Source organism: Aptenodytes patagonicus, chromosome 19, assembly GCF_965638725.1.
Source record: "Aptenodytes patagonicus chromosome 19, bAptPat1.pri.cur, whole genome shotgun sequence".
In the NCBI taxonomy this organism is placed as follows: Eukaryota; Metazoa; Chordata; class Aves; order Sphenisciformes; family Spheniscidae; genus Aptenodytes; species Aptenodytes patagonicus.
This window is the reverse complement of record NC_134967.1, coordinates 4,184,212-4,642,137: the sequence shown is the minus strand read 5'-3', so window position 1 is coordinate 4,642,137 and position 457,926 is coordinate 4,184,212. Positions and strand designations below refer to the sequence as shown.

The 457,926-nt window shown below is 44.9% G+C and overlaps 6 protein-coding genes across 21 annotated transcripts; 4 read left to right on the top strand and 2 right to left on the bottom strand.

Annotated features, from left to right (window-relative positions):
• The first annotated feature begins 3,901 nt into the window (after positions 1-3,901).
• KIF1B (kinesin family member 1B) lies at positions 3,902-104,105 on the top strand. 11 transcript variants are annotated; one of them, XM_076356123.1, is made up of 50 exons: positions 3,902-4,251; positions 8,465-8,628; positions 9,763-9,949; positions 27,427-27,503; positions 29,765-29,944; positions 32,078-32,143; positions 33,562-33,740; positions 34,487-34,598; positions 35,645-35,722; positions 35,974-36,039; positions 36,806-36,823; positions 38,354-38,429; positions 38,736-38,814; positions 39,375-39,517; positions 40,679-40,720; positions 43,136-43,347; positions 44,424-44,503; positions 45,885-45,960; positions 49,107-49,186; positions 50,599-50,705; positions 51,190-51,273; positions 52,882-53,062; positions 53,478-53,550; positions 66,278-66,371; positions 67,138-67,286; positions 67,892-68,070; positions 69,102-69,239; positions 70,006-70,254; positions 75,698-75,816; positions 77,627-77,712; positions 77,851-77,980; positions 78,320-78,479; positions 79,782-79,872; positions 80,461-80,579; positions 81,597-81,652; positions 84,371-84,479; positions 85,132-85,198; positions 86,640-86,724; positions 87,584-87,689; positions 92,096-92,210; positions 92,776-92,909; positions 93,442-93,503; positions 94,217-94,362; positions 94,733-94,972; positions 95,390-95,461; positions 96,096-96,217; positions 96,994-97,143; positions 97,650-97,842; positions 98,468-98,586; positions 99,362-104,105. In XM_076356123.1, the coding sequence occupies exons 3-50, from the start codon at positions 9,844-9,846 to the stop codon at positions 99,402-99,404; spliced, it is 5,448 nt and encodes a 1,815-aa protein (XP_076212238.1). In that variant the 5' UTR covers positions 3,902-4,251; positions 8,465-8,628; positions 9,763-9,843; the 3' UTR covers positions 99,405-104,105. The 11 variants fall into 11 exon arrangements, with proteins under 11 accessions (XP_076212238.1, XP_076212240.1, XP_076212237.1 ...); XM_076356125.1 differs by lacking the exon at positions 8,465-8,628 and having other exon boundaries at positions 43,214-43,347; XM_076356122.1 differs by lacking the exon at positions 8,465-8,628.
• Positions 104,106-105,782: 1,677 nt separating this feature from the next.
• Positions 105,783-118,955, top strand: PGD (phosphogluconate dehydrogenase). The gene is made up of 13 exons (XM_076356134.1): positions 105,783-105,819; positions 106,927-107,002; positions 107,438-107,617; positions 107,754-107,819; positions 108,936-109,054; positions 110,471-110,540; positions 110,908-111,042; positions 111,773-111,962; positions 115,206-115,336; positions 115,848-115,981; positions 116,321-116,420; positions 117,960-118,082; positions 118,648-118,955. The coding sequence occupies exons 1-13, from the start codon at positions 105,812-105,814 to the stop codon at positions 118,765-118,767; spliced, it is 1,452 nt and encodes a 483-aa protein (XP_076212249.1). The 5' UTR covers positions 105,783-105,811; the 3' UTR covers positions 118,768-118,955.
• A 1,740-nt stretch (positions 118,956-120,695) lies between these two features.
• CENPS (centromere protein S) lies at positions 120,696-123,866 on the top strand. The gene is made up of 5 exons (XM_076356135.1): positions 120,696-120,767; positions 121,081-121,204; positions 121,572-121,605; positions 122,242-122,308; positions 123,239-123,866. Exons 1-5 carry the CDS (start codon positions 120,726-120,728, stop codon positions 123,392-123,394), a joined length of 423 nt encoding a protein of 140 aa, XP_076212250.1. The 5' UTR covers positions 120,696-120,725; the 3' UTR covers positions 123,395-123,866.
• Positions 123,867-126,228: 2,362 nt separating this feature from the next.
• Positions 126,229-132,185, bottom strand: DFFA (DNA fragmentation factor subunit alpha). The gene is made up of 6 exons (XM_076355968.1): positions 132,079-132,185; positions 131,398-131,559; positions 131,151-131,281; positions 130,136-130,325; positions 129,585-129,739; positions 126,229-128,849 (listed from the first exon to the last, which is right to left on the bottom strand). Exons 1-6 carry the CDS (start codon positions 132,173-132,175, stop codon positions 128,646-128,648), a joined length of 939 nt encoding a protein of 312 aa, XP_076212083.1. The 5' UTR covers positions 132,176-132,185; the 3' UTR covers positions 126,229-128,645.
• A 1,198-nt stretch (positions 132,186-133,383) lies between these two features.
• On the top strand, positions 133,384-214,732 carry PEX14 (peroxisomal biogenesis factor 14). The gene is made up of 9 exons (XM_076356105.1): positions 133,384-133,453; positions 140,880-140,927; positions 170,803-170,887; positions 194,481-194,603; positions 202,151-202,236; positions 204,732-204,834; positions 206,105-206,202; positions 210,557-210,648; positions 212,886-214,732. Exons 1-9 carry the CDS (start codon positions 133,418-133,420, stop codon positions 213,349-213,351), a joined length of 1,137 nt encoding a protein of 378 aa, XP_076212220.1. The 5' UTR covers positions 133,384-133,417; the 3' UTR covers positions 213,352-214,732.
• Positions 214,733-225,481: 10,749 nt separating this feature from the next.
• On the bottom strand, positions 225,482-437,455 carry CASZ1 (castor zinc finger 1). Of its 6 annotated transcripts, none has more exons than XM_076356421.1 (20): positions 437,363-437,455; positions 401,326-401,469; positions 339,705-339,790; positions 279,312-279,881; positions 270,713-271,553; positions 267,851-267,919; positions 262,852-262,942; positions 260,617-260,781; positions 257,888-258,060; positions 256,249-257,117; positions 254,116-254,260; positions 252,805-252,868; positions 250,098-250,258; positions 246,532-246,654; positions 244,780-245,115; positions 242,804-243,002; positions 242,086-242,257; positions 238,997-239,145; positions 236,814-237,048; positions 225,482-231,732 (listed from the first exon to the last, which is right to left on the bottom strand). In XM_076356421.1, exons 3-20 carry the CDS (start codon positions 339,706-339,708, stop codon positions 230,489-230,491), a joined length of 5,610 nt encoding a protein of 1,869 aa, XP_076212536.1. In that variant the 5' UTR covers positions 339,709-339,790; positions 401,326-401,469; positions 437,363-437,455; the 3' UTR covers positions 225,482-230,488. The 6 variants fall into 6 exon arrangements, with proteins under 6 accessions (XP_076212536.1, XP_076212537.1, XP_076212534.1 ...); XM_076356422.1 differs by having other exon boundaries at positions 339,731-339,790; XM_076356419.1 differs by lacking the exons at positions 339,705-339,790; positions 401,326-401,469; positions 437,363-437,455 and adding an exon at positions 323,640-323,769.
• Positions 437,456-457,926: the final 20,471 nt, after the last annotated feature.

Below are 457,926 nucleotides of genomic sequence, written 5' to 3'. Positions count from 1 at the left end.
CTTTCTTCTCATTTTCTTCAGCTATTACAGATCAGACACACCACCACCTTTTGTGAATAAGGATGCTGTGGAAACAATGAGCAGTCTTATAAAATGAGAAAAGCACAAGCAGAAATAATCCACCCTTAAATGAAAAAAAGCAGGTTGCTTAAGTGTATCAAGTACCGGGTTTGAGGTCTGCTGTTCTCTAATGGTTCTTGATATTTCACATTTCAAGTGTTGTAACTAGTATCAAAGAGGGTTGTGAATTTAAGTGTTTTACCAGAAAATCTGTATGGAACTAGCTCTTTTTAATACAAGTATAAAATGATTTTTTTTTTTTTATTTATTCCATTGTACCAACCGAAAGGCTTGTTTGAACAAATTCAGGATGTTTCTCTTAACCCTGTCTGACAGGAGGAAATAGAAGTATTTACATTCGGTATAGGATGTATTAATCAAGACAATGCCCTTCAGAATCTGAATTTATATTTATTCTGCCATCATATCAGACTTTGACGTGAGGAATATAAATAGCCAAGTGCATTACTGAACTGTTTTGTCTAATTATGGGATCTATTTATCACTTGAAAATGTATCGATGCAGATATTACAGAAGACACGAAGGCTGACATGAAGTGGCTAAAACAATTTTATCTGGAGAACTAGTATCAAGTATTTCAAAGGTGTGAATTCGGACAAACACTCTCCCGAGTTCAGCGTTCATGGGCAGAATAATGAAATACATTTTAATACGAGCAACTGAACGTACCATTATATTGCTGTCTTCTGGGTACAAAAGTGAATCAAAACCCTGTCTTTCAGTGGATAGTGGACGTTTGAGTAACTGAAAAGGAAAGCCGAAGTTAGTATAGGATTAAGAATAAATCTCCTGCAAAAGCGTATCAGTTGTGTGACAATTCTTAGTTTAATTCACTTAATACTTCCTGCAGCTTTCTGTGATTTCCCCTCCCCCTACTAACATGTCATTTACCTTTTTCAATCCATCTGTAACCTTATCACAATACAGAGACTTCATATTAGAGATCACAGAAACTATCAATTGATCAAATTACCTTTGACATTTGCATGTATCTGCAGAATCTGAATAGCTTTGAGCTGTGAATTGCTCATCCCAGGAATGGCTAATTTACATGAACCTTGCAAAATGGGCTTTTCTAGGAAAATTTGAAGTTACAAGATTGTATCGCTGGTCTCTACTTGCCCTCTAGCTACGTGACTAGAGAAATTACTAGGGCAAGTTCTGATGTTATAGCAATACAATTCAGTACAATTGATTCTATTATATCACAACTTACGTAATAGCACAATTTACATCTCTGACAACTCTTCCCTGCTGGCAGCAAGGACGGCCTAATGCTGTTAATAGCAGGATGACAGCGCTGCTTTAGCCGGCAACAGATTGACTCCGACAATCCCCGGGAGCATCGCACTACGACGTAGCTGTCTTCCTTTTCGTTATCACTTAGCTTAAACCTACCCTCTTCCCTGTATTTAAACAGGCTTCCCAATTTTAGGTAGCATACCTCAGTGATTTGAGTAACCAACTAGATTTGTACTAATAAATGCAAGAAACTTTTCACAGCACTAATTTGCTCACATTTTTCTGGTATAATAATGCTCAAGAACACTTTTCTTGTGCTGGGGCCCTTCATTATGTATTTTCTTGAAGAGGAATGTCTAAATTCTAGTTTTAAACGCACACACGCTTGCAGGGAATCGGATCCTTTTCTGCTGTGTTGCAGGGTTATATGGCATTGGTCAGAAACATATAAAAGGAGTAAGGATGGTCCCTTATGGACACTAATTTTTTTAACAGGATTCATAGGTAGAACATGGCAGTAGAATTCCACTTAGGTACATTTTTTAATAAGTTAATTCTAAATTACCCAAGGAGACCTGACTTTCAAAAATGATATTGAGAAGGCTAGTCTTATTAAATTGAGATGAAATGCCTAAGTTCTATAATTAAAAAGGATCACGACCAGCTAGATGAGGACCGCCTTAACACTTGACCACCTTTCAGCTCCATACTTGGATATTTAAAGAGGAATTTTCCTCGTCTCCCTTTGCAGTGAGTGATTCCCCAGATGCTCTATGGCATGTGTCATGTGCCCTTTACTGTTTTCTTTCTCAACATGTAACTAGACTTTCTCTGAACATTTCTAGCAGATTTTTCAAGACTCTGTAAGCAAGCAACCGAATTAACAGACTAGAACTATTCTAGGCGAGTACTCTCCAAACTTAGACATTAAGACAGTGATGCAGGAACTACTGTTCCTAGGAGACACTACGCAAACTTTGCTGAAGTAAAACTAATCATATTGCCTATTACCACGGAGGACTGCAGCACATACCCAGCATCCTGACAGCTTGCAGAGGCTTTCAAACAGGTTTTGGTTTTTTGAGTTTTTTTGGTTGGTGGGTTTTTTTTTCCTAGAGAAATTATAGCTGACCTAATTCTGCATGGCCCTAGATAGAAGTTAGCACAGTTACACCACGCTAAAAACACCGCTAAATCCTATGTCCCATCAATAGGAAGTCTTCCGAAGTTCAAATCATGGTATTTTCTAGGACATACAAAAGCCACCTATTTTTTTGTTGGTTCTGTGGCAGTGTTTCCCTACAAACCACCGTTCAGCTATGTATTGTTAGGCTTTTGCATTCATAGGCGTAACCGCAGATGATACGCGTCCGTGATGAGATCACCAAGAGGGAAAAGACACTTTTCACCAAATGGAAAGTAACAAATACCTCATTCTCCCAAAAACCTGAAACTGATGGGGAACACAAGAGATGCCGTGAAGATTAACGTAGTTAACAGCCAGGGGCCTGTGAACAAAAATAAACCTTGTTCTGAAAGTACAGATCTCAGGTCCCAAATGTGCTCAATGGTTTAAATCCAATTCGTGTATGTTGGTATGTGTATGGAAAATATGTAATTAAGGTATTTAATGTAATATTATTTTATTTGAAATGCTTATAAGCTTAAACACAAGCCTATTTCTAACAGTAGCAATGATGAAAGTACTAATGGAGAGGAGGAACTTCACAGCGTAAGTTATTGCCACAAAAATAGATTTTTACTATGAGAATATGCGTGAAATTACTGAAGGTACAAGAGCTAATACACCACCATTGACTGAAACCACTTCATCACTTACATAAAAATACATTATGAGATCTACAAAAAATAACTCGGGCTGCTCAAAAAACGTTTAGAAGGGGGGGAAGGGAGCATTAATCCCTCCCCTCTGACCTATCACCGTTAGGCCTTGTTTAGGACTCAAAACCCCACTGAAGCCCTTTGAAGCTGGCGGGGAGTTGGCGAATTCGCTGCTTCAGCCACCGTTTTTCGGCAGGCAGGCACGCCTACCCGCTCACGGGCCCCTCGAGTCGGGGGCGCCAACCAGCCGCGTACATTGAAAGGCTTTTTTTAGTCACAAGTGCCCAATTTCTGCTCACGTCTTGTGGTAACGACACGCGTCGCTCCCGGGCGCGCAGGGAAGGCCGCTGCAGCCCCGGGGGGCGCGCACGCACACACGACGGCAGAGCAGTGAGGAGGCCCACGGTGTCCTCGTGCCGCTCCTTATAGGTTAAAAGAGGGACGACGCGGGTTCCGTCCCGAGTTCTGATTGGCTGGGGATGGAGAAGAACCGATTCCCCGTGTCCCCGAGTCTCGGCGGAGGGATTGACTCAGAGGGAGGAGTGGGTATCGTCATTGCGGACGGGCATTCTCGAGCTGTGATTGGTGCATGACTGTGTCAGCCTGTGATTGGCACGGCGGGAGGCGGGCACGCGCCGATTCAACGCCCGGCGATTGGTGAGATGCAGGGAGGAGGGAGCACCGGCGCGCGACTATTGGCGGGACGGACGTTCCTCCCCCTGAGGAGGCGGGTTCGGGCGCGGAGCCCCGCGATCCTGTCAGTGTGGGAGCGGCGCAGTGGGGAGCGCGTCGCTGCGCTCGTTCTTCCCGGCGCGGCCTTTTTCTTTCCTCCCTCCCCCTTTCTCCTTCCCTCCCTCGCCCTTCCCGCTTCCTTCCTGCTCCCTTCCTGGCGGCGGGCGGGGGGGGGGTGTGTGTGTCTCCCAGCCTCGGTGGAGGCGGTGAAGCGTGATGGCGATGGCCGGGCTCTTCTCTTTCCTCCGCCCCGCGCTGCGCTGCTTCGCTGGTCCCGCCGCCTTCCCCAGCTGCTGACAGCGCCGGCGGCCCCGCACTGCCCGCGTTCTGCGGATACCCCCGCCCGTCCCCAGGTGAGGGGCGGCTTACTCCGAGGGAGCTCGGCCCGCCGGCGGCGGTTGGTAGGGGAGCGGGGAGAGGCGAGCAGGGGAACGGCTTGGTGCCGGGGCGGGGGATGGGGTGGATGCCGTAATGCGGTGGGGGAGGCGGGGGTTGCTGGTTTACGCAGCTGTTCGGCAGGGGGAGCGTGGGGGGGCGCCGCGGGTGGGATCGGGCCTGGGAAGTGGAGTGGGGGAATGGGGAGTGTTGGCAGGACAGGGTGCCCCGGAGCTGTCAGGGCAGCGGCACAAGGGCGTGGGGCCCGGCTCGGCCTTTCCTCGCCTGCATCTGCCTGATGCATATACTTGTCCTCTGGGACGCTTCCTTCCCCTTTCCCCCAGGCGCTCCGAGCCATGGCGGTGCGGCCGCTTCCCGTCCTTTTCCTCGTCTGAATCCCGTCCGCTCTGTGGGTCGCGAATATCGCCGCGTTTCGTCGTCCTTTTTCTCCTTTCTAGCTCAGATGAGGTGGAGGCGATAATTGCTTGTTCAGGAGAGAGGCGTAGTCCCTCGACCAGCTGGAAGATGCAAGAATGCAAAAGGATTGTGGTTTTCAGGGTGTTTTTTGCGGACCTGTAGGTAGTGGATCTGTCCCTGGATTCAGTACAGCACAATTACTGAGGCAGCCATATTGGGATGATGATCTGACAATCCTCTGTGAGCTAAGTCAGGAGGCAGGCGTCAGGAGACAGGATGACAGGCCTGGTAGTTTTGGGGTCATTGGCAGAATATGGGTATTAAACTGAGGTTGGAGAACTGGAATTCACCAGAAGCAGATGGTGAATTTGTATCTGTGCTCTGAAATGTAAAATATGTTCATACCAGATTTTAAAGTGTATTTCTTTTCACTTCCAGCTCCTTCTTTGCTCAGTTCTTTTTGTTGCATAATCCAGTACATTGTTGTGTTGATAAATAGCCATATGTTTATATGATCAGATTTTCAGCGCATTGCGAAGTTCTGCACCACTGTTTTATCTGGCATCTTCACTTAGTACAAAGGTAGCAGTTTGTAGTGTGTGAGTTCAGCTGGTATATCAGACTGTCATCACTACCTGATCCTTAGTGGAGGACCTAAAATTGGATTCGCTGTGGTCCTCTTGTTCATAAACCCCTGCTGCTCTGAACAGCTGTTTTGCTAACTTTCCATATACTAATCTCTATCCTTGTTAATTTTCTTTCTTTAGAGCTGTTGTATGATTAAGTTACAAGCAATTTTTTTGTTTAGAAGTTAGTGCATTCTCTGGTAGGCATAACTATGCAAATATGACACAATGGCTGGCTATGTTAAATAAAAGTGATGCTTCATTTCTGATGTGTGGTGGGTTTTTTTTTTTTGAATGTAGAGATACAGATTCTGGACATTTGTTTTTGTAACCACTTTGAACTTGTTGCAGACTTATCTGAATATATAATGTTAAAGTGTGTCATTAAACAAATCGTCTAAATATCTTGTCTGTTTTCTGTTATTCAAGCTGACAAACCCAGTGATGTTGGTCAATCACCCTTCATGGCTAAATTCCTACTCTGCTTGTAACTTTATTTCTAAAAATAGCAGTACATTCTGTATTTTGACATTGCATAAAAACTGGTTTGTCAGAACTTTCAAATACATCCAAGGATCCAAGTCTTAATGAACAGCTTGTTTCTTTAAACATTTGTGTGAAAGTCCAAATATAGTACAAGTGCTTTGAGGCCATGAAGGGTGATTGACCAACATCACTGGGTTTGTCAGCTTGAATAACAGAAAACAGACAAGATATTTAGACGATTTGTTTAATGACACACCTTAATATTAAAACCTCACTGTGTGACTTACAGGGTGAACGGTCGATATCTTTTAATAATAGTTTAAAATAAGTGTAAAATTAATAAGTAGGATTTGCTTTTGTGCTGATGGAGATCACTAAACAACTCAAATATTATTTACCACCTGTTTTAGAGCCAGTGGTATATCACGTCAAAGATTCAGGCACGCGGTTCCCTTTTTTACTTGGTTCCTGATCGGATTCATACGGACTGAACGTTAAAAGATAGACAGCCAGTAGACTCTTTCCAAGACATTAGGAGAATGATTCATTCTAGCAAGGACGGCAACCTTCTAAGCCTATAATGAACATCTAAAAGACAGCTTCTTTTTTTTTTTTAAAGGTTGTTCTAAATCTGTACCACAGGCTGTATTGCACATTTTGTTTTGCTCTGTTGCAACTTATGTCTCCTGTTACTACTCTGTAGACAGCATTTTGCAGTAGTAAGTGATACTACTGGGAAATGTGAACCCTGAAAAACCAGTTGCAATTTATTATCTGTGATGCTATGCAACTTGGTCTCATTTTGCCTTATTTTATCATTCTGTATGATGAGGGCAATACTGCCTTTATAAAATGTTACAACTAGTTAAAGTTTCTAATAAGTGAAAAAAAACCCTCAGAACCCCAGCAACTTAAATTTATGGGAAGCTTGGAAAAATATATTGGTTCTGGTTAATTTTCTTATTAAGGAAAATTAAATCTTGCATAGTGAGATGGTGTTCAAAACATCTGAAATCCATGTGCAACTACAAGTAGGCATTTTGCTTACTTCAGCTATGAAAAGTAGTAGAGTTGAGAATGAATGAGGTTTAAAATTACACCATGTTTAATTTTCTATGAGCACAAAAGTTAGGGTTGGGAAAAGTTGTTAATTGCAAAAGTCTAGCTGTTAAATTTTATGCTGTTGTAGGTGATTTTGTGACCTGTTCTGTAAGAATTTCTTCACAGCTGTGTTTCAAACAAGGCTATCATTTAGCTAGTGCATATGGAGTCTCTGGCGGTGTGCTTTTCGTGCTTTCTTATTGTGAATATGGTGTTCAGAGGTACTCAAGAATTTTTTTTTTTTTTTGAAGTAGATGATTCTTTCACTCCATCTTCTGTTTGCCAATTTCCTAGATATGCTAGTTATCTGTAGAAATTAATGTAGTACTCTGAGAGGTATTTCTGTGAAAACATCAGAAAAAAATCTTTGTATCTGGGACTTTTCAGTAAAAAGGGAAAATAAGCTCCCTGTGTTTCATAAATAATATTATAAGAACACATTGGTTGCATTTTTGTTTTCTTTAAAAAAAAAAAAAAATCCCCTTCATTAATGGCCTTACCTTTATTCGTTGGTCCTTGTGGGAAGCTGACAAAATTATGGTTTTCACATTAGTATGGATAGATGGGGAAAAGAAAGATGAGAGCCACTAAGCTGATGTCAGGTAGAGTTTCTATGATGTGCTACGCCCTATGAAAATTCCACCTACTCGTCTTTCTGCAATCTGACAAAGTAAACCGTGTTACTATGAACTTGATAATAACAGAGATTTTGCACTTGATGGATTTCTTAAATTGTATTTCAGAAACAGAATGCTTAGTGGCCATATACAGTAACATTCCTGTTTTCTAGCAGCAATATTCAGCGTCAGTTGAATAATACTGCTGGGATGTATCAGGATTAGTCTCGTCACTTAGCTTTCATGTGAGGGCATGGGTACTTATGCAAGGGTCATATTAAGAAGGGAGAGCAAAAATTCCACACAGTAGATGTTCAAGAAGGCTATAATGAAGTTACATGTTTGATACACTTTGTTATACAAAAAAGTAGGCACTTCTGAGCAAGAGTGAATAAAGCAGTCCTCTAAGACAACCCAGAATCTGCATTAAACTTTGAAGATCATGCGAGTTCATTCCCATTACTTCTTTGCTCTCTTCTGTGTTTAAGTTTTTAGTGAAACTTCTTAAAATTCTGTGCTAACCTAAAGTTGACTGTGTGGCTGTCTCATGAATCATTATTCTACCAGTTTACTGTACCTCTGACATTGAAATTCAGTTGTCTTGTTCCTAAAGACATTCCTATTCTTCTAGTCTGGTGAGATACCTCAGGTATTTGCTAAAATAAGGAATGCTTTAAATTACTTCTGCTTGGTGGAGTAAACTTAATTTCTGCCTTCACCATGTGATGGCATTAATGAAGTAATGCAGTTTTATTAAAAACTTCTTGTACTGTATGAAGATGCATCATAACTTGAATTAAGCATGTATAACTATTTTTACCAGCTATAGAACTTACTTTAGAGCTGAAATGCTTCTGCTTTAGATCTGCTAGTAAGTTTCGTACTTTTGTGGCATTGTGATTACAACCCTGAAATGAGCATTTCATTGGATATGTGGTGTATAGATAACCAGAGAAGAAGATGTCAAGATTTCTGGGCCATGCATGGTGACTTGCGCACGGTAGAGTTCTGCCCATGTTAACTCAGATTCAAGATAGAAATGACTGCATTGAGTCAGACCAAAGATTCACCTAGCCCTGAATCCTGTCTTCAGCAGTGGCCGTAGCAGGTATTTAGAATATAAGGATAAATCAACCCTGTAATCATTTTTTCTCAGTATAGTCTTCCAGGTTCTGAGAGTCTGTGCCATGGTGGCTTTCCTAGCCAAGGGTGTAGCTTTTTACTAGACCTTGATGGCTTTTTCTTTGAATCTATTGTATTGCTTTTTGAGTCTGTTTAAGTTCAGCACTGACAGTATCCTGTGGCAGTAAGTTAAACTGCTTAATTGTAGACTGACTGAAAAACTTTCTTCTAATGGAAAAGGTTGGTCAGGGACAATACAATTGAACCAATCTCTTATTAACCCTACATTTCAATACTGTCTCAGATGTTCCTTGAAGTTTGGATTGTGGGTACTGGGGACAGTGTCCTGCCAACTAAAGTGCTCCATCATTTGGATGCGGTAGGATTTGAACAAGTATTTTGATAATGAAGATGAATTTACTGGTGAATATTTGCTGAAGATAGTAATATTTACCCTGAAGGCAATAATTTTTGATTCCTCTTCTTCCTTGTGGAGTAGTGTATCCTTTAATCACTAGATATACAAGTAGTTAAAGAGTTTTTATTTCATTTGAGAAGAGGACTTTCCCAGGACTGCAAAGGGTTCTTTAAGGTTGTTGGGTACACCCTTTTCTCTGGAATGGTGTGTATTGAAAGTCAGTGTGATACGGCCCATCACACGTGTTAGTTTTGATATTATTGCTAATGCATTGTGGCAGCAAGGGTTGACAGCTAGAGAACCTAGATACGTAGTATATGGTAGCTAGCTCATGCTGAAATCTAAGTAGCTGTATCTTCACTGCTAAAATTATCATTGTTAGGTTAAGCCTAACACATGTTGCAACCAGATCTTCATTTTGGTATTGGCATCCCTACTTTCTGGGAAGAAAACCAAGTAATGAAAACAAATATGTTTGTACACTTCGAAAGAACTGCTTCAGAATGAGTGAGTGTAGAGAGAGGCAGTGTACAGGTGCTGTTAAGTGTATTTCCAGTTCTGTCTTTGAAGTGACAGCTTTTAGGGGCGGGAGGGTGATTGTATAGCAGAAATTGAATTATCAAACAACCTTGAACCTCCCTAATTTTATCAACATCTTGAGTGCAATAGCTGTAAATAACTAAATTATGTTATTCTCTTTAGAAAACACCAACAAGAAGGATAACTTGAAACACTCCTGACCCCTTCACTTTCAATTTCTTGACTGCACTACAAGCAACCAGAATGTCGGGGGCTTCAGTGAAAGTGGCTGTTCGGGTCCGGCCCTTCAATTCCCGAGAAACCAGCAAAGAATCCAAATGTATCATCCAGATGCAAGGCAATTCAACCAGTAAGTTTATTTTAATCCCGTAAGGGAGTCTCTCCTCTCCTCTCCTCTCCTCTCCTTTCCTGCTTAATCCTCTTCTTTTTGTCAGACTAAACTGTGTACTGTGTACATTATATCATCCAGAAGTACTCTTTTATGGAATCTTCTCTTCTGAGGCTGTCATTACAAACTAGATTGTCTCTGAATTTGACTAGAAAGTCTAAATCACGAGTATCTTGATTTTGATGCAGTTGTTTATGGTGTTTGCTTGTGGTGAGTTGAGAATTCTATAGAAAGATTAGAATACCAAAGTGAAAACCTTTTTGTTAACTTCAGTGTGTGGGAGTATCATGTGGACTGACAGATATAGGGATACATTGCAGACCACCACATGATAATTGTTGTGGTATAACTCCTGCTTGGGTCTGGTGCTTTAGTTCTTGGTGTGCTTATTCTGCAGTCTGTGCCTTTGTTTAGGAGCATGATTTGAGTGAGAAAGCTGAGGGGAAAAGGATGTCAAGTTTTACGCTTTCCAGATTAGATGTCTAAACAATGGGAAAATAACAGGCTACATAAAATCATCTTATTTTCTAACCAATTAGAAGTGTTAGGGTTCTTAAATAATTGTTGTGGGTCTAATTTGGAGGAGAAGACTCTTCTATAGGAAACTGAATATGGGCACACCATTTATTGATTTTTTTTTTTTTTTTTACATGCTTCTTAAGGTCAAGGCAGTATTGATACCATTTGCTGCAGTGTCGTTGGTCGTGTAGACAAATAGCTATACCTATAAACTGCTCTTCTTACAGTAGTGTTTCATTGTTAGGTAATCAAGTAGAGTCATCTTGTCTGTAGTCGTTGGAAGTAACACTCCAAGAGCACTGAGTTACTTTGCTGTCTGATTACTTGAGTATTTACTCATGCTTGTTAATACAAAGGAGGTTTCATACAGGCTCCTCCCTTTTTTTAGCCGAGGTTGTACTTCAGTCTGCTTCTGCAATGGAATTTAGGTCCTGGTTGTGGTCACTTAAATTATATACAATGTTTATGGTTTCATTGGAAGAGAGCTATCATACAGAAGAGAGCTTGCTTTTCAGTGCAGTAAATCCTTATCTTTAGACCTTATGTGGAATATTGCCTGAAGAAACTTTTTTTTTTTTGGTTGGATTTCAAAATCACCACTTAAAATGAGGGAGGGGAAAATGTTCAGAAGTCATCTCATGTAGAAGCAGGTCCTTGTATCCCAACGTTGCCTGCCAACTTTCAGACCAAACCAGTGTAGAATGGAACTACGGGCTCCATTAGATGGCATTTGTTACGGGATTGCCACCAAGCTCTTGAACTGTAGCAGCACCACTGGGTGCCACTGTAATAGGCTTACTTGCTGCTGTCATGACACGACAGCAATAATTTTAGATGCTTAAGGTTTTTGAACTCCAGGAGACTGTGGAAACAGCTTGTTCGTGGTGCAACGACAAAGGTGACCAGTGAATCTCTGGCAATCTGTCTATCTAAGTTTGAAACGTGGTCTTAACAAAAAACACTGGTTCTGTTTCTGAATGCTAGAACTGCGCTACAAAGACCCTTACATTTTCAAGAAACTGCATCAGCTTTCAAAAGGAGAAAAATACTTCTTGATTTATCTAGTTGGGAATTTCTTTACAGCTTTTGCTATATTTTGTGCTCTGGAAATGTTCTGATCTGTAGCCTTCTATTTAGAGTCCTATGGCTCTGATACAAGATGGGTGATATGACAGATGGTCAGGTTTAAGTCATCAGGGGCTATTACAGACTGTGGGAAAGGAATCATCGGTTGTAATAGTTATACGTTCTTACAATGTGTGGGCTATTTTTTCCCTGTATTTCCCTCTTAGAGGAGAAATATGGAAGAAAGCCATAGAAAGAGGAGTAACTTTACTCATTGAACAGAAGAGGATCATATAATAAAAAATATGAATAAGGCATTGTTTGGTGGGGGAAAAAACCTGAGCAGAAATCTTTTCTCCAAAGAATCTTCCTAACGAAGTTGTCTGGTGCACATAACTTCAAGCTGAAATTCTTCTGGTATGCTTTTAGGCTACATGTTAGATTTGGGGGTATAAGTACTGTTTCTATTTCTGCCAAGGATTCTTTCTTTTTCATGACCCTCAGTCTTTGTAGCCTCACAGTTACATTATTGAACTCCTTATTATTAAGGTCTGAACTTGTTGGCTCAAAGTTAACTACAGAAAGTGACATTAATGTATCTGACTCTCATATCTGATGCAGCAATTTCAAAATAAAGGGAATTCGGTAGTAATTCTAGCCTATGGAGTTCCTACTTCATACCTTCAAATGTGCTGGTGAAATGATCAAGGCTTAGATATCTTGCCTCCGAGAAGGTTATTTTTTCATTTGTGCACTAATCAAGTTGACAAGGGGCAAATCTGAGAGGCCGGTGATATGTTGGGTAGTGACTATTTTAAGCCTCCAAGTTCCCTTATCTTGGAATTAAAGCCTAATGGACTACTGTGATGAACAGGATTCATGAGACAGTGTGAAGTTTGATAGCTAAGAAGGGATTTTGACTGTTACTTGAACTTTAATTCTTTATGTATTGATTGGCGAAGCTCTTCTACGAATCCTTTGTGGGTTCTGAGTTTGGACTTTGTCCAAGTCTGAGTTTTGTAAATGTATTGGCTGATACAGGCAGAGACTACATTATAGTGTTACTGAGGCAAAGTGCTTAGGATTATTTTAAGGAAAACAGTATAGAGATACAGATAATAAAGTGTATCACAGGTGTACTCCATTTATGTTTTTTTAATGAATGTATGAAAAAAGGAGTGTTTTTTGACATCCATAGTGAAGTATATTCTTGAAGTCAGAATGCCACCAGGGTGGCAACAGCCTGACATGCTGCTTTTGTTTGTGAGTTTTTGTGTGAATTTGGCTGTTTACAGCTTTTGGGATTGCCTGTCATTCACAGTGGGCTTGCCAGCAAAACAAAACATCCTCCTGGGTTAGAAAGCTTATTCTCAATTTTGTTACACAGTTTAACTTTGCCTGAGAAGCAAAACAAGTGTAATTTTGTTACGGACTTGAGGTCTCCTATGGAATTAACTTGTTATCCTATCTGGCTTTTATGTCACTTCCTCATAGACGATCAAGGTCTTTAATCAAGATCCATAGTAGATCTCCATCTTTATCATTTCTCAGTGTTTAAAAAATGGCAATGTAACTGAATACAGTTCTATATATGTCTTAATCTCAGAAAAAGAGAGGTCTTACAAAGGTCTTTAAGTGCTCTTAACATTGTGTGTTGCTGTGAATAATTGGGACTTCTATTTTTCTGTCGGAAGGATGCAAAATATGGGAATTTTGAAATCGGTACTTGAAACATACTGTTTGTCTCTTCCCCCCCCTCCCCTTTTTTGTTTTTTTTTGTCTACTATACTAAGATGACAAGACTAGATTTCCCCCCCCCCCCCCCTCTTTGTGGTTGCAAAGGTATTGATCTGCAGTAATGCAGTGTCTTGCACTTAAAGATTTGTCAGTCTTTCTGTTTTTAAAATATATGTTGCAAAAATGAAATTCTGCAGTCCAGCTGAAGTCACATGTGCTGACTGCATTAAGGGGCTGGTATTTTGGCAGAAGGCCTGTGCTGCTCAGATCATATCTAATTGCAGATGGTATCCATTTGAATGATACTGCCAAAAGTTCTTCAGTGGAAATGGGAGAAGTGGGGGTAGGAGAATAGGAGATAATAGAGGAATTCTTAAAGACGGCAGAAGTTAGAAGCTGCGAAATCCTACTACTTAAGTTGATTTGGGAATGCAAAACGCTTTCCAAAGAAGAATTAATGTCACCATCAAATTACTAATTAAAAAACCCTACCAAAACAGTAACTGAGTGGGATTCATTTAAGAAAAGACCATCCTTGGTTTTTTTATTATTGTCACTTAGATACGATCTTAAGGAAAATAAGATTTGTTTTTAAAAACAGCTGCTATGCAAGTGGATTCAATTGACCTAAATGCTTTGTTTTCATTTGGGGTTATATTCTCAAGAGCATATCTATATTGTCCGTTGTACAGAGGTCACTAGTAGATACGAATATATGCCTTTAAGTCTCATGCGCACATACCCGCTCAGGACTAGGCACAGTATAGCTGTGTTTGTAGCATTGCCCATGGTGTAGTCAGCCATGCCAGGGTCCCTGGTGAGAGAAGGGAAGAGTTAGTGGGCTCTGATGACTTTTCATATCGACAGTTAATTCCTTAGGGTGATCCCTCTGTTAGCAGTCCTTACTATCGGTTAGCTTGACAGTGCCTAATATATTGTTTGTTTCGTATTCTGCTTATTACAGAATATTTTCAAGTGAAACTTGGCATCAGTGGACTTTTAAGCTGCTTTTTATGGTGGTGGTTTATTGATTAAAATCCCATCTAATATTGAAACAGACTGAAACTTCTGAAATAACACTTTTGTCTTTTCCTCTGAGATTACTTTATTTAATTTTGTCAGTCTTTAAATAAATTTGAAAATTTATTTTCTTTAACTTACTGGGTAGGTGGTTTATTGTGTTCTAGGTCAAACTCACAAGCAGCTTTTTGAAATGAATTATTCAAGAATAGATCATGGTTGTCAGCATATCTTGATTGAATATGTTTTGTCTTTTAACTCCTGCTTTTTCACTGTTTTGTTCAGAATTATTTACACCAAGGCATCTTACCTACAATGTATTGATTACTTATTGTCTGTCCACTCCATAAATTACTGTTTTTATGGTGAGGGGGGAAAAAGATTCTGCCGTGTAGTACATGGGATGAAAGGTGAGCTATAGATCTAAGAGTATTTTGTGTGTCAGTAGTTCTTGTACTCATTCTTGTATCAGGTTTTGAAATGTGACAAATATAAACAATGTTTGCTGCTGCTGCCTCGGATTATTGAAATGAAAAGCTAAGCTATTCTGTGCCTCAAGACTTCCCTAGTGTTGTGGTTTTTTCTGGTTTTTTTGTTTGTTTGTTTGTTTGGGTTTTTTTTTGTGGAAGTGATTTGATAATTCTCTGTCTGTAAATAAATAATGCACAAATAAAAACAAATGAAAAATGAAGCAGAGGTTCAAGCTAGTAGCTACAAGATAGCATTTGGATATTCATCGCTAGCAAAGAGTCCAGCTTGCTTATTCTTTTAAAAAGCTAAGTAAATATGTAGAAAACTAAACTAATGCAGCAGGGAAATAAGGAAGTATCCTACTTGGATTATGTCCTCTGCAACTGATGTTACATTAATTGTGCACTAGATGAATGAAAATAGGTTTTAGCATCTTGTGGGTGCCAGTGGCAGAGTAAAACAAAGTTCTCAAACTATAGTTCATCTGAGATTATTGTATATTCTGATTTGCCATAAACCATATTCAGATAGGAATGTGCCTGCACAGTCTAGGTTATCTTGGAAGATATGAGCGCAACTGGATCCTCGGCTTAGGACTGGAAATTACCTGTTTGGATTTTAACTCAGTAATAGTCTCTGTGGCTCGGTAATGTTGGAAGGTTCTGTTGTGGACTGCTTAAGGTATTGGATGTCTAATGAAAATAGGCACAGTGGAGCAGTCCCATCTGCCGGTAACAATAGTCACAGCTGCTGCTGTAGACATATGGCAGCTAGGTTCTCAAGCAGGCATCCTTGGCATCAGAAAAACTTTGTAAGGCATTCTGGAGTTAATTTGTAGAGGTCGAGGAAAAAAATATTTTTCTTCTAATGTGTTCCTCCTTCCCCCCCCCCCCCCCCCCCCAGGTTTCTAAACCACTGGCCAAAACCTAAACATTTAAATTAAAACAAACAAACAAACAAAAAACCCCATCTAATTTAAGTTCCCTTTCTGTTTGGGGGTTTTCTTTTTTTTTTTTTTTTTTTCTTTTAAGATATGTCCTGCTTTATGTAATTGTTCTGAAGAAAAATAAAAATGGGTGGGAAAGCAGGACTTAACTTAAAAGGCTTTTGATTTATGGCGTGTTTTTCCAAATTAGTGATATTTGAAATGTAATACTAAAATTGTTGATATTCAAAAAATAATACAAAAGTCAAAACTATTGAAAGGTTCATAGAGCAAGGTAACCTCATCAGTAATTCAGCCAGTACTTTATTGGTATACATTGGCAGGGGATATTGTTAAATTTTGCATTTTTCATTGTTATGTAGCTCTAAAAAGTAGTAACCTCTTCCAATGAAGCTTAATCCTAAAGGGCGGGGGGGGGGCGGAGTATGGTTTGCTGATCTTTTTCGTTCTGATCTAATTTTTAACTGTTTTCTGAATGAAAAGACACACTGAATGGAAAAGAAACCCTATTGTGTGTGTATGCCTTCAGGAGAATAATAAGGTGGTGTGTCTCCCCCCCCCCCCCCCCCCCCCGCAGTAGTATTCTGTAAGCATAGATTGGATAGTTTCACTAAGGAACTTGTATCATGGAAATAATCTTTGGTCTAAATTACTGATGAGAAAAGTCCTTGCAAGAAACTGGCTTTTATTTGGACTAGCACTGAGTACATGTAGATAGTAAAGTAATGGGAATTTATGTAGCATATTGTACATAGGTAGAAAAGGCAAGCAAAAGAGTTCATTGTAGTTGTCTTACCTAATAACTTTACTTTTTTTTCTTTTCTTGATGAGATATTTTCAATGAAAGTATAGAATAGGTGGGAGGATTCATTTTCATAGATAGATTTCAGTCTTCACTCTCAATCTGTCTTCTGAAAATGAAAAATTTTAGATATCTCAAAAAAAAAATCACACCCCATTTCTGATGATTTGTGCCTGCCAAAAAGCATTGGTTCTTAAAGCACGTCTTGTGTAGTGTTTTTTGTTTTTTCCACATATAGCTTGTTTTTCTTTTTCTTTTTTTTTTTTTAAGTGTTTCCAATTTTTTTATGCTTTCATCTTGGGCAAATAAACAGCAGTGGAGGAAAGTCACTTAACCCCTACCCTGATTTTCTGGTCTGTAAATCCTCGTAACTGGTTAAAACTAAATGAATGCTTGTCCAATATGTTAATACTACATTGCATTCATGGTAGGTGTGTTATCAAAACAGGCTATTTTATTGGAAGATGAATTGTGTGTCACGTGGAGGATGGAGGATGCATGAATTGTCCTGCAGTTGAGGTTGAATTGAGAACTGGTTTGAAAGACAAATTAAAGAAGTCACGGTAGTAGGGATTACCCAAGTTCTCCTAATGACTGTCCTGCTACCAATTACTACATTTGTTGCAAGTCCTGTAACAGTCAAGAGAAGGCTTGAATGCAAGTTTGTTTCAAAGAGAAAATGGCGGCAACTGCTATTCTCTTTAAATAGTTGTTCCGGGAGTGGTGTTTGGGGGGTGGTTTTTGCTTCTTTAGTTTTTTTCTAATAGTACTGGGTCATCCTAGGAGTGGGAGTCATAGAATGGTAACAGAGGTAATGCTGAACGCAGACAACAAGCAAAGACTGTACATATGAACATTAGAGCTCTGTGTTTTGCAGGGTTAGGGATTTCTGTTGCTTGTCCGTAAGTCTGTCTTAATCACATTCAGAAATGACCTGCAATATTGACAGTTCATATGTTTTGTTACAAGTCTTGAATATTTTTTTGGAGAAGAAAAAAAATACTGGAGTTTTTTTAGGTGCTGGGTTTTCCTTCTAAAGGTTTTCTCATGATTGCATAAAAATAACTTGAGAAGTGTTAATTCTGCACAGTTTAAAAAAAAAAAGAAAAAAAATATTTTGGAAGATGACTTCAGGGAGGTGGGAGAAGATTAACATTTAATGATTTTTTTAAATGTTAGAGGTACAAATAACGGGCCTGGAGCAAGACCGTAGGATGGCAGGATGTTCCAGCTAATGTTAAATGCAGTTGGACTACATTTAAAAAACTGTTAGGGAGTTAGTACAGAACTATAGTAGAGAGAGATAATGTTACTAATGAACCCAGAAGAGTTTTCTGTCGGCGGTGAGTAAACCGTGTGAAATGCTGCCCCTTCAGAATTAGTGCCCACTGACACAGAACTAGGGCTTTAGAGATGATTATTTTTATCAAATGCTTGAATAATGTGCCACTTTTCAGTATGCAAATAGAAGTAAAGAAAATGCAAATTGGGAACTACTTAAAGGATTCATGTAGTGAAAATATCCAATTCTTAAAGATATTGAGGCTGGCAGAACTGACTCCCCAGGATTCCAGTGCTGGGGATGTCCTCTTAATGTAGTGCTGGCATGTGTCTGAAGGTCAAAATGGCCCTTGGAGAAGGCCATTGGCTCTTGGAGATGTAGTCAAGTAAAAGCAGGGGGTGAAGGGAGATATTGTTTTATCTGCCTTGAATCAGAAAACATGTGAGGAAAGAATTCAGCTCAACTCCAAGTGCTTAGCCAACTGCATACATAGACCTGACATGCATCTTCTGCGATAGGACATTTTCAGGTAATCAGTTGACAATGGAAGCTTTGGAATGGTTTTGGTTCAGCTTTTCAGATAGGTAGAACAGTATGGTTCGACTAGCTCCCGCTTGGTGCAAAGCCTGCTGGCATGCTGTTCTCCCAGAACACCAGCTGTAGAGATGGTATTTATAGCACTTGGATCTGTAAGAGCAGCTGAGGATGAGAGTGGCTTTCTAGCAGCTTCTGTGAGCAAGCATTTGCTTTTCTCTGGTGCTATTGAGCCTAACTCCCTCCCCCATCCAACCTTTCTCCCAGTACAGGGTTGAAATTCCACAGTGGGGAGAGAATCCGGTTGAATTCCAAATGAGCTGTTCTTAGCTTCTACTTGGTTTCCTTCCCTTTTAATGATTTGAAAAATGCAAACAATGCTTTGAAAAGCAAGCGCTGCTTTACAAGCTGGAAGTGTCCATTTCCCTTCATTTATCTCTTGTAATAACAACCCTGAAAGTCTGTCTTATAAAAACGGTATAGCCATATATCTGATTGCAACGTATGCCTAGGAAAGAAGCCTGTATTAAACGTGTCTTTGGGGTGTTATTCACGTTCCAACAAATAAAGAATGTCTGCTCCACCCTGCTCTCAGTAACGAACATGTTCTCATTGTTGTCATTCCAGTCTACAGATGGCGCAGATATATTTTCCAGACTCATGCATTTTAAGAGACTGTATATTTAATGTTAATTTGGTCTTGTGGAGTCAATTCTGAAAGCCACAGATCTTTGATATTGGTTAAATTGATTATTCAGACATCATAAAATAAAACTATTGCTTATATTGATTCAAATAGAGTTTAAAGAAGGCACAGAAATGAATTATTTGGTATTTGTTTCCCCAAATGTTACCCCTTCCAAAGTTCTGTCTAGAATAGCATGTTTTTTGAAAATTTCTGCCTATTCCTTTACCAATGATTAATGAGAACAAAAGTGAAGGCAGGACAGTGCCTTTTTTGCTAGCTGTTATCTCTTAATACGTGTTAGCATTTGGTAGGAATGTGTGCTCTGTGTAGGTTACTGCTGCCAGTAGGAGAATTATTGAGGCTGGTGTGAAGCCTCTTCTGTGAGATGAAACCTCACTTTATTTCATATGTAGAAATTAAAGAGGCTTTGTGCATTCAGCAACGACAGATGTGGTAGCAGTATGGGAAAGGAAGATGTAAACGACAGAAATCAGGCTGTATTGCACAGATGATGGAAGTTCAGTTTCTCCAATTCCATACCTGACTTTCACCATTATTGGGTTTTATTTCTGATTGGCAACTGATAGTTTGTTGGGTTTTTTTCTGTTAATATTAATCTATCAGTCTGTCTCCCTCCCCCTCCCCTCCCAAGCACAGACTGTATATCAGCTAATCCCAGGATTTAGCCCAAGTTAATTCTGTCTGCTGGTGTTTATCTGAAGGGCAAACTGCAGTTAGCCAGTTCTTCACTGAGTACCCTACAGTGACTAATATGTGGCATGTCTGATGGCAGGATGCCCGGTAATATGAGTCTGATCACTAACAGAGGTGGAGCTGTTGAATCTAGTGACTTGACTTTGAATGCAATGAGGGATAATAGAATAATTTCAATTCTTACCTCTCATGTGCTTTGCACTCTGTCTCTCTATTCCAAGAGCTTATTAGAAAGAATTGCTTGGACCCTCAGATACTGAACTGCAGATAATTTCTAACCTGCAAAATTTGTGACATTTTGAGGAGCAGTGCTGACTGGGATGAAAACAGATTAGGCTTGGACTGCAAATTCAGTGTCATTATAATCTGACATGAGATTTAAGTGGTTAAGAAGTAGTTTTGGTCATTCTTTGTTCCTGCAAAAATATTTATGTGGCTGAGTAGATGGGAATGGAATGAGGGGGCTGATCTTGGCTAAGCTTGTGTGGCTTTTTTTTTTCTTTCCTCCTTTCTTTCTTCTCTGTAGGTTTCCCACTGTCTGTTTACTTGGTTAGTTTTAGTGGAGAATGGAAGTGTAAGTCCAGAAATAAAGGCTTGAAGTGGGAATGTGTTTGTGTATATGTTTAGGAAAGGGTGAGAAGTCAGAGAATGCTGCTTCCAGTTGAAAGTATCCCAGAAGACTATAACTTTGCATCAGCGCTCTGTTGTGCTCCAGAGTCTGGTTATAATTGTAAAATAAAGTGCATATATGAGGTGTCCTTTTTGAATTTCAGCTTCAACAAAGCAGGATTGGATTGTAAGGCAAAAAAAAAAATTAGATGTCCAAAATGACAATAAGAATGCAAAATAATACATATTACAAAATATATGGGTACTGTTTCAATAGTGAAGTGGTCTTTCAAAGTTTGCTAACAGTTTTTGCTAAAATTAAAAACTAGCAATGAATTTGATCTCATAGATTTGAAAGGTCGAAAGTGTATGTTATTTTTGTGCTAGCTGATAAAGCAGATGGTGGATGGTTTGAAAAATGTTAATTAAGGAACAAGTAGGAAGGACTGTGGAAGTACCTTATGCCAAGAAATGAAGTTGCCTGTTTAAGTAAGGGCATGTTAAAATCCAAAGGTTTTGTGGAGATTGGTTTGTTACTGTTGATACAGCACATGTAAAATTATAATTCCTTCATTGATTGTGCTCCCACTTTCTCCTTGTCTTTTATTAGACTGTACTGCTCCTACTATACACTTCTCCTGTACAAGGACTAAATAGTTAAACTATGTGGGTCTTATGTAATGATACAAAATTCTAGGTTATTTGGTGTGAAGAAATTTGTTATAAAACTGTTGGTTTCCTTACCTTTTGGTCGGTGATATATAAAACTCACGTTTGTAGTTACAGGTATCAAAAAATCCCACCCAAGTTAAACAGCTAAGAAGCTAAAAAGAATTGTTTAAATGATTTGAGCTTCAGAGAATATGTGGATTACTCCTGCTTAAAGGCACCTCAGATGGTGTGAAGCAGCTCTGTATGGCTTCCTATATAACTGTAAGGAGAAATAAGCTTTTAAAATGCAAGCTGTGTCTCTAGGTTGGGATGGCAGTGGGTATTTAATAAACTGCTTCAAATTACATGGTAATGGTGCATAGCTGTTCACACAGTCCACTTTTATTTGAATTTTATATCAATTTATGACATGTAATTACTGCTACTTATTCTATTTGCTTACCAAGGTAGAAAACAGATGTAAAAATTATGTCTTATGAAGCATATTATTCAAAATTTCTGGAAATTCATAATTCAAATAAAGAAAAGGAATAATATGGGCATTTATCTCCCTCAACCAAATCAACAATCTGTAGAGTATATTTTTAAAACATGACTATTCCCATGCCTTTTTCTCAGCCTTCCATTCCAAAGGTAAATGATGGACATTAACCCAAACTGTGGTTGCGGCTTTGATCCTGGAAGAGTTTTTAGACACTGCAATAGGAAAATAGCATCTTCAACTTGTTTCATCCTTTCGACGTGTCGTGGTTTAACCCCAGTCGGCAACCGAGCACCACACAGCCACTTGCTTACACCCCCCCTACTTCCCCGGTGGGATGGGGGAGAGAATCGGAAGAGCAAAAGTAAGAAAAACTCGTGGGTTGAGATAAGAACAGTTTAATAATTGAAATAAAATAATAAATTGTAATGAAAAGGAAAACAACGAGAGAGAGAGAGAGAGAGAGAGAGGGAAAAAAACCAGGAAAAACTAGTGATGCAACTGCTCACTACCCGCTGACTGATGCCCAGCCAGACCCCGAGCAGCAATCGCTGCCCCCCAGCCAACTCCCCCCAGCTTATATACTGAGCATGATGTCATATGGTACGGAATAGCCCTTTGGCCAGTTTGGGGCAGCTGTCCTGGCTGTGCCCCCTCCCAGCTTCTTGTGCACCTGGCAGAGCATGGGAAGCTGAAAAGTCCTTGACTTACTTTATATTAAGTATAAAACATCAATGTGTTACCACATTATTCTCATGCTAAATCCAAAACACAGCACTGTACCAGCTACTAGGAAGAAAATTAACTCTCTCCCAGCCGAAACCAGGACACCACATTTCTGAGTTACGTGTGTAACCTGTTGCAGTAGCAATGGTATAGGAGATGGTGATTTTGTAAAATATCCCTTCCAGTCTCTGTTTGATGCAGAAACCTTAACTTGTGGAAAGCTGAAAGATTCCACATGACCTAAGAAGTTGGCTCTTGGTGAAGCAAGGGGCCTGAAAAAGGGACTGAGTTTCTCAGAAACTGGCTGCTTAGGCTAACTCAACAGTCAAAGTTGCTACGGTGCCATGCTGATGGTAACTAATTATAGCTGCAGCACAAAGCGTTAGTGTCAGTTTGCAAACAGAAGAGTTAATTGCCACATTGGACCTTTGAAATAGCAGATAAACAAATTTATTCTGTAAGATAAAAAGGCCATTAATGTGTTCCTGCTGTGATCGTCTGCCTTATTGCCTTTCTCATTTCCTGAGGCTCTGTAATTAAACCATTAGCTTGCGTACCATGCCATGAGTCTGCTGTGGTGAGAGGAGATAGATGACAACCTATTTCATGATTCACTAATACAATTCATCTTGGCCTTGTATGGTTTAAAAAACAAACAAAATAACTGAAAAGCTTTTAGTGTTCTTGTGGGTATTGGAGACACTGGAAACAGTCCTCTTACTTTTTAATTCTATTTGTTTCCTTGTTCAGCTGAAAAGAGCTTGCTGAATAACATGGTACATAAAATCAATGTTGCCCACTCAGTCTAATTTTTGCATGATCATTCCTTTTTTTTTTTTTCCAATTTGGTGTATGGACTTTTAGGATAAAGCTTACCTGTACTATAAGAAGTCTCTTAATTTCTTCAGAAATATCCATTAGCTTCCTTTAAAAGTAGCTAGGTATCATGGATTTGCTTGTACCTCCAAAGAAGATGCTTGGTGCAATAGATGCCTTCAAGTTAAGTCAGTTACTTCAGTTTGAATTCCTGGTTTCTTAGCTGCCTCACCATCTTCTTTCAGGTGTCTTATGTCACATTATTGTGTATCTGATCAGTTGGTTTAAACTCAGACCACATGAGACATGACTCATGCTAGTAGCTACCCACTTGGTGCTCAGTGTTCCAAATGAAGAAGGTTTCAGTCTGATTGAAATCCGTTGAGGTCATAATCTTGTATTTTCTCAATCAGTCAGCTCTGCTGGATTCATTTGTAGACAGACTGAGAATTCTCTTAAACCAGTGATTCTGAAAATGGAGGATGTAGACTCTGTGTAAGAAACAGGAATGAGGATAAATAGACTTCAGGCTTGGACTAGAAGCTGAGTGAAAAGCCTGTGTCTGGATCACAGTAGTGAGGGACAGCATGCGGAGTTCCTGGCAGCCAGGAGGTTTTCTCTGACCTGTTCCTGCTGCAGTGGAAGGTTTTGGCCAGGCAGCCGCATTCCCAATCTCTGACGGAGCTGCCTTCTTGCATGTTAATCTCCCTTTCCTGATATGCTTCTCAAGATATGCTTTGCAAAAACATGCATCCTAGAAAGTAGTTTTCAGAATAGGAGCTGGGGAAAGCCTGTCTAAGAAAAAAATTAAAAATGGCTTTAAAAAAAAATGGGGCAGAGCGGAACCACTGCATAAGTCACGGAGCCTGAACTTCACTCTTCACAAATGTGATGGATCAAATTTAAGCTTGAAGCAAGTAGGATGAAGCTGTAATGGCAAGCTTGTAGTGCCTTTCCAGACACTAAGCCTGTTGCATAGCTAGAGATCTTGTCTTTCATGGGTTGTCAATGTGCCTTTATGCACAGCGAGCTGAGTGGGAAAAACTAGCTATCCTTCTGATTAAATGTTTGGCAGCTTTGCTTTCTTTTTGGAAGTGGTGGACTTTTCCTAGAGATATTTAGGTTTTTTTAAAACAATTAATGGGAAGTGTGTATTTTGACATCAAACCTGGTTTTGAATAATACTGAAATCTGTGCTGCTTGTTCTGTTTCTGACACAGAAACAGAAATTGCCTTCTGAATCTTAGAAGGCAATTTAACTCTTGTTTCCTTGGAGAGACCAGGTGCAGCTTTGCCTTGGCCAAGAGAAATGTCCTTTTTGCCTAACAACAACAATACAAAAATGGAAAAGAAAAAAACGATGAATACTTTCTATTTCACTGTTGATTCTAAGAGGAGACAAATCAATCATGCCATGAGGTAAATAAGCGAGATCAAAGCTGTCTTTTGTGATTGCATTTGCACCTTAAAGTAAAACTGCACCAATGTGACACTCGGTAACCAATGCATGTTTTTAGATTGTGGTTAAAAACATGTTTCTTGGTCAGCAAAGATGTAGGTAGGCTTCTGCTTGTCTTGATTCCCTTCACAGTTTTCCAGGCTAGGAGTTTCCCATTTCCAGAACTATGTTGCAAATGCAATGTACCAATAAAGGTAGCCGCTCCTCTCTTTCCCTAGCCAAGACTCCTCTCACAAGACTAGTATCAAGAGTTTGAGTTGAAATGATTTGCTGTTGAGATTAAGCAACAGAATGTATATTGTCAGGAGAGGTGCTGGCAATACTTTTTTTTTTTTAATTTATCTGCTTAGAATTGTTACACAGTACATAGTAATAGGTTCTAGTACATAGGAATGGGCTGTATTTATCGCTGCTTTTTTCTGCTTTTAATGGTTAGATTACTTTCCCTTGACTTTATAGCCCAAAACAATTGAAGAAAATAATGTTGTTAACCCCCAAAGGTTGTTACATTGAACTAATGTGGAGATTGGTTTTCATTTGTACTGCTTTTTTGGATAGCAGCTTCTGGGTACAAGGCATTATTTCTTCTTTACCTTTCAGAGCTTTGATGTTAAATAATTGAATGAGAAATGAGAAGCTGCTGAATTGTAGCAGTCTGGAATACACTGAAAGGGATTTAAGTTTGGGGCAGGGGAGTTGTCTTCTGGGATTTGTTATTTGTTCACTTTAACTTTAGAACTGGTGTAATAGTGCGTGCTGTAGATGTATTGCTCTTTGGTCAAAACTAGTAAAGGGAAACTAAAGCCATATATGATCGCTTAGGTTACCAGCTTGTTATGTGTTGATGCCCATGTTGCTATCCAAAGCCACAAGCATTTTTGCCATTTGATACTGACTAGTGCAAGGCATATTATTCATTGGCTTTGCGTGTCTTGTCAGCTTTTATAAGGCAAGAATGTCAGCACAAGGTGCATCCAAGTGAAATGGAGTTGGCCAGAAGAAATAGAGTAGCAACTGTTGCTATTTGCAATCCAGACGTTGATCTTTTCTCCACACTGTAATTTTGGACAACAGCCCTGCTCAGGGACACAGCATCTGGTAGAGGAGTGATCTAATTTTAATGGGGATTCTGTAACCACGTTTTCAGAGATTTTGGTGCAACATGATGTTAAGTTCATGTTTGAAATGGTAAAGATGCGGGTGTTACAATTTTTATTTATCACAGAAGGAAAGGGAGAAGCCCCCATCTCCCAAAGCATAGCCTAACTGGCATGAATATGTGAGAAATAAGCATCCTTTGTTTAGGATGACTGGTATCAGGATGTAAATCATCCCCAGGAAGACTGTCACCACCTTTGTATAGCTTCTTTCTTTGTAGATTTTGTTTGCACGTGTCATAGTTAGTGTATCACTCCCAAAGGCAGATTGCTGCTTTAGGTGCAGATGGGTATGTGTAAATCTAAGGAGGTTTACCTAATTTTGATACCCTCAAGAGTATGCCTTTTTACAGTCCTTACTTACACAGATGGTGTTGAAAACAGCTGCTGGAAAGAATAGATTTAAGTATTTCCAGCACTGTAGTACTGAAAAGAAGAAAGCAGTAGAGATTCACTTCTGCAGCAAGAGCTGTGCTTATAAATTACCCTCCTTGGAATACAGAAACTACAGACATTCCATATGCCATTAAAATGACTGCTGAATCCATTGTGTCTTACCCGTGGCCCCCCCCGCCCCCAGGCAAAGGTTATAGGAAGCTGTTTTGTTGCTGGGAAAGAAAAAAACCTCACAAAACCAACAACCTAAAAGTTATCTGGAAGAGCTTTCATTAATTGTGGGGAATGTGCATGTGTGGGTCAAATATTGAAAGAATTAGAGGATCTGAGAAAAGGAAAGCATAAAATTTACAGATGTACTGATATGAAGAAAAACCAAGTTTTTTTGCAAAGCATGTTTACGCTGGTATTTGTAAAGTGTTCAATGACTTAACTCACCTGAAGATTATTAGATTCTTATATATGAATACCTTGGAAAGAAAATTAAGTCAAGGATTGCAAGAGCTGAAAAGGCAATTGGAGGTCAGCTTTTTGCGTGGGGCTTGTAAAGGCTATAACATAGGAACTACACACAAGCATTTTTTCATTCTGGCTTTTTGTGTGTGTGTGTGTGAACTTCATCATAGGGCCGTCATATATTACATGGATGTTCCAAAGAGAAAAACTGTACAAGTTGGTTGGGGGTCACTGTGGGATTCAGTGGCTGTATACAGTAAGAACATTTATCAGTAATTTGGTTGGTTCAGTTAATGTTAGTCCTATTAAAAATCTGTCTGTAGGCTTTGTGCATGTAAAAGAACATTGAAATAAACTATGCAGATAATCCCTGAAATGTCTGTAGATCCAACTTTTTTCATATCTTCTTCCATGCCCTGAAAATACTGAGCTTCTTAAAGAAAATCCTTCTGCAGTGATCTCTTGTACTGTGTAACGTGTGTTTCAAAATAGACTTGAGTCGTGCTGCTATGAAATCAGCAGGGATTCTTGAACTCCTAGTGTTTTGGATCTTCCTTCTTGCTAATATCCCTCAAATCCTAAAAGCCTGTCCCATTCTAAAAGCCAAGGGACCAGGATGACTTACTTCTGGCTTTCTGTCCAATAGAAGAATTTTGTTTAGCAGCAGCATTCCTTCCAGGAATTTTTTTCCTTGACTTATTTCAAATAAGGCCTACAGAAATATCGTTTTAGGAAGCTGTGAGCCTATTACTTCAATCTTATTACTCCCGTGCAGTGTGGCAACTCTGTGAATACTCAGATTCACAGATTAAGTTGAGGGTCAGCAAGCTCATTAATTATGCTCCTAAGTGTCAAGTTAGCTAAGAGTTTGAATTTTATTTCTTGTAGGTATTATCAACCCAAAGAATCCTAAGGAAGCACCAAAGTCCTTCAGCTTTGACTACTCTTATTGGTCCCACACATCGGTAAGTTGTTTTACAAGAAGACCATTTTTTTTTTTGTTGTTGTTGACTGGCTTGATTTAACTGAATTCTCCTGATCATGCCATCCCTGTCAGATGTTTCTGCACTTGTCTCGCTGGCCCTCATTCAGGTTAAAAGCTTGTCATTGTATGTTGTCTTTTCCTGTTTAGGGGAGAGCAGAAAGCTAAGCTCCTGGAGTTTGATAACAAGTTGTGGATATTTGAAAGATTACTTAAAATATTCTTCAACAATGTTCTGTTCTAAGTATTTTAAGGATGCGTGTGAAACACAGTTAATTCAGTTTTGCTCTTAGACAAGTGAAAGTTGCTCAGGTTCTTACAGTTCAAGGAGAGATGTGGTCTGGGTTCCCTTAGCATACCTGGAAAAGATAAGAGTAGTGATCCATGTTTCCGATAGCTGCAAAAGCAGTAAACTCTCATCTAGCTCCTCTGCCCCACCCTCCTGCAAATTGGTGCTAAGGTCTTGCTGACTTCCAGTAATTGTTCTGCAGCAGAACCGTGTTATTCTGCCCTCTACCCCTCCACTGCCTTATTATCTCAAAAGATACAGAAAGAAGCAATAATGCATTTCACTAAGATCAATTTTAGTAACTTGGATGTTGGAAATAAGACTTAATATTTCTGAGCAAAGCTGTGGCCAACAAGATTGTTTTCATGATGAAAAACTTGAATTTGTGCAGCTCTTTTACTGAATCTTCCAGAGCAGCCATGCAAGTGGATTACAGGATCAGTCAGAGGAACATTATGAACATAATTCCTGAAAACTAGCAGATAAGCAGCATCAAGGAAAGGAACTGGTCTGATAAAACCTTGAGCCCAGCGTTAGAATGTTAGCACAGCTGAATTTGTCCTGATTCCAGAAGCAAGTAATGTTAAAATCCAACATTTCAGGAAGAGAGAAATGCTAGATTAAGAATACCAGTCACATACAAAGTAGTGACATACTACTACAAAATCAAGTTTCAGTGCTATGTTGTCTGTGCCGTCTCTTCCGGTTTGTGCAACATAAAACATCTGCGTAGATAATCATTAGTATGATGATTTTTTTCAAGTATATTTACCAAGGACTTTCCTAAATAATTGAGAGAGGACATCAGAAAAAAGAGCATATACACTGAATCCAGCTTTCTCTCAGTATTTTTGTATCCTGTACCATGCCTGGAGCTGCATCTTGGATTGCCTCTCGTGACTGGATGTTGGAGTTTGATCAGTACAGTGCCTGAGTGCCTGAAACGCAGCACTTAAAATTTCTACAATTCATGAAGTTTTGTTTTGAACAGGTTCTGTATTTGCCTTGAGATCTGGCAAGTGTATTCTTTTTGACATTTTTATCATTGCATGTGCAGCGGTGCCTCTTTTCAAAATGTAACAAACTTTTCAGTTGAGTGTTTGAAGGTGATAACTTGCTTTGTCCTTATACAGATTTCCATCATTGGGTGCATCTGCAGTAGATTTTTTTGTTTGTTTTATCACTGGGCTAAATTGCTTTACAGTAGCTTTTTTTTTTAACTGTTATATTTCAGTTTTATGGCTAACCTTGAGTTTAGCCATAGAAAAATGTTCTGATACATTGTCCTTGACCAGTTCAGCTACTTGCTAATTTGAAATATGTATTGACATACTTAGAGATTTTGTAGTCACCAGTGAGGTTGTAAATAGAAACCTGGATTGGATTAGACAGTGGAATCGGACAGCTGTAAGAAAAACTTGGTCATTCTAATGGTTTGTTTACATTTTTTTAATCTTAAACCCCACCCCCCCAACAAAATAAACTTAAGCAACTTTTACTTCTCTTTTCCCCCTGCTACCCTTCAGAGTCCTTGTCAAGACCAGCCACCCTGGGATTTTTGTAGCTTCCAGCCCTTTATTCATTTGTATTGACTCTCTGAACTCTACTTCTCCCCCCGCCTCCCTCCTCCCAAACGCTCTGGATCTGGTTCGTCAGTGATCTTGCACGAAACTTTTCCAGTAGTGTCAACAATGTTCACAAAACAGAATTGGTTGGTTTCTTTGTGCAGATTGTTTCCTCAGCAGCGACGGAGTGGTCCTGCAAGGGTTGTCATTGTTGTTCTTCTCCAGCTGGTACTGCCTTGGGAAAAAGCTGTGTGTAAAAACGTGCCACATTTGCCTCTTCCTAAGGGATTGACCCACAAGATAGAAGTAGAAAAAAAACCAGTTGCTTTTTGAAATGTTACTTGAATGATAGGATAAGACTGTATTTATGCTGTTTTCATGTCTTTTCAGCCTGAAGATCCCTGCTTTGCATCTCAGAGCCGTGTGTACAATGATATTGGGAAGGAGATGTTGCTGCATGCCTTTGAGGGCTACAATGTATGCATTTTTGCCTATGGACAAACTGGAGCTGGGAAATCCTACACAATGATGGGCAAGCAGGAGGAGAGCCAAGCAGGCATAATCCCCCAGGTAGAACAGAACCCAGAAAGGGGATTTGTTTTTTTTATAGTGTGTTCAGATACACGCTTGCTGATACACTCTTTCTATATTGCAATAACAGTTAACAGAGAACCACAGCTTACTTCTGAAGTGAAAGAAAGCTACTGGGGAAAAAGAGCATTATAAGTAATTTTTCCTCTGTTACTTTTTTTTTAATTGTGCTATACACTGTATATTTTTCCTACATCCAATTTCTCCACTTCCCCAGCAAACTAGTAAATGAAGATGTCTTATTCACTGGGTTTCTTGTCTCCTCCTCTGACTTTAGCTAGGACAGCACTTAAGCACTTTGTATTCAGCAAGAATTCAAACGATAATAGTACTGATGAACATGCCAGAAACTTTTTGTGGAAACAAGTTTCCCAAAGCTAAAAACTGAATAATATATCTTGGTAAGAAATTAAGTGTATCAAAACATTGGGGAAAAATATTTAGGGCAACTGAGCACATCCCAGTGTTATTTCCCCCCCTGAAATCTGTTTTTGACATTTGCCATGAAATTTGAAGAAGCTGAGATACTCCCACAGGAAATTTTGGCTGGCAACAATTTATGCCGTCATCATGAATTTAGCATTCTATAGCTGTTGGTTGTGTGACACTTGTTCGAAGTGCAGGCTTTCCTTAGTGTGTAGGTGCTGACAGTGGACCAAGTTTGTTGGAAGATAGTGTGTTCCTCCATTCCTAAAATAGGAATCTGAGGTTGGGTTTCAGTTTTAATAAATAAATATGCTGAACAGCTTGAGTCCTCATTGTGCTACAGGTTTGTGGTAGACGTTGGCCCTGTGCCACAGGTGTGAAATAGATGACACAGAGCGTTGCTCTCTGTTAATAGTGTGGGCGTATGTCCTGAAATAGGTAGCAAGTGTTCTGGTGATTAGCTTAAAATAATGTTGAAAGAGCTAATGTGATGAAGGACAGAGTTGCTATAGCTAAGCATTTTTGTTTTATTACAGTAATATAAAGTAACAGTGTAACAGGTGAAATGAGCTGAAAATCTGTGACAACAGCTTCATGCTAAAATTTTTTGTTGTAATCTTGATATTCCTGTTTGTTTTTCTGAAACCTCAAATACGTACAAATTAAACATTGTCCTAAACCCCCCCCCAACTTAATAATGCTCCTGTAGATTTAATAATGCTCCTGTTATCTACTTCAATTTTAAAACAAAATAATTTCCCTCCAATTTCACTGGGAGGCCTTCTCATAAAGGTACAAAATGAATTATCTGTTCAGGGAGACCTTGTTGAATCTGTTCTCTTTCTTGTCCCATATACAGAAGGTACAGCACAATCATGTTCCAAGTAATATAGGTTGCTGACATTAAATTCTTACGTGTTGGCAAAATTCCCTGTCTGGCAGTCCCTAGTGTGAAACTTTGATACTTTGACCGTGTGTTGACTGAATACTTCAGAGTGTATACTTTCAAAATTGCCTGTATTCTTCAGAATCTGGTTGTTTTCCATACAGTGGCTTGTAGATATCTGTTCCAGAAACCTCTTTCTGCTCCTATTCCTCTCTATACCCATGCTTTTTAATCTCCAAATACATATCCATGGCTTGCCCGCCATTCATTTCTTCTTCCTTTATTATCTTAATTTTAGGTCTCTCATTTCAGTTACTTGTAGACAAGCACTCGTGAAGCAGTAGACCGCTGATACTTTAACTATCCTTCATATGAAGATACTGTTAACAAATTTTGAAATAATTTCTGCCTATTGATTTAAATCTGAATCCTGGAACTTCAGCAGACCGAATAAACAGACTATTGTTTTTATGAGACTAGGAGAGGATTAAGGATTTTAATCATTCCTTTCTAAAATTATTACTTCCAATTTCAGTTATTATAGGCTTTTTCTAATTTTATAGTACAGAATAATAATACTGGTTAAACCTAGAACAATTGTTGAGATACTATATAAAATAAGATTGAATGAAAGTGATGTAGAATTGAGATGAAGTATCTTCCCAGTGAGGCTGTATGTGATTGATGTAATAGGTTCTTTTTTTTCCCGTACCCTCACTCTAAAGCCAATTTAATGACGTGTTATAGTAGTTATTTGTTAGTAATGACTAATTTCTGACTCGGGTTTAATCTTTTTCCAGCTGTGTGAAGAACTGTTTGAGAAAATCAATGACAACAGCAATGAAGAAATGTCATATTCTGTAGAGGTGAGTATGGTGAGACATCAAAGAATATCTGTGTGCTGGACATCAAACTGAGCTTAGGTGCTGCATTATTGATGCTGCATTAAGATGCTGATAAAATAAAAGCAGGTGCTTTGCAGAAACAGTATTTTCTTTCTCTTACTGGTTTTTTTCCCCCAATCAGTTTTAATGGCTTGACATGCAAATACATTGCAGGCTTTGAAAGAAAGGAAGACCAAAAAGCCAGTAGAAGTCAAATGTGATTATTACTAATAAATGTGAACTCCAATCATTACTGCATCTAAATTAGAGAACTGGAAAATGACTAGTTCTGTGGCTTTTGATCTGTCCATTTTAATGCTTCATATAATTGTATTTTATTAACACTTGATGTGACTTAATGCTTGAATGCCATAGGAGCATCACATTTAGGATTTTTGAATGAGAAGATTCCCACGTTTTCATGATGTTTTTTCTGTTTGGTACTTGTTTGTGGTTCTGATTATGTCTCCAAGCATAGGTTTGTGCATGTAAGAGAGCGAGAGAAATAGTCTCTCTTATAATGGAAATCCAAAAGAATGAGACAGCTAGACAGAAACCGTGATGGAAGTGTATAAATAGTGTGTTGTGACGTGGTTTGGATATAGAATTCATTTTTCTGAATTGCACTTATTTAGAGGTTGAAGATGTCTTTTTGTATTTCTAAAACTGCTGGTTACATCTATAATCTTTCCACAGAATGAAAGTGAATAACTTACTATCTCTTTTAATGTTTAATATCTTGACTGCTGGAGCTGCTAAGTACCTGTTGGACTGGGATAAGCCTAGTGCCATGAGACACATAAAAATTAAAGAATGCATTTAAAAATATTCTTAGCTTCGTAATTTATTTCAAAGGGTGCAGATTTAAGATTACCGTGGTTTGAATAATTGTACTGATGACTCGGGAATACAGCAGGACGTGGGTACAGCTTAGAATCAAAAGTTGCTTCTGCATACAAAGAAATTAATTTTTTCCCTTCTTAAGTTTGCTTTGGAGGTTCATAAGAGAGATTCCTTGTAGGCAGACTCCTTTTACCATCTGTCTTGTTTGCCTCTTCAGAAAGATAGTTTTGCTGCTGTGTCATATTAAAGCTGTTAAAATGATTGTGAACTCAAGTGTATAATTTTTAATTAAACACCAATGTTTTTTGAAATGGTTGAGGGATCTATATGCGGATGCAAGGCCTGCAGCTTATGTTGGAGATCTGATGCGTGAGACTAGTGACTCTTCTTCCCTCTGCCATTGTCTCAAGCTGTTATATGAACTGAGACACCCACCTATAGCTTTCCTGCAGTGGACTGAGGGAGTTTCTACTGGTGGCACTCTGAAATGCTGCAGAGCTGCTTGCAGAGGAAACCTTAAGAAACACTAAATTGTCCATGCAAATTCCTGTTTTCAGGTGAGTTACATGGAGATTTACTGTGAGAGAGTCAGAGACTTGTTGAACCCGAAGAACAAAGGGAATTTGCGAGTGCGAGAACATCCTCTGCTTGGACCATATGTGGAAGATCTGTCCAAGTTAGCAGTCACGTCTTATACAGACATTGCAGACCTCATGGATGCTGGGAACAAAGCCAGGTTAGTGATGGTAGTGTGTTACATATTTTTGTTTGTGTTGTGGGGATATATGGCATACAGCAGCAAATTTAAAATATCTTCTTTGATGCGTTGGCACTTATTAAAAAACTCGTGTCACGTGAGGAGTATTGGTGAAATATGCACTGACCAATGCTATTAAAAGGCTGAAAAGGATTTGTGTGGTGAAATAGTGCTGCAAATCGCTGTATTGTAGTTGAAGCTTGTAATGGCTTGAGATGAAGTATGTAAATAATTATACTGGCTTTTAGTTCTGCCTTCATTGTGTACTGTATCACTATATTGGTATAAATAAACATGTAAACACAGTCTCCTCTTTCATTCATTCAAGTGGTCAGGACTAAAGTTGGCATTCTGGCTTTAGGTTCTGGTTCATTAGTAGTTGTTTTCATGTCAGCTGTAGGCTCCATTTAACAACATGTGGGAAAGACTGACATAAATGCCGCTCGCGTTTTCTTGTGTATTTGAGTGTAAGGTAGATTATTGAGTACACAGATTGAGGAAGCTCAGTTTAAACTGTGATGAAGATGGGAGTAATTCAGGAGTGAAAAATCAAAGGGTTTGTTGATGGTATTCCGTGTGGCTTGGTCTTGTTTACAGGGCAGAATGTGAACTGTGCAGCCTCTTGGTCTCATTCCTCTACAGCTGCATTCAGCCCTGCAGGTAGTTGTACCTGCAGCATAGAGGCTACTGTTTTCTAAACATGTCTATATCTGTTCATACTTTAGGACTGTGGCAGCTACCAACATGAACGAAACCAGCAGCCGCTCTCATGCTGTGTTTACAATTGTCTTTACTCAGAAGAAACATGACACAGAAACTGATCTTTCCACAGAGAAGGTGTGTTACAGATAAGAAGTTTTCTGACTGTTTTTCACAAATCTTCCCTGCAGTGACTTATTCTTATTGGCAGTATGATGAGAAAATGAGAACTAATTGTTTTTTCTGGTGTTTTGTTTAAGGGTGAACTTGCTGTGTGCCTTGACAGAGCGCTTTTATTTCTTACGGGATTTTGTTTGATTGTAATTCTAAAAACAACTAAATGGGGAACATGTGCAGGAGGAGAATATATATATGTGGGAAAAATATGGTCTTAAGGACTAGGTTCTATGGGGAGGGATATATGAAATAAAAGAAGTTAATCTTCCCCAGTCTTGTTCCCAGGACTTTCTGTGGTTTTGCTTGTCAGTGCGAAATATTTGCCTCGTTAGTTCTTTTCTTTGGGCACAGGAATTGGGATGAGTGAGACTTAGGCACTTTCTGGAATTTGCATGTTAAAAGGAGGTACACTGTTTAGCATGGAACAGTTTTCTGGCTTTTATTACTCTGAAATAGAGGCTCTGCATGCAAAAGTAGCTGAAATACAGGTAATATTTACATTTATGAACTGACTACTGTGGACAGATCTGAAAAAAATTTATGTATTAAAGATGCCCCTCACCCCTCCAAATGATAAGACCCTGTAAAATTATCATTAACTGACATGCAGTCTGTAGCTTTAGTTAGGCCAATGCTTTATTGTTGGAGTCACTAGAGTCAGGATGAAACAACAAGTTTCTCTTCCTTTGAGATTCTTGTGTTGTCTGTAGCAGTAACTTAATTTCTTTTGACTTCTGTGCTGCTCTATTCATGTGAGACCTCATTCTCTTTTTTTTTTAGGTAATTTAGAGTATAGTGGTACTTAGAGCATAATCCTAGACACTTCTTATCCATAAGATAACAGCATCAAGCTAATTGCTTGTGAAAACTTTGACTGTAGTTTTAAGCACACTACAATGATTTTTTTAGACATTAGAGTTCTCATGCCATAGAATTCTTTGAAGTTTTGTTCTTACTCTAGTTCACTAAGAACTAATTCTCGTTGTTAATGTGCTTTCTCTTTTCAGGTCAGCAAGATTAGCCTTGTGGATCTAGCTGGGAGTGAGCGAGCTGATTCAACTGGTGCCAAAGGAACCCGATTAAAGGTATTGGGCCATTGATGTATGGGGAAAGAAAGAGAAGTGGGTGCACAAGCACCATGTGGAGTCTTTGCTTGACAAATAATGAGGAAAAGAAAGGATTGCTATTATAACTACGGAAAAAATAGTTGCAAAACTGAAGACTTCCCCTCGCCCCCTGCCCCGATCATGGATGTGACATTTGGCTCGTTTAGTCTACAGAGGTTCATGGTTGAACAATTTTAATTACTATATAATACTGGATTCTGTTTTCTCAGGAAGGAGCAAATATAAACAAGTCTCTCACAACTCTGGGCAAAGTTATTTCAGCATTGGCCGAAGTGGTAAGTACAGCATTTACTTACCTGCAACAACCTTTCCGTAGCTAGTAAAACTGAGACAGTAAAAACCATGGAGTACAGCAGAATCATTCACTGTTCTTGGCCTAGCATTCTCAGCCAAATGAGCTGTGTGTATTTTGATAGATGAATAGTGTTGATAGTATTCTGTGAATGTCATGCAGGCTGGTAGAAACTTTTATTTGTTGATAGACTGAAGCATTGGTTTATTTAGCCGTGAAGAAGCCTTGCAAAAGAAGCCTGCGTTTGTCTAGAAGACATGTTCACATAGCAAGCTTTTAGTTCTGCAGAGCAGTAATTTTATTTTTATTTGAAAGAATAATTTTAGAAAACTAACTGCAGCTTTGTTGTTAAAAAATTTTAGAAATACCAGCATAATAGTTTGATTATCACTGGCTTTTTTTGCAATGGCAAGACTTAATAATGTGTTAAGTGAGTATATGTTGATCCAAACGTAATGTTGTAGGTTTAGAAAAGTACTTTGTCTTTTACTTTTAGACTCAACTAATATTTAAAAAAAATCCCCAAGTAAATTATTGCTGTTCCTTTTAAAAGTGAGTTCTCAACAGCTTGCGCAGGTTGAATATACTTAAGTGCTTTTCAGATTTTTGTTTAATGAAAACTATTCTCATTCACTGGGCTTCTCAAGAAAAGAATATACTATCCAAGATAACATGGAAATTACATATAAAGCTCTGTTAAGAAGCTCATCTTATATCTTCTTCCTCTTTCTTTAATGCTTTCAACTTAGGATAACTGCACCAACAAGGTACGATGGTCTGAGTAGTAGTGGATGTTGTCTTTTTTGCCTGAGTGTAAGACTTTATTCTCTTCACTTTGGAATCAAAGAGCAGGGATCTTTTATGCCAGGTCTTTGAGAAATTCCTGTGACTATAAATTATAGTCATGAAGCCTGAGAATTATCAGTACTAAAATTTCAAAATGTTCTAAGGTTGGGGATAAGTTAATGAAAAGTTCACATTTAAGTATATTTAGGAATATTCTTTTATTACATCCCTGCTCCTGATTTAGTGACTTGCCTTGGGAATATTTACTTTTAGTAGGGGTAACTTTGCTTTCATGCTTCTACTCTCCATGCTTTTTTCTTTACCCCATATGATGGATTGTAGGTGATAGTCAATTCTAGTCTTCAGCTTTAGCATCTGATGCTTACCTGCCCTTAGTAATTTTACTTGTCCTTTGTAAGGTTACTCACCTTTGGCAAGGGACAATAGAACTATTGCAAGACTAACACATTTTAAGCACCTCTTGAGCGTTAAGAGGAGTTTCACGCAAATTATAATCAGGCCTTTTATTGCAAAGCCATATCCTGTGTTAAATGTTGTGTGGAATTAAACTTTTGGCATCTCTTGAAGCAAGATGTTTGCCTACTAATGATTTGTGTAAGTAAACGGATGACCCAGGATTCACATTCTGCTATAGAGCTTTTGAAGTTAAACATTGTTTCTCTTAGACCAAATAAAGAAGCTAGGGAAAGCCTTTACAATGAAATTTGGAGGGAAGTATGCCAAAGGTAGTGAGAAGGCCCTCTTCTCTTGTGCAGAAGTTCTACATTTATCACTACTGATTTTGGGACAGAGTATTTAGATACTTGGGCACCTGTCTTGTGGCCTTATGCTTTGGTTTGAGTAGCGTATTAAGTTTTGTTGTCTTTTTTTTTTTTTTAAAAACAAACCCAAAATAAAAACATACAACCCCCCCCTAAAACTACCTCCTTTCTACTCATACTTCTAATTTCAGTGCCCAAGTACTTTCATCTTTTCTGTCCTCAAGTTTCCTAATAACTGCTTACAGAAACACAGGAAGATTGGCTAGTTGTCCTTTCACATGTGCACCTGTATCTCTGTAGCTGTGGAATCTCCTGTAAATGGACTTTTGACTGCTCTAAAAAGCTGTAACTTTTCTAGCAAAGGAAAATTGAATCTTCCCCTGAACGACTAAGGTTTACTGCTTAAATTCTCTTGGAATGGTGTTAGAACACAGAATTTAAATGTCAGAAAGATATTCTTCATACACAGAAAAATCTTTCTGAAGGTAGTGCTTCAAGGGAATTCTCTGGACTATTTATCTTCTGTTTAGATGTCTGAATACGTTGCATGTTATTTAATATCAAACTCGGTAATCACTTGTACAACTGAGGATGAGCCACCCTTCTGTTTAGATAGCATATGTGTATGCTGTCATGGTTCTTTTAATACCTATACTATAATTTTTATGTCTTTAAGCATGAATTTTCCATTCGATGTCTATTTTTCAGTAGTGTGTTCTTTTTTTGTAGAGTAAAAAAAAGAAGAAGACAGACTTTATACCGTACAGGGATTCTGTACTTACATGGCTTCTTCGAGAAAATCTAGGTATGGCTGGTTTGCCTGTGCCAATATGGAAAGAGGTTCTCACTAAATTTTCTGACTGCTTTTAACTCGCTTAACTTAAATTTGTCTCAAGTATAAGGTTAAATATTTTTAGTAGTCAAATCTGAGTCATATAGTTCCACCCTTTGTTAAAGTTACAGCTCTCTTTCCTATGATTTTTGTATGTTCCTTAGTAATGTAGAATATAATTGAATTCTATAATTTATTGAAAATACTGATATTTAGTAGGTAATTAGTGCCTAGACTGTGCACTGTAGTTTCATCTAAAATCTTGCCTGTTCATTACAGGCGGTAACTCCAGAACTGCGATGGTTGCTGCTTTGAGTCCGGCAGACATAAACTACGATGAAACTTTGAGCACTTTAAGGTACTTTCTTCTTATCTGAGATGGATATGGGTAGCTGTTAGCTGTAATGACCACATTCTATCCTTCAAACCTTCAGGTGGTTATACTTTGAGAAAATCTGTACGGGGGAAGACTCTATACTGGCAAGAACTCAGCTACCCTGAACAAGGAAAACCAATTGATTGTATGTGAATAGGGAGCTAGGGATTTATTGCCTACTCTTAACTTGAAAAATCAAACTCATCTTCTCGTGTTTGTATGTTCTTTTCCAGTGTGGTCCCTAAAATTGAGTATATTAGTCAAGCTGAGGCTTCAAAGCACTGAATAAAGAAAAAAGAGAAAAACATGTTGTCTGTTGTACATATGGTGCACCTTGTTAATCCATCTTGAATAGGACTTGTCTTTTTTGCAGCAATACCCTGTATTAAGTAAGAATTCAAAAGCACTGATTGAATATAATCTAGGATTCTCTTCTGACATACAGCTGCAAGCTAAATGTCTCCTATATTGCTGCATTCCTGTGTTACAGATAAGCACTTATATGTTCATTATAAGGTTTTATTTTTTTGGTCTGGTTCCAGATATGCTGATCGTGCAAAACAGATTAAATGCAATGCTGTTATCAATGAAGATCCCAATGCCAAGCTGGTGCGTGAGCTGAAGGAGGAGGTGACGAGGCTTAAGGATCTCCTGCGTGCCCAAGGGCTGGGAGATATTATTGACAGTAAGTGGATTAAACAGACCTTACCATCTTGAGGTTGGTCTCTCTTATGGAGGAGGGAGAGCCGGGCCTGCGAGAGAAAGGGGTTTAAAACATGGAAGTTAAATGTAGGTGCTGATATTACATTTTGAACATGGTTTTAGAAATGGTAGCCTCTTCTGTCTTCAAACAACCCATCCTAGGATTTTTTGTAGAGTTGACAGGCCACCTTCAAACTCTCAAGGAAAAACATTGGAGATTGAGTTTCCTATTACTGTAGAAATGATTTTTTGTAATAGAACTTACACATTCAAGAGTTGCTCTGGTGAGTTATGGAGGGCTTTTTGTCTGGCTGCCAATAAAAGGAGGATAGTTGAGATATAGAAACTTAATTTCATACTGAGAAAGAAAGCATCTTTTCTTCCTCCTTAAAGGGTTAAGGTTTTTACTTGATACCTGGCTTCAATGCCATCCTTGCTCAGGAAAGAAAATGGTGGCTAATTCCTGTTAGACAGTGTCCTGAGTGACAAACCATTTGTCATCTCAAAATAACTCACTAGGAAACAGCAGCTTGTGAATAAATAATGAATTTTTTTGGGGCGAGATCTTAAGTTAGGTTGGCAGAGCAGTATTGTACTGATTTTGCTTTGCCAGCAACCTCTTAAGGCACCACAATAAACTTGTGCCTGAATTATTTCCTTGTCTTCATTCCAAGCAAGGCAAATAAAGTAAAATTTTAGCTGCTACATTCTTTTATAATATGAACAGTGATTTAATTTCTAGTGAAGGAGATGCCCATAAAAACACAGAGTGTATTCCAGTGGATTAAAAGATTCTTTGACTTACAAAAAAAAAAAGTGAATGTTGCACCAGTTTCTGATTTGTCAGAGCTGTCTGCCTGTGAAACAGAAGTCCTCACTTAGTCACAGAATGCTTAAAGATGTGTAACATGTATTTACTGTTTTGTTTGCTTGTTTTCAAGATAAAGGGTCCAGAAGACAATGAAATGCAGGTGTTTTCATGCTTGGTACAGTCTGGTTCTAAATCAAAACTGAAAAAACTATGTGTTACTGAAAATTGTGTTTTGTTTCTTTAAAGATCATATAGTATTCTCTTCCCTTCCTGTGTCACTGGTGAACCTTCAATTTTGATCCTTCTTGTATTTTCCCTCCTGCTTCCTTTCAGTTGATCCAATGGGAGATGAATACTCTGGAAGTGGAGGCAAATGTGTGTATTGTGTGGTTCTCTTTTTAACCTGCTTTCTCTGGGTCAGCTTTTAACTGAGCTTTGCATGCCAGCATTTCTCACAGGGAAATCCCAGACAGAACACTCACTGTGGAATGCAATGCAGTTTCATGAAAACTAGCTTAATCAGCATTTCTTAGATTAAGTTGACAGTCAAAAAAAGTGCAAAGTTTAAAATGCAACATATGTTCATCGCTTTCTTTCTGGCAGAATATAGAAGTGAGAGTGGTAATTCTTTTAGTCCGTTTTCATGACAGCCAACAGTTTAGATTCAAACTAGAAAATCTTTTTCTCAAATCTTTCTCAAGTTACTCAGTTGAAACAGCTTCTGCTCACCTAGCTTCCTGTCCTTTTAACATCTCTTTTCCACCTAGAAGTATTTGTTTTAAATGTGTCAATTGATTAACTCAAGGTGAAATGTTACCAGTTCCTCCTGGAGATTGAGATTTATTTATTTTGTATAGTCTCTTTAAAAAAAAAAAAAAAAAAAAAAAAAAGTTGGACATCTTATACTGATGAAGGTCTCTTATTTGAGCTCAAATGCTTGGTTGCAGATGATGAACTTAATAGGGTTAAAAACAGTCAGCAAATAGCATTTTATTTCTATTCTACTGTTTGCTTCTATGAAAGGGAAATATACATAGTCCATTGCAAGAGAAATGTATTCTATGTAAATTTTGGGTTGGTAGACTTTTTAAACTCTTTCAGTCAGTTGTCTTCACCCTCACTCAAATAATATCAACTGGAAGAGATCTGTCTGAAATTTCCTAAAATTAAAGCTACTGGTGGTGTAAAGACTCATCCTGGCCTTGTCTTATGTTCTGATGCTGCTTCCAGCGTGTGCATATGTCATCTGTGTGAAAGCTGCAGCCTCCAGGAGAAGCGTGCATGATGTTGAGGGGTTTGGTTCTCTGTGGTCACAGCAACTGTGAAAGCTATTGCAAGTGCCACTTTGTCTTCAGGAGTGCATGTGTCTATTGGCCTTTCGAGACTTCATCCTCCCTGCTCTGTCATGCCTGCTTTCCTCATCCTGATGGCATTCCCTTTCCTTAACCTGCTTCTCTTCTGTTAAACTTCCACCCCTGCTTCCTGTATTTGCAGATGGTGGTTTTCAAACTGACTTGATCAGTTTCATGAGGCTGAAACAGCAGGTTGAATGTGGAGTGGACTAGGGCATAAGGCTGACAATAGCAGAATTGTTCAGGATAGGAGTAGAGGCGATGTAGGAGGACATGGAAATTTGTGCAATGTCTGGGTGAGCATCTCATTTTTGTAAGTGCGAAGCCCTTGTTTATAACTTGCAAGGTCTGATTTGACCTGTTTCTTTCCTAAGGATACTTATTTTAAAGGATTTGTTTCTGAAATAGAATTTAAACCTATCAAAATTATTAAAACTGAGCTATTTAGTTGTCTGATATTTCCATGTTAGAAGACTTGGTTTTTGGTGTGTGATTATTCTGAGGATATGGTTTACAGACATATCTGAGAAGCTAAGTTAGATTAAAATAAATTGCCTTTGGATATTTGTTCTTAAATCATTCATGCACTTTTCTGTGTTTTCTGTCTTTCAAGGAGGCATCTTTCAGGCCCTCAGGTTTTCAGGCTACAAAAGCTGCCTTATGAAATTTTGTGGTTTTTTAAGGCCTTCCTCATCTAAACTAAGACCAAAAAGCTTTAAAGCACCTTCTGAACTATGAGAGCCTTATCAGATATTTCACTGATCAGGTATTTTAGATTTCCATTTTTCAGATAAGGAGGGCCAAGAAGTAACATAACAATGTTATTGTGAACTTGTGTTCTCTTCTCCCTGTCACGGACTGACAGGTGATTTACATACTCTCCTGTGAGAATTGAAGGAGGAGTAGTTCTTTGTCCTTGTGGTCTGGGTGGTTCAGCAGCAGAACCGCTGCTGTGATAAAGATTTTCTTAACCATCATTTTTAGATTAAAGGAGCCTGGAAGAGTATGTTTTGCTGAGTTTAAGAGGTTGGTGTCTATTCAGACTTCAGCTCAAAATGTCACTAATCTCATGAGGAACTGAATCCGCTCCTGGTCTGAGCTCCATGGTGCTCAGTTTAGTATTCGGTTAGGAATAGGATGGTTTATTTTTTGGCAAGTGTATAATTTATTTTTTCAAGCTTTTTTGATCAAAATGGTTTATGATGCAGTCCTTACTAATAATCCTCAGGGTCTGAACTGAGTTATGTTATGGATACTAATATTAAAGATTTATTTCAGAACTGCCATCTAAAAATTACAAAACTTGTCTTGTTGCTGCTTAAATGCTTTCCTCTTACACTGGTATTTCCTTCCTTTCCTTTTTCTTCTTCCTTCCCTCTTCCTATTTTCCTTTTTCCCGTCTTTCTGCCTTCCCTCTGTCTGTGTGTCTCTCTCCCAGATTTGAAAGATTTTCAGAACAATAAACATAGGTACTTGCTAGCCTCCGAGAATCAACGTCCTGGCAATTTTTCCACAGCCTCCATGGGGTCCCTCACTGCATCTCCATCCTCCTGCTCTCTCAGTAGTCAGGTGGGCTTAACATCTGTGTCCAGTATACAGGAAAGAATCATGTCAACACCTGGAGGAGAAGAGGCAATTGAACGTTTGAAGGTAGGTATCACTGTAGAGTAAGGAGGTTATTTTGGTCTTTTCCAAGGCTAAATAGCAGTGAACCCAGGAGAACTTTCCTTCATGAATACATGCAGTATGCTACTGTTTCTGTAGGAAGTTGTCTGAAACCCACTTGCACCTTAAAAAGGGCACTTAACTGCAGTGGGCTAGAAACTGGGTTCATGCACAGCCTTTCCTGTTAGGATTATTTAGGTTTAATTGTAGCCTGGAGCTACAACTAAATTATAAATGAAAATCTTGATTCTTGTTTACAGGTCCTCTGATGCAGTTGTAATTGTGGAAAATTTGATCATGAGTATAGACTTCAGGAGGCCTGGTCAGCACTAGTGTGGACAAAGTCTGACTAGCAAATGCACTCAGCTTTCAGAAAACCAAATTACCCCAAAGTTGAAAAAAGGAGGAAGAATAATCCTGCCACTGTTGTATTCGCCCAGCCCCCACAGATTAAAATGTGAAGCACACAGAATAGCATGCTTTATCCAGACAATAGCGGCCTTGTCCCAATTCTGCATAGAATTGAACCGCATCAAAAGTGCATTACAGTGAAGTATTTCTTAATTTTTATGAAAGCCCCCCCCCAATCTCCATGGGTGGATGAGTGGGGAGAGCTGGCTGTGTTGAATCTGTGCTTCATTCTCATGTCTTGTCCCTGAGACAGTGCCACAGGGATTGGAATGGGCTGGAACACACACTGCATATCCCTTTCCTATTGGAAACCCGCTGTTGCCACGGAAATAACAGTGTGGTCTCTGCAGTTCCTTGGCATCCAGTTACTGAATGATGTCTGTAAATCAGACAAAAAAAAAAAAATTAGGTGGTTCAAATTAAAGTCTGACTGTGGTTAGATATGAAGTTGTCTTTTCTTCTCAGCTTGCCTTCAAGGCTATTTACCCTTTTAAAAACTAAGGAAGACAAGAGTTTTGAAGAGCTGAGAGTACTTTTTATATCCAAAATTAATTTGAGGTCTAAAGCTGAACACAAACTTTAATTGCTTTGTGTATTATGTAAAGAACTTTGAGAAGAATTGTAAAACAGCTTCTGGGATTTTCACACAGGAATCTGAGAAGATCATTGCAGAGCTGAATGAAACATGGGAAGAGAAGCTGAGGAAAACTGAGGCCATTAGGATGGAAAGGTCAGGAATCAGAAGTGTTGTAGATGTGAATGATCTCTAGAAAACAGAGAAGTGTGGAAAATGGAGAATGTTACTCTGTTCAAAAGCAATGAAACAGCAGAATAGTGCTTAGTGGTATTATTGCTCGGGGGCAATGCTGAAAGACGTATTCTTTCCTATATTTCCTACAGTTAAAGTGTTTACCCTTGTAATTCAGGTAAGGTTCTAAGCTGCTACATTGGCTTCTGTGGTGGAGCAGCATGGAGTCCCGATCTCTTTCTTCCCTCTTCCATCATTCTCTTATATTCCAAAAATTCTGGCCCTAAAGTTAAGCAGAAAAGATTAAGTTTTTAGTACTGGAGTATCTAAAATTATGAAACAGGTGCAGCTTTCCAGCTTTGGTTTGAATTGTGTCTTAGAGCAAAAAGACAGATACTGAATAATTGCCAGAAAGTGGGTGCAACCAAACAGAGCATTACTTATTAGAATATTAAAAGCTTACAAAATGTATAAGGGGAACATCTTTGCCTGGAAACAGTGTGACTGAGCAGTCCATAAAATCATGAGAGGTATATGAAGCAAGTGGGTAGAGATTGATTATTCACTGACAGAGCCAAGGGACTTTAAGGCTAACAGGTGATTTGAAACAAATAGGAAGTTCTCACAATACATAGGTAAGCTGTGGAAGTCTTTACTGCATGATGTTGATGATGCTAGGAGTTGAATTTAAAAAAAAAATGATAAAACCTCAAAAAACAACAACAAAACCACTTTGGATAGCTGTTTAAAAGAAATGCCACCATTAATTCTGCAAGTTCCTTAGGAAGAAATTGGGAGACTGTGAGAATACTTTGGGGAAAATATCACAGTGTTTGCCATGTTCTTATTCTTCTGTGTTGGTGTCACTGTTGTGCTTTGTCAAAGCCAAGAATACTGTGTTACATGAACAGTTTGACCCAATACAATCCTTTTTATGTCTTAAGAAGGAGAGAGTACTTTCTATATTAGATCAGGAAGAGCAAGTTAAGTCTTTGTAAATTAATGAATAGTGGTAGCTCCTTTTACCTAAATTAAATATTTAAATTTAGAACAGAATTTAACCTTCCTTAAAGAAGCAATGAATGTAATGTCCTAAAATGTACTTATCTTGTGATACATTACTGCACTAAAATGCTGTTAAATCTCTGTAAAATTTTTGCTGTTGCTGTTCTGCAGGCCTATAAACCCTAGGACTAAAGCTTAGAAACTTGCTCTATTGTGTTATGAGGTGGTGACAGTCCTGGCTGTATGGTCAGTGGATAGGCTGGTTGAAAGTCTAATGTATTTCATTAATGGCTTTCATTAGACCTTATTTTGTCTAAGAAGCCTAAAATATGGTAAATATCTTGCTTCTCTCTCTCAGGGAGGCATTGTTGGCGGAAATGGGAGTTGCCATTCGGGAAGATGGAGGAACACTGGGAGTCTTCTCACCTAAAAAGGTAGAGAAAATTGATAACTATTGCATCATGTCTCCAAAAGGTTGATCAGCCTGGGAGGGGAGAGGGTGATGAGGGAGCTACCATTCACAGAAGGGCTTGTATTCATGTAAGATACAGAAGGACATAAGTGAGGTTTGGACCCTTAGTAGTAAGTTCCTTTTACAGTAGCCTTTTGGAAATAGCTTTAGTGTTAGAATCTATCAAAACATTCTACATCTAAGGATTATTTTGCCCATAATAATGAAGTTGGATGCCGTTCCTCGTGCAAGTGATGCAACGTAGTACTTAGTGCTTTTAGGGAGCTGCGGAAAGAATTGCCTGTGGTAACTTCCATTGGTCATTAAAGTAGGGAAGCATGTGCTAGCCTAATATAATGATGAAATAGGAGCAGCATGAAAAGTTCATGGGGAGACTTCTGATATCAAAAAATGGTTCAACTTTTTTGCACCTTCCTTTAGAAAAATCTGTGCTGCAAGGAGAAGTGTTTGCAGCTTCTTGCATATTTGTTGATTCGGTAGCAACTCAGAAATGCTGCCTCTTAGATTGTTGTTGCCATTTTCTGCAGTAGCTGTGTGTGACTTTCATGTACTCTTACCTATTCTTCTTTGAGATACCCAGAAAAGTTTGAAGTCTTGTTTAGGTGCTCTTCCTTGAATTTGTTTGTTAATCCTTTTTCCCCTTGGAAAAAGGGATTGTAATCTAATGAACCACTGAACGTAGGGGATGCAGGGGAATAATTCTTTCAGTACGTGTCAGTAGTTCTATTTTCTGAAATTTGAAAGAAGCAGAACTGTGCAGGAAAAGGGCATAAATCAATGGTATAAATATAAAATGATCACGTTAGTAAAGAAGCTATCTATGTAGTTAAAGCAGAATTATTGAAGAGGTACGAGGAAAAGAACATACTTTCTTGTATCTCAAAAATCTTTGAACAAGGAGCACAGGCTAATATTTTAGCTTGTAACTTGCATGTGCAAGTGTGTAACAAACTTGGTCTAAGGTTAAATGGGGACCTATCTAGAGGCATTGTACAGAAATATAGGACAGCAGAATTGGTTAAAATGTTTAATCCTTTCCTTAAAGTAGTGTTAGACTGTTATGTTTGGAGTAGGTAGAACTCTGGTTTGCTTTTGGTGTCTACTCCAGAAGTGCCTAAGGTTTGTAAAGACGCTAATTCGCTGAGTGTTCTTTACAGTTCTCTATGTTATGGATCCTCATCTCCTTTTAGATTTTCCCTCAGAGGCCCTCAGCTCTTTTTGATGACTCTTTTGGTGCATTTTCAGCTGATCAGGTTTGTGTATAAATGCCATCTGGATTAAGTAGTTGCTTTGGTAATAGATAGTATTTATTTTTACCCATATAGGATTTATTAGGAGAAGTAAAACTCCTGATCTAGTCCTGTCTGCTGCTGTTCCTTGCTATCCTTGCACTTCAGTTTCATTAGTTCTCCTTCTAGTAACTGTGGCTGCTGTTGTGAAAATTTAGGAGATGTAGATAGCAAATTTGAAGTTTTTTATAAAGACTTTATACTTCTGAGGTACCGGTATATATCTAATCATATACTACTAGGACAACACTGTGTTTTTACCAGCTGAGCTGTGAATTGAACTCTAAGGTAAATTTTGCCCACTTCATGAATTAAAAGGTGTGTCACATTGTGCAATCATTGCTGTGTCTACCAGTTTTGCCTTTGATGGCAGGAAACTTCTTGAAATGGATTGTGGAAACTTGATTGATCGTGCTGTCATCAAAGATGAGAGCAGGGAAAATCCTTCAGCTCATGCTTGAGGAACGCTGTACAGGAGAAAGTTGAAGACATAACTGACAGTGGATGAATAACAGATCTCAGAATGAGGTTTTGCTAGCATCATCTTTCAAGTTGTTGAGCTTTATCTCTTACAAAGCTCTCTGCCTGTGAAAGACCCATTCAGACTTTGATTTAACGTAGTAAATGAACTCAGATGCTAAAACGTGTATGTGTAGGGTACAGCATTATTTTCAAAGTGTCCAAGTGGTACAAGTCATAGTGGTGTTACAGCAGTTGACTATGTCTGGGATTTGGTTTCTCTCCAGTTTTCTTGTGATTTAAGAGCTTTATACAGCTCCAAATGTTGATCTGAATGCAGTGAATAGTGATGACGGCATGGGACAGCTTCAGGTTTTAGGTGCTCTTTATATTTTTAGGGGTGAAAAAGGTGTCTTGTTTTTTTCCCCCCCTTTCTGTCTTTATAGTTAAGTCTTCCATTGGGCAATTGGCAATCAGATTTCTTCATTCAAAGACAAATTTCATTGTGAACATCCGGTAATTTCTGAGCTTCTGTAAACTGAGTGCTGTTAACACCTCTCTTAAGTAAACTTTTTTGCAGCTAGAATAAGTTGATGGAAGCAATGTTCCTAAGGAATCTTAGCCAAATTTATTTCCTTTTGCTAAATTTATTCTATTTGAGGGTAACAAAGGGACAAGGGGCTTATTAACAGTTTTATTTCTCTTTTATCATCTTTCTTCTTTAATTCTGTTTAACCATTTTTGCCTTTTCTTTTGTGCTTGTGCTTACTGCTATCTCACTGGCTAGATTTTCACACCAAGGCCTTGTGACTTGTTTGCTGATTCCAATGGGGTTTTTTCACCAAAGAAGGTTGGTTTAGTAACCGTAGTGGATTTAAATTTAGAAGAACTTTAGATGAAGAGGTTTTTAGCTGTTTGTATCAGAGAATGTCGATAGTTTTAGATTTTCTTTTGACATTAACAGACTTTGCCAAATGATCACCTGACCTGTATTGCCCAAGAGAAGCCAAAGTTGATTCCACATCAGTTTCAAAATTTTACTGAAGCAACCTTTTCTGCTGTTGGACTTCCCTTATCAAAGTTTACAGGGACTTTACAAGGAATCTTTTTTTTTCCCCCCCCCAGCTGAAGCCTTTATTCCCTCTTTTGATAGATAACTAAGCAATCTGAGCTGTATTTCTGCTGTTACTTTGTGATGCTCTTCAGTACTGCAAGAGGTTACATTTGAAAAAATACATTATGGAATAACCTCGATATACATAGCAAAACTGCTGGATTAATATGCATCCTCCACAGCTGTGGGAAGAAGCCTGAAAGTAGGTCCTCAGTTCTTAATTAACTTTTCTTTTTTTTCTTTCAGACTCCTCATCTTGTAAACCTTAATGAAGATCCACTCATGTCTGAATGTCTGCTTTACTACATCAAAGATGGTATTACTAGGTGAGGATTGGTGCTGATATGCTCTGCAGTCTGCTTCTTTGCTTGTTTAAATCCCCATGCTGGAGACACCGTAAATAATAATTGTGCCTTGAGCTATTCAACTTGCAGGTACAAATGAAGCATGAGATTGCTGTAGGTGGAAAAAAGTGCAGAAATGCATTTTCCTTTAAGTTGATTTTGTGCTTTAAAAGTAACATGTGCAGTCACTCAGCTTTATAAGAAGTTTGTTACTACGCCTGGGCAGTAAAAGAAAGCATGATATCCCTTTTAAGATACAGGAAAACAAAAGTAATAAAACTTACTGAAAATGCCTTTGAGATGTTGATGGGTGGAGAATTGAAAACCATAGTACTTAATAAAAGCAACCGGAATATGGATGAGTGTTCACTTTATTATTTAAATAAACTGTTATCCGTGCTTCTGCACAATTAACGTATTCTGCATTCACATATATGAGATAAAATTTAAATTGCCAGATTTGGAATTTAAAACAGATTTTATTCCAAAACTTGCTGTCAAGACATCTGGAAGAAGAGAGGTGGGTTTTGTTACCTTTGGAGCACTAAGCCACGTTTGGTTGCTTAGTTTGTATATTCCTGGGGAACAAATGGAGAAGAGTACACAAACAGGTGCTGTTGTATGGTACTACTCTATTATGCCTTGGACCTACTGAAAAGAATATCAAACTTGTAGAGAATTCAGCACAGAATGATGAGAATAGCTTAGGGCTTAAGAAATCATTATAAGTTTTGAGCCTAGCTAGCTGACATCAGAAATGTGTGGAGTAATACGTAGAACAAGAAGTTCATAAACATTAAGATTGAAAATTAAGTTGTCCGTATCTAGAATTGCTCAAATATTTGAGTTTGGAATAGACATAAATCTTCATGCTCCAGTGATACAGCCAGCCTCTCACTGTCTGGAAGCTGGGTGAAACTGCTTATGGAATCACATTATTCAGCAAGAGTCTCCTAAGCCATTTTTGCTTCTTTGTTAAAGTGCAGATGGTGATTATTGGAAGGGATGATCACTGTATGCCAGCTGAAATGCACCACTGGAAGTTCCTGTCACTTTTTTTTTTCCTTCTGCATTCCTTTGCTAAAGGGAGAAGGGGGTGCACAAGAGGGAAGGAAACACATTAAATCCAGAGGTGTTTAACGCTTCAATTCTCTCTTTAAATTACATGTTCTAAGAGAGAGAAAACTTCTCTTTTGTTTTGTCAAGCTGTTATCCTCCAATTCATGGTAAATCTCATCTGCAATGCTGAGTTAAGCACTAGTTCAAACCTTTAAACTTGAAGGATAGTCTTAATAGTTCAGACTTTTTTCCTGGATATTTCTGGGATGTATTGTCCTACGCAGAGTTGTAGAAAACGTCTGATTTGCTCTTGAAATATCTTCTGTTGGACCCAGGGTTGGCCAAGCTGATGCTGAGCGAAGACAAGACATTGTATTGAGTGGGGCTCATATCAAAGAAGAACACTGTATCTTTCGAAGTGAGAGGAACAACAATGGTGAAGGTAAAAAACTACTTCTCCTAGCAAAGTGTTGCTGAATCTTGCACTCCTCAGTTGATAGTTGGCTAAGGAATACTGGTATTTGAAAGTTTCTCTTACCTCAAGAAAACCATCAGCTTTGACTCGCTGTTTTCTTGAGTCTTAGGGGAAGAAAATAAAATTTGTTTAAGTGATAATAGCTTCAAATTGCAGGCTGCAGTCAGTATAAGAGTTAAGTTCTGATCTTGGTTAACTATAGACATGAAAATTCAAACAAAAAAATAATAATTTCTGACTGCAATATGGAGATGTCAGTAGTATTGGTTTTCTGATGGGGCTTTATTTCTTTTTTAACCAGCATGGTATCAAGGAATGACTCACTTGTATCTTTTTTTATGATGTTAGTAGGAAGATAGGCAGAAAATGAGAGGCCTCTAGGGTTTGCACACTTCTGTTTCTATACAATGCTCTCTAAAGTCTCATTCGTCTATTTTGTTTTCGTTCATAGTTATTGTTACTTTGGAGCCTTGTGAACGATCAGAAACCTATGTTAATGGCAAGAGGGTTGTACAGCCTGTGCAGTTGCGCTCAGGTAAGAACTGTTAGAACGCATTTTTTTGTAGACTCTCCATCTAAGAATTGTCCGTATGTGACATCTGCATCATACATAGAGAATGCTGGGCACTGTTAAAGGACAGCAGCATTACCTTTTTGGAGTGTAGCTTTTAAACAGAAGTTGGTACCATTCTTCTCTTGGCAGCAGTTCGTTTTCTTTCATTCCTTGCTGCACTAGCTGTAAGTGTACTTAAATATTCACTGCCACGCAGTATCCTTCTTGTCCTTCTGCTTACCCTGATATTATTCAAATACATTCTTGCCCAAGCCTATTGCCCTTGGCAGTCTCAGTGAGACAGAGCAGACAGACTGCCAGTTGCTGATGGAAAATTCCCAGTTTCCTGGCAAAGCTAAGATACGACCCTCTGCAGGAGTACAAGAGCTTCTCTTTGCTCTCATTAGATTTCCCACTCCGTCCCCTACATTCCTTTAGAAAGGCATGTCGGGAAGAATTAGAGAGGAGGGAGTGACTTCCCTAAATTATAGGTTTTAACCTATCTCTTTCAAGCTGTGATACTTTTTGTGTCCCTCCCCTGTTTTTCCACTATTAAAAAAACCAAACAAACAACAAACAAAAAAACCCCCACCTCAGAATTATTTGCACCAAGTTATAAGTGAGTATTTTCATGGAACCAAGTGTACTGCCTTCAGCATAAGACTGGACAATGAAGGAAGAACAGTTTTTGCTGTTCTGTGCCTGCGTATGGCTCATATCGAATACCATGACGGTATCATTTAGTAATTAATTTCTTAAAAAAAAAAAAAAAATAGATATTTTTCCTTCTGCATCTAGATAATTGAGTTACTAGAAGAATATAGATGTGGTCTCTGACATCTTTAAGAGCCTGTATTTTAGTAATATATTGATAAGGACAATTTTGGTTACTTTGGAGGTCTATTTACTAGAATGCCTTTTTAAAATTTTAACTACATTAATATGTTCTCTGGAAGAGCAGAAGCATTTTACTGTCTTCCATCAAGCACATGTCTCAGGCTTTGTGGATGTCTCATATCTCTAGGATTTAGCCGAAAAACTTAACAATATTAGATTTCTTCAGCTCTTTTGACATTAGTGTAAAAGAAGCTGTAAAATCCTTCCATAAATCCCAATGATTAGGACTGCAATAAAATGTAAACCACATTTTAAAAAACATGTAAACCACATTTTAAAGAAAAGTAAGCACCATGCATTCCAGTGTTTGAAGTTAGGCTTTTCCAAGCTGAAAATTCTGCTGAAGTGGCTTTTGCCCATGTTTTGGCACTGTTGCTGGAGCCGAGGAATGGGATTTAGTGATGTGTTATATTTACTGCAACTGTTGGTCAGTCTCCAAATTTGTCCTTTAATTTTTGATAAACTCTGCTGGGATATTAGGCTGGACCCCTGAGGGTGATGTCGTCCTCTATGAGCTCTGTACAAACCAGGCATTCTTTTTTTTTTCTTGTCACCTAGATGACTGTATACAGAAATCCTTATAGGGCGGTCTTTTCTTATTTGGGTGTCAGCATAAGATGAATCGTTCAGTGATGTTTTTCAACAGTTTTGGAATCCTTACCTGAAAGAGTTAACTTCTGTCCCTATTTTTAGGAAATCGTATCATCATGGGTAAAAATCATGTCTTCAGATTCAACCATCCAGAGCAAGCACGAGCAGAAAGAGAGAAAACACCGTCAGCTGAGACTCCCTCTGAGCCAGTTGACTGGACATTTGCTCAGAGGGAGCTTCTGGAGAAGCAGGGCATTGACATGAAGCAGGAGATGGAGAAAAGGTAAAAAAATAACTCAAAATTTCTACCTGAAACAAGGAGGAGTCAGCAGTAGGTTATTTGGGTGGTGTCCATGCAAAACCTAAACCTAGGTTCTGCCACATAGCATCTCTGCTACCTATTGTGAAAGTTCAGAAGGCTTCTTCATTATTTTACTTAAGTGTATCAGTGCTCTAGCGCCATTAAAAATCACAGGTAAGCACCTGCCACTAACCCTATAGACCTTTTGGTGAAGGACTGCACTGCAATGTATAGGAAGTTTCACTTCTATAGTACTGTAATAGACAAATAACAGTTCCTTTTAAGTGGAATGACTTTTACTCTTGTCATTGTAATTCAGTGGGCTGTGCGTGTAGAGTAATACCAACATGAAAATAATGACCTCTTTGGCTACTTCTGTTCTTTTGTTCATCTTCAGGTTACAAGAAATGGAGATTTTGTATAAGAAGGAAAAGGAGGAAGCTGATCTCTTGTTGGAGCAGCAAAGGCTGGTATGTGTCCTTACTTCAGATTAACTATACCTTTGGCAAATAGTAATTCCTGTCCTTGCTTATCTGAAGGTTTAGGAAACCTGCTTGGGTTGTCTGCACAATGCAGTTCTCCCTTTGCTTTCAAATACTTTGTGACTACAGTAAGTTATTATCAGTGTGAGTGAGCTCCTTCATGTCAATTCAGAGATTGTAATTGACAATGAAGTGGCTTTAATCAGTTCTTGTTGGGACAGGTTGGATTTCTTGCAACTTAACCTGAAAGAAGGGCGTTTCTATGCTCTGTTTTTTGAATTTCCGTTTCAGTAGTCTAAACAGCTCCTTCTTGGGATGTTTGCCTTTATTATTGTCTTGGATCACCAGAACATACTAATTCTGTGCTGCCAAAGAGATTCCTAGAACATTGATACACTAGGTTTATTTTTTTGAATGATGTCTGAAAATGTTGCTGCATTGTGCATGTTTTAACCCTTCTCCCTCCCCCTGCATGGAGTTCCTTGTAAGGGTCTTAATGGTACACATGCCGATGGTGGGGTTATGACTAGGGAGCAGTGTGCAAAGGGAATGTTAACTCATTCAGAACAATTGGAATTCCACCATTCCACCTATTTCTTATATAGAAAGTCTGATAAATTAAGTCTGATATAGGAAGACTTCAGTCTTCTCACAAGTATCTTCTGAAGTGCATTACAAATAGAAATGCACGCAGTCTTCAAGCGCCCTGTGAATTTTAAGAGCAAGCCCAAGCCCAGAAATGAAATCCAGATTTCCTTAAGAAACCTGAGTCTCCTGATTCTGCTTTAACTATATTGGGTTGTCTTTTAGCCAGAATGCAAATGTAGTTGTGCCTGAATTCTAATAAAAATTCCAAAATCACGATTCATTTGTTTGTAGTACTAGTTTGAGACCACTGAAAACTGTGGGTTAAATGCATGCTGGATTAACTGTAAAGCTCTTCCCCTTCTCCCGCAAGCAGAATGGAGCAGAGTACTGTGGCTTCCATAGGTAGAAGCTACCTCATTTTTTAAATTTATATTATACACTTAAAGACTTCTGCATCACTAATTATTTCATCACAAGGAACTAATTTCTTGGATGGAGAGAAGTGGTTGCAGACTTCGAACCAAAGTAAGACTTAGTTGAGAACGGAAGTTAAGATGTGACTAATATAATGTTTCATCTCTGCAATTTTATAGTTAAAATTTGTGTAGCTGAAAGTAGTATGACAAAAATCAGTTCAATGTGAAAAGAAAAATAGTTTGAGTATCGAGTAAGTTTTGGCTATGTGTCAAAGGAGGCACAAGTAATGGAATTCCCTCCCTTAAATTTTAGCTGACAGGCATAAGCTAAGCTACCGTACGAATTAAAGATGTGAGAATTGGCTGTCTGGGGAGCTGCTTCAAATAAGGCTGCATTTATAAAAGTGTTGCGAAGGAAATTTGTTTCCCTGTATACTTAAGATTAAGGGAAGGTTCTTTAGATAGTGGGTTGTTTAATACTGTAATAAAGTTGCTTATTTCTTTAAACTTGTTTTGGTTTTGCTGATTTCAATTAGTGGACAAAAGTGGAAGACTATCCTATGTGCATTACCAACATAATTCCTGAAAGACACCGTTCCTAGTTGTAAGGGATCATATCAAATGAGATCATTGGTCTGTTAAGCAGTATCCTGCTTATCGCAATGCTTAATAAGAGTATTTCAGATGACAGCAAAACTTTTTGACACATCTCGTCATTTCTGTGTCACTGTATGCAGAGTCTGGAATGGACAGGATTAATGCATTCATACAACAGTAGTTGAATAATGATTGGGAAATCTGGGAATGCATTTCAGCTTGTGTACCTTAAAAGTATTTACATTGCTGCGATATCTAGCTGCAATATCAGGTTCTCTAACTTACTGCTATGTAAGATTGAAATATATTATTGAAATATAAATATTCTTGTTCTAAATTGGAGTATAATCTTGGATATTAGAAGATGGCTAATCCTGTTTGCCAGATTGTTTTGGTTTTGTGCTGAGATTCCAACCAATTTGGGTATTTATTTGTTAGATGTGCTATACAAAAAAGATAAATAATAGCTCTTGTCCCCCAAAATTTACAACTAATAAATATTTGCCTTGCTAGCATTACTAGGGAATAGAAATAATTGTTCTCCATTTTACAAATTAAATGTGAAAATGTGTTTAACAGGGCTAAAATTACCTTCCTGGTTTTCTCGGTCATAATGCCTTTGCAGTGACCACTTGATATTAGAATGTGGGTATATACCTATATTAATTGGTCTGGTTAACCTCTGAGTGCACACAGGGCAATGACCACATACTGTCTCTTAATCAGCTTTTTATACGCAAGACATGCTTTACCCATAAGTAGTAATACGGTAATTTTGTAACCTATAAGAATAATCCTGTGGAACTTGTGACTTTATGTTTGAGTAGTTTGTGTTTTGCCTTTCTGGACGTAACCTTGAATGTGTAGATTGTACAGTGTCTTCCTCCAGGGCATCTTTTGTTTCCACTGCAATATGCAGTTTGTTAGATGCTGTTTCCTTAGGCCACAAATTTTGTCGGCTGTAAACTCAGAGTTTATGTTCTGTTTCTAAACCAGTGTTTTGCTTATATTTTGCCCTAAGCTAGTGCTGTTAAATACTTAAAAACACATAAAGTCACAAAAAGCTCAAATAATGTGAATCTTAGGCTATGGAGCTTGTTGACCATAGGGCAGAACAGAATTTCTTTTACTCCCTTTCATCATTCCCAAAACAAATTATATTGTATCCCCCATTCTTCGTGGTCTTCTACCCGAAGTCTTAAGTCCAGGAACCTCTGGTTCTGAGTCAGTGACCTGGGTTTCCTTGGGTTTTAGAATAACTGGCTATTATTGTTCCTGATTTCTCATGTATTATAATTCCCTATGTGAAAAATAGGGATGTTAAGATACAGGTTCGTTAAAGACTGACTGCTGTGTTTTATTGAAGATGTTTGGATCACAATAGTACATAGGACTTTTTGTTTGTTAAAGAGATGTCTTAAATTAATAATCCTTTAAAGAAAAGTAGTCTGACTTTAATTCCTGGTTGCAGTAAGCAATAATGGATATCCTTAACTTCTGGTGGCAGTATACCTGAACAGACATTCCTAGCATATGGAAACCTGAAGCATTGCTCATTAAAAATCATTTAGCAAAAGGTGGAAAACTTGTAATGAAGAAGCAAAACATACATAACTCTTAGCAAGTGTGTGGAAGCTCTAGGGTTTGAGAAGAGGACAAATCAAGGATATCAAATAGAGAATTCGTATTAAAACAATTTAAAAAAAAGTCATTACTGCTACATTCTTCTGAAACTCATTCTTCGGACAGACAAGACTGTTAATGTTTGTTTTTCTTTAAACTAAGCAACAAGGTGACAAATGGAAAAAAAAAAAACAAACCACAACCCACCTCTGAAACTCTGATTCTGGATATCCTTTTAGCTTGTAGCAAGTCTTGGAGTATGAACCACTGTCTTCACCTGTCATAGTGGCACTTACAGTCCTTTTAACATTGAACCTTTCGGCTGCTTCTGTTTCATTTTTTCTTATCATCTAACACTTCTCTGGCTGCTGTTGTAGTGAAGTGGATTCTAAACTTGAGCATCCCTGCAACCACGTGCAAACCACGTTACTAACCAGTGTTAACCCGACTTACTCTGGCTGCTCATGACATCTTCTATGATGGCTGTTGTGTTCACCTACCTGGGGAGGATTTGCTGAAAGAAGCAACAGCAGTCACCAAGGCAAATGTGTGTGGCGGGAATTTGCATGTCTTTGTAGCATGTGTGAAGTGCAGTTTACACTTGGTTTTTAATTTTTTTAATCAAGAACTTGGTTTTAGTTGATCTATTTAAAGATTTTGGAAGGGATTGGGAGGGAAGAGTTTAGATTATCTGCTATTTTGAGGTGACAAGACTTTAAAATATAATGTTAATCTTAATTTAGTGACGATCTCCAATTTTGGCAGTCCATGACTCTTGAAGATGCATTTTAATGTCCTAACACTCAGTCTTCAGGGACTTCCTTATCACTTGTTCTATTTTGATTTTTGATTTAGTTTTCTTTGCCTGCTACTTCTTGTTTAGCTTTTCCATTTTCTTACAATTTTAATTTTGGTTATTTTGGGGCCACTTCTTGATTTTTGTTTTTCCAAAGGATGCAGACTCTGATAGTGGGGATGATTCGGACAAGAGATCGTGTGAGGAGAGTTGGAGACTGATCACTTCCCTGAGAGAGAAGCTGCCCCCCAGCAAGCTCCAAACCATTGTAAAAAAGTGTGGCCTCCCCAGCAGTGGGAAGAAACGAGAGCCTATTAAAATGTACCAGATACCCCAACGTCGACGCCTTAGCAAAGACTCCAAATGGGTTACCATCTCAGACTTAAAGATTCAGGCTGTGAAAGAGATATGCTATGAGGTAGCACTCAATGACTTCAGGCACACTAGGCAGGAGATTGAGGCTCTGGCCATTGTTAAAATGAAAGAGCTTTGTGCCATGTATGGGAAAAAAGATCCAAATGAGCGTGAATCATGGCGAGCTGTTGCTCGTGATGTCTGGGATACGGTAGGAGTTGGAGATGAGAAAATCGAAGATGTTATGGCCAATGGTAAAGGAGTAACTGATGTGGATGACCTTAAGGTGCATATAGACAAATTGGAAGATATTTTGCAAGAAGTGAAGAAGCAGAACAACATGAAGGATGAAGAGATAAAAGTTCTTAGAAATAAGATGCTAAAAATGGAGAAGGTTTTACCTCTGATAGGGTCTCCAGAGAAAGCCCAGTCAACCGTAGCTAATGCTAAGTCTCCAAACTCTGCTAGTGCAGTGGATGTGGATAAGAAGCCCATGGATGACTTAAAAAGAAGCGAGAATGACGATCTTGCTAAAGAGGAGCGTGTTTCTCAGTTAATGGCAGGTGATCCAGCTTTCAGACGTGGGCGATTACGTTGGATGAGGCAAGAACAGATTCGATTTAAAAATCTGCAGCAGCAGGAAATAGCAAAACAGCTTCGTCGACAAAATATGCCTCACCGATTTATTCCGCCTGAAAATCGCAAGCCCCGCTTTCCTTTCAAAAGCAATCCCAAACATAGGAACTCATGGAGTCCAGGCACCCACATAATTATCACAGAGGATGAAGTTATAGAGGTTAGAATTCCAAAAGAAGATGATAAGAACAAAGATGAAAACAAAGAAAAAGAAAGTAGAGCTGCTTCTAAAGACCCTCAGCAGCTGTGGAATCTTTATGGCCCCCAGAGGAATCAAGATAATATCCAAATTAACAGGCAGCAGTTAAACACACAGTCACAGCCTAGCAGTCAGCAGCAGCCATCGCCTCAGTTGCGCTGGAGAAGCAATTCTCTCAATAATGGCTCTCAAAAAAGCTTGCGGCGTCAGACATCGGGCTCATCTGAATCATTGCACTCATACAGTGGGCAGCAGAATCCAGACCTGCAGACTTTCCAGCAAAAACGTCACATCCACCAGCACCGACAACCTTACTGCAATCACAACAATGGAGGCAGTGCAGAAGGCAATACAGCTAACTTCCACCCAAAACAGACTGACCGGCTTAACCACTATAACCAGTTTGTGACGCCCCCACGGATGAGGCGCCAATTCTCAGCACCTAACCTCAAAGCCGGCAGAGAAACTACAGTATGATTAGTTGGCCAAGAGTAGTCTGGGGGAGGAGGGAAGCAGGGGCAATTCTGGCTTATTAAGAAACAGCCAGGATTGGCTTTGCTTGTGTCTTGGGTTTTGTTTGGCCAGGTAGAACTTGAGTAATTCGACATACAAACACAAGGCACTGGCCCTTCAGTCCATTCAGTTTGCATGTGACTTTTGTTGCAGTTTTAACAACATTGGTTGGAAGAACATTCTGAAAAATTGTAAGAACTTTTTTCATAGACTAGAAGACTTGGAGGGAGGAATGTGGAGGGGAGAACTTCCCTGCTAGCTCATTTACCGTTTTTTTTTTTGTGTGTGTGTGTGTGTGTGTGTGTGTGTGTCTTGGAGTATTTTTCTAATGCTGAAAATATTGTCTGGAACTTACAAAGTGCTACCTTCCTCCTGTGTTTTATGTAGACAATCAAAAGAGGAATTTAGTTTATAGCATTGAATGTTTCTTGTGACCTTTTTCTTACAATAAGGAAAGTGACCATCTGTTTTTAAATTGATCTGGCTCTTCAGAACAATATTTTCCACTCAACTCAAATTCTTATTAACAGTAATCTATAAACCAAAAGTTGTCGGCTGACAAGATATGTGGCTTTTTTACAGAGAAATTAAGAAGAGCTATTGGGTCACAACAGTCCTACTCCCTGAGTAGGAGATGTCTTTTCTCCTTCTGCTTAAGTTCATAGTTATTGGTATGAAATTGCTGTGACAGTTAAACCTGCCTGAATGGAATTTTATGTCAGAATATATATATATTGCTGAAGCAATACTTTGGAAATAAGCTTTTTCTAATTCCTATTGTATCTCTAAATATAATAGTTTTTAATTATTATAGAGAGATTGTGGAAAGGAACTAGGATTTTTTGACACTCTGGTGTAGGAAGAAGCCTCAAAAAGCTTACTCTCTTTATTTTGTGTTTTCAGCTTTCTCGGCCATGAGTCTGGGAGATGTTCTTGAAATAGTTATTCTTATGAAGATTTATAGATCACTACTTTGAATTGGCTGAATTCTCCTCAAAGATAGGAGAATTGAACTGTTTCATCTTAATGTGATACCTCATGTTAGTGCCTCTGGTCTTGGATTAAACCCCTGTTTCAAGACTTGTTTAATAAAGGAGAAGGTCATTTTCAGGAGAAAGTAAGATTCCTTTTCCTTCTCCCCACACTCAAAATACAAGTTTAAAATTTTTAATATCTATTTTGATCTGAAGAGGTCTGTACTTGCAGGTGATTTGCCATAAAACAAATGCTTGCAATCCCTACTTCAGATTGTTTCAAACAAATTACATAAAAACTATTGATTAAGGAAGAGGCTTTATGAGCTTGGGTTTTTTTTGTCAATTGGAGAGTCCCAATTTTAAGTGTACGCTTTCTTCTTTCTGAGTTTCTTAAAGTGCAAAACAAAATTGCGCTTACTTCTAAAAATCTGTGGACTTACGTATAAGCCAATCTAAAGCTTTGAGGACTTATTTTGCTTTTAAATTTAATTTGAATGCAATTTTACAAACAAAATTGGCTACTATACCACATTTGGTAAGATAGGTCCACTTTGCAGTGTATCTGTACAGTTAAATGATTTGTGCTGTTTTGCACAAATACCCTTGATTTACTTGAGGTTGCTTATTTTTTGATAAAATATAAGCCCTACTGATAATTGTTATTTCTGCGTGTTTCAGCATAGCTGTAGATGAGTAGGAAGTGCCTCAAGCCTACTTTCCATCTTATTTTTGTTTCCTGTCCTACCTCCCCCCCATTTCAACTGTGCATGGTGTAGGTGCTGGTTGCAACACATGGTAAGTGGCAGCCACGCACCATTTATGTATCGATTAATCAAGTGTCAACTCTTAAGTCTCTGCACATGTGTTACTGATAGGATACTGGCCCTCTGATGTAGGAGATACAAAGTCAGTCTTCTGTCCTAAAAGAATCAGCTGGTCCCATAGCTTGGAACATTTTTTTTTTTTTTTTTTTTTTTTACGGCAGGTTTAATTTTGTGTCCAAATACGGCTTTGTAACTTGCATTTGTCTCATGCTTTGGCCTACTTGAACGAAGGAAATAAAGCATCATGTCCAAAAATGTCTTGATTCTTAAAGAAAAGAAGGCTTGTAGATGAGTAATACTTTCTTTGAGCTTGAGTCAGAATTGCAAAATGAGTTTTGGGCTGCAAATAATATTTTGCTGTTGCCTTTATTTTAGAATCCTGTTTTAGTAGTGCATTGCACTTTGTTTTTGTGCATGTCAAGAGTAATGAGTTCTTTCATATCCTCAAAACAGCTTGGACTCTCTTAAAAATGCATGGTCAGGAAAATCCTCTCAATTCTCTAGGAATACATGAGCCAAACAGAGTTAGTCTGCGTAGGATAGGTCGTGAGAGAAGACCAAACCAATTTTATCTTGTGTCCCAGTTTCGCTGAGGATTGTGGCTGCCTGTGTGAAATCACCATGTGATTGAACATGGAGTGATTTTTGAAGTCCATGCAACTACATGTACTGACATGAGATTAAAAACTCCTGCTACTTGATATTTTAATACTAGACACTAAAAAGTTTTTGCCAACTTATTTCAGCTTAAAAATCTGAGAAGCAGTATCTGTAAATGCCTGGGTGGTGGTGATGATGATGAACAATAGGTAACCGTCAGGCTGTCTTACCCCACTGTTTTAGTGCAGCACTAGAAAAACAACCCTGCTTATTCTGTTGTATGATTTGACAACAAAAGAAAAAGGGTAGTCAATATCAAAACGGAGCCCAGTCTGCTCAGAGGAAGCAGCTTTTTTCCTGGCTTTTAGGAAGGTATTACAGAAATGAAACTTGGGGGGGGGGGGGGGAAGTCATATAAAAATAATTGCCCACTTTAAGAATTGAGTATTAATTACAGTGCAGTGCCTCATCTGATAAGGGAAGCAATGTGAGAACTTGTGGATCTCCTTGCACTAATCAGACATACGCACACCTCTCACTCCAAATTCTGTATTAATGGAGCTACTGAGGAGTAATACAGCTGCTTCCATAGAAGACTCTGTGAAAAGGCTTTCAGGTTAATGGAAATGTGGCATCCATGATGGGAGTGCTGTTTCAGTAAGCTTAATTGCCATTGCTAAGTGCTGATGTGCTGCGTGCTTTGACAGCTGGCTTGTATCCACCTGTGCCTTAGTGACGATTTCTTAAATATCCTTTATGACTCCCTGGGGACACGTGGATTTTGGGGGGGTGGAGGGAAATGCATGCCACTAACGCTCCTCTGATTGACTTCAACATCCTTTCTCAAGCAATCTGAATTTAGGGATCTGTCTAATTAGAGGATGCTATTTTTATCAGTACATTTAGCATAGTTTCAATATCTCCCTCACTGTTTGTCCTTTATCCTTTATATGTTGAAATTTGTCCTTTATCCTTTATATGTTGAAATTTGTTCTTTATCCTTTATATGTTGAAATTTGACTCGGATATTTCCCATTGAACCACTTCAGGAGCTGCCACATGAGAAAAATATGCTGTGTACCCATTTGTACTGTAAAGAAAGCAGTGAGCTGCCTTTGAATTAAATGGGATTTTCATTGTTTAAGAAAAAATGAGTTTTGGATTGTCTTAAGAGCAAGCATCTGCCTTGTGAAAAGCAGAACTGGTTTGTATTGTAACAAGTGCTCTTTCAATAAACTATGAAATACTCTTGTAAGTGTCAGACTTGTCTCAGTGAAATGGAAATGAAACTTGATTGCAAGCTTGTCCTGACTTTATTTTTTGTCTTGGGGTTGGTATTGTTCTAGCAGAGTTAAAAAGGTTTCTTTAATTGTTCCTCAGCCTGATTCTTGAAAGTCTGTCCGCCCTGATTTTTCTGCTATTAAGTTATGTGAAAAGCAGCCTACGCAGATTTGTGTCTACTGTCACACAGCTTATTAAAAAAAAAAAAAACAACCAAAACCAACCACAACAAAAAAAACCAACAACTTTTTATAGCGCAAGGGAATACAAGCCATCCTCCTCTTCAGTGCTGTCCCATTGTACCATCTTGTGTGCTGTATATCTAAATTCTGGAAGAAAATACAGAGCTGGCTGTTCTCTATTTATTTGCTCACTGAAGACAAACTGACTTTTTTTGTATACCTCAAATACAGGAGGGAATCACATACACTACAGTACCTTTGCAGACATCACGTAGATCCAAAGAATCTAAGTTGTTACGGTACAGTGTTCTGCTTTAAAAAGCTGTTCCAGTCTGGTCTTAAAAAGCTTGGCCTAGTCTGAGTGTATGATTTTTTTTTTTTTTTTTTTTTTTGGTTTTCAGAAAATCTGATTGTTGTGGCTTTAGATATTTCCATGCCCCTAGGCAAAATAAACTTTGCATTCCCTTTCTCCACATTCATGGAATGAATGATATCAACCAGTTTGAAGCTGTACAACAATATGCATTGGGTTCCAGGGAGTCTGGGGCATGGACCTTCAGGGCAGCTTCTAGATGCAGGTTTTTTTCTTTCCTAGCAGTTGAGGCACCTTTACATTGGTACTAACAATTATGTGTGTATTATCACTAATCAGATGTAGAAATGTTTATCTGGAGAGCTGACCAAGCTCTCAGCAGAGCAGACCAACCCCTTTTACAGTGCAGTCAGCGCACCTTCTGTGTGAACCAACTTCAAATTCATCCTTCATCTATTGCTTAGTGCCAATTATTTTTAAATACTACCATAGTATCAAGTGCCAGGAGGCGATCTTAGTCCTGTTTTTCTGCTTAGGGAAATGGTATCTATTTCTCTTTTTCATTATGGGAAAATAAACTTCAATTTTTTTACTTAGTTTTAAAAGTAATGTTTGTTAGCATGGAGTCAATAAAAAGTGTCTGCTTATATTAAACATTTATTTATCTAGGTATTTAAATGTACAGACGATACACTCACTTGGCTCACAAGTCTTAAAATAGAGAAGACAAGAAGCAAGTCTTTGTCTTTGAATGTATTTAATGTGCCTGAGGTTTTCATGCTGGAAGTAGAATTTTCACAGTGGAATGCTCCTGATTTTTGACCATTCCCTCTGCACCTTTTCAATTTCTCCAAAAGAATCTGATCAAATATTCTACTTAAACACTACTTGAAGAGCTTTTCATTTCTTAATTTCTACAATCTAGCTGCTCAAAATGACACCTTCAGATTATCTTCTTCAGACTACAGGAAAATAATTTATTTTGCCCTTCCTTGCAAGTAAGAGAAGCTTGTTTCTGTCACTTCGCATCTGACCTGTTTTATCTTGGTTTAAAATGTGATAGCATTATCTACATGGATGGGGGTAAAAGATCAGAGAGAGTGCTTTTATGTTCATGAATTTTTAAGAGTACACTGGGTATTTCAGAACTATAGATAAGTCTGAAACCTCCTCAACGAGTCTAGAACAATTTTTTGGTGAATCATTATGAATTTCAGAAGGAATATCAAAAGAAAGGAGATATGTTTGTTTTGTCTGTAGTTCTTTTGCTGCTGGCATAAGGTTTACTTACACTGTAAGTATGTAGCCATCTTAGAGTGAATGGAGCAGACACAAATGAAGAAGGAGGAGCATTTTAGCCAAATAAAATTTCACGAGGAAATTAGAAAATTAAAACGCAGCCCTCATACAAAGGCCATTTATCTTTAATAGTTCAGTTTTCTCTCCCTAAAGGTCATGGGTATCGAATTCATGGTATTGAAAATTCTGGATTTCCAGGTGGTTGTTCTAAGAGCACAGCTACTGTTTTTTAATGCTACCTCCAGGAAATCTTACTTATAAACTTAAAGGAACGTACTTCAGGTTTATCTCCTTTCCATTTGCCGTCTAAAGGTCTTTCTGACTGAACTTGTGTTAAATTTGATGCAATCACGTTGTGGCAGTGTTAAGTACTATACTTGCTGTACGGAAACGAAGTAATGTAGCTGTTTAGGTGGGATGCTTAAATAGGATGGGAGGAAAGTGTAAAGCTTTCCTTCTATAGCCGTTAGACTTAAGAATGCATTACTGCAGACAGTACATTGGAGAAGAATTTTAGGATCTGGAACTGTGGAAGAGAGAAGGTTGGAATACAAGATGAGTGGCTTCAAGAATTCTCCTTAAGAAATCTGTAACACTCTTAGTGAATTGTTATTGCAACTCTTGTATAAAAATCTTGAGAAGCCAGTTTAATTTGTGTAATATATGCCAAAGGATTATCTTAAATAAAATACAGCAGTGAGGTAGGCTCTGAGACCAGGAGCACAGTGACTGTGTCTGTTACAAATTCAAGATATTTAGGTTTGTTTTATGAGCAAATAATAAAAGGGTCATTAGGTCTTAGTAGCATTTATTTCAAGGCATGAGTATGCTGAACAGGAAGAAAACGCTCTTACACCAGAAGGTATTGTTGAAGTGCTCTTTGTGGGGAAACCTCTGCACAGACTTCTCTGCCCACTTGCCAGGGCGGTGGTATTTTTTTCATCTTCTGATATATTAAATACACGAGAGTGATACTTACATCCCAAAAGGAAATCTAATTGAAAACAAAATGTCTTTTTTTTTTTTCCCTAAAATCTGAAATGAGTTTTTTTGTATCAAAAGGCAAATCAGTGGTGCTGTTAATCCTTCTGTTTGAGAAAATGAAGGTGAATAATCCTCCCGTTTTTAAATCTATTTCTGTACTTTTCTCTATTTCTGCCTCTTTCCAACCTCCCTGAAAGCAGCAAGCAGGTTCCCAAAAATCCCCTTGTCCAGTCTTTAGCAAAAAAAAAAAATTCTAAACCTTTCCCTCTTACAGATACTATGAGCATGTATATCTGATGATTTTACAAAACAACACTACCATCTTAATTGTATTGGCCTCTGTCTTTTCTTTTTTCAAGGACAGATTATACTAAAACAATAGATGTTGGTATGTGACCTCTGAGCATTAATGGAGAAATGTCTTCATGTATTTGTTCTCTGTGTCTGTCACTCCATCTGAGGTGTTAGTCTCTCTTAACTGTTCTCCTTGCTTTTGTCTGTCCTTCTACACGGTATCTCCTCTCTCCCCACAGGACTATGAGAGTAAGCTGCAGGCCTTACAGAAGCAGGTAGAGACACGATCCTTGGCAGCTGAAACAACAGAGGAGGAGGAAGAAGAGGAAGAAGGTGAGTTTGAAGCTAAAAATAACTTGGATGTAGCCAAGCCTAAAGGGACAGTTGCTATATAATATCTCTTGCAATAGATAGAAAAGTTGCTTTGGCAAGTGGAGAAACACTTGATCTGTAATCTTCACAGCATAAAGATGTAAAACACCTATTCATAGAGTAAGTTCTACATAAACAGTAGATATGCATCCCCAAATTCAATTGATGCACAAACTCGATTAGTTTAACTACAAGCTTTGATTTGGTGGCCTTAAATTTGAAGGAATCTGTGTCTTCTTGGCACTAACAGAGTTCAAATGTCTTAAACCAAAATAATACTGTTGCCTTTGTTTCCTTGTTTTGATTTTGAAGTTTCTTTTTTCTTCTTGGTAGGAGTTCTTAGAATTCATGCTGTGACATGCCTGTATAACTCCATTTCTGGACAGTAGATAGAGTTTATTATTCCCATAATACTTGCTTTCATTCCACTATTTCAGCATTTGGCTTTGATAATTGTTAACTAATTTAAAATAATAGGAGTAGAATTTATTTTGTTTTCTCTGTTCCAAATCTCCTTACTTGATCATTATATCTCCAATGCTAGTGGTGAGGAAATTTGAATCCAGTTTTTCCTCGCTGAATAATAAAAATGCAGGTTTTTATTTTCTGTTCTTCTCTTTCAGAAAAGGTGTTGAGAACTTGATGACACAGTCAGCAGTAGTATTAGATACTTGGTTTAGAGAAGAAGCTACAGTGTTTTATTTCTCTGTTTCTTTGCTCGTCCTAGTGCCCTGGACACGACATGAGTATGAACTCGCACAATGGGCTTTCAGGAAGTGGAAATTTCACCAGTTTACTTCACTGAGGGACCAACTCTGGGGAAATGCAGTATATCTGAAAGAAGCCAATGCAATCAGTGTAGAGTTAAAGAAAAAGGTAGGGACATGCAGAGTATCTTTTTGAATTTTCTGACTCATCAATTTTGACTGTATAATCCTGCTTCAAACGCTCAGAGTTACTTGTAGTCTTTAAAGTTATATGTCTCTTGCTTATTAGTTTGGGCTTTAAAAGGGTTCAGAAAGCTGTGAGTCTCTGATTCAGACTTCTGGCTGAATGAATATCCCATGCAAATCTGGTTGATATATTCTCCTCTTCTTCATTTCCCTTATGCTGTTCCTGTCAATATCATAAACTCATGTACATGCACATCTCCCCAGGGCCCTGCCTTTTCCTTTTTGCTTTTAACTTAATGTGGTCATTCATTTTTCCAAGAGAAGTGGATGCTGTAGGATGTGCTAGGTCTATAGTTTTCCAGACAGCTGTGACGATAAAGGCAAGGTATGTGTACTCAGCTGAAAAATATGTTTTATGACATTTTGCGACAAAACAAACAAAAAAAAGACGTTAAAAAAATCTGAATCTGTTCACAGAGATGAAAGTCAAACTGGCTTCATACGTTGCCTTAGGTTAGGTCTCTGTCCCCTTTGTGATGCTGATATCTGAATTCTCAGAACTAAAGTAATTTTTCTTTTTCAATTCAGGTGCAGTTTCAATTTGTCCTGCTGACAGACACCCTCTACTCACCACTGCCACCAGAGCTTTTGCCCACTGAGTTGGAGAAGACCCGGGACAATAGGCCTTTCCCCCGTACAGTGGTAGCTGTGGAAGTCCAGGATCTGAAGAATGGAGCAACGCATTACTGGTCCTTAGAAAAACTCAAGTATGTAAATATTACTGGAGAGCAAACTTCCTTATATCCAAGGAGCTTAACTGAAAAATTTCACCCCTTGCTGTTCATTCTCTGTTGTACTTGTTTTTCTGTGTCCTCCCAAATGCCAACTTTCCAGACAGCGTGGTATGTTTTAAATACCAGCTTTCTAGATTCTTTAAACAAGTGCATTTGTTCTCCAGCATCTTACCTCGCCTCCACATTTAATTTTTGTAACTTGAGGTTAGATTTTATTTTTTAAATCTATTAAGGCTCATCACAGCTCATCTCTCTGCATTAATTTTTTTTGTGTTCCTTTCACTGCAAAGTTTTCCTTGCCACCTGCTTTTTATATAACCTAATAGTAGAGGGCATAATTTATAATAAAAAGCTTAAATAAAGAAGATTCTATTTCTATGGAAGCTACACAAATTCTGACTGTAATTTGAGTTATTTTCATCATATTCTTGCAAATAGGCAAAAGACATTTGTCTTTTCCCCACTCTAAATACTGACTGAAGAACTTTTTTTCCCACTAATAACTTTTGGATGAAGAATCTTGCAGTGTGAAACACTTGTTTTCGTCAATAAAATAAATACGTATAAGTCTGTAATAGAATCAGTTCACTTTTGAATCAAAATGCCAACATTTCTGGAGTGTAATGCAAAAAAACTGCATAAAACTTTGCTGCCTAAAACTGCCAGCAACATTGTCTGGTACAAAAAAGGAAGAAAAAATATGCTAAAATTAGATGTGAAAGAAGAATGCTTAGAAGTTTGAATGAAATCCGAGATTTATGTAAGCTTCTGCAGTGACCTTTGCCTCATGGTTTGTGGGCTTAGCCTACAAAATTTTTCCAAGAATCCTTAACATGTCAGAGAATTAGTACAGTACCAAACTTGGTGGTACAGACTCCTCTTCTTCATTCTCCCTTTCCTATGTGTAATTTGGTATAGATGAAGTCAGTGTACCCCACTTCGTGTTCTCTGCTTTTTTATTCACTCTCTATTAATTTTTTTTAATCCTGCTTCCTTCTATGCAGGCAGAGGTTGGACCTGATGCGTGAGATGTATGACAGAGCTGGGGAAATGGCATCTAATACACAGGATGAAAGTGAAAGCACAATGACAGGCAGTGACCCCTTTTACGATCGATTTCATTGGTTCAAGCTGGTTGGAAGGTATGTGACATATGTGACGATAATCTCAGCTGCTGGTACACTGGTAACTCTTGTCAGTTCTGGATGAACTTGACTTTGAATGTGGTTATAAATTGTATGGCCACTAGTGTTAGTTGTGTGTGGTGTCTTTCAGGGATTTCTGATAGACTTAAGATATAGTGAAGAGCAGAAAATGCTCTTTAGAATGTTCTGGTGTAACCTTGTAGAATCTGATTTGACTGAACCCTTAGTAAGTTAAAAGCATATTTTTTAAAAAAGGGTAGCTAGTTAAGTTCTATCTAAAGTCACTGGAGCAGAGCTGTGAGAATATGAAGAACGCTGGAAACTGAGGGGAAAAGTGGCCCAGGGCCTGCCTTACATATGTGGTTCGAATAGTTTGGTCATACCCTTTGGAAATACCTAATATCTGATAGGATTCTTTAATATCTCCTGATGTCGGCTGCACCTTTACAAGACTTTTATTTACAAAAAAGCTAAGTGTTGGAAATAAGAATGGTAGCTCTGTTAAATGGATGTGCTCTCAATATCTGTATGTTCGGCCACGTTTATATGCATTTTTCATTTGCTTTCTGCTCAGTTCAAGGATGCTCTTTTTCCTGACTTTGTTAGCAATCCCTTCCCTTACGTTTCATTGCAGTCCAGATGGTTTGAAGCCTTTGCTTGTTGTTCAGGTGGTCTCTGTGCTGATGGCAACAGACGGCTGTTAAATGAAGCGTTCTTCTTTCCCCTCACTCTGTTAATTGGTATTCCGTTAACTGATATCTAGCTCCCCCATATTCCATGGCTGCGTGAATGAGCGTCTTGCTGATCGCACGCCCTCCCCCACTTTCTCCACGGCTGACTCCGACATCACTGAACTGGCTGATGAACAGCAGGATGAGATGGAGGACTTTGATGATGAGGCCTTTGTGGATGATACTGGCTCCGACGTTGGAACTGAGGAGGGATCAGACCTCTTCAATGATGGGCGCGACCCGTTTTACGACCGATCCCCTTGGTTCATTTTAGTGGGAAGGTTGGTGAGGTTACTGTGAGAATGGCCAAAAGGGACCAGCTCTTGCTGTAGACTGCAATGGCTTTGCCTTGTGCTGCACAGAATATCTGTCAAGCCAGCCAAAATATCTATAAACATAAATTGGAATTGCCAGAGAATGAGTGTAGTTTAACATTAAGTTTGAAATTCCCATGTCAGAGGCCATGAAGATGTAAATAATAATTGAGAAAATAACCCTTAGATGCAACAATGTGAGTAAATCTAGTTCTAGATAACTGTCACAACGTAGAATGAATGTGGTTTTGCTTGTGTACAGTATTTAAGCATTATTTACAGAATGCTCTATTTAGCCATTGCAAGATCACTGATAGTATTGTAGTATGTAATTTTCTCCTGTAGAAGAGAATCTCAGAGTATGGTGGAAAATCTTTAAGTCCAATCCAATAAAATCCATTTTTTGAAAACTCATCTAACATCCTCTGTGTCTGAAGAGAAAAGATGGCATGAGGAGAAAGAAGAATGGTCCTTTCTGTATGAGGAAAAGAGTATTCTTTGAGATGATTTGGCTTCTCAGATTATGCACGACTCCCGGTAGCAAGTATTACGTAGTGAAAGGTCGTCATCGTTAAAGTTCACTGACTGGTGGTGTTTATCAGCGCTTTCCCCATGCACTATGCTTGAATTTCTGAAACGAGTTTGCTTAATGTATTTTAGAGTATTATCTATTTTGCCAATCTAGATATGATGAAGGCATTATCAGACCTCAGTCTGTGGTATAGACCCTAAGGACAGCAAGTTGCATTAAAGAAATGTAGTACTTTGCACTGTTTCTTCACAGATAGTCTTGCTCAAACATGTTACTCATGACAAGAAACAGAAAGATTTGATTTAGTGACTTTGCTCCCCCCTCTTCTGCTTCCACTCCCCCAATTATGCTTTTTTGCTTATTTGACCACTCTGTAAGCCAATCTGCTTGCTAATACAGTAAGGGAGGTGGTTACCACAGGCATTGTACAAAAGAGGGGGTAAGACTCCATGGCTGGTGGAAGGGAGGAACAAAAGAGGAAGGGACCAGAGGTTGGCTTTATCTTTTTCTGTGACTGTAAGCAGGGAAGACTTCATGGTCAGGAAGGCAGGATCTTTTTGTACTTTCCTCAAATGCAGGAAACTTGATTGCATTATTGGTGAAAATGAAGGACTGAATTTATTAGCCTTTTATCAAGCTTTTAGATGAGTTTAGCTGTATTGTCTAACCTCATTCTTTGTCTTTAGTGGACCTATTTACAAGCTGTGATTAAAACTTGGAACTTCGTTGATCTAGTCTTTGAAACAAAAATTACAGTTACTAAAGATGCAAGAAATTGCATTAGTCCTCTTTGATCTCTGTGAATTTGTGCCCTTATGTGCAATGTCTGATAATGTGTTTTAAAAAATTTAATTCTTTCGGGTTAATCTGATCCACAAGAGTCAGTTTGGGAAAGCCATCTTAAGTGGCTTGGAAGTGGTTGTCAGCTGGTTAAAGCATATGTGCGCTGTTTGCAATGGCTAGGACTGCTTTCTTGTAACAGTGCTGGCATACACAACATATTCTCCTGTTGTGCATGTTCTTTCAGAGCAGGACCTTCAGTGCTTGGGAAAAAGTTGAGCTATTCATCTTCATTTCACAAACTCTTCAGGAAGCACAACACAAGCTGAGCAAATACAGCGTACAATGAAAACAGTTGTGCTTCCTGGCAATTACACAACTTGCTTCCCATTTCCATGTATTAAAAAGAATACTGAGCTCTGTCTCTATAGACAGACATATGAAGCTGCAGCAGTTAAGGGTACTAGCCTGAACCATGTAAGCTGCACATATTAACAAACTCTACTTGGGTTGTAAATTGTATTGAGGAATGAAACTTAGTTTGTATTATCTCTGAGTAGACAGCTGAATGACTTTTTCCCAGTTGTTGGTTTCTATTCTGTTCTGTTTCTATTCCTGTTCTGCTCTTCTATTGTGCTGATTCTGTCAGCAGAAAGCTGTTAGACTCTTTAGCACCACTGAGTAGAAACTATTTTGATTCCTCAGTGTCGTCCAGCATGAGAATTCTGCTTTTCAACAGTGTGACTTATAAGTATCAGAGGGTATGTCCATCTGCGTAGATATGTCTTGAGCACAAGGTAGTGTTCAATTTATAACAAACCCGAAATTCTTTAACACTTTTAACTGTGTATTGTTTTATATGTTGTGGAATGCGTAGGACAAAAATAAAATAATTTTTAATATTTTTTTGGGGGGGTCATCAGCAATAATGAGTCCTGGTCACGAAGGAGAGGAGGAGAAATTGATCATGTAGTTATACAACTCCTTGGGCATCACAGTATTTTTTTTCTCTCTCTGTGCTGTGACTGTCTTTTATTTGTACTATAACTATTAAAGAAAAGGGAAAAAAAGAGCTGGTCCCTTTAGCCATCTCTTCTGGCATGCTGGGCTGTCTTTAGGGCTGATTCTATTTAATGGTGTGACATATCAAGCATTTGCTATGTTTTTAAGGGAGGTGGGAGAGGACTATGGGATATTTTATTTAAATCTTGAATTGATGTGTTTGTTTAAAAAATATCCGTCATCATTCTGAGTTCTGTTGTTTTTGTTTTGATTTTTTTAAAAAATTGTGTTTGTTAAATTTCATTTCTAGTTTTGTTGTCAGTATGCCATTTTACCTCACCAATCTTTCTGCTAATACAGCTCCCCCTCTTTCAGTCTGCTGGGCTAAGGTGCAGGGGGACACTTGCATATGGGATGTTTGGGGAGTGGGAGTCCTCCCAGATGTGGGAAGAGGAGGAGGATAACCTTAAGATTACATCCTCCTAACTTGGTACTGTCTTGTGATGAAGCAGATGGAATGGCACTGGAAGGCAGTATTGCTGCATAAAACAGCTCTTTTCTCTGTACGGCACATGTGCTATTGCTCTCCATTCTACGGAAGAGATCCAGCATTTTCGTCACCAAACAAGAAGCTTAAAACTTTTTGCATTATGTGCTTTTCTTTCTCTAAGTTAAAATTATTCCAGTGAGCTAGGTGACTGGATGGAAGGAAGTTCAGGAAGATGAGAAATATTTTTTTCTTTGGGATTGTCATTTTACTGAGGTGACAAAATTGCAGTTGCTAATAAAGCTCTATGCTTTGACTGTCATATGTTGGACAGCAGCTTCAGAACTTTAGCCATGCAAATACAACTATTTTTATTTTTCATGCAGTTAATGCTTTCCCTTTCCACTAGTTTGTCTTTGAAGTAGGAAGGCTTCTGTAATGACTGCCTCTATTAGTTAGTGAAACTGTCTCTTACTGTATACATATCAATGCAAGGCTATTTAGATTCCTTTCTGTTGGGGAAAAATGTCCGTTCTCCCTAGCTTGAAATGTGTTTTTCAAACTGCGTGTGTTTTTTCGTGTTGAGCGTATAACTACATACCTTCCTGAATTCCATCCCTGGTCCAGTCCAAGTGAACGATTCCAGTTTGTTAGCGTGGGGGACTGTTTTCTTGTATGGTGGGATGCTGCTTTCTCAAATGAGCACCACCTGAAATTTCAAAGCTAAAAGTGAAACTGTTTTCTTAGAGGGGAAAAAAAAAAAAAAGAAAATTAAACTTCCGATTTTGTTGCCTTAAATTTGGTCTCTTCTCCCTTCCCCTGCTTTATCAGTGCTTACCTCACTTTGGAGCAGACTGAAAAAGAATTAGATCCTAATCTTAGTCAAGTGTTACGTTGCAGTTGGTTTTTTTTGTTGTTGTATGGTTTTCTTCAGTTTTTGTTTTGCTACTTTTATAGCCTTATTAATCATTCTTTTCTCTATTGCATTTTGTCACCACTTTGTTTTTTAGTAGCATTATTTTTGTCTCTCTGGTTCACAACTGACACCTGTTTGACTACCTTGTCATTTCAAGATCATTCATTCATTCTGGGAACAGGCATGTGAACCCAAGGAGAAACACTTACCTTTTCTAACTTTGGTCCTTAGCTATGTGTCACAAGGAATTGAGTTTGGATCAGTCTTGCTGTGTTCATGGAACAAATTTTACAGCTGATGTCTCCAGACAGAGGCAGTGAACATCTTTATTTCTCTCTCAGTCCTCTTTTGTCATGCAGGACTTTCCCTATGAATATTAAACAGTAACAGTTATAAATTTGAAGAATTTATTATACTTAATGATAAAGACTAATAAAAAGGACTGCAAGAAGGAAATCCAGTTAAAGAAATGACTGGTGTTTAGTATAATTTAATATGCATAAATTAATAATAATTACATACATAATTGGTTAGTCACTTTAAATTTAATGACTGGTAGAAGTATTGGTTAAACTTCTATGCATCTCAGTACTCTTCTGAACTCTGAAACAGGTCACTTAAATAAAGCCTTCCATTTTTTTCCCCGTGTTGAGAGCCGTTCTTTACCTTACTTTTTGGCTTCTCAACATTTAAAGTTTTGCTCGAGCTAATCACACTGAAGTGTGGTGTTCTAAGAACTTTTGCAGTTCATTACAGAAATGTAAAATAACTTTAATAACATTAGTCTAACTTTTAATTAAAAATCTGTACCATAAAACTTGTTAACTTCATTGTTCCAAAATTAGACCCTGCTTGTATATAACTTTAAAAGTTAGTGTATGGCAGGATCATACTGGGCCTAAATGCTGCTTTTCGTATTGTAAACTGTAATTTCTAAATGATTGCTCTAGAGTACTGTTGTGGTGTTTTGTTGTTTGTTGGTTTTTTGTGTTTTGTTTTGGTTTTTTTAAGAAACAAATATATTACTCCTAAAGATATTTAGCTGTGAAGACTATCAGTCTTCCACTATCCATACACTCAGTGAATCTTCCAAGAAACCTAAGAGATGACTTATGGTTTATTGGGGATTTCTGATTACTCTGTATACAGTGTTATCTAATGTATGTAGAAGAGAGAAAACAGTCAGTCAGTCTGTTTTGAAGAGTGTTTTTATATGTTCAGTAAAATATTTGAGGCTGTGTGAACACAGTAGATCAATTCCCTTTTAATTTATTACTTCAAACTACACTCATGGGGTGGAAAACTCAAACAATTCTTTAAAATCAGTAGTTCCTTAGTAGACTTCTACCATCTTGCTAACAGCTCCATTTACAACTGTAGTGCATCCAAAATTACCTTTTATAAAGCCATCATCTTAAATTGTCTCCTTCCTGTGTTTTGTAACTCACTAATATAAGCCCTGTGTCTCCAGTATACTCTGGTTTAGAGCATTTGTTGGCTTCACTTAGCTTTGACACTGCTGAAGAGCCCTGTGTGGACAATATGGATACAGGACCACAGTGCAGGTCTAATAGATGGAGTAAAGTAGACTGTCTGAAGATTTGAATGTCCCATTAGCCAACCAAATACTGCAGTCTGGTTTTGCAGATGATTGCCTAATGCTGTTTGTGTTTTCTTTCCTTCCTGTTACCAGAGCGTTTGTATACCTGAGCAATCTACTGTACCCGGTGCCTCTTATTCACAGAGTAGCTGTTGTTAGTGAGAAAGGGGAAGTACGAGGATTTCTGCGAGTAGCAGTGCAAGCTATAGCAGGTGAGATACTCTGAGAGCTTTACATTGCAACTCTTTGGTACGCTATGAATAGCTGCAGCTTTAAAAAACAGGCAAACAAATCAAACCTGAATAATTTTAGTGTTGCAAAGAACACTTGTTTATTATTAACTTGCTTTTAAATTTTTTTCATTTGTGTGAATCATATGGACCAAGCATGAATAAATCTTGAAATAATGCTACTCATCAGAAGCTTTCAAAATGATGGTGTTGACCACTGAAGTTTACACCTGGCAACTAATGCAACACTGCTTTTTAAGATGGTGAAATGGCTAACTAGTGTCAGCAAGTCTAAAAACTAAAAATAAAGCAAAGGTTTTCTTTCTGGCACCCAGTATAAACAGTGGACAAGGGTATATGCAAGTTTGGTAGTTGTGATGACTTGCAGAAAAGCTAAATGTACCACGTGTTTGCTCTTCTCAAACTGTCCTTTTAAATAATGCGCAGAAATGTGCTCCTCCATTCTCTGACTGAACAGCACGTGAAGAAGTTCCCGAACTGACGGTTTTCAGCATAGTATAAACAGAAATCAGCAGCAGTTTTCCATTTCATTGTCTCACTAAAATGTGTTGAGACTTAGAAGCTGCTTTAACATACTATTTAATCACCAAGAATTATCAACCTTTCAGAAGACAAGGGTAGATAGATGGGGATGGTAACTGCTTCATCCAGTTTTGAACTGCCATTGTATGCGTGCCAGACCTTAACTGCAGTCTGCTAGTCAGCTGCTAATATTTTATACTTTTCCAGTATGGGGTGAGCTAGTTGAGTTTTACTGTTAGTAGTTAGCCATGTCTTATCCATGCTGGGAGAGCTCAGATACGTCCCATAATTTGTCCTTTCTAGCAGTGGCTAACTGCCAACATTTCTTTATTGTTTAGGTAGGGTAACCCTGGAAGTTTCGCTCTCCATGGGAACGTATAATGAAATCTCAGACTCTGAAGATGTGTAAGAATCACTCTGGCAGGGACTAAAACAGCAAGTGAAATAAAATCTATTTTAATGTGTACAAAAGTCTCATTTCTGGCTTGGTTTGGTCTCCTTTAGCATTGATCAAATATTTCCAAATAAATATTCTATTTATCCATCCAAATAAATAGAATACACCATGGCTAATAGAAATTGAACTGGGGACATCTCTTGAAAAAGGGCCGTGGCATTATTTGGTCCCTAAGCGAAGTTTTGGAACACATTCTGAATCTTGGGATTTCTCCTGCAAGCCTGTATTTACTGTGGAAAAAAACCCTGGCATTTAACCAGACCTCATTGTTGTTACTGTCCACAAAGAGGAGGAGGTTAAATGGACAGATTGTACGGACAGATCCGCCTCTCAAACTTAGGGCACATACTTGTGAAGCTTTGCTAGTGTGACTGCTTAGTTTATGGCTACAGAATTTTAGATGGTAGTTTAAATCAATGTGAGTATACATTCCCATGTGGGTCGTTGTATTTATGGTATGTTAATTCACCTCAGGTATAATAATCAGAAGTAAATAAATAATCAAAATGAGTACTAAAGTTGTTTTGCATTCAAAATTCTCTGAAGTTAAGTATATTCATGATAAAACGTCATAGTTTGTCTTGTTGTTTTCGCACACTTGAGTTCATGATGGGTAGATTTCTGCTATGATTTTTTCCAGCACTTATTCTAGTCTGTTATTGGATGACTGGAACCAGGCCTCTTCTACTTTACGGACTGGTTTCAGTTGTAATCAGAATTTCCATTTAGATGACTCTGAGGGTTTTTCCCTCTCCTCCTCATATTTTTTTTTCTTTTTTTTCTGTTTTTTAGCTGATGAAGAAGCCCCAGATTATGGATCTGGTATTCGACAGTCAGGCACAGCTAAAATTTCATTTGACAATGAATATTTTGATAAGGTAAGAAGTCTTAAAATTGTGTTCAGTTTCTTTGAGTGCAGTAGTTTGTGCTTCTAAATAAATAAGTAATGCGCGGGGAAGAAGGGGAAATCAGAAACTGCAGGAGTCTGTTACATGCAACTTCATTTAATTTTTCAGAGTGATTTTTCTTCTGTTGCGATGACTCGGTCTGGACTGTCATTGGAAGAATTAAGAATTGTGGAAGGGCAAGGACAGAATTCAGAGGTTACCACTCCTCCAGAGGAGATCAACAGAATGAATGAGCTAGGTAAGGAAGAAAGATGTAGTAGTTTTGGAGAACTTAAGGGAAATCTGGGACACTTTCAGTCAGTGATAGAAAGGGGTTCTGAGTGTCCTTCAAGAATACGATAGGTAGGGAGAGGTGTAACTGATGGGTTGCATGTGATAGATGCTGGGGTTACTCATTTGAAGAACTGCAGAAAAACTGTTGCCAAGTATTTGGAGCTTTTGATTATCAGCAAATAATTTGGGCTCAAAAGAAAAAGTGTGATGGGACTAAACTGTTGCCTGGAGGAATATTTTAAGAAAAGAAAGGAGAAAAAAAAGAAAAAAGCGATTTCATGTGGGATGTTTGTTTCTCCCTAAGACTTGAAGTCAGCCACTTTGGATGGAAAAATGACGATGGAAGGATTCACTGAGGAAATTGGTGATCACTTGAAACTGGGTAGCGTGTTTACCTTCCGTGTGACAGTGCTACAGGCCAGCGGCATCCTTCCTGAATATGCAGATATTTTCTGCCAGTTCAAGTAAGAATTTGTCCTTATTTACATTAGGCAATGAATGCTTTGATAGAGAGTGCAAATAATAGCGGGCGATGGAGGGTCTGATTGAGAGCTTTTCCAATCAGTGGCAGTGTGGTATAGCAGAGAGAAACACCTTGTCAGTTACTGGAATTCCTGTTACGAGCAGTACCCGCTTTGTGTTAGCGTGGTGTTAAGGAATAAAGTTTTGCAGAAAGGAATTATAGAATCATAGAATCATAGAATCATTGAGGTTGGAAAAGACCTCTAAGATCATCGAGTCCAACCGTCAACCCAACAACACCATGCCCACTAAACCATGTCCCTAAGCGCCTCATCTACACGTCTTTTAAATACCTCCAGGGATGGGGACTCCACCACTTCCCTGGGCAGCCTGTTCCAATGTTTCACCACTCTTTCAGTAAAGAAATTTTTCCTCACGTCCAATCTAAACCTCCCCTGCCGCAACTTGAGGCCATTTCTTCTCGTCCTATCACTTGTTACTTCGGAGAAAAGACCAACACCCACCTCACTACAACCTCCTTTCAGGTAGTTGTAGAGAGCGATGAGGTCTGCCCTCAGCCTCCTTTTCTCCAGGCTAAACAGCCCCAGTTCCCTCAGCCGCTCCTCATCAGACTTGTTCTCCAGACCCCTCACCAGCCTCGTTGCCCTTCTCTGGACACGCTCCAGCACCTCGACGTCCTTCTTGTAGTGAGGGGCCCAAAACTGAACACAGTATTCGAGGTGCGGCCTCACCAGTGCCGAGTACAGGGGCACGATCACTTCCCTGCTCCTGCTGGCCACACTATTTCTGATACAGGCCAGGATGCCATTGGCCTTCTTGGCCGCCTGGGCACACTGCCGGCTCATGTTCAGCCGGCTGAGCCGGCTGAATTAAGAATCAGAGTGGACTGTTAAGTTACTAGTTATAGATATCTTAAGTTTTTGCTTGATAATGGCTTTTAATGTGAAAAATACAATATTAGATTGTACATATGCACAATTATAATGAAAGCTATATGACCCTTGAGTAAATCAGTAGCTCTCAAGTGAAAGTGTCCTGTGGCTTAGTTTCTTAAGAAAGAGAACGAAAAATGGGAGTAATAAAGACACAAAACAAGTACAGGAATTGTGGTCCCAAAGACTAGGGTATTCCTAGCTTTAGGCCATCACTCAACTCCCTGGAAAGTTCTAGCAGAATAAATTTATGGGTTTCTTTTCAGTGTTGGGTTCACAGCACAGCAATCTTCACTAAACTGTTCTGGGGTGTTTTATTTTTGGTTTGGTTTTTTTGGTTGTTTTTTAAAGCTTTTTACATCGGCATGATGAAGCTTTCTCAACAGAACCTCTCAAAAACAATGGTCGAGGGACTCCCCTTGGGTTTTACCATGTTCAGAACGTAAGTAAAACTTTATATGAATAGTAAGTGCCTGTTTTAGCACTGGGAGTTGTGTGTATCCTTCTTGTTAAACTCATGAGACGTGTATGGGAAAGTGGGGCAAGGGGAATTATTAAGAACAGACAGTAGGAGGAGCGATCAGATGAATGATGTAATCCCCAATGGAGAAGAAAATACAGAATGATTCTGTGTGGCAGATTTAACTTCTGTTTCACCTCTACTTCCTGCCTTTGAATTCTCTGTTTCCTTTCCAGAATGTTCGATGAAAGCAGTCTAGAATTCAGGAAATAAAATATATGTGAATAGCAGTGCTCATGATCTCAGATGAACTGAATGTATTTATTTTTATGAACTGTGTAATCCTTTGGTTACATGTAGCCTCCTCTTCTCCTACTTAAAATGCCTGATATTGAGGCTTTCATTTTCTCCTTTATCGGAGAGTAGAATTAATGCCTAAACCAAAAAGGAGTGCAATTGCTTTTACTGTGAGTGGCGCTAAACCGTATGAAAAATACAGAGTCCTAAAATTCACACTTATAAGATTTCCTTTTTGCATGTCTCATTTTCTTTCCTTACTTTGCCTAATAGATTGCTGTGGAAGTGACGGAATCATTTGTGGAGTACATCAAAACAAAGCCTATTGTGTTTGAAGTCTTTGGACATTATCAGCAGCATCCTCTCCATCTGCAAGGACAGGATCTCAACAGGTATTGTTCACTATTCTGGCATAAAGGCTGTTTGTGATCATGCTCAGGTTAGCTCTGCAGTTCAGGCAGTACTTTTTCATACTCCTGAAATTACATAGCAACATGCTCACGAGTAGGATTCCTGACTGATGTAAGAGTGCTGGCAGAGGCCTATTTACCCAGTGTAGTATGTTGTTTTTTTAGTGAGTAATGGAATTGTTCTACCGGCTCAAACATGGAAAGCTGTTTTGCCAATACAGCTGCATCCACCCTACAAACACTGTGGTGGTAGAATATTGTACTCAGAACTTCAGTGGTGATCTCACTGAGTTCTGGGTAAACCGTAACAGTGCTCCAAGATGCAGCGTTCCCTCAGGGCAAGTGGCCTGATGCATAAAGATAGGATGACAACAGAAGAGAGAGGAGATTAGGGGGAAAACAAAAGGCACTCAACCTTTTGACATACTAGTGCCAAAGTTGCTGAGCATTTGAATTTTTGGAATCAGGGAAAGGACCCCTAGTCCTGCTATCTTCATAGCCTAAGGGAAGAGGCTATTGTCTGGATTGCTTGGCCTGGTTAGCCCTCCTACTGAAGGCAGCAGCTGCAAAGAGGAAGCACGTGCTGGTTTTAAGAGGAAATGCCAGCTGAGGCTTGTTCCTTTTCCTTAAGTTATTTTGGGAAATGTCTGTTACCTACTTAAATTTTCAGTGCAGAATGGGGGTAGAGCAGTTGGACATCATAATTAATCCTAGCTGTCAGTAAAAAAAATAAATATATAAGTTAGAATAGAAAAAGAACATAGGTTAGCCTGAGAAGTGTGCTGAGTCCACTTGTTTTCCTGACAGGTGATATTTACCTGTCTTCATGGGATTGTGAGGACATTTTTAGAGACAAAAATGGGTGGAAGGACTGTACTGGGGGTGTATGTGTATACACATGTATACACATGTGTATACATACATGCATGTGTGTGTATCTGTATATATTTTTTATGTTTAGCTGACTCTATATTGATAACTCCTTTCATTTCTGTATAGCCCTCCACAGCCTTCTCGAAGATTCTTTCCTCCCCCTATGCCACTCTCAAAGCCAGGTGAGAACAGTTCTCTAATTCTGTACACCACATGTCTGCTACTGAAAATGAAGGTTGTAGTGTACTCCTAAGCTATTCAGGACACCAAGAAATATAATGGAGTGAATGTTGCAAAGGGCATTGGATCTATCTTTGCTGGCTATCTTCCTTTTTATGTGTTCTTTTCAACCCCCTCTTGCAGGAAGTGCTTCTTGGTTCATTAAAGGGTAGAATTTCATTCCTGAGGTGTTAATCGTATTCCATGAGATCTGGCTACGGCTCTTTATGTGCTTACTGAGCACTTGACTGGAAATTTGCTTATTCATTAACTGCTTCATCTTTTTGCTCTCTAACATCCTTGTTTAGTGAGTCAGTCTTGTTGAAATGACCCTTGGTTTTCTTTGCTTAATTGTAATAATGCATGCTGAACTCTTCTGTGGTTTTTTTCCATTTCACCTTTTATTTCCTACTTCTCCAGCTTTCTCTCACCTGCATATTTCTACCATCCTTTTTTTTGTGTGTGTTCCATTCCCTTTGCAGACCATGAAAGAAAAATTGAGTTGATTAGGTATCTTATGTCTGGCTATGTAAACGTGCATGTGCTGAACACGCTATCCGAGCATGCCAACGTGCTTGCGTCCTCTGCTGTGGCTGCTTTCCAGGATGGAGCTGACCAGCTGCCACCTTTTCTCTTTCTGCCTGTTCCCAGTTGTCAGAGTGAGCGGGCTCCTAAACGAGATGGTTAGTAGCCAAACTTGATCTATGGTAGATGTAGAAGTAGTTCCAAAACATGCTTCAAAATTCCTTTTTTTTTCTTATCTTTATCATGTACTATTCTTGGGACCAGAAACTGTCACGGTTGCGGTCATGGAAGGATGATGCTGTGCTTAAGTTTAGGGCTATTCTAGAGAGAACCATATAGAGAGTCTATAAACTCCAGTGTGCTAGGTATCACAGATTTTTCTGCGTCACTGGATCTATTCCCTGAAACTTCCTGGACATCTTTTTTCTTTTTTTTTTTTTTTTTTGTGTGTGTGTGTTCCGTACATAGTTTTGTGAGATTGGGATGAGAGATACTGCATATGAAAAAATAGCTAGCTGTAGAAGAAATGTTCTGCTGTGTTCTATATAGGTTTCCTTTTTGCTCATCTTCTTTTTTTGCCACTGACAGTGCTGTTCCTCACTTACATTTGTATTCTGTTTTATTACCAAAAAAAAAAAAAGATGACATGCTGGTTATTAATTATGCCAGTGCAAGTCCATGAGAACTTCTAGAATCAGCTTTCATGTTTAGTTAAATGTGTCTGTTGCTTTTCTCTTCTGGTGCTTTTGAGTTTCTCTGCTTAGCAGTAGACTTGAGTGACTTGTGTGTTTGATGTTCCTCTTGCTATCAACAGCATTGAGTCCAGCTGTAATGAGTTCATGTGCAGCTACATGATTATGATGGGTACAAGAGAGTGACTACCCTAAGTAATGAATGGGAAGAGTAAATGATGACACTGAAGCTTGCTACCCAGCATGATGGACTTGTAGTGCTGTAAATAACTGATTCTTGTAAAATCTGTCCCTCTGAGATAGCTGCTATTTTACGCAGAAAAGAAACAGAATTCACATTTTGTTTTTCAAAAGAGAATACACAGGCACACCTATAAGGACCTTTTCTTAACTGGGGACTGTTATGCCCTTCCAGTGCATGGGAAATTAAGTCATGGTGGAAGCTGAAGGATACACAAAGGTGTGACAATAGGAGAACCTAATGAACACTTAAGCAAGGGAAGAATGGGGTTTGAGAGGCTAGAAGGGAGAATAATTATTTGGCTTAATAAAAGCAATGAGGTTAGTATGTGAAAGGAGAAAAAATAGAAAACAATTGCAGAGTTACAAAAATACCTGTCAGAGTACACAGGAACTAAGCTTTAAAAGCTTTTTAAATTTTAAATTTAATTTAAAAAATGTTCCCATTTACAATAATGAAATGAGTGAGCAGATAAGAGAAGTCATGTAATGATAGCTAAAAGGTGTGGTGTAAGTATGTGTGAAGGAATATCAGGTTATTTCTAGAATTTCAGTTATCCCGCTATTTTCTTAACATGGTTTATCCCTACATTTGTATGAAAGGAATTAGAGAGGATCTGGCCAGTAGTAATCGCTAATACCAAAACATAAGGAGCCTAGAACCATAGTTTGGCAGGGTTACGGCTCTGGAATAAATCTTGTTCAGCCTTTTTACATACACATTCTCTTACCTAAACTGGTACAGGAGACTAGCAATTTGTAACATGAAGAAGTGAAGAATGAAGTTTTAAGTTCTTGTTTTTGTTTTTTTTTTTTCTTCTTACGTGGGGAAGGCGAAATGTACTTTATGGGTGAGTAAAGTTGCAGATGAACAGACCTAAGCCATTCGAAATCACAAACTGTTAACCCATAAAGTAACTGATGCACATTTGAGGAAACTCTCTTTCTGTGGATCTAGAGAGACTGCATATTTTTACAAGCTTTTTGGATACATTTTTGTTTTGTTATTTAACTTTTTTTTATAATCTAGTAACTCAGATTTAAAAACCAATGCTTTGAGAAATAATGATTGCTGTAAGCAACTTCATTTTTATGGAAAAAGATGTGGTCTGCATATGTACATAGAATACATAGGATCACTGAAATGACATGTTTCTGTGAGCCCTAGGGTAAGCTTTACTTGTTCAGTCTTTGTAAACCATTCTTTTCTTTTTTTTCTTTAAGTGCCAGCTACAAAGCTAAATACTATGAGCAAACCCAGCTTGGGCCAGAGTGTGAGCAAATATGACCTCCTTGTATGGTTTGAGATCAGCGAATTGGAGCCAACAGGGGAGTAAGTCCTGTATTAATCTTTTATGTTTTAAGAACAGTGGTTTATGGGAGTTTGATTTTTTTACCCTTTGTTCTGTTCAGACAAGGTTGATGTTTAGCAATCATTATTGGGTGGTGGCTTGGCTTATGTCAGCCTGGTGTCTGGCTGGTTTGTAGTGATTGGGTGTAAATTCTGCTGGCATTCGTTGTCCCCATTGGAAAGGACTGAAGAGATAGAATGACATTCTTTCACACTTGCAGTAATCCTTCCACTTTGAAAGCCCATGCACACCAGCTGAACAGGTGCTGGGAAAACTTATCCTGTGTAGGCCATGAGTTTAGATTTTTTGGGTCACTAGAGACTTTATGCTCCAGAAGTCATCTAGCAGGCCCTATTTTATGTTCACCTTTGCTGCAGAGAAGGTTTTCCCCTGACAGGTCTGCAGGGATTATGTTGAGAAGCGAGTTCCACGGAGTTTTCCAGAAGTACTGGAAGTACAGTATATGATACTTCCGTATTTCTGTGGTCCAATAGAGTCCAGTCTGAGAGTCAGTAGAAACACTCTTATTTCTTCAGATACTATACGGAGAGGTAACTGTTGGCAGCAGAATACAGAGTAAAGTTGCTGTGCTAGTATATCTTTCCTGCCTGTTGATTTCACTGTCTCACACAGGTATATTCCTGCTATTGTGGATCACACTGGAGGCCTGCCCTGTCAGGGGACGTTCCTGCTTCACCAGGTACTAATGAAGGCTGTAGAACTGCAAGTTTCGTCTCTGAGGGGGGTTAGAATGCTAATGACTGGATTTTACCTCTTTCATGTCTTCTCCTTTCCCACACAGCTGTCTAATGATAGCTGTAGGGTCAGTCATCTTTCAGTCTGTACTTAGTCTGTTAGCTTTAGGCTACGAGGAGAGTATGTTTGGCCCCTAGTATATTGCTGTTTCCTTTGCTTATCAGTGTGCATCCCACTCATGAAAGATGAAAGCCTTTTAAAAAGCAGGAACCTTTGGGACCAGATTTGTGCCTTCAGTGCTCTAACATCTCTACCAAGGACACGGAAGGATCATGTGGACTCAACTTTCATTGGTTCTCTCTCACTGCATGTGGCTATAAGACAGACCTACACAATGACCATGTCTCAGTGCATTTTAAATGCCTGTAGTTAATCACAAACGCTAATGTAATAATCCTTAATAATAATTTGTCTTTAGCTAGATTCTAAAGATAATCCTAGTTAAATATTGTTTATAGGTTTGTTATGTTTTTTCTACTCTCAAATTCTCAGTTCCTTTTCATAGTTTACCTGTGACTTGCATTTCCTCCCTTTCTTAAAATGATAGGAACAGTTCTTCTAGCTTAGGAATAATGGTCATACTCCAATAATTTCCTTAAAAAAAAAAAAAAAAGTTACTCAGTTTTGGATTTACTTGTGGCTTCATCAGTTACTTCCAGTTCAAACCAGAGTAATTCTACCCTCTGTAATTCCATTGCCAAATCCACAATATAGGCAAACATCTTTCAACTTCTTTTGAAACAGTTACACAAAGCACCTTCTCCCTGCATAGTTATCTTCTTCATTTGGAAGAGTGGAATCTGTTGAAGCCAACACCTGGGGAATTTTTCTTTTTCAGATGTGGTGTTTATTTCTGTTCTACAATTTTACCTTCTTCCCAGCTATTACAGAGTTTTATTCTATTCTGACTTGTAACAGATACATGTGACAAAGGAGGAGAATATCTGCATGAGTAGTTGCTATTTTCTAATAACTTCTTTTGGTAGATACACTTCTTCTGGTACATACACTTTAATATAACATATAAGTATATAAGCACACATTACCCAAGTATTTGCTTGTTTTTGTGGTCCACTCTGATATATCCCAGGGATCGTACCTATCTTCTCTGAGAGCATAGCAACAATTTCAGGACTATTTTAGGTTAAAAACCTCTGCCTTTGTGGAGTGAGGAGGGAGAAGTGTAATTTCTGTTACATATAAGAATATAGTGTTCCTCTTACTTTAATTTTAGGGCCCTGAAACACATAGGTGTTTGGTCACAGTTACAGACTAATTTAAATGATCTTATTTGCTTCATTTTTGCAGTATAAGTGCAGAATAGATGATGTTAGTGTGCGTGTATGTGAATACTTCACCAGTGTTTTGTTTTTGAACTCTACCAGGGAATCCAGCGTAGAATCACAGTCACCATTATCCATGAGAAGGGCAGTGAGTTGCACTGGAAAGATGTGCGAGAGCTGGTTGTTGGTGAGTATATTGTTTTCCATGTTGCTATGTGTCGTGGTTTAACCTCAGCCGGCAACTAAGCACCACGCAGCCGCTCGCTCACTCCCCCCCGGTGGGATGGGGGAGAGAATCGGAAGGGTAAAAGTGAGAAAACTCATGGGTTGAGATAAAGACAGTTTAATAGGTAAAGCAAAAGCCACACACGCAAGCAAAGCAAAACAAGGAATTCATTCACTACTTCCCATGGGCAGGCAGGTGTTCAGCCATCTCCAGGAAAGCAGGGCTCCATCACGCGTAACGGTTACTTGGGAAGACAAACGCCATCACTCCAAACGTCCCCCCCTTCCTTCTTCTTCCCCCAGCTTTATATACTGAGCATGACGTCACATGGTATGGAATATCCCTTTGGCCAGTTTCGGTCAGCTGTCCTGGCTGTGCCCCCTCCCAGCTTCTTGTGCACCTCCAGCCTGTTCAGTCAGTAGAGCATGGGAAGCTGAAAAGTCCTTGACTAGTGTAAACACTACCTAGCAACAACTAAAACATCGGTGTGTTATCAACATTGTTCTCACCCTAAATCCAAAACACAGCACTGTACCAGCTACTAGGAAGGAAATTAACTCTATCCCTGCTGAAACCAGGACACTATGTAAGGAAGAAAAAGTACTAATGGTAATTTCTCTTTATATCAGATTCTGTCATCTTTATGAGTATTGGCTGTAAGAGGAGGATTTTGAAAAAGATCCAGAGGAAAAACTTAAGTTTTGCAGCTTCCACTTACAGCTGCTTGTTAATCACATAGTCTGAAATGATATTTGGGAAAACAAATTCCTTCTGTGTTTCAGGTTTAGTTTTAATTGATTCCCCCTCCTACCCTTTTTAGGACGTGTAAGAAATAAAGCAGAGGTAGATGAAGCTGCTGTGGATGCTATTCTGTCTTTGAATATTATCTCTGCAAAATACCTGAAGTCCTCTCACAGCTCCAGTAGGTAAGTGAATAAAGTGAGCGCTCTGGCAGAAATCTAAAATTCCTTTGACCTCTGAGATATTGGCAGCATGTTTGGAAAGCTGGGAATGTTGATAATTATTAAATGCAGAATTCCATGGGCACAGGGCACACAGATAGAGAATGAGGATTACCATAAATTCTTGCTAAAGCTGAAGTCCATTGGTCTACACGGAGGATTTCTTGACAATGCACTGGAATTACTTTCCATTTGTAAGCACCATAAAGGGAGGATGGAAAGGAACAGCTTGAGGGAGTCTCAGAATTTAACCAGGAACTTTTAAACTGACATCAAGGTTTGTTGCTAGAATACAGCATTGAAGTTCAAGGGCAAACTTGGGCGATATATTTATGGATGTGTACATACCTATATTATTCCTGGAACAAGCGTGTGACAATTTAAGCAAGAGCCATGCTTTGTAAATTAAACTTCATAATTTGTGGATTTATACAGATGTATCGCAAATTGACCCCAGTTCTAATAAGGGGGTGTCTGTTCCATGTAACTGCAGTCATTTGGACAACAGCAGGGCCCCTGTCTGAGAAGTTTCTGGCTGCGTGTGTCTCCTCATTAGGGTGCATTGCTGTAAAGATCAGTCAGACTCCACATTGTTTTGCTTCGGTGTCTGCAACAAGGGGCAGTGAAGCAGAATGCTGTGTTGCCGGCACAGCCTCTCCCTACTCTGACATCAGCCAAGTCATTTGACCACTCCGTGGCTCTGTTTAGCTGGTGCAAAGCAGGAATATCTCTGAAATTTAACTCTGAATAAGTGTTTCTGGAGGGGAGGGGGTTGTTGTGGAGCCCATCTCCACTGCAGCTTCTGAATGCTGGAGGCGGTATCCTTCTAGGCGCTGAAATGGCTTCTTCCTTCTCCATTAGAGGCTTGGACTTTGAAATACCACTGCGATGATAAAGGTGGATTCAGGACACTGCTCCTACCAGCTGAATGTCTTCCTGCCACCTAGTGCCTGTAAATGCACACAGTGATGGTTTTTTTTAGCAGTTATTCTTTGCCTCCTACTGAGAAGTGGGTATTTTACTTTTAGTGTGTTTGAATTACACTAAATTGCATCAGTGTAACTGGAACATAAGGGGACTGTTGCTAGTTTCCAGTCTGATACTATTGGATTTGCAGTTGGAAAGCCCTATACTCTGTTCTCTAGCAATTTCAAGAAATTCCTATATAGCTTTGTAGTTTTCTATTAGGTGGGCTGCTTGGATGAAGGATGAGTGTGAGTGAAGTGAAGCTGTTGACCATCTCTTACCAAAATGCCAAGGCTTAAGTTGTGGGATGAGTGCATGGCAGGGGGATGGAGCAGGATTGAAGCCCTGCTAAGGGATATGTCTTATGTTTGCTCGTTGTCTGCAAACTTGTTTTCTGGTTGTGGTTTGTTGTGTTGGGTGTTTTTTTGTTGTTTTTTTTTTGTTTTTTTAAGCCCACTTGTTCTGTTCCTCCAAGCTGTTGTTTTTCTGTTCTGCTTTTGGCTGCACTAACTGAAGCTCTTTCTATGTTTTTACAGGCTCTTTCTTGATAAGGATATGCCTAGGTATTTTCTGTTTGCTTCCTTTGTACATAAAGATTCTTGAAAATAGAATGCTTTATGTCCCGTTTGTATTGCTGCCACTTCCCTTTTAGCTTTTACTGAATTCTGTTAGCACGCCTCCTAGCTCTTCCAGAAGTAGTATACCTCCTCCTCCTTTGTGTCAGGGGTTTATTCAGGTACAATTCAGAGGGAGACTTGTGAAGGTGAACTTTCCTTCACATGTAAGAGATAGCTTCCTTCATTCAGTCTTTCTGATTCTCAAAATGTGCCATCAGAATATAGTCCCTGTTTGTAGTCCTTGCTATTTTCTTCCTTTGTTCTGTATCAAAGAACTAAATTTGGAATTTCTTACTGTCTCTGACTCTGTAATGCTTGCCATGTTTGAAGTACCAAGTCAAGGACTGAATGATTAGGTTACTTGAAATTCCAGCTCAGAATTGCACTGAACAAAAAGCAGTGGCTGCCATGTGACTGGCATTCAACCTGTGTTCTTAGGTTGGATTTGCATCTGAAATTTAACCATGTGGTTGCTACTTCTTAGTTTACCAGTTGGCAGAGAAGCGAGACATGTAGTAGCTGCTCAGACTGGATTCCTCTTTCACCTTCCAGATTGGATCACAGCCAAGCATGGTGGCTGCACAATCTGGGACAATTTGTACTCTGCTTTCTGTGTTCTGCCTCTTTGAAAAAGAGAAGACTTAAGTCTTCAATGCTCTCAATTCACCACCTTTCACTAATGCTAAAATTCACTTAAAAATCAGTTCTAACTATACATTGCTGCCTTTAACCTCTTTCTCCTGTTTTCCATGCTTTGCTTGTTCTGTGCTCCATTTTCCTCCTTGCACTGTTGGCTATGCTGAAAGAAGTTTGCTCACTTCTGTTTTTTGTCCCCCTCTATAACTATTCTAGCAAGTTCTGGTTTGGACAAGCAAGATTGTGTATATTTAACTTCCTGGCTAGACAAAATCCAGTAGAGTAACTGTCTTGAAGCTTGTCAACTGTCAACTTGGTGTTCATACAAAAATCATCATTTTGCTAAAGAGGGGCATTTAGTTCTGCACTGATGAACATTTACACCTGTGTTCTCTCTTTGTGATGAGAAGTCGTGTTTGGCAAATGGTGCAGAGCTGAATCAGGGGCTAGGTACGCTGGCTTTCCCATCTGTGGAGAACCAGGTTTTACTACTTTTTCTTCCACCCAGATAGTAGATCTGGAGCTTGCTAAAAGTTTAAAAAATTGCTCTCATAACTAAGACATGATGAAAGATTAAAACATAGGGACTCAACACGGATTTGTAAAGGGTTAGAGGACAACCTGTGTTGTTTGCCTAATCTAACTCAAGTAAGGATTATTACATTACAGTGCTTTTAAAGTTACCAATTACTTAGCCTTTAGAATATGTTTCTCTGTAGCATTTTAATAGAAGCAAGACATTTAGAAGTAAATTCTTAAGTATGCTACTTCAAATGCAAACAGTATTTAGCAATATTCTCAAATTATATTACTTGACTGCACAGTTCATGGTGTCTCAATGTATTAGCTCAGAATTGTGTAATTGCTATCAGGAAAAGGGGATTCTTGGGAACTCTATTTGAGATCAGAACTCTTCGTTTCTGGTACGTCTGCTCTTAGGCTGTTTCATGTTTCTTTTTGTTTTGGTTTGGTTTTTGTTATTTCTTCCTTCCACTCCCACCCTGCTTTTTGTCATTTGTCTTTGGTTTAATTTTCTATTTTTCTGAGTTGGCCTTGGGCATCAGTACAGAAGCTCTTTAGAGATATAACTTGTTTTTAAAAAAATAATATACGTGAAGGACTTTCTTGCTTTTAGTACCACATCATTTGGACTCGAAATGGGATGGAAAACCTCAGTGGCAAGGGGATTTGGGAGGGAAATTATATGGAGGTGATGAAGAATTAATACCTTCTTTTTCTGTTACCAGTGTAGAAAACTGCAAAGCGTGCTGTATTACTGAATAAGGGTATAGGACTTCTTTCCAAAGGAACGTACATGAAATCAGTCTCTACCTGTGAGAAAGGAGAAAGCTCATTTCCCTAAGCCCCTGTTAGAGAGGAGAGAGTGTAATGGGGACTTTAGAGTTGATGATTTAGCTGTCCTGTGTATGATGCTGTCTCTCACTTTTTACTTGAACAGATGAACTTTCCTGATTGCTGGGGTAGAACTGTGGGAGCTTCCAGCTCCTGTCTTTCCATGTACCAAATTGAAGAAACTTCTTACAAAAGTTTGTGTTAGATCTGCAAGTTTTTACTTGAAGCTAGTAGGGACATAGAAAGAAGTCTTTATCGCTTGAATATAGGACTTATCCCTACCTATCAGTCATTCTGATTTGCTGTCAGAAGCTGCTGGTTTTATATGACTAAGTATTAGAGGGATCTCTTCTGTTGCTATATGTTAGTCCTGAAATACGGTGTAGAATGAGTGTTGCTTATAAAAAAGAATCTTCCCATGCACTTTGAAGGTCCAGCTGTGCTGAATTGGGCCTGAAGCAACAGAGAGGAATTCTGTCTGTTTAGAAACACTGTTCGTTAGTGCTGAGTTCCCCGTAGTGTTATGACAGCTTTTGTTCTCTTCTGTATTTCCTCTTTTCTCTTTTAAATGACTCTTTTTCATAACAGGCAATCGTCTCTCATGCCACACTATTTGAGGTAGAAGTAATCAATCTTGGGAAAGAAGAGAAGGTCTTTGCTTCAAGTATTTGTTGTCTAAGGCACTGAGGTCAATAGCAGTCATAGTGGATGATGTCAAGAGAGAGATGCTTTACACTGACTGATGAGGGGGATGCAGAGGAACTTTTACTATTGAGCTTTTACTGTATTTTTTTGCAGGACTTTCTATCGGTTTGAAGCAGTTTGGGATAGCTCCTTGCATAACTCCCTTCTTCTCAATCGAGTGACACCATATGGAGAGAAGATATATATGACCCTTTCTGCTTACCTGGAGGTAAGAGACCTGTGCCTTCCTTTTTGCTTGTGACTCAAGTGATAACTATTTGAGACAGCAGACAGTGTGTACCCGAGACAAATACTTACTGGACTAAGTGATTTTTCAATTCTGAAGCCGGTGAAAGTCTCTATTCATTTTCTGAGAACAGGGTGGAAAAACTTACTCACAGTTAACATCTTGATGTCAAGGTATTACTGCCTTGCAACCAATGTGAAGTGAAACTGGTGATCTCTTATCTTTTGTGCCTCATTTTATCTATCTTTGTATCCGAAAATCCATTGAAATCAGTGAACGTTGCTATGTAAGTACTACTAGTGTTACGAACACTGGCCTAGCTCTTGGCTTTGCGTGCAAGACACTGTTGTTTTGTGTAGTACAATTGTTTCACCCACAAGATGCATGAAGAAAGTTGACGGTTCTCTTTCACAGAAACATACGAAAACCCTTCACCAAAGACCCAAACAAGAACAAATTTCAAAAAGCTGTCCCACTAAAAGAGGGAAGCAGTATCACTTGGCATAGTTGTCTGCAGCCACTCATTCATTACTGTTTTTTCTCATAGCTTGACCACTGCATCCAGCCTGCTGTTATAACAAAGGATGTTTGTATGGTCTTTTACTCACGAGATGCCAAGATCTCGCCACCACGATCGCTACGCAATCTCTTTGGCAGTGGTTATTCCAAATCTCCAGATTCGTAAGTTCAGTTACTAATTTTGGTATCGATGTCTTATGTCAGCATTTGCTTTTTCTCTTAGAGGGCATGGGGAGAATGTAGCTTAGTTTTTCTTTATTTCTTCTTTGAAAGTCTATCTAGTTATAGTTCTCCAGTCTGGTTTTGAACATTCTTTCTTGCTTGCATTTATTTCAGTGAAACTCTGATGGCTTCTCTCTTTACTGACCCCTTTTCCAGCCTTCTGACTGAACAGTTGGGAAGAGAGATCCATTTTTCAAGCTTGCACATAGATTACCCTGATCCTGACCTGGAATTTACTGCAGCAGCTGCTCTCTGACTCTACTGGGGGGTGGGGGGGAACATGGGGGAAATGCCACTTTTAGAGGTCTTGCAGTCTCTCCTGGCTATTTTATGTCAAGGTTAGAATTCAGATGTAGTTCTAATGAACAACTATACTTAAACTCCTAATTTGGGGACCACTTAACTAAAGCTAACGCACTTTATTTCTGAAGATAATAGGGTTTGGTTTTTTCCTCTGTTTTCTTGTGAACAGCAATCGAGTAACCGGGATCTATGAACTAAGTTTATGCAAAATGGCAGACACAGGAAGTCCAGGTAAGCAGTGACTGGGTGTTCAAGCGATAAAGATGCTGTAAACTGAAATATTGCAGAAAATTTTGTAGGCAGAACAGAGTAAACACTTCTGTCCTGATGGGAAGCAGTTCCTGTGTTTCACAAGAGCGATGGAACATTGCTATTCCATAAAAAACTTATGCAGGCTTTTAATTTTGACTTGGGTCTGTGTTTGCCATTGGTGAACCAAGGATTCACTGAAAACTTTACATTTTCTGACATGGGTATATCAGGAAGCTGGGCATGTACATGGATCATAGACTTAGGGGGCATAATACATGGCTCATAACTAACACAGCTGAGACTTGGTTTTGCAGCAATAGAGTTTTCTTTTGGTCTTTTGAAGATATTGCTGATACCTGATGCAAGCTTGATAACTTGGAAGGAATGTAGTTCATGTAGTATCAGCATATTTTTCCTCTAAGACCTAGCAATTGAAGTTCTTGTGTTGAATTAGACTGAACAGGAGTTTGCATTATATTGTGGTCCATAGAAAATATCTGAATGAAGAAAGCTGGACTAAATCAAATCTCTTTGGGATGTGTGATTGCTGTTAATGAAATCATTGCGTTGTATATTTCCAGCCAAACAGCAGAAGCATTGGTTCTTTGCAGATTGGCAATTGGTAAGTGTTTCTTAGTGGCTTCCCTCTGGCTATGTTTTTAACATGTCTTATGTTGTTTTTTACTGCTCAGGAATGCAGAGGAGGAGGAGGAAAGTCCTGGATACATCTGTGGCATATGTGCGAGGAGAAGAGAACCTGGCAGGTTGGAGGCCCAGGGGTGACAGTCTCATTCTAGAGCATCAATGGGAATTGGAGAAACTGGAGCTGCTGCATGAAGTGAGTAAAGAGACAGGGGAAGTGAAAGAAAAAGCACAACTGTACCTTTGAATTTGCCTTTAGTCTACCCACTGTGAGACCACCTGAGCTGAACGGGTTCCCAAATGGGAGTTTGTTCTCAAATTCAAGATTTAAATAAATTCTCCGACAGAGAAGATAAAAAGTGTGTGGCTGGCTGCTGAGGAGAACCTTCAGCTCAGAATCTCAGTGTATTCAGCAAAGGCCAATTCAACTTCTAGTGCCACTGTAAACTCCTCTCCACAGGGAAAATGTTTACTGGTATGAATCTTAAAAGAATGCATAAGAATTCAGTGCCTGTAAAATAGGCAACATCCTGGAGCAGATGATAACTGATTGCTTTTCTTACTAGGTGGAAAAAACCCGACATTTCCTTCTGCTTCGTGAAAAGCTTGGTGACAGCATCCCCAAGTCCCTGAGTGACTCACTGTCTCCCAGTCTGAGCAGTGGAACCCTCAGTACCTCCACCAGCATTTCCTCACAAATTTCGACTACAACATTTGAGAGTGCTGTGACGCCCAGTGAGAGCAGTGGCTATGACTCAGCAGATATAGAGAGCCTGGTGGATCGGGAGAAAGAGCTGGCCACCAAGGTATAACATGAGAAAAGCATCATGGGTCTAAATTGAGGTGCCAAAGATGATTAAAGATTAATGATGAGCTTCTCAGATAGCATGGTGAATATCCAGTATTGTGTGAGTTTCTTTTTAATACGCTCTATAGTGAGATCATCCATCCTCACCAGCCAATGCTGGTGGCTAGGTTTGTGCTATGGCTGTACCTCATTCCCCTTCATTAGTAGTTCTGTAAATGAAACTTTTGAATTTTATCAAAGGAAGTGATTATTCCCCTCTTCTTCTGGGATTTTTCACAGCAGTTTAAAATGTGTTTGTTCTTTCATGAGCTGCCAAGTGTGTCTTGGCAAATTGCCTCTTGTGTTCAAATTTCTCTGAAAATCTAAATGTAAAATTCTTTTCTGTGTGTGGTTTGTTTTTTTCCCCCCATCTTAGTGTCTGCAGCTTCTTACTCATACTTTCAATCGGGAATTTAGCCAGGTGTACAACAGCATCAGTGATTGTAAGGTAAATATTTCATTCAATACAATACACTATATTTGTAGCACAATAGCAATGTATTTGTAGTTTGTGGAATCTGTTAATACTACGAAGAGACAAAACACTTCATATTAATTTTCTTTATTTTCAGTCTGTTGGAAGCATTTGGCTATTCAGCGTCAGGTTCCAAAGACTATTGCAGGAATTAGAAATGGTGTGAACTTGGACTATAGTATAGCTTCTAGTTTATTAGCAGACTGGAAGCGCTCTTCTTATCTTTCCCTACATACACTTTCCCTATGTAAAAGGATAAATTGGCTTTTTAAAAAATTCTGACTGTAGGCACAGGGGACACCAAGTTGCAAACTGGATAGTCTAATATTCTGTTGAGGAAGTCAAGGTGTGAATAATCAGAAGTGTAGGACGTTAATGACAAGCTGTGTCTACAGAAGTGCCATTGTATTTTCACCCCCAGATGGGTTTATGATGGTTGTGTGCAAAAATTTGGCTGTTGAGTAGGGAAATGGCCGATAGAAATACCTTTCTTCTATTATATATTTCTGAGCCTTCTGCGTGCTGGGTGCCACGTTCTAGCCAGGACTGAACACTAGCTACAAAAAAAACCTCCTCTGTAATATTTTGCCTGTATTTGTCCTTGTAGTTGTCGGATATCTCTCCAGTTGGGCGGGACCCATCAGTGTCGAGTTTCAGCAGTGCTACCCTCACACCTTCATCTACCTGCCCTTCTCTGGTGGATTCAAGATGCAATTCAATTGATCAGAAGTAAGTATAGGGTATTAATAGAAAAACATTACTTCTCAGTGCTTCACGAATCTGTCTTTGCTATGTTTTCTGATTTATTTTTTTTCTCCCCCTTTCTTCCTTTTCCCTACTTTCTCTGTATCAGCCCCCTTGCCTTACCTTCTCTAATCACTCTGCAAAATTATTTTTGCCTGTTTTGTTCTTTTGAAGTGTTGGGGTTGGGTTTTTTGTGCTGAAGGAACAGTCAGATACTTGTCATTCCAGTGACCAGTGCATCTTCAGTGTGTAGAGTCCACAAGTTTTTTTCAGAGGTCTGTTAAAAAGACCTACTAACAACAACCCAGAATAAACCAGTTTGGCCAGTAATCCCTGTTTATCTTTCTCAGCTGTATGTATAGAAGATATTTTTGATTAAATTGGGAATAACTACTTGGTGAAAGACGTGATTTGTACCTTCTCAGTTTAACATTCCTGAGAGGAGGAGTGCTGACAAAGTAGTGCATTTTACATCAAACCATAGTAAGACATATGTCTGTGTTGTGACTGTGTTTGGCAAGAGAAACGAGGGAGGAGTAGTGGGGAAACAACTTACTAGCAGTTATTATAAGTCTTATTCCACAGATTTCAAGGGAAATGCTATTTGTTATTGTACAAAAGGATCCCAATGTCATACAAAAAATCTGGACTGGAGGATGAAACTTGTAAGACAGGTTAGGCTGTAGATGCACTTTAAATTCCATTGTCAGATTCAGTTGGTTTGTTGTGATTTACTTTTCTTTCTCCACTTTTTTTTAAAGGACACCAGAAGCAAATTCTCGTGCCTCCAGTCCCTGTCATGAGGTGGAACAGTTCCAGCTAATTCCTACAGTAGAAACTTCCTATCTTGCCAGAGCTGGAAAGAATGAATTCCTAAACCTCGTTCCTGATATTGAGGAAATTAGACCAGGGTATGTTTCCTATTGTAGTGTGATCATGGCTTCCTGAGAGCTGTCACAAGGGCTTTCTGAGATTTGTAGTTTCTTTGACCCATTTGAGGAAGGTAAATGAAACAGGTGATAGCAGAACTGCAGAGTTCTGTATGATGGAGGCAGGATTGACGAGAGTCGTGTTGACATTTGATTTCTGCAGCGGTCATTCCCTGCATCTACTTAATGAACAGGATTTCCAGTGGCTTAAATATAATGTCTGTTATCATCAAAACCATGGCTGAATTTTACTGAAGTAGAGATCTTTGTGGGTCCTTCATTCTGTCAGACTTTTGCACAGTTCTTGAAGACAAAATTCAGCTTGCTATAGAAGAACTTTTTCATAATACTGTTGCAGACAAAACGTATAAGGACCAAGTGTCTTTTACGGTGTTTTGCAGTTAATAGGGATACTCAGTAGGTGTCTTATTTAGGGGAAAATGTATTCCTGTTTATCTGTGGGTTTGGTTTTGTTTGTTTGTTTCCAGCTCTGTGGTCTCAAAGAAAGGATACCTCCACTTCAAGGAGCCACTCTCCAGCTCCTGGGCCAAGCACTTTGTGGTGGTTCGCCGTCCCTACGTTTTTATTTACAACAGTGACAAAGATCCTGTAGAAAGAGGAATCATAAACTTATCCACAGCTCAGGTGGAATACAGTGAGGATCAACAAGCAATGGTAAAGGTCAGTCTGAGAGCTATTGTTTGTTTACCCATAGAGCAGGAACATTACAGGTAGTAGTGCATCCATACCATCCTGTGTGTCATCTCTGCTCCGAGGAAAATGCATCTATGTCTTGGAGCAATGTCTGGCATCTGATGATTCTGCCCACAAAGTTCCCAGTTTGTTCAGGGCTGCTTATGTTTTGGACACAGTTGTACAAGAGATTGAAAATGACTGCTGTTATGCATCATATTTTGTTTAATGAGCATGTGTTGGTACCGTGATGCTGTGTGTTTGGTTTTTGTAGTTTCATTTGTGTGGTGTTTGGGGGTTGTGTGATTTGGTTTTTTGTTTAAAAAAAACCAAAACCAACACACACAAACATCCTTCAAGGAATCAAATTAACTTTACTAGTCCACCTCAGCAGCTTTTAAAGTCCACACTCATGAGTTAAAACTATATTTTGTAGATGTCCTATTTGACTGACTAATAATATCCTGGAAATGACCAGTGAAACTTAAATGAAAGACCTTAGGTCTTGTGTTTTTTAGGAGTGTGACATAGCAAACTGTTCCTCAGAGAAGCGGTGTGTATCAGCTTCTGTGCTTGTAGACTTCAGTATTTTAAATTGTCCTTAATATTCCAGACACCCAACACATTTGGCGTATGCACAAAGCATCGTGGGGTCCTGCTCCAGGCCATCAATGACAAAGACATGAATGACTGGTTATATGCCTTCAATCCACTTCTTGCTGGCACAATACGGTAAGAGGCAGTTCTTGGGCAGACAATGCTGCAGGAGGCAGATAATTTGTCACAGAATTTAATCTTGTTCTGAAGAATTTGACAAGATGGGTGAACTGAAGGAGGGAGGAGAGTGGGCAACAAAAAAACCCCAAAAACAAACAAGCCCTGTATTTCAGGAAATGCAGCGGCTGTTGCTTTGGCTTGTGACATTCTTGACAGATGTATTCAGTTTGAACATGTGTGGTATGCTTCATGCAATAGTACATTTGGAGGCCACAAAATGGTTTCCTTGCATTGGTATTTTACAAATTTATAAAGCTTCTTATTGCCTCTGTGCAGGCGGGTCTGGACTGCCTTTTCATTCTCTTGATTGTGAGCTAAAGCAGAAATTTCATTTCCTTCCCTTTTTTGAACTTCTCTAGAAGCCTTCCCTTTAGCACAGGTCACAGACATCCCCTGCTTGCTGGAGAGATCTTGCTACGCTACAGTAGCTCTTCTTTTCAGTAAAAAAAAAAAAAAAACAAAAAACAAAAAACTAAGCTATTACTGTACAGCATCAAATAATTTCCTAACAGTGCAGTCCTTGAAAGATCCCGTCTTCCTTTAAAGGAGCACAGCAGAAGAGTGAGAAGTCTTTCTCATTATAGCCCTTGATACATTTTACTTTCTAAACATGTGGAGTAAACTAGGACTATATGAAAGGATTTAAAAAAAAGGGTGGACGAACTGTGGGGAGGGAAGAAAAATAAACTTCCAGAATTCAACAAATACTTTTTTTTACTTTCTTGCGCAGGTCAAAACTGGCTCGAAGACGCACGGGCCAGCTGAAGTACTGAGTCCATGTAATGTTCTCATCTGTTCTCCCTAACTCACCTTCTGATAGATAGTGTTACCTCTCATTTTCTCTTTGTGATTCTTGACGGTTTCTCTTGTATGTAATCCTGTGGCTTAACATCCCCTACCTTCCCAACTTCTTCAGCACATTTTCTAGGTATTCTAACCCTACCTTGTTTCTTTTCATTTGTACCAAGAATCGTACTAGTAGCATGTGGCCAAACAAAAAGAGAAAGAAAAAAAAAAATTCAAAAAAATGGAGTGATTATGCACGACTCTAAAAAGAAAAAAAAAAGTTATTTATTTTTTCTTACAACAATTGTTTTCCCAGTCCAACTGACCTTTTGGTGTCTGTCCCACTGTCCATTGTTGTCTGTCTAGACTGCTGCAGGTTTTTCATTCAATTTGTGACTTGGCAGTAGTCATTGGTTCCCTCAGGACAAAGTTCTGATGCCAGGGAAAGGTAAATTCTTCTATGTAGACATTACCCAGCCGGGAACTTCAATAGCTCCTCAGGCTTTCTGGATCCAGCCGCTAATTTAAACTGTTGAAAGCTGATGTTGGACAAATCTATCTGGGGAGACTGGATTTTGGACTTGGTGCAAGTTTTTGAGTTTCCAGGGTCCAACAGGCTAAGGCATGAGCTGGAAAAAGATAGGGAACAAACCAAGAGGGGCTGGCTAGAGTAATCTGCCTTTAAACTCTTGCTGTGGGGTTGCAGGTGAAGAGTGCTTGGCTTTAACTCTTTCCCAAAACATTAACACTCACTCCTCTGCCTCTGAACTGAGCTGAGGAGACGGAACTTGTGCTGATGTGAGGAAAAACAAACCACATCGCTGAAACATTAGCTATAATCCCTAAAGTTTTAGATGCTCAGCCTCGTATTTGCCAGATGGAGAGTGTTAAGCGGAAATGGAACAGCGTGGTTGTTCCCTAAAGCGCTTTCAGGAGATCACCACAGGAGGGCAGTATCTCCTCTGTCTGCTTTTAGTCCTGACTTCTGAGTTCTGTAGCAACAGTTCTTCACCTCTCTTGGAAGAGATGTACGGTTGTCATTGGTATGTTAGGATAGACTGTCCTACGGCATCATTCTGAAAGACCTGCTTTATGCATGCATTCCTTATCTGTAATACTCAAATAATATCCCATCTGCTCATGGGGAAAGCATCTTCTGTCTACAAAATACTTTCTAGACCTAGCACTTGCAGTATTCTCCAGGGAACAGCAGGACACTTTCAATTCCTTTTGGAATAGCTGTTGAATGTCTCCTAATTTCCCTGCTACAATTTCCATCAGCTAAACCCCCCTAGTTAGTTTTAACTTCAGAATTAGTCCTTCCTGAAGGACAGATCAAGTGGACTCTGGTCCTGGTCAGTGGGGTGTAATAATTGGCTTCTTGGAGATCAGCTGGGTGGTGTTAGTTCTTGACCTACAATGTAAGTTCTCCTTGTGGCCAAAGTTTTGGTCCTTGCCCCAAGAAAGGAAAACAGAATGAATTTCCTTTCTGAGAAGTGAACTCATCTCTCTTAGTTAGGTTTTCAGGGAGGTTGGGGGGGGTGTTTGTTTTCTTTTACTATGTTTCAGACTGCTGTGCTATACTTTCTTGACTTACCTTGCGCACTGATAGGGCTAGCTGTGATCCTGGGGAATGTACAGGAATTCCATCCTGAGGTTCTGACCTCTCAAGGGAGAGGTAAAAGGGTTTTGTTCCACTATTACAGTAGGCACATCTAGGCACACTCCAGCTCAAGAAGGTCATTTTGATTCAGCTCACTCATCAGCAGGTCGTGCCATGCATTGGAAATTCTGTGGCCGAAAGTGTACGTGGGACTGGCATCAGTTGAGCAATATTTTAGCGTTATGGGGTTTTCATTCTTCAGTAAAGTGCAATGAATAATGAGACCTCCTAAAAGCATGGTTGGCAAAGGAGCAGGGAGGTGGAGTCTGACACTTTCTAGGACGTACCTTTATATATTTTGAGATACTACTCAAGCTAAATCATGTGCTCGTGCTATCTCCTATGGTCCTCAGATTTATTTCAGAACTGGAAGCCAGAGTGAGGGAGCATCCTGGGGACCCAGGAGCATGTTTTGTTGTTTTGTGTTTTCTTTTTTTCCTTCTGGTTTTGTCTTGTTTAATTGTGTGTGACTCTTAATACAGTGATGATATTCCTTTCTTATGCAATGGATGATAATGCACTTCCAGTGTGTGGATAAGTAAGACTGCTAGTGCTGCAGGAGGGCTCCCCAAGCTGGAGTTAAGCCGATCTCAAGAATTAGGTTAATTTTAAGCACTAAGTTGTTGCTGCCATCACCGCCGTTTATAATGAAGGTGGAACCAGTTTGAGGAGGAGTAGCGATTTAGGTGGTGGTATTTTGTGACACACTGAGAGCATTTTAATTTTTCTTTTTTTTTTTTTTTTTTTTTAAACTAGAAAAAAACTAGTTTGCTAAGTCTTTGCTTTGGATAAGCCAGAAAGTGAACTACAGGAATATTGGCATTGCATAGAAACATGATTAAGGGATCTTCCTTTAAAAGCAGGAAGACACAGATGCTTATTTTATACAGAGCTGGAAATGTTACAGCTGTGTTGCATAAATGTTACTCTTCTGTCTAAAGACTCCAAGCAGCTTCTGGTGACTTGATGTCTATGTGGATAACAGATCGTCAGAAGAGCAAAATTCTATTTTTAAGCATCAGTATCTCTTAAAGCTGCATAATCTGTGACAAAATAGATTGTTGTTGTGTGGAGTTCAAATGGGCATTACTATTTTCAGGTCTGACAGAAAGGCATACAGTTACAGTTTTTCACCAATTATTGAAGCCTAGTTTGAGACATCAGTTTCCCTACTTAAAACTGGACCGAAATCAATTCAAGTTTTCTTTAAAAGGGTAACAAAGCAAAAAAAAAAAAAGTGGATTTCCATTCACTTTAAAGCTTTTTTGATCTAGCCCAACATGTTAGAAATTTCTTTTTAGAAACAGAGCTGCCTTCTCTTGACATTTAAAAACCCACTCTTGGTTACCTACTGCGTGTATGTGAAGTCCTGGAGTCAGACAGCTCTTGGGACTCAGCCACTGCAGACGAGGCGTCATGCTGTGGGCCTGCCAGCCCATTGAGCATAAGCCCTGGTAGTAAACTTGATAGGCATTTCTTGGAGAGAATGAGTGTGAAACTGTACTGTAGTTTGGGTTTTTTATGTTCCTCGCTGAAAGGAAGGAGAAAATCACCTTTTTTGTCCATTGAAAACCATGTCGTTGGTGTTGGAGCTTCCCGGATATTTTAAAACTAAACTAAACCTCCTATACTGTATTTTAGAAATGCACTTTAAGTACCTTTTTGAAGAAGATTCCTATATTCTGGGATGCAGAAGGGAAGGGAATATTATTTCCAGACCACTGAGAAAGGGTTGGGTTTTTTTTTTTGGTCAGTGTCTAATAGTCCTTATTACTGATTAACAAGGTATTTCAAAGCAAAGACTTCACTTTTTGCTGCTTGTTATCTAATTTACAGGGATTTCATTTTATGTAATGTATTGTATATTTATACATCTGTAATTAATTGCACATTAGATAAGAAAGAGGATTAGCTTTGGAATAACACCCATTGGTACTACACAATCAACTAATACTGCCTATGCATATGTGTCTTTCTGGTACTCTTGCACAGCCTTAGTTTGTGTTAGTTTGTACTGTGGTGGGTGTTTTTGTGGAAGATGCAGCTGTTAACCTGCTGCTCAAAGGAAGGATACTAATGCTGCTCTGGAACGGTTTGCTGAATGTACTTTAAAATGGGTCTCTAACGTGTGCGCGTTGCATCTCTCCATTGTGGTTAATAACCCCAATATGTGGTCTGAACTGTACTGTATGTAGCAGGAATGTATTAATTTTGTGCTTCCTTGTTTAAAAACATCAGCTGTTCAAGAACAGGATTGACTTTTTTTTGTTCAGAAGGCCATTTATGCGTTCTAAGTATTTGAAATCAAAACTAGTCCAACACTAACCAGATGGCTGTGTCCAATGTTACTTGGAACAGTTTTTAAATTAACAGGATCAGCTGTGTATTCAGAAAACTGAGGGTATGGAGGTCATAAGTCTTCAATTCTTAATGTTGCCTAGTTAATGGCCTGATCCAGAGCAGTACTGAACTACCTCTTGCTTGCCTTGAAACCGGGGACTAGAAGCAGAGGGAGTCTTGAATGATCAGCACTTCCCAGGATCAGTTCTTAATCTTCCACTCTGCTTGTTCATACTTCATGTGCAGTTGATTAAGGTTCTTGAATTTGGACACTAGACATGCCGTTGCACTGAAATATATACTTTTTTAAAAATTGCGGTCCCCATTTCCCTGTTTAATCTCTCTGTACACAAGGTATACAAGGTATATGCTGTATAAGTGGCCTTCTTGAACAAATCTCTCTGCAAACTGATTTCATCCCAGCGAAGGAGTGTATCAGCAACACTGTACATTAATTTCAGGTTTTCATTTTCTTATTTTATTTTGTAAATATATCTGATATTTGGAGCTTGAGTATACAAAATGTAAATATAGTTCATGTATTTGTACTAATTCTGATCCATTTGCTGTATAGCCTTAGGTGTGCAATGCAGATATTTAACTGTGTATGGTAACCTTGCACCACTGAATTGTTAGTGAACGAGGTGAAACAATAAAGGTACAACCAGTGCATTAGCAGATATAATGTGTGCTCCTTTTCTTATGATTTAATTACTAGTATCTTATATTGAAACCTGTCCTGAACAAGCTTACACTTTTGTGAAAAGAAATTTGTCTTGGCTGTTCTTGAGAAAGACGAAAGGCCCTTCTTACCCTTCCTCATCCTTTTCCCTTTGATATGTTATGCAGCATTTCTAAGTCATTTTTGGGTGCTTTAAAAAGATTATTCTGCTTGAAAGGTAAAATAAGGTGGTCATAGTGCTGCCAATACTGAACTTGCACATCTGGGGGTGGCCGTTAAAAATGACAGGGAGCGTGTGAAATCAAACCACCGAAACATAACAGCAAAGTATACGGCACCAGCTCTGTGGACAAAGATGTGTCAGGGAATCCCTGTAAATCGTTCTCGTCTTGGTCTGAAAGTGGAAAGTTCTTTGCAGCTTTTAAAAGTCATGGTGAGGAAACTGGACAGGGCATTCCCAAAGTGTTTAAGTCCCACAAAAATGGGCCACCACTTGCTGTCAGGCACCTCTCATAACTGTAAAACAGCTGCATGATGGCAAAATACTTTTACCAGGCTGCTGGCTAGATCCGTTCTTTATTTGAAAAGCTATCATGGATGCCTTCCTTGCTTCTTGCCGCTGTTGCTGAGTCTTTTTTTTTTTTTCTTCTTCAATTAGGCACTTGAGTAACCTGTTAACTTTCTCTGGTTGCCCTTCTGACAGCTTACTTAACACTTCAGAGAAGCCGCTAGCCATTTTACTGCTTTCAGATTCATTCCACTCTCAATGCTCAAAAATAAGGTGGACCGAAAACTTGCTGGGTCAGTTTGCTGCCAGTCTTCATGTTTAGAATGTGCCTTTAATAGAAAGTAAACATGCTTAAAATGTAGGTTTATCTTGATGATGCATCTGACTGTCACGGAGCAAAGGTATGAAACTAGCTGCCTGCTCTTAAACCTACTTGCCCATCCCTCAGCATTAAGATTACAGGTTTCCTAAGTTTCCTTTTGCCCAAATTCCAGGACGCCTCAAAGACAAACTGACAGCTGTGCTATGTGAGGTGTTGACTGCAGCCTAGGAAGATGTTTCAACAGCTGAATTTAAGGCAATGAATTCTGTATAATTAAAGGAGAGAAAAGGCAAAATAGGCGGTTGCCGGCCTGTCCCGGGGTACGTATTGCTGTTGGAGTAAGCGTAGCTGTAGCCCGTGTACGTGCGGGGGCAGCTGGTAACAGCCTGACCTTCGGCTGGAGGATGAGTCGGTCCCGCAGCGGGGCGGGTGCGGCCCGGCGCGGTGCTGGCCTTCCCTCGGGGACACCTCGGGCCTGACAGGCGGCGTCGGAGCCTTCACGCCCGAAGGACAAGCACGGGGACCGACCGCCGAACACGTTCCGGTGTCCGGGGGCCCCATTCTTGGGCAAAGGAGCATCGACGCCAGCTTCCCGCCGTGGCAATCCCCAGCGCGGGGGAGGCCACGCGCGGCCAACCCCCGCGGGCCGCGCACCCCGTCGTGCGGGGACGCGCTGTACCGTCGGCGCGCTGTCCCTTTAAGGGGGCGAGGCGCCCGAACCGTCGGCCCATGGGCGGGAGGCGGGGCTCGCCGGGAGAGCCAATGGGCGCGTCCCACCCCCCCCCGCCCCGCCCGCGCGGCTGAGGGCCGGCCGGGCGCGCGCCGCAGGCCGAGACCCGCGAGACGCCGCCGCTTCCAGCTCCCCTCAGCGCCGCCGCGATGGCTCAGTGAGTGCGGGCGGGGGCTCGGCCGCCGGGCCGCGCGTCCCTCAGGCGGGACCGCCTCCGGGGGTGGGGGCAGCGCCGAAACCGGCTCGTCGTGGTGTGGGGGCCGGGGGGTGCCCCCCGCTCGCGGGAGAGGCCTTACAGACTGTTAGCGGCAAGGGGGGGAGGCGCCTTGGGGAGAGCCGGGAGCGTGCCCCCGGCGGGCCGGGGGGGGAGGCGGGAGCCCTTCTAAGCTTGTCGCCTCTGCCGAGTGGCTTTCTGCAAAACCTCGTTTGTCGGCCGGCTGATGTGGGGGAAGCGGGTGATTCCGTGCGGTCCCCGCCTTCCTGTTTGGCCGGTTCCGCGGTGTGTCCGGGAGGGAGAGGATGGGGCCCTCGAGCCGCCTGACGGCGGGTTGGCTTTTCACCGTTAGAGGTTCTGCGGCGGCTGGGGAACCAACAAGGGGAATAAGCCGGTTGGCTGAGAGGCTTTTTGGCAAAATCCGTGAGCAATCAGTTTTGGGGTCGTGACTGTGAAGCGGGAAATTTGTTCCTGACCCGAGGAATAGAAGTAGACAGGAGGGGTTTCTCTGCATGCACGCCCCTTGCAAGCTGAATTAGGCAGCCTCTAGCAGAATATCCCGTTTCCCTCTTTTTCTTTGCTCACCCCAAATCTGAGGCAGTTTGCATTGCAGAAGCAAAAAAATGGTGTAGTGTTCGGACACGATGTTCTAGTGCAGCATCTGTTAAATATGGAGCTGTGACAGAGCTGGATCCATCGGTGACATATTAGAGCCACTCACTTTACTCCCTGCCTCCTAGTGCAATGTTTTGGATAGCTTACTTTTCTTACTCATCTAGTTGTGTCTTGGTAGTTGGGAAGAAATCTTGGTGACTTGAAACATGCTCTGTGTTGGTCTCCGCTCTGTCTGCTGGACTGACTGGGAGCCACAAGGATTTCTTGTAATAGCTTACAGAATCAATTCAGAGCACGTGCTACAGCACTTGTTAGAAAGAGGTGGGCTGGCCTAGCAGTTGACAAGATCAGAACAGCCTGACAGAGGGTATGGGTGCTAGTGCTAGAGCACTGCTAGTGAGACTTACCTGGCATTTTTGTTCTTGCACATTCCAGAGCTGACATTGCTTTGATTGGACTGGCTGTGATGGGTCAAAACCTTATTTTGAACATGAACGACCATGGCTTCGTGGTAAGCGAAGGAAAACATTGCTCAGAAAGGCTGACTCACTAGCACTTGGGATTGGAGCTGAGCATTTTGTGGTTCTCCCCCCCCCCCCCTTATGATGGTCTAATGGGTGTTGTTTCCTCCTTTTACTTACAACCTGGGCTGCCCTTTGTCCCATTTCCAGAGAAGAACATCAGTGCATGCCTGTACTCAGTTATCCACCTGATGTGTTAGTTATGTATGATTTTTCCCTGAAGTTTGCTTTGGGCTTGGCCATTAACCGTAGGTTCCCAAGGCACTTGCAAAGACATGCTGCAGGTTCATCCCTGCTCCGTGTCTTCAGGGAAGGTGGAAGTGGGAGCGCATGTGATGTTGAACCTTGCTTATATAATTAGTAGTCTGAGCAAAAGTAACTGTTCTGTTGGCAGCTTTTATTAACATGTTTTCTTGCTCCCCCAGGTTTGTGCTTTTAACAGGACCGTTTCCAAAGTGGATGACTTTCTGGCCAATGAGGCCAAGGGAACCAAAGTGATTGGTGCTCACAGCCTGGAAGAGATGGTCTCTAAGTTAAAGAAGCCCCGTCGCATTATCTTGCTGGTGAAGGCTGGAAATGCAGTGGATGACTTCATCAATAAATTGGTGAGGCAAACATTCTTTCTACTTGTGACTTCTAGCTGTCTTTTGGAGAAGCTTCCTCTGGAAGTTCTCAATTATTTGTCATTAATGAGGTTTTGAATGCATGGAGAAAACCAAAATGCTGATTTATTTTTGGCAGGTGCCGTTGTTGGAGACTGGAGACATCATAATTGATGGTGGGAATTCTGAGTATAGAGATACCACGGTAAGCCTGTTTTCTACCCGAAGTGGACAAATAAAATACATGTGATTCTTTCTCCTCTGATCATCAGAATAGTCAGTCAATAAGATGTCATCTCCCCTCTGCTCAGGGAAGGCCAAACTGAGTTATCTCTGCAAAACTAGATTATGCAGCCTATTAAAAAGCAATTGTTACAGTAGTTAAGGACTGTTCTATAAGTATATTTTTACAGAAGTTGCCCAAATCATCAAAGAATATTTTTACTGACGTCTTTTAAAGAGTTGAAGGCCTTTAGAAAATTTCCTGTTAGAGTCTTAAAGAGTTTTCAGGGAGATTTGAAAATCTAAGGATATTTATAGATTTGTTGTTATATCTCAATCCTACATGACCGCGGGAAAATCCAGTAAGACAGAACTGCTGGTTTGGCTGTCTTGGTAATGAAAACAGCAGAGTAATTATCTGTTTTTAAAAAAAAAACCAAACAAAACTGCTTGTGAGCAGGCTGTAACTATAGGTGTTATGATAGCATATCTGAGATGCTTACATGAAAATATTGCATTCAAATCGGTACTTCTGAATCTTAGAAGGGGTGCCGGTATTAGTCTTTCTGCTTTGATATCCTGATCTTGGATAAGTGAGTTGGCCATGCCACAGTAAAAAACAGGTACTAAATGAAGATTAATACTTGGGGAGCTTGCAGCTCCCTTATGGATCTCAGCCTGTGCTTCTCTCCCACTCAGAGGGAATTAGTTTCCCTTAGTCCATGCTTGCACCTTCACTCTGCAATGAACTCGGCAACTCCACCTTGGGCCTATCTGCCTCCCCCACATCTTTGCACACAGCATGTATCACCTGACACTTAATTCTGAGCCTTTTCCAGCCTCAGTACTGCTCTTTTCTATCCGGTGCTTATAAGGCCTTTGTTTTCTCAGCATGTCTCTTTTGCAAGGATCCATGTCAAAGCAACAGGAAGTTTCCTAATGTTCACTTTGGTGTGTGTACAACCTTTCTCTAAGGTTGTCTTATAGCATGTCCAAAGCAGAATTGAAAACATAATTTTAGGTCTGAATTGCTAACCTTTGTTTGTAAGGCTCTGGCATTAAAAGAAATTAAATAATGCTGCTCTGCTCTTTGTTCCAGAGACGTTGTAAGGAACTAAAGGAAAAGGGCATCTTATTTGTCGGAAGCGGTGTTAGTGGTGGAGAGGAGGGTGCCAGATATGGTCCTTCACTCATGCCAGGAGGAGCCAAAGAAGCCTGGTAAGCATGAGCTGGTATGTTCTTCCTCAGAATGGTCTGCAACAATCGTCTTCTATTCACGTTGAGAGCTGACGGAGGGAAGGAGGAGGGCGTGGGTGTGGAGAGAACAAGATATGTAGCCATCTCACTTCCTCAAGGCTCAAGATTTCTCAACCTAGCTGGGGTCACGGGGCAGTGCTGAGCTTTCATGGCAGGCAAAACAAAGGTAGGTTTTTCTTCCAGGAATTCACAGGCAAAAGTAGTACCTACAGAAATCTGAAGGGAGAAAGGAATTTTGCTTAAATTTTAAAAAAGTACTACTTCTTGATTATGATTTTTCTTTTGGGACCCTGTGCACTTGGAAAGTGTTAACTATGAAACAGGCAGCAGCAAACATCCCTGCAGTGACACCCATTATAAAAGGAGGCTTCAGTACATGTTTGTACTGACTTTTGAATACATTAATTTTTTTGCAAGTTTCTGCCATGCTGCCCTGCTGTTTTGTACTCATGTTACTGTAAAGGACTGTACATCAGTGTTCGTATTAGACTTTATCCCAGGTTCATTCTCTCTGTGAATGTAGAAAGAAAAGGTGTGTCCGGGCTTTACCTGAGCTTTAGAATCTCTTAAGTCCTTGTCCGTTTGCGTTAGCATTTCATACCAATATCAGCCTGTTCAAATTTGATGGCACAAAGCCAGAAACAATGTAACAGTAATCTGCTGTCTGATCATCTTTTTGCCGTAAACAGCTCAGTAAAGACAGCTTCTATTTGCCACCCTTACCTGAACTTTGTCCCCCCCTCTTTCACAGCACCTGCAGCCCACGTGCCACCCATGCTCCTCTCCCAGTGGTTGCTTTAGGTTGCTCCAAACTTGGCATTCTGTATTGCTGTCCTGTTGGCTAAGCAATTTACTACACTTGGGGAGCCTGGCAATGACAAAAGCTCCTCATTACTGAAGTAATGCAGATAAACTATATCCTGACTTGCATTCGTGGAGTTTCTTCCCTCTGTCCCTCTTCTCCTCCAGATCACCCTGGATTTTTCTTGTGACTATCAAACAGAATGGGATTTTGTTTTAGCTCTTCCAGAGCAGATCATCTCTGAGTTTGAGCCTGTATCATAACCTGCCTCTATTTCCCCATTTCTAAAATGGAGAAGATAATATTTGGGCTCCTTTAGGTACATTAAGCTTGTCTGCACAGTGCTGTAAGCATGACATGGGCTGTCCCCATTTCTTGCAAACAGTGTCTAGTTCTGGGAAAAACATACATTTTATTTGACGGTGCTGTGTGGTGGGTTATCAACCTGCCAACATGCCCTCACCCCAAGCTGCCTTTTGGCAGGTTACGGAGGGATGCATCATACCAATGGATTTTTTTCTTGTGGTGTTTGTGTCCTCTGCCTATCTGCTGAGGCATATTATTTCTCCCCACAGGCCCCACATCAAGACCATATTTCAAAGCATTGCTGCTAAAGTGGGATCTGGGGAACCTTGTTGTGACTGGGTAAATATTTATTTGATACTGACCTTAACTTGTGGTTAGATCCATGCTTAGGTAGTTTGATTGCTGAAGCTCATGCATGTTTGTCCTTAATAAAACCAGTGACATTAGTGGGTTGATTTTCTGGCTGACTGCATTCAATTCAAATCTACCATCTCTCATAACTTATCCCATACGATAGAAAGACAAAGTTTTATGGCTGGGTCATGTGCTGGGGGAGCTAAATGGATCCATGACCCACAGTGTTTTCGGTTAGCACTGAGCTTGCTTCCTTCCTTCCTTTAGGCGGAAGGAAGCCGTGGGCAGGTATTAAACACTGGAAGTGGTGACAGCATTGTTGCTGATGGCATTTTTTGATGTTTCCTGACAGGTAGGAGATGAGGGCGCTGGACACTTTGTGAAGATGGTGCACAATGGGATTGAATATGGAGACATGCAGCTGATCTGTGAGGCCTATCACCTGATGAAAGATGTGGTGGGCATGGAGCATGATGAGATGTCAAAGGTGATCTGTAGTTTTTTGTGTCTTGCCTTCTTGAGCCATGGTGGCTGTCTGCCATTGACGGAGGCAGCTGGGCTTGGGTAAAGCTGCTGTATGTACATGAAGTTAATTTTTCTGACACGCCTTCTGCCAGGGGCAGTGCACAATATTCCTGAGCTTCAAAGAGGTAGGGAGCAGCAAGCACGTACATCTGAATGTTTACAGAAGTTGTCTAAACTCTCCCATTCTACAGCTGATTTCTCTCCAGGAAGCACATTCTTGTGTAGAGATATGAATTACCTTGCCTGAAAAAAGCTAGTAAAACATTGAGCATTGTAGTCGAGCAGGCAAATCTTGCGAAGACCTTGTTGAAGCAGGTTGATAAGTATAATGTGCGTTGAAAGAGCAGTTGTGTTTCTAGCCTTCAGTGCCTATGATGATAGGCAACGGGATGGGCTATGCCTCTGCCTTCCCAGTTGGAGATGGGTGCTCTGCAGCTCTGAGTCTGGGGTGTGCTCCTTCCAGCGCAGGGCTCCTGCACAATGGCCTGTCAGCAGTGCTGAAATCATTGGTAAATGTGGCAGGGTACCAATAACCAGTAACGGAGATAGCATGACCCCCTTCTGTATGTGTACATATATGTATGTATATGTATACATACATCAATAAATCAATATATACAGTAGGTACACAGTAAATCAGTGTGTGTGTATATGTGTGTGTGTATAGATATACAATTTTTCTCCTTTTCCAGGTATTTCAGGAATGGAATAAGACAGAGTTGGACTCTTTCCTGATTGAAATTACAGCCAATATTCTCAAATTCAAAGACAGCGATGGCAAATATCTCCTCCCAAAGATAAAGGACAGCGCAGGACAAAAAGGCACAGGAAAGTGGACAGCCATTTCTGCCCTGGAATATGGAGTTCCTGTCACACTCATAGGTAACTGGTTCTTCGATCTGGCCTCTTCTTTCCTACCTGCATGTACCACATCACGATAAGGAGCATGTGTCGTGGTTTAACCCCAGATGGCAACTAAGCCCCACACAGCCGCTTGCTCACTCCCCCCCAGCCCTGAGGTGGGATGGGGGAGAGAATCAGAAGGGTGAAAGTGAGAAAACTCATGGGTTGAGATAAAGACAGTTTAATAGGTAAAGCAAAAGCCACGCATGCAAGCAAAGCACAACAAGGAATTCATTCGCTCCTTCCCATCGGCAGGCAGGTGTTCAGCCATCTCCAGGAAAGCAGGGCTCCATCACGCATAACGGTGACTTGGGATGACAAACGCCGTCACTCCAAACGTCCCCCCCTTCCTTCTTCTTCCCCCAGCTTTATGTGCTGAGCATGACGCCATATGGTGTGGGCCATCCCTTTGGTCAGCTGGGGTCAGCTGTCCCGGCCGTGTCCTCTCCCAGCTTCTTGTGCCCCCCCAGCCTGCTCGCGGGTGGGGTGGGGTGAGGAGCAGAAAAGGCCTTGACTGTGTGTCAGCACTGCTCAGCAGTAACAAAAACATCCCTGTGTTACCAACACTGTTTCCAGCACAAATCCAGAACACAGCCCCATACTAGCTACTGTGAAGAATATTAACTCCATCCCAGCCAAAACCAGCATAGTATGGTAACACAGTAATCTCAGAAATGAGCCCACACTAGGGCTTGGCTTGCAGAAGAGGCTTTTCTAGGTGTAGCTGCTGCAGTCTTTCTGTCTTTGAGAGCTGTTACTGTTTCTCTTTGCTGGGCTTGTTTTTACCTTGTTTCTCAAATGTCAGTGGTGCTGTTATCATGCCTTTGTCCATGGTGTCTTCGCAGCGCTGGTGGTGACTTGGTGACAGGTGAACATAAGTACTGTGCTAGAAGCGTCATGCTAGATTGATGCAATGTTCTCTCAGTAATCCTCCACCTTATCTGCTACTCCAAATCCCATCATAGCCTTAAAAATGTTTAAAAAAAAAAAAAAAAAAAAGAGGGGGCAGGACACCCTCAATTGACCACTGCTTGATAAGTATTTAGACTTCTCTGAAGGCGTAAGATTATTTTTCCAATATCTACCTCAGTCTTCTATTTCTCTGTTTCAGTATAACTTAGCTAACCCAGCATTAGCGTGACTAAACAGGAACCTGAGGGCTAGACTGTATTATGGGTTGAGGATCACAGATTTTTTGGGGAATAGCGGCAGACTGCTACCCTGTGATGGTGGTTGCTGTTTTTCGACTGCAACAGTTGATTGTGGCATTCCTTTGTACACTCTGGACTGCTGCTGTTTTTTGTTTTGTGGCTAGTAAGGCTGCTGATCCAAAGCCAAACTAAGATGATGGAAATGTATTTTGTAATTGCTTTCAATTATATCCCTAAAGTGTGAGAATTTACCCGCTCACATGCATACCTAACAGTCTCTACCTACCCTTTTATCTAACCTGGCCTCTGAATGGAATTGTGACACAGGAGTTGTAATACAGCTGCAACACATTTAGAGTGCTCTCTTACCACAGGTCCAACGTAGACTTTCTCGCTGAGTAAATAAGTTGACTCAACAGGTTCTTTGCTCTTGGATTTGCTTTAATTTTCATGCCTTCTCTACCTCTTTTTCCTTTGCCTTGGCTAGTCAAGTCCTGTTGTATTAGAAGATAAGAAAAACTATGTTCAGTAGGCTAAAAGGGAGTAACTGCAGTGATAGCTATCAGAGAAACATGGCTGCATTCCAATAACGTATTTTTTACAAAACAAGTTTTGTAAATGGTTTTAATACTCTACTACAGCTATAGTCTTTCAGTTCTAGGCTTGAAACAGTGTTTCTTGCTTGTGCTGTTAATATTCTCCTGTTTGGGGTTCTTGCAAAGATCAGGGCTGGAGGAGACACTCCCTGATTAGTCCTCTGCAATGCCAGGGGAGCACTGTTAGGTAATGATGAGTTGATAGGGAAGTACGTGCAATAGCCCTTGTGCAAACATGGGCAGTTGCTGTGTGTGTGGTTTTACTGCATAAGCATGACTTGCAGACTTCTGCTTGTAAAAGCAGAGTCATGCTACTCCTGATTTTTCCTGATTTTTTCCCCCTACATTTCTCCTCCCCAGTGTAGAAGGAAGTTTTTGCAGAAATGGAGAGGAGCCGGTTCTGATTTTGATACAGTCCATTAATCCTACTGCAGGGAGTATACAGAATCTTGTGAAAACATTACTCATTCATCTTTTTTTTTTTGTTGGTTTGTTTTGGTTGTTTTTTGGGGTTTTTGGTTTTTTTTTGTTTGTAATTCAGAACTCACTTAAAAGGTGGAAGAAAAATTCAGTATGAAGACTCTAATAAACTTGATTGCTTTCCTTCTGGAAAAGGGTCTGCAGACCCTGGAAAGGAAACTTCCCACACACACACCCCGCCATTTAACAATACTGTCTTCAATTGCAAATACGTACAACTTAAACCAGCATGATTAGGAATTGACTTAGCCAGATCAAGAGATTGGCATTCAGACTTTCTCTTTAGGAGCTGAAGATACTGCTTGGCTAACTCCTTAGCTCTGGCGAATGACATTTAATAACCTGCTTAGTGACGTTATAAAACTTTCTTATGGGCTTCTGAATACTAGTGTTATAGGCCTACCAGATTTGTAAAACTGATTTCCTCTTGTAAGTTAACCTGCTGATTTATTCTTGATTTTAATTGCTCTTGGTTTGCATGTGTGTATTTCAAAGCACATCTAGTTAATGTGAGTTGGCATTTATGCAACAGTTTTTTTATCTTTAAAGCATGATACAATAATTAGTGAAGTCTTCAGCCTTGCCTGTCCCTAGACTGCAGTGCAACACTGTCTTTTATAGATAGGAAGAGATTTTAAAGTAAATTCTTAAAACTAAGAAATTGTAAAGTAAATTCTTAAAACTAAGAGCTGGTGAAGGTTCCTGAGGATAAATTTTCATGTGGATGACTTGTGACTTTTTTTTTTTACTTTATCATTTGAAAGCTGTATCAGCCAATATTTACCTGATGGTTATGCTGACTGGCAGTTTGGTCCCTCAGTAATGCTGTTGAAATAATTCATTTGTGCACCTCTCTTCCCATGTGAGACTGTTTCACTGTGTATGTGGCTCATCATTCAGTGGTGCTCTCACTGTGTGTTCGAGGACAAGTATCTCAGACTTTGACAGTGATGCTGAACTTTCTAATTATCTCCCTTTTCCTACCATACTTAAAGGTGAAGCTGTGTTTGCACGGTGCCTGTCTTCTCTCAAGGATGAGAGAGTACAGGCCAGTAAGCTGCTGGATGGGCCTAAAATGACTCAATTCGGTGGGAACAAGAAGGCCTTTCTGGAGGACATACGCAAGGTGAGCCATTGTGCTTGCCAGAGTGCTGTATTAAAGCTGCATATCAAAGCAGGTTTTGGATGCTGTAAACCCTGGTGAGGAGCTCTTGTGTTTGCATTTCACGACAATTGGTTCCTGCTTCCAGCCGTCCCATTGTGCATTGTCCAGTGATGTCCACAAAGCGTAATGCGATTCCTTTCCTGACCAAAGCATAGTCCTGAAGGAATTTCAAGTCTAAGCCACAGTGGGCAGTGACAACTAGCTGGGTGCAGAGGTCATAATTCATGCACAGGAGCTTACTTTTTCGCCCCTCAATGCTCCCGTCTTTGTAATGGGGATAATAGCTCTTGATCTCTCTCTGTTGAGACCAAACTTTCCAACAATTAGAAAGGATATTTTGGTTCTCAAATAGCTGGAATGTGGCTACTGTACTCATCCCTGATGAGATGTGGACTAAACAGAGCAAGCAGACTCTGAAGTTTCTCGTTCAACTTTGTGGGACTTCACGTGGAATATGAATTTGGTTTTTTAGGCCCTGTATGCTTCCAAGATTATCTCATATGCTCAAGGCTTCATGCTGCTGAGACAAGCAGCCAAAGAATTTGGCTGGACACTGAATTACGGTGGCATTGCGCTGATGTGGAGGGGAGGCTGCATCATCAGAAGGTAATTAAGATGAGGAGGTAACTTAGTTGCTGAGTTACTGGTTTATGCAGTGCTAGACTGACAAGCCTAGAGATTTTCTTGGAAAATCCATGGAGTTAATCTGCTGATAAGATACTGAGAGGCTGTTTCTGTAGACGGCACTAAAGGTTACCAGATGAAGCCAATTTTCTGGTGGCTTAGCTACTGCAGATTTTCTTAGGTCTTTGTTTTGTTTGCACCTTTCTCAATGTTTGAAATCTGAGTCTGGCTGAGTCAAATTTTGACACTGTAAGTTTTGGATTCTGGGCCTTTGTTGGAAGTTGTGAAGTTTTATTCCTGGTTTACATGTGTTCTGCCTAGTGTGTTCCTGGGAAAAATCAAAGATGCTTTTGATCGAAACCCTGAGCTCCAGAATTTGCTGTTGGATGATTTCTTTAAGACAGCTGTTGAAAACTGTCAGGTGAGTTTCCAAGAAAGGAAGAGCATAAAAACAGTAGTTTACAGTCTGGACTTCTTCAGCTTCTTCCCCAGGACTTACCTTCACAAGTATATTTAGACTGAAAAATGAAAAGGTAGAGAACACCCTTGAAACCTATTTATACAGCATCCTTAATCCCAAACATCTCTAAACAATCCTCAAGCTCTTTGGGACTGTGTATGTGTATCTATATGCACGTAATGTATGGGTGTAGGAATTCATCATCTATGGCTTCAAGGTACCCTTCTTTAGAAGAACATACCAGTCTTACAGGATCAGGACAGGAAAAAAATTACATAGATGGAGCTGGTTGAAATTGAACAAGAAAGTTACTGTGATGAGGTAGGCTATACTGAGGTCCAAATTAGAATTTTGCCAGACACCAGGGTTAGCAACCTGTCCTTGAACACATGCCTACAAATGCCCCTTGCCTCTATTTCATCAGAAAGTTGGAGAATGTTAGTTCTAAATGAAGGAAAAAAAGGGGCCTGCATCACTGAAGCACTACTTTATAAATCAGCATCCAGATACATCAAGTGAAGTCTCATGTAAAGTTGCAAGGTATATTTGTACTGTCAACCTCAAGATAATACAGGATCAAATGAACATATAGTCCTTGTTGCGTCATGGTTCTTCTCTTTGATACTAGCCAAACTACTATTAGAAACTTAAGGTTTCCATTTTACAATTACAGAAGAGCCTTAGGCAGAAATCTAGCAATTCTGAAGAATGACAATGTGAGGAAAAAATGTCTCACCTGTGTGAACATTCTCATCACTGCCCTGTATCTTGTGCCTACTCTGCTCTTGGATTTCAGTTGTACAGAGTATAAAGCTCTGTTCTATTACTATCGTTTGCAGTAGCACCAAAATAACAGTGTTCCAGACCCGCCATTCATTAGACCTAGGTCTGTCCAAACAGTGTCCGGATTTGGATGGAGTTGACAGGCAGAGCTAAAACCAGATTATCTGACCAACAAAGAAGTCATATTATCATTAATAATTCTTTTAACTGAAGCTGAATATTCCATGCAGGTTACTAAATCAGATGTACAGTTGAAATGAGGATTATCCACGTGTCTGTTTGAAGTATTGTGCTGACCCCTTATGCCCTTGGGTGGGCTTTGTACTGTGCTTGATTAGAGGTCCCAAAAGTGCCTCAGTGTTTGCTCAGTATGTTCCCCACTGTGTTCATGCTTTTGGGATGGACTGATTATGTTTATGTGAAAGAACAGCATCCTTGCTCGAGGTTGTGGTTTGATTGCATGTGAAGTATATGTCTGCACTCTATTGTGCTGTTTGTTAACTATCTTACTTGCCATTATTTTGGATCAACCTTGTTTATGTAAAATCAGGAATCTACTGCTGCATTTGCTCAGACTTGGTCACTAGATTTCATATAATGTGAAATAGCACACGCTATTATACTAGAATAGTTCATATGCCTGCACATACCTCTGAGCAAGCACTGAGTAGTTTCTTTCTTTTTTCTTCCCCCCCCGGCTCTTTTCCTCTCTCCCAGGACTCCTGGCGACGTGTAATCAGTACTGGAGTACAGATTGGTATCCCTATGCCCTGCTTCACTACAGCACTTTCTTTTTATGATGGATACAGGCATGAAATATTACCAGCTAACCTGATTCAGGTAGGTGCCTGAAATAGTGTAGCAGATCTTCTGGCTACTGAAATATCATCATGTTGTTATTTAAATACTGGTCTAAAGGCCATGATAGCAATATGTCCTAATCACTCCAACACTGTAAAGATAAAGGCATAGATTGCCTAATACAATTCTGTTTAACCTGAAATTCACGGCAATAAAATACTATGAGATGTCTGGATAAAGAACACCAGAGATTGGTACGACAGTGCCCAGCATGTGTTAGTATTCCATCTGTGAACCCAGGGTAATGATATCTTTGAATCAAAATGCTTTATAAAGAAGTGAGTATCTTTGAACCTTTGGATGTATGTAAGTGCTTGTTTTTTAGATTAGTACCTAGCAGAAATTATATACTTGTAATTACTAGATATTAGTAAATATTTCATTGCAGTGATTTTGCTAATAATGAGAAAATAAGTTTGAATGTTATAATATTGGAGTCATCTTATTTCTAGAATTCCTAAGTCAAGTATCAGTAGGTGCAACTTCTAGTACTCTTATGACTGATATTCATGTGTCTATTTTGTGTGTGTGTGTGTTCTTCTAGGCTCAGCGTGATTACTTTGGTGCACATACATATGAATTATTGTCGAAGCCAGGTGAATTTATCCATACTAATTGGACAGGCCATGGAGGAAATGTGTCCTCTTCTGCCTACAATGTCTAATGGAAATATTTCCTCTTGCAGCCAAGATACTGTAGATCTCAGATATTCCTCCTAGAATACCACTTTTTACTGTATTGTGCTAGAACTTGTGTTTGGACACTTTTGTAATAACTTGTGGGTATATTTCATATATATATGTCAATATATATATCATATAAGAAAGCTAAATAAATTTGCTTATAAATGCATTGAGGTGTTTTCTTTCCACTGCTGCTGGCCAAAACTGGCTAAAATGTCTTTGTGCAGTATTTAATAGAATACATTTTATAATGATAATATTTTTATTGTATTATAGTGCATAAACTCATAGGGATCAAGATAGAGATGACTGCATTTCAATAATTGCTAAAGTGGAGAATGGCAGACAGTCAGCACAGTAACACTACACAAGATTCCAGGGAGGTAAAGGCCTTTTTTTGGTTGTCGTTGTTTATTCATAACAGGCAGTAGCTTGGTTCTTAAAGATTAATTCCTTAATCTTAAAGATTAATTAACACCTGCACACAGTCTTGCACACTGTGAGTTCTGTTTGTTTTCTATGAAGGATGGGATGGATCATGGAGAAACTTGAATGCGAGTCATGGGTGTCAAGTCTGATACTCCTGTCACCGAGCCGTTCTCCCTCCAACTGTTGTTCCCAGTTTTAAGCTCTGGCATAAACTGTTGGTTTAGCTGTGTGCTTGCGCTCTTTTCCCCACATCTCCCTGCTTCTTTGCCTCCTCTTCCCATGGGGCAATTAAAAATACCTGCAGTAGCATGCAAAGTTGGCCCTATTTGATATCCTCTTCCTGCAGTCCCACCGCCAATCATCTTCAGGACTTCTGCAAATTCACCTGGGTGCCTGTACCTTTTTTTTTTTTGTCAAAACCTCTCAAGTGTTAAATTTTGTGCTGTACGCTGATTTTCATATTAATTTTTTGCTCCATTTATTTCTGCTAAGACAGTTAGCTACTTAGTTATTAGTTGAGTATCTGTATGATTAGCAAAAGATTACCTTCAATTTAAAGCAAATTTTCTGCAAATTATGTTGTAAGATTTAGGAATTCTGTAAAATAAATGTGTGACAAATTGCAGGCAATAGTGATAACTGGAGGGTCATGAACATTTTAGTAGTTGTTTGTGGTTTAGGCTTTCCAGCAGGAGAACTGTATTTGAAGATTTCCGTGGTGGATGGTAGGAGCAGTTTTGCCAGTTTATTGTGTGCATAGGTGTTGCGTTTCGGGAGAAAACGGGATACTCCCACCAATCTATTTTAGTGCTTAGTATGATATTAGTGCTGCGAAAAATATCTATCTGGAATCTCGTTGTCTAAAACCTGACAACTACTAAGTCAGGGTAAGCAGTATGTGCCTCACTGGGTTTACCACGAGCAGTGCTTGTTCCGTAATCTCATTTGAACTGAAGCGATAAGGGAAGGATGGGGACACCAGCTGATGTTGCTTTACATCTCCCTTACTGCGTTACGCTTGAGCTCCGCCGGACACGTGCATTAGCTCCCGACAGCGGGACGATCTTTCACGGTCCACGCGTACCTCTTACAAGCTGTTCGAGCGGGGCGGGTGCTGTAATCGCTGCTTACAACCGGACCGTGCCCAAGGTGGCAGCCTCACAGGGGAACGCGCAAAGCCTTCTGCAGACCGCGTCCTGGCGCTCCGTCCGTTTTCCTCGCCGCTAGAAAAGCATCTTCGAACACCCCTGTTTAGCATCGCGGCGGGGAGGGCGGGCCGGGGCGGCTGCGGCGGCTTCCTCTGCCCGTCGCGGGGCGGTGACGGTTGCTGGGGAGGGCTCGGGTCTCCCTCGGAGCGGCCCCTTTCCCGCAGCACCCCGACGACCGCCCGGTGCGGGGGTGACGGCGCTCCGCCGGGCTGCGCGGGGCGGGGGCTCCCGACATGGCGGCGGCGCGGCCCCGCCCCGCCGCGCCGGGCGGGAAACCCAGCCGGGCCGCTGAGGGCCGCGCCATGGAGGCGGCGGACGGCGAGGAGCGGCTCCTGCTCACCCAGGTACGACGGGGCTGACCGGCCCCCCCCCCCTCCCCCCCATCTCCTACCCGGGCTCACAGCCCCGGGCCCGCTCCGACCGTGCCGGGTCTGGTCCCCAGCGCCGCCGGGGGAGGGCCCGGCCGGGACAAGATGGAGCCGTGGCGGGGGCGGGGGGGATATGGGGCACTGAATGGTAAACGTGGTGTTGCTGGGCGTGTTGGGTCCGTAAACGGTCGCTTGTGTTGCGTCCTTTGAAACAGTTTTGATGATTTATGCAAGAGCTAGTATATCAGTCTGCAGAGAACTGACCTGTCGCTGCCTTGGATCCTTTCAGAGGCTGAAGGCTGCAGTTCACTACACGGTTGGCTGCCTGTGTCAGGATGTTGCAGAAGACAAAGACATGCAATTCAGCAAACAAACCATTGCAGCTATTTCAGAGATCACCTTCAGGCAGTGTGGTACAGAAGTTTGCGTATTATCTATTTGTTCAAGAGCAATTGCTGGAGAAACGATGCTTTAAAAAAAAAAAAATAGCACTGGAACTAGGTATCACTGATGCGTTGTTTCTTGCATTACATTTTTAAAAGTACAAGAAATAGTGATTCTATTTTTCAGACATGGAAAAAGCATTTAAATGTATGTGGAAATATTGTGTGGGCCACCTGCCTGTGCAACAGAGTGGCACGTAATAAGTTATGGTCCCTTCTCATAACTAACTTGGATAATTTGCAGTTACATCTTTGTAACAGCGAGAACTGTATTATGTATCTCTTCCTACTCAGAGTTAGCATTTTAAAATATGTGGCGTCTTTGTGTTTTCTCCAGAGAACTTTGCAAAAGACCTCGAAATGTTTGCAAGGTAGGTGCTGAAGCACTTGATTGTTACAAAGGCGTTCTTTTTTTGCATTCAGCTGCAATAACTAGATAATCTTTAAAATAATGTCTTGTAATTCAAGTTTTAGAGTTCTATTGGCTGATTAAATAGTGGCTGTGAAGTTAGGAAATAGATATTCCCCTGTAGGTTCCTCCTGATCTTGGAAGTTCATTTATATGGTACAAGTGATTGTTTAGATTAGAGACTGTATAAAACTGTCAAATGCGTTCATACATAGCAGTACTAGATGATTTGGGAGCGACAGGTGCTTACTAGCATGCCTGTGTTTCATCTCGTTGCTCCAAGGAGGTAAGAGAATATTTTAAGGAGTCAAAACTTAACACAGTGAGCTACTGGCAAGTAAGAGGGAACGGAACAGTGGTGCTTGAAGTTCTGGTTGCTAAATTCTACTGTTTTTACACAGGAAGTGTGGGAATTTAGGTGTACAGGTACAAACTTGTAAAGTAGGTTTTTGTGTATTATAGTTGGAAAAGATAGGCATGTTTGGTTTACTGGGTCCCTATTAAGCCCTTTTAGCTAGTTTTCTGAATTAGATGCTGTATGGCCTCTTACAGCCAATGTTGGCAAACACATTAAGGGGTGTTTTTTCATTTTATGCAGGCATGCAAAACGAAGCACAGTCACTACAGAAGATGTGAAGCTTTTGGCTAGAAGGAGCAATTCTTTGGTGAGAATCACTGTATTTTCTGTCTCACAACACTCTTAAACCAATTGGTTAATTCCTAAGAGCATTTGAATGAAGGCTACAGATGATGAAGCAACCGTTGCTTAAGCAATTTCACTGGCTTATAGATGATGGATGGGCACAATCCAGTGATTTTTTAATTTTCATCTTATTTTGCTTCATGACACTATGCATCACTGTGGGAACACAGATCTGATTGCAATTCAAGCAGCAACGTTCTGGTTGCAACAGGGCTGCTGAGGTTCCAAGTACAAAAGTGCAATAAACAGACAGATTACAGCATTGTCAATCTTGGAAGTAAATAACTTGTTTTGTGTTCCTTTGTTTTAGCCTAAGGTCAGGAATAGCTTGAGTCCACCTTGAGGTGCTAAGTCTCCTAACATTAATATAGGGATGATTCACGTTGTATTCTCTCATGTGCTGATGTGTATGATGTTCAGTGGACTTAAATTCGCTAATGTGTTAAGACATACCTGTAAATGCTTCCATGAAGAATACTTCCAATACTAATTTTAATTTTATGTGAGGGGATTTTTTCCTTCCATCTGTGATTTGAAATATGCAACATGAACTTACCTGAGAATGCAGGAGCTGAATTTTGTGTTCCTAACTACCATGTGCTGTTTATGTCAAGTGGGTGCAGAGGAATCTTGCAATGTTTCTGTACTCAGATTGTATCTCAGCAAACTGCAACTCTTGCCAGGGCATTTGAGTATTTGAGAATGTCCAGCTTAGACTGAAGACTTTCGGCAAGAATTAAAATTAGTTGATGCTTGTCGGCCTTTTTGGAGTGTCTGTCGTCTTTTTTGTAATAAGAATTTGCGCTGTTAATTTCTCTTAAACACGTCTCTCTAATTTCTCATGAATATATGAAGTTCCTCAGTAGATGACTGATTAGTTTATTGTTCTCAGCTAAAGTATATCACCCAGAAGAGTGAAGAGCTCGCATCAAGTAACATGGAGCAAAAGGAGAAGAAGAAAAAGAAGTCCAGTGCAGCTAAGGGAGGGAGAACTTCTGGGGAACAAGAAGCAGCTGTGACTGAAAGTGAAGATTCCAACATGGCGTGATTTACCTTTCAAGTAACGTCTCTGGTCATTTTCTCTTATTATCCTAGAGGAACCCAAGTTAGCTTATTAGAGATTCCTCTTGTAGGTTAGCAACAGTAATGAATCTTTAGGTTTTTAGGTGAACATGATTAGTTGGATTTTTTTGTTCCAAAAATGAAAGGTTTGTCAGAATTCAGTAAAACAGCCAAAATGCCTTAATTGCTCACAAAAAGGTATCTGTTATTAAAAAGAAAATCCTTTAAATAAAGAGTTTAAAGCAGAACATTCTCACTAACTGTAATACCTCAGTATGTGCAGCTCCCTCCATGCTGCTACTTGGTTTCTCTAGTAATTGTTTGACTTCCTCCTCGCTTCCATTTTTGACACTTTTGCTTAGGTATTTTGAGTGTTTTATTTTTGTTTTAATAACCATATCGCTCACTTGTTGTCTTGACAATTAAAACATGTTTTGTGTCATTTTTCACCTGTGATACTGCTGGTGTACAGTCTTCACTTTCGGCAAGTTGCATTGTATTTCTAAATTGTACTATAGTAACATGGCTCCGGGGTGGTGGTCAGAAATGTATCACCATTGCCCTCTGCTGGACTGACAGAGACTTGCCAAATGCTGTTGACTCAAAAGCAGCAGATTTAAAGACGTAAGGTACTAGACAGATATAGCCCAGTGAAATGAGAAGGCTGCTTAAGCTACTGCGTGGGCAAACTTTATCAAGCAAGAACATGCTTGCCAAGGATAGTCTAAAACATGCAGCAAGAGAGGAAAGACTTGAACACTGTTTCTCTTGCTCAGCCCTTGATTCATGAGACAAGCTCTTCCTTGAAGCCAATCGTTCCTTCCTGAAGGATACAGCTTAAGGCAATTCCCCAAAACCAAGTTTAAAATCATCAGGTTCTCATTTTAGTAAGACTCATACCTTAAATACTACCCCAAGATAAGGAAGGTACCAGATGACAGAATATTTTTGATCATCCTTGAGAACTTCTAGGAGTAGCCTTGCTGCTTTTTTAAAACCCTTCTCTTGAAAGAAGAGTGCACTTTCTGGACTAGAGTCACTCAGCTATACCTGACACAATGGAAAAAGAGTAATGCTCTGGACTTCTTACACATGCTCCCTTTTATTCTTGCTCTGTATCTGAGCTATTACGCAGTAGTGGATAGGGAAAAAAAAACATGCCTTTTTTAGGCTGTAACTATCCAATAGTGATCAAATAAAATCAAGTGCTACAGTGTAGAAGAAAATAGGAATGTCGTGAATCCCTATCTCTGGCTCTATACAGGAAATTTTACACAATGACACTTTACCCTCCCTTTCCCCTATCCCAAACTGTTCCATTTTCAGGGATGAGATATCTTTTAGAAGAATTCTTCTGCTGACTGATGTAGGCTAGGTAGATAATAAACTAGCAGTTCTGTAATCAACAGGAAATCTGTCCTCTTGGCATACCGGTGCGTACATTACTCAGTTTTCATATTGCCTTTTTTTTTTTTAATGCCACTATACACTACTTGCTTTCTTGAGGTTCGTGAGGCTTTATTTACCTTAATGTACACTGGTCATCAGCCCAATCCCAAAGGAGATGCAAAAGGTTTTTCTTGGTGCTTTAAGGGAGAAATCATTAATGCAGCGTTGAAGATCATTAATTGAGGATACTCATTCATGGCAAATCTATTGCTGAAGAAGGAATCTGTTACAAGGTGGAATCTCTGTTACAAGGTAGGTTTGTCTACTTGAATGTATTAATGATAAAGACTTTAACTCAAGGCTTTGACGTTCTAAAATTTTTACCCTGAAAAAAGCGTAATGGCAGCCACCCTAGCTTTCACACGTCTTCTGGCTGTGTTTGAGACCTTCCATACTGTATCCCTCCCTCTTGAACACCTATACAAAATCCATCCTCATGAATCATGGGCAGGTCAGTCACCCTGTTCAAAAGTTAAAGCTTCTTAAATGTTACAGGAATAAGATCAAGGAAATGCTAATTTTTACATAGTTAAAGTGTCCATGCAATTTAAATAAGCTTAAGTGAATCAAACATACTTCATGTCTACAAAATGTAGATCTAATTTAAGGTTAAATTGGGCTACAGAGCATGTTTTAGGTGGACAGTTTCTCCTGACTTACATAGGTAAGATAAGCAAAAAATGATCAAGTATCTTTTGCTCTTATCCACTGTTCTATCTCTAAAGGAGCAACTTCTGTAGGGGTCTGGTTATCAAGACATGCGCAGTCCTATTTGATTTGCTTCTATTGTTCATCCTATTCCTTTCTTGAGTAGAAAATTGGTATTTATTTCACAGGACTCCTAGGCCTTTAGAAGCATCAAGCATTTTGATAACACAGTAGCTGTCTTTCAAGAGGAAGGCCTAGTGGATGTTTATTGCACAGCTTACCTGATTTTTTTTTTTTGAGGTCATTAAGCCCAACACGTCAGGAAGGGAAATAATATGTCTCAAAGTTTGTTAGCTCTGATGTTGTCCTCAGCTAAAATCTGTTACTTCCTCTCCAAACACACATGCATATACACTACTGGTATACAGAAGGTGCTGGCCAATGGCTAAAGATTGTTTACTGAAAAGCTTTGTGATTATTTGCTGTGGAAATACTAAATCTGGCAGTAGCTCTTTATCATCACCAACAGGAAATTCTAGCTATGAACCGCCTTTCAGAATATAATGATCTAAAGATCTATAGTAAAGTCTACACTAAAAAAGAGTATCAATTTATACGGATGACTGTACTGTTAGGTTTAAAAATCTCATTAAATGGAGATGTTTTAGCAGTTTTCATCTTTGATTGCACTACTGAAAGAGATCCAAGAAGCAATACATAAACTTGACGACTAAAAAAAGGACTTTTTAATAGAAATTACAGGATGATATGCAGCATTGAAGTCTCTTAGTAGTTAATTGCTTCTCATTTTTCATGGAGACTTTTGAAGGATGTTGACTATAATAGAGCTTTAAAGAGAGTTAAGTATTATATACCTGTTCTTTTTGCAAATAATAGTCAATATTACTATTAAACTACCAGCTCAGCTTTAGGATAGAGTATAACTGCAGCTCCCATCAGATTATGAAAATCTGATTTTTTTTTTTTGTTCTACTAGAACAGAACAATTAAGAAAAAAGTAACAGTTTAAATCATACTATGCTAGGTCTAGTTGATAATTTGAATTCTGTAACGTAAGAACTGTAGCATTTAATAATTTACAGGCAACTAAAGGGCTCTAACCTTGATATCAGAAAAGAGGAAAAAGCAGCAATGAAAACCCTCCATTTGTTTTTTTCCTTAAGGCTAGATTGGAAGGACCATCACTGCCTTCCTACAAGAATGATCAGCATGGTCTCTGTGACTCCATCTCAGTGTTTGCCTGGAAGTGGGTGAGTTAAATATTCCCAATACACACAGGACTGAAGTAATAGCTATCTGCAGATGTGAAAAAGCCACAGGTAAAACCCTTCGAAAGAAGAGTTTTTGTACAGCTTGAGGAGTAGAATTTCCATTGCCAAGTTGAGCTTGAAAAAAACAAAAGCATTGCAGCTTTGAGCAAGACTGAAAAAGTGATTTATAATGGAGAGAGTGGTAATCACAAGCTCGCAGAAAAAGCTTGCTGACAGCTAGTCTACTCAAAGCATGCTATTTCACTTGGTAGCCAGTGTAGTTAGCTTTGAGTGCAATAGAGCATGCTTCAAAAATTGTTAATGCACAGCCATATATGCTATTTCAGAAAGACTTGAACATAAAAAGCTTGTAGCTATTTAAAGCAGAAAGAAACCTTTTTACCTGCCATGGCCTATAATGTTACAAGCCAGAAGTGTATATTTAAGAGGCAATTACTTGCCCTAGCAAAACAGACTGACCAAAAAGTTGACTGCAAGCTTCCCCCCTAAGTCCAGTCAATTCCCATATGGGTAGCTTCATCTGAAGTTACCCTAAGTATTTTTCCTTACCTGCTCAAAGCCACTTAACTGTTTAGAATATTTATTAGTTACACTGGCAGTCTTAACTTCGAGCGTGCCATAATTCAACTGGAATGTCTATATGCAATGGGTTCATCTGAATGCTTGCTGTAGGAATACTCATCAGTTGGCATCCTGTACCATTTAAGGTTATGTTAAATCGGAGGGTTTTGCGTGATACTCGAAAACATTTGTATCTACTAAAACTTTCTCAGAAGTTTCAGCTCACTTTTCAGATTTTTTTTTCATATACATCTTCTGTTCTCACAAGAGAAGAACAGATTGTGCCAGGTGAGAGTTCTGTATTTAATTTCTCCTTCCTCTATCCTTAAGGTAATACTGTACTTATCAGCACATTCTTTAATCATAGCAGCTGGTGGGAATATCAAAACTAGTCCAACAGTAAGGTAGAAAGGTTTTAATGATATTAGGAAAAAAAGACTTTAACAAATTTAAAAATAAGCCAGTTAATACAAAAGCACCATGATACTACACTAATGATTAGGACAGTAATACAGACAGGCCAAATACAAGTCTTCGGCCCCACAGCCTTACAAAGCAATTATTTCCACCTTTGCTGTGTTTTACAAGTTAGTGCTTACACTGCACCCAAGAGGCAGGAGTTCCTTACAGAAAAAGCACAGAAGTTAAAGGACTTTAAATTTACTTTAACTGATGAAATTAGCATGAGGATTCAAGTTCCTAGATCCCAGGCTGGAGCTTAAAGCCAGAAAGCAGCTGGAAAAACTGCACAATGACAGCTTAACTAGGTCAAATCGCAATAAACCCTACTGAAGAATGAGCACTGTGTTCAGTGAGCAATCCTCCAAGTGCCTTCTTTCTGTTCATTAACTGTGCCTCAAAGTGTCTTCCACGAGGTCTTCCATCCTTTACATTGAAAATGGTGGGAGGACAAAGTAAGCAAACTGCCTGGGGCTTCAGAAGCTAGATCCATCATCATCATCAGATGGAAGCTTCTGGCTCCCAACCAGGTATTCAAAGCTGAACCCTTACTTGCTGTGTTTAGCAATACCATTGTTCTAGTATTCTGCAAAAAGTTAAAATCCCTTTGGTTACACATGATTTGAATCATCACAGGAGTTTAAGCCTCAGGACAATGTCCAGATTTTAGTTGTCTATAGTCAGACCACAGTATGACCAGCAAACTATGGCTCCCAGGATATATCTTGCTTGTACAGATTCTAATGCAAAAAAAAAAACCAACCACCAAAAAAACCCCCAACAAAACAAACAAAAAAAGCCCACCAAAAAAAAAATTGCAAGCAGCACTTATTTTTTGCGTTTTGAACTAAGCCAGTCTCCCCAGGGTAGCGTTTTCTTGCCCTTCGATGTGCTCCTTAGGGAATGCAAAGTCTGCACTTGTTGTAGACGCTTGGAGAGCTCCTGATCACAGGCTTGCTGCAGAGCTTCAGCTTTCTGCTTGTCCCATCTTAGAGCCGAGGCCAAGGCTTGTGTGTCTTCTTTCAAGACCAGCTGTGGCAAGACAGATTTCTAACAGTCTTTTCTACTGATGCTCCTTCGCCGCTAACCCCTCTGCCCACATTAAGAACAGCAGTAATGAGACACCTGTTTAATACTGGCAATTTGGTACTGAAAATGTTCCCAGCTTTCATCACCTATCCCATGGGCTAGTGTATTTAAAATATTCTACCAACACTTAGAGCTTGAAGCTATGTTCAGATGTCCAAAGGAACAGAAAGCAGTTATTTAGTTTCTACAGCAGGGAAAAGCAAGAGGAGCAAGTTCATAGCATTAGAAAGAACATACTTTCTAATGGTTAAAGTTTACCTAGACTTTCCTTTCCAAGCTATGGGTTTATATACACTGTTTTCCAAAATAAGGAGGTTTTTATTTTCATTTGGGATGTATAAAAGAAATATAGCTAGATGCATCTGCATACACAAAAAACTTGCCGGTAAGACAGCTGAAGCACTAGCTGACTATGATTTGGCAAAGATCAAAACCAGAATTATTTTGTGGCTTCTCAGAGGACAGACTAGAGTACCTGGAATAGTGTCAACTGGCTATTACAGAGGAGCTCCAAGCAGGGGTTAGTGTTACTGAGGGAGAGAAATAGATTAAATCTCACCACTTTGGGACTGAGATATATTGACATTAGAGCCTCCAGAAGCAAGGACAGCTTTCCCTATAACCTCTCTCTCCAGAGGGAGAGATTTGCCAGAATATGGTTATGTCATTCTCACCCACCTCTAGATCTTGACTGTCCAAGCAGAGCTCTGGAGCAGGTTTCTCTTTCAGAGCAGCAAGGATCTGGTCACTGAGCGCCGTTTTGGCTGAAGTGCCTGTACTGCTGGTACCTGTGTCAACCACATCCATCTCCTTTCTTGGTACAGTCTCAGATTCTGAAAAGTAGCAGAATCATTATAGCCCGTGACAAACACAGGACAGGAAAAGTGGCCTGGACTGCTTTGATTGTTTTGAGGTTAATAAAATACACATTCTATCCAGGTGCATCCTCTAACTTAAAAAATCCATAATGTTAAGGATGACTACATGATTTAAGCTTTTCTCCCAGTATTCTACTTTGAGGCATTGTGAGAAATGTGACGCAGCCGTGAGAGGACTCCTGGCCTCACGCAGTCAGAGAATTCTTACACGATACCAGCTATTACATCAACCGCATTAATAGCTGCTAAGCAAGTGACTCACTCCAGTCCCTCACTCTGCCTTATTTATTCCACTCAACTATTTCAGGCATCTCTGAAAAGCTCCTTCTCCAGCATCCTAATGCTCCCTACCTGCTACTTTGCTTAAGATACTGTCTTCATTTTTCAAGGCCTCTAGGTAGAGTTCCAGGAGCTGTCTTGACTGGCGTTCTTCTTCTCGTCTGTCCAGCACCTGCTGCAGGGTGTCCTGCAATACTTGGATTTTGGGTTGACTTTGGGCAAGTTCTTCCGCCAGGTCTGAACGTGGTACATCAATAAGCACCTTAAAACAACGAGAGTGCTCCTGTTACACGGACTGACTGAGTAACTCATTCCATTACACTGATTACAGTATAAACAGCAAGCCTCCTGAATGACAGAGCCTCCACCTTCATGAAACCCAGCATGTTTCACAAGGTTTCTTGTCATAGCAAGTCAGCCTGGTTATGAGAGGCTGTAGTGGCACTCCACCAGCCAGCATTCTTTACCAGAAGCCAAAAGGCATCCAGGAAGGTGTGGAATCATGTGCACTTTTAACAGAAATCCTGACAGCTCCTGGCAATCGAAGTACCACTTAAGAGTGTGTGGGAACACACAAAGGAAAGCCAATGGCCTGGCACTTGGGAAGCTGCACGTTGCAGAAGGACAAGAAGAGGCAGTTATCACCATGCCTCACCACATACAAGGTGTTAAGCAGTCAGACACTCGAATCAGTCGGCTCTGGAAACTGACAGCTGTTCTTCAAACCCCTCTGGAGCAGCCTGATTTGGCATGCTGCTCAGCCTTCCCTTTTGACACATTACACAGGTGTCTGGTTTTAAGGAAGGAGCCTGCCTCAGTTGCCATTTGGCCAAATCTTGACTTTTTGCCCTCCCACTGCCAGAATTGGAAAGATATGTTGTGAGGGACAATCAGTGTTTAAGAGCATTCTCCTCAGACGTGTGAGTGTTTCCCCTCAAGGAGAAATTTGACTCTAGCACCACAGCCAAACAAGAGCAGCTGAATTAAGCTTGAGATCTTGTTTACTTATTCTCTTCTCTGCCACCTACTGAGATAAATGGATGGTGGGCAGAGCCAAGGACAGCAATTACAGGTTTCCCCACTGTACCTGGAGGTCTTCTTCAGACATCAAGATGATATTAGACAGGTCATCCTTCAGTTGCCTGGCCAGCTGCTTCCACTTCTCTGCAGCACTGTCCACTTCATCCACAGACTCCGAGAGCCAGGCTGTTCCACTGTCTGACACAAGAGTCATCAGTTTCACGGGTCGTTCCTGACCCCCCTGAGAGAGCCTAATTTCACTAGGTGTATTCCAGACACCCCTCCCCTTCCGTGCTCCCTCATCCGCAGAGTACCTAAGCTTTTGCTGGACCATTTCTCATTCTTGGCCAGTGCCACAAACTTGGTATTAGATGGCAGACACAAAAAGTAATCTTCATCGTCCACAATGGTGCCATCTTCTGCCAGTACTAAGGTGATGGGCTCCCTGGCCTTGTCAATAGCCAGAATGCCACTAGCTGCAGAACAGAACAAATACGTAATGAAATAATAAAAGTGACATAAGCACTGCCCTTTTATTACACCCATCACAAGGGACAAGCAATTCTTAGTAATTCAGGCTAGAGACCAGGACCTGTCCCCCCACAGCTCTGCCCATCAGCTCTTTTTTAGCACATACTCACGAGTTTCCCCTCCAGAAATTAATATTCTTGATGCAAACCTCGACATCCACACGGGAGGCGGCGCATTTCAGTGAAACGACTTCCAGACGCTTATCGCCACCTCCCTTCGTTTCCCCCCTTAGGAAGCGCCCCCCGCAGACCCGCTCTCCTTCCGTCTGTCCCACGGCACGGGTCGGTCCCCAGCCCCGCCGCCTCCTAGAAACGGCGGGCGGGCACGCCGGGAAGCCAGGCCTCGGCCCGGCGGCGCATGGGAGCCCACCGGGGACGGGGGACGGCCCGGCGGGAGCCGCTGGCTTCCCCGCCCCGGGACGGCGGCACGTTCAACCCCGCGGCACCCGGCCGGCCGCCCCTCACCCTTGTCGCGCAGCTCCCGCAGGCAGGAGGCGGCGACGCCGTGCTGCTCCCGCCCGTCCCTCCGCCGCACCAGGCAGCGCTTCAGCGCCGCCGCCATCGCCGCCGCCCGGCCGCGGGCCCTCTCACGGCGGGCGGGCGGGCGGGCGCGGTGCTCGCCGGGACGGGCCGCGGGGCGCGCTGGGACGCGCAGTTCGAGGCGGCCGCTTGGTCGCGGGGGGCGGATCCCACCTCGGGGCTGTGAGGCGCGAAACCAGCGCCGGCGGCTTCGGGGTAAAAATAAGAGTCGCCCGAGAGGCTGCGCTCCCCGGTGCCCGTTGTGGCATGCCGCCCTTTGAGCCGGTGCGGCGTGCTCAGCCCTGCGACCCTTCCTTGTTGAGCTGCCTCGCTGGCGATGCTTTTCCTCAGGGCTTAGCGGGACTGCAGAACGCTGGTGGTCGAGAAAGCCGCTGTGAAGTAAGTCTACGAAAAACTCTTCTGGCGTCGGCAGCAATTTAATCACTTGTAAGACAAAGTAATAGGACGAGTGTGCGTAGGTGTATTCAAATAATACATCCCCTTACGGACAAGTGTGCCGGTCGTGAAATTGTAACATAAACAGAAAAAGCACCGGCATGCGATAAATCCTCCCCGGCGTGCGTCGGGGCAGCTCCGTCGGGGGGGAACCCCTGGGGCTGCCAAAGCGAAGGGCGTTCCCCACGGGAGCTCCTGCCGGCCGCACAAAGTGGGATTTGCTATTTATGCCTCTTAGCAGGCTTCTGGGAGCCGTAGGACAATAGCCATGAACAATGCCCACGGTGACACCTCTCGGCGGCGACGCCGGAGCCGCGCGCCGTGGCCCTGCCGCACCGCCCGGACCAACGCGGGTTTTGTCAATGGCCCGACTGGCTTTTCCCGGCCTCTCCTTCGCCCCCGGCGACAGCCCTGCTTGATTCTTGGGTCCGGCCCCGCTGACCCCCGTCCCACCCACGGAGAGCGGCGGGACGGAGCCGCTGGACCGCGGCCACAGCGTGGGGGTTCACCCCCTTGCCAAAACGCCTTCAGGACGGGCCCCAGGCAAGGCAGGACACCGCAACCCAAACGGTCTCGCAGTCTGAGGCTTGCTCTGCCCCGAGCCGGCCGGCCCGCCCGCTGGCTCCCGTCCCGGCGGGAGGCCGCAGAGGCCGGAAACTCATGGCAGGAGTGGTTCCCCGCGGGACGCATCGGTGCCCCGGCGTTCGACTCGTTCTGCCTACAGCGCGAGCCGGCGGGGCCGCGCGGGGCGCGGGGGCGGGGAGGAGGGAAAGCGGCGGTGAGGGCGTTCCATCGGTTGGGCGGGGATGGATTAGCCGGGCCTGGGAAGATGGCCTCCTCGGAGCAAGCGGAGCAGCCCAGCCAGGTAAACGGGGCCGGCGCTCTGCCCGCTCGGCTCGGGCAGGGGGTGGCAGGGGACGGGCGGGGCGGGGTGGGGCGAGGCCGCCGCCTCCGCCTCCGCGGGGGAGCGGGCGAGGGGAGGGCGCCGCTCCTCTGTCCCCCCCCGCCGCCTCCTCCCGCCGCCGCCGCCGCCGGCGGTGGAGGGCGCGCGCGGCGGCGCCGGCCCGCTCCGCTCCCCCGCCTCTCCCTCCTCCCCGCGCGCGCGGCCTCGGCTCCAACCGCCTCCCGCGCGCCGCCAACCGCCGCCCGCGCGCCGCCCCCGCGGCTGTCGCAACGGTCACTGGCGAGGGGGCGGCTCGGGCCGCGGCAGCCCCCGCCGCGGTGGGCCTGTCGCCGCCGAAGTCCGGGCGCCCCGGGCGAGAGCACCGGCACCGGAGGGGCGCGGGAGCGCCGAGCCCGCGAGGAGGCGGCGGCCGGTGACAGCGGCTCCCCGAGGTGCGGGTTGCGCTTCCCCCCCGTCTCCTGCCTGCCCCCTGGCCGGCCCGGCGCGGGAGGAACGGCGAGGGGCAGCGGCCCGGGTGAAAACCGTGGTGCTTGGTCACGGCCCGGGGGAAGCGCTCTGCTGGGGAGGGCCGGGACGCCCAGCTTAGCGGCTCTGTGCGGCTCGGCACTGCTTTCGCCCCGCGTGCCTGGCAGCGCCAGCAGAGCTTCGCGTCTGGGGGGAACTGGTTCTGGAGCTTGGCGCCCTGCCCTGGGCGGTGGCACGAGCCGATACCGGGCACGCTTCACCGAACAGCCAAATGCAGGCCTGATCGGAAGAGCTGTGCAGGCCAGGCCCCTAGACACTAGGCGTGCTTTCATTGCAGGGTCTCTCTGTGAAACTCAATAAAGCACTCGGACTGGGGGGGGTGGTGGTGTTAAAAAAAAAAAAAAAAAAGGCACAGCCAGAGAGAAAGGAGGCAATTTATGTGTCAGCTGGGTTTTGAAATGAGGTGGAGTACCAGTTAGACAAAATGTTGTTTCTGCCTTGCAACTGCAAGGGAGAAAGATCCTTGAACCAACAGCATAAAAGGGCAAAGCAATGACAGACGTAGTATAAGCATGGGCAAAAACTGAATTGGGAGGGTAAAAGAGACATGTGGGTTCGCTGGCTTGGGTGCATGCTCAAGAAACATGCTAAAAGCTTAAGATATTTTTAAACTGGGACCTGAAATGGGGGAGCCAGAGGGAAAAATGGGAGTATGATGTAGTGGTATACGGCGTAGGTTCCCGGTCACTTGCACTGGCTTGCTTGTGATCCAGGGTAACTCATGTTTCATTGCAAACTCTACCTACCTCAAGTTTAGTGACCTCCTGGCAGCTCTCTCATCTCACCAGTATCTTGGACAGACTCCTGAGTATGTGATACCAATGGAATTTTGTAAAATCCTTTAGGAGGCCGCAGAGGGCCCTCCTGCAGCAGCCAGGAGATGAAAGGTCTGGCTGTTTCAGCAACAGGGAAGAAAATAGAGCAAAGTCTGCCACCGACACGCTTTTATGTGCAGTCAATCACTCACATCTATCCAGATTTGACTAAATCGCTGTGAATCTCTGTCGATCCTTTTATTTTGGGCTGAGGAGGCCAAGTTTGTAGGGAACATTATTGAACTAAACTGAAATAGAAATAAATTACATAAAATTCATACTCTGACTAACCAGCACAGATCTCTTCCTAGGCTGTGAAAGGCCAAGTTACCAAACTCACCGTAGGCTTGCTGGGCAGTTTTGTATCGGCCACGTGCTTTCAACAGTAGTAGTTTGAGGTGCAGTCCATTCCTCGTGCTTCAAGTGAATGCTTTCAGAATGAGGACACCTGAGAACCTGCGCCTGATCCATAAGCCACTTGAGCAGTCTACAAGGCAGCTGACTGTAGGTTTCTGAGAAAGAAATCTGGTTAATTGGCAAATGCGGTTGCCTGAGAAACATTCAAGTTCTCTTGAGTTTGGTTATAGTATCCTCCCATTGCACCCTTTTTTTTAACATTTATTTAGTGTTGCTTTACCTCAAAAGAAGGCTTGATGTTTGGAAATTGAAAAGTCTTGCTTTTTAACGGGCCTCATAAAGGTAGCCAGAGCACCCCCTGGGTTTTAAAATTAAGGACATTAAGAAAGTCACTCTGTCACTGTCTCCGTAGTGAAAAATGGGAATGGTAACTCCTACCTTATGTGTAACGTGGAGAGTTTTCCCGGCATTGTCTGTAAGGAACACAGTGGAGTTAATGCTTGTGCGTTCAGGAAGAATTTGAGGTAAGGCAGAATACCCAGGCTGCAAAGTTCACTTTTCACCACGGAGAGACTATTTTGTGTCAGGTCCTCTGTGGAGGGAGGTGGTCTGAAGCCACTGTGGGTGAAAATGGTCTCCTGGACTGCTCCCCTGCCGGATTCTGTCACATTGTATGCAAAAATGCTGGATTCTCAGGCAATAGCACATTAGTTGCTCCCCTTTTGGCTCCTGGCCTCTCATGATGACTTCATTAGTGGCAGTTTGTTTAAAGGGCAGCTCTGGTGGTCTGCCTTGCTTCAGGTACGTGAGGTAGCACTCAAGCTCAGCTAAAGGGTAGCCACACTAATATTTACCCCCTCCACGCACACACTGGGAGCAGCCCTGCTTGTGTATTAACTTTCCTCCTTCCCCACATTGTGTGCTTGTGTGGAGACAAAGGGATTGTTCTGTCTGGCCAAGGCTATCCATGCCTGACAGATATCCCTGTCTTCACCATCCAGCACGTGTCTTACCCTGGTTGCACGTTCCCCATCCAGAACTCTAGCTGAGCAGCGTTCAGCGCTCTCAAATTCTGTTGGCTTGGATGGGATTTGAGAGAATCTTGCAGCTTTGGCCGGAAGAAGGGGGTGCAATTGAAGAATGTCTAGCACAGTAGATGAATTCTTAAGGGGACAATTTTGGAATAAAACAAAACAATGAAAATATCTTTATTAGTCTACCAGAATGTAAATGCCGCTCCTCTTATGCAACCATTGCAGTTTTGACACTGTTATCAAATGCGTGGAAAAAGTTGTCGCCGTTGCACACTAAACATTTAGAGAATTTAAAAAAAAAGTTTACTTTCTACCACTGATGATGTTTGTTTATTTATTGCCAAGCATGCAACACAAGGCTATGAGTAGTAGCACTGCCCTGCTTAACATGTTTATGTTTGGGTCCTATTGTTTTTTCTATTGCAAATCTAGTTAGTTTAGATGCTGAAAAGGGAGTGTCAGATATCTTTTGGCTTATTATCTGTTTTTCTTAGTTTAATTTTCTCATTCTCATGAATTAATATATTGCCTCAAGCATTGTGGGGAGGGGGGAGTGTTGCAGCTCAAATGAAATAATTTACATAGAATTATATTCTAAAGGCAATAAACATTTCTACCAGAGATTTTAAAATATTTGGTTTTGTTTAGAAATTGTGTTCCTCGGGCCTTAGCAATGTCTTTACTAAAAAATAAACCAAAGAAAAGATCCCGTCTCTCTGTTACTATTCCTTATAGTAAAGAAAGGAAAGAGCAAGATGATGGTATAGCCTGTGAAAAGAATAACCGATTTCTGATTTTTCTTGGCTATCAGTATTTCTTTGATGCTGAATACTTTGGCAGTATATTTGGCGAGTCTTCTTGGCTCAGCCAGCCAGCAACCCAGTCCTCTGGTATTCCATTTAACCGTAAATCCCCATAGTGTGAGAAAAATTGAAATTCTTTAACATTGATTGGCAGTAGTGTTGTTGGTTTAGATAAGTATGTCTAAATTTTTCCAAGCTGCTTAGTGTGGGACACAAAATGATGCCTAATTATCTGTACAATTATGTGCAGAAGCCGAGAATCCTGTAGCCTGGAAGTCAGTATGTAGCTGGTCTGTGTGAGTCATAAAAGGCTTGAAATTGTTAAAGTCAATGGCTGAATTTGACTTGGTACCAAAATGGTGGTGCAGCCATTGAGGTAGGACAGGCAGAGTGGATTCTGTACGTGGGATTCTTTTGTTTGTTGCGTAACACTGGAAGGCTCACTATGCTAAAAACAGACTACATGTAAATTTAATGTAAGAGACTGAGAAAGGAGAGCTGATAAGGTGAAAAGAATGCATTGGTGTTCCAACATCTTTTATACTTGGTGATGTTCTTACATGTGGTTTAGTGGGGAAGCAAGCAGAGTACAAAGGCCCAAAACTTAGTTGTTTTCTTTCGAAAGCTTCATTATACCCACTTTGGATTGAGTCTACAGCATCTAGGTGCATTTTTTCTTCTTTTTAACTACCTTCTAAGGAGGCAGTTAAAGCAAATTTCAGAGGTTGAAAGATACCTGATTTGTTGCTCCAGAGACTTAATTCCCTAGCTGCACTGTTAGTCAATATATACATAAATTTTCCTCCCCACTTGCCTGTAGCTCTTGACTATTAAGCCTCTGGATTCTCTGCCTTAAAAGATGGTTTATGGTGAAGATAAGTGGTCTCTGGACCATGATGTCCATTGTTTTCATGAAATACAGGCTATTGAACAGCCATCACGTGGAGAGGATGGAATCTTCCTTGACTTGTCTCGGAGCTAACATGTTCTTAAGGGTTACTGTCCCCTACCTTATTAAGACTAGTTCCTTTGCTGTTACACTACGCCTTGTACTTGGAAGTCTTGCTGGAAGGAAAATGCAGATCTCATTTAAAATGTTGGTAGCTTTGGACAATGCAGTCAAAGTACCATAAATTATCCAACTAATCATATATATGTCATCAGGTTACGTACAAGCACACGTCAGAATTTTTGGTTATTTGTCTTCAGGATCAAGACTCTTTCCTGTCAATATGATGCATGTTTTCTCACAGTAACCTAGGCTTCATTTCAAATCCTCCTTCGGGCAGTTTCCCAGATTGGCCAAATTTTTTGTGGAGTGACAGTCCACAAATACTAGTGCAGCTCCTTAGGGCAGAACATACAAGCTCTAGTACTTAGGATGCTGTGGGAATTTTCTGAAGATAGGAATTCTCTGGTGGTTTCTTTCTTTGTGCCTTTGTGACTTTACTGTTTGCACCACACATCTGTAGTTTTTCTCTTTGCAAAGTCAGCTTAAGTAGTTAAAATGCTTTGAATTTTCCTTGAAACATGCTACAGAAGAGCAAAATATGTACATTCTTAGAAAGCTGAACACTTAACACAAGTGGCTTGATGGAACAATTCCATGGAAATAGTAGTTAACAGCTATAGGTGCTTTTTTGAAGTATTCCACAGGAATTTCATCTGTGCTGCTCTTCATCTGCCTCTTCTAAGCAGTTCTGACCCTGTGCTAACTGAATTTGGTGAGAATCTTTTCTTTGACTTCAGTGTGCTATGAATCAGGCCCCAATATTTTAGAGTACTAGCCATAGTAAGATATCTGTGTTAGTTCTGGGATTTGACTGAAGAAATAAAATAGAGCATATGCACCAAATAAGTTTATCCACAGCCTAAACAGGTTCAGTTAACTTATTAATAAATGATGCAAGCCATATTCTTGTGTTGATTCTCATATGTTTTCCGTATTTTTGGAGGTGGGTGGATCTTGAGACTGTTCATTATTTTTTTTTCATCCAGCTGTAAAAGATTGGAAAGCAGATATACTATGCGTATAAAAACGGGAGGTCAGTGACAAGGTTGAAGAGAGAAGAGCCCTTTTCTTGGTATCACATAGCATTGTCTCCACTACAGACAGACCAGGCAGTGTGACTCCCAGTATGGTGTTGAAGCTGATATTTGCAGTGGTTATGTCAAGTGAATTCTTAGTGGCTGAAATTTTTGCGGATATGTAGTGGAGTAACAAAAATGATGGTGACTGCACATGAAGAGACTCAGGGCCTCTCTAGAGAATCGCTGCCTAACTGTGAGATCTGGCTGGGCCCTGGTGATGATGCTTAAGTCTGGAAGCAGCTAAGTTGCAGTATATTTGAGTTTCTGGCACCCTCTTGTGGTAATTATTTTTATCTATATTTTTTGCATATTTTGTAGATGGGAAGAAAAAATCTTGAGGTATTTTTGAAGGTGTGGTATATTGCATAAAAGTGATGAATACAACTGGAGGACAAAAAGTCACTTAAGGACCTTTATGCTATCACTTGAAAGTTTTCTCTTTCCCTATACTCAATGAATAGGATCCCTTTTCTCTAACTGAGCCTCAAAACTTGTCTTCATTACTAATAAAACTGCATTTTTTTACCATTGAGGTAACCGGTATGTGTCACCTCTCCTAAGATAAAAAACCCACAGTGAAGGCAATATGGTTTAGACCATCTTAACATCATGTGAATCCCATTTGAAAGTAGATGGTTGACCAAGATAAGTCTATTTTATGGTAAAACTTAGGTGTCTCTACCTTGGGAGAGCTGATATATGCTAGTTACACAGAGATCAAACTGCTTTTTTTTGGCAGTGAAGAAAAACCCAGAGAGTAATTCTGTAAAACATGGGACTATGCTAAAATGTTATGCCTGTTCTTGATGAGCGAGTGAATATGAGCAAAACTGCAGGTGAGCCTGGAGGGTGGAAGCTCCTGAATGTTAAGTCTAGTCCAGTCTTTGGCTTGCTGTCCTGCTTTAATCACATAGTTTCACTTTCCTCCTGTGTACTACCCTTTCCTAGTGTGCAAGGTAAGGTGTTCAGCATCTGCCCTAAAGCTACATCTCTTAATTATGAGTGGGAAACAAGGATGGTTACTGGTATTGCTGACATATCGTGAGGTTTAGTTAAATCATAGTTGTTCTGAAATCTTTAGAAGAATAGTGTGGAAAACAAAGGGTGCATTACTGGGTCATGGAAATGGGAGAAGCTCGGTGTCAAATTAAGTTTAGTCCTTCTAGAGAGGAGACGGTGAATCATGGAATCAGAGTGAGGTACCTTTGCATCCACTTCAAGAGCAGTACTTTGGGCTTCTGCAGCATTTCTTCCCTTTAGTATTGCAAAATTCTTTGCGGATGTCAAGTACTCATCAGGTCCCTTTGAGACGGGCAAGTTATTATCCTCATTTCCTATATGATGAAAATGTCCTGTCTTATACCATGCAATGTGACAAGTGTTGCCATCAAGATTTAGCAGAGGGAATCCCAGTTTCATGCTGTGTTTGTTCACTGCACCATGTATTTCAGAATTTGAGTTAGGGTGAACATTTCTTTCACGACATCTCTCAGTAGTCTCTCTGGCTCTTCACTGCTGGATCCCTAAAGCAAGTTCTGCAGATTCTGTGAATTCTGTTGTTTTAAATGGGGAGTGCCGGAACTAATTTTTTTGTGTGATTCTGACCTTTTTGTCTTCAGTCCATCACAGAACTGCTACTGATAGCAGAAACAAATGTGTCTGCCTAAATCCTGCTCATAGGAAGAGTGCTCTTAACAGACAAGTATTTCTAATTGTGTCCATCAGGTGGCAATGTAACCTCACTCTTCTTTTTGCTTTACAGGCTGGCTCCTGCCCTGCGACTGAAAATGCAGCATCTCGGGAGCCACTGGTAAGTTCATCAAGAAGCAGCATATAATTTCTTGCTGATCATATAATATACATGAGTTGTTCTCTTTGCTGCATCATTCTGCATCCATTGTTTTGCTTTTCAAAGGAGCTGGTGCTTTGTGAAAAAGGTGTAAACTGCCTTATGTTGCCCTGCTGTTGACCTCTGAATTCTGACCTGTAACCGTAACCTTCTGTCTTTCTGGGGTTAGACATGGGTCACCTAGGCCACTGAGTTGTCCTTGAGCACGGACTGCCTGTCCTAAGTGTGTGCAATGTATGCTCTTGATCAGTGCTTATTTAGTAAAGAGTCTGAAGAAAGACCTGTGCAGCATAATTTGAACTGAGATTCTTAGTGCTGTTGTCTAATAAAAAAAATCTCTGCTGCTCAGAGACCTCATTCAAGCTGTCTTTATTTTCCGAGTGAGCTTAGAAGTGTCTGGCAGCTGGCAGTGCATGTGATCCAATGTTTTTACTCTAGAACCGTTTTGGAAAGAGCTTGGGGTTTTTTGTGTATGAGGATAACGAAGAGAACCCTGCTTTGTTTTCATTTTTACGGTGATGCAGAGTGGGAAGTGAGCCACCATTCTCTGGAGCTGCAGTATATATATTTTTTTTTTTACAACCTCCTTTTTCTTTTTTTCTGTCCTCTTCAGCCATCTATAACTCAGTCAAAACCTTGCCAAAATTCTTAGCCCATGTTATTGTCCTAAACATACAAATCTCTAATAGAGTTCCTTCTCCAGCTTTCATTTGGTGATCATAGTGAATACAAGCTGTTTGCAGTGAGAAGACTCAAGTACTTTCCATAATGATGTGGCACTGGCTACATCGAAGTCTTTTTACCTTGTAACTCTTATCTGGAGAACCCAGGAGATGATTTTTAAAGGAGGGAGATGTGAGTAAAGACTGTGAATTGGGAAGGGTCAGTAAAGTGCATCTAGTGAAAGGGCTATTCATGAATTCTGTTAAGCTCTGCAGTGAAAATCTCTCTAGCCTAGTAACACTGTGCCATCCCTTAATTGCATAGACATCTGTACGTGAGATTACCTGACGTTGTTATTGACACCATGTGCTTTGTGATGGATTTGGTGGTTTGGTTTTTGGGGTTGGTTCCCCACCCCACTCCTTAGGAAGGTCATAGCAGGCAGCAGATCATCACAGCCTGTGCTGGTCGACAGTTCGTTCTCTTTCTCAAGGCAGATTCTAACATTATCTTTGATATGATTAATTTCTCACTGTGTATGCAACTGAAGAATTGCTCAGAGGAAGCATGTAGCAGTTGTGTATCTTTCTGTATAGGTGTATATTCCTACCATATAAAAATATTTATAAATTTAAGAACTCCAACATAAACTTCACTCTCACAATGGAGAGTCTTGCATGTGAGCTAATTAGAGCCCTCTGAAAGGTGGAGGTTTTCTCCTTGTTTTTTCATTAATTGTTTTTTTTATGTTAAACTCTCACAGTCTCTGTCACGTTTGCTTAGGAGTCATTATTGCTTCCAGCTGAGTATCTGTAGAAGCCTTATTAAATGAGCAGTTCAGTTCTGTGAGCCAGATGACCTAACTTCCACCACACTACTGTGGCTTCTCTGTAGCCAGGATCATGCGTGCTGCTTTCTAATGCATGCAGTAGATCTCGGTCCATAAAGCAGACTTGTAGGCACATGGCGCCATGTCATAAAAATGTTTACGGAAACACCAGAACAAACTATGGCATGAATCCAACAAATGGCTCTGTATGGGAAAGCCATGTGCTCAGGCCTATCAGTGCTGACTTCAAGTCTGGTGTTAAGCAGTTGAAGAAGAATTACAGAATCCAGAGGAGGGAGACAAGAGTCTCATGACCAAATTCTGCTCTGTACCCCCTCACCTTTTTTGACTTAATTGATGACAGTGCTTCATAGGACTGAGACCTGTTTGGAACATATCAGTGGTGTTATGCACAAGTGTGAGAAAGCAATAGAATTAAAACATCTTGCATTGTATCAGCAGATGTCATTATAGGCTCAAGCTGTTTTTGTATTGTATTTGTGATTCTAATGGGCAGTGTATCCTGCAAGGTGCTAAATACCTTCTGCTCTGTGCTCAGTGGCACTGTCTTCTGTGTACTCTGTACCCCCGCAGTCTGCTGCTTTCAACAGGAATCCAGGAGAAGCCATGATTTCTAGTTGTTTGCAAGAGGACTTCAGCGTTCTGCAAGATCATGTAGCAGATGCAGTCTGACACATCATATTGTGTCCTGCATTTTGGGTCTTCAGAGCATACCTTGCTAAGGTTTATGGCCTTACTAAGGCCTTCAGAATGGAGCCCTACAAACTCATGTCACACTCCTAATTGCTCTTTCTTCAACCCACTTCTGATGTTTTGAACTACCAAACTGGAGATAAGGGACTCCACGTCCATGCCATTAATCCCTTGAGTTATCCAGTGTCCTTACAATAAACTGTCCCAACTGAAAAATACTTCCTAATAAGAGGTCATTGTTTTATAGTACTGACAGTGGAGAATGAGTTGGAGGGGGATGGGAAAAGCTATAATTTTTGCAGCAGAGAGCGGACACTCATTTCCCTAGCTGTCGGTCTTGGCCCATTAAAATTTGCCGTGTAGCTCCATAGTGGGAACTGTAACCTTGTGTTAGCAGAGTGTCAGCATCTCGCTCTGCTGCTGTTTACAGCCACGTTTGTCATCGTCAGTGCAGGATCAGCTTCTCCTTGAGTCCAGCTTATCAGCGAACACTGCTGCATCCCTTTCTGCTTGTATGTGAAGCCACCCCTGATAATCCTCTGAACACTTGTGGAATTGGAATAGGTTTGTCTTTTTGCAACCACTCAAAGTCCTGGGATGTGCAAAAGATGTAACCACATAGGACAAAACCCTTTTCTGTGAGGTTACAGCGTTAGAAAATCCCCTTTTCTTCTCGATTCTTTGTTTCTTTGGTCTAATTTCTCTCTTTAGTGGAATAATGTTGTCTTTTCTGCTTCTCTTTTTAGCCTGTTTTGTCTCTCCCTAGCAGCATCTTGTAGCTTTTTAACCATACTGTCCTGCTTTTGAGATGTTTTCAAGAGCTTGAATATATTTGTTGTTGGCCTTTGCTTTCTGCCGAATCTGGTGCAGTCTAAATTACAGCTATGAAGGTTATACATATGATTGCCCCTAACATGAGCCTGGGTTGTAGGAATAAGCTAAGGAAGCAGAGCTTATAAGCGAGGCCTTTCCACGTGCTGCTTGTTTGTTGTTTTGGTTTTTTTTTCCTGCCACAAAACATACTCATTCCCTTGCTGGTGCTTGGTATCTGGAAGAAGGACTAGTTGTAAATATAAAAGTACTGGTTGTAAATGTAAAACACTCTCTTGGTTTCTCACTAAGTTACAAGATCCCTGGATCATGGTATGAGGAGCAGGGTATTTTCTTTTGCAGGATTATTTAACTTTTCTTCTTTTATTTTTAGCATGTGCTGTTTCTTTCTGTTTCTTGCTGCAGATGATAGCAGTTAGCACTGAAATATGGACATTGTATTCCCTTTTTTACAGGCTGTCGAAAGGTACAAGGTAACAAGAATTACTGCTGCCTCTATAGCAATTAGTGTAGAGTTTGTTGATATGTGCTGGAGCCCTTGTGGCTTTTCCCCACCCTTTGTTAAACTAATTTTTAAATTTTTAAGGGTCATGATAATGGCCAGAATACTTTTAACACCCCTTTTTGTGCAAACGTCATAGGGTACACTGCAGACATTAATTATCATGTTTAGGGAAAACGTGTGTGTTATCTCCATTTTCTAGAAAAGCTAATTGAGATATACAGGTTACCTGTTTAGCCAGGTTCATCCAGCAAGTTGGTGGCATAGATGTGAGACCTAGTCTGTTGGCCTGGTAAAGGAGGCAATTTCCATTTCAGGGGCTTCATTCTGCTCCTTTTATGTCTTTGGAAAAGCCTCTAGCCTTGCATGTGTAATACATTTTTTAAAAGTGATTGTGGTACACTGCTACTTCCTTAGTTCATCCTTTTTCTGGTTTTGACTACTTTTCCGGTGATTGAGGAATAATGAAAAAAATGGAGAGCAGAAAAGAGACTTGACTTTTCTATATCCATCGTGTATCCACAGGCACAAAGTCACTTTGGTCAGTATGTCCATGCTGAACACATTCAGTGTTTGTATTTATGCTTTCCTGAGCCATCAGTTGAGATCTCAGATTGAAGCCATGATGTTGGGGCTTTGTTATGGGTGTATTTAGTTCCTCTATGTTTTTTGTGTTCAGTTGCTAGGTTTCCTTGGAAGTAAACCAGTAAAATTTGTGATATGTGTTTATAATGGATAACACTTTTGAAACTGAAACTGGATAGTTCCTTACCCCTTTTCTCAGCTGCCTGGATTTGGGTGCTTAGCATTCAGTGACAGACAATAGAATTATTAGGTCCTCTCTGTTTCGTTGCCTCCTTTTAAACCTTATGTGTTCTGTTAAGCTTCCTCGTAAGTAGACTGTGGTTAAAGAGAATTTCATTTAGGTTTTCCTAGGAAGGAGCTTTGCAATCGAGATTTTAAGTTTGACTACTTTTAGGTCTAACTGGTGTAATTAGAAGTTGATGGAGCCTGACACTAACAATACCGTTGTCTTTAACCATGTGAACAAACCAATGAGTGGGAATGAGGAAAGGTTACAGAACTGTGTCATAAGATTTGAGAGAGCTTGTTGGGGCTAATGTTAGTTAAGAGTACTCAGAATCTACTTCTTATGAACAAATCTTTGGGCACATTGAGAATCCATGGCCGTCGTCTTCTTACGAAGTAGTAGATGCTCTTTCCGCCCTATCAAACCCTACAGAAAATGAGATACAGGGGAATTTTTTGAAGATTCTCCTTTGACTGAAATTGTTTGAAATGAAGACAAGAAAGATATTTTCACTGAAAACCTCATACTTTGTTTTCTAGAACACATTCTTACGCAAGGGATACCATGTAGTATCCTTATCCTTTCTTTTAGTTCAGAAGTTCAAAGATCTAGTCTAGATTTATATAAAATGTGATTTTTTTTCAGAAGGACTTTTGTTTCCAGAAATGATGTGAGGGACTGGACTGTACTGGAGGGACACTCCCCATCACACTTTTGCTTCCCATTTTCCCACCCTTTATTGTTTAAGACAAGATTTATACCTGTTTACTGTACAAATTTTCTATCTGCCACAATGGGTTTGTTCGGAGTGGTGGCCTACACTGAATGATTCTCTAAAAGTAAATCTATCCAGAGGGGATTTCCAGACAGCCAGAGTCAGTAGGCAACTAACTTATAGCCCCCAGCGAAACATTAGTCAGGATAATTTACCACCGTCAGCAGGAGAGAGAGAGAGACTATCAGCTTTGTGACCTCCCGTCCAGGCAGTAACCCTAGTGGTGTGATAATGCTTCAGTTTGTTTGGAGAAGTCCTGAATGTGTTGCTGTGGATTCCCAGTGCTGGACAATAATTCCATCAGGCTGTGGAGGGCAATTGCTGTGCAGATTTCAGTTTTATTGGGCCTGGAACAGGGAGCCAGAGGTGTGTGACTGCCTTACACAATATTCTTTGGTTTGCTGCAGAGAGAATTCTATGATTTACTAAGCAGACCTGTCTTGTGTTTGACCTTCTGATAAGTTGGAGATTATTGGGTTTTTGCCTGTTTTTGCCTCTTACTTCTGCGTGTTCATTGACTTCTTTTGTTGTTCATGCAAAATGTACTCGCTTAATCTGTCAATTCCTTTTACTCTGTTGATACAGACAAATATATTAATATGCGCAAAGCACACAGATGCAAATTTACTTACTGAACATAGTAAAAGGAACACTGTCTCACGTCAAGTTAAATTGCCCATCTGAGGTCAATGGGAAAGTTTTCCTGGAATTCCTTTAAATCCCAATTATAAAAGAGGGTGGACTATAATAGTTTGGGATAGAACTTCTGTTGTAGCATTATATGTTAATGTATGAAAGCTAGAAACTTGCAGTAGTTACAGGCCAAAGCAGGTTAAGACCCTAGCAGATGGTACAAAATGTAATAATGGCTTTGCCTGTCCCTAGAAGCTTACAGGTTAAGTGACCCTTTAGAGCCGGTGGGTGAGGCAGCATAAGAACTAGGATAGGTACAGTCATTTTCTATTACTAACAGTGTGGTGAGTTAGCAGCTTATCTTTTCTGGACATTTGTGCAGAAGAGAGCTCTGAAAGCAATTCCTACTTGCTTTTCAGACAAACCAACATTACTGGTCAGAAGACTTTTAAGATGGTTTTAAAATAGTTGTAGTACTCTAAGTTGTTCTTTACAAAACATGCGAGGAAATTAAAGTACTAGGAGTTAGGTTAGAATCTTTTTTAACGTTAGGTATGATTTGACTTCCAGAGATCCCAGATCTCTCACTGAAGGTAAAATGGAAGCTACAGTGCTTTGTGACATTGGAAAGAAACACTGGCACACAGTTAGGAAATACTTAACATTACTTGATATTTTCCCCTTGAGAAAAATGAATTTAATTTTTTTGTTTATGCTCATGCGATGTTTTGGTGGTCTAAACATGCTACACCCCCAAACAATTTTTTTACAGATCATGGCCTGCTTTGCTATCAGCTGGCTGTTCTGTATCAGTTGGCAGCCCAGCTCTTTGCCTGCTCAGAAAGATTGGGAGCACTTTGCTGTGTGCATCCCAGCTGTTGGAAAGGGTACTTATTAATTTCAAACAGGTGACGGCACACAGCAAAGAGGTGCCTGCACAGTGTGCACTTTGGTAACGATGGGTTATGGGATCAAGGTGAGATAATAGTATCATTTCAGCTACATGTGTGTGGAAAATACGCTATGTGCAGAACAACTTGTAGAGGGCAGCAATTGCCCACAGTTCTTTCTGCTTACGGAGAGGAGGGACCAGCTTAAGAACTTCACAGGAGTGTCTGCCTTTTTAGCTTCTTGAAATAACTTTGTGCCCGAGACTTATTCTTTGGAGTGCCTCTTGACTCCACATTATTAAATTCCTAACCTGGAAAGTGTTGCTAGAGATTCTTAATTCCTCTCCTACCTCTAATACCACTGAGCAGTTGGACTCCTTTTGCCTGTATCCAGATGCTGCCTGTGTCATTGTTACTGCAATCAAAGAGTCTAGTGACAGCTAGTGATTCTTACAAGATTCTAACTGCCTACATGTGATAACTTCCTTCACTTCTTGGCTTCTTCCTACTTTTACCTGGGAGATCATGCCATAAGAAGAAATTTGCAATGTCTGTGGCATCTTTGTTATGCCTCAGAGCAAAAGATATGTTGCATCTTCATCACGTTAAAAAGTAAGGTAGCTGGGGCACAAAAGGCAGAATGGCTTATTTAAGAACTTGAAAGAACTTTCCCCAACATTGATGTACAGGAATACATCCTTCAGATACTTCTGATGCCAGCACCTTCAGAACCAAGACTTGCCAAACTAGGAAGTTGAGGTATAATTCTTAGATTTGGAGTTCCTAAACAACTTACTGGAGAAGAGATTTTCCCTGCTTTTCATGTTTCTTGTATTTCTCTGTATGTCACTTACATTGCAAATCCTTCCAAACATCTTAATAGGTTGGGGTTTTTTTTGTTTTTGTATGCATGTTTACATAGCTCTTCTCCTTGTTGTAATTGTACAGACCATGTCCTCTTCCCAGTTGTGATCCCATAACACGCCACTGCTACTTGACAATTGCCTTTCTGGAAAAGTAACAATGAAAATATGCATAGCTTTTTAGTAGAAGGACTGTACAGCTGGAGAGAAGCAAGAGAGAGAGCTTCATATCATCAGCTGCATTCACAATATGCCCCACTTTTTTGTTACCTGTTTTATCTTTTGGTCAGAGCAGGATTTCCCTCTGCTGTCAACTTCCTAGTGTTTTGTCAAGCATCTGAATGGCCTGAATGATGGTATTCCTCGGGATGCAATTCCACAGCAGAGTACATCTTGCTGGAATGGAGTTTCCCTGCTATACAGTGAGAATTTCCTGTGTCTTCCTTCCAGCTTGCTTCTCCTGTTTGTTTTGTGTGCCACCCTAAGTGATTCCTTTCCTCCTTAAGCATCTGCACCCTTCAGATGTTTGCAGACAGTTATCACATCATTCCTCCTTTCCCCCACCCCCATCCTAGTCTCTTAGCCAAGCTCTACATATTTAGCTCATTTAATCTTTCCTCATAAGTCAAGCCCGTAATTGACAGCTCTGACACGAAGAGTCGCATTGGTTACACATGCTGCCAACAGGATATAAATACTTTCTGTGCAGTGATTGAGAATTACAGTCAAGACTGAGACGAGCCCGCCCCCCCCCCCCCCCCCCCCCCCATATTTTTGACAACCCCTTTCTCAACATCAGGTTGCCACAATCCCATAAAGATGGACTTAGTTCTCACTAATGGTCAGGTACCAAGCACCCAGTATGCTTCAAAGTAGTGGTATCAGGTCACTCGGGAAATTCAGTGCTAAAGCCCCATGGGATTCCAGTCTGACCCTAAGTTCTTACAGAGGTGGTGTTCTTCTCTATACTTCTCTTGCCAGGCATGCAGGTGCCTCAGGCTGCTGATGGTCATTCCTTCTGGGAAGGCAGAGCTGAGCTCCATGCAGGTGTGTTACCTGAAGTGAACGGGTCTTCCTATGTACATGCAAATTCAAAGAGGTGTTGCAACCAGTACCCCATGCGCATGTGTTTATGCGCTGCCATCAGGAGGCTCCCAGCCTGGTGCTGGCAGGAATCTGTTGTGCAGATACTCTTGGCACTGACGTTCTTCACTGTCTCTGCCAAGAGGAAGCTCAGGATGCTATTGATCCGATTGGCATAGCTGTGAACAAGTTCGGGGTTCTTGCTTATACATGTAGGGTCTGGGAAGAGGCTTTTAGTCTTACCCAGAAAGGCATTGGAGGAAGAGGTAACTCCGTACTGCATGTCCGTGTGTTGGTACATACAGATCTGTTTCCAGCTAAACATACTTGGAAGTTGCTTTAGATTACTTGTCTCCTCATGTTTGTTGCATTCTCTTGAAGAAGATAGGTGCAGCATACAAAAGTTGAGGAACTGGTAAATGAATTGTCTAGCTTCTAATGTTGTATTCTGTGAAGCTTCACATGATACAGCTTCCCCAGCGGGTCTAGTTCACAAACATTACATGTATTATTGCAAAGCATGCAACATAAAGAGAGCATTTATGAAAGGGAATATCAGAGGAAACATTATAGCAGGGACCTTTATAGCCTTTCCATTATTATGGTTTAAATCTTGACATGGTCTTTATTTGCAATGACACTGGGACCAGTAAAGAAGTGTTTTTTCTCTTTCCCTCCCCTCCCCTTTCTCCCATCTCCTTTTCATTCTTTTCTTCCACATCCTGTTCTGAAGCTGTGGTGCAGAGATACAAATCGTTAAACATGCAAGTAGTCAGAGAGCCAGGTTTCAGTTTGTGTGGAATCAGCTCCTTTTGACTCAGAAGTTGGAAACCAGATGACTCACTGTGATGCATGTTTGTTGTTTTTAATAACTGTCATTTTGCAAAATATGGTCAAAGCTTCAAACCATGACTTCTGGAGTAGGGGTGGCATGTATTTATTTTTAATTTGGGAGGCTATAAGCTGGAATGTGTTTGTAGCTGCAGTCTTCCCTTAAAATCTGAGATACAATAAATTAAAGCATTGACAATGTGAAAGATTCGAGATAATTTTTTCCTGTTACCTGAAAAAATATTTATTTTCTTGATCAATTACTTGAAAAGGTTCCAGGTGCCAAACATCTGGTGGGATTGCAGGCCCCTAGTTTATGTTTATGTTTTTTAATATATACCCAAAGGGACAGGTTTCTTAAAAAGAAAGCAGGCAGATGTTTTTCATTTGTGGAGTTTTAAAGAATAAATGCCATTCCTGCTTTATCATTCCAATTTCTAACAAAATTGTCATCTACCTCCTTTCTTTTATAAGAAGCTAGCAAATGTAGTATTTTAGTGGCAGAATTCCCTCTCAATAAAATCTCTTAGCAGTATGGAAAATATGAAAATATGTACACATTTCATTTTCTAGAAATTTATTACTGTTTGTACAACAGTTTTTAAACTATAAGCTCAGTATTAAGTGCTTTATGGGTTTTTTGTGTTCTACTTTCTAATTTGCCTCAAGAAGCGTTGTTTTAATTTGTGGAAGTTCTACAGGTTTGTTTTGCAGGTCAGTTAATTTGCAGTGTAAATCTACAGCCACTCCATCACAGAAGAATGGAGGTATACCAGTATAAAATCTATATATATGAGAACAGAATTTGACCCTAGACATAAAAACTGTATGTAGTGGCCTTATGACAGAATTCATTGTGGTCATGGATTGTCTTCCAGTTCAGTTTTCAGATTTGGATGCTTTGTAACCATTTCTATCATGATTTATATTGTGGTCTTTTGCAATTGCTATTGCAAAATGAAGTGCTGTGGTATAGTCCAAGGAAGGTAGACTCCTAGCCTACCTCAGCCTGTTGCTTCTTGTTACAGAGTAAAAAAGCAGCTACTGATTTAGAACAGAGAGTTCAAGTTCGGGTTCTGCTTTTGGACTGAGATGGGGCATCTTTCTCATGGTAAAAGTGTTAGGAGAAGCATATTGCCATTAGTCTGAGGAAATACGGATATATGTGCTGGCTACTCCTGGACAGGTGTGGTCTACCTGATTCATTATTCTGATCAGGAAAGAAATAGGTTTTGGTCTTTATTTTTTAAAGTGGATGTAATTGCTTGTGAAAGATAGTGAAGCGATGGCTTTGGAGACTTAAATCGCCTTCTCACAAAACTTAAACTGCAAGCTGTGATAGCAGCATTGCAGGATTCCCCACCAGCATGATATGGAAGGGACCCCCCTCGTCCCCCAAGAGATGAGAGGAGAATTCAGTCTCTAGCCCATTTGATGCTTGACTTCCCTCTGAAGCTGCCAAGAAGGATGCCAATTTTTCCATTTAGCTGACTATTGTATAGACCTTAAAAGGAAAGGTTTTAATGCAGTTGGCTGCGATATAGACTGTTAAAGGGAAGTTATTTATTTTAACTGGCTGCTGTATGGATTATTACAAGGGCATTCTTTTAGCTGCAGCTGCTATATTGACTAGCGAATGTGCCGGGCTGTATTGCTAGTAGCTGTCATATTGACTGTTACAGAAAAGATCTGTATTTAAGCCATAACACTGCACTGGGATCTCCCAGGCAGGATATTAATGCTAATTCATCTGCTCACCCCCTGCTGTGAGTGTTATTTGTTTAAATCTGTAGAATCCCACAGTGCATTTATATCCTCGCTAGAGTGAGCTCCGCTCCCTGTAATTATTTAACATTATATGCTGATATAAATTGTAACAGTTAAAGAATGGTAATGAGTAGCAAAAAAACACAAACTTAACCTTAGAAATGGCAGAGTCAGCTCTTAAAACAACAGCCAGCAACTTTCACTGTTCTCTGTCTTTTCCCAAGTCCATATGCACAATATTGTGCATACATTATGTGTGTGCGTGTGTGTTCATGCTCGCACTGGCAACTGTGCCAGGCAAGGCTGTAATTATGCAGAATGTACTGTGAAACTTATGCACACGCTCATAATTACATACAGTGCCTACGTACAGCAAGTTTTATCTCTCTGCAGTTCAGCTTCTTGATGAGTTGTTCTGATAGGTGATTTGAGTTGGGGCTACCATACTGGCAGCCGAAATGGAGCCCCTGGATTATTCTCGCAGGGAATGCGTGTCCGAAGGTTAAGCTGAAAGCCATCGGGTGTCACTGTTGCTCTGTGTAGGCTCAGCTGGCAGTGGATTTGTCTGGCAGTAAAAACTGGACTTTGAAAGTAGTATTTTTGGCTATAAACATCTAAGGCATTTACGCATAATTTATATGTAAAGTACATGTCCATACAACACCATTTATGTGTGGGTGGAGTGAGCGGAGGTAGCTCTATTGTGTGTTAGCTGAATTTTTTTGCAGTTTCTGTTGCCTATTACAGCATTCTTGTCCCAAACTGGCATGCAACATGGCCAGCTACTGCTGAATAGCTGTTGCATTCTTTTCTAGAAGTGACTGTGGTTCAACAGTGGAGGTGACCTGGTTCCTGTATATAATTTGCCTGTGAACATTAAGCTATGGGCAAATTTTTCATTTTATGATGTGCGCAACTGTGGTGTAGAAACAACAAAATTATATTCAGTTTAGATTTTTGAAAAGCCTTGGAGCTACTGGGCTTAAAAGATACTGTAGAAATTTTTTAACTGTAGTATATGTGTCAGACCCCATTGAAAAAACAGGTTTGCATTAAAACAGTTCATCAATAGCAGAAGAAAATTTTCACTGACTTAAAATGGAGATGACAGAGAAAAGCCATGTAAATAGCAAAGAAAATGTATTTTAAAAAGACTTTTTTGTAGTCTCTGTCCCTTCTGATTTCAGGTAGGAAGTAAAAGCTGGCGTAAGAGGAGCTGAGCTTGTACTTGATTTGCAGAGTAGCGTGATGGTCGGTTGGGCTGCGTTGGCAGCATGGACCTGTGCCAGACTTCACCACAATTCATACTGTGTCAGTTTAATAAATGCACTACTTAAATTATGAAATTACAAAAGAAAAAAGAGAATGCACTTATTCAGACTCTTAATACATTAAAAATAAGGCATTAAAACACTGCCTTTTTTTTTCCCTTCCAGAATCAATAATGAACAGGAAGGGTTGTAGACATTAACAGTCATGGACATTCAAACTCTTATACATAAATTATCTTAGAAAAATGCACATAAGACTTGAATAATGTAAATACATTAATGCATTTAATAATTTAAACATTAAAGCGCATTCAGGAATTCGTGGCAGAAGCTGTTCTGAGATAAGGAACGGTCCTGGAAGTTGTGTGTCCCAAGATCGATGGCTGGTTTCTCCTTGAGAAAACTCTCTGGGGAAGTCAAGCTGTGCAACTAGAGTGACCGCCTGTCCTAAGAAATCCCAGGACATTAGCCAGCTCTTTTGCTTTTCACCTCCCATTCTCTCTCCACCACATGCATGAACACATACACGCAGAATATCTCATGGTCCAGAAAAGGCCAGTGTGCAATTTGCCATTTCTTTTTTGCATGTGTGCTGCAGTTTGTCTAGAAATTAGGTGAAACAGCTTCAGAGAATGAAAGTGTCTTGGGTAAAGCTAGAATACCAATAAATGCTAAAGAAACTGCCTGCAAGAGGTTCCGTGGTACCATGCAGGGTAGGAAGAAGAACTGTTGGGGCGGTATCTGGACTCTGCTCTACCAGTTCTCCTGGGAGACAGGAACATGGAGTCTTAAGTATGAAGGGTGAAATGGGGATCCTCTTCTAGGGCGTTGCATGGACCTGTGATTCAGACTCCATCCCAGCTGTTGGTAAGACAGTGTCAGTTGGAGAGAGTGAGGCTTGGGGAAATAGTGCTCTCGAGGAATGCTTGGCTCTTTCCTGGAGCCCTGAAAATCACAAGGTTGGCTCCGGTGCAATGACAAGTAAGGGATTTTATTCTGTTCTTGCCTCTCTGCTCTTTGGATTGAAGCACCGTCAGCACTGTAGCAGCACGGCACACCAAGGTCCCCCTCATGCAAGGCGTTTTCCTGAGGGTTTTGAGCTGTGTCATTTTTGCTGATGTAATTTAAGTTTGAAAGGTGTTGTATCAACCCCTCATGCCATTTCTTTTTGGTTCATAGCCTTGCTTTCTTTGCCTCTTCTGCAGGCAGGTGCTTAGGAGGTCATTTGCACCCTATAGCCCCACTCATGAAGTGGTATAAGGTATCCTGCTTAGGCCTAGATACTGATGGAACTAATGATGGAACTAATAAAAAAGAGCTTAGTCTGATCCCAAGGGGAGAAGAGTTGGGTTGGTTAATTAAAGGAGCCTGGCACAGGGCACCTAGTAATTATAGGTGCAAGAAGTCTGAATTTGAAGAGGACTGTGCAGCTGGAGAAGGATAGGGAGGCACCCAGAGCTCTGCAGGCTGTGGGCAAGAATGCAGCAAAACCAGATCTGGAAATCAGACTCTGGCAGAATTCCTTGGTGAATTCTTGTTTATTCCATTTTTTAATGAGGACCTGAATCTCTCCTTATGCATTTATGTTTTTGCATGCACATGCGTATGTGCAATTCCAGTTACACCCTATGGCTGGGAGGGTGATTTTATTAAAGACCAGAAGATTGAGAGACAGATGTTTTAAGAGACACAGGCCTTGCCCTATAGTAGTTTGGAATAATTAATGCTGACTGCTGCATTGGTTGTATTATCGATGCTACTGGGTCTTTATCTCAAGCATCATCTCAACACCCATAAGTCTGTATCACTGTAGGGCAGAGCTTTTGAAGGCAAAGGGGCTGAGGCCACCAGGACCTGCTGGGAAATTGCTTCTAAACTCTTATGTAGGTGTGGGGTGGGGAACAATCCTATGTCATCGCATTATCATCACCAATGCTATGTCTCTTTGTAGTTAAGTTCCTTAAAGCAGTGTTTCTCAAACTTAGGTTATAACCCCCAAAGGGATGCAAAACGCTTCAAAGGAAATCACAAAGTCACTAGCCATTGAACAGCTTTCTACCTGTAATTGCTATTAGGAGTGCTGTTTCTCCTAGTTTGAAGAGTTAGCATTTATTCCAGTAACACTCATTTTCCTGAAGGAACTTGCTGCCATCTTAGCTGAGGAATGTGGGATGAGCCACCACAACAGTTGAGTGCAAAAGGGAGTCAAGCTTGCATAAAGTTTGAGAAGCAGTGCTTTAGCAAATTTTATTTTCCAGGGACAAGCTCTGCAAATGTTCCCTGAAATGGATCTATTAACTTTACCTGATGAAAGATAAAGACAGTTATGTTTTCCCCAGTGGATTTTTCAGTAGGCCCCATCTGGGGAAGGTAGGACTGTCTGTGCAAAAATGTATTGTTTGTTTTAGTGCTCAGGACTAAGTAATGAGGTGAGGAAACTGTAGCTCTTATTCTACCCTTACAGCTGACGTGCTGTAGGTGGATCGCAGTGGAAAATGAAATGCTGGTTCTAAGGGATTCTAGCTCAAAAGATGAAAAGCACCAGTTTTTCAAACTACAGGAGAAGATGGTCCACAGAAGAAAATTGCTTTGAGAATTTGGCTTGTGTACTGACTACATGTATGTGCTCCTTGGCTGTTGTCAGTGTAAAATAAACAAATGTTAACCTGAGACACCTTTTTTTTTAATGTTGCAATGGACTAGGGGAATGCTCATGGTCATTTTTTCCAGTTCAGGTGACTTCATAGCTTCTGATCACCTGTACAAAGCCAGAGCTGAATGCCCTCAATTTTCCCATCTCAAGCAGGCAGTACCCCTGTGTACATGGAATAAATTTTGAGCCTCCCACACCTGAAAGGGAGAAGCATCGCTGGTGGTAGAAAAGGGGTGTGTCTGTTGCATGTGGGAAGCTCCTGCAGGGGATTTTTCATAATCCAGGGCCTGTTGAGGAGAGGACTTGAGTGATGGGATGCTCTGGACGTGGCCTGCAGGGAAAACAGAGGAGTGGGTGGGGATCTCCCTAGGCTCTCATGGCTTAATGGCCACATTTAGCTGGATTTAAGAGGCATAAGCATTTATAGTAAATTCTGGTGCTATATCACAGCCTGCTTTCTGCTTTTCTAGCTTTGTCTCCATGGGGGTATTCCATGCTTTATCCCATTTCACAGCCTGAACTTTTTCCCCTGCTTAGAGGATTACATGGGGCAGAGATGTAAGAAGAAAGGGAATCTTGCCATTACTCCACCTCTTTATCTCTGTAACTCCATGTATATCTATCTGTCTGCTCTCACAGGGGCCAAGCTTTCTGCCTTCCAAAACCCTGCTCTGAAATTGCTGATTCAAGCAGGTAGCAACTTTAGGACTCCCTGCAGAATAAATGCCTCTTGCATGCTCCCCTGGCACTGGGATTTCCTCTCTGATTTATCATGCTCAGGTCTGCTAACGTCCCTTGACTAAACTGGGCATGGTGTGATGGTGTGAAGGTCATTTTATATATGCCATATACATTTCTGGAGGCATGGTGGGAGGGTAGGACATCTGAAGCAGCATATCCTGCTGGGAAAATGAGGAAGAAAAGGATAGCCTGGCTCTTCTTTTCACAGCCTCTTGTGGTGGGATGAAGGTTTTGACAGCCTAATTCAGCATTTAGAGAAAGAACCAAGCAGAAAGATTCCCCCTCACCCACTCCTTGCAGCCCAGCTGTGACAAACTGACAGATAATTAACAAATCAAGACCTCCTATTAGCCTTGTCCCTGATGCATTAAAGCAGCTCCTATGTTGCATGTGTCCTTTAGCAAATGCCTGTGCTTTATGGCTGCAGAGTGAGGTAGGTAGATCACTTCAGAAAGGCAAAGGGTTCTCTGAGTTGTCAATGCACAAATACTTCCAGGAATGGAAGAAGTTGTCTCTAAAAGAAAATGGTGGACAGTAGGTGGGAGAGCTGTACCATGGCTGAATGGAAGCTACTCTAATGGTACAGTGTGTGTATGGAGTATCTTCTGGTAATACAGGACTGAAAGGGATGTATGGAATTATTATTAAGTCCCTCTTGTTTTTACAGAAAATGACGTCAGTTGAAGCAGCAATTGATAGGGCAGTTTTTTTGACTGGGACTAACCAAGTCTGTAAAAATTACGTGCCAGGAAATGTCGTTTGTGGTAGAAACAGATCTAATGTTAAGACCTTAATATTACATTGTGGGTAGTGTATTGGTGCCCTTTCCTTTCTGTCCTCAAGTTGTTGAAACGGCATGGGTAAGCCCCGAATAAGCCGCCTTCTCTTCACGTTAGCTCCACTCATTTGGAGAAGAATGAGGAAGAGTGTCAATATCCTTCTAGTTCAAGATGTTAAATAGACACAAGCCATTGGTTCAGCTTAACACATGTTAAAGGAGAGAGAGTACCTAATTGCATCAAAGCCACTCTTAAGTTCATGTATGTGGAGCCCATCAAGCTGAAAGCATCCAGACAGCATCTGCTGTTATCAAATCACTCTTGAGTCGAGCTAATTAAAATAGAGCTTCATTTTTCTGAACCATTGTTTGGCAGGAATTCGAAACAGGTCTAACCCAATTTCTGTGTGTTTATGAGCCTTTATTATATCAAAAGTACTTTTCTGTAAATGTACAGGGCAGTGTTAAATGAATTGATCCACACTGTATCGCTGTAGATGCACTATGGACTTCCTAATGATTTCTCTTCTAGCTTTTTCCAGATATACCCCAGAAAGCTTGCTTTGTCCCTTATCATGTCATCTTCTTTCTCTCTTTTCCTTTCTATCTCACTCTCAAGAAAGTAAATGTCCTTGTATTTCTTTCTTTCATATCCTCCTCCTCCACTCTATTGGGATTTTTGTATTATTAAAACATTTACACATTTGCTGCCACATGCAAATGCAGAATAATAAACCAGGACTCTTTATACTCCAGACAGGAGCAGGAGGTCTCTCACCACTGATTCTTACCCAGTACTCATCCCTCTTGATTCCAGGGGACGGAGAGGAGGGGAATCTAAACGTTGCTGTGTTGAATCTGTTTGATATAGGGGTTTTGTCCTTAATTTGTTATTTTAAATATTTTACGTTTCAGTGTGCAAATTCTAGGTATCACATTCCTCTTTAGAATTTGCTACATACCAAGCACAAAAGTTAAAGAGACATAGAAATTGCTCCCTGAAGACAGGTTGTACTCTTTGGCATCTAAAAGGTAATTCATGAATATTCTCTGTAGAAGAATACCACACATAGGGCCAGTCAGTTCAGAACATATGAGTGTGAGTAGCAGCCCAGTGAAACAGTAAAATCAGGAAATAACTATTTTTCTGGTACCCAGTACAATCCAAGCTGTTCATATGATATTCTTAAGTCTGAAATTTATTTTTGAGCAGTGGATTCATATTACAAAAAAGGGAAGTTAAGGATTAGCATTAGGTAAAAATGCTGACAGTGATCTGTCGTGAAATCTTCTCCCTAGAAAGGTAGTAAAGACTTTTGGGCTTTTAAAAATAGGTGGACAAAACACAAAATAGAAAAATCTTTCTGTAATATAAATATAAATGTACTTTCTGTATAGTTCAAGGAAGTTTGCTTCTTTTAACTCAGTTAATTCACCTTGGAATGGAATTTAAGTGCATTTTATTTTGCATTTAATGCAGTCTATTCTGAATGCGTATATTCAACTCCTCTGTGTAAAGCTTAAGAGCAGCATGCATAAACTGATACCGGAAGCAAGTGTAACATTTTGCTATAAGCAAACCAATGGGTAAGGTTCTATTAGATGTTTCCAAACTTATGAAGTATTATTGTCTCCTGTTCTGTGGTTTTAGAGAGAGGGGGAAAATTTTTACTCAGAAGTTTGGTCTTCTGTTCATTGACAGTGACTCTCTCCTGATTCCTTTTTTTAATAAATTTAAGTGAATTTAATGCTGACAAAAAGCAGCAGAGTCACAGTATTCAGAAAGATAGAGCACGGATGTTGTACCACGTGCTTTTTCTCTAACTCTTGTAAGCAGACCTAATCTGAGGGCCCTACTGCTAGGGACTTGACTAATCTCATTATTTATTCAGTTCCTATCTTTTTTTCTGAGACCATCAAGGTGTACAGTGGGTATTTGTCTTTCTAGCAACTGTCTCATCAATATGGTCACTTTCCCAGCCAAGGGACATGAGGCGATGGCTTTGAGAGAAAAATTTCTGGTAGAGCACAACAATAGAGGTAAATCCAGATACTCTTACATGCAAAAGTAATTCAAACAACATTTCTGCTCACGTCATGGTGAGTACAGAATGAATGTGTCAGATCTAAGAATATCTTCATAGGCTTCTCAGCGTTTCCTGCATATGCAATTGTTGCTGTAGTTGCTACTGCAGAAGGAAGTTTGCCATTCTAGCAAGAAACACTCCTTCTTTTTTTGTTTTACAACAACAACAACAAAGTCAAGCATTTGGTCTAAGGATCCAAAAGCTCAGGAAATGCATCTCTAGGGCTCCTCGTCAATTTGGGACCTAATGAAATATAGAAAATACTCAATAAAAGCACCTTTATTACTTTAAATGTTTAAATGTGGAGTTTTTAGCCATCAGGTTAATGTTTTTGTATCATTTTTTGATTTGATTGTGAGCACTTTTCCAGGTATCTCTGCCACTTGAGCACTAATTGGATTTCCACAGATAAACGGTGCTAGCTGCAGCCCTTACATCACTGTGTTTTTACTTCATCATTGTTTTATTTGTTTTTACTGTAAAGGTTAATAAATCTTGGTATGTTTAGAGTATGAAACAAGGCAGGCAGGCTAAGAACTACAACGTGAAGGGGTGAATTTTTATATGCTGCTTTCTCAAGTCTGAGGGGTGGAAGGAGAAACAGTGTGGCCTTTGTGGTATTTCTAATGGGCTGCTGGGTATGTTAGTCAGCCAAGTAGCGATCCATAATCCTTAAGATAAAAAGCGTTGATCTCTCCACTAGTTCTCAGACAGAGCTGTAAGGCATTTGAATTGGGTTACCATTGATTTAAGGTGGGGAGAAGACTGAGTAGCATGGGTCTGCTTAAAAAGGGATATGTGGGATTTATTTAACTTTATTTAATTTTTTAAAGAAAATTGGAAGCCTTTCAGTGCAAGTGCACCTGAGTTCTCTCTGGATTCTCAAGGAAGTTAATATAGAACTTGCCAATATTTTAGGGAAGAACTAATTGAATGACTGATTTTAGTCAAGATTTATGCTGCAAATAAATTTCAATAAGAATTTATCAAGGTCCCAGACGTTTGCTGTCTCACCTATTTGTTCAGGAAAGCGTGTATTTTTTACCATTCTCATGATTTCCTGGGAAGCTGAGCCTGACTTCCCACCACAGTAGAGGTAACCCTTGGTTTCCAGCCACGAAGGCAGCGTGGAAGCCCTTTTTGGCCTAGCAGGATTGGAACTAGTGCATTTCAAACACTTACCCCCAATTTTGGACTTTGTGGCTTAATAGAAATTGATTGAACAGCCTGTACTTGGGCCAAAGCAGCATTAAAGACTGAATCTACTTTCTTCCGTTACAAAGATAGAAAAATGCCTTGTAGCTCCTATGGATCAGGTGCATTGTCTTGAGAATACAGCGACGTTACAGACTCAGGCTTTTCGCTGTGCCAATTCTCTGTAGCAACAATGGCCATTCTTACATTGGTGTTAATCCCTTGCTGTGGTATGGACCCAGATTTCAGAGAGATTGTCGATGCTTTCTGCAGCATTTGTCAAGGAAATGCCTGCTTTTTTTTTTCCCTGAAGTGAGTAATTGTTTATTAATTTTTCAGCACGTAAAGAGTATAATTATAATAGTCCCTGACATGTGCTGGCTGTGCCAAGGTTTAAGGAAAACAAGAAACAGTAGAAGTGCCATTTTGAACCTTCTCTGATTTTGTAGGCCTTCCTGGTTTGGACCCAAATTTCTGTGTAGAAACTAGGCAGGAACACCCTGGCTTGAGTATAATTTCTCTGTAGAACTAATTCTCTTGGACATTTTAACTACGTTTAGGATGGTAGGATCTTACTCAAGTGTTTCAAGAGAGAGGAGTGGGTGATCAGTACATGTGATCTTTTGGTACATACAGCGCTGTATTGGTTGAGCAGCATCCTGAATTTGTCCTGACACCTATATGCTTTGTTTCTTTAAGTAGTGAATGTAACATCCATGAAAAATGCCAAATTGACCCCAGGGGAAAATGAAGTGGACCCGTTGTTTGCAGAATATTTACGGTATGGACAGCTACGGTGGAAATGTTCCTCATGTTTGCCCTTATATTGTGTTTCACTCCTGTTGTAGAGGAAGCATCCTAAGAGTTGACAGGGAAGCTCAGTTGCTTTTGAGGCAGCTCATGCAAGTTCCTACATATGAAGGAGAAATTCTGTGATGTGAGCTTCTTTCTGTTGAGAACTGGACAAAGACAAGGGACGCAGCTGCTTTTGAATCTATAAAATTATTCCACTCGCAATCCCCATAGACTAGGCAGCTCTGGCCAATCAGATTTCTTGCCCCTTACTTAGTTTTTCCCTTAATGGGGCAATTAACAGCAGGAACAAAGTGCATGGTCTGCTCAGTCTTTATTATTATTTGTGTTGTAATAAATGTCTAGGAGGCCAGTTGCAGACCAGCACCAGGCACTGTGCAAATACAGAGTAAAAGGACCATTCTTGTCCCAAAGAGCTCTAAGTAAAATACTAAATTTACATAAAGGTCTTCCAGTGTTTTAAGTCCTCCTCCTTTTGCTATTACTTCCCAACTGCTGTGGTTTGCATGATTTATTGTGCACCTGTCACAATTTCCAGCTTCTTTAATGTTTCCAGCATGAAACCTTTTGTTTGTCAGATTCCGGTGGTCCAAGTAGTTTCCTCCAGTGTCTCCTTATTTATTCTGTCATTCAGATCTTCCACGTAATAATGCCATCGTAGCCCCCTGACTTCACCCCTAATTGTTCGGGATTTTATTGCTGCAAGGAAAACACTCGTTTTCTAATCTACATTTCCCATGGATTAAGAATTCTCTTAAATGGGGTTCTTGAAATAGCAGGTTCAAGGAATAATAGCTTGCTGATTTTTCCTGTCCATTTGAGTCATTTCAGTCTAAAACATCTTTATAGCATCTTCCACAAATGGGTTCTACTTTCGATCCTCTTGCACTGAATCTAAACCATTGTATTACTAGTATTTTCCAGTCCCTCGACTGTGGAATTAGAAGGATCTAAGTAAGTCTGAACAATGGTCCTGTTCTGGTGCATCTCTCTGATTGATTTAGCCTTCTGGAGTCTACCATTCAATAGTGATTTTAAGTACTCGGGCACAATTGTTCGATGTGACACGGACTTCCTATCCTTATGTCGTCTTCTAGCTCCCTAGCATGTGAATGAACCTCCAGCAGTCCTTGTCTGCCCTGCAGTTAAAAGAATGAAAATGTAATAAATTACAGCTTCATTGTTTTTTACGTTCTGCACGTGTGAAGATAATAGGGTAAAAGAGATTTCTTTCAAAAGCTGTTGTATTTGAACTCTTTAGTAATGGCAATATGGAGAGAGGAGTGAAAAAGGTAAGAGTTGGAGGTGCTGCCATCCACTCCCCTGAAAGCTGCATCATGCGTTTTTTTTAGTTGTGGAGCCATGGAATGATCTTAGTTCTGCTGTAGTGAGCATCTCGGACACTGAGTCATTACATTCCTTTGGAGTGATTCAGCTCAACAGCTTGACACTTGCATTAATTTTACAGCACAGAGCCTCAGTGATCCCTAAGCTTCCTTCTGTAAGAAGGGAGAAAGCAAGATGTATAAATTGGTTACTCTCATGAAAAGTCATAAAAATCAGCTTCTCTTTAATAAGTTTTGACCTTCCACCTTCTCTCTGGCATCTTTCTTAGGTCCTGTTGAATCAGTTTGTTAGCCTTATCATGGCACACTGGCTTCACCCACATTTGGAAGCTAGATACTTTACCTACTTGCATGAGACGCTGACCTTCTAGTCCATATGTTATCCACAATGATCCAGTACATTCAGCGCTGAGGTTATTGCCGTTTTATGTAAACAGAACTTCAAATAATTTGCTGCCAGTTGGATTGCAAGCATTATTTCCCGCCCCCACCGCAACCCCCCCCACCTTGTTCATCTTGCTGCAATACCTTCTTTGGTGGTACTGGTGATTATAGGAAGCTTGCAACTTAAGCTTAGGCAGAAGTACAAAAAGGGGATTTTTAAAGTTTATTTTTCCTCTGAAAGTGAGATTATATCTTTTCAATAAAAAGTTAAAATGTTTGAACTCTAGAAAAAAGTTCGTGCTACTCATTGGTTAAAATATATTATGGCTGCATTATCAGTTTAATACATTTAGTTTGCTCTTCTGCTCATCTTTCTTATGTTTTTCCAGCATTTAGCACTTCCCCATAACAGTTTGTATTGTGTTAAACCTGATGTTATGAAGTCTCATTTGGAGGTGTATTTCTTTCTGAAATAAAAAAAATACTTAGCACATTTTCTCTGTGTGTAAAAATAGTTATTGTACATTTCTTTTAAAGCATGAGTAATAGTTTCTTGTTCTTTTTAGTTTTATGCATCTAAGTATTACTTGAATATTATTCCTCTTAAAAAGAGGAATTTTCTCAAGAATTCCGCTATGTTTTAAATCGAATCAGAAAAAACTGAAGATGGCAGAGATATTTCACTTTGAAAGGTGACTACTACACAGACGAAGTTGCTACTTTTCATAAGGGCTTTTACTCCATATATCAATGTGTTTTAAGAGAGACTTGGGTCAATAATACCATGCTTTAGAATTCCCTAAATACATATTTACACAATAGACCTTAAAATATATTAGTCTATCATGTCAGCCCCTGTACACTTCTATCAGGGATGTTTTATGTCCTTAACATATGATACAATAAAACTTTATTTTATATAGCATTTTTCATACAAATTGTATCCTAGAATGCATTGTGGGGTTAAATAAGACTTTCACAAGGTTAAAATTAAAAAAAGCTGAAGGGCGCAGGAAAATTAAGGGCTTTGTATAGGAAATATTTGTTTAACTGAACAATGGGAATCTGAATGGAGAGGCCACCGAGCTCAAAGCGCCTGTAAGTCTGATTCGAGCTGCAGATCAGGATCCCTGGAAGTGGTAAGGTTACGTGAGGAAAGGCTGGTGGATAAAGAAGGTGGAAAGGTCGCGCCTTTATGAACAGCTGGAGGAAGTGTGAAGTGGCTCCTGGAACAAAGAAGTTGAGAATAGGGACTGTATGGAGTCACTTCTTTGTAGTGAGAATAGTAGAAGAAATGAGGGGAAAGTGTGTTGAAGGAGAAAGCAAGCATCTGAAAGCTTCTATAGCTGAACTGGTGGGTGAAATTGGTGGGAATAGGATAGCAGTGTACACCGAAGATTTTTCAGCTGCTTCATTTCTGCTCATACCAGCATGCGTAGGGAGTGGCAGGGGTCCTGGCTCCGTGGAGGCTGTCCCTGGAACTAAGTAGGCACAACAAGATGACACGAAGACAGCTCAGCTTGGATTTTTTCTGGCTTTTATCAATTTTTTTTTTTTTTTGGTCACCCTCTTAATGTAAATTAAGTAAGGCTTTTTTGTATGTGATAATTATAGATAAATGTATTTAAAGTAGATCTGGATTTTGTAGTCCTCAGGAAAAAGAGGAAGAGTAATTTTTCCCCCCGTCCCTGTCATGTGTTCATTTTAATGAGCAATTTTAAAAAATTGAAAATAAAAGAGGAAAATGAATAGGTGTTGAACCAGCCTGTGATATGTAAATGCCAACTAGTAATTACCTAAAACCTCAATTTTCTTTCTGTTTCATCTTGCAAAACATTTCATTTCCACCGAGTGAAAACACTTAATTTGGGCTTCGCCGGCTGGTGAAGCCTGCCTCTCAGCGCCGGGCCCGCCGCCGGCCTCGGCTAGGGGGCGCACCGGCTCTGCGCTGGCGGGCCGCGCCGCGCCGCGCCGCCGGCCCCGGCTCCCCCCAGCTCCCGCCCTGGGGCTTTTCCTCAGAGCCCTGAGGAGAAATTCACCTGCCCCGCGCCCGCGCCCGCGCTTGCCTTCGGCAACCTCGTTCCTTCGAGTGTTAGCGAAAACTGCGTGGCTGGAATTTGTTTTCTTACCTTTCATCTGGTTGCTGTTACGTTGGGGATTTGGAGTTAGGTTTCATTCATAGGACTCCCAGTTGTCTTGAGTTTCCGGGCACCTGGGATTTCTCCTTTTTAGCTCGTATTACCGTTTTTTGGTTACTATTCTGTGTTCTTTTAGTTCTGGGTTCTTAATCTCAGATACGGTTTGAAGCTTGTTTCTTCCTTGCCTTTGTTCTTTTCTGGTTCTGACTCCTGTGAATCTTGCTTTAAACTGTATTTTTTTTTTCCTTTGCTCTGTTTTACATGAGGGGTTTTTTGTTGTTGTTACTGCATTTTTAAACTTTTCTCAATACGACTTTGAGATCTGCAAACTTTGTAGGTTTCTAGGTTCTCTCACAACAGAAATAATTCCTGGGGTTCTGCATGGTTTCATAAAAATTCCAATGAAAACACAGGAGCTTTAATGTGTTTCCTCCCTCCTGGCCAACCTGCAGATAATTTCTTCAGAAATAATGAGCAGTTTCCGCGAAATATGAATTTCACAGGGATTCGGGGGCCCAGAACACTGAATTGGGAAAAGGTTTGTCCTGGGAGGAGGAAGCTTGTGTTGGGGAACGTTGTGTATGTAGTGTCCCAGGACCCCGTCTCTGAGAGAGCTCTGCCTGGAATCTCCAGGAACAGTGCCTCTTTAGTGAGATATATGGCTTCATAATTAGCCCCTTGCATTTTTTCATGAGTGCTAGCATCAGCGTTCTATGATGTGTTTCCCTGATTAACAGCTGCTTTGCAACTATTTCCGTGTGCCACCGATAACCGTGTTTGTCAAGTTAGTCCTGGCAGAGCGCTGATTTCTTACTAAAATGCAGCATTTCTGTTTGAAGGCGTTTTCTTGTTCACTGCAGTACCAGGCTTTTAAGTCAGCCCTTGTTAAAACATAAGTTGGCTTTAGCCTGATGCTTGTTAACAGGATTCTGGGTATCTCCTTTAGAGTAGGAGTGCAGAAACCTTTCACAGACAATTTAATCTTCTGAGCCTTGCAAACATACAGCCGTACACTGAGGGGGTGTTGCTGTAGGCTAATATATTGATCAGTTCCATTTGCCCTATAGCTGTGGCCTTCTGCTCTGGCTGAAATAGGTTGAGTGTGTGTTGATACTGCCGTATTATTATTTTTTAATACACTGGAAAAAAATTAATTCCAACTTCTTTTACATACGTCATGTATATTGCCAGTGTTGATTGCTTCCGCACATGTAATGTAAACTGTCTGTGCATAGTTCATGGCCTGTGCCGCCTCTGCTTAATGAAAAGAAGTGTTGCGTTTAAACAGATACAGATCCACTCAGAAAGACAAAATACCATCCCTTGCAACATATAATTCAGACCCAACCTTTACATCACAGGTCATCTCAAAGTCTCAGTCTATCAACAAACGCTGTTTAGTAATAACCTACAGAGGGTTCCCAGTATTAGGAAATCTATTAGAGCTCTTACGGGCTGCGCTCCTGGTGGCTTTTGATTCTGTTTTCCACGTGGAACTCTGTGATACCGAATCCCGTGGAACTTTTATCATGAAGGTGATTTTCTTTTACATTTTTGTTAATCGATTGTTTTGGGGCTTTTTTTGAGGTGCTAGAAAGTGGGCATTTGCCACAGTATTTTAAATTTCATGATTTATTTTTCTAATGCTAGTAACGGATAAAGTAGCTTAGATTGCTTCATTGGAAACCCTGCAGCTTTGAGCATAATAAGAAATAAGGCTGGCTTTACCTTCGTCATTAACACAAACGGGAGGGAAATCAGGAATGAGGGACCTTGGCTATAACGTCAAAGTGCTGTGCTTTGGCTCAGAATTTTACCAGCCTGCTGCACTCCCACAACATCTGCAATAAAGTTCCTGTCTCCGTTTTATATCTTTGACATTGAAGCAGAATATTTGGCCTGAATTTATGTAATTTGGCCAGACACAAATATAATCCATGAAGAGTTACATTCATCTTCTAATTAGAAAATCAAACTGTAGGACAAGACCTGCTGCAGGATTCCACCCACCACCACCCAGTCAGAAATACGTCTTTGTGTATCGTATCACTGCAGGAGAAGTGGTGGCAGGATAGCAAGTTTGTGGAGTTGACTTGCTTTTAACAGCCAAATACACTGTCTTTCCTTAAGAGAAATAGGTACCTGATCCACTAGATAAAACTAGTTTGCTGGCCAGTGTGCGCTGGCAATCTAAGAATCAAGAGTAGCGATACAATGCACATTATTTGGCAGTGTCCTAATACTATAAAAATTTGGAGAAGTGTTACAAATGATACAGAAATAGTATGGAACAATGTTACCAGCTGAGTCGGAGTGCTATTTGCCGTATGATTTTTTTGGCTATACACAGGACTGCAAAGTCTTCTCATCTTCCTCCCCCTTTTTCTGTTGTTTAAATTATGGACTGCAGTTGGCCTTGTTTGTGCAAAGAAAATGATCCATAGAAAGTAGGAAAGTTCTTGTTTATGTTTGTTGAAAATATTGGCATTTTGACATGGCCAAAATTGCTTCATAAGTTGCTCATGTATACAAGATGAATTATAAACATGAAGATGTTTCAGCTCAGCCTATAGCAGGAATGTTCAGAGGTAAATGCAAACAAATATGAGAAACACAGGATTATTGGGAGGAGGAATACATGTCCAGGATTCTTTTTTATGAAGTTTGTTGTTGCTTGTAGTTTTATTTTGTTTTAAGATTAAAAACTTTGTGAATAATGGAGGAAGTGATGCAGGGAAAAGATAAAACAGAAGTTTATTTTGGAGTGAAATTTACTACCGAAATGTTTACATTTTTACAAGGCAAAAATAAGTTTTAATAAAGAGTTAGAATCAATAAACTGTTCACATGGTTGTGATTGAAATAGCACGATGAAAAATACTGCTTATTTCTTACAGGTTTTTTAATGCTTAAAACCTGATAATTAAATACGAGAGCTTGCAGAATTTCAGGTCTGCAGGCCTTTTGTGTCTGTGTCTCCAGCTCACAAAATGTGGGAGGGAGTGTTGAGGAATTTCTGAAGAAACAAACAAGTAATTATTGTTAGAAGGAAAGTGGTTTTGATATGTTCGCATATCCGTTGGTCTGCTCATTTGGGCATCTTTCTTATTCAGCATATTATCTTAAGGTTATTAGTTTGGGCGCTTTATATTTCTGCATCTGGTGTAGCAATATCAGCACAGTTTAAATCTGTGATTTGCCTGTCACCTGCATTTCAGCTGGAGACAGATCAAGTGCACATAAATGAAACCAAAGTGTACTTTATGTGGGGTATTTTGCTATAGTATTTTATGGTTCAAAATTACTGAATGTAAACTTAAGGAAAAAAATGAAGGAGAATAAGGAAAGGCAAAGAATTAAAAATACTCCCTTCATTTTATCCTCCCAACTTTGAAGTGTGCTGGGACTTTGTCAAATTCCCGTTAAAATAAATATGTCAATTTCATCTCTCTTCCAAATTCATTTATCATGCTTTTTTAAAAGGTGTTTTCTGCTTTACCTGATGTTTAAATTGGATTCGCTCGTTTCTGCTGTTCTTTGCTGTATCCCCCATGTTTTTCTTAAATGAATTAGTAATGACAGCGTACTCCATCATACCCTCTCTACAGCCACTTTAAGGGAAGCCTGGTGATCTAAACCTTTTAACCTATTAAAGATGATTTTCCCCAATTGAATCAGACCCACCACAGGTGTAATAACTAATCATTTAAACTACACCTGCTATTATGTATTTTTAAGCCATTATGCGTGTTGGATAGATGATAATTCATGTTTATTGCATTGTCCAATGGATCCGTTTTGCCTACACTAGCCTGATTAATGTATTTAAAGAAATAAGAGATGCAATTTGAAAGAAAAAAAAATTGATGGAATGCACTGAGGAGTACATTGAAAGTGCCATTAAACCCATCAGAACTTTGCTCTCTGACCAGAAATGCATATTCGAAGGGTTTGATTCAAACACAAAGTGAAACTTAGTGATTTCAGTAGTGATGCTATTTTTTTCTTTCTTTTTCTGCTGCGAAAAGTTCTGAAAACCTTTTTGGAACTGAATTCCAGAAACTGTATTTTAAGATAAACTCTTCAAGACCTACCTAACATAGGTCTAGCGTATGCCACCATTTTAGGAGAAGGTTCACGCCACTCCTTGGGGGAGAAAAACCTCTTCCATGCATATGCATCGTTATTTTTAGCTCTAGTGGAAGGAAGTCATCTCTTCCACTAGTTCACATGGATGTGTCCATCTCCTAAGTGGTGTTAACTTCAGGCAAATTATTCCCGCTGATGCCACAATCAGAACAGATGTCTTTGTATAAAAGTAAAGTGAATCAGCTGTTTTCCACTAGTGCAGCAACACGTAGTAATGTGTGTAATAGTATAGGAGAGTATGTGGAAAGTTGACCTACCATATGAAGAAAAAAATCAAATACCTTTCATTGGCGTGAAATGGAAATGAAATGGAAAAAACTAGTGCCGTTGTCATTGATGCCATTGAGTATTATCCTATACTTTACCCTTTGTTTGAATAAGTGGTTTGTTTTAAGTGCTATGTCACCTTAAAAAAGGATGTAGAAGTCAGTCTTTAGACAAAAGTAATCTGTGATTTCTGCTGGTGTGGAACATAAATTTAACCACTCACCTACCCATTTCTATCATGAAAAGTGACTTTTTTGATATTTTTGTTAATGTGATCCAAAACATGTGAAGTTGCTTCTTTTCCAGTTGTGACAAGCTGAGGTTTATTTATGGCTTTCAGTAAATGAGAATGATGGCAGAAAAGGCCTTAATCTCTTAGAATTTGCAGGGAGCTTTAAGTCAGGTAGAAAGGAAGCATTCTTACTAGTAAACCTACTGTTACAGATCACATGCATTGTCTCAAGGTTGCCCTCAACTATAGGAGCCAACTTAGGTGAAAAGGTCACAATATAAATGACAGAAACCCCCAAGAATCTTAATGGAGTTTTTTGTACAGGTTGTGCTGCTCCAAGAGTAATTCAACAAGAAACTTCTAGGTTGAAATACCGTAATTGTGCTGTCTGATTAGAGTTGAGCCACAAACTCTGATGCTTATTGCACCATTTCTGAAAGTTGGATCAGTGTCAGCTCCAGACTGTCTCCATGTGTTGGATGCGATGCCTTACTTTGCAGTACAGAATGCATAATGTAAAATAGGAATTTGACCATTCCTAACTTGGATCTTTTCTCTCTTCTATTTCTCCAATCCTCCTACCCTCATCAGATTGTGACAGCAGTGAAGTTTTTACAGAATCCACGAGTCCGCCAAAGTCCTCTTGCAACCAGAAGAGCGTTTCTGAAGAAGAAAGGTATGGAGTCTTAAGTTTGTGGTCTCAGTGATGAGGGAGCTTGAGTTAGCGTAAAGCCAAAATGTATTGCTATGGAAAATTAGATGCTAAGGACAAAGCAAGTAGTCTGTCTCAAAAAAAGATTTGAAGTTTGTAAGAAATATCAGTCTCTCTTCTTCCAAACTGACTAGAGCAATATTGGCACCAGATGTGGAATTATAGAATACAGAAGACACATTGGAAGTTTTTGGGTTAACTATTATCAGATCTTTTCTGAAATCAGGACAGTTTAAAGTTGCGGACTAGTTGGTCAGTTCTAACCTTAGTGACATTGGCTTTAGAATGACCAGCTTCTAGGTGAAAAGGTCGAATATTTCCAAAGAGAGCCAGAGAGAGGAATGAAGGGCGAAGGACTTGGTGAAAGTAAACAAGGTCAGGCTGCGGTCAAGCTTGGGGTCAGCCTGACTTTCAGGCTGAAATAGTAAACTACTGACTGAGTTTAGCCCTTTTCTGTAGCAGGGATAGAACAGATCCTGACAAATCCTATATTGTCTTAGACAGATGGAACATACTTTGGCCATTGCCTACTAGGAATTTATTTTACCTTCTGACTCATAGCGAAACTATCTTTTGTTCTTTTTTTTCTTTTTAAAGTTTTTACTCCACAACTTACGGTGCATTTCAGGTGAAGTTCACTCCATATTATGCTACCCTCCTGGGACCATATTGCTTAGATCCTTACCACAAGGTGTAAATAATAAGGACAGTCTTACCTTGGAGTTAATTACATGCACTATGGAGCACTTTAAGCAGTTGGAATGATACTGAAAATACAAACTCCAAGCTTCAGAGGGGAGTGACCCACTTACACATTGAAGTTATAAGTACTTCAGGGTACATCAAATTCTACAGATAAAGATCTTGAATTTTGAAAAGTAGGGAAGCCTATGAAATATATATTATTCTGTTTGGGGTTATGAACTGTTTATTGAGATGCCTGAGATCTGATGTCATGAGATGGAGAGTTCAAGTATATGCACCACTTTGCTCATCTTGATTAGCAAAGGACCTAGAAGAGAATGGCAGGCTTGTGTTTTAGCAATGATGTCATGACAAGTAGTTCATGGGTACATCATTTTGAGTGTGATCCTTTCACTGCTTGTCCTAGTGCCAGTTAGAGAACATTCCAATCACATAGGTATGTTGCTTGCCCTGCCCTGCCATCAGGATGGCATTAAAATTTGGACCCTGTTGGCCGCTGTGCTCCATGAGTTTTTCCTTGAAATATGTGGACCTACGGGGAGTAATTAATCATAAAAGCTTGGGGATTTCAACTCTATCATCAAAGCAATGAAGCAAGGGAAAGCTGAGCCTAAAAGCTGTGCTGATTACCCGGGGTAACCTGATACAAAATCTATTGTTGCCGAGAGATCCTTAGCCCCCAGTATATCGTGCAATATTATAACTGCCTGATCTTATTCTGTGCTGACAATGACCAGTTATTCCTCATTTTCTCTCTCAACACAGCTGGGTTAGAATTTCATTTGCAGAAGGTATTTAGAGCAATTTAGAGACAAATGTCTCTGGTGTTTGCTCTGCACTTCCCCACCGCAGGCTTCGCTGAACAGTTTTTAGTATCAGGAGCTCCATCTAATCTGTTTAATTTTAATAAATCCCTGACTGGGAGAAGAGGAAGGGTGGGGAGATGGAGGCACAGAGAAACTGTGGCCCGACTAATACTTCTTATGAATTACTTGGCTAATAATTACTAAAGAGCAGAAATGGTTTGGTAGAGCTGTTTGTTTGTTCCTGTTTGTTAATTAGCCCTCCTTCCCTTTGTGCTAATTGTTTGTTTGAAAACTTAACAGTAGGAGATAGGAAGGAGCAGGGTCCAGTAGTGCAGTCACTGGGAATACGTCCATATGGAATCTGACCACTGAGCTTACAACATGACCTCTGTTCAGTGCTCGAGAGCAGAAGGTACATACTGTCATGGTGCCTATGTGCTCTAGCAGATGAGGCAATTATTCTTGAAACGTAGATGTTGTTAGTTTAGTCCTGAGTAAAATGGGGGATTACACGGTTTGGTAGGCTGTTCCCCCTATTCTCTGATATACAGTCATTGTCATCCCAATGACAATGTTTATCCCCATTTCACAGATAGTTAGGCTGTCTGGTAGAGAAGTCCTCACTGCCAGGCAAAAAAGCTTTTTCTGTTGAGAAACCATTTCGGTTACAAGAGTCGCTTTTAAAATTATCTTTGTAGGAAATAATACAGAGGTACCCTTGTATTTTTTTCACAGTTACTCTGATCCAAGTTTCTTCAAGCAGAAATTGCAGGAGAAGATCTTTTTATGGACCCCAGAAGAAGTTTGGTGGAGGGGAATTTTCATATCTATAGATAGCTGTATGCCATGTATGAACTTGTCTTTTGTAGTTACTTTCGTGGCACTGTACAGGAGAGGTCTATGACTCCCCACAGTCTGGTTAAAAACTCCTGCAGTAGAGAGGATGGTGCTGGATCACCTTGTGTCTGTGAATGCGGAGGGAAAAGACCAGGTGCCCTACCCCTGCAGGAGCCTGCCACTACCCCAGCTACAGCCTGTGTAGGCTACAGGGGTAGGATTGGAGCATTAGCTGTGGATGAGCTTTTGGGTCCTGCAATCGCGACTTTGCCTAAGAAATTTCACTTCTGAGACTTGCAGAGATGGTTCCGCCTTGAATTATAATTTCTTCTTCTTTTTTATAAGCATCTCCTTCCTAAAAAAGGCCAATCAAATTTTATTTCCTTTTAATATTAATTAATATTCAATATGGGAACTGGATTTTGTTTAATGCATTTCAGTGCAGTGAGAAATGAAAGTTTCTTCAGGATCATCAGCTGGACTGGGTTTGGTTTTTAGTGAAACGGTAGTTGCAGAGGCTGCAAGTAGGCTTTCCTGGTTACTTGCAGGTCAGGGGTTTGCTGAACTGCTCTCCCTGGAAGATGGGATGATAGTGTTGATGACAGTTGGGAGAGCGAGGGTGTCCTGGATTTGTAAAAGGTCTTTCAAAAGTTGGATGAGATTTCTCTGTTGTCTTAAGCACTTTTAAACTCCCAGATACAGAGGCATTAATGAGAAACATGAAGTTATTAGAATAATTTATCATTTTCTTTGAAGCTTACACTGGCATTTTGTGTAATTTATGACATTTCCTCCTTTTTATCATGAACTTCTTCAGATGAAGGGAAAAACAGCTGTTTCCCCTCAGAGTATCTGAAAGAAAAGAAAGGAAAAAAAGATGCTGTTTGTTTTTTGTCCAACTCGCTGATTCTGCTGATGACATGCCACAGAATCAGTGGCGCCTTGGGAGTAATTAGACAGCATGTGGGGTTTAAACCCTTGTGGAAATGTGTCTGTCATCTAACTGTTGTGCCTCAGATGTCCTGTACTGCTCAGTTACCCATCCGGTAACTCATGTGGCTTGTTAATTTTGTGTACTCTGAATCTGTAACTTCTGGCAAGATAGAGAAAGGGGGTGGAAGTGCACTATGCATGTGGAGCTCTGTTTTTCAGGGTGCTAGTCTTTTGGGGCAGGGAAGGGAAAAACTGCTAGGTTATTGTATAATTGTATACTTATATATATACTTATTGTATAATTCTGGATGAAAAACTTTTTCCTTAGTTGCTTGTTCTCTTCATCTGTAAAACGAGTACAGTAATGCCTTCCCAGAGTGGGATTGTGGGAACAGACAAAAGCATACGAGGAGCTCAGAAATTATAGTGGTGGGAGAACAGAAGTGCATTAGGGCAAGTAAATGTATAATTGTTGAGTTATATTGGGAAAACGTCCACCCAGAAGGTTGGACAGTCTTCAGAAGATATGCTACCTGGATTGGTCTTTTGTGTGTATATATATATATGTAACATAACGGGCTACACGCTTCCAAAAGCAGTCGCGCTTTTGCTTGGTGAGATGAGTTGGAGGTTGTTGGAAGCGTTGCCCTTTTGCATGTTGTATCTATTAATCTGTTTCATTACTTTGGCTGGTAGGAAGTGAGTTACTACACAAGGTTTTCCTGTAGGTCTTGCACAGTTTTTTGCAGTGCATCGGAGTTCCAGAAAATTTTGCCAGTGTCAAGATGCCAGGCTATGGTGATTTCTGAAGAGATGAATAAATTGTTTAATTATACATGCCCCTTCCCAATCAGAGCTCAAAGACACTTGGTTCCCTGGAAACAAATGCTGTCAGCCCCATGATCTCCAGCAGAAAACTGTCTTAATTTTCTTCCTTTTTCTGTAGTCCTCATTCTTTGAAGTTGAACCCCTGTCTTTCCTTCTTTACCAAAGAAACCCAAGTGGATCACCTTGAGGACCTGAGAGAAGGGGGCACAACCCACTGCTGGAGGGCTTTAAAGGAAGTAAATTCTTCAGCAGATTTCAATTTAACCCTCTTTTATTACTTTTTTATAATTTAAGTCCATTTCATGAGGCAGTTTGCATGTCCTTGAATGGAATCTCGTTACCATGAAAGCTTTTTTAGCATTGATTTCATAACAGTCTTAATTTAATAGCGCCATCATTACAGAGAGGCCCTGAGAGTGGGGCCCTAGCTTTCCAGGTCACTGACCTTTTAATTACAAACCTTGTTCTGATGGCCAGGTTATCGACTGGACAGCTCCCAACTCCTGCCCCCAGCATGAAGATGAAAATAACTGCCTTTCCTCCCCCACTTCCAGAAAAGGGAGGAAAAGAAAAGTAACCTCTTGTGTTTCCAAAATTAATTTTCTCCTTCAGCTTTACTTTGTAATTAATTCTTTAACATGTCTCAGTGAAGCTCGAACAGTTTTTAAAAAGCTTTTCCTTGAGAAGAAAATACAATGCAAGCCAATAGAGTCCAGTGACAACTCATACAAAAAAATACAGTTAGTAGCCTGTGCTGTCAAAATACCTATTTGGGCCAAACTGCTATGGCTCTCCAAACCTTATGCTTTTCTAGAAATGACCATGTTTGATACAAGAATGTGTGATTAGGCTGTAAGTGTAGACTATTCAAGGAATGCTAGGTGACTTGTCCTTCTCTTCAAACATATGTTGACAGAATATGGGTTTAAGACATGGTGAAGAAAAGGAGTGAAGACTTTACTTCACTGCACAACTGATTGTGTGAGTGAGCGTTTGTCCTGTTTTGTACTTGCAGATCGGGTAACTTATTCTCTAGCTGTCTAATAAGTGTTTTGTGCCAATGCCTGCGCAGACCTCATCACTTGCACTTGCAAAGCTGCAAGTGAGACCTGGAATTCAGATAACAGATAACAAAAATTTATTGCAAGAATATACTTAGTGTATTAAGCATCTAGAACAAATTACTTCAATGCACAATGAGAGAAAGTTCACTAGCATAGGTAGAACCAGGGAGGGTGTGCTTTCTGGTTATTAAAGAAGCTTGGAACAAGTGTTCAAGTAGCATAAAGTAAGTCTAACAGCTTGTGTAGACTTACAGAAATGACTGTACAGGTTAAATGGAAGTCAGTGCATTCCACATTTTCATAACGCTTTTCATCTGAGGATCTTAGAGCACCTTGTACCCATTAACCATTGAAACTTCGCAGCTATTTGCATGAAGCATGTTTGATGGTGTGTATAGGGTTATCTAGATCTCACTGTGCTTTCCACTAAAAAGCATCCACCTCTGACTTACGAGGACAGCAGCTGCTTAACATCACTACGTGGTTTTTAGGAGAGGAAATGAAGAATACTTTATCTAAGTGATCTTGCAGAGGGAGCTTTAGGGATAGAGAATGTAATTACTGGGTAAAAAATTTACTAAGATTCTTGAAAAGCACTATGGGATATTTAATTACTAAAGATGCTTAGGCCTCTGTTTATGACTTTGAAAGATTGCTAATGTGCCTTATAATATTTTGCTTAAGTTAAAGAAAAATATGTCCTACACCTGTTCACGCTACCAGTTTGTTCTTTAGGTGCCTCCCATCCAAGCTTTGGGTCAGTACAACCCTGCGTAAGTGGGGAAATCTGGTTGTCTCCCAAGGAACTTACTAGGGACCCAAAGAATGAAGAGTGAGAGAATGAATGCTTTCACTGCTAACAAACTCACAACAGTTCCTATCTGAATCAGCATTATCAGTAGTCACATCCGTTTTTGGCACTCTGCTATGTTTGCCCAGTGCTGATGATGTTCAACATACAGGGGAGATTTCCACTGCTGGAGTCTCATAATCCAGAAGAATAGATGTGCTCATGATCCAGAAGTTAGTTCCACAGTTCTGTATTTTGTATTGGTTGCCTTCTTTTTTCTTCCTGAAAATGATTGAGAATCTCTATCCATCTGCTGTGGAGATGTCTCCCTGTCCTGCCAGTCTTCTGTCTGCATATCTGTCACTTGCTGTTCAGCACCAGCCTATTCATCATGCTGACTCTTTTTCCCCATCAATTTTACCACTGTTTGTGTTATCTGAACTTGTCATGAACTTTACAGATTTTCTTGGCAGAAGAGACCTGCAGCGGTAGTGCTAACAAAATGTGATAAACTAATCAACCTTAGGACATCCTGGGGAATCAGATACGGCTATTCTTTGGAGTTGTCAGGGTTTTTGGAAGAAAATCTTTATAGTTGATAGAAAGCCTTCACTATCATTCCTCAAGATTTGGAAGGAAGTTTGGAAAAAGTAATCTATTTAGTCCCTATCCACATGGAGAAATCAGTTCCTATCTCATCTTCGACTCTTGTCCCGGTCACTAGTGATTCAAGAGAGGGCAGAAAAACACCTGACATTAGTTTAGGCATAACTAGCCATGTGATGTAGTGTACGAAGGAAGGCAATCCTTTCTGTTTGCTACCTTTTAATGTTTATAATAGCCAGATGATTAAGAACAGTGTGTGTGTGTTTGATAGAAACTATAGTTACTTACAAGTGAGTTTGTTATTTTAGAAGAACATTGTACTCAGTGTACACTTCATTGTTTTACAACAATTGTTTTTTATAGCTCAATGGTATCTAGAAACTAGGTTGAACAATACATTTCTATCCCACTGGAAATTCTGAGATTTGGAAATTTGTTTTTATATTAAATAGGGATTAACATTTACAATAGCAGAATTTTTTTTTTAAATGAAATATTACAGACCTGTCAGATCACTTTGTATTGATTAGACTGGAATCTTTAATATTGTAACTGATAATAAAAGAGATTGATAGAATAATATAATATGTACCATAATATTACAGAGAAGATATTTGGAAAAATGGTTTTTGAATTGTTATGAAATCATTACTTTTCTCCATAACATTTTGGGGTTTTTTGAAGAAACACTTTCTGTATTAAGTTCTAGAAGTTTGTTGATGAGCTCTACTTGGAACTAAAGAATTCTTTCACAGAAGTGCTTTTCACTAGCAGGAAAATACATCATCGTTGTTACTGGATAGCTCCAACAAGCTTGTCATCTTGCACTGTTTTCTACTTGCACATTTGGCTTGAATACTCTAGACTACTGGCTCTGACCTCAGTTAGCATGTTGCTGAACGTGAGGGAAAAAGTCCTACTTGGGGCTGTTAAAAGGGAGCCAAGGAAAAAAAGTAATGGAAAACTTAGGACCTACTAATCTTCACAGTGTATTGGTTTAAGCAAGATTATTTTAAAGGGCTTTGATACAAGCTCTGCTATTTAATATTAAAAACATGAAAATCTCAATGACTTTCTTTTTGGTTTCTGTGTGGTGTTGGGAAGGTACATCACAAGACGCACCCCTTTGATGTTTAATGATGTTGTGGAGAAGCCATTGAGGGAGCGACTCAAATTTTACATCCTCTAAATGCCTGTATATGTGTTCTATAACAGAGGATACAAGTCACATTAGTGGTAATATCCTTCCTCTCTCACTTCAGGCTCAACCTACATTTAGATCTATACTCCACAGCACAAGAGAGGTGATTCATTTGGTAAACAGTCTGCTACATCCCCTGTTTCTTTTGGGCCACAGAAATTCCTCATGATTTCAGTGAAGAGTCCGGAATCACTTTTGCCATGTTTTTGTAGCTTGAAAATTATTGATAAATTGGAACAGACCGGTTTGGTGCCCAGGAAGTTGTGTATGCTACAAAATACTGGTTGTAAACTTAATTTTAACAAATAATTGGAATGTCATGGGTTTAATGATGTCTCTCCACTTGGCTATCTGACAGTAACTACGTAATGTAGAAGAGCCGTTAAAAATGGCTTTGCAAAATTAACTCCTGTTGCTCACTGAGTGTGTTTTGAGTCATATCTGCCTTGTTTACTGTCAAAATAATATTTCCATTCCTGGTAGCATTGAAAACCCAATATGATTACAGCAGAGTGAGTTGAAGTCTATTCCAGAAGATAATGCTAAAATAGTCAGTTATATTCCAAGTCCTGAAATTGTTAGCCTTAGTGACGGGCAGAAAAGACCCAGACTCTAAGTCTGACTTGTAAATTTAATAATTTATTTATCATGTTTTCAAGTGAAAGTAAATGCAGAGTGCTAAAAGAAAGTCACTTCTGTAGTTACAATCTAAGAGCAGGCATTGGAGATCTGAGATATGACTTCTTGCTTGGCTTTGGGCAAGTTACTTGTTCTCAGCTTGCCCATCTGTAAAACGGGGTTAATGACCACTTTTGCATTATTGACTTAGTAAGATTTATGTTAGCTCTGTTTATAAACTGCTTTGATATGCTTGTTTCAGAGTTCTTGGTGCTGCAGCGTGTGATTTTTGAAGTTGCTTGCTGCAGTAAAAGCCACACTTGCAGAGAGGTTGAGAATTTACTTCCGTCAGCTGTGTATGGGAGGGGAAAGCTGCAAAGTTTAGAATGTCAGAATGTCAAGGCTCAGGCAGATTGCGTGCAATCCTAATCCAGCCCTGCAGCTTTGACCTTTGAAGCAAGCTTCACCTTGAGACAGTTGAAGAAATCTATGTACGTTTGTATAAAAATATTTTTGTGATAGAAGGAATTTGCTCTTCATGGTCATCCAGCCCAGGGTTTTCCCACAGTCTTCCTGGAGCAAGTAAAGGAATTCAGTTCCTGATCTGCTCTGTGAATGAACCTGGTATTCTAAGTCTAAAGAGACAGCCTTCTCTCTTGGGGCTAAAACAAGGAGTGTAATTAGGGTAATCTGTGTTGCTCTTCTGCTGAAATCCATCTCAGACCTAATGATACTTTCCTGCTTGGAAAGATAAAATAAGTTCCTGTATGAGATAATTCTCTAGGTTCTCTTAGACAACATTTCTACCCTGTTTAAAACTATGTCTTGGGTGCCTGTGAACATGAAATCCTACTACTTGCTTTTCTGCTACACGCTGTTCCCTCTTAATTTTAATCTGGAGCGCAATCATTCTTTCCTTGGCTAAAAGGGGAATTTAGTCTTTGGTTCATTCTTTCCTATTCTTTCTGATGGAACCTAGTCCAGGCGAGACTCAGTCCCCTAGGAGGAGAGCAGAGAATTCATTTTCAATGAAATCTGAGGCTCTCTGAAGTAAAAGCTGTTGACTTTGTCATACCGTGCAAATGTGCATTGCTTTTAGCAAGACAATAAAGGGTAAATGGGGTGATCTCTGCTCCTGTGGAGAGGTCGGGTGGTTACATTACACAATCTTCTACAGCATCTTGCAGCAAATACATGGGTTATATTAAAAGTTGCAATCATATCATTTTTTAAAAGTAAATTGCTGACCTTATGCAGTGGAATCAGCTTTATTGAATTTCGCCAAAAATGCGTTTATAATCCCCCCCGCCCTCGCATACACATGATATTCATGTCCTTGCTGCCCATGTGGAAATGTCCCTTTTTATGGTGATAAAATTAAATTTGTCTTTGTCTCTGCCTTGCCTCACCTTTTAAGATTCCATCCTTAAGAGATACCAGTGGATATCCTTACCAGAGAATGAAGATGGGCAATATCCCTGCATGGATGGCTGGCTGACTGTGAGCCAACTGCTACAGAACAAATAAATAAGCTTTTCACATTTAGAGGACAAATAAAGCTGAGGACAGGTGTAATATGGGTATTTTTCTAGGAGTGTTGTGGCCTTAGCATAGGTAAGAATTTATTTTGACTTGGAAGTACTTATGCTTTGCTTCTGGATTTTTTCTAATTGCCACACAATACGTTATGTAAAATCCACAAATAGTTATTGTGCTACTCATGTAAGACTGTGTTACGTGTCCTCCTTCAATAATAACTAACCATAAAACCCTCTAGTCTTTGGCCACCTGCAGCCCCCTTCCTGAATTCACTCAAGAAAAAAAAGTGTTTTGCAGCATGTTCAAGAATTGAACAAACATATATCCCATATTTCTATACCACTTTGCATATTCGAAGTACTCTACAAATACTGACTAAGCTTGTGACACCTTTTGTGGAATGGCAAGATTATAAGATTAATTTAATGTACTTCTGATTACATTTTCTCTTCTTGGTTAGACCTTTACATTCTCCAAACAGTTTGCAAACTCCAAATTTCAATAGGAAACGGAGGAAATACCATCCCCATTTTAGATGGGGAAACTGAGTCAGATGTGTTAAGAACAGTTAGATCTGAGATAATTCTGACTCCCAGTCATATATATATATAAATATAACCATACCATGACGTACTGTCAGTGTGATGTACTGGTGTTTATAGCATTTTCAGTAAAATTACTTAAAGCATTTTCGTGTTTATCCTCTCCAGGCCCCAGCTGCTTTGTGGGGGGGTGGGGAAGGTTAAGCTAGTTTTGTTCGATAAAATCAACGCAAACGATCTAAGTAAATGAAGGGGCAGGTTGGCCTCTGCAGTGTTAGCATGCATCCCTTCTTACAGCAGCTCCCCCAGCCTGTCTTCCTTTTTACATGGCATTTAAAAGGCTAGTCGCTCAGAGGTAAGAGAAGAATATCAGAATATCATTGCTCCTGCTCTTCAAGTAACCGGGAGAATGCAGCTGTTAGAAATATAAAATACATGTTTAAAAGATGACTCTGTATGTGTTTAAAAAAGAGAGCGAGAGAGGATTCAAGGGAACCAAAAAATAGCAGCTTCCATTACTGTAATTAAATGGCAGCATTTAACCTATCAGGCCGTTGCGTGTATGTGAGAGACGAGCAGGGAGCTGCATTTGAAATGATCACTGTCTTCCTTGGGGGATAGAGTAGTTAAATAATTTGTTTGTGAGGTGTGAGTTCAGTGTCGGGTAAAGCAAGTGCTTGCGTGTGTGTGTATCTTAGAAGCTAAGGATGGCTGTGTGTTTACTGAGAATACCCTGGAGGTTGGTATTTACTAGCACGTGCACTGTCAATAAGAACACAAGCTGCTCTTGCCCATTTGTTAGGTTATCTGCAGAGTCAGGGCCTCACCTGGTCCCAGATATTGCATCATAAAAGGAGAGCTTTTTTCACGCTAGGCCACCTGAGACAGACAGGAGTAGCAGTAAAAGAAAACCAGGGAGGAAGTGGGGGAAGAAGAGAATCCGAGTCCTTTTGGTGAACTTCATCTACTGTGGTGACTGTAAAGGGTAAGTTGTTCTATCTGGTCGTTGGACTTGGCACTCAGGAGTGTGGGGGCTGTCATCCCTGGGAGACCAAGGACGAAGCTGCTGCTCGGCGGTCTGCCCCTTAAACAAGCACGTCAAACAGTTGCTTCTCCTGCAACAGTCTTCCACCTGTGCCTGGCATGATTCCTATGCTTCAAGACTGTAGTGTGCAAAATTATGTGGAGAGAGAGGGATCTGCAAAGTGCATCCTTGGCCCTTCATCATTGACCCCGACTCTGTGAAAGGCTCTGTGGGCACCCCTGTATAGTGGTGTTGAGTAGCCTTTTGGCACCCCGGAAAGGAGACACATTCTTATGCAGTGCCCAGAAGGGAATATCTTCCCATTTTTATTCACTCCCTTTTTATTTGTGAGGTGATTCCTTTGTTTAGGGGGTATTTCCTAGTCCTGGAAATCCAAGAGCTATCCTCATACAGTATGAGCTGATGCTAGTAGCAAGTTTTTCAGCTGCTTCAGCTGCCTCACCTACTGATCTGACTTGTGTTATGTTGCAGGAACATGCCCATAAATGTTTCTTAATCTACACTCCAGTTTCTGTGTGAGTTCTGTGTAGCCACTCCCGTTTTTAACTCCTGGGCTGGAACTTCCGTGAGGCACTAGAAGACAACGAACAGTGTTAAAAGAATAGATATTTTGGTATTTCCGTTTTGCACATTCAACCCCAGTGACTGGATTTTGAGGGCAACACTTGGCTGAAAGGAGACCAGAGAGATGCCATGTATTTTAGCACCCAGTCAAAGCAAAGCCTGAATTTGAGTCCTTGTGTAGTTTGGAGAGTTAGAAATCTGGAAGTATTTCCAAAGATGATCTACAAGCACAAAAAAAAAAGGCTAAACTTGTTGCTTGAATAAATTATTTGTTGCAAATGCCTTACATAGCTGAAATGCATATAATATGTGTATAGATTCTCAAAACTGTCAGTTAGTCTTTGTACATGATAATTGTCAGTGTCAGTCTCAAACGTTTTACAAAGGATATTGTGTAATATTATTCCTGTTTTACAGATGTAGAAACTGAGGCAGATGGAGGTTAAATGACCTACACAAGGTCAATAGCAAGGCTGGGAATAGAACCCAAATGTGTAGAGGCTTTTTATTATACTAATAAGGAAACTCTGGAGGTGTGTTTGGCATGGTAATCGGAACCCTAGAGAACTAGAAGAAGTTAGTACGTTCTGTGCACGTCCCGAGGGAGCAATGATGAAACTCCTTTTCTACCTTACCACTCCAGTTCTCCGTGTGTGGTCATCACAGTTTTTCCACCACTTAACCTTGTTATTTTTAGTATTGTTAGCATTAGTTGTCCTTTGGGCGTTTAATCCAGACTCCTTTAATTTTCTCCAGAACTGTGAAGAGCTGTTGAAGGCACACGGGGAGAAAAAAACCCCAATAAACAAACAAAAAAAAAGAAAAATGATCTTTTGAAACTTCTGCTATTTTGTTGACTTGTTCCCTAATGTGTTTTGTTTTCACTCTTCTTTTATCATGAAGGACCCTGCTTGAATGTGTAATCTTGGTTTCTTAAAAGTTCATTTGTTATTGTTTCTTTCTTCTCCACCCAAGATTAACATCCTGTGTGATGACATAGAAGGTTGTTGTCTAATGGATGCGATGTAACCAACAGAATTTTGAAGGGTGGATGGAGAAATATTTATATAGTTGTGTTAAAAATTACACAGTAAGTTTGTCTTTTAAACAGAAGGTATTTCAACACTGTTATTGGCAGCATCAGCCTTTAATTTTACAGGTGGCTAGCTTTGTAGTAGCATTCAGCAAACAATATTTTAATGGCATGTAAAAAAATTTCTCTAAAACAAAAGAAAGAAGAACGAGGGTGATTTATAATCTGTAATGAATACTTGCTGACATGTCTTTTTATAATAGTGTATTAGTGTCTCTTGTCTTTCTGGGGGAAGTGCAAACCAGATTTACCCCAAAAATTTGTACCATAATAATCAAATATGTAGTATTTAGATGTATTTTTCTTAATTGAGCTTATCTTCTCAGTGCGATGATACCTGACTCCTAGGTGTCTAACACTGATTCCACTTTATAGAAACTGTATTAAGGGAGCAAAGACGCTCTATAAGGTTGTGAGAAAATATCTGTCAGAAAAGGACATAGACTCCTATGTTCATGGCTCCTCACCCAGTGTTAGTTTCTTTACATTTCCATACATTTTTACATACATACTTCCATGTATTTTTACATTTTCTTAGAAACATGCAGCTGTAGCTACTGTTCACCATGCTCCTTATAGCAACTTCCTGACAGAGAGAGTACATGGTCTGCACCGTCATGCTGCATATTCAGTGTTCCGTTCTGTGCGTTCTTCAGGCACTGAAAGTTCATTTAGTATACACTTCATGTGATTTTTCATGTGATAAGTCTGGACTGATGGGTTTGCTTTGTTCCTTTCTAAAGTTTAAAGTTTTAAAAGTAAAAGAGGAAGCAAATAACACTGAGGCAAGTTGCTCTTTATGTTGCAGTTAATCTTAGTCTACAGAGGCTACTCTCTGACGAGCATTGTCTAATGTAGAAAATATCCAGATGCTCCTGTTAGTGTGTTTGGGGCAATCAGTAATTCCAGAGTAATACAAGAAACTGGGAATGGTGCATCAGGACAGACTTTCTCATTCTTATATATAAAACTAAGTCATCCTTCAGATAGTCTGACAAATCTGGTTAAAGAATTCCTTATAATGGCTTGAAATTGCTGTTCTTTTGCACAGTTCCTTTCTTTTGAACGCAGAGTTGGGGAAAAAGAGAGTTTGGTTCTAGAATTGCAGGCCAGTCTAGTCCAGTAATAACAGATCAGCAGTGACTTCTATTCTGGAGTTATTCCACATTAGGGCCAGTCTGCTCAGTCAAATCTAATACGGACTGTGTTCAGGCCCATACCACTGAAAGGCCTGGTTATTTTTTGCTGCAATAACAAAGGAGATGTTGGAGTTACAGATGTCTGGTTGACTGCAGATCCTCCAGGCCAGCTCCTTCTACTTCAGTGCCGGAATTGTTGTGACGTGCTGGTTCAAGTTGTTGGAAATACAGTTTAAAATTGGAGTTCCAAAGGTACATCAAAACCAAACCTCCTATATTGCCAGTGTTTTACCTTACCTGAATTTAAGACAACCTCTGGCTTTCTCCTTAGCAGCTCCTAAAGATATTATCACAGATCAAAGAGTAGCCAAAGGCCAATCATTTTGTTACTATTGCTCAACAAGCTGCTTAACAAAATATTTTTCTTTCACACAAAGTAAATGGATCTGAAGCACATATGTTTTCTGACACTGCTGTTTTTAAAATTTGTGGTAAGTTTTGATAATGAAGTTTAGTTTCTAGGTTTTTGAAGTGCTGTGTACCAAACTGTTCTACTTTTGGAAATGAACTTGTAGAAGAAATTAATATCCTTTCACCTTTATAGAATGTTTTTTGTTGTAGTTCCCAATTTAATAGAAAGGAAATTTCATAGACCTGCTGTGTGCTCTGGGTAAGTTACTTCATTTGTGTGTGCAGTGTTTTTCTTTCCAGCCTGTCTTTCCTTCACATAGACTGTTGAATGCTTTGGGTCTGGCTGCCTTCTACTCTGTTTCTGCACAGTACCTGGCACAATACCTACACAGTGAATGCGTTTTGGGGTCTCTAAGGAGTATTATAATACAAGTAATGAGGATCAGGAACCATCACCATGAGACTTGTTTCTCTGCAGGCATAACAGCAAGCATTTGCAGATCACAGGTTGGGTATGCTTGGAAACTTACCTGTTTAGTGTGTCTAATACTTGTTTTCTCTGAATGCGTGGTCTTATTTCTAGGGAGATTGTCAGTTGTGGTAACAAATTATGACAGCACTGTGGTTACTAGAGTAGTGTCTCTTCCATTATTTGGATTTTCTGCCATATACAGGCTTCTTTTAAACAAATGTCAGAGCCTTGGTTATGTTCTACTCCTGATAAACTACCTTGGAATTGGCATCCTGGCATAGAGTCTTCAAAGCCTTCAAACCCCAAGGTAGATATTAATTTGAAATAATTTCAAATATGCAGAGGTTTTTATTCTCTACGTAGCGTTCTCACATCATGTACTGGTTGAATTGGATGTCCTGTGTTCCCGTGTTACAACATTGGCTTCCAGCTTAGTCACATGCGTTGTCTCTTCATCACTAGTGGTGCAATAGACAGGTGGACTTACTCTACCATTGTCCACTCAAAGAAGGCTTTCTATCAGGTACTGTTCCTCTGCTTGTATACTAGAAAGGAAAAGCTGAAGGCAGGAGACCTAAAAATAAAACCCATAGATGATGACAGAGTAAAATTTCCCCCTGTTTTTAGAAGGAGAGATTTTTATTCATGTTACAGAAAAACTTGTTTCTTCTGTATTTTTTGCTGATCGTGGTATTCTTAGAACGACTCTAATAGACAGGTCTTTGGAAGAAGGTAACCAAGATTGAAGTTTCACTGTGTTTCTGCATATGCTCGTTGTGTAGGAATTTAACTGGGCTTTGTAACAAAACTTCTGGTTCTGTAATTCAGGTTACTGAGGACTTCTGGACATGTCTTGCTTGATTTAGAGTCGTGTTGCTGTCTGCCTTTTTTGTAATTTGGACTTTTTGTGAAGCAAAAATTGTGCCTGTTGAATTATGCTGTCTGCTACCCGAAGATTTGTTGTAGATTAATTCAAAAACAAGGCGTCCATATCCTGTTAAGGCTGTGATAGCACTGCATGTAATAGGACTTTTGCATCTCAGAATCCCGAGTCTGAGTCCCATTATCCAGCCACTTTGTCCTGCGTGTTGTTCCTCATATTCTCTTCTTAGTGCTTTGGCCCCTGAAATACAGAGCTTAGTATTGGGAGCTTTTACTTAAGGTATCCCTTCCTTTTTTTCTACGTGGAACAGAGATAACATACTTCATATACGCAAGGAGCTTACTTTACATTAGAAGAGGAAGACCTGACCTCTCTTACTACAAGTGAAACTGTATTTCCCTGCCTTGAAACTACCAGTGAAATACATTTTGCACTGACTTATAATGCTGTGATTTATGCTGTGATATGCTTTCTGATATTACAATGTCCTTTTGCCTTTGTGTTTGATTTTTTTCCCCTCTAATAAATTTTAGTGGGTATGTTGTCAGTGAACGGGGGTATTTACCCAAAACTCCCATAGGAGAATGAGGCATTCTCCCTGCTGTCTGCTGCCTCAGAGAAGGAATCCTATGCATTATTTCCCCCTCCCATTAATCTTACGGCAATTTTTTTTTCTGCATCTTTTCTCCTTGTTTTGAAATAGTGTTAACAAGGGAGATATTTTTAAATAGAAAACAACTGGAAGGAAGCATATTTCTCTTACTCTCTCTCATGTGCCTGCACATACGTGTTACACACCAACATGAATGAGTGACCAGAAGCAACTTTTTCATTTTACGTTTTGAACTTCTCATATATAGAAAACTGAGAAGAAAAGTTGTAGTACTACCTGTTCCTGTTTTTTCCATTCCAGTACATGCTAAGCAAGCCGCTTGCCCTTTCTTATTCAGAGTGAAAATACTTTGATCCAGTTTTTTGAAGACAATACTCATTTCATAAGAATATTTAATCAGTAGAAAATAGGGAGGATTTAGTTTGTTTGTTTAGTATTTAACCAAGTGAATAAGGCAGATTAGGGGAAGGGGGGGGACTGGACCCATAAACAAGGTGATATATAATATTTTTTTTCGTTCTCCTTTTAAATAAATACCGATCAGCTTTATGTTCAGAGACAATAGGAGCCGTTGGCTTAAATTTGCAGTTTACTGTATTTATGGCTGTAATATCAAGGTGCTGCCGTCGTAATTTCATGCCCCAATGAGAAGAGCAAGGTCGAAGCAAATGCTTCCATCGGCATCTGCTAACACACTAACTCATAAACAAGGCCCGGCTGGATCAGGTGGCACGGAATAATACAGGCTAATGAAATACAGCACAGCTTTCCATTACTGTTAGTTTTTACAGTGTCGTCATTACGTGTAATTTATGTTTAAAAAATTCAATTTTATACAAGGCTCTGGGAAATAGGGGTCTGCAGGTCACCCGACGACTTTTAACGGCTCTGAGAGTCCTTATTGCACTCTACTGTTCCAACAAAATGTTAATAATAAATAAAAAAAAAATCCTCTTTTACTTTTTCTCTGGTTTGCATATCTTGCTCTGTCTTTTTAATTACGAGTGGCTACGGAGAGTTTGGGGCTCTAGATGATGTCAGGAGTTATCCCCTTTACTGATGCTCCCAGAGGGGGGTTACTATCTGCTTGCTTTTCTTTTGTCTGTCTATCAATCACCTGGGGTCCTGTAAATGGAGTAAACACAGCTGAGGAGAGGGAGATACTTAACAACCTCTCTCCCAAACCCTCACCCTCTGACATTGCCCTCCTCTCCTCCATTACGCTTCATTTTATTATAGACTCCAAAAAGCTTGGCCAGGAAGAGAAACTGCTGCCAGATTTATTTATTTATTTATATTTGTAATGCCAAAATACTTTTTATTTTAACCTTTTCCTTCCTGTTTGGCTCACTGTAATTCTTAGCATTGTACTGTCGGTCAGGTTTTCCTTCCTTATTTTAGTGCTGTGCAACTGAGGTTAGAGCACCTTTATCAGTTCTGATTGCTGCTTAGCGACCCTCATGGGTTAAAGTATATAATGTTTCTTAAAGACTGCAATTGCATAATTAACAGTCTCGTAGATTAATAAAGCTGTAAGAATTCAAAGCCCTTTCAGTAACTTTTCAAATTACTCTTATTTCTGCATTTTTCGGCCTGACAGTTGAGACCAGTCAACTTCCCTTTGATGTTTGGGTTCCTCAACACAAAGTTTGAGCTGGAAGTGCACAGCAGGATGTTTACGTTCAAATACAGTCTGTTAATGTAAATGAGGGGTAAAAAAATCAGAGTGATGTTTCTGAGACCTTAGGTTTTGTTAAAACGTTGGGTTGGGCTCGGCCTCGTGAATGCCTCATGAACCAAGACGTGTGAAAGAAAATGGATCAGGAGACCGTGCCTTTCTGACCTTTTTGAAATGTGTTCAACTAAGAACAGAGTAGGATATAGGACAAACATTTGATAAAAGAATCGCCCAGCACTGCATGCAACTGACTGCACAGGTGGAATCATTAGTCTGGATCAGATCCCAGAAGGTTTTTATGATGGTGCTTTTAAAATGTGGCCATGTTCTTCGGAGCAGACTCGACTCAGTGGCTTCCAGGAACAGGAGTGTAGTATCATTTCAGGGTGTCTACCAGTAGATCTTCCTTTTAGTCATACGGTACCATGCACTAACTTAGGGTAGTCATATAGTTTGTTGTAGCTAAACAAGTTGTTTGTTTTCTTCTTAATAGTGTGTGCATGTGTGAGGAAAACAGGAACAGATACCAACCCCCGCCCCGCGCCCCTCCCCTGCCTTTTGTCCCTGCAAAAGGGTAGGTGTGATGATTGCTCCAGGGTGGTCTGTCAGAGGGGTAATAAAGCTGTCTTTGGAAACCACAAAAGGAACTTAGATTCTTTCCACCACCCTTCCCTATTATGGCAAAATTCTTAATTTCTTCCTAACCAGAAATTTTCTCCCTAAAACTAATGTTGCCTTCAGGTTGTGCAAATCTCGCATGAATTACTGGGTTGAGCAATGTGAGGAGGAATGTAATGAAGAAAAAGATATGCTCAGTGGATAGGATGGGAAAAAGAGTTGTCACTGAAATGTCAGAGCCTGTGTCAGAGAAGGAGAAGAAAAAACTTAGTGGCTCATCTAGTTAAGCTCATGCAAGGGTTTTGCATTGCAATTATTGCTACTGTGTTTCATCCAGAAAATAGAGACGAATGGATTTATGGTAAAACAACGGATTGGGACTCACATCTGTGTTTTATTTTCTGCCTGTCAGAGGTTCAGTTCTGACCTTGGAGCACTTCTTATATCTGTACAGCTCACTTCTTCCTCATCTGTAAAATACGGATAACAGTACTCCTCTAAGTACTCCTCTACTTCAGAGTGGTCATAGGAGGAACAGTACTTTGATGTACTGTTCTAAAGAGTGGTAGATATTATAAAAGGGCCTAAACAGACAGTCAAGTCTTAAAAGTTCTTGGGCAAAGGAGCTTTTTATACAATACTCGAGGTGCAGGCACCAAGAGATGGTTTTGACAACCCATTTTATTCTCTGACTTGCTCTGATTCTGTGTTTGCCTACAATTTACAGAGGCTGAGTGATCCCTGAAAATTGAGTGGCAGCAGTGACAATCACAAAACAGGGTCAGCAAGAACCTTTGAGTGCAAAACAATCATGGGTGCTGGATTATTCAAATCAACACCCTCAAGCCTGAAAAGGAAATTTTAAGTCTTTGTGAAAATTATGACTAATTCTTTGCAATGGCTGTGGTGCTGTAGAGGAATGAAATGGATGGTTGGGGGAAGGGAATAGGTTTGCATTCTGTAGGGCTATGAAGACAGTTTCCTTGCATCCTTCTCCTCAGCTCAGTCCTTGCTCAGTACCCTCTGCGGTTAGATTATTCCTTGCAGATAGCAATCAACTGGAAGGAAGTGTGTGTCTAATTTGCATGAGATTATTTAAAACAAAAAAAAAGGTCTGCATTAGTCAGGGTGATGGTAAACAACGCAAAGAGATGCCTTTTATAATATAGCCGTGGCTCAGCTTTCAAAGCCAAATATAATTCACTTACAATTGGCAGTTTCCTTTATTGTTCCTTTTAACCTTTTGCATTCTGCATGGTCTTGATCTTGCTGAAACTCCAGAAGAACTAAAATGTTTGTTTTCGAAAGTGTTGAGAAAGTGGGTTTAGAGCAATTCTTCTGTTAAACTGAGGTGATTTTCTTGACATACCTATTTGAGAGTTATATTAGACACAAAGCTCCAGTTTTCGTGGCACTGCTTTTGCATCCAAGGGAATTGGTATTATTTTTGGGTTACTGACTTCCTGCTAGATTAGAGCAATGAATGGACCATGGATACTTTTTTATATAGTGCAGTGATAGAAGGACACTGATAAAATAAAGCAAGGTGAGATATTGGAACAGATGACACTTTGTCCTGGTTTAGAAATTCCCACTTTTCTATGTAATTAATATATCAAGGTTGAATAATTTTGGGCATGGAAAACTCATACTGTGTGCATACATGTGTGTAGGTGGTGAATCTGAAAAAAATTCAGTCCAAAGGGAATTTTGATGAGTTAGTTATAATTGCCTGAGGACAGTCTTAGAATATCTTGTACATTTTTGTTAGTGTGTGTGAGAAATGACAACCATGAAGACAGGTATATTTCTGAATCTACAGGTGACTAGTTGCAGTGCAGACTTACTCCATGTATATGCTTAAGGAGTCAGCTCCAGGAGATTATTCCCTTGATGCTTGGAGGCCAAGATAACAGGGCCTTAAAAACATCTTGTTCAGATGAATAAAAAGGAGGCGTTCCAAGGTGATGACACTCCCAGTCTTCTCCTCTGATAATTAAGAAGGGATGTAGTTGTGATGTTCTTTTGTATAATGCCACTAGTACCATGAACAAGACCACTTTACAAGGCAGCAGAATAGTCCAGGGAAGTAATAAGAATTTTAATTTGCACTGCTTTGCACAGGATTCAAACCAGGATCTCAAACGTGATGTTTCCCATCATTCTATCATGCTCATCAGCTTTTTCTTCACAGTACAGCAGGGTTTTAATGGAAATAGTGATACTTGAATGTGTCACTAGTTGGCAAGACCAGAATAATCCTAGAACTGCATTTTATCTGCAAAAGATTTTAGTTTTTTTTCTCCAACAGGATGAGAATCGAAGGGGCAGTATGGTTAGGAAACAATAAGCATTGTTTCCTGCTCTTTTTGCAGAATGAAGTAAGGATCCTCCATAACTTCCGTATGTTTCTAAGTGTTAAATATTATCAGATTTGCTATCTTTGCATGGAAATAGAACAATGCCCTGTTCTAGTGGGAGCCATATTTGCAGCCAGCAGCTAATATTGCCTCCATGTTTATGAAATTCCATAGTTGCTAGTGATCTGCCGTGTTGGCATCTGTTTATGCTTTCTCCTACACTGGATAATTAGGAGCTGGTTAAAACAGTTTCTTTCTGATTTAGGACTTTGCTTTTTAACATGGATTAGACACCATAAATATTGCTTTTGTGACTAGAACAATAGGCTAAGTTGTGTTCATGTGCCTTTTATTACTCTCAGTGCAAGTCTTGTTCCATACTGTTATGTGTGGTTTTGGTTCCTTACTATTTGAGGTACGCATCAAATACAAGTAAAGGGGTGATTTTGTCAGATTGCAGGACCAGAGATCAGGAACTTCAGATTTCCGATACTGTATCTGACACTGACAATATTCTGTTATGTTAGAGAAATCACCTAACTTCTCTGTGCATCACTCTCTGCACTGTAGAGTAGATATAAGAGTAACTCACAGGAACTCACAGTGTCTCACATAATCGCAGGAATGGGGAAAAGATCTGTTAATAGTTATAAAGCCTTCTGAATACCAGAAGCACCGTGTCAGTGCTTTATGATATTAAATAACAGTTCTGAGACAGACTTGTGTATTTATTTCTGGCAATATTGTTTGTGCTACAGATTATTCTGTCTAGACCCCCAGTATGCAGTGAAGTTTAAGATCCTGAAAAAATTTCTCGAAACTTAGGTAATATGCCCAGATATGTCCATTTTCTATATTGTATCTCCCTGTAATGTTAAAGAACTAACTGTTTTAAAGGGTAAAGTTCAGGAATTTCATCTACCAGCAATACTTTATGGATCTCGAGTGGAGGTGATGGAGAGAAAGTATTCCCCCATTTTTCTCCCACTGCTGTCATATTCATACCATTTTCCTAACTGTGCTCAGTCCCTACAACAACTGTGTGAGAATCAAGCGGTCTGTCTCTTCTCTTCTAAGTCTCTTTCCTTAAATCTGTATTCTCACTTCCAACCTTTCTGAATGTTTTTGCATACACACTGCGTGTATAGTAAAAGGTCCCGAATCACTTCACATGTTCCTCATAGCAAGGACGCTGGCTTTCTATCTGCTTCTGTGCAGGAGAATAACATAACAAATAATACACAGCTGTCCAGGCCCCACATCGTGGTTGCCATCTGAGTCCTAAATTCTTTTTCTAGAGGATGTTTTCTACTGTTGGAAAAAATAATCCAGCCGTGCTTCCTTCTTCACAGATGCTGGTCATCGTGAATCCTTTAGCTGCTTTTCTTTTCCCCCTTGTTGGCCAAATCCTTTCCATATGTTGTGGCCAATTACAGATGGTCATCCTGGCATTTCCTGATGGCAGGAGTGACTGCACCAACATGTACCATGTGTGCAGTGTTACTACAGCTCTGCGTGAAATAAAAACCAGGCTGCCCTGGGGCAATCTAATCATGCAGCAATAGGCTGGGGCAATGCTAAGCTGAAAGTTTGGGCTTGGCCTTGTTTTGATCTGTTTGTTATAGTTTTATTTCCTCCTTACATTCTGTGTCCCATTCATACTAATCACAGTCAGTCCTGATTTTTTTCTTTTTATTTCTGCATTTGTCATAAAATAAAGCAAATTATTCCCGTCTTCGGAAACGATCTAGACTAATTAGTCGTCTAACCCAATAATTAGTTTTTTGTTTCCCTGTCTGTTTTCATGCATTATTGTTAGTTTTTTCCCCTCTTTTTTTTTTTTACACCATTACAGATTAAAATGAGCCACATTTGCAGTTGATGGTATCTTTTTTTGGGGGGAAGAATGGAGAATTGCAATAGAAAGCTACTTCAAAAGCAGCAATAAACTCAAGGATAAATTAAGGAAATTGAATGAGCCACATTTGGAAGCAGCGTTGAGGCTAATATTCTGTCGCTTAAGGTTAAATTGCAACAGAGAAAGAGAGAGGGAGACATTCCAGTGAATCCAAAATTGGGGAGGCATTACTGCTCAAGTCAGTGCCAAAATTCTTTGCAGCTTGAACGGGTTCTGCCTGGCTTGAGAATTTAATTATGCGTGCATCAAGTGGGTAAAGGTGCTAAACTGATTTCATTTCCTCTGCTCCCCCAGGCCTGACAGATGAAGAGATTGACCTGGCTTTCCAGCAGTCGGGCACAACCACGGATGAGCCACAGTCCCCAGGTCCTTCTACACAGCTGGTGCCAACTCAGCCCTCTCACCCTGTGGTGTATAGTAAGTAACACTTTGAAAAACATCTGCTCCTGTTGCTTTCTGCAGTGATTTCTGCAGCAATTTCACAGATTTCTGTGCCAGATCCTAGATTTCAATTCAACTAATGCCATACTTTTTGTCAGGATCAGACACCAAATGTTACTTCATAGTTGTTGATGCCTGTGGCAAGATCATATTTCACAAGGAAAATGAGATATGAATGATCACTGTCTACAAACAAACATCATACATACTAGCCTGTGACACCTCTTGACCTGAAGGTGTACAGTCAATACAAATTAGATTCTGATCCACTATAAGGACTTTAAAAAAGCATTTAGTCAACGTAGGACTCAGTCTTCCCTTTAAAACTTAAGGTCATGCTTCCCTTCATCAGTAGGGTTTTCTAATATTTAGATCATTAATATATGATAGAGCTGATAGATTCTTGGATAGAAGGTGCTATAAAAGTACAACCCTATTACATCTTTAGTTATTGCAACAGTGGACTCTGCTCTATAAACTGTTGGACATCATCACAAAGTTTTGTATTTTAGTTAGAGGACTTATTTTCTTAACTAGTGAGGCAACCGAATCAGTTCATAGAATCGTGGAATATCTCGAGTTGGAAGGGACCCATAAGGGTCATCGAGTCCAACTGCCTGCTCCTCGCAGGACTACCTGAAACTAAACCATACAACTAAGAGCGTCATCCAGATGCTCATTGGACTCTGACAGTTAATGCCTTGAACAGTTACTTGAAAGAGGTGTATTTTCAGCACGAACAGCAAGCTAGAATATAAGGTCTTCAGGACTTAGTCTGTGACTTCCTGTGTGTGAGTTTAAGGTCTGGCACAATGGACCCCCAGTATGAACGAGTTCTAAGAGTGCTATCAGGTTACAAATAATAAAAACCAGTTAATAAGGATCCTTAATTTTAACAAGCTTTCTCTCTTCAATCTTAAATAATCTGAAGGGTGACAGCAGAAATTCTGTGTAGACTCTGTGGATATGATTGTGTGATTTTGTGTACAAACCACACTCTCAAAGAATTTTTAAAGTCCCAACATAATCTGTGTAGACTCAAAATTTACATATATATTTGCATTTTAAAACAAACCTCGCAAAAAAGTATCTAAGCTCCAAACAATAAAAATGAAAGTACACACCATTAAAAATCCATCAAAAGAAGCTGTTCAGCTCACATGTGTGTCTGGCAGTTTGAAAAGCACTTCACTTACCTGCCAAGTGTTAAGGATAGGATTTTGATACTGCTCCTAAACAGTTCTAGGTCAGATATTGACCGATGTAACAGTCCACTTAGGGCTGTGTTTATTAGTTTATGGCATAGTTTTGCTATTGCTAGAGACAATACTAGACTTGCTTTCAGAGTTTTTAAATAGTCTGGTTTGGCACAGTTTGGGAAGAAAAACATTTGTGATGGAGTTGGGCTCAGAACTGGAATATTTCTGACTGTTGTATTTGGTGTGCTGGTGAACTCCAGGACTGAATTCTGCCTCCTGGGCTAATACCTGTCTGCCGTAGTTCACAGAAAATGCCAGAAAAGCAAAATCTGCTCTCTTGCTGAAGAAACAGTGCCGGATCCTTCTTAGTGCTATCCATTGCTCATTCAGCTAACTCTTATCACAACCCAATATTGGAAGAGTTAATCTGCCCTTATTTTATAGTGTTCCACTAATATGAGTAGGGCAGGAAAGACGTATGCAGTTCAAACTGGAAAACATTGTCATTGTTATTAACCCTTGCAGCTTTATCACTGTTTGGTTTTTTTCCTTTTACTATTTTGGCTTTCCTCAAAGCACCAGCTCCCAGTTTCTTCTCACTAGGTGTTGTGGTTTAACCTGGCAGGCAGCTAAACACCACACCGCCGTTCATTCTCTCCCCGGCCCCCAGTGGGATGGGGGAGAGAATTGGGAAAAAAAAGGAAAATTCATGGGTTGAGATAAAGACAGTTTAATAGGACAGAAAAGGAGGGAAAAAAGAAAAGAAAAGAAAAGAAAAGAAAAGAAAAGAAAAGAAAAGAAAAGAAAAGAAAAGAAAAAACAATAACTAATGATGATGATGATGATAAAAGAATATACAAAATAAGTGATGCACAATGCAATTGCTCACCACCTGCCGACTGATGCCCAGCTAGTTCCTGAGCAGTGATGACTGCCACCCCGGCCAACTCCCCCCAGTTTATGTACTGAGCATGATGTCACATGGTATGGAATGTCCCTTTGGCCAGTTTGGGGCAGCTGTCCTGGCTGTGCCCCCTCCCAGCTTCTCGCTGGCAGGGCATGGGAAGCTGAAAAGTCCTTGACTAGTGTAAGCACTGCTCAGCAACAACTAAAACATCAGTGTGTTATCACATTATTCTCATCCTAAATCCAAAACACAGCACTGTACCAGCTACTAGGAAGGAAATTAACTCTATCCCAGCCAAAACCAGGACACTAGGTAAGAATCTTAACTAATATTTAAACATCAAAATGATCCCAGCAACAGCTCCAAAGAGAAGTCTGGAAGTATCATTCTGTAACGATCAGAAACCAAAGGTGAATAAAAATACCACCGAAGTAAAGCTTTTGTAGGGGTTGTAATTGTAAACTGATGCTCTAGCTTTATGATCTGATTGGTGCTTTTTAAAGAATTTGAACCAAAAGCTTTTGCCTGTGAGCCAGTCTTTTTTAGCAACCCCCAAAATGAGGGAAATGGTGACAATAGGTTCATTAGGTATTGTTCCTCCCCTCTCTAGCCGTTCTTTGTAGACCTTCTATTTAAGCTTAACCTTTAAATGGATGGATAAAAAGAATAAATAACTAAATATACATGGTATTCATTTGACCAAAATATTTGTTTTGATTAGGTGTCATCTGTGCCCCATTCTAGTCCTTGACTGGTGTGGTATTGGTGGTGTTAGTGACGGATCCATCTTTGTGTCTTCCTGTTAAGTGCTTTCCATGGTATCAGAACTGCAAAAAGAATACGTGAATTTCTCTATAGCTGATGGTTGAGACTGTGCAGTGGATCAGTGCTCTTTCAAGGTGCCTTGTTTGCTGTAGGTTATTTCATCAGTTGGATGCTAATCCTGTAATGAATATTTCTGAATTGGTCCAAATCTGCTCCAGGACAGTTGTTTCAGTAATAGTTTACTAAGTCAATTTATCTTTCACAGATTTGTCAGGGGTTGTCATGTACAGAGAAAGATAGATACTACTTTTTCTGTCTATCTGTTATGCTTATCTTCTTATAGAGTATTCATGACACTAGTGTTGGAATGCTTCAAGGTTTGAAGTTCAAAAGTATATCTAAAGGACTAAAGAGATAGGTAGGCTGACTCGATGGGAACAACTTATATTGGAAGAGCTTAAATTGAAAAAGATTATGAGCTATATTTGCCTTCCCCAAAGAAGACATCTGAGTTTCTTGTGAAGTTGCATCTGATCTGCTGGAGTTTAGGTCTTGAAGACTGTGAACCACTTTGTGTTTGATATTTTTGGTTCTTTTTAAGTTTTTTTTTCAGTAGTTTTGACACCTCTACACAAAATCACAAAACTAGAGAGAAAGAATTACCCCCCACAGATCAAAAAGGAGAAACAGTTGAGGAGGGTACTGTGTTGAAAAGCAGTGACTAGTGTCTTAAGAAACCTAATTTCTCTCTGTCCCCCCTCCCCACAAGGTGTTGCTGCTTCATGTTTAAAAATTACGTTAAAACTGTGGATTACGAGTACAGAAGTTCAGGATGGCTTCAGAACCATCTCAAGAGTTCATTCAGCACCAGCAGCCAAGTTGGTGATCTTGGCAGCAACTCCAGTGTAGGATGTCCACTCTTGCGAGTCAGAGCAATAAATCCTATGCACACCTTTTGATTTTACTTGCTTGATCTCCTGCTGTTGTCAACTCAGTCTGTTGTAGTTTTTAAAGTTGCAGGAAATAATTCATAGCACTTAAATACTTCCTTTTGTACAAATTGAACTGCTAGTGTAGGTATTACTTAATGTTCTAATGTTTTGTTGGAAATAGCTATTACCTATGTAAGTACTTTCTTATTTCCTTCAAGAGTTAACGAGAAAGAAGCATATTTGTAAGCCTTCAGAGTAGCATAGTTCTTGTATGCCGAACGCCTCCTGGGTTTGATTTAAGAGAAACAATAATAACTTTTGGGAGGAAGAGACAAGAATTAGGTTAAGTTTCTAGACACTGTATTTTAGCTCAATACCATCTCTACTATTTCTCCTCTTGTTCTGGAGGAGTAATTCCTTCCCTCCAGTTTGTACTTTTGCCAAGAGGTGTCAAAACGGCTTAAAAAAAAAAGCTTAAAAAAAGCTTGAATTTGATTAATATAGAGAAACAAGACTTTGCCTGACTGATAATAAAACTGATAAATGACATTTGAATTACTTGTAGCAGTAATTTATTACATAAAATATCTTTTATTTGACATGCGATTAGTTGCTGGAAGCATCACTCAATCTGACTAGTTTAAACATGCTCTAAAATGAACCCCCAGTAAAAAACCAGGGCTGTCTGCTGTTGGCATTATGAAATATACTAATCCAGCAGTGAGGACAAAAATCTGACTTTAAATATTTAAATGATTAATTGGGTTTATATTTTTTTTTACCTTTCTAACCCCTATAATTACAAGCAAACTCAGGGGAGTTTCTGAGCTAGGTGTGCAAAGCTGCATGCTTATCATCCAGGTATTGTCTCTGTTCTTCCCCATGGTATTTATGGTCTCCATTTATGGGGTTTTGCGCAGATTTTACACCTGCTTAAAAGTAGTCTCCAGTGACGGTTTTTCTTGCCATTTGGATCTTCTTCTCCCACCCCTGTGTCTTCATTATGTGGGAGGTTGTAGAATACAGACTGTTTTCTCTTACAATTAAAAATGGTAACTAGAATCCAAACTCTTTTTTTTTTTTTTCCTCAACTCCTTTCTGTGGGTTCACCGTTTGTTCTTGGAAAATCACCTCTTCCAGCCTCAGTTTCTACAGTTTTAAATGTGGATACTAGTGAGGCTGACCTTACTTGGATGCACGAGGCCTAATTAATCGATGTCAGGAAAGTTAATTCTTAGATGAATGGGGATCTTAAAAATAGTAGGGGTTTACTCTGGAAGTGCAATTTACAGTTACTGCTGTGAAAATTAAATATACTTACAGAAAACACAGACTTAACAGCTGGAGAAAATGTCTGTGTCCCTTCCATTTGCCTTTTGAGGGTCTCTTATGTAGAATGGTTTGTTACTTCCCCAATGTCTAAACTGAAGAGTAACTGGGCTATTAGTGCTTTTTCACTTTCTCTGAATTTTATTCCAGTTCTACAAGTGGGGAAATTGAGGATATGTGGAGAAGTCAGTGTGAGCACTGAGGTTACATCTGAGAAACTTCTAGCCCTGTCTCCACCCCGCGTTTTAGATTAGAGCATTGCAGAGAAAAAGGAAGATTGAATGTGGATTTTAGGCAGAGCTGTGACATTCTTCATAACATTGTAAAGTTGATGTGGTCAATGCAGAGCCTTTACTGTGTCCCTCACTCACTCACTTCTCCTCTCCACCCCCCTCACTTTTTTTTGCCACAAGACAGAATTATTTCACACATCTCTAAAACGAGTAAAATGGCATTTCAGCTTCTTGTCTTTATAGACTCTCTGAACTTTAGGAAAGATCATTCTGGTCCCTTTTCATTAATAATGAAAACCAGGGGGCAATAAAATGTTCTTAGCTCAAGCATTACAGGAATGGAGGGAGAGATGAGTGAGGTGAAAGGGCAAAGCGGACAGGGTCCTACAGGTGTCTCTCCTTTCTACTCAGAGGTCACCGCAGCTGGGAGGTAGGTAGGGACAGCCAGTCAAGGACTGCCATGGACAGGGCACAGTTGGACCCACAGACCCTCTGAGATTAATTAACCCTTTACAATAGGCAGTTCAGCCTGGAACGAGCTGCGTTGTCATAGAAGGATATTTTTAGTCAGAAGTTCAGGGCAGAGAACTGGACAACCAAGAGACTTCAGATACCAGAAATGACAGTGGGAGCAGAGTAAGGAGGGGAAAGTGGGATGGATGACTGGGGTTTGCAGCAAGATTAGCCAGAGATCATTTTAAATCCTGACATGTACACAGCCAGTTACTGCAGCTTAGCTGACGTGTGTTAACTCATTAAGTTAAAAAGTTATGATAATTTGATCATGTGCCTGAGCTCCAAAACTGCAACTGCAGCAACCCAAAATACTGCTGGTGACACTATTCACCAATTCTGACAGAGCTGCTTTTAATTTGTTCAGATTTCTAGCCAGTGGATAATTTGAGGAGCTGTGTCCTAAAACATAGCAAGAAGGTCTGAGTGCCGGTATTTGAAAGTCAGTGCCTGTCTGTAGAGCCTGAGGGCTCGGATTAGGACTAACTCATGCAATGAAATGCCTGTACAAGATCACAGCAACAGGAAAAATGGCAATAGGTGAGCAAAGCAGAAAGGAGACAAGCTTCCAGCCATTTCAGCCAGTTAAGCCTCCCTTTGAAAGCCTAAATTGAAACTTTGGAGAACAGAACGCATTTCCGAGACATTGTAGGTCACATGTAGATTTGGATCTGTCTGTTTGGAGACTGTACACCGGCCTCCACCTCATCAGTTCTGCCCACATCCTGCCAGTGAACTTTAGGAAAGATCACTCTGCATCCTCTTTATTATTAAAGAAAACTGGGGGCAGTACAAGATTCGTTAAGGGAACTGTGAGGGAGGTAAAAGGATAAAGCTGGTGGAAAACTACAGGTGTCTTCTGATTCTGCTTGAAGGAGCAGAGCATACCGTATCTTTGCTTTGCTCTGTGGAGTCTCTAAGCTTCTGTGTAAAATTGTGTGTTAAATATCTCAAGCTTTTATCTACTTCTTTACCTCTCTCTGTAGGTATTTAATTGCATATTTTCTCTCTGCTGTTTATGTGTGCTTTGGTCCCTATTCATAATTGAGGCTTGAAAGACACTGGATCCTTCCTTAGTGAAATGGTCCGTAATTGCTGACACAGTGTTCATAAACCCATTTATTGCCCTGATTTCTCTTCTTTCCTTTCTCAAAACACTTCCTTCTTTCTTTTTTTTCTGCACTCTCCTGGGTCTCTGGCTCTGTCCTCATTTTCAAAAATGATGATAGTGAAGAGCAACTGGTATTCAAGTAATGAGTTAACCTTAGCTACCACTAACACCACAGACAGTTATCTGGGGAAAGTGCAGTAGGGTTCAGTGTGCCTTCTGCAAGGAAAGAGTAGGGCAAAACAGCTTGATGGAACCTTTTTAATTGCTGCTGTGATTGTCTCCCTTTGACACCTTGTGAGGCCAGTGTCAATGCTAGAGGTCCGGACAGATGTTTCAATGTGCTAGGGCCAGAAGCCTGCACACTGTACCTGAGGGACTACCAGTATCTTAATGCTCCCTGCTGAGTAAATCTGTGCCTGCTAAGGAACAGCAGAACTGGCATTATTCATTGCTTTTTTCTCTGATAAAATGGGTGTATGAAAATGTTGTCACCTGCAGTTCTGACTATGATTATTTCTTGATTTTGGCCTTTAGGTCCTCCTGGCTCCAGATGGCGAGATTATGGGGCTTTGGCTATCATCATGGCAGGAATTGCCTTTGGATTCCACCAGCTCTACAAGGTAATACCTCCCTCACTACCCTTACACCGTGCTCTGAGAGAATGATGTTATGCTGCTTGTGTCCAAATGATCATGTTGGTTCCAAGTTGGTTAAGCATCTCTGTTCTTACTGGCGCTGCCATTGCTATATTTGAGAAATGTAGACACTTAACATGGAAATGCAGAGTCAAAAAGTGACAAGCAAACAAAACTAGTTTTTAGCAGTGGATCTCAAACTGCTAGTTTTTAGCAGTGGATCAAGCTACTAGAAACAAGGTCATTTTCATTGTGTATATGTATTTTGGAATTTTTAAAGTTGGGGAAACTGAGCACAGTTCAGTAAAGGGATTTTCCCCGCATTGGCCAGCAGACATTACTGTCATAGCGCCAGTCTAATGATTCGTCCACTGGTGATCCTGCACCACGGGTAGGAAAGAATCTTCTTTGACCAGTCAGAATGTTGTTGAAAAGAAGGTGCTAATTTCCAGGTCTGCCATACATCCTGTAGTTCTACTCCAGTGTGCTTAGAACAAGGTAGAGCAAGCGTGTGTCTGCTTGTGTATTGTAGAGACAGCAGCTCCTTCTTTTTTCTTGTGCAATGTTTCTGCAATTGAACATATTCTTTCACTCTGGATTTGCTTTCCAGCAATGCGGTAAGTGACATTAGATAATGTCTTCGGTAAACAATCATATTCTGTGGCTACATAGAAAGACATAAGTGGTTCAGGTCAACACAGCGGAGTGTAAAGAGCTTTGGTCCAGTAGAAGTTGTGTTTTATTTTTGAAAAAGGGACAGAGATGAAGACTTAATGAGAGGTTGATGGTTTTCATGTTTGTTCAATTAACTATTACTGTCTTGTTTAGTAAAATCTATTTTACAATAAAAGTGTTGGCCTTCTAGTTTAAAACTACTTTTCTTATCCTGTCCTATCATTAATTTTCTGGGTCTCAGGCTAAGAGAGAGAGGCCAGATTAAGCAACATGTTCCGTCTATGGCTTTTTATTGAGATATGTTGTCCCTATGTTTTTATATTAAAGTAGTGATGCCAACCTTACTGATCTTTTCGTTCTTGCGAATGGTGGGGCTGATAAGTGTCCAGAGAGATGTTAAGACAACAGCTGCTGGGCCTTGCAGACCTGAACACATTGCTGTTACTAAATGACACGTATCTAACACATATTGATGATTTACATAAATTTTTTGGCATAATGTCACTGATGCTGTTGATATATCCTACTGCTGTATTCTTTGTTTACAGATCTTGCTCTGCTGTCTATCCAAACCTCATAAGGCATATTGTGTGCCTAGCAGAGACCCATATTCTTTTATAGGAGTAAGAAATCTTTGGAGCTTGATAAATTCCCTCTGCCTTTCATGGGATTTTGAGGGAGTTTGCAAATCGTGGTTTTTATATGAAAGATAGGATGCTAGGATAAGATATAGTTGTCCATGTGTGTTCTGTGAAGATTAAGAGAGAACTGTTTATGAAAGTCATCAAAAGCTATTTGCTTTTCAGAATGTCTGAGTGTAAACATGTACATGTGCTTTGTGAGGGTAAGAGCTGTGTACAGCGACACTGAATCTTAAACCAGTGCTATTAAGTGTAAAAGAAGGCTGTCCCACACATGTCAGTTTGGATAATCAGCTCTGTCTCAGAAACCATCCTGTATGTATGCCCTGATAGTGGGTGTACATGCATCAAAAGCCAGGATGAAAAAGAATTGATAGGCACTATCAGGGCTGTTTCCACATCCTAGACCATCCTTCTCTCACTTTTTTTTCACCTGCCATCTTGTGCTTGGATGTGCCCTTGTTAAAGTGCATATTCAGTTCATAGGAGCTGTGCTGCAGAAGGATCCATGGTAGTTAGAGGAGAGTTGTGACCTGTTAGATCCAGTCCAAGGGCAGAATGAGGTAGATTTCATGGCTGTGTACAGTGTCACTGACCTGCCTCCCATCCTGTACTAGCTTGTTTCTCACTTCCTTTAGCCCTGGTTCCTTAGTTCTCTTCCCTGTGCTCCAGGTCTCTGCTTTTCCCTCCATGCCTTGTAACCCTTCCCCTGCCAAGGTTCAAAAGATTTTACAATACTTCTCGTTCCCTGGCTTGTGCTTCTTCTGGCCTTTCCTGGGCCTTTCTCCTCTTCTTCCCACTTCTGCATTTCTTGCCTTGTGGATGTAGCTCGAATGTTGCGACACATCAGTGTGTTCACATTTGAGAGCGTAAAATCTGAAATTGTACTCTATATGTGATGGATGTTCCTCTGGACTGAGAGCTGTCCCAGGAAACCTTAAATGGAGTTAGGAACTGTTTTTTAGCACCCCCAAAAATGTAACCACAGAACTCATATCTTCTCTTTGGCAACTTCATTTAACACCTACTGTAGAGGGAATTTGATCACTGGCTCTGTAATAAAGGCTGAGGTTTGGGTGGTGGGCTTTGAGGATGTTTCAGGTAGATTAGAAAGACCGCTTTGCATATCCCTATTTCCTAAAAAAGTTTCTGTGCTCCATGCAGAAATACCTGCTTCCTCTCATCATGGGAGGCAAAGAAGACAGGAAACAACTTCAGAGGATTGAGTCAAACATTTCTGAGATGAGTGGCAGTGTGACACAGACAGGTAAAGATTAATGACTCCATCAATTCACCCCTCAAAGCCTTTCTCCCTATATCCTCCATTCTGCCAAGACCCCCACCCTTTTCTTTCCCTCCATCTCCACTTTATGTGGTGACTTCATTTATCTGCTCTGAGAATCTGTTCACATTTGCAAATGAAGCCGCCGTCATTTCGGTTTAATTTGAAATTGCTTGTTTACTGTCGGCGCGGCCTCAATTAATTATGTTTTTACGGAAAGGCTCCCAACCTCAGAATATTAATAAGGGGAATAAAATGACAGCCTTTCGGAGGGCTGTAAAGTTCATTTTTAATTTCTGCTTCTCTGATGTTTTCAGGGGGGTTTTTTTGCTGTTTTCCCCCCACCTTCCATCTGAAAATCCGAGGAAGGGTCAGGAGAGTCTGTAATTACTGTGCCTCCCTGACCTTAGCCACCTTCTCTGTTATTGACTCTATAGGGTGTCTGTTCATTACCCGATGCCCTAATGATGGTCTGGATTAGCTGTTACCTGTCACACCAATAGAGTTTTTAATTTTATTTTATTTTATCAGCTTGTTTACTGCCTGAAAGCTTTGGATAAAGTACCAAAGTAGAAAAAGTTCTCCTACAGCTGGAGTTGGAGTCCAGCAGAAATTCTTCTGTGTTTGCTGGGGTGTAGGAGGGGTGTACAGGGTGTTCTCTTGAAATAAAAGGAGAAAAGCGCAAAGTATATTCAGTTGATGGGATGGAAGACACTATGATTTTCAGCAGTAAGTTTCTTAAAGATGCTGGGGTTGAAGAAGCTGGTGGGTTGAGAGTGGGAGGATGCTAATTACACTTTTTAGTGGAGAGTGAGAAGAAAAGCATCTTTCATTTCTCATGATACCCTAAGGTCAATCCTGAGACCAGCCTCTTCCCCGATTGGAGCTAGCCCCAGTGTTTGCCTGCGTGAGGCCCAAGATAGATAAATGATACAAACATTGTATAAGTTCAGGGAGATGTACAAATCATAAACCAATATAATTAGAAGGGAGAGGTTTTGGACGGATATACTGTGGGCTATAGACATCTATACAATGGAAAGATAAACTAGAAATACTGGAGGTTAGATGCAGTGCAGGTAGATTACCCGTAGTGCAGATAAATCATATGGATTAAAGTGAGCAGGCGGGCGTAGATAAATTAAATATAGTAGGAATAGAGGCATCTTTGTAGCTAGACAGCAGGAAGGACGTGTGTGAGTGCGTATATGTGCATGTATCTCAGTTTAACACTCTCCTGCTTTTTTCCTCACAGTGACTCAGTTACAGACAACGTTAGCAGCTGTCCAGGAACTGCTAATCCAGCAACAACAGAAAATCCAGGAGCTCACCCAAGAACTGGCTGCTTCTAAGGTATCCGCTTCCAACTCTTCACCTTTAGAACATCACCATCTTCTTTGGAACATGCATAGCTTCTTTTGTGGGCACATGGAAAGGACCTTATTAGGTTCACAATCCAACCTTCAGCTCTGTCATATCCCCAGCCAGTTTCCCTGCATCTGACTTCTCCATAGGCAGTCTGTTTAAAGCACTGGGTATTAATTGGGTACTCTGAAATATATTTAACTTCTGAGAGGGCTTTGCTATATAGCTTTGTATACAGCCTGTGTGTCTGAGGCCTCAGACCTGTTCTCAGCTCTGTATGTTCTGCATTGCATTTGAGATGAAATAATTGTGCTGTTAGTCCACTGACCAAAAGAGGTAAAGGCCAGCTGTGCAGAGGTTTTATTTGTGTGTAATACGTAGTTTTACATGTTTCTGTTTCTCCTGTACCCTTGTACATTGTCAAAACAATGACTTAATCCTGTTCAGCCAAGCACACACTTGAAGTACTGTATTTAAGTCACCTGTTCAGATCCAGGCCGGGTAATGGCCGAATATTCTTACTATTTGGGTTCTTGTTTCAGTGATTTTGGTCATCTCAGTTTAACAGGTGGCTCCATCACAACCACATTAGTGATGCACAGTGGCCCAATCCCCTTGACTCCTGACTTGACCCTGGCAATAAAACCATAAGTTCTGCCTAGTTTGTGTTGTTACATGTGTAACTACAAGTAACCACTTTTCACCAAAATTTGTTTTTTCTGGCAATGAGAATTAGTGCTTTTCATCTGACACGGTCCCCCACAACATCCTTCTCTCTAAACTGGAGAGGTATGGATTTGATGGGTGGACTGTCCGGTGGGTGAGGAAATGGTTAGGTGGTCACATCCAGGGCGTAGTGGTCAATGACTCAATGTCCAGATGGAGACTGGTGACGAGTGGCGTCCCGCAGGGGTCCGTATTGGGACCGGTACTGTTCAATATCTTCATCAATGGCATAGTGGGATCGAGTGCAGCCTCAGCAGGTTTGCAGATGACACCAAGCTGAGTGGTGCGGTTGACACGCCAGAGGGACGGGGTGCCATCCAGAGGGACCTGGACAAGCTCAAGAAGTGGGACTGTGTGAACTTCATGAGGTTTAACGAGGCCAAGTGCAAGGTCCTGCACCTGGGTCAGGGAAACCCTCGGTATCCATACAGGCTGGGGGATGAAGGCATTGAGAGCAGCCCTGCCGAGAAGGACTTGGGGGTACTGGTGGATGAAAAGCTGGACATGAGCCGGCAATGTGCGCTGGCAGCCCAGAAGGCCAATCGTATCCTGGGCTGCATCAAAAGCAGCGGGGCCAGCAGGTTGAGGGAGGTGATTCTGCCCCTCTGCTCTGCTCTGGTGACCCCACCTGGAGCACTGCGTCCAGCTCTGGAGCCCTCAGCATAAGAAAGACACGGACCTGTTGGAGTGAGTCCAGAGGAGGGTCACAAAAATGATCAGGGGGCTGGAACACCTCTGCTATGAAGAAAGGCTGAGAGAGTTGGGGTTGTTCACCCTAGAGAAGAGAAGGCTTCGGGGAGACCTTCTTGCAGCCTATCAGTACTTAAAGGGGGCTTATAAAAAAGACGGTGGCAAACTTTTTAGCAGGGCCTGTTGCGACAGGACTTTTAAACTAAAGGGGGGTAGATTTAGACTAGATATAAGGAAGAAATTTTTTATGCTGAGGGTGGTGAAGCACTGGCACAGGTTGCCCAGAGAGGTGGTGGATGCCCCATCCCTGGAAACATTCCAGGTCAGGTTGGACGGGGCTCTGAGCAACCTGCTCTAGTTGAAGATGTCCCTGCCCACGGCAGGGGGGTTGGACTAGATGACCTTTAGAGGTCCCTTCCAACCCAAAATATTCTATGATTCTATGATCTCCAAAGTACTTTGCAGCCATTGGCCTAAGCATTCTATTGTCCAGGAAGTGTTGGTTACATGTGAGGTGGGATGGATTTGAACTAGTCACATAGAGATGAAGTCTTCCTTTCACTCACAAACTTGTGATTATTCAGGGCCCAGTTATCTTTCAGTATTCTCTGTACAGGTAGAGATTTTTCTTTTTACTGTGAAATCCCTTAGACAATGCTTACAGTCTTTTACCTATAGCATGAACAGTTGTCTTCTCCCCTTACCTATACTTTAATCTTGTACAAACCCTTTGATGCTGTGTAACTGGTGGGCCACGGCTGACTATGTGGTGTGCACACTGTACAGTAGGAAACCCTCAGTGGCACAGCTGTAAACCCAACCATGAAAGCCAGTTTATGGTCACAACACTCTACTTCAGTTTTCCTTGGGAACTGTGGCCTGTCAGTGGCCTGGAGCCAGTCCGGAAATTGGAAAACTGTTTTCAGGTCTTAAGTGTTAAGATTAAGACCACATGTTGAGCTTTAAGAAGGAAAAAGGGCATAAGAGTCCTGGTGGTTTAGAGAGTCTTGAAGAAGTTTTTCCTCCCCCCTCTCTACCCCCTGCACTGAAATGGTAGCACACATTGTTATGATATCTAAACCTCATGTGTACAAAGAAAAACTTGGGCAACCCCACAAACCAAAGAATAAAAGCTGTGTTTTCTCAGCTGTAATGTAAGTTTTTATATCTGCTTTTCAAACTCCTACTGGCATGCTGTAAAAAATTAAAAAGAGGGACTTTAAGTAATTAAAAAACGTACATAAAAATTCAAGGCTTGAATTTTCTACAACTGTTTTTTAAAGAGACTGGCTAAAAAGCCCCAGATGTCAGATTTTATTTCTAAATCCTAGGCATCTGGCACCATATGTGTTTTGGAAATTTGAGTCCTTTGCAGGCCAGTGAGTGGAAATCACTCCCTTGTTAATGTGCTGCTGTAGCTTTCAAGGTCTTGGAAAGCCAGAACAGTGGCTCCTGGATTCTTGCTGTCTGAGGGCTGGGAGTGTGAATCCCAAGGGAACGCATCTGTGTATATCACAGCTACTACAGACTGAGCCTCTCCCAGCTCACTGGGTTCACAGCCCAGAAGTCACTGTGAGGAGTGCTGGCTGTGGAGGTGTTCAGGGTTACTCAGCACTAGCTGAAGTCTGTTTAAAGAATAAGTAGGAACAACCAGTTCTGGCTACATCTAGTAGGAACTGCTGAGGAGGAGTTTTGTGTTATTCCAGTCCTGGCTTCCTTTGTCAGGGGATTTATTAGGGGTATCTCTGGAGCGATGCTCACAAATGGGTTCATTCCTAATGGCTTTTAGCAGAAATTACCATGCGAAGTGCTAGACATGAGTGTTCTTTGGTCCTGTACTCAGCCCATCGCTACAGGAGTTGCTAGAGTGATAGGATGGGGTAACCATAGGCCATGATCTGTCTTTCAGAATGTTCCTCCCATTTCTCAAGTTCCCAGAAGAGTTAAAAGAAAGAGTGCCAAAAGTTTTATCTGCAGCATGTTCTTCTCAGTTGTCACCTTACTCTAATTTCTGCCTGATATCCCATAGCAATTCTGATGCAGTGCTGACAGCAGCTGTACCAGGCTTCCATGAGTTACTTATCATCTTTCCCCACCAAATTACATTCATTGCCTTGAAATATCCGAGAGACAGTGCCTAGTCCAGCTGCTTCCTGGAGATACAATCTGGTAACTCAAGCGTAGTTCTAATTCTTCAGATATAGTAGGGAAAATTTTTGCAACTTTCAAGCATCAATTTATCAGCCCACCTCTAAACACCAGAGTGCAGGTAATCAATTCTTTATTTCATGATTTAAGAGAAATGAATAAATGGTTTTAAAATAGTTGTTAATATATAATATTTGAATCTGTTGCCTCAGCTAAGTGCAGTCACAGGAAAGAGTAAAGGACCTGATTCAGTGCAACTCCCATAGCCTTTCAGGATCCTAGTTCTAGTTCTCTAGAAGTCATTCATTAGGTCAGTGTCAAATGATTTAGTTTACCTCTTTGTGTATTGTTCTCTGTCTGATATGTTGGTGGAAAACATCCTATGTAGACCTAGCTTTGTCTGAATTCTCACAAGTGCTGGTCTCCTTCTAATCGAAAAAGAAAGGTCCCCTTGAGATGCTTCAGCAATGGTTGTGCATGGTATGTTGGAGACAAGATTAATTAGTCCCCCAAACAGAAAGCAAATATTTGAACAGTTTTAGCATCGAGACAATTATTATTTCTGTTCATCGTGGGGACCCATTCAGGTCCTTCTTTATTGTGGAAGTTGTTTTGCTCAGATCTGAGAGATTTTAAATGATAGAGCTTATGTATGTTATCCCCAGGGCTCGAGATTCCCAGATGGGAGGAGAGGGAGGATAACACAGAAAAAAGTGACATTTGTGAACTATCTCCGAGTTCATACTTTGATCGTTATGTCTTCTTTTTCATGTTCTAGGCCACAACTTCCACCAACTGGATTCTGGAGTCGCAGAATATTAATGAACTGAAATCTGAGATATACTCGTTAAAAGGACTTCTCCTGAACCGGTATGGATGGAATATGTGAGCAGATTATTGTGCGGAGAAAGAGTTGCTTTCTGGGATTCTCTTAATCATGGAGAGGAAAGGCATTTCCAACAGGAACTAGCTCTATATCCTGTTAATGCTATTTTAATAATACCACTTTGCACTCCACTATCACTTTCTATTTGCAGGTCTCAAAATGCTTTTCAAACTTGCCTTAAATCATAGAGCGCTTTGGGTAATTAATGAGATTTTTTCCTTTTTGTTTACGATAGAGGAGTTCTCTGCCATTTGCCACAGTCAGGATACCTCTCACCTAGTTTGAGGTACTGACTGCATCTGCACCTGTATTCTGTTACAGAGAGAGTCACTTCTGGATACAGTTCAGCTGACCTGTTCATGGTTAGGGCATAACCAGGATGAAAAGAATCGCACTTCAGCAGAGCCTGTTTCTCTCGATTAGCTAGCTCAGGTATAGACATCTTATAATGTAGTAGATATCTGAAATGAGGTGATATAAATCCCAGCCTGTGGGACAGTCGTAAGAACAGGGATCAGATCTCAGTTCTTGAGGAAATTCTTTTTTTCCAAGTACATTACCTAAGAGTTTATCTAGCTTTTCAGCTATTGATCCTTTCACTCTGATACGACTCCCTTGTCTCCTTCTACATGTAACTAAGTCTTCTCAAGTCATCTGTTTCCTAAGAGATGGACTTCAAAGATCAGTCTAAGATTGGACTAGACATGTTCTGGATCTCGGCACGTGGGCTTTTCAGAAGTCTGAAAAGTGTATTGTCTTTAATACCCTTTTAAATTCTCGCTACACCTCCCAGTCCTCCCAGGAGTCACAGTAGAAAGCTTTGGAGGATTGAGGACACATATTAAGTTACTGTCTGTTAAGTTGGGTCGTACTAGCATCACTGCTGGGGGAGAGAGCATTAGTTAATGACACCTCTTCAGCAATGGGAAAGTTGCAGCTGGGGGATAAGTGCTTTTTGGAAAAAAAGAAAACTTTTTGGGGGGTTGTTTTTTAACAAAAAGGCAAATGTTTCTGCAGTGAGGAGGCAGCAGCAACACTGGAGCCAAGAAAGTCTCCAGATTGAATTTGTTGATTGCATTTATGATACTGGTTGAATAATGCAGACATTAGCTTATTGCACTCACAGGATATGGAGGTTAGATCAGCAGAGTTCTTCGATGGCTGGTGGTGGCAGCAGGAAGAGGGAGGTGAGAGCAACTACTGTTCCTAGTTCAGTCTAAGAAAACGTAATCTGCTGTGTTTGAGCGCTCACTGTAGGAGAGCAGCCAGTTTTCATCTGCTCTGGTCTTGTCCGTGGCGCTAGCCAGCTCACCTGAGGGGCATGAGAACTCCCTGCCGCACAGCATCCTTTTCAGAGCTTGATCTGATACCTCTTCATACTCCCACTTTTCACATACAAGCAAGGATGCACGGGGAGTACTAGATCAGACATGCTTTTTTGCTTTGTTCTTCATGATGGATGACTTTCTGAGGGCACCAGTGCTCCCCACTGCACTTACATTTGTCCTGTTTGGTACTTGGATTCTCCTATTAGGGCTGGGCATTAGTCTGCCACGATCAAATTCTTAAGGCCCACCTGGAAAGGACTCGAGGACAGAGCAGCCAGCTTTCTCAGCTGGTGCAAGCTAGTATGACTCCATTCAAGCCAGAGAAGCTGAACCAGTTTGCGGCAGCCAGGACTTGGCCCAAACATGTAAAGTGCATGCTGGGACTAGGAGATAGGCTCTGGATTGTAATGAGCCAGCATGCAATAGCCGTGTATCACAGTGGAGGTGAGAGCCAGGTGGTGAAATTCCTTGGCTCAGGCACAAGGACCTGGTGTGTCTGACTTCTTGCTCCAGTGGGAATTTTCTTTACCAATTAATTAGTGATTGTTTTATAAAGGGACACTCATGTCTTTCCCCAGGCAGCATTCCTGAGTGCTAGTTTACTCTGTGAAATTGGCCAAACCAGATCACTTTAGCACTTCAGATTGCCCAGTTGTGATACTTTCCTTGTGTGCAGGCTCGATTACTGGGTGCTTGTAAAGCACTTTGAGATTCTGGCTGAAGAAGTGAAGTGGCCTTGGTTTTGTTCATTTATGACAAAGGAGACTTGCAGTTTCAGTCCTGCTTTACATGACTTCCCCAGTGCAAATACCATTCTCTCTAATGATAACCCCTCAGTGTTTTTAATAAAAGCCCCTTTCTCTCCTTTTCTTCCCCTCTTCCCCTCCCCCAAGGAGGCAGTTCCCTCCCTCCCCTTCGGCTCCTAAGATCCCGTCATGGCAGATCCCAGTGAAGCCAAGCTCACCCTCCAACCCTGTTGTTGCCAACCATAACAGCAGCAGTGACATCTCACCTGTCAGCAACGAGTCTACCACCTCATCACCAGTCAAGGAGAACCACAGCCCTGAGGGTTCGAAGGTCAGCTGCCATCTGCTGAGCACAGAGGAGGGCAACAAGGCGGTGATTGACGTCAAGAGCCAAGTGCGGATGGAGGTGCAGGGTGAGGAGGAGAAAAGGGAAAACAAAAGGAATGAAGAGGAGGAAGAGGACGATGAGGATGATGATGTTAGCCATGTGGATGAGGAGGAATGTCTGGGTGTCCAGACTGAGGACCGGCGAGGAGGGGATGGTCAGATTAATGAGCAAGTGGAAAAGCTACGAAGACCTGAGGGGGCCAGCAACGAGAATGAGATTGACTAAAGCACCCTGGCTTCTGCTGCTGCTGCTGTACATCTTCCCTAGCCTCCTGCACTGTCCCCGGTGCCTCTCCCATTTTGTGGAGAGAAGTGCCACCATCCCCTCCAGTGATTCTCCCATGATTGACCTTGAGTAGGGTCATGATTGCCCAGTGAACAAGGTGGGCCCTGTTTCACCACAGGGCTTTGCAGTGTTGCGGTGGCTTCTTCTCCCCTCCCAGACCCACCTTCTCCCCATGAGCTGGGGTCACTGCCTAGGCTGGAAGACCAATCGCCTTACCATGCACCACTGCTACAGAATAAGTCCTCTTACAAAAACACCATCTCTCCTGAAACAGTCAGCCTCTTCGCTGCATCCTAGAGTCCTTCTGTCCAATTTCAGAAACCAATCTGTCCTGAGCTCTTTGATTTCACAAGCCTTTAATCCCCACATAAGGCCCAAACCAGTTCTCTGTTTCCCAAAATAACCCTCTGTTTTATTTCTCAAACTCCTTGATATTCTGTTGCCAAAAAAAGAACGTTTTAACCCCAAATTCCTCACCAGATCTCAGTCTTGGCTCTTCCAAGCCTTATGTCAAGCCTCAAATTCCTGAAACTACCTAGCATCTAAAAACACTAAATTTCTGTGGGGTCCAAAGAACACTATTTCCACCCCACATGCTTACACTCATCGAAGTGGCCTCTTGCTAGGGACCAAGTCCAGGTTTCATGGCCACAGTAAAATCCATGAGAACAGGTGGCTTTGTTACTGATTGCTCCCCAGTAAAAGAAGGCTTTAAAAGAAATTGACCCCACTCATCCCAATTATTACCCTTCCTCCTCCAAAGACAAGGAGCTCAACATCCGTTTTTGACATCTTACATTTTATTTATAGCTGCCCTGAATGAATGAATGAATGAGGTGACATCAGATGCTGAAATAGTTGGTTAATTCTGAATCTTTGCAATGGTTCTTAGCCTGTTTTTCTCCCTGAGGAGAAAACCCAACTTAAATGATCAGCTGAAACCTGCACCTACCCAGTGACAGGCACCTGCTTCAGCACAGCAGTCTTTACAGAAGAGAAAACAGTTCCAGCTCTGAGGTACACCACTGGCCCTTCTTGCCCAGTCCAGCCTTTTTTTGCCCCATTTGGGCTATACACAAATTAAAACGGTGAATTTTGAAACCTCTCATTTGCAGCATTGTGTTCTCAGCTGGTAAAATGGTGGAGTCCAATTATATTATTCACTGCATCAGAGCCTCTTAGCAGAGCAATTCTTGTAACAACCGAGTCTCACTGTCCTCACCAAGCAAGTGTGCTCATCTGTGTGATCATGTATAGATTTCAAATATAAAATACGATTGTATATAATTGTAATAAATATGAGTTACCACTATTTAACACCAGGCTGTTACTGGATTACTGTGGCTCTTATTTTGGGGGAGAAATATGCATGCAGGGTGGTAAAGGGAGGGAAAAGGGACTATTACAGAAATTCAGTCCTCATGAAAAGTTTTCTGAAGGACATTTATGGTTGATTTTCTGACTGCTCCAATACTAGGTTACATCAGCAGGAGGCAGTGTAGAGAATGGTGTAAGTGCAATATAAGGTACAATATAAATAGCTCCAACAACACTGTAACGCTAGGTTGCCTCCGACGTTGCAGAGGGTGAGATGGATGTATCATCCAGCGAGTAAGATGCAGCTATTCCGGTTCCTTTCCTCCCAGCAGGAGGCTCTGCAGGGTGCAGAATGCGGCATCCCGCTCCTTTCCACCCCCGGCAGCAGGAGGTGCTGAAGGGAGCGTGTGAGCTATCCCACGGCCCCTCAGTCTTATCTGCCAGCAGGGAATGCTGAGCCATATCCCATGACTGGTCTAACCCTGCCATGTCAGTACAGAAGCCATTGAAAGAAATGGCGTACAGCAAGTAATTCATAGCTACTGCAGTCCCATCTTTGTTCAATAGAAGTATTTGGCTCCCTTCTTAAAAATGAGGGATTTACTTGATTCCTGAGTATTTGGGTCTCTGGTACACAGTGACATTTTCCTGCTCAGGGGGAGCGAAAGGGACCTTCATATTACTGTATTTAGACCTGCTGCTGAATGTGATGATTTCTCATTCCTTAAATGGACGAATATCTTCCCCAGGAGTGAGTGAGTGTGTGTGTGTGTCTCTCTCTCCCTCTCCCTCTCCGTCTCTCTCTCCGCTGTTTAACGTTCACAAAGAACGTCACGTTTAGCTAAAACAGGGCAAATTTGAAAGCGTTTAAAAGGAAAGGCTTTTCTTAAGAGATGGCACTTTTCATTTCTCCAAGCCAAGAATCCTTGTGAAAAGAAAACATGACTGAACGCAGGGATGTGATGAAAAAGTATTGTCCTGCCTGTGTACATTTTATATACATAGAAGGTTTTGAAAATAGAAAGTGCCTGGACAACAGCAGTTGGTGAAATGTGGAAAATATGTTGCTGAGGTATGTGCCTTGCAGAGTGACTTACGAGGTTTACAGTACAAGCATCCCTGCGGGTTCATTTTCCCCCCCTTTTCCTCCATGTTGCCAGTGTTCAATTCACTTACCTCAAGATTTCTGGTGCAGAGTAAAAGGCAGTTTTCTTCAACTGCCCTTTTCTCTCCCTTAGTTTTTGCTTCTTACAACCTTTACTAATTCTATAGGTCACAGGTTTTCCTTTCCCCAACCTGATGAATCCCAGAAAACTCCATCATAGCCGTTGTTGCTCAAAAAATCTAACTGTGGGCCTCTGGCTGCTGATGGGGTGTTTGAGTACTTTGTTGAAGAGATCCAACCCACCAGCAGAGAATTTGGAAGAAGCCAGACCTTCTTACCAGCAGGTATTGTCGTGAATCACGAGTTTTATTCCTCTGTCTTGTGTTCCTTGTCTTTCCAGCACAGCAACAGTTCTAGGGCGAGTATTTTGGTCCTTATGAACCGTGTAGCCTGACTGCTAACTTGTAAATTTTTTTCTTTTTTTTTTTGCTAGAAACAAACTTCTTAGATCATCTGCCCTGTGAAATGTTTAGCCCACTGGCCAGTAGGCACTGAGAATAGCATCATACTAGCTGAAAGATGACCAGGTAGCGAACCTTTTTTCTGCAGAACAAGAAAGACAGCAGCAGCAGTTACCCACCGTCTGGCTTATTTGAGTACTCTATTTTACTGTGTAATCAGCCTTTGTTTTGACACAGGAAGAAGAATAAAAACACACCCCGATTGGTGAGTTCAGTGGGTTCGTAACGTGGTTTCTACAGGTCCTTGATAGCGTATAGAAAGCAGGTGAAGGGAGCTTCCTCTGAACAGTGTCATTTGAGCACATTTCAGTGAAACCCTGTGAGCCTGTGCTCTCTCTCCTAGAGGAAACAATATCAGGCTGGTGCTTTCCAGTAATTTGAGGATATAAAAACTCCCTTTTCAATAGCTGCAGGAGAAATGTGGGGAACTCCGAAAATGTGACAAAGCGGGAAAGGGTTAAGAGAGATGTCTCCTGATCATCTTTGTCCAACCTTCCTCACCCCTAGATGTGACAAATCAGTCCTATGTGCATCTTTGTCAGAAGCAGGAAGAATTTTTTTTACTGCCTTTTGTGTGTTGGGGGTGTAACCTAACAGTGTTTGGGATCAGAAGGAAGAGGATGGACTGTAGGATCCCTTGTAATCTTGCTGCTTTGCTGCATGACGCTTTGCAAAGTATTTTACTTATAAGCATGCCTCAGTTTCCACATGTGATGGTAAAAAATACTGGCTGTTAATACAGAGAGGTGACAAAGACAAGTTGCAGAGAAAGCCAACTTTGGGAACCAGGTTTCATGCTGGGTCCTGCAGCTGGCACAAAAACCCCAACCCCTGTTAACTGCTGTGCCCTGAAGCGAGAGCCCCAGCCCCCGTAGCACACCACCCAGCTGTAGCCACTGTCTCCTAATAGCCTGGGCCGCAGGGCTGTGTGAGAGGAGCTGCACTCCCCTCCTGGAGCAGCCTGCGTTGGTCGGTTAGCCAGCTTGCCCTGGCTTGGAGGCGGACATTTTAGATCTGGCCTTTGCTTATTGCAACTCAGGTTCTTCTGGCAAGTAAGTGCTTTTTAATAACTATGTTCTCTCTTGATTTTGTCTTCAGTAGAGTGGGAGAACTGGCTGCATTTCCAGTGGCTACCTCACCCTGGTCTGCGGTTTGTTAGAAGGGTTGCCAGAAGGTCATGTGTACTGATGGAAGGAAGCATGGTATATGCTGGGCTGCTGCCTGGGGCAGGGAGGGGGCTGTGGACAAACCCAGTCTGTGTCTACTCCGTTGCTTTCATTTGCAGTGCCTGCTACAGAAATGGAGGCTGCCTTTGCTTTTCCTTTGGTGGGGCAGTGTGATGCCTGGGGAAAACAAAGGATAGACAACAGGTCCAGAGTAGCTTTTTGTTGCAAACCTGTTGTGTTAAAGTCAAGGTCTCCATGCTTGACTAGACCCTCCGCACCCAGCAGGTTGTGGAGCCCATAAGTGTTTTCCAAGGGCTTCAACAACAGGAAGCTTTGGAAGGTTCCTTCTGTGTGATGGTGCTTTATGTTAAGCACAAATTACATGTGGTGGTGACCCTGCACACCAAAAAACTGATGTTAAGCTTGAGCTGAGAGTCTTCCAGCCTGGACTTGACCCCTCATACCATTGGGTGGTATGCAAGTGCAAAGCAAGAGAGGGGCTTGGCCTCCAGGGATTGAAAATATGAATAAAGGGATGCTGGGAGGTGAAACATAGGAAATAATTTACCTAAGGGCACAGGAGAGAGCTTCCAGCTTTCTTCGTTGTCCCTTTTATCGTCGTATCCCCAGACTATGCTGCTTCCTCAGGAGTCTGCCTCTGTAGGCACCTTTAGAGCTGTGTCCGCCTATTATGCTGATGAAAGGCTGGCTCTTACCACTATGCACACTCTCAAAAAATGAAATAAAATAATGGAAATGTACCTGAGGTGAATTTCAGAGTATCAGGGAAGAGGGGAGATGGAGGGCAGGGCCCAACTCCTCCACTTGCTGTGCAGTAGAAGCTCTGAACTGCGCACTTGTAGATTGAGGGGCTGGCATGGTCTCTCCCAGCTCAGGGAAAAAAACAATCCCATCCCCAAAAGGGAGCAAGCACTAACCTAATAAAGGCACCAGCTGGACGAAGGGAAAACCAGCTCTTTGGAAAAAAAAAAAAAAAAACCCACAACCTCCTTTCATTAGAAAAATAATATATTTCATCCAAATAAGGTAAAAATATTTGAAATGGGGCAGAAGTGAGCACTAGGCAGCATCTGTCAGGCCCTTTCTGAAAAGGGGAAGATTATTAAACTCAATTACAATTTATTTTTGTAAAGTGTCTTTCAGACTAAAAATCTCCCCAAATGCTTTGCAAGGACTGCTCAGGGGTTACTTACAATATGGAGCATCTTAGAAGAACACCCCTGTTGTCCCACCAAGCCCTTCTTTTCTGCATCCGCTGAAGGATTTAACCCTTCAGGATTTTTTTTTTATTCTATATTTGTGCAAATAATGAGAGATGTTTTATGATGCTGGCTGCAAGAACATGCCTGAAGAGGAGTGTGGGGGGATTTGACATTGTATTTTTTTCTGTTTTAGGTAAAATACTTGCTTTTCTTTAGGACTATGTCTCCTGAGTGAGAAGGTGATTGGCTGGATAGGGCCGATTCCGAGGATCTAGAAGTACAGCTGGCTTATTTGTTGCCTATTTTTCTTTTTGTGTCTGTCACTTTGCCAGCCTGCTTCTCTGTCTCTCAGTCACTTTGTCTGCTTGGCATGTCTGTTTTGTACAGCATCCCTGTTGCTGGTTTTTCAGTCTTCTGTCATGCCCGCCTGCCTCCTAATGCTCTTTCCTTTTTCTTTCTAACCCTTCAGAAACAGACTGCTTCCAACTTCATCCCTCTGCTTCTATAAGCTAGTACTGAGGTTTTATCTGTGTGGAGCTAGAGTAACACCTCTTTAAAATTAATATCTTTAACTGATTTAATTAAACCAGAGCAAATTCTTGGGTGGACATTCTTCCATCTCTTCGAACAGATTTGCTTTACTTAAGCAGTTTCAACTGACACGTGCATGCACAAAAGACTGTACTAAATGGCTGCACCTTTCCTATGCAGATGAACTATTCTTTGCTTCCTGCCCTCTTACAGTATCAACAGTAGCTTTCATCTCTGCATTTGCCTGCTTACTTGTATGTTTTTGTGTCTGTGCATTGCTGTACAGTAATATCAATGCTTCCACTGCAGCAGCCAACAAGTTTTGGGTGCGAGATGGAGGTTGGGGCTCCCTCTTGCTTCACAGTCTCTTCTGTTCCCCAGAATGAGCTAGGTGCAGCCTGATGTTTCGATTGAAACTGGAACATTGCTCTATTGCATCTGTTTCTGACCTTTTTTTCCCAAGCCTAAAAACCATAGGCAGAGTCTGCTAATTTGTGTAAAATAGAGAAGCACAGTGAATGCCCCTGGCAGCGGGTGTCCCCTCCGTAGTTCTGCAGAGGGGATGTGGAGGGGCAGCAGCTGTGTCCACTGCGGGGAACCACCTCTGTGTTACCGGCCTCAGTGCAGGGCGCAGGCAGGTAGATAGGGTGCCGCCTCCAGCCACAGACCAGAGCTGGTTCCTTTCCATCTTGTGGGCGCAACTGGCTCTAGCTGAGATGTGACTTGCAGGGTTAGTGCCTGGTAGCTGAATGAACGAGCTTGCTTCCCTGTGAGGGGCTCTCTAACTTGGTTTGGCCACAGACCAAATGGTTTTGGTTTATCCTCTTTAATGTTTCGGACTGTAGAGCTTTGACGTTTAGGCAGAGCTTGGCTGTGGCCTGGGATCACAAGAGGGTCCTAGGGGCTGCTGGTGACAGCAAGGGCTCGGGGCAAATGCTGTTGGTAGCTGGCTTCACAGCGAGAGCACAAGGCAGCACCCTGCCCTGTGGGAAGGGAAGGGGGCAGGGAAAGGCTCAGTCTGCCTGTCAGATAAATCTTCGCCTGTTTACTTAAATCCTCAGTGTTTCTTCATTTGTTTGTTTAAGAGTTTCCCTGCCAAAAAAGAGCAAAAGGAAGGAGGGAAGCTGCCTCTGTTGGCCACCCCTCCTCAGCCAGGGTGGGTCTGGGGCATGAGCAGGACTAGGGGCCAGAGCACCCTGCTTCCCCTGGGTAAGATGAAGGGTTCTGCCTCTGGAGGGGCCATGTTCCTATCTTCCGAGCAAACGCTTGGCCCTTGTAAGGGAAGATGCGTGTTAGGGACTCCAGTGAGCCCACTTCTTGCCCCAGGGCTGGCATGAAGAACTTGTCATCCCTTCTAACACCTACTGTACCTACAAATGCTGTTCAGTGCCTTTCTCCCCTCTTTGCCTGCACCCTTTTGGTAGGGACTGTTGCCTCCAGAGTTAGGTGTTGTCAGCTTTCAGGTACTGGTGAAGTTTGTTCAAGACAGCAGACAGAGACCCAAAAAGCTGGGGCTTCCTGCCTGAATGTTGGATTTCCACGTAACAGTGTCTGCCACAGAGGGACTCAAAAGCATCTTGCCTATCCTTACCTTTTTATAGATACCCATAAAATATACCGGGTATAGTAAGTATCACATATGCAATTCCTTCACATGCTAGTGCGTGCTTTCACCGAAACTGGCAGACTTTCCTTGTCCCCACACAAGTATTAGTCAAACCTGTATATTTTGCTGTAGCTATGTATGTGCAAGTCTTGTGTACAGATATAATCATGCATGCTCTCACTCTTTCCAAGTTTGGTCATATTACACTAAGTTCTGCCTTGATTTGTAGAGAAAGACAGAAATTATTTATTTATTCGTGTGTGTGTGTATGTGCGCGCGTATGTGAAACTCCAAAAACATTCTCAACAATCTACATGCTTTTTTTGTTTGGAATAGGTACAAGCTGCTCGTTGACTTTCAGAGAAGTCTTTAAAGTTCGAGTTCCTCTTGAAGATGATGTGAGATTTTATTGTCATCTTTGAAAGCTTCAGTCTTCTATGCCGATTGCATGCAGTTTGGGGGCGGGAGATACTTAGTTATAGCTCCTCTCCTTCCCTTTCCCCAGGAGCTTCTTCTTTAAAAGGGCTTCCCATGGTCTTCAAAAAAGGCACCTGCAGGTTTGTGAACACAATTTTGTGCCTGTGTGCAACAGCCCAGAAGCGCAAATACAAAACTCAGCTGTGACACAAACAGTTGATGCAGTCTGTATGTACCATGTAGCAGGGTTGTTGTTTCAGAACCTTACTTCTTGGAAAGGGCTTATGCAGAACTGTGAAGGAAATTTTAGAGGTCAGGTGAAGGACTTAGCTTTAAATACTTGGTCCACGCTCTCTTGTTCACTTCTGTGTCACAATACTTCTCTCTTGCTTTGTGTTATACCCAATGCCCAGTGAAAATATTTTTTCCAGGAAGTCTCGAGGCATTTATTATCTATTAGCTAGTTGTTATCTGTTAATGGCTGGTTTCTATCTTGGCTCCCATACCTGAGCAACATGGACAGTACCAAAAGCTGGCTCAGTTAATTTTTTCTCCATTGTGTGAATGTGTTTTCCCCTTTTGTGTCTGTGTTCTGTCAAAATTTCTACTTTTGGCCTCTTGTCCTGTTACAGGGAGGAGGATGTGTTAGAATAACTCTTGCTAGTCTTCTAAGAGAGCTAGGAGTCTCCAGTCTTGCCACCCAATCAGAGGCATGCCCTATTTTTTCCACAGTAGGTTTCTCTCAAGCTGCGGCAGCACATGCGTAGTTCCCCTTTCCTGCCCTACGGTTTCCCCTGAAACTGGGATCCTGTGGGCATCTCAGCCACACTCATACCCAGGGACTTGACCACTGCTCTTCTATGCTAAAATCCTGCTCAGTTCCAAATTTGATTCTCTAATCTAGAAGTATAAAGATGGGCTTATTTAACAGACCTATTTCCCTAGCAAGTCTCCAGGTCTTTCTTAATGTCATTATGCCTTAGGAAGCCAGTGTTGAGCATTGGTCCTTGCAAGCTCTAAGTAAGTTATGCCCAGCATGTGCTGTGTGTCATAACAGCTGCTTTTCCTCCGTAGCAGTAAGCATCAGAATTCTGAATTTCCTTCTCTCTGGGTGTAGGAGGCATTGTGCTACTAGAGTAAATATCCTCCCAGAGACAGCCATGCTTTACTGCATTCTGTAGTCAGCTGAGCAAGCTATGAGGAGTATTTCGCTGGGCACGTGCACCAGTTCTGCACACCTGATGGTGTGGCTCAGGGGTGACCACTGGCTGCCCTACACCGACCGCTCTGCATGCTGGTCCTCACAGCTCCCAGTGAGATGGCTGCTTGACTAAAGGGGAGTTAAGTTTGGAGCTGGTAAGAGCTTGCAAGAAAGATTCCTGCAAATTAAATGAATGCCTACCACAATACAAAAACTGTTCCTTGTAGATCTGGGACACAAGGAGAGCTGTAACCCAAAATACTATTTTCCTAGTAATCTCTAAAAATACCCTTGCGAGACTGAGAGAAGCATGTGGATGAATAGCGATGATCGTCTTTCTGAGCCACCGTGATGGCTATTATTGCCTTCATTTTTGGCCAACACTGATAATCTGCTCTCTTTATTTCTGTCCCTGTTGGCCCTTACGGCTCCAGCAAGGACAGGTCTCCATGTGCTAAGGCTGGACTAGGCATGTTTGGTTAATGACACCTAAAAACCAGGATGATTGGAGGCAGCAGCAGAACCATCTGGTCTCCCATTCTGTGTCCTAGAACACCTTGAATGCTGCTTATGTTTGAGGTGATTAAACTTTTGCTGCCTCTATCGGTTTAAAGTCTTGTATTGTTTGGAGAGGGGAAAGCGGTGCTCCTCTGAGTTTTATGCTTGGGCTGGTGCCAAGGGATACTCCCGCTGTGGGTGCCTATGTTGGCGGGTGCTGTAGAAGACTTGGTAGTGTGCTGAAAAGTGGCTATCCAGTGTCTCATGTAAAACAGGCAGTGTAGTTTTGTGGCTACGTGTGTAACGGTAGGGTCCTGCGCTCACAAAAAAAAAAAATGTTGTTACAGGGGCACGCTTGATGTAATCGAAGTATAATAGCAGCAGCAACTGCCCAGTTTTTGTCCTGACATTAGAACAAGCAGCCTCGCTAGGTGTCTGCTGCTTTCCATGGCTCACCAACTGCAGGGGCTGGATGCAGAGCTGCAGATGCAGAGCTGCAGTGTCACCAGTTGCAAGGGCTTGGAATGAATGCAATAGTGAGGCTTTGATTTTTTCAACTTGCAGCTTCTCCCATGACTCAGTCATTCTTTTATGAAGTGCAGTCAGAGTTGCACAGAGAGCAGGCAAGTTCCAGCAAGAGCTTTCAAGCAGTGAGTCGTGTCGTTCACGTCCCCTGTCCCTCCCCGGAAACACAGTCATGTAAATATCTCATGTGCTGTGGGCAGAGCTCCAGTGAGAACAAACCTCTGTGCTCCAAGGTCGGATTAGGAGTGTGTTCAGATAATGACATCTGAAAACAGGATGGCTGGGAGCTGCAGCAGAGCAACGAGGGGGCTTTGAAAGAGAGAGGAGTCTAATCCTCTCTGCTAATAAGGAGGCAGCTGCTGCCAATGCATCCGGCTTGGCAAGCGCTGCTTTGCTGCTTCTGGGTTCTCTGACGGGTGGCAGAGAGGCGCAAAGACCCAGCTGCTTTGAGACGGTAGAGGAAGAGCCACACAGGAGGGCTTTTCTTTGCTTTCTTTGGGTAAAACAAGAACTTTAACACTGCTCTCCCCCCCCCCATCCCCGAAAGCACTTTGGCAGGGCAGGCATCAGAACAGTGTTTCGTGCCAGGCCAGCGTCCAGGAACAGTTCATCTGGCACTGCAGAGGCTGTGACCAAGGCTAAGAGGGGATGGATACATGGACACCCAAATACCTGCCATTGGTGCAGAACCAGTTGCATTTCCAGGGCGCTCAAGCCCGGCCTTATCAGGAAGGCAGCTGGATGTGTGCTGGTCTGTGTGCAGCCTTCGTGCCTCACCAGTAAAGAACAGCTTTGGGCGGGGTGGAGGGCGTGGGGCGGGTCAGCACAGAGGCAGCTCTTGCGCAGAGTTATGTCTTGATATATGTACAAATTTCCACAAGGACTGCCAGGATGTGCGCTTGCAATGGTCTTCCGCTGAGGGGTGAGTACTCAGGGGCATGTCGTTACCTGATGGATACCACAAGGGCAATTGCTTTAGAGTGCATGAAGTGCTGTGAACACATGTTCCTCCCCTGCCCCCCCCCCCCCCCCCAGTAACTTGCTGCTTTGTAAAATGGCATCTACTGCCTGTCCCCGTCTGCCTCGTTCAGAGCAGGGATGCTAGTGATGAAAGCCTGTTCTAGACCCACCTCCGGTGTGGAAGTGCCCAGGCCTGGGATGAGTCTTGGACAGGAGAATGGTGGGGACAAGCTGTATTGAGCGTGCAGTGGTTTTATCTAATCTATTGTTCCTTTACAGTCAGCACTCATGACTGCTGGATCAGTTGTACCAAGGCAGTGTTGCGTCGCACTGTGGCTGTCAGGACACCCTCTTGCCGGAAAGACTTTCCCATCCCAGATGGCAGTCGCTGTACTTCGCAAGCACGTGGTGTATACAAGTTTCTGCAGCAGGAAAAAGCTATGGCGTGGCCAGGTAAGGAATGCTTTCTTGATCTTCCTTTGACGTGTGGCATACAGCTTTATGCGTTCTTGGTAAGTTCTGTCAAAGTATATGGCTTCAACATTGCATTTTAGTGGAGATCAGTAGATTTATTAGCCCCCCACCTCTTCTCTGCAGACAGGGTGTTTCATTCATGCTCGTCGTCTCTCTTTTGTTAGGGTGATAGTCAAACATTTATTGATTTAGTGGGCTTTGAATGTCATTGTAAGGTTTCAAGTGGGTTACGGCAAGCACAGTTCCACCATGGATCCCAATCCACCACCCCGAGTTTGCAGGCCAAGGTAGGAAGGGAAAAGTCAAAATGTGGGCAGTCACATCTCTAATTCCAGCTCCCAGTTTAGCAAATGGTGGCGATGGAAGCATCACTTCTGCCAGGGGCCCCAATGAGCTCTTCAAATGAAACTACAGGGCTGCTTAAAAAGCTTGAGGCCAGAGTCCATATAAAGAGAACTCCATTCCTACTGCACTTACCACCTTAGTACTAGTGCTAAAACAGTGGCTGTTAAAATGGGTGCAGGGCCATTACTAGGACTGCAGGGCTTTAAGACGTGTTAGCTCTTAAAAAAATAAAACGCCTCCTCAATCAAGAAAACTTGATCACTTAAAACTTTGGGGTTTTTTTTCCAGTTTTTATTGAGTGAAAATGTCAAACCTTGCATCAGTCATGCAAAAAAAAAAAATCAAATAAATAAAACACATATATTAAATTTCTAATAGCACTAAATTCAAGTGGAAAAATATTCAGTTCTTAATAACGCAGGTGCTGAAGAGACCAGATTCAAGTAAATCAGAGCACACCATCCTGTTTAGGGTGTTTTTTTTTCACTTTCTGCATTTTTGTCTCAAAACCTATATATATATCTATATATCTATATATATGTATATACATATAGATATATACACACACACATATATATGTGCATACATATTATTTTTATATTTATATATATACACATACATATTTATAAAACATTAAAAAGAGCATTGGTGGTTCAAGCATTTATTCCCCCCCCTCCCCCACGGAAAGAAAAAAAAAAACAACAACAAAACAAAAAAAATTACACATTTAAAATTCAAAATGAGCTAGCAATGGCTTATAGTCCTAGTGTGCAATATGGATATTACAAAAGGCTAGAATCCTCCCTCTTTGTCTTTTTTTTTTCATTTTTGTTTTTTAAAGTTTTTTTTTTTTGCTACATTGGAAAATTTTTTTTTAATTTTTTTTTTCTTTACAAAATTCCTTCCACGCAGACTTTAATCCAGTTGAGTTTGTGGCTAGAATGAACAATCTAGTCAATAGTTCTTGTTTTATTTCATTTTTTTGCTCTTCAGCAGTGAATGGTAGCAGAATCAGGAGGGTCCATCTCAAGGTTTATTTTGTTTGGGTTTTATCTTGTTTTGGACAGAATAGTTCCATTTCCTCTCTCCTCTTTCCCCCTCCTCATACAGTTAGTTGAATCTCCCTCTCTTTCTCTGGCTATCCTTTTAAGCACATATTTCAAGAGTATTGTGTTAACAGTCCTATTGATATGATAGCTTGAAGTGAAAAAACCACCTCGCTGTAATAGGGATCTTTGTGCTGTCGAGGCCTTTGTTCAGAAAAGCACTTAAGCAAGGGCTTAAACCTGTGCCTGTTCAGGCAGCATCTGCTTAAGAGTTTTGCTGAATTAAAGCCTTAGCACGGCAGAATAAAAAGACGGGTTTAACTTTCTTGACTTTTTGTTGTTGTTGTTGCGAATAGAGACATAGTAAGAGCTTTACAGAAACAAGACTTGGAGAAGGTGGAGTAGGACGCGCTCTGGGGGTAGGGCCAGCCCGCTGGGTGGCCCTGTCTGGAAGGGCAGGGTGGCCACTGTCCTGTGAGGGTATCCGACCTTCTGTGGGGGTCAGGCCCTGCTCGGGCGTCGCATTTAGCAGTAGCAGTAGTTGGGAAAGAAATCTCATTCCCTGTGCCAGCTCCCGGAGAAGAGGTGATAAAAGTTTGGGAGAAAGGCTGAGATGTTAGGGAGAAGTAGGGTGCCTTGGGGGAGAAAATGGTGTGCATAGATAAACACAGGCCCTTCTGGCACACTTAGTCACACAGAAGGACGTGTGAAACAGGGCCCCGTTCCAGCGCGGATCCTGGTGCAGTTGCACTGGTCGCACCTGCCTAAAGCTGCCTCCTGGGATGATGTATTATGCCCAGCGCCAACCAAAGTGGGCTGGTGTTAGCAGAGCTACTGGTAGATCTTTCACCCCTTTTCTCCACACACTTCTGCCTTCTCCCACTGTTGTGCAGTGATTCAGTCAGTGGAGTCTGGTGAGATATGAAAGGGGAGAGGTAAAAAACCGCTATGTCCCGGTGCAGGTTCCCAGCTCCTAACAGCAGGGAAACAGCCTGTCTATCCTGAACGGAAACAAGTGGCCCAAGTGAGCCCCGTGCCTTGCCACTGAAACCAGACTCCCCCCTCGCCTTCAGTGTTAACAGCGCTCACAGGCAGGTTTCGTGTAAACCTTGCAGGATGTTGTCTTGAAGGCGGCAGTAGGCTCGATCCTGCTCCCACAAAAGTCACTGATATACATCATGTTGATTTCAGTGGTACAAAATAAACACATCTGTTTTGCAAGATGTGGCTTGCGTTACATCCAAGGATTCCTCTTGGAGCCCATCACCATACTATCTAAGTATTTGAATATGGGAAAAATGTACAAGTATAGAACCTGCAGCAAATGCCGTTAAAGTAAAATCTTTTTGCCCCATCCCATTTCTAGAAATTCCAGGGCCTCATTCCCTCACTCTGCCCCAGGAACGTGAGCTTCATTATATTCAAGAATTGGGTTGTGCTAGAAAACACAGTTGAGGGCAGGGGATATACCAAACAAAACAAAAACAAACAAAAAAATAAAACCCTATAAAAATAAAAGCCACACAAATAGCTGATAGAGGAAAAGAACTCCAAAGAATTAAATATACTACAAACTAGTAATAACAATATTTCATTTGTTTTGTTTTCATTTGTTTCATCTCTACAAAATTCAAGTTAGAATTCGGAATCGTGCAGCTCCGGTCAGTGCTAGGAGTGTGAAGTCAGCCTCAAACCGTAGCATTAAGGCCCCCCTCCCCTGCCACCCCCTACAAACAAACACTACATTGAAGGGGGGGGTGGGGGGGGTGGGGGGAAAAAAAGAGGAAAAAAAAAATTGCACACAATTAACCATATCTAAGGGCTATCCAGAAGGCAGGTGACCCCCCTCATCCCCCCGGCATTGGTGGTTTCTCTTTTGTTCTATATATAGTAATAACCTTTACAGGAAAAATACTGTACAACTTTTTTTTTTTTTTGCTTTTCCTTTTGAAACATTATCTGAACATTCTGTCCCCACATTTACACAGCTGAGCTGCTTGTTTATAAATCAGACCTGATCTGCACCAGTTCCTTAGGGAAATAATTAAAAAAAAAAAAAAAAAAAAAGCAACCTAAACTTCTCGAGGCCTTTATCTGTTCAGGGTGAAAACAAATTATGGGGATCCCTTGGAGCTGAAGTGCTCATGGAGTTGGGGGGGAGGGGGCGCCTGCATGATGTTAGAGAAAAATAATTAGGGTTTTTTTTTTTAAAAAAGGGACAAACTTCAGACACAAGGAACCTTTTGCTAGGCTGGTATACTTACAATCTGGCATTGAAATAACTTATCAGAATTAATTCGTACAGCTCGTCCTTCTGGAGCCCAGGTGTAGGTAGACAAGCCCTCTCTCTGACTCAGGTGAGGATTTGGGGTCAAACAGCTACTGTCTCACCTGTCAGAGACTGGGACAGTATCCTGTAGTGTGTTCCCAGACTAGGCTAGGAAAAAGCTTGTAACCAGGGGAAAGCCCAAGCTTGTGGAGGTGGCAGGTCTCAACACAGTATAGTTGCATTTGCTTATGCAGTACCCAAGCTATTGGCAAAATTTATCAGCATGGACCCAGAAATGCATTAATTCTTAGGTGGACTACGTCCTGGCCTCAGCTAGCATCTCCCCCCACCTTTGAGTGCTCTGTGCTGCGTAGGCTGCGGCAGCCTCATGTTCTGTAGCTGCAAAAACCATGACTGGGCCAATAGCTACACGGGTGCTGCAGAACAGTGTTGTCCCCCTCCCCGCCCCAGTGCTGAGCAAAAGAGACCCCCGGTCTGAGCAGGACATCCCACAGTGGGATCCCGAATGTTTGCCTGCCTTCTCCTCCCTCTTCAGTGGTGCCTTCACCCTCTCCCAGAAGTCACCAGAGATCTGTATCAGTCCATGCAGAAAGAGAGACTTGCCCATCCCCAGTGAAAGGCTGGGGACTAGGGCTTGGGGACTTTGGACATACCTGTCATTGTACGACTGCTTGGGTCAGAGAGCAAGTAGTATTTTCACGGCTGCTTTAATGGCTAGGACGCTCTTCTGTGAGCACAGTGCTCTTTGTGCTGCACCGTGGGACAGAGTGTCAGCTCACAACCTCCTGAGATGGGGATACTGAAGCACCACGAAAACGCCTCACCCTCCACAGAGAGGAGGCACCTGGGGGTTGGGATGAGATGGAACTGGATGGGAGATTAACCCCAGTCCTCCAGTGTGACAGACCCTTGAACTGCCCGCTGTGTTCTTCCCAAGTTACTTCAGCTAAATCCCTACAGGCAGAACAGCAGGGATGAGGAGAGGTGTCCTACAGAGAAAGTGTAGACTGAGAAAGTTTTACAATATAAATAGCATTCAAAATTATCATCATTAATAGTAAAAAGGATCTGGAAGAACAGAGGAGTGTCCCATTCCCACCCCTGCTCATTCATTAATGCGTCCTCATTTATGCGACAATAAATACCCACTCCCACCCTTGCTGTCTGATGCCATTCATTTAATGCTGGAGAAAGAAGGGGGGAGGGGTGGAGAGAGAGAGAGCGAGCGCGCACCCCTCACCCCCTCCTTCCCACTGGCAAAAGCTGAGCTAGTTGTCTTTGTGACACCAATTCCTTGAATTTTATATATGTGTGTGTGTGTGTACATTATATATAGAGAGAGAGACACACACACAAATATATATTTCTACAATTCATTACCTGTTGTTCCCACCCACCCCCCTCCAAGAAGTGGAGATTATTATTAATATCGTACAACTGAAAACATGGAAAAATAAAACCCAGAAAGAAAAATGGGGGGATAGAGCCCCACCCATAACAAAGGGTCCCCAGATGGGCACAGGCCCCACGCACCGTGCGCGGAGCAAGGAAAAGCAGCTGGTACCCTCAAGGTTCATGTCCGTATAAAAGGGTATTTTTTTGCTGCATCCTGCCCCCATGTTCTGTGATCTGCAGAATGAAGTGATGCAGCACCAGTCCTGCTGCGAGGCTGTCTCTCTTATGGGGCCTGTGGAGGAGCATGGGTTTCCTTCCTTCCTCTCTCTCTCGTGTGTGTGGCACGGAGTTTGTTTTTTCACTTGCCGTCCCAATCTTTGTTCTTGCCTCATATGGGGTCCTCTTAGTAATTCTGTGTAAGAGCAAAACCAAACCACTGCCGCTGTCGTCTCTAAGATTAAGGAGAAGCTGCTGGAGCAACGGTAGAGGCTGGGGCAGCAGCTGGAGCAGGAGTTGGGGCTGGAGTGAGGGTTGGCTCACCCTGTGGCCTGGAAGCATCACCATGATCTGTGGAAGAAGCAGCCTCCTCTGGTTCTCCATCTTCTTTAGTGGCCAGGCCCTCAGGGTCAGGCAGCGATTCTTCAGAATCTGTGTTCAGGTCTTCCTCTTCATCATCCTCCTCCTCATCGTCATCATCATCCTCCTCTTCATCATCCTCCTCTTCTTCATTCATCTCCTCCTCCTCATCCTCTTCATCCTCTTGGGAAGAGTCATCCTCATCCTCCACATCACCAGAGCCAGATGCCACCGCCCCCCTCTCCTGAGGTGCGGTCCCAGCTCTGCTCGGTGATGGACCTTCAGTGGCTTCTGACTGCTTCTTGCTGAGGTCCAGGGAATCATTGAGGCCCACCCCAGCCGCATTCTGCAGGAAGAAGAGGGAGCTGTTGTTGTCAGTGCTGAGGTTGAGGGAACTGTCCAGGTTGATGGAAGAGTTCTGGATGTCATACTCGAGAGTGGAGTGGGCAAGGCCCTCAGGGCCAGGAGAGATGGCAGGAAGCTCCCCTCGCTCCTGCTTCTCATGTTTGCGCTTGTGTGAGTCCATCTGTGACATGCCCACCACGGTGTGTTTGCAGCCAGGATAGGTGCAATGGAAGTGGGAGCACTTGAGTTTGTACTTGCAGTCAGGCACCTCGCAGTCCACGCTTGAGCTGAACTGGCAGAAGCCAGCAGCGCTGATGACATCCTGCTTGCCATGGTGCTTACGGTGGGCTGTCACCTTAGTGCTGTCAGTGCAGCGGAAGCCACAACGCAGACAGTGGAAGTGTGTGCTATTGCCAGAGAACTGACAGTCTGGGAAGTTGCAACTCAGTGAAGACTTGAAGCGTTTGAAATCATCCAATACCAGGTTGTCAACACGATCATGATGCTGGGCGTGCTTATACATGTGGGTACGGCCACAGAACTTGTAGCCACAATTCTCCCGCGTGCAGTGGTAGTGGGTAACCTTGAGAGAGAATTGGCAGCTGGAGTCCTTGCAGTCCTCGTAGAGGTCATAGCGCCGAAATCCCTCCAGCATCATCCCTTCATCCAGCATCTTGCGTGAGGATGCGGTCTTGCGGCGCTTGCCAAATGGGGACATGTCCTCAATAATCCAGAAACGCTTTTTGGCCCCCGAGGCAGTTGGCATAGTGATGGTATTCCCTGAGGAGAAAAAGCGAAGAGTGGTGTTGCTGACAGCCAGGTCTCTCTTCATCTCCTAACCGTCCTGGCAAGCTCTGTATTTGCCAAGACACAATGCTGCAACTGTTCCCACCCAGCAGCTCATCCCTCAAGCTCTAAGTAAGCCTGAACTCTGGGATGGTGAGCTGGCTGATGCCTGCTGGACATGGCTTCCTCAATTTTCAGCATATCCCACCTTGCCTCCAATTGCTGCTCTTGTATATTGATATTGTCCAAACGCTAACTGTTGCTTCTCTGTTTTGCTACTCTCAGTTTCTCCTGCTGCTTAGTTACTCTCTAGTTCTATTTTCCTCAAATCAGACTTTAATACAGAGGAGCCGGCTTGTTCCAATCCAAGGTGAGGTGTTTTACTATAGTTCACTGGGGTTGAAGTGGTAAAGGAGTTTAAGCATGCTGAAAACTGGTACGTGTATACTATTTTCCCCTATCCAGGCTCTTGTGATACACTACAATTGCCAAGGACAGGCAGGAAGTGAGGGAAGATCCCATGCATGATTAAAACTGCAAGGGGGGGAATTTATAGAAATAGGATGGACTTTGGCCAGGAGACTGCAACATCCCTCACTGTAATGAGCCTACATATTACGATGAGTGCACTTAGAAAGACAGATGGACAGATGTTCAATGGGGCTAATTCTCATCATCACTAGCCAGTGGACTCTGAGAGAAAATACCAGTTCTACAGCTTTCCCTTGGGTCTCAAAAATCACATGATGCCCCTAGTAAATAAAGAGCCCTCATCTATCTTCCACTTTCATTCGCAGGGCCAGCGTAACTGGCTAGTGCTCACGTCCCCTAGGATCAAGCTGACATCAAGGACTCGACCTCATTATATCTATTAACTTTTTTTTCTTCTCTGCTTGCTATTTCCAGAATCAAACCACAATCTCCAGTATCAACATGCAGCACAGACAAGGTTGGAGGCAAGAATTTCTCACCAGGTGCAGAATTGTGAGTGTAATTGGAAATTATAGCTTGCAACTAAAACATACTTTTTTTTTTTTTTTTTGCCTCTCTTCATGCTGAAACTGCCATCCTCTTAAAAAGAGGCATGATTTGTGACATGCAGTGCCTGGGGCCTGAGAATCCAGAGCAGCCTGCATCCTTGTCTAGGAGACTGAAGAAACAGTCATCTGTTTGTTGTAGAATTTTTTTTTTTTTCTGGCTGGTAGGAAGGTTTTAAAAGTGATGAATGCTATGTTTGCCATCTCTGGCCCTTGAAATGACAACCCTTTAAAAGAAGGTGGCGATCATTGAAGGAAGTCTCCAAAAGTTAAACTGGCACTGTATTGCAAGATACAAGTTAATGGAAACGGTAGCAGCAACCTCATCTCCCGCATGGTTCATGTGCCTGGGCTATACAGACTGCAGGATAAGCAAAGAACAAAAGATTTTTCCACAGCCATTTGTGACATGGCGCTTTTGCTCAGACTGCAAATAGGGACACCAGCTTGGGGCACCCATGGTGAGACCATCTTAGTGACATGTAGCTGGTGGAAACTGCACGTTACGGCTAATTTAACCAGCTACCAATGAAAGAATAACTTTCTGTCACTGTAGATTTTAAATTAGCAAGCTCTTAGCTATAGAATCTGTGACCAATTACTCTCTGCTCCCCCCCAAACATCTGGTATTGTAAAATCTCGTTCTCCGCTTCCAGGCGACTAGCGTAAGTGCATCGTTGCCTGGACAAATCGCTGCTATCCAGATCAACTCCTTACTCCTTCATTTAAAAAAAACTACAGCCAAACCATCAAGTCTTTTATCATTAGTATGAATGCTCATCTTGTCTGCCTTCAGACAGGAATACGGGATAAGCCATCTTAGGGGAAACACTCTGGATGGGAAATCTGGGAAATAAGTGGAATTTAGATTTTACCTGTTTTAAACTCAATGTATCTGCCCAGCTTTTACAACAGTTCAAACAGATGTGCTTAAACCTTTAGTTAAACCAATTTTGTTTTCTCAAACAGGCAAAGTTTCAGAGCAAGGGTATGGAAGAGGTGACAACCTGATACGCTCTCCGCCTTTAGCCACCAGACAGCGTTCAGTCCCTAGCACCCAACTGAAGATTACAAGCCTCGACAGATGTATCTCAATGGTAAGTGCATGCCATAAGCTTGTCTTTTCAACTACTAATAATGTGAACATTCATGAAACTATACAAAGGTAAAAAGAAAAGAAACTTAAAAATATATAATTAGAGGAAAGCACAGCACAAGGTTAAGATGTTTCAGGTTGCATGCAAATCAGTTAAAAAAAAAAAAAAAAAAAGCAGCAAAAATGTAGTTTCTTGTGAATTTTGTTCGTTGGAACACACTCCTCCGGACAAGGCAAGGATCCTTCTCCTGCCAAGTCCCATGAGAAAAACCTGTGAACTTCCCAGTGGAGTTGGTCCTCCAGCCATACTCCCAACCGTTTACCTTGGATTTGCGCATTACTAAAACTGGCAGGAAGAATGACTAGGACATTTGTAGGCTGCCAGAATCCTCTTAAGTGTGAACTTTAAGCACAAATATGCCTTTAATTAACTAGAAAAGAGCTGGGAGTTGGGAAAAGAAGCCAAAACTGAGACACACCCTGAAAAACATTCCCAGCTGGAATGAGAATCTCCAGCCTGAGACATCTCTGATCTTAGTCACACATGGGAAACGTGGCAGCTTAAAACTAATAATCTAGATGTATTTTCTGCAGCTGTTAAGAGCAGATGTAAATAACAGCGAGTGTGAGAAACAGCCTGAGCTGTCTGATGATGTCATTGTAGTGACACTGACTGTACTTCACTCTGTTACTGGTGCTGGGGAAAACAGCCCCGAATTTTATGGCTTCGTATATGAATAGGAAGCAGTGAAGCTTACAAGATCTATAAAAACACGGGAACTGAGTACCTTGTCAGACATTTACCTGCTGAGATGTGTGCAGCAGACTATGGTAGGCACTGGCTTGGGTGGCCTGGAAGATCTAAACAAGAATTCCAAGTCCCATTAATGCTACATGAGCAAAAGTTTGCTTTGTGGCCACCCTGCTTGTTATCAAGAGGCTGAAAGTGCATTTTAACTATGGATTTTGTTAGATTTTTCTCATAGTTTGGAATTGGTGGAAATTGCCTTCAGGTATCCAAATGTCTCTCAATGATTTGCTGTGGTTTTGGTTACCCTTTGTAGGTGTGGTTACTGTGTCAGCAGACAAAAGGAGTAGGCATGGATGGGCCCTCGGATAAAATTAAATTAAATAAGACACAAGAGTGTCATATGCTTTTTTTTACTGACCCAAAGGTGCAGAGAAAAAAAAGTGGCCAGGGTGAGTGGGGAAGGAGGTGGGCACAGGACACTAAGAGAGAAAGCAAAGAAGTGTTACCTGCTGCATCCTGAACTAAGGGAACGTCACTTTTTACTGGAGTTGGAGTGGCAATGATGGGCGAAAACCCAGTGGTGCTGGCGGCAGGCATGACAATGCCTCTGCTGGATCCAAGAGTGGCACTGAGCAGAGAGTATGAGAGACAAGATGGAGAGAAAAGATAGGGGAGGGTGGGAAGGGGAGACCTAAGCAGGGCTTGTGAGAAAGATGGAGGCAGAGATGGTGGTTGAGGTTGTGGTGCATTGTGGGTAGCATCATCGGCAGCAGCAGTAGCAGTAGAAGGAACCAGGCAGCCTGGAGAACGTGGAGAGAAAAAAAGCAGAAAAAAAAGGAAAAAAAAAACCAAAACAACAAAACCAAAACAAAACAAAAAACAAAAGAACTGAAATGAGAACCCAAGAGCAGAAGCAATATGATGAAAATGGAAAATACATTCACAAATGTATGAAACAGAACTATAACAGAGAAGAAACAGAAGGCGAGGAACTGACAGCATCAGGAAGAGGAGGGTTGTCTCTGCAGAAGGTAAGGTGGCTTTAGTGGCATGGGGGAAGAGCCATAGGCTTTCATGCAGAAATTCCTGCTTGTTTGGTCCTTGTTCATCTACATGGTGCCAGCTTGTACCAACCAATAGCTGTAAGGGTGGTCTTAACACTTTGGGTGGGTGGAGTTCCTCGCTACCTGGATAGCAGTGGGGGGGCCATTTCCTAGGAAGCGTGACTTGGGCCAGACGGTGTACTGACAAAGGAGAGAGTGCCAGGAACCACCAGAACTCTTTGGAGGAGCTTTAATGTCATGGGGCAACCACTGTCATGACCCAGCAGCGTTCATACAACGTATGGTTAGATGTGCTATATGATAACCTTCATCTAACTGGTGTGGGAAAGAAAAGTAGGAAAATGTGTACGAAATTAAAGCAAACTCAGTGAGGCAGCCTATCTAGAATGTAACATTTAACCCTGGGAAGGGGACAGCTAAGAGATCCCTGGATCACCACTAGATGATAACAGAATTCAGGAAAGATACCTGACTACTGAAAAGATAACCCTGTAATACAGGGCAGTGGGAGATGGCTACACATTATCATGGCAAACAGGAAACAATGGCAGAAACTTACTTCCAAAAAGAGGGGATGATGGAGGTCTCCTCCATGCAACACTACACAAAGTGGAACAAGAGTTTCTGCATGAGGAAGGGAGCTCAGTGAGCTGCTTTTATATGTTGATTTCTGAAGATGTGGTAGGTTTTTTCCCCTGTGTGTATAGTATTTGCTATTGTACAGTCTTTCTGTACCTCAATAGTATAGGAAAGTGCCTGACTTCAGATGCTGCACAAGGAAATACGAAAAGATACCAGGGGAAATGCCAAGTACAGAACAGGCCCACAACTTTTGTTTTTTTAAATTGGTTATTAAAATAGATCCAACTCCAAGACACAGGATAAAAACCTCTCTTCAGGGGAGAAAAAAATATATGCTGTTAGTTCATGAATACTTGAGGTGCACATTTTGATGGATCTCTTATCACAAATGATGGAGGGAGCTAGGTTAGTACGAGGCACTATTGTGAAGCTGGTACAGTTTATATTTTAAGGTGCAGTTGTCCTTTGGCCTCTCTTCATGAGTTTATCTCCCAAGAGAGCAGGCAACTGGTGATCCATTTCACCCCCCTCCGCTTCTCTCTTACCTGCTGATGTACTTTCATTGCCCACTGGAGTGCTGGAGCAGCTGCGGTCCATATTGGAAGATTCAGAGGAGATACCCCCAGGGCTACAGCCAGTATAATCCATGTACTCATCTGTTTCAGTGTCCATCATGCTCGGGGGTCCCTGAAAGGAAGCTGGGGTTCCTGATGAGGCTGGGCTGGGTGCCATGCTGCCAACCTGGGGGAGATTCTCATTTCTTGGAGTGTGGCCAATAACCTGCAGCAGGAAAACAGGACGGGGACTTTCACACCAAAAGCAAGATGCCAAGACCAAAACCATCTGTCTGCACGTTTATTTCTCTCTGCCACAGTTCATGAGGGATAGCTGGAACATGCTCGTGAGCGGAACCCGTGGCACTGTGGCTACGAGCATGAATCTTCCTTCACTGGGAGCTCAGAGCATTAAATTTGGCACATGTATCCTGGTATGTGAATTGTGATGTGCTCAGAGGCTGGGAGTGTTAATCTTGGCACCGGTATCCTGGTGTGTGGATTCTGATGCATTCAAAAACAGGAGGTGTTAATCTTGGCATTACTACCTTACTGCGTAGGTCCTGCTGCATTTGGAGACTGGAAATATGACTACTGACATGACTGTCCTAGTGCCTGCATGCTGAGACATTGCAACAGGGGAATAGAGACCGAAACCCGTGACGTATGTGTATGTGTATGCTCTGTTCACATGCAGCTGTTGTGGCCTGGCATGGCATGAGTCTTCTCTGGATAGTTACATGGGTAGGTACCCAGAAGCAACGTACATTCAAACACACCACTAAGTGCCTACTGAGCACTAAGGAATGGGAAAAACTGGAGTTTGTACATTTAAATGCAGAAAGGCAGTGGCAGTACAGCAATCTGGTTAGCTTTGCCACATGCCCTGATTTGTGGTTTCCTCCTTGTTTTGTTGTTCACTGGACTGCTCCATGGGCTAAGCACAGCAATGGAGTAAGACTAGCACTGTATGCTCCCAGGGTCGCTCACGCCATGATTACTACTTCTCCACTGCTGAAGTGATACAGGATTGCCAGTGAAAGGAGATGGAGGTCAAAACTATCATTTTCTGCTCAGCATGTACTAAAATTCTTAGGGCTGGACTCAGCATGTACTAGAAGAGTAGCGAAGACAAATCTGTTTGTTAAATCTCTCCTAACTTTGATTCTTGTACCGAAGGTTTTTGTGTTCAGAACAAAAGCTACCACAACGGTAACACCAGTTCCTTGGCATCTGTGAACTCATTAAATCCAACAGCAGTAGACTTGAACAATTAACTTATTGACAGTACTTAATAACGAATAGGGACCTCTCATTCCCGTGCCGTGGAATGAAAGGGGGTTCCCATCTTGCTTCTACAGATGACCCCTTTTGTTTTTCATATACCAGAAGATGTCCTTAGGGTCAGATCAGTCACAGGCATTTAAATAACGCTAGCTTGTTTCATCTCCCAAGTCAATGGAAGTTAAAGCAATTAGGGAATAAGAAGAACAAGCAGGAGGCTGCAGGACTGCTGCCATTCTGAGCAGGAGCTCAGTGCAGCAGTTGAAACTCTTCAATTTATTCATGAAACAGACAAACCTAATCTGCCAGTTGCTCTCAAGTTATGTGTTAGAAAAGAAGCAACTGCATCGCTCCACTACTTCCTGAGAGAGGACAAGGAGTGCCCCAAACTAACTCCAAATCAGTAAGGGAAGAGACATTTCGAGACTGGTATTTCTCCCATCCTAGGTGGAAGCAACAAATAATTCCTTATGTGCAACAGGAAATGTTTGCTTTAACCAGCACGTTCAATTCTTCCACATCCTAAGCACTTTAATTTTAATAAGCCAATTGGTGTATATTGAGAAAGCACGGAGGGAGTGCAAGCTGTAAATGTATTTTAGTGTTATCCTTCTCAATTTTTTTTTTCTCAATAATTCACAAGGAAAAGCTGTTTACACTAAGTTAAGTGATGAAGCATAGACATCAAAGCATTATCTTTCCTCGTAGTGTAGAAGTCCAACCAGGTAAAGCTAGCTTGGGTGAACCCACATATCCCAGTTGCAACCCCCAATGCAGATATCTGTAGGAGTTTGGGTACGAGTGTCTTGGCACTAAAGCAGTTCTGCAGCAAGCAACCAAAGGGACCAACACTACATGCGGATCTACAACTTAAATAACCAGTGAGTCACCTGAGTAGGAACACGATCAAAGTTCTTCCCCAGCATCCTTCTCATGTGCTTTCTGGCGTGGGATGTCATTTGGTGCTTGAGCAGGAAGGAGAACTGGCAGCCCTCTCGAATGCAGTGGAAGTGGCTGTTCACCTGGTTGTATTTGCAACCTACAGACACAAAACCATTGTATGTAGTACATGAAAGGTACCAAGAGGAAAGGGACTGTAGGGAAGATGATCTGGAGACGGGACAAGGCTGCTGCTACATGGATTTCTGGTGGATTGAAGATTATCAACAGTCACAGGTTCTTCAGGAACAGTCCTGAATGAAAGAAAACATGATCTTTTGCCTACTGAGCAACTGCAAGAGAGGATTACAGTGTACATAGATTTAAGAAGTGAGCCTGAGCTGCAGACTAGTCCCATCCCTCTTCGTTTTGTTATAAAGAAAGGAACATTATCATTACATCTAGTGGTACCTAATGCTCTCCAGTCTTAGCTAGCACCCTTTCCTTTACAAAGAGAACAAAACCAAGACATTTAACTGTATCGTAGAAGTTACAATCGAAAATACATGCTCATAATTAGATTAGAAATGAAAAGTTCTTTTTCTCTTTTTTCCTTTAACTGTGCTCTCAGAAAAGCAGTCTCTTAAAAGCTCTAGCTCTGGACAGCGTATGCTCTCTGGTCAGATAGAAATGAGCCAAGAAGTGTTTATTGCCACTCCAAATTTGTTGTGTAATAGGGGCAGCTACTAAACAACAAGCGATTTATATGGGTTCTGGCATACAGCACCTGACACATTTTGCTCCTCATGGATAGTGCCATGCATGCTGGGAGTTTGCGTAGCTCATTAACAGACAATCCTAAACAGCTACATTCTATAGCTGATAAATAATGGCTTGTTGCAATTAAAACACAGCTATATCAATAATCAGGTTCTGTCTGTTCTCCATCATCCCTTGGCCATACCCTTACACACATAGAGGTACAGACCTACAGACAGGCTCAGTTTTACTCATTGATCATCTATCTATACTCATCCACCTTTACTTATATACATACGTATTTTTCATCTCTCTCTCTCTCTCCCTCTCCCCCCCATACACACGTATATATTTATACACGCATAAACATACATATAAAAAAATCTATCGCACGTGTGTGTGTGTGTGTGTGTGTGTGTGTTCAAACATTCACAACCCTTAAAGCAGGCCAGTGCTTTATATATTTATATAAAGCATATATTTATATATTTATTATATATATATGTGTGTGTATATATATATATACACATGCAACGTAAAAAGCACAGAGATGTACAGAGAAGGAGACATGCTTTTACATATTGGTATTACCACATACATCTACATGAACACATCCAGCTACACCAGCCCATCATGCTGCCTGTATCTACATAGGCAAATGCAGAGTGCTGGCTAAATGTATGTTTATTGCACAGCAAGCCCAACCTATAGGCATACGTACGTACTGCTGGATGCATGTACCCCATCACTACCAAAAATAAACACTGCTGACACATGCACAGCCTGTAGATGCCTCGCTGCCAAACAGCTCCTGAATCACCCAGCCCATCTTTAGCTCACAGATAGCGTTTTATGTGCATGCCAAGTTTATGTTTGTTTAGGTATTGCACTCCCCCACAGCCCCACCTCATTTGCCCTCCCCATCACATTGTGCTGTTCTTTGGGATGGAGAACAAACAGTGCTGGTGGGACTGAAACAGTATCAGCAAAAGGCAGGTGAAGGCTCGCCTGTTGCTAGGGCATCCATGTAGGCTGGGTGTCATATATCATTGTCCTGCTTTGTCTAGCCCCTGCTATCACCTGAAACACCTAAAGTTGAGTAAATAACAGTCACTGCTGAATCTACTGAGATGCGTAAGTGAGACCTAGGTAAGTACGTACTGGCTGTGGCGTGTTGACACTCATTACCCTGGTTACCACAAACAAGCTACCATTTGGGTATAAATCCTTGATGTATTCAAAGCTGAAAAGAAAAGTTTGGTTCTTGTTACTGTGGCTGTTGCCCTGCAATGTGAGAGAACAGCACCCGAAGTGTTATTCTGAACCCTGTTTTGTTTCAGCCTTTGTTCCAACCAGGAGTGATAGGGAAGACTGGGTCTGTGATACTGTTAAGCCGAAACACAACTAGAGGGGTTAAGTGAATCCCAGGCGGTTCAGGATAGAGCTCTGCTGGAGCTACCTTTAGGGATTCCCCCCAGTTCAGAGCCCTGGATTTCAGCTCTAGACACCTCCCTGGGAATGCATTCTACTTGCTGTTGTTGTGCGTTTGTTTTACCAGCTTTACACTAGAAGCACTTAGATTTAATAACTACTGCAGTGGTGCTAATAGTTTTGGCAAGTGGGCAAGCCACAGTCTGATGCTGTGCCACGTCTCGGGTGTTTCCTTGGGCTGTGCTCTGGTGGAAGGCTGGCACAAAGACACAGAGCTGTATTCCCTGCTGCTCACAAGTGGATGTGGAGAATGGTTTCGGAGGAGAAGGGAGTAGTTTATTGAATGCTCTTCTCCATACCGCTATCTCCGGTTATTTGGCTTTCAGTATGCCGCACTGGCAATGGCTAAAAAAAAAAAAAAATTTCATTTGAAGCTGCCTGGAATCGGGCAAAGCAGCAACCTCCTTGATACAGGAAGACTTTCACACAAGGCACTCATCAGAACAGGGATTTTCCCTATGCTTTTTCTTTTTTTACTCCTAAAAGCACCCTTAAACTCCACCGAAGACAAGCAGTAGGTCCAAAAGACTACAAAGTACAAAAAACTAACCAAACAAAAGGCCTTGACAATTAGATAAAAAGGAAAAACAAAGGGGAAGCTGTATCTCCAGACAAATATATATATATAAAAAATCCTCTATATTACAGTTTCTATCCATTTAACTCGGGTCTATTTGGGAAAACATGCTTAACTCGGGCAGATCAGGAACTGCTTTCTGTTTTGTTCCATTGATTTAATGACCAAATACATCTTAAGCATAACTCTCAGGCTCTAACTCACGACATTCTTAGCCCAGACATAGGACAGAACACATGAGAAAGGTGACAGGGGAAAGAGAAGAAAACTCACCTAGTCTGCCACACTCTTCTCGCTTGGTGAAATACTTGAAGCCATTGGCTGCCCTTCTCTCTGCCTTCTCATGTTTTTTCACATGCCAGGGCAGCTTGGTGGTGATGTTAGTCACAAAGTAGCAGCCAGGACGAAGACAGTGGTAATGCCCTCGCATCCTGAATTCACAGTGCTAGAGGGGAGCAAACAGGCAGGTTGCTTTAAGCGTATCTAAAACAAATGCACTCTCATCTGCCTGCTACTAATGCTGTCCCTCTGAGACATGAGAGAGAGAGGCCTGAACTGATACTCTAGATCCCATCCATTTTACCTTCCACAAGCTGCAGTGCAAACTTGTTCCCCGTCGTGTATTTTGTATTGCTGTCATATATTCTGTATTGCAGTATTCTACATTGAAATATCCCAAACCTAACTTGTGGCTTTCCCCGGTGTTCATCACAGATTTTTATTGTATTTCACCTTGTGCCTCTTAGATCGTTCTAGTTGCTTTGTCCACTTCACCCAAGTCAAAGAAACATAAAAGCAGTGCCATTTTCAATTTGATGGAAACCAAACATTTCGCTAGACCACATAATTAAGACCCTTCCATGGTTCTGTAGTTAGACCAGAAATGAAACACTCAGCCTCACTTCCTACTGGGTAGTCTACTTGCTCTTTCCCATTCTTCTTCTCCTGCACACATACACAGGCTAGAACACTGCTTTTGAACTGCTCTTACCTGGTTCGGACAGAGACACTGCAGCGAATAGTAAGCAAACTGGTCTCGCACATTCACCAAATTATTGTTGGGGTTGATGTGGTCCAGGCAGTGGGATTCTGCTTTGCCAGAGGTTTTGCACACATACTTGCAGTTCCCAAAGAGACAGTGGAAGTGGAATTTGTTGGCGTACTTGCAGTCCGTTGCCAGGCAGGGATCACTGGAATACATCCAAAACCCAATCATCACCTTCACTCATTCCACACATTTGTTTGTTTGCCAAAATTTAATTCAAGGGGAGCCCAGCTGAAGCCTCTGTTCCAAACATGGCCTACAGATTTCCCATAGCCACCTTCCTCTTTAGTAAAATTGATGCTGGCAACACTACTGCAATTCCACCAAGCTAGTGCACTTTCTTGATTAAGATTAGTAAAATACAGCAATGCATGGTGGGTACTGTAGTCTTTGAGGGCCACACTTCCAATTTAAAGCTCTCTCTCAAGATCGGGATAGATGCTGTTTCTCCCTTTCTGCCTGTACTTACCTCAATGGATTCAGATAGTTTTTCCCATCTCAATTTTGTGTAACTGAAATGGAACTCTTGGGCACGCACACTGCAAGATGCCAGGGCTTCCCCTGATTAGACAAAATCGGCAGCGGCCCGTTTAATCAGCTAAATGGTTTTAGTACCTTACTCCCCTGACCCATTCCATGGATTTCTGGCTGCACAAACAGAGGTCAGATCGGAGGTAGCTGAACATTGATCTCTTGGACCCAAGCACTGTACCCAATGATACCCACTCAGATACGTGAAAGAGAACTAATACACTTCTTTGAAAGCAGACAAATGACTGTCAATGTACGACCCAGAGACTGATACTCCACCAGCCTGAATATCTAAGCTGTGATGCCTAACCTGAACCCGGACTTCTGTGTCCTCCTGTAAACTACGTAACTTCTGTGCCTCTTTCTGTCTATGTAACAGAAATAACACCATCATCGCAGCAACACTGTGAAACTTCTTTAATGTTTTAAAAGAAGTTCAGCAAGGTTATGTTACCTTCTGCCAGACACTTCCATTGTGAACTACTTTGTAAACTAACGCTACAAGACCAGAGGCACAGAATTTAAGGGGACTCATTACACTTGTACAGAAGTTCAGCCAGGACAGCAAAACTTTGAGAAATCTGAAGTGAGACAGAATTGCTTCCTATTCCTTGAGCTGCTGAGAGACCCATTCCTGGTAAGGCAGAGTCCAAGCACTTGTGCCCCCCTCCACTATCTGACCCCCAGACTTCTTCACTGGAAGAAAAAAAAAAAAAAAAAAAAAAAAAAAAAAAAAAAAAAAGCGGTATTATACTGAGTTACAGATGGCATTCCTAGGAAAAGGCCATAGAGCTTACTGGGGACAAATCCAGGAGAAATCCAGCAAGCTTCCTTTTCAGCAACCTGTAAACATCTACTCTTAGTTAGTTCCGTGTACTTTGCTGCAGTAACACCTCACCTTTGCATGACTGAGCACTCAGTTGCCCACTGATTTTTGCTCAACTACAGAAACTCATGGCAAGTCTCAGACTTGCAGCAAGATCTGGAGGTGGGCTAGTCAGGCGTCATGCTGAAAACTTTAAAGATGCTGTGCTTCCTCTGTAGCCTTCAGGGTCAAAAATACTGCAAAGACGCATGTATTTCTGTACACCTCCCATGAGGTATAAAAAATGCTTCAGTGAAATGTCAGCAATTTTATTTCTCCTCAAAACTCATACCTAAAAGTGCCTCCAGATGTACTCAAAAATCTTGGTTTTTTCCTAGGATAACTGAAGGTATTTTCTAGACTTCATAGAAGCAAATTTTCTGTGAGATAAAGCCCAGAGTACTTTCTAGACAGAAGGTCTCTCAGTGGACGAATATAGATGTAGTACTACAGTTCTGAGGAGCGGTAAAGAAGGGATTGCAAGGCAGGAGAGGACACAAGGAGGCAAGCAGCATCTACAACTTACTTCTCCTGGAACTGGAGAAATCCGGGTTTGACCTGAGGCTTGGCGTTCTCCAGGGAAGTCGTTGCCAAGGGTGAAGTTGCCAGGTTAGGCACTGATGCTGGGATCTGAGGCATCTGGGGTATGGTTGAAGCCAGCTGCTTCCAAGCTAGCAGTGTGGGGGCAGAGGGCACAGTAGCTGGACTTGGAGTGGGCACATCGAGGGCAGGAGCACTTGCCATGGTGGCAGAAGTAGCAGACGGTGATGAAGGGGCCAGTGAAGCCTTATTCTCAGTAGTAGTTGAGAAGGGAGACTCAGAGTTACTTTTCACAGTTCCACCCTCAGTTCGGAAGTGAAAACTGCAAAAAGACAAGGTGATTCAGACATAAATTCTTGACCATTGCATATAACTTGATTTCAACATCAACAGGAATGTGGCAGGAGTCTGCAAATAAATGAGCTGAGGTTAAATCCTAAAAGGGGCTCTGCAAACGTTGTGGAAAGATTTGGGGGCCTCCTAGACTGTCTGTGAAGAGAAGGGAGTTCATTAAGAGGCGCGGAAACAGAAAGGTGCAGTAACTAACATGCTAAAATCAGAGAGATGCAAAAATTGCTGCAGTCAGTAAGATCAATATGCCTATGAGGGCAGCTTCCCATCACTGTTGTGAGAAGCCAGTAGTTTGTAGTAGTGAACCACAGGGAACTATCCAACGCCACGTACCAACTGTGCTAACAGATCTTTCTGTCTTAAAATTTGCAACATCTCCTTCCTTTTTAACCCCTTCAGAATCAGTCATGTGGCCGGCTGCTGAAGGCCTTACTCATTCTTTACTTGGGCAAATCTTCCATTGCCTGTAAAAGGAACTTGGCGTGGTTTTGAACTGCAGATTATGCTCGGTAGAAATCTGCAACAGGGAAAATTTCCAATACCCTACCCTTCCTTTGCTAGTCCCCTCACTGTAACAGTGGGAGCATATCTTAAATTCATTCTTCACCCAAGAGTCATCTAGAGTTCTGAGCATGCTGCATAGCCTCTGTAATACCAGCCATATTATCTACCCTACAGTTCTGGCTACCAAACTCTGGGCTGTCTGCTACTTTCCAAAATGATGTGAAATGACAAAGGGTTTACAATATAGAACATGGCAAGGTGAGAAGGAGGTTGCTGTTGGGCTGCACAGTTTGACTGCTTCATTTCAAGATCCTTATCCACATGATGTGAAACTCTTAAACAAAACCATATAAACTAAGGGCTAGGGAAAACTTGTTAAAAGAGATTTGTCATGACAAGACAAAGAACAATAAAATGCTTTCTACGCTGCAGTGATGGGGAGCTGTCTAATACACAAAAAGTCTGTATCCTGTGACAATGGTTGGGTTTACAGGATCCTCTCCCTCCCACGTTTTCTTATTTCTTTGCATGGTGTATTTGTGCGCTGTGAGAAATACGGGTCTCCCTGAACACACTGTCTGTCAAGGAGGCTATGGAAAAACACAAATGTCCAATTCTCAGCCTTGCCAACGCTGTGAGAGAACCTCTTTTTCACAAGTTGAGCACATTTATTGTGAAACAAAATTAAAGAGGACAGTGTTCTGCAGAAATTTTAGCTGAGCACATTTACACAGGAAGCATGTGGATGCCCAAATTGCTGCCCTCAGGACTGCCCACATTCCTGCTCTTGAACAGAGTTACTCAGTAAGGTCTCTCTCGTCCTGCAGTGTGCATGTTGTAGAGTTTTCTCAAGGTTTCCCAAGACTCGCGCTCTCCTACTTACTTGGCATGCTTGATGGCTCCATCCAGGGTGCTGAAGAGGGCACCGCATTCCTCCACGACACAATGGAAATGCACCTTATGGAGAAAGTCGCACTGTGCATCGCAGAAATCCTTGGTACCAAACCTGGCCAAAGCAGACAAGCAGGCATCTTATGGAAGGCCCCAGAAGAGAAGCGGTGTTGGAACAGACATATTTTCCTTGTTTTTCAACTCTACTACCATTCTGTTTTCTAACGTCACTGTCCCTGCTGCACAAACAGCATTGCTGGCATTGTTGCTTGATTATTGCTTGTTATATAGATGTGAACATGCAGAACAAGAACCTAATTTCTCTCCAATTGAACTTGACCGAGAAACTCCCATTCACTTTTAGTGGGAGCAAAATACAGAACTACTCTGAAACAAAAGATGAAAATCATTAGTGTTCTTGAGTGCCTATGTACAAAAGCCTAGGCTCTGAGGAACGATCAAAGGTTAGTAAATTAAGGGAAATCCAGACCAAGAGGACACTGCTGAAACATTACAGGTCATTTTTTTTTCCTGTTTCAATCCACTGGGAGTAGCAAAAGGGAAGAAACAACAGTGGTTCAACGGAACCTAGATCCAGAATCCACCCGCCCCCCACCTTCAAACAACAGGGTATCACATACATGGGAGAGACGAAGTGTCGCCTATATAGCAATTACAGCCTAGTATGCATAAATACTGAAAAGCACAGTCCCTGAAGTACAGAAGAAACAATGCTGCAATGCAAAAACCAGAGCAAAAGCCATCATCTAAGATATGCCTTTTGTCATCTCGGGGGAAACGGTCAAGAGGGCAAAAACAAGTAAGCAGGGTTTCACTGCTCATCCACTGCTGAGATTCTCCAGACTTAGTAACAGTAGCACAAATACATGTGATTTCAGGAAACTCCAGAATCATAGGGAATCGAGAAATCAAGTAAAAAACACTGGCAGGAAGGTTTTGAAACTTGACAGGGGAATCTTGCATAATTAAGATACAACAAACTACAATTGCTCTGATGAGCAGGAAAGCAAGAAACAAACAGCAGCCTGTGTGGTCCCAGGAGGGACCAGGTAAAGGGTAAAGAAAAAAAACGTACTGGAAAAGGAAGGTCAGTGGATATAGAATACATGCAGTCAGTTAAGGCTTGCAGGGAGAAGATGAAGGAAAGTAAAGGTGTGGTAAGAGAGAAGAAACCAGGTTACTGCAAGCTAAAGGGGTTGTTTTACCAGGGACGAGAGGTATTGTACTTAGAAAGAAGGTCCAATAAAAAAGGAAGGTGATGAGTCAAAAACGGCTGCCTTATAAAATTTGCTTTGCATAGGGAAACTAAAGACAAAACAGACAATTAGGGATAAAATGAAGACCTTCTAGAAGACCAGATAAAGGGACTGGTTGGAAAATATAAATATGCACAAATCAGCCAGTCTGGATGATGTATGTCCTGAAGTGCAATAGAAATTAACTCACAAACTGATTGCATTACTATTTGCTACTTTTTAAGCCATAGAGAAGATGGAGGTAGTAGGAAATTGGCAAAAAAATAAAAAAATTTAAAAATCTAGGTACTGATTCTTTCAGGGAGCAAAAAGACAAGTGATCTTTGGCAGTTATCATACCTCTAGTCTTAACTTCTCCTTCCAGTAAAGTAATGGAACAAATATTAAGAGGGAGGAGAAAATCATTAAACATCTAGAGGATAAAGGAACCATGAGCAATAAACAGCATCAGGATTATAAAGAATAAATCTTGCCAGACAAATTTAATTGCTTTTTTTGATAGAATTACAAAATTAGTGGATGAAGGGATGCAATATATTTGGATTTTAGTAAAGCATTTTGATACAGTCTCGCATATGCTTAGAATTAATTCAAATTGGCCTGGATGTGAATGCTACCTCATGGATTGAAAACTGGCTGAAGGACCGTAAACAAAGGCTAATGACAAACAGCAACATATTGAGCTGGGAGGAGGTATCTTGTGAACACTGCAAGGATGACTTTGGTTAGGTCTGAGCTTATTTAACATCTTGATTAGTAATCTAGGAGAAAGAGTAAACAGCGTGTTAATGAAATTCACAGAAGCTACTAAACTGGGAGGAGTTGGCAACACCAGTGCAAGAGGAGAAAAATAACACAGAGAGGCCTTGCAAGACAAGGGAGAAGGTTCAGAATACAAGAGTCACATTTGGAAACACACAGCTAATACATCTGGGGGTGGGGGGTGTATTTTTATACATAGGGGACTCATGAAAGCAGCATTAAAAGCAATCCTGTGTAACAGTGAATGGTAAACATGACACATATACATTCTGCAGTACAGATGCAAAGAAGGTAGCATAATTGTGAGCTGCATATATGGAGGCAGGAAGCTTGTTACATCTGGTGTGGTGCTACAGGAATGGCAGCCCAATTCTGCACCCGTGCAGGGAACGGCAAGAACGACAACAGCAACAACACGATCAGCAGGCTGAAGGGACTAATTCACAAAGTCAGATTAAAGGAAGTAAATAAGCTTGGTTAAATGGTATGCTAAAAGTCTGTGACTATCTGAAGGGGGTGGACTCCAATTGCGGAGAGGAATTATCTGCTGTGGTTCAAGGGGATAGGGGATATAACCAGGAGAACTGCAACAAAATTACAAAAAGGGAAATTCGGGCAGCCTACCATGAAAAAAACAGTGACAGTGAAACATATTAGGTGGTAGAATACTGCTGCCAGAGACAAGAAAATAGCCACGCTGCTTGGCATAATTAAAACTAGGCTGGACAAAATGCAAATGGACTGCAGGGAAGGATCTCACACTGGCCAGGGGCAGATGGACTAAAAGACTTTCTAGTCTTCTCCATTGAAGTCTGTGATTTACAAAGTGTCCACAGGCATTTGTAGGCAACTATCTGTGTCAGAGCACAAACCCGTATGTGTCTGCCTGGGTGTATCTGTGTACGCTCAAAGCATGTGTCTGTCTGGGCATGTATGTGCATGTATCTGTGCGTGGGTGAGTTTTGTATCTGTTCCATTTTCCTTTCAAGCCTCCTTGTCTACAACAAAAACAGCAGAAACTATCCCAGTTCCCATACCCCTTATACTCCTTCTTATTTTCTTTCAGTGGCCTACTCCTATGATCAGAAGAAATGCCACAGCGAGCATTTTAAGGCTTCTGTGACCTGTGCGTAATAACTAAACATGGTCCAACAGAAGTTCAGTGCTAAGAGCAAGCTGCAGTGGGTCCCCTGGACTTGCAGACTTGGAGATATAAAGAGGAGCCTAAGATGAAGTCTAGGCTAACAGTACTATGTGAAGATCTGTGCTCGTAGTCAGCTCTCAAGATCCCTTTGCAAAATAATTCTATGTGGACAGGTATTTCTTATAGGACATTAACACCTACTGCAGCCAGCCAGGACTGAGGACTAACTGCACTCCAGAAGGTGATCAGCATACCACAGAAGTAGGCCTTTAAATTCAAGAGAACTCTGCATTCAAGTGTGCACTAATCAGCCAGACACTTTGCAAAGGAAATAATTTTCCCTTTCTTCTATCCCCAGTTCCGTGCTCTCCTTACCGATGCAGGTACATCTTCCACGGCTCAGAGAGCTTCTCCTGGACAAGTGCTTTCACTGCCTTGCCCAAGTACTGTGTTGGCTCTCCAGCCCCAGCCTGGTTGCCATCTCCTTCTGTCTTAATGTTCAGCAGGTTGCCAAGGCTGGCACTGGTCTTTGACATCTGGAACAAGAACATAGACACTGCATCAAGCCCAGCACACAGCAGCGGACACTGCCAGTCTGGATACCCTCAGGACTGCCCACGGAAAGCTATGTCTTTGAAGATTAAGAGAGAAGACAAGAAGTCTGCACAGGCTGCCTAAACTGCATCAGCAAAACTTAGTAACACCTCACTCTTCTGCATCCTCCACCCAACTACCACAAAGTACTCGGGTGCCCACGTAATATTCATGGCTCTTGTGTAAAGTAATGAAGCATCATGTCTGTTTTATACATGGGGTAACTGAGGTGAAGAAAGACATACCTTGAGTATGGAAAAGGTGTGCAGGCTTAAACATTCATAACCCCATAGCTCCTACAATATGTCGGTCTCTTAGTACAGAGCTAGTGATAGAACTGGTAAGCTCTAGTTTATTTAGAATCATCTTATCCCAGCCACAAGGACGTCTCCTTCTTTAAAGTGATCAGGTATGTTTGGGGGTGGGAGGGGGGAAATCTTATTCAACTGGGGAAAAATTCTGGCTCCACTTCAGTTCCTGGAAAATTCTTACTAACTTCAATAAAGAAATTATATCACTTTCTGTGCTAAATGGACATACCCTCCACAAAGCAGGACTTCGACTCACAATTTGCTTTGTGTGAAAGGCTTCAGATAGATTCTACACAGAGAAGGTTTAGAGGTCCAGGCGTATGATGTGCAGGACAGAAAAAAGAAGTTACTCAAGAGTGCTTAGAGAGAAAATTTTCTTTCAGAATAAACGCGCAATTTCCCAGACCCTTTCTTGCTTTTTTGTGCTCTCAGTTACCTCCAGTAACAACAGTGAAATTCACAGCATGAATAAAATGCAGGATTGGGCCCAATACTTGCATTATAAACTCCACCCACTTAAGGATCTTGAAGCCCTTTATAAATATCAGTTAATTAAGCCTGACAGCCCCCCTAAATAAACTGCAATACGCTACAGGAACCCTGGCTATATGAGGCTCTCTTAATGCCCCCTGAAGGTAAAGCCCCTGCTGCTATGTGGAGACTGCAGCTCTTTATGGCTGGAGTCAGAAATCCAGGTTGCCTTTTTCCATTGGTGTTTGTTGGGCATTCAATTTCTGTAAAGGGTTCTTTTTCCTAGACAAATAATGAAGGATTCCTCCACGAACAGAAGCTGTGCAGCAAGAGGAAGAAGCAAGCATGATGTGTTCCTGAGCACACTGAGCTTGATTCTGCAATCCTTAGTCTTGGAATAGGCTCCTTCAAATCAGTGAGCTCTATTCTTTGCTGGCTTATGTCATCAGTTAATCTCATTCCTTCTTTAAAAAAGGAACAAACCTGAAGAACTTGTATTTTGTACCTGTGCTACACTTATTTTGCACAACATAAAGAATCTTATGCAGGGCTGCACACAAACAAATGTTTATTTCTAAGCATATGCTTAAATCTCATATTCTCCTGGAGATTTTCAAGTGAAGTATCTATTGAAACAGAATTTCCCCAAGCTGGGGCCTTCAGAATGACTCAGGACCCCAGACAGCAGACTCACGAAATAGATTTACTCACTAGAGAAAGAGCTGCTATTTGGAATCACTAAAGGGACAATACGCAGGAATGAATAAGAAATTAAGTTTAAAAGGGAATACAAAAAACCCAGTGTAACAGAGAACCAATGGAGGAGAAAAGTGGCATAAGGATAAACACAGAAATTAAACAACACACAGAAAAAAGAGGGATGAAATAAGAGAGAAAGATTACTAGGCAAAGTCACTTTGCCCTCTCTTGAGGGTTATATGGCCTTGATGCATGTAACGCCCAGAGCCAAGGGGATGGCAATAGTTATGCCTGTAAAACCTATCACACAGTAGAATATTAAAGCATGGCTCAAAGGCTGCCCTGATCTCTACTGCAGTTGTATACAACAGCAAAATTAATCTTGGTACAGTAGAATTTATCATGTGAAAGGGAAATATATATTTGAGATAATGTATCATTTAAGGAAAAAGTAAGGAAAAAGAAACCGTGCATTATCTAAAATAAATATAGAACATGGTAAAGGCGGCTCTGTTGGACACCATTACTCACACCAGAAAGACAGAAATTGATGATTTTGGCTCAAAACTTCTAATTTTTTTCTTCTCTTTCCACAAAAACCAATGATTCTCCTCCCCCTCCCCCAATGAAAAAAAATGTTTTTGAGTAAATAAAAAAAATGAGTAACTGTAAAAAGAGAGTGCGAGAGAAGTTGCCAGGTTCTAGAAATAAAAAGGGGGGGGGATATCTTTCGGAGCCCTCCTCTGTCTAGAAAGGATTAAAAAAAAAAAAAAAAGGTGTCAGAGGCTGCAATATATTTCTTCAGCCAGTTCATTAAATTAATTCGTAAGCAGTGGCTCTGAAATTATACCCGATGAAAAATGGTCTCAAAATTTAAATGGTACAAACTCATCTTATTAGAGGCAAAACATTAAAAAACAAACGCATCTCTTCCCCCCCTCCCCGCCATCGCAGCTTTAATTTCTCTTGGTGGGGGGAATGAAAGGCGTTTGATGGATGGCTCTTACCTTATTCATAAGCGAGGATAAAAGAGATGAATTTGCCGAGACTGTGTGGCCATTTGATTCATTACTGGAACACACAAACCAACAGGGTTTAGTTAAGATGTGCACAGGGACTGTGAGCACTGAGATTAATTCTTCTCCCTTCAAGCTGCCTCACTCCTCACCTGCTACGTCCGGAGGAAGAGAATGATGCCCACCCTCCCTTGCGCAGGCCAAACTCTTTTACTTGTGATAGCCAAGATGGAGAGAAAGAGGGTCCCAAGTTTGCAGAAATTAGTTCTTTCAGCTATTAAACAGTCCAGACCTCTTCCTCCAGTGTCCACACCACCACTTTTTTATTAGCTGACTCACAACCCACCCCATGTTTTACTCCTTCATCCCATTAGAACTTTCAAAAATATGCCACAAAACCAGGGGGGATGCTGACGGAAGACTCATACTGCCAGGGACACAGGCCCCCTCGGCAGCGGAGGAGAAGGCAAGGCAGCAATCCTCATGGCCACAGCTAAGCATGCTGAAAGGCAACCTTAGTATTTCACATGCACCACTAATAGTGCTAGTTGACTACAAGTGCTGAGGTCCCAAATTGAGTCTTGTTTAAGTAGCGTATGGAAAGGAATGTATACAAAGGTCAAAGTGGAGCAGGCTCACTTATCCCCAGTATCAGTTCCTTGGCAGTTTTTCCATACAGGACAATCCCCAAACACTCCTATTCTCAGTAGAGATGCTGGACAAGTGGGACACGCGCTTTGAGATAGGTGCATTGACATCTGCGCAAGTGCAAAGATTCATCACCATAACTATAGATTAGCACGTGCCAGACCCAGACCAGAGTTAGCCTGACACCCAATTGTTTTGTGTGTCCAGTTTCTCTGGAAGGTGCCTCTCTCAGACCTGATTCAATGCCCTATTACATCAGTGCTAACGCTCCTGCTAAAAGTGTGCTGAAGTGTGGCATTGGAGCAGCCTTCCATCAGCTCTTGATGACAACAGCAGGAATATCTAAGTGAAAGAAGGAGCTTTGGCAGTGGTTCATTTTTCAGAGGGGAGCACAAGAGGTGGGACTTTGACTTTGACTTTGACTCTTGTCAAAGAGTCAGTAGGTGCTTGTGAGCCCAAAAAAACGTCTGGAGAACATAGACTTGAGGGGGAGTAGAGAGAGCCTCCCTGCCTCCAATTTGGGGGCGTCCAACTCAGCCACTGTGGAATTGCCTTTCGTCAACATGTTGTGTCCTCTCATATTACAGGTACGGAAACTTCTCAGAGCTTGATGCTGGAAAGAGCTAAGCGTGCCTGCCTGTGCACTTCTCTCACCCATGGTCCTTGACGCTCAGGTCCAAGCTGTGCTCCTGCAAGGAGTCCTGACTGGTGGCAGATGACGATCCCATGGCCTCCACAGGTTCCTGCTTCACCTGAACTGGATTGAACCGTCCGGGAGCTGCTGGTTGTCCATTCCCTGCTTGAGAAAGACACCAAAATTAAATGCAAAAATTAAATGAAAAACGTAGGTCTAAAATGAGGTTACAGTGGCAAATAAGTAAGTTGAATCACTAGCACCAGTGCATAAATGGAAAAAGCAAAGAAAAAGTGGGGGGGGAGGGAAGTGCTGGGATTGCTGGTCAGCATTTATTGCCAAGCTGACATGATGGGTTCTGACGTCCACTCCAGCGTGGAAATTCTTCAAGTGATAATTATTGCAAAATTATGTCAAAGTTGTCCAGGCTATGGGCCCTTTAAAGGAGAAGGGCGGAAGGAGCGTGGGGGAGACCTGATTCTCTGCACAAACTGTCATAACTAATTTGCGGGGCTGCCTCTTAAGCGTTTATTAAAGACTCTGTTAATGCTGAGGCAATGTGGCAGCTTTCGACTGCTAGTCAAGCCCCCTTTCTCGTCCCCAATCCCAGCGTTGCCGTAGCGACAGCAATGGCCCGCCACTGCGCGTGCCCAGCAGGAGCATCTGCCCTGTCAGGGCTATCGAAGGTGACAGCCAATGGGATTGGTTCAAACTGCGTGACCTCTTGCCACCGCCATCACGTTGTCCCCACAAAAAGGGGGAATTTTTTTTTGGGGGGGAGGTTTTGTGCTGAGCCCATGAAAGAAAAATTCAAATTAAAGAAGAGAAAAAAGAGAAAAGGGGGGAAAACGGGAGAACAAATTAAAGAAAAAAAATTAGGAAGAACAGCAAAGAAAAAAGGAGGGAAAAAAAGTTGCTGACAGGAACATGTCTGCAGAGCTTTTTTCCACAATCCCCAAGTGACTAAAATATTAATTTACCCTCCGGCAGTACAGCTGACGGCGAGCTGCTTCTCAGACAGCAAGTGGCATTTTATTAAAAAATAAAGGAAAATAGTTCCCTCAATGACCTTTCTCTGCTTTAGGAAACAATTTTTCAAATAATAATTTTAAAAGTATGTGAAAGTTCCCCTCCCTCTTTAATCAGATCATTTCATCCTACTCCCTCGTTTGCTCTTGGGTAGAAGGGTACATCAGCAGCACTCACATACCCATGGGCCAGCAGCCTGCTCCGGCCTTTCCACACCCCGGGGAAGGAGGCTGTGGGGCAGCCCAATGCCACAGGGTGCTACCAGGCAGCGCCTCCCCTCCACGACCCCACGCTGCCCACCAAGAGCTGACAGTATTCAGCAGGAGATTTGTGGAGGTACCCTGTGCTCTTAAGGGAGCCCCACATCCCTGCTGGCAGGGCTGGGCACAGGCAACTACCTGCCCCAGGTCTAGGTGGCAGCAGGAAGAGCTCTGGGCTGCCCCAGAGGACTTCTCGTTCCCGTCTTTCACCCCTCTCATGGTGCCACTGCCCCTTGCAGCTCAGGGAGCTGCAGGGACAGAGAAGCACAGCTTACAAGAACTGAACAGGAGAAAGGTCCAGTTTGTGGACTGTACCAACACTACCTGCAAACCCACAGCTGGGACAACAGAGCTGGAGCACAGAACCAACCCCCCAGATCAGAAAAACAATTGGCAATGAACTACAGATCAACACCACTAGGCCCAGCCAAAACTCGATACAGTCTGCAGAAGAGGGCTTAGGCTGCTCTATGGCCTGCAAGTATTGGCCAAGCTTTTTCTTCATTTCCATTTTTAATACAGTGCCCCTCTCTTTTCAGCCTACAGCAAACTAGGTAATATACATGGCACCACTCTTCCTTCAGATCTGGCAAGAGCCTACTCCATTTGTGGGCAAAGCTGCGTTTCCTGCCTCTCTTCTGGCCATGTGGGTATAGCCAGGCTCCACAGGAAACCATGCCAAGACTGCCCTCTTCAAGGGTTAACTGGACATGACCAAATTTATTCTCCCATTTATGTTCCTTTACTACCTCCTCCCCACTTCCAGTCCCATGGATGACTGGGTGGCTTCTCATTCACTCCTCCCCAAGTCATCACGCAGTGCTCTTCCTCCCACCACTAGCACAACTGATGAGGGTAACTCACCTGCTTCAAGTGCCACAGAGGGCTTGAGTGCAGCTGCTGCCAGCCTGGCCATCATAGGAGAGATTAATCCCTTGCTAGCAGAGATCCTTTCCATTATAGATGCCGCTGGAGCTGGAGAAGAAGTAGCCGCTGGCTCACCAGATCCTGAAATGGCCTGGGATGAGGAATCCGTAGGAGCAGATGATGTTGGATTGGTGCCAGAAGAACCAGCAGTCATCAGATTAGCTGAGCTGGCAGGAAGTGGTGTAGAGACCCGACTGGGGATGATGGGGAAGAAGGATCCAGCTGTTCCAGGAAGTGCTGAGTTGGAGAGTGCCAGGGCCAAGGGTATATTGCTGGGAAGAGCCTGGGAGAGCAGGCCAGAGATCTTGGTGGCTGGTGTCATGCTGTTGGCAGACTTGCTGGCCTGTGAGGAAGCAAGCTCAGCAGCAGAGGAGGGTGCAGCTGGGACTATGAGAGAAACGGAAGACTGTTGACTGGTGGGGGAGGCACTCAGGCTGGAGTTCTTCGAGCTCATGGCGGAGAAGTCAATAAGGTCATCATTACTGGACTCCTCTTGCTCATTATCCTTGGAACCCAGGAGAGAGGCAGGCAGGCCCAGCACTCCTGAGCTCCGGATGTGCCGGCGCTCATGTTTGCGTTTATGGGAGGTCATCTGGCTGGTGGAGGTGAAGGTGAAGCCACAGCCTGCCCTTATGCAGTGGAAGTGGTTGGTGGCCTTGCTGTAGACACAGCCCTCATACTTGCATTCCTCATACTTGTAGAACTTCTTGAAGCCGTCCTTGGCATAGGCATCATCTTTGATGTGGTAGCTCTTGTGCTTCTCAATGTCACACTTGTTCTTGAAGGTGAATGTACACCCAGGTCGCCTGCAAGGGCATCGAGGAGGAGAGGGTGGTTGGCTGTGTGGGCTAGGAGCACAACGCAACTGCTGTCACCTACCTCCCTCTGGGATAAGGACTGGGGCCAGTATGAGACAATGGCCCTGGCTGCAAAGGGGTTAAGGAGCTTTATGCGGATTAATCCGTGACACCAAGGCAAGCAAAAATGCTGCCATGTGAGAGAGCTGGGAAGCTCACTCCACTCTGAGGAACAGCCACAATAACATGGGGATGCAGGCACCCACCACTAAAAGTTCCAACAGAAACAGCAGCTAAAGGGGACTAAGGTACAAACTGTGCTTTCCTACTCTTCCTGAGAACATGAGAAATCAATTGAAGAGCATTTGTGTAACAAGGCAGAGTCTGGCCCTGAAAGGGCTGAGCTGGCTGACTGTTGGCTGGAGAGAGCTCTAGCATGGAAGTGCCATTAGCAGTATATTAATGGCCTACTTCAGTCGAACTCCGAAGAGCCCTGTGATCTCTTTCCCAAATGATTCTAGGATGTATTTTCTAGTGGGTACACTTCCCTCGGATCACCTCACTTCAGATCACACTCCTGCCTTCAGAGTGGTCTTTGGCAAGATCCTGGAAATCACATCTACCCTGGAGCATCGAGTTCTCTCAAGAGCAGTACCGAGAAGGTCACAGCAGGGAAAATCAAGTCCCTGTGTATAGTCCTCCTTTTATGACTTGGCAGAAGGAGGCAAACAGATCACACAACTCTGAGGCAGGATTCCTCCCCTTCCCTGCTGTCTCACCTGCAGTGAAAGTGAGTGGTTTTCTGCCCGTAGAACTGGCATTCCACAGTGCCGCAGTCCTCCGTGGCACGGAACCGCTGAAATCCATCGTTGATGAGCTGCGTGTTCTTCTTGTGAAAGTTCTCATGGGTCATCACATCAGAGGTGCTTGTATAGACCTTGTTACAACCCACCTACCCCAGGCCAAAACAGGGAGTCATCAGCACAGCGTTTTAACAGCCTACCATTATTACCAACAATAATAAACATATGAGCACCCACACACATTTAATAGTTCCATTTGTGCACTTCTCCTAGGAGTATTAAGTCATCACTTTAATTCCCAATCTAAAGACTGATAGAGCAGTTGTGGAAAAAAACCCAACTCTCTGGGCATGAAACAGTAAGAAAAAAAGGGGAGGATGCAAAGGGATAAAAGACCAGCTACAGATAATCATGCCTGCTTAGGGAGGCAGTAAGCAGGGCTCCTGCTCTTAAGGAGAAAAGAACACTGACAGATGCCATTACTTTTTGTTATCTTGGAGCGACATGGAACGAAGTAGGAGTTTCATCTATTTGGGGAATACAAAATTGAGTGGGAATGAGTTATTTACCTCTTTAGTGCTTCTGGGAGGTAAGGCAGGGTGGTGCAACATGAGGCCAATCTTTTGAGCTTGTAATATACGGGTTTCATTCTAGCAAAGCATAAACCTTATGTTCAGCTGATCTTAGCAAACTGGTGACTTTTTTTCCCCCGTCACTGTTCAAGACTACCACTTCAATAATTTTAAACTCGTGCAGCAAATGGGAATGTTGTGACAAGGACGGAATGCTGAAAACCTGCCTTCCTCTGGGTAAAGCGGGCAACTTTGCCATATTGAGTAAAAAAACACTGGAATCTGAAAATGTCCTCAGCCCTGCTGAGGGAGGATTTTTTTTTTTCTTCTCTAGCACAACATGTGCCAATGCCTGCACCATCTCAGAAGTGAAGAGAACGAAAACACCACCTCTTAGTTCAGCCCAGGTTGATTCAAACAGGCAGTAACAAAACCCATGACAAATACCCACAAAAAAAAAAAAAAAAAAGGATCTCCAGCTATTTCCAATATAAAAGAGCCTCTCTCTCTCTGCACTGACACCTTGAAAAAAGACAGACCCTGCACGGCATTAAAAAAAAGAATTAAACAAAAACCTCCTTAGGAATAATTTGCAATGCAGCTCTTGGTGCTAAAGCCTAAAAAAATGTCAGTTTATATAAACAATTAACTGAATTTTATCCACACCAATTATGGACATAAAGAAAAAAAACCCCATGAGATGGATGGCACAAATTCTGCCATTTAAGCAGTATTTTCTTTAATTGGGAGTTTATATTCAGACACCTTTCCTGTAAGACACTGCTTACATGGGCATTATTTTACTGGAAGACAGTGGGCACAGGATAGAATTACCCATATATAGTTGTGTAAACGAGGGTCTCTATTCTAACTCGGAGTGATTTAGAGCTGTGAAACACTCCTCACACTCTAAAAAAAAATTAAACAAATCCCATCCTGGTCAATTGAAGAAACTAAACAATCAATATTATGGAAGCATAACAGAAAATGTCCTCAAGAGAAAGTCACATGAAGTTCCCAATTTATCAAATGTTGTAAGCACATGCTTAAACCAACCCCTATTCAGGGCAGTACTTGAGTGCATGCCTAACATTTAAGTATGTACCTAAGCCCCATTGACTTCAGAAAGCTTACCTGACTTCAAGTTAAACATATGCTGAAGTCTATCCCAGCAACGCATTTAAGCATGTGATTAAGGCCTTGTGACTTTAACTGGGGTCTTAAAACTGTTGAGATAGGGCAGGAAGCGAGACCTGAGTTTTCAGAACAGAAAAGCTTTCACCAAGGGTTACCTGACTACTCTGTAACTAGCACATTCTCATGGCAATGGTTTAGGCCACAATTCTAATGAAACAAGTACATATCAAACCCTCAAATCTGAAGAATGATCAGGGTAAGACCCAAACAATCTGGTGTGTCCATGTCTAAAAACAGTAAAGGCATCACAGTTACATCTATGCAGCAACTCCAACTCTGGTTATGCTGCTGTTGAAGCCTGGCTGGCTCTTGAAACAAAGCTCCCAGCCTACACCACAGACAAGTAAACTCCAGTACCACTGGTGAAGGAGATGGAGAACCAGGGGTGTTAAGTCTAGATATGTGACATTAAAGTTTAATTACTTTAGAAACTGATTATGGAGGAAATTAACCCAGTGTTAAAGGGCAGATGTGTCACAGAAAAGTCTGATTTCAAGGGAGTGACAGATCAGATTTGGGTAGAGGCAGTGCAGTGGCATTGCAGAGAGGTCCCTGAATCTCAGAGAATGGGGCTTGTTTGAACAAGTGAAGTCCAAGACTGTGAGAAAACCTTGAGAGCTGCTTTGCCTCACTGCATGCACAAGGCTTCTAAAAACAGAGAATGGTGCTTCCCTTCGCCCTTCCCAACACTTGGCAGGGCACGTACTGTAAGGACAGGGCACAGACTCTTCAAAGAGATGCCTGAATCAGAAGTGAGCAAGGGAGGCTACGAATGTCACCCCTTTGCCTCAGGGCAGCCCCTTGCTCTCTAACAAGGAAGTGTTGGGCTGCCTGAACTCAAGAATCCTTTCAGTCCACCCCAAAAAGGACACAGCTCAAACAATGGCTCTTCATTTGCCTCGTGTGCTACCACCTATTCCCCAGTCCAGCTGTTACCTGCATGCAGTGGTAGTGTGTGCTTTTCCCATTCAGGTGGCAGCCATGATAGTACACGCTACAGTCATCCAAGGGGCTGAAGCGCATGAAGCCGTGCTGGAGGGAATTATCACGTTTCTTGTGCATGTTGTAATGCCGAATCACATCCTGTTTACTAGTGAATCTCTGGAGAGATACAGAGACAGACAGTGAGACACACGTGATGGGAGTGGGTGAGTAATCCTGGGGGCAGGGTATTTTTGTTGTTGTTGTTAATAAATTTATGGTACCAGGAGTTTAAATCTCAGCAGTAATCACCCCAAGAGAGTCAGATTAAAGAGGAATTGCGCGCATGTATCTTCTTGGTAAAGGGAAAGTATCTACACATGAAAAGTTGTAGAGTAAACATGACCCTGGGGTGATGTGCAGAATATGCTCCCTGCAGCTTTAAGACTGCAACTCTTCTAACATAATTTTAGCTGCTACTATCTCAAGAACTGCTATAGTTAGAAAGCAAACCAGTGAACTAAACAGAGAGTAATCCAAGCTTCCAAATCACTCACTGTAGTGGTTAGCAAGACACCGGCTACCACATTCATGTCAGACTAGAAACTGGAAAAAACACACTGCTCTTTTATAGTATCTTCCCATTGTAAGTCTTCTGCCTCCCCTACAAGGTAGGATGGCTTTATTAGGAAAACAGGGACACAGAACTTTCTTCCAATCACAGAAAAAAATGGCAGTAGAGCTTAGAGCTAAATCTGTATGACCAGAATATCCTTTTCATCGTCTACCTGCTTGAAGTTATGAAGGGGTACCCCACTGTCAGAACAGGCTAAGTGCCTTTAAAATGAAGCTTTTCATTTCTATTTCCCACAGACATCAATATTTAACAGCGAAGGTGGGAAAGTAAATCTGATTTTTTTTAAAAAGAAATCAATATCCATTTATTTTGAGGAGTAATTGAAAAGGCCTGTATTCTAATGTTTAACAACTTTTCTAGTCTCCCTCATAGGAAACAAATGATTATTGCTTCTACTCTTTCCTCCTATAATATCAATCCTGATCAATCTCGTTGGTATTGGCACAGGAATATATGGATATAGATTTCAACAGGAATCCCTTGGAGGCTGGAGGTATGATTTCCCAGGGCGTATATACAGGATTGCTATTGCCAATCATTGTTAATTTGTGCCCACTTATTACAGAGCGTTACTTATTCTAAAATATATCTCAGCCATAAAATAATTTGCATTTTAAAAAGCAGCCTAAATCCTTATTCCCTGGGAGACCAGACAGCTCCTTTGCAAGCAGCTTCTAGACTCCTTAGGAAATAATCATGAGGCCAATCATAACAATAGTTTTTTCTGTCTTCCCATCCTTTGTGTTTCTCTCTTTCTGGTGCAGAGATATCCGTGTCACAGTTGGGACAGACTCATCTCGATTACCAAATGCTGGGCTAGGAGGACCACTACATGCATCCCAGAGACAAACTCTCTTTTGATCAATAGAAACCCACAGTCAAGCTCAGCAGATCAACTTCCTATGCTGTGGTCAGACTCATTCCTTTGAGACCCAAAGGTCTCCTGGGGTAGAGCTGAAGCTGTGTCTCGTGCACAGTAGAGGCAAACTCTGGGATTCCCACTTACACACATGCAGCCTGACCACAGAAATGGCAGTGTCAAACTCACAGACCTGGGAAGAGGGTAAACAAACACAGCACGTGACTCGGCTGGCGTGACGTCGCTACCCTGGCAATTCTCCCAGTAATTACAGCATCGCACATGCTCCTGCCCCCACGCTTTCCCCACGAATACCGGACTGCTGCTGGTCTTATTGGGTGTTTTGTTGCAGATACTGCTTGCTACAATGTCACTCGGGCAGCAGGAGGGAAAGAGACAGACTAACAGATCAGCATTCCCTGGTTTCAGGCACAATTTGTAACACAGCAGAATTTCTTCTCTTGGTTTCACTGATGTAAATCTGGAGTAGCTCCCACTGACTTGAGCTGATCTATATTCTGCTCTTTGTTATAGTGGTCTGGGTTTGGTTAAATGGTGTTAGATTGGGTTAAATGGGAACAAAATAGGATTCCAGTAAGTTCAAAATATATCTTGCCCTCTTCTTTCAGAGTGGAAAAGTGAAGAGGCATGTGCATGCATGGGGGAGGAAAGCACAGGAGGACACACATCTGCCCTAGGTGGTAGCCCTTTACATTCAGGTCGCTGCACTGATAACTTTTTACCATTCTTTTACCTGGTAGTTGCACTCTGGGTCAAGGCAGTGGTAATGTTCTCGATACTGGTATGCACAGTGTATATGTCCACAGTGCTGACTGCCAGAGAACCTGCAAACATGAGGGGGGGACAGAAGAAAGAAAGGGAGAGAGAATGAAATGGTGTCCTGACAGTAGCGCCTATAAGCAAGGTACAAATAAAGTATGTCCCATTCCTGCTTTCATCCCACATGTTTATGGCATTAAACTCCATCTCCTTTATCCCCTCCAAGGATGGTGATCCTCCCACCTTCCTTTTCTTATTTGTCACTATTTAAAGGTGCTTCTTGAGCAGGATCATTCAGGTCTTGTACATCCCTAATCTGTCTGTCTTTCCCTTTGAAATTCATCTCCATTATCTAAGTTGCTTACTTGGGGAAGAGTAAGAAAGGAGGGTTCCTTCAATTAAATATCATACAATTCTAAAATTCTCATGTGTGAGTTTAGATACCACAGCAGTGAGTTTCAGAAATCTCCCATGCCAGAAGACGACAAATAAACATCGGTCAAATATGGATTCTAAATTTTAGGTATACGCCCATCTAGTAGGACCTCAGAAAAGCTCAAGCATTCATTTGTTTGTACGAGTTATGTCTCAAGACTTTTTTTTAATCACAGTATGGTGTCACACTACAGAGAAGATTGCAAACCACTGGACTAGATGGTGAGCCACACAGATAGAAGATGATCATGGCAAGATTATATAGGAACTTTCAATAAGATGGACAGATCAATGGAAAGATAGGTGAGATTGATCAACAAAAACAGAATGAAGCATTACAGGCAGACCATCTCGACCCTGTGTCCACATCTTCTCCCATGCACGACAGCTCTGCTGATCATTATTTTCCATGTGGATACAAGTATTTGCTCACAACAAAAAATAGTGCAGTGCAAAAGAACAGGGTTTTCACCCTGCCTTTGAGTGCAATTAAAAGTAGGACACAAGAAGCAACAGCCAACAACATGCACCTAATCCATTTCTGCAGGCTACCATTGAGCATTCCACACAGCAAATTTGGAAACTCCTGGCACATAGGGTGGAAAAAAAAAACCAGAAAGGCCATATAATATCTACATACGAACAGACAGTACATAGAATGTATTGACAGATAGACACATCAGTAACTGGCAAAAGGGGACGATCCAGTAACGGGCTAACCAGTGCAATGAACTCTCTGATGTATATTCTAGAGGACCCTGGAAGAGCTGAAGGGCTTGAAAGGGAAAAGCAGTGGAGAGAAGGGGACTCAGAGGGGAAACATTCAAAGATAAAGCACCATCTGCTCAAAGGTTCCTCAAAGGTTCCTCACGTCACTTAGTGCTAAACACAGCAGGAGTGCATATGATAAAGGGCATGGGAAAGAAACAAGGAAGGGCAATGGGTAAAAAGGAAAAATGAGAGGAGTGAGGGTGTCCTGGGGCAACCAAGGAATGGGGCAGGAGCAGGGAAGATTATGGATCATCATAAGGTGAGGTAATGCTAAGCTACAGGACAGAAAAAGTCAGGATGAAAAGCAGTACTAAATAAGGCATTTCTGAAGCACAATAAGGAAGAGGAGGTCAACTGTGGAGACAGCAGGGCCTCTAGGAGATGGAAAGGGGACTTAATTGACAGAAAAGATAGACATTGCTAAAAAATTAAATGACTTCTTTGCCTCAGCATTCACAAAGGGAGACAGGGACAGATGCCAGGAGCAGACATGCCTCTCCCTGGGGAAGGAGAAGAAATACTGCAGGAAATCAGGATCACGTCAGAACAAGTGATCGAGAAACTGGAACAAACCTCAGCAGCGGAGAAGAAACAAACCACAAGGCAAACAGCAAGGCTGGCTGCACAAACAAAGGTGTGGAACTGAAAGCAGAGGAAGCGATTCCTGTTCAACACCTGGGCAACTGTAAGGCTAGTACAGGGCATAGGCAGCAGCCTGAGTCACCATGGCATTAACCAGGTACACGCAGCTCGGCAGCAGATCAAACCAACTGGTCCGGCTAGTCCAGGGCTTTATGTCAGCAGCACCACCACCAGCAGCTTTAAAGGAAAGAAACTGCTCTGTGGAAAGCTTCCTCCCTATTCTACTGATTAGATGGGGAAGAGAGAGCAAAGGGCTGTGCAGGGCTGGAGAACTGTGGAGCGCAGGCCAGGCAGAGAGAAGAGGAAGATGAAGACCTTGCTGACAAATATACACCTTTGAAGCAAAGCAGTCCAAAATATTATTGAAAGTGAGGCTGCAAAATGACCAGAGATGCCAACTGCAGTAAAAGAAGGGCCAGACACCGAAGAGATCTGACTGTATGGGATGAGTTACTTGAAGCATCCTAGCAGGCTTAACTCACGGGCTCAGCTTTAAAAGCAACAGCTAAACAAGCACTCCAGCACTTCAAACTCTTACCCTCCCTTCCACGTGCCACAGAAAGGTGTGTGTGTGGTGTCCACAGCGCAGGAAGGGAGAGGCAAGTGTTCTACCAAACCGTGTGCTTGGGGAAGGAGGGAAGCAGCAAACACACCACAAAGGGGAAATTCTGCTCTTTCAGTCTGTAAGGTTAGGCTCCTAAAGGGTTATTATTTATCCTGTGTTTCTTCTGACACTTGAAACAGTTCAAAGCTATTAATTTTTAAAGCACAGCATCTGTTTAGCTTTTTCATAACAGGAAAGCTTACACAGCGCACACTTATACGCATACACACGCGCACATTTACATGCACATACTCTAAGGTACATCAACACCCCTCTTAATTTACATGAACGTACCCACAATTTCCATGCACATGATCAGACACAAACACACACACCTGAAATAAGCAAACTCACAGACCATTTAATCATGCTGATATGCGAATCCAAACTCCTCAATTGTCCATACAGGCACATAGATTCATTTTCACAAGAACAACCCCCTCCCCCTTCCCTTACTTTAATTGGCTCACTTTTTTTTTTTTTTTTTGGCCAGAAAGAACTACTCTTGATCTGGCAAGAGTTAGAAAGAAAAACCAAGATAAATAAATAATAATAAAAATAAGAAATAAAGAAGTCAGCATGCTTAGAGAGTGTTTACAGACTCATTACCCTGTAACGATGATGTGAAAGAAGGAAGAAAAAAAAAAACCCACCCCAATTACAAGGGGGGAGGAAACCCACACAGAAATAAATATTTAAGCAAGTGCTGCCAGAAGCACCATCTGCTGAGGCACTAATAATAATAATAATAATTTTTTCTGTGGTCTTTTTTTTTTATTTTTTAATTATAAATATACGGGGGGGGGGGGGGGGAACAACCCAACCCAAACTAGCTAAGTAAGAGGTTTTGTTTTGTTGTGTGAGAGAATGGATTATCCCTGGGCAGCTTTTGGCAGTGGCTTTGGCAAACTCATTAAGCTAATTATGCAGTACAGACATACAGTGTCTCTCTCCCCCCACCCCTTGATTTTAAGGCTTTAAACTGTTTTTAAAATTGTGTGTAAATTGAAGGGAAGTGGCTGTGCTGCCAACGGGCGGCTTGCAGAGCTTTTTAAGCAGGATGTGGTGTCCCTTAGCTATCTCACAAGCTTCCCTCAGTTACCTACCTGACCCAGGGGAAGGGGCTTGCAGAGCGCTACGAAGCGTGGATGTGGGTGAAGTGTTTATACAGTTCTCTGCTTGAGAGGGGAACTGGGGACAGAAAGGGTGGCATCTCCTCTCTCACTGCAAGCTCTGCAATTCCTGCAATCTCAGCAATAAAAGGGTGCTGCTCCTTCTGCCCCATGCAAAGATGGGCTTAAACCCCTGCTTTCATTCCTATACTCTCCCAGGAGGCAGTGAGTTGCCACGTGCACTAGAGGCACTGCTGCTTGAGGAGCTGCATGTGGTGGTGCAACTGCCCTCTCTTCCCATGTGGTCTTCTGCCCCCTTCTCCTACATCAGGGATTTGGGCAAAAGGGATGGAAGGGAAATCACCTCTTGTTCCGCTCTCCAGCTAGGAAGAGCACTGTTCCCACCCTTTTCCCCTGCTGATGTGCCAAGATCTTCCCTTGCACCTTCCTAGCAGCTGACTGCCTCCCACAGAGAGACTCTCTGTAGACTCTGGCAAGGTGGGAAAGCACAGTACATGTTTCCCTCCCCTCTTGTTAATAAGTGCCCAAGTGCTGGTGGGAACAAACCCTTCAGTTTTCTCTCTGGAGAGAAGTGTTTGCTTGCTTCCCTGACTGGTGTCTTTCTGTATACAAGGGGCTTTCCTAGTGAGCTTCCTCACAGTACAGATGGAGGATTCAACAGGCCAGGGGCAAAGGCTTGGTGATGGACCCTTTAGACCATGAGCTACACCTGTTTTACAGGCAGGTTTTATTCAGTAATCTCCTCTGCCCCTCTGGCTCTCATGGCATTACTCACTCTGTCTCACCACAACAACCTTGGGCTCCCTCTCAGCATTGCTCATTCTTGACCTATGCTTGCCCAGAGCTGTGATAAGGTGCCCTAGTCTGTACCTTATTCAATGAGGGTCTCTTATATAAATGAGCTGCAAAATGTTCTAGGATAAACATCCCACATTGATGCCAAGACCTGCCTAAACTCGAGTCACTTGTGAATTCCTCCAGCCTAGATTCTCAGAGGTGAGACGTTCTCTGCTTGCCTCTGGTAGGCACTGGACATGGTAGGGGAAAAAGGCTGGAGACAGCACAGCAATGGACAGAAAGAACGACAGTCAAGAGACAGCGCTCCCATTTAAATCCTGGGCTTGTGCAGTGAAAGATTTTTCCACTATTTGTCACAAAGTCTAACAGCTCTGGGGAGCCGAGTATGCTCTTGGCATGCTTGTACACCTTTCACAGCTACTGCTCTCCCAAGCAGGGGAACAGAGCAAGTACAGATGCCAGAGGGAAATGGAAGTGCCAATGACTGGTTTAAACACTTGATCCAGATGGACAAGACCTCATCTCTCCCACCACCACTCCACCCTCTTACTTCCAGCCCTCTCCCAAAGAAAGTCAAAAGTTCTGCCTACCTGGCAATATACTTCTGGTAAATATTTACGTCTTCGCTGACAGCTGGTTTGTCAGTGGGTAATCCGTTCCTAATGAGAAACACACAGGGCAGAGCTGGTTAGCAGGCAGGAACAGAGGACAGTCTAAGCTCCTTATTTCTCTCACACACCACTGACACATCAGGAGAGGGCCCATGGAAGAGTACCCAGCAAAGACACCTATGGGTGTCTTAACCTCCCTCCCCCTTACCCTTCAAATCCTGTACCTTCTTTTCCTAGGGAACCGTACAGTCTGCCTACCACCCCTCCTGCATATTCCCTCTTTGCAGGGCTCAGTTCAGTTTGTTGGAGACACTGAGAAGACCAACCATGAAAACATATTTTTCAACAGAAAAAACTAAATACCCATATACAAAGAACCGATGGCCACGTGAAAACAAAGACCTCCCTGAAGCACCTTGCAACACTGCCCTTTTGTACACAGAAAGGCCATTGAGATACATCTGCCATAGGCTCACCTGTGGGAAAAGAGTCTCTGTGCTTCACCCAGGCTGTGAGCTACTGCACATTTCCTATGGCCAGCAGGCACAGTGAACTCCTACCCGGTCCGGACAACGTGGCTACAGCCCCCTAGATGGGGCTTTAATTGCCTCTTTTTTCACACAGATACCCCAACTCCAATAGACAGATGGGGCAGCAAAGGTATTTATGTATTTTAATCAATGAGAAGACCAATCCAACTGCCACATAAGCCTGGGTTACTTAATATCATTAGGAAGCAGACAAAAATTACATCCTCAATGAGTTCAGCAAGAGGAGAAAGAGATACAGGGCCAGACTCCAGTCTACCTAAGAGACAGTGGCATACACCAACACAATGCCAGACAGGCTGTACGTGGTCTTCCTTCTCAGTTTTGCCCCCACCCAACCTCCACTCCTACTCATGACTGCTCTGTAGCCTGGTTTAAACAAGGACACTTTCGTACAGAGTTCACTTGAAGTAGGTAGATTAGTTCAGGGCAGGTTAATAGCATTAGATGTTAGAGAGTTTAAACCCATGGCTAGGGTATATGTGCATATGTGTGAGAGTAAGGGGTAATTCCTGCCAGGTTATTTGGTCCAGTGGGGACTGTGAGTGGAAAGCCAGGTCCCAGATACCACAGTTAGCACTTCCTCCACCAGCACAATTAATGGTCTGCTTTCTTTTATCGTGAAAGCCTGTATCTAGTAAGCAGCCTGAAGGAGAAGGGACCAGAGCCCCTTCTGTACTCCAGTGTGTGACCAGGACACTGGGAACTGCCAGGCTGAAGGCCCTGGTCACCTCCATTCCTGTTGCAGCCCCACCATGATGCCCCAGTTGAGGAAGTCCTGTGGTTAGAGGAGGGATCACCATGGTGCTGCAAACCCACACCTGCAAGCAGCAGGAAATGAGCAAGAGAAAGAAATCAAACTGGGATCCCAGTGCAACACCAAAGCAGGTAAGAGCTGCTCACAGCCCCCCAAGCACAGCTCTAGGATAGCCACTGAACTCCAGGCAGCTGAGCATTCTGCAGACTCTTCAGGCACACTGAGTCCCTGGCCAAGTCACCCATCACAACAAGGCACTGTGCCTACAGGAATATTTACACCAAAGTGTTTTTTAGTAATAGGAGTCCCTGCCTGCCATCTGGAGCACATATAGGGTTCATCCTGAGCGGGGGTCAGATGCAAATGTTAATAATCCTCTGCCCTTTCCCCTACACCTTAACCACAGAGCTCCCAAATCTGTCTGCAGGCAGTTGGGAAATGACTGTTTCACATGGAAGACAGGTATCATTAGCTCTGCCTTCCAGGTGGGGAAACATGGAAAGCAGGGGATGCAGACTTGCCTGAGACTGCAAAGAGCATTCGAGTGAGGATTCAGCCCAAGGCCTCCTAGGTCCACATAAAACAGCCTTCCTCCTTACCAGAGGGCAAAGTACTAGGGTGCGTGTGATGGCATTTGCCACGGAAGTGCAGGCTAGAGGTCCTAGACTTACTACAAATGACCCCATGGGATTCACAGCTCACAACAGCCCCAGGTCCACAATGAGAAACAAGTCAATCCAAACCGTGACAAGAAAGCAGAGAAGTCCCTTCCTTCCTCCCTGTTTGCAGCCTCACATACATACGTTAGCTTTTCTACAGCTACCACCTCTGGAAGCCACATTAAAAAGTAATCCAAGGTTTGGCAAGGCCTTCAGATATCTCTATTCAGTCAATGGCATCACTGCAGAGATTGCCAGCAACGTTATGTGTAGGAGGTTATTAGTGGTAATTGGGCTAATGAGTTTGCCCAGTACCTCTATTTGTGTAAGGAACAAGCAAATTGAGAAGACACAGGCCTGGCCCCACAGAAGTATGTATATGCCTAACTCCTATGAAAATTGATGGGAATTAGGCACCAAAATGTCTTCTGAGTTCTGGGACAAACAAAAAGCCCCATCTTGCTAACAGTGAAGTCAGCAGTTTTGCCATTGAGTTAAATGGAAGCAAGAATCAGGTTCTCCTACAGACACAGCTGGATGCCTGGCGAACCGGAAGAAGAAGAAAGTAAAGTAGTTACAACCGTGACCTTAGAGTGCTGACAGCACCATGTTCTTTCATTTTAACATATGAACCCAGGAACTAGTGGGCTCTAGATTCATGGCTGTGACTGCTGATGGCAGGCCACATCCTTAGTGCAAATATAGAGATGTAGGTGCAACAGAGGAGCAGACACTCCAACAGAGAGCAAAAAGAAACATCACACGAACAGTGCAGTATTTATCATCTCACAAACTGGAATTGCCCACTGATCCACACACAGACTTTAGGTATGATCCCCCACTAACACAAAGATAAGAAAAGTGGAAGGACACTTACTTTACTGTAGAGACTGTTCCAGTTGTGATGGAGTCTGTCTTGGAGAAAGTTGATTTCAGGTACTCAGGAGTGTTGAATGGCAATGAGACGGACTGCTCTGGCCCAGCCACAGGAGTGCTGCTGGGGGTACTGGCAAGGGGAGCAGGGGCCAGGCTGGGTGTTGGAGCTTTTACTGGAGTAAGCTTCTGAATGTTCCTCACGTCATACTTGGAAGGCCGGCCTACCTTGCCTGTCTTGAAGGCGATGGCTCCTCCCATATCTGGGCTTCCTTCTCCAGGCTTGAAAAGGTGCAAGTACTTGACGTTTTCTAGGTCATACTTAGAGGCCTTCTTGTAAGTGTTGCCATTTTGTGGCCTAATGCTCTCACCCGTCTTCAGCTTCTGAATGAAGAAGTCATATTTAGAGGCCCGTGACATCAGGCCCTGCATCTGGGAACTGCTGGGAGAGGGCAGCGGCAGGATGGTGGCTTTGGTCTCCGTCAGCATGGAGGCATCTGGACCTGGCACCCGAATGGGCTGTGCCAGCACTGAGGAAGTTTCTTTGCCCAGCTTGGAGCCCAACTCCTCAGATTTGGCCAAGTGCATGGGCCAAGAGAGCTGCTCTCCAGCTTTCAGTTTGCGTATGTACTCCTCATACTTGGAGAAGCGGGCTCGTTTGCTCATGGCGTCCTCGCCAGGGAGAGAGGCAGCAGTCGCAGTGGCCTCTGAGGTAGCAGCATTCAGCTTGTCAAAGCTGATCTTGCGGGCCAGCTCATCCCGCATGTTCTGATCATCATAGCCGAACATGCCCAGGAACTCATTCATGGTGGTGGCGGCATAATCTCGCAGCGATGAAGCTTCCCCTACAGAGAACCAAAGTGAGAGTCATGCAAGGCGCTGATTTTTCTTCTCCTCCCATACCAGCACTAGTAGCAGGGAGGGGGAGTAAGGGGAGAGGGGAACATGATCTACTGACGTTTGGCTCACTTGTTAGGTTTTACGACTCTTAAATTAATTTGTTTTAAAAAAAAAAGTAATTAATACTGGGGTAAAATAAAAAGAGTTCATCAATGCCAGGAAAATCAATTTCCTAAATGTTCTAGCCGATGGCTTTTCAGTACATTAAACAAAGTTTCATAAATGTCTCTGCACTCTTGCCTTGGCCTAATATGAAGAAAAAGTAATTTTACTGGAAGTGAGACCAACGCCAATATGCCAAGGTTTGTACAGTTCTGTCCTTGTGTGTGTTTGTATATGGATAGGATATATATGTGCATAGGATATATGCACAGAGGATAGACGGCAGTGTGTCTGCGTGTGTAAGGGGAAGTAGAAACATGTGAGATATGCCATGTGTGTTGGTGAACAGCAGGGCTGAGAGCAGGCAGGACAGCATGGTGTGAAACGGATAAGGGAAACAGGGCAAGACAATGTATGGGGTGGAGCAGGAGGAGGGCAGAATGGAAAAGTGCAGAGTAGAGAAGGAAAGCAGCAGAGGTGGAGATGAACTAAGGTGGGGGAAGAGCGGCAAAGGCTCTATGCATGAGAAGCTTGGCAGTGAGGAGCGGGGGGGGGGGGAAGGGGAGGCGTGGAGAAGAGAAGGCAAGACAAAGACAGAATAGTTCCCCATAGCTGTTGCAGTCCTTCCCTTCCCTGTCAATTTTGTAGATTTCTTTTCACCCAACTTGCTCCCTTCCTTCTCAATCCCCGTGACTGGAGAGCTACTACTCTCCACGTGGAAAGGGGCCACAGTTCAGCAAAGGCTGTGGAAACCTACAGGCAGCCTCCTGAGCAGCCAGGAACAGCTTTCAGTAAGACCAGGAAAGGGAAAAGTCCATGCAGGTGCAAAATGGGTAAGGAACTGCCTCCTCTCCATCAGGATTTTGACTGAGGACAGAAAGAGCTGTTGTCCTGATGTGGGCTCCAGGGAGGGGGAGAAAGCCTGTTCTCTGGAGCATGGGTTGGGGAAGGCACAGGAAGGGATTAGTCTACCTGAGCGTGATCACAGGGAGGAAGAATGAGCAAAAGCTGTCCTTCCTTGGGTCTCTCCCTCCCTTCCTCCCTCCCCTACTCCCTCAGGCAGTTTCACAGGCCACCAGGCGGGGAAGAACACACATCTGGAGGTCACCCAATATCAGTGTAAAGGAGGAAATAAAAATTGCTCTGACGTGCCAGCTTGGACTCATTTAGGCTTCAGTCTGACACAGCGCTCCTCCTCTCCCTCTTGCTTTCTCCTGCAGAGTAAAGATTTACTGTGTGCAGGAGTCCTTCAAACCTCCCTCGTCATCTTTTCCAATCACTCACTCTAGCTCTCATGAGCAAGCACACTCGTCCACAGGGAGCCAGCACAGGCAGGTACATTGGCAGCAGAATGGAGGTTCTGGGCACTGGGTCCAGCTCAAACCAAATCAACACTGCCTTGAAACATAGTGGAAAAGGAAGGCACCAAGACACAGCCACAGAACAGGTCAACAGATGCAAAGCATGAAAACGGACCCCTAGGATTTGGGGGATCTGACAGCCAATGATGCCATACGCACAGGCATGCACATACATGAGAGCATTTCTGCCCACGCAAGAGCCAGTCAATGAGCAAAGTCGAAGTTCAATAGCCACCGGCTTCCACAAATCAGTTTCCACAGGACTATGCGGAGGAAGAGACTGCCTGCAACGGGCACTAAAACGTGCAAGACCATGAGGGTCATATTCCTGCTTCGATATTGCCCGGTATAGCTGTGTTCATGTAGCTGAAGTGCTGCTGCACTAGTTGCCTGTGTACGTGGTACGTGAGAAAGACAATGCAAAGAACATGCCTGAAGCCTGCAAGCAGAAGGACAAAGACACATCTGCTTAGTGCTGCGATCTGGTTTAGCCCGAAATGACTTTCCAGTTCTGGGCCCAGCATCCTGCATGGGATTTTGGGATGCCTGACTTCAGAATGAACACCCTGTTACTTACAGAATGGGCGGCAATGCCCCTGCAGTGTCTGGCTCAGGTTGTAGCTTTTTGTCCTCGCACAACCTCATGGGTCAGTATTAATCTTAAAGGATGTTAAATGCAGAATCATGCCCCACAGTGTCCAGTAACAAGACTTGTCAGAAGGAAACCACAAGGAAAGGCTGTATTACTCCATCCTCAGACATAGGGTCATTTCATCTGTGCTGCCCCACCGGGCCCTCTCCTGTGGCCCCTCCAACACCCTACCAAAGCCATCAACTTTATCTTTCACACACAGACATTTTAAATAATTTCGTCTTGCTTTAAAGCAGTTCTCCTTTTTACCTCTTTTTCTTTCTTCTCCACGTCCATTTCAGTGTAACCCTATGACCCAACAGAAGTGATTAAACCCATGAAATCCCTACTGGGTCTAACACTTCCCTCTTTCTGTTAAATCTGCTTTTCCTCTCTTTTTGGACCTATAAAACAATCCCCTAGCCTCCTTCACAATGCCCTGACTTCCAAGCACTGCACAGAAAAACTCTAGCCAGCCTGTGCCAAACTGCAATGGGAGAAGAATACCACAGAGAGGATTTGATAGGAAATTAAACTATTAAGTGTGATTTTTACTAGCTTTAACAGCTGTCCTGAAAGCCAGCCAACCCCTTTCCTTCTTTATCCTAACCTGCAGCACACGAAAAGAGGGGAGACCCCCTTTTTCAATCCCACATCTCAAATCAATTTTACAAATCCCAGCTCGGTTCAGGCCCCACAGACATTACAAATCCAGAGAGGAGATTCAAGGAAACCTAGTATTTTCTTTTAACACTGGAGAAAATGGAATATTGTAGGACACCACCTCCTTTTTAAACTTCTCTCATCAGCACACCTGGTCTTGGAAAGCATCTTTGGTACCCCTGTGGCTAGACCTCAATTGGTGCAAACAATTAGATGCAAAACCCAAGACCATAGGAAAGGGGGAGTTTTCAAACCTTTCTTGAGCTTTGCAAAGTCTGAGCTTGAGTTCAGGTTTCACTACACTGGATTTAATCCCCTCATCTCCCAAAACACCTTGCATTCTGCTTTTCCTTTGCTCAAATTTGTTTCCAGGTGATCGCAATACCCTCCCTGACCAACAGCTTTGCCAGCGCTGCTCAGTCTTTCCTCATCCACATTTGAGATGAAACTGGCCAGTTCCCACTACTCACTGCCTAGCAAGCGCTACCTTCACTCATCCCGGCATGAGCCCACCAACACAACCCCTAAAGCCAAGACAACCTTCGCTTATTTGCACAGGCACCTAATCAGAAAGCTAGAGGCTCTTCAAATGGATGCACCTTATGGAAGGGAGCTGTCTTACCACAAAGATGGTATGAGACCCAGCCAACTCATTTCATACGCACTTTCAAACAACAGTGAAGAGGTAATTATTACTACCTAATCGAGAGAAAACCCTCCCCATACCCACATGCAGACAAAAGTGAAGCAGGACAGCGGTTGGGAAACAAATCCCTGTGAAAAGTGCACAGCCCTGGAAGGCACAAGGAAGCATTGTCCCTGGGTCTTCTTGCCCCTCCCCTGCACCACATTTTTCTCTCCTTTTCTATGTGATAATAAAAGGGCTCCCTCTCCCCTTGCCGCTGCTCTCCATTTGTGGGCATTGCCAAAGAGCAGAGATCTGTGTGTCTCAGAGCAGCTATCGTATCACAAAGGATCCGAAGCTAGCAAAAAAGGGGCTAAAAATAGCCTGCAGCAGCACACTATATATGGAAGGAAAAGCAAAACAGCCCAAATGGAGTGCAAGGTCTGGGTACTGGGGGATGGGACATCCCAGCCAGGGCTCTGTCCTTTATTCTGCTTGGGAGAGAAAACACGCAGACTTGGGGGCTATGGGGTAATGAGCAAGACATTGGCACTCATCATGCATGTTCTCCCAAGTGGAGTCTCCCCAGGAAATTATGAAGAGAAAACCCCTCTTGCTGAAAACAGGTCCAATATTCCCTAAGAGACTTACCTAACAGGCTAAGAAAAGAAAGAACTTTTAAAGCTTGTACAGGAGAAAGCTCCTGGTGACTACTTTAGTCCACTAGGTAAGTAACAGGCAGAGTAAAGAACATGGGACTGTACAGGAAAATCTCCCTGGGTATGTGTGTGTCAGTGAGAGACTGTGGAAAAGGATCTGTGTCAGAGTCTGTATTGGGAAATCTAAATGCTATATATAAATGTGTGTAGAGAAGTATGGGTCAGTCAGTGTGCAGGACAGGGTGCGTGAATGAAGAAACGTATCCGCATGTCCAGATCAGCTTCTGACACCCACCTCCTGACAGACACCAGCTTTGCGACTCCTGAACATGTTTCCTAGCTGTACCAGAGAGGGAGGCACATAAGGCAAGACTGAGCACTGACTCATTAGTCCCTTGTTTCCAAGGGGTGGCTCAGGAAAAGAAACAGGGATGCCATACATGCATGTTCCCCATCTTGTTTCAAAGCATGAGGATTGAATAGCATGGACCAAGTCTCTGCAAACTCCTTCCTGATGCACAACAAGCCTCACTGTCTGACCCTGGAAGGAGAGAAAGGTGGCAGGGATTTCGCATTAGACTACAGGAGGTGTTACTGGAGGACACGAGCAGTAGCTGAAGCCCCGTAAAGCAGGCTGTGTGTGTATACACAGGGACTCCAAAAAGCAGGAACCCTTCTCAGCCCCATATAGTCAGGATCACTTTCCTCACTGATCAAGAAAGCCCAGCTAGATGTAGGACCTGGTTTTCTGTGTGGCTCCTGCTTTTTACCCAAGTTTCCAGCTGATCAAAGAAGTATGGGCTCAATTTTAAATGCTGCTGAGCACTGCCAGCTCTGTATCCTCTATGTCCTCAGAGGGAGCAATGGGCGTTCAGAACCTTCAAAACCAGGTTCCTGTGATGACTCCCCTGAAGCCGCATTGCCCAGGAGGGCAGAGCTGTATTCCTCTCCTTTGATCTGACTGCCTCCTGCTACCCCCCAACTTACAGGAACAAAACCTCCTTTTTAGTGTAGGCAGTTCCAGACCTCACTGGAATAAACTTGCATCCAGTAACACCAGGTCTGAAAGGACCTGGTGATCAACAGCTTAAAATCCATTTTCTGGAACATTGACAGAAAAAGACAGAAGAGGAAAAGAACTTTGTCCGTTCCAAAGCAAGAGATGTTTCAGTTTGTGCTTTCCAGGGAAACGTTGCAAACGACATTTATAACAGGGTTCTTGAAACAGATGCTCAAGACCTGGCAGCATGTCTGTTTGCAAGTCAAATCCCATGTGGCTGTATATGTAAACCGGACCCCGCGTGTGCCATTACCCGCCTTAAACATAAATGAGTCTTCAGCCCCCCGTGAATGCTTATACATTTTTTGCACAATCCTTTGACAATACAGCCCTACAAAGGCATTTTACTGAGAACTCCTACCCCAGTGAGAAACCTCAGTTCCTTTTAATTTTCCCCAGTTTGGTAACATATTCGTTACATTTAAGTTCCCCTCCTTTTCATTTTCGTAGCAAATAAAAGCTGCAAATGGGGGGGAATTAAACTAAAAACAGAGTCCAGGCACAATCACCTTGTGTCTGGGAACGACAAGGGCTTTCCTATCAAAGGAAACTGAAGGTCACACTTTTCCTCATTGATCTTGCAATGTTTGTTAATTACTCTGTCACTGATGTGGCGAAGGATAATTAAACAGCTCTGTTTATATCTTATATGCATAATTATGTGCGCTGCCACTGAACTCATGAAGACTAGAGAATGTGCCTCTCCAGAAGGGGAACGGACAGACGGAGATGAGTTTCGGCTGCATTATTAACAGGAGGAGGAAAACATGCGCACACACAAAAGGAGGAAAGTTTGATGGATTCACAAAGTGCTGAGATCAGGGGAGGGGTGCGTGCAGGTGGAGCAGATTAGGGGGAGATCTTTCAATTACAGATCCAATCCAGCTGAGTGACAAATTAGGGGAGGGAGCTGCTCTGCCCTAATGGAGAGAATTCAATTTACCCTAAGCTTTTGCCAAGGCTTAGCACTCATACACCCCCCAAAATCAATCTGGGGGAAACCTGGGTATCAGAAGTGAGAAAGAAATTCAGCTGGGGCTTTTCCCAACATCTCTTGCTGAATTCAGCTTTTGAATGAACCACAAAAATAAGACAGAAGCTATCTGAAAATAAGATGCACACACAGCCTGGAGGAAAACACCTTGCAACTGCATGCAGGTCAGCATCCTGGACCGAAGTGGTGGGGGACATACAGGTTTGGAACCAGCAGCTTCACCAGCTCGAGCCTGAACTCAGGCTGTGCTACCCCACTGGCAGCGCTGGAGGACAGGCTCCCATGCCTGCCTCGTGAAGGAGGCAATAACATGGCGAGCAGTAACCTCTCAGCCCAGGATGAGGGAACACGCAGGAGCAAAAAGGGAACGCGATGCATTACGTGTCGGACAGCTCTGTTACGGGCTCTTATTTGACACCCAGAAAGGGGCATCTGTACTGGTAGGCCAACCAGGGATAAGTGACAAAGACAGGTAGCGCTTAGACAGCAGCTCGCTCCAAGCTTGCTACCAGCCCCGCAGCGCCGAGCCCCCGAGCAGCAGAGGGCAGCGGCCAGGGCTCGGCGGGGTCCCGCACGGGACGTGCAGCCACTCCGGCCTTGCCCTAGCACAGCTCGGTCCCCTCCCGTCCGTTCCCCCGGGGAAAGCCGCCACCGCCTACCTCCTGCCTCCCGCCGCGGCGGCCGCTCCTTCCAGAACCTTCGCCCCGGCCGGCCGTTGGGCGGGGCGGGGCGGGGCGGGGCTGCCGCACGGGCGCGGGGCCGGGTCCCGCCGCCTCAGGTGCGGGCGCCCCGCGGGGTGGCGGCCGCGGCCCCGGCCCCGCCAGGAGCCGCAGGTCCACCCCCTCCCTGGCGCCTCTTCCCGGAGCCGCCCTCGGCCTCGGGTCCCCGACAGTCCCCGAGCTTTCGCAGGTGGCCGCGCCGGACCTGCCCGTGAAAGCCGGGGGAAGGGGCGGCCCAGCACCTCCGCGGGCAGCCGGACTGCAGCATGCACCGGGTTGAAATGCACGATGACTTACTGGCTTTCCCCCCCTCCAGCCCTGGGCTCCCATGGTCAACTCTGATCTCGGGGTTAATTATCATCACATAAGATGCAACATGTGGGCGTGAGTGTGTTTACACAACCCTGCCTGCAATGAAATGCACTGCAATGCACTGCACAGCCGGTGTGTGTGTGAATACGCTGCAGAATCCACCTGGGATTTGCCACAAGGGCACTCTCTGCTTCCCCCCCGCCCCTCCATGCAGAAATACATGACCAGGAAACCAGCATGCCCCACAGCTATCTCCATCTGAATAGTGTGAAGGAGTCTGCGGAGGGGAGATCTACTCTATCAAGGGATCTACAGTCTGGAAAGAGCCATTCAGCCACATCCACCCCAACAAATCCCCCTCTTGGGAAGGGGAGGCTGAAGCAGAGGCAAACTCAGCACAGTCCCAAGAGCAAAATACCAGGCCTCTGCAAGGGGATTGGGGCTTTCACCCTCCTCCTTGGCTGCCAGATGCAGACAGTATCTAGCATGGACACACAGCAACAGCTTCGTCTGTCCCACAGAAAACGCAACCGTGAAGCTGCCCCACGCAGGGAGGTGGAGGGGGCAGAGGGCTTACCTGAGGCGGTTCCTCCCCCCAGCTTGGAGCCTGTCTCGCCACTGGAGGACCGGTAGGCATCGTCCTTCGAGGCCGGCCCGTCTGAATCCCTGTCGTCCAAGAAGTTGCCATCCTGCGAGCCCCTCAGAGTGTCTGCCTCGTCCCCGTTATCTTCCTCGTCACTGCAGCCCTTGGGCTGCACCATGTAAACCCCTTCGGGGGGCACCTCCGCGCTCTCAGCGCCCTTACATTCCTTGCCCTCTGCTCGCCCCAGCAAGGGCTCCTCGTTGTATTCCCCGTTCACCCACTTCTCAATCACCTCCCTCCTTTTGTCCTCCTCGATCTTCTGCACACGGCTGAGTCCATCTGAAAACTCTGTCCCCAGCTCCTTGGTCCCAGGCTGAGGCAGGTCCTTGTTGCTGCTCTCCCGCTGCGGCCCCTTGTCCGCTCGCGCCTGTTCGGCTCCCCCGTGGTCGAAGACGACCTGGCGGCTCAGCTTGGCACAGATTGCATTTAGCTTCAGGCCGCCTTTGCGCTTGGCAGCCATTGTGGGTTTTCCTGAGGTTGCGTCAGTGCATATAGTTCTTTCAGCTGGAAAAAGAAAGGGGAAAGAAGCAAGGAAGGGCATTAGTGGGATCAGACAACTTGAACCCAAACAGCAAACGGCTGGTCCCAACCCAACGGGCCTTCAGGCATGGCCAGTGTCATCCTCTGAAAGGTGGGACTGCCATCTGTTTCCTAAGCTCTGAGTGAAAGTCCAGCCAGGAGAGCCCGGTGAGAGGCACGCTCTGAACCTGCTGGTACCAAAGGATGCCACTGGCCTCAAGAAAGAGGCACGTATTTATGCTGGGACTGAACTGGGCTCAAAAGGCCCCAAACATCTCAAGCAGGTGAACATGGTATGGGCCAGCCTTTGCTCCTGGCTCAGGCAGGATATGAAGTTTATTAAAAGCCTGACTTGCTCTCTCCTTCAGACTGCAGCACCACCTGCTTTTAGGTCCCCAGCTCCATCCCAGATGCGTTGGCTGCCAAAACCACACCAGCCAGTAACTGCACCCAAGCACCTGTAGCAGGGAGAACAGCTTCCCAAGCCTAACCCTAGGGACGGTGAGGAATTCACTTAATGGGGTTTACACATAGTCTCAGAGAAGAGAACCAGTATGGACCAGAAAGAACCAGTACAGAGGACAGGAGTCCTGGCAAGTGTGTGCGCCAGAGCACCAGACTGGTGTGTGGCAGTTGTATGGGAGACAATCGCCTTGGGTTGGTATCAGTTGATCAGGCCCCTTTGCCTGCTCACTCGCTCGCTCTCTCACACACAGGAAATTCTGCTCTCACACTTGCCAGCACAATCAGCTAATTAGTGTGGGTTTGTTATTTTAATGTAGTTTATTCATATGTGACAGCTAGTAAAGGAGGGGTAAGAGACAGTGGGGGGAGAAAGGAAGAAGATAAGGTCTTAACTTCAAGGTCACAGAGAATCTTGAACTAAATGGTCCCTATCACAGAGTCACTCGCATAATTATTGCACCAACAATTAACAAGACTCAATCACAAATAAAAGCAAAAACTGATTCTAAAGCAGCTGCATTGTCTCATTTCCCTCTTTATTTATGATACCTCTGAGAGACACCCAGAGTAAGAAGGGTTAAAGGTCCCAAGGCAAGAAACATGCACACAGCCTGGCTCTTCCCCCAGCATGAAGTGCGGAGGCAAACCCTGCTCTGTGTCCCAGGGCTCAGGAAGAGCACCTGGTAAAATGCCTGCCGGACACACACGCCACTGGAGTTACTGTGGGGACATTGCTGGAGGTCTCTTGGACTTTATGTCATGCTGAAAGAGGGACCCATCACATGGAGAGTGAACAGAAACTGTCTCCAGACCTCGAATGGTGAGAACGGGTTCCTCCATTGCACAGGAGTCCCTCGTGGCAGCTCAGCCCATACCTCCCTGTCACCAGCACAGAGGTGCTGCTCCACAGAAGCACAGTGAGATTAATCAGACCCCCTACAATGCATCCAGAAGCCATCGTGACAGCCCCTAATCCCATAACATGACAGCCCAATACAAACAGACTGAAACTTTAGACCTGCTGTCCGAGAGCCAGAGAGTGGCTGCTTAGCATAAACTCCTGACAGCTTCAGACACGTTTCCATGTCAAGGACTGCAAGAAAAATAACCCCCCGACAAATATATCAGCCCCCCACACAAAGGGAGGCAAAATGTACTCCTCCACTTTCCAGATGCATGCCCCCCTGGCACCACCACCTACGTGCAATCATGCTTTCATGAAGGGAAAGCACATGTTGCCCCCAAACACATACTTCCCCATCTAGAAATTATAGCTGTTCAAGAGCTGTGTGTATGCACTGGCACGCTCCATAAATGTAGTCATACACGTAGTGGTTAAAAAGTCCCATCTCCCCAAAATACATTCCTGTACATTTCCCCATGCATTTCCCTTTCACACATTCCCCAACACACGCACACAGTCCTCGCGCATACAGATGGGCACAGGCAGACGCCCATGAAGCTGCAAAAGTCTCTGTGTGCTGGCACCTTCCCTTCCCATCACATTCCCACTCTATTTAGGGCAGAAAGTGAAGGCCAATCCTATGCGCAACTGGTACCACAGAGGGAATCTCAGGAGGCTGCTGTGAGCTCCAACTGGAGCCTGGCCAGGACACCTACAGCTCACGCCTGTATGCTCAGGCGAAGGGCCAGCGGAGCCTCGATGGCTGCAGGTGGTTAGGACGATGCCTCCCGCGCGGTGCAGTGCCTGCCCAGGGCTGGGGCACCGGGTCAGCACTGAATCACCAGCACCGCTCTCCCGAATGCTGCCTGGTGATTCCCCGTCCACGTTCTCACGATACCCAGCCCTTCTTAACTGGTGAGATCAGCACTGCTTGAAGCTGGAGATAACTGGGAGGCAGACAGGCGGCAGCCCAAATCCCCGCTGCCCTCCCCCTTTCTGCAATGAGGGCAGGTCCCATTATTCTGGTCTGGAGGTGAGCAGCCAAGTGCGTGCACCAGCCGGCAAATGAATATATAAATATTTATTCAAAGGAAGAGAGGAACAGACCTTCCCGAGGCTGCACTTGCCGCGTACGCAGCAACTCCAGGGAGCCTGCAACTTGTCTTCCACTCCTGTTCCTGCCTCCTTCCATCTCACACACCCTGGCTTTGCCCCTCTGCCTCCCAGCTTCTGCCCCCCAGCTCCTGCCTTTCCGCTCTGCATCTTTCCTGTCCCTTCTCCTTGTGTTTGGGACTTTTTCTGAGCACAGCAATTCTGCCCTTTAACATTTTGAGAATCTTTTCCTAAAGTTTAAGTTAAGAATAAAGCGAGTTCTGAAAACTTACCTTTTCCCTGATCTATAAAACTAACCCTTCCAGAGACCTTCCTGAGATGGGATTTGCCCTGTAGTACCAGAACTCTTACGTACCTCCATCCCACCTATGCACATACGGCCGCAGGAAATCAGAACTCCCAGCTTCTTCTGCCAACCTTGCAACCAACTCTGCGCAAGCCTGGACACATCATTTCATCTTTCCATTGCCTTATTTCCTTGCCTATGGAATGGGAGGGACATTACCTATATCAACATTTCTGTTCCCCTCTTTCAGCCTGTCCATTTCACAAGTAGAAGGGAAACCGTTCTTACAAAGAAACGCTGAAGATGGCCATCAGGCCAGAGGGGACCAGAGCATCCATGTTCGTTCACTTGGGCAGGAGAGGAATTGAGCTGCTGAACGAGGGACCCTCATATCTGCCCGAGGTTGGGACTGCCAGGCAGGGAGGGACCCCCAAAGCCAGGCAGGGGCTCCCTCCCCCCAGGCCGAGCTCCCCACCCCAAATCACCCTGTGTCTTCATCGCACTGTTTAAAGATTCCAGGCTAAGTAAACATCCCCCTTCATTTTCTTCGTCTAAATAGAAATGTTTTGATTTCACATCAATCTGAGGAAGCCGTTTATAACCTGAGCCTGTCATACAGACTTTTCATCTCTGCCCAGGACAAACTCTCCCACATGCTCTATTTACACTGAGCACTTCCTCTGAAAACAATGCCACCAGGAGTTTACTCCGCTTGCCCCCTCCCCACACCCTGTGAGGAGACACCGGCTCCCTCCGCTCTGCACCCAGCCCCGTGGCATCTTGAGAGCAAACCTCCCTTTGAAGAAAAGATACGGCTTGCCGCAACCAGGCCTGGAAAGGAGGAAGACAAAACCCACCTTGCCATTTTGCTGCCTTGTCACCCCTTGAACTTGCTGCTGACAAGCCCAGGTTGCTGCCCCCACCACCCCTCTTTCCTCCCGGTCCCCATGTGCTGCCAGCGCCCCATGTGCAGCCCCAGGCTCTCTCCCTCCAGGCAGTCCCCAAAGCAGCACTTTTTCACCCATGAACTCCACGGTGGGGTACTGCCAAGGTGGGCACAGCTTAGCTCTGCCTCCCCCCAAGGGAGAAGAGGGGCTACAGGGGGCACACCGTGTGCAGGAACAAAGGGCTTTGCAGCGTGGACAGGAATAGGGCATCCCAGCCGAGGGGCAAACTGCGCTGCAAAGAGAAAGTCTGCTGGCTTTGGCTTGGGGTCAATGAAGAAACGCACCCTGGTAGAGGGGAGAAAGGGTCCCGGCTGTGAAAAAGGGACATGTGGGAGCTGGATGAACCAGCTGGCATGGGTGGAGGAGAAGGGGCCCCGGCTGTGCGGCAGGAGCTTACTGGTGTGGGAAGACCCAGGGGTGCAGGGGGGTGCCCCCGCCGGATGGGGCAAGGGCTGAGGAGTGGCAGGAGAGGAGGGGCAGGAGGGCCTGTGCTGTGGGGAGAGGGGTGCTGGCTGGGGAGGGACGATGCGCTGTCACTTCAGAGGGCCAGGTACATCGAACAGATGGAGCTTTCATATTCCTATTGAAGAGTTTTAAGCCCAGCTGAGCAGCTCCGTTCAAGAGGGAGGTCCCAGTGCCAGCTTTTCAGGAGCTGCAAGCTCTCATTCGATTAATTATTAACAGCATTATTTGGGGCGGGGAGGGGGAGGGAAGGAGGGCCGACATGCTGCACAGTCCTTTTCTTTTTCAACCACTGTGGTGCAAGCTTGACTGGAGAAACTCCGATCTGCCCAGGAGCCCCAAACAGGGAGGGCAGGACGGCTCGCTGGTGTGGGGGATGAGGATTCTGCACGCCAGAGCCTCTTCACACTTGAGCTGCAGTCCCTAAGATGGAGCCAAACCTTCACAGCAGAAGGCCGCTGGGGCATTGGGAACATGCTTCCCCAGAGCAATGCCCTGGCAGTGCCCAGCCACATGCCAGGAGGAGGCAGGGAAGGCAGCCAAACGCTCAGCCCCTTCCAGAAAGCATTTCCCCTCCAGCACAAAGACTCATGCATTATCCCAGGCAGGGCCAGGGCAAAAGCAGCAACAGCCCAGGCATGGCCCACAATGTGTGAGAGTGGATTTAGTGTGTGTATTTTCCCCTCTTCAGTTTATCAATAAAACATTTTATTGCTTTTAGCCCAGGAAATGACCTTGGATTAGTGGATGCTGTCTCTTCTGGCTGACCTTGGGGAGTTCACAAAGGCTCTTTAACAACCTCCTCTGCCCTGCAAGCATGGATCCCGCCTGTGCGTGTCTGCGTGAAGCCAGGGAAAGCCCTCGGTGTGAAAGTCGGACCTGACAGGCTCCAGCTCAGCACTGGGCAGGGAGGAGAAGGAGAATCAAAGACGTGGGAGGAGAAATGAAGCGAGAAGCCAGGGCATCCTTACGGAAGCGCTGCCAGCTACACTCCCTGCTTTCCCGTAGCCGTGAGGGCTCTCCCTACACACCCCATCCACAAACCGCAGAGGAAAAGCTGGGGACTCTGCTCTGGTCCCCGTGGCCAGCACTTGTCAGAGTGCATTCAGCACTGCTTGACCTTTTCCTGCCTGACACACTGGCATCTCCAGCTGCACAGGAGGCCACTTTTCTCCCTATTCCCAGCTCCCAGAGCCTGGTTCAACCCTGGCCCAAAGGGGCAGAGACCAGTAGCCATTCCCTTCAGCAAGCCTGTCCTGCTTCCCTTTGCTCAACCTTCTCAGCTGCAGAGTTAAGCTGTAATTTTCTAGTGACAGTGAGGGGCAGCGTACAGAAACAGCACTGGGCAGTGAATGACAGAAGGCATCCTGAGAGGAGGGGGAAGCGATGGGGCTCTGGAGATGCTGGTGCCCTGCACCGGGGCCGCCAGCCAGATGGGCTGCTCCTGTTTCCTACCCGGCCACTTTGCTGCTCTGGTGCTGCTGCCAGGGTTTCTCCAGGAGAACAGCTCATGATCATGGGGAGCCCCCCGTTTCCCCAAACAGAAAATAGCCACATCATCTCTGAATGGTGTGTATTTTCACTGCAGAAGTGTAATTATGGAGGGAGGGAATGGAACAGGAGAAACCAAGAGGAATTTTCCTCCTCAAGGGAACAGAAACTACAAGCAAAGAGGGCTAGTGCTGAGCTCTAAGCCAGAGCAAGGTCCCCGCACACCGCAGGGCAAAGCCTGCAAAGGGTGCTGCAGCAAACGGCACATCACGTCAGGCAATCTTCCTTGCTGCCTTCCCCCGTTAACACAAGCCCCCCTTTCCAGCCATGTCCTCTCCCAGTGTCCCCCTGCAGTGTTCCCTAGTACTGGGCACAGAGGGTCCCCATCGTCTCCTGCAAACACCCCCAACTCTTCTTGTCCTGCGTGCAGAGGCAACCCCTCCTGGCATCACAGCCACGCAGGCTTTGCCCTGGCGTGACAGCCCCCTCCCCAGAGCATGCTCCCAGCCCCCAGGTGCCCGTTTTCTCCAGTCGCGTCCTCCTGAAGAGCGAGCCCTAAAGTGTTAACGGCGATTGGTGAAATGGCACAGCAGATTGCTACAATAAATAATTTACTGATATTTATAAATATTCAAATCAGCAGGCTTCAGAAATTGAAAGGGGGGGGCTGAGCTGATGGGGAGGAGGGGTGTTTAGGGAGGGGGGGGGGGGGGCTGACATTAATTCCCAGGCTCTCCAAATTCATTTGAGAACTGTTTCTCATTTCAAACAAATATTAAATCTTTTGGTGTCAAGCCTCCAAAATAAAACATCAAATAGAAAGTCACCACCCTCTTGGTGGCCAATGCCTTGTCTGCCATGATGCTGGGCGCCTGTGGCCCTGTCCCCTTGGACAACCAGCCACTGGGGGAACGATGGCAGCCTGCGCCAGCGAGGTGCCCGTGCGAGAGCAGAAGCCCACCCAGCCACACCTGTAATGCAGCCCACCACACCACCAATCATCATCCAAGACAGGAATTCCCATTACTACCACCTACAAGACCTTGCCTTCATCTTCCAGTGGATCCCATTGGGAAGAAAGGGCTGAACGTTGGAGCAATGGAGGTGGAGCCAGGACTCCCAACTCCACCCTGGGAACAGACTCCCGACTTCACCCTTGCGGCAGAAACGGAGCAGGGGGTCAGGGCTCCTGACTTTCACTCCTTGCTCTGGAAGGGAATTTGGTTTTAGTGATTTAAGCTGGGGGTTAAAAGCCAGGAGTGCTGGCTTCCAGCCTGGTTTCCAATCACGATGTAACTGTCAATCTCCCCAGCTTTCTGTGCCTTAGTTTCCCCATGCAGAGGAGGAGGAATGAGGATGATTACCCACCCAGCGGGCTGAACCCAGCTGTGTTTACTCAGTGCTTTGAGATCTCCATATCAGCACTTTGTCACCGTGCTGGATTGTTACTAACAGTCTTTTCTACCTCTGAGCATCCTACTGACCCCTTAGATGGCCGAGGGAGATGAGCCTGTGTCCTCCCCTGGACCACCCCATTGGTAACACGAGGCTCCAGCATGGGGTGAATTTCCCCTAGATGAGTAATGGCTTTTCTAATGCACGGGCAGGCTGTCAGCTTCCCTACTCCCAGTGTTTTATGGGTTTAACTGAACGGCTCTGAACTCCCTAGTAAGAAATAAAGTTATCCCTCAGCGTCCCTTCTAAACATTTCACTCAGTGCAAACGGTGTTTAAGAAAAATGAGGACATATTTCTTCTTAAGGATGCAGTATCCCCCTTCAGAGGCCTAATTTATGCCATATATCACTGGCCAGGGAGAGAAAGGCAGCACAGACCTCACACTAGGAGTGAGCTGGCCCAAGCACAGCCCAGGCACAGCCGCTCCTGCTGCAATGGTGCAATGGGCTGCAACTCAAAGTCCTCCAGAGTCTGCAGAGTCCCCGCTGGAGAGCAGAGCCTGGCTGGCAGGCAGCAGAGCAGGACGGACACCTGCTAACACTCAGCACTGCGCTGTCTCCTCAGCTGCCGCATCGGCCCTCTCCCACCCCAGAGACCTCCTCACCTGCACTGCCCCAGCCTGCGTAGACCCCATCCTCCTCACCCCGCCCCAGCTCAGCCCCACTTGGGGCCCTTCTCCCCTGCACAGCTGAACCGCGACAGCCTCCACACCGGCCCCGCTCCCTTGCACCATGCTGGTCTCCTCTGCGACACTGCCTTCTCACCTGCCACTGACCTGCTCTGCTGCCGCTCGACCAGCTCTTCACAGGCATTTGGCACAGCTGGTGGGGAAAGTGGTTCAACTGCGAGCAAGGACAGGACTAATCCTTCTTCACAGCTCTTTAGTAACGCACGTCTGAACCTTTTCCTGAGCAGATCTCAAAAATGATCCTAAATGTGCTTTGATCTTGTCTACCCCCAGCCTCCTTACTCTGAGAGACGCTAAGGCTCTGCTGCTCACCCCCAAGTGCTGAGACAAAGCTCCTTGCCTCTGTCCTTCCCTTCACCCCGCTCTGCATTCACGTACCCTGAACCTCCAAAGGACAAGAAATAAGGCCCTCTTTCTGCATACAAGTAACACAGGGAACTTCTAGGATTAACAAAAGGAGCAGAGTGGAAAGAAGAGGGAAAAAAGTGAGTAACGGGAGATGGGAACTCTGGTTCTGCTCCCTGCTCTGCTACTGACACCTGCTCCTTCTCTTTGGGCAAATAACATCACGCAGGCTCTCCTTCTGCCCTTGACCTGCTGGGTCTCTTCAGATGGTAAGCCATCTGGGCAAAGATTTCTTGCCTAGCTTAGCAGGCCCAGTACCTTTGTTTGCCATTTTAGGTGCTACTGCAATTCAAGTAACAGCAGAGGAAAAGCACTGATTCAGGACAGTTTGAAGCTCAGAAGTCCCTTGCGTTCTGCAGCCAACTTTCTAGTTCATCTGTCAATGCAGGATCTTTGATGAGACATTTCAACAGTTTCCTCCTCTTGGTCCCATGAAAACCTGCTCTCGGAGTTCCAGCCTAATGCAGCGAGCAGGGTCTCACTGCTCCCCAGCATGAGAGGCTGCTCCCTGGGAGCCTTCTGTCTTCAGAGTCTTTCTTTCAGATAACATAAAGCCAAGAGGATCGGCTTTTCTGATCCAGTTTCTTCTCCTTGCCTTATTTATTTATTTATTATTAATTTTTTAGTCCAGTTAAAAGGTTTACTATCCAGACGAGCCTAAGTGGCCTCACTCAGCCTAACTCACTCTATAAATCAAACAGAACTGCTAACATCTACATCACAATCCCGCCATCAATCTCCCCACAGGTTGTGAAGAAAACCGAGGGGAAAGACGCAAAAGGGAGAGTGAAGAGTAATAGCTCATCACCATCAGGTCCCTGCAGGCTGGCTGTGGCCCTTGGAAAACTCCCTATGAAGCCAGACATGTTGTCAGGGCAACTAAATGCAAACACGGTGCCTAACTTCACCTCTCCATAGACACACATGCACGCTCCAGGTGCTGTGCCAGGAAGACACGGTGGATGCAGAGAGAGGGAGGGAAGGGGTGGTGGAGAGCAAAGAGGGCTGGGAAAGCCTCCGGAGCAGGGCCAGCCAGCCCGTATGGGAGCCAGCTCCCAAGGAATGAAGAAGAGGCCAAGAAGTGAGCCTCTTCGAAACGCTGCACAGACCTCTTTGTAAATGCTGAAAGAGGCAGGGTAGCGGGTGCAGTGAAACATCAAGGTGGTAGAGAGGGAACCAGACTTAGCTGCAAGTACCTGACACTGGGGGAATAAAAAGGACCTGGGAGAGACAACAGGTCTCTTAAAGGATGCAGATTCAGAAGGGAATTGCTCAAAGTTTCATCAGTCCCTCTTGGTGACTGTCTTTAACAAGTTACATTACAGAGAATCCAAACCCACCACGACCCAAGTCAGTGGAGAGCAGCTCCCTGGCTTCAGGCCGGGCTCAGTGTCACCCCTAATCGAGGGCAGGGGTTAAGTGAGCCACCTCCTAAAAAAGGGTCCCTCCAAACCCTGTTGGCAGTTGGTAGGCAGCTTAAGAGCAATTTGCAATCCCTTTCAGCACTATTAAGCTCAGACCCAACAAAGAATGCAGAGTCCTAATTAATTGCAGTGGGAAGTCAGGAGCATAAATGGGAGCTGGGAGCCTGAATGCTTGTTGCATCACTAAGAAACACAGGGCCAGAAAAAGTTCATTATTGTGGTCTTTCTGGTCCTGCAAAGTAAATCAGTGTGTTAGCTCGCACAAGGTAAGTGACACCTCAGCAAGAGCTGCATGGCAGAGAACAAACTAGAGCATCTTAGCCTTCCAGCTTGTGTTACGTCCTCCCCACAGCCCCCGACCGCTGCCTGAGCTGTATGTGAGCAGGTAACATGCTCTGGGCTTAGTATGCGAAGGGGGCACTCGGATTCCTTAAAGGTTTCTATAATCCCCAAGTGGGGCTGGGAGTCTTCTGTGAACCCACACAGCAGGCACCCATCACACGCAGCACTGGGAGTTCAGGGGCTCTTTAATCCCCAGAGATGCCTGGCACCTGCAAATACTGTGGAACATGGTTAGGAGAAACGCTTGTCCGTCCTGTTCGTGTGGAAAAGGCTCACAGTCTGGCCAGAGGAGAGCCGAGCTCTAGTGTGAAAGCAGTGGGTCATCCCTGAGCTTGTTAACTCAGCAGTCCTGTCAGAGTGGCATGGGAGAGAAACCCCACCGGCTGAGCTGTGTGGGCACTCACCCCATGCTTCCCAGTGCTCACACCGACGCTAATTCTCTGTCTTGCCTTTTGCTGCTCTTTCTGCTGGTCATTAGGGCTCATCTTCTTATCCCTCTTGTCCTCATGAGCCCATCCATGTGCTAGCGCTATCACTAATTGCAAACACCCATCAGTGGGAACACACACGTGTATGAAAACGTGGCTGTGCAGGTACACTATCACATGCAGAGGCACACATGACCCAGCACACAAACACACGCAGTCGCATGCCCATACATGTGCTCGTGAAACGGTATGCACACAGAACACATGCTAATGCACACAAACGTCTATGTACCTGTGACTGTACAAGTATTACATCCGCACACCGCAATACACAGACAGATACACAGCGTATGCACCTCCCCAGAGGCACACACCCGCACGCACTGAGCTTTGCTCAGCCCTGCACACGCGGTGAGCACCCACGTATATACAGCCCACCAGCAGCCACACATGCAGACGCACACAGGCAGCCACCCGTGCAAGCGCAGAGCACCCTGCATGCACTCACACACACTCTCACACACACACACACACATGCTTTCAGCACAAGCCCGCATGCCAGGAGCGGTTTATTCTGCAGCTTGGAGTGAGAAGACAGTGGGCTCCCAGCCGGACCCTGCAGACAGACTCGGCAGCAGGGACAGATACACTCCCCATCCCACCAAAGAGCCCCTCTTTACCCCCAGCCCATCTGCACCTCACACCTTAAGGCAAAAAGAGCATCGGTGAGTGTCTCATTGGAGCTGGCGTCCCAGCGGAGTGTGTGTGCCGGGCAGGGGATCTCTCCCTCTCCCTCTCTCTCTCTCTTCCACTCGCATCTTTTCATGAACTCTATTTCTCTTTCCTTTCTGAAAACAACTGAGCTGTAAATACTGTTTAACCTTCTTCCCCCCTTCCCCCCTCCCCTCCGCACTATAAAAACACAAATATGCCATAACTCAGCTGGCTCAGCCGCCGCGCCTCCAACATGCCCTGCTCCAGGCCTCTCAGGAAGGTCATAACAAACGACTTTCCGATTCAGTGCTCCTGAAATAATTTTGTGTATTAAAACCTGAATCTGCACTTTCTGGACCGAAAGCCTCTCTTAATTATGGCAAGCGTCCTTGGGATGGACAGTGATCCTTCACTACAGCACCGCTAACCAACCGGAGAGGCAGCCAGCTCCGGCTCCCCACCACCACCTCCTCCCGCTGCCCCCTCCCACCACCACCCAACCCACGGCCCCCCTTGCTCCCTCGCCCCCCCGCCTTCCCTTTGCCCAATCTGTTTTCAAAGTGTGTCTGTCCTTTATTAAATTGTTTTCTTTTCCACATTATCAGTTGCCATGGAGACCTCATCTCTCGGATTATTTGAATTTCATTATATCTATTGATTTGGGAGCATTTCATCTTTTTTATTGTTTTTCTGTCAATTTTCAAAACGAATAACCATCTAATTTGCGTCAGTGCTGATTATGTTTGTCCCTCAATAGAGGTCGGCAGCTGCGTCGGGGAAACAAATCAATGGGAAACCATCATAAACCTCCCCAGTACAATCTCCAGGATATGTGGGTGACATTCCACGCCTGCGAGAAACACTCATCATATCCAAACTTCTTTCTTTTCTTTTTTCTTCTCCCCTCTTTTTTTTTTTTATTTCCCCCTCATAGCTAGCTCCGCTGGCCAGTGGCGGGTCACATTTAAAATCCTATTTATTTTACACACATACATGTACAATTTTGGACGCATCGCATTTTTAGACAGGGAGGGGACAAGGGTGAGAAGAGGGGGAAGGAATTTTTTTTTTGTAAGAAAGAAGGGAAGAAAAGGATGACGAGGGAAAGAAAAAGAGGAAAAGTGGATCGGGATTGCAAATTGCTTACTGTTTTTTTTTTTAATAATTTATGCAATTTTAAGCATTTATGTATAAATTTTTTAATAAGCCACCCTGGAGCAAAATAGCCATTAACATCCCGACGTCCTTCTGTCCAATGGGCTCGTGTGCAGGATCAATTTCCGAGAGTACTTTCCTTTTTTTTATGACATGATAAAATGCTTTTAAAGCAACTTACACAAATATGGAAATTTTTTTCCCCTCCTCTTTTTTTTTTTTTTTTTTTTTTTTTTTGGTAACAGCCTCCACTTATTCACCAGGGAGAGCAAGCGAGAGAGCGAGAGTGTGTGTGTGTGTGTGTGTGCGTGCTGGGGAGGGCAGTTGGCAGAAGGATAGACCCAGCCCTAACTGGAACGGACCTGCCTGTCCTTCTAACAAGGGCATAAACTTTCATTAGCGATGCACACAGTCAAAGGCAATTTAGGGAAACGCGCTGTACAGAAAAGGAAAACCTCAGCGTTTTTTATACAGCGGCTCCTTGGCTCCGTCCAGGGGGCTCTATCCTTGAGCTCAGCTTGCGCTCTCCAACCAAAGTGACCCCACCGGCCATGGGGGAGGCAGAAGCAGAGGCTGGGGGGGAAGAGGCTGGGGGTGCTCTCGGGGACACCAGTGCCCGGCAGTGCCAGCCTCGGCCCCTCACCTCAGCCCCGCCAGCAGCCTGCATGCCCCGCAGCTGGTCCAGAGAAGCCAGTCAATATTAATGTCTTGCTGGAACCCACCGGTCCTACAAGAGGCCCAGAGGTATCTGTAGTTCTGCCCACTGCAGAGCTTCACCCCTCTGACGGGCTAGTCCCCCCCAAAGGTCTCTATTTCGGGTTTCCACACACTGACAAGTAGCTTGCAGCCGCTCAATGCCCCTTTGGGGCATTAGTTACAAGCTGGCTCTGCCCAGACCAGACAGATGTGTCGCTGCTGCTCCTGTTTCCACAGGGTATATAGGCTAGTTATTTTTGCAGCTGGGACATGTTCAGCCTCACACAGGAACCTGGAAAATGCCATTCCTAAAGGGACGGCTCCTGCAACTGGCCCTGTGAGCAGGCAAAGCTCTGCGAAGGAGGGACACGAGCACACCAGGCTGGAGTGACACCAGGCCAATATGAGGGGCTTGGCGAGGTCTGAAAGTCACAACCACACGTTGGAAATGAAACAAAACTATTACTCCAGCTAGCAGTTCCTTTGGCCCTCTGTCTTTGGGGTTGAAGATATACAGATATACATTATACATGCCCAAGCGTATACATGTCCCTGTCCCTGTGCATGTTCCTATTATTTGCTTCAACATGAAGCCCTGACACTGGTTTTTCTACAAGAGCAGATTTCTTTACCTTTTTGTATGACACACTTCCAGAGATGACACAGACCTATGAATTTAATCTTACTGACAGCAGGCTTGCACGTTACTGGTACCTTACACAGACCCCTGCACACTCCCAACCGTGTGCAGCCCCGGTGCAGGCTCACCCCAGCCGCACAGTGCTGGCCGGCACAGGGCTGTGCACACACCTGCCCCACGTGCAATGTCTGTGGGCATTTGAACTAAAGCAGAGGTAAAAAAAAAAAAAAAGAAAAGAAAAAAATTCAAGGGGCAGCCAATGCTCAGCTGGAAAAACACAAAGTGCCGAGAACAGCAAACCCAATCAATAACAATCACAACCCCAGCAGCGGGCGAGGAAAGCGTGAACCGTTTTGGCCTGCTCCCTGCATGCTCACCCACTTGGGAAAACACAGTCCCCTGGAGGTCCATGATTTCATCCCCTCCCGCTCCACCCTACATTTGCCCTCACTAAAAAGCTTTACAGAGTGCAAGTCCCCCAGGCTCCTGTTTTGGTCAGAAACTCAGCAAAGAGGAGAGAGGGTCTCTGCACAGAGGAACAGGACTCCTGGCAATGAGCTGGTGCCCGAGGAAGTTTCTTGATGCTATGAAAGGCTCTGCTTCCAGCAAAGTGCTTCTTACACTCCACATCCTCCTAACCTCCCCTCCAAAGTTTTGCCCTTTGTGTCCCCCTTCCCCTCCCAGTTGCCAGCCTCAGCCTTAGTGTGCTCTTCCTCTCCCCTCTTCTTTCCTCAAGTTCCCAACACCATCCCAGCTTCCTCCTCCCCAACATCTCCCACCAAACCTCTTGTGCCGCGGTCCGCACGCCCATACCCTTCCACACCTCTCTTCCCCCAGTCCCTGTGGTCCTACCACCCACGGCTGGCAGAGAAAGCCGTGCTGCCCAGGGGACCAGCACCGCCAGGGACCAGTGACCAACCTGGGGAGGGGGAAACATGAAACCTGTCAGGGAAAAGGTGGGAGCTCTCCCTTCTCCCGGTCTTACATCATTCCTCACCCAGACTGTACAGATTTTGGGGATTTCACTGTAGCAGCAGAGAGGTCAGCAGGAGTTGAAGGTTTTCGGATCATATGTATCACTCTATATGGTCTTGTCTATAGTGAGTGCTAAATATAGCCAAGCCAAACCTGGAGGTGACTTCAGTGCTGGGATGCAGGGACATCAGCCACTGCACAGGCACTCTCCACTACCTCAAAGCAATACAGACGTCAACAGTCACAATCCAAAATTGAGGATGCCTGTGAACCCTCTGTCCTTCCACTGCCGAGAGTATGAGCCAAGGGCTCGCTCTTTCTTTCCCTCTCCCAGGTGTCCATAACGGTTCCTCCTTTTGAGTGGTAACCAGTTAAAACAAGGCAGCATTTTCTAGCTTGAAGGTCCATTTTTCCATGGGATGTTGGACCCTCTTATCTACGGCGTGCCAGCATCTGTTTCAGCATAGCTACTTAAAAACTTAAACAGTGGAAGAAGCTCTGAATAGAAGGGGAAAGTCTCTTGTGTGGGTCAGAATAATTAGGCTGAGCTCAAATTGGCTTTAGGCATCTGCTGCTGCCTCTGAGCAAAATCAAGCCATGCTGCTTCCATCAGCATCTCTCCGCTGTTAGCCTTACCCCGCAGAACAGAGGGGACGACATACTGCCTCGTATAGGGCATCTCTGGGAACAAGACTTGCTTCAACAGAAGCCATAAAGCCTCCTTATCCAGCTATCATTAAAGCCCAGAGAAAAGAGGCCAGACAGAGAGATTGAGATGAGCCATTTCCCCAACAAACTTGCTTCCCTTTTTCATTCGCTCCTTTCTTTTTTTTCCCCCTTTAACTGTCATTAAAATAACAAGTTTCTGTTACAGTCTAAACATTCCCACATTGTATAAAGGGTTATGTTACACTAGAGTCACTGCCGGGCCCAGTGTTTGCACAGAAACCTCACTGCAGGTCCCCCCTCCTGACGAAGTGACTTATTAAAGTTTAAACAGTAATTAACAGAACAATAAAAATAAAGGGATGTTTGGGGAGTCGTAGTGCACACAGGGTTTTTGGCAGTGCCAGCACTTTTCAGTGCCCTGCGCTGGCAGAAAAAACGGCTGCAAAACCAGTGGGAGAGATCGTGTGCTCAAAGCCAGGAAGGGGCCGCGGCAAGGCTGAGGTGTGATCCCAGCCCCAGCACGAGGGTACGGAGAGCAGCAGACAGCAGGACGTGAGGGAAGGGTACGGGGGGACTGGGGAGAGGATGCCAAAGGGTCACTTGGCAGGAGGCTGAGTCGGATTCAGTGCTCGCTACCAGCGCTGCACTCAGTCTGTGCGAGTACGCGCCAGACAGCACCGAGAGCCTTCGCTGCCTGTTCTCCGATTCTGCTGAGATGGCCTGGACAAGCCCCTGAAATCTGAGTTTTGGGAATTGTGTCTCTGAAACCAGACCTGGGCTTTGGGGAAGTAGCTCCTTTACCTTAAAAGAGAGTGGCAGAGAGGAAACAGCAACCACAGAGCAAACCCCTGAGAAAATCTTACAACAGGAAGAGCTTCTACAAGAGATTCCAAGAGCAGCCCCCTTGCTTGGGAGCTTTAAAACCAGACAGGAGAAGACATCTTGTAGGGACTGATCTTGCCCTGGCCCCATGCAGGTGTGGGGAGCTCTGAGCTGCAGATCCAACAGTGTTTTAGTAATTCTGGGGTCATTCCCTCCTGAAATGCAGTCAGAGCCAGGACCACAGGGCCAAACACTAGAGCCTAACTCGCTATGCAGGACCACAACCCTGTCTCTCCCACCAGAGCAGAACTTTTCCAACCTATGTGAAATTGGCTAATCAGGGCTCCCTTTATAGGAGCAAAACTGCTTTTCCTCTGTTTTATTCCCATCCCAGTTGCCTACCTTGCCCAGGATGAGCTCTAGAGCATGTGGGTAGAGTTTAAGCTTAGGTTGTCAGCCCTCCCTGTTACCCAACACGCAGCAATGCAGAAAGATCTCATTTGAAGATATTTTTGGTGCCTATTGTAACTATTCTCAAATGTTTGCCTCAGTAGCTCACAGTGCTAGTTGGCTCTAGCCCTGATGTGTGACTCAGTACACATAGCATTGTGCAGTCCCATGTTTGCTAAATCTCTTCCAGTACAACTGCTCAGTTTGCAAATAAAAAGACAGCTCTGTAAGGGTGTATCTCCCATGCAGAGTGAACTCAGGGAGTGCTGCCTTGAGCCCTCTCCCACAAAGCCCTCCCCCAAGTCTGGTACTTTGCACCCCGGGCCAGCCGGGCCAGCCAGGGAGCAGCGTGGCTCTCACCCGGGGTTGGGGAGCAGCTCCACCACTGCGAGGACACACATGGAGACTGTCCAGCACCAGCTGCTCCCAGTCTGCCCGCAGCCTCCCTTCCCTCCTCTGCTGGGGTGCAGGAGGAGGAAAATTCTCCCAGACTCTGCTGCTGACAGAGCCTGTGGCAGCTCTGTGAACAACCACAGGAGATGTCCCCAGAACTACCAGTATCGCACCAGTACAAGTCACCGAAGTGAGGACACTCAGACCCAGTGTGCCTGCTCACACCTCCAGGAGGCTAACCTGCCAGCTGAGAGTCATGCACCGGTCCTGCAAATTCATTCTGCAATGAAAATGTACTCCAAATGTCACAGGCTTGGCTTTAGAGCAGTCCACGAAGTTGATTCCTCCTCTTCAGTCCCCTCGCTAGTGAGGAGGACTCTGTCTTCTGCCTTCTCAATGGTGAACTAACCAGCTTGTTTCTGCAGCTGCTATATTGGCACTGCAGGGCAAAGATACACTTCAAGTTCCTCAAAGTCAACAGGTCTCATTCTGCTTCCAGCAGCTCAGTGGTATCCAGCTCAACACTATCACTTACTGACAAATATCCACCAACTGAAAAAAGCCACAAATATTGATGAGGGATCCTGGCTACTCTGCTACTCCTGCCCTCCCACCAGCAAACACCGCTGAGTCCCTGCAGGGATGCCCAGGCATGCTTGCTGAGCAACCCATTTCCCAGCCTTTGCTCCCTCCATCTGATCTTCCAGCAGGCCCGGGAGGAGAAGCCACCTCCAGACACCACGGAGGAGAGGGATTTGTGGACACTGAGAGCACAAAGCAGTGGTGGGTCAAGAGTCCCTGCAGACACTGCAGCTGCTGGCTCCCTGCTGGCAGCTCCTGCCCCAGGATGGGGAATCACTGCCTTTGAATCGTTAATCCTCAGCCTCATGCAGAACTCCTTCCCCCCAAAGACAACTGTGACTGGGATCCACTGGCTTTCCTGAGGGCAGACTGGCCCTACAGGAACATTATCAAGTCCTCTGTAGTCTGGAGTAAATAGCAGGGATGGTCACGATTTACTCCGTGGTCTGGGAAAGGAGAGAGCTCAACTCCCAAGAACTGAAGGAAAGTGTTAAAAATGTGACTTCCCAGGCAATTACCAATGGTGACTTTTTAATAAGCTGTTTTCTAGGCACTGGGGGAGAGAGGGACATGGGGGAATCAGACGTTATGAATCTGAATTCAGCCTAGGTTTCAGAGGTGCTGGTTTAATAAGCCGTGAGGAGAGCCTGCACTAGCAGCGACAGCCCTGCAAACGAGTGCCAGAGTTGGGGGCTGGCATATCAGGGTTCAAAATTAATGAAAACAAGACCTTGGCAACCTCAGTGACTTCACTGCATTCTGGTGTAAACTGATAAACTCGCATGGTGCTCCAGGGAGGATGTGAGATGGAAGGAAGGGGGAAGGAGAGGGTGAGTGGGAGACATACTGACGCCTTTTCCCCTTACACCTGTGTTTTAACCGGGCCCCAGCAGATGAGCTGGAGGTGTGACACACGGCTTGCCATGCCTCCCTTGCTGCCCTGCACCCCATTCAGCACCCCGCTTCACCGCTCAGGATGTCTTCACAAAAGCCTGTTCTGAATCCTCATGAGGTCCTCGGGTCCCACTGCCGGGGAGGTAAATGGGATGACAGATATATCATCAAACACAGTCTTGTTTGGCCAGCAACACTATGCTCTCTTATCCCCAAACCTTCTATTGCAACGTTTTTATGTTCTCAGTGGCTTTTCTGCCTCCATGGGAAATTAAGAGTAACTGGCTTGTTCAGACTTGCCCTTGAAGACAGTTTCTACAGAAAGCCCCCGAATCCATTTCAAGTCAGGCAGGGCAGCCTCTCCCTGAAACCCCCTGATCAGCTGAGCCGCTGGCTCTGGCTTTTTCTTCCCTTCGTTGCCCCAAGCCAGCTGGATGCACAGGAACAGCAGCCAGAATTCAGTGCTGGAGCAAGATGCTGTGTGAGAGTCAGCAGCTCCACAGCCTGAACTGCCTCCCCAGGAAAGGCAGATACAGGTGTCTCTGCCATGTCTCACTCCTGGAGATCTCCTCTTTGCACATTCCCGAGGTTTCTCTGACCTGATGTGAGCTGAGCTGCCAGTCTGCTTTCTGAAGGACTCTCCTGCCCCACAGACTGAGGATGAGTGGCTCATCTCCAGTCCTGAGCACAAGCAAGCAAAATCAACATGTCAAACATCCCAGACGCTCTCAGCCCAGTGCCTCAGCTCTCCTCTTCCAGACCTGCTAGGCTCGATCCCTCTCTGACTGCTCTTATGCTAATGTCACTCTGCTAAGCTCAGAAGAATGATTTTCCCAGCTGACACCACGTCAGTGACAGGAGAACTGAGCTTATGGCTTTCCACTGCCACTCACATCAAACTGAGAGAAAAAGATACGCCACCCAAATCTGAACTTTTCATCCCATTCACCCAACTACGGGGTGTTTTCCAGCTCCTGGCTGTGCTGGAGTCAAGGTCTCCAGACTCATTTGCAGCAAGAGTGGCAGTGCTTGAGAGAGGAGGTGTGTTGAACAGGTACAAGTAGGTGCAAATAGAACAACAGAAGGTGCCCCCAGGTCAGCACTCACGTGCATTTTCCTCGGCCATGTCTGAGGAGACTTGGAGTCAGAACAGAACACAGCTTTGCATGGGGGTCTCAAACATTTTCACAATGCAGAAAGACTGTCCTGTGCACTTCCTTTTCCAACACGTCGTTCAGGATGCATCTACAGCAATGTCAGTAACTGCCTGTAGGGAATGTTAGAAAATTATCTAATGCACTCTTAATCACCTGGTCTTGCAATCTACAGAAGGAAATAGGAGCAGCCAGCACAGTATGACCCTTCTTCCAGACACCACTGACTTTAGATACCAGTATCAGTGGTAGCCTGGTCCATGTCCCAGAACTCAAGCTCTCTTTCGGTTAACAGGCCATGAAATTATTTAGACTATTCTTGATTTTACATTCTGTTATATTTGTAATTAACACAGAAGATCAGCAGCGCCACATCCTGCAATCCCCGTATTTTGCTGAATACAGAGGAGACTGTGCGCTTAGAAGCACTTAGTCTTCACCTAACTCTGCTTCTGCTAGGTTTATGGGAAGCCAACACTTCACAGCAGACCTGTCCCACAAGGAAAGGGTTTGATATTGTCAGAGATCTGCATATATTTGAACTACGATATGGGAACCAGCACTCTAAAATCGGGTCTTACCTCCTTTTTTCGGAAAGGACTTTTAAACAAAAGAAAAAAATCTGCCAGCACACTAAGCGTTTGGCGCTATCTTCAATCAGGGAAGCCTAATTATACCCATTATACTGATGAGGAAGCACTGGCACAAAGCTATGCATTCGCATGGCTACAGATACAAAGTGCATCAGTGGCAAAGCTGGAAATAAACCTGGGAATCATGGTGATGAGCTCATCACCCACCTCAGCATAGCCGCAACGTGGTTGGTCGTGGACTAGACCACGTCCTACCCATGTCCAGCAGGTTACAGAGCTGGTGAGGCACCCTCCACACATCTACTTAACAGGGTAAAAGTTTCAGTACCAGTGCTGAGATGGCTTGGGGTGCTCTGGGACACTCAAGGGACTGGTCACATAAGCTGGCCCATGAAGACCAGTCACTCAGCTCACTGTATCAGAGACAGACTAGCAGGCTGCGGACACCCAACAGCCAGAGCATCAGGTCTGAGCCACCAAGATACCCCGCAACCACACAGACCATGGCAGGGATGAATCATCTGCTCCTCCTTCTGAAGCAGCTTAATCAACTTCTCTGCATGTGGATCCTCGCAGCAAGGTCTAGCCTGATCTGTCTACGTATTAATGATCCCCTAGCACGTAAAGCCCAGAGATTTTCCTTGGCACCAGGGGCCAAGTACTTGCCCTGCACTCTCCCTGCCAGGTGCTGGGTGCTCTGGTCTAAGAAAGGCTGCAGAATCCCTTGGGATTGAGAGTCATTACATAAACAATACAATAGGATCACAGGCTGTAATTGTAAAAGTGCCTGAGGTCTTGGCACTGAAGTCTGCCTCAGCGAAGGCCTCTAAATGGAGACCCAAACAAAACAAACAAAAGCCCCAACTCTGTCAGCACTTAATGAACAATAATAAATAATAAATAATAACCCTAAGAGCCAACCTAGCAAGACAGATGTGAGGCACCAGGGCAGCTCTGAGGAAACGCTGACCCTACAGCAGTTGCCCTCCCTCCCCAGTTTCCAGTACATTGAGCTCAGGTCACTGGGTACTTGCAGGGTTAGGTCCAGAGCAGGGAACCTGGATCTCTGTCAAGAGTGTGCACCCCCCAGTAAGATGTATGAGAGCTGCAGCCTTGGTATGTCCCTGGATCAGGACCTTCACCTGCTAAGTGAGCACACACGTACACCAAGTCACACCTAGCTCTTTCTTATTGCAGGATCTCTCTTTAAGTGCTAAAGGCAAAAAGCAGCAGATGGAGCTGAGCAAGGGAATCCAGATAGGTGTGAGTCCAAAGAAACCTCTTCCCAGCATCATTATAGTCTTGACTCAGAGTCCCCCACCTGTGCTGCGCAAGCTGAGCTCCTGGCAGGACACCGGGAGAGCTGCTTGGCAGGGACACGGGCTGAAACAAAGGGCCTAATTTAAGTATTTTTATAACTCGGTACTTGTGACAGTGGGTTTAGCAGTTGCCAGCCATCTGGAATAAAGAATTACAGCCACCTCCCCTAATCCTATATTGCCTAAACCCTAAAGCTGGTTATGGTGCAAGGATGAGGCAGCAGGTTGGGAGGAGGCAGTGATGGGAAGGTGGGGGTGGAGAAGGGACCACAGGAAAATTCTCAAACTTATTTCTTTTTCCTGTGAGGTGCTGGGTGGTCCCAAATGTGTCAGAACTATTTTTGCTAGGAATCAAGAGAAGACAGGATGAAGAAAAAGAGGGGAGAAGGGAGACAAGGAGTCCTCCATGACCACACAGTCGCATACACCACACACACACTCACACACGCACACAGAGGCTTACTGGTCCGCGCAGGGCTGTCAGGTAAATTAGATCTGAAAGCTGACAATTTCTGACCATATTTCCTTGATTATTTCAAACAAATGCACACCAGCCGCTGTAAGGAGATTAAAGTGACATAAACGTCCCGAGTGGGAGGAGGGAGGGCAGAGAATTCAGGTCACCCCCATCCGTCCCCCATTTGACAGCCGCTATATCGCTATCCAATCCAATAAAAAAATCCCCCCCTTTTGCTTTAATTAATTTTACAGCTAGCTTGCTTAATTACTTTCAATCAAAATCCTCCTGCCATCGCAAAATTAGAGATGGTTGAGCTCCATTAGCCTAAATTCTTCATTTCCATATAGAAAGAGGCTCCCTCGGCAAAGCCAACAGGGCTCCCTCCTACTCAAGCTGCCATTGGACAGATGCCTGTCCCTCTGTCTGTCTCCAGTTCCTTGGGAGAAGCAGGAGGAAAAGGATACAGTCTTGTTCCCACCAACCCCTTTCATAAAGCATCTCCTTGAGAGCCCTGGACACGGGAGGCCTCTCTGCTCACAGCAAGGACCGCAAGAGGCGAGAAGGACAGCCTGCCCTCATGGCCTTCCTACAGCCACACTGCAACAAGCATTTCCATGGCTGCACAAGGGAGCTGGGTCGGCAGACGGCCTCCTTTCTGCTGGGCTTTCTGCTGCGGCTGCCAGCACTGGGGATGGGATCTGGAAGGGACACCTCTCCCGCTAGGGCTGGACTGAGCGCTGCCACCGTCATTCCACACAGGCGTGCAGGCATCACTAACTCGAGCCAGTCTCTGCTGGACACATGGAAAGGAGGGGACACAGGGGCAGCTCATTTTACATCTGCCTGCTGTGGGGTTTGGTACCTTCCTTCAGAGCATCTGGCACTAGCCGCTGTCAGAAATACGACACTGTGGACCATGGAGCTGCAACATTCCTGTAGCTCCCGTAGGCATCATTAGCACCTCTCTCCTGCGAACACAAATCATGAACTGTCCCATTTTGGGCCTATCTGAAAGCAGTCCCAACTGGTCTCATGTCCATGAAACCTCAGAAGTGCAGGGAGTGGCAGCAATAAAGCCATACAGAGCTGGAAAGGAGACAAGAACCCCAAGTGGGTGGAGAGGACGGGCGCAGGAGGAAACCCTGGAAGGAGCTGGGCACGCTGGGAACGGAGGAGGAGAACTAGCTCCTCTCAAAGGACTGCGGGAACTGGAAAGAATTACCCAGACTGCTCCAGTGGATCACACTGCAGCATGCTTTCCTCCCATTTTCTCCAACTTCCTATGGTTTCCTCCTTTCCCATCTCCCCATACTACTTGCAGAGCAATGGTCTTAATGGGATTTTACCTCCATGTAGGTACTGAGCCCTGGGAACCACCTAGTCATTTAACCCAGCCAGTGGAGCTTGGCCCCTGCTCCCTCCTCCCACCACCTGCCCAGGCCACACGCTAACCTGGAGCTGCAGGAAGGTCACACCAGCACCCCGGTCTCTGCACGTTCCCACCCTTCAGAAAGCTCAAGGGGATTCATAAGCACAAGCAGCCCAACTCCCCCCCCAACTCCAGGGAGGACAGGTCAAACCCTTGCTTCTTTAGAACAAAATGAAGAGACAAACACAGACCTATTTTGTTTATAAGCTTAAAACTGAATCCAATGGCGCATCTACCTGGGGATTTTAGATTAAATGGTTTAAGAAACTCAAATAGGCTTTTTAATCCGGTCAAATAAAAAGAGCCCCAAAGAAGCAAAGAATTCACCCTGCCGAGCCTCACGCCTGTGAAGACAGCTGGGCAAGAACAGCTTTCTTACTCTCTGCAACTCCTCTCCACCCTGGCATGGGACATAATGTATTTGCCAAAATCTGGAACCTTAGGATACACCCTGTTCAGGACTCGTGCAGACTTCACTTTCCCATGGACGACCCACTTCGATCATGCTGTATAGCACTTTCTTCATCCTTTCTGTGTTCTCTTACGCTGTTCATCTGGGCTCTTCCCCCTAACACCTGGCAGGCCGTGCGAGCATGGTGCCAGCCCTGGTTACATCACCAGCGCCAGCCAAAAGCAATCCAAGAGAAGGTATCAAAACGCCTAATCCACATTCAGCGCACACATTTATGCACTGTCTTTCATACAAACTACCTCCCTGAATGCTTCACAAGAGACAGGCAAGAAGAAGAGGGGCTGAGCAGCCGTGTGCTCGTGAGATGCAGAAGGGAGACCAGCAGTGCCTGCCAAGGGAAGCTCCTGCAAAGAGTGGCGGCCGGACAGCCAGCGAAGGTCCGATGGATGAAGAGCAACACTACACAGACTTGGGGAGTCTGATGAACATCTGGAGCTGAATCTTGGCAAAGAGCAGGAAGCAAAGGGGCTCTCTTCTCTGCTGGATGACCACTTCTCCAGGACTTCCAGCCTCCTACCTCCTCCCAGTACCACATCTCACCAAATTTCCAACAGAAACTGTCCCCTATCCCCCACCGCTGCTGTTCAACTCTGGAAACGCTCAGAACAGGCCTTCCCCTGCACATGCTCTGCAATAAAATTCCCGACTTGTGTCTCGCCTGCTCCAATGCTCAGAGCAGCTGGGACAATAGAACAGAGAGGCCCTAAATCCACCAGACTCACCCTAAATAGCAATGGCCCATAATTTCGCCTGACATTCAGGAGCTTGTTATTCTTTCCCCTCGTCGCCTGGCTGGAGCTGTTCAGACCCATCAGTGTTATTCTATGCATTAAATGGGAAAAAAAACAACTCAACAACAACCCAGAGAGTTTTCAAGCCTGCCCAGCGAGGGCTGAAGGGGCGGCATCCCTAGCTGTGCTGGCGGTGGGAGAACAGGAGGAATCAATGCCTCAAACCCAGACCCATCGCCTCCGCAGGGGAACAGCAACAAGTGGGTCCTGCTGAGACCCCCAGCAGAAACACACACTTACCCTTTCCTCTGCTTCCATCCCTAACAAGGGAGCTGCAATCTCTCCCAGCCCTTCCAGCCTCCCACTGGTGCCCAGGAAGGCTGCTGCACACTCCTCCCCACCACCCGGGTGTGGGGAGCTTTAACCACAACAGTTTGGGGTTTGGGTTTTTTTTTTTTTCCCAGGCTGGCTCCAGCTGATTAAGGACCTGCAACAGGATGTAGGGATTACAGCAAAACCTGGCTCTGGATCAGCTGGGGCACAGAGCCAAACGAGAGAGTGAGGATTGCCCCCAGCCTGGCTGCCAAACCGGCACTCGTCCTGTTGGGAGGCTGTGAGGGCTGGAGCTCTGCGCTGGAACAAGGCCCCTGCCCTCGCTGGCTCTGCTGGGGAATGGCCTGAAGCCCACACTGACAAACGTGCCCACATGAAGGGCAGGGTTGTGAGGACGAGGGATCTGTGGCTTACAGGGCTTGCTGGAGAGAGGAAAATCCCTTATGGCCTCACTCTTCATACCTTCACCCCAGGCAAAACAGGTGTGAGGGGGCAGGCGCATCCCCACCTCCCGTCTTGAGCAGCAGGAGCAGCCCAAGTTGGTGATGCCCCATGATTCCCCCATCCCTCTGCCAGGGTCTGCACCACGTGGAGCTTCTAGCAGGTATCCTGGAATAACACATGGCAAAATACTCTGTGCTGAGTTTTTAATCCAGGAAGAAGTGATCAGGGAAGGCAATAATCTCAGTTGGCACACAGAGCACAGCAGGGTCTTGCTTCTGGGGAGGCATCAAGAGCAGAATTAGCTTCAAGGAGACTCTGGGGCTTTTTTTTCTTCTGCTAACACTGATCCCTGCCTGGACCACCAGCAGCAGCAGCCCCCAGCATCTTTCTAAAGTACCTGTCACTGCAATATCCAACTGCTGTTGTCCCCTAGGGGACATCCCCCCATGCTTGGGTTTTCCAAGTCCCTCTTGGACCAGAGCAAGAGGGACAGTAGCAGCGAGAGCAGCCCTCCTGCTCTGACCTGAAGCTGTTAGCCTCAAGTCCTGTTTTAATCAGGTCTGGCAGAGCTGCTGCCTTGTTTCCCAGCCTGCCACCTCGGAGGGATAATTTGCCAGCGCTTTCTCGGAGAGCTCTGTGGAAGCACTTTGCAGAGCCTGAATATGCCTCTCCTTCATGGCCAAATCCTGCAAGCTTCCTACTGGCACATCTCCCTCTCCTAGTGACCCCCTGGCTCTGTCTGAGCAAAGGAGATCATGACGATGCCAGGATTTGGTCCTCTTTTCCAAGTGCTCCCTCACAAGACCTGGCAGTAAGAGGGGGAAGCTGCTCAGAGCAGCAGGAGGGGGTGGAAATCTGTCTGGCAGAAGCAGCGCAGAGACTTCTTAGTGCTGCCCACCAGACTCATCGTAGCAGAGAAACTCTGGAGTCAGCTCCTGCCGGCCTGGGGCTGCGGGGGGAAGGCAGGAGTTGATATTGCAGGCGGAGGCCACTGGGATACCATTGAAAGCTGCTAAATATGACCAGGTTAGCACTTTAGTCTTTAATGGCAGGTCACCATTAATAAACCCAGGGCCCCAGGGTGCAGTACAGAGCCTCCCTCCCTGCCTCCCCGAAATACTCATTTCATTAACTTCACTGTGTGCGGCGCTCGGCACCTGTCAGAGGTTCGGCAGCCAGGAGGGTTGGCAAGGGTTAAGGACATCTTACGGCAGAGCTAACCACTCTCTCCTGACACAATGGAGCAGGGGAAGCTGCCTGCACAGCACCCCTTTCCTCCCCACTGCTCCCCTCTGCCTCCGGTTCCCCCGGCTCATGCTGGAGACCAGCCCACAGCTTTTAGACCCACACAGACGGGGCACCCTGGGAAGCCTCGAGAGCGGGGAAGAAGCACTGTCCCAGGCCTACAGCCAAGGAGCTGAGCACTGGCAAAGGATAGCCAGAAACGTGGCCCCTAACCCCAGCTCTGGCACTGACTCCTTCTCTGGCCTTCAGGAGATCACTTCATGTCACCGTGCCTTGCTTTTCCCATCTGTGGAAAGATGACAGCAGCACTGATGGCCACAGCAGGGAAGAAGGGCAGAGGGGAGTTACTTTGGATCCAGACAGGGAAGAAGCTCTTGTTAAATAAAAAGACTGTGCAAACAATAAAGGCCAAATCCTGCTCTCGGGGATGCTGGAATGACCCACAGGATTGCCCCAGTATACAAAAGGGTGAACTTGGCCATTGCAAAGGGTAAGCGGCAGAGAGGGGCCAGTGGAGCCAGCGCAGGGGAGGGGACCACTCTGGCTCTGCACGTGCCGCGCGCTCTCCGCGGCCTCACGCATGCTCCCGCAGAGGCCTCCAGTCCTGGTGGCTGCAGCACAGAGGACAGGGAAGGACAAGGTGAGAGGAAAGCATAAGGATGGGGCTTTGCTCCACCTGCTTTCACTGTGACGCTAGTCGTTTCCTGGAGGGATGGTGGGAGGGGAGGAGGGACAAATGGATGTCCCAGCTGCCAAAAATCTCATACCAAGTCTCTATCGATCTGCCCTACTTGGCAACTCAAGCTGCAGCCACCGTCTGTGGTGCTGGATCAATAAGATCTGGGTGGACAGGGAGGGAGAGGCACTTTTATGGGAAGGTGGGGTCTTTAGGGGGAAGTATTTTGATTTTTAGAGCGCCTGCAGAGTCAAGGAAGAGAAAATACTGGGACTGAAGCTGCAGTTTAGTTTGGACTCATTTCAAATACCTGCTGAGCCCTTTACACTGGGGCCCCAGCGACCTCCTGCACATGGGAGCTGCCCCAGCCTCTGTCCTCACTGTCCACCCACAAAAGCCTCTCGCCTGCCTTGGATGCTCTCAGCACAGATGTACTGGCTACAGCGATGGGCTGGTAAGCCACCGACGCACAGCACAGACAGCGTGTGCGCGGTAATTCTCCAGGAGCTCCTTACAGACCCTCCCCAGGGACCTGGGGCGAGGCAGAGACTCCTGCAGCTGGATGAGAAGGAATTGCCGTGCAGCTCAAAGAGCCTGTGGAGATGCCTCAAGTCCCCAAGCGGCACTTCGTGATGGCTTTTGCAGTGTGACTGTCACTGGGGCCAACCAGATGGGGAAGGTTCAGACCCTGGTGCTGATAGCCAGGCTGATTCGGCAGAGAAGACAGGCTCTGACGGGCCAGCCCACACAATTTCCATCCTGCCAAGTGGAAAGCATCACACATTGCCCCCTGGCCTCTCCATGAAGGAGATCACAGCCTGATAAGACGCAGTGAGCCAGGCAGGTCATGCACTGGGGAGCAGATGACCGCCACCGAATCCTTCTGTCTTTCTGTGCCTGGAGACCACTTTTTTATGCTCAGATAGTATAGCCGGGCCATTACTACCGAGCCCTGGAGACCAGGTGACCTGCTGATACAGAGGAGAGCTCTGTGTTTGAACGCTCTGGTCACCCCAGCATCTTGCTAATTTGGTGCCGATAACCCCATCAGGAGAAGGCAGCAGAGGCAGATGAGGAAAGTTTTTTTTCTCATACAGAGGGCTGCTGGGTAGGGCCAACTCCGGCGGCAGGAGTGCCCCGTTCCTAAAGCCAAGAGCCAGTGGCAGCCCGTCAGCTCCAATTAGAGCTGGCTGCAAGGGGGACGGTGCACTGGGTGTCACCTCCAAATGCCCTTTGGATAGATAGGGGGGGGGGGGAAATCTGCAGTTGTTCCAACGTTTCTTGCTCAGTAGAACAACTGTTGCAGTCCTTTTAGCACAAACCCAGCAACTGTTCCCAAAAGCACAGCCTCCTCAGCTCCTGTCCTTAAAAAAAACCCAACAACCGATCTCCAAATCGCCGGCTTCTGAGTCAGGGCAAAAATGTTATTAACAAAAACATCACTCAGGGGTGGGACACCTGCTCCCTGACAAGCAACTGGCCTGGCTGCCCGTGGTTAGTGTATTACATCAGGCCCCAAAAAGAGAAAGGAAAGGGAGGGAGAAGGGGAGAGAGTGGAAAAGAACAGACAGAGGGAGGATGACAGCAGAAGGGAGTAACAAAGACAAAGAAGAGCAAGAGAGGGGAAGCACAGAAAGAAAAGAGCAAGTGCGAGCGCATGTGAGAGACGGTGCAGGAGAGAGCGAGAGTGTGTGGGGGAGAGCAGAAAAGTGTACTGAAAGTGGCGGTGTGTGTGCAATAAAGTGTGGGAGTGCGTATGTGTGAGAAAGACTGCAAGCGTGTGTGCATATGGCAGAGACCAGAGTTAAGAGGAGGAAGAGAAGAGTAAGGAAGGGGGAATGATGCCACGAAAAGCAAGAAAGCTTGGAAAAGTGTAACAAGAAAATAGGGAGGAAGAGAGGAACAAAAGAAAAAGTGAAGGCCATCAAACAAATGAGTCTGGTAAAGCAAGGGAGCAAAGATAAGGGCAGGGAGGGAGGTATGGGAAGAGGAGGCGGGGGGCACTTAGGACAGGGCAGAGCCGGGGTGAGGGTCAGGAAGAGAGAGGAGAGGGAAAGGGAGAAGGGGACAGATGAGAAAAAAAGAATAAAAGAAATAAACAGGGGGGAGGGAGAGAAAGATGTCTATTAAAAACCTCAGTGCATAACACAAAATGTCAGGGTTTATAGCTTCATTCTTGGCATTGCTGGTACTGAGAACCCCACACAGAAATGTCACTGCTTGTCATGTTTAATCACCTGCTATTTGTTAACACCTTCACTGCAAGGAGTCTGCCCCTCACCCCTTGCAGGCTCTCCTTTTGGAGAATAAACTGTGAAAACATGCCTCTACCTTTCAGCTCTCTTTGGACAGTTCCCGTTGAACCCAGAGCCAGACAGGGGAGGCCAGGCAGGGCAGGCACACGGGGCACGGCCGATTGCTCTCCAGGTGGGGCTTTCAGCACAGCATAGGGCTCCTGCAGGCTGCAGAGGTCCCTGGCTGAGCAGGTTAGTGACAGGCACCATTGTCGGGGAGGCAGAGGATGTACATACACGGGAATGGGACAGAGGATACTCCTGGGAGTGCAGGACAATGCTAGGAGCAGCGGAGAGCAGGTGAGTGAGGCAAATTTGGGGGGAGAATGACTTCAGGGCAGAGAAAGGAGACAGGATTGAGAGGGGATGGCTCAGCTCAGCGAACGAACAGGCATGGGTAAATCAAGGTACATGGGCTAGTGAGCGCAAGGGCAGGGAGGAGCAGGGTAGTGGACCCTTCCTCCTGCTGCATACACGCCCCGTGCTCCCATCCCGCTCATGTCCTGTGACGAACACATATAAATAAAATCCCTGAAATCCATGGAAGTCTGAAATTCTCCAATCTGTTTGCTTGAACAGCAACTGTCACATAAAAGCCAACATCCAAAGCTATTAAATGTACAGTTACAGTTCCTTGCCCTGGCATCTGCACTGGTGACTTTGCTCTAGTTCCTCCCAAAGCCTTGGACTAATGTTTTTAATTTATGCCGGTTTTCCCCTGTGTCAGGCACCCGTGCCCCCACTGTCTGCACTTCCCACCCAGCTGCATACTGTCTGTCTGACATCACGTTGCTCTGCCAAAGAAATTATTTTGAGGTCATCAGTAGGCAAGACTTTTCCCTACTATTTCACACACTCCAACTGGAAAGAAACCCAAAAAAGCTCTCCTCCATACAGTAGGGCTCTCCCATACGAGCAATGAAAATCTAATTCTACAATTTTCAGGCTTACAGAAAGAAAGAAATCATCCCCCCACCTAAATGAAGAAAAATTTAAAGATGTGTATGCGAAGATCATTAGTGCAGCTATTTTGTTTTAACCAAAGAATAGTAATCAGCACTGTTTCAACACAAATGAGGGCTCAGCTTCGGCATGGTCCTTGCCCCATACTCTGAAATGCTTATGTCAGTGTGCAGCGTTTTTGAAGTGCTGATGCCAGTGAAGTTAGACTTCCCCTCTAGAAAATGAAGAGAATTTGGGGAGCCAAAGAAATGACAATACGATGAGCTGTAAGGGGATCCTAAATGCATCCAAACTTTTTTTCATGCATTCAAACAACAAAAAAACAGCAGAAGCCATTGGCTGGCTGGAGACCAGCGCAAGGGTTTCCACTCCAGCCCCCCATGACTGCTGGGTGCTGGCTCCCTGGGTGCCAGATCCCTCCCATGACTCACGGAAATGGGCAGCAGAGAGCTGACGGCTGCAGCTGCAGGACCAAGGGGCTTCCCAGCACTGGTGTCATCAAGATACTATGGACATGCTAGAGAAACATCCTATACAGAAAAAAAATACAAACCTGCAGAAACTCGGTGCTCATCTCTCTCCAATCCCTACAATACAATTTTAAAATCCAGTTTAGATCATCCAGGACTAGATGTGGGACTGAAGTAAAAACCTTCAAGCCCAAACCAGGCAGTTCTGGAAACCCAAACTCCAGAGTGCTTTTGGACTTCACATCTTGGTCTCCGGTAGCGATGGCAGCATGTTTCTACACAAATTTTCTTACGCATTTTCCTCACAACAGTGTTTTCATGGTCTTTTCTGATTGAGATCCTTGCTAGTTTCCAAAAGCAAATATCTACATCTCAATCTCACACACCAGAGGGACCCTGTGAGTGGTGGGGAAACCTGCACTGCTTCTCCTTACTGCCCCTGCACTGAGGACAGGGCCTTTTGCTCAGTCCAGCACCTTTCCCAGACACCCACAGCCCCCACAAAAGTCCACAAATAAATTCAGGCCCAGTTTTTGAACCCAAGAACAACTGTGCTGTGACATGTGAGTCCAGACGGTGATGACTGCCCTCCACATGGGGAGGGCAGGCAGAGGGTCAGCCCAGAACTTGGGGACAGTGGTTTCTGCCCCGAAGGACAGGCACAAGGTCCAGGAGCCACCCCACGTCCTATTCTGGTAACGGGAACAGTACACAGAAACGCCTCCCGCTGGCCTTTCGCCAAGGATAAAATTCACCCTTCTGAACACAGGCCAAGATGATCTAAAGTGACTACTGACTTTTGTTGCCCAACTTGAGTCACCTTAAATGGGCCTATTTTTCAAAGTGTCAGTGCTTAGCACAGCTGAGAATCGGGCCTCTTCAAGATGTCTAATACTACATTTGTCCAATCACCGCTTTAACAAGACCGATATTTCTCTCCTGTGCGACTTCTTCCAGTCTGGCCAGGCCTTTTATCTTTTTTCCCTCTCCCCTCCCTTCTCCTTGTTCTTTTCTTTTTCAGCTTTTTATGAATTTCTCTCAGCTTTCCTCCCTCTCCCCCCCTCAAGGTCATGCGGCTCATTTCCACGTTGAATATTTACTCAGCAAGCCAGGTCCTTTCACAGGCGCTCACCACAAATATGCTTTCTGATAAAGTCCAGAGAAAAGAAACTATAAACCCCAAAACAATGTCAGAAATAAATAAAAAAATACCAACAGGGCAAAGTGGGGCTGTAACAGGGTAGAATACTTCAACAGAGAAAGCTAGCAGGTAAAACATCCTTGGAGTTAGTTTACTCCATTTCCCTGAATTTCCATTATTATTTTCTTGCTCTCTTTTCTTGTTTGCTTTTCTGAATATTTTTGTTGTGCTGTCAGGGCTGTGCCACCTATATGAGGGAGACTGTTCTATTTAACCTCTTCTCTTCATCCACAGTGAAACTCACCCTCAGTCAAAGGCCAGAACCCTTCCAGCCCATGGGCACCTGTTCCTTTACGACAGCAACCTGGCAGCTCATACCCATCCGGAGCAGGGGAGTTCTCAGCTACGCAGTTTGCTTGTTTTTCCTAAGCCCATTACTTATAAGCAGCTTGCATAAAGCATCAGGGTTTGTACCTACCCTGAGTAATACACTGCACAACACGGCATAGCCAGAGATCACACAAAGGAAGGTCAAACCCCACTCTCAGGAATGGATGGGGCCCTTCACATCAGTATGGTAACAGGGAGTGTATCCTGGAGAATCGTTTTCATACTTAATTACCAAGTCAGCTCACAGACCAATCCTACAGACTGTCTGAAACGAAGAGCAGCTTCACAAAGTCTATATTCTCCAGCCCAGGGCAGGTCTCCAGAGAGTCCGGCCTTCCTCGCTGCTCTGAGATGTGGCAATTTTGATAAACCTCCAACTCCAAAGAAACAAAATTTGGCCAACACAGCATGACTTTGAAAATCCAAGCCTCAGGCTTGCAGTGTCCAAGGAAGTTTTAAAATTATTTCTTAGTGACATTGTTTCAATCTCCATTCGACCATCAGAGACAGCTACTGGCCCTCACAAGAAAGACAGGTATTAAAAATGTCAATTCACTCGCTAACATCTCTTCATCTGAGATCCGATGCCACTTGGCCTCCATGGCCACTGGGAAATGATAAGGAAAAGTAACTCTGCTGGCTTTTGTAGTCAGGTCATGGTTTTATGCCCAAGAGTACATCTAGCCCGCAATTTCCCAAGGGAGACAGGCCACAACCTCCTTGCTGACAAAGTCATGTTTGGGATAACAAGCATATAGTAACAAAAGGCTCCCACCTACCAAGACCTCTGAGGAACACTGCCTGGAGGAAAGTGAGCTGCCCTGAAAGCAACCCCCTTCTTTTTCTCAAGACAGCAGGGCTCTTTGCCTTCTCCTCACTCTAGAGGTGTTGCTTTAGGTTGCTTAGTGTTGCTACTTTCCTTTTATGAGCCCACAATAGAAAAACAGAAATCTGGGGATTCCTCCTAGCAGGAGAGAGGTAATTCACAGCTATGCTGCCTGCTCTCCACAGCTCTCCCTTGATTTCTGTCTACAGCCATAAGGCATCCCCACTGCTCCCAGAGGAACAGCTCCCACCCGCTTCCCACCCCCCAGTCACCTGCTGGCAGCCCACGTGCTGCCACGGAGCAGAGACCTAGCTATCCTGTTTCCATGGAGCCTGACCTTCTCCTGGAGGTTGCAGAAATATGCCCTTCCATAAACAGATACTTACTCTACCTAGGAAAGCCTCAAACCACTGTCGTGATACTCTAGGTTGTATTGGTTTAGGTAGCTAGCTGTAAATACATTAGTGTAGTATTTTGAACAGTTAGTACTACTTTAGGAACTGTGCAGAAGCACAGCTCTGCAGAGCCGCACTCCTCAGGGCATCAGTGCAGCTGCCATCAGTAATAGCAGGTACCTTGACAAGTACCATGGTAGAGCTATTACAATGGCAAATGTTTGGGTCCACCAGCATCACAGTTTAACTAAACAGAAACAGCAAGTTACAAGTTTTGCCAGACAGTCACTGCCCTGAAATAAAAGATAGTTGCAAAAATACTCTGATGCAAGTGCTTTTGGCCACTCACAACTCTGCATTAGCAGCACAAGCGATGGTTGAGAGCAGCACGCTGATGGCAGTGATGCTGTCCTGAGTGGCAGCACACTCCAAGGGAGCGGGGTAGGATGCTGTAGGATGCTGTGCTAGCAGTCAGGTCCCTGCAGAGGTTGGGAACGGAGCCGGGTGTTACCACACTGTGCACAGGCTCCCCGCGACCCTTCTGTCTCCCTGGCATGGCCCGTCTCGTCTCACTGAGTGCTGCTCGCCCTCCCTCCCTCCCAATGCGCACATGGCTCTAATGTTTTTATTACCTGTTTGACTCGCTGCCTTATTGCTTCTCCTCTTAATGGGGCTGTAACCGTGGAAACGAGGAATAAACGGCCACCAGAAAATGAGATGATTAAACAGGTCACCCTGGCAAAACAAACTCTGTGTTCACACAGCCCAGGCTGTGTATGCAGTTTCTGTCCAGGGAAACGTGGGGCTGGGAGGGAGAGGGCAGGAGGGCTGGGCCAGGCTCCTGGAAGGAGTGCACCACTGAGAAGTGCCTCCTCGGAGAAGAGTGGTCTCTGTCCAGGAGGCATGATGCTGTGCACCTCCCAGGACAGACAGGCAGAAAACAGCAAGGTTTGCTCAGGGAAGATGGAAGATAGCGAGGACAAGACACATCCATGTAACCGGGGAAAAAATAGCAACTATGATGAATATAAATAGGCTGGACCGAAAACAAAACACAAGTCTGAGACAAGTTGGTGTCCTCTTCTGTCCCCTCCTCTGGCATTGCCCATGCCTGCCTCATGGCAGCTCCCAAGGGGAGTATAGAGACCCTTCTGCCCATACTTCTCCACGCCCCTGGGGCACAGCTCCACCGCTCTCCTCGTCCCCGCTAATGGGCTAATGGCCAAGCTGCACTGATGCTGGCAAAGGCAGGGCACCATCCAGCCAAGCACAGCCAGGACCACAGGCAAGGTAGGTTGTCATGGAGCACACACCTGGCTTTCTGAGGTCTCAGGAGAAAGGGCATCTGCAGCCGCTGCGCTCACAGCTCCTTCTCCGAAGCCGTGTGGCTGGGAGGAAGGGGACAGCAGCGTGGACCCTGCTCCCCGCAGCAGGGACCTGCCTGGCTCAGGGACTCATCTCCAGAACAGATCTATTTTAACTTCTTTCTTGGGGTGCTGCAGACACAGCCCTCACCTCACTGGGAACAGCCAGACAAATTCAACTCTCAGCCTCAGCGGTGAGCCGGGGTGTACTAAAATCAGCCCTGACAGATCAGTTTGGAAGGAGAGCTCAGCTCAGCCTCGGCACACACAGCGGCTTACCGTGAAAGCCGCGAGTATATGACCACAGTCCCAGGCTGGTGTCCAGGCCTGAGCAGAACACCTCCACCACAGCCCTCCTCATGACCCAGGGAGAGGGTTGGTCCACACCAGCAAGATCAGGAGAAGGGCAGGGGTGTCTGTGTGTCTCCATGCTCCGCTGGGGGCTAACATCTGAATATGAGATCCCTCTCCCAGTCAAGCTGAGAGGTAATGAGTTTCAAACCAAAATGTTGTTGAAAACAAAAATAAAACCCCAAAATAAGCACACCACAATCAAAAAAGCACAATCACAAACCATCATTCAAAGTAGTGAGGATCCTGCCAGAATCACCGTCCTGTCCCAACCTGTCCAAACCCAGACTCATTGGGTGCTGGCAGTCTGGGAAGAGCAGACTTACTCCACCAAGAGCAACAAATTCAGAAGAAGAAATTGGAATGGCAAAGTTTGGCGAGGTGGAGATGAGAGACAACTGCTTGAAGCACACAGACGAGTGGTTGTGCTTTCTTTCAAAAAAACCAGCAGGTGGTTTATGAAAAGGGCCCTATTCTTTAGAGTAATTTGAGCCATATTTCATTGTTTGATAGAAAAATCCTAATATTCATGACCTCCTTTAACTGGAAGAAGTTTGCTCATCTGAATATCAGCCCACAGACAAATGGGGAAATGAAAAATAAAGAGAGTAAGATAATGGAAGGGAGGTGGAGGGGGGGGGGGAAGGAAAGGAAAACCAAGACAGAATCAAAGGCAGAATGGGAAGTCCGGGAGGGTGACAAAGAGCGATGGGACTGTGGGAATAAGGAAAGGAAGGAGGACATAAAGGAAAGCTATTTAGCAAGAAGAGTTAAATAGTGCACTATAGAAAAGGGCTGAGAAAAGCAAGAGTGAATTACTGAAAACACAGCAAGAGCAAGCAAAGGAGCTTTCTCTGAAAGTTTCCAAGCACATGGATCAACTTTGCAAAACTGTCATTCTTGTCCTACTGAGCTTCTGTTAAGAATATTCATATGCAATCAAGAAGAAAAATCAGACCCTCTCTCCCCAGCCTCTGTTCCCTCACCCTCTTCCAACCCAGTCCTCCTCTGCTAACATCTGCTGCCTGCCTTCAGGACATGCAGATGGTAATTACTCCAGGAGCATCTTCCTCTCCTTTCTCTGCTTGCGGAGGGCCACTTGGAAGAGAACTTCAAGCCAAGGAAAGATAGCACACACACCTCCACACCACGTGGCAGGGAGAGGGGGATGTGGGAGCCAGGGCCGTGCCCAGAGAACTTGATATCACAGGGGGTGGAAGGTGGGTGAAAAGATGAAGACATTTGTCTACAAAACATGCCAACAAAACATCCCCCCGGGCCCGAAGAAGGGAGGCCTGGGGAGAAGTTGGCTTGACATGTGGAACTGCTCATGCTCCTCCAGATAGGGTAAGGGGTGCTGGAGGAGAGGTGTACTGGGGAAGCGCAGGCAGCGAGGAGGAGGAGGGCTGCCCTGGGCAGGCCGGCTCAGGGAGTGGATTCATACAGGCACTGTGCTGGCAAACACCATGCAGAGAGGTGGAGCTGCTTTAATGAGAAGATGCTTCTATGACTCAAGCCTCAAAGGGATTGGGACTTTATTATTTTATTTTTCCATAATAAATTATGCCCTGGGATGCCAGGTCCTGCCGGGTTTTTCTGGAAATACCAGACAAAAGCTGGTGTTGCTACCTGGCTTTTGACAGTTTCCCATGTATGGAAGCTAAAAGTTCCTGGTTCTTCCTCTGCTCTGCCCTGGCCCAGCCAGCCTCAGGAGAGGAGCTGACACCATGGCATTACAACAGAAACACCCAGCTGGAGCTCTGCACCTCCCTGCCCAGGTCCTGGAGAGCCCCCCTTGCAGGTCCACGACAACCTGCTGTGGACCCACGGGTGCTCGCAGCCAGCAGCCACTGGTGCAGCTGCCAGGACATCAAGGGTGCCACAGGTCAGGCAGGCGCAGGAGCTCCGGGGAAGCGGGAGCGGGCTCAGCTCTCCCACACCCCAGCCACCACACCCCGGCTGGAGGGAGGAGCGCTCCTGCCCAACCCCCGCACCCATCCATGGACAGCAGCCAGGCCTCATTCACTTATCTCCATCACTGAAGCGCCCAGCCCTGGCTCTGGGCTGCACAGGGGAGTATGATTATGCCCACTTTATAGATTAGGAGTTATTCATCCCACACCAAATCCTCAGACTCTGCCATGTCTCACAGACCTGTTCTGGAGCTCTCTTTGTTAGATTTAGGCTGAACTTGGCCCTAGTTCAGCTCAGAAACTCGCATTACAAAAATCCCCTGTACAACTGCCTGCCTGTGGCTGCAGACCCAAGCCTGCCACCAAAGCCAGCATTCCCCCCCAGCAGCGGGAACGGTGGGAGACGCACTGCAGCAGTGGTGGGAGCATGGGGACACCCAACACACAGGGCACAGACCATACTGATCTCCTCTGGCTGCTAAGAGAGATCTACCCATTGCCACGATGATGCAAGCGCACAGAACCAGAGTGCAGAGGAAGGCGATGTCTGAGAAAGCAACTTGGAGAACACGAAGTTCAGCACACCACCAACACAGGGCACGTGAGTGTCCGGAAGCATGGAGGTGGGCAAGTGTCTGGGGCAGATGTGCATGTGCAGGACAGGGTGACGGGGACGTAGGTGTTGGGTGTGGGGAACACCTCCAGAAATGCTCCAGCATAGCTTGGTGTTTTTACTGATTTCACAAGAGCCTCTGCTAAAATGTCACCTCACCAAAGCAAAACATGTGCATGTAGGTGAATCATCATTTCACACCCCAAAACCAGGAATGGGTGGCAAAATTCTCTAGTGAGGCACCAAATCCTCAGGGGATTGCCATAAAGTGCACCCAGTGACTTTAGTCTTCCCATCCTTTTTCCTTGTATCTCCTTCTCTCCACCCCTTGCTCTCTCTTGCCAACCTACCCGGGTTGTTCAGCTTTTATTCTGAGCATGAAACTGCCTTAGGACTGGAAGCTTTAAGCAGTTTCCCAGCCTCCAGAAATTTTCTGGTTGTGTTTCTCCATGGCAGAGCAAACAATTGCTTCAGTAACTGGCCACCACACCTAACTCCCAAACGCAGTGAGAACTCAGAATTCTTTGGGAAATTTAAACAAGAACATATTTTACACAAGTGAAGTGCATGTTTTTGGTTCACTGTAACTATTTGTTCTTGAAAAGGCTTGACAAACTTTTATTTTCTGGAATCACCACATGAAGAAAGACGACGGGAAGTCTCTTGAGAAAGAGGGGAGAAGGCTGGTGCCAGGTTAACCCACTGGGAAAAGAAGTTGACAGCTGGACTCAGCCACTGAGAGCCCTATGGATGGGCAACAAGGGGGTCTACAGTTTGGGGGAGGGAAAAGCATCATCATCCCTCTCCAAAACGCACTCTGCTCCACAGACGAAGCCTCTGCTTGTGTGGAACAGCAGCCCAGCCCCACAACTGCGATTGGTATTAGTCTGCCTAACCAGCAAGCTCCTGCCAGGGACCGGGAGCCCACCAGCAAAAGCTGCACAAAAGAGAGGGGGAAGCCCCAGGGTACCGATCCCAGCCACTGGCCCTGCTCTGTGTTCCATCTGTCAGTCCGAAGATGGTCCCCATCTGGAATAGCTCTGTGTAGCCCCTTCAGTACCCACTTGTGGCCGGAGTCTGGGCTTTGCCCATCCAGGGACTGTTCTGTCACCCTGCCAGGTCCACCCTTCTGCAACACCATCGTAACCTGGCCTGGCCCTTGACCCACCTGTGCCCCTCTGGCTAAGTAGTGCACCCCCTCTATGTCCTCAACCAGGCTGCAGTCACCCAGGGCAGCTCCCTAGCCCCAGCCTGTAAGATCACTGGTCAAGCAGGAATGGGGATTAGAAGCTAGCAAGTTTTTCTTTTGCTACTGATGACTGCCTCCGTCTCCCCTGCGAGAGGAAACAGGGAGCAACAAGGTCCTGGTCCAAGGGGCTCTCAATCCTCAAAATGGATTTTACCTGTCTCTGAAAGCCGCCTCCATCTCTCACCCCCCATTGCTTTCTCCCTAGGGAAATCAGTCTAAAAGGGGCTAATGGAACAATGTCCCTCTCTCTCCCCCCTCTCATTTTCTCTCTTTTTTATTAGCATTTGTGGAATTTATTCCCAAACTCTCCTAATCTTTCGTACACAACCATTTGATTTGCATAACCCAGCCCCCTCTCATAAAAACTGGCTGCTAGTTTAATTAAAAAATGTAAATTTGCTGTCATCTCGGGGCCTGGTGAATTAGGACGACATCGGCATTTTTTATTGCTGAAGACGTCCAAATTGATCCAGTCCGCATTGAACCGGAGGGGAGGAGACAGTGCCGCATGGGACTTTTGGCTGTAGGTTCTGCCCCTCCCCTGTTTCCAGCCAAGCCTCCTCTGCCCCCTCTTTGCTTTGCAAAGTGCAGTTGAGGATGAGGACATTGGTTCTCCCAAACCCCAGCTGGATTGGCTAGCGTGGCCTCTGCAATGTCAGCACTTCTGGGAGCTGAGCCCTGGGTGGCACCTGAGCTCTCAAAACCCTGGGAACGGCCGCATCTTCAAACCCTGGGAGGGAGGGAAGGAGCCCAGGTGGAGGTGGGAGATGCAGCACAGGCAATGCTTGTCTTCCCTCCCACAGGACTTTTCATTACTTTCCAGATACTTTCAACCAACTTTTCAGAGGGAAACCTAAATTGTAGGCTACGCAGCAGCCTAGAGGTATGATTTGAAGTTAGAGGGAGAGTCAAAGTGGCCACAAAGGCTCTTGCTGTGAGGGCAGCCGAGCGCTCTGGCAGCATGGGAAGTGGGACAAACAAGGCTGCACAGGCAAAAGCCCTGAAATAAATTCCCAGCTCAGATAGTCCTTTCCAATAGTGGCAAGGAGGACTCAGAATGGAAGCATAAATAGTCCAGGAAAACAGAAACTGATGATATGGAAGCTACGTATTAAACACTTGATCCCTTCCAGCCAAGGTATCTGTATCATTCACAGCCGGTTTTAGTACACGTTACCTCTCCCCCTCTCAGACTCTGCGTTTCACAGCAGAAGGATGCAGTACCTGCACACATTAGCAGACCCCACTCTGTTGGCAGCAGACCTGGTTTAGAAGGAATAGGACCCAGCAGACAGGGTGCAGGCGGGGAAACAGAAGTTTATTATCTCAGGGATCAATTTTCTGGTCTTTCTGTGAGTTATCGCTCTATAGCGCCAAACCAGTAGAAACACTCCTACGGACTTCAACCGGCTTTGAAGCACGCTCTTCAAGTAATAGCTGGGCCCTGTTTAACACCATGATGAGAAGGTTAATCCCTGCCTGGGTAAACCCTTCTCCCAAGGAAGAGTCTTCACTAGGTAGGCTTAAGCAGTGCACTTGAATGCTTTCCACCCAACAAGCATCTCATAGGACTACTGGAAAGTGACCCGAACACCCAAACAAACTGCCTGTGAACCTTCTGCAGACCTTGAGCTCAGCACAGGAATGATACCAACCTTGACTGAACCAGTGTCTCTCCAAAAATCGGTACTGCCAAACAAACAAACAGAGTTGGCACCAGCCCAGAGAAGGTGTTCCTATCCACTGGGTGTTTCAAACAACAACAGTGATTTGACAAAACAAAGTCACAAAATGACCCTTTGAGTGGGAAATTAGGTGTTTCTCCACCCATTTACCATAGGTTTCTTGGTCCCCATTCTGAGATCAGTTCCTGTAATCTCATACCAAGGATAATTAGGCTGGGGAACAGTTTCCCGAAGGAAGTGACAGGTGCCTAGTCACTCAAGATATTTACAACCAGACTTGCAGAAAGTCACGTGTAGGGAACAACTTGTGTGATCCTGGGCAGATAGACTCAGTCCATGAATTCTTTCCAGCCCTTAACCACTATGAACGCTTCTGGCCCTAGAAGGTCCATGCAAGGATTGATTGAGCTGAGAAAGCCCTCAGCAAGAGCAGACTGTCAGACCCCACATACTGAGTCCCTCTGGGAAAGAAACCCCTCTGGACTTGCCTCTGCCAGCTGGCAGCAGCCTTCAGGCACTGCCTCCGGGGAGCCACAGCCTGAGGGCTTGGAGAGAATTCAAGAGGCAGCGACTGAGGGAGATAAGCTGGCCCAAGTAGATAAGGGTTAGAGGTGGTGATTATGGGGCAGGTCTTTGCCCCGAGATCATGACAAGACGGGTTCACCCACACACAGACCGTAATGCTGACTTAAACAGATCTCCCAGATCCTCATTTCCATGGCTTACTGCGGCCCTGGGTTCCCATACCCAAGCACCGAAACCCACGTGTTACTTGGGCGCAGTGGCAGGAAGGCCGAGCACCCTCGACACTCCCGAGAAGAAGGAGGGTCCCTTCTGGGGGGAAGGTGTTGGTTTCGCAGTCCCTTTTTGGGGGATCAGGGCTGGGTGGGCCGGGCAGGGGCGGGGGCCCGGCACAGGAGCCCATTGGCCAGCGGGCAGGGCTCCAGCCGGCAGGGGGCACTGTCTCCCCGGGCAGGGGCACAGCCCTGCCTGCCTTGGGGCCAAGCCCGGCCGGGAACACCCGGGCAGCTGCCTGCAGATCCCATCTCTGCGCCGCCACAGCTCCTGGAGATGGAGATCAGGGGTAAATCACTGTTTATTGCTCTTTAAAGCATTTGCCCTCCTGCAGTTTCACCACATCCTTAACTCCTGGGCTGCCCACGCAGCCTCCCAGCTCCTTGATCTAGAAGGGAGGCAGCTACACGCCCACGGCTGGACCCAACCAGAGCTGGCGCGTCACGCTTGCGGGTGGAAGCAGTTCCTGAGCCGCTTGGTTCCTGATATCAATGATAGAAATAAATAAATAAATGAAATAAACGACGACAAAATTATCCTCTCAATCAAAATATCAGAGTACATAGTTCAGACCCAGTCAATCATCAACCAGTTTATTACCATCTTACTCCTTATTAAAAAAAGCCAACACACACACATACACATATGCTCCGGCACCAATTACCTGGACCGTGGCGGATCGCCAGCACAGGCCTGTTTGGCCCATTGCTGCCATTTAGTTTTTAAACGGGAGGGAATGGTTTACATCATTTTGGAGGAGCAAGTATGGTTGTATTAGCAGGTACGGGGCCAAAGTGGTGGGACCGGGTCACAAAGAGGGAGGTAACATGGCCCAAGGGATTCCTACCGAACTCCGAATTTGCCCACTTTGTGAAATCTAAACGAGACCCTGCCCCAGACTGGCCAAGGGCTGGAAAACCCACCAGCACATCGAGCCCCTGAGACCCTGGCTGCAATCACGCCTCAGCCTGATGGACCCCTGTCCGCCACCACACCCAGCTCAGCCCACGCACCAGCCCAGCCCACCACCAGGCCAGACCCTGCTCCCCATCCTGACACCTGATCAAAAACCAGTGGACGCACCACAAAAAGCTACAACCAAAAACACACCCAGTCCCAATACTGGGGCCTGTAATCTAAAACCAAAACATTGCCCCAGTCTGGCCACCGTTCCTCCTCCCTACGAGATGTGAAGGTGTGGGGGAGGTCTCATATACCTCACATGGAAGGACAAAAACAAACCCATCCCAGATATGCCCAGGTTGAAAAAAAAAAAATACTCATTAAATGTAATAAGCAGCCTCTTCATCTGACACTGCCTTGTCCCAAATAAATTAAATTCCTTTTCATTTAGACAGCTCAGGAACCTGACAAGCAACCTTTACCAACGAGACGCCAGAGCTCAGAAGGGGAAAGAAATGAAAGAGAAAAGAACCCACACAACTTACAACAAATATAAACGCAGAATCATTTCAAAACCCCCATAAACTTCCCCTCCGCATCCTCTCCCGGCCAGCCCGCGCCTCACCCCGCCGCCCGCCCGCCCGGCCCGGCCCGCGGGGGCCGCCGCGCTGCCGGGAAGGACCCAGCGGAGCGGAGCCCCCGGCTCACCTCGCCGCCCGCCTCCGGCAGGGCCGGGGAGAGCGGGGCCGGAGCGGCGGTGGGAGAGGAAGCCAACTTCCGTAAAACAAGTGAAAGAAAAGTGAAAGAGGCTGCGAGCCCCGGGCAGCACCTGGTGCCGCCCCCGCGCCCCGCTCGGCCCGGCCCGGGAGCCCCTTGCGCCGCCCCGCACCCGCGCACCCGCCTCGGCGCCGGGAAAAGTTTCGGCGCGGCGGCGGCCCCGGGCACCGGGTCCCGGAGGAACTGCCCGCAGCGCCCGGCCCCGCGGCGGCGGAGGGGACGAGACGCGCGGCGGGGCGACCGGGGCAGGGAGCGCACCGCTCGGCGCCGCTCGGCGCGGGGGGCACCGGCACCGACCGGGGGCTCCGCCGAGCGGGGGGCTGGGGGCAGGAAAAGGACAATTGTGCTGTACTTACCATAGTCGGAGAGACGAAAGCCGAATTCACTTAAATAATCAACTTTCATAATACTTAATTAATACCTAATTGCAGCTGATTGCTCCCGAATAACAAGTTGTTTAAAGCACTGATGTCATTGCCGTGCCGGTCCTCCCCGAGTCACTTTGGCAGCGGGGCCGGGGGCGGGCGCCGGCCGCCGCGGGGGGCGGTGACTGGCAGCCGGAGGACACGCCTCCGCGCCGGGCCCGCCGCCGGGGGCAGGTGCGCGGCTGGGGCCGCAGCGGGCCGGGCCGGGCCGGACCGGAGCGCGGCGGCGGCGGCGGGGTCACCTCGGGCGGCTCCGGCCCCCGCGCACCCAGCGGCGGCCCCGGCCCGGCCGAGGAAGGAGCGCGGGGAAGCCCCACACTCGGGGCGCGCTGGCACGCAGGGCCGCGGGCTGCCCGCCGGGACCGGCCCGACCGAGGCGGCCGCGGTGCCCCGCTCCCATCGCCGCCGGCTGCCGCCGCCACCTGCCCCGCGGCCGCGGGAGCGGGCGGGCGGCGCTGGCTCCGCCGGCGGGGAGCGCGGGACCCACGAGTGGCCGCGGGAGCGCCGGAGCAGGCGGGGAAGGAGCCGCCGGCGCGGGGCAAACTGCGGGGCGCAGGCGAGCCGCGCCGGGGACCGGGCCCGGCAGGACCCCCAGCCCTCGGGCAGGGGCAGGGGGGACAGGTCCCACGCGTGTCCCGCCTCGGCCGTGCGGTACGGGGCACGGCACCGAGGAGGGCGGGAGCCCGTGGGGTACCCGTCGCCGGTGGCGGCCCGGCAGCGCTGGGTGTCTGGGCCCGCGGTGGCCGGTGTCACAATCCTGGACGTTAAAGCATCTTGCCCAATGCCCCACAGGAAGCCAGCGCTGCTCTGCCGCGGGAGCGCTTGGCCCACAGGAGGGGTGGTTTTTCTTTTGCAGCAAAATTTCCTCATTTTTTGTTGCTTTATTTTTCTAAGTAGCAAAGAATGCGAGGGAGGTTCTAAGAGGCGTGTTGGGTAAACACAGATATAAGCCTCTTTCTTTAAAACAAACGAGCAGATTATTTACCTGATTAAATAGGTATTTTGAGCAGGTTGTAGGCTGTTTTTGTGAACACACTATGTTCGGCTCCGTGGATTTTGGCAGAGCAGGGCTCCTCACTAGGGCTGGGGAGCAGTCCATGAACTCACCAGCTCTTAAATCCTTTTTATAAGCAGAACTTAATGTGCTTTTCAAAGGAGGCCAGCATCATTACCCCACTGCACAGATGGGGAAACTGAGGCACTAGCAAGGGAAGTGACTCGCCAAAAGTGGCCAGACAGGTTAGTCACACGGCTGGAAGGAGCCCAGGTCTGTTTGGTTCTGCGCACCAGGACACGCTGCACCCAGAGAGTGTCCTGAGCCCAGAGACCCAACAGTGCAACTGCAACTCATCATCCCAGCAAGCGCTGCATTTGCATGCGTAAAAACGTACAGGCAGCGTACCAGGCCAGAGGGCAGAGCGAAGGAAGAGGAGAAGGGAGTCATTTGTGAAAACCACAAGTATTCTGGCTTCTCCCAGAAAAGATCTAAACAAAGTCTAGTGAAACGGAGCCACCCGGGGACCCTCCGGGCCAGGAAGCAGGGTGGGGACAGTAGTGTCAGGCAGGAGGCAGGCATGCCCTGCCCCGGGTGCTGCCCAGCCAAGCAGTGCTCCCGAACCGAGCCCTTGCATGGGGCTCCCCTTCCCACCTGGTGCAGGCACGCTACTGCTTGAAGAGTGATGGGCAAAACATCATCAGCATTGCCCCGACTTCCCCTGCTGGTTTCTAACCATGCCATTGGCTCTGACCAGCACTTTCACCTGGTGCTGCCTTTAAAATCCTGCCTATCTGCATTTCACTCGGCCCCAATACAGACACCAGCCCAGCCAACATCACCCACAATCCTCGTCAGAGCCTGCCCTGGTCCTTGTGCCTGAGTCAGATGCTACAGCACCTGCCAGGGAATATCCTACCCTGGGAAGCGATGGACAGCACCAGAAACGTTTGTGCTGGTTCATCTCTGGCTTTGTAATAGCTCAGTTTGGACCCAACGCTTTCTTCCAGGTGTGAGGTTGCTGACGGATCCCATAAGTTCACTGCACCTCACATCACCCAGATTTCTCCATTTTCACTTCTCCTACAAACTTCGTATTTAAGCAGTGGGAGTTCTGCTCACCGCCACTGTTCCCTAAGAGAGCGGCCCCAGCTGTATCTCATACTCCTCATGCGGGGGAACACACGCTATAACATGGATGTGTCACTGCACATATGCAGCCACACAGACTCTCTAAACATACCTGTTCTTCTACATGCACCAAGCTGAGCACGCTCACACATCAGTATACAAATGTTCTCCACCCCTCCCATCCCAGCACACACACACAACATGCATATGCACTCCGACAAAGAAAATGATACTCTGTGCTCACTCACATTCAAATACACACATATCCATACACCATGACACACATGAACCCACACACACAACCTAAACACACCCAGAGGATCCCCTCCACAGACTTCCCACTGTCCCTCCCACTCCTCCTTGCAGGAACAACTTGCCAAGGTGTTTTTTCAGGTGAAGTCCACGCCCTGCAGCTGACGCAACGGCAAGGCCTGATTTCCTATCTCAGCGATCTCCAGTCACAGGATCAGGTTTTATTTCCCCATCCTCCCTCCTTTGCTTCTTACCCAAGAAAAGTTTGTTCTTCCCTTTCTCAGAGGCTGTAGAGCTTTCTGCTCCTTTGGGGGCCCCTGTGCCCCCCATTAGGGCAGCATCTCCCCTTCTTCACCCATCCCTCCAGAGTATGGATCCTCCCTGAGGAAAAGCTGCCTCTGACCGTGCCCCGGCACGAAGCGGCTCCTGAACCCCCCCAGTCCCCAGGAGCACTCAAGGGAAGGCAGCACCCCTCATCCTGCTCTGAACTGCGCCGCCATGCCATGGTGAGAGCCGCCCTGTCCGCTCCAGCCATGGCTGTCCTTTCACGGCAGGTGAAGAGATCTCTCCTTGTCCCTTCCCACCCTCCCAGGGGCGTCGGGAGCTCTCAGTAATTAATGTTTGCCAGGTGCTCAGAGATCCTCAGATGAAAAGTGCAATGGGAGGGGGAAGGATGATTAATTTATTATTATTATTACAGTTTAATGCTTTCCCCGCAGACAGTGTGCCAGGGCTGAGCAGGGGGTGAGTCACGCTGATATGTGGGACATCCCCCTTTGTGTGTCTCTTCTACCTTTGTTTTTTATGCTTATCCCATTTTCTTGGCAGTTTCTCCCTCCTTCGTTGGAGCTGACCCTGGGGCCTGGGGCCGTGCTCTGGATTCATGTGGGCTCAGGGCGCTGGCTCACAGATTGCAGGTTGGAGATCTGGCAGCACTGTGCTCCTCCTCCTGCTCCTGCTTGGGGAGTCTATTAGGCAAATGCTCTTGCCCTATTTCTGTAATTTTGTTTGATTTCTGTTTCGTCAAGGGAGGCGCCCGGAGGCCTCGGGGCCTGGGCGGCAGGAGCAGACAATCCGTGCTTTCTTTCCCTTTCCTTCTCTTTTGCTCCTTCCTTCTCAATTCAGTTTCAATCACATTATTGGCACATGGCGCCCAGAAAACATTGCCAAAGCGGCTGTGCTGAGTCTCAGTGTACCGGGTGGGGCTCTGCTGGGATCGCTTCTGCCATTTACTATTCCTTGGCGTTACTCAGTTTGACACCAGCTCCCCACCATGTGGCTGCTGCTCTTCCAGACACTCCACAGCTTCCAGCATCTGCTGGAAGCCAAATGCTGCTCATCTCTTGACCACTGCCCAGAGGGAATGACTGTACCAGGAGCAGGCCATACGGCAGTGAACGTACACTGCACGTCCTCGTGCTCCACAGGGGCCCAGAAGACTTAGGGGGAAGGAGTGGCAGGGGTTTGAATGCACTAACAATTAGTTACAATTTACTACAGCGATTAAAAGTGCAGCCTGGGGATTTCAGGGCGAGGAGGCAAAGGGGATAGTCCTACCCAGACATCGCATCCAACAGGGAAGGTACCTGGCACTGAAGAGCAGGCGCTCTGCCTGCAAAACCAGCAAATGCCACCCTGAGCCAGCCCAGAGCTGCCCCCACAAAGCCTCTGAGCCCCAGGGTGGCACATCAGGCACTGGAATGGCCTCCAGAGGCACTGGGAAACTGCTGCCCAAGGGCAGGTCCCAGGCTGGGCAAGACCCATTCCTGCAGAGCACGGGGCAAACGCAAAACAAAAAGGTGATTTCTGTCTAGAGGAGCTGCAAGCCAGCTTGTGTTCCTGCACACACATGCTTGGATGCAAACAAAAACACGAGGCGCATGTCATGGGTACACACACACGTTCACACATAAGTGTACAAACATGGGAGGTCCTGTGTATGGCTCCTGCAGCACACGGGCGTGATGCCTGCCTGGGCACCCAGGACAGGGCTGGATTGTCACAGATGTTTCAGCAGAGACTGTCCTGCTCTGGACATATGTGGAAGGCCTGATGCCATGGAGATGGCAAGTGGTTCTGGGTAGCGAGGAGCTGCTACCCTACTTACTCCCCAGGGTAATGACTCGCTCCACCAGCAACTGTGTCCTGAAACGGGCTGGGTCACACCAGCAGATGGGGAAAGGCTTTCAACGTGCAGCCCAGCAAGCAACAGAGATGGGACAGGCAGAGACACAGGCTGGATTTTACAGGACTCTGACGCTGTGGAATAGGGATGGTCTCCATAAATTCACCCTGGATTTGACCTGGCTTGGGCAGGAGTGAGAGGCAGAAAGGAGGGAAGGCAGAGGGAGCCTGGCATGTTATCCGCTCTGCTCTACCTGCCCCATCACAGGCAGAGGCTGTGTCAGCCCTGCTTCCATACGGGGCACTGAGGCAGGTACAGAGGGATGTTGGGGACTGTCCCCAAAGGAGCAGGCGGGATGGGCACTCATTCGTTAGAAGTGACAGCAGGGAAGTGAGGGGAGGTGATGGCGGAGGTAAGAAACGGGCAGCAAGAGCAGAGAAAGGAGACCCTGGACTGCATACAGTGGGGACTGACTGCGACCCCTCCTCGGGGATGTGACAGCAGCATCCCCACCACAGCAACAGGGAGGGAAGGCAAAGCATCCCCTTGTGCATGAGACACAGTGATGAGTGCATGCAGAGAGATGCCCATGATGCAGCATGCATGCATCCACGTGGACTAGCCCTGCTTGTGCAACGAGGCTGCCTGAACATCACCAGTGCTGACACAGGGGATATGCGAGCACGCACACAAGTGACTCTGAGCAAGCCCGGGTACGCGCCAACACTGCACGTGCACACGCGCCAGCACAGCACCGGCAGGGACATGTGTGCTGTGCACGAGGACACGTGTGCAGTGAAGTGGCACATGGACACCACTGTGAAGAGGCAGCAAAGACCCTGGAGAAAGCGTGGCTGCGGCCCCTCGGGAGCCCTGGCAGTAGGCCGGAGGGGGTGCGGGGAGCAGCGGCGGGCGGTAAGTGTGAGGCAGACGCAGCGATTGCATTACTGAAGGAGCCCGGGCTGGCAGTGCCGAGCTATCGTCCCTGTAATCCTGTTAGCCAGCAATCTCCATTCCGAAAGAGCTTCATTTCTTTGTGAATATTTGTAAACTAGATATCTAATGGAAAATTATAGGAAAATTATAGTGAAATTCATGACGAAGAAATCCGATTAGCCCTAATTCAATTATGCCATCTTAGCCCACACAGCACATTTCCCATTTTTTTCCCATAAATACCAATGCCAGGGGTCCGGGTAATCAAATAAAATTGAAAATCATCTTCCCATTAAATTCAATTAGCTGCAATTTCTAAAGCCTATCAGAGATTTTAATTACTAAATTATAAAATTCTCCAATGCTAAATTGAAACTAAAAAAATTGCACATCCTTGTATTTCAGAAGAAAAAAACCTAGCAGAAACCTTGAAAAATACCCTTCTCCTTCCATCAGCACCCACGTGAGCACGGGTCTGGGCAGGCTTCACCAGAGAAATGATTGTGGAGGGACATGAACCAGGCCTAGGGAAGAAGGTGGCTGCCTCTGAAGGAAAGCGCTTGGACATCAGCTGAGATTAAAACCTAAAATCCATCCCTAATTACAACTCAGTTGGGTTGAAAGAGGAAAGGGGAGAGGCTAGCGATCTCAGCAGCATCTTTGTTCCCTTTTCCCAGACGAGCTCCTCAGTTCTAGCTGGTTCTCTGCACCTCTGCGCTGCTCTGCCAGTGACTAGTGACAAGCCACCACGCTCCTCTAGCCAGCGTAACAGCCAAGACTCTCTAGGAGTTGAAACGAGTTTTGCCTGCAAATGGGCTCCGTGAGGCAGTCCCTCGAGTCTCTGTGTGCCAAACCCAGGGCAGGAGAGCTGGTGATGCCCAGAGGGAAGCAGGAGGGCAGATGCTAGCTTTGTGCTTCTGATAAAGCCTCTTGAATAATAGCCATGCAAGCCCGGTCCTGACACTGAATTAAGGGAAGCTGGAGCCCTCAGCAAACTGATTTAGCTTGAAGCACTACTTCAGCGAACACGTGGGATGTTCCAGAGGAGGGGGACGTGATCACCTTTCCCTGATAGCACAGGGAACTCTCTGAGTTCACAGAGGCACCAGGCAGGCAAGCCCATCCCTAAACTGTTCTTTATTCAACAACCAAACCAAGCAGGCAAATGGGGAACCAACAAAGCCTGTGCCTACAGATGCTCTCTTCCAGCCCTGCTTCTCTGGGGACCAACACGGCACAGCAACGTGTCGAGGGGCAATTAACTGTGTGAACAAGCAGTGGGAGGAGAACTGAAGCTCAGCTCTCCAGTTACAATACCTGACCCTCCACAAGGCAGCGAGTGAGGATTTTCTGACACCGCTTTTATGCCAGAGAGTGCTTTTGCGTGGTACCCTAAAGGGTTTATTCATGCGCTGACATAAACGAAGCCAGTTTCTAGCGCATTTCACAGCGTTAACTAGGTGCTCAGGTTGCCCCGAACCAGGCCGATACTCGGTTTAATTTACTGGGCGCCCGAAAGTTGCCAGCAGGGAGTTGCCCGCAAACAGAACAACAACAAAAAAGTTAATGATCTGGGCTTTTTCTTTAATAAATAGGCAAACTGGCTGAGCCGGATTGTTGGCTGGGATTCGTCTCCCCTTTATCACCCTGGAGCTTCTGTGACACATTCTCCAAATCATCAGCATTTTGCAATTTGAGGTCGTTACCAAATACTATTTTTTTGCCAAGGAAGGGAGAAAAATAAATTAATAATTAAGAAGCCCAAGCAGGGAGAGGCTGTGGGTTGGATGGCGCTGCCACCTCCGCGGGGATTGCTCAGGCACCTGGCAGCCCGCCCAGCGTGCACCTCGGTCGCCGGCTCACCCTGGAATGTGGTGCTGGCACCCAAGTGCTACTTGATTTTACTACGAATTAATCAAAGTCTCTTCTGCAAACGTCTAACACTAAATCACCACTGGCTGAGCTTCAAATGCAATTCCCCTGTTCCAGGGATTCAGTGCAAGGAGATTACCAGCTCCAGGTGAAAAGCTGAAGGGGGTTTCCTCTCTGCACATCTCCTGGTACTCCAAGGCATCAGCCTCTCCCAGCTGGAAGGAGAATAGATTTCCTGCTACTCTTCTCCCGCTCACAGCAGGTAACCGCACAGACGTTCAAGATATGCTGGGATAAATCTGTCTGTGCTGCCTGACTAGAGTGTACTTACACCAGAGAGGAATTTGACTTGACTGCGAGCCGATGCAGATGGCAGAGGACTGTATTTGTAGCATGTATGTGCCTGCGCCCCTATGTTTGCATAACTGTGGATGCATCTACACACACGAGGACATGCAGAGATGTGAACCTGCGAGATCCTGCATGGGTATGGCTGTCTACACGTTTGTGCACATGTATGTGCATAGCCTCGTGGCACCGTGTGGGCACGCGGCCACCCATGTGTACAGGGCTGTGCAGTCAGACGTTGCGTGGCTGTCCACAGCCAGGGGTACACAGACTTTCTCTGCGGGCGTTCTTGCCATGTCAATGTGTGCATGCCTCATTTGTCGCCGAACTTGCAGTACTGAGCACCCTCCTCATCCTGGCCGGCCCCCCAGAAGGCGGTGTGCTGCGGCTGATGCTCAGGATGGCAACAGCACACGTCCGCACACCGCTCTAGAGACACAGCACTGCCCTGAGCCATGGGTGAGTTGTATTCCCCTCTCCACACTTTGCCTGTCTCAGAGCCCTCTCGTATTTTCAGTGCTCACTAGACCGTGAATTCACCTTCATACCAGTTACAGGGTTATTTAGCTTCTCCTGACGCCAATAACCACCAAACTTTAACTGGCAGCTCAGCTTTCTCCCGGGAGACATGAAGCGCTCCTGTCTCACCTGCCCACGGTGCCCCTACCCACGGACACCCACTGGGAGCACAGGGGACAGATCCCTAAGCAGGACACAGTGCCTAGGGACATTGCTCACCCGCCAGCGACAGTCTCTTATCCCCACCCACATCTACACTGTGAGAAAGAGCAACAGAGCAGAAGAGTTAAAACCTGGATGGAGAGAGTGAAATAGAGGAGAGGGAGACAGAGAGAAAGAGAAAAGAAAAAGTGCGATAAAGCACAACAGTATAAACAGAAGAGGAAAACCCCACAAGACAACAGACAAAGGAGCAAGGAGGAAGGCAGGAAGAGCGCAGGGACATACTGTGGTTTTTTGCCCCTGCACACCCCACAAAGCAACAGTCTCCAGCACTTGACACTACAGCTCTCCCTGAAATCTTAGGGATCAACTAGACAGCCCCTATGCAGCAGCTGGACTAGCTGGGCGTGGGCTGGGACACTGCTGAGGAGTAATGAGGATGATCTGCCTGAATGGGAAACACGGTGCTCCCCACCGGGGTGCCCAAAGGCTGTGGGAGTGCAGAAAACCCCAAACGAGACAGTGATACCTCTGTGCAGGGCCATGCACAAGGAAGGTCAGCAACCTGTCCCTCTTACTGATCCCCTGTCACAAGGAAACCCTCTCTGCTCTCCTTCACTGGCCCAGAGCCACCTCTGCCACTCACCCTCCCATTGGCTTGGAGCCATCTTTGCCTGTTCCCCCTGCTGCAGACCTGTAAGGCACCTTTTTGCCAGCTTTCCCCTCCACTGCCACAGCACCCGTCTCTTGGCATCGTGTCTTTGGCCCAAGGCCTTGCTGCTCACTCCTGGCCACGTGGGCTTGCTCCCCGGTCTCCTGGGCTTTCCCATTCTGACTGAACATCTCCCAGCTAAAGCAAGTGCTGCAGCAACATTTCACTCTAAAACCAAGCATGTGCTGACAGCGAGTGGCATCCCCAGTAGCTCCTTCCTGGCCCCCAGGGCTGTGCACAGCCAGACGCAGCTGACGAGGTGCACAAGCCACTGCACAACTTGTGGTGCCTCTTCCCATCCGCGCTGCCCCCCGGGATCTGGCCCAAGCTGTGCCTGCAGCAATTCACCCTTCCACCCGTCCCACCGTGGCTGTCCCCACCCCCCGTCCCGCACAGCCCCTTGGAGCAGCTTGGCCCCCTATCCCAGGGGACAAAATCCCCCATCCTTTGGCCCAGGGATTTAATCTCTCTGCTGCTGTAACAGAGAGCTCCAAGTGGGTGCTTTGTTATCTTACCACAGCTGTGGTCCTGGGATAAAACTCAAACATGACTCCTCTTATCCACTGAGTGTGCAACAATACGTTCCCACAAGCACAGGGTGTGCACAGGCACAGGTCTGCACACATCAAACGGAATAGCATGGATCTGGGAAAGGAGTTGGGAGGGACAGAGCTGCTCTTGTCCCTGAGACACTTGTAGCTGTCCTCACCTAACACCAGAAACCGCAATACAGAAGGGACTGCAAGAACCCAAAGGGACGAGAACAGGAAGGACCGAAGCAGTAGCTCTGGCACAAGCTCATCACAGCCAAACACTTTCCCCTGTCCTCAAGCTTCCTTGGGACAGTTCCTACCGCTGGAGTTTCAGATGGATTCGCGTGGCCACCCTGCAAAGGCAGAGCTGGGGAAACACAGCAGAGACAGCCCCGTTGCCTCACCTGCCCCGGGAGCATACCCCAGCCTCCTGCTTTCCCCATATCGCCATTAAAAAAAAGCTCTGTGCAAACAATAGATCAATAGAGCCCCCGCCTCTTCGGAAGGAAAACAAACACCCGGATCACCACAAATTAGAGAATGTTTCGCTTCACTTCATCCAAACAGGCTGACAATTTTTTTGGGTTGTTGCCACGGCGACAGAATAACACAGCGTTCAGCCTGTTGCAGAACAATCAATTAAGTTAATGCCTCGGAGTGCCTGTTTACTCTTCCATTTAGGAGGTGCTGCTCTCACTCGCTCTCTTTCTCTCTTGCTTGTTTTAATATCTCATCCTTTGCTTCCTGCTCCTATTCCTTCTCTATTTAACCTAAAATAAAGTCCCTCCCCTCAACTACCTCCTGGCTTGTAAGGAGCCTCCCACTTTTCGGAATGATCACCTGGAGTAAAGTTTTTTTCCTCTCTCTGACTCCTGTCATTTCTCCTTTCTTCCTGGAAAAACAAAGAGAGACTGGGGATTTACCTTTACATTTCACGATACAGCCCTGTCCCCTCCTCCTGGTGGGCTCAGGAACTTGCAATGTTTCTAAACGTCAGCTCTAAACATCCCCAGGGCAGAGTGAGCCACCTTCTAAAGCAGCAGCAGGAGTAACTCTGCTTTTAACAAGATGATGTAACTCTTGAACTAAAGACCTATGAAGTGATCAGAAACCCTTCCACTATTGCTATTTTTTACACTGTGAGCCATAACCACAAATGAGGACCCATCTTGGGCTAAATGCTCTTTAAAAAGGAGAACTATAAAAGGGCCTCACAAGGGTCTAGGTCTCATCCTACGGTCCATGTCGAATGAAACTTCTAAATATGTGCTTAAATGACTTTGGCTTAAGCAAAACTCAAGCTGGTGCTCAAAGCATTTTGTTGAACTGAAGCCTACGCTAGGGTACTTTAAAGGGGGCACCATCACCAGAAGATTGTAGCAGATCCATCATTGCAGTCCTTTAAAATAAACAAATGCCAAAGCATCTCTTGCCTCTGGCCCTGACCACCAGCAGGATGCCAGGCCTTTAACAGACTCGCATGCTCTTGCCACTGATCTTGTGGGTTTATTTCCCGCCTCACAGTCAGTGTGAGCAGTGACACTTAGCTGTGTAGCTTCACTGCCTGTCTGCAGCCACTTTCCCATCCTTGCCCAGTGAGCAGAGATAACAGCCCTGGGTCTCCCCGCAGCCCTCCTGCAGACTCTGCAGCATGTTACAGGGTGCCGAAATCAGAGCTCTGCCATCCTGGGGGGGGGAAATAAGGTACCAGGGAGTGAAAGGATTTATCCAAGGCCAAGCCTGAGATATAATTCAGGGCTTCTGCCTCCTGATCTCTCTGCACCCTGGTGCCATCTTCCTCATGAGCACAATATTCCTATGCTTTTGCCTTTGAAACCCCAGGCAAATTGTCCACCTCCCTCACATCCTCATACACCAAAATTAAAGGAAAAGGCAAAGGCAAGCACGATGTGAAAACATGCAGATTCCATGATATTGTCTTCTCATCCTGCCACTAGCAACAAGTGCCTAAATGTAAAGTGTACATTAATTTGGTTTTGAACAGATGGAACAAAACTGTAGACAGAGCAGACAGGGGAGAGGGGGGCTCAGACACAAGGAACAATTACAGGAATAGGGTAAAATATGACATCTCCCCCCTGCTTCCCAAGCTGGATCCTTTTCAAAGGACTCTGTTCTCACAAGCTAACACTGCTACCCTGCTCGCTGGGGAGCGGCGAGGCCGGGTCTGTGCAGGCTGCAGGACAGCGCACTCCCTCTCCCCCTCCCCGAGAAGAAGTTGTCAGCAGAACCTGTTGGAGCAGGGGCTCGTTGACTGCTCCCTGTCCATTACAGCCCAGATTATAAGCATATTGCACAGTGCTCTCTGCACGGTGCTGGGGAAATCCAATACGCTGAAAGGTTAATGCAATCAATTAGGGTGACAAGGAAGTAGAGTAAAGCCTTCTGAGTAGATGAAAGGGAGAGAGAGATGGAGACAGAGAAAAGCAAAGAGAAGCAGGGGGGGAAGGAGCAAAGAAAGACGAGTGGGAGGAGGAGGAAGATGGTATACAGGGCTTGTGTTGTAGACCGCAGGGCGCTGGTGTGGCCAAGGGCATTGTCCTGCCCCAGCATGGATGGAGTGGTGTGATCCACAGGGACAAGGCAGGCCATGGATCCCCAAAGCAGCAGGTGGGCCAGGACTCCCCCTTCTTGGCTTCTCCTGCCCTCTCCCACAGAGTGCGGAGCCCTGCTCAAACCACAGCTGCCCAGGATGTCCTGTCGCCAGCCTGCTCCCTAATACCGTTCACTTGGAGGACTGGCAAAACTCTCCCTGCGTCTTTGCTGCCCAGAAGGGATGGAAGCAACTGCTTGGGTTTAGAGTTGCCGTGCAAGGCAAAGGATCTCAGCAAGCCATGGGGAAGCATAAGGGGAGGAGAAAGAGGGAACAGGAAGGACAGAGAGAACTTCCTCTGGCTGTTCATACACTCTGTGCACAGAGAAAGGTGAGGATGAACACGCTGCATCTCTCTGTAAACCTCCTAGCTAGACACTGGTCATCACCACCGGCCACTTGCCTGCACCTATCCCATGGTGTCGCGAGGAATTTTTCTTTTGGTCTGCCTGTGTGGGAGCTCAGCCCTGCCAGTCCTGGGAGCACCTGTAAAAGAGGTGAGATCTATTCTCTCTTTCTCTTCCTGCCTCCTTCCACGTGTGCCAACCTGGGCCGTCCGCAAGACCAGAGAACAAACCCCTGCCAAACCCCAGCTGCCGCAGGTTCACCTCTGAGACAGTTTGATGAGGATGCAGTGGCACTCAGCCCGCCAGCACAGCATGGAGATCCCAGTGTCATAACGTGCATCCTGCTGCTCCGCCCTGCAGGGCACAGGCCTCTCCCCGGGGCATTCAGCTCAGGGGAGAGCCCTGTCCTTCCCCTCCAGCCCCCCTGAGCCGCTGCAGGCTGGCTGAGCTCCTGCTCTCTGACCCCCCAAGCGGCGCAGTACTTCATTAACCTGGGCTGACAGGTCAGCCAGTGCAGCCCCTTCCTACCACGGCTCCTGCTCGCACACAGCTCGGCCTAGGAGAACGTGACACCAGCTCATTAGGACAAATTATTACTCTATAACCCCTGCCGCAATGTCCCTTAATATGCCTATTTAGCAAGAGACAAGTCCTGGTGGGCTCCTCGGCATTAAAACAACCTCACAAATCACCAGAGGCACAAGCATCATGATCTCTGCTTCCGGGGGCAGAGGACATGGCAGCTGTACCCTGGCTGGGTGCTGGAGGGGTGCAGAGTCCTGTGCTGTTCTGCCGCCAACAAAATGAAAGTCTTGGTGTTGCTGGGAGGGATGTTTTGCAGGCAAGGAGTTGCCATCTGACAGTGGCTCACCATGCAGCCAAACACGCGCCCAAGTTTCAGTACAACAAGGTGATGTTCCCCAGTTGAAATCCACTGCAAAAGTATTCTGGGATGCCTGTTCAAACTGCTGGGCCTGCTTCACTCTGCCTTATCCCTGCCTAACTCTGCCCTCCAGCACTGCCATCAGTGTCATGTTCCACATGAGACCTACAAGATTCAAATGTTTCCTCTGTTTCCCTGTGATATATGTGAAGTCAGTGCCTGTCTTCACAAATTCGTCCACAACACTAACCCTACTTGCCAGCTCCTTGCAGGTTAACCAGCAAAGCCAGAGAGCAAGTTTGGAAGCTGACGCTGTTGGCAGGCACTGTGTGCTGCCTCCCTGCGTAAAGCCATGCTAAATTTCAGGGGAGTAAGCCCATTGCACATGAAAGCAGACGACTTGCACCTTGCGGGAAGAACAGGACTGCAGGCTGTCTGGGGCTAATCCAGAGATTACAGAACCTCCGCAATTTTGGGCACAGTGAGTGAGATATCACAGGGGAAGACAGAAACGCAGGCAAACGTCAGAGGAAGGCTGCTACTGAACAGGAACAGGGAGCATGAGGAAATCAACCTCCAGCCTGACCTGTAGGAGAGGGAAAGGGAGAAAGAAAACAGTGATTCATATAACAGCGCCAAAGAGGGGAGAGAGAGAGGAGGGGCAGCAGTGCTGTACCAGGCAGGAGAGAGTGAGGAAGAAAAGTAATGGAAAGAAGAAAGAGAAGAAAGTGTGAAAAGTGTGTGATGCTGGGCACAGAGGAGGGCAGAATGAGAGCAAATGGACAGAGAAATGAGGGACCTGAGAGAAAGAGAGAGAGGGAGGGCAGGAGGAAAAGGAGGAGAAAAGAGCAAGAATAGCCACGCAGCAAGGAGCACGCGGGCGAGGCAGAGCGCTGTAACCAGGGTTGTGAAGCATGAAAAGGGAAGAATCTGCCTGTTCCTTTCAGCGCTCGGAGCATGGCGCTCGGTGGTGACCTACACTGTGCCCGGCTGTGATCACGTTTTCAGGGCCACTGCCTGCCGATCCCAAACAATGATGGGGAGCCTTTGAAGTCAGAGAAAGAAGCCGCAATGTGAACTGGGGACTTTCTTTTTTTTTCTTTTTTTTTTCCCCCCTTTTTTTTAAGGGCCGGGGGAAGGAGGGAGGAAAAGGAAGGGCTAAAGTGGTGGGGGGAAGGTTGGGGGAGAGGTTGCAAGGACAAAACAGAGAGTTGCTCTCGGCGGGGTGCCCCGAAATGAGAGAGACAAAAAGAAAACAAACAGTTTATGAGTAGGGCACATGCTGCCTGTGTCTGCATGCCCCGCGCTGCTGGCCCCCCGTGCTCCCAGGGAGGCTTCTGTTCCCCAGCAATGATGGATGGACGCATAGGGCCATTCAGGCCTGCCATGTTACAGCAGCGGTATTTACATAACACTGGCCTTCCACCGGTCACCTCTGACACTGCCCAGCCCGGCTTGGGGCCCCCTCCCGCCCCAGCCAGCCTGGGCCCCTCTGATACCGCTTGGACTCAGCCTATGAGCTCCCTGACGCTGGGGCTCAGGGGTCCCCACTGCTGCAGGGATGCTCTGAGCGCAGACGCACCGCAGCAACTGTGTCACCTCTGAGGTGACGTCCCACGGGGCAGAGTGCTCCCCACCCTCCCCACCACCACTGCCTCTTGTGTCCTGGCCTGGTCTCAGACTTGCCTTGGTGCCTGGGGAGGGAGAAGAGCAATGAGAGAGGCTAGACTTGGCGGCGCTGGAGAGACGCAGGGAAGAGAGTGGGAACTCTTTGGGTGACACACAGGGGAGCTCCGTGGACTCGGCATGGCAGGGACTTCTCAGTGACCATCACCTGAGGTGGCATAGGGACTCTCCTACCCAGCACATGGAGACAAGGCCTTTAAGAGAGGCAATCAGCTTTCATTTCCCTGGGCTCTAGGCCTCTAACTCTTATCAGGCACGGACTAAGTGGCCATCCAGCTCTAGGAGACTGCAAAGTTGGGGTTTTTTTGCAGTAACACAGACCGTGAGGGTCTAGGTAAAGGGAAAACCCAGAAAAGTCAGGATTCTGCTGGAGACACAGAGATGCTTCCATCCTACCAGCACAGTGCTGCAGTCTGAATAGATAAAAATGTGCCAGAGAAGGAGAGCATGCATATCACCATCTTAAATTATGTGAACTCAGCTCAGCAAAACTTCACAGTAGATGGAGACTGCATCCTATTCAGTGAAAGGACCTTATCCATCTCCCACCAGCCCACATGGATGAAGATAAAGCGGTACCCTCCTCACCAAAGCCCTTACACATTTTTTATCTGTAAAGATAGAGGCAGTAGAGAAGATACTGAGGAAAACCCACAGTGACAAAACCAGGTGCCCAGAACAACTGGTGTACAAAGACAAAGGCAGGATTAGGACACACATAAGCCATGTCTGCATTAGACCTTCTTCCGTTTTCATCTCTCTTTATAACTAACAACGGTCCAACCCCAGAAGTTCTAGTGCAGACACAGCCACAGTGAGCAGGTCATAAAGTGTGAGAGACACGCAGAGGAAAAGAGAACCCAGGAGGGTGTAGTGACATACCCATTGCAGTCTGAAGTCTCTCCTACCTTTCGGAGATTTCAAGGCCTGGTTTCTTGCCTCGTTTTTAGCTCTAAATTCACTTCATCCTAGAGAGGGAAGAGAAAGGATCCAGTTAATACACAGGGCACACCTGACCAAGAGCCAAGGCACGGACACTCACAAAAGCTGGGTGAGAACCCAGCTGCAAGCGGGGCCAGCATAGGGCATTCAGACTTCGTACGGGAACAAAGTGCTTTCCTGCTTCTGGCTGCACCATGCAGTGCCATGCACATCACGAGATACACAGCACTCCTGCACTTCGCTGTGCATGAGACTCCTAACAAGGGCTGGGAATAATTTAGCATAGAGACAGCAGCTATTACTGGCCTGAATCCTGCTTCCCAGGTACCACAGACAGACCTTGTGCTGGTCTGCACCATACTTTGCCCACACATCCAAGGGTGCCTTCTGCTCCATGCCAAATTATTCCCTTTCCAATCTTCCCATTTCCTCTCCTGACCCCTCTTTCCCAGAGGTTCATCAGTGTGCGAGGTTCATCAGTGTGCTAATGCTGAGGCCTCCCTTGCACACCAATGGGGCACAAGATGACGGGGTGCAGGACTGGGTCCCAAGGCACTGAACCCCCTTATCCACTCATCTGTGCGTCTTCCTTCCTGGAGAATGCAGAGCGAGGAGGAAAGAGAAAAGGGACAGGGGAAAAAAAGTCACAGCAAAACACATGAAAAGTAAATTGAATTATTTAAAACCATATGTTCCAAAAATGTGACAGAGCATAAAAGCCATGCCGTGAGACTTCCGGAGGGGGTTATCCTGCACAGGCAGGGTGGGAGGAGAGCTCGTGGGAGGGGGAGAACTGCTCCACAGCCAGCCAGCCAGCCAGGGACTTCCTTCTCCCAGAGCCAGAAGGTGGCAGGGAGCACGGAGTGGCTTCATGCACAATGGCAAGGGTGCTTGGCCCATTCCTGCAGTCTCTGTTTTGCAACCCTGCCAAAACAGCTATCACAACTGCCCGAGACATGGCAGTGAAATGAAAAACTGGCCCAAGGTCACGCACAGTGAGCCCCAACTGCCTGCGCCAAGCACCGGCTCACAGCACACCTCCTTCTCCAGGGTGCAGCAGTGTGTGCCACAACTCAGTCCCTTGCAGGGACCCTGCTTTAGCCCCCCAGAGAGAAAAAGTGAGAGGGACTTGGCTGTGGGGAGTCTGTGCTGCTGCTGTGGCTCGCCCCTGTGTTTTGGGGCCCTGGTGCTCTGTGCGTGCGGACGGCCTCCTCCCATCACTCGCACTCCACCACTGCCTGCACGCTGCACCAAAGATAGATGCCTGGTGTTGGCTGGAACCCAGAGCGGGAAGGAGCTGGTGAGATATCCCAGATGGACGGACGGACACGGAGCACAGGGAGCCCCTTGGGTGAGGAAGATGCATAACCAGCCTGGCTCCTTCCTTTCCCACTCAAATCCTGGTGCTAACAAGGCTGAGGACACGGCTGGAGTAACAGCTCCCCCACTTGAGGTCCTTCTCCCACCCTGGCACCTTCTGTCCTTCTGGCTCTCTCATCCCCTCTCTCACCTTTTTCTTCCCTTTGTTCTTCCTTGCTCTTTCCATTGCTTTCTCTGCCATTCTGTCACGCTCTTTTTTCTCTCCCTTCCTTTTGTTCTCTCCCCCTTTCCCGAGCTCTCTGCCTGTAACTCTCTCTGCCTTCCTGGCTTCACTCCCCTGCCCCTGTGCACGGTCAATTCTTGGGTTTGAGTTTTTAATTGTTTTTTTTACTCCCCTTCTTTCGGCCGCAGCTTATCAATGATGCAAGAGGAATAACGCCAATTTACTTAGAATGTGTAATCCCCAAATCAGATTGGGGGATTGTATGAGGCAATATGACCTTGCATATGTCTCCATTAAAGCCAGCCAGGCCTCCTCTTGTATTCTGTGTTCCCAGTACATATTTAGACAGATAACGCTAATTGTACTTGACATGTCCTCTTAAGGATGGACTCTTCCCTCCCCCAGCTCTGCCTGCTTCCCTGCCTGACAATGCGCCAGAGCAGAGCCCACTCACTCGCAGCGCGGCACGGCATGGCCACAGCACCTGCGGGGCTGGCCAGCCGGGTGGGCGTCCAGCGCAGCCCGCACGCCCAGCTCCGCTGCGAGAGCGCTGGCTGTGCTCCCCGGCGCTGCACGCCTCCATGTGGGAAGCGGAGCCGGCCAGCACGGACGGGGCAAGGAGCAGGGGCAGGGGGAGTGTTGCTGGGACATAGTTAATCTGAGATTACGCACTGTTACTGTGACAATCTTGCATTCTCCACAAAAATGAGCAACGTGTTGCCACCTCCAAAGCCATGGGTGCCACCTCACCCTGCCCCTCCTCCTGCTTACCACTGCCACCCTCCCTCCTCCTCCTCTCCGCCTCGTCCCTCCCTCCCCTGCCTCCTTGCCCTCCTCCTTGGGGCTTTCCCTTTTACTTGTTCCAGCCCCCTCCTCTGCTTCGGGAGACCAAAGTCTGGCTCCTTCCCCTGAGTCAGAGGGAGACGAACCTTTTGGGGACAGGCCCCAACCACGACATAACACCCCTCACCAGAAAGTACGAAGCTCCAAAGCGTTTGGACAAAGAGAGGAGACTTGCTCACCATGACCATCTTTGAAGCCTCCCTCCTTTCCAAGGAAGGGCTTCCACCCCGCACATCTCAGCTCCCGCATCTGGGCATAAAGCTTTTTGGATAAATATTATATCTGGCTATTGGCCTGTGGATCCCAGCTCCAGCTTCTAGGGAACATCATGAAGAAATCCAGACCTCCCTCTTCCCCATGCCTGCCCGTACATTGCTGCTCTAGAGCAGACAAGCAGGACACGGAAGGAGGAGGGGAGCTTATTCCAAGGAAACCAATGGATCCAAACTCTTTGCCAAAGTGGACTCAGATTTTTTTTTTTCCCCTTGACACAACATCCTAATTCGACTTTTTCAGTATCTTTCCTTCAACAACCTTTTTTCCTTCCTCCCCTTCCTACCCAGCAACTGCGCATTTATTAATTCATGAGGCACTAATTAGTTCTTTGTTTAATTTTGTGTTAAACAGACTGACCGGAATGATAACGACTTGCAGCGTTGCATTACGGTCCCCAACCACCCCTGTTTTCTGACAACAAGGGAGCGCAGTGAGACTGGCGTGATGAACCCCAATTCCCACTCCAGTTGCACTTCATTAAGTCAAAATGTGACAAGAAGCTTAGAGAGCAACTTTCAGATCGGATCGCACATAACAATTGGGCAGGAAACTTTCCGAGGGGGAAGCGGGAGAGGCACTCGCAGCGAAGGCTGGCACCGTGCACAATTCCCCGGCGTGCCTGCCTTAAAGGAGCCGGCTTAGGCTGCTGGCCGAGGTAGGACTGAGGGCACGTGCTGGTGGCGAGGGGTGTCCGGGGAGGAAGAGAAGAGGAAGGGTGGCAAGCCAAGCCAAATGCAGGGCAGAAGGTAGCACCGCTTTCCGCTCCCCTCAGTTTCATTTGCAACAATGGGTTGTGTTGGCAGCCTGTGGGATGTACAACCAAGGACCCCAGACAGGATAATCCCTCAGTGAGTCACTCCAGGAACTCTGAGGGCATCTTTAGGCACCTTCAGCTCCATGCCTCAGTTTCCCTCCTGTAGCTCTACAGTGAAACAGCTGGTGATCCTCAGCTGCTACTCAATTGTCAAGAACTACACAATTATAACAGTCCCCTAAACTGCAAAGGGAGAGGTTGAATATTGGCACCCACATTGCTAAAATGAGAAGTGAAGGGACAGCTCTGACACCAGGGAGAGGGATGGCTACTCTCATGGGGAAGCAGCTGTGCCTTCCTTTAACTTTGTACAGTGCCTGGCGCTCCAGTGGCACTATCAATTTTTGAAACTGTCCTGATCAGTCTAGTATCAGCAATAAACTCGGTAAGCCGCAAAGCAAGTGCCCTGCACCCTGAGCTCGGCCCTATGGGTGGGAATACAGCCACCACAGCGCTGCCAGTCCTTGAGCTCTTCACTGAGTGCCACAAGTGCCTCACTAGTAGGAGCTATGGCACAGGGTTCGGGCACATGGTCACACATCTGGCCTGGCCCAAGACTCACCTGGCAAAAAAAGTCTGAGCATGAGTTATTCCTTGGCACTGGCCAACATGTGACTGACAAACAGATAACACAGCCTGGGTCAAAACCAGGCTCAGCTGGATCTGTCCCAGTCTTGTTGGCACACGAGGGTGCACAGCGTATGGCCAAATCCTTGAGCCCCTTCTGGCTCACTGAAAGTGCAGTGAAATGTAAACAGCCTACCAGAAAGTGAAAAGGTCTTAAAACACCTCCTGAGAGGGTGTGCGTGAAAAGGAAGAGGACTTCCCAAGTGAGCAGAACATTAAGTTTTGCAGCAGTTCAAAACGCATATCCTGCTATTACATGGACATCAGCTGTGGGAATAAGCCAAGATCACAGAGAACTGAAATGAACTGAAATGCCTTTTCTAGCAGGTATTTTTCCACATTTCTCCCTCATCCCTCTCCCTCTCTCCCCAAGAAAGGAAGACTCATTCCTAGCTTTGCTCTGCAGAGGCCCAAAGCTCAGTTAAAGTCCAAAACACTGGCAAAGCCACGTGAGGGACTCTCTCTTGAGGGTCACATCGGGACTGGGGAGTGACACTTGAGCTGTATGGGCATGCACAGCAGTATGTCCTGAACAGGGCAGGGGCAAAGGAGTGAGCACTGCGGCCAAAGCCTCTGAGCCTCAGGGGACGCCTGCACAGCATCAGTCTCTACGTGCATTATCAGTATTTTCACCTGAGTGAGTTCTAAACGTACGGGTCTTTGGGGAAGGGGCCAGGCTGCAGCAAGGTATCACAGCATGGTGTTTGCCAGTACACTCACAGCTGAACAACACACGGATCTGCTAGCAGACGTGTTTGCGCTGGCTTCCATCTTTCATTAATCTGGAATACAGCAGGGACCTCTGTGACTGGCGAAAAAGCTGTTCCTGCATGACAGAAATCCCAGGAACACACCAGATCCCTCTGATTTGAGTTCTACATGCTCTGGATCCCATAAAAAGGCATATGTAGATATTAACACTCAGCTGGAGGGTTGGACTGGTGTCCAGAAAGGGCAAAAGCAGCCATTAACACCTGAAGCAAGGACAACTGAGAAGTCCAGGATTGCTGGGGACAAGAAACACCCCCTACTGTCACCAGCCTGACAAGCCTTCTTGGTTTTGCCAAAGGGCTGGAATATCCTGGCTGCTCTACAAATGCAGTTGGGCCTTGTCATCTGCTGAGTAGATGTTTCAGAACAAAAGGCAGATACAAAACCCATCCCTTTCCTCTGCGAGCCCAGCCCAGGCCCTGGGCCGTGGACCCTGTCCAGGCGCTGATGCTGAGAGGAGTGTGGCTCATACCCTCTCTTGGGAGCAAGGGAATTGGGCAGTGGCACAGAAATGTCCCTAGACTGGCCCAAGCCTGGCCTGAGCTGGGGGAGAAGCTGGTGAGCCAAGGCGAAGAACTGGCACAATCGACAGGGCAGAGCGAGGGGCAGCTGAAGGACACCTGGGACAGAGCCCTACATGCTCTCACCGCACAGTCACACCCAGCTATCATCTCCTACCCATCTTGGGCTGCTCAGGGAAAGACGCATGGGCTGAAGGAGAGGGAAACTCGTGTTATCTCCTGTTTCCCCCTTTCTTGGCTGCCATTACAAGGCAATACCAGTAGCACAATACAAACCAACCGCACCCACTGATTATTAGGGCTACATAGCTGCCAGTGCTCTCAGCAAAATTTTGTGCTGAAAATGAGGGTAACAAGCACCCCAAATAGGTCATGGTCTGCCCCCTCTTCCTAAAACAACATGCTGATATGTCCTAGACTCCATCCCCAATCCTCTTTAACCAGGAAAACTCTCCTCCCAGGATTATGGGCCCACTGCCCCCCTTCTCTTCCCCTCCATCTGGCTGGGAGCAGCCTGGGACCAAGCACTCTTCCCAGCCCTGGGAGAACCCTGCAGTTTCTCTCTCATAAAAAAGAAAAATGGGAGCTATAAAAAAGGCAAAGAAAAGAAAAGCAAAGCAAAGGGAAATCACTGCGAAGGAAGAAAAGAGCAAAGCCCCCCTTCCCTTTCCACCCCTTCCCCATTACCTGCCTTTTAGCACTGGGTAGAGCCGCCTGCTTCATTGCTCCCAAGGACTCCCCCTTGGCAGAGTGCTCCCTGGGGAAATCCTGCCCTGCCTCTCACCCTTTCCCCCTCTGCTCAAACCTGTTGAGCAGAGCCCAGTCCAGCTCAATAAAGGTGATGCAAGAAGGAGGAAAACCAGTGCTGAGCAGTAGAAAAAGGACAGGGGCCATCCTGGAGGTAACCCTGCAGCTCAGTGCCCATCGGCCACCTCTGGAGTACTGGAGCCAGGCATGGGATAGAGGGACAGGAGACAGCAGCCCTGCTGGTCCCAATCCACGTCCGGTCCCAGCTTCCCAGCACTGATGGCACCCAGGACCAGGAAAGGCCCCAGACCCCCACCTTGCAGCGCAGCTATGGCACTGCCCAGCATGGCAGGAGGGGGGGTGCCAAGGGAGGATCCCAAGGAGTTCACCTCACCTCCCACCCCAACATCTGTAAAGCACAGCAGTCCCCAAACTTGGCATTCGGCAGCCCTGGGCTGGCTCCTGCTAATTTGCTGTCAGGCTGCCTAAGCAAACCAATTAAAACTAATCATTAATTATAAAAAAGAGAGCGAGAAAAAGACCCTGCACAAATGGAGAACTGGAAAGGGCATGGGGGAAAGAAGGACAGGAGGGAGCAGAGTGAAAGAAGAGAGCTTGAGAAAGGGGTGGGAGTGGGCAGGGGGAAGAAAAGGGCTTTAAAATCCCCAGCACAGAGCCTTGGATGAAGGCAGCAGAAGGGCAGGGTGGGGAGAGGCGGGGGTGAGGGAAGCAGGGGGGACTGGAGGGAAAAGCAGCAGTGCCAAGGATGGCGAGGCACATGCAGAGACCAGGTCCTGCTGCGGTGGGAGCCAGCACCACCGACATAGCCATGAGGCTGGCTCCATACTCCCTCCGCCGTCCCAGCCCCGGCAGGGCCCTACCATAGCCAGAGGGGCATGAGCTGCAGTTGGGCAGAGGAGCGGGCGCTTGCCAGCCTGCGGAGATGAGGGCAGAGGAGGAGGAGGGTGCAGGGGGAGCAGAGCAAGCGAGATGGGCAGAGCCACCGGTGTGCACCAGGACGCTGTCCCTCCACGTCAGGGCTACTGGCTCTCTTGCAGCAAATGCCTCAGATGGGGATGAAAAATGGGGCATTTATGAAAAGCCCCTGATTATGCGGATTTGGCTGGGGCCTTGGCTCAATCGCCGTCGCTCCCGCTGGCTCCCCACAAGCTCTGGTGGCAGAGAACCCTGGCAGCTGTCAGCGCAGCCAGCACGCCGCCCCCGCGCTACCGTTTTGTTCCCCGGACCTGCACACACGCACGCTTCCCAACGCCCCTTTTGAAGAGCCTCAGGCCCACGTCGGGCTGGTGGATGGCGGAGAGGTGGGGGCAGTGCCATGGAAACAGGCCCTTTCCTGGGGAAACGCGCTGTCGGCCCCCCCTCCTCGTCCCGGGTGCCCCTTTTGAGGAGCTGTCAGGACCCTGAGTGAGTGTCACACGACCCAAGGACCAGGCGTGACCAAGCCTATTTTCTGCCTCAAATTTGATTGATTAAAAAACTTTTTAGGAAAACCATGTTAAAAGACAAAAAAAGAAAAAAGAGGAAAGAAAAAAATTAAACAGAAAGGGACAAGGGGGTGGGGGAAAAGGGAAAGGCCTCTGTGCTGGGTTTCCCTGGCAATAGCACCAGGGGACAAGTGTCAGAGGCAGATAAACAGCATAACCAGGCCGAAAATAAAGGTCAAAGGAAGCATGAAACTTAACACAACAGTGATTAAGATAATGATGAAGCAGGGGACCCCGGAAAAAAAAAGTGCGTGACACACAGAAACACACATATACACTCCAAGTGATGGCCCAAGAGACCTGGTACGTGGGAAGAGGTGATGGGGCTTGCTGGGCCCTGGGGGTACCTGGACAAGAGTGGAAATGGAGAAAAAACAGAATGGAGGATTTGGGGAGGCGGGGTGTGTGATTTCCCCCTAGGCTGGTTGCTGTAGGTTGAGCCTGCCCAATGCCAGCAAGCCCCCAGAGCCAAGGGGGTCCCTCACATAACATATTCGTACTGTCCCAGCCAAGCAGTGCTTGAATTTGCAACCTAATTCCTCAGAAGAGTTTCCCTGATGCTGGGAGGAGAGCCCAAGTGGATGTGAATCAAGGAGGCCCTGCTGACACCGACGGAGCTGTGCTGGTTTATGCTGGCTCAGGATCTGGCTCTTTGCCTTTAAGCAACTGGTATAAAAAGCCTCAGAGATGCCAAGAGGGAAGGACGCTGGTCAGACCTCCCTGCCCACCTCCTTTCCCTTGCCAAGGCTAATTCTGCAGAGAAAAGCCCAGAAAGGCTGAAGGATTCAGAACGCAAGTCCAAGAATGTCATACCCTTTGGCATTTACCTACTCAGTCTCAAAACATCTAGGGTGATCTCACATTTTTGGAGCCCAGCTTATGACTTTCAGTTGCCTGGGACTGGCTATGTTACTATCGCCAAGAGGCAGCAAAGAAATTGGAAATTGTTCACCAGCTTCTTCCTCTGTGAGTCCGGGTCTTTAAACCTTGTGCAACAGAAAGCATGGAAATACAAAAGGCTTTCCACCTTTTCTGCACCACCCTCCCATTGGGAGTTACTCTGATCCCCTGGAAAATGTCGCTGCTCTGCCTTTTCTGGCATGCCAGAGTCCTGATGCAGAGTCATCTTTAGGGGTTCCAGTGGGACGGGGCCAGGGAAGATGCCTGCAGCCAGCACTGGACTTCATTGTCCCTTGCACTTTGCCTCCAGTGCAAGGGACCACTACCTCACTTGTTTCCTTAAGTTTGCACAACTATCTCAAATTCGGGCAGAACACTGGTCAGAAAAGGATTGTTCTTCCTGCCAAGTATCATGAGGAAAGTAATTTTTTAGTTGAAGATTTTCTTCCATGTACTGTTTATCATGAGGAAGAGCAAAGAAGGGTTGAAAAAGTGATACATATATGTTTACACATGCACACAGGCACACATTCTAAATTTCACTTTGTCAGAAAGCTGTTTTCCATCAAATATATTTCACTGCAAAATTTCTAGCATCATATTCATGTGTCTCCCCCCTCCCCCATCATTTATATTCATGGTCTTTTGTAAAGAATGATTCAATTAAACCACTGATGTTCCTCGCTAGGAGAAGAGTCTGAACAGTGAGAGGAACTCCCCAAAAGTAGAGCCAGGCCAGACAAGGCTTTGCTGGACTGGGAGAGGAGTCTGAACATCCACCAAAGATGTGCAGGTTAGAGGGGCTGGGACACCACTACTTCACACCTCCGGAAAAACAGCACATCTGAGAGCGTCAGCTCCAGCTATTTAAAAATAAATAAATTAAAAATAAAAAAAAAAATCACTGCTCCAATCCCCGACATTATTGACTGAAAAATGTGATTTGAAAAATAATAATAGAAAGCAAGGCCTTTTTAAATCTCATTTTTGAGCCATTACAGTTCATGTTTTCATTCTTTTTTCTTCCTCCTTGGTAATCAGAAGAGCGAGAAATGTGATTAAAAACTAAAAAAAAAAAAACCAACAGGTAATGAAAGCTGAGATTCTCATTCCGTCTTCTGTGTCCAGAAACATGGACTTTAAGGGAAAACACCAAATGTCCTTAGGCACAGGGTAAAATGAGGGGTTGACAATGTTATGTTTTGGTTAATGCTGTTATGAAATGTACAGAAAGTCTAAGATACCAAAGATACTTGTAAACATATTCTTAGGTTTTCCTCCCTGCACATCTGATAACAAAGATTTAACACACACTCAGATGCATGCACAAAACCCTGAAATGGGATGAGCAAACTAGCGTTGGGGACACGTGTGTGAAATTGTATTAAAGTTGAAATCCCCTCAATGATGGAGCTGGTTCCATTTTACTTTTTGCAAGGAAAAGCAACCCCATCTCTCAAAACAGACAGTGGAACCTTGAGATTTTATGCACAGATGCAAGATTACTACTCAGCAATAAGAAGACCACTTTTATCAAAATCTTTTTTGCATTTTCCAGTGAAAATTATACTCTGCATTTCAAAAAACTTTGTGAGCAAAGATCAGTTTCACTTTCTAACATGCTTAAACTGATTTCTCTTGTTCAGAAAGAAAACCCAGCAACTTTGGCAACAAAACAAAATTTAAAAAGGAACATGCCAAATACAAAAAAGACCTGGAATAAAAGCGCAGATACTTTTCCAGAAGCACAGCTTCCCTCACCTCTCCTGGCAGCCTCAGCCTAGCAAAGGAGTAACTTTCTCTGGCCGCTGCTCTTTGACGGCAGCACCGTTCGGTCCCCACTGGCAGGCAAAAAGCAGCCGTCACTGGCACAGAGGAAAACACCAGTGCCTCAGCTGCCCAGCAATGTGCCAGAAGGCTGGGACAGGCGCATGCCGTGGGCTTCCAGGGCAATCGGCTCGTAAGGAACATACTCTGACACATGTGTCCCTGTACATGCAGGACCAAATAATCGCACACACCTCGCAAACGTGTGCAGAGCACACAAAACTCCCTCGCCGTGGCCGAGGAACTGTCAGGAGAACACAAGCAAAAGCTGCTTCTTGACAGCGAGTCATTTATATTTTAGCTTCGTTCCATTATCGTAACGAATCCTTCATCAGCAGATGCAATATTAACAGCAGAAAATCAGCTCATTACATCCGGGGGGATTTCATCAAGTTGACAATCATATATGCAGCTACCCGAGCCTGGAGAGGACAGTGCTCTCGTTATTTAGTTATCTTGGTTTCATCTTAGAGGCTTTTTCTTTCTTTCTTTTTGGGGGGGCAGTTGATGGTTAGGGGGTGTTTCCCAAACAAATGCCAGACCCCAGAGCTTTTAGAATACTGGTCCATAGACAGATGCACTCAGCTGGGAAATGCTCCAGCCCATCCACAGTAGCTGCAGCTGTGAAAGGGGGAAAAAACCCCTCACACAATCTGCAACCTCTGGAGCTTTGAGGGCATTTCTCTGTGGAGTTCAGAGTCCAGGAGGGGGTTTGCATCCTATACAGCTCCTGCCTTGTGTCCAGGAACATCTGGAGTGGCTGTTCTGGTTCTTCTGCTCCAGGCAGGACTCGCCACTTAATGCTCTGAAGGGTCTCTCTCTGCAGGTGTCCTTATCCAACTGCAGTGTCCCCAGAGGGATAAGATACATTTAAAGAGTCTGGGATTTTGTGATGAACTTCCCAGGCAAGGAACAGAAGAGGCAGTCCAGATGAGTTGAAGGGGAGGAGAAGGGAGTAACAGGGAGAGTTAAAGGATGAGTTCAGAAGATTGTGGGGCTCTTTTGTCTCCTGCCTTGTCTAGGGAGCATTAAACAACACAGCTGAGGAAGCCAGAGCAGACTGTCAGGACACCTTTAGATGATGCACTAGAACATGGCTGAAATAATACACAGATTATCTTGTGCAACATCTAGGTGAAAACTTTGAGTCTTTGTTCTTCTGCCCCTGCATATTCTTGCTTTAAAATTATGGGAATGGGCATGCACATTTCAGGGTTACTTCTATTTTTCACAGTCATTCCAGGGGTTAGAGGCTGAGAAGCCCTGCAGCAGAAAGGCAGCTTGGGCTCCCTCCGCTAACTAGCAGAGCAGCCAGACAAGGGCTGACAGGAGCTTCCCATGCCTGTGCACTGCACCAGACACACCAGCAGCTCCCCATGCAACTCAAGACGGGGCATGGAGCACTCTAAGGGCTGCCAAAAAACCAGCAACACTGTGAAGCATGTTCCTCAGTGCCTGCACAGCTGGAATCTGGCTAATACTGCCTGCAAAAGACTTTCCTGCTCTGCCATCTCTATTAAGGATCGTCCTCAACAACAGCAGCCAAAGTCCTTGGTGCCTCCAGTCTGAAGAGTCACTGCCTGCAGCCTCAGGCCTCCTCCCTGCCTACAAAGGAGCTTTTCTGCCCACCCCAAGATTCCCTGGAGGAACAGGGACCTCCTGCCGAGTTCTCACTCACACATGGTGGGTGCCTTTGCCACCACGTCAAGCAAAGCCTGGTGATTTCAGCTGGAGAGCAACAATCTGGCTTCCAGGACTTTCTCTCCATCAGGGGATGAAGCTGGAGAGACCACTCTGGGACTGGACATGGACCACTCATGGCAGATACCTGCTTCTGGACAAGCCCCTCTGCTGCTCAGCCTCAACCACCCAACATAGCTGAAGGAAGAAGTTGAGCTCACATCTCCTCCAGCTCAGAGGGGGCTGGGATGGGCATTTTACATTTTCCCAGCAGGGCTGGATTTCTGCACAGCAAGGAATATGTTCCCGGGACATCAACTCCAATCTCTACTGCGCTCTGACAGATTTAAGCTCCAGTTTGTCCGACAACATCCCAAAGTGTAAGAAACTGGGGGCAGACTCTCTAATCAGGCTGTAGGACAAAGGCCCAGTCTGACCCTGTCACTTCCACTTACTCTTGCTGTCTGTCTTGCTCCCACCACCCTCTCGGCAGCCTCCCTGCCCACCCTTGGCTGCCCTCCCTTCCCTAACACAGCTGGGCTAATCCTGCTCCTCCCGCGTCCAGCGCAAATCCTCCCCAGAGTAAACCAATCCTGGGAATTTTTATTAGATTATCAGCCTGCCAGCTCAGTGCTGGCTGGACTAATCCTAATCAGGACTGATTTCTATTAGCCAGCTTCAGGGAGGAGCTATGCTGTCCCAGCACCCCAGGCCCACGCTGGGGGAGCCCGAGGCCTTTTAGCCCATTCTTTTCAAATTTTCCTTTTAGAAAGGAACAAATTTAGTCCAGGATCACCGGCTGCAGCAAATGCAAAGTTTGCGTGTGGGCTGCGCGCACAGAGCAGCATCGAGCAGCCATAGGGCAAACTGTCCCCACCTCATCACTGAGCTTCAAGAGAAGCCAAAGGGGTCCAGGCTCCACAGCCCTTCCGGCCCTGACTCCTGGCTGGTACAGCCAGCAAGGGCCGGTTAGCGCCACATGGAAAAATGCTTTGTGGCAGGGACACGAGCCTGCTGGGTAGCAGGCTGAGATGATGGGCTCATTTCAGACAAGAGGACAAGCGGCCACAGCTTGAGTGACCAGGACAGAGTTTGCAGTGCTGGCTGAATCAGTGAGGTCTCCATGCCCCATTACCCGTGCCCAAAGCAATCTACTCTCACTTCTCTCCCCATTTTATTAAAGCAAACTGTCTCTCGGGTATTTCTTTCCTAAACCCATCCCTGGCCCTGGAACTGACCTGACTGAAAATGTTTGCTCTTTACTGGCCCATGGACTGAGGCTGGTGAAAGTTTTGCTGCTGACTTAACAGGATTTGAGTCAAGCCACAACGGCAGCTTGAGCAGGCAGTTCACAAGAAGGGTGTTGAGAAGAGAGGGCTCTGTCCCCTGCCTCTGTCCTCTTGTCCAATCCACCCGCTCTGTGCTGAAAGCACAACTATTAACAGCAGCCCCCAGGGGACTCCAACGCACTTCTGAGCGCAGCCAGCTGCGATGCAGCCGCTCTGCTACCGCAGAGAGAAATCAGACAAGCAGCACTCAGGGAAGCCTCTCTTCCCAAAAGTGACCTGCAATCTTTGAAACCTTCCAGAGAAGAGGGGTCATTTAAACCTAATTGCTGTTAAGCCTCTTCTAAACTTGTCTACTCACCCTCTCACATGCACAATTACACCATCTTTACGCTGCCTTCCAAAAGAGGATGAATCGCCTGTAGGACTGAAAGCTGCATTTCCCAGGGACCATGGTTCTCTCTGACTTGGCGCCCAAGTGAACAGGTTGCCCTCCCATATAGTACCTAGAGGGACAGCAATGCACTAGACAGGGCTTCAAGCAAGCCAAAAAATGCCCCAGGCTGAGACCAAGATCAAATGTGCTTTACATCCTTATGAGAAGCCCCAAAATGAGAGCTGAGAGACACAGCCCTGCCTAGAGCTCAGGGTGCTGCTCCTCTGCAGCCAGCTTTGCAGAGGAGAAGCACCACACAACCCCAACAAGTGAAACAGATCTTCTAAAGAAGCAGCTCCACAGCCAGTGCCTCCAGACACTCCGTGCTGCATCAACTGAGGACCTTGTTCTGTGCTCAGGGACATTAATGTAAATCACGAGTAACTGTCCAGAACATCAGGCTGTAACTTAGAGCAGCTCAAGCCCTCTTCCTCCTTTCCCGCCAGGCTTACAGCACCAGTCTTACTCTGGTAGGTGGCAAGGTTTCCTAAGAGAGAGTTAACCAGATCCGGCTGGAATCAGAGGCTGCAGCAGGCTTCCTGATGACAGAGAGAGAAATGGGGGACTTGGCCCAAACCCTTTAGAAACCACATCAAAAAGAGATGTGGGCGAGAGCCAAGAACAGATGATCCAACTGTGAAAGGGCTCTGTATGTGTATGTGTTTGTGTGTGTGCGTGCGTGCAAGCTGAGAAGAGAGGAAAAATCAAAAGAAAGAGAGAAAGGAAAGAGGAGGAGTAAGACTGAACAGAAGGATGGAAAGAAAAGGTGTGGAGGCACGAGATCAGGAAGGGACCAGAACTGTCACAATGTGTGTGGCCTGCTTGCAGGCACGCGATGAACAACAAAACATGGTAACAATATATAATAGATGTCATGTGTTAATGATAAACACAAATTAGGAGAAATACTGGGTCTGTCTCTAGCTCCTCCCAACGCAGATCTCAAAGTGCTACAGAAACATGGGGCCAGACTTGTTTCAGTAAGGCAGTGCAACTCCTTTGACCTTGGTGGAGCCATGGCAATGTGCATCCTTTGGAAAACCTTGCACGCTCCTTCTTGCTTTGCTGCAAACCCGGGTGCTGCTCTGCTCCTGTGCATGGAGTGCTTCCACAGAGGCAAGGAGAAGGCAGCAGATTTCCATGGGGGAGTTGGTGGAAGAGCTGTGGCTGGAGACCAGGAGTTCTGTGTGAAAATCCCAGTTCTGTGATTTAACCACCAAATCAAGGTTTAGTCCATTGAAAAGCAAAGCAGCATAAGCATTATACAATGCTAGCAGGATAGCCTCCTCACTCAGCACTGCCTTCCCTAAACGCATCAACAGTGGACGGAAGGGAAGATTTCTCTGACTCGGTTTTGTCCTCACTGCAGGGTGTCCCCACGGTATGGTGGTATGCAATAGTCTAAATCAGATTACGTATCTCTGCTCTGGAAGAGCAGCAGCTCACCCAAACTAGCTCCTCAATCAAGTCTACTCCCCCTCCAAGGTATGCCCACTGCCAGTAGGAGCACCAGAGTTAGCACTGGCAAACATCCTCTCACAGCTCAGCGGGACACTGGGAGGACAGCAAGATCCAAGGGTGGATATGCCCCTCAGATGTCAGCCTGTCCTCCTGCAGCTGGATTAGTAACCCAGGCTGGGACAGAGACCTGATCTGGGGGGTGTTTCCCATTCCAGCTGTGAGCTCCCTGCCAGTCCTGTGCTGGCCTCATCTCTCTGCAGAAGGGATGCTTTGCAAGAGTCCCCTCCACACTGTGCCTAATGACTCCATGAGACACCTCTCCTTTCCTACCTTGCTGCCTGTGCCTCCCACTTATGTGATCTGGCAGGCAGACTCCAGGTAAAGGAGATGAGACCCAGAGACCAGCCAAACCCAAACCTCTTGTTGAGATCCATAGCCTGAGGGACAGAGAAAGAATACTAAGGCCTTTATATCCAAAGGCACGTATCATATGCCAGATGTTGCCCAAAAATGCTTGAGTACCATGGGCAGAGGTGAAAGGGAAGATGAGACATGCAGCAAACTAGGGACAAGATAAGAAAAGGGAGTATGTGAGAGATACAACTAGGTGAACAGTGGGGACACCAAAAGATGAAATGGGATAAAACCAAGTAGCTTCTGTCCTTTAAAAGAGCTCTTGTCTCAAGCAAGGACACTAATACACACCTGGCCTCACCATCCAGAGCGGCTGTGTTTGGGCAGGGAATGTGCCCAGCTCCACATCGCCGGGAAGCTGGGCCATGCCCAAATGCAATCAGGGAAAGTTTCGACTTTCCTCCCCCCACTGTCTTTTTTTTTTTTTTTTCTTCCCAATTTATCAGCAGATTGTGTGGAGCCGAGTGGCGCTCGCCTCACCCTGCTAAATAAAGCTTTGGTATTTCTGATAAAGCCATCAAATTCCTTATCACGCTGACACAAAGAGCATTTAAAGAGACACACACACTCTCCAGCACCCTCCACTTCCCAGTCCCAGGCGCCTCAGGGTAACCTTTCTGAGCTAAAATGAAAAGGGGGAGGGTGGGGGAGGTAGCTGTTTAGAGCCCTGCATTTCCCAAGCACCGAGCCCACGTTGTGAGGGGACCCAGCCTGTTTAACCTTTAAAGAGGGAGGCTGGGTTCTGTCAGGCTGTCCTGAATACTGGGACAGATTCGATAGCTCTGTGTAAATAATGCAAGCTGAGATGTGGCATCAATAGAAATGCCCTGCAACAAGAAGAGTATCGATAGCCGGAAAATCCTATGAGGAGGATGGCAAATCCAAGTGTCTGTAGGGGCTTTTAAACTAGGAGAAGAGGAAGAGAACCAGAGATCTTGGGCTGTCATGAAGACACAACTGGGGCTGCCACTGCCCCTTGGATACGCTTTTCTTCATGATGGCCTTGACAGGGTGTGAAAAGATATGGCTGTGCCACAGTCTGGACTTTGGCACTGCCATTCCCCTGCTACACCAGCCTGAAATCTGCCCCCGTCCCCCAAGCAATGTGACAGCGGCGCAGGCAGCCGCCGGGAACCCCTGCTTCCCCCGCCGCAAACACAGCCCGGAGACATTCTCTCTCCTCTTTGCCACAGCACAGGCTGTTGTTTAACCTTCAAATTTATTATTTTTAATTATTTTGATTTATAAAAGCATGCGGCAGTTAAAACCACATTAAATAAACTCAGCGTTACGGCGCTTAACAAACACACATAACTTTGGACTTCTGAGGACTCCATAAAATAATCATCCGCCTGGAAGTCGCTGCAGCCGCCCGCCCGCGCCTGCCCCGGCGCGCTCTCGCCTGGCCGGGCTCCCCCACCACCACACACCCACATCCATGCACGCTCCTCGCTGCTCCTGCCCAGCCAGCGCCGGCTGCACAGGCCAAACGGGATCTGCGCTGGCACGGCTCCACCGCTGCACGCAATCCCACTTCATGCCCAGCCTCAGCCTCCTGGCAATCCCACTCACACCCAGACTCCTCACCCTCATCTCCCCACTCCTCTTCCCCATCCACAGTCTCTGAGCAGCTCTCCTTTCTAGCTTGGCTTTCTGTCCTTCTCCAAAAGGACATTTCAGTCTCTGACGTCCCCTTCCCAAAAGGTGTTTCATCCCATCTTACACGCTGCTGAGATTTCAAAAGAAGAGCTCATAATGTTTTGATACCATAGAAAAAACAAACAGCATTAGGTCTCTACTGCCTTAGCTAGGTCTCATACTCTGCTTCAAATCCAGCTCTGAACACTAGCACCTCTCCTTGCTAAGCAAACAATCAAGCCTGGAGGAGATGAAGAAGAAACAAGGAAAGAGAGGAAGGAGAAAAAGAATGAATAAAAAAGTGAGAAGACCTGTCTGGTAAACTCCACCCAGGATCCCATTGGGAAAGGCTGTTTTAGGACCTAATCCAGTGTTAATGAGACCTCTGCTTCCATTGCCTGTGCAGAAAATCTCTGCAACCAGCTGAAGGCATGGGCTCTGCCTCGCAGCCCCTCTCCCCACCTGCAGACGGATCCCAGAGATGTGGAGAGCACACAGCATCCTCCTCCTCCTCCTATCCGTCCCTTGCTTCCAGGAGCAATAAAACATGCTGATGCTTTTAAATCCCAATCACCTGCTGTTTCTCAGCCTGGCAGGGCCATCCCAAGGAACTTGGTGCGTGGGCCTGAGACACACACAGAAAGTTGAGGGAAGAGACTCTCGCTCCCCTGTTTCATTGGCATCTGCAGTAAAACATCGGTGATTTATACAGGAAGTAGGTGAAGAGCAATTATAATTGATTGGGAATCATTTCCTGATGGTGTCTGGGTGTGATTGATGGTGCCGGCCGACTGCTAAAGGACAGCAGGCGCTGAAAAGAGACAATTTGTAGTTCCCGTCCGCTGAGCTGAATGCACCACAAACCACGAAATCCTCTTCTGCTAGAAACTCCTGCTCAGAGAGATGTGGCTCTCCCCAGACCAACGTGGACCTCAGACCTGAGCTCTCCCCCACATAACCCCAGCTGTCCCCTCACTTGCTGAGGGTGGCCATGCCTCTCTCTGAGCCGGCTGACCCCACCCTCCAGCAGTGCACCTCCCTGCCCCTTTTAGTTTTAGTGTGTTTTAAGAAATAAAGTGTCTGTCACAGTGCTGACATGTCCTGGTGATATGGATGGCTAAATCAGCGGAAAGAGAAAGACACTGAAGTCGCACATCTCAAGTGTCAGGTAGGGTGTTAGGGACCTCCTCCTCCTCCTCCTCACAGGCAGCGAGGGGAAGCAGGGACAGGTACGCAGCACACCGAGCCCAGCACGTGGCTGTGCTGGCAGCATCTGCAGGGCCATGGAGGCCACCTGTCTGAATGCTGGCCAAGGGCTGATCCTCCTCTCCATCCATAACGGGGTAAATCAGGAGTGAACTTAAAAGCCCTCTGCAGTTTCCAGTGTAAAGGAAGAGTGAGGACAGAGTCAGCCCATGTTTCTGAACCGAGCAGAGGCCAGCTCCAGCTGATGGCTGTCCTCTACTGGAGCAAAGCGAATCAAAGAGGTGGGACTGGGCTCAGTCCAGCTCCTGGGAGGCAGACAGCCTCACAAAAGAAGCAGGCACCTTGACCAGCACAGACTGTCACCTCTGGCTATCTTAGCAGAGAGATAAAAGGGCTGCAAACCAAGTGCATCTTCTGTTGCCCATCTAGCAGGCTACAAGTTTCTACTGAGTCTTTTTGGGGTCTCTGCCTTTTGGTCAAAATTTGGTGAAAATAATTTCTTGCAAGATGGTCCCTCTCTCTTCGCTTGCCCGTGTTCTTTTCCCTGTGGCCACAGCTTCGGTTGCAGCAGGGGCCTCTAGCAGAGGGGTCCCCAGGCCAAGGAGCCCAAAAGCAGCACAGGCAGACTGGCTAGCAGGAAAGGAGGAATGCAGATCACAGCTCTAGTCCTCGCTAGATGCAGAGTCCCTTGGTGGCCATGGTCTGACACTGAACCTCTCTATGCTTTGGTACAGCGTGATCCTGAGAGTTACCTGCCTCTCATGAGAATTGCAAGGGAAAAATTACCATGTGCAATGCAAGTGCTAACGCACATCCTACACTTTCCTTCTTTTCTCTAGAACCTAATACATATATAGTACAGCGACATTTCACATTTCTACAGCAACTCACGCCTAAGCCCATGCTATCTCACAGAAGATATTCCTGAATGCCTATCCCTCCTCATAAGGAAGAGCAGAACAAAATTCATAAACAAAACCTTTTGTTAAAAGTCACAACCAAGTATCCCAAACGCCTGCTTCAAGCAGAATTTTACACTTAAACAGAAGCTCCAGAAGCTCCGTGAACCTCTCCAGGAAACTCACCAGCAGACATGAAAGGCATTTGGAGGCTGCAGTGATGGTAGAGATTTACAAATGGGGAAACTTAGTCACTGAAGATTAACATGATTGACTGAGATAGCACCGTCCTTGGCACAGTCGAGGAGGAGCTCATTCCTGTACACCTCCTGCTCTAACCACCAAATTGTCCTGCCTTGCGCTGGAGTAATGAGGACAGCAAAACTCTGCCACAGTTTGAGCTCAGGAAAATAATTTTTAGGCTGAAAGGTGTTGGGTTTTTTTTCCATTAAGCATTTGCATTTGTACTGAACTACTGGAGAGGATGGAGAGGACTGGATGTGGAGCAGACGGGGAGGACGCTGTGCAGACCTCCTTGCCCACAGTTTGTATTTCGTTCTCCTGGGAAGGCTCCCGTGCACACTGCAAATGCTGGGAGCTGAGACAACGGACCCAGACATGCTAAATATAAAGGCTGCAGGACTAAAGAGGGTTTGTGGGTTGTTGTTCATGGGGAGGGGTGGAGGTAAAGGAGGGGGCTGGGTCACAAATTGCCTGCAGTCACAGTAGCCTGTCAATAAATTTTGCATTCACTTTACTTTCCGACAGGGATTCATTCCCTAATATGGGGCTGGCAGCTTTCTGGGTTATTTCGAGTGTGTGTGATAAAGTTCCCTGGATACTGATGGCTTCCTAGGATCAGGATTCTGAAAAAAACCCAGCAACATGCCTTGATGTGTGGGGTGAAGAGAAGAACCATGGCTAATTGCAGCCTTTTCCGCGAAGCGAGGCAGTAGAGGGGTGTGAAACACAGTCCCTCCGTCTAGGACAGAGCTCTCTGGAGCTGGGAGATGAACCCTTCTGCTGAAGAGAGTGCCTTGAAGATTTTGTCATGTGCCAAAGCCTTTCCTGCCGAGATTCCAGGCACGGAGGGAAGGCAACCTTACACCCTCCATTATGGCTGCTCCAAGACGTCTGACCCCTTGTGCATCAGGTGAATACTGAGGATGAGACAGCCCCTGACCTGAGGCAGTTGGGCTAAAATATAAGAGGCAGGCAAAGGGAAATCAAGGCTGAGAGAGATGATTTCATCTCTCAATGGCTTATTTAAGGTTAGATGGGTCGTGGCAGAGCCAAGAAGAGAAGCTGGGTCCCCAAACCAGCACTCACATGCTCTGAGTTGTACCACCTCCCCTACCTTCTGGCAGTCATTTCAGACACCCAGAGAGACCTGCTCCCTTGCACTCTGATAAGGCAAATTATCTCTCATCTATACCCAGCTGATTTCCTTAAACCTACCCCAGCAGCCCCCACACTGCATACTCCATTACTGACAACTCTGGAATACTTGTCTAACCAGAGCCTCTGCTTTGCCCTTACTCTCTCAGCTTCAAGACTGAGTTGTGTCTGGCATGTGGGGAAACTCCCCCGAGCAAATGAGGCCTCAGAGAGGTCTGCTCATGCCAGGCTGTCCCGTGGTGAGCCCAGTGCTCTGCCTGAAAGGCAGGTGGGCTTTCTGAACCAAACCTCCTGTTTTCTAAAGCACAGGAATGGGACGTCCTCAAAACTGACCCCAGATGTCCTCAGGGGTCCTTCTGGCTTGGATTAGCTTTTAGAAGAAGAATCAAGCAAAACATGCCAGAGATGATATGCCATGATTGCAAACGTGTCTGGCTCCCACCACCTTCTCCCTGACCCAACCCCAGGCAGCATTCCTGTGGAGAGTGGAAAATCCATGAAGAGTTAAAGCTGTGCCACCCAAGCTGCTGCTCACGAGCAGCAGGGAGCCCTCCACAGGCTCCTCTCCAAGCATCCCTGGGGCCAGAGGCCATTTTCTGCTGTGCCTGGTGAGGCTGCCAGCTCCTGTCACCCGCAGCACTGGGCAGGGAATCCCAAGCTTGCATTCCTCTGCAATGCTCAGCTGAGACTCCCGCGGGCAGCTCTGAAGGGAGAGGGACTGGGAACTGGCAAAACTAAGTAACTGCAAAACTTGTCACACCTGCCGGCTTGGAGCAGCTAGTCTTTGGGGACACCTCAGTGAAATGAGCTTCAAGAGGGTCTTGGTCCACATCACCAGAGCAGCAGGAGAGGACAGGACTAGGCTCAAGGGAGGGAGGCCTCCGTGTGAGCAGGTGCTACTCAAGCCACTCATGGGGCAAGGGCACTCACCGATACCGTGGTAACTTGCAAAGGAAAACCCAGTCACTCAGACCATGTTTGCAGCGGTTTCAAGTTAATACATTTTACCTGGAATTTGCAACAGGCAAGGAGCGTGCTCGCGGTCCCACACCGCAGCACAGCTAACAAGCAGTAACTTGCTAATCTGCCATAACATGATCATTTACATTCATGCGCATGTACCCTTGGATCCCATTGCAGTGTTAACCTCAGTGTCCTGGCCAAAATCCATCTCAAGCCACTGCATGCTGCCTACAGAAATTCCCCAGACAGTTTCAGAAGTAGAGGGTCAGGTTCCTTACATCCTGCCCTGGGCTGTTGGGCAGTGCTGCTGCCAACATGAAGGAAAAAATTACTCAAAGTCTGGGGTAGGGGTAGAAATCCAGGAGTTAAAGAGTGAACCCTCCTATCTACCATGAACACCGCCACTGATTTGGATTGGGGGGCACTAGGAAAGTTTTTTCCCTGCCTCAAATCAAGCCTTCAGTTCCCTAAGCCAGTCACAGACCAGACAAACAGGGAACAAGCTGTCCCATGGCTTTAAACAGATGCATTACTCCTGGACAGCTAGATAAAAAGCAGCGTTGTCTGGAAACACATACGCACACACCCCTACAGAGGCACAGGGCGACTGAGGCCCCTGCACAGACCTGGGCAGCAGGATGGCAGCAGCTTTGTGCACAGCTCACATTGGCTCCCAGTCCAGCATGCACAAACAGGCATGCAGAGAAACCACCGTGGCCACAACTCACATCTTCAACCCCATGTCCCCCACAGGCACTGCCATGGGCTGTCTGGGGAGAGAAGGAGAAGAACTGCCTCTGGAAGAACAGAGAGAGCTGATGGAGACCCAGGTCACAGTTGTGCCAGTCGACAGGGGAGCTAACATCCATCCCCAGCCCTCTGGCACCTCACTCACCCAAGCTGGAGGCAAGGGGAGCAGGATCTGAACACGAGGCTCTCCTTCCCTGGCCAAACTGCCCAACCAGCCCTGCTGCCTGAGCCGCCAGGGTATTCCCCCAAGGCACACAATGGTCCTCTGGTAGCTACTGCTTGCTTCAGGCACTGAGGGCGCCCATGGCACATAGATCTTGCAGCCCTGCCATCCAAAAGGCCTGATGCTGGCACGGCCAGAAATGGAACAGCCAACAGGATGGCCAAGGTGCTCTCATGAAACAGAGGTGACAAGGAGGGCCCTGTAACAACCCAGCTCTGTGGGTGGACAGAGTTGGCAGGGGAAGACATTTTGGAAGTGCAATTGTGGCTACCCACCATCACCATGGCCCCAAGAACAAAGCTATAGAGAGAATGATGCAGTGCTCTACAAGCTGCTCTGAGCCCCGTCATTTATTTATTTATATTATTATTTTTGCTTTGGGCACCAGCTAGTTCTGGGCCACAAGGGGTTAACCACAAAAGCTGCTTTCTCTGCCTTCGCTCTACCTCAATTTCCACTGCTCCCATCACCTTCCTCCCCCACCCCCTGATCTTATGAAAAAAACCCATCAAAATAACTATTTTATGTCTCCAAATATGCAGATCATTTTCTTTAATGAAAGATGCTTGACGTCTCCGATCCAATTAATATGCAAATGCAGGCGAGGATTTATTTGTGACATTCTGTCTGGGTGAGAGAAAACAAAAAAGGCCTGTTAACCAAAACACTAATTGCTGTGACTGATTGTCACATATCATCATTTTCATAGGATCTCCTCCATCCCTGGCTTGCAGGGAGCTGTGAACCAGGACTCGGAGACTAGCAGACACCAAGGAGAAACAGGGCAACCAGCTACCTGCCTGGCACGCTCGGATGAGCCGGGGCCTCCTTCCCGCTGTACACCAAGCCCCTCCAGCTTGCATCCCTCCCCAGCCCAACCAGTAGAGTCACTCGGAAGCAGCTTTTCATGACCCCTTCTGTGTTTTCTGGGCAAGATGCTCCATTATCCCCTAAAAGCCTCAGGAGTTACTAGTGTCGGTCTTCTCTTGTTCTTTGCACTATCACAAACTGTGCTTAGAAAGCATCACACTATTGCACTTTCAAGGAGAGGTGCCCATAGAAGATGCACCTAACTGGGATCTCACCACTGCTGCCGAGCTCAGCATTTCTGCATCACATTCTCCACTCCAATAACTCAAGTTTAATTCAGCAGTTCAACCGGGAAGTGGTTTTGGTCCAAAGACACTGAACCAAACACCATCAGACTGGGAAAGAGCATACCCAAACTTTCCCATGTGCCCTTAGATATTTAACTGGACAAATTACCTATCCCAGTGTCAGCCATACCCTGCATACACAAAGTGCATGCACTGTTTACAGCAGGCACTATCTCTTTATCCATCAGAGAGCATAAAGCACAGAGGACAGCAAGAGAGAGAGGATGGGAAAGAGCACAGCAAATGTCTACATTGCAGCTTTAAACAGCTGGCTTGGGTACCACAGGCTTAGCAGCCAGGGCTGCAAAACCTTCCAGAGAAGCTGAATCGAGCCTTGGGCAATTGGCCTGTACCAGATTCTGTGCTGCCCACACTGTGGCTAGCCAGCTTAAAGCCATTGCTGAGCACACCCACATGAGATGTGAGGCCTTAGACTTGGTCAAAGCCCCGAGGAGAGGTGGGAGGCTGCCAAGCTGCACCGCTCACCCAGCACTGCACAGGCTGTGCTTCCCCTGGCGACCAAGCGTGCACATCCCCCTCCCCTGCACCATTTGGTGAGCAGAAGACCCAAAGATTACCAGATTTTAGAGTCCAAGATGCATAAGGACACCAGGGTTGACATATCCCAAAGGCAGCAGGGTTTAAAAGCAGAGGTTCCTAGCTGCTGGGTGTTTATCTTGATACTTGCCCTAGAAAATCACCTGATGAAGAGCTGACTACTCACATATGGACGATTCCTCTTCCTTTCCCCAGCCACCTACCTGCTTTCAAAGCAATTGAGAAGACAGGAATTTGCAAAAATGCCCAGCACTAGGGTCAATTCTGCTGGCATTGAAGTGGCTAGTCAAACTTCTGGGACTTCAAGGAGATCAGGTTTAGGCAAACACAAAGCACATACAAATCCTACTGTGAGTATTTTCCTGCCATTACCTCCCACGTAAGCAATTGCTGGAATTGCCACAGGGAGATTCTGTGATTATGTACAGAAAGGGCATCAATCAGGCCAACTCTCTATTCAGCTGCCTCCCATCCATTGAAAGAAGTCTGGGAACATTTGATCTAGAAGTTAGAGCACAGGATTGAGAGGCGGGTGCTCAAGCACCACTCCCTGCTCTGCCAAAGGCTCATGAACACCTGTAAATTATTCATTTAACTTTTCCTGTGACTTGATTTCCCCTTTGCTTGAAGAGGGCAATAATGCTCCTTCGCCTTGCATAAAGTCTGAACTTTCGCTGATCTTCACAACAGGGTCAAGGGCACTAGACATGAACTAAATGGCATCATGACTGTCAGATTGTGTGCTCATGTTCCACTATACCACCTTCGACCACAGGATCCTTAAACTTTCTGCAAATCTCCATTAACTCAGCACATCAGCTCCCGCAAGGCAGGGGATATTATCATCCTATACACTCATGGGCAGGAGGTGGAAGAAAGCTGAAAGAGCTGGGTAGTAACAGAAGTACGTCACAGCCCCATCGTCCAGACTAATTGCTAAATAGCGTTCCTGTGCTGGGAGGAGATCTCTCTGCACCCCCTCCAAGTCCAGCACTCCCTACCAAAAAAGAAACACAGATTCGCACGCCCACCTGTAGCTGAGTGAGCAGTAGGCAGAAATATTCAATTTAACTTTCAGGGTCTTAGGACAGGTCTGCACCAAGAAAGATGGAAGATTCCTGACACCATTAAAACAAGTGAAATCTGGGTCTTAATGAAGTCACTAGGAGTTTTGCCATCCACTTCAACAGAGACATACCTCGTGGATAAGGCGAGTTGTAGCTTTAACATGTTTTAGCTTATTAGTGTGAATCTGAGGTGCTTTCTAGGGTTTAGCTTGACCAGCTAATACATATCAAAATTAATTTTTACCTTTTCTACACAAGACTTTTCATAAGGGTTAGCAAACAACTGCTCTACACAAATCCTTTTCTTTCTTCCTTGCAAAGAGAAGACCCAGGAGATGAACTCTGCAGAGACTAGAAAAACAATTTCTGTTTTAAACCACACATGCTTTGACATCTGGTTTAAAACCAACCCAGGCCAAAAGGGACTGAAAGTTACTACTCTGATGGCTGCCCAGTGGTCTGTATAAAATACAGGAGTTGTACTCACATCTGTATCCACATCTACCCCCTTAAACAAGTCAGAGCAGCTGTGTAAGGCGTGTGAAGTAATCTTAGAGAAAATACAAATCTGTGATGGTACTGATAAAAATTTCCCAGCACAGGCAAGAATATGAGATGGACAGAGCCAGGTATTCAGGCCTGAAGCAGGAAAACCTACAGATGTAGATGAAGCATAACATGCTTGAAGACTTCCTGCACCTCCAGATTCCTTGCTGGAGCAGAACTGGGGACATCGCCCTCAAAAGTGCTTGTATCCCTAAGTGTAATTCAATGACACATTTCCTGATAAAGTCGACTTCCAGGGGATCTGGCTCACAGACAGTCAAGGCAACAGAGTCAGCTCTGGGCTGAGCACCCTTGCAATGCAGGGATGCACAAAAACCAACTAGTCAGCACGCTCATCCTTTCAGCAGTTCTGGATTGCTCCCAAATGGGATGTCTGCTGCACCCCGCCACCCAGCTCTAGGATAAGGCGGCACTAAACTGGAAGAGGAAAGGGCCCCTAAAGAGATGCCTGAGGGATTTGGTGGGCTGGGAACCCGGAAACCGTCTGGGATGTGGGTGGAGAGATCAGTGCGAAATAGCAGAGCTGTGACACATACACTTTCCATTCATCAAACTCTGGGGAGAGAAAAAAGCTATTATGTTCCCTGTGCACATGGGGGAACTGAGGTACTGAGACCACCTGGGGACTCCACTCTAGGAGCCATACGAGGCCCAGCCTCTCAGTACTGCAGGGTTTAACACCCATCACATCCATCCTCACAACTCTCCTCCAAGCGTGTTATCTCAACTACACAAGTGGGTAACTGAGGCATAAATGGGGTAAGTGATTTGCTTTAGATCAACACAAAACTTGGCACAGTAGAGAGCTGAGACAAATCTCAGATCTCCTGAGCCCCAAGATAATGCCTTAACAGCCTCTGTTCGTCAGAAAAGACTCCCAGTTCTGTGATTCAACTAGTTCATTATCCCACCCCAAGAGTTTAACAAAGATCTCAGTTCTGGCTTTTCTAATCATTAAAATGAATGATTAGACCAGTTTCAGATCAGTTCTGAAAGCTGTCGATGATCTGATCCTGCTATGGGCAGGAGGTATGCTCAGTACACTGATGGCAACGCTGGATAAACCCCACGGTGGTATCTCCAACCATAGATCCACAACGTGGACAGCATTCCTGTGATCTTACTTGCAGATGGAAGAAGAAGAATAGGTGAAGGGGATCATGGCAGTCCCTTTTCAGCAACAGGAATACTCCTGAGAGGAACCGAGTCACACAAATGCCCTTGGTCAGTGGATGTACATGAGCAACAGGAAAGCCTGTAACAACAGTTGTCCCCAGGTCCCCACCCCTGTTTTAGCTCCTTTGGGCTGACAGCCTCCCTTTCTGTAGCTTCTGAATGCCTTACAGCTTCAGCACACCCAGTCTCACAAGGCATGATACTCTTCCCAACACAGAGGCAGGGAAGTGAGGCACAGAGAGGCAAAATCATTGTCTCCAGAGCCCAGGGAGCATTGGCACATCTGCCACTTGAGCTAATGACAGACATGATCACACAGCGTGCAGAAACTGCCAGGCCCAGTGCTTTCCCTCTTGTGTCATGGAGGTGGTCAATCAGTCTGAGGACCTCTGAAAGGCATCATCCTATGATCACTGACACCTCTCAACCAAAACCAGGAGGTCCCTGAATCCCATCTGTCCAGCCCTCATCACCCCTGCTCCAACAAAGGTGGCAGGAAGGGCAGCATCATAGGAGGGGGCAAGAGACACAGAGGCAGTGGCATGGGAGAAGAGACAAGCAAGGGCTGGTAAACAACCCCCTCCCATCCCCAATCCCAGTACTTTGAAGATCCGTGTGTTTTGAATTTAATTTTGATTTTCTCGACTTCAGCAGATTAAAGTTGAAATAACCTACAAATTACTTAATGTGTTGTAAATCTTCTGAAATTAAGGCCTAATGGGTAACACATGTCGGCAGGCAGGAGACACAGAGGGGAAGCAGGGTTTCTCACCAGCACGAGGAATGCTGTGGGGATGTGAGCCAAAGGAGAGGGGGCTGGGGCAGGGGATGTGGAGTCACAGTCCTTCCCCACGAGCCTCCCAGTGCCCACCTTGCCTTTGGGTCAGAGCTAAGAAGCCACGCCATCCACACCTCCTGGCAAAGGGGACACTGGCCAGAGGGGCCATGCTGGGAGGCTGCTGAAGGAACTGGGTGGCAGGACACTGGTGGGCTAGCAAGGGGCACAGATGCCAAAGAAAATCCACTTCAACACCTCATTTTCTACTTGCCCTCACTGCTCAGCCCTTCAGTGTTCCCTACACAGCCTGTAGAGCCCTGTCCCCAAACAAGATGCCCCTTCACACCAGCATCCGCCTGCAGGGACCTTGGGAACACCTCCGCCACTTTCCACATGGGATGCCTTGTCAGGCGGCAGCCACAGGGGTCTCCGCAAAGCAAAGAGCTCTCCTGCTTCCTCAGGGCCTGCCCTCTCCTGCACGGCCACCTCCATGCACCTGTCTCACCGGTCCCTGCGCCGGGCGGCCCCGGCTCCTCTCCCACTCGAGCCGCCAGCTCTCCTGCTGCTCCTGCCTGCATGGGCTCCCCCTCCCCTCCCTCCTCTTCAGCAGATTTCTCTCAAGTGCGCTGCCATATGGTTCCAGTTAAGCCCCATATTTTTTCTTGTCGATTGAAAAGACACACTTTCCTCTGTGCCAGACAGTTTACAGATTGCTCCGTTGGCTCAATTTCTTATTGGATTTCTCAAAAAAACTGACATTTTAAATTAATTTACAGCCACAACAAAAAGAGTTCAGAATTTTAATAGTGTTGTAAGTAATTTTTAGGTAATCCGCTCCAGATTTTTATATTAACCTTTGAATCGGAGTTCAGGCAGCTACTATGTTACAGCACTTTGGTTGGCCTGGGTATTGGGGAGGGGGGCAGTGGTGGGGTGAGGGGGGAGGTAATTTACTGCATGGCAGCATGTGAGCCTGAGCGCATGGGAAAGCACATGGCAGCGTATGCATGGGGGAGGCAGCCCTGGTGCATGTCGGCAGCAGCGTGTGTGCTGGCGACATGTGAGCACAGATGTGCACAGGCATGTGCGTTACCGAAATTCATGCCAAGGATGGCAAACGCATGTGGGAGCTGCCGGAGGACCAGGAGCCGGACACACAGAGGCACCCTGTGCCCATGGGCTGGCCAGAGGTGCACACCTCTGCACAGGCATCAGCACATGTGCACACAGATGCGTGGGGAGGCAAACCCACAGCTGAAAGCACCACGGTCTGGGAGAAATGGCTCAGCACAAAGGCAGGTGAAGGGAAACACAAGTGGAGGCGGGTGGGAGGCAGGTGCTGGCACCTCGGCACCAGCGCAGATGAGCACACCGGCACGTGCAGGTGTGCCTGCAGCCAGTGCCCACCCCGGCGTGCACAGGAAGCCTCCCCACACCCATGGGTACGCACACATCGCCCAGGCACAGGTCACAAACCTGGCCCCACCATCTCGTTCTTCTTCCTCTGCCAGGTGTCGTGTCCAGCACAGCACCACGGGCGAGAAGCAGGGACAGCCAGCAGGGCTGGGAGCGTAGCCAGCCACCACCGCTCCCTGGCCATGAACCTCTGCTCAGGGGCAGGATGTGAGTGCTCTTCCCTCCTTCCCTTCTCAATGTCAGTCCCCATCAGGTGTTCACTCACTGGGGCCACCCTCGAAGTTTAAAGCCAAAGCCAAAAGGTAAAGGACACTCTACCAAGTGTTGCACGAAAGGGGCAGCGGCCGTAGGAGCTCTGCATGGAAGAGCGAGGTGTCTCTCTCTGAAGGAAAGCAACACACCTGGGATTAGAAACAACACAAGAAAAAAGCCACAGATACTGAAAATGCCCAGGGGAGGGGAGAGGGAAGAAGAGAAAAAAGCAGAAGGAATGAGAGGAAGAAAACTAAGAGCGAGAGGAACAAAAGAAGGAAATTAAGGGGCAAACAACAGAAGCAAAAGAAAGAAAAAGCAAATGAGAGAGCAAATGACTGAGAGAACAAATTGAGGAAGAAGGGAAGGAAATTGACAAATAATTAAGAACAAATGAATGAGAGAACTGAGACAGAGTGATGAAGATGCAAAGCAACAAAGTGAAGGAGACGGCATCATTCCTCCCCTGCCCAGGCCAACAGTTCCCATGCATGTAACCACAGTGCCAACAAATGGGATTTGCAACACCTGAAGCCTGGCAGCAGCCCTGCCTTCCTTTGAGAGCCCTCTGCAGAGCCTCGCTTTATTAGCAGCCAAGGGACCCTGCCTGCCATGGTGCAACATGCCCCCGGCACCCTCCCCTGAGGCTGTATGGGGCACATCCATCCTCAGCACCTCTCTAGCCACTGCAAAGGTGCCAGGGTTAGCAAAATGCCTGGCATGACCCTGGCTTGCTGCCACAGACCCTCACATCCCATTTCCCTTTATCATTTGCCCTGCCTGGAAATCCCTTTCCATTTTCCAGCTGCATATGGGCAGCAAAGCTCCTGTGCCACCCTGAGCTGTGTTACCACCGTGCAATTGCCAAACCAACCGAGACAAAAGGGGAAGGGGGGGCCTGAGTACGGAGCCGCAGCCCTCGCCAACATTTTACTAAGCTCTGGCACAGAGCAGACGGTGGCTGGATATGGTGCCAACTTACTACAAGAGCGGATTTTTAACATTCCTCTCCTCCAGGAGTCACTCGAGGCAGCCAGGGAACCTCAAGCAGAGAGACGTGAAGACAACAATGGCAGACCAAGGTCTGCTCTGCTTAGAAACCCTGCCACAGGACAGAAGTGACAGCAAGCAGTGTTCTGGAGCACAGGCCATGGTAGCTATCTGCACAGGTGGGAGCAGTCCAGGCAAGAGAGCTGGCTGCATGCACTGCCCGGCTACGGGCTCTGGGGTAAGTCACATACCAGGCTAGGGTCTCACAAGACTCGGGAAGTGTTAAGGATGTACGGGAAAAGGCAACAAAGTCACAAAAATGGAGTCCTAAAAGCCCAGCAGCACTGAGGTGCTCCAAAGACCAGAAGAGATGACAGGAGAGGCACTGATACCTGATCAGTCCTGCAGACCCACCAGGGAGGAGGTGAAAGGGCAAGCGACGGGAGGAGGAGAGGAGATGCTCCCTTTGCTCCCAGTGGCAGCTGGACCCCACACCATGGTGGGGGAGCCCATCCTGCTCCCCTAACTTGGCCCTTGCCCCATGCCACAAAGTTGTGACTTCTAGCTCATTTGCTAAGCAGAGCTCTCTCTTCCCAGCCGCACCACCTCATGCAAGAACCTGTGGGATTCATGCACCCTCCTGCAAACCGAGGAGTTTACAGGAGCGCCAAGTCATTTCCTGGTCCTGCATCCTGCAAGACATGACAGTGGCTGATACTGCTGATCAAACCTGGCGTGGAGCCACACGCAAGGACAATGTGCCACGTTCTGATCCACCAGGCACAGTGCCATGGGCAGAGGGACTCAGATGCCCCTCGGCACCGTGCCAGGCATGGGGGGGATTCAGATGCCCCCCCTGGCGCTGTGCCAAACTTGGGGGGGTGGGGGGGTGGATGCCCCCTTTGGCACGATGCCGGGTGCTGAGGGATTCTCCCTGTGGCACCCTGCCAGTGGGAACGGGGACCCTGCAGCCCAGGTCCAAGATCAGGGAAGTTCTGGGATTGAGGATTGGACTTCTCCCCTTCCTGTGCCAGCTCTGCGCAGCGAAGGCGCCTGCATTTCACTAACGTAGGAGACAAATAATAACATTAGAGCAGGCTGGTGAGTCTCCATGACAGAGATCCCTGAGAGCTCCCTCCTCGGGGCTCCTCTGCGGAGCTGGGCTGCCCTGCCACTCAGAGCACCCCTCGGCAGGCTGCCTCGCCAGTGATTGACTGGGGAAAGTTGCTATGACGACTCTGGTTTGAAAAAACCCTCAGTAGTTGCCAACTATTTGTGTTGTTGTTTTACAACTGTGGCCAGTGTCACATGAGCGGGAGCCGGCTGGGGGCCTGGGGACACAAAAGCGAATGGCTTTTTAATGGAGTGTCCTGCCAGCGCTTGAAGACTCAATAAAGAGGAGCTGGCGAGACCCCTCTGTGTGGAAGGCCCCGCGCACGGGGCCAGGGCCTCTTTGTAGAGCCGCAGCCGGGGTGGGAAAGTTTGGAGGAATCAGAAGAAAAGCCTCCCCCCGTGGCCTGGGCTCAAAGTGCTGCCTCCCTGGGGGACGGATCCGTCCCCAGCTGGCCCTGGCCATTTCAATGGAGCTCGCTCCGGGCACTTTCCTATGTCTCGCCCAGGGCCGGTGCTGCCCAGCAGAGCAGAGTCTGGGGAAGATGTAGGAAGGTGCAGGAGGGGACACAAAGGGTTTTCCTGGGAGCTGGGGCTGCTTCAGAGCAGGAGGAAGACAGCTCAAAGAGCTGGAAGGGAGAAAAACAGAGGAGCAGGAGGAGGGGGAGATCCCCACACCTCCCAGGAGCTGTCCCTGCCGACAGCCGGACCCTGACCAGGGCTGTGCCGAAGCCGGAAGATATAAGGGCCCCCAAAGCCATCAGGTTTGAGCTTGGGAGCAGATGCCCCTCTCAATGGGAAAAGCCCCAGGAGCAGTTTCGGGGTGCAAGCTGGCAGCACAAACAGCCAGCAGCAAAGACCAAAGACCGGTTCAGTAGCAAAGAGCACTAGTGCACTTTGGAGCGCAGAAACTCTTTCTGCACTGGAAAGCAAGGGGAAGAACAGGCCAGGGGTGCAGGGAAGCATGCGGGGCTGAAAGGGCACTCTTCCCAACCCTGTGCAGTTCTCACAGACTTCTCCGACTCCAGGGCCTTTTCTTACAGAAGCTATAATTATATTACAGAGTTCCTGTGTAAGCTACTGAGCTTTATTAATTAATCCTGCTTGGTCTCGCCCCAGCTAGGGCCCTGGCCTCGTGCAGAGATGTGGAATTTTCCAGGAAAACTTGAAAATCGTCATCAAGGAAAAGAAAATGTTTGCACTCAGCCTTTAAAGGGTAAGGTGGAGAAGGGGCTCATTTCTCTGATTCAGCCGCGAGGTGGGGAGAGGCAGTGAATACACGGTATGGCTCTGGGGTGTCCCTGATAAGAGCTGTCCTGAATCAGCATGGCATTTTCCCGGAGAAGCCCCTGAACATGGGAAATTTGGCTTGGGGATTCCTAACTGCAGACTTGGATATGGATAAAGAGAGGTTTAAATACACACACAGATGTAAACTCCATCTGAGCTCTCAATTAAGCTATCACAGTCCAGAATTCAACCTGCGGAGCCAGTAGTACAGAGGCAGAGGGTGCCCGATTAGTATTTGGATGGTCTAAAACTAGCTTATTCCTCAAATGATATAGGAGCAGACATTGCACGAGGCAGAAGTGACCAGGCAGAGGTGGACGTAGCTGATACTCAGCCTCTCTGAAGGGGTTTTGCTTAGGAATATGAGAGTCTGTCTGAACCCCAAACTGAGATGAAACCTCGAGAACTCCACAGACTATAAAATTAAAAATCTTAGCTAATGTCATGGCATATAATGGGGAACTAATGCCCTCAGACTGACTCACCTTTCCCAACTTTTATCAGGCTGTTACAGAGAAGAATGTAACAGTACTGCCTGCAGCCTGTGCATCCCCCCTCACTCCTTTCCCAGGTATTTGTACTTGGAGAAGGTACCTGCCTGCCTAGAAGCTGGTCTTGGAGGACAGGCACAGACACTCCCCCACCCTGCTACAAGCTACAGCTGCAAAACAAGAGGCCAGAATCTTGTCACAAGGATTACACAGAAAAGTTTGGCTTCAAAAGGCAGTAGTAGTTTTTTCTGTAGTGGCCAGGATGAATAAAAGGCTCACCTGATGAAAGTATCATACTTCAGCGCTCAGGGAATCACCCTCCTTCCTTCTCTACACTGAACACTCCCTGTGCACCAAAGATTTAGTACCTCACCACACTCTACTCACTGAAGGGTTCTGAATATCCATGCAATCATGATTGCATCCTTGTAGAAACACATTCAAAGGTGCACACCTACACTTTTGCACACATAGCACTGGCAGTTGTGCACACTCTTTCCTACCTGCTCATGACTCCTATCACTCATGCTGATGAAACTCTACCACTTAAGAAACAGCAGCAAGACAGCAAAACACAAACAAACTCGCCCCAAACGGAGACGTCCCTCCTTAGCACACTCTACCCACCCACAGTGGCTGGGATCCTGAGCGTGTCTAGTTCTGTCCTGGCTTAATCTCTTGCCTTAAATTAGGGAAACTCACTCCATCCAGGAGCCACTGGCTTCTAGCTTCCATCCTGAAAAAGTAAAGGTGAGTCAGTGATCAACAAAATAAATTAAAAAAAGAGAAAAAGGCACTAATTGGTGAGCACCTGCCTGCAAGGAATGGGAAAAATACCCCCCCCAAAAAAACCTCTAGGAAAACAAAATGCACCGACATCTTTTTATTTTGTTTTTTTCGGTAATTATACTAAAGATGAAAAACTCATAATAAACATCTCCCAGTCCCCACCTGCTAACAGTAATTATAATAGACTCAACAATAAATGGTAAAGCAGAGCAGTGCTGCATCTCGGGAATTCTCTAGGGTATGTGGATTAGCTCGGAAAGCCTGAATGATTAAAATACACTAATTAAAATTTTGTGTTCCTTGGTAACTCGTCTGCCTGGGCCCCTGGTGTTGGCAAAATGGGAATTAACGTGACAAAAGCAACACAGAGGGTTTTTGTTTTAAATAAAGAAGGGGGGGAGATCTATATAAACAAGTTCTCTCTGCGCACACACACAAATTCAGAGGGACACAAACTCTTAGGGAAGGACTGAGGCGCGTTGCTGGTGTTTAGGATGAAAGCAGCAGTGAAAGCCTTCCCTCATTGCCTAGTTTCTCCCCAAACCATCAAGGAGGAAAGCTTGGGAGAGAAGAAGGGAGAAGACAGAGAGCACTGGCTTAAGACAAACAGGGTCATGTGTGACCAGGAGCCCGGCTCTTTTAAAACAATTAGAGAAATAAACACACAGAGAGGTGGAGAGGCTTGCGCAGGGAAACCCCAGCGCAGGACACTCTTCCGCTCCGTCTCCCTCACGCACATTCCTCCACGGACTCGTCTGCCCTGCTCTTTACCAAAGAAAACAGGACTTTGGGATAACACACCAGAGCTTCTACCCCACTGCAGATACACAAAAGAAATTGAACACTTTTGGGTTGCCCTTAGCAACCTAATTGCATCAGTACATTGCACACAGGAGCCAAAGTAACTGAATTTTGATGAAAAGACGGCGGTAATTTACGGCATCACGAAATTAGTTGTCATAGCGACGGGTTAATTACATCTCAAATTAACAATGCAAGTGTGGTGAAATTAAATATAAATCATATTTTCTGCATAAATTATAGGGGTTGATTAGACCGGGGCTCGGGGAGAGGGAAAGGTTGAGCCGCCATGGGCCTACGCAGCTTTCTGAGCTGACGAGAGAGTCTCCTGGAAACACCGGGAGGAAGACGGAGTAGGGGGGGAATGAAAAAGTGTCAAAGAAAAAAAATGCATTGCCTTGCTGCTCATCTTCTGTGGGGTTTTCTTTGGCTTTTTAATTGTCATCTGAACTCTCCCTCAGTTTCCCCTCGCGGCTTTTGGAGGAAGCGGGGAGAGGAGCGAGGCCCACGTGCTGCGAGGCGCTGCAGCTCCCCGTCCCGCCCCAGCACTGCAGCTCTGAACCGGGGGGAGCCGAGCTGAGCAGCGTGTGGGCTGCCTGCCCTCAGCACCTCCCTGGCCTCTTCATGGGACAAAATGAGGGGCCAGCTCACATTAGAACTGCTTGTGATCTTTGTGCCCAGGAAAGCAGCCTCGAAGCCAGCCCAGCTCCCTTGCTGCAGGTCACTGCATGCCATCTTACCTCTGGAGTCACACTGCAGCTGTCCAGGCTCTAACACATCCCTAACCTCTAATTTTTTGCCTTGTTCACAGCAACAGCATGAAATGTGGTCTGCCAAACAGAGGAAATTCATTCTTGGCAGAATCTCTGGCTGGAGGAGTGGCACAGACCGACCTGACACAGGACAGGGAGAGGAAGGCGATCTCTGACGGGCTCTCACCTGCAGTTTCTGTTTGGAGCACACACCGAAAAGCAGGTCAAACCAAGCGCTGAAATCAGATGCTGAAGGGAGCAAGAAAAAGCATGCAACGCTGCTAAGAAGTAACAGTAGGTAAACAGAGGGCATTAGTGCCCAGCTGCAGTTCAGACGTCTCAAAACAGCACCTTGCCAAATACGTGCAGAGCAAAGCCCCACTCATGCCCGGATACCAGCCCCATGCCCTGCCGGCATGGGACTCCAGCACAGGCAGGAGGCAGCAGCTCTACTCTGGGGCAGTGGGACGGGTGCAGGAGAGACTGCAGTAAAGCTGGGAGTGGGTCGCCAGCTGCACCACCAAGGAGCTGTGTGGATGCTCTATTAAACTCTTGGTGACCCTCGGCAAGCGCAGAGCATTGCCACTCACAATGGGACACAGCTAACAACAAACAGCTACAGAAAGAGTGTCTAAAAATACCCGGCCCCCACCTGCCCTACACAGCCCGGCAGCCCCTGGGAGCTGGGTGCTTGCAGGAGGTCCAGCCACTCCCCCCGAGGCCGGTCTCCTCTCAGCTTCCCAGGGCCTCACAGAAGATGGTCACAGCCTGAACCATTCAGTCCACTGCGCGGATGTAAAACAATTTTGCAGCCTGGCTGCCAACCAGCCCTGCCCCAAGCAGGAGATGATGTTAAAGAGCCAGGCGCCGCTCTCCTCTCAGGCCCTGGCTTCTGTTTCCAGGCTGAGTGACGATGGGCACCATGCAGCTCTGCACAGGGCCCTGGTGTTGGGCCCAGCCAGCCCCTGCCAGCTGCAGCAGGGTGCTGGGGAGGAGAGGGGACATGGTAAGTGCCCACTCCAGGAAGGGGGGGACATATCTGTCGGGAAAGGACACACAGGAGCCAAACCCTCCAAGCATAGTACTCTGCTTCCTGCGTCTCTGAGCAGAGTGAGGAAAACCTCAGGAGAAAGTCTGCAAAGGGCAGACAGGACATACCTGCAGCAGACACACAAGGATTAATGTCGGAAGGAGCCGGGTGAGCTGCCCTCCCAGCTCCATGCACCCAGAAGGCCTCCCACAGCCCTGCAGGACTCATTGCAGTCCCCAGCACAAAGGGAGATTCCCATGTTTAACTCCTCAGACATCTACTATCCCTGAAGAAAAAACATCCAGGAACCCTTCTCACTGCACCACTCTTACAGAACTCAATGACAAACCTCCTAGAGGCTACTCTCAGCCCAAAACCTTATGGTGCAGGTTTGCCTTCCCATCCCAGTCCCACTAACTATGCCTGTAACAGCCCTCCTGCCAGCTGCAGCCAGAGGAGTGACTGGAGGCGTAAGGCTCTTTGGGGACTTCCCTAAAATAACAGTTCACTCCCACTTTAAAAATGATTTTTACTTAGCCTGCATCTATCCAGACTCCTTTACCCTCACACAGGCCAGCTGCTCATGGTAAAACACTGCTTTGCCACCTCCCAGGTACCCTCCCAGTTACCAGCTCGTCACCTCTGCTGCCATACTGCCTTGCCTCCTGCCCACACAACTCGCAGTCAGCACCGGCAGCACTCGGACAAAATCCTGAGATTCTCACGAAATCCTGCCACATTTCATCTGGGCCCAGGCTGAGGAATTTCTCAAGTGGGGGAATTTGGGGTTTGGTTTTTTTTTTTTTTAGAGGGGAAGGAGGGAGAGCATATCAAAGAAAGGAAGGAAAAAGCCTAAAAGTAAAAAGCCCTCTGGTCCTGGCAGCCGGCGTGATCGATGGTGGTGGATTTGCATGTACATTTCATTAATTTTTCAGCATGCATTTTATTTATCTATGCACCATACATCTGCTGAAGTTTATATACTTGATAATATATAAATATAGACACACAGCAATCAATACGACATCCGCTTCGCAGAAGCTTCCATTAGCCCCCCACGCCCCCCCCCCTTCCCTTCCTCATTTCCACAACCTGCTGCCTGGGCACCTTGTGCTGTTCAATCGGTTTCCGATTTTCATTAGCGGTGGAGCACCGGCTCCCCCGTCCCCCAGCCCTCCCCACACTGATCCCATTCACCTCCACGTGGGCTGGGGAACCGCACCCGCGGCCAACAGGCGCCTGCCCTGTTGGGGGGAGCCTCTCCCAGCTCGCCTTCCCCTTTCTGTGTCAATAGGCTTCCCGAGCCGCAAGCGCTGGGATGCTGGGGCTGCCCAGCACAAGCAAAACTGCCTCAAGTCTAAAGGACACCTCAGAGTGCTCTCAGCCATCCCCTTCCTTCCAACAGCTGAGTGGGTTTTTCTCTGCCCAAGGGTCCTGGCAAGAGGCGATGGGAGCTGCAGTGGGGACAGAGCAGAGCCCCACATGGGTCACGGACAGTCCTGTCTACTCTCACGCCGCCTTCTCCTTCCCTTCCCCAAACTCAACTAGGCCAAAGCCAAGGCTTGAATGCCAGCACTGGGCAACAGGATGGACCAAACACCCTCAGTCCTTTGGCCATTCTGTTTCTCCACCCCAGTTTAACTCCATCATCCCATCATCTTCACTCTGTTGCACGTGATATGCGTGGGTACGTGGGTGGGAGAGAGGGGAAGCACGTCTGGCCAGTTCTCTGGGGGCCTCTCGCCATGGAGGACAGCTTGCCCCCAGAGCCCTCTGAGCCAAACACAGTGCCCTGGCACGCTTCTGCCCAGCTGAATTACTGCCTGCGACATGGCCGAGAATCTTATTAAGTGGGCTTTGTAGCCAGGATCAAACCGCAGCTGCTAAGAACAGCTTGGGTCAGTGTAAACTGCGGCCTGAATTTCCATTTTTATCTCGGTGGACTGTCTTCTCTCTGCCTTAATTTCTCCTCGATGCTTGGAAATTTGACTTGAACATCTAATCTGTCCCCACCGTATCTTTGTCTTGGGAAGAGTTCTTCTACGCTCAATTTCTGACCTGTTACATACCTTGGGCGTGTCACATAGAATCATAGAATCATTAAGGTTGGAAAAGACCTCTAAGATCATCGAGTCCAACCGTCAACCCAACACCACCATGCCCACTAAACCATGTCCCTAAGCGCCTCATCTACACGTCTTTTAAATATCTCCAGGGGTGGCGATTCAACCACTCCCCTGGGCAGCCTGTTCCAATGTTTAACCACTCTTTCAGTAAAGAAATTTTTCCTCATGTCCACGTCACACCCCACTGAACGTAGTCCCCCTTTCCATCCCAGTTGTCAACTCCAAAGGAACGAGTGTTTCTCATTATTGATTTCTTTATCTTCACTACAGTCTTTATCTCAAATTACCTGGTCCATCTATAGGGTAACTTACAAACATCTGCAGCCTGGAACAAACACTTGGGAACCACTCAAACTACTTTTTATAATAGCCAGACAGCACATCACGTAAGACAAGAACTGTAATGTGAAAGTATGTAGTTGTACGGCACCTTGCATCACAGGGAAATACACTTGGGAAATTTATTAAAAAAGAATAACTGTTCCTATTATTATTATAACTGACTACAAGCAAATCAGTGCAAAGCCTGGGGAAAATTATAAATGCTTTCTCCCCTGTTTTAGGATGGGAAAAGAGATCTTTTTGCAGGAGAGAATGTATGGGAAGGTATGTGAGAGCAGAGCAAAGAAGTTAAAGCCCAAGTGACAGATTTCCAGGGGACAGGTCTGAATCACGAGTGCATCTTTTCTGTCTGACTAAGGAGCCACACAACCTCTTTAAAAACCCACTGGACCTGTGTGGCCTTCACTCTCCAAAATCCCCAACTGAGCACTCTGCTCTCCTCAAGCAGGAGGCCCCGGCAGATGTGGAGATAAAAGCTGAGTTCGGCAACAGAGACCCATAGCTCCCTGGGTGCTGGCACCTGCCCTATCGCTGCCACACAGGAACCGCAGCTTCCTTCCCGCAGCCTGTCCTTGGCGCTTAGAGCTGGCCACAGGCACCCAAACCTGAACTTGTCCACCACAAACCCTAGTCACCTTTGTCCCGTACAGGTTTCCCTCCACGCTCCACGTGGCAAACACCACTCAGCTAGTGGTCAAGCGGAGGTTTGCAAAGGAGAGAGAGACTGAAAATAAATAAAAGGATGCCTGCACCTTTAAAAGAATTTTCATTTATAGGCTCTTCTCCTCTTCCACCATTTCAGTGATCTATATGCAAATATGCTAATGAATGCAAATTAAGACACCACTTTTAGTCCCAATTTAATAGAAAGCATTAAAATACCTTTTTTTTTTTTCCCCAAAAACTCCATATGCATGAAGGAAGGGCTTTTTTAAATTTATTTTATTTATTTTTTAATTTTTTTAACTTTTTGTTAAAGTCACATCCAGCAGCAAACAAACCATCAAAGTGCTGGAGACAAGGAGGGGAAATCTGACTGACATTTCCAGGTGCCAATTACTAAGATCTTGTTCTTCTTCTGGGAGGACTGTGAATTAATTTCTTCTATTTTTTAAAAGGAGCTATTAAAACTGATGGTACAGCTACCCTATTCTCACTCACACTCTCCCCCACACCTCAAACAGTATAAACCCAGCGTGGAATGAAGCCCTTCACATCCATAAAGATGTTATCGCGTGTTAGGTTACACTCACTTTTCTGAGGGGCAGGTGTGGAAAAGCACCAGGGAGCGATGCACGCATCATCCTGACCTTACAGGAGGGACACATCCTGACCAGGGGCTGCGGGAGCTGTAATTAAAGCCTGGTACATGGGGGGGCTGTAATGGCGCTAAAGGCTGACGCTATTGCCATGGGATCTCCTGGCCTCCCGTTCCCTGAGAAGCCTCCAATCCCAGCGTTAGTCTTCCCAGCCTTTTCAAAATATGCTTAGCTTAGTTAAATGAACAAAAACCTCCAAAAAACCAACAGATGCAACGCTAGATTATGTTAGCAATGCTGTGAAAGTCTACAGGAAAATAAACTGTGACTCATCTTTTTTAAAATATTTTAAATACAAATCTTTCCACTCAAGCAGAATCATGTTTTTTACCAAAACTTTTTGAGATGAAAAATGTCAAACTTTTCACAAATCCAAAGTAACTCTACATAGTTGTTCATTTACAGAAAGAAATGCCATTTTTCTTCAAGTATTTCATTTGGCTGTTTTCTAAATGAAAAGTTTCTGCACTTACCAACTTCTCACCTACAACCGTCATTTCATTTTATTTTAAAATCTAAGGTTTGAAATTGTGCAAAATCTAAACGGTTGCCTCCATTTAACCCAAAGCAACTCTAAACATATTTATACCCGTATTTTAATTGAGAAGCAGGAAATTGCTCTTCACCCAGCCGTACCTGCTGCACAGCCCCTTCCCCCAGCTTTGCACAACTACTGCCACAAGGCCTGTTCGGAGAACAAAAGCAGCCAGACTCCACTCTGCTGACTGGGTTTTATCTGTGGTAATTTTACCTCCTCCACAAGGCATTGGGCCAGACTCTTTTTGCAGCAACACTAGAGTAAATCAAGATCAAAGCCTCCCCCCCAGGATAATGGTACTGTTACTCAGGGATTTACACAGCTTGGGCAGGGATGAGAATCCCGTCCCCGCACAGAGCAGGAGCCCCTACCCTTCAGCTCCTTGCTGAACGTCCTTCGAACCGCCCGGAGCACAGCATTTTCAAGTGAAAACTGTGTTAACAATGATCGATAGACAGAACAAGCAACTGTCTGCATGACACAGTTCTTCCTGGATGAGACCAGGGAAAATCAACCCATCCGCTCCAGCTCTCACTGTGCCAGCGGGGCGGCTGCTCTACCGACAGGGACCCTGCTGCCAAACACCACTCGCCATCCCCTTCTGCTGCCATGCCAAGGTGGCAGCTCACCTGGCAGTCCAAGTAAAACAGATTTCTTTCTTTAACCTGGACAGCAACAAGCTAACCAGGGACCTGTCGCCTCCAGGAGCTACAGCAAAGCGGCTGACAGTCCGTCTTGCACAAGGCTGGATGCAGAGATGCCGGATGCACCACGTGCTGGGGTGCCAGCCCAGCGGCACATCTCAAGGTCTCTGCCTATCTTTGGCGTTTGCTACATGTTGCGGGGCCTCTGGCTGCCCTCTGCAAGGGGCTCACTGATCAAGCATGGGTGTGCCCTAGAGCCTCTACCTAGCCCATATGATAAACAGCCTGTACGATGGACGCTGCTGCTTTGTACCAGGGACAGTAATTGTCCTGTTTGCTTATAGTTTGCTGCGTGTTTCTCCTCTCCACAAAGCACGCTGTAAGTAACATGAAAGCACAAAGTGGATAAATAGGCTCCTCTGACATGATTGGGCACATCTCTGAATGTTTACAGCAGAGAACAGATATTTAGATATTTACAGGGAATATGTTTTGTCGGTGCCAAACCCTAGGTTTTGCTGTCAGAAAAAACAAACACAAGCACCGAAACTTGTCTTCAAATGGAAATCTGCACAGAAGAGAGCGATTTCCCCATCAAACCAGTTTTATTAGATATAAATATCTAATTATTTGTACGAAGTGCTGGGTTACCAAAGGTTTTACATGCAACTTTTATATCATGTGTAGGAGTCTTTATATAAAAAGACCTATGTATCTACATGTATATATAAAAATGAACTTGATTTGAATGCCATCTGAAATATTTTTGCTTTTTCTCCTGTTTCCTGGATTTTTAAAATAAAGACTGGGGGGGGGGGGGGGGGAAGAAGAAATTCTCAGTTTGTAGAAATTTTCCTGGCTTTGAACACCTACCACTCCAGTAACATTATTAACGAGACGCTTGCACCTCTTAATTTTCCAGCAGGCTCTCTTCCTCGATCGCTTTTCTAACATCTCTTCAGTGCTGTTCTTGTAATTTTGTAAATGCACATTCATGAAAAACACATTCCAAACACACTCAAGACTCACCAAAGCCCATCCCTCCAGAATTAATAAAATTAGTAAACACCACAAACGCTACATACAAAACTCATACGTAATACACAGAGTATGTACCCTAAAACACACACAAAATTCTTATTACTCAAGCCCAAACTCCTACACCGCCCCCACACAAGGAAAAACATACACAAATCTACATACGTACACACACACTATATAGGCATATGCCCACGCAACAAACACCAAGACAGAATAAAAACACACACAAATAGCTTGATAAACACACACATCTCACCCATACATACATTACCTACCCAAACCACAAAAAACAGAGCCTAAATATAAACTCCTCCCCAACAATACACAAACATCCCCCAAAAACACACCACGCACATGAAACGCCTGCCAGGTATAATCACAAATACACACAGCAAATACCTTCTTCAAAACATACGTATAACTCATCAGAGGCAGCCTACTAACTATAGAAAAAAGGAGCTCAATGCATATATTTAAAGGTTCAACACCTCATGTCAGCTTTTCATTTCTAAAGAGTGGGGAAAATGACAGATAGACAGACGGACAGAGAGGGGAAGGAGAGACTGGGCAGGAGGCGATAGGGAGGAGGAAAATGGAAGTTGCCTTGTGGGGAAGAATATGGATCAGGCTGTCATCTGGAGACCCATCTTCATCCAGAATTAATGCACTAAAGTTCTTTGGTTTTACTCTAAATGGTTTTAAAGAGGCAGCAAAAGCTGCACTCTGGATGCCAGGCACATGGGTATCTTGGCTGGCTCAGGAACTTTGAAACTGAAAAGGCAGCAGGTTTGGCATTTTGGGGCCAAGCTGGAGAACCCGTGCATGCACTGGAGAACCTGGACTAAGTCGGAAGGAAGGAGGTATTTTTTTTAGACTGCTACATGTGTCCTAAAAAGTTTAACCTGTAAGCTCGCTCATAGCACTCACCCAACGGGGAGCATGGTGCGAGGCAAGCACAGCCTTACACTACCCTGTCAGTAGCTCTGTCCTAGTGCTGTGGGAGAGCGATCAGCACTGGGATCACCTGCACCAACCAACGGGAATGCACTGGCTCTGCAGAGCAGCTGGAGAGAGCTGCAGAAAGCTGCGGGGAGGGCTGGCACAGCAGGCCCCCATCCTGCACAGCTCTGCCACAGAGCGAGGATCAGATGGGAAGTCTCCGAGGCACAGGAGCAAGCAGGCAGAGAGGAAGATGCTGTGGGGAGAGCAAGACCTGTCACCACTTACAAAGGGCATGTTCTGCCTCCTCTAGGAAGGAGGAGCTGCCTGTGCTGGCAGGCACCTGCAAAGCAGCCCGAGCCTGCAAGAGAGGCCAGTGGCACTGTGGGGCGAATGCTGTGAGTCGCCTGGGGAATGGCTCCCGGGGCCAGCCAGGCAAAGCAGCACAGCAGAGGCCTCACATGGACACCGGGAAGAGCAACCTTCACTAAAACCCCCTGCGCCCCTCAAAACACACACTGTCCTCAGGACAAAACTCTGGAGGAGTGGTACAAGCTGCGTGCTGACCCCCCCCCCCATATCTCCTCCCTCAAATGAATCAATACATCCTTACCTCCGACTCCCCATACCCCAGGGGGGATGCTATGGTTGGGGCGGGGGAGGAAGAACTGAGAGCAAACAACAGCAACAGGAACAGAGTTGAGCCATTTCAATTATTCATATGCCAGATGGATTCTTTTCCTGCCCCTTTTTTTTTTTTTGCTACAAAAATAAAAAAGGGGGGAGAGCACTGATGTTTGGGGAGTGAAGGGAGGAAAACATATTTTCCCCAAAACAAAGTGCAGAAAAGAGAGGGAAAGCCCCAGCATACCCATCTCTGTGTGAGGAGACCACAGGGAGTGTGAGAGTTTCCACTCACCAGGGAACTCACAAATGACTGATCTTTTATTTTACACACACAGAGCAAAAGAGAAGGAGAAAGTGCACAAAGAGAGAGAGAGAAAGGGAAAGAGGGATGGTGACAGAAAGGGACACAGAATGAAAGAGAGAGAGAGACAGCAGAGGGAGAGGGAGGGGGGCAGGCAGAAGAGGGCTTTGACCTTCTGTGAAGGATATAAAAAATCCAGCAGCCTCAGGGGACACCCAACTATCTAGCATATTGCTGTTAAAATGTCTGCAAAATTTAATACACTTGGCATGCCATCTAATCAGTCCTTGGAAACCATGGGTTTTCTCCCTCCTGCACTCCAACTGTCTCAGACCTCCAGCATTTGGGGATGAGGTGGGGTATTTTCTATAGATGACAAAGTTTGGTTTATGCACACAGGGTAGGTTGGGGGTTTAATTTGTGTTTCATTCACCTTTTTTTGTTGTTGTTGGAAGCAAACAGCTGTCATCTTCCCTTTTTAAAAAAAGTTTGTACAGATTCCTGCATGCTGAAGAGCTGCTGCTGGATGTGCAGGGTAAGAGTGCCTTGTGCAGAGTGTGCAGGCACACGAGCATGTGTGCACACAGACGTGACGGATGGGAGAGGACTGACAGGTGGACGGACGGGAAGCATAGTGGCACGCACGCCCACGGCTCAGCTGGTGCCAAGGGGAGCATGCACGGTGGTGCCGGTACACCCCTCCAGCGCCTGCGTGTGTGTGCACGCGCTGCAGGTGCGCTCACACAGCAAGCCAAAGCTCATGCACGCCTGCCCGCACGCCCCAGTGGCGTGGGCACACTCACCACAGGGAATGGGCTGGGGGTGCGAGGGAGGGTGAAACCAGCCCGAGGATGGGGCGGCACTTTGGTGCTGACGCTCCTTATTGAAAGGGACAGCTGCCTACACCACCACACAACAGCAAAGGAAACAGCTCTCAGGGAAAACAACAACAAAAAAAGCCCCAACCCTCAGAACAACAAATACATCCAGCACTTGTTACCTCATGCAAATGTCTGGCAGGAGCTCAGCGGGTTGCAGGACTCCAGAGCAGCTGGGAAAGAGTTTCCAAGCCGAGTGGGAGAAGGCCACCCTTTCATTCCATGAGGAAGGGGATGAAGGAGCCGGTGCAGAGCATGGTGCAAGTCAGGTGCCAAGACAGCTGTGCCAAGACAGTCAGCAAAGGGCTTGAGATAGGATCAGGCCCTTCAGGAGGGGAGGCTGATACCTCCAGCTGGGTGTGGAGGTTTATGACCCTGGTCATCCAAAGAGGAGTCCCTGACAGGCAAGGGCAACCACCAGCTCTAAGAGCAGAGCACTGGCTCTCAGCTAACACAGAGGCGCTGCGGGGCCCCTGGTGCAGATAGGACCTGGGCCAGCTGATTCAGGCATGTGGACATCTAACCTCTGGCCTGGGCAGCCTCAGCCCCATGGACCACAAGGGGAAGACAGGAGCCCAGGGCCCTTCTCAATGTGAGGAAAGCAAGAGACATGCTGAGGAAAGGGCTGAAGCACCAGGCAAGGAGGGAACTAAGCCCACGAACACCCTGAGACCCCGGAGCAGAACGGGCACAGCTGCTCACAAACAGGCTTGTCCTGCAGCTCAGGTTCTTCCCAGCCCATTGGGACTATGTCATGGGAAAACCGCTGCGCAGAGGGAAGCCTCTGCAACTTGGAACAAACAGGGCTCCTGGCCCACTGAAGATGGAGCAAAAAGGCTCCTGGGTCCTCCTTTTCCCTGCAGAAGAAGAGGCTTGGTAAGAGCGAAGGCGGAGAAGAAAGCACAAAGGCAGTGGACAGCACTGAGAGGAATTAATCAGTGGAGGAAGAGAAGGTGGTGCTGGGCCACTGAAGGGATAGGAAAGGGCATGGATTCACAGGACTATGGAGAAAGGACCTGAAAGTTTAAACCAAGACATGGGCCCCAGATCCTACCCAGCTCAATCAAAACTTTGTTAGTAAAAAAGTTAATTGCTGAGGAACCAAATAAAAGAAACCCCACAGGCTGAAAACTGCTCAGAGTCTTTAATTAGCCAAAAAAACAAAGTGGTTACAGGAAAATGAGAGTGTAAGAGGGGATCCTGAGGGAGTACTTATGCTACTCCCCCTTCTCTCCTTCATCACCAAACAGCCCAGGCTAAGGCCATGGTAGCAGCCTCTTTGATAGCAGATTTGGGAAAAGGATTTGGGGTTGGTTTCTTTTTGCTGTCTAGAAGATGACAGCCCCAGCCAGCGAAACTCAGATTTGAGTCAGGCACCTAGTAACCTGGGGGCTTCAGACCCTTCCGTTCAACCCCACCCCACGCCAGATGCCTGCTGGAGACGCAGGGAATGCCTATTTGCATTGAGACAGCTGGCTCTCTGGCCGCTTTAGGGCCAAGGAAAATAAATTGCCCCTAGGGCCTAACCCTCAAAATAGAAAAAAAAAAAGAAAAAAAGCTACAGGTTAGAAGCAGCTTGTTCTTTAATGCACTGAAGGATCATCCAGACAAATTTACCCATTTCTGCTGAATTCCACCAACAAATTCAGAGCTCTTCCTAATCCCCACACAGGCTGGCAACTGTCTAAACAGCCACATTCCCAGGTGCCCAGTAACTTGCTAGCCATTTCTTCTACTGCTTTAAGAAGAAAGCAAAGTAAAGATGAGAGAAGTGCCTGAGTGTTTTAGCTCTTCTGCTACCCCCACACACCGTTCACACCTTGGCCCATAATTCCTGCCCAAGGCAACTGGACTGGGTTTGGAGTCTCACCCACACAACTCTCCTCACTCTCCTTTCTGCAAAGGGCTTAAAATCTCTGGTGTGCATTGAGCAGACAGCTGAAAGCTCTCCATTCTATACAGGCAACGCACAGACTCACCGTGTGCGCACATGGGACAAAAGGAGAAGGACACACAAGCCGGAATCAGGGAGCAAGAGCCAATGGCACTGGAGTATGTGACCTGTGAATGGCACTGGAGTATGTGACCATCCCTAGGAGCTGGTTATGGATCCTGCAGTCATCCAAGCTCAGAGCCTTCCCAGAATAATGGTTTCATGTGTGAAAACCAAAAGAGACCCTCAAGAACAGCATAAATGAGAAAATAGCACCTTTTGGAGGAAGCATCCAGCCCATCCTAATTTCCAGGCTGATTCCACCCTGCTCCAGCCTACCCCCTCCCCTGGGGCCTATCTAGCTGGGAAATCACAGACAATCAGGGAGGCTGTTCCAGCCAATTTCCTTCAGGGAACCTGCAACTTCCTCCTGGGACTGTCCTCCTGCTGGCTTATTACTGCCTCACAGAAAAAAGTGAGGGCCACAGTCTTCCCCAGAACTGGCTCTACCTTTTCTCTTCTGAGGCAGCACGGAGGGTCACAAATCTGACACACCAGGTTTGGACAAAGGTAGTGAAGTGGAGAAGGGCTTGAAGAATGAGACTGGTAACGGTAAGAAACACGGGTAAACACAGGCGTTACACAGAGAGAGAGAAAGAGAGGGAGGTACTCCAGCAGGCTGTAAATTCATATTTCTAATTACTTCCTCATGTTTTTCAGCACTCCTCAGTCAAGTTTGATTAAAATTCCTTTCAAGGGAAGACGCTCGATAGAGAGCTGCAATGGAACAGGCAGCTCATGGAGTTTGCAAAATTGCTAGGGGTGGGTGCTAAGTGCAATAATTTGGGAGCTGGGTACAGATCAGCTCCCCCCCGCAACACAGCTGCATGTCCCGCAAGAAGCCACCCTTCGGACACAGAACACCAGTTCAGGTCTACCTGTTCTCATACTGTCAGGGTACAAAATAGGACACGGCCCACATCCCTCATCCCTCAGACACAGAGCTGACGTGAGACAGCTTCCACAATAATCTCTTTCCTAACTGGCAGAGAGGGTTCTCCCAGGAGCACGTAAGAACTTCCTATGAAACATAGGCCTCAGCAGATGGGAGAAGCTTATGCTCCCTTCCATCTAAAAGTCTCTTACTAGAGACTAGCAGGGGGTAGTCTTCTCCACAGTGAAAAGCAGGACTCAAGACCTTACATCTTTGTTTGGTTATTCAAAGGAGAGAAAGCCTGGGATCTGGCAGGCAACAGTAATTTATGCGTAACAGAGATCCTTCCATAAGTATGAAAAGGAAGCATAGTAATAGAGAAGGACTAAGGGGGAAGGCCAGTTTTATCACCTTCAGTCCTAAGAAGCCTTGGCACCATCCTTATACGGTGCCAGCTGTCACCGGGCAGGGGTGGTCTTCCCAGTGGACAGGAGGGTTTAACAAAGCTCCCTCAGGGATATTTCCAGGAATGGCTTCAGGATGAAAAGCTCAAAGGCTTTTCCTCAGAAACTCTCCCCTCACCAACTCACCAACGGTTACTAGTTGTACCGATCCATTTCCTCTTTCTGCTGGCTGTAGGAACCTCTATGGCCTACAATTAGGCAGCTCCCAGGCTGCTGGGTCCCCTCTGTGTTCTCTGTCCATCTACAGACAAGATGTTCATCCAGTGCTACGGCCAACTCCCAGGCTGCATCTCCCACCCTCTGAGCCCTTCCAAGCCCCCAGAAGAAAGGGTGTGAGTACAGCCAAGTCTCCCTCCTGACCCTGCTCTGCCAAGCTCCCTGCAGGAAGGGATGCCCCAGGATGAGGGCTGGGGGCCAGAGAAGATAAGCAGCACCAGGGTTTTTTTGTTTATCCTCAATGCTGTGGCAAGAGCGAGACGGAAGAGATGCTGCTGAATATCAGCCTCTGAGTTCCCTACATGGCTCTGGGGAAATCATGATTATCTTGATGCCTGCTTTCTCTCCCTTCACTCCCCCTCCCCTCCCTGCTCTGAATATCTGAGTGTCTTAATGCTCATGTGAGCCAGAGACAGACCCTGCGATGATCAGCTGGGCCTGGAACAGGCAGGTTCTCATGAGTTTCCTCTCTTACGTGACTCTGTCAGGACACACAATTCACAGTTCACAGCTAACCAGGAGGCATGTGATCAATGATACTGCCCACACCGGCATGCAAACAAATGATAAAACACTCTTTCTGGTTAAGTTGCTCTCCATCATGTGCAAGACACAGGTCATGGAGATGAGTCCAGCCAGCTCTGCAATCTTCTTGTGCTCCCTTCCCATCCAATCTGTGCCTAGCCTGTAACAGAAGGACCTAAGGACTAGAAGAGGAGGAAGCAAAAAGATTCCAGCTGCACCTCAAATCCTAAATTCAGGACCACCACTGTGCTTAGGAACAGAAGTGCAGAAAATTATGCTTAATGCTGCACTGTTTACAAGTGAGATCTGACATTCAGACATGGTCAGGCTAGGGAAGAGGTCTCGTTCTTCACGTAAAACCCTTGCGTGATGCAAGCTGAAAGGTGAGCAAACCAATCCACAGCAGGGAGACCACAATGTTACTGTCTTATACCTGCAATTGGTGCAACCTAAGCCAGCAAGGTGCATGCAGTCAGAGCAATACAGATGAGCATGACCAACTGGAAAGTTGCCCAGTTTTTGGGAGCTGCATGCAAAGCATGCCTACGCAAGCAGCAGGGGCCAGGAGCATGCCCAGGACCTGCCGCTGCTGCCTCTGGAGGTAACGTATGTGGGGTGTTGGGTGCAGGTTGCATGTGCTGCTGACCATACACTGGATGTGGGAGAGCAGGGGGACCCACGTGCCCTGGGAGCAGGGGAGTGTGTCTGGATGCAAAGGAGGCAGCAGCTTGCACTGCATGGCAGGAGTGTGATCAAGCGAGGCAAGGCCCTGCACCACGTCCTCCCCATTGGGAAAGTGCACGAGCTGTGTTTGGAGAGGGAAATCTCTCCTCTGAGAAACCCAGAGGTGGTTTGAGGGGGGGCCTCCGACTCCAAAGTCATCCAAGTTTCTGAGGCAATTAATTTACTGCTGAAAGAAGGAGCAGGAAGAGCAATAAAAGAGCCTTTGTACGTAGGGTGGGGCAGGAGCATGGGAAGTCATTTCAGAGAATAAGGAGTTGGGGGCAAACAAAAACAAAAAATAAAAATAATAAACTGATTGACAAGCTTACAAGAAAAGCCACATTTTTAACATTCTTAATCCCTAGAATAAACACACAGGGAGGAATGAGGACAGGGCTGGCTGTCCTCAGAGATCACTGGGAGAGACTGGGCTTGGTGCAGGCAAGAGATTTTGTGCTGGTGGCTGCTGTGGATGGTACTGCCCAAGCCAGGGAGAGGTATGTGAAAGCGTGTAGGGGAAACAGGGCAGAAGCCGGTAAAATCAAAGGTAGACACACTCACTTGGATCTTAAATCTCTCTGCTTTTTTGTTTCATGCTACCTATACTACTGCTGTTTTAACACAATCGAAATTACAGTAGAAACACAGAACCAAGTATGTCCCACTCAGTAGTGGAAATATAGTGGCACTTTGAGAGACCTACATCTTCTTCCCACCCCAGTCAGCTGCCTTAGTAAGAACCAAACTGCATGACACTGTGTCCCCCCACCCCCTGCTTTTATCCAATTCCCATCCTCCCCCAAAGCATCCTTCAAATTTCTCCAGAATAGCAGGAGTTAAATGGCTGCGTTTAGTGGTAGAGACATGTTTAGGAAGGGATTGAATTTGCACGTGGTGCAGCCGGCTCCCTGTTTATTAATAAGCTATTTATCATTGGTGTTGCTTTTAATACCATTTTGGCTTAATGTTGTTAATGAAATATAAATACCCGCACTAATGATGTTGGTCAGGAGGCAGCGTGGGCCACTGGCAGCTTTGCAGGAGGGAGGCCAAACCGCGGCTGTGTGTACGAGAGGCTGCGACGGCGCGACTGCCAGCCCAGCCTCCGGAAGAGCCTCCCCACACACTCCCACCACAAGACTGCATAAGCACAGCAGGATGAGGAGGGATGAGGAGGGATGGGATGGGATGGGATGGTGCAGCACTGGCAGGAGGGCAGAGGTTTCCAGCGGCTCTAGACCACTCTGGCAGCCCAGGCCCAAGCTAGTGCCCACCAAAGCTGCCCAGAAAGGAAGGTGGCTCAGCATCACAGTTCAGCTCCAGCAAGGCACAGGACTGCTCCCTCTCAACTCCCTGCCGTTTGAGATCACAACAAGAAGCAGCCCCAGCCCAACACATCTGTGCTGGGGACCCTGCAAGCTGCAAGGTAGTTGTCTAGATGCAAATATGTAGAAGAAGAAGAAGTCAGATGAGTTTTGTTTGCTTAATGCAGTTGCCCCACTGGAATAGCGATCTGTAGGCTCTGTGCTAAGCTCCCCCAGGGCAGCTCCCACACGAGCCCAAGACCCCTTCAGCAAAGAGGTGTTCCCCAGCGACCACCTCAGAGCTGCTTGTGGCTCATGCTGGGCTGACCGCGGGGGTTTGGGCTGGCTTCAGGCCATGGGGTGCTGCGGGGTGGGGTGGGGCAGGAGGAGCTCGTCTGGCTCCTGGGACCGCCTGCCGCTCCACAGCCACAGCCTTGCTCCCTGGCCCCGGATAGGGAAGGGGCCATGCTGCCCTGGGTCTGCCGGAGGCTAGGTGGGGATGGAGAAAATAAAGGAGTCTCCTGCCCTTGCAGGAAACGACGTCAAAAGCTTGGCCTTTGGCAAGGGTTCAGAGGTTTGCTCTGGGTCTGCAAAGAGAGCTCACACAGGTCCCTCTCCATTAGCTTGTGTCTAGCACTGTCATGGGGCAGGGATTACAAATCTCCCTAAGAAGGCTTTTGGAAATCCCATCTTGCATTATCATTTGCATTAGAGCAGCCCCTAGAGAGAGCTGAGGCCTGGGCATGCTCTCAGAAAGAACCTTGGCCTGGGAGAGGTTTCAAGGCACCAGAAGAGACTGGTATAGAAAGGCAGAACAGCTCTGGGACTCGGCAGGGGAAAACCTATGCCCAAGGCCACTACCCTACCCAGCAGGCACACAGCTCCTAAAATCAGAAGAGAATCTAAAATGGACCTTCACCACCAGGAAGTTCCAGACCTCTGCAAGCCTCCAGAACAAAACCAAACACTTGCCTCAGGAGCAAACTCCAAACCCTGTCACTGCCTGAAGAGTCACTGAAGAGGCAAATTTGGAGAAGAAAATTTATCACTGTCTTCAGACAGCTCTCTTAATAGTAACTTGTCTTGCTCCAAGTTGACCCACTCCACTAATCTCATTTAACAAGTAAGCAACCAAAGAGTTCCCTACAAGGCTGGAAGCCTAATCATATGGGGGGACTAAGTGCAGAGGATGACCATGCACCCCCTTACCCACCAACTCCTCCCAGGCCAGGGGCACTACAACCACCCAGAGCCCCTGTCTTCTGTGATCAAAAGAGGTGGCCTCATGCCCTCCTTCATGTTGCTGCCTCTGCCACAAAAGACAAGCCATCATCTGTTTGCATAAACTGTGCAAAGATGCATCTCTCTTCCTCTCAATCCCCATCAACACCCTTTTCTCTTTTGCTTTGCAGTCTCCCTCTTCCTCTCTCCCAGGCAGCCAGTACAGAGGAAGCTACAACTGGTCTGCACTGGGAACTCTCCTGGTGTCCCCTGCCACAAGGAGTGTCATCAATTTACACTGCTCCTTTAAGACGTTATCTTTTAATTTGGTGCTCCCCCTTTCCCCTCCTCAACTAACTGATTTATTAGTTTACATCTCATAAATTGTAACCCCTCGCCTCCCCCTTCACCCTCCCAGATGCCATAAATCCCCTTCAGGACCTCGACACCCTTCTGCATGTGGTGCAGCCCCCTGCCCCCCAAAGTCACCTCCGAGTCCCCAGGGAGTGCGGGGCTCATTTGCTGGGGGTTTGGTCTAGCTCGTCTCAGCAGCTAATCCCTTGGGTGGCTCCTGTCAGATTATTAATTAGCTAAAGCGGATCGGCCCTGGAACAACATGCGGTTGGACTTCAGATAAAACAGGACGGCAGAGGCTTGGCATGTAGTTCTTTAAAGGGACATTGTCCCTTTTTTCTCTTGCCTTCTCCTGGAGTGGGAGGAAGGAAAGGAGGAGGAGACAGGCTACTTCCACAGCTGCTTGCACCCCCCCCAGCAGTTTGCTGCCCTGGTCACAGGGCTGTGCTGCTCAAAGGGGAGTGAGCACAGGCCTGGAGGTGCAAAGGACAGGAATGGCAGGCACCATCCCCACCCTCGCCCTGTGGCAGCTAAAACTTTTCCAGATGTCGGGAAAGCTTTAAGAACCTGTTCAGAGGCATGCAGCACTCAGCTGGAGGGTCCCACCGCTCCTCACTGCTACCTCCCCTCTGCTGTCCCATGTCCACTCATTGCTCCCTATAGAAAACTTGGTATTTGCAACTACCCCAAGAAATGAGGCAAAGGCTGTTCCAAGGGGCCATGGTCATCCCCACTTTGAGAACAGGTATTTTAAACCAGAAGAAGCCATCCAGTTTGTGTGTGCAGGTTTCAAAGCCCCCTTTCTTCTGCAGTACAGCCCGCCTGGGCAGGATAAAGAGTGAGTGGTCTCATACGCATTATACTGGAAAGCCTGCAAGAGCGAGCTGGAACGAGAGTCAGCGCAACCAATGCTGGGGAGCAGCTTACCTCCTCGCTCCCTTCCCATTTTGGATTGTTTTGACTCAAACCGATGAAGCTGAAATATCGAGTCACAACGGCACTAAACTTCATTACAAGCTCTTAACACAGATTACTTAATAAAAAACAGGCTGCTTTAATTGCTTTTCCCCCATTAGCATTTCTGGAGGAGAAAATTCTGATTAATTTGAAGAGGCACATTTCCCCCACCCCTCGTGCTGGCCTGTGAACCAGACCTCCTTCCCACACCAGCCTTGTCCAGAAGAGCATCCCAGAGAGCAAACAGAGAGCCCAAATCCACACAACTCTGAAAAACAAAAGGACTAAGGGCCTGGGTGAACAGATGGGAGTAATGGAGTGAAGCAAACAAGGGAAAGAAAAATCTCCTCTCCTTTCTGGTGAACCCATAAAAAGTGGCACAGGGGAATGAGAAGTGGGTAGAAGAGACCAGGATAAAGGGAGGATAGCTAGCATGGCAGGGTTGAAAGAGCAAGCCCAGAAGCTGCTAGGTGACTGATTTGGTGGGGTCCTGGGAAGCACCTTCACCTCTCTCTGCAGATAGGAAAGGGGTAAGAGGCAGCTCTGCCAGGGGAACATTGTGTGGATTTTCAAAGCTTGGGCCAAAAGCCTGGGAGCTCAGTGCTCCCTGCATGCACCTGGAATGGTCCCTGTTCAGGCCCTGCTTGGATAGCCGGTTCCAGAGGAGGGTAACCGCACTCTCCTCCTTGGCTGGTCACCCCCAGGTTAGGAGTGCTGGGAAGTCAGGGAGAGGCGGGGGAAGCACCCCTCATCGTCCAGCATGTCCCTCTGGGCTGGGAAAGCTGGGGCTACAACAGTCTCGTGCAAAGGAAGGAGCCTGAGCCTCTTGGGGGGAAAGCCAGAGCCCAGCTGCCTCGGGGAACAAGCAGGGCAGGCAGCAGTGCTGGGCTCTGCTGCTACAGTAAAAGATGACAAGAAGCTCACCTCACTCCATTCCCAGGACAGCTCTCTACCTTTATCCCTAACTGTTTCAGGGATCGAGGATGTCCAGCTACCAGTTCCTCAAAGATCAGATGTCAGAGAGGACAAACCCCCTCTGCCCCACACCATATCTGACCAGCTCAGCTAGGATCTGCACTGCTCCACAGCCAAACGGCCCCGGGTAAAACAAGCCTACCAAAACATTCCTGGCCTTCGGGGCGATTGACTTCAGCTCCTGTTGTAACTAGCCCTGGCGAGGGAGGATGGCAACCAGGTTCCTGAGTAGGCTGTTCTCTAGGTCAGCACACTTCAGGGACATGGTAATGAAGTAGGAATTGCTCCCATGTGCCAACTCTTGTCAACCTTGCAATGTTTTGTGTTTTTCTTAAAGCCTGAGATCCTGCAAGAGACATAAGATTTTTGTTTTGTACAACAACGTATGTATAGTGCTATCCTTCCCTCTGCTCACTCTGCTCTCCCACTAGCAGGGCACAGCAACCTGAAATGTGATCTGTGTGCATCCTAAACACATAGAAACCTCGGTATTATTAAGTCTTACAGTTGGGGGGAGGAGGGGAGTAGCTTTTGACTTCTGAAAGGACAAGGCTAGCAATATTGTTTGCTCATTTTACTTTCAAACTCACCTTAGTTTGTCCTCTCCTCTCTTCTCTTGTATGTTCTATTAATGTACAGCTAAGACAAACTCAGCAAGAATCACAAGAAAGATACTGGGACAGATCATAAACTGCCCTGGCAAAAATCAGGATAGTTCTGCTGGCTGAAAATGCAGCTCTGCTGCTTTACATCAGCAGATGGCTTACCTGTGGCTCTTAATGGTTAATATATAACTGCAGTAATAACAAAAAAAAAGCCCCAGCATTAATACATAATTTGTCAGAGGCAATATGCTAAAACAGTCTTTTCATATTCAGCTCAAGTAGTGAGATAAGCCTCACCTCCAGTACTGCCCCATGGGCTGAGCACCAGCTCTGGAATGAGCCCTCAGTAGAATTCATCAGGGAACAGATCACATTCACTTTACAGTATTTGTTCATTTTTCAAATTTTTTGTTTTTATCAACAGATTTCTAAGAACTACATTTTGAACATGCATTTCCCTCGAACACTCATGTGCATACTTAGCACTGATTGCTCCAAGTAATTTCCAGCCAGTTTTCTGTGAGGAACTCCGGCAGGTCAGCGTCCCTGTTGGCTCCCGCTGGACAGCTGCAAGACAGATGGACAGACAGCCCCACATACAGTGCCTACCAGAGCTGAACGTGTTCCTAAATGTTTAGTGGAACCCTGCAAACTGGCAGAGCACTATTAACCTTTTCTTTTAGCTAGCTGTTTCATCAGGGTGCTACAGAACTGCTGCCTGCACCCCAGCTGAGAGAACTGCCGTTGGATCTAGTAAAGACAGGAAGAAATACTATCATATGGTTAAAGGAATCAGGAGATCTGGCTTCTCCTCCCAACTCTGCTTCTGAGTCATTATTAGCATAAAATCAGGTTTGTTACATCAGTGAAGCTTGAGTAAATAAACCACGACTCATCACCGTGTTTTATTTTGCAATACTTCAGTGGGCTCCTCTCTACAAATAAACACTATTAATGCTCATTGCAATTGCAGGTATATGGGGAAGGAGAGTGATAAAAGCACCTAAAGCAGTCTGAAACCTTTGTGAAGAGCAGCAGGGCAAAATCACAGCTTTTTTGAGGATATTGACTTTCAGAGTACAGGCATTTAAAAAAAAGGCAACCCTTTGGGAGATTAAAAGACAAATAAGTCATGCCTGCAGGTATGACAGAGCTGATGGGTAAGAAAGATTGGGAAACATCCCGATCCTCTTCTGAGGAGCCAAGGCTGAAATCCTGACTCCCCTGAGGTTTACGGCAAAACTCGTGCTTGCTTTAATAGAGCCAGGATTTAACCTCCATAAAGTTCAAGTGTGAAGACAGAAGCCTTAGGAAAGAGATGGCCATCTTCATCAGCAATGGCTCTAGGAGACTAAGAACACTATGAAGTCAGAAGAACGACTGAAGGTGGCAAGGAAAGCAAGGTCTGAACCCAAAAAGGCCTGGCCCAGTCCTCTCTCCTCCAGTACTGAACATCCTTTTTCCATCTGAGTTTTTAGGCAGGCTGGTCATCTGCATGACAGTCAGCCAGGCAACTGCCGGCCCTCACTTAAGCACTGGGCTTCTTTAGGGCTAAGCTGCTTCACATATCCATACACGTGAGCTCTGTGCTTGCACCTCACTGTACCACAGGCCCTGTACTCAGAGCTCCTTCAACACCTGGGAGGGATCCTGCCCAGCTGACTTCCTTACTGCCAAAAAACCTCTTCAGCTTTTGCACCTCAGACAACTATTCCTCCTCATGTGGTCAGCTGTAGGTGCAAAATCACTAGCTGCTGGGCACAGCAGGGCTTCTGAAAGGGCTTTGGGCTGTGCCTACCTTCAGTTTGAAACTAAATCATTCTGTGTCTCTCCAGAGCCTTATAAGTGTTCCCTCCTCGAACTCTGGCATTAGGGCCCTTCCCTGAACCTCTGAGCCTTTTCAACCTGCTTAGATCCCATTGCTGGACTTGGCCCTCCATTAGGAGGCTATATTAGTGTCTGCCACTACCCAAGTGAGCAGGAGGTGCTAAGGACTTTAGTGGATCAGGCTTCAGTCCCATTCCCAGACTAGATATGGTAAGGACAGCTATAAGGCCTGCCGAGCACATGATCGTCTTTTTCCCCTCCTTTGACTTCTCCCCATTCAGCTTTCCACAGCCGCCAACCAAACATCTGATCGAAGGCCCGGGGGAGGGAGTCAGAACTGTCCAGTCTGGTTATGAGTGAAGGTCATTGATCTAGCACAGACCAGGGATGCGGAAAACAGGGGAGGGAGGAAAAAAAACTCAGAGAGAAAAGAGAGGGAGAGAGGCAGGCAGAGACAGCACACGAGTGAGCGCAGGGGAAGGCAGCGGAAGTGGCTGAAACAGTTTCACACTCCGAGACCCAAGGGCTGTTGTCAACCCGTCCTTCATGCTCGCATCTTGTCACACTAGAGGTCAGGTCTCCCAAGCGTTCCTGGAGAGCTGAGCTAGCCCATATGGCAGGCAATATGTTAACAATATGGATCAGCTGCTCGTCAGGGCCTGAGCAGATGGATGTGACAACCCTGCTCTTATCCCAGACAGGCTTTTAACATCTTCCCTCTCCTCAACTCAGCCATACCGGAAGAGTTCTGCCCGAGAACTGTTGCCTCCAGCCTAGGTGGACCATGGGGCCACAGGTCAGAACAGGCAGCATGGAAATGCCTGCTTTGCTTTATGTGGATGGAAGCAGGCAGGGTAGAGCCCCATTCAGACCAGTGCAGGCAGGAACCGGGCCAAACTTTTATCCAGTGAGAGCGTGCTGTAAACGGAAAGACCTCGCTATAATCCAGATACGTGCTATTAACTCCCAACCAGAGTGATACAGTAGATACTGTATTCAGATATATGTATATGGCATGTTACCACCAGATGCCACATGTTACAGTCTAGACTGAGTTTTGTAACTGCCTGGGAAAATTTTCTCTCACAGAACAAGTAATACATAAATAGATGTATATTTTAATGGGCAAGTTAAACTCCTCCTGGCAAAGGCAGGCAAGTTGATTTCATACACAGGCGGGTAAATTTCCACAATGATTTTGCAAGGCTGTTTCATATTCCCCAGCCCAGCTCAGGATCTGAGCCGTCAGGGCTGGCTGGGCTGGGCCGGCTGCAGTTCTGTGGAAGGCAGAGTTCCCACCTCACTCCCTTAGCAGTTGTGCCTATGCAGTGATCCCAAGGATCCTAGCAAAAATAACACAGTCAGCCCAAGTTAACCCCCAAATTTAGGTTTACTTTAGGATTGAAGCAAGTGGAAATATTTTGCAAATTCAAACACAGACAGAGCAGGTATTTCTAATCCTTTTCCCACTTTTTTTTAGCTTTTTCCCCCACATAAAAGGCTACCCTTCATCAACTGAACAAGAAAACTCCCTCCAACCCTTATAGCTCTAGGACTAAACAGCCAGCTTGTGCTTATAAACAGAGAGTGAAAAAGCAATCACAGCCTAGGGATGGGCTCTGGAGAACGTGCAAACAGCCTCTGTAGCCCAAAGTAAATTGAGCTTGTTTTGAAAGTAGAAGCCATACAACTTGCTCCAGGGCCGAAGACTGGAACACAGGGATTTCTAGTCCAGAGCATGAGCGATCACAAAGCCACATGCCTGAAAGGCTAAATGCATCTCCTTCACTGAAGTGATGCTTGTAGAGCTAGGGGGACCTCAGAAAAGGGCTGGAGTCAAGGGAAATATTTCTATTGTCTCTAATGAGCTTCTGTCCCTCAGAAAACAGCCCCTGAAGGACACTCAGCTTTGTTCAGGCAATGCACCCAGGAGGTACTAGGAGGAGAAGGCAAACATCGAAAAGGATTACTGATCTGCAAGAACCTGAACCTTAAGGTTCACTTCAGCACTTGAGGAATTCGTGATATATCAGTCTCCTCCTCTTGCCTTCTATGCCTCTGAGGTCCTGCACATCCCAGGTCCATGTCAGATGGACATGCAGGGCTTTCAATACCAGGAGCTATACCAGCAGAAACCTTTCAAAGGGGTCACAGGAAAAGCTCCCTCTGATGGAAAAATGGACCCAGAACCTATACAGCAGCTTCCTCAGCAGAGTTTTTCCCCCGGATGTTGGGCCTCTCTGGAGAGGCACATAAGGATGTTTGGCAGAAAATTCACCTGCTACAGTCAAACCTGAGAATTTGTATCTTATTTGGTAAAACCTCAAGGCTCTTCATGTTCCACTACCCTATTCCCTCGGGCAGAGCTCTGATTTGGGAAGCTTTCTCACCTCTGGAGGCCTGGGAAGGCATGTGCCACTTCTCTAAAAGGGGACACAGGCACCAGAGCAGCTCACACAGGGATAAAGGCCAGAGTTCCCTACATTAATTGTTCAAAAACAAGCTTTCCAAATAAAGCATGCCAGACCCTGGAGGAGTTTCAGCACTAGGAAGGTGTGGGAAGGCACAGTTCACCCATATCCCATCCTGAAGCATACTGTATTTACTGGCAGGTTTACTGAAAGCACTCAGGTCTGTAGGCTCTGAACACGTGGCAAGCACTAAGCCCTGCTGAGCCTTAGAGGATCATGGCTGTTGCTCTTTAAGGTAGGGCACTCAGAACATGAGTAAATTCCCCCATGCCACACACAGGCAGGGATGGACAAGGATAGCTGAAGCCCCAGACCAACATCTTAGCCCTGTGACTTTTCTCGTCTTCCCTCTTGCTAAGCCAATACAGTCCCTCCACCCTGATCCTTCTAGTTCAGGTCTCAGCTGTACCTGTGACTCACAACAGCTTTGGATACACTGCTTTGCCCAGGTATCTTTTGTGGCACAGCAGCAAAAGACAGAGGAACATGGTGATACACAATCCTCACAGGCACTTCAGGTGGCTGATCTTCATTCAGGCATCATCATCATCATTTAATGGTGCCAACACAGTATGGAGATAACCCCTGACAAAACCTCTACCCCCTACAGAGCAGACATAACATCATACAAAGCCCAGACACAGCGAGGATCCTCAGCCCCTTCTATCTGCAGCAGTATGGCAGTGCCACCAGGTGCCTCCCAAATCCCCAAACCATTGAGAAGAAATACATTATCCCACTGTTGTTATCCTACAGCTGCTTTCTTCTAGGCCATGTTGTGCCATACCTTTCTTTGTAGAGAAGCTGACGGGCACCAAGCAATGAAGAAAGTAAAATGCCTTTTAGAAACACAGAGTCCCACCCCCTCACAACCTTTCTGAGTTTCCCACCATGACCACAGACGTCCTCAAACTCCTCTTCTTTTGTGAACCAAGTCAATCAGAAACTGTCCCACACAATACTTACCCAGGGGACTCCCATGCTAGCCTGTTCTGGCATACGACTTGGCTAATTGTTAATACTGCACACCAGCTCATTAGGAAGAAGGAGGCTAAGAGAGGGAGCTGTTCAAACCAGCGCTTTGCTGTGTCAGCTGGGTGCCTATGTCTGTGCAGAAATGGGCAGCGATGTCAGGGGTTAACCCAGTCCTACTTGTAAGCCAGCCCAAGACAAACCAACACCCCACCATGCATTACCACCCAAACCAATGACTTTCAGCAGCTCTTCTAAACTTTATAGGCTAGAGATTTCCCAGGAACTGGAATGGAGGCTCTGGAGAGCCAAAATCACTCACTCCAGTCCTACTTCAGAGCAGACGGTTTGATCACAGAACAAAAGCCAGTACCTTGCATTGAGAAGTCACAGGCTTCAAGGTCCATTCCAGTGTACAAAGCCAGGAGAGAAGTCAGGTTCTTTGTTCTGGAGGTGGTCTCAGATGAAGACAGGGTGAATTTGACTGTCTCCCTTCACTTGGTGAAGTCTCTTTGCCCTGAGGAGAGTTTCAAAAGGAAATGAATATTCCCTACTGAACAGTACAAGAGCTCAGGTGAATCACAAGCACAAGCAATGACGCCGGTCTCAAATGCCACAGCCACCCACAGACCTCAGCCCTTGGTCACACACAACAGTCCAGCAAGGCAAGGCATTTCACGCCCTGCCAAACACACTGCATCCCAATCTCCTTCTCTGCCATGTGTGGTGCTAGCAACTCAGAAGTCAAGGTACAAACCACCCAGGTGACCATCCGGTGGGCCACACACTCCAACTTTTCCCAGAAGAAAATCCAGGTCAATCAGTTGCAGAAGCAGCCTACAGAACTAAGCCACTTATTGCAAAGAGCTTCCCCCCAAAGCCAGCTGAGTGTTTCTGCACATGTGAGATCATGATGCCATCCCTCCTTTGTGGGGGAATCATTCGCTTGTGTTCATCTTACAACTACTGGTAGAACAAAGCTCTATCGTCAGTCTTGTACACCCCCACATCAAATGTAATTCCTCAACCCCAAAGACGTTACAAATATAACCAGACGGGACAAAGGAAGAATAATTATTTCCAGTTTAGTGAGGCACACAGTAATTAAGTGACTTGTCAAAGGTCACTTGGCAAACCTGAAGCAGAATTGGGAACCGAAACTAAATCTCTCAAATTTCGGTCCAAGAGCTGGACAACAAAAGTCCCACTTCCCTTCCTGTGCTCCTTGGATGCACACTGCTACCTTTGCAACAGGTTTCACCCTTCTCCCCGCTCTCCCTAGACAGTTAAGACAATTCCCTTCCATTTCCTGCATTGGAGGAAATGAATAAATACACAGATTAAAAGAACAAGAACTTTTACCTTACTTGCAAAATTAAAAAATGTCCTAGCTCCAACATTTGACAGAAGCTCAGAAGCTTCAGACTCTTCTGTGAGGTGGGATTTGTAGACTGGAGGGTTTTGGTGGTGGTGTTTTTTTTTTTAATTTCCATCAGACAAAAATAAAAGAAACAAAACAAAAGAGGGTTGCTGAGATCAATTTGTGATAGGTGCTGGGCCAAAGAAAATGGAGCCAAAGAAGTCAGAACCCTGCAACCAGCAACCTTTGTGTCAATTTAAGCAAATATTGTGGCGTTTCCATGGCAATCCCTGTTTTGAATATCCACTACACTCACTTTTTAAAGGGCTTTTCCTGTTTGCGTTTCAACTTCAAAACCTGTAAATATTTTCAGCCTTAACACATCCCGACCTCCCCCAGCCTCTGAAATGAGATACTATCAAAGCTCTGACATGAAGTCTTCTGTCTGCAGTACCCCAAAGCTGTGAAAATTCACAGCAAAAGCAGGTTGGCAACCCACCATGGCTGGGGATAGCAGAAGCACGGCTGGACCTTTGTCCCACTCTCAGCACGGTGCCAGCCTCTTTGCAGCAGTAGGTACAGGAGCCCGTTCCTTTCTTTTTTAAAACTGACGAGTGAAATGAGCCCTCGCAAACACACAGCACCGATATCATCAGCACAAGGCGAGGAGCACACAGCAGGTGTTTTGCAAGCCTCTCTCCATCCCACTCTGCCAGCTCAGGCCACCTCTGACCCGCCGCACCAGCCACGATTTCTGCTCGGAGCCTCTTCCTGTGACCTGCTCAGGGCTGGCTGCTTGCACAGCCCCAGCACTGCTCCCCGGCTTGACCTGCGCTTCCCTCCCTTCCCCTCTAACCTGAACTGAACTGAAGCTGTCAATCACAATGATTTATGCTATGCTGCGTCACGTGCAAGTGGGAACGAAGAACAGTCAACTTTCTCCTTACTTGCAACCTGGGCTAGGGTTCTCAAGCTTCCTCAGCAGCAGCTTGCAGGTACCTGCTGTATCACTCTGTCCTTGCTCCACCAACACAGAGCCCGTGGAGAAAGTCCTGGTGCAACCAGCCCTGGTCAGGTGCTGGTATCAGCTGTCAGATCTGAGCACCAGGAGCCTGGTGTTAACCCTCTCCCCAAAGCATAAAGCTGCCCCTGCATCTAATGCTGCTTTTTCGCATGCATGGAGGTCCACGAGAACACCTTCTGCTGCGCTTCAGAGACATGTCGAGGACTTTCATCCCCAAGCCCCCAGCTTCTGAAGCTTTGGCCTGCGCTGCCGGAGTGCAGCCCCTCCCAGCAGCCATGGGAGTGCACTGGTTAATTCTGAGTTTCCTGGCTGTGATGGATTTGTGCCAGGCCTCAAATGTTAGCTTAGTGTAATTTTTGGGAAGTCAATTTCCTTTGTTGTTTTTTTTCCTTTTTTTTTTTTTTTGTTTAAGCTTTTTTCCTCTTTTCTTTTAAATGGAAAAGTAGGAGCATTTGAATGAACGTCAGGACAGGGCCATCCATCCATGGGCTGTAGTTTCCCAAGAGCATTTTATAGGCACCATGGTACGTGCACAGAACAACCATGGAAACAAACACCAAGTGACTCGGACAAAAGCCGTTATGCAGAATGCCCACAGAGGCAGCCTTGAGGGAGCGGTCCTGTCTCTCACACGAACAATGTCACTCCTCAGTCCTGACCACCTCTCCCGCAATGCCAGGTGCTTCTGATACCACCAGCAGATGATGCATGATACCTGCTGTCTTGGCCAGCTTCCAGCTCAGGTAATTACATCCTACAGGAGTTTCAGCTGGATATTTTATCCCTTCTTCACTTCCGGCCCTGGGCTGCTGCACTGGGAGTTGCTAAAACCCTGTCCAGATCCACCCCGGATGTGAGTGCGTACCGGGGGCTGGAGGGAATTCTGTGCATCCCTGCAGGTCCCAAGAGTTTGGTGCTACAGAAAACAACCTCCTCTAGAAATACATGACGACGTACCTTCTTACATATATCCCATAATACCCCCACCCAAGAATGAGATGCAGAGCTGGGAAAACGAAATTGGCCTGCCACACCAGGAACCAACAATTTCTGGAGGCGTGTGCTTAACACTGCCCAATGAAGCAGTCATTTGGGACATGGACACCGGCTACTCTCCTTCCTTGAAATGGAAACTCTCCTCCCATCATCTCACAAGCTCAGCGAAATTAAAACTTGCGGTGGCAGTGGTGTCAGGCTAAAGCCACAGCCGCCGGTCTGCCTCAGCCAACGGCATCACATGCCACAAGGGATACTAGTGGTGTTGAATGTACGGGAAAAGACGGACCAGGCTTAGAGCACCTACGAGAACAAGCCTAGCAGGGTTCACAACAAGCCGAATCAAAAGGTGAGGGTCTTTACTGTGTCTCTGACCCCTCTCACCATGCTGCCACTAAAAAGCCATGACCAGGAAACACTAGCATGTCCCCATGCTTGTACGTGAGCTCTATCAACCCTCTGTTTCGTGCCCTCTTTATCTTCTTCTTTCAGAAGATTCTGGACCAGATCCTCACCTGGTGTAAAATCAGTGCAGTTTCGGTGGCTTCAGTGAAGTCATGCCAATTTAAACGAGTTGAGGATCCGGCCCTCCAAGTTACTGGAGTTGCCAGTTCTTCCTTTGGATAATCCTGAGGGTGATTTCACAGCAAGCAGCAGCACAGGCCCAGCCAGACTGGCAGGATCAGCTGCGCTTTTCTACCCCCCACGAGTAGGGCGGTCTGTGGCAGAGTCCCTACTGTGAGACCCTGCTGGAGCAACACTGGGCGTATCGTCATCTGCTTCTTCTACTGAGTTTCCTTCTCTCTGTTGTTTAATGAGAGATAGATACAGCACAGAGTAAATTATGTTCGGCTTTGGATCCAGGTTTTGTAATTGCTCTTAGCAGGAGAGCTCTTGCCTTTCAGGGCACTGTGTCATACAGCACACCGAATACCCAGGCTTGCCGTGTATTTGGAGGGTGTGCAGGAGCAGAGCTGGTCACTTGTCCAGCAGCAAAACCCAACCAGGTTAGGTCTTCACTTGCTACTGTGAAAACAGCACGTCTTTATGAACAAACTAGATCTGGTTTTCCCCTACCTCCACTCCCACCAGCCTCTACTCCAAAGAAGGTAAAGAGCCCATCACTGGCTGGCAGCTGCTGAGTGAGCAGCTACAAATCCCTCCCTTGTCCCCAGTTCCACTATCGTCCTGCCATCTATCCGCACCACATCTCGCTGTGAAGGAAGCAGGCAACACAGGCACGGGGAATGTGGCACAGCTTCAGCAGGTACCGGGTGCGCAAGAACTTTCTGTGCTCTGCCCTCACAAGTCCTTCGCTATCCCCCCAGAGCAATTTTCTAGGCAACAGCGCGGTTGCATTCCCTTCCCTATCTCCTAATAAATATCATGCTAAGCAAGATGAGTATCTTCTTCCCAGACCAAGCAGCATGACCCACTTTCTGAATCAGGGCAGATGCAATTGGGCCCTGGAGTCCTGGACCCCTCCCAAAGCAGAGAGATTTTGTAACAATTACAGCAAGAAGCAGAAGGAATAGAAAAGTAATAAGTGATCAAAGAGTGCAGTGGTGGAGCTGAAGCTGTGGGGTAATTACTACTCCTTGCCATCCTACGCTCTGGCATTTTCCTAGGACACTGAAGCAAGAGCCGTGTGCACATTCACACATCTCTCCTCCACTGCCCCACATTCCTCAAAAGTAACAGGTCCAATTTCAAATTCTGGCTAATGGCTCAGATGAGACAACTGCTGCCCTCCCTGCACACCCACCCTGATTTTTCCCCTTCTCTTTTCCTTTCCCCACAGCAGAGCAGGAACAGAGGATTCAAATTCTAGCAGTGCAAATCCCCCCCTCCAGCAGACATACACGTATGTACATCCTACCCTGCCCCAATGACAGCCTTACGGCTTTTAACAAGGCAGCTGTGCCCCTGGCATCCCAGCACTGACATCTGGCTCACGTGCCAACTTCCAGCTGTCCGTGAGCCCCACTTACAGATGTGTTACCACCTCTGCCCCTTTCTTCCCCTAAGCCTCTCCCGACGCAGAGCTTCAAGACCTGATGTTCATAGTAGGGAAGTTCAAGCTGTGGTCCTTTGTAAGTGCAGTAAAACAAAAAGCCCCTGCAAAAGACTTGTGCTTTGGACCAAACTCTGCCTGGCTTGCTAGCCACACAGCAGAGAGGGGAGGTGGCTGGATCCAGATCCCAGCAGTGCTACTCTCAGTTTGGAGATGCTCCATTTTTCCAAGGAACAGCTCTGTACTTTCCCAGATGTAGCTGCGATCAGACTATGACCCAATGGGCATGGAAAACAATTAAAAGGAGGTGGGGTGAATGTCAGTAGTGCTTTCATAGCTTGAACCCGCAAATAAAACTTCCCTCCCAGAGGAATGCAAGCCTCTATGGCCAAAAGCATATAGAAAATCCCATACCAAAGAGGGCAATGTGCCATGATGCGCCTGTGCCCAAACTGGCTCCTGTACCATGCTCAGCTCTGGGGCACACAAACCCACGAGTCTCTGTGTCCAGCGGGTGCTGGGAGACCCACCAAAAGATCACTCATTCATCTCAGCTGCCTCCCCTGAAAAGCACGATGGGCAAGCCACCTGTGAGTCTTACAGGAGCACCCCAGCAGCTCCAAACGAGACGAGACCCCCGTGCCAGGGATGCACACACAGTAAAAGACAGCACTTGCCTCAGAGCAAGTCTGACAGACAGACAAGCGACGGGCAGGGAAAGGAGCGGAGCTGCTGCCGCTCACCCAGGAGCTCAGAGCCGGCAGTGGCTTTCAAACTCAAGACTTCTCCCCTGCTCACTGCCTGCCCACTGGAACAAACCACCATCAAGACGATAGCACAGAAATAAACGCTAATGGGTGCTTCATTGTTGCCTTCATTGTCTGACATGGTGAGATGAGGCAAAAGTAACTTTTAAAGGATTTCCATGGCAATTTTTCTTCCTAGTTAAATAAAAGAATTAAAAAAAGAACTAGAAAAAGAAACCCTTTCACCCAAACTTCAGAGATAAAAAAGGGGGAAAAAATCTTCATCTTAATTCAAAATCCTATTTGATGTGTCGTGGCATGAAAATGTTTTTCACTGCATTTTTTCAGTGTGATCTCATGCACCCTGCAAACGGGGTACGCCCAAAACACCAGGTATTTTATGGGACACAAACAGAGAGCAAACATACACAATTAAAAAAAAAAGGGATTGGTAAATATTTAAATTAATCAGAGCTGGCATCTGTGCAGCCTCCCCTCCCAGAGAGAGGGATGTTTGCAGCTTTGAAAAAATAAAAGTGAATAACATGACCTTTTCCTTCATGTTTGTTAGCTCACTGCAGTTTGGTGGGTTGGAGCAGCCCAGGCACCTCCCAAAATGAAGTCCAGCAAGTGCAGCCGGGGCTCCTCTCCCCCCTGCCTGGCAACGGGGGCTTGGGGATAGCTCCAGAGCTGGTGGGGATGGAGCTGGCTGGAGGAGTTGCTCCAACCTGTTTGCTGTCTCACTCCATAATGCATGGGTTTTGTTGTGTTTTTTTTTTCTTTTCAGTTTAATTGTTGGAGGAGTTTATGAAGCTGTTTGCCAAAAAACAATCGACTCCAGGGAGCCAGCTTATACAAAAAGGGTGTGTCGCTCGAGCGAGGCCGTGGAGCCATGGAAACCACCACCTTTTGCATTTGCCCAGGTGAAGCCAAAGCTTTGTGGATGGCTTGTGAAATCGGCAGAGATCTGCAAGGAAGTGAAACACGTACATGCAAGTGTGCATTAAGCACTCGGAAAGGTGGCCCTGTCCACCGGCACCTAAATCTCCCATAAGCAAGGGTGAATGCTCACACTTCGGTAATGCTTTTTTTATCTGAAAGGTCACACAAACACACCAGCAAATGCATGAGGCGTTTTGCACGCAGCCGAACAGTGCGCATACCCAGAGCGCTTGTGCTCCTCCAGGTTGGCAGTGCGGGCAATGGCACAGGCAGAGACAGTTCTGCCCCTGCAGCACACGCACACACAGATGTGCAGGCTGGCAAAACTCCCTGCCAAATGGCCGCATGACCAGACAAGTGGGAATCTGTGCACATGTGTGAATAAAAGGCACCACCACAACACATGCAAATGTCTCAAAAGCAGAGATCACACCTTGGGTGTTCGTTCTGACCCACAGACAGAAAGCTGGCGGTGGTGGCAGGCAGGGGGATTGGTGAGGGGAGAAGGGGTGTCTCCCCAGGTCAGTCTGCAGCAGTGGGGCATAAGGACCATACCATGCAGGACCCCCTGTCCAGATGCACTCGAGTATTTGGGGGGGGATGTTTGGCTTGCGAGCTGGCATGTGAAGGCAGGTGGCTGGAGAGGGACCCTGGCTGCATTCTTCTCAATCTTAGAAAAGAAAACAGAGAATTCCTCAGAAGCACTGGCTGCCAGCCTGACTGACAGAATACAACTCAGGAACAAAGCGCAGAGAAGGGATTTTAAAGCCACCCAGCTCCTCTGAGTGTCTGCTCCAGGACTCTCCTGCTACCACCAGGAAAGGGAAGAGTGCTCTGAACTGTGGCTTTTTTGAAAGAGGTAACATCCATTATTCCCCACTTTCAGCTGCTGAAAGCATGCTGATGACATTTCAAGTTAGAGGATTTCACCCACTCTGGTGGAATACATTCAGAGAAGTGAGCAGAGGATAAAGCCTTACCAGGCCACCTCCTGCAGGTGAGCACAGAGCATCGTGTGGCATACGGTACAACCTGGAAAAGCTGAACAGGCATAGAGAGTCCACACAAACAAAGTTGCAGGATCATCCTCAAAATCAGAGCTGGCCAGAGCCAGCAAGAAGTCAGATCTCTCTTCCTCTGGTTTGACTTCACTCTGCCACATTAACAGTGTGATGATTCAATCCTGGCACTTCTCTTACCTGGAGTCAAAGGTCCCTGACCACAAACCACATCAAGAATCAGCTCCTGCACTCGATGAACCCTGGAGAGAAGCGTACAGACCCCTCAACGTAGGAAAGATGAGGGCAGCGATGTTTCTCTTGGTGCAGGGAAGGAGGGAAACTTTTGAAAGCCCATCACTACTTTTATGATTCACTGTTGGCTTCCACGCATATATTTACACCAGATCCGAATTTGTCTCCAAGTGCAATGACCTGGCCTTTTCCCATTCACAGCCCCTTGTTTTCCACTTTCGTTACAGAATCCCAAGGTAGGTGCCAGCCAGACACCCGTTGAATACTGTTTAACTGGAAGGTCCCCACGGCCACCTCCCAGTGAAGGCAGAGCATGTGGCATCAGGCAGGACTCAGGAACAGCACCCAGGTGCTCCAGCCACCACCTCCGCATCTGGGCTGTCCCTAGGTGTAGCCCACGGCCACTGCAGAGCGCCTGCTGGTCCCCAGGGGCAGCTGACAGAAACATGGGGAGCTCCCTGGACAGGCGCTCCCCAAGGGGGACCATGGGAAGGGCCTAGCAGGCCCACAAAGCAGGCAAGTGCCGGTAAGGCTTGGTGCGTCAGCCTTTCTGGCATCGACCTCCCAAACTCATTCAAATATTTCCCTTTTTTTTTAATTTAATGTTCCCTATAATTCATCTGTCCCAAAAGATAATCAATAGAGGCCGTAATGAAAATTTGAGCCATATTTTATGATCCGCTGCAGGAGAAAGGGCCACATCAGCAGGACTAGCCTTGGCTTCCAGCATCATTTCTGTGTGCGTTCGCCGGCTCGCTGGCCAGATTCCCCCCTCCACCCGCCCAAGGCTGCTGACAGGGGCAGCCCCTCCAGGAGAAACTCCCACCCTTCCCTCCTACTTCAAACAGCAGCTGCTTGAGCCGCAGTTGAAGAGGTACATGTGGGGAAAAGGGAAGTTCCTGCAGAGTGCGAAGGGCCCTGACCCAGCAGCCTCAGGGAACCTCCCGAGCATCCCTCAACTTCTTCGCTCTGAAACAAATCCTATGGCCCTCAACCAGATCCTGGGAGGAATACGATGATCATGTTGCAGGATCTGAAGAGTTATTTCTACCCCTCACAGTAATTCCCTAATCCTTGGCACTGCCTCTCAGTCAAGCTGGGCTTCACGCTCCTCTTCTTCCAAACATCACCCAAGAGTGAGGTCAGTTATTCATGGGGGAAGAAGAGGGCTTCCCCCAGGAACTGCACGAGTCTAGAGCCTGCCATGCTGCACTGCAGCCTTTCATGGCTCCTACCATTGACAGCAAAGACCAAAGAAGCACTTCTGGGCTCCCAGATTCACGAGCAGCAACACAGTTACATACAAGAGATCAGGGTGGGCTCAGTATTCTCCATTTCCGAACACTGAACATGAGCAGCCACAGGAGCAAACTCCATAGCTCCACTCAGACTCCAGCAAAACACTCATCTCTTCTCCCTCCTGTGCACCAGGGACTGTCAGCTGGGTCTCAGTATTAGTCCTACAGGTACATTCGAGCTTTTGAACGGTTTGAAAATAGGGATCAGGAATCTCAATTTTGTTCGGCACCACTGGAAAAACAAGGGGGAAAAAAGTTCCAGAAGCCTAAAGCACATTCTCACTTCTAGCTTAAATATCCATGTCCAGTCACTAGGACTGTGGTCCTCCACATCTAGTCCAAGAGGAACCTCAGGCAATCCCACCTACCTCTATTCCTTTTAGGCACAAATATTACAATTGCTCCCCAATTCATCCATTTTACTATAGTATATATTAATTTAGGAGCTGCACTGACCTTACTTCCCCAGGTGGGTAGTGGCAAGGAGGAGCAACCATGTCTCAGTGCTAGCCTCCACATGCTGCTGTGTGTTTTTCATTCCACATTATAAATCCCACAGCACTTTCAAGCACCTTCATCTATTCTCCCGGCACACAACTAGCAGGTTTGTTGTTTTTGCACACAGACGCAGCCAGGGCTGAAACGAAGGCAAAAGTCTCAGTCCTGTTCCCGGAACCCTTCTCCACCTCGGATTCCCAGCAGCGGGTCCCCTGTCCTCCCTCTAAAGGCTGGAGCATATTTCATTGCCTGAAGCTGCCGCGTCCGCAGGGAGCCGGAGGTAACAAAACCGTCTTTGATTTGGCTAAGGGAAAAATATCAGAAGTGAAAGGCCAGAGTGAGGAATTTATAACAGCAGCTAAGGCAGCAAAAATACAAGCGCCTGACCAGAAGCTGCCCTCCTGCTCAGCATGTCATGTTGTTCAGCTTCCCATGTGTCTTGGAGGGGCAGGATGTTGCAGAGAGCACAGCCAGAAAACACCAATTTTCTACACACATGAGCATACTGACACCCTCATGAGACCCCTGCTAAACAGCACTCAGCCCTGAGGCACAAGCTGGAAAGCCAAGAAGCCTCTGCTCACCCAGAGGTGCAGGTGGTGATCTCATATTATCTTACTGCTTGAGACTGTTGCCTTTGCTTTACAAAACTGATGTAAATTGTAAATACCAGCATTGTGCAGGTATATTGGTGATACTCTACCTCCCAAGGTAGAAAATGTTCTCTGTCCTGGACTGGCAGCCTGAATCCCCATAACCCCATAACCAGTGGTCAGCAAGAGCAATAGCCAAATATTTCCACCTTTCCTTTCTCTTGGAAGCTTAGAAATCAACCAACTTTTTTTAAAATATACAACACAATATTCAAATTAATTGTTGCTTCCAATACATAAATAAGGTCACAGATTTGCAAGATGTGTGACAGAAGGACTGTGAATCCAGAGGACACGGGTGAGCAGCTTCGTGCTTGCAACTTATACAGGAAAGGGGACTGAAATCCCAAGCAGAACTGGGAATAGCACTGCGGTCTCTGAAGCCCCGTGTCAGCACCACATACAGCCATCCTCCTTTTTTTAATCCAGCTGCCAACAAAGTAGGCCTTGTACTGATACAGATACCTGCCTATGAGAAACTTAAGGAAAGCATGCGGGGATGCACCACGGCTGTCGCAGTTACTGCTAACTTGCCCCAGATTTGAACTGGTGACCCTTACTAATATCATCCAGTCCCTTGATATCCTCAGGGAGCAATCAGCACATTTTATTAACCCAGCCAATTTTAGAAGTGCATACGCAGTATTCTAGTTACTTGTTACAATTATGCATTATAGGTCCATTTCATCCATATGCTTATGCTGAAGTGATGTGCAGTACTTTAAGACCGTTATTATGCCGTCAGACCAACTGCACGAGGATCACGGAGCTGAACAAGCTCTGGCTTTCTCAGAGCACAGAGCATACCCAGTGTCTACAGACATCACTTGCAGCAGAAATATTCTAACCTAATATAAAGCCTCAGAGATCCCCACAACCAAATCCATTTTTTAAAATGACATGTTTCCACCTATTGGTCCCCAGAGTGAACTAATTGCTTTTGCTAGTTTTAAAAGCCAGAGTTATTTCACTGAAAAAAATGAGCAAGTGCATGGGAACTCAGAGACATCCTCAGACTTCCAATGTAAGATCACCATGTATGCAGATACATTTGCTGCCCAAACAGTCAAACTTCCAGCTTTACTGCATGACACGCCACAGGGGAATTCTTCACTTCAGAGTGAAGATGGGGAAACAAGGAGTTAAAGTAACCTGACCAAACTCAAACAGCAACTTAGACAGAGCTAGGAGAAGATAAGATTTCTGTCTGTGCTCTAACCACTAGGTTATCCCCTTCTTTGCTAAATAAACTTCCCAGTCTAAGGGAAGACTGCTATTTCCACTTAAAGACTGGTGTTTTGTTTTGTGTTTTTTAAAACTGCCTTTTTTTTTTCCCCCCTTTTATGTATTTTTTTAAAGATGACACCCTACAACAGGGAAGCTGCTCAGCAGGGGATCAGTCCAGGACCGTGCTTAGGTTACTATCTTGTTCAGAGAAAGACTCACTAGAAAGATGGCCAGCAAGAACAGAAACATTTTTCTGCATCCTGAAATAGCAAGACAGTCTGAGTCTACCACCCCTGCAAACACACACCCACAGGTTCAGATGCTCTGTAGATAAAACTGCCCAGAGTCCAGTTCTAGACCTGCCTGCTCTGGTGTACGGGCTGGATAGTCATTTACAGTCCAGAACAAACTATTTACAGACAATACAAATGTACAAATTATAGTAACAAAATCTGAAAAAATCCCAGATAAAAATAAAATTAGAGGGACAAACTTTTCAGGGATGATAATTAGAGGGAAAAAAGTGTATGTCTTTTCAGAAACCTGTACTTACCTGTAGCAGGAAGCAACCATACATTCTGGGTGCAGAAGCACATCCTGGGACGTGCTCATCACACAGTTCTTGTGAAAACCAGTCCTCACTGTTGAGCAGAAACCCAATGGGAAGCAAGAAATCCCTACTTCTTTCTAGGTAAAAGCAGTTCAGCCCCACCATTTGCTGGGAAAGTTTTAGGTGAGATTCCTTTTCCCATCTCTGAGTGAATTGCTTTTTACTTTGATGAAGCTCAGCTCTCTTTCAAAGGAACCACAGCTGAAGGTGACCATTGCTAATTTTTTTTACCATCATTTTATGAACATGTTAACCTTAATTCACAAATGCTCTACAGACTGAATTTCCTTATATTTTGTTTTTCATACTTGATTAACAGTATTTCAAAGACATGGATTTTTAAAAATGCATATAAGAAGCTATCTCATACAAACTTGCAGTGGTTTAATGCAGAGCTACCTCTCTTATTTTTATTTGGATTTTGTAGAAATTTGTTACTAATTAATTTGAAGTGAGCCAAAATAATTGTTTCCATGCAGGCTATCAGTTTAACTACCACATCTCAAGTTAAATGGGCATAAATGTTTTATACATAAAAGGCTTTAGATTATATAATACAAACACATCTTCTACCCTCTCCCTTTTTTCAGCACTTACACTCCAGATTTCCTTTGGGAATTGATGCGTTGGATAGTGGGAAAAAAAGTCAGTTTCACGTGTGCACTTGGAGGTCTCTCTGCTGTCAATGTTTACAACGCACATGAAGTTTGGAAAACATGCTTAAAGTAAGCACTTTCTCGCCCCAGTTCACTGTTTAATGGATGTTTTCCTTTCAAGATTTTTATTTATAAAGATCCTCTTTTGTTTTCCAAAACCTAGGCTTTATGGAGGAAACATTCTGCCCTCAAATCATCATCTCCAGGCAAAGGAAAGCTGCTTAAGATGTTACCCGCTTATTGCGCACACATACCTCTACACGGAGATTCTTAATCTTTACCCACCCAAGATTAAGGCAACGCAAATTATGAAATCGATACCAATACAGACAGCAACATCTATTACAGTTTCAATGTTTTTGTTATATTTTTTCTAAACTATTAAAGCAGTATGATTTTAATGTGATTGTTGTTGTTTATGCAATACAAATTCTCTGTTGTTTGATGCTGTGAGTACTTACACAAATGCCCTATTTTCCTTACAGAAACCCTTCCTTTGACACCTCATGTGAGGAAAGAAAATACTTGAGTGTCTGCAAGATGAGGATCCATTTATATTTAAGGCTCCATTACTGATCAGGAGGCAAAGAGTGTCCTTAAGGTGGATATAAATTATAGTTATACTAATTTTAAGGCCCTTAGTCTCCATCCTAGTGATGCAGCAGAAGAGCTTTCGAATAAAGGGAGATTCTTCTCTCACAGCAGTTTCAGTTCTTTTCTTTCACTAATCAAAACCTACCCTCTATATATATATATGTTTTCCCTCTATATGCATGTCTGAATACCTCTCTGAGGTTTAACACTCCTGCACCTAAGATTCAAACATAACAAATCAAAAATAATTTTGCAAGCAACTACAACAGGCATTTCCAGAAGTTACATCACATAACAAGTCATGCAATTAAACTTTAATGAAAAAATAAAAACAAAAACACCAAGCAGCCCCTACTGCTTGCTTTGTCTTTCAAACAATCTATCCTAAAAAAGCAGGACGTTAAAATGGAAGAACCTCTGACTAAAGCTGTGCCGTAAACATTTTTTTCCTAATGAATTCCACCTCTTTACTCCACTGAATCAGCAGAGCCGGATGGAATTTCTCTCCTCTCTTCCTTCGCTCTGTATAAAAGGATGTACTGCTGATAAAACTAGTAACCCATGAAGATCACTTCCCCGAGGTGAGATGCCTCCTGCCAGCATTTCTGCTCTCAGGGGGTTATAGTCTAACACCCTTCCTCCTCCCAGAGATGCAGTGCCTTGCTCTCTGAGCTGGCCCCTTGAAACCAGCGGGACCTTCAGTATTGTAACGTGAGAGCTGGTGCAGGCAGGAATAACAGAATATGTCTTACGGCAACTAGAAATGTTCATGCACATGCATATTTCTCTTATAAAAAGTACAGACCCAGTTCTTCCAAATTTCTAAGCACCTGCAGCTTTGGAAGGCTTCAGCTGGAGTTGTAAGTCTTAAACACCTCTCCAAAATGAGTGCCTGAACCTCGACATTCTGCTCCTCTTTTTCAAGCTCCCCTTCTGCTTATATTTTTCCACACCTGCAAACGATATCCCTTTAAAAGCAAACCTTTTATTTCACATCTGCTGAGATCATATCATTTGATGAAAAGTAACTGTGGTTTACACGAGGACAAGAGAACAGAAAGGGGTTGTCATTTCCAAAATTTTGTTAGGAAAGGCAAAAAGGAAGCAGAAGAAGGGCCACAGTTGGACCACGAAAACCACTAAGCCCCTGGACTAGAAAAGACACACACACACACACGCACAAACACTTGAGCAGTTCCACTGGCTCCAGTTCATTCACAGCAGCAGAAACAGGACTTAGCACAGTGAGAAGTAAATTCAAGCTCGTACAAAGTAGGACTACTCCAACCTTCCTGTGTCTCTTACAATTTTTCTCCTAATGCTTGGATTTTTGTATTTTCTAGTGTGTAACAAAACCAAATCTGAAATCAAGATAAATTTTAGAATGTTTGATGTAATTTATTTGTCACCATTTTTTTTCCCCACTGTAGCTCTTTTGGACAGTGACATAACCAGTTTGTTTAAGGCTTTGGTTTTCTTGAACTAGCCCCCTAAACCATCATATCTCGACTCTAGATACTGCAGAGGGAGCCTGAAATAAATTTAAAATGAAAGTCAGTAAAATGCACAAGAAAAAAAAAAAATTGTGAAAGTGTCTTGGCCATATTTTTGTCTTTAAGAATTTTTTCCCTGTTTATGTAATAAAGAAAAGTTTGGTCTAATCAGTAACATTATTCTTTCCCCTACCTGCTAAAAGGGATTTCAGTTTTTAACTAAGGCTGAGTTTCCTTAATGTATTTAAATGATTTTCAGTGAAACCTACACTTGGATAGCATTTTTTTTTTACAGTTCACTGTATTGTATTACAAAATCAAAGATCTGTCTATAAGAAAATACTATCTTACAGTTACAAAGCACCTTTCTTCCCCAAGTGTTTCATGATAAGGCAAGGTCTGTGCCATGGAAATGCAGCCAGCCACCTCTGAACAGGCGGGTGAAGACAGCATAGTCTGGTCAGTGGGAGGTGGGGACACAGCTTTGGTCAAAGGCAAAGGGACAGATTCCCACTGCTGAGTGAAATTTCCTCCTGTGCAGGGAGCCAGCTTACCCTTACAGACACCAAGTTCAGGGATACTCATACATTATAAAATAATTAAAAAAAGAGAAGCCCTAAAATCTCATGTGACTATCTGCAGACAACTGCCAGTGCCATGTAACTACTTTACAGTTTGGGGCAAAATCTAGGGGCCTGTCCTATACAAAAGAACCATGAGTAACTTTGTTTAATCATTAGAATAAACACCAATTTATGTGAGAAGGCAGTCAGATCTTTCATTCTCAAAAGCGTCCCAAGGAAGAGCTGCAAGGAAACTATAGGGTAGCTCCTGGGTTTTAAGACAAATGAGAAAGACAGCCCAAGCGAGAATCAAAATGATAGTCACCAGAGCCTGCTGCTCTGACCACACTTCCACGCCATCCCTTAGCACAAGACAATGCCAGGCACAAGGCTAAGCACAGCACAGCAAAATCATACAGATGCTGGCTTTTAAACTCGTTTTGATTCAGAGCCTGGAACCTGGCAAAGTCTCACCCTGTATGGATTTGCCACTATCCAGAGCTTGGAAAGACTACTGTCCTTTTCCTGTGCTTCTTCCCAGACCATGCATGAACCTCTTGCCTTGCCCACATCACTGCATGTATTGGGGTTTCTCTTCTATGCACCAGATTGCTTCCCCCAGCTCAAAACCTGCCACAGGTAAAAAAGGGGCAACAAATTTGGTCAGGGTGTAGCAGATTGCCATAATAGCAAAGCACCGAGCAGCGCTCTTCTGTAGCTTAAATTAAGACCTAGTTCCAGCACGCCGTCTCACCCATTTAGCATGAACAGAGAAGAAGAGATCCCATCAAACAGGAGCTGGGCTGGGCTATGAAATCTGGGATTAGACATCTGGAAAACCATCTGAGAAAGCAGGCTTGGGAAGGCAGTGGGGGATTGAATACCTTATCCTCCCTGTCTGGTAAACACTTCCAGCCATCTGAGCACACTCACTACGCATCCTCCCGACCTCAGGTGTGCGACAGGCTTGTAGAGACACAACCTGCCAATGACAGGAAGGAAGAGAGACACGAGGAGGGACTGGGAGAGCAGGACAAATGAAACGAGGCAGATGAAGACCAGAAGGCAGGTGACAGCTAACAGCAGCGCCAGACAGCAGAAGCGGCAAATTGGAAACAAAAAAGTATCTCAAAGTACTGCAGGAAGCCACGTTCCACCTTGAACCAGAGAGCAAACCTGGGAGCCCCAAACTCTGGGTGCAGGTGTGTGGTAAGTCCTCAACTGGGAAGGACTGGCTAGTGGTTGTACCAAGCAAAACAGCCTCCTTCAGAGACCGAACACAACAAGTTTTAAACACTAGCCTAGCTCTCTAGGTTAGAAAGCATTTCCCGTTTGCAGTCTGGAGCTTTCCAGTTTCCTTGAGGATGAACAGTGATGAGTCCAAAACACTAGTCTGATAACGAAACAGAAAAAGAGAGAAAGCTTGTGGGCCTGGGGGTTCCCACGACTGCCTTAGCCGAGCAGCCCTTCCTGCCTGGAGCCAGGAAGAGTTGCACAGGGAGATCAAACCTGCCCTGCAAAGTCCCAAATCCAAGTCATGCAAATTCCAGCCTTCCTCCAAGCACTGATACCAGCACAGGGACTCTGACTTCATCAGATGGATGAAGGAAATGGAAAAAGGAGGGGGGGCCTTACTGCCTACACACACATACACACACCCCACCTCAGGCAATAGAGGAGGTGTGAATAATGGAGCAGGTTCAGCAGCCAACAGTGTTCAGGGTCGAGTTAGTAATCCTCTTTTTCCATTTCCGTTTGCTATTTGATGTAATTATAGTTTTTGATTGAAATCCACCCGGAGTGTAACCCCTCTGCTTAATGCACTGCTTAAATCCTTGGGTACACAACCACGCTGCTCCCCAGACTCGCCTGGAATAGGAAACCATTTCAATGCCAAAAATAAGTCTTTGCTTTCTTTGGTAACGCCCTCGGTCTTGGCTCAGCCTCTGCTACACCTACCAAAGGAGAAGGGCAGGGAGTTTAAGAGGGCTGCCTGATACCACCTATGGGCTAGTGGCTTTGTGCTAGAAGTTGAATCTGCAAGAGGGTTTAAAAACTTTTGAAGGCTTTCTTTAACACCCAGACACTAGGAGAGGCTGTGCAGCGGTAAGAACACCGGACCTGGAGCCTGGCCTTGACCTTCCCAGTGGATTTGCTGCTATCCGAACCATAAATAGTAGCAAGCCGAAGCTCTGTCCTGCCTTTGTGTGGGGTAAACAGTGGTTTCTGTCCTGAAAGACCTCTTGAAGATAAAACGAATAGATGATATTCATAATCCAAAGGAGAGCTGGGAGATCTGCCTCTCTGTAAAATCAGATCACCGGAGCTGTTTTTTTCTCTCCAGCTCACTCTGTACCACTTGGCCAAAAATGCAGAGCAACAGCTAGACCAGTAGGCCAGACACCAAACGAGTACATTAGCAATTACATCCCACAGAAGGAGCAGCCCACAGCAGTGTGACTGGGCTGGCAGCAAAATCGCTAATACTTGTGGACAGAAACGGCCTAGGAAAAAGCAACGTTTCAGGTGCCCATTAGTTCGCTGGATATCAGAAGGAAAAGTGTTCTCTGAGGACTTCACACCCAAATCAGTATCTCAGTCACTGCACAAAAACCTGATGTGGGTTGGGGAGGCATGTAATACGTAGACTTGCTCCATAAAAGCAACCCAACCTATGAGGTGGAGCAAGATCATCTCAGGACAATGAACAAAGGTACAATTTCACTCAAGATTCAGAAAAAAAGTTAATTCTCCTATACAGGAGAAACTCAGCATGGTTCCCTTCATGCTTACTAGCTTGCTTGAAGACCAAGGTATGTGCAAGGTGAATATGATTAGAAAATAGTAACTCAAAGCCTTCCCCAGCAGGGAATGGGACCTCTGCGATTTGAAAACAGTGACGTTACAACTCCTGTTCCACACCTCCATTTGCACAAGGAGAATGAAGCCCTCAAAGCTACCCTGTGAGATTTTTCAGACCTGTTGCAGAAACTCAGAAAAGTCTAAGAAGGCTGCTAAGCTTTGGATGCTTCTACACCCTGAGACACCTGCCTCCAAGAGGCACGCAGCCAACTCAGTGCAGGACCTTTGGAACCAAACATGGCTCTCTGGACCCGATTCTGTGTGGCTTGGCCTTTACAGCATCGTTTATGTCAAGGCCAAGCAGTGGCAAAACAGTGTGATCAGAACAGCACTGTTATAAACAACTTTACAAAGGTGAAAGGGACCAGATAGTCTGCCCATCCCTTTCCATTTCATGCTGAAGAGGAGCCCTGAGTGAAGGAGGAGGTCTCTGAACCAGCCTCTCAGGCTGGAGGCACCTTCGCTGGCAGCACCGTGACTCAGTGGTGAATCAGAGGCAGGCTGTGCCTGGCTGCCGGATGGGCCGGACTATGGCAGGAAGATGAAGACAGCAAAGCAAGAGAAAGAGAGAAGTATAGGCAACATGGCAAGTGGGGGTCCCCTGGGCCAGAAAGCAAAACCTGCCCAAGGCTTCCACACTTCTAGGAACCCTCTGTCATTGACAGCATCTGCTAATCAGATGAGCCCCAATTACTGGCGCCTCCTTCACCAGCAGAAACTGTATAGCCAGCATGGGGCACAATGCACAGTGCCCACTGGCACATCTGCTGCCCTGTTCTGCCCCTTCTTGATGCTGAAGCAGCTCATCAGCAGAAACCTGCCTTTCAAACAGCTCTCCCCGCTCTGCTCCAGCCCTTCCTCTCAGTGGGTCCAGGCAGTCAGTTTTTTCTCTCTCCTCATCAGATATCTCTGTCTCTCTGAAATATTCAGATGATTTGGTTTTGTTCTCTTCTCCCCCACATCAAATCCTCCCCCTGCTTGTGGAAGCAGTGGATTTCACCCAGGCACAGGAGGCTAATTTACACCCTTCAGGGTTTAAAATAGCAGTGGCGTAAATGAAAAGTCCAATTTCTTCAAATTTGCATTGTAAAACCATCCTTCAACTTCCTTGAAATAAATTTTACTATTTTATTAGTGCAAACAAAATGGTAATAAAACACTAATACAGCGCCTTGTATCCAGGGGAAGAGCTAAAATTAACATAGACCGAGCAGTGTTTGCTATTACATTCAATTACCTTTTTACTTGAGATTTACATTCTCATCCCCTTAATCTCCATAGTGGTGGCTTTGAAATCGTTCCCCACAGTCATTCCTGCATTTGGAATGGACGGCAGGAAAGCCGCTCGCTCGCCACCACCACTCCTGCTGCCAGCACCCTGGTGCCAGCCTCTTCCCTCGAGACCCCTGGGCAAGTTTCCCCAGAGCATCTCCGGAGAGCCTCAACAGCAAGTGCATTCACCTTCCTCTGTTAGTCTCACTCGGGCCTTAACTTCTAAACTCCAGACAAATACACTAGCAGCAAAAATACAGCCCATGTTCCATAGTTGCCTTCCATCTGGCTCTGGAAACCGTTCCTTAATTCGCAGCTACAAGCTATGTTGCAGGCAAGTTTTATCATCTCCGTTGTACAGATACAAAAACTAAGGCAAAGACTGGGGACCAAAGTCTGAATACGGCGGCTCCCAGTGCAAATCTGGAATAGCGTATTTTGTAGTGGAAGTATTCCAGCTTTCACCTGGGACTCACTGAATTCAGACTTTGCTCTGGAGTTATTTAACTGGGATCATGTCCTGCAACCCAGGGGTCCCAGATCCACAGGCTTAGTAGCATATTCAGGAAAAGAGCAGCTCCAGGACTGACTGATGAAACTCAGAGAGAACCTGCTCTGAAAAGAAAGGACGCTAAGGATACAAATCCCAGTAAATGCAATACAGGAAATCCACTTCCCCAGTATCAGGGGAAAAGTTTTAATTGGCAGCATCTTTGGATGCTTTCTTTTAATATACTAGGCATGTCAGTGATTTTGGCCATTATCAGAAGAATGGCAAGCCTTCGATAAGACACCACAGGAAAGTGCCGCATTGGTCCAGCTCCATGCAGTGACTTTGATTCTCTGCTCTTCTTCCTTCCTTTTCATGTACTGAATGTTGGACACCTCCTCTCTTACAAGCTAAGTCAAAACATTTAACCTTTCTTTGGAGAGCATGGCCAGCACCTGCCTTACAGGTGACATCCACAACTTTGTTCACTAATTTTGATACAACACTTTGTGATACTCAAATGAGATAACAGAGATTAATTAAGCACTCTGTAATATCTTTCTAGCCTGGCCAAGAAAAGACTCAACAGCCTTTCATCCCAGCCTGCTCACTACCCAGCTATTCCAACACTACAGGACCGCTACAACACTGAACAGTCAACAGCTAAGGAGAAGTAAAGGGCAATTTGGGAAGGTACGAGCCAGCATCCTAGGGAAGAGCATCTCCTGAGAGAAACAGGTCGCTTGAGTGTCGCCCAAGCCCAGCCCAGCTGTACTGAATGTACAACACATGGACTGCATGCAAGTGCCTGAGTGAGCCACCACCACCTGTTTGGATGGGAAAACACTTCTAACTGCTCTAACAAAGTTCCAGGCAGCACAGGGGCACTCCATGGCCCTGGTCGTACCTAGAGTACCAATGAACTGGCTGTAATGACCCTGCTGAAACACAACCCCACCAGAATCCACTTTGTCCCATATAGCACAAGGTCACTCTAATTGCTAGTGCCCCTTGAGCAGCTATCCCACAACTCCCAATTCTTCTTTTGAAAGAAGAACCTTGCAGGTGATTCATCAAGAGATTTTGTGCCAACAAGAACCTGCTGGTCAGAGAGTTTTCCTGTGACAGAGAGGTCTATGTCCTAGCACTTGGTGGTACTCAGGAGTCCCCTAGGCAGTATCCCTGACAGCTGCCTTCAAGGTCCTCTTCCTCTTCTCATCAACAAAACCTTCTGGTTTCCACATTTTAATCCATGACTTGCATGCCTATCCCCTAAATTGCTCATCTATCTGTCCTCCTGAATAGCATGGTCCTTCATCCTTCCCCTCTAGCCATCTTGATCTTCATGGCTAGAGGGGAAGGATCATGCAAAGCATCAGTCTATAGGATACCCCTAGAATAAATGACAAATCCTCCCCAACCAAATAACAAATGTGTCCCCAGGAAACCTTTAATCTGTCCACCTTCTAGAAGGCAGCATACAAAGGCCCTAGTGCAAACAAAATTATCACAGGACACCTGAGCAAAACAAAAAACCCCAAACAATAAAGAGTAGGAAGAAGAAACCTGCCCAATAGCACAGGGCTGAGGTTGGTTTCAGCTGGTCTTCTGCCCTTTTTTTCTGTTCTCTTTCCCCCGCTCCCCTGAACAAAAGGAAGTTTGTTGTCAGGCTCAAACATTTCCTGGGCCTTGTCCGAGTTCCACCTTGTTTTCTTTTTCTCTTCTCCCCACCCTGTACAAATAAAGCAAAAACCAACTGGCACCACCTGTGATGAAAAGGCCAACTAAATGCAGAATTTTATCTTTTCTTTCTTTTCTCCCTCCTCCTTTTTCCCTTTTTCTTGGCCAGAAGTTTTGGGCAAAGGACAAAAGGTATTGTTGGGTAAGCATAATTCCAGTGGCTGAGTCACGCTAAGACACTAAAGCGCTGGCTGCTGATGGGGTAAGGTAAGCCAAGCTGCTGCTTCGCTAAACGCAATGAAAATGCTAGCGTACCACCGCAAGCTCTGTCAGCCCCAAAGCACAAGGGACAATAGAAGATTCTCATAGTAAGAAAAGGTGCAAAGAAACCAAGTAAAATCCTGGTACAAGTATCTTCACCTAAGAAATCCCAGGAGGAAAGACTGTCATACAGAAGAGGCTGGATGGGCTCCTCCCTCAAGACTGTAAAGGTTGTGAAGGTCATAGTAAAGACAGTTACGATCCTTACTTACGATAAGGGAAGGCTAAGATGCCTTCTTCAGTTCTCCATCCAGGCCTACTTTTTTTGATTTCATGACACAAGTCAGACCCACAGCTGGTCAGTCCTATAAGCAGCCTCCTTTCCCCCACAACCGTAAGCTCTTTGAGGCAGGGAGCTCACATTGCTCTTGCAGCCCCAAGCACAACTGAACGGGCAGGGGGCTTCCAGGCACTACCACAATGCAGATAATCATCAACCCATTTCTGGCTGCAAATTAAATGGTGCCCCAAGCGGGCACTTGCTCGGAGCACATTCAAAAGCACACTGTAGACTGTGCAACTCAATGGTGCATTTGGGGGAGCTGGAGCACTGGCTGTTTGTTTATTTTACGATGCACTTTGGTCTCTCTCAGTTGTACTGTTATCCTACACCTGTTCGCTCCCCTTTCTCTGGGCTGATAACAGACAGTATGTTGTGCAGAGTGGGGGCCTGGCCTGGCTCTTTTTGTTTTTAATGAGACACATGTATTTGGTTCCAGACTATCAATACTCGGGGTCAGGGAAGAGGCAGAAAATTTCCCTCAATAGGCATAATCAGTTCAGCAGAATGATGTGGAGCAAGGTCCTCAAATGGATCTAAAGAGGACAAACGTCTTTGTTGATCAACCCTCCCTAGGGCAAATCCTGCTTCCCCTAGTGTAGCACATCTCCTTTTGGAACCCACACTCACACAGGGTGTTACACTGCTGCTACATTTCTTTAATGTAGACATAGGCCTGGCCTCTTTCAACAGTTCTGGCATCTTTTCATGGCAGACCCCATGACACACGGAGGCGGCTGAGAACAAGGAATCATGCTTTTCCAGGAACGGGGAATCCAGATTTTCTGGTTTATAAATTTTCCCATCTGGATTTGTTTTGCTGTTCATAGGGTAGATCACCAGAGATAAGGAAAGAAAAGTAAAGAAATATCAGAGCAGTGGCAGCCCCGACGGGCTCACATGAATTTCTTGCATGTCACAATCTCCTGTTTGGGCAGAAATTTGAATGTATTTTCCAGCAGCAACACAGATAAACTGGCATCTCCCCCAGGGGCCGTTTCAGTTCTGCTGCTGCCTAAGGGTTCTGTAACGTAGGAACTGAGGAGCTTGGACATGCCCGCTCTCAAGACTGTCTCCATAAGGACATGGTAACTTCTCTGCCACTTGCATGGCAAAAACTAAAATCGGCTGAGACTTCTTAGCCCATTAGAAGAGCCTAAAGATGAGCAGGTTATTACTTGAAACAGCTGCAGTGAAAGACTGTGTTGGGAAAATTCTGCACAAGCTCCCAAACGACATAGGAAGGAATGAGTAGGTCGTCTCCACATAACAGAACCAGTAGCTTCACCTCTCCTCCACGGCACAGGGCCTGTCGGAGCCTGTTCTCCAGGGAAGAATCCCCCAGGATTGCAGCCGGATGGTATGGGAACAGATCTCCCAAGACCTACCAAGCTGTCCCCCTGCTCTCAGGTAAGACCAGGCCCTACAGGACCTGCCAGGGCCACTCTTCCCACCTCTGCAGCCTAGTCCCAAGGCTCTGAACTGGCTTCCAATGCCACTGGCTGTCCAGGTGCAGAAAGGCACCTGCGGACTAGAGCAGATATGAGCCTGGATCCTAAAGACCACAGTAGGTAAGAGCAGCCTGAGGAGTGGAGCCAAGGGGCCAGGGGCTGTGACGCTGTGTATGTTTGTCCTCCTCTGCCACCCCTAAGCCAGGCTGCTGAATTTACACAGCAAGGACAACTTGGTAAAGACAGTGCGGCGGCTGTCAGCTGGGAGCCTCTGCACACTAAGCTCCTGGTTAAATGTTTTCATCAAAACCAGAGCGAGAAAGTGCAGAGCAAACACCACCAATTAGAGGCTGGGATGAAGCGTTCCTGCCAGCAGATCTGGTGAGAGGGGCATGAGTCACCTTAACCCTTTGGGAGCCAGAGCCAGCACAACTCCATAGGGGAGAGGAGGAAGACGGGAGAGGAAACCTCTCGCAAACCTTTCATTTGCATCCACTCATTTTCATTTATTTGTAGGAAGTTGAATTCAGAAGTGAATACTCGCCGTGTTTGGAGCCGTATTATCCCCATAACCTCTGTCCTCGCCATTCTCATACCTGGAGGAGCCTGAACCAGGCAACCCGCCTGCTCCAGTGAAGACAGTCACAAGCTTGTTCAGAGAGCCGGACAGCAGCCCAGGGCAGAGGCTGCCAGGTGCACATTGAGAAGGTCTGGGGTTGGCCAACCCTCAAGCCATTTCTACCTTCCAAGTCCATTCCAGCAAACAGAAAATATCACATCAGTTCTGCTGAAGGCTAAGGTGTCAGCGAGAGTAACAGAGGCAGTACTCCATGCCTCATTCCAAGACAAAAGGATTTGTCTCAGACAAAATACTTCCCCATCAGAAACATGATGAAATGTAGCCAGCAGTAAGAGGAGAGCCGGGATCAGCATCAGGCAGGTATGCCCCTCTTCCCGTAAACTGACTCTGCCTAGCTGCTGTTAATTGTCCAATTTCTGAACATGTAAAAGGTGATCAAAATTTAACCGCGTACTTGGGCTAAATTCCCTTTCAATGCTAATAACACGCTCCTGTTTGCAGCAGGACCGAGTGCCTACAAGCCAAAAGTTCAGCTTTCTAGGAGTATCAAACATTGCAACATTACAGGTGTTCAGAGAGATTGGTCCCTTCCGCAGCAACAAACCCTGAAGTCAGAACTATGTTTTTGCTCTCAGTCACTCAAGCACCCACTGACTCCACCTCAGCACAGGACTGAGCAGATACTGCAGGAAAGGGCCTCAGACTGCGTTGGGACCAAATCCTGCCCACCTGCTACATGATGCAGCAGAGATGGCATTGCTGCAATGGGCGGCATTTTGGAAGCTTTCTGCAAGGGAGTCTCCCCCCGGCCAAGCTCCCTGTCTTGAGGTGAGGGACAGAAACAGGCACAGGGGCAATGGACCTGCTGCTATGGAGATCAAGAGGCATTCACCCAAGGCAGGGAAGCTAAAAGCTGAGAAAGGATAAATTAACAAGCAGCTTATACTGGTGAGATCCCTTTCAATTTAGGGCACAGAAGGGCTATGCGTGATGCAGTCCGGTATCTGGCCCTCCACAGTTACATGTGTCCAAAGCTGGGGCCCCCAGAAGTTGTGAATTTCAGGCATACCACGACTACTGGAGCAGACGGTTTCAGATCCTGCTGAGCCAGCTTGTGGCTGTATTCAAAATTGAGTAAATTTACAGCTGTAAGCTGGGAGTTTATACAACCCGTAACTTGTTAGGGATGGCTGACCAAGCCAGAACGATCGCTCCCCAGCCGACAGGGCTCTTATTGGTTAGACCTTTGAGCGCCTGGTAGATTTTATTATTTTTCTTTCTCTTTTTCTTTTGCATTGGGGGGGGGGGGGTTGGGGGTGTAGGAAAGGAAGCATCTATTTTTGTTCCTTTCCTCACCAAAGACAAACTGAAATTAAATCTCAGGTTCAATCCACCGTGAATTCTTCAGCATATCAGCTGGGGACTGTAGCACACCCAGTGACCATCCCCTTGGACAAGGCTGCCGTATTTTTCTCACTCTGTGCAGAGTCTTGCAACGTGAATAGCTCCACAGGGTTCAACGTATTATTACCAGAGTTAGCAAGGCTGCTCTCATGCTGGCCCCTTTTGCATGGACACTTCCCTCCCCATTCGTACCGGACCCCACAAATGCTACTCTGCTCCAGCCTGGGCTGCAAGAAAATGTGGTCTGAGTTTGGTGCAGCAAATACAGTGCCCTGCAAAGACCTTCCTTCCATCTCCTTTGCAAGGATAAACAGCTGGAGCAGTATCAGACCTGAAGTCATCTGAACCTGGATTCACAAACAGCAACACAAGAAGTCTGCCAAGTAATAGGCAAGCAGCAGGCAGCGAGTGTAAAGCAGGACTCCAGGAGCCCTCTGATGGGAACAAAATCAGCATCATTCACAGTGCCTGCATGAAAGCTATCCAGTCTGAGGAAAGCACAGGGCTAACCTGCATGTAACAGCCTCAACCTAAAATCCTCTATTTTTATTACAGCACGGTCCCAGTTCTTGTCAGAAAGGCATTTTCAGCAGGAAACCCAAACACGAAGGGCTAGGCGGCTCTCCTGGGACTCCCTTTTCTGTGTGACCACAGTCAAAGTGACCACTGACAAGGACAGTCAAACCAGCTTCAACGATACACACATTCATGAGCATGAGGTGCTCAAGCATAATGAGAGGGACATACACCTACCTCAGTCATTACACAGTTGCAGGCAGTCCATTCACTGCCCTGGGAGGCTGCAGTTCTTCTAGGACATGGCTAAGGAGCTTTAACAGGTCTCCCCTTTAGCCTCCACTCCATCCTGAATACGTAACAGCCCAGAACATCAATAGTTTACATGAGTTAAAGAGCCAGCTGAGGCTTTAGGGACTCACTCAGGCAGGATAAAACACTCTTTAGCATCCAGCCACCATGCAAGAAAATTAAGTAAATGGGGACCTTTAGTGAAGTCTTAAACAGGAGACTGCAAAAGGGGAAATTTCCTCTCTCCCTGCTCACAGAGCAGGGATCACACCGCCTGCTGCCGCTCCCACAGTTTAAAATACTTAAGTCCTCCAAGGTGCAGCTTAATTTTCTTTTTTAAAAAAGAAAAGTGTCAGTCTAATTAGATAAATCCTCCAAGCACGTGGCCCAGAGTTCGTCATGGAAATTAACCTCCTTGAAAGATCACAGTGACTGAAATAAGAAACTGTGTGTTTTGGCATAGTGCAGTGAAATGGGAGATGCAGGCTGCATTTCATACACCTTCCCTTTCATAAACCTGCCGCGTTTCATATCTGCCCTACTGGCCCTTAGCTTGGCACCAAGACTTTATCTCCGAATGCCTGTTTGCAAATCGCTGCTGAGAGGTTACAATAACCCCTGGGAGAGATTTTGCTGGCTCACCAGTGTGAAAGGACACTGCTCCCCTGGTATAAAGCTGGGCCAGCCTGAGGCACTGGTGGAGGGAGGGGCTCATCACCAGCAGCCCTACAGAGAGGATGTTCTGCAGACACAGCCACCATGGGGAGGCAGCCAGGCTGGGAGCTGTTTGCCAACCTTGGAGCTGTTTTGCCGGCCTCATCATCCAACATGCAGACAAGCGTGATTCTGTGCAGCCCTTGCTCTCACTGGCACGGGGATGGGCTGAGCAGGGCAGAAGGGAGATACCTCGAAGCCACAGGCTGCAATCACATAGCTCAGTTTGCATTTATGCCACCTACGTTTATTTCTTGTTATTTAGAAGGTTCTACCTAGCCACACTGGGAAAGGTGTAGGGCTGGGAGTCATACTGCTTAGGAATAAAAAGCCCTGGTCCCTTTGCTATTGGAAGCAGAAGCAAAAACCAGGAAAGAAAAGAACTAGTTTACAAGCGAAAGTCAGCTGCCATCCCTACCTTCAAGTCAAAGGCAGGACTAGAACTAGACTATTTGATACTTTCAGGAAACATTGGCCAGTCAACTCTTCTCCCAGGCCACCGGACAAACTTGTGCTAGGGTCGCACTCTCAACGCTTGTTCCACAAGGACTACTGCAGGCCTCTCCTGAGCGACATTACACAACACATTTTAGTATATAACTGAAATAAGACCCCTTTCGCAGTTCTGAACAGTCCTTTCCCATCAAGGGGATATAAAGATTCTCTTTCTAAGCTTTCCAGTTCACACTGTCCTTTCAAAGGATAGTATCCAAAATTAAAAAGCCCCTGGAAAATCTGTAGAGTTCATCTACCTCCTTCTTTCCCAAGTCTGATGGATGCTGGTATGCACGACGCTGTGCTGCCCTCCCAGCACTGGGACCAGCCTTGCACACAGAAGGATCAGGACCAGCCTCAGAGACCAACTCTGAGGTGACTTGTTGTATTGTCATTGAAATGACAAGCCCTATGGCTTAGAATTTGGAAGCAACCTATTTTGTTTCAAAACAGCATCACTGGTGGCAGAACGAAAATAGGATACCTTCTGGAGAGAAAGCTACCCCAAAATGCCATGGCAGGCAAGGAGCCAATGGCCCCAAACAACTGACAGTTCTGCAAACGCAGACCCTTTTCCTACAGCACTTATTACACACAAGGCCTCTGCAGCTGGATGGCTCTAGAGCTCGCCCCGGGAGTACAGACTCTTGTACCTCCGGTCCTATTCTAGACCAGCTCAATCACGCGTGAAAGGTATTAGCTGACACCTCATCAACAGCCATTGGACAGAGCGAGTGTGAGGGGTTGCAGGCAGATCCCTCAGTACAAGAGCCCATGCCTCCTTGCTACAACTCATTAGCCGTCTCAGGAAAGAGTTCAAAAGGCATACGATGCACAAAAACTGCATTCGTGTTTTCTGCTGCTCCCTCCTGCTCAGGGTTGAGGCATGCTGGAAGGACACCACCAGAGAAACCAGAATGAACTCAGCCCTAATACAGTTTCTTAGCGGTTCTCTGCCAAGTACAGGCAAGCCCCGCAGTTCCATTACTAATAACTTAATACCTAATAATATTACCAATGTTAACACTTAACCTTGAAGCCAAGCACCTGGACCCAGAAAAATCAGCATTTAGCAAGACTTCCACCTCATTGTATTCGGCTTCTCCTGCGAACTGATCAAAACTCAGCATCCACAACTCCTTCCCACGTACTCAAGGTACATGGAGTCATTTAAAAAAACGTAAAGCTCCTACTTCGGCCAGAAGCTATGGGCTGAACCAGAGAGACAACACAGACTGCAGGAGGAACAAAAAAAATTCAAGTGCTATTCCACCCGCCTCTTTAGGCTTTGGATGCATTAGGCAAATTCCCAATTACAGCAGTCCCTTCTGCCTACAACTGGACTTGAGATAAGAGACCAGAAAGAAGGGCCAGTAAGCATCACTGAAGGCTCAGCATCTTCCATTACACATCAGCACAGTAATACGGGCTCTGCCAACCCTGAAATATTTTCTTCCAAAAGGAACACACACACCCTTCAAATGGGTATGGTGAAATCTGCCTGGAGAGGGAAGGACCCAGCAAAGCAGGCAGGTTCCTGACTCCTTATCATCAGAGCAAGCAGCTCAGCCCCTAAATTCACTTCATCGGTGTCCTCTTTCTTACTGCTACACCGGCTCAAATCCTCCAACACAATTGCAAACACACTGCCAAGGAGGTAGCGCGATATCTGAATCCACAACGGATTCAAAGACATCTCCATGTTTTGCTGTCAGCCTGAAGTTTGAATAAAGGAGCCCACCAGAAAGAGTGAATGAACGTCTCTGGCAGCTGCCTTACAGAGCCATGCCTGTACTTTAAGCCACCTAGTGTCCGAGCTGCGCACGGGTGCATCCTCCCCTTGCAAGGAAAGGTGCGGGGAGGCAGATGCTTCAGGAAATTCAAGGAAAGAGAAGGAGTTGTGACATCCAACAAGACTGAAATGGAAAGGAGCTAAGAACAGGGTGCACAGGTTGAGAAGTGAGCGAGGTCTCACCCCGAGCTGAGGAAGCAGGCGCCAAACTGGAGGCATGGCAAAGCACCATTCCCCCTCAGGGAGCAAGACCCTTTAGCACAGGTCCAAGAAGAGAGGACAGCAGACTTGTTCCTCAAACCGAAGTCTGTCAGAGAACATCACCATTAGAGGCCACTATTTCAGCCCCAGGGTCCAGCTGGGTTGCTTACCATCTCTGGGATGCAAACTTGGAGACAACTTTCCCCAGCACAGGCCTGTGGAACAAAACCAAAGTGCTCCAGAGCCACAAGCCCTACTAACCCATGCCCACTCCCTTAAAAACCACTTTCATCCACATCTCCTCTCCTGCCCCCGCAGTAGCCCCCTCCTCCTCACTCTCTTTCTCTGTGTCCTCGAGACTCCTCTCACCTTGAGGAGTGTTAGGATTACCCAGCATTTACACTCAATGCTCCTCTTTATTCCTTAAGACTTATTAAGAATGATAATGAGCTCCAAAGCAGTGACACGTCTCTCTCTCTCCCCCTCTGTCGCGCGCTCTCTCTCTCTCTCTCTCTACGTGCCTTTTCCGTCAAAGGCACACAGGACAAATCCGACCAAAAAAAAAAAAACCCTGACAATATGGATCAAGGACACATGAGGATTTATATTCTACAAATCCAGCCTTTTCTGTTTTTATTATTTCTACTCAAATTCCACCCTTTCCTCTTCTTACTCATATTCTCCCCCCTCTGCCCCAACCCTCTCGGACTTTGAATGAGAAAGAAGAAGAAGAAGAGGAGAAGAAAGCTGCTTGCCTGGAAAACCTCATTAATGTGGAGCTCTTAAACGGTTGATTAATTTTAGCAAAATTTACGATGCGCTCTTGCTTTTCTTTGAAGCTGCAGTCTTATATACCAAAAGCAAGTTAACTTTAAGATCGCTCTTGCGAGCCCACTGCCCCCTAATTCTTGGACGCCCTATTGAGGTACACAAATATATAGGAGTGAAATGCCGTAACAGAGCATGGAAGCAGTCGCCCTGCCGGATGCTCAAAGTGGTTCGATTCAAATCTCTTTAGAACAGCCTAATAATCAGAACCTGAAAACTCCCAACTTCTAGCTATTTAACTTCCCATAAAGATTTAAAAAAAATGACTAGTCAGTCCTTCAAAAACAAAAGGAAACAGGGAAACATAAACATCAATTCCAAGAGAAGTCTCTCCAAGTTACATCTGCTCACGCCACAGAAACGCCAGGCTCTCGGCTGCATTAGAAACATCAGGTTCTCCCAAAGCCACCTTTAAACCAGCGATGTTTCACCAGAGGGAAAAACTGAACCTAAGGGAACGTAATATACAGATTTATACATATCCTGAACTATACTTCAATATTTCAGTCGTCTCCTTCTTCCTACCCAGTATTTGCTTTTATTCTTTGTCTCCCTCTGCTAGACTCTGTTTTTCTGATATAGACATCAGGAGGTTAAGGGCTCAATTATCAAGTCTGTTGAATCCTCAGCTTCATGTTACTTAGGGGGTTCTCTGTTGCTCTTCGGAAACTACGCTGCAAAATCTCTTTCCTTCTCGGCTTTTCTTTTTCCTAACTTGTAATGTCTATTTCCGACACACCCCTATGCGTGAACCCACAAATCTATTTGGGGTAAACGGAGAGAAACCGTGAATTGGTTTAGGAGACAGAAACATTAATAAAAATAACCCTAAGAGTGCCTAGCCAGGCTGAACCTGAAGCATTTGTGATCTTGAAACCTAAAGTAACATCCACATGGAATTTACAAAATATGATTCGAGTGGTTCTAATTAGCCCCAGTCTGTGGAAAAATTGGAAGGAAGCGGCTCTTTGATTAATGTTACAAACCAGAAAGGAAACAGATTTTAAAAGTTAAAGTAGCAGCATTGTGGAATACAGAATCATTACCAGCATACATTTATGATACCTGCTTCAATCAGATGGCTTGGGGTTTTGTTTCTAGGGTTTTTTCCTTTTTACTTTAAGAAAAAAAGGAAGACAGGATGCAAGTAAAAGCTTTTGTTTATGGAAGTGTGCGGTGCTTTTATCTCCCAAGGAATTTATATAGCTGGACTGTGTATAAATCCTTCTGAAAATGAAATTAGCAAAACCAAAACAGGGGTGAAGGTGCTGGGGGGGGGGGGAAGAGAAAATCACCACCTCAGTAAATCATAGTGGATAACCAGCCCCTGGCTTGGACAGATAGCAAATTCAGCTTTAATAGGAAGAAACAGAGTTGGAAAAGGAAAGGAGAAGATTCATACCTGCGGCAAACTCCTTGCAAAAATGGGGGGCTATTTTTAATAAGCTTTTGAAAGTCACCGTGCAAGTTTGCTTGGGCTTGAAAAGAAAAAGGAAATAAGTTTTTTTTTTTTTCCAGCTAGCTTGATTGTTTTGGGTGGAGCTCAAGCGTGTGTGTATATATGCTGTATATAAAAATGAATTACTAATTCTTTCCTGGAAACTGTTTGAATTACAATCGGCAAGATACAAAAACACACCTTTATTTTAACACTGATTTTAATACAGATAGAATGGGGGGGGGGAAATAGTGAGGGAAACGTTTTTTCCCAGTACACAGCAAAACCCTTAAGCAAGAATAATACCTCCCCACACATATACACACAGAGACACACGCACACACTTTGCTCAGCTGTACAACCACCAACTGAACTCCAGCTTTCAGTGGCTTTTCCCTGTACCAAGGCTTCGCTCTGAAACTGCAAGAATGACAACGTCATGTGTGTGGAAAGCTGACACTTGGAGCTTTTAAAAAGAAATGAGGAAAAATAAGCTGTTGACTTCTTGGTTAAAGTATTTTCTTGTTCTAACTCATGTTCTTATGTCACTGGGCTAAAAAAAAAAAAAGAGAGAGAGGGAGAGAGAGATATGACTTTCCTTGAATGATCTGTTTAACCTAAGCCAGAGGAAAAAAAAAGAAGTCATTAATTACTTATGTGAGCTATTGCTTCTGAAAGACAATAAACCTGCCTGGTCGCCATGGATATGACATATTTGCTCTGAAAACAACACAATAATTAGCAAAGGGGAAAGATACAAGGAGAATATGCAAACTCCTGAGTTTAAAGCCATAGTGTTTCCTTTTTTCCCCCCCTCCTCTTTTTACTTGTCAGAGTCAATTCTGTTTGCAATTCAAATCAAATAAATAAACAGAATATTTACCAAAAAATTTTAAATGATCCACCACATTACGAATCACACACAAAAAAAAAAAAAAGAGAGAAAAATTAACAAGGAAAAAAGATAAAGTCTAGTATGGACAGATCATAAACCACCTAGGTGTCTTCCATATACGTGTGTGTATATATATCTATGTGAAATATAAATGTATATACACATACACACACAAACATACATGAGTTATAAGGGTTACATGCACTATTTCCTCTAGGATTAGTCTTTTATTTTTAAGATTAGTATAGAAGCATACCGAGAGGAAAAAGATCTCTGTTTTAGGGAGTGGAAACATTTTGAAGATACACTAAGAGAAAGTACAACAAGGGGGTTTTTACTGTGTTAAACATGCATTGTGCTGGTAGTATTTTCTTTGCAAACCTTTTAAGTTTTCTCCAGAAGATGAGCAAAAAACCACAATTGGCATGCACCGTACATCAGCCTGATCAACACACCAGCTTACCATGAGTTCTCAAATTTTAAGCATAAAAAAATTTTCTTCTCTCACCCCAATTACTTTTTATAAAGTGATATTACACTGAATCACATGTAATAATGCAATGGATAAGTTAAGAAATCATGAAAACTGAGTTACATGCAGAGAGACTTCTTTGAAATAATTTATAAATGTTGCGGGGAAAATGTTTTTTTAGATTTCTCTCTCATTAAGATGAGACAAAGACTATTAAAACCTTCTCTAATGCGGTAGCTTTCTGGATTCTGACCTTCCACATTTAGAAACCAAGTAATAAAAACACCCTAACAAGCACTTTATCTTTAGAGATATTTGACTTTGAACTTATTTTAACATTAAAAAGACTTGGAAGGTATAAAAATAACAATATAGTTGCCACAAGTTTCTGTTGTTGTTGTTGTTTTCACTGCTAAAAAAAAAATCTTTAGAACAAAATAAGCAGATTAAGGAAACATCCCCCTAATTTAACTGGCTCTTTTTCTATTTTTTTTTAAACAATAGTTTTTAGCTGGACTCTTTGATCTTGAAAGGGTTCTGCTATCTTGTGTGATGAGGGGGGAAAAAATGATCTGTTTTAAATGATGATGCAAAAAAAGGATCAAAGCCCTGACTTTCTGTTAGCCATAATAAGCTCTGTCTTGCACAAAGCTTCAACTTCAGACTTTAATATATAAAATATACAGGAGCCCAATAAAAGCACTGAAAAGGTACAAAGTCTGAAAACAAAAGGGGACGCTGCTCCTTTAAACGTTTTAGTGCATATGGAGTTTGATTTCTGAAAGAGATCAGTTTAACATCTCCATAGAAACCAGCAACAGATTATCATCAACAGAATAAATAACTAGTCTAATAAATTAAACAGGAGGCATAAGATCTGGAAACTTGATTACTGAAGTTCAACAATATTCCCCCATAAACTCTTCCAAACCACCTTTAGGGTAGCTAACAAGGTGGCAGTGACACATAAATAAAGGGTAGGTGGGAAACAGGCAGGACTTCTGGAAATGAGAAGTCCAAAAGCTTCACAAGAAATTATTCCACACTAAGAGTCAGCAAATCAATAGAGGAAATAAATTAATCAATGAAGTTTTGGGAGAGAGAGCTATTCTTCCAGGGAGCCGGCTGCGAGGACCTGCTGTGCAGTGCAGCGCGGACAGGAGGGGGCACACAGAAGGTGGACGTGCAGCTCCTGAAAAGTTTCACCTTTCCAGCCCGAAAGGGCAGGAGGGCTCGGGTCGATCGATCAAAACCGCCGTGATTCAGAGCAGCCTCCAGCCGCAACCCACCCCCTGAAAGTTTGCCGAAGAAGTTGCCTGCCGCGCAGCCGGCCGGCACCGGGGCGAGCGGCCGCGCCAGCCCCACGCCCGCTCGAGCCTCTTGACAGCTCGCTCGCCGCCCCGGCCCGCCGCCGAGCCCCGCTCCTCCTCTGCGCCCCCCGCTGCCCCCCGCGCTGCCGCTCCGCCGGGACCGGCGCTCCGCGGCCGGCGGCGCTCGGGTCCCGGCCCGGGACCGCTCCTCGCCTTCTCCGTCCGCGCCCCGCGGCCCCCCCGCCGGCCCGGCTCTGAGTGACGGCTCGGACACCTGTTCCCCGTCCCCAGAGCCTCCAACGCGGGCAGCGGCTCCCCCGGGAGCCCCGGCCCGCGCCCCCCGCCCGCCGCCGCCCCGGCCGGCCGCCCCCGCCCGCCGCTGCCCCGCCGCGCACGGGGGAAAGGGGGCGAGAAGGGGAAGGAGGCGGAGGGGGAAAACTTCCTGGCTCCGGATGGCAAATCAGCTGCGCATTCTGCAAATGCCACCGGGTAAAAATAACCTGCTGCTTCGCCCGGGGGGCCGGGCACCGGCTGCCCCGAGCCGCGCTCCCAGCCGCCGCGGCCCCTGCCCGCCCCGTCCCTGCCGGGGGGCTGCGGCCGTCCCGCTGCGGGCGACGGGCGAAACGCTGCCGGCCCCGGCCCGGCCACTTTGCAGAAAGTTCCCCGGCACGGCTCACCCCGCCAGCACCCGGCCCTGCCCGCCGAGCGCTCCCCCCGCCGCTCGCCCAACTTTGCTGCCGCCGCCCCCCCTCCCCCGGTGCCTGCGCCCGGCCGCGCCTGGACCCCCGGGCGGTGCGGCGCGGCGGGGCTGCGGTTACCTGCGCCCGGCGCGGAGCGGGAACACGTGTTCCCCCGTCCCCTGCCCGGGCTCCTGCCAAAGTCCTGGAAATTGACGGGCGCCGCCGCGGCCCCGGCTCCGCCGCCGAGCGGGCACGGCGCTGCCCCGCCGCCGCCGGACCCCGCCGCCGCGGCACCCCCCGCCGAGCCGGGCGGCCGCCCCGCTCCCGGCCGGTGCCCGCGGAGGCTGGGCGCTGCCCCGCGGGAGCCGGGCGCGGAGCGCGGCGCAGTGCCCACCTGCCGGGCAGCGCCGCCGGCCGCCCGCCCGTGCAGCGCCCCGGCCCCGGCGCCGCCGAGCCGGGGCTGCCGGCGGCGGGGCCGTGGCCGGGGCCGGGCGGGAGCAGACGGGCTTACCTGCACTTGGGGCTGCTTTGGGTGACTTTCCAAGTCAAGGGAAATGTGTGTGTGTTTGGGATGGAGGCTGCAGCGCGCATGCGCCATCAAACTTGCCCTGATCCCGGATTTTTCCTCCTCGCGCTCCCCTTTGCTTTGATTATTGAATTTTCCTATTTCTAACAGGAGGGCGGGCGGCGCGCAAAACCCGGCCTGGATTTCGCCGCCGCCTGCCCCGGCCCGCCCGGGGAGGGGAAGGGGGGAGCGGCGGGGAGGGAGCGGGCACGGAGCGGACTCGGTCTCCAGGCAGGCAGGGCAGGCAGGCAAGGGAGGGGCGCCTGCAAAACCCGGACCGGATCGCCCTCCCCTGGCAAGGGAAAAGGAGAGCAAGCGTCCCCATTTCCCAGCCCGCCCGGGCAGCTTCCTATCTCCTGTCCTGTCCCGGCACCAGGCGATTCGTCTCCCCCACCCGCCCTCCTTCCCAGCGAGGCATTGGAAGTTCTATAAAATTTTCTATTTTGCAGCCTGGTGACCTCTGCTCACCTTAGTTCCCTAAGACCAAACTCCATGGAGATCACGAATAACTAGGCTGCGTGTATATATTTATTCTCCAGCTGGTTTTCCTAGGCATAATGTTCAGTTTCTATTTTACAAACTTCTAAACTGCAGTACTTTTGCTTATGTTCTTAGTCTGGATTTCACTCAAGTTTAGAACTAACCACTGTCCCGTTGCATCTACAACTGTACTATTTCTTGGTTTGGTAGGCTGCACTACTCGCTTTGCTGGCATTTATGCACAGGACTAACTTTTGCAGGGCTGGATTCTAAAGAAAACGTCAAGGAACAGACGTGCAAGCCACAGGCAGCCTTGCAGACTGGGCTGGTTTTGGGGGAAGTCTGTGCAGGATCAGAGCCAAGGGTTCCCCTACATTTGCATGCACCTGAATTTCCAACAGGCAGGCATCACGTTTCTATGTTAAAAAACTACTTTCTTCAGCTCTACCTTTTCTTTCTCAGCTCTATCTTTCATCTTACTGAGACAGTTAGTACACGTTATGGTTAGGCGTGCACATTCTGTGGTGGCGGTTCTGCAAAACTGTCCAGAGACCCTTTCCTTCATCCGCCGGTTCCCTCGACAGGAACCAAGAGCCTCGGTTCACTGGCCCTCCTGGCACTCTGCATTGGGGCTTGGAGGTACACCTGCCTGCCTGCCCCCTAGTCTTTGCATGAATTAAGTCTGTGGGACTGCGTGCAGGTGAATGTATCTGCCTCCATCGCAGGGCTTGCAGGATTTGGGCCCTAGGCCCAAGCTATGCAAACCTGTAAACTCTTGAATAACTTTACTCATTCAGAGCAGGGAGCTCTGCGTCAGCACACCCACACAGAACCCCTTGCAGGAGCGTCTTGCTCTTCCCGTGCGCTTCCCTGTCTGTGTCTGTCTCCACCTGTTGCCTCTTGTCTGATGCTTACACTGTAAGGTCTTTGGGGCAGAAACCATGGTTTTGCTCCGGATTTGTCAGTGCCTTGCACAATGGGGCCCTGCTCCATGATCACAGCTCCTACGTGCTATTGCCACACACATAAATAATAACAATAATTAATAATAATAGACTAATTCCTCTGATTTCGATGTGACTACTCATGTGAGTAAAAGTGACTCATATACATGAGTGTTTGCAGGTCCGCTGCCAGCTCTTGAGCTTTTATTGTGAGTCTTCCAATATTTGGTGTTCTCCTTTGATCCCCAGCTCCTGGAATGACATGTTTCTAGCACTTGTGTTTACACAAGGAAGCTTGGAAATGTGGCCTAGTCCTCCCAAAAGCCTCAGAAGCCAGAGGACAAGTAAGAAACTTCCAAAGAAATGGGTCTTCAATAGCTTTTGAGAAAATGCTGTAATTTGGCAGCTTGGGGAGGGGGCGAGTCTGACTCATGAATTTTGAACAGACAAGTTTAGCAACGTACATCTATTTAGTTAAATATTTAGGTCCCTGTAAAGACTAGACTTTTACTAACCAGACTGAATTTACAGTGGAGAGAGATATTTCTGTGGAAATACTCAGAGTGTTTAAAGTGTCTGTGTCTTTGCAGAACCTGGGCTTCTGTTTATTTGAATATTGTTTGGTATTCGTCATTCTGTAGTTATTTATTTTTACCTGCTCACAATACAAAGTAGGAAAATGGGGATGAAAATGGGATAATTAAAGTAAATAGAACCGTGTGAGACTGTTATAATAACTGTGGCAAGTATTTATAAATTGCTGAAAATAAAAAGACCAAACTGCTTGAATTTCTATGCCGGAGAGACACCACCAGGTTAAAACCCATGTGTTTCTGAAAATAAATGCCCCAACTTCTGGTACAAAATATAAAAGAGCAGGTCCCAAGCTATGAATTCTTGCTTATGAGGCATCTCTGAAGAATGAAGGGTTGGGAGAATAGGGCCCTTTAATTAAAGCTGCATCGTTACTTTTAATTGTACTTACTTCTTATTATTTTCTCCTGTTTGCTTTTTTGCATTTCTCTCATCTGGGGTGCTGAACACAGACTGAATGGTCTTCCTTCTGCTTGGAAGTTGGCTAATTTTGGAGTGCTGTGGAGTTGTCCTAGCTAGGAGGAGAACTTGGGGACAGTCAAGTGTTTTTGAGGCGGTTGTGTTTATCACCAAAGAGCTCTCATGCCTGTGCTCCCCTGCACGCGGCGTGAGGCTCAGACACCCTACAAACTGTACCTCTAACAACAGGTTCAAGTCTCCTTCTAAACCACACCTTGCTCAAAAGCTCTTTCTGCATGTGTTTTAGATTCCCACTCCTCATGCTTAACCTGTGTCTTTTGACCTTTTAGTCCCTGCTTTCTGAAGTTTGCTTGTGCAAAGCCCCATTCAGCCCATCTGATGTTTGCCATACTAGCTCCCAGTAAAGGCCCCAGAGCGTATGGCTCCTCAGTCAGATAGAACATGAGGTAATGACACCTTACACAGCCCGTTCTAGATAGAAAGAAAATAATTTAGCAAATTGCAAATGATGCATACTTAACTATTTATGCAGCATCTTCCTGTCATCAACCCAAAGCAATTTTACTTCCGTGTTGAACAGTGGAGGAAAATGTTCTATAGATTTAACCATTGCAGGAGTTCCTTTTAAGTGGTGCAGTAATCTCTCTCCAGCTAATTTAGTGTTGTAATAAGGCACCACCCTCACAAGTCCTTTGTGTTCTTGTGTCAATACTGCCCCCAAACCATAAGTGCTGGCATCTGCATCTATCATAAAAGTGGGTCTGAAACACAGAAAGACTAAGAAAGGAGCAATATGGCCATCGGCGGAGCAATCTCAAGAGCCTTTTACCAATTCTGGACATACCCAATTTCGTTCAGATTTCCTCTAAAATACGATTTACTTTCTTAACAAATCTATGCTATGGTTTAACAGCACTGGCAAATTCAACAATAAACCTTCCCTAACAGAAGCAGAGTGAGATGTACCTGGGGAGCGGGACAGTTCAGTACAGGTTCAGTTTTGTTCTTGGCAGTGGGCGTTCCTTGCCCACTGCTCAGGATTCGACTTGAACCAGACTGCCTCTCTCTCATTGGGATTGAAGACCTTTTAACCAAAGACCTCTAACTAAAATGTCTCTTGTTTTTGCTCTTCTCTTTTTTATGTATACAACACAACAGTGGAAAAAATCCAAAAGGAGTCTTGGACATCACTACCATTCCCTTTCCCCTTACGGTTTTCTTTACCAGCATCTACTAAAACCAGTGAGACCTTACCCGGCAGCTCAGATTCCACGTACTCCTCCATCTCCAAACAGGTTTCATCTATTCCCATTCTTTCTTTAGCTACCATAGCATGTAGCTATACCATTAGTTGCTGCCCTTGGGGAGAGGACATCCTGCTCACTGCAAGCTTACTGCCCATAAGACGTCGGTTGTATTGAGCTACATATTTCAAATAAATTTCCATGGACAGAAATTGTAGGACACCTTTCATGCTATTTATCATTCAGCAATTAGCAATAATAGCATCCAAACTCATTATTAGGTCATCCTTTATGTCTGCTGTCCACAACTCTTGGTTAAATCCAGAAATTTCTCTCTTAAACCAAACTTCGTGAATGGTTCCCCCTTTTGCTCAGGGTCCCCTTATTTCCACACTGGGGTGGTGTGGTTGCAGCTTGTGTAGGCATGCTGTAGTTACCTATGGGGTGCAAGGACAGAGAGAGCGAGTATCTGTCACATTCCTTCCTGCGCTGCTGGGCAGTAGTGAGATATGAGCATGATGAGGTAGTGCAAGCCATACAGAATGGAAGTGAACAGAATATTTAGACTGATGACAGGACAGCTGTTGGTAAACCATATAGGCTATGCCTTTACTGTAGACTAGACACTAATGTATTTTATTCACACCCAGTACATACCACAGAACAGACTCCATCTGGCTAAGCTGTGCAAGTGCAGCCTGAGAAAACTTTATGTACCCTTAAAAAATTACTCACACAAGAAAAATTATGCTAAAACAACATGAGAAGGGCCTGGATTAAAATGACAAAAGCACAGAAATACGTGCTGAGGGCTCTAACTCTGTCCTCAGCTGACCCTGCTGTGACCTGGCTACCACTTTTTTTAGAGGGGAAGACAAAAGACTGCAAAAGGGGTTGCTGTTGCTCTGGCGCGCGTGGCAATAGAGAATCAGGCCTAGATGCCTTGCTCCCAACCGCTCAGACCAGATGGCACACTTTACATAGGCCTACATGCCACATTAATTCCTCAAAGGGGCACTTAATCTCTGGTAAGTGAGAAGGAGGCTGAGGTCTAGGCTGACCAGTCTACCAAACTGGACTGAAACAGTCATCTATTTCATATAGACTACCCAATGGCCATCAGGCGTCATGAGTGACCTTTACCAAACCTAGCATAGACCAATGTGCTACCTGGGTACATTAATTAATGTACTAATTGGTACATTAGTAGCAGCTACTACCAGGTGCTACCTGGGACCTCTCATCCTGCTTCACAACTCACTGGAAGAATGAAGAAATCACTCAGACATGCACTAGAAAAATCCTGTGGATTTACTTAGTTTTGTAATGGAAAATGAGAAGTAACTGCAAAGAAGGAGGAGGCATTTTTTCAGTTGCAAGTATAATATTATCTGCTTTCATTTTTTATCATAAGAGTGGCACAAGTAATCAGAGAATATCATGTGGTCATTGTTTGTCAAGTGCCATTTTCTCACAGGCAACTATTTCTTTGCATATGCACACTTCAGAAGAAAAAAGAAATTGATTGGATATCCATTGCACCCTGGTCCAAATCCTCAGAGCAGAGTAGGCATTGCTTCACACTGACAGCAGTGGGGCAAGACTTACTTATATTGAAGAGGATCAGGCCCTGTGTTTTGAAACGTCATACTTTTGTTTAGAAATATATATCATGGATATTAGTATGTAAGTATATAATAAAAATATTGAAACTGTGTGGGGCAAATTATAGGTGTATGGACTGATACTGATTTTTGGGTAGTGTAGATGAGGGTAGACAAGAATTTATTCAGCTTAGAATTTGTCCCTATCTGTTTTATTTGCCTTAAATCTGTATAAAGGTTCAAGCAAAAGACTTGGGATTTAGCAAGAAATATCTGGCATTTAACTCCAGTTCTGTCCCAAAATTTCCCAGTAACTTCACTATTCTGTATGTCTGGGTAATATTCATTGCTTTGGGGCTTAGTCCTAGGGGAGGCTACTAAAGGCAATAAATAAATGCAGAAGAAAACAATAATAAATAAGCAACAACAATAATAAAACTGGAATTCAAGTGTGAAGTTGTATGTTTGTAATAGCCTGCCCATGTTAGAAAATAATCAACTAAATAGCAATAAATAATAAAAATTTATATTAACAATTCATTTGTGCTGATACAGACCTTCAAGTTAGAGTTCATTATATTAATTTACTAATTAATTAAGCACTACATCACCTGGCACCTACATAGGCTTCATTACACTTTATAGATGGAAAACTTAGGAGTCTTGCCTAGGGACACAGTGAATCAGTGGCAGAGCCAGGCACAGAACTGGAATATCCTCCACAGCTCTAAGTCTGTTTACAGCATAAAGCTGCCCTGATTTTCTGACTAACTTAGTTCAACAGATGCAATTGTCAGTGTGGAGACTCCAATTTGGGTGCAAGAGGGAGTTATTTTGTTTGAGCTTAAATCAGTTCTTAATTATATCAAGCTAGTTATATAAATGCAGTTTTAAAATATCCTTGTAGGCTTCTACATTTCGGGCCATTGACTTAAAAACACACCTTTAGTTTAAATGCTGCTATTTTCCAGATAGGTCCCAAGTCACAACAGTTCTTCGGGTCCCTCCCATCTGCATTTCACCAGTAAACTTCATGTACTAAACTGAGATGTGCAATTTTGAGTCTTTCACTAAACAGTGCAAACATTAGTGGGTGCCCTGATTTTGGCTGAAGACAGAGTTACTGCAATTTAGTTTGTCCTTTTAATAAATGGTTTAAACTTCTTCAAAGTCAGGCTTTGTAACCAAGTTTCAATTGCTTAAGGAACTGATACTAAGCAGCTCAGCTGCTCTGTTTTAAGTGCACAAAGCTGAGTTAACTACAAGACTATAACCCTTCTACACTCTGTCTCTCAGGTATCACGGAACGCTTTTATCAAGGCACATTTATCTATGGACTTTTCTGAAATTTGATCCCTTCCGATATGTGTCCTGGGCTGACACTTCTCCCGTTTGGTCACCCCTCACCCATGTCCTGGGCAAGAGGAGGTCGCTTTATTATCTCTGCCTTGCTCAGTGTCTTCTGTGGTCATGCTGGCACTGGGGGACGGGCACAAGGAGTTGCTTGGCCTTCTCCTTTTTTTCCAGCAGTGTGTGCCAGCCTGATGGGATGGCATGGGGGGCTTCGCAGGCTGGCCAAGTGAGGTGGAGGCAAACCAAGGGCTGCGTAAGGAATGCATGAGAACTGCACGGGATAATGGGAAACATTATTTATAGCCTGAATGCAGAAAACCTCCCCTTCCTCCCCCCTCGCCAACACACAAACCCATGTCCAGTAATGACAAAGTCATTACCTTTTTATTATTTTTCAATAGGGTTCAGATGTAGCGTGTCTATTCCTTACAGGCTGTCCTGATGGCTCCGGGCTCCTGTCTCTCTGAGAACAGTCAGCTAAACGCACCGAGTGGGTGTGGAGTCACCAGCCCTGCTTTAGAAAATTTGGGCCTTACCCTCCCAGCAGCCTGTTATCTCACTTATTAAGGGAGAATTATAATGTTTCCCTTCCTCCCAAGAGGCATTTGGGACTACAATAAAGGCCTTGTGAGAACTGCTGCAAGATCAAAGCAGGGCTCCCATTGGAGAAGTTCAGCATAGTGCTGTTCCTGATAAGATATGGTTTTGGGGACTCTTAATAGAAACTATGGGCTTTTCAATATTTTTTCTAGCATGAATGCTATCCTTGAAAAAATATTTTTTTCATGTGGAAATCCTAAAATTATGTGATCCTCAGATACTGAAAAGGTTGAAATTCTTTTGGATTTGGTGGGTTTTCAAGCTTTCCATCCCAATGTCCTATGTCCCACGAGAAGTCCCTATTCTGACATGCTTTTGCTCACTGATTATTTCACCACTGATCATTCTCCAAAAAGCTTCTTCCTCCTTCACCTGCTGCCCCTGTGTAACTCCAATCCTTCTTTTTTCTTGCATTTAATGCCCTATCTGTGCTTTGTCTTTGTCTCCTGCTTTTTAAATGTCCTTCCCCCACTTTGTATCTCCAACAAGACCCCTGTGTGCGGGTGTGATAACCCACGTAGCACCCATGTCTCTGGGATTTATTTTGAGATCTGCTGCTTGTTTATTTATTTCCCTTTTAGCACACCCAGCGAGGCCTGTGTGGCAGGAGATGTGAAGGGAGGTGATTATGGGAGACTATTTCCCCTCGCCGCTCATTCATGACAAACAAAGAGCAATGATTGATGATTAAAAATGCATTCTCTGGGCTTGTTTTCTTTTGTTTTACCATTATGGAGATATTATAAATACTGAATACTAATCAATCCAGACCTGGCGGGACCTCACAGACCTTCTACAATCCCAGGGCTTCGCTCTTCTTTACAACCTCTGCAGCTTTCCCTTCCCTCCTTTGTTTCTAAATTAAACACCTAGAGTCCTCCATCCCAACCAAAAAGGATTAGGTTAACTTTGGATGAATTCACAATGTCTTTTTGGACCAGCTGGGCTCTCGCCTCTCCCAAATAGCCATACTCTCCCCTGCAGGGACAGTCTCTGTGTTCAGGCACCCTGGCATTTCCCTGCCCTTTTTTGCCCTGCAGTGGGGTGAAAACATAAATTCACTCTTCAGATCAAAGGAAAATTCCTCTTATTTAGGAAGCCCAGAGTGCCATGAATTTGCTTTCGAAGTGGATGCCTTGTGGAGAGGAGAAGAGATCAGGAAGTCTCCTCTAAAAAACTCTCATTATTGCTAGCAGTAAGGCTGGATTTCTCCCTGGGCATTTCTGTGCAAAAGCCAGAGTGCCACATCTGATTCCGCAACATTACACAATGTCCAGATAAACAGCAAACTCGGTGGCGCTTGCATTCTTTTATCTTTATTCAGTCAAATTAACTGCTTTCTCTTTCTCTTCCCGCACCCCCCCTCGCCTCATTCTCCCTCACTCATGTAAAATAGAGACACATTGCACTGGCCACTGCAAAAATTGATCAAAATCATCTATCCTAACTGAATGAGAAGATTCCTCTTCACTTTGGCCTAAACTACTACTTTTCTCTAATCAGCTATTTCCTGTGAGATTTTTCCAGTGTTCTGCTCCCTGCTGAAGTCAACATTAAATCTCCCACACAGCAAAGCTCTGACTGACTCCAGTGGGAGCACAGTTAGGTTGAGGCTAAGCTTTTGCAAAAGTTCCCCCCAGAGAGCAGACTGAGATCCCTCGTCTGCTCTTTACTGCACATGGGCAGACCCGAGGCACTGACAGAGACCCCATGAAGCCAGCAGAGTGTAACAGCAGCGCAAGGGGCTGCCTGTGTAGCTCAGATCACTGAAAATAAACTACAGTGGGCACTGACATTCATTTTTCTTAATAGGCTTAGAACCAGCCCAGGAATAGCTGAGCTCAGCTGGAGCGTATCAGGAAGGAGAAGGAAGAGAATCTGAGCTGGGCTAGCAAGAAATTTTAGTCTGAACCATATGGCAAGAAACTGCAGTATGTTCTTATCTTGAAGCCCGAGGATTTATTTTATGCACATAATTCCCTGATCATCTTGATGTAGCATCTCTTAGGAGGATGGTGTTACACTATCTAACCACCACTGCTGGAAGTTGACAATCTCTCTACCATCTTAACTTTCTTAAATAATTTTAAATATATATCTGTGTTTATAAAATATCAAGGGCCTGATGCTATTGAAGTCTGGGGAAGGAGTCTGATTATCAGTTTCAGTAGGCATTTGGATCAAGCCCATAGATGTTCACTACTCTTCTCTTTTTAAATATTGTATCTCTGCATTACATCTTTGCATGCTACTCTTCCCTAGCACGCACAGGATCTTTCTCTCCCTTTGAAATCTGTGAAATTTTTCTATAAGAACAGCATTTCTCTGTAATCTGTGTTCAAAAATGGAAGCCACTGCTCCCAAGCAATGAGAGAGCCTAAAATGCTGATTCTTAGTCAATACACTTTATCCCTCTGTGTCTCCAAATTTACCTCTTCCTCCCTTCCCAGAGCAGTGTGAAACCAACTCACAGTGAAAGGAGCTTTGCAGCAGGTAATGATAATTAATATGCTTTAGATTTTTTAGTTTAGCCTTGAGTCTGCAAGCAACCTTCAGTTGCAGTGTAATTACCACCAGTTCACCAACAAATTCTGTTTTGTAGACTTGTTTCACCAGAGTTAGCATGCAGATTGATTCAAGCTACTCTTTGGTAAGCCTCTGCAATGGAATTATATCTTTACACAGTGGTCTGTTCAAAGGAAATATTGTTATTGCTATATTTTCAAACATACACACTTTCACCCAAAGATCCTAACTCTTCTGGCAGTTTATTTCAATGATACCGCTTAGCATAAGCTTGGCAGAGAGAGAAATGCGTGTATATGCACGTCTATATGTATATGTATGCACATGTACTACACCCACACACACAAGTTACTAATCCATTGGCTGATGTATTTATGGCTATTTTGCTTATAAACCACTGCCCTCTAAGAAGCTTACAGCCGCCTTCTGCAACCATGGGAGATACTTGCTTGCCTCAACAGTGTAAGTCTGAACTTCAGAAAGACTCAGTTTGTAACCTGGTTGAGGACGGTGACCTTTGTGCACACAAAAGATCAGTCTAACAGTCCAGGCCAGACCAGAACCTCCTTTTGGAAACGTTACCTTTAAGTTTTGCTTTCTTTGCTGCCTGGTTAATGCACTACCCAACCCATTTCTCTGCAGTTACAGTGACCCCCAGAGGCCAGTCCCAAGGAACAAGAGGAAACACCCCTCCCTCTGCTTTCACCTGATGGCCACTCATTTCTCTCTTCTTCAGAAGGTTTTTCTCATATTCTTAACTCTCATGAAAAACAGACCATGTTTGGTTTTAGATAGCATGGTAAAACCAAAAAGCGTCAGTCAGGAGCTAGATTAGAGAATGACACTGGAATGTTTTCTCCAGAAAAATGAACCTAGAACCTAAAAGTGAAGAGATAGGAAATACTGCTAAGTCCCATGTGGAGTAATTTGCTAAAACCAGGGCAGCACTGCTTTCTGCTATGTGCTTACCAGTGTAAAGAACAGAGGCTGGAGCAGTTCTTCAGCCCATGATATGAAAGAGTTCGGACAGAAAATCACACTGGTCCTAGGAATATATGAATCAGATTACAAGGTATGACAACACTGCACAGTACAATGCTGGTTAAAGATAACCCAAGCTACTGCTGAGTAAGTACAGCAAGCAGTGGAAAATTATACCAGACAGATCACTGTACTAACAGAGCTGTACTCTTCTGATATCAAGCTAGCTCAGGTATCTCTAAAAGGCACTGCACTGTGCACTGTACATAAATACTAAATACTGCAACTGGTGCTTCTGCTGTTTTGCCACTCTGTACCTCAGCATCCTCATCTGTAAAATGGGGGAAAAGATCACTACCACATTCAGAAGGAGCTATGAGACTTATGTGATGTTTTTTTAAGAGCCCTGAAACCTCAGAGAAGGGCAATTTATTGTTCTTATTTTCCTGTGATCACACTATTCCCACAGGGATTGTTTATTTCTCAGCTCTGGGTTTCAATTTATTTATTTCTCATTGTGTTCTGGGTTTCCATACAGAGCAATTTCCACTAGCAAAGACTGAAGGGACTATTTTCCCTTTCCGGCTTCAACTTAACAAACATACAGGCTGATAAATCCTCTTGTGAAAATCCTACAGGGTGAAACAGGCTACAGATCAAAGGGAAGGAACATTTGTCCTCTAGTATGATACCAATACCAGCAGAGCCTCCTCACCTTCAGAAAATGATCCTTCATAAAAGCTCATGTCTCACCCTCCCACTCTCAGTTCCCAGACCCAGACTTTGACTTTGCCACACATTTCTGCCACCCAGATCTGCCAGTGGAATCTGGCTCTATTGGCATTAAAGGTTCAATTTCCTTGTGAAAGACACCTCTGAAAACACCAGGAAACGAGCTAGCAGAAAGAACAGTACTGGATCCCAGGCTCTGTTTGGTATTTGGAGCTACAGGTCATTTGTGAGCTTGGGGAGAAAACCCAACCAGGTCTGTGTAACCAGGCCTAGCTCTACCTGGGAATGCCATACAGAGAGCGGCCACCTCAGTGCACTCTCAGCCTGTGGAGTACTCAGATCTGTGCAGACTTCCTTGTGTCTACTTTGGTCTGGTTCCAGGTAGCTCTCCTTCCTGTTCCAACAGCACAAACATGCTGTACCTGAGACACCTATGGAGATACAAAGGTCACTGCACTGCTGTGTATGAGTGTTTGCCAGAGCTTGTTCGCAAGCAGAAGGGACGCTCAGCACACCCAAGGACCTGCTTCAGTATGATCTCCATGTGATGCGTTCAGTCCTGGGAGAAGGTGAAAGCAGAGTCGCAGGTAAACCCAACTCAGTCTTGCTCCTTCCATGTGCTGGAGCGGTTATTATAAACGCCTCACGAATGGTCTCGGGCCCAGTCCCAAAGTCCTTGCCCTAATTCAGGTACCAGGGAAGGTGCTGAACTTGAATTTGTACAAAACCTGACCAACGGAATCAGGGTATAGCCCTTGGATGTAAAATGGCTGGGCCATTTATGCAGCCAAAGTCAGACAGGATATTTAAGGTCGGAAGCATCTGACATCTTTATATTTCACTTGACTCTAATACACGTGGCAGCCACAGACTAGAAGAGTAGCTGAGCACTTGCTTAACCAGAAGTACTGGAAAGGTCCCAAGTGGTATCAAAGAGTTTTGAGCAACTATTGAACCAGCTACTTTCAGGGGTGTATCCTCACATTCTTAAGTCCTGGATCATGATTCACAAACACAGCTATCCCCTTCAGTGGATTTAGGGGAAAACTATGAGTTTTGGTTTTGCTTACCTATCCTCTGTTATTAAACTCTTTCTGGGACCGTTACGAAGTAATCTGAATGTCCACAATGAGTTCACGTACTTGAAAAAGTAAATATTATAGTTATGTCACGAAAATTTGTAGGAAAAGTTTGGGGATTGCCTGTACACTCAAGGTATGTACAAACGATCTCAAGTGGCTGAATTATTACAGCTTAATGTTCCCCTCTCCCCAGCTGAGAAGCAGTACCTGACCATACTCCTGACCAGTTGCAATGGTAAAGTAAAATATATTTGTCTGAACCAACATAAATGCCAACATAGTTCAACCAGGCAAATTTTACTCTGGAACTGCACTGATAATTACTGTAGCAACTTTACTGGTAACCTATCAACCTGAGGTTTGACTTGAATCATACCCTAAGACCAATAAATTTGACTTGGTGCTATTGGAGACACACTGCCTTTCCATGGATTGAAACAGTTTATCAGTTTCAATGGCTTATAATGATAAACCGGGTTATATACTGGTGCATATCAAACTCCCCAGCAGACTTGCACCAGTTCATACAGCCAGGTTTTTAAATCCTGCCTTTAGTTGAAGAGCTCTAAATTTTAAACCGCAGTCTCCCTAAGAGTTAAAGCACACTTAGTCAATGAATGTGCAAACCAGAGCAAACTGGGCTAACTTCCTACAGGTGAATGGAAATCTAGTGCAAACTAAAGTAGCCTTTGCCTCTTGTTATTAAAATTAAACTCTGTGATAATCAACACTTAGGGCGAGCATCTCAAAACTGACTGTGCAATTTCAGGGGCTTAGTGGGAACAATGATCAGAAATCCCTGTAGGCACTTTCATAAAAACACCCCCTGTAAGTGTAGCTAAAATGGAGAAAACAATTCAGGTGAAAAATTAAAAGGAAAACTCTAGAAAGCTTAGGTGAGACACAGCTGCTAATCAGTCCAAAAGGGTGGGGAAGATAATTTATTGCTATAAAGTGGACTTATGTTCCCTTACCTGTGAATGTTATCATCTTTGATAATCCATATTTTATATTTCTATGTTAAAAAGCAAAGTACAATCTTATAATAAAAAAAAGCCCAGTAACTGCAAGGCCAGGTTGCCCATGAAGGCAGGTGAGTGTGTTAATGAAACGCTCCTTCCTCCCTGCACCAAAGAGCCTGCCTTTATAGTCTGGTCACGAGCTGAAGTTACTGTAAACATGGCCTTCTAAAGTCACCAAAAAAGTTCAGCACCCCTTGCAGGAAGGATCAGTTTACACCATCTAATTTTTCTGTCTGACTAATACATTAAGTCAGATATCGTTTCCTGCTCACAGACCGTTTATCCATTCAACCAAGCTTTCTCCCTGTCCTCTTCTGGATTTCTTCTTGAATCTTTCTGCCCCTTTTCTGTTCCCTGTTTTTCCACTGTGCTCATTATTTTTCCCACAAGCCATTTCCCCTGAGCTTTTTCCAATATTAAGCTGAACACCTTTATGGGTATCTGCAACTCCCTCTGGCCCAAATCCTGAGAGACCCATTCAGTTTGTATTCCAGAAAATGTCTATCATAGCCACTGGGAACACTGAGCTTCCACCACATCTCAGGATCTGACCAGCAGAAAAAACTCGGTTATCCCATCTGCAGGGAGCAGAGTAAATTAGTGGTCAGACTCCAGAGATGGGGATAAGCTCACTGTCCATCGGTGATGACTGCACAAAATCCCCACTACAAAAGCAAGGAATGGGAGTGCTCTGCGGTGTGCACGAGTTGCCTGTCCCTGGGCAAAGAAGCACAAAATACTGTTTCCTCCTGTGCTTACATAGTACAGAACAATTTCTGGGCACAGAATGGCCGCTACCAGACAGAGAGACGTTAGCCAAAACGCTTAGGATTAAGGGAAGACAAGAAAGAAGGGGCTAGTTTTAAAAAAGAAAGGTTGCCACTATGGTGAGAGAACAGTATCATCAAGTGCCTGCAGCATTGTACCAGTCTGCTGGGAAGCAGACTAGTTGTACTTCTCTGGGAAGCGAAGAACACTCTGAATGTGCTGCCCACACATCCATACTGCCCACAGGGGGCAACAGTGCCCAAAATATTTGAAGATGGGCAAAATTTAATCAACCTCAGTCCCCAACAAGGGGTGGCTCTGATCCAGACACCTGTCCACTCACGAAGTCTGAATTTGGCTTATTCTCAATGGGCCAACTCGGGGAGGCTTACTCCGGGAAATCTACCACTGATTTCAGCTGGATTTTACAGCCTCCCTGGCCTAGACCTGAACAGCTTTCAGTGGACTGTGGTGGGTGTCTGCTTCTCTCTCACTGTGTCACGGGGCTTGAAGGAGAGGGTGTCCTATTAGCTCATATGCTGTGAGTCTGCAGCCCCTTGGATGATCCTGGCTGGAATTTCACTAGTCCCAGCAAAGCTCCCTGCAGACAGAAAGGGGAAATAGCTCTGCACTCTGTTCCCCTCCTGCACCCAAACATGGTATCTGCGTCCAGGGAACAATGACTTAAAAAGGACTTCAAAAACAGGCATTATTTGTCATCTGGAAGAGCTATAAAAAGAAACACTTCTCAAGTAGTGAGTGTGAATACCATTACTTTACAGATTCAAGGGAAAAAAAGCAGATAACCTTGGGGAGACCCGACCTTCAAACAGGTTCAAATAACTTTACCACGCTTTCCCTTCCTCTCTCCTACACAAGCACAAAATTACATACATGCACATGTTCCCACACGTATATACTCCCACGTAAACACAAGTTTGTAGACATGCATATGCCCTCTCTCACACACACATAAAAAGCCTCTTGCACATGTTCTCATGCACAGGCACATGTTCACGTGTTTCCACACGTTTTTCTGCACTTGCAATAGCACTCTCATGTGCACGCACACACACACAGAGCGCAAAATACGCAAACACAGTATGATAACTGCAGGAGAAAGATCAGACCTCTCAATGCTGAGTGTGTTGGAATTTATTTTGGAAAGGAATTCCAGTGTTTGCTCCATACCCAGAGCGTTTGGATCATCAGAATATAATCCCATGAATTTACATAGTTAAAAATCAGACTACCTAAAAAATAAAAGCCCTTACTTTTGCAGTTTCCTATCCCTTCAAATCCAGCTTTCTAGGCAGTCTGGATCAGCAACAGATCCTAACAATACTTTCAGAGAGAGGTGCACGCCTGTCTGAGGAGATTCGCTAACTGTGCAGAGATCCACATCCAGAGCAGACCTTTGCAGGATGTAGCTATTGCAATCAAGCCCTTGATCTGACACTGGGGCAGATCTGCGTGCTGGTCTCTCACGCACTCCCGATTTTGTGACTGGCCACCTTTATACACTTTGCATGTGCTGGGGGTATACCTACGATCCTCCATCAGCTATGCCACACATCTAGCTTGTGATCATGCAAAGTACCAAAACCGAGGAGGAGATTCAGAACAACTCAGTTAAATTCTCAAAGCTGGAGGGTATGGCTACCCACTATACCCTCTTTTTGCCAGAATCAACTGAGACAAACACTTTACGATTTTCAACATCAGCTGAATATTCTGTTCAGGTTGGACCTGCTTAAGTCCTTGGCAACGCTAACAACAGTGCTGCCTGCTCCTCTACTTCCTTCTACACGAGTACCTCAAAGTTCAATGCACATACTCAGTGGCCTTATTCTCCGGTGTATTTGGCACCTTGACTATACAGTGATTTCGACTTGAGATACAGGTGTTCTGTACTTCAGAAAACCAGATCCTACCAGGTCACCTCACAGCACAGAGATAGACGGTGGTAAGTTTCCTACCCTGGCCTGTTATCTCAGATAAAGTGATTGTACTGTGGCACACGGACATGGCATATGTTTTGAAAATAAAATCTTATATAAAGCACGGTATTATTTCACAAGTATGTTAACTGAGGAAAAGAATGTGGAAATGTTTTCCCTCGGACCATGCAGTAAAGCAGTGGCACAGCAGGGTGAGGAACTCAGAAATCCTGTTTCCTAGATCCTGCTATAATCATTAGATAATATACAGTGTCCCTCCTTGCTAGGGAAAACAATTGTTTCATCCTTTCCATAGAGGGTGAGTTTGGTGGAAGGTAGGGCTATAGCCGACTTTGCATTTGCTTCTACTGCAAAACCAGGTATGCCACTGCATATCTCATTTGGAACTCACTCAGCTTAATTTCAAAAGACTGGATAACACCCATGCTGAACTTTTCCTTTCTGTGGTTTAACTCTGATCTGCATCATCCTCTGGGAAAATGCAATTAAATCAATACAATTACTCTGTATTTTACCTATTGCCATGAGGCCCAAAATTCAGTGCTTTGTGAATTTTGGTGGCATTTAGTAAAAATTTCATGTCAGCTAGTAAAAATAGCCTCATTCGGGCAAAAGAAATCTAGGAAAGAAATTTAGTGTTTGGCTACGTTCTCAGAGCTGCAACAAGGAAGAGAAACATGGGGGTTAATGTCCTGCTAAGATCCTCTCTCAGGTGGGAGTAAGCCTAGGCAGTACTACACTAGCTTTCACCATCTCATGTATCTTTTCAAGGTTTGTCTGAAGACTGGTAAAAGTAAAAGGCACTCATGAGCGTGAGAGCTATCTGGCTGCCTCTCTACCTGCAGTCATTGATACCTGGGAAAAACCATATTTGAATTTGAAAGGCATGAGGTGCTACTGTGGCCATGGCAAAGCTTCTTTCTCATGCCACTGCACTTGCCATAGGGGACATATCAGCATTTATTGCATGGCTCCATGCAAAAGGAGAAGGTTGCAAGGCAGCGAGAATACAGGATGGGATCAGGTGCTCAACTACTTGTTTCTGCTGTCTTCTGCGAGAAGAGAGGAAAGGCTTTTACAGGGTCAGACAGCAACTGCAAAACTCAGGATGAAAACCCACAGCCCAGTTCCACGTGCCTCCATACACACCCAGAAACCTCAGCTGCTGGCTCCCTGCAGCTGCTGCTGAGGCTCTGAGGAGTCACAAAGTAAAAATCTACTTCTGGAGCGCTTACAGCACAGGCTGGCTTGGGGCTGGGGTGGCAGCTACTGGAGTGAGAGCCACTGAAGTGGTCCTGCTCTGTCCCACAGGGCTCTGCAAATCCACAGGGGCTCTGTGGCCCAGGTTTTAAACTGCACTTGCTGTCCTGGAGAGCTGAGACAACAGTGCTCCAGCACCAGTGCTCTTTCTGGCAGTCACAATGCAGTGTTTTCTCCAGTTCACAACTGAAACCAGCCAAGCCATCCAAAACCTGGTAAAGACTTTTCTGACTCCTGCTTTCTGTGGCAACAGTACAACTGTCCTGACAGAAGAGACTTACCTGCTCTTCAGTGGGTTTGTCAAAGGGAGTGATCATACTTTTTGTATTTTTATTGCCCACTGCAAGGGAAGCAGTTAGGAAAATCAGGAGGTTAGAAGGAAACAGAAGACAGACTGCAAGGCCAGTCTATTGGTACCAGAGTTTCTGCTACTGGTCTAAAAGGTCTTATCTTACCATAAACTTTGACCAGAGAGAACCGAGCTGCTGTGAAAATGAGAAGCAATGTCAACTGTCACATGAAATACGTCAATGAGAAGAATTGCATGGACTCTGAGAAGCTCTTTGGGTCAGAAAGCAATGCCTGGCCAGTGAAAATGTTCCTACTGGCCCAGACATCAATAGAAATGTATTTACTGACTTTCAGAGAGTGCAAGAACACTCCATGGCCTGGATGACTGCTAGAATACCTGTCTTGGTTAACTACTACAAAGGTTGTTTCAACTTGTAAAACAATGGGAAGATCTCTCTCAGTAGGTCTGGCTGACTAGCAGAGAGCCCCTTTTGGCTGGGGAGTCAGCTGGAAAGGCCTGTGCCTTGCTCAGTCTCAGAGTATTTCCAGCTTTAGAACAGAAATGATGAAACCTTCACAGTTTGCTCCAGAGGATGTGACAAAAGGTCTCCAGAAATCTTGTGAATGGCCAGTTGTGTCATTGAGCACTGCCTGCCTCTGCTGGCATCATGGATGTGATAAAAATCTTGCAGTGGAATGGCAGTGAAGCAGAAATTAAAAAAAAAAAAAACAAAAAACCAACAGTCTAGTGCCTGACATTCTTTTTAGGATGCCAATAAAAGATAATGTTACCTGTAAAATGTGCAAGCTGCTTCTAGCACTGCGCCTCCCTCCTCTCCTACGCCCTTCTTCTGAATTTGTACTACCCCTGCAGTGGACAGAAACTCAGGAGAAAAGAGCACCAGGGCAAGAATGTCACAGACAGACCCTCAAGACTAAATCAACAGTTAAAGGAAACAGTCAGTGAGAGAGGTGCTGAGAATCCGACAGCTTCACTTCCTGCACCATTTACAGCCTTGGTGGTTCCAGGGAAGCTTTTGCACTCTCTGATTGAGTTTTGGATCAACCTTTATCTCGGTGGATTTTCTAACATCCGTGTCAAATATAGGACAGGTATGAGAAAAGATGGGGGAGATTAGGCTGGGAGAAGGAAAACACAGTCAGCATAGTAGAGCAGATCCACTGTGTCAAATTCAGCTCTGAGAGTGCTCCAGTGGGTTGTGTTTGTCCCAGTGTGAGCTGTTTCAGCTGCCTCACACTCGTGCATAGTGAGAAGTTCAAGGACGAATGCTTTGATTTGGAAAAATTTTCCTGTTTGCCAGAGACATAAACTATTCAGTGAGGTGTTTAGAAAGTTTGGCTGCACCTCTTTTTGGTTCAGTTTTCCTATGCATTTGGGATGCTCCTGCTATTGGGATCTCCGTATGTAATATAGATTAAATACGACTTTGTGCTGATGCAGTGAATTTCATCAGAGGATCTCACAGCGTTTGCAAATTAATTAATTAAACTCTCATGGCACCCTACTGCTAGTATCGCCATCTTATTTAGATGGCAATGGAGGCACTGAGAAAGAGCTGCCTTATCCTGGACCACCCAGAAGGTCTGCAGAAAAGCTGGAAAAAGAGCTCTGCAGGCCTGATGCGAAGTCCCTTCTTCCACTGACTCGACCAATTCCCTCCCTGCCCATTATCACACAGGCTAAGGATTTCTGTTGCAGCCTAATATAACATGAAATAGTTCAGCAGAGGAGATTTTTGTGGGAGGATACAGAATTGCTTTTAGGCAGCAAAGTATGATAATTAGGAGGGGTCCGGGGGGGGAAAAGCAGAGGTTTATTCCTTGCTCTGAATTGAATTGTACAGATAATGCCTATAAGACTTTTCTAACTGGCAGAGGACACCTTGGACTTGAGCTTTGCTGCTTTCATCTGCCTTGCAGCGCCTCCAGCGAACAGGATTTATCTGAAAGAGGCATTTTCCCTATGGGAAGCTGCTGTGGTGCCTTTAAGATTTGGAGTGATGCCCTCTGAAAGGGAAGCAAGAATATTTCAGAGGGGCTCTCTCCTTCAGGAAAAAAGCCCAAACCGTGTCTTTCCAAGACGGGGTCAACTCCTCAGCCCTTTATCTGGAAGCACTTACTACACAATTAATGGAAGGAACTCTCATCAAATGAGGGACAAATCATAAAATTAGGGAGATGGAAATTAGGCATGGACAAATGATCCAGGTGCAGGGGAGATTTATGGGGGAGGTTGTATTATAGCTAATGATTTCTGCTAATGATCCTCCAAAGTATAAAGTGGCACAGAGCCCACTCTCAGTGGGACGAGAGAAAATCCTGTGTGCAGAGTGAAGGGCATTCCTCTCGGGAGGGGAAGCTGGACCCACAGCACGGCAGTAACATCAGACCACTCTCTCCATCTCCTAACCCAGAGATGCTGGTTGTGGAACTTGCCAGCCAGAGGGCTGTGAGAACTGTGGGGGCCTCTCTGCCATGATGAAAGTCACCCAAAAAGCAGCACCTTTTCCTGTGCCTCTCCCTCAGCTGCTTCCAAGAATATCCTATCCCCACTCTCCACACCATCTTCTTTTTCCTGAAAGTAGCTCCTGACACAGCACTCAACCAGGTGGAGGTTCCCCTGCCAT

Excerpts from the sequence above, each read along its gene's own strand:
- KIF1B (XM_076356122.1), top strand. The coding sequence starts at position 9,844 with ATGTCGGGGGCTTCAGTGAAAGTGGCTGTTCGGGTCCGGCCCTTCAAT. Across the intron at positions 66,372-67,137 it reads GGAGGAAGAAGAGGAAGAAG|TGCCCTGGACACGACATGAG; the intron begins GTGAGTTTGAAG and ends TGCTCGTCCTAG. Across the intron at positions 86,725-87,583 it reads TGTGCGAGAGCTGGTTGTTG|GACGTGTAAGAAATAAAGCA; the intron begins GTGAGTATATTG and ends TACCCTTTTTAG.
- PEX14 (XM_076356105.1), top strand. The coding sequence starts at position 133,418 with ATGGCCTCCTCGGAGCAAGCGGAGCAGCCCAGCCAG. Across the intron at positions 206,203-210,556 it reads AAGAACTGGCTGCTTCTAAG|GCCACAACTTCCACCAACTG; the intron begins GTATCCGCTTCC and ends TTCATGTTCTAG. Across the intron at positions 210,649-212,885 it reads AAAGGACTTCTCCTGAACCG|GAGGCAGTTCCCTCCCTCCC; the intron begins GTATGGATGGAA and ends CCCTCCCCCAAG.
- CENPS (XM_076356135.1), top strand. The coding sequence starts at position 120,726 with ATGGAGGCGGCGGACGGCGAGGAGCGGCTCCTGCTCACCCAG. Across the intron at positions 120,768-121,080 it reads AGCGGCTCCTGCTCACCCAG|AGGCTGAAGGCTGCAGTTCA; the intron begins GTACGACGGGGC and ends GGATCCTTTCAG. Across the intron at positions 122,309-123,238 it reads CTAGAAGGAGCAATTCTTTG|CTAAAGTATATCACCCAGAA; the intron begins GTGAGAATCACT and ends TATTGTTCTCAG.
- CASZ1 (XM_076356419.1), bottom strand. The coding sequence starts at position 323,688 with ATGAAAGTTGATTATTTAAGTGAATTCGGCTTTCGTCTCTCCGACTAT. Across the intron at positions 279,882-323,639 it reads CTTTCGTCTCTCCGACTATG|CTGAAAGAACTATATGCACT; the intron begins GTAAGTACAGCA and ends TTCTTTTTCCAG. Across the intron at positions 267,920-270,712 it reads GGAACAGTCTCTACAGTAAA|GAACGGATTACCCACTGACA; the intron begins GTAAGTGTCCTT and ends GTTTCTCATTAG.
- PGD (XM_076356134.1), top strand. Across the intron at positions 107,003-107,437 it reads TGAACGACCATGGCTTCGTG|GTTTGTGCTTTTAACAGGAC; the intron begins GTAAGCGAAGGA and ends TTGCTCCCCCAG. Across the intron at positions 115,337-115,847 it reads TTCTGGAGGACATACGCAAG|GCCCTGTATGCTTCCAAGAT; the intron begins GTGAGCCATTGT and ends TTGGTTTTTTAG.
- DFFA (XM_076355968.1), bottom strand. The coding sequence starts at position 132,175 with ATGGCGGCGGCGCTGAAGCGCTGCCTGGTGCGGCGGAGGGACGGGCGG. Across the intron at positions 131,282-131,397 it reads ATGGTCCAGCAAAAGCTTAG|ACAGTGGAACAGCCTGGCTC; the intron begins GTACTCTGCGGA and ends CTCTTGTGTCAG. Across the intron at positions 128,850-129,584 it reads TGGACAGTCAAGATCTAGAG|CTGGTCTTGAAAGAAGACAC; the intron begins GTGGGTGAGAAT and ends GTCTTGCCACAG.